We start from the raw sequence: 542157 nt of genomic DNA, 5'->3' as shown, positions 1-542157 counted from the left end.
AATCCCTGCCCCTTCTCAGGCCGCAACTGTTTTGCCTCGACCCAGAAGGGCTCCTCCATCCCGTTTCCTTTCTTGCTTTACCAGGCACGTGAGCTGCTGGTTGGCATTTACTGAAATGCTGTGTGCCCTGCCCGCCTCAGCAACTTCCACAGGGTGCTCCAGCTCCACAGGACCACAGACTCAGCCCAGAGCAGGTGGAGACAGTGGAAGGAGGCCCAACAGGCTCAGTCAGGAGCTCTGACTTGGTGGGGGTGGGGGGGAAGGTGGGGGTGGAGAAGGCCCACACCCAGGCCACACCCAGCAGGAAGGGGCCTCGCCTAGGAGAGACCTGGGCTGCAGTCGGCCAGGACACCTGGACAATCTGCTCAGCCGGCAGATGGTTAGTTCCTTAAAGTGGGGACTGCCTTGTTCATCGTGTTTTCCCCACAGTACACATTTGAGTTTGGACCCAAAAAATTTTCGCTAAGTGAATAAATCAGTGAATGGCACTGTGTCTGGACTTGCTGGGAGATAAGTATCACCTTGGGTGTTTGTTAAACTATTGATTCCTGAGTCCCAATCCAGACCTCTAGACTTAGAATTTGGAGAGAGGGCTTGGTTATCCACATATTTAACAAGCACCCCGTGGTCCTTACCAGACAACTTTGAGAACCTGGGAGGGGCTGGGGTTCTAGTCACAGTTTGGAACCCACCGCTCTGCATTCAGTTTCCTCATCGGAGGTCCCTCCTTCCATACAGAATAAATGAAGTGAATGGTAAAGTGCTTCGCAAGCTCTAAAACCTGGGGTATATGTAAAGCTTTCTGCACATGAATATTGTGGGTGCTCCATAGTTGTCATTCAGCTTCCCCAGCCTGGGGGCTTGCTGGTTCGGGATGGTCAGCCCCAGCCCTCTGCAGCAGACCCTTCCCCAGAGGCAGAGGGCACCCTCACCCAGGTTATGAGTATATAAATAAAAAACTGACAGGTTGCGGTTAGTGCAGTGCGAGCCCTGACAAGGACATGGGAACCAAGAATGGCAACACGGGGGAGGGGCATATAGCTAGACAGAGGCACAGGAGTCAGTCTCCCCCAAACCCGGATCTGCCCAAGTCCCACGTGACCTAGAATCCCGGTGGTCCCCGTGGAAACAGGGACATTCAGCACAGAACAGTCTTACCCACCAGGATGGGGAGAGGAACAACAAAGATATATCTACTTCTCCTAGTGGACCAGAATCTTCTTGAAATTAAGGATAAAATTTTATTCATCCTGTGTCCCTTGCACTATGGCACCTAGAAGGTGCTTAATCGATGTTTTAGCTAACATGAATGGTTATGACAATAGCTAACATTTCATGAGTCCTTCATGCAGTTGGCACTCTGCTAATCATTGCAGTGATTTTATCATCACGCCCACTTCAGAGATGAGAAAACAGAGGCTCAGAAGAAACAAGGTGATTTGCTCAAGGCCACAGATTTACAGGTGGGAACAGCCAGTATGTGATGGGCAGGTGTGCTTGTGACCCAAGGCGGTGCTTTGAGCCCTGTTGCTTCCCCACAGATGAAAGGGTGAACGTGTGCCTTATACTAAGACTTAGAAACTCTCAAAGTCTTGCCTCTCCCAGGGTCTGGGAGCTGCAGACAGAGCTCATTTCTGATGTGTATTGGTCCAGAACCAAGTAGGGGCCTGGAAGTGCTCTCCGACCAGCAAGAGCAACCGTCAAAGCCCATCCATCACTGACCTTTCTGCAGCTCCGGCACCTAGAAGAAATCGAATCTCTGTCACCTCTGCAGGACAAAGGCTCATTGTCCTCCTGCTCTTTTTTTGAGGGTAGTTGTTCGCCCAGGATCTGTTTCCTGCAAGAAAGACCATAAGTTTCCTCTTCCCAGGTGGGGAATGACACCTTCTCGCTTCCCCTGCCCCAGACGGACTGACCAACAGATTACCTGACCTGGGAGATAACCTTTCAAGGCCATCCCCGCTGGCTGGAGGGTGGGGAGCAAAGTTCCTCAAAGTTCTTGAATGCTTCCCATCAGACCGTCCCAGACCCTCCCTTGACATGAGCAGCGGCATGTGGCCTGGTTAAATGCTGGAGCCATGAGGCCAGGCTGCCAGGAGGTAGGGTCAGGGTCCTTCTCTGTCACTACCTGGGCACATTACACCAGCCACCTAACCATCTTGAAACTTCTGCTTCCTCAGCCGTAAAATGAAGGTAAAGGATAGTATCTCTGTGACAGGAATGTTGTAAGTAGGAAGTATGTGTAAAGCGCACAGTGCACATAGCATCTGGCCAGTTGTGTATTCACTCATTGAACAGACCTGCCTTTCTAATGCATCTACAGCAGGTTAACAGCAAGAGCTAGATTCTCTGGGGGCAAGGCAGGAAGGCAGCTCAGTTTGGCACTTATTTAATGAGCATCTCCTATATGCCAGTGTAACCTAGGCGGTCTTCACTTTTCCAGCGCGCCTCTGTGCTCCTTCTTCTGCGGGCATGTTTCCATTCTATCCGCGCCCCCCCCCCCGCCCCGCCCCGGGAACTCCTACTCAACTATCGAGACACAGCTTAAAAGACCTATCACTAGCTCCCCAACAATTTGGAAGTACAGCATGATAGAGCCACTGTCCAAACCGTCTTCAGTGGCCACCACTGGACTGTGAGCTCCCAAGAAGCAGGGATGGCTCCTGATTCATTTTTCCTGAAGCCCCAGGAGTTCATAACTGCTGGTTATAACTGCCTGGTTCATAACTGGTTCCTACTGACTATTGCTTCAATTTAGATGAATGAATCCAGTCCTAGAAATGGTAGAGGGGCGCCTGGGTGGCTCAGTCAGTGAAACAGCTGCCTTTGGCTCAGGTCATGATCCCAGGGTCCTGGGATCGAGTCCCACATCAGGCTCCCTGCTCAGCGGGGAGTCTGCTTCTCTCTCCCCCTGGCTTGTGCTCTCTCATGCTCTCTCTCAAATGAATAAATAACATCATTAAAAAAAAAAAAAAAAAGAAATGGCAGAGGTGGCTCTAAGCACAGGCTTCTGGCTTCTGCCTTCAGTATTTGTCCACCCTTTCTGTTACCAGACCCTGCTGATCTTGGAGGCCAACACCCAGAGCTGAGAGGTACCACCTAGGCACCTCTGCTAGGCCCATGTGGCTCCCTGTGATCTGGAGAGAGAGAGACCCAGCCCTCCCCGCTACAAAGCCCTTGTACTCCAAATGTCCTCCACCCCATGGAAACACCTGCACTTCCCCCAAAGTTCAAAGCCATTCTTCCTCTGTCCGGGACAATTTGGCCCCCTCTGCATTCACACAAGACACTCCTATTTATTCCTGTGTCCAGCTGGAGAGAGTTCCAAGCCCTCAGCTGAGCACTCTGAAGAATGCAGAGCAAGGCTGGTGGCAGGCTCGCTGGTGGAAACCTCCTGAGGGCTTGACGACCTGAACCCTCAACAAAGAGTGACTTGGTCTCTCTCCCCGTGTAGACTCTGAACCAAGCCGCTCTTTGTTGAGGGTTCAGGTCGTCAAGCCCTCAGGAGGTTTCCACCAGCGAGCCTGCCACCAGCCTTGCTCTGCATTCTTCAGAGTGCTCAGCAGAGGGCTTGGAACTAGGTAAGTGGAGGTTGCAAACCATGCCTGCAGCCATGCTGGGCTTATAGCAGTGTTTTGTCTACCCCCAACAATGTTTTGAAAGGTTTTTATTTAACTCATCAACACTAAAAATGCTTTAGATTTTGAATAAAGTAGTTTTGCATTTTTTAAAAGTAATCTCTACCCCCAACGTGGGGCTCAAACTCATGACCCTGAGATCAGGAGTCACATGCTCTACCTACTGAGCCAGCCAAGCGCCCCCGAATAAAATGGTTTTATAAAGGTCTTGGCCCTCGTTTCAACATGGCAAATGTTCCCTAAAGCTGAATGGTAGCTGCTTTCTTTCTGGCAGGCTCTGTCATCTACAGTGCGCCACGGTCCCCGCCACTCCTTCACTTACTGTGCCCATTTGCCTGGCCCCCTGAGATAAGTGAGTTTGAGACGCATGCTGTATGTTGGATGAGAGAAAGACACTCTGGAATCAGTTAGGAAACAGACTCAGGAGTGTTCTACTCCACGGGGACCAACCCACAGATTGTGGATACCTGGCCCAGGCTGGATGAGCTATAAATAATCTATTATTTAATAAGTGTTTACCACAAGGTGTTTGCATTATCTAATTTACCCCTCTTATCCCTAGAAAGCAGACTGGAGATTTACTTGCATTTTACAGGTGAAGAAACTGTGGCTCAGAGCTTGCTCAAGGTGGAACCCCTAGCAAGTGGTCCAGCTGTGTTGGACCCTAAGTTATTCTGACTTTTTAAAGTGAGACTGGGTACTACCATGTCCCAATCCAGTCGTTTATTCCCGCCCTTGCGCAGAGAAGCCCTTCTCCACTTACCCCACCTCAGTCGGCCTTCTGCACTCTATCACATCACCATGTTTGTTTCTTCCATGGTCAGAAATTAACTTGTGCTTGGTACTGCTCAGATTTTGTCTCTTCCCTCCCCCAGCACCGGGCTTTAAGCCAGATTTCCTGTCTGTTCAGTTCACCACCGAACCTCCAGGGTTTAGCACAGATCGGGACACAGACAAGTGCTCAGTACGTATTTATTGAATAAATACATCTAACCCAGTCCCTGGACTGGGGGACAGAGAGGTAAAAAGACAAGGACAGGGAGATCCAGTGGCCACCAAAAGGGCGTAAGCCCCACAGGGTCACCAGCCTCCTCTGCTTTCAAGTTCTTCTACTTCACTGTCCTGAGCACATGGCGGGGGGGGGGGGGACACAGTAGATGCTCAATAAATGCTTAGTACACCTGTCTTAGCCTGCTGATGTCTTAACATCAGTAAGAGAGTGCCTCCTTAGTGCTCCTGGCCCCGTCGGACCATGATTCATGTTAGGGAGCCATCCGTGCCACCCTCTTGCCTCCATTCGCGCTCCACATCCTTGCAGGAGCTGTGTGACCTGAGCAGGGCTGGCATCACCCTTGGAGAGGGGGACTAGCCTGAGATGGTACAGCCGGTAGGGGCCAGGCCTGTCTGACTCGGAATCTGATGCTCCGTCCAGCCCAGGCTCTTCTTCCCAACCCCTCCTGAGTAGAGCCCAGGCTCGACTCGTGCTTCCCACAGGGTCAGGAGGTGAATGCTCAGCTGCCCTGGGAAACAAACAAAGAGACCACCAAGAGAATCCCTCTCCTCCCACTGGGAAGATTCTCAGGGATTCCCACAGCCCCGCCAGCCACCTCCTGCTTCCCTCCTCCCCATTTCCTTCCCCTGAGACTCGCTGGTGCTGAAGGTGAGCTGGAGTTAGATGACACAAGCGAGGCTGGGGGTGGAGAGCCTCTGTGTGCGCGTCTGTGCACGTGCGTGCGTGTGTGCGCGAGCGTGTGGGGGGAGCAGGGAAAAGAATCAGAACTAAGGGCAAACCTTCTAAGGGAGAATAAGGAGAGCTTAGGGAGTGTCACCCCTGTGCCAGGTACTGGCTCTGCTGAGAGATTTACGGGCACTATGACTTGCTGTCCCCCAAAACTGCTTGACCACAGTAATCCCCTGGGAGGACTTATTAAAGGGAGCCCCCCCAAAGTCAGGGTGCACTTTTCGTGCCCTTTGAAATGTTAACCATGTCAAAAGTCCCAAGGACAGAAACCACCCTTTGACAGTGCAATTATATACATTCCTTTTGTACTGATTTAGTTTGTGAATTCTTTTTTTAAAGATTTTATTTATTTATTTGACAGAGAGAGAGAGACAGCAAGAGCAGGAACACAAGCAGGGGGAGTGGGAGAGGGAGAAGCAGGCTTCCTGCTGAGCAAGGAGCCCGATGTGGGGCCCCAATCCCAGGACCCTGGGATCACGACCTGAGCTGAAGGCAGACGCTTAACTGACTGAGCCACCCAGGTGCCCCTAGTTTGTGAATTTTTAATAAGACATTTTTATTTACTTTTTTTTGGTTCCAGTCGACCTTTGCTGTCTTCCAAAAAACATTAAGTGAAAATTTCATTATTTGAAATTCAGAACAACCCGAGCGCCCATTCGTGGGTGACTGGACACACAAACTATAGTGTATCTGTACATTGGAATGCTGCTTGACAATTAACTGTTGATACACGCAGCGAGGGTGAACCTCAAAATAATGATGCTGAGTTAAAGAAGCCAGACAAAAGATAGGATATACTATATGGTTCTATTTCTATCAAATTTTAGAAAATGCAAACTAATGATTGCAGATAAGCAGTGCAGAATGTGGCTAAGTGGTTGTCTGGGAGGAGAGGGGAGAGGGAGATATTACAAAAGGGAACAAGGAGAGTTTTGGGGGTGATAAGTACATTTATTGTCTTGATTGTAACAATGGCTGTATAGTATGTCAAGGCTTACCGAAACACACACTTTAGGTATTTGCAGCTGATGTGTGTCAGTTATACCTTACTAAAGCTGTAACAATGGGGGCACCTGGCTGGCTCAGTTGGAAGACTGTGGGATTCTTTTTTTTTTTAATTAAAAAAATTTTTTTTCAAAAGATGTTATTTATTTATTTGATAGAGAGAGAGCACAAGCAGGGGGAGTGGCAGGCAGAGGCAGAGGGAGAAGCAGGCTCCCTGCTGAGCAGGGAGCCTGACGCAGGACTTGATCCCAGGACCCTGGGATCATGACCTGAGCAGAAGGCAGTTGCTTAACCAAATGAGCCACCCAGGTGCCCGAGTGTGGGATTCTTGATCTCAGGTAGTAAGTTCAAGCCCCACGCTGGGTATAGTGATTACTTAAATAAGATCTTTAAAAAAAAAAAAAAAGAAAAGAAATTTGTCACAATGAGTGTAACTATAATAAACCTTCGAAATACAAAAATTATTATTCAAAATCCATAAAACTAAATAAGCATAAAGAAATTTAGAGGGGCACCTGGGTGGCTCAGATGGTTAAGCGTCTGACTCTTGATTTCAGCTCAGGTCATGATCTCAGGGTCATGAGATTGAGCCCCACATCGGGCTCCCAGCTCAGCAGGGAGTCTGTTTGAGATTCTCTCCCTCTCCCTCTACCCCTGCCTGCTCTCTCTCTAAAATAAATAAGTCAATCTTTATTATTTATTTATTTATTTATTTTTACATATTTTATTTATTTATTTGACAGAGAGAGACACAGTGAGAGAGGGAACACAAGCAGAGGGAGTGGGAGAGGGAGAAGCAGGCTTCCCGCCGAGCAGGGAGCCCGATGCGGCACTCGATCCCAGAACCCTGGGATCATGCCCTGAGCTGAAGGCAGACGCTTAACGACTGAGCCACCCAGGTGCCCCAGTAAGTCAATCTTAAAAAAAAAAAAAAGAAATTTAGATAATTAAGCTTCAGTGTTCTTTGTAAATTTGTAGCTTTTATAGTTCTGAAATAGAAGTCCACTTAATAGACTATACTTCTGCTAAAGCTTCAAAGTGCACTAAAATTTAGAATACCAAAGCCTCCTAGGTCTGTAGACTCACTGGAGGAGTCTTACTAAGTACGATGGAAAACAGCATCATCTCTTTCTCTTTTTTCCTCTCTCTTCTGTCTTTCCACAAACCCACGAGGTAGGTGCTTCTATCAGCTTCGTTCTATAGCTGAGGGGTTCAAGGCTCAGAGGGGCTGGGTGAATTGCCCTAGGTCACATAGGCAGTTAAAAGCAGTGCTAGAATCCGGGCCCCAGGCAGTCTGATGCAAAGCCTGCACTTGGGGTAACTCAGGCAGGGTGGGGGGACTTGTATTTCCAAACTCCACCAAGCCCTGTGCCCTGTTAGCTACTGACTACAAGGCTGGCAGGATCCCAGGCTGATGCATACCCCACTCACATCAAAGGGCCCCAGGCTTCAAAGGCAGGTTAAAGGGAGATGCACATAGCTGGCTGGGTATGCAGGAAAGGCCCAGGAGGGCTAATATGATTAACCAGAGACCCAGTGGGGCAGGAAGAGTCTTCATGGAGCAGATAATTCAATGGAAGGAACTTGAAAACATTCTCACCGCCCCCCGCCCCCCAGCATCTTTCATTCTATTGCTACTAACAGACACTGTAGACACGTGGGAATTAGGGGTGAGGTGGGGGCCGTTCCACAGACGGAAAAACACGTTGGAAACCAGTTGTTACCAATTTTATGCCAGGCATAGTGCTGAGTGCTTTGGACACAGGCCTCATGCACAACTCCCTTCACATTGTATTCTATAGGTATAATTATTCCCATTTTACTGATGAGAAAGCTGAGGCTTGGATTGCTTAAATACTTGCCCGAGGTCACATTGATACTAAGCTGCTGAGCTGGAATTGGAGCCTAGGTCCGTTTTGACTCTAACCCTCGTTCAACATCCTATCATATGGAAGCGGACAATCAGCGAAGACCCCCGGGTGTTCTTCTGGTCTTTTCTTCACTCTGGTGTGAGTGTGGCAGGCACAGGAGGTGGTGGCCCTGGGCCTGGTTGCACACTTACCACATTTGCATCTTTGGGGGGCAGGGACTGGGTAATCCAGTGCTGAGATCAGGTCCCCAGGATTTGAGATATTATAGATCTACAAGACCCCCCACACCCCCACTTTATCCTGCGGCTCCCATATCCAACCCCCACACCTCAATCACTCCCTTGACAGCTGACACTCAGAGCCAGGGGACCAGGTTTATGAGGTGTGGGAAAGGCTACCCTGGCTTCCCTCCAAGGAGACCCTGGCCCAGTTCCTACTCCTGGCTCACAGCACCCCTGCCCTTGCCTCTCCCACCTCATCCCTCCGCTCCCCTTTTCTGTCCTTCCTGTGGGCTGCACCCCCAAAACGCTGTCCTTTCCCCACTGGTAAGATTTAAGATCACGCAACCCTTTATCTGCCTGTAACTGCCTCAGGTCCTGAGCTGCTCCAGCAGAGCTGGAGGGACTGGTAATAGAAACTGACAGGCTGGGGCATCCAGCCAAGAAAACCCTCCTCCAGGCCCAGGTCAGGGAAGCCAAGAGGGGGAGATGGTATTGGTTTAAATTAGTACCAATTAGACTTGCAGTATGTTGGGGGGAGGTGAAGGGAGTTGGGACACCTGGGATCTCCTCTCAGCTCAGTCCACACCAGCATGTGACCTTGGCCAGGGCACATGGCCCCAGGGCGCCTGTTTCCGCATTTGGCATGATTCCAGGGCCCTTACATCATGCCCCCTATGACCCACCTCCTCTTGGACTAGGAGCTTCCAGGGGGCAGAAGTCTCCTTTTGACCCCTGCACTCAGTGCCCTGTGTACAGTAGGTGCTAATAAATGAGGCGCAAAAGGGGCAGAGAGCCTGCGTTCCCCAGGAAGTTTGGTAGCTGTCACAGGGAGGTGGCCGAGGTGGAGGAAAGGAGCGTCGGCTGGCCCAGGAGTCCGACCTGTGCCCTTCAGCGTGTATGCCTGCCTCTGGTTCGCGTCCTTGTTTGTGGAGAAGGGTCGGAAAGGGATGTGAGCGGGCGGTGCCCAGTCCTCCTGGCGCACCCAGCACTGCGCTGGCCCAGCCCAGGTGCTCCGAGACTGCGGACCCGGCCGGACGGCAGCTGAGCGGCTGCAGAGCGTGAGGGGACAGGAAGCCCGAGGCGGTGGTGAGTGTCCCGGGGCCGGGAGGGCGGGGGCGCCCCCTCCCCAAGCCGTCCACCCCCCCCCCCCGGGCCTGAACGCACTGCGGAGTCGCCCCAGTCCTGTCTTCTGCGCCCGCGACTTGGCGCCGCCCCACGGGCATCTCCCCAGTCCTGCGGGTCTTGCCGCCACGGGGTCCTGGACGTGAGCCCCGCCAAACGGGGGCACTCCGAGGTGAGCCCCCGCCTGGGCAGCAGGGTGGTCAGGGCTCTGGGGGCGGCTGGATGCGTCCCTCTCCCACCTGCTCCATCCCCACTCTGGGCCTCTGTCCAATAGCCTAATTCTCCTGTCACTCCCTGGAGGGGTGGCATGTGCCTGCTCTGTAAACCAGGAGCCCGAGGATAAAGTCGTAATTCAGGGCCATCTGCAGAGCCTCCAGGAGGTGCCAGGCTAGCTCTGGGACGGGGCTGTGACAGGAGGGGCGGGTCACACACACACACACCACTACCCCCCCCTTTGTCCTTCTCAGTGTTTCCTGCCCCCAGGAGTTGCTGCTGGTCCTGGGCTCACTGAGAGCAGGGCTGTCCCCACACCCTCCAGCCCCCGGGGAGCCCAGGCTACACCAGCAGCTGCTGCAGTGTACCACGGTGCAACGCGCACCCGAGCCAGACCATGGGAAACGCTGTGCACACTTGTCTCCTTTGGTGCTCACAGCTCTACGGAGTGGGCACTGAGAGGTCCTGTCACGTGCTTGAGGTCATGGCAACCACAGGTGGAATTACCCTGAAGCTAATGAAGTGTAAGTTTCAGACCTTTCCAAGGCCCCCCACCCTATTTTGTATGTGTACTTTTGTATTTTCTTTTAACGACTCCCTCCCCCAACAGTGTGAGAGTCTCAGGCCCCACAACAAGTGATCTCTCTTGGGTACCTCCTCTCTCTGCAGTCCTCTGCCACACTGTCCAGGGGTGTGTGTGTGTGTGTGTGTGTGTGTGTGTGTGTGTGTGTGTGTGTGTGTGTGTGTGTGCGCGCGCGCGCGCAGGCCTGGCAGGGAGGGAAGGGCACCCAGACCTGGTCAAGGAGCTCCCATGACCACACCATGATTCTTGGCTTCCCAGGGCTCCAAACAGCCTGCTCCCTCCCCCATCACCCACCCCCTTTGTCTGCTGTGGAAAGAGCCAGCTTGAGTGGAGCCCTCCTGTGACCTGGGACCTCTCTGTGGGGCTCAGTTACGCTCATCAGTGGAAGGGGTGGTCATTGACTGCAGAAACCAGGGGGAAAGGGGATGGAGCAGAAGAGGCTCTGGAAAGCTGCTGGGTCCTACAGCCCGTCCAAAGTTCCTCTATTTGCCTCCCTGCCCCTAATCCCATCAGCACACACCACCACGGTGCCCTGACACCCCATCTTTACAGCTATGCACCCCAGTTCTCTTCCCGCTGCTGCATCTTCTCCTCACAGCCAGGTTGGTGGTGGGTTCTGCTTCCCCACAATCCCTGCCTTCACCCCCGAGAGCGCCTCCTGCTGTCCCAACCCACCGTGCTTGGGTTCTGGGACACTGCTGCCAAATTGGTTCTAGCCCTGCCTGACCTCACACCAGCCTTTGACACAGTTGAAACACTTCCCTGTCCCTTGGGTTTCGTGCCACGCAGCTTCCCTTCCACCTCCCTGGCTGTTCCTGCTCAGTCCCTATCCTCTGCCTCTTCTTCCTTCGCTTGCCTCCACCCCACCTCTGCTCCGCTCAGATGGCTCTCCTGACTGCCCACTACTCGCTTCTCCTGGAGGCTTTGAACCCCACCTGATACCCATGGTGCCCTGTCTTTCTCTACCCCAGACCACTCCTCGGAGCCCGGGACCCTTGATCCACCACCCACCTGGGCATCTCCCCTGGGCTCCCTTGGGACATCTTGAGCCCCCCCACCCCCACCCCATCTAGGACTGAGCTCTGTCTGTGTTCCTTGCTCACTGTTCCCATCACACTCAAGCCCCTCCCTCGACCCAGTTACTCAACCCTGATTCCCTCAACACTCCAACATCCAATCCAATGCCAGCCCCGTTGATTTTGCTTCCCAAATCATTCTCTAGAACCTGTCTGTTCCTCTCCATCTCCTCTGTCACCACCCTGGTACCAGCCACCACCATCTCTCGCCTGGACAACTGCAGTGGCCTTCTTGCTGGTCTTCCTCCGCCGCCCCCCATAAGCCACTCCTCTTGGGAGCTGCTATCATAGATGGGACTGTAGTGCTTCCCTCATGAAGAGCCTTCAGAGCCTCCTACCACCTTTAGGATCAAATACAAGCTCCTGAAGCCCGCCTCCACCCCCCACCCCTCCGCAGGCCTTGGCACTCTCTGGCTACACGAGCCTTCTCTCAGTTCCTGGGCTTTGATGAGCTTCTTCCCACCTCAGGGTCTTTGTCCTTGCTGTACCGTCTGCCTGGAATGCCCTTTCTCCCACTCTGCCTGGCAGACACCTCTTCAGCCTTCAAGTCTTTGCTTAAATATGACTTCCCTAGGGAGGCCTCTCCCCACCACCTTGTCCAAAGATGACCTCCCCCCACACACACTCCTTCCAAATACCCCATATGTTTCCTTCAGAGGACTTATTGTCAGCTCTAGTTTCGTCTTTACCCGTGGGGGCTACTGGTTTATGTCAGCCTCCGCCACCAGACTGTAAGCACCTCCAGGGCTGTTCACTCTACTGTCTGTGTTGTTCTGCATCTCTACGTTTGTTACGGGGCTAAGCACACAGTGGGCACCCAGGAGCTACCTGTTCTGGGGGAGAGGAGAGGCGAGGCTGTCCTGTTGCCATGTGGCCAGCAGGTGGCCTCCCAGGACAGAATTTCATGGGTCCTCCCATTCCAGACTGCTCCCCTGGTCTCCGGGCCCCTAGCTGCTGGAAATCCAAAAGTCAGGTATGGGAGCCAGCCTGCCCCCTGCACTTCTTTGAGACTTGTGGTTCCTCGTTGTGTGTGTGTGTGTGTGTGTGTGTGTGTGTGTGTGTGTGTGTGTGTGTGTGTTTAAGATTTATTTATTTGAGAGAGAGAGGGTGGGGGGAGAGGGGCAGAGGGGAGAGAGAGAGAATGTCAAGCCGACTCCCCGCTGAGTGAGGAGCCCTACATCAGCGCATCTCACGACCCTGAGATCGTGACCTGCACTGAAATCAAGAGCGGGGTGCCCAACTGACTGAGCCACCCATGCACCCAACCCCCTTTTTCTTTAAGTATTGGTTAAAGAGTATTGGTCAAAATATCATGGTTATTTTGGCCCACATCTCCTGCAGAGGTCTGGTGGCAGCTTAAGCCAGAGACTGGATCTAACCCAGTTTCCCCCTTGGTGACAGTGCAGAGCTCCAGAACCAATGACTAATGGGAAACAAGGTGACTTGGTCCTGTGGAAAGGCCGTCCTCCTGGTGGTCAGTGTGAAGGCTTTGGAGCCCAGTTGCCTGGGAAGCTCTGTTGCTTACTTGTTGTGAGATTTGGGGCAAGTCAGTTAACCAATCCATGGCTGCTTTTCTGTAAAGATGAGACTAGCCCTTGCCTCATAGGGTCATTGTGAGACCAGACTGAGGAAATACGTGGAAAGTATTTAGAATGGTGCCTGGTGTGGAGTGAATGCTCCGTGAAGGACAGCTCAGTGGAACAATTCTTTACCCCCTGCCGGAACCCCCAATCGCAGGTGCCGGAGAGATTGCCCACGGTGGCACCGGGCAGCCTCGCACGTGCACACAGGGATGAGCACAGGAACAGCACACGGTGCTCCCAGCCACAGCTCAGGCGGGCCAAGGTGCCTCCCGTGCCAGGACGGGGGAGTCCAGCAGATGCCCTGTCACCTTCCTGGCACTGTGCTCAGTGCCACTGGCTTGACAGGACAGGTTGCCATGGCAGCCGGGGATGGGGCCGGGGGGGGGGGGGGACAGTGGCTGGCCTTGGCCGAGCTCTCTGGCTTTTTAGAAGGGACTGGCTTCCTGCCAAAGCCCAGGCCCTCCTGCTGCCCAGCTGCCCAGCTGGCTTGGGTAGCCATGGCCACACCCGGAGCGCACTCCAGCTTCCCTGCCCTGGGAACTGGGACGCTGAGCCAGCCCCGGGCACATGCCCCTTTTGCCCATTCCTCACACTCTACTAGAAAGGTCTGGCGTGGGCCTTTCTCCTCTGTTCCATGGTGAACCCCTCAGGAGTTCGGGTTGCGCCCAGCACATAGTGGCCTGTCTGGCATGTTTGTGGGATGGATGAAAACACAAAAAAATGAATTCCCTCTCACCACCTAGAAGAGAGTAACATTGCGAGACATAATCTGACCTGCTCTAGAGATGGCCTTTTCATCCCACAAAGACTTATTAAGTGGCTACTACTGTATACCAACCTTTGCTCTGGGTGGAGTCCAGATATGAACCCAGATGGACATGTCTTTGCTCTCATGGAGCTGACGGCCTTGGAGGTGGGGGAGACATAAACATCCGATGGTAATCCCCGTGCCGGGGATTATCCAGGGCTTGGCAACACTGAGGGAACGAGCGGTGGCTTCAGGTGGGGCAGCAGGGAAGACCACTCCAAGGAGGCCACACTTGAGCAAAGGTCTAAGCAGAAGGAAGGAAGGCCTGGAGGAAGAGCATTCTAGGAAGAGGGACCAGCCAGTGCAAAGGCCCTGAGGAGGTCCCACGGTTGGCCCGTTGGAAGAACTCAAGCAAGTTAGGCTGGAACTCGGTGGGTGAAGGGGCTGAGGAAGACAACACAGCCCCAAGCTGCTGGGCTTTCACATCAGGATGTGTGCGTCCCTGTAACCCCTACCTGGAGCAACACGTAGAACATGCTCAGCACCCCAGAAGGTTCCTTCCGGCCCCCCTACCCCAGTCAGTGTCGCCCCTCACCCAGAGGTGGCCACTCTCTGACCTCGACCGTCACAGGCTAATGTGGTCTGTCCTAGGACTTTAGTTTGGTGGAGGACATCTTCTGCCACCGTCTCATCTCTACCTGGCTTCTCTCACTCCTGGTGTCTGTGGGACTCGCCCAGGATATTGTACAGGTAGTTCATTCATTTTAGTTGCTGGGGGTATTCCATTATGAGAGGATACCACGATTTGTTTATCTCCTCTCCTCTCCGTGGATGTTTGAGTTGCTCCCAGGATTTTCTCAGCTGGGGTTGGGCGTGGGGGTCTGCTGGCCTTCACTGGCCTGACAGGGACCCCGTGCTCCAGGGCTGCTACCAGGGAGAAGGGAGGGGAGAGGGGGCTTTGGGACTTTAGGGTCACCCCCTCCCCCGGGGGCTGTGCGGGGGTCTTTGCCTCCCGCACCCTAGTCTTCCTTCCTCAGAGCTGGACTTTGAGACCTTGGGGAGGCACTGGGTGTGGGTGTGGCTGACTATTGTCTCCATTCCGTGGGTTGTCCTTTTTAAAAAGTTGTGGTAAAATACACATGATCTAACATTGATCATTTTAACCACTTTTAAGTATACGGTACAGCGGCAGCAAATGCATCTTCATTGTGCAATCATCACGACCATCCATCTCCGGATTTCTCATTATCCCCCAGTGGAACTCTCTACCCATTAAACACTGACGCCGCGCAGAGGCTTTTGGAACAGCGGTTTTCCGAGGGGAGGCGGGAGGTGGCCTTCCCTGAGTGATCGGGGGGAAGCCTAGAGGAAGTGAGAGAGGGTGGAACAAAGGGATTTGTGGGGCACCCAGGGCCCCTGAGGGGAACACTCAGCATGCTCAGCTTCAAGACCCTGCTGGGGTTTTCCTGACTCCCGCACTGGGCTCTTCATTTCCTTCCTGCCCGCATCCTAGCTGCTCCCTCTCTCCCCCTACAGGCATGGAGGGCGTTTTAACCCCTTCACCGCCTCGTGCCCGCAGCACTTCAGCCCTGCACCCGCACAGGCTGGGAGGTGGCTGGTGGCCCCACAAGGAGATTTGTCTAGAGGTTTCTAAATGTCAGATGTCAGCTAGGTGTGAGGTCAGAGCCAGGAGACCAACTTCCTGGGGGGTAGGAGGCGTGCTGAGTGGTGAGAGAAAGAAGGGCTTCATTCTCTTCTTAACCCCCTTGGGAAGGAGCCTCCTGGGGGAGTCTGGAGGTACAATATAATTAAGGTTTCTCCTGGTTCTGGAGGTTCCCACCAGCTTTGAAAGCCCTGGGGGTGTTAACAGCTGAAGACATCTGGGGCTGGGGGTATGAGATGGGTATTTCTCAAATATTTGAAAGAAAGAGGTACTTAGTGAAATGTGATCTGGTGCTCCCATAGGTGGGGGGAACATGACCCGCTGAGGACCGAGGGGAGTGTCTGGGAGGTGGGTGTCAGATTCATGTTAGGAAAAAGACGAAAGACGTCCTCATGCCAGTCACAGTTGATCAGGGAAGGCTCCCTAGGGAGCTCACTCCCTGTCCCTGGGAGGATTACAGTCAGGTAGCAGTTTACTGGCTGGACACAGGGCTCTGGAGTCAGAGAGGGCTGGGGGCCATTGGGTGAGTTCCTCAACCTCTCTGTGCCTCTGTTTCTTCATAAAATAGGAATGGTAATGGGATATACTTTTCAAAAAGTGAGGAATGAGGTTGTGGATATGAAGTTTAACACAGTGCGGAGCACTTAGAAAGCACCCTGTGAAGGACGGGGTATTTGTGGGGAGCACTCTTGGGTGAGGTGGGGGGGTTCCATTAAATCCTCGCCAGGGATCCTTCAGCCCTGATGTTCCATGGAAGGGGAACCACGGGGGTTATTCTGACAGAGTTCAGAGTTGTCTGAGTTTGTCACCTGCCACCAGATGTCCCCCTACCCACCACAGATGGGATGTGAGGCGAGTACCTCGTGTTTCTGTGTAAGACAAGAGTTATTGATTCCATTTGACAGATGAGGCCAGAGAAGTCCCTTGACTTGCCCAGTGTGGACGTGGTGAGGCAGGAGCTGGGTTAGGGCCTTGGGTCTCCGGAAGTCCGGTCAGGGCCCTGAACACCTGACCTGTCTGGGCAGGGCCCCTTGGTTTTCCACTGAGCTAGAGGGGTTACCTGACTGTCTTGCTGGGAATAAGGCTGGGTGAGGGGCACCAGGCACGGTTTTGAAGGAAGCTTCCTTCAGGTCTCAAGTGTGGAGTTCTCTGTCTTTGTCCCAGGAGGAGCCCCTGCCCAGGGCCTCTTGTGGACCCCCTGTAGTGGACAGAGCCCAGCAGGGTTTGGCCTCAGGAGAGCCATCCTCAGATGAGTGACGTCACCATCTGAGCCTCATTGCTTTGGGAGTGGGAGTGGTGGCTATGTCCCAATGTGGCTGAGAATAATCGACATGGTACATTCGAGAAAGCCCTTCGTAACCCAAAAAAACCCATGGACCTTGGCCCCAAGCTTGGCATATGGTAACTACTCCCTGTTTTCTTCCTTGTTTTCGCTGCCGAAACCGCCTCTCACCGAGGAAGCCGCTGCCCTGCAGTGGTTGCTGGGGGTGGGGGTGGGGGCTGGCCAGTTACTCATGAATTCAGGAAGCTGCTCGTACATGCCATGGCCCGGGCTGGCACACAGACATGAACGCGGCACGTTCCCCGCCCTCCGGGAGTCCACTGCCTGGTGCTGGAAGGGACAGGCGAGCCACGACCCATGGGTCCCGCTGCGGGTGGCAGCCTTGCGAAGGGGTGCTCTGAGCTCCCTTCCAGAGAACTGGCTGCCCCCGGCGGCCCCACGCTTCAGGGTCCACTGCTGCCTTCACACTCAGGCCACCATCCGCTCGGGGCTGCTCCCGGACCATGGCCGAGCCCAGCTGAGGCACTAGCTGGGCCACGCTTGCCAGAAGCAGAAGCAGGACTGCTTTACTGGGTAGCCTTTGCTTTGACTGCCCCCTTGGCCTGGCCGCGGTGTATTCGGGCCTGTGCCAGGTCTTGGGCTCTTCCTTCCCACCCTCCTTCCTGCAGCACCGCCCCCCTCACAGGTGTCAGGCCTGCAGGGCACTCTGAATGCTCTCCCTTCTACTCCTGCCTCTCTACCCAGTCTTTCACCTGCGTTCCCCCAGCAAGCCTCTGGCATGGCTAACTTTGCCTCGCGGTCTGCTTTCCAGGGGGTCATTACTGACATCCAGTATAAAGTGGCACCTTCACGCTGGGTGGCAGGCCAGAAGGGACCTCAGATGTCTCTCTCGGATTGCTGGAGCGTGGGGGCTGCCAAGTGTTATGGATGGAGAAGGGTGAGCTCTGAAGTCAGGCTGCCTGGTGAGAATCCCTGCTCTGCCCCTTACCAGCTCTGTGCCCTGGGCAGGTTAGTTCCCCTCCCCAAGCCTCAGTTTCCTCGTCTGCTAAAGGAGATCAGGATGATTCCTGCCTCATCGGGATGGAGGCAGCCTTCCGTGATTTAACGCACAGGGACTGTGACACAGAGGGAACGCTCGGTGTCTGTCCTTCCCTGTAGGAGGGAAGGCGGTGCAGAGGAGGGAGCAAGATGCCATCTCTGAGTCTGCTGCATCTAGCTCCAGAAAGCACTCCGGGTTTGGTGGAGGGGCTGCATGTACTTCTCTGAGCCTTGGCCAGCACATGTTTTTTTTTTTTTTAAGATTTTATTTATCTATTTGAGAGAGAGAACAAGAGCATGAGCACAGGCAGAGGGAGGAGCAGGCTCCCCACTGAGCAGGGAGCCCCATGTGGGACTCGATCCCAGGACCCTGGTGCCCTGGCCGGCACACTCTTAAGAGGAGTTGGCACCACCCGGCGCCCTATCAGCTGCAGGTGGGAGTGTGGCATTGGTGCTGATCGGAGGGGGAGGCCAGAATCTTAGCACAAGGGCAGGTGGCTGAGAGTTGGAATGGCCGGTTGCAGCTGGAAGAACGCTTCAAAATTATTGGCCCAGTGGTTCCCCAAACACCAGACGCGACTACAGCCTTAGAACCAGCCAGTGGGTTCTCCCAGGCTCCGGCCCTGGAGATCCTAGCTTAGGAGGACTGGAGTGGAGCCTAGGGGTCTGAGGCTGAACCTTTCTCGCTGGCAATTCAAATGGGCACACAGGCAGGCCGGGGAACAACTCTCCAGTCCTGGCCTGAGATTTACCCCTGACTGCCAGGACAGTGAATGCCTGTCTCAGATGGCCTGCGGGGGGTGCCTGGACGGGCCTCCCAAGCCAGCCGAGCTTCAGGGGCCTCCGGTTTCTGAGAATATGCATGGTGTGCCATTATGCTTCCGAGTTTGTTTTGGAGAGGAACAGCCTCTAATGAGCTGGCCTGTTTCCCTGTGGCTTTGAACTGCCCAGGCCCACTGCCGGGCGCCTCCAAGACCGCAAAGGGAGAGCGGGGTGGTGTCTGTCCTTTCTGAGAGGCCTAGTTCTAGGCCATCAAAGACAAAGAAGGAGACTGGGTCAGGTAGTGAGTTGCTGGTCTCTGGGAACAGTCAAGTGGAGGCAGGGACCACTACCTTTGGCGATTTCATACGGGGAATCCTTCCATGTCCGGCAGGGCACACTGACTCGCCCCTCAGTCTTTGTTCCTGTAAACTGCCTTTATTACATCCATTGCATCCTGATGCAGGTGGGGGTAAAATGGTGTGATGTCGAGGGGTTGCCTTAAAATCCTCCAGCAAGAAAAGCAAAAGAGAAAAAGACATAACAGGAGATGGAGCGGGGTTGGCAAAACTGTGATAGTTGTGCTATCTGGATGATGGGCACATAGAATCGAGTGTACTCGTCTCTGTTTTGGTGTGAATATACAATGTTCAAAATAAAAACTAAAAATGGCTCAGTTATCAGAACGTGTCCCAGATGCATGGGGTAAAAAATTCTACTGTACAAAAGGATAATGAGTGGAAGGCCAGTCGGTTGCCCTTCCTCAGGCCCCATTTCCGTTGCGAGGGCTGAGCCCCCTTCCCAGCATCTTCCGTAGCCTGTAGACCATGAGCATGGGCATACAAATCTATGAGCTCACTTTTAAAAGTTATTTTAAAATAGATAACATATCCATGTGGAACAAAATTCAAATGCACGGGAAGGTGTACAGCAAAAAGCATCCCTCCTGTCCGAGGCCCCAGCCACCTGAGTTCCTGGAGGCAACTAAAGTTACTGGTTTCTTACCTGTCGTTCAGAGACAGTCAGTGCGTGCGTGTGTGTGTGCGTGTGCGTGCGCGCAGCTTCTCAAGTGTTAGAATATTAGAGAGTCTGTCCTATACTTTCTTCCCCTGGTTCCCTCCCATTACCTCCTCTCCCTCCTTCGCCTCCAACTTCTGCAGAGTTGAGTGAATGATGTTCCTGAACCCGCAGCACCTTCTCATCATTGATGTGTGTGAGGCTTTTCTCTTGTGTTCTCTTTATTTTCCTTTCATCTTATTCCTTTTTCTCATAAGCACCCATGGGAGTGTGTTTGACAAAAGTTTTCACATAATGTACATATCCTCACCCTGGTATTGTTCTGTGTGTAAGTACTGTTGCTTTCCATCTATGGCATTATGTGGCCAATCGAGCTCTGTTTCTTAGTGTATCCCAGAATACTGCATTTTTACGCTCGCTCCCCATTTCTGTGTGTACACCTGGACTGTTGAGTGTAACTCGCCCAGGATTCCATGGTTGGAATCCATGTGACTTACCCATTTCTCTGGAGACGGGCCCTGATGCTGACTCCAGCCCCGCATCGTCACGGACGACCCTGCCCTGACCGTCCGTGTCCATGTCCATGTGTGGATGTTCTCCCAGCTCTAGACATCCTTTCCCGTCAGCCCACATACATCTGCCTCGTGTTTTAAGACCTTGGCGTGGTATTTCCTGTTTCTGGATGCTGCAGTTTAGCTAGCCATCAGCTCTCTGTCCACAGACATTTTGCTTGATCCCAATCTTTCACCATGGCGAAGCGTGAGCACCCTTGCCAGTTGTCAATCTGTGCATGTGTACAAATGTAGGGGAAACTCCTGGAGGTGCAGCTGCTGAAGCAGAGTCTGTACAGTTGTCATTTGGACAGATGTTGTTGGAAAGTGTGACAGTGCCCCTTTCCTGCCGCACCCCCCCCCCCAAAGAAAAGCTGTCTTCTAGCCCTAAGGTTCTTTGAGGCTCAGACAGGGTGAGTGACTGGGCTGGGATGACACAGCTAGTGAGTGTTAATACTGAGACTAGAGCCCAGGAGGCTGAGCCTGGGCTAGTGATCTTTTCAAGGCATTTGGCTGGCTCCTGTGTGTCCCGGGCTGCTTGGAGCCTGGGACCTTCCCTGTAAATCTAGCGGGCTCAGTCTCTCCTGGAAAGGATCTGGTAAGCAAGCATTGCCCACTGGTCTGCTGAGGGGTCAGCCCAGGAGCTTGCCACTCGGAGGTCCTGGGAAGACGCTGTGTCAGGCCTCTGTAGCTCCCTTCACCCCCGCCCTGCACCCACCTCCCCTACAGCATCTTCATTAACGGCTCTGTCAGAGTGAGGCATCCTTGGGAGCCTGAGTGATGTTGCTTGGAGACAACTGGGCAACAGATCTGGGTTATGTAAAGGAGAGAGAGGGAGGGAGGGAAGGGGTGACAGCCTGTTTATTCAGGAGTGGATGATCTCCCTGCCACAGGGTTTGGCAGACCCCCTCTCAAGCTCCCCCCACCTCCTGCCTCATTATTCCCAGTGTCCAGGGCCTGGGATTCTGCAGTGAGACCCAGCAGAAGGCCACTGGGAGCTCCCTCTTGATAGCAGTGGGGCAGGGGATTCGCTGAGTGTTCTAGGGAGGCACTGAGCAAGTGCTGGCTAAGGAAGGCGGAGGAGGGAGGACAGGGAGGCAGAGGAACAAGGCCTTGGAGGGAACCTTCTGATGATGTTAGTAGCCACAACAACTGGTATGTATTGAGCTTCCTCTCCGACAACTCATTTTTAAGAGCTTTAAAAAGCCCTGTCGAGGTAGATGTGACTATTTCCATTTTATAAATGTGGAAACAGAGGCTCAGAGGGGCTCAGAGGTCACACAGCTAAGAAGTGGCAGAAACTGAATTTAAACTCAGGTGTGTCTGATGCCAAAACTGGAACGAATCTCTGTACATGGCTAGAGTTGGCAGGGCCCTGGCAGGGCACCCACTGCATCCTGACCTGGAAGGTCATGCTGAGTGCCCCCATCCCTGCTCCCCCAGCACCCGGGTCCCACCGCCCCTCTGCCGGAAACACCGCGCTGGGAAATGATCAATTTCCTTCTCTGCCTCTCCCACTGGTTGGTGAGCACCAAGGGCAGGGTGGGATCTTGCTTATCTCTGAGCCCGGGGTCAGGCATACTGTAGGTACTTAGAGAACATGGTCACACGGAGCTCAGATGCCTGAGACAGGGTCCCCGCTGTCACTCTGATGGCCCTGCAGAGCCCGAGGGACAGTGTCCTCCTCTGGGGTGTCCCTGCCCCAGCTGGACCGACCTGGGCCCTTCAGCATTTCGCTGGGGCTGGTTTCAGATCTGCACCCTCTTGCTGTCTTGCCGGGATCCAGCTCTCAGGTTCCTGGGCAGGTGTGGACTGATCAGCTGGGAGCCCTTCAAAGCACAGGGTAGAGTGGTGAAGGCCTCTGGGTGTGGGAGCAGGGGGTATCTGGCCCTGTGTGGTCTGGGACGCCCCACTAGAAGGAAGTTAACTCTTCAGCGCCCTAGCTTTTAGAGAGAGGACAGCTCAAACTGAGCTAGGCTGAATGCTGGTGAGTGGGGTGGGAGTAGGGAGGTGGGGGTGGATACATGCATGAGTCCTGGGCTTGTGCTGTAACAAAAATATCAGCCCCACAAAAGCAGGACCTTGTTTGCCTCATTCCCTGCTCAGAGCCTACAACAGGGCTTAGCATAGAGAAGGAGCTCTGGAAATGTTTGTTGACTGACTGACTGACCGCCTGACTGAAGGAATCAATGAAGGAAATATTTGTGGAATGAAAGAGCCAGGATTTCTTCTCCCTTTTCTCTCTTCTTCTGATGGAGCACTCTCTCTGTCGTTCCTGAGGAATGTCCTGGAGACAGAATGACCCCCCTCTCATATATCCTGGGCATTCTTCCGTTAGGCACTGAGTGGTACTGGGGGGAGGGAGGGGAGGTCCCCCTGCCCTTGCGGATAGCATTTTCACACTGTAGATTATAGGTAAAATCAGTTTTGTGTACTGCAATTGGCAAAAACAGAACGGACGGGATAGACTAGAAAGGATCAGAATGCATCACACACAGAAGGCTAAGCATTTTGTTGTGGCACACACATTTTCATGGCTCTGGGTAGCTGGTGGTCCCGATATAAAACGTATTTCTTACTTCGAGTCTCAGTCACAAAAGTTGGAATCCCGTGTGTGAATTTCAGTCATGGGAGATGTTATTCTTGAACCTAGACCCGAAAGGGTACAAGCAATAAAATTAGTGATCCTGCTGATAAGTATGATGTCAATTATTGAACATGTGTTCCATGCCAGGTAGGGGTGCTCAGGTCTAGGGCCCTTGCACAGAGGTGAGGGGGAAAGAATCCAGAGCAGACAGAGACCCTGTTAGCAGGGAAGACTGCCTGGAGGAGGTAGAACGTGACCTCAGCCTTGAAGAACCCCTCTGCCCTGGCAGGTTCAGGGCTGGGTCAGAGTGCAAGCTCGGGTGGCACTAATAGGAACACTAGAAAGAGGTGCCATCATTGAGCTCTGGCTGAGTGCCAGGCACCCCTTCACTCCTCCAGACACTCCTGGGAGGCAGGAACCACTCACATCATTTTACAAATGAGGAAAATGAGACTCGAAAAATGTGGGGGCTTTTAGGGTGGGAACGTTACGGAGGCCAGATCCCGGGCAAGTCTGCCCTGCTCAGAGCCCGTGTCTGTATAAGGCCTGGGCCATACGTGGGAGGGGCTTGAACAGAAGAGGGGTGCTGGGTCCTGGAGATGGGGCAGTGGGCCTGGAAGGCCAGACAGGTGCAGCAGGACCCCAGATAGCCAGGGCAGGTGGGAATTGGTCTGGGCTGGGACTCAGACAGCCGCTGTGATCACCCGAGGCTCAGAGGCTACCTGGCTCAGGGGAAAGACTGCAGACTCCAAGACACCCACGCAGCCTGGTGGGCCCACGTAGGTCCCAGGTCTCGACCAAAGCAGTGCCCCGGGGAGCAAGGCTAGGTCGGCTCCCTGCCCTGACTCTGTCCTTGCCTAGGACCCAGCCTCCTGCGGCCTGTGGTGGGCTTGGCAGGGAGCAAGAAGCAGAGAAGAGCAGGAGGGCCTGTTTCTCATCTTTCGTCAAGTCTCATCTTTGCTGGTTTGAACTCAGCTCCTCTGCCTTCCGGCGAGTCATTTGTGCCTGTCAAGGAAATAAATTCTTGGCTCGAGTGTTCCCATGAGGGAACTGGGGTTCCCACAGCTTATGTTTCTGGGCAAGGACTGGACGTGGGAGTTCTCTTCCAAGAGTACCAGCACCTGGCTTGCTTGGGCAGAGGGAGCTGTGGAGGCCACAGAAAATTCTGGAAGTGTGAGTAGTGGGGTTATTGGCTCTTCTGTGTAGCTTTGGGCTGCGATAGGTTGGTTTGTGTGTGCTACACATATTCACATATACACACATGCTCACTTCTATGTCCACCCTCACGCCCATTGGACACTTGGGCACACATGCCTACCCTTATTCACATCTCTTCAAACATGAGCTCACACATGAGAAACACAAGCCCCTATGTATGCACACACAAGTGCACACATTTGTACAGGGCCATCCGTGGGGCCCTGGCATTCTTTAGATGATGAAGTGATGTCTTGGGTGCCTGCATGTATGTGTCGAATGTGGGGTGGTCATAGTGCTGGTGGGGGTGCCGTAAGAGCGGGTGTAGGTCCTGAGCCTTCTAGTTTTTGAAGTCCTGTTCTGGGACCATTGATCCTTTCCCAGGGACTTTCGGGCTTCTGCTCTGAGCCTCCAGATTTCTCAGGAAGCTTCTGGGACAGTTTGGGCTGAAAGAGTTGGCACAAGGGATTCTTCTCTCCTGCTTCGGGCCAGGGAGAGAGCAGAGTGTCTTCTCTTGGTCATACTTAGGGCCGCTCTGTGTCCCTTCCTTCTTCTCTCCCTCAGTATTCAGCTCTCTCTCCCTCCCAGGCCCAGGGTGGGGCACATCTGGTCCCGAGGCTTTCTTGTGGCTGGGGGGAACCCCCAGCCCCAAGACCAGCAGGGACTTGGCAGAACTTCAGGAGCTGGGGGTGGGTTGGTGAGGCTGGGCACTGTGGTCTAGATGGAGTGTCTGGTGTGACCCTGCAACACCTTGAGGCCTCCAGTCCTTCACTTCTGGGGTCTACCAGCTGAGCCTTGGGGCTGTGTGTTGGAGCTAGAAGGGCTGCGATTACTGGCTTTCCTGGGGACACCTCTACCCTGGGCTTTTCTGCTTGATTCAACAAGAACACCTACTGTGTGCATGGTGACTACAAATGCGCCGGGGACCAAAAGACAGGTTCAGAGTCAGAATTTTGTCTTCCAGGAGCTCAGTCTAGAGGAATAGACACAGACACAGCCCCCGGCATCTGCTGGACAGTGAGGGAGGGGGAGCAGCATGTATGCACGCGTGTGTATTTGTGTGCATGTGCATGCATGTGTGTGCGCACGCTCATGCTAGCACGGGGGCATGCACGCTTACTTTAGCCCCTGGCCTCAAGGGGGGCAGTACCCAGGAATGTAGCACCCTCAGGGGCATCAGTGGGGCATCTGGCGGGGGATGGGGTGAATTACGGGGTTGTGGCAAGAGGAGGAAGGAAGGGAATGGCGCCCAAGGATGGAGCCTACCGTGGGTAGCGTTCTAGCCCCAGGCATTAGGCATCCCAGCTCTCTGGCTTCTCAGCACCTCCTTGAAGGCGGACAGGCCAGCTTATGGACGAGGAACTTGGGGATCAGAGAGCTTACGTCGCGTTTCCCACACCACACAGCCCGTAGACTGCGAGCCAATCTGAGCCTTGCTTTGCCGGACTCTGAAGGCGGTCAGGAGTACTTCCCCAGCGGCTCCTGGACTTCCTCTGCCCTTCTGGCCCATCTTGGGTGGGGCAGAGGCAGGCCTGGAGCAGAAGGCAAGTCTTCCCTGGGCCTCAGTTTCCCCACCCACTAAAGTAGGGGTAATAACAGTACTTATTTCATAAACTCATCTAGGTGAATGAAGCATTTGAAACCTAGGTGCTGGAGACCTGATAAGAGAACCACAAACGACAACCATTCCTTTTGTCCTCATTTATTCCCAGGGCTGACGGCGGTGGGGGGCTGGGTTGGGGGGAGTGGGGTGGGGTGGGGGGGCATGCGTGCCCTTCTTCCAGCCCGTCGACCTATGGCCAGCGCTGCCTCCTTCCTGGGGAGATCCGGCTCCCCCACCTCCCGCTCCAGCCCTGAGTGGGGGCGAGACAGGTAGTGACAGGTGAGGAAGAAGGATTTCCCGAGTGTGGGGAGAGGGAGGAAGTGACTCGCTAACCACAACAAAGCCGGGCCCAGGGAGAGGAAGCGGCTGCGAGAGAGCGAAGGCACGTGGGCGCCGGCGGGGGCGTGCGAGCCACGGACCCGCGTGGGCTGCCGGGGCGTGGGGACCGGGAGCCGGGCACCCAAGGGGCGGGGATTGTGCGTGTCACCGCCGGCACTCAGGGGATGGGGGCAGAGGGTCCCCTCCCCTTCCGAAGTTTCTGCCTCGCGCTTCCCTTTAAGCCTCAGGGCTGAGGGGCGTCCAGGGCTTGGGAGGAGCCCACGACTGAGCGGACAGTCGGCTCTGTGCCCGTGGACACTGGAGTGGCTGAGGCCCAGACAGGACAATCGCCCAGCTCAGGTTGCACAGCACACTGAGGCGTTTATTCGGGCTCCGACGCTCCTCAGGGTCCCGCCGAGGCACGGCCGGGCTTTTGAAAAGCAGAGACGAGCGAAGGAAGCCCTGGCCCGCGGATCTCCCGGGAAGCCGGAGTCTGGGAGGGGGTGTGGCGCCGAGAGCATTTGCTTCTTTCTCCAGCCAGGCTGGATGGAGGGTTTGGGCATCTTCCAGAAGGAGCCGAACTAATGACAAGGGAAGAGGAACTGGCTTCTCAGGCAGTCTCCCCCGCCCGAAACTTTTCCTCCCAGCGGAGGGTGGACGGGCAGAGGGAGGAAGCCGGGACGGAGAAGGTGGGGCCAGGCTTTCCCTCTCCGCCCCGGAGCCGCGGCTCTGGGATGCCAATCCGGACGGGGCTGGGGTGAGTGTGTCTTTAAATCCGAGCCCCCCGCCCCTCACCGGCTGGGGCGGGGGCTCAGGCTGGCCGGGGGCGGGCGCGGTGATTGGCGGCCCGGCCGGGTCCGCCCCTCGGCGTGGGGGGCGCGGGGCGCCGAGCTGCGCGCTGGGGTTGGGGCGCGCATCTTCCACCACCGGCGAGCGCGGGCTGCGGTTCTCCTGGCCTCGACTGGTTGCGCCTGGCCTGCCCGCCTCCGGAGTCGCCTCTGCCCACGGATGGGCTGGGGAAGTGGGGAGGAGCTAGCCGGAGCCCGCGCGGGGCGCGCCCAGCCGCTGCCTGACTCGGCGCTCGCAGTCCGGGCGCAGCGCGCCAGCCGCAGGAGCGTGGGTGCCCCCCGGAGCCGCGGGCTGGCAGGTATCGACGCGTCCGGACCCGGGGCTGGCGATGGGAGGGCAGCTCCGGAGTCCCCTGGGCACCCCCTTGCCCGGGGCGGCTCAGACCACCCACTCCCCATCCCCGGCTGTGCACGCCTCCTGGGCTCCGGGAGAGGAGAGGTTCTGGGCTCCCATCCAAACCCACACGGTATTGGTGCCTGGGAGAGAAGCGGGACCTCAATAAAGAGTGGGCGGTTATTGAGTCGTTTGCTGGGCGCTGGGCTATCTCCTCCCCCAAGGCTTCCCTCGCACTGGGGTAAACGTGGGCTGGCGGCACCTCCGCTCTTCGGGGCTAGGCCTGGGGCACGGCCCCCAGAGCCAGGCTCACTGCGCATTTGGGAGGAGGGAAGCCCTCTCATGATCCACACATGGGGTCCCGGGGCTCATCTTTAACGGGCTTGAGGCCCATGGGACTGGTGGGAGTTATGAGGTCCCAGTGGACTCAAGCTTTGATTCTGAGCCCCTCTGGCCCTCTTCCTTTGCAGACTTGGGTCTCCCGGGATAGTCCCTTTTCATTTTCAGAGTTTTTTCCTGAAGAGTCAGTGATTTGTCAGAAAGCAGAGTGGGGTGTGGGAGAGCCGCTGCACCTGCCTCTAAAGTGGCCAGGATGTTTGGAACCTGTTCTTATCTCCTGGGGAGTCAGAGATGGAAGAAAGTGCCCTGGCTTCAGGAAGCTTCTGGGATTTTTTTACTCTCCCAACCAAAGGTCTAGGCACCAACTCCTTGGCTTCTGTGCAGAGCAGCTGGACCCAGTGACTGAGCACCTCTTAAATGTCAGGCCCCAGGCTCTGCTGGGGAGGATGGGACTGTGGGAGGACTCGGGGGTGCTGTCCTCAGGTGGCTCAGCCCTATGGGGAATGCAAGACAAACATACAGAAAGTTCGCTGATACAGGCTTTCCATACCAGTCCTGGACTAATAATAGTGGAAATGCCAAGAGGCTCCACGTGATTAATTGCTAAATGAGTGATGTAGGCTGCCATTGCCCCGGGGGGGGGGGGGGCTGGAATCCCATTCTCAGGCAATCATATGCATACGTTTAAATCTATTTAAAATGTTCCAGCTCCATACCCCTCCCCTCCCTGTTACCCTGCTCCTAGTGAGGACATCTCCACCACCATGGGCCAGGAGCAGCAGGAGGATTCAGGAGATTCTCTTGCTTGTATGCACCCCCCAGCCCCACTCTCGGTTTTTTTCCTGCTGGTAGATTTCTGAAGAAGCCCATTTGGTTTTTGGAGTCAGACCAAGCACGGGACTCCCCCAGCTTCCTCGGGGCCTCTGAGGTTTGAGGTCTAGATCCAACCTTATGGGAGGTTCAGGGGCCAGCAGGGACGAAGTCCTCATTTCATTTCTGAAGAGCCTCTATTGCGGGGGGCTAGGGATGAGGTTGGAAGGCTGGAGACCCTGAGCCAGGGTTTCCTGTGAGCACAGACAGGCGGGCGCTGTCTCCTTTGCCAGCCACCAGGTATTTAAGGTGGGGTGATGGAGGTTGGGGGGAGAGTAGGGCAGGGCTGGCTTGATGTGGGTGGTCCCGGGGCAGCACTGACCTCACTCTGAGGCTCTGCCCCCTCCCCCACCGTCCCTGGCAGGTTTCTGCTTTTCCGGAACACTTTGTGGAGGCGTTGTGCTCACGGCCTTGGGCGCTGTTCTGGGAGAGGGTGTTGCTGAGCTCACCCCCTGGCCCATGGCTGACATTGTGAGCACTTGTGTGAATACACTCACCCGCCTCCAAGCAGTTGGCACACACAGGGTCACCCGGGCACAGGTGGGGCTACTGGTGTGCACAGGGATGTGTGCATGCTTGGGTCTGCAGCTGTGTGGGCAGAGACAGAGAGGAACTGGATGCAGATGTGAATGAAGACAGACACGGGAAGGTGACAGACAGAGGTGGGCAGGCAACCCAGGGTACAGATGTGTGAAGGGGCAGACCGCGTGGACACATAAATGTGGACCACATGTGGGCCACAGACTCTGCATAAGCAGATTACGCCTTCACGGGGACTCGAGCCTCCCCACACAAGAGGCAGATGTGTAAAGGGCAGGCATATGGATGACGAGCATGGATGTGAGCTGACATTCACAGACAGGAGGTGTGGAGTCACAAGGAAGTAGCTCGAGTACCAGGCAGATGTGGAGTTGGCTGTGGGCCTGCTGAGTCGCCTCACAGGAAGGCCAGGACATGGACAGAGGTGGGTTCCAAGATGGAGTCTGAGGTGTGCACTACTCAGTTATCCCTGTGACTCTGCGTGGCAGCAGGAAGTTGTCCCATTTAGGGTGGTGGTGGTGTAGGTGATCTGTGGTATGGCTTTGTTCCTAGGTCCCTGCTGGGATTTGAAGCTCCCAAAAGGCTTAGTATTCTCTCTTTTACTCTGAGACTCATTTGACCTCCCTACTCCCTAAGTTACAGGGCTGGGTGCATGCCGTAAGCACCAGCAGGGGCTCCTTGAACCTTTAAGTCTCATCTTCCTTGGGTTTCCAGAAGTTTCCTGAAGTGAGGCTGTGTGGCCTGGGCAGGGAAGGAACCTGGCTGGGGACTCTCCTTTTGAGCCCAAGCCTGAGGGTCTCTGGCAGGGAAGGGACCATTCTTTTTTTTTTTTTTTAAGTTTATTTTTTTTAATGGTAATCTCTACACCCAGCGTGGGGCTCGAACTCATGACCCTGAGATCAAGAGTCACAGGCTGTACCGACTGAGCCAGCCAGGTGCCTCAGGAAGAGCCAGGGGCCTCAGGAAGAGACCATTCTTAGGGAAGAGAAAAGGCAGACATGCGGGGGGTGGGTGGGGGTCTTTGATGAGACTGTTGCCCTCAGGTGCCCCCTCCCCTAAACCCTGGGCTTGGCCAGGGAAGGGGACCCCCAGCTTCTGGCTGTCGTCACTTTGGTTCTGCCCAACCTGGAGATTGGGAGCCAGCCCAGAGTCTAGACACAGTTTGACACTAACCCACTGCATGACCCTGGGCAAGTTACTTAACGTCTGAATTGATCTACCTTTAGTGTAAAACTCCTCATCTTTAAAATGGGGCCAGTCCCCCCCAGCCCCTGAGGGTGTTTTGAGGGTTAAATGGGAGAAAATCAGCGGAAGGCATGTGGCCCAGGATAGGGTACAGAGTGAGTACTGTTGGTGCGGCTTTGATGACGAGCCTTCCACTGTGGCCAGGACCCCCGAGAGCTGCAGCCAGGGGCCTGGCCAGGCAAGCGGGGCGGGCAGGCACCTCTCACTGGAAAGCTGGGAGGACTTTGTCCTCAACCCTTGCCCACCAGCCACTCCATAATCCCGTGGGATCTCCACATGCAGGGTCAGGAAATGGCAGGCAGGGCGTATGGAGGCTTGGGCCTGCTGCCTGCCAGGACTCTGGGAGGGGAGCCAGTGGTTTGCTAAGAATAGCCCCAGATCATGGCTCTGCATCCCAGCGGGCAGCCGGGTGCCTCCCTGGTATGGGCCAAGGTGCTTGCCGGCCCTTTGACGTTTCTTAAAGCCAGCACTCAGCCCAGGAGTGAGCCTGCAAGCAGCCTCAGTCTGGGAGGAGGCTCTGCTGCTCCTCTTGGGTCTTTGGCTGGGACCTGGGGAAAGAGAAGGCCTGGGAAGCACTGGCCATTCAAATCTCTGAGTTCCTCTTTTACGTAGAGCTTGTCAACTGCTTCCTGACCATCTTCCTACCCGCTAGTGGATCTGTAGTGGCTAAGAACACCGGTTCTGGAACCATACCACTAGGGTCTGAATTTCGGGTCCTATTCTCGTTAGCTGTGCGCCCCTGGGCAGCTCACTTCCCCTCTCTGTGCCTGATTTCCTTGTGTAGCAGGGTGAATGATAGTAAATCCCTTAGAGGGATGTCTCAATGATGAAAGGAGGTGGTGCCTGGAGAGCCCCTGGGGTCACCTGCGGCTCTTAGTAAGTACTCAGTAAACATCAGGTGCTTCTGTGATTACCATGGTGACTGCCTTCTCCACAGAGGGAGAGGTGCCTCATGGTCCAAAGGCACCACTATGCATGCCTCTCGATTGGGGTTCCTGGCCCTCGGTTCAGTATGAGGTGCAGGGGACCAAAGGTGAGTGAGACCGAGTCCCTGCTGGGTGACAGAGGCACGTGCATACATTGTACCATACCCGACTGGCACCTTCCCGGTGCCTGCGCTAGCTGTGATGGGAGTTGGAGGGAGGGAATGGCCTGCCTGGGGTAGGGTGATGCATCAGGTGGGCCTTGAAGGATGGACAAGAGTTTCCAAAGGTGAGGGAAGGCTTCCCAAGCAGAAAGAGCAGCCCGTGCAGAGGGGTGACAGCTTGCTGTGTTTAGGAACACGAGCAGATCCATGCACTTGGGGACGGGACCCACACTTAGCATCTCGCCCTGTCAGGAAAGCCCTTGCATGCTGGGACCTTCTGTCCTTCCCACTCTGGGCTCGGAGGCAGCCCTGGTTTCCCTCGGGACACAAGCTGGAGGCCCACCACAATTCTGCACCTCTCACTTCCCTTTTAGGAGTCACATTTGCTGTCTCCTCATTCTCCAGAGACCCTCCTGCCTCTTAGAAATGCCTGCCAGCCCTCCCTAGGGGCCCTTGTTTTTGAGATGGGGCTCCAGACTGCTCCTGCCCCAGGAACATGCCTATTTTTGCTCTTAGTTAAGACACCCATGGGTTAATAGGTCCCCCATCTTGGGAATGAACCGAAGCCTTTGAAAGCTCCTTAGCTTTTCCTAAGGAGTGAACGTCTAATGGTGGAATTCTGGGACCTTGGGGAAGTGTTTTTATATATTTCCTATAACTGACGTGTGGACTGGCTTTAGCTCCGAAGGGTGTCCCTTCTTGGCCGGGGTACTCTGATGAGAGAGACACGGGGCATCTGGGGTAACCTACATGCCCAAGGCAGGCAGCAGGGAGCATCTGGGAACTGGGCGTGTCACGCTGACCCTGTGGGCTCCCAGGGAGCTAGGGCTTTTGGAAATTCCAGGAGGGAGGGTGTGGTGCTGGGAGCGCTGTGGGTCCACTGCTCGGCCTCCCGCCCTCTCCCATGAGAAACGGCCCCACTGCCAAGAGACTGGGTTGGCCCCATGCAGGAGGAGAGAGGTGGGTGCCCTCAGATGACCTTGGCCTTGCCAACCTCTGTTGCCTGCTGAGCCACAGGGCCTCCCTGCCTGCAGGCTGTGCGGCCTCTGTCCAGACCTTCCCCAGAGTGTAGGACAGGGATGCTTGGATGTTTTGAAGATTGTTGGATGTTTAGAAAGCGCAGAGGGGAGTTTCCCTCCTCTTTTCTTTTCCTTTTCCTTTTCCGGGAACTGTAGACCCCATGACGAAGTTAACCCTCTCCTGCTGGTCACAGAGTGACTGTTGGACATGTCCCCTTTGACTGCTGCCCTGTAGTTACTGAGTCCTTCCTCCTGGGGTCCCTGAAGTGGGTGCTGACCTCTTAATTCTCCAGGGCAGCCCTCCATCAGAGCCCCAGGGCCCTGGTTGGCAGGGCCGTGAAGACCTCCTCCAGGCTGGATCTGATGGCGGCCCCCTTCCCGTCTGCATCCTGGCCCAGCAGTTCTTCAGTTTCAGTTTGACCACCTGCTTGGTGGATGCACGCTCCCTGCCCCCATGGCAGCCCTGCCTTTGGATCGAGTCTCATGGGCTTTGGAGGTCTCCTGCAGGGGCCGCTCTGCTGGCTCACTCCAAGGCCTGTTGGGAAGCTCTGGTTTCCAGATGCTTCAGAGAGAAGGCCCCCCCCCGCCGGAGATCGGGTGCCCCAGGTGCAGAGCCCTTGAGGGAGGTGAAGTGCAGGTCTTTCTACTAGGCCCTGAGCCGGGCCTGAGGTGGATAAGCCCTGGACTGGCATTTCACTGCTGCCTTGGAGCCCAATTTCCCATCTGCAAAATGGGCATAATTTTTTCCCTCCCTCCCTCCCTAAAAAAAAAAAATCTTTTTTTTTTGTTGAGGTGATATTCACTTGACATAAAATTAATTATTTTCAAGTATACATTTCAGTGGCCTGTACATCCACAATATCATTTGACCACTGCCTCTGTCAAGTTCCAAAACATTCATCACCCCAAAGGAAAACCCGAACCCACTGGGCAAATTCCTGTTCCCACCTCTGCCTTACTTTAAAAAAAGTTTTTTTAAAAGATTTTATTTATTTATTTGAGAGAAAGAGAGCATTTGGGGAGGGGCAGAGAGAGAGGGAGAAGCAGACTCCCCACAGAGCAGGGAGCCTGATGTGGACTCGATCCCAGAAGGCAGCCGAAGGCGGATGCTTAGGCGACTGAGCCACCAGGTGCCCCTAAAAAATTTTATGGAGGTATATGTACCATAAAATTCGTGCATTCTAAGTGCACAGCTGTGAGTGCTGGTAACTGCCAGGGACCACCTCCCTCAAGTCTGAGAGCACTTCACCATCTGGAAGTTTCCTCGAGCTCCGGTGTAGCCAGTCACCACTCCCACCCCTGGCACCTGGCCCACTTAGGTCCTTTCTGTCCCTCTGGGTTTGTTTTTCTTAGATTGTCACATAAATGGACTCACATCATAGGTAGTCTCCTGTCTGGCTTCTCTGCTCCACGTGGCATTGAGATGTGCCCATGTTGCTGGACGTTTCCCCTGTGCCTTCCTTTTTGACTGCAGAGTAGTATTCCAGGGTGTAGGGGGACTGCTTCTCAGGTTCCCAGGGGATGCCTGCCCAATGCCGTCAATTAAAAAAAGAATATAAGGTAATTATCTTTATGAAAGAATCAAGTAGTAGCTTCCTACAGAGAGAGTAAGTGGAACCCCCCCACGCCCCAATTCCTGTCTCTGCCAGAGATAACGCCATCCGCAGTTTGCTGAGTATCCCTTGGTTGTTCTGTGCCTCCGTGTGAATTTGTGTAGTTTTGATTTGGGGATGTAAGTCACACTGGGGCCGTGGCCCTAGGGCTGCTTTCTCACTTATTAGCCGTTGGTCTTGGGGAGGGTCCCAGCACTGCCTTTGGAGCTCTGTGTCCCTTCCCTGGGATCGGCGGGCCCAGAGATGGGGGCCTGGGCTACACGGGCAGGTGTCCCTCTCCCCCTGGCTCCGAGCTGGGGCTCGGCCAGGGTTTGGGGAGACAGAATGAAGGCTTCCTGGAGATGGGCCATTCAGATCAGGTTTCTGGAGGAGGGAGGCATTGGAACACAAGAGATCAGACTGTCCTCGGGGTGGGTGAGGGTAGCTGGGCATCTGGGTGGACGGGCATTCCTGCCTCTGTCACTACCGCCTCCCACTGGCAGCTGGCTGCAGGGGCTTCCTCTTCCGGGCTCCATGACATGTTGCGGGAAGGGATAGGCCTAAGGAGAGAGTGATTTGTTGGACGACCAAAGGCGGACCCTGGAGGCCTCCCTTCCTGTTGCAGTCAAATTGCACCTTGTCGAGACAACAGAAACCCTGCCTTGGGTATGCGGGTGGAGGGTGGGGATGTCTGTGGCCTCCTGGGGAAGAGAGGCCTCCTGGGCTCAGGTTTGCATGGGCCTGGCTCTACCTGACCCCACCCGATGGGGTCATGGAGGCTCTGCGTCTGTATTGTCATGCTTTTTTCCTTGACCATTGCCATGCATGTCTAAATGATTCACATTGTGTGCATACTTACTAACATCGGTTGTTTTCATTGTTTTCAAGTTTTTCCTAGTTTAATAATTCAAAACAGTATCTTGCTGTTGTTGTATGAAGTGAGCTCTGTGAGATGGGGATCCTGAGTTGTGTTCCAGGATGGGCTTGTCTTGTGGACTGGGTTTCATGTCAGCCTCCTTCTCTGAGCCCTTGGGGCTGGTTTAGGGAGAGGGAGAGGGGCGTGAGCCTGGGAGGGAAGCTAACAATAGGTGGGCTTTCTGATTTCCCTGTGATTTCTCCAGTTTAGTGCTGCTCAGACCTGGGTAACATGTGGACCCTTCCCCTTTTAAAAATAGCTTAAATGCCTGCCTTCAGCTCAGGTCATGATCTCAGGGTCTTGGGATCCAGTCCTGCAACCGTCTCCCCACTCAGCAGGGAATTTCTCCCTTTCCCTCCACCCCTCCCCACCGTTTGTGCTCTCTTGCTTTCTCTCTCTCAAATAAATAAATAAAATCTTTAAAAAAATAAATACAAAATAAAAATAGCATTTTTGGGGCGCCCGGGTGGCTCAGTTGGTTAAACGTCTGCTTTTGGCTCAGGTCATGATCTCAGGGTCCTGGGATCGGGCCCCACGTCGGGCTCCCTGCTCAGCGGGGAGTCTGCTTCTCCCTTTCCCTCTGCCCCCCCCAGCTCATGTGCTCTCTCTCTCTCTCACTCTCTCAAATAAATAAAATCTTTTAAAAAAATAGCATTTTGAGATAGAATTTATATGCCATACAATTCACCAATTTAAAGTATACAATTCAATGACTTTTAGTATATTTAGAGCCCTGCCTGTGTCACCAATATCTGATTACAACATTTTTATCAACCCCTGAAAAGATATTCTGTATCTATTAGTTGTCACTCCCCACCCCCAGCCCACTGATCTACTTTCTGTGTCTCTAAAGTCGCTTATTCGGGACATTTTGCATGGAGTCATGGAGCGCGCGCGCGCGTGTGTGTGTGTGTGTGTGTTTTATGGACTCCCTTTTAAAGTTTTTACTATTTATTTATTTAAAGATTTTATCTATCCATTTGAGAGAGAGCGAGCATGAATTGGGGGGAGGGGCAGAGAGAGGGAGAAGCAGACTCCCTGCTGAGCAGAGAGACTAATGCCGGGTGCCCCTTGTGGACTCTCTTTTAAAAGAAGAAAATAGGGGGTGCCTTGGTGGCTCAGTCGGTTAAGCATCTGCCTTCAGCTCAGATCATGATCCCAGGGTCCTGGGATGGAGCCCTGCATTGGCTCTCTGCCCAGTGGGGAGCCTGCTTCTCACTTTCTCTCTCTCTCTCTCAAATAAATAAATAAAATCTTTAAAAAAAAGAGAGAAAAACCTCACTCCATTGGTTTAAGGTTTCTTATTAGAATAATAACTTAAACGTGCACAAATATAAAACTAGATGTAAATGCCTTACATTTACATAGTTTCTCCATAACCATGAAATAAACATGAAATACCAATAAAACCAGAAAGCCAACCCATTGCAAATGAACAATGTTAATGTATTGGAAGGATGTAAGCAGCACCTAAATTGCCAGTGTTGGATTGATAGTAGAAAGCTGGGTCTCTTCTGTTTCCCCTGCCTCTGTCACCTGAACTTGCTGTACAGAGTGGCATTAATGATGTTGGCTGGTTGGCTGGTTTGGGGGTAATTCTGATCATTCACATTAGAGCCCAGACTGCCAGTGAGTAATCCCCAAATGTCTGTCTCAGTAGTGCACCACTTGATATCTGGGAAGCTGGCTTGTTTGATTGACGATGAGGATGCAATAGTGGTGTTATTGAAATCTGTATATATTGGCTCTTAAACCCACTTCCTGTGGGAATCAGGCATTTGGCATAAACAGAGGTGGATTTTGCTCAGTTCACACAGATGCTGTCAACACGAACATGGTCCCCACTCCTAAGAGGCAGGCCTTTGAACTGGGCATGTCCAGGCTGCCATGGGCTATGTATGGGGTGGCTCACTTCTCCAGCTCACCCCCTCCTCTGCTTGAACCACCACCTTTGTTTGTACCATGTGCAATGATGTGATTTGGCCTTCACAGAAAAGGACCTTGATTGTAAACAGGGGCAGACTTCAGGCCCAAATTGCACGGCAGTGCTTGCTTATGAATAAGGTCATTCGGATGACCCAGGGGATGCGCTCATTACTTTTTTTTTCTCCAAATTGAGGTGAAATTCACATGACACAAGATTAACTGTTTGAAAGTGCGCAGTTAGTTCAGTGTATTTAGTACATTTACAATGTTGTACAACCAACCGTCACTTCTGTGTAATTCCAAAACATTTCTTAAAATTTTATTTTATTGTGGCAAGAGCACTTAGCATGGGATTGCCTTCTTAAGAGAATTTTAAGTGTGCAATAATGATGACTATAGAGACAATGTTGTTCAGCAGATCTCTAGAATGTATTCATATTGTTTCACTGAAACTGCATGCCCGTTGATTACTAACCCCCATTTCCCCTCCCTCTGGCCCCTGGCAGCCACGGTTCCACTCTGTGAGTGCATGAATTTGACTACTTTAGATACCTCATATAAATGGAATCTACAGTATTTGTCTTTCTGGGACTGGCTTATTTTACTTAGCATAACGTTCTCAAGGCTCATCTATGTTGTGGCATATCGCAGAATTTCCTTCTTTCTTAAGACTGAGCACTATTCTATTGTATGGCTAGACCACATTTTCTTTATCCATTCATCTGTCAGTGGGCATTTCGGCTATTTTCGCCTCTTGGCTGTTGTGATTAGTGCCACAGCGAACACGAGTGTGCTAATAGTAATATCTCTTTGGGATCCTGATTTTAATTCTTTTGGGTGAATATCCACAGAAGCGTGATTGCTGGATCCCGTGGTAATTCTATTTTAAATTTTTTGAGGAACTTTGGTACTATTTCCCAGAGTGGCTGCACCATTTTACATTCCTGCCCACAGCATGCAAGGGTTCTCGTTTCTCTACATTCTTGCTAACACCTGTCTTTTTTTTTTTTTTTTTTAAATAGTAGCCCTCCTGATAGGCATGAGGTGATATCTCATCACGGTTTTGATTTGTATTTCCTTGATCAGTGTTGTTGAACATCCAAAACATATTCATCGCCCCAAAAGGAAACCCCATATCTCTTAAGCAGTCACTTGGGATCCACGCCAGCCCTGCCCCTCTTCCCAGCTCCTGGTAACCACTAAGCTGTGTGCTGTCTCTGTGGATTTACCTATTGGATTGTATAAGATGTGCCTTTTTGTGTCTGGCTTGGAATCCTGTTATCAAGGTTCGAGTGTGTTGTAGCATGTAGCATGCTTCATTTTTTTTTTTTAATAGCTGAATAATAAGACCATTGTATGGAGAGACCACATTGTGTTTATCCATGTATCAGTTCAGGGACATTTGGAGTGTTTCCACCTTTTGGCTATTGTGAATGGTGCTGCTATGAACGTGGGTGTACAAGCATTTGTTTGGATACCTAGTTCTCTTGGGTATCTACCTTAGGAATGGCATTTCTGGGTCAGATGGTAACCTTGCCTTTAACTTTTTGGGTTTGAAATTTTGCAGTTAGAGAGTGGTGATGGTTGCACAGCATTGGGAATGTCCCGAAATACTGCCGAATTGTACTTTAAAAGGGTGAATTTTATGGTATGTGAATTAAATCCCAATAAAAAAGAGAGCGAGAGAGCACTCATGGATCCCAGAGCAGCCATCCGTGGAGACTGGATTGAGCCATGTTGCCAGCGCTGGAAAAAGCCACCATCCTGCATTGCCTCGTGGGGTCCTGCAGACTTCCTGAGTGGTGGGGGCGCTGAGCCTCCACCCCATGGTCCTTGTTTGGGGTGGTGGGTGGGAGCCATAGGAACCAAATGGGCCAGCTTCCTGCCTGTCCACCTCCTTAGCTCATTCTGTGTCTCTCTGGCTTCTAAACGACAAGGTGTTCACTGTAGAACGCAGTTCCCTCAGTTTCCCCAGCTGTGAGCAGCCAGCCTTGGCTGTGGCCCAGACTCTGGGCAGTGAAGCCTGTAGATGCGCCATGCTGACCTCTCCTCTGTCCCGTTTGTCCTTCTTCACAGGTCTCCAGGTCCCTCCCCAGTCTGTCTCATCTCAGTTGTTTGGGCCAAACACCTGAGTCATCCATGCTTCCTCTGGTTCTCTCACGCTTCCGGAACCACATGTGAGCAGGCCCCGTGGGCCTCACTCACCCTCACAGCAGATCTGGGGTGAACCCTTTTCCCCTCACCTTCCCCACACCGCTTGGCCCAGCCCCCAGCAGCACTGGCACTCCCGTGGGATACCCCACACAGGTTTGTGGGCTTCCACCTTCGTTCCCCACCCCGTTCCCCAACACAGGGTGACCGCGTTAGAACGTGAATGTCAGATCAAGGCAATTCTCTGCCCCAGGGCCCCAGCAGCGCCCCACTAACTCACAATGAGAGCCAGTGTCCTTACCGTAGCCTCCAGGACACCCCGTCTAATGCCCACCCCCTTGCTCATACTGAGCCATCCACACCGCCTCAGGGCACCTTCAGCACGCTGGGACCACCTCGCCTCAGGGCCTTTGCATGGGCTGTCACCTTGATCTGGGATGCTTTTCTTCAGAGAGCCACATAGCTTGCTGTGTTACTTCCTTCAGATCTTTACTCAAATGCCTCCCTTAGGTACTCTGTCTAAAATGTCATGCCTCCCCTCCATATCACTCTCACCTCCCCATACCCTAAATGTTTTACTAATTTATAGGGTGTATTTCTGTGCCTCCAGCCAGCATGTATAAGGTGGGATTTTTGTCCTGTGTTGTTAGCTCCTAGAACAATTCCTGCCACATAGTAGGTGCCCCAGGAACATTCGTAGAATGAAGAGGGAATGAATTGGCCCATTTAATAGATGAGGAAGCTGAGTCTCAGGTTGACCTGAACCTAGTCTCTTGACTCCCCGCCCAGTTCACTGCTCTTATCCTGAGCCATGATTTCTACCTCCTTCTTCCTCTGTCCCTGTTTCCAGGGAACACCATGCTCCACCGTGTGGGTTTGAGCCTTCAAAGCTCCCCTTAGGGAGTTCGCCTGGTCAGTACGGTGATTATGGAAGGGACAGGTGTACCTCCTGGCATTTGTGCAGAAATGATGGTAACAGGCTAGCCCCGTTTGTTCAGTGCTCTGTGCAAGGCACTGAGCTTAGCAGATTAGATGAATTTATTTCTCACTTAAATCTCACAGCAAACTGTCATTGACCCCACTTTACAGACAAGGAAGTTCAAAGATTTCATATGGGGCAGAAAGGACAAAGATCAACAACTTCTTGAACCAGTGAAGATGTGAGGAAACTGGCCCTCTTAAGCAATGCCAGTTGCTGGGCAAAATGCTATTGCCTTTTGGAAAAGTAAGATGGCAGAACCTATTATAGTTTTAAATGTACATGCTTTTTTATCTCAGCAGTGTGAAGTTCGGTAGCCTGCTCTAAAGACGTAAACGATCAGCATGGAAGGCTGTGTGCACGGGGATTTTGTGGAAGTGCGTTGGAGACCAGTCTGTCTCCTTTCAGTTCTGTGTTCTTCTCCACCTCAGGGCATTTGCCCTCTGCCTGGCATGCTTTCTCACCTAGCCAAAGCCTTCCCTGTCTTCAGATATCAGCATAGAACTTCTGTGACCATGGTCCTTTCCCTATCGCCCTCATTTTCTGTCTGAGCTTCTCAGCCCCTTGGAGCCCACATCCCAATGTGTACAATGTGTCATTATTGTATTTCTTTGTTGACTCCCTTGTCACTCCGTCCCTCTCTCCCTCTCTTTGGTTTTTCTTGTTGGACTGTCTGTTCCATGAAGGGGCAGGTGTGTGCCCCTCTGGTTGATGTGGTTGATACTTAGTAGCTGTTAGTTGGATGAGTAGTACCTCAATGAAATGGCTTGCCACCAGTAAACAGACAGGGTTGGGAGTCTGTGTATAAATGGGAGGGGTGTTTGTGTTGTCTAGTTAAGGGAAAAAGCCTTGTTAGAGAGGGAAGTTTTTAGGAGGTGGGCTCAGGTATCTCTCATTCTCTCTCTCTCAAATAAATAAATAAAATCTTAAAAAAAAAAAAAGGGCGCCTGGGTAGCTCAGTTGGTTAAGCGACTGCCTTCGGCTCAGGTCATGATCCTGGAGTCCCGGGATCGAGTCCCGCATCAGGCTCCCTGCTCAGCAGGGAGTCTGCTTCTCCCTCTGACCCTCTTCCCTCTCGTGCTCTCTATCTCTCATTCTCTCTCTCTCAAATAAGTAAACAAAATCTTAAAAAAAAAAAGAGGTGGGCTCAGAGGAGGATGGGAAGGGCGTAAGCCTTTTCATTATACACCTTCATCTGATTTGGACAGTAGGTACACATACTTATGTAATAAAAAATCTGGCGAACAACAGCAACAGTAAATCAAAAAAGGGAAAAAAATGGACCCAGTTAGAGGGAGCATCAGGATTTGAACCCTGGTCCTTCTGCCTCGCAGCCCACGTTCTTCCCACCACCCAACCCTTCCCACGTGCAGACTCCCAGCAGACCCTCGCTGCCATCCTCAGAGGAAGACAGAGTAGGAGTTCTTAGCTGTTTGTATTTTACTCCGTAAATCGAGGTCTCATTTACAGACAGTAAAGCAGGGCACAGTTTGATGGATGGTTGCAGAGGTATCACCTGACTGACCCCTACCCAGACCAAGATAGAGAAAATTTTCAGTGCCCCGGAAGGTTCCCTGGGGCCTCCTCCCGGTCAGTTACCTGACCCCCACTCTCAAGTGTCCATGCTTTGGAGTGCCTTCCCAAGGGGTTAGTCTTGCTTGCTCTTGAACTTTATGTAAATGGAAGCGTAGAATAGGAGCTGTTTTTATCTGGATTCTTCTGGCTTCTTTCTCTCAGCATCAGTAGTAAGAGTCATCTGTGAGGCTGCAGGCCTCAGCGGGTTATCCCTTTTCATTGCTCTGTAGTCTTCCACTATAGAAGCATACCACCATGTGTCCGTTTTTCCATACAGATGGACTTTCGGTTTGTTTCCAGCTTTTGGTGATCGTGAGAAAAGCTGCTGAACACTCCTGCTTGTCTTGTGGTGGACACACATACTTACTTCTGTAGGATGTAGAAGGCTCATTTTACCAAGAAGGAAGCTAAGGAGTCTTCAGAAGACCAGAAGGGGAAGTGACCTGCCCAAGGTTACACCGTGACTCATGGTAGAGCTCAGCCAATCTACCCCACCCCCAGGCCCTCTCACCCGTGTTCCTACCCACCTCCCACCTCTGAGATGCAGCCTGCTTCTCAGCCTAGCCGTGTGGGTAGGGTTGTCAGGCTGAGGCTAGGGGGTTTCCGGAGGGCTGTATTTCCAGGTCTCCTTACACTGGGCAGGCCCACTGAGCAGTTCTCGCTCACACACCTCCTTCCCCATCCCTGGCCCTGGACATGGTGGGCAGGCCACAGTTTGCTCTCCTTGTGGTAGGTGCTGGGATTGATGAGGAACTGCTGTTATTTTTTGGATGTTGGTGCCTGGGCTGGCCAGGCACAGGCTGGGATTGGCGTGTGAGGGCTGATCTGGTGTCTTTGGCCTGGTAGCGTGTGGGGGGGGGGTGCGGGGGAGGTGCACGTGTACACGTGCAGGCATGAGGTGTGAGTGGGGCCCTGCATCTCTCACACTCACTGCGCTCCTGGTAGGTGCAGGAGCATGGGGCTGCCTGGCTCAGATCCCATCTTGCACTAGAAGAAGCCTGGCAGAGTGGCTCGGTCTGAGTTGGTGCCCCGCCTGGCTCAAGGGCTGCCTCCTCCCAGCCCAGTTGGGCCCAGGAGGTAATGTGTGTGCCCCTTTCCTCAACACCCCCCGCCCAGGTCTCTGAGGGCGCCGGCTCCCCGGGAGGTGGTGCCTTCAGCAATTTCCATGCCTGCCCACCTCTTGACTCTGAACTGTCCAGAGGCAGGGATAGAAATTAATGTGGGCATCTAAAAACCTTTTTTTTTTGAACGAGCCTTTTCTTTTAATTGAGATAAAATATACATACCATAAAAGGTACCCATTTTACCACTTTTAATTGTACAGGTCCGTAGCATTATGTATGTTCACACTGTGGTGTAGCTGTCACCACCATGTCCAGAGCTTTTTCCTCTTCTGAAACTGAAATTTTGTGCCCCTTAAACACTAACTCCCCATCACCCTCCCTCCCCCGACGCCTGGCAGCCATCCTTCTACTTCCTGTCTCTGTGAATTTGACTGCTCTAGGTCCCTCATGTAAGTGCACTCATACAGTATTTGTCCTTTCGTGTCTGGCTTATTTAAACATTTAGCCTAATAGCTTCAGGGTTCATCTATGTTGTAGCATGTGTCAGAATTTCATTCCTTTTTTGAAGCTATAATTGTTCTCTTGAGCTTATTTTATTTATTTATTTGAGTGAGAGAGAGCAGGAGCCGCGGGGGAGGGGCCGAGGCAGAGGGAGAAGCCGGCTTCCTGCTGAGCAGGGAGCCCGATGCAGGGCTCGATCCCAAGACCCTGGGATCATGACCTGAGCTGAAGGCAGACAGTGACCCAACTGAGCCACCCAGGTGCCCCTGAGCTTATTTTAAAGGTACCTCAGATCTTCAGGATTGAGCAAGAGTGTTAGCTTGATGGTGGGTGTGGGAATAAATAACATTTATTCACATTTACGAGGGGCCAGCCCTTTCCCTGTGTTGTCTCATGTAATCCTCACCACATCCTTATGAAGTAGGTTCCAATATTATCCTCATTTTACTGATAAGGGGATTCGGCTCAGAGAAGCTCAGTGACTTGGCCAAGGTCACATAGCAAGTCATCGGTCGGTCAGCCAGGATTGGCTGCCAGGTCGGCCTGACCACACAGTCCATGCTCTGCAGTCCCACGCCCATTGCAGTGCCCAGGCCAGGCTCAGAATCCTTTCCTTGAATCCTTGTCCGTCATCTCTCTGCAGCTCAGCGTGGAGCTGATCGGTGCCAGCAGGTGCCGAGGAGATAGCAGCAGCGGCCCCTCCTCCCTGGCCGGGTCCCCGTCCCCGGGCCCCAGCTTCTGTCGAAAGCCCCTTTATGAAGCAGCCTTCCTGGCCTTGGTAGCGGGCTGGCAGGGATGTGGTTCTCAGTGCCCCCAGCCCAAGGCTGGCAGGGGCCCCTGGGTCCAGGGCAGCCGACGGCAGGATGTCACTCTTGGCAGAACTTTCCCTGCACAAACAGCTACCAGGAGCTGGATCAAGGGGATAGATAAACAGGAAGAGGGAGAAACTTCAAAATATTTTTCTTCCCCTGCTGTGCCCTGGTGTTTTCTCCCTGCCCTTCCCATGGTCACTGGAGGTTTGAGGTGGTGGATCTCTTCCCTGGCTGGAAGCCGCCCAGAGGCCTGGAGAGCCGCAGCAGGAGCGTTTTAGGTTTTAGGGTTTCAGGTTTTGTTTTGCCTGATGGGCCGGGATCAGCGTGGGTGTTAGGGAGCCTGACTTTGAATCCTGGCTCTGCTGTTTCTTTGCCATGTGATCTAGGCCACTCCACTCAGCCTGTCCGTGGCTCAGCACGGCCACGAGACGTAGCCCATGGGGGAGTTTGGAAGGATAACGTGGCAGCGAATGTTGGCTGAACCCTGGCTGTGGATGCTCAGGTGGGCGTGCCCAGGAACTCTCTCAGTTAATCCTCAGAGCGCCACGGGTCTTGTCTTCATCTGACAGGTGTTGAAGCTGAGAGAGGTGAAGTGTTTCTGTCAAGATCACACAGCCGGTGGTCGTGGTGCTAAGGCTGGAACACAGTCTGTGTCCTCAGCGCCCTGCTACGCCATGGTCTGGCGTCTGATACATAGCTTGGCATGCACTATTATTGGTACTATGAATTTCTTTCCCTCTCCTTTGCAGAGAAACCCAGTGTAGTTGGGGATGCTGGGTGGTGGTGGTGGCGGTGGCGGTGAGGTCCGCCGAGCTTTGGGCCCCAGTGGTGCCAAGAGTAGTAGCTAGCCCTTGCCAAGATGGTTTCTCCATGTGTTGCCTCTTCCATGCAGTCCTCTTAGGTTGACACAGGGCATCATCATGCAACTCTACTATTGCCCCAGGGTGCGCAATAGTCACCCCACAGAGCAACATCCTGACTCTCTGGCACAGTCCGCAAGGCAACTGAGCTTCAGCCCAACCCCACCCTGTCCTGTATTCTGGCCTCACAAGTACCTCTGTACAGTGCCAAGCATTTCTTTCTCTGTGCTGTTTCCTCCATGTGGGATGCTTTTCTTGTCTGTCAAATGTTGCTCCTCTGTTAAGGCCCAGCTCAGTGGTCTCCTCTTCCAGGAAGCCTTCCCTGAGTTCCTGAGCCTGAATTAACATCTCCCTCCTCTGTGCAGCTCAGTGTAGAGAGAAAGGTCCTGGAGTTCCTGTCTTGTGGTCAGCCTCTCTGAGCCTCATTTTCCTTCTCTGTGGATTGGGGATCCCAGGAATGGGGGAGAGGAGAGAGCCTGGATTCTCTCCCCCCTGGCTTGTGTGGAGTTGGCTAGAGCCCAGGGGAGAATGGCCCTCTCAGGGTTAACTCCCTGCCATGTCAGGGACGGAAACAAGGGCGACAGAGTGTGAAATGAAGTCACTTCCCTGCCGGGGGGTCTGCCATGTGCCTGGCCTTCTGCAGTAAATCCTGTTTCCTCCTTGGCCTCCGTGTACCCACCCACTCCTGGCTCCCATGACCCCGAAGGTCCCCAGCAGGTGGGGCTCACGGTGGAATGTTGGCCTGTCATTCATCCGGCGAGGTCACTTCCTGTCTGGATCAGCCACCCACCTTTCCTGCCTTGGTCTTCCACGTGGAGGTTTCATGGGGATGATGGGTGTGAGTTCCAGGGGAGGCTACCTGAGGTCAAGTCCAGTGTCCAGCCAGCACTGTATTCTGGGGGTATGGATGGCCAGGGGGGCTATACAGGTGCCCCCAGGGCTGTCATTCAGCCCCCTGGGCCCCCATTTCTTCTGTGGAACCTGGGGGAGGCTGTGGATCACATATGCTCTGGGCACTGACTGGGTCAGGCCTGGACATCCATGACCTCATTTAACCCTTTCTCCACCACAGGGAAACTGAGGCTCAGGAGGTAGCCTAGGCCTCTGGTTGGGGGGCAGGGCTGGGGTCTACCCAGGTCTTTCTGATTCCGAGATCCTAATGATTTCTATGGGAAGGTATTTAGCTTTCTGTCAGTGGCAACTCAGGAACACCTAGTCCTCTGAGCTTTTCCGGTGGGGTCAGGGGCTCTTTGGGCTGTAAGGTTGATGATACAGAACCAGGGTTGTTGCTGTCAGTGGCCATACTGTGTAGTTCTGTGGCTTTTCCCTCTTTTTTCTATCAATAGTTTATGTTCATCATAGAAACGTTAGAGAGGGGTGCCTGGGTGGCGCCTTCGGTTAAGTGTCTGACTCTTGGTCTCAGGTCATGATCTCAGGGTCCTGGGATTGAGCCCCGTGGCAGATTCCCTGCAGAGAGTGGAGAGTCTGCTTGACACACTCTCTCTCTCTCTCTGTCCCTACACCCCCGCCGAGGGTGCGCCCCACTCTCTCTCTAAGAAATAAATCTTAAAAAAAAACAACAGAGAAAACAAAGATACGCAGGAAGATTAGAAGAACCATCTGTGACCCCACTTTCCAGTGATAACCATATCTCACCACGCATGTTTTGAGATTTATCCTTCCAGAAGTTTTTCCTGTGTGTATGTATGTGTGGGCGCACCTGTGTATATTGTGTCTTTTTCTGGTAACTAAACACACAATAGATATTTTCCTGTGTGAGTAAATAAACTGTTACTTCTTGCTTTTGAAACTTTTAAGTTAGAGTTTAACCCATGGTCAGAAAAGTAGGCACATCACAAGTACCCACCCTGATGATTATACAAAATGAGCACAGCCTGGGGCGCCTGGGTGGCTCAGTTGGTTAAGCGACTGCCTTCCGCTCAGGTCATGATCCCAGAGTCCCGGGATCGAGTCCCGCATCGGGCTCCCTGCTCGGCGGGGAGTCTGCCTCTCCCTCTGACCCTCTCCCCCTCTCATGTGCTCTCTCTCTCTCTCATTCTCTCTCTTTCAAATAGATAAATAAAAACAAAACAAAACGAGCACAGCCTTCACAGCCTCCCCCAGGCCAAGGAACAGAAGCCCCCCAGCACCCCGGATCCCTGCACCTCATCATCATCCCCTCCTTCCTGCTCCAAATGGCACGTCTTGTCCGACTTCCAACACCACAGATTAGTTTGGCCTGTGTTTGAGTTTTAGACGAACAGAATCAGACAGTGTGTTGGCTTCTTTCCCTCCACATTCTGTTAAGTGATGGTCATCTGACACTGTGTCCATTTTAATGACTACACGATGACATACGTGATACAGCGGACTTTGACCACGGTTGATGTGAAAGATGTTTTCAGGCTTTGACTAAACTAAGCAAGGCTATGACGAACATTTTTGTGGCCATATCTCTGATTATTTCCTTGGAAGCAGCTGATAGGGAGATTGCCGGATCAAAGGGTTGTGTGTTGTTAAGGTATTTTAGAATGAGTGCCAGATTGGCCTCTAGGGAGTAGCGCAAGGTGCATCCTGCCAGGTGTTTCGGAGGGAGCCCGTCCCTGGCACCCACCTGGACGCTGGGTGTTTTCATGCTGTTGTATCTGATACCATGAGAGGCAAGATGGGGCATTTCATGCTTTCAAGTTTTGTTTTTTTTTTAATTTTATTTATTTGTTAGAGAGAGAGCACAAGAGAGAGAAGGAGAGGCAGAGGGAGAAGCAGACTCCGCACTGAGCGGGGAGCCCGCTCAATCCCAGGACCCGGGGATCATGACCTGAGCTGAAGGCAGATGCTTCACCGACTGAGCCACCCAGGTGCCCCTCATGCTTTCAAGTTTTTATTTATTTATTTTTAATTTTTTTAAAAGATTTTTTAAATTTATTTTTTAACAGAGAGAGAGAGAGACAGCGAGAGAGAGAACACAAGCAGGGGGAGTGGGAGAGGGAGAAGCAGGCCTCCCGCCGAGCAGGGAGCCCGATGCGGGGCTCGATCCCAGGACCCTGGGCTCATGACCTGAGCCGAAGGCAGATGCTTAACGACTGAGCCACCCACGCGCCCTCAAGTTTTTAAATTACAAGTGAGGTCGAACGTCTTTTTCTCACATTTATTGTCCATTTGTATTTCTTGGCTGGGTTTTTGGGGTTTTTTTGGGTCTATTATACTCTCAAGACATACTTGTTTTGCTGCTTGAAAAGAGCCATATCGAATATGATAAATGATAAAAAATATGTCAAAAATATCTTTATCCAGTTTATCATTTGCCTTTAAGCTTTGTGGTTTTTCTGTGTTGGTTAAAAGCTGACCATTTTTGTAAAAGATTTTTCTTTTTAAGGAATCTGTAAACCCAAATGGGGCTTGGACTCACAACCCTGAGGTCAAGGCTCCACCGACTTAGCCAGCTGGGCGGCCCAAAGCTGACCGTTTTTTATGTAGTTTGATCTACTGATGTTTAACTGTATGTCTTCCTAGCATTGTATAGCAAGTTCTTTTCTGCCCCCAAATTCTCTTCTTTCACTTATGTGGTTTCCTTTCTACTATGTCAGTGGTCATCCTTCTGCACTTCCTTCAGGGGCATGATGTTAGGGGAGGGGTAGTTTGGAGGGTGAGAGTGTGCCCTTGGAAGGTTACCCAGACTCTCTGAACCTCGGGGTCTGTACCTGCAAGATGGGACTGATGCTAGTACATGTTAACCAAAGGGTTTATGGGAGTTAAATCATAGCTATTTGCAAACTTTTTAGCTTCAGGCCTCCTTCCTTTACACTATTAAAAATTGAAGACTCCAAAGAACTTCTGTTTATGTGGGTTATATACGTAAACTGATATTTACCGTATTAGCAATTAAAACTGAATATATTAAAAAAATACATGTGTAAATTTATTGAAAAATAATAGCAAACCCATTATGTGTTAACATAGATAAGTTTTTTTTTTTCCTGAAAACTGAACTATGTTTTCCAAAACAAAATACAATGGGAAGAGTGGCATTGTATTGCAAATACAGTGTGTTTGCAAATCACTTTAAAGATTAAAAAAAAAATTTTAAAGTAATCTCTACACTCAACGTGGGGCTCAAACTCATGACCCTGAGATCAAGAATCGCATGCTCTACGGACTGAGCCAGCCAGGAGCCCCTGCAGATCACTTTCATGTCTGGTTTAATTACAGACCCTTGGATTCTCATATCTGCTCCTGCATTCAACTGTTTGTGATACGTTGTTTTGATTGAAGTATATGAAACAAAATCCAGCTTCAAACAGATAAGTGGTTGGAAAAGGGAAGAATATTTTATTAGCCTCTGGATATTTTCTCTTGAGACTACATAACAATTCAACATGTTATAGTTTCTTAAAGGTCATTTGAAATGTAGAATCTGCAATCATATTAATGAATTTTTCATAATTCGTTTCATTAAGAGCCATCAGACTCTCTTGCACCCTGAATGGATCTTTGACACAGGTGTGGTTTTGTAACATCACATATCAGCCATTGGGAAAATATTGGTTCACGGAGTTATACGGATCTTCTAAATGTGGACACATTTAATTTCAGCAACATCCAGAAATTACGTATGTTAACATCATCACCCATGTCATTGCAAAGTCTTTGTGTTTGGGGAAGCTGTCAGACTCACGATGTCTGATGCAAATTTTCCAAAATTCAGTTGTTTCCCTTAAAGCTCAAACTTGATCATTGGCAACCGTGATCCTTGAAAGGACAGGCTCACCTTGTTCACTTTTGAGATAATCTCTGCCAGATACCCAATTCTGAATAACCGGTGTTTGGCTGGCTGTTGGCTGTCCTTTCTGTGAACAGAGAGGCTAGTTCAGCTGACAGCTTAGACAGGCTCACAGGTGCCTTTCCCCCAGACATCTGTCGTACCCCGGACCAGCCCCGGTACACGCTGTCATCACACAGAATAGTAAACAGACGTGTACTCAAGGGCTGAGCTTCAGTGAAATTAGTTTTGCTGCTTGATTAAATACTTTTGTTTGTTTGTTTGTTTAAAGATTTTATGTATTTTTTTGACAGAGACAAAGCGAGAGAGGGACCACGAGCAGGGGCAGTGGGAGAGGGAGAAGCAGGCTTCCCGCTGAGCAGGGAGCCTGATGTGGGCCTCGATCCCAGGATCTTGGGATCATGACCTGAGCCAAAGGCAGAGGCCTAATGACTGAGCCACCCAGGAGCCCCAAGACTTTTTTTTTAAGATTTTATTTTTAAGTAATCTCTACACCCAACATGGGGCTCAAACCCATAACACTTAGATCAAGAGTTGCACGCTCCATTGATTGAGCCAGCCAGGTGCCCCTCCTCAAAGACCTTCTGAAGTGACACTGGCATATTTTGTCACTGTGAGTGACGGGCAGCCTGGTTGGGGGCCCGTGCCATGCCTCCTGCTGAGTCTCACCTCCTGCTGAGTTTCACCCGTAGCTTTTGCTCCATCAATGCCCTCACTCATGGTGAGAAGGCGATGATACTTGGTACTGTCCTGAGACTAGTCTTGACCTTGAAGACACCTGGAAGGCGTTGGGGACCCCAGCTCTGCGGAGCATATGGTGGGAGCTGTGGATCAGGTGGTAGGGGAATGGCTTCTGCACAGGGCCTGGGCCTCCCCTGGGCTCTGGGATGTCTTGCCCACTGCCACAATTATTCTCTCCCCCGTAACGAACCTGAAAGTGCACCCTGGGGTGGGAGGTGGAGGTGTAAGCCACTTGGGGGTTAGTTCATCATTTGTGATTTCAAATCCTGCTCAATCTGCTAATGTGTTCAGTCCTTAGGAGTGAATGAGGAGTCCAGGGGACTTTTGAGGTGCCCCTTTCTTCTTGTTCCTCTGGGAGGCAAGGGGAGAGAGAGAGAGAGACTAAAGGGGAGAGACCCAGGGGTCTCAGCCAGGCAAGTCTCCTGCAGGGGTGGGGTCTGTTTCTCAGACGGGGGCCCTCAGAGTCACCCTCCCCCATGCCGGGCTTGAAGGGCTCTCCACAGCCTCTGGCCTTTATGTCCCTTCCTCATTAACCTTCTCTGCCATGTGGGACCCAGGGGTCAGCGTCCTTCCCTGAGCCCCATTTTCTTATGCTGGTTCAAACAGGGCTGCATTTACAGAGCGCCTGCTGTGCCCTGGGCCCTGGGCTAAAGTGCTGTCTCATGTGTGCTCACAGCATGGACACCCACAGAGCTGGTCTTTTTTCGTTGTTCTTTAGACATCTGTCCAGTTTTGTTCATTCAAGGGGCTACTTTGTGCCAAGCACCGGGGTATGGTCGAAGGCCAGCCCCGGCCCTGGCCTGGTGGGCTTCATGGAGGCAATGGCCATGTGGGATGTGGCCTGGGGGACATGAAGGAGGCTCCCTGGTTGAGGGGATGGGGGTCTGCTAGGCAGAGGGAGCACGCGGGGCAGGAAGCTGTGGAGTGAATGAGCGTGAGGCCGTATGTGGCTCTCAACCTCCTCTGCCGCTCAGCAGAACACACTGGCTTCTGTATCATCATCGCTAGAGGGAAAGCTGACTGCGTTGGACCCATGGAGAGCTGGCCCAGGCTTGTCCTTCATGGGTTATAGTAGGGATTTCCGAAGGCACGGTTCCTGCCTTACAGAGATTCTAGAACACCACAACCTAATCCCCTGGCCTAGTAAGATGCACCTCCGCTTTATTATTATTTTTGTTATTGTGGCTAATTATTTGCAAAGGCCTGTTGAGATGTCTGTGCCTGGGACTGTAAGAGTTTCTTTGGCTAGAGTTGAGAGAACAAGGGTGGGGGCTGGGGAGCAGGAGGCTAGAAGGGGAGGCTGGGTCTGCTTGGCAGAAGTCATGGATCGCTCTGTAGTTCCTCCTTGAGTCTAAACTGAAGTCTTTTATGCTGATCTGTCTCCTCTGCTTGGCGTGCTTCATTCTGTGGGGCAGGAGAGCTCTTCCTCCTGGCCCTGCATGGACGTGCTAAGGGAGGCAGATGGGCCGGGACCTGCAGAGGCGAGGGTCAGAGACCCCCGGTCCTCGCCCTGCTGTCCAGCTGCCTCTGGGCAGTTGTCTGGCCTGCTCTGGACCTCAGTGTCCTCTTCTGTAAAATGAGAGGAACAGACTGGGGACTCGAAGGTGCATCTGACTCCGACCACGAGATACGTGTTGGTGCACAAGGTGGATTTACACTGTGTGTGTGTGTGTGTGTGTGTGTGTGTGTGTGTGTGTGTGTGTTTGGAGCCACAAGGCCCCTGCCCTGGGTGCAGACCTGAGGGTTTTACCCTCCCCTCCCCCGACCCCAGCTGTCCCCTGCCCCACAGTAGGGGACCCCTCAGTGGTGACTTCCCTCATGTTTGTTCTGCAGCTGAGGCAGATGTTTCCGGCAGCTGGCCACTCAGCCTCCTGCCCTATTTTTAGCTCCATTGTTACCCTCCCCAGGCATCTGGCTGCCTGGGGTGCACATGACAGGCCGTGGCCCTGGAAGGGGGTCCTCTTCTCGGGGTCCAGCTTGTTCTCTGCCTTCCACCGGGTCCCTGGTTTACGCTTCCCGTCGTCTCTTGGGAAAGTGAGGGTAGCCTCAGGGGAAGTGGGGGAGGGTGGGAGGCTGATGTGGTAGAACGAGCCCCGGCTGTGGAGCCAGAGGCCTGGTTCTGTTGTTCTGTCACGTAGTGAACTCTCTGAAGCCTCAGTGTTTCCATCTGCCGACTGGCACAGTGGCCGGTGCGTCTGCCTTTCTCAGAGGATTGTTCTGAAGCGGAAATGAGGTAGTGAACGTGAAATTTATTTAGGAAAAAGACATTTGGGACCTACAGCTATGGTGGGCTTGGCTCTGGGGGGGCCCTGGAGGAGCACTGGATCCAGAGCAGGGAGACGGAGCATGTGCTTACCAAACACCAGGCCAGGGAGCTCAGCCTGGGGTCATGTGGGGCCCAGGCTGCCCGCTGGAAGGTTTGCAGGAAGAGGGGACATTTCCACCGGGCGTTGGTGGAGGGCATGAGGGGGTGAGGGAATGGATGGTGTTCCTGGCTCTGGGACCAGGGATGACAGATGCACAGGGGCAGGGAACCGCTGGATGTGTCCTGGGAGGTCTGAGCAGGAAGAGGCTTTGAGCATCTCTGGCCAGTAGCTCTGGAGCTTTCCTCCCTGGGAGCAGCCGCGTGGTGGGGCTGGGGGCAGGAGGCTCTGCTTCTCCCTTCCTGAGCTGGCCGCCGGCAGAGTAGCCCTGCTTCTGGCTGTATCACACACTGGGCTGTGTTGCACGCTGGACTTTCATCAAGGATTGAAAGGGCTCAGCTGCTAAAATGTTTGAAAGCCTCCCATCCTGTCCAGCCCCCTCACTTTCCAGATGGCAATGAAGTATGGTCCAGAGAGGGCTGTGCTGAACTTGAGACCTCTCAGAAAGCCCAAGCTGGAGAGGAACGTCTCCTGGGGCTTTTGCTGCTCTGTACCGTAGGGCATCTGGGACCAGGATTTGCCTGGAAGGTTGGGGATGTGGAGGGCAATAGGGGGTGCTGAGGGTGGGAAGGGGGTTATCTTGACTACCAGGCAAGACTGAAAGCCACAGAAGTGGCACTGGGTCATGGATTTGCACAGCCTCTTGAAAGGATGCCTCAGGCCCTCATGACATTACTGGAGGTCAGAAGTGGGGGTCCAGCCTAAGGTCTCACTGGCCCTTTGGGGCCCAGTCCCTGGAAGTGGCCAGGTGAGTATCAGCAGGCCCAGAGCCCTGGGTGGGGTCTCAGGAAACTCTAGATTTCTGCTGACACTGAAATGCCCAGATGGCCAACTTCTTGGAGCTGGGCAGGTGAGCATGTCCACGTCCTCTTAACTCTGTTCTCCTGGGGTCTTCCCCACTGGCAGTTTTGGCTCCCCTTTCCCCCAATCCCAGGTGCATGGAACCTGGAGATGGACGGTGCCTCATACTCTTTCAGGAGAATGACTGCCCTCCCGGAGCCGACTGGGCCCTCCTTGGGCAGTTTTACATCCCCTCCTCTCGCTCCTCCCTGAAAAATCCAACAGGCAGGGCACCTCCCATTCAGATAACACCTTTTTGTTTTCCAGCACAGCCCAGGAGGGCCAAAGAGAGACTCCAGATGGGGACACACCTGTAGTTAGTCTCTCTCTGCCTTTTTGGAGCAATGGAGGCCAAGAAGCCTCTCTCTATAGGATGGAACAAACATTTAGCTGCTTGGAACTTTCTAAATCTCCGCGGCTGACTTGGGGAGAGCTGCTGCACCACACCATCTAGCAATCTTTGGTGCTCTAGTGGTGTCCTGTGTGCATCTCCTCAGCCACCCTGTGGGCCCTGGTGGCTAGAGACGTGTCATCTGTACTCTGTGAACCCCCACACCCCAGCACGGGCTGGGCTCACAGGATCCTGGTGTCGCTCTGCCTGACTCTTACGAGCAGGGAAACTTGACATTCTCCTGCGAGAGGGGAAAGAAGCAAGTTCTGTCTTGTTGCCATGTGGTGTGCGGTCACTGAGGGTCAAACCTAAAAATAATGGAGTGCATTAGTCAGGATTAGATTTGGCTGTGAATAATAGGACAAGCCAAATAACAATGGTTTATACAAGATGGAAGTTGATTTCTATGTCCTGTCCAAATCCAGAGCTTTGCAGCCCACGCCTGGGGTGGTGGTTCCACTCCTCGGATTCCTTGGGGGAACTTGACCTCTCCCGTTCCGAGGGTGTGGCTTCACGCGCTCGTGGTTCAAGATGGCTGTGAAACTTCAGTCGTCACATCTGTGTTCCAGACAGCAGGATGGAGGAAGGGAGGAAAGGGGGGGCTCATAGGGAAGATTCTGGAACTTGCCACGTGACACTGCCCCTTATGTCCCATTAGCTGGGACTGGTCACAGGTACCCGAGGGGAGGTAGGGAGGGGGCTCCTGCCCCTCATCTGGTTTGTTTACTACACATGGCAGGGAGGGAGGGGGTGGAGGCATGGTGGGCATTTTGATCAAACCCGAGGACGGCCCCAGGCCGAGAAGTGGGGCCAGCACTTCCAGGACTGTGGAGTCTCCCCCAGGGAGATTCTCCCCCCCGCGGGGGAGGTCAGTCTTGACTTGGGACCAGAAAGCCCCATGCCCCAGGGCCAGCAAGAGGGAGCAGAGAAGCTCTCGGGGGGTTAGGAGGCAGCCCAGTGGCATCAGTCAGAACAAGGGAGGTGCACCAGCCTCTCCTGAGGGGGTCAGAGTCTGCCCGGCAAGTGTGGCCTGTGTCTGGGCTGCTGGGGCCACAGGGAGAAGACACGCTCCCCCCACCAGAGGGTGGCAGGGGGGCCAGGGGACTCACAGACTTGGGGGCTCGCAGAGGGGCTGCAGATGCTGTGACAGAGGTGGAGAGGATGCCGCGAATGCAGGGCCGCCCCAGGGAGTCCTTGCCCTCCCCCTCGAGGCCAGGGAGGGCCCCAGGACTGCCTCCCTGCCGCGGCGCCCTGGGCTTGCACACCACTTCAGGAGAACCCCGACATCTGCACTTGTATTCGAAACCCCTTGATTTTTAAGTACTGGCAGCTAATTAGAGTGGAAAATAAACCTGCAGGGATCAAGCAACCTCTTTGGCCTGCGGACTATGAACCTCCTCCCTCTAGATGAGATGCTTCCTGCGTCTTCAAGGGGGAGAGCCTGGGGGAATGGGTGGAAGACTTGCTTCTTGTGAGGCAGCTTAACTTTTTAAAACTTTCATTTAAAAAATGTCTTCATCCCCAGTTTTGTATTTGGAAAACTTTCAAGCCTCCAGAAGAGTTGAGAGGAGCGTACAGTTAGGGTCTGTCCTCGTTGGTGGCTGATGTTCGCTCCATTTGCTTGTGCTGTCTGTCTGTCCCTGTCTCTCAACCACCTAAAACTGACAGACATCAAGGTGCTTCATCTCTAGACGCTTCATCTTGGGTCTCCCAGGAGCACAGTATGCACAATATCATCACACCCAAGGCGTTAACTTATTTATCCAACATGCAAAATCCATATTCAAAATTTCCCACTTGTCTCCAGAATGTTCATTATAATCTTTCCTCCTTCCTTAATCCAGGCTCCCGGAGAGACAGAGCTTTCTGTCGGGCAGAGCTGACCTACAGGGGATTTCAGAGGTGGTGGTGGGGCTCCCCAGGCTTGGAGGCAGGCAGCTAGGGGTGCTGGAAAGGACCCTTTTCCTTCCTGAGGGTCCCAAATTCCAGGAGCCTCAGGGGCCATGCTGGAGCAGGCGGTGACAAGGGCCAAGGTGTTGGCTGGCCACAGAGCTGGCAGGAGCTGCTTCTCTGTCCTCCGCCTGTTAGGGGAGCCGGGAGGGAGGCTAGCCCCCACCCTGTGGCGTCTCCCAGCTCGGGCGCTCCATCTACAGTGGGACCTGCTGCCCCTTGCTGGCCCCCACTTGCCACAGCTCCTCAGTGGGCTGCCCAGACCCTCTGCCCACTCTGTCCACTCCTGGCTCCAAGCCCACCCCAGTGTCATCTCAGGGGGTGACAGGGATGACTTCTCCCTGGCCAGAACCTGGACCCTCAGAGGCTCCCTGCTGCTTGCAGGCTGAAGCCCAGAACTCCAGGCCCGTCCCGCAGTGACAGTTCACCTGCTGCATACGTGGTAATATTTCCAGACATTCCTCCACTTTCTGGTTTTAGCTTTTAGACCTTCGTGTTTTCAGTTTAGAAAAAAAGTGAAAACGTTTTGGAAGCACGCAGTTTAGCAGATGAAGTTCTCCTGCGATCTCAGACCCCTGGTGGCTTTATTTTATATTCTGATCTCATAGTTTTCAAAAGAAGGAGGCTGAGGGATGGAGGTGGCGGAGGGATAGGTTTGGGTGACCCTCAGAGATGTGAGACGATGGGCCATGCGGCAGAAGCCACGTGACTCTGCCTCTACTGAGCTGTGGAGCCTGGGGAAATTCCTGTCGTTGGCCCTGCTTAGCTGCGTCCTCTGCTGTAAAGTTGGGGGGGGGCGGTCATAAGCCCTGTCTCACCTCCTTTTGAGGTTGTTGACATTAGCAAGGACAAAAACCCTGCAAAGACATGAAAAATCCCACCAGGCTGTATGAGTGGAGTGATTATCGTGGGCACGTGGATGGCAATGGGCGGCGGGACTCGGGCGGGGGACAAAGACACAGAGCTGGAGGAGCACAGTGGGGGGGGGCGAGGGGGCGCCCTAGGTGAGGGGCTGTGACAAATAACTAGGCTTTAAAACAACGTTCCCAAAGTAATCCTGTTCATCAGTGGAAATCGAGAAGCGATGGATAAGCAAAAGTAAAGTAAGTCAGTCACTCGGTGCCCCCACTCAGGAGTAAGTAAACATCCTTCCTGTCTTTTGTGCCTCCTTGTTGTGGGGTGCCGCCCTTGTTCCCATCACCGAGGAGCCAGGCGGGGTGGGGAGATAACGAGATGGAGCTGATTTGTTCCGTCATTATGTGTACAGCCCCTCCCCTGAGCCAGGCAGCTGACGGAGCCAGGAAGGACACAGGATGGCCCCTGCCAGGAAGAGCGTGCCATGGAAGGGAATGGAGTGTTCCATCTTGCGATGATCACAATGGGCTGTGGGTATTGGGCGGGGGGTGTGTGGGTGTGTCGTCAGGGAGGGCTTCCTGGAGGCACTGGGCTTTAACCTGGAGGGGGTGGGTGGAATGTGGGAGGGCGGGGGTAGGGTGGGGGAGGAGGGCAGTTCAGGGGAGAGGAGTATTGGGTGGGAGTGACTTCCCCCTCACCGTCTTGTGAAGGACTGAGACCTGCTCCTCGGTGTCATTGCCCGCTCCTCTCGGAGGCCTAGAAGCTGCAGGTGCCTGAGGCTGGTCATATGCTCCTCTCATAAATATTTCCTGAGCATCTGCCAGCCGCTGTCCTGGTGCTAGGGCCGCCGTGTGGGCCAGGCAGGCACTGCCGGAGAGGGACGGGGGGTGGAGGCGGTGGGGAGACTGAGGTGACACGTATAACGCTGTCAGTGAGGCAACTGAGAAATAAAAGGCCTCGTGGATGGACGGGGACTGTGGTGTGGGGTGCTGTGGGCAGGGCGTCATCAGAGGCTCAGAGAGGCCTCCCTGAGCGGGGACATTTGAGCCAAGACCACAGGAGGGGGCAGCCGTGTGAACAAGTTGCAGAAGGTTCCAGGCAGAGGGGTGGTAGGTGCGCAGCCTTTTTGAGGAGGTGTGGGCCTGGGGCGCTGGAAGAAGAAGGGCCCTGGGGCCTGTGGCTGGAGCGTGGAGGCAAAGGAGGACACGGGGTGAGTGAGGGCGGAGGGGCGGGGCCTCCTCAGCAGGGGACAGGCCTGGATGTTGCAGTGTGACCTGATTCCGGGTTTTAAAGGATCCTCTGGGTGCTGCGTGGGGGATGGATTGTGGGGGGAACGAGGGGAAGAGGAGCTGGGGGTCTGGCCCGGGTGGTGGCAGAGGTGGGACGGAGCAGGAGGGGGCAGACCCGTTCTTCTGTGGGGAGAGTTCCAGAGTGGGCAGAGGACTTGCCCAAAGCCACACAGAGCAGGGCTCTCCAGGTTCACGGTGACAGCCAAGAGCGGATGGAAACCTCCCTAGCGGCCTACCGGACCGAGTGAAATGGGGACTTAGAACTGTGTGTTAACCCCGCTCTGCCCTGTTGCTTGCTCAGGATGGAAGCCAGCCGACCGCTGAGCCAACTAGTCCTTCTGACACTTCCATCTAGTAGGCCTTGTCTGGGCGAGGCCCCCAGCCCCGTCAGGGAGGTTCACATCCAGTGGTGGCAGGGAGGGGACGTGGGAAGGAGGAGAGAGAAGTGCATGAGGACGGGACGGGGGTGGGGGGGTCGGGGGGTGGGGGGGTGATGAGTCGGAGCCCCTGCTGTGCATCAGGCTGGCCAGCTGTTGCTTTCTAGGCACTCACCGATTTCAGCCTCATACAGCCCAACTCAGGAGGCACAGGGACCCCCCCTCCTAAACTGACACCCGGGGAAGGTAGCCACACACCCAGAGTCACTAAGGAGTGGTGGAGACATGAATCCTCCAGGCTTGGGCCCCAGAGCCCGCGCTTCCTGGAATCGGAGCCTCTGTGTCCCCAACTAGGTGCCAGGCCATTAGAGAGTCACTTGCAGCTTCCGCGAGTCCCCACTTCTCTGTCTGATAAGTGAGAATGCTGGCACGGGCTTCCCGGGGAGTCCCTGTGCCTCCCGGGGAGTCCCTGTGCCTGGAACAGGGTCATTAAGTTCTTACCAGCAGCAGGTGTGGGGCTCTACCCTGACGGCCCCCCGCTGCCCGAGGGGTGCCCGCTGGACCGAGGAGCATGGAGACTCAGTAGCACTGTCCAGGAGAAATGTCCTGTGGGCCACCTGTGGCATTTTAGTCACATTAAGAATGTGAAAAGAAATAGATGAATGTAAATTTAATAACGTTGTTTAACCCAATATATCCACATAGAATCATTTTGACATGTATCAACATAAGAGATTGTTAATGGGATATTTTACTTTTTTTGGTACTAACTCCTTGAAATCTGTGTGCGTTTTAAACCTCTAGCACATCCCGGTGACATTGCTGGATCGTTAGAAATGGTAAAGCCGTCTTCTAGAGTGGCCGTATGATCTTACACTTCAGTGACCACATCTGAGACCCACTTTGCTGCACATCCTCACCAGAGCTTACTGGTGTTAGTCTTTTTTTTTTTTTTTTTTAAGATTTTGTATTTATTTGCGAGAGAGAGAATGAAAGACAGAGAGCATGAGAGGGAGGAGGGTCAGAGGGAGAAGCAGACTCCCTGCTGAGCAGGGAGCCTGATGTGGGACTCGATCCCGGGACTCCAGGATCATGACCTGAGCCGAAGGCAGTCGCTTAACCAACTGAGCCACCCAGGCGCCCTGGTGTTAGTCTTTTAACATTTGTTAGTCTAGTGTGTTTCCCTGATGATGAATGCTGCCGGGTGTATATTTATATACTTATTTGGCATTTGCATATACCTTCAAATCTTTTGCTCATTTTTATTTTATTTATTTATTTATTTACTTACTTACTTTTAAAGATTTCATTTGCTTATTTGACAGAGAGAGACATAGCGAGAGAGGGAGCACAAGCAGTGGAAGTGGGAGAGGGAGAGGGGGGAGCCCGATGTAGGGCTTGATCCCAGGACCCTGGGATCATGAACTGAGCTGAAGGCAGATGCTTAACGACTGAGCCACCCAGGCGCCCCTTTTGCTCATTTTAAAAAAAGGGTTTTATTTTTAAGTAACCTTTACCCCCACCATGGGGCTCGAACCTACAACCCCGAGATTAAGAGTCGTACACTCCACTGGCCAAGCCAGCTAGGTGCCCCATCTTTTACTCATTTTTCATTGGATTTCTTGTTAATGTGGTACCAAGTTGTAAGAGTTGACACCTCTTTTTTTTTTTTTAGGGTCAGGATTAAATGAGATACTATATGTCAAGTGCTTTGCCCCCGGAGACCCACCCATTGGCCTTCCCGGCATCCCGTCTCTGCAGTGAGGGCCACTGGCTCTCTCAGGCAGGGTGACCACGCACCCTGATTTGGCTAGCGTAATTACACACTCGTGCAATATCTGCTCCACACCATCTCCCTGTGCTCACAACAGAATCTTCCCCTTTGCTCAGGCTAGAGGGGGCGGGGCCCAGCCAGGGAGCCTCGGCGTGGGAGGCGGGAGCTCCGGGTTTCAATTCTGCCCTTGTGACTTGGAACACATTGTGTTCCCTCTCTGGGCCTCCGTTTCCTCATCTGTGGAAAGAGAGGGTTGGACTTGCTGGCCTCCAGGGGCGTAGCCCGCTCGGAAGCTGCTTTTGGGGGCCTGTGGTGACAGCTGGTTGTGGTGGTTCCTGGAGTCACATGCCCTGAGGTGGGACTTGGGATTTTGCAGGAGGGTCTGGGGTCCATCCCGGTGGGCAGGGAGGGAGGAGAAAGGAATGGGGCTGGGGTCAGTAGCTGATGTGCAGCTTTCCACTTCAGTCCCAAGAGCCAAACTCTGCTTTGGAAAAGCCCGCAGGGTTTGCCAAGCGTGGAGGTCCCGGCTGCTGCTTCGGGACAGGGACAAAGAAGGTGGGGACTTGTGAGCTTTGGATTACAGATGCGGAAACTGAGACCGTAACGGGGATGATTCAGTTCTTCAGAAACAGACTTAGACGCACGAGGTGTTTTGGGCTGAGGCCTGAGGAGTCTGCTCTTGAACCTCCTCGGCTTGAATGCTGCCCTTGACCAGAAGCTCATCACTCTGTAGCCTGAGCATTTGTGCTGTAGCATCAGGCAGTCAGTTGATGAGCTGGAGCTCATGTTGAATTGTTCCTGGGGAAACAAGGTCACTTCCCTGCCACGGATTCCACAGGGCGGTTTCTTTTCTTTCAGGAATGACTGTGTGTGGAGGCAGGAGGACGCGTGTCCGTGTGGGGGGACTTCCTCAGACGTCATGATAGCTGTAGTCCAGATGATTCTGTGGCTCCTTAGCTGGTCGCTGAGGGCTTTTGTGGGTGAAATGGGGCCTGGAGTCCTCGATCCCTCCGTGGGAAACTGTGCACCTCTCTCCCTCTCTGGGAGGCTGTGTCTGGGGTGCTCTGGCAGAGAATGGAGTGGCTGAGTGGGGATCCAAGAGGGAGGGAGGGTGTGGGGCGTGCTCTGGTTCTCAGGGTCAGCTGTGAGGAGGCAGGAAGGCAAACTGATGAGGAACAGTTGTCAACCACTGCTGTCAGCCATCCCCCTCTGAAAATGGACATAGTGAGACCAGGACCTTATGGGTTTGTTGGGTGCCTACTGCTTTGTAGGGGCTTTGAAGTGTTAACAGGCAGACACAAAGGAGAAGGTGAAGGAGGACCTACGTTTGGTGGAGAATGTTCTTCCTTCAAATTAGCGTTTTCTTTTTTCTTTCTTTCTTTCTTTTTTTTTTTTTTGTGCCAAGAGCCCCTCTTGCAATCTGGCAGAAACTCATGGACCCCCTTTCCAGAATGTTTTCAAGTGCACAGACTATGCAGGCTTACAGAGGAAGCAAGTTGTATTCAGAGAGGTATCAAAACACTAAAAAACAAGTTGGTGATGTAGTAATACATGTCGTCAGTTACTGTTTTGTGAACAAGATAACCTATGCGGTAAACAAAGGCTAACTTTTTTTTATATACAATTATATATATTTTTTCATACATGCTTAGATTATTTACAGAAACATAGTTATATTAGCTTGCATATTATATGCTAATAGACAGATGCACATATAAAGTTAACTTTATTCACTTTAAGAACCAAGAAATATTTTATTTAACAGAAGTACATAGAGAAGGAAAGGATATAGCTAAGAGCTGTTTCCTTTTAAATTTAAGACAAAATTGATACTCAACAGCCTTTTAAAATAATCTAGCCTGAAAAATTACATTTGTAATTGAAATAATTTACCACCATTATTGAAATTAAGAAAATACATTAAGGAGAGTCTTTACTCTTCAGTGATTGCTTTAGAACCACGAAAAGGCATCACAGAGGAGGAACAGAGATGGGCTCCATAGTCCAAAAGAAATAAATTGTTGAGCTTATCAGTCTGATACTTCTTCCTAAAATAACTGCATTCTTTTGAAGTAACTGAGTTCAATAAAAAAGCTGCAAATAGGAGGTAGCCTCCCATACAGAACATTTTGGTAGACTTACAGGAGATTTATGAATATCTCTCCACAACTAAGTAGGCAATAAATCAGAAAGACACTTGATATAAACATAAAAAAATAAAACTGAAACGTCAGAAGGCACATTCTAAAAAATATAATCCAGTGAATAAAAGAGAATGAAGGTTCACCAATAAAGTAAAATTCTCAAGAAACTGTTGAGACTTAGAAAATTATTTTAAAAATTAAACATTTAAATTTTATGCAAAAACCAAAATACTTTCTTATAAGGGCTTTTTATCACTTAGCTCTAAAAAAAGTTTTAAAAATTCACAACAGAAATAAGAGGAAATAAAATTTTCTCCCAACTAGAATATTCTATGAAGCACCTCATTTTCTCCTTAAGTTTTCCTTAAGCTAAAAAAACAAAAAACAAAACAAAAAACAACAGATGACATTAGTATGATACAGAGTTAACTCTAGATTCATTGCTATTTTCTTTATCCTGCTTTTCTTCTTCATGTGGTGATTCTAGTTATTTCTGCTATTTTCTTCCTCACTGGAATCACTGTCCAATCCATCTTCAACCCCGGCAGATTTCTTGTTATGCAAAGAACCTTCACAGGCTTTGTCTGTGGGAACAGCTCCTTTCTGTTGGGGTAAGACAGTAAAAAATGCTTCTTGCCTTTTTCTGGTTTCCAGATATTCCAGAATAATCTCAAACACATGATTAATTGCCAAAACCTTTCTACTATTCATCTTCACAAAATTTCTAAGGGGGAGCTGTGCACGATCAATTCCATGATCTGATGCTTGTTTATATGTGAGTCCCTTGTGATGGGACTCACCTAACCCTCCAATCACATAGGCCTTTGATTCATCTAATTATTTCAGTACATTAGGTGAGTCTGATGTTGGATAAATCAGGTCTTCTTTCTTTATGAATTCACTAAAAAACCTCTGGTTTGATGCGGACATCCTTCCAGTTGACCCATCCTTTGTCATTTTCATCCGTGTTCTTTTTCAACTGACCTACATGGCTTGTCAAGTAAAACTGCACGGGATGCAGTGCTCGTCGATTTTCTGCGTAACATTGCTGAATCTGCTTATGAAGTTTCTTTTTTTTTTTTTTTTTGCTTATGAAGTTTCTTAATGTCCTTTAATACCATCAAGCTGTCAACACTGCAGTCGATAAGGCGGAGTGTACTGTGAACAACATCTTTTCGGATACGTTTTCTGTCATTTCCATCTGAGTTTGATTCCAGGTGACATTGTCGCTCTAATTGTTTTCTCTTGCGTTTTTCCTTCCGCTTTTGTTTGTGGAGTTCTCGTTCTTCCCACCGTTTCTGTTTAATTAGCTTCTTCATCTGTCCTTTAGATATTGGTTCAAACCCTTCACCTAATCTTGGCTTCTGGCTCTTCTCTTGATCTTCACTTAAGCTTTGCTTTCTTTCAACATTAGAAGACTCAATAAATGCTGGCAACATTTCAGAGGTCATTATTTGATGCCTCTGAAAATACTGAAAGGCGAACTCTTCATACACTAGGGACCGGATCCCGACCCCCAAACAAATGTTGACCGTAGGCCAAGGCTAACTTTTATTTTGTAAAGACACATCCATGACAAGGCTCTTGTCGCTCAGCTTGGATGGGGACGTTCAGCTGGAGTGTGCCTTTGATGGGCGCACGTCCGCATGGCAGACACCCAAGCGATTGTGATTGTCCTTTTGGTCTCTGGTGTTGAGAACCCCAGTTTGCAGATGGCACGGCAGCATCTTTATAGCTCGCTTGGCACAGTGAGGCTAGGCTTCATTCTGGAATCCTTGGGATTCGCCTGCTCATAAGGTCACTTGTGAGAACCTGGGGGCTCAGACCGCCAGGCGCACAGTTGCCCAAAGTTGGCCAGTCACAGCACCCCAGCGCCTGTGGGCAGGGCCCCGGGTCCCTGTGGCTTTAAAGGAGGGATGAGTGCAAGCCGTGTTTCCAGACAACAGCACGGCGGCAGTGGGGTGTAAACCGCCCGCAAGGCTCCATGGCGACCACGTCCCTGTCTCGGCGGCACAGTGGGGATGACAGCCTTCACTCATGATCTGACAAAGTTCTGGACTAGCATAATTGTTTACAAACCATCCAGGCTCTATGGACCACGTCTTTCAGTCTGCCTACATTCCACCCTGCCCTCCCCATTCTCCCCCCAAGCAGAGGTTTGAGCACTAGGGACCCCACTAACACCCCGCCCCCCCACACCTTGCTGACCGCCTTCCCTGGTAGTGGGCAGTTGGGGCGTGACCTCCAATCTTAGGAGCCAGATCTGTTTGAATCTGGAAGAGGCTTTTGGACCACGCCATCCCTACTGCGTGATTTTAGGGCTGGGGACATGGGGAAGTTGCTCGGGGCCCTGCAGCACAGGGCCAGCAGGAGGAGGCCCCTGGGCTGGTGAGGCTCACTCCAGGCAGAGTGGAGAGAGGTTTCAGGAGGAGTTTTACAGAGTGGGAGGCCTGGAGATCCTGGGGCTTCACCCTCCTCTAGACAGTTCGGAAGCCAGTCAGCTTTCAAAGGATATTGTCCCTCCCCCAGCCCTCTGGCCTGCAGCTGTGCACATGTGTATGATGTCCCGGCTGCCCTGACAGGGCACCAGCTGGGGCCTGTTGTCGCCCGTGGAGCCCGTGAGACACGGGGCTGGCTGGAGCTGGAGCTGTGGGGGTGTCGGCTGCAGCTCAGCCCAAAGCGGGCAGGGCCTGGCCTGGCTAGGCAGCTGTGGGCAGCTGCTGCCTCCTGTAGGCCCTTCCCATTTCCTGTCCCTCATGCCCTCATTTGGGACAGTTACCCGTGCCCCTGTTCCTGGAGGAGACTGTTCCTATCCATGCCTCCTTGGCCCAGGCTGCTGGGAGGGGTCTGGGGAGCTTTGGTGAGCTGGGTTGGGGGCCTGCCAAAGCAGGGGAAGTGGAGAGAAGTTTCTGGCTCCGCTGTTGGCAGGCTGGGGCCCACTTTGGAGCCCCTCATGCTCTCTGAGCAGCCCGTGTTTCTGTTTAGGAACAGAGGCTCATTCCATCCACGTTTGACAGAGACAAAGAGAGAGGGAAAGTGGGAGAGAGGGATGGAGGGAGGGAGAAATTGGACAGTGCAGTGGGGCTCTTATAAACACAAGTGTGCATGTTGACAGAGCTGTCACATGGCTACTGGGAGTTGTCAGGGGTGACAAGGCAGGGCTGGAGGGAGAGAGGGAGCCCTTTCCAGACTGCAGAGGGACAGGGACAGGTGGTGGTTTGGGAAGGTTTGAGGAGGGGTGGATGAGTCCAGTCATTCTGTCTAGGCGGCTCTGGGGATGGGGAGCCCGAGTACTCAGGGCCTGGGGGAGAGAAGGCTCAGTGAGCTCAGCCTTCACACTGACCCGCTGACCCGCTGCCTCCGCCACCCTCTTCCCCGGGTGCCACTGCTGGTTTCCAGAGGGCAGGGTGGCTGGAGCGGATTGTTCCCACCATGTGGAGCAGTTCACCCCGGGCTGAGGGCAGCTGAGGGAGTTGTTGTGTCTAGGGACGGCTCCTCACACCCTCCAGCAACTCCTCACCCGTCTCTGGCCATTTCCCCAGACATTCTCTTATTTGTTAATTTGTATAACTTTATTACCCAGTGTTCAGAGGAGGAAAAGCAAAAGGAGAAGACACAAATGAACTCTCATCTCATCACTTGGTGATAACTCACATTAGCATCTTGATGTGTATCTCCCAGGCTTTTCTCCTGATACACTTTCATGAACTAAAATGGGACTGTAGCCCGTTCTTGCCTTGCAACCTGCCCCTCTATCCCTGTGTCCTCCATGTCTTTCCAGATCCATCAGTATGATATTTTCAATGGCTATTTAACCTTTGACCTTAGAGATGCCCCTACTTTATTCAGCAGAGCCCCTGTTGTTGGCTGGAGGTGGTTACCCGCGTTTTGCCGTTGTAAACAACACTTCTGGCAGCAACACATCCCAGAAGCCTGGTTTTTGCGAACATCCCTAAGTATTTCTCTGGGAGAGAGCCCCACCAGGGGAATTGCTGAGTCCACCAGGGCACCCAGCCTGCCTTGTGGGGGGCGGAATCTTTGGCTGTTGATGGGGACATTGATGATTGGTGATGTCAAGTTCAGGGGCCTGGTGCTTTCACTGAACCCTTGGATGTCCCCAGCCTCATTTCGTGATATTCATGGCTAGAGTGACCTCCTGTATCCTGTTTCCATCCACATTCTCTCTCTCTCTCTTTTTAAAGATATATTTATTTTAGCATGCATGTGTGCAAGAGAGAGAGAGAGAGAGAGAGCACGCAGTGAACAGGGGCAGAGGCAGAGGGAGAAGAGAGAGAATCTCAAGCAGACTCCCTGCTGAGCATGGAACCTGATGCTGAGCTTGATCTCATGACCCTGAGATCATGACCTGTGCCGAAATCGAGTGGGATGCTTTTTTTTTTTTAAGATTTTATTTATTTATTTGAGAGAGAGAATGAGATAGAGCATGAGAGGGGGGAGGGTCAGAGAGAGAAGCAGACTCCCCGCTGAGCAGGGAGCCCGATGCGGGACTCGATCCTGGGACTCCACGATCATGACCTGAGCCGAAGGCAGTCGCTTAACCAACTGAGCCACCCAGATGTGCCCCCCCAAGCTTGACTTCCTTCTGCACCTGCTCCAGGTCTTCCCACTTCTGTCCGTCTGGGGGGGGGGGCCCTGCCTCTATGTGGCCTGACCCAGTCACTTAGAGCCCGAGGTCCTGACCTGGTGTGGAGGGCTAACCCCTTCCTAACAGTCATATTTTTGCCAGAGGAGTGTAACCGTAAGGGTTCAGGGGCTGTGTCTTTATGTCTCTTCATGTCCGTAACCCCCCAAAGCAGAAGCCAAGGGACAGGCGCAGGGTACGCATTCAGGGAACATTGGGAGGCGGCACATCTGCCCTCTGTCTCCCGCTGCAGGCTGAGCTGGCGCTTTCTGGGCCTCAGACTTGGCATCTGGGCAATGGGGGTGGAGGGGGAGCTGGGCTAGGTCCCTTCCTGCTGTGGATTTTCCCACCCCTTCCCCCCACTACATGCCTTCTCATCCCGCAGGTTTGGGGTCCTGAGGCTGCCAGCGGACTATGGGTACTACGGCCAGCACAGCCCAGCAGGCAGTTTCGGCGGGCGCCCCCTTCGAGGGCCTCCAGGGGGGCGGCACGATGGACAGTCAGCACTCACTCAGTGTCCACTCCTTCCAGACCACAGGCTTGCACAACAGTAAGGCCAAGTCCATCATCCCCAACAAAGTGGCCCCCGTCGTGATCACGTGAGTGGCGGGGTGGGTGCGTGCGTGTGTGCATGTGTGTGCGTGTGACCGTGTCCCTGGAAGACATGGTTGGGGCAGCTTCCCGGAGGAGTGGTGGCATAAAGCACTGAGTCTACAACCTGCTTTCATAGATGAAGATACTGAGGCCCAGAGAGGTTAAGCAGTTTGTCTGGAGTAACACAGCAAGCAAGTGCCTGAGTGGGTCTCTGTTGTGGGTCTCTTAGCTCATGTCCATAGGGCCGGAAGCATGGAGAAGGAGAAGTGGCTGGTGGGGGGACACCCTTTTGAAAATCATTTTTGGCCAAACATTTTCAAACAGAGTTTATATACTAAGATGCATAAAATTTAGATTTATTTTTCACAACTAGTAATTATGGTTCGAAACTGAGGTTAATACCAGGTCGTAAAAGAGCTGGGGGCTGAAAAAGCTGGAAGCTTTTGGTCACCTCTCTTAATTAGGTCCTTGAGGGACTTTCCTGGAGGAGGCTGAGGGTGGGTTCTGGCACCATATTTTGAGACACATGGATACACTACATGCGTCCAGAAGAAGAGGGTCCGGAAGGGGGCTCTGCAACCCTGTCTGCCCTGTGGGGTCAGTGAAGGAGTGGGTGCTGGGAGCCAGAGGCCAGGAAGACAAGAGAGGCATTGGCTCTGTCTCCCGGTGAATCGGGAAGCCTCGGCTCACGTCGAATCTGCCTCTGGGCCCCTCCAGCACGCAGGAAATAGGACACAGCGAGCTAAGAATGGACTGTGTGCCACACATAGAAGTTTGGCAGAGACCTAGCAGATGGGACTTGCTGTGTCAGGAGACCTGAGGGGTGGGAATGATAAATCGGCCTGCTGGCTTTGGGGCCTGACAGGAAAATTAGAATCCTCATCCATTACTGTGCTCCTGATAAGGGGAAGAGAAGAGACTTGATATTGTCTCTCTACCAGAGATGACACATCTAGGTTTGGCCCTTGAGGGCAGTGTCGGAGACACACATCCTGGGCTTTGCTCTGTCTGTGACCTCAGGCAAATCCTTTCCCCTCTCTGGGTCTTGTTTTTCTTTCTTTCTTTTTTAAGATTTTATTTCTTTATTTGACAGAGAGAGACACAGCGAGAGAGGGAACACAAGCAGGGGGAGTGGGAGAGGGAGAAGCAGGCTTCCCGCTGAGCAGGGAGCCCGATGCGGGGCTCGATCCCAGGACCCTGGGATCATGACCTGAGCTGAAGGCAGACGCTTAATGACTGAGCCACCCAGGCGCCCCCTGGGTCTTCTTTTTCTTATCAGATTACACGGTGATGATGTGCAGAATACTTAACCAAGTGGTGTGGCTCAGAACAGTCATGAGCCTGCTGTAAAGATCTGCCTCCTGGAGCGAGTGTGAGCGCGGCGACCCTGGGGCTGTAGCATGTTTGTGGGGAAGGGACCTTAGAGATCACCCAACACAGGGCTTGGCAAACTGTATCCTGTGGACCGAATCCCACCTAGCATCTGCTTTTGTAAATAAAGTTTTATTGGAACACCGCCACTCCTATTCCTTTGTATGCTGTCTGTGGACGCTTAACACTTCATTTGCAGAGTTGTGGTTGCAAGAGAAACTGTATGGCTCTCAAAGCCAAAATTATTTACTGTCCAGTTCTTGATATAAAAGGTTTGCTGACTCCTGATTGAATACGTTTTAGATCAGATGTGAAGACTGGATCTAAATACCAAGCTTCCGGCGGTAGATGGATTTGTCCACCATGTGGTGAGATAGAGACTGAGCTGGGAGCAGGAGCCCAAGTCTCTCAGCTCCTCGCTTCAGGCTCCCCTGCCTCACTCCTTCCACTGCCCTGCCTTTCCTGGACGCAGTTCTTTTGTAAAGAGGAGTGGACACCAGGGTGCAAGTGTCTTATTCACTGTTACAATCAGCATGGAAGCTTCTTGTGTCTTGAGCAGACAGACAGGCCCATCCTGGTTTAGCATCTGCAGAAATCTGTTTTTATACCTGTGGGTTTTGTTTGAAATGGCCCCGTGTGGAGGTAGCACTGTGACTAGTAAAAATAATTATATTAATAAACACGGTGCCCAAGGCCCTTGGCTGAGCGCTTCCATTCAGCTGTGCCTTGAAATCTCACAGCGGCCCTAGGAAGTGAGAATTACTGGAAAGGGAACCACAGAGAGAGTGAGTCACTCCAAAGCCCCAGAGTTGCTGTGTGGTGAAGTTGGGCTCATGCCCAGGTCATGCAAACCCAAAGCCTCTGTCCTGAGCCCCCTCACTGTGCCATGGTGTTGTTCTCAGAGACAATCTGATGGAAGGGTCCCCTGGGACCCAGGTAACCCTCGAATAGGAGGCCTTAAACAGGACCGAAGCTTCTCTCTACACAAGAGTCTGGGAGGTGCACCAAGCTGGAATGGCCGCCCTGTGATCCGCCAGGCCCCTCCTCTCTCGTTTCCCCACCATCATCAGCTTCTGCTTCTTGCCATCACTTCTGGATGCTAGCCAGGGAGAAGGAGAGAAAGTAGAAGGCACCCACCTTCCCTTTAAGGGAATGGCCCAGAAGTTGTACACCTGTCACTTCTCCTCATATCCCATTGGCCAAAACTTAATCACGTGACCACCCTAGCTGCAAGGGAGCCTGGGAAATAACAGTCCTCCGGCAGATGGCCCAGTCGCGATTCCAGGGTTCTGTTGCTGAGGGAGGAGGGGAGGGTGGATATTGGGGAGAGCAGGCTGTCTCTGCCGTAGACGGGTAGCCGCGTGGGCGCAGGTGGGGTGGTCCTGTTGTGGAGTCTGGTGAGGGTGGAGGCTACCTTGATCATGAAAGTTTCCATTCTGCCCTGACAGGTACAACTGTAAGGAGGAGTTCCAGATCCATGAGGAGCTGCTCAAGGCCCATTACACGCTGGGCCGGCTCTCAGATGCCACCCCCGAGCACTACCTGGTGCAGGTGAGGGCAGCCCGGCCCCTCCTTCCCCCTTCGCCCCCCCCCCCCGCCCCCCTTCTGGTCCTCCTCCTTCACAGGGTTCCTCCCTCCTGCTTTCCCCACTGACCCCTTTTCGGAGTCACGTCCTCACCTCACCCTCTGGGCTCCTCCCCCACTTCCTGTCTCCCCCTGGTTTCCTGGGCCACGCCCCCTGCCCCGCGGAGCCCCCTGGTGGGCTCTTCTGGCACGTCCCTGCTGGCCCCAGTCTGCCCACACCCCGCCCTCGGGGCAGCCCGGAGAACAGAGTCAGGGCCCCAGCTGGGGGATCTCTCTCCCGTTCTCTACGCTCCAGAACTTCTCTGGCTTAGCTCTTTTCCCCTCACATATCCCCTAGAAAGCCAGGTCCACACGCCCAGATGACTTTCATTTTTCTTGTTCACTGCAGTAGCCCCCGGCCCTGAACAGTGCTCCGGCACCATGTAGGTGCTCAGTAAATAGTTGGCGAAGGGATAATCAAGCTGATGAAACTGTGTTTGTTGAAAGAGTAGCTGGGATTTTTCTGGTGTCTGGAAGAACTGGTTCCATTTCGAATCTGTCAGGCAATGTGTGGGTCCTGTTGGAGGGGCATGGCCAGATGATGTCCGAGCTCCTTTGTGCCCAGGAATGAACTCCCCTGGCGCCTCGTGTTCTCACCCTTTTACTCTGTCCCTCATTGCATCCATCACCCCAGCCGGGGAAGGGAGAGCCCCATCCGTCCTCAGAGCTTCAGGACCTCAGGAGGGGACTAGTGCAGGTTTCCTCTGGCTGATTCCTGGGGCCCCAGCTGTGACTCCTTGCTTGGGCCCCTGCTCCAAGCCCTTCCTCTGGCTGCGGGAGACATTTGACTTCTTCCTGGAGAGCTTCGGGCCCCACCCTAGAGCCAGCCTCAGTTTCCTGCCCCTGGAGTGCCTCTCCCTACTTTCTTTCCTCAAGGCCTGCCCCCAGTGCTGCCTCCTCCATGAAGCCTTCTCGGATTTCCCATCAGGAGGAGTTGTTTTTCCCTTTCCCATGCTAAATGACACTCTTCTTGGGATCACAGATGATCACATTTTTTTTTTTTTCCCAAAAGCCTGCAGACAACTTGAAGACCATGTCCCCTGCCCCACCTCTTGCTCCCCATCCTCTGGTGCCTGGGACAGAGCTCCACTGATAGAAGATATCCCCGAGCATCTGAGTAACCCCTTGTGGCTCTTCCCCTGCCAGGGACGCTACTTCCTGGTGCGGGATGTTGCTGAGAAGATGGATGTACTGGGCACTGTGCGGAGCTGTGGGGCCCCCAACTTCCGGCAAGTGCGGGGTGGCCTCACCGTGTTTGGCATGGGACAGCCCAGCCTCTCTGGTTTCAGGCAGGTCCTCCAGAAACTCCAGAAAGATGGACACAGGGTAAGCAGGGCTGCTTCCGGGCAGGGTCTCGCAGCCCCCCAAATCTGGCAAAGGGGCTCCTCCTGGGAGTGGCCTGGCCACATGATGGGGAGGGTGCCTGGGGACCCAGACCAGGCTCTGCAGGCCTTAAATGCCACAATGATCATTGTGGTCGGCATGGTTGGGAAATTCTGGGTCAATTTTTATTTCCCTGTCGTGTGTGGACATGGGGGCCCAGGTCAGAAGCCCCTTATACAGCCCACTTTGAGAACCTTGGAGAAGTGAGAAGGGGGACAGGGTCACAAGAGGGTCCAGGTCATAGCAAGAAAGGCACAGCATGATGACCACAGCAGACACAGGTCCTTGTGTCAGCCCTATGAAGGCAGGGCAGTTCCTCCCATTGCACAGAGGAGGAAACCGAGGCCCAGAGAGGATGAGTGACACAGCTTTGGAGTGGTGTCCTAAGACCCAAACTAGGCATCTGAACTCTAAATCCCTGTTTTTATTTTTTTTTTTAATATTTTATTTATTCATTTGAGAGAGAGAGAGCACAAATGAGGAGTGGGAGAAGCAGACTCCCCACTTAGCTGGGAGCCCGACGTGGGGCTTGATCCCAGGACCTGGAGATCATGACCTGAGCTGAAGGCACATGCTTTATCATCTGAACCACCCAGGCGCCCCTAAATGCCTGTTTTTAATGACTCCTCTTTTTTGCCTGATGCTGAGGCGGGGTTTTGAGTGTCTGCAGGACAGAGGCTGAGGGTCCCATCTGATTGCAGCCTGCATCTGGTTTGACCTGGGGTTTAGCTGGAGAGTCCCTGAGTGAACCAGAGTGGGGTGGGTGTTAGTTCTGGGCGGATCCTCTCTTCCCAGCCTGACTTCAAGTTCCACGGGGAGGGGTCTGCCCACATCTCTCTGTGTGTAAGGTGCTCAGTGAATGCATGATTGCATGGTGGTGGCAGGCATTCATTTCTTCCCCCGGTGTTTATCAAGCACTTGATTTATCTGGCATTCCGTGCTTGCAATAATGGAGATGTGAAAATGACTCGGACATGGTTCGCCCTGTAAGGAACCTGTAGTCCACGAAGGGAGATGTAGTCACTGATCATGTTAGGATGAAGCAGGAATCAACACCATGAGCTTCAGACAAAGGGCTGTTGGCCCCGAGAAGAGGGAGAGTCAGGAGCAGGTGGTATTTGGACCGAGCTTTGCTTATTGGGTAGGATTCATGTTGCAGGGACAGGGTGGGGGTGACAGGCGCTCAAAGAGCAGGGACCGGTCTGTGCAAAGGCACAGAGGTGAGGCAGAAGGTCGGGTCTCCGTGCTGGGTAGTGGGCACAGTTTCTTCCTCCTTTGGCTCCTGGCAGGAGTGCATCATCTTCTGTGTGAGGGAGGAGCCCGTGCTGTTTCTGCATGCTGAGGAGGACTTCGTGCCCTACACACCTCGAGATAAGCAGAATCTTCATGAGAACCTCCAGGGCCTGGGACCTGGGATCCAGGCAGAGAGCTTAGAGCTGGCCATCCGGAAAGAGGTGAGGGTCACTGGCGTAAGTGGAGGCCCCCCCTCCCTGGCAAGCCGTGGGTGGCTGAGTTGGGACCCTAGCCCCCAGCCCAACTTTGCTCTCACCGGCCTGTACTCACCCACTCTTCTGCCCTGCTTGGGCGAGTAGCTGGATGCAAGGCCAGCTCACGGGAAGCTAGGGGAAGACCTTCCTGTTCCTGGCTCTGTTTGCTTCTGCCCCTTTCCCACCCCGCGCAGCTCCTCCGCACTCAGCATCCTTATTTAGCAGGTGCCTAGCGGAGTAAAAGGAGCGTTAGACTAGAAGCCCCGACACCGAGGGTCAGCCCTCTGTGAGCTGTGAGGCCCGGGTGAGGCACTTCTCTCGATGGGCCTCTGTCTGTCTCTGAGGTGCCTCTGTTCCCCTCCGCCGCCCGGGGGCCTGTCAAGGTTTCTGAGGCTGTTGACACACCATGGAGATGTGTGTGTGGAGGGTGCCGTCGCGGTGCCCCCAGAGACTCCCACGGGCAGGAGCCTGGTTGTCTCCCATCTCCCTTTGGGGCCTCGTCTCCTCTCGCACCCAGCTGACTGAGCTTCCCCCTGCCCCTGAGTCTGATGGCTTAGCTGACCCCTGCTGCCCACAGTGCAGGGTGCTTCCTCCCTGGCCCCAGCGTGGGCCGTGTCATCTTGTGCATAGGTGGCCGCCTCGGGCCGCTGGCCACCTCCATCCCATCAGGACTCCCAGGGCACAGAGCACCCCTGGCCAGATGGTTCCCCCCTGGAGGAAGAGCAGCCTGTCCGTGGCCTCTTTGTGGTCTCCTCCCTCTAGAGCTCGGCCAGGAAGGCCAGGAGGGGCCTACGGGTCAGTCATGGTCCTCTGGCCCCCACTCGTCCATGCAGATCCATGACTTTGCCCAGCTGAGCGAGAACACGTACCACGTCTACCACAACATCGAGGACCTGCTGGGGGAGCCCCACGCTGTGGCCATCCGGGGCGAGGACGATGTGCACGTGACCGAGGAGGTGTACAAGCGGCCCCTCTTCCTGCAGCCTGCCTACAGGTACCAAGCGCCAGTCCGACCCGGCGACAGCAGATGACTTGGGCCGTGTGGATGCCAGTGTGCTGGGCAGGGGTGCTCTCTGGCCCTGCTCCCCAGCTGTGTGTTTCACCGTCTGCAGGTTGGGCTGAGCTCCCCACACCCATCTTTCCCACAGGAATGCAGGGGTGGGGGATGCCCGGGCTGCGTGGCCTGCCTGATGGGTCTCTCTGCCTCACCTGGCAGGTACCACCGCCTGCCCCTGCCAGAGCAAGGGGCCCCGCTGGAAGCCCAGTTTGATGTCTTTGTGAGTGTCCTCCGGGTAAGTCAGGGCAGGAGGTGGTGGGTGGTGGTGGGAGCACAGAGTAGGGACAGGAGCCTGGAGAGCGGGTCTGGATGTAGTAGGCCCTGTCTCCAGGGTGATGCTCAGGGCGAGTGTGGCCTCTGGCTTTCCTCAGAGGAAGGTTTCCTTCTGTGTTGTGTAAGAGGTGGAGTGTGTGTGTGTGTGTGTGTGTGTGTGTGTGTGTGTGTGTGTGTGTGTGTTGGCGGGTGTATATTTGTACGTTCTCTAATGACAGAGCCCAGCATTGACTGTCTGACGGCCTGGACTCTGGGCAGGCTCAGCTGCTAATTTGCTGTGTGATCTTGGACAAATCACCTGACCTCTCTAGACATCAAGTTTACTGGGGCTAAAAATTTCTTATCCGTAGCCTCTTGAGCTGCTGTTTCCTGAGGACTGGTGGTGTTTCTTTCTCAGCCCCTGTGGGAGGCCACCTTATTTAATTTGCATCTCACGGCGCTGTCAAATACAGGCCTGTCCCCTCAGAGCGGTCTCACTCCCAGGACCAGCTGGTTGGGCTCCCCCAGGGCCTGGGAAGGAGGCAGGGCCGTGCTCCTTGGGGCAGATGGAGCACATTTGGCTTTGAAGTTTGGCAAAAGCGGCTGAGCCACCTGTCTAGCCCCCCCCCCCTTGCCAAAGACTGTGGGGTGCAGATGGGCCGATGTCATGACCCCCCTCCCCCGACTTGGTCCCGGCCGAGGGTTTCCAGGGCACGCTGTTGTTGACGGTCACGGTCTTTCCCAGGAAACCCCCAGCCTCCTGCAGCTCCGAGATGCCCACGGGCCTCCCCCTGCTCTCCTCTTCAGCTGCCAGACAGGCGTGGGCAGGACCAATCTGGGAATGACCCTGGGTACCCTCATCTTGTTTCACCACAGCGGGGCTGCCTCAAGGCCGGAGTGAGTGTCCCAAGGAACCTCAGGGATGAGGAGAGGAGGGGGTAGGGCTGCCAGAGTGCTGGGGTCGTGTCAGGAGCCCAGGGCTAGAGCTGGAGGTGGAGCATGTGGGGTTCATTTCCTGGGTTGCCACAGACTTGCTGAGTAATGCGGAAAAAAGCCACTTGACCCTTCTGGGCCTCAGTTTTCCCACGGGGAAAATACCCATTGCTTCCCCCAACCTGAATGGGAAGGAAGACTTGGAGACTGTAGTCCAGTGCCCCTCAGCGGCCATGTGAATGGAAATGTCAACAGGGGGGTGGTGGTAGAGGCCTCTGGGCGTATTGCTTATGCTACTGACCCCTTCCTTGTCAGGGCTGTCCCCCTGCATACCAAGCCACTGCCCCTGGAGCAGCTCCAGCTGATCCAGAGTTTTCTCCACATGGTGCCTCAGGGGAGGAAGATGGTGGACGAGGTGAGCCAGGGGGCTGGGGGCAGGGGCCGTGGAGGGGCATGCACTCCTCCGCTGGTGGGGTCTCTTCCTCCCCTGCACTGCCCCCTTTTTGACAAACCATCCTTTCCCTTTCTCTTCCCTTCCGCCTCCGCCATCTTTGCTTGGCCTTGTGGCCCTCTTTCCCTCCCTTCCCTGCCCTGGTCGCGGGCACCAGGTGGACAGAGCCATCACCGCCTGTGCCGAGCTGCATGACCTGAAGGAGGTCATCTTGGAGCACCAGAGGAAGCTGGAAGGCCCCCGGCCAGAGAGCCCAGCCCAGGTGAGGCCTGCAGAGGGTCTGCTTTCTGAGTCCTGCGACCTCGTTTTGTTAAAACCTCTTGACTGGCTTCTTTCTGACTGACTTTTCCTGGTTGCTGCTTCTCCCAGAGAACAGAGGCGTTCAGAGGAAGGGGAGCTAGAGGAGCTGGGCCTGCAGGAAAGATGGACAAGGAAGAGGGAAAGTTTACTTTCCCTGGCCAGGTCCCCTTGCTACAGAATAAACAGGATGGAGGAAGGGGCTGCTGGCCAGGGTGCCGGGGGCCTCTGGATCCAGAGCCTTCCCAGACTGCTCCTGGTTCCCCTCCGCGAGTCAGTCCCTTGCTGTTTCCTTGGGTAGGCCAGGGTCTGGTCCAGCCTGCTGCTTCTGGAAGAGTGATGGGCTCTGGGCTGTCTCAGCAGCCCTGTCCCTCAGCTCTGGGGAGAGGCCTTGTCTTGAGAGTTGCACAGTGCATGGAAGGAATCTAAGGCCTGCAGAGACTTTTTCTCCTGCGACACTTTATTTTCTATTTATTTATTTATTTATTTTAAGATTTTATTTATTTATCCGACAGAAAGAGACACAGCGAGAGAGGGAACACAAGCAGGGGGAGTGGGAGAGGGAGAAGCAGGCTCCCGGCTGAGCAGGGAGCCCGATGCGGGGCTCGATCCCAGGACCCGGGGACCATGACCTGAGCCGAAGGCAGACGCTTAACGACTGAGCCACCCAGGCGCCCCTCTTCTTCGACACTTTAAAAAAACATCTTTTGAAAGCAAGAGTATAGTATGGAAAATTGAGAAATTGGAGAAGGCAGAAAGTCAGCCATCATGCCAGCACAGCCGCTGGGAGCATTTGGGGCCAGCTTCCTTCCTCCCACGTGCTTCGTCTGTGATGTTCTTGTGTCGGGCGCCCCAGGGCACGTTTGCAGCCTGCATACAGCCCTTCTCCTCAGCATCCCTGTGCCAGCCTTGCTTTCCGCATCGCCGTTCTTGCCGGCTGTGTGACTTCAGCCATCGTTGGCCTCTTAGGTTAAGAGCGTGGCCTCTGCCCTGACCACGTGGGGTCCAGGCCTGGCTCTGCCACCTACAGGTGTGTGGACGGTGGGCCACCTGCTTCACTGCTCCGTGCCTCAGTTTCCCCGCTTGTAAAAAGGGAGCCACGAATAATAACCAACCCATAGAGTTGTGAGGATCGGCTGAGATAAGAGCCATGAAGCTCTTAGAAGGGAGTCTGCGTGGAGCAGATGTCCCTGGGATGTCACCTGTCATGGTTTACTAACCACGTCCCTCTGGTTGGACAGTTGAGTTGCTTCCAGTTCCTTATCAATGTAAATTCTTTTGCATCAAGATAACTTCATGAAAATGAAGTTGTTGTGTATTTAGGATTTTTTCCTCAGTCTAGATTAGAGGTTGGCAAACCGTGACCCATGGGCCAAACCTAACCCACCACCTTGTTTTCGTGAATAAGTTTTATCGGAACATGGTCTTGCCCATTCAGTCCAGCACCGTCCGGCTCTCTCACGCTGCAGTGGCCGAGTTGGACAGGTACAGCAGAGACCCCGGAATATTTACTGCCTTTTATAGAAATAGACGTTTGCTGACCTCTGGCCTAGATTCCCAAAGATGGGGTTCAGTGTAATCAAAGGGTATGACCTTTCTTTCGGGCCTCTCTGAATCTCACTTGCCCTCCAGAAGGTGGTACTGACCCAGCAGGTGAACCCTGAGATCCGAAGGTGGAGAGAGGGAGCTTGGGATTCTCTCTGACAGCTCCTTACCCCCAGAGCATGCTGGGCTGGGGTTAGGGCATTTGTTTGGGGATCCAGCTCTCCCTGCCATCAGCGTCATGATTGAGCAAGTCAGTTCATTTCTCAGAACCTTGGTAAAGTAAGGGTAAAAATCATGGCCCCCTTGGAACACTGTTATGATGGTCTTTTTGTTTTCTTGTGGGGTGGGTCACAGTTCTTAAGGGAGGGCCTCTGGCTTAGAGAAGGGTGTTTATGTACTTGCTTCCTCAACACGACTGTGCACGGCCCTGCATGTGTACGGCTTGGTGCAAAGAGGGGAGGTCCCAGCTTGTCTCTGGGCACAGGCCTGGAGGGCGAGGCGGTCCCTGGGTTGATAGCAGTGGCTCTGGGGTAGTCACCAACTGCTTCCCCTGGGCCACAGATTAATTGCAGCAATTCAGAGAGTGGTTAGACGCTCAGAAGAATATCCAGCCTGGCAGAAGTTACAAAGGGAGGGGATAGATGGTGTTCTGGGGATTTCTGAGGCTTAACTCCTGCCCTTCTGGGGATGAGGACAGGGTCGCCCCGAGCCCTGTCTTCACCACCCACCCCCTTCTGGGTCACCTCCTCTCAGGGAAGCTGCAGCCAGCACGGTGTCCGGCAGAGGGCGCTGCAGAGCCTGGAGCGATACTTCTACCTGATCCTGTTTAACTACTATCTCCACGAACAGGTGTGGCTGGGGGATGAGTGGACCCACAACCCCTCCTCCTGGAGTCCCTCCAGCCCTGTCTCCCACGGTGACTGGCAGGTGGAACTGGGGAGGAGAGGGGGCGGCGTGCGTGTTTGTTCCAGAGGAAGGTGGGTGTGGGGGACGTGGAGAGACCCCGATAGAGTGGTGGTCCTAGAGCAGGTCAGGCAGAGAGAGGGCCTACCTCTCTCTCTCTCCCCCCTGGGCCCCAGTCTCTGTACCCTTAGCTGGGGCATTGGGGCCTGGCAGGATCTTGCTTCGGACCTCCTGGTCCTGTCTCCTCACCCCCTCCTCCCTGCCCTGGACCATGATGGATGTCTCTTGGGGCTCCCCCACCACAGGGCCAGCTGGGAGAGTTTGGGATGGCCTTGTGTCCCTGAACTCCCATCTCTCTCTGCCTCGGGCTGCAGTATCCGCTGGCCTTTGCCCTCAGTTTCAGCCGCTGGCTCTGTGCCCATCCTGAGCTGTACCGCCTGCCTGTGACTCTGAGCTCAGCGGGGCCTGTGGCCCCCGGGGACCTCGTCACTAAGGGCTCTCTGGTGAGTGTGGCCGGCTGGCTGGGGAAGTGGGAATGGGTGTGGGCTGGCCCCGGGGCTGGTGGGCCCTTGATTCCTGAGGGCTTGGGTTAGACATTGCCGCCCTTCCCAGAAGACAAAGGGACGATGGCCTTTGGGGCGGCAGACTCTTCCTGTGAGTGACATGGGGTTGATCTCCGGTTTCAAGAAGTGTTTGCAGCTTTGGCCACTGCTGTCATTCCCTCTCCTCGTTCTCAAACCCACGTGCTCCAGGCGAGGAGGCAGGAGGCCTGGTTCTGATGTCTGCCACCAGCCTCTCCCTGTTGAGCCTCAGGTTCCTCATCTGGAGGGTGGGCACTATTGCCTTTCTCCTTGCCAGGGCGGTGATGAAGTGCCAAGTGTGCAGAAGTGCTTGGTAAACTGTAAAGAGCTGGTCCCTGCCCTGCCCTACCTTGGGCTGGGCTCTGAATCTCAGTCAGCTGCTGTGGGTCCCAGGCTTGCTGCTCTCCCCGCAGGGGGCGGACGACCTCATCTCTCCAGACGCACTCAGCACCGTCAGAGAGATGGATGTGGCCAACTTTCGACGGGTGCCCCGCATGCCCATCTATGGCACAGCCCAGCCCAGCGCCAAGGTGACCACCCCAGGGGCCCTACGTCCACTTGTGGGCTGAGTGGGGTTATGGTTGAGCCCTTTCACTGATGGCCCTTCTGTCTCCCCCCTAGGCCCTGGAGAGTATCCTGGCCTACCTAACTGATGCCAAGAGGAAGCTACGGCATGTCGTGTGGGTCAACCTGAGGGAGGAGGCCGTGCTGGAGTGTGATGGGCATACCCACAGCCTGCGGTGGCCTGGGCCCCCCATGGCCTCCGACCAGCTTGAGGTGAGGCCCTCCTGCCTTCCGCACACCCCTACCTTGGAGGCCTTCTGGGAAATTGGCTTGGGAGGGTCTTCAGAAGGTCCCATGCTCCTCTTGTAAGATGGAGAAACTGAGGCCCCGAGAGGAGCAGACTCAGGGAGTGGCTGATTCAGGACTCCCACGGTGGCCATCTCCCTGGATCTGGGTCTGGCTCTGATCCCTGAGGCTCAGGAAGGGGCAGGGGTGCCCCCAAAAGCCAGGACTGGTCCTGGCCATGGCAGACTCTGGCCCTCGGGGCTGGCCTGGAGGCTGCCTCAGTGGCCTGAGCCCTCTGCCCCACCCTCCTCTAGAACCTGGAGTCTCAGCTGAAGACCCACCTGAGTATGCCTCTCCCAGGCACGGGGGATGCACCGACCCGCAGGTTCCAGACATGCCTCACCATGCAGGAGGTCTTCACCCAACACCGTGGGGCCTACCCCGGCCTCACTTACCACCGCGTCCCCCTGCCAGACTTCTGCGCCCCCTGCGAGCAGGTGAGGGGGCTGTGTAGGCCTGGCCTCTAGGCAGCCAGGGGAGGCCCTCTCCCACCCCCGCTCTGGCCTGGGCCTTGGCTGTGGGTGCAACTCCCCCGAGGGACTGGGAGCATGTTCCACGAGCCTTCACATATGACCAAGTGGTTTATTCGCTCGGCGCCTGTGTGCTTATTACGTGTCGTAGGTGTGTGTGTGGGAGCACACCCATGGTGTTTGTGGTGAATGTGCGTCTGTGAGGGAGACGTGTCTGGAGTGTGTGTGGGTATCACTGTGGAGTGTGTACATGCATGTGATGGGTGTGTGGGTCTGGCATCTGTGATGTACGTCTTGTCTTTACCAGGGGGTACGTGGCAGGCGTGTCTGGAGAACTGTGGGGTGTGGAATGTGTATGGGGGTTTGTGGGTGCTTGTGTGTGGCCAAGGCTGTTTGTGTGTTCTCTGTAGGTTTGTGTCTTTGTAAGTCTGTGTAGTTTGTGTGTCTTAAGGTCCATGGACACGTCCGTGGTGCGTGTGCCCAGCTCTAACTGCATGCGGGTCGCTGCGTGCCTGTGTGATGCATCGGTTGTTTGGGTGACGTGTCTATGCGGGGTGTGGTTCTGGGCCTGGGGTTTGTTGGGGGCCCCTGATGGGCAGCCTGTGAGAGGCAGCGACGGGGGCTTGTAGTTCCTGCCTCTGTGGGTCTGGTTGCCTGTTGTTTGTCGCCCCCTGGTGGACCCGTGCTGCAGTGATCTGTTGGGGTCGGACCCCTGCCCTCAGGCTGGGACCTGGGTTGGGTCCCTCTCAGGCAAGCAGCCAGGCCAGGGGTCCCTGCGCAGCCCCCGGAGAACACAGCACGTGGGAGTGGCATACGCATGTTTCGAACCCTGCCTGGCGGAGGGTGTGTGTGTGTGTGTGTGTGTGTGTGTGTGTGTGTGTGTGTGTGTGTGTACGCGCACCTAGGGGAAGCGGGGGAAGGTAGCAGGGGCGTGGCTGTTTACAAGCATGTCGTCTTGTGCCGGCTGCCCCAGGACCGCTGCTTTGGGGTTGCCATTTGGAGGGGCGGGCCACGTCGGGAGTCTGCAGCCTGGAGCCCCGGCCGCCTGACTCAGACCCTGGTCTCCCCACCCAGGATTTTGACCGACTGCTCGAGGCTCTGCAGGGTGCCCTCGCCAAGGGCCCGGGCACTGGCTTCGTGTTCAGCTGCCTCAGTGGCCAGGGCCGGACCACGACCGCCATGGTGGTGGCCGTGCTGGCCTTCTGGCACATCCAGGTATATGTGGCCAGGGCAGGGTGGTACTCGGCCCCGGGGACCCTGGCTGTGGCAGGAGCGTGTGGGACGGGGATGGTGCATGGTGTGGAGCATCTCGCATCAGTCCTGGGCAGAGGGCCTGGGGGCCGGCAGAGCCCCGGCAAAGGCTTCCTCACGTGGGGGGGGGGGGCGCGGCCTGGGTGGACGTGCTCCCTGCCCCAGCAGCTGTCCTCCCCCAGGGCTTCCCCGAGGTGGGCGAGGAGGAGCTTGTGAGTGTGCCTGATGCCAAGTTCACCAAGGGCGAGTTTGAGGTGAGCGCACCCCACGGGGCCCCCCGGGGACACCTGGTGAGGGGAGAGGGCGAGTCTTGCTGGCAGGTCTGGGGGATCTTCAGAGCTCCTCTTAATTATATCACCTTCTGGCACCTCCTCATCTCAGTGCTCCCCTGCTCCCATTTCGCAGATGAGCAAACCAAAGCACAGGTCAGCTTGGCTCTGGGCCCTGACAGATGGCTGTTGGAGAAGAGGGGGCTAGACTGACCCCCGTCAGCCTGGCCCTGCTGCTGGGCTGCTCTGTGCCTTGGGGGAGCCCCTGGCCACATCTTGTCTGGGTGACACTGATGCCTGCTTCACCAGCTGGAGCTGGTGACCTTGCTGCTGGGCCATGGCCTGCCCCACCCCACTCCTATTTCAGTCCAGGGCACTGGGTGGATGGCCACTCACATTTCCGATTTAGTCACCCCTGTATTGTGCCCCTGCTACATGTCATCAGCCCAGACACCCTGTAAGTAGGCAGCAAAGTCCCTGTCTTACAGGGGGTGGGGAACGTGGCGCTCAGAGCTGGCGTGTGGCTCCCTGGTGTCGGCGCTGTGGTCGGCTCCTGCCTCGTCGACTGGCCTCATCACATTCCCCGCACTCCCCGCTGTCCCCGCTGTCTTGTCACCCTGGCCTCTGCGTGCTCCCTCAGCTTCTCGGCCTTTGCATGTGCTCTTCCCTCTCCTGAAACTCCTCTCTTCCTTCTTGCTGATTCGCTGATTCTTAGATTTTTATTTTTTTCATTGCGGTAAAATGTACCTACCATGTAATTTGCCATTTCAACCGTGTTTAAACGTACGGTTCTGTGGCAGTGAGTACATTCACTTTGTCGTGCAACCAGTACCACCATCCGTCTCCAGAACTTTCTCTTCATCGCAAACTGACCATATCCATAAAAACAGTAACTCCCCATTCCTCCCTCCCCAGCTGCTAGTGACTCCTGTTCTCCTTTCTGCCTCTATGGATTTGACTGTTCCATATACCTCATACAAGTAGAATCACCCAGTATTTGTCCTTTTGTGTCTGGTCTATTTCATTTAACGTGATGTCCTCAAGATTCATCCATGTTGAGGGTCTATTAGCTTTCACTCCTTTTTCAGGCTGAGTGTTATCCTATTGTACATAGGGACCACATTTTGTTTATCCACTCATCTGTCGGTGGACACTTGGGTTATTGTCACCCTTTGGTGATTGTGAGTCATGCTGCTATGAACTACAGGAGTACAAATACCTGTTCAGATATCTGCTTGCACTTTCAGAAGTGGAATTGCTGGGTCATGTGGCAACCTGTTTAGTTTTTAAACAACGGCCATATCGTTGTCTGTGGCAACATATCCACCAGCAAAGAAAGCACAAGAGGTTTAGTTTCTCCACGTTTTTGCCAACACTTGTTGTTTTCTGTTCTGATAGTTTGCCATCCTGGGGGATGTGAGGTGGCATCTTATTGTGGTTTTGAGTCCCCTTTCCCTGATGATGAGTGATGCTGAGCATCTTTCCATGTGCTCGTTGGCCACCTGCATGTCTTCTATGAGGAAATGTCTGTTCAAGTTCTTTGCCCATTTTTGATTTGGTTTGCTTTGTTGTTGAGTGACGGGAATTTTTCAATATATTCTGGATATCAATCCCTTAGCAGATTTGCGATTTGCAAATATTTCCTTTCATTCTGTTGGTTGCCTTTTCACGCTGTTGATGGTGTCCTTTCTTTTATCGCCTGTGCTTCTGATGTCCTGTCCAAGAAGTCATTGCCACATGCAAGGTCATGATGTTTTCCTCTCTGTTTTCTTCCCAGAGTTTTATGGTTTTAGCTCTGTGTTTCTGTCTTTGATCTGTTTTGAGTTACATTTGCAAGTGAATATCTGATTTTCCCAGCACCACTTGTTGAGATGGGCCTTGAGGTTGTCCTTCGTGTGGGGTGAGCCTGTTGCTGGGGCTGGCGGGCCCACCTACCCCCCTTGGTTTTCTCTGTGTTCCCCTGGCCCCAGGTGGTGATGAAGGTGGTGCAGCTGCTACCCGACGGGCACCGCGTGAAGAAGGAGGTAGATGCGGCCCTGGACACAGTCAGTGAGACCATGACGCCCATGCACTACCACCTGCGGGAGATCATCATCTGCACCTACCGCCAGGTGGGCCTCGCCCTGACCCAGGTGTCCCTCCCCCAGTGCACAGAGACGTTGTGGCTGACTGGATGTGACGTGGCTAGGGCTGCCGTGGGGCCCTCATCGGTTCTGTTACTTCCTCATCTTCTGGATGTGACCTGTGAAATGGAAACACGCCCAGCCCCAACTCACCCTGGCTTGATTCGGGGGTGCTTGACGAGGTGTGTGTGCCGGTGATGTTCAGAGTATTTGACAGCTGTTGGCAGCCCTGGGACCAGTCAAGGATGTGGCAGTCAGAACCAATGCCCTGTCCTGACCCCTGTGGTGTCAGATGTTAACCCTTCGGGTTCTGGGTCGTGGGAGGTGCCGAGGGTCCCGGGCAGGAGTCAAGTTGGTAGATGGGGCCACTCCAGGGGCTTGGCAGGTGGCCATTTAATGACCAGCAGGGCAGCCGTTCAGTGTTTTAATGGCTGATGCCGCATGACTGCCCACTCAGGACCTATGTATGTCTGTGCTGCCCGCGGGCTGGGGCTGGCCCCCAGATTGACCTCCTCAGTTAAAAATTGTGTTTGGATGACTCATGAAATGATAAAAATGAAATGGTTTCCATAAAGGTACAAATTTTATGTAAAAATCCAGAATTTCAGCCTATTTAGAAAAAAAAATGGGCCTTTCCATTAGCTGTCTGTGGGGCTCTGTCCTACACAGCTCTTCTGGCCCAGTCAGATGACTTGACATTATCTTCTGATTACCACGTTCACCCACCCCCATTCCAGAGGCCAAGCTGCTGCTGACCTCAGCAGTGGGAGGGTAGGGATCCCTGAACCCCATCCCAGGGCTCCTTGCTGGCGGATTGGTGGGGTGGGGTGGGGGTGGAGCAGAAGCAAGATAGAGAGTCATTCCCCAGTGTGGCCACTAGGTGGTCTTAGTGAGCTGGGCCTGGGCCAGACTCTTCCAAGAGGCTGAAGAGCAGAAGGCCTTCACTCTCTAATCCAGTCCTTTTCACCCTGGCGGCGGCATACTAGTTTCACACGGGAGCTTTGAAACATTCCCATGCCTGAGTTCCATCCATAGAGAGTCTAATTTACTAGGTCTGTTTGGGGAGGGGGCCAGCATGTGAGTGTTTTTTTGTACAGTTCCCTGGGTGATTGCAATGCATAGTCAAGGTTGAGGACCACGTCGTCTAAGCGGGAGTCCCCAGCTGCAGTGAGTTTCAAGATCACCTGGAGAACCCGTTGCTGGGCTCCAGTTCTGAGTTTCTGATTCCGTAGGTCTGGAAAGCTCTTAGGTGATACTGATGCTCCTGGTGGGGGGGGGGCACACTGGGGGATCTGCTGCAGTCGAGTCTCACCCTCTTGCTGTCTTCTTAATAACAGCTTTATGGAGATAGAATTCACATACCATATGATCCAGTTATTTAAAGTGTGCAATTCAATGGTTTTTAGTACTTTCACAGAGCTGTGTGGCCATCACCACAACCAGATACAGAACATTTTCATCACCCCATTTCGCCCTTCCCCAACCCTAGGCAACCGTGAATCTACTTTCTGCCTCTATGGATTTGCCTATTCTGGACATTTCATAAAAATGGAATCATACAGATGTGGTCCTTGTGACCAGCGTCTTTCACTCAGCATGATGTTTTCAAGTTTCATCCGTGTTCTAGCATGGATCATTACTTTGTTCCTTTTTGTGACCAATATTCTATTGTATGGATACATCACATTCTGTTTTTGGTGTCATGCCTCATCTAAGGTCATGAGAATTTACCTCGAAGAGGTAAGTAGATTTCTTCTAAGATTTTATAGTTGTAGCTCTTACATTTAGTCTTTGATGCATCTTAATTTTTATATATGGTGTGAGGTAGAGATCCAGCTTCATTCTCTTGCTTGGAGATATCCAGTTGTCCCAGCACATGTGTTGAAAAAACAATTCTTTCCCCATTGAATTGTTTTGACATCTCTAAAAAAAGCCAATGACTGTAAATGTGAGGGCTTATTTCTGAGATTTCAGTCCTGTTCCATTGATTGCCTGTTCTATGCCAGTACCATACTGCCTTAATTACCATAGTATTGTAGTGAATTTTGAAATTAGGAAATGAGTTCTCCAAGTATGACTTCTTTTTCAGAACTTATTTTGGCTATTCTGGGTCCCTTGTATTTCCATATGAATTTTAGGATTAGCTTGTTAATTTCTGAAAGAAAAAAAAAGCCAACTGAGATTTTGATAGGAATTTTGATGCAGATCAATTTGGGAAGTATTGCTATCTTAACAATAGTTACTCTTTTGATGCATAACGTGAGATGTCTTTCCACTTATGTAGGACTTCTTTGTTTTTTTACAAGATATTTTATGGTTTCTAGAGTGTGAGTTTTACACTTTTTATATTCAATTTATTCATAAGTAGCTTATTGCTTTTGTGTTATTGTAAATGGAGTTAATTTCTCAATTTCATTTTTTAGTTTGTTAATTGTTACTATGTAGAGAGACAATTGATATTTGTATATTGATCTTCTATCTTGCAAACTTGCTAAACTAATTCATTAGTTTTGATACTTTCTTTAGTGAATTTCTTAGAATCTTCTGTTTACAAGATCATGTCGTATGCAGGTAGAGATAGTTTTGCTTCTTCCTTTCTAATTTGGATGTCTTTTATTTAATTTTCTTCCTTAATTGCCCTGGCTAGATCCTCCAGTAGAATGTTAAGTAAAAGTAGCTAGCACAGACACCCTCTCTTGTTCCTGATCTTAGGGGGAAAGCTTTCAGCCTTTCACATTAAATCTGATGTTAACTGTAGCTTTTTCATAGACACTCTTTGTCAGCTTGAGAAAGTTCCCTTCCGTTCTTAGTTTACTGAGTGTTTTTTTTTTTCATGAGGAGATGTTGAATATTGTTAAATGCTTTTTCCATGTCTGTTGAGATGATTATCTTGTTTTTTGCCCTTTATTCTATTGATACGGTATGATATTTTAATTGAAGGTATTAAACCAACCTTGTATTCTGGGATAAATCCTGCTCGGTCATGGTGTGTCTTTTATGTTGCTAGATTTGGTTTGTTGAGGATTTTTGCCTCAGATTCATGAGAGATCTTGGTCTCTTATGTCTTTGTTCGGTTTGGCGTTAGGATCCTGCTGGCCTCACAGAATGTGACTGTCTCACTTTTGCAGATGAGACCGGAACCTCAAGAAGGGAGAGGCCATCATATGTGCATTAGTCAGCTGGGGCCGCCACAACAAAATACCACAACCGCATGGCTTAAACAACAGAAATTTGTTTTTTCACATTGTGGAGGCTGGAAAGTCCAAGATGAAGGCTCTTACCAATTTGTTTCCACTGAGCACTCTCATCCTGCTTGCATATGGCTGCCTTCTCACCTTGTCTTCCCACGAAGAGCTCTCGGGTTCCTCCAGACTCAGATGAGCCTGGAGTCTGTGATGAGGGTCTGGGTGACCAGGGTGGGCTGGGAGAAGGAAGATGGAGGGGTTCCTGAGGGGAGGTTAGGAGTTGCTAGAGGCCAGTGCTGGAGGCGAGGGGACCAAGACCCCATACGTCCCGACTCAGAAACAGCATGGGAGGTACCCCCCCCCCCCAACCCAAGGCTCACTGTGCATTTTCACATCTACGGTCTGGCTCAGTCCTTACTCTGTATCTGTGCCTGAGGAAGGGCAGGCTGTACCATCACATCCATGTTTGCATTTGAGGAAGGGAGGCACTGGGCTTGCCCAAGAACCTACAGCTGGTGGTTGGCAGGAGGAGAGCGAGACCCCAGACCCGGATTCCCAGGTCGGGCCCTCTCCGCCCTGCCATCCCGCCGCCCAAGTTGGAGGAGGCAGTTTCACCTTCCTCCCACCTCAAGCCCTGCTGCTGGGGGCAGTGGGGGAATCAGAACTAGAAGCCACGACCCGTGCCCTTGTGTCCCCAGCCTGAGAAGGCTAGAGGACAAGAGCACATTGCAGACTCAGGTCATAAGCACAGAGCAGGGATGGGACTAAAACTGTCCGCACATTTTCCACAGAGACAGGCCTTCCCTGGTCTGACAGCCTTGACTCCCTCTCTGCCTGGGCCTGTGCTAGGCTGCCTGGCCTCTGCAGGTTGCAGCCCAGCGATGTGTCCTCCACTCTCCAGAGGGTCAGTGAGCCTGGGCTGGGACCTGACCAACGCTATGTGTGTGAGGGGGCCAGAAGTCTAGGGCATTTTAAAAAAACCGCCTCAAAAGGAAAAAAGAAAGAGAGAGCTCTTTGAACTAAGCTACTCTGTGAGGTTGTGATAGAGGTGACAAAGCTGGGCCCCAGGCTGAGGAGGATCCAGGATGACCACCAGCCCGCGGTGGGAACACCATCTGGTGAATTAGTTGTTTCCTGCTGGGCCTGGAAAGGGAAAAATATCTGTGACAGAAACCAAGGTCAGTTCTCCTGGAGGAAGTCCTGCTAGAATCATTAATGCCAGGGGCCTCTTCCTTAGCCTTGGCTGGTGACGTTAATTCTTAGTGTTCTGTGTTTAAAATAGTCTAATGTGTCTCCCGTCTGTCCCTTCAGAAAGAGTTTGAAGAAGAACTGAGATAAAAGTAGCCACACAGAGAGAAATAAGATGTCCTTTGGTCTCGAATTGAGATTTCGTCTGTAAATCTCTAACTTTGAGCAGTGCTTTTTGTTTTCTAAGAACTTACTCTTTTGTCTCCTTTGGTCCTCAGAGTAGCTGGTAAGGAGGTGACGGCAGGTTTTACTAGACCATTTTACTGAGGAAGACAGTGAGGCCTAATGACACCATCACCAGCTTGAGGCAGGACCAGAACCTATCTCCCAACTCCTCGGCCTGTGTTCCTTTCCTCCCCGATGGCCATGACACTTGGGGCAGTTTTGTTGTGGGGGGAAGAAGGAAGGGTCCGGTGAGGAAGCCACCAGGGCCTATTGAACGTGCTGCCCTGGGTTGGTGCAGAGTTGCCAAAAGGTCAGAGGTTCAGCTTGGTGCCCGCAAAGACAAAGGGTATTCGGAAAAATACAGAGTGAGACAGCTCTGGCTCTGAGCCCCAGGTGGGGTCCTTCTCAGTCTCTCCCCGACTCTGGCTTGGCCAAAGTTGTTCCCTGGAGGCCTCATTCCAGTAGGTAATGTGTTTCCAGGGCCTGGGCTGTGCAACTAGCGCGGCCCTGGAACTGAGCTATCACATAAAATATGATGGAAGGAAAGGGTTGCTTCCCAAGGCTCTTTCACACCCAGCCCAAAATACAGCCAGTGGGTGGACGAGCGGCTGCTCGAAGTGCGTGTGGGTGTGTGCGCGCGTGTGCAAGCGTGTTGTGAGCATGGGTGTGTAGGGCACATGTTCTCCGAGCTGAGACCTCTCCTGCTTTCCCGTCCTTCCCATGGTGTGGCTGAGCCGGAACAATCTCCACCCTCCAGGGGGACTTCCTGCTTTATCCTACAGCAAACATGCCCTGAGCACCTGCTGTGAGCCAGGCTTGTTCCTACGTGTGCACCATCAGGCTTGGAGCTTTCAGGGGGTCGGGAGGGGTCTCAATCTCAGCCCGTAAGGAGACCCTGCCTCTGTGCTCACTGCTGCCATTGTTAGCCTTGTGGTTGTCACCAGGGGCACCTCTCTCTGCTGCTCATCTCTCTTCTGCTGGGCCAGGGCTTGTCTCTGACCCCCTGGCCCCCAGACTCTGCCTGGCACAAGTAGGGCTCCACAGATGTCTGTCTAGTGAGCAGACGAATGGGCGGAAGGTTGAATAGGTCACCGTGTGATTAAATAGGAAAACTGACTCCTACCCTTGTACCTTTTTGTTCTTTGTCCACATTGTTGGTCCACCAGGAGAGGGCGCTCTTCTCCAGCCACCCAAAAATGCCCTGAGTCTAGGTTGGAAGCCCAGAGTTCTAGCCTGGGCTCTGCTAGGAACTCCCTGCACTCCCCTGGGTGAATTGCTTTGGCCTGCCTGGGCCTCTCCTTTCCCATCTGTCACCTGGGGTCACCGTTGCTTTTCTACCTGCCTGGAAGGGTGGGGCGGTGAGCATAGCCTGGGTACAAGATGAAGTGGGGGTGGGGTATATAGGGTGCGGTGGGCAGGGAGGTTGGGACACCTGGCCAACTCACTAGCTTATGTGCAGAGCTGTGGGATCCTGAGGGCCATTTCTTGGCACCGCATCCCAGAGCCTGACCTAGGGGTAAATGACGTTTGTGGAATGAATGGCACACCGAGAAGCCCGTGGTGTCAGGTTTAGTCCCTTCCAGCTTTGGAAGTACTGAATGAAATGTGTTCTTTGGGGGCGCTTGGGTGGCTCAGTCGGTTAAGCATCTGCCTTCGGCTCAGGTCATGATCCCAGGGTCCTGGGATCGAGTCCCTACATCGGGCTCCCTGCTCCGCGGGAAGCCTGCTTCTCCCTCTCCCACTCCCCCTGCTCGTGCTCTCTCTCGCTCTCATCCTCTCTCTCAAATAAATGAATAAAATCTTAAAAAAAAATGTTTTCTTTGGAAAACTGGTTGCTTGTCTATGGGCCAAGGGCCATTTTCTCTCTTCTGGGGACTAGGTAGAAAAAGCTTCCTTGTGCTCGAGGCCCCAAGGGAGTTTGCAGGGACTCATAGAAAGCCCCTGGAAGCGGCCGACACTGCTTGGGGCCAGTGTCTGACAAGGAGTGGGTGGCACTGAGCTTTGAGAAGGATGGTGGGGTCGGCGCTCTGGGACCTCGCCCCTTAGAGACTAGCTGTCTTTGAGGGCTGTCAGCTGCCTGCCCAGCCGGATGGTAGAGGCCACCAGGCCTTCCATGCTCCTTCCTATTGAGTGGGTCAGGGAAAGGGCAGCAGGCAGACTCCAGTAATGGGGGTGTCATCTGGCTTGGATTGACTCAGGCCCTGAGCCTGGCCTCGCTTGTTGTTGTTCCTTTTTTTTTTTTTTTTTAAGATTTTATTCATTTATTTGCGAGAGAGAGAATGAGAGTACAAGCAAGGGGAGTGGCAGGCAGAGGGAGAAGCAGGCTCCCCGCTAAGCAAGGAGCCCGAAGCGGGACTCGATCCCAGGACCCTGAGATCATGACCTGAGCCAAAGGCAGACGCTCAACCATCTAAGCCACCCAGGCGCCCCTCGCTTGTTCTTCTTGTTTCTCTCCTTGGGCTCTGTTTTCCCATGGCCTGGGTTGCATCCAGCTCTCCATGTGACCCCGGTAGGTCAGTGCACCTCTTTGACCTCGGTCTCCGCTTCTGGAAAGCAGAAGGGTTGATCTCGGTAACCCAGGGCAGTCTGTGATGCAGAGCTTAATAAAAATGGGAGATAGAAGAAGTATTCGTTGATCCCCGATTCGGCAGACATTTCTCGTAGGATTCCTGAGTGCCAGGCACTGTGCTAGTTCTGGAGACGCCTCATGAACAGCACAGGGAAGTTCCTGCCCTCATGGAACCCACGCTCCGGGGAGGGAGACACACAAGGAACAAGACACAAGTCAAAGTCACATTGTATCAGGTCATGATATGTCTGTGGGGCTGGGGGGTTGCAGTTTTACATGGGGTCTGGGTCAGGAAGGGGCTTGATGAAAAGGTAGCGTTTGAACACAGACCTGAGGGGGTGAGTGGGGGAGCCATGCCAACACCCAGACAGAGGGATACGGCAAGTGCAAAGGCCTTGAGGTGGGGGCTTCCTGGTATGTTTGAGGGGCAGGAAAGGAGGTCAGAGGTTACAGGGGCAGGTGGGATGGGGCCTGCTCTGGGATTGCACAGATGATTACACAGACGTTGGCTTCTACTCTTGAGTGCCAGTGGGGGCCTGTGCAGCGGGTTGAGCAGAGGTGCCCACTTAAGGTTCTAGCAGGCTCACTCTGGGGCTGTGTTGGGACTAGGCCGCAGGAGTCGGGGGGGGGGCAGGGAGGCCAGTCAGCCGCTGTCACTGAGGTGAGGCGGCTTGGCCTGAGGTGGTAAGAGGCGAGCAGCAGCTGGGAGGTTGCTCTGACTGGTTGGATGTGGGGCTGAGAAAAGGCGAAGTTAGGGAGGAAGGCCAGGTTTTGGCCTGAGCGGCAGGAAGGATAGACATTAAGATGTGCAGACATGTGGACGGGCAGGTTTTGGGAGAGCTCAGGAGTTCGCGTGGGACGTGTTTTGTGAGTTGGAGAAGCTGGATCGATACCTACCTGGAGCCCTCAAGCATGGCAGAGTGCTTGGAGTCTCCATTCAGCATGGAATTTGGATCCCCGGGGGTGGAGGCGTGCATGTGGGGTCCCCAGTGTCCCATCTGGACTCTAGATTCCAGAGGGCATTGGAAGCATGAGACTGGCTGAGAGGGCCTGGGGAGTCAGTGCTCATCCATCAGCTGGGTGCCTACTGCATGCCTAGTCTGTGTCCTGACACTGACATTCAGGGTGGTGGGGAGCAGGGAAGATGTAAACCTTGTTCTAATCTGGTGCTTGCCCCCAGGCTTGTTTCCCAGACTGATCATTCCTTGGGGAGGAGAGGAGGCCGAGAAGAGGCTGGAGGCTGTAACACTCAGAGCAGGCTTCAGGAGAGCAGGGGCTCGGCCTGGGCCTGGAGAGATGAGTGGAACAGGGCCAGGCCTGGTGGAGGGGAAGGGCTTTCCAGGTAGGAGGAAGGCGGGGCGGGGGGTGGGGGGTGGTGTCAAGGTATAGAGGCAAACGTGAGGGAGGGTGTGGTTGAGCTTGACGATGGCGAAAGGACCCAGGGTGGTCAGACAGCTGGGCGTTTGGAATTTGTGTCCCAGCTGGGAACTCTGACATTGGGCAGTTACTTGGTCTTGCCCAGCCTCATCTGCAAAATGCGTGTCCCTCTAGGAGACATTTTAGGATCTAACACTCCGCTCTGGATGTGACATGCTCAGCCTGGCATGTGGTGTGTGGTAGACCCTGGACATACCTGGGGAGGGGCATCAGCCCTGCCTCGGTGGGTCTCTTCCACGTGGCCCAGCAAAGGGCGGAGCTTCAAGAGGGCCACCGCTGGCGACGCCGGGCCCACGTGGGTGCCGGCTGACCGCTGGCCTGAGAGAGCTGAAGTGCCCAGCGCCCTGGCCACCTTTCTTAGCCCCTTCTATTTTAGGGCTCAGTCCCAATGGATGAGGAAGCCTTGTCCAGCTTCACCACAGCTAATGACAGCCTGGCCTGCCAGGCCATTTAAAAACAGCTCCACTATTTTTATCAACAGGAGGAGGCTGGCCTATCCTCCTCTCCAGACAGTGCCCACATAGGCTGATTTTAAGGAAACCAGGGCCTTGATAGGAAGATGGGTCATTGTCTCAAGTCACAGACTATGATCATGCAAGATGTGCCCACGGAACCTTCTGGGGGGGTGTCAGGTGTCACCTTTACTTGCGGTCCGAATTTAGGGATAATTCTACCCTACGTTGCCAGTAGGGCTCAGAAGGAATCACCCAACCTCTCCACCCTGACTATTGCTCGGACGCAGTCCTCTCTGGTGTCTCTGGGAGCAGCAGGCCCCTGTCCCCATGGGAGCGGGGGCTTGGAGAAGACAGGGCTGAGGTGGCTGTACTGTAGGGCCAGCCCCAGAGCCGTGGGCTTTTCATGCCCAAAGGATGTTTCCTGAGCACTCTCTAATTGAAAGTAATTTAAAATGGTTCTTGTCTGGTGGAACTGTGAGTGATTTTCTCTCCTTCAATAAGCTCCAGGGATGGAGACGGGGAAGGCAGTGGGAGGGATGGGGTGGGGAGTGCCCTGTGCCGGGCAGCATGGAATGATCCTCCTCAGGGGGAGCGGAGTGGTGGTGGTGGTGTATTGGCCATACTTTGTCTCTAGGTAAAATTGTTTTGTTTTTTTTTTTTTTTTTTTTTTGGTCTACTGCCTAATTTCTAAACAAAACTGCATTTTTTTTTTTTTTTTTTTGAGCACCTGGTTGGTTGATCCTTAAAACAAGAGGCACCCTGCTCTCCCTTGCTCCAGTCAGCTCCTGCAGCAGCTGGGGCCATTTCCACCCTCACCTCCACCAGAAGCCGTCGGTGGCCCCTTTGTCTGTAGGATCAGGGCCTGGCTGACCTTCCATACCCTCTTCTGGGCCCCGGTCGTCCCCCATTGCCTCCTCCTCTGCGCCCCCTCCCCTGTCATCTACCTTGGATACACCTCACCCTCCGGCCCCTTTCCTCCCCTTCTCAGGACACCTTTCTGCCCCCCCAACCCACCTCAGATACCGCCGCCTCTTTGACGCCCTGCGTGGTCCGGCCGCCCCCCTCCCTGTCTTGATCCCCTGGTGTGGCTGCTCTGCCGCCGTCCGCTGCCGCCGCCCCAGCCCACGAGGGTCGCTGCAGGCGGAGCCTGTGCACGCGTCACCCCCGTGTTGTAGCTTTGTCTTCTGTGCCATGACTTGCTGTGGCCCTTCATGGTTTACGGGCGCTTCCTCGCATCTTAGGTATCTGAGCAGTCCTACCTCCAGAAACCTGGGAGCCAAGAGTTTCAATGGCAGCACCGAGCCTAGAGCCGTGTCTCGCAGGGAGTCAGGGCAGTGGCTGTGGGCCCCTCGCCCGTCCAAGGCCCCACCCCTGCCCACCTCCCGCCCCTGCCCCATCCCCAGTGCCCCTGAACTCCTTCCTACTGAGCGCTCACTCGCCCCTGGGAAGGCTGTTAGCTGAGGCAGCAGTGAGGGGAGGGGGAACCACAGGCCCTGCAGATGGTCCCACTCCGGCTCCTGGTTCTTGGGGCTGTGGGTCATGTCGTGTCAGGGGCGGGGTCCCGCCCTGGAGCCTTCCAGAGGAGACCCACTGGGCTGAGGTGTGCCGAGCAGGAAGGCTTTCAGCTGCGGCCCAGCTGTGGGGAGGCCGCCCTTCCTGTTTCCCCGGGGGCCTGGGGCTGGCTGTGCCCTCCGAGGATGTTCCTGGTGCCTGAGGGGACAGCCCCTGGGCTCTGTCTTCCTCCTGGTGCACAGAGAGCTGCTGTGGGTCCGGATGGACGCCTGGAGGGGGGTGAGGTGTGGCGTTCCCTCTCCCGGGCTTCCCCTCCAGGGCGGGCTGCACGTCCGTGGTGGGTCACCGGAGCAACTCAGGCATGACGGCAAGGACACGGCGCCACAGGGAAGCTGACTCTGTGTGCCTTGGGGTGCCCACCGATGCCCACGCTGAGAAGGCCTCAAGAAGACCCCATTTAAGTCCCCTTCCTCCTGAGCATTAGCCTCCTGTGAGTCTTCCGTTCAGAGGTCACTCCTGCCCCTGCACCTTCAATGACTCCGCTGAGCTAAAGCCACGGGGCTCCACCCTGGCTGCAGAGTCCCCGGGGAGCTTCTCAGGATCGCGTAGGCCTGTGTCTCACAGGCTCTGCTCTGATGGGTCTGGGCTGGGGCTCCGGCGTCCGCCTGCCGGGGTGGGAAGCTGGACTAGAGTGGAGCGTGGGCTTCCACAGTTGCCTGCCAGCCCAGTTCCCCTTCTTGTCCCTTCACACCCTCGATCCAGTCAGGCCAGTGCCTTCCGGGTCCCGCCTGCTGGTCCCCGTCCACACCTCTGTGCTGCCCCATGGGCTGCTTGCTCTCCACCCCAGCCCTGCTGGCCCACACGGCCCAGCCACATCCCATGCTCTCTGGGAAACCTGTCTCCGGTCACGTGGTGTGGCAGTTCCTTCTCCCCCCAGCACGTGGCCTGGTGCCGTTCTTGGAAGGTGCTCAGGATGGCTTGTTGAAAGCACTGATGCCCCCCGACCCAACACACGCACCACCTCTTTCTCTCCTCAGCCTTTGTCTCTCTCATTGCCCCCCAGCCCTGGTGGCCTTTCTAGGATCTGTTCCAGCCTTGGGGAGGGTGGGGCCGGGGCCGGAGGGCCGGATTCACCCCCTTCTGCCCCTGATCCGGAGCTATTTGAGAAGTGGGCAAGGAGGTCCGTTAAGGACCAGTCGGGGTCAGAGGCCAAGATGGGGGTCCCCCTCCCAGGCAGAGACGCACTCACCTGCCTGGGAGCCACTGGAGGCCGCAGAGCCCAGGCCACGGGGGCCGAGGCGAGGCCGTGCTGCGTCCACCGTCAGAGCCCCGATGGCCTCACCTTGCCATCCATTGGCCTCCCGTGGAACCTGAGCCGGGGCCATGCCGTGGGCCTCGCTGTGCAAAGCCCTCCCGTCCCGGCCCCAATGCTGTGTGTCTGTGTGTCTGTGTGTCTGTGTGGTGTGTCCGTGCCTGGGGGTGGGGGGCGAGGCCCCACTGGACTCTCACCCTCTGCCGTCATCCTCCAGGCAAAAGCGGCCAAATCAGAGCTGGAGGCTGGGAGGTTGCGGCTGCGGAGCCTGCAGTACCTGGAGCGCTACGTGTACCTGGTGCTCTTCAACGCTTACCTCCACCTGGAGAAGGCTGACTCCTGGCACAGGCCCTTCAGCTCGTGGATGCGGCAGGTGAGAGGCCGCCCCGCGCAGCCCCCGCGGGCCCAGCAGCAGGCTCCCCCATGGGCAGAGCTGTCATTTGGCTCTATGGGAAGCTTCCACGATCAGGATTGTGTCTCGTTCAGCGTTGGGTGTCTGGCCTGGTGTCTGCATGTGGCCGGCCGTTGGGCAAAGTCGGAGGCATGAATCAGTGAGAACTGTTCCCCAAGGAACAGCACAGGGCAGTGTGCTAGGCACGGCCCTGCTCTGGGCATGCCCAGGGCTGAGGTGACCTGGGTGCTTCGTGCCCATTCATGTGTTCCCTCCTCCCCTGTGCCCCGCGAGGGGCAGGATGGCTTGGTGGCCTGGCCCCTGCCACCTTCCAGCCATGACCTTGGACAGGTGGGCCCTTCCTTCTGGCTGTCCTCAGCATGAAGGCAGAGATCGTCTTGATGCCGTCTCTGCCACCTGAGAACGTCGTGGTGGGGATGCCACGAGATACATCTGGTGCCATGTGCTAGGCCCTGTGTGAGGTCTGCCTTGCGTGATGACTGGTACTCTCCCGTTGTACAGAGGAGACCGAGCACAGCCCGGGAAGTACTTGCTCAGGGTCAGCCGCGGAGCCGGTTGGCTGGCTCCAGCGCCCACCATGTCTGGCCCTAGGCGCCGCCCTCTCATTCCGCCTCCACTGTCCCTCTCTCTGCTTGGCCTCCCAGTTCCTCTGGTTCTTCCTCCGGCTTGTCTGGTTTTAGGGGCAAGCTGTTGCCTCGGCACCTCTAGGTCAGGAGAGAGACCTTCTTCCCCTCTTGGCAAAGTGGCCTATAATTATCCCCGCTCCAGGAGACAGGCCTCTCCTGGCCTTGCCAGCCTGCCCTGACGGTTCTCATCTGGATGGAGGTGGGACCTAGCACCCATGGGGCAGGTGGGCGGGAGAGTGCTCGGTGACCCCAGCGCTGGGCTCAGGTAGGTGTGCGGGTGGGGTCAGAGCTGCCAGGGAATAGAGGCAGCGGGCCACTGCACAGCCTAGTGGCTGCTGGGGGCTTGTGCTGAAGACAGCCTTAAGGGTGGTCCTTTCGAGGATGAGCGTTGAGTCAGGGGACCCAAGGCCACATTGGGGCCATCCTCTTGAGCAGGCCTGGACTTGGCTTGCTCTTTGGACCCCTGGGTGGGATGGAGGTCGTGGGGGACCTAGGACACTTCTGCTTGGGTTCCGCTTGGAGAGTGGACATTGGGGGAACCAGGGGCTGGGCAGGAGATTGAACCAGCTGAAACTAGGTGGTGCGTGTTGGGGGTTGTCTAGGAAGGAGAGAGCTCTTCCAGTTAGGAGTGTGGGCTCCCGCCTCAGGGTCCCTCACTCCCTCCTGGGGATGCGTGGAGGGTGGGGGTGAAGGTTGCCTCGGGACCTCTGGTCTGAGTGGAGCCTACATCTTCCCCATCTCCTAGGACGGCAGAGAGAGAGGGGGGCTGGTCACTGAATGGGTCGCGTCTCCCAGGCCCTGGGCCACAGGGTTGTATGGAGAATGTCCAGGAAGGCCCCCGCCTGCCCACCTGAGGGGAGGCCTGTGGTAGACCTGCCTGGTCTACGGCCGGAACACACAGCCACGGGGTTGCTTGCTGGCTCCCACACCCACACCGCTTTCTCTAGCGCCCCGTGGGGGCCCCGGCTGTAATGCCCAGAGCCACTGGGCCCATGACCCCTAGTGTCTCAGCGGGAACAGCAGGGCCACGCAGGCAGAGGGCACTTGGCTTCCTGCGCCGCTCTCCTCTTCCTTACTTATCTGCTGGGTGCTTTCCGTGTTTCTGGAGCCCTCCAGCATCGTCCTGGAAGGTAGAGACAGTTGTCCCCGTGATGAGGAAGCTGAAGCTTGTGGTAGTGAAAACACAAACTTGCTCAGGTTGCTGAGCTGGTGGAAGGCAGTGCTGGGCCCCAGGCTCAGCTGTGTGGTCTAGAGCCCGTCGAGGGGAGGAGGGCGTGGTGATGTGGAGGGGGTGGGTGGACCTGGATGACAGCCTCTCTCCCTGGGACTACGGCCCCCAGTTCTGCTGTCTCCCCCAGGTGGCATCGAAGGCCGGAGTCTATGAGATCCTCAACCAGCTGGGCTTCCCCGAGCTCGAGAGCGGGCAGGACCAGCCCTTCTCCAGGCTGCGCTGCCGGTGGCAGGAGCAGAGCCGCAGGCCCGAGCCCTCCACCGCTGGGGACTTCCTGTAGGATGGGCTCCCCCCCACCCCTGCCCACCCCCTCCCCGCCCGCCCCCCTCCTACGGGGCTCCATGCAGGCTGAGGATGCTCCAGGTGCTCTTCACGGGGAGTGGTCCCGAGGAACCCAGGCCCCAGGAGAGACTGGGGCGGGGTTGGGACCCTGTTTTAAAAAGAGCTTTTTATAGGACAAGTAGTGCACAGTTACACTTGTGAACAACAGGCGTGTGTGCTTTGCAGACCGCGGACAGCTTCCAGGGAGCTCGGTCCCCAAGTAGCCGAGCAAAGCTACTCACTGCGGCCACGCGCACCCTCCTCGGCCACCTCACAGCGGTCCTGACAGCCTGGGGTGCGGAGCCGGTTTCCCGCTTACTTTCTCTTGCTGCCCTCCCTGCTTGGCCTCTCCCCTAGTGCTGCCTGAGCACTGCCCTGGGGAGTGGACAGGGCTCTGGTGGATTTGTCACCTCAACGGCAGCTTCACCCAGTTTCCTTGCCTCTCGTGCCCCATCTCCAACCTGGAGACCCCGAGAAGCATGACAGCAGGGCCTGCTGGACCTGGCAGAGGCTCTGCCTCTCCTTCCTTCCCCTCCCCCTCCCCTGGGGCTGGCGGGACTGTGGAGGTCCCCGAGGAGCTAGAAGGGAGGAGTCCCTCTCGGGAGGAAGGAACTTCTAGAAGATGGATGCAGCCCTATGGAAGAGGTCTGCCCCATTTCCCAGGGAGCCAGGGCAGGCAGTGCTGAGGAAGCCCAGACTCCCAGCAGCGGGTCCTACCACACTTTCCCTGCCTTGGCTGCCCAGGTGGCCCCAGGTCCCCCTCTGCTGCAGCAGGAGTCCTGAGGACTGCTGGGGGGTGGGCTGAGTGAACAGTGGAGCATGTGAGTGGGCTAAGGGGGGTTCCAGGCCATCCTGGCTGAGGACCCCTGAGCTTCCCTCCAGAGGGAGCAGAGGGGCCAAGGGTTGGGGAGCGGGAGGCCTCAGGAGCAGCTCTGTCCCCACCGTGGGAAGGCTGCTGGAAGGGCCGGCCCTGTGAAGGTGAGTTGTGCAGCTCTTCCTCTGGGGACCACTGTCCGCCGAAGCCCCGGGGGCTGACCGGTGTGGAGGCTGCCCCCCTGGGCCTGGCTCATGGCGGCCTGGGAGCCCTCCCTGGTTGGACGCATGCACTTCTGCAGAAAACCAGTGGACATGTCTCTGGTCTCAGGAGGAGAGGCTAGAGTTGTTCACATCTACCTAGTAGTGGAAAATATTTGGCCGTCTTGGCTGAAATCTTCTGCAAAACTGCTGTATGTCTGTTCACTACCTTTTCGGATTTGTTTTTGTTTTTATTTTTGCATGAATTAAAAAGTTTTCATTTCTTTGCAGACAAGGTCTAGATGAGGGGTCACAGATCAGGCTGAACTGGGAGGGATCCTCTGTGTTCTCACGGTTGGCCCTGACTTTCAGCTGTGCTGGGACCATGGGCTGGTCACTTTGCCTCTCTGCCTCAGTTTCCCCATTTGTAAAATGGGAGAATAATACTTGCCTACCTACCTCACAGGGGTGTTGTGAGGACTCATTTGTGACTTTATTTTGTACAGAGCTTTTGAGCATTAAAAATGGCTAAATGTGAAGTGTGCCTGCCTGCTGATGTCTGTAGTATGTTCTAGAACTGATGTGAGCTGTGGTCCTGGCTCCTTCAGAGTAGTGGTGGGTGGGCAAGGTGAGTTGAAAGCACTGATTCTTAGAGAAGGTAGGTTTTTCCAGACATTCCTCTCCTTCCTTCACATCCTGCATGCATGACCATCTCACTTTGGATGCCTGGGGCTGTCATGCTGATCCCCTCCTTGAAGAAAGCCACACAATAGGCTAATTCATGCTTTAGTGTGAAGGACTGTTGTGTTCAGGGACATGGAGCAAAATGGAATTTCAGGGGTTATGACGGAGGACAGACTTCAGCCTCTACTTCTTTCTCTCACTCCCGCAGGCTTCGCTTGGCCCCTTCCGGCCCCCAAATACTTGGACACAATGGCATAGAGTGGTTGGCGTGTCAAGAGGCAGTGAGGAGAGTGAGGCAGAGGGCATAGACCCCAGGCTCCTCCCCATGCTCTCCCAGCGTTAGGGGAATGAGCCCCTCTGGGTTGTATTTCTGAGGTCAGCTTGAACCCAGAGCCCCGTGGGCTAGGGGTGGTGGTCTTCTCAGCCTGGGAGGGAAGGCCTCCTGGGGTTATTTCCCAGCACGGCAGAGTCCAAGGATGCTCCCTGTGGCTTCTGAACGTGAATGTAGAGACATGCATAGTGGTGTGTGTGTGTGCACGTGCGCATGCGTGGGCAGTTCTCGGCCTGGGGGTATGCAGGAGAGGATGGTGTGTTCACGGGTATGTCCCCTCAGGCTCCCTGGGCCTGTCCCGCCTGTGGGAGGGCATCTGGCAGTTGCATGGACGGTGCTGGCTCCCAGGTCAGCAGCTCCTCTGGTGCAGGGCATCTGAAGACTCTGTTCGCTGAGTGAAGACATGCGAAACCTTCGAACAGCCCCTAATGCATTGTAAGCATGAGGTCAGTTTTAGCCAACTTCGCAAAGTCTCTCCGCCAGCCCTTTTGGGGTGCTCAGGAGTAGTCCCCTCACTTATTCCATGTCTGGTCACCGCTGTGGGGGCATCCCTGCGCCTTCCAGAACTTCAGACATCATGGAGGCTCTCCCGCACTCAAGTGCCCGGGCTGGGAGGTGTCATTTAGGTTAGGACCTGGGGTCTGCGTTTACTTGCAGTCGAGGAGCCCGACGAGGTCACTTGGTTGAGCTGCCACCCTATTTTCCCACTGCCCCCTGGGGGCCTGGCACCTAGGCCAGTGGCCTCGATATGCCTGGCTCCCACTCCCGTACCCTGCGTTCTTTCCCAAAGGCTTCTGGTTCTTCTGGGGGTCCTGCCACGCCAGTTTGCCCCAGTGCCCAAGCCAGACGGGCCTTTGCTGGGACCCTGCCTGCCTTAAGGGTGTAAGCGTGGGTGCTAATGAGCACATGCGGGCTTCTGTATATAAGGGTGACTGTGGAAGGTGGAGATGCCTGTATGTGGGCTGTGGGCAGTGATTCAGCAGTCACACACAGGGCTGTGACAGGGACAGCCCACCTTCCAGAGCCCGTGGTATTTCGGGGAAGAGAATGTACAAGTCATTCGCACTGGGTATGGTGAGAACTGGGATGCCGCGGGCTGCCCGTAGACAGGAGCAGTGAAGTTGAATACCAGGTCCAGAGTTCAGACTGGGGCCCTGGCTTCCATTGCTCCCTTCTTCTTTTTTTTTTTTTTTAATTTTTTATTGTTATGTTAATCACCATACATTACATCATTAGTTTTTGATGTAGTGTTCCATGATTCATTGTTTGTGCATAACACCCAGTGCTCCACACAGTACGTGCCCTCTTTAATACCCATCACCGGGCTAACCCATCCCCCCACCCCTCTCCCCTCTAGAACCCTCAGTTTGTTTTTCAGAGTCCATTGTCTCTCATGGTTCGTCTCCCCCTCCAACTTACTCCCCTTCATTCTTCCCCTCCTGCTATCTTCTTCTTTTTCTTTTTTCTTAACATATGTTGCATTATTTGTTTCAGAAGTACAGATCTGTGATTCATCAGTCTTGCACAATTCACAGCGCTCACCATAGCACATACCCTCCCCAATGTCTATCACCCAGCCACCCCATCCCTCCCACCCCCCACCACTCAGCAACCCTCAGTTTGTTTCCTGAGATTAAGAAGTCCTCATATCAGTGAGGTCATATGATACATGTCTTTCTCTGATTGACTTATTTCACTCAGCGTAACACCCTCCAGTTCCATCCACGTTGTTGCAAATGGCAAGATCTCATTCCTTTTGATGGCTGCATAATACTCCATTGTGTATATATACCACATCTTCTTTATCCATTCATCTGTCGATGGGCATCTTGGCTCTTTCCACAGTTTGGCTATTGTGGACATTGCTGCTATAAACATAGGGGTGCACGTACCCCTTCGGATCCCTACATTTGTATCTTAGGGGTCAATACCCAGTAGTGCAATTGCTGGATCGTAGGGTAGCTCTATTTTCAACTGTTTGAGGAACCTCCAGACTGTTTTCCCCTAGGGGTTGCCCCAGCTTGCATTCCCACCAACAGTGTGGGAGGGTTCCCCTTTCTCCGCATCCCCGCCAACATCTGTCGTTTCCTGACTTGTTAATTTTAGCCATTCTGACTGGTGTGAGGTGGTGTCTCATTGAGGTTTTGATTTGGATTTCCCTGATGCCGAGCGATGTTGAGCACTTTTTCATGTGTCTGTTGGCCATTTGGATGTCTTCTTTGGAAAAATGTCTGTTCAGGTCTTCTGCCCATTTCTTGATTGGATTATTTGTTCTTTGGGTGTTGAGTTTGATAAGTTCTTTATAGATTTTGGATACTAGCCCTTTATCTGATACGTCATTTGCAAATATTTTCTCCCATTCTGTTGGCTGTCTTTTGGTTTTGTGGACTGTTTCTTTTGCTGTGCAAAAGCTTTTTATCTTGATGAAATCCCAATAGTTCATTTTCCCTTTGCTTCCCTTGCCTTTGGCGATGTTTCTAGGAAGAAGTTGCTGCGGCTGAGGTCGAAGAGGTTGCTGCCTGTGTTCTCCTTTAGGATTTGGATGGACTCCTGTCTCACGTTTAGGTCTTTCAACCATTTGGAGTCTATTTTTGTGTGTGCTGTAAGGAAATGGTCCAGTTTCATTCTTCTGCATGTGGCTGTCCAATTTTCCCAACACCATTTGTTGAAGAGACTGTCTTTTTTCCATTGGACATTCTTTCCTGCTTTGTCAAAGATGAGTTGACCCTAGAGTTGAGGTTCCCTTTCTGGGCTCTTGATTCTGTTCCATTGATCTATGTGTCTGTTTTTGTGCCAGTTACCATACTGTCTTGATGATGACAGCTTTGTAATAGAGCTGGAAGTCCGGAATTGTGATGCCGCCAGCTTTGCTTTTCTTTTTCAACATTCCTCTGGCTATTCGGGGTCTCTTCTGGTTCCATACAAATTTTAGGATTCTTTGTTCCATTTCTTTGAAAAAAGTGGATGGTATTTTGATGGGGATTGCATTGAATGTGTAGATTGCTCTAGGTAGCATTGACATCTTCACAATGTTTGTTCTTCTAATCCATGAGCATGGAACGTTTTTCCATTTCTTTGTGTCTTCTTCAATTTCTTTCATGAGTATTTTATAGTTTTCTGAGTGCAGATCCTTTGCCTCTTTGGTTAAATTTATTCCTAGGTATCTTATGGTTTTGGGTGCAATTGTAAATGGGATCGACTCCTTGATTTGTCTCTCTTCTGTCTTGTTGTTGGTGTATAGGAATGCCACTGATTTCTGTGCATTGATTTTATATCCTGCTACTTTACTGAATTCCTGTATGAGTTCTAGCAGTTTTGGGGTGGAGTCTTTTGGGTTTTCCACATACAGTATCATATCATCTGCAAAGAGTGAGAGTTTGACTTCTTCCTTGCTGATTTGGATGCCTTTGATTTCCTTTTGTTGTCTGATTGCTGTGGCTTGGACTTCTAATACTATGTTGAATAGCAGTGGTGAGAGTGGACATCCCTGCCGCGTTCCTGACCTTAGGGGAAAAGCTCTCAGCTTTTCCCCATTGAGAACGATATTCGCTGTAGGTTTTTCATAGATGGCTTTTATGATATTGAGGTATGTACCCTCTATCCCTATACTCTGAAGAGTTTTGATCAAGAAAGGATGCTGTACTTTGTCAAATGCTTTCTCTGCATCTACTGAGAGGATCATATGATTCTTGTTCTTTCTTTTGTTAATGTATTGTATCACGTTGATTGATTTGCGAATGTTGAACCAACCTTGCAACCCAGGGACAAATCCCACTTGGTCATGGTGAATAATCCTTTTAATGTACTGTTGGATCCTGTTGGCTAGTATTTTGGTGAGAATTTTTGCATCCATGTTCATCAAGGATATTGGTCTGTAATTCTCCTTTTTGATGGGGTCTTTGTCTGGTTTGGGGATCAAGGTAATGGTGGCCTCCTAAAATGAGTTTGGAAGTTTTCCTTCCATTTCTATTTTTTTGGAACAGTTTCAGGAGAATAGGTATTAATTCTTCTTTAAATGTCTGATAGAATTCCCCTGGGAAGCCATCTGGCCCTGGGCTTTTGTTTGTTGGGAGATTTTTGATGACTGCTTCAATTTCCTTAGTGGTTATAGGTCTGTTCAGGTTTTCTATTTCTTCCTGGTTCAATTTTGGTAGTTGATACATCTCTAGGAATGCACCCATTTCTTCCAGGTTATCTAATTTGCTGGCATAGAGTTGCTCATAATATGTTCTTATAATTGTTCTTATTTCTTTGGTGTTGGTTGTGATCTCTCCTCTTTCATTCATGATTTTGTGGATTTGGGTCATTTTTCTTTTTGATCAGTCTGGTCAGGGGTTTATCCATCTTGTTAATTCTTTCAAAGAACCAGCTCCTAGTTTCGTTGACCTGTTCTACTGTTCTTTTGGTTTCTATTTCATTGATTTCTGCTCTGATCTTTATGATTTCTCTTCTCCTGCTGGGTTTAGGGTTTATTTGCTGTTTTCTCTCCAGCTCCTTTAGGTGTAGGGTTAGGTTGTGTATTTGAGACCTTTCTTGTTTCTTGAGAAAGGCTTGTATTGCTATAGACTGTCCTCTCAGGACTGCCTTTGCTGTATCCCAAAGATTTTGAACAGTTGTGTTTTCATTTTCATTGGTTTCCATGAATTTGTTTAATTCTTCTTTAATTTCCTGGTTGACCCATTCATTCTTTAGTAGGATGCTCTTTAGCCTCCATGTATTTGAGTTCTTTCCGACTTTCCTCTTGTGATTGAGTTCTAGTTTCAAAGCACTGTGGTCTGAAAATATGTAGGGAATGATCCCAATCTTTTGGTACCGGCTGAGACCGGATTTGTGACCTAGGATGTGATCTATTCTGGAGAATGTTCCATGGGCACTAGAGAAGAATGTGTATTCCGTTGCTTTGGGATGGAATGTTCTGAATATGTCTGTGAAGTCCATTTGGTCCAGTGTGTCATTTAAAGCCTTTATTTCCTTGTTGATCTTTTGCTTAGATGATCTGTCCATTTCAGTGAGGGGGGTGTTAAAGTCCCCCACTATTATTGTATTGTTGTCTATGTGTTTCTTCGCTTTTGTTATTAATTGCCTTATATAATTGGCTGCTCCCATGTTAGGGGCATAGATATTTACAATTGTTAGCTCTTCTTGTTGGATAAGACCCTTTAAGTAGGATATAGTGTCCTTCTTCATCTCTTATTACAGTCTTTGTTTTAAAATCTAATTTGTCTGATATAAGGATTGCGACCCCAGCTTTCTTTTGGTGTCCATTAGCATGGTTAATCATTTTCCACCCCCTCACTTTCAATCTGGGGGTGTCTTTGGGTCTAAAATGAGTCTCTTGCAGACAGCCTATTGATGGGTCTTGTTTTTTAATCCAATCTGATAGCCTGTGTCTTTTGATTGGGGCATTTCGCCCATTTACATTCAGGGTAACTATTGAAAGGTATGAATTTAGTGCCATTGTATTGCCTGTAAGGTGACTGTTACTGTATATTGTCTGTGTTCCTTTCTGATCTATGCTGCTTTTAGGCTGTCTCTTTGCTTAGAGGACCCCTTTCAATATTTCTTGTAGGGCTGGTTTTGTGTTTGCAAATTCCTTTAGTTTTTGTTTGTCCTGGAAGCTTTTTATCTCTCCTTCTTTTTTCCATGACGGCCAGCTGGATATAGTATTCTTGGCTGCATATTTTTCTCGTTTAGTGCTCTCAAGATATCATGCCAGTCCTTTCTGGCCTGCCAGGTCTCTGTGGATAGGTCTGTTGCCAATCTAATATTTCTACCATTGTAGGTTACAGATCTCTTCTCCCGAGCTGCTTTCAGGATTTTCTCTTTGTCTCTGAGACTCGTAAGTTTTACTATTAGATGTCAGGGTGTTGACCTATTTTTATTGATTTTGAGAGGGGTTCTCTGTGCCTCCTGGATTTCGATGCCTGTTTCCTTCCCCACATTAGGGAAGTTCTCTGCTATAATTTGCTCCAATATACCTTCTGTCCCTCTCTCTCTTTCTTCTTGTTCTGGGATCCCAGTTATTCTAATGTTGTTTCATCTTATCGTATCGCTTATCTCTCGAATTCTGCCCTCGTGATACTGTAGTTGTTTATCTCTCTTTTTCTCAGCTCCTTTATTTTCCATCATTTGGTCTTCTATATTGCTGATTCTCTCTTCTGCCTCATTTATCCTAGCAGTTAGTGCCCCCATTTTTGATTGCACCTCATTAATAGCCTTTTTGATTTCCGCTTGGTTAGATTTTAGTTCTTTTATTTCTCCAGAAAGGGTTTCTCTAATAACTTCCACGCTTTTTTCAAGCCCAGCTAGTATCTTTAAAGTCATGATTCTGAACTCTAGGTCTGACATCGTACTAATGTCCGTATTGAGTAGGTCCCTGGCTGACGGTACTACCTCTTGTTCTTTCTGCTGAGGTGATTTTTTTCGTCTTGTCATTTTGTCCAGAGGAGAATAGATGAATGAGAGAACAAAATGCTAACAGGTTAACAACGTCCCCAGCAAATATACTCTATACAAATCAGAAAGGACCTGAAACCAGGGGAAAAGAAAGGGAAAGGAAGAAAAACGAAAGAAAAAAAAAGATAAAAACAAAAACAGAACAATACAAAAAAAAAAACAGAATATGATCAAACATGATCAGGCTAGTGCATAGTGCCACACACTAGATTTTGGGCGTATTTTGGTCTGTTAGAAAAAAGTGCCTCCTAAAATTTTAAAGGAAGAAGGACTTATATATGTACAAAATAAGGGTTGATACAATGAAGGGATGGAAGATGACTGTAAAGATGAAAATTATAAAAGATTTTATAAAAGGAATTGATAAGATAAGAAGTTGTTTGAAAAAAGAAAGATTTAAAAAAAAAAAAGGGAGAGAATGTGATCAGGCAGGAGACTAGAACAAAGCCATACACTAGTGATTTAGGGTATATTTTGATGTTAGAAGAAACTGTATCTCAAAATTTTAAAGAGAGAACAACTTATATATATATGCCAAAAATAAGTGTAACTACTATGAAGGGATAAAATATGACTCTAAAAATGAAAAATAAAAAATGTTTTTTTTAAAAAAAAGGGATTGATAAGATGTTGGTTGAAAAAGGGAAAAAGAAAAATTAAAAAAAAACAGTTAAAAAATTAACTTTGAAAAACTAATGAATCATGGTAAAAAAGCCATGAATTCTATGTGCAGTATTCCCCTAGCGCTGGAGTTCTCCCGTTCTCCTTGATCAGTAAACTTGATCTTGGCTTGCTGGCTGTTCGTGCCGATCTTCTGGGGGAGGGGCCTGTTGCCGTGGTTCCAAAATGTCTTTGCGGGAGGCGGAATTGCCCCACCCTTGTCGGTCCGGGCTAAGCAAGCTGCTCGGGTTTGCTCTCGGGAGCTTTTGTTCCCTGCAAGCTCTCAGTACAGCTTTGGAGGACCAGGGTGAAAATGGTGGCCTCCCAATCTCTGCCCAGAGGAGCCGAGAACTCGGGGCCCCGCTCCTCAGTGCGCCCCCAGAGAAAAGCAGTCAATCACTCCCGTCTCCCCGGTCTCCGGCCGCACCCCGTGCTCACCCGGCCTGTGACCGAGCGTTTCTATCTCTGGCACCCGACCCCGTGTGGAGTCTCCAAACCCAGCAGATCCCTGCGGTGCACTCCCGCGCCGCTCCTCCCCGGGGAGGAAGGGGAGTCTCCCCGGCTCTGCCGCTTGTTGGGTCCCTGCTGGAGGAGCAGTGGCCCGACTGGGCCGCGGATCACAGTTTATGGCCACCCCGAGCTGAGAGCCCGCGCCTCGGCTCCGTCTCTGCAGCCGGCTTCCCCGCTCCGATGCCTGGGAGCTCTGCCGCACTCAGGCACCCCTGGTCTTTCTGTGACCCCGAGGGTCCTGAGACCACACTGTCCCGCGAGGGTTCCACCCCCAGCTTAGCCACTGGAGTGACATCCCTCCGCGGAGCCGGCTTCTAAAAGTTCCGATTTTGTGCTCCGCGGCTCTAGCACTTGCCAGAAGCGGCCGTCGAGGCCCCCTCCCCGCCATCTATCCTCCCGAATATCGCCTTGGATTCACTTCTCCGCACGTCCTACCTTCCAGTAAGTGGTCGCTTCTCTGTTCAGAGAGTTGTTGCTACTCTCCTCTTCGATCTCCTCTTGAGTTCGTAGGTGTTCAGAATGGTTTGATCCCTATTCAGCTGAATTCCTGAGCCCAGACGAAATCCAGGTCTCCTACTCCTCCGCCATCTTGCTCCGCCCCCCCTCCATTGCTCCCTTCTGATGGAGCTTCTAGAACAAGGAAACACTGAGGGTATGGACCCTGGGGGCATGGAGCCCAGGGACATGTGGGCCTGGAGTCAGACCTCCTCACCCTTGGACCCCCAGGGCTCAAATGTTCTGAGTTCTTCTTGACCCCGCTTACCCTCCCAGCCTTGACCAGACTCCAGGAACTGGTCATATTCTGTGGAAAGGGGACCCCCAGAGGGCCTTTGTCATCTCTGCTTGTCCCAAGAACCAGTTTAGGATAAGCTGGAGCAATGGAGCGCCCACCCAGATGTTGCCTGACAGATCTTCCCACCGTGTCCTGTCTGGGGACCCCCAGCTTCTCCTGTAGAATCAGCACTGTTAGATCTTTACCTCGGCTTCTCCTTACAAAAGGCTGTTTATCTTTTATTCCCATAAGTAAGGCATGATCAGCAGCTCGTTATGAAAATTCAACCAGTATTGTCACTCCCCCCCAGCTCCTACCCCCACTCCCACCCTCTGGCTAGAGAAGGCCCCCGTGTCCCTAGAGAAGCCCATGACGGCTGGGCCTTTCTCCTGGCAGTGCTGTCCCTGGCTGTGGCATTCCCTGCCCATTTGTCTGGCCACAGCTGAGACACACACCCCTCTCTGCTCCGGCGGCAAGAATGGTTTCAGCATGTGTCCCCTGGCCGTTGAGATCGTGGGTGACTCACCTTGTCTGAGTCTCCAGTTCCTCAACTGTAAAGGAGATTAAAATACTTATTTTGTAGAGAAAGATCAAAGTTAAGGTAGGGTGCCCAGTGCTGTGCCCTGCTTTCGGCAGGAATTCCCGCAGGAATCGTCTTTGTTCTGATGAGCTTGTTATTCTAAGACCCGGAGCAAAGGAGTCCAGCGGAGGTGTCACCAAAGTAGTGACAGGGACCCACCGGAGGCTCCCTGAAAGTCAGGGAAGCTTGAGCCAGTAGGCGAGTAATGGCAGGGAGTTGGAGGCCAGAGTGTCCAGGAGGCAGAGCTCATCCACGTCTCTTCCCTCCTAGAGGAGCCAGTATGAGGGACGAAGGCACTCCTCAGTGTCTCACACAGCTGTTTTCTTAGGAAAGCCATGCTGACTTCTCTAACACCCAGAGCAGGTGCAGGGCAGCGCGGCATGAGGGGTGGTGGGTAGCAGGCCAGGGAGAGGCCTTGGGAAGGGCTGACTTGGTGGTGTCCCAGAGGAAGCCAGCAGCGGCGGAGCCCTGGGGAGCTGACTGGAGGGCGATTAAGTTTGTTGCAGTTGGATTAGGGCAGACAACCCTGCTTCCAGAAAATTTCCCTGCCTCTGGGTGGCCCAGGAGACAGCTGCGTTGGGTCAGGAAGCTTCAGGGGCCACTAGAGCTGGGCACTTCCTGCCCATTGCAGTGTCTCTCCCAACTGGCAGCTTACCGTGGGTCTTCCCCACCATGCTCGGCCCCAGAGCTCCTCAAGCCACACGGCCATGGGGGGCCCTTCCTTCCCTCTCTCTCTTTCCCCAACTATCAGCCTGCATCATGGTCTGAAGGCCCTCCCTGCCTTCTGCCGCCTCCCCCTTCCTCCTTCACGGTGGGTTCCCCAAATAAATCTCTCATACATCTAATCCCATCTTGGTGTCCGTCACTCTGAGGACCTGGATGACACCCCCTCACTCTTGTCTTGGCCTCTCTGAGCAGCTACTTTGTCCTGCTTCCTGGGGAAGGTCAACCTTCTCTGGCACTGCTCGGGGGAAAATGACCCCCTGTCTCCAGCTCCACCTGTTCTTCATTGCCCTGCCCTCCGTCTCAAGGGAGGGGCCGCTGGTCCTGTGGACTGTGGACCGCGGCCAGGACACCGTTGTTCACGCTTACCTGTGGATAGAGGGGTGGAAAAGACGGGGGGACAGAAGGAGTTGATACCCCCAGATGTGCATATGGCGGTGAGAACCTCTGATTGTTTTCTAAATAAAGGGAATCCCCACTTGCAAGGTCTTTGAACCGCACCTCCAGAGTGTGTGCTCTAGAAACGTCCCCCTTGCAGTCCTGAAGAGCAGTTCATGCCTGAGTGTGCTCTTCTCTCTAGCCAGCACTGCCTGTTACATTTTTAAAAAGTTCTTGCCATTTTGTGGCTCAAAGTAGATCTCATACTTGGTTAATTTTCTATTTCTTTGAAATTGATAGTAAGGTTGAACTTTATTTCATGTTTATTGGCCATTTGTATTTTCTCTTTTATGAACTGTCTGTGTGTTCTTTGTTGACTTTCTTCTTGTCTTTTCCGTCTCGATTTGTAAAGATGGTAACACTTGCTTTCCCACGTACGTTGCATTATTTTTAGCTGTAAAATGTCATCAGACACACACGTTCCCTTAGAGCCTGCCCTCTCCACCCTTCTATGCCCTCAGTCCACACTGTAGCCAAGCGGTTCTCAGATCAATAGCCTGTGCTTATTTTATTATGTTCTGTATGAGAGTGCTTACTTTGTCAGGGGCTGTATTTGGCTTTGTTTATTGTCCTCATCCCATTCAACAGCCCAACAATACCACAGGGCAGTATTATGGCCCCATTTTATAGATAGGGACACTGAGGCCTGGAGAGTGACTCCAAGCCCTTGCTCATTTCATTGCTGGAGCCAGCAATACTGGGATCCTCTTTGACATTTCCAAGGTTCAGAATCCTTCTGGAAGAGTGCCCTAGCTCTCTCTGCTTGGGTGGTGGTGGAGTTGAGGGGGACGGAATGATTTCTTTGAAAACCCTCCCTCAAGGTCTTGTGGTTCTCGGACTCGATGCTATTCAAAACCCTACGTGCTTTCAAGAGGTTCCCCTCAACACCCACAAGAAATGCTTGTTTCCCATGAGTCATAGTGACATATTTTCTAAGACCTGGGCCTTTCAAATTTGACTTCATACCTCCTCTTAGTGGATTCTTTCCTTTTCCTACCGTCTCCTCACGTCACCCATGCACAAAGCCTATGGGACAGCGTGTCTACGCACTCCCAAAGTAACTGTCATTCTTGTCATTCTTTCTTTGAACTAGGTGAGGCCGTCTTCTGGGCTGAATTAAACACCAACGGTTTATAACAATACCCACTTCCCCCTTCTCACTCTGACATTTGAGGTCACCAGTCTTTTTACCTTTTTCCAATCTGATGAGGAAAAAAAATGTAGTCTTATTTTTATCTTAATATGACTTTTCCTATTACTACTGAGATGGAACATCTTTTCGTATGTTTATTGACCCTTTGGATTTATTCTCTTATGGGTTTATTTTTCTACCAGGTTGTCTTTCTTAAATTAATAGGCATAAATGTTTAATACAATCTGTTTAATTCTTAGGTAGCTAGATGTAGAGCCAATTCTTTCATCCAGTCTATCTGGTCTTATAACTATTTTATTTATTTATTTATTTAAAAAATATTTTATTTATTCATTTGAGAGAGAGCATGAGAGAGCACAAGCCAGGGGGAGGGAGAAGCAGACTCCCCGCTGAGCAGGGAGCCTGATGTGGGGCTCGATCCCGGGACCCTGAGATCATGACCTGGGCCGAAGGCAGGCACCCCTGGGCATAAACTTTCATTTCTTTTGCTAGATACCTAGGATGAGAGTGACTTACACGTGAGGTGTATGTTGAACTGTTTAAGAAATTGCCAAGCTCTTTTCCAAACAGTGTGCGGGTTCCAGTGCCTCTACATCTTTACCAACACTTGGTATTGGCAGTCTCTTTAACTTTAGCCGTTCTGATAAGTATGTAGTGGATCTGTTCCAAACCCCACCCCCAGTCACATTTTATATGTTTCAGATTTCCATTTCATTCTTTTTTGGGTTGAATAAGCCTCAATCTCTTTGAAGATCTTCTTATTTGAGGGCCGACTCGGTTAGCCCTGTTTCCTTGGACGTTAGTTCTTTAGTGAGTGGGGGGCTTGTCTTTTGTGTTGTTGGTTTTCGTCCGTGGTTGGTGAGTTTGGGTTGTGCACTCATCTTTGTCTTGAGATTTCAGACTATCCTGTTTGTAAGGTCTGTGCCTACTCGGTGCAGCCTGAGCTGGCAGCTCCGGGGGAAGGATGGGACATGCTGATGCCCGTGTGGGCCCGTGGCTGACCTTCTGGCAGGGGTGCCCCCTTGTGCCAGGTGTATATCGGCCCCAGGGTGCTGCCCGAAGTGCCCCACTCCCTGCTGCTACTGAGGGAACCCTCCCCTGCTACCTTGACTTGACCCAGGCTCCTTAGGGGGCCCAGGGAGAGTCAGACTCTCCAGCTGCCTCTGCTGGAATGCTCCAAGCCATGCCACAATGGGGGCCCAGGCTTCCTCCTGCTCCCTGGGTTGGCATCTCTGAGCCAAAGCTTCCTGAAAACGGGTTCCGCCTCTCACAGAGGGCGTTTACCTACACGGCTTGTGGGCTGCCAACCCCCCTGCCTGGCCCCTCCCACTGGTCTTCTGTCTCTCAGGGACTCATCACAGTTTCCGACCTCTTTTTCAGAACTGGCATAGAATTTTAAAGCTATACACTTTTTATGATATTTGAGGGACTTTGGGTTGGAAAAGGGAAATCAGAGCATATCTTTAATCTTAATTTTTAAGATTTTTAAAGTTTATTTGAGAGAGAGCGAGTACAAGCAGGGGGAGGGGCAGAGGGAGAAGTAGAATCCCCGCTGAGCAGGGAGCCCGATGCGGGGCTCGATCCAGGGACCCTGGGATCATGACCTGAGCCGAAGGCGGATGCTCAACCGACTGAGCCACCCAGGTGCCCCTAATCTTAATTTTTACATACAAATAATTTACACTGTGTGCTGGGCCCTGCGACAGTTAGGGTCCCGGCAGAGAATGAACGGCAGCCTTAGCTTGGATTGTGATGGGAACCGAATGTGAGGACCATTTGCAGAGGCGGGGGCCGGGTGAATGGGACCAGCTAGGACTGGTGGGGCGCCCCGGACCTAGTACAGGGGCGAGTGGTAACCGCCCATGGACCCGAAGGAGCAAGGGACAGCGTAGCCCTCCCTGAGCCCACTACACGTATCTTCAGGGGGTGTTGGGGACCATCTGCCAGGAACTGAGTTGTTGGAACAGCCATGACCCGAGCAACATCACGGAGCACAGGGCTGGTGGAGGTAGGGGAGAGGCCCGACCTCTCTCTCCTCTCATCCGCTGATCTGTCAGTGCCTCCCTTTGACTGGAGTAGGTCCCAGCACCATGGTCTAGGGGACCGGGGTCCAGAGATGGGGAGTGGGGGGAGAGAGGAGCAGAGAATAACCAGCACAGCCCTCTTCCAGGCCCTGCATGGACACCGTCCCTCCAGTAGCTCCAGGACAGCTCAAGGAGGACACCAGGCAGCTTGGGTCTAGTGACTCTGTGCAAGTGCTGTTGTGTGTGCCCCTGTCTCTGTCCCCTGCTAACACGTGAACTGCTTAAGGGAAGGGCCGTGTGAGACTGGGCTCCTGTCCCCGGGGTCTGGAAGGGCTCGGCACATGGGAGGTGACCAGCAGCGTCTGATGCTTCAGGACTTCGCAGGGCGATTGGTGTTTGTGAGGCCAGGTAGAAGGGGACGGTCACCGATGGGGAGCCTGTGGTGGCTTCCGCACCTCAGATCAGGGCGCTGTGCATATTCTTTCACCAAAGCCTCGCAGGTCAGGTTGAGGCAGGGGGTTCCGTTTTTAATTTGCAGACTAAGAGAGGTTTCACCATTTGCCCAAGGCTCCACGCGCATCCCCGAGGGAGCTGGGACTGACGTCATCAAGCTGCCCTCAGAGTGCCTGCTGGTAACAGTTGACTGCTGCTTCCTCCACAGACTGGAGGCTACCTGGGGCTGGGGACTGTGGCTGATGCATTTCCAATTATCCAAGACCTAGCAAGTTGCAGGTGTAGTAACTCTTCTTTTTGAAAGAAAGAATGAATGAAACTTCGGCGAATATTTTCTGACTATTGGAACTCACTACTGGAAATCCCTTCACTACTGGAATATGGTCTCTGAGGGAGCTTGTACTTCACAACGGACCTCTTCACGTAGCAGATGGGGGATCTGAGGCTGGAGGGCCATGCCTTAGCCAAGGTCGTGCAGGGAGCCAAGGCACAGCCAGCATGCTGACTCCCTGCCCAGGGTTCTTTCTTTTCCCTTCTTTTTTTTTTTTTTTTTTAATTTTATTTATTTATTTGAGAGAGAGAATGAGAGAGAGAGAGAGCACATGAGAGGGGATAGGGTCAGAGGGAGAAGCAGACTCCCCACTGAGCAGGGAGCCCGATGCGGGACTTGATCCTTGGACTCCAGGATCATGACCTGAGCTGAAGGCAGTCACTCAACCAACTGAGCCACCCAGGTGCCCCTTTCTTTTCCCTTCTTTTCCAGATCCACTGGAGCATCTAAATTGATACCAATCACTAACCCACAGCCTGAAGCCCCAAAGAAACCGCATTTCCTAAGAACCTCCCTGAGTCTGTGGGTGCCTAACCAGGCACGTGCTGATGGAACTTTCCTCCTTTCTCCTTCACTGAGAGTTTCAGGGCTTCCGAGGTTTGAGGTTGCATGTAAAAGTGTGTTTATACACTTTTCTCAGGAGAGGGTCCAGAGTTTACATCAGGCTCTCAAAGCAAACACAAAAACTGTGACCCCCCCAAAGTGTAGGGGGCCTCCCTTTTGTGTTCTCTCCACTGGTTCCCCAACATTTTGAGTGCGGTGACAATAGAACTTTCAAAAGAATATTAGGATGCAAAATTTTGCAAAGTAAGCCCATTAAAAAGAAATTCACCACTGTCACAACACTATCATATCATAAAAGGACATTTTAACCTCCCAAACCAAGGACAAATTCTTGGGGTGGGGCACAGTGACAGGTCCTCGAGTAGATTAAGGGGCGGCTGTAACACGCTGTCTCTGTTCTTATTTTGCTCCTTTGTCCTTGACGGAAAATGTCAGTGTGGACCTGCCTTTGGAAGCCTTGCTCTGCACCTTCCATGCAGAGAAGCATCTGCTTAGGGCTTGTGTCCTAGAAGCTGCAGACGGTTCTGAAAAGCACCTGCCGGAGCTGGCTGGACACGGGCTCTGCTGAGTTCCTGGGGGGTGTTTCCTGCATGGCGGGTGCCAGTGGTGCTTTCCTGGGCTTTCCAGATGGGCACGAAAACACAGGTGTGTTTATGACTTTCACAGAGGGAGGTTCTGACCTTGTCCCTGGGGCTCAATTTCCTCTCAAGGGTTTTGAGGGAGAATCTGAAGAATGCAGGCTCCAAGTGGCTAAAGAAACCTGCTGCCCCTAACCTTCTTGGAAGGGCAACCCTGGTGGGGGAGGGGGGCAGGAAAGTGCGGGGAGAGGAGGTGCTGGCCATATGTGATGAGCCCCCCTTCTGGTTGCCTGGGTCCCTCCCTCCCTCCTGCGCGAGGCTGCTGCAGTCTAGACAGGCCCTTGTCCCTCCTGCCTTGGATTCCCGGTCAGGCCAGCGTCAGCACACTGGCTGGCGGTCTCCCCCGCTGGGCCCCTTCTCTCCTTGGCTGAGGACAAGCAGGGGGACCTGGCTTTACACAGAGATTTTTCTAGGGAAGCTTTGCTGAGGAGGAAAGTTGCCCCCCCACCCCGCCCCAGGAATGGGTTTCTGGGAGGGGAGGTGAGAGCCGTGGGCTGTGGACGGGGGCCCTTATGTCCCCATAAGTGGGCAGAGTCTCCATGAGTGAGTCCTGAGCCAATGGGCACTGTTGGGCACCGAATATGTGCCTGATACATTGCCCCAGCCTCTGTTTCTGCATCTCTAAAATGGAGTGCATGATGCTCCCCTGCCCCAGAGACCCTCTTTGAGGTCCCCACCTGTCTGTGGGATCAGCAGCAGGACAGGCCCCCACCCATGAGCAGGGCCCCTTTCCGATGCTGCTGTACGTGGCTTGTTTGTAGCTGCTTCCAGGTGAGGTCCTTTCCAGCCGAAGCACACATGTGATTTAGCTGTTAGTCTGGCCAGGTGATGCATGAGCGGCTGGGTACTTGCCGGAGAAGGCAGTTGCTCAAGGTTACTTAGCAAGTAAAGGCAGAGCCCACTACACACAACTGGTCCGGGAGGGCTTGGGGAATGCTCTTTGCTCCCGATGGCAAGCATAAAGGCCCTTTTGCCCAGTCTTGCTATACGACGAAGACAATAAATGTTTTTTAGAAATAGGTGGGGGACATAATTAGGGAAGGAAGAAAGACCAGATGGTCTATATCACTGAAGCTTTTCAAGGAAAGCCCTAGTATCATTTTTAGATATGCTACGGGTGCTAGCCAAGAATAAGCTCCCGTGTGCCTGGGCTGGGTCCCTGTAGCACCTGCTTCTCCAGTAGGTACCAGATCGGAGTCACAAGGTGTTACTCAGAGTTTATAAGCCAATTTGCACGGTTTGCTTAATAAGCACATTTGCACAGTTTAAATGGTTTCCAAAGGACTTGAAAGCACTTTGGGTTCTTCACAAAGTTCTAGAATTCCCTGCCATCTCATTTGACATGTGAATTGGTTCTGCAAACCGTATTTTTGTTTTGTTTTTGAAATCACGAACAGATGTTTTTGTTTAGACTGCTGGCTCCAGTTAAACACAGGCTTTTCTACTTCTCTGCCCAGCTTTGCTCTTTCAGGGGTGGGAAGGGAGGTTCTGGCCAGGCTGGAGTCCCGTCCCCAGGGCCCTCCCCTGAGCTGCCTCCAGCGACTGGCTGCTTCCTTTCCAGTCCCCTGTGGGGGATCGGGCGGCCATCCGGAAGGAAGGGAGTGAGCTTCCCGGGCCAGTCTGCAAGGCCTCGAACCAGCGCTTGTCCTATCCTGCCTGCGGGGTCCTTGCCTACCGGCGGAGGAGGTCAAAGTGACAGAGAGAAGGAGGGTCCGCATGCCTAGCACCGGGCCCCACCCAGAGAGATGCTCAGCAAATGCGTGCTCCCTGCTATTCCTTTAAGCTTCCTGGAATTCCCAATCCAGCCTTCCCTACCCTCTTCTGGTCCAGAGGGTATGGCTCAGGGAGTGCCCCTAGTTCTGGCGCCTGGAGAGCGCTCTGTAGCCTGTAGGAATCATTTACAAATGCCAAGGAGAGCAGAGGGGGTGGCCAGGGTCTTAGAGAACCTTGCAGTGCAGGATGGACCAGGGCAGAGGGAATGGGGAGCCAGAGGGAAAGCCAGAACCGATGGGAGCAAAGGAGAGATTTAGGGGGGTGGGCACCGCCTCAGGTCCGCGGCAGCCGAGGGGCTGATGCCTAGGGAAGGCAGACTGGGAGGGTAGGCCTGGGCGCAGGTACAGGACATGTACTCTGGACCACTGGCAGCACCGTCCCTGGTTCAAACCTCACCCTTCCCAGCATCGTGGACAAGTTACCACACCTTCCTTAGCTTCAGTTTCCTTATCTGTGAAGTGGGGCTCTTAGGAAAACAAAATAATATGATGCATATTTACACAGGGCCTGCCGCATAGCGGGCACTTGAGACATGGTACATAAAGGTAAAAACGGAAACCCCTAGAGTCCCATCCGCACCTTGGCATCTTACTAGGCGTTTGTACCTCTGTGCACCTATGCCTGAGGCCAGGGGCACCTTGGCTGGCTCTGGTGGGTCCCTTTCTCCAAATATATCAGCTCCACACGCCACCGTGGGGGCAGTGGGGAGCCTGCTTCTCCCAGAAGGTAAGGATGGAGGACCTCACGGCGTTTCCGCCAGCCCAGCTCAGGTGCAGCATTCTGTGCCTGCCTTCTCAGGAGCTGGGCTCCATGCTCGCTGTCTCAGCCACCCCCCTGCTCATAGTCCTTTGGGGGCAGAGATGCACGTCAACATGGATTCACTCACCAGTGTTTATTGAGTACCTGCTATATGCCAGGCGCGTGCGAGGGGCTGTGGAACCAGTTATGATAAGACAGAGCGACTTAACATACTAGGCAAGAGAATCTCGCCACCCAGGAATAGGTGCCCACTCATTCAGCTTTCTCCCCCTGCCCCTGCCTGGTGGGCCCCGTGCTCTGTAGGGGGATGGCGGAGTGGTGGGCAAGGCTGGGCCCTTGGCCCCCAGGAAAGCTTGGAGTTGCCATGGTCCTGCCATGAGTGTGAGGATGGTTTCCCTGTGGCTGGACGGCTGAGCTGGATCTGGGTTCAAGTCCTGATTTGAACACAGGAAGGTGAGGGCAGAGAGTGGCGAAGAAGCTAGTGGCAGGCTGTGGAAACAATTTGGTGGTTTCTTAAAAGGTTAAACCTAGAACAACCACGTGACCCAGCAATCCCACCGCTCGGTATATATCCAAAGAAGTGAAAACAGGGACTCAAACAGATACTTGTACCCCAGTGTTCATAGCAGTATTGTTCACAATGGTTCAAAAAGTGGAAACAACCCAAGTGTCCGTGGACTGACGACTGGATAAACAAAATGATACATACATAGGAGGGAATATCATTCAGCTATAAAAGGAACAAAGTCCTGACACGTGCTGTAATGTGGATGGATCCTGGAAACACCGTGCTTAGCAAGAGAAGCCAGGCACAGAAGACAACTGTAGGATCCTGTTTGTACGAGGCACCTAGAACAGGCAAATTTGTAGAGACAGAAAGTAGAAGAGGGGTTACAGAGGCTGGGGGGAGGACGGAGAGGGAGTTACTGTTCACTGGGTACAGAGTTTTTGTTGGAGATGCTGGAAAATTTCCAAGCGTAAAGAGGGGTGAGGCTTACACAACATTGGGAATGTATTTAAAGCCACTGAACTATGTGCACTTACAAATGGTTAAAGTGATAAACATGCTAGGTATATTTTATGACATTTCTAAAAAGTGAGCGGTGGCATAGAGAGATTCCTCCCCCCTGCGAGCACCCCCCTAAAGTGGATCCCCTTCAGCTGCTCTGAGGCATGGAGATGGTTCTGAAGACTAGGAAGGGGAGTGCAGACTGGGCTCTCAACATCTGGGGAGTCCGACGGTGGCACGAGCGGAGAAGGTTCGGAATGAAGTGGGGGAAGGCCCTCCGCTTTCTGGGAGACGTCATTTCTAAAGTGGGGCTAAGTCCACCCCCCTCCTAGGCTGCTGGGCAGATTAAATGCATCAGCACAGGTCTGCTCCTTCGAACGCTACAGTCAGTGTTCCAGAAATGCTGTCTATTAGCGTTTCCTCTGTGGTGGTGGCGAGGGGGAAAGAATGGAAGGGAAGAGGCAAGGAAGGGCAGCAAGTCTCTCAATTCCTCCGGCTTGGAGAAATGCTTTACAGAATGAAATCACCCCAAGTGCCGCATTCCCGTGGGAGAGGGGCAGGAGCGGACGGCACCATGTCCCCACTGCATCGCGGCCTTGGCTGGCGGCAGCAGGACCTTGGGCAAAGGTCCCCGGTCCCAGAGGGGCCTATTCCTGTGAATACGGACAAAAGCGGGGGTGGGGGGGGGGATGGTCAGCTTCATTCCAGGATGGTTGAGTCTCACAGGGAGTTTGGGTTTCCCCAGGAGAAAAGCCAGTATCCTGCCAACGAGCTGACATCACTGCCCTTTTAAGAGGAAGCTGGGAACCAGCTGTTGTGCAGATGCATGGTGAGCCCAGATGTGCTGTGGGAGCCCCGCGGCACACAGATTCCAAGACAGCCCGCAAAACAACAGCAGCTGTTGGGGGTCTGGCAGGCTGGGTTGTGTGTCTGGGCCTTTGGAAAGAGGAAGGCAAGCGGGGCCGGGCTTCTTCCAAGCATGGGGGAGGTGGTGCTCAGGGGGTGCTCCCCGGGGACACTGCGGGTGTTGGGTCCATCCGGCCATGCCCACTGAGGGCCAAGGCCTAGCCGCTCCCAGCGGGAAAGCGGTGCAGAAATCAGGGTTCTAGCCCCTGTTTTATAGCTGGGAACCACGAGATCTGCAGGGGAGGGGGGTTGCGTGATTGCAGTGTACTAGAGAGAACTAATTGAGGTTGAGACTCAGTCTTGGATCAAAACCAAGGTTCATATGATATGTCTCTGGCTAGTCTGGGTGATTGTGTGGCCGGGATCATTTCATTTGTGGCCTGGCTTGGATGTCAGTCCTTGGCTGCTCTTGAGGGTCCTGTCTGTGATGGAGGTTGATCTCTTTCTGTGCGTGACACTAACCCTAACCACCTGGTGAGAATCTCAGCTGAGCCAGATGCACTCTCTCCCCCCCCCCCATCCTGCACTGTATGATGCCAGGCAGATGCTCAGTCTGGCCCTGCCTGTGTGTGTGGCCGCTCGGGCTACGGAAGCCTTAGCTGGAAAAGGCCTCATCAGGCAGCAGGGTGGGGGGCGTGGAGAGGGATCCCGTGAGCAGGTTAGGGGGGTGGGCCTGCCCTTCCGGGGTCACGATTTGCCCAGGTCAAGGGGGCACCTGCTGTGCCCGGAGAAAGAGCTACCCGCAGCTGGAACTGACTCAGTCGTGCCTGGGGCCATTGCAGGTGAGAGGTGGGTAAGAGTGAAGAGCCATCCATCCGGTCCCTGAGAGACTCTCGTTTCCATTGTCATTGACAGAGAGGCGGCGGCTGGCCCAGCCCCTGCACCGGGCCATGCGTGTTCCCTCTGTGGCAGCCTCCCGGAGGGAGGCGTGAGTGGCAGCCGGTGGTTGTCAGGTTGTCAGTCAGCCCGCAGACGGGACCAGAGATGTAGATAACACAGGGCGCCTGATCCGCTGGTAGGGCTGCATGCTCTGAGAAGACAGGTTTCTGTGTCCCCTGACAGCTCGTGGTTAGAGCCCATCACAGGCAGAACAGCTACCTCCTGAGGTAATGAGCCCCCTCCCTGTGGGAGAGTTCAAACACAGGGTGGAGGAGTCTTGGGTGTGTTCCATTCATTCATTTATGCATTTCCCATCTAATCGCCCATCCAGTAGTTTTCAAGCAGCAGACTTGGGCCAGGGGCTGGACTATTGGTTCCACGCTGACTAAGATAGAAGTGGCCCTTGGCCTGACAGTGGGCTGTGACTTTGACCTGGAAACCAGGGAAGGCTTCCTGGAGGAAACTGCCTTGGAAGCTGAAGCCTGAAGGCTGAGGAGGACTTAGGGTGGTGGAGATAATTTGCAGAAAGGGGAGGCGGCGTGTGGGAAGGGCAAGAGCGAACGTGGCCAGCGAGGAGCCGGTACGCTCGGTGAGGCAGGGTTTGGTGGGGGTCTGAGAGAGCTGAGAGCGAGGTCAGCACAGGGGGTCGCCTTAGGGGGTCTGAGCTTTGTCCCGTGAGCTACAAGGAACCAGTGAAGAGTTCTTAAGCAAGGCAATGACATAGTCAGATGTGTGTCTTAGCTGGTTTCTCCAGAAGCAAACCTTGAGCCAGGGGTTCACAAGCAGGTTGTTTCTGTGGGGGGCGGGGGGGGGGCGGGTAATTCCAGAAAATACCCGTAGAGGAATGAGGGATTGAGACTGGGAAGGAGGCCAGCCAAGAGAGCATGTGTGCTCGAGCAAGTCGCCCCTGTGGGCACGGGAGCTTCACCCTGCTGGGGAACCCTGGGCATCAGGGTAGAACATGTCCGTCAGAGTTATCCCCCGCGACGGGCAAGGAGCTGGAGTGCTGATGTGCCACCCACCTCCCATCGGCCATTGGGCGAAGGCTGTCTGGGATGGGTGGGGCGCGGACACTGTGCCCTGGCTCTTCTAGCTTCCCCGTGGGGCAGGCAGAGCAGGCCTAGCTCAGGCCCTCGGGCAGAGATGCGGGGGCCGGCTCGGAGTGGGCCGAGGGACGGTAGGCTGGAGGGACACTGAGAAGCAGACAGGAGCCCCGGGATGCGTGAGGAGCCCACAGGAAGACATGTCCGGGAGATGTTGCTGTCCCGGGGAAGGCTGTGGTTATGAGCAGAAGGGCACAAATGTCGGGATGTGGAAATGCCCGGGGTTGGGTGGGGGAATCAGGAACACTGACTGTGGAGAGGATGCACACCTCCCAAAGCTGCAAGGGCGCCTGTGCCTCCCAGAGGGTTCTCCCCAGCCCCACACTGCCTGTTCTCCAGCAGGTCCCCCTCTGCCCCCTCCAGGGCAGCGGGGCCGCACCCCAGAGATCACTCAATGGGTTTGAAGGGAGATGAAGGTACTGTGAGGGAACTGCTTTAAAAAAAACCCCAAACTGGGCTGTGCCAGTTGGCACCTTGGTGCCAACCCCAGGTCTGAGGAGAGATCACTTGGACCTAGGACGGGGGATGAAGAAAAAGCCATGCAGCCGAGACCCCCCGCCCCCCCCAGCCTGAATGCCACCCTGCCCCCGGACCTTCCTCCAAGTCCACATCTGTCTCCCGGTCAGACAGGCCGCCAGAGGGCAGGTGGGCTGCACGGCTAGTTTGCGGGTCCCGGTTTACAGAAGGTGCTCTGGAACCATCTGCTCAAGGATGGCACCTGTGAGTGGTCCCAGCCGTCCTGTGCTCTGGGCGCTTGGGAAGGGGGCGAGGGGGAGTGCTGGGGACACGCGAACAGCTTCTAAGGACAGATAGGGGTGGAAGGATGGTTGGGAAAGGGGACGGGAGTGTTGAAGTAGTGAAGGAGAAGATGGGACGGTGTCATCAAGCCAGGGTTTTTATTTGCCAGAAAGAGAAGCCAAGTCTGGATAAACTCAGTAGAAAAAGAATGTAGCTCTAACCAATGACCGATGGGAGGTGCTATACTGCAGCCCAACTCCCTCCACGCGGAGCTGGGATAACCCTGAGGTACGTGTTCTTCGTTGGCTCTGGGGGCCCACGGTGGTGACTTGCTGAATGGTGGGTCACCGTCCCTTCCCTGGCTCACTTGTCCTCTCCCCTGCTGGGCTTTCTGGGATTGCCTCTCCCATAAATCACCTATCCTCGAAACTTGGGCTCACCTCTGCTCCTGAAGGGACCCCATACCTGGGGCAGGTGCCTCCTGCGGACAGACCCCATCACATGTCCTTTCCTAGTTGCAGGGCAGGACGGGGAAGCCAAGGAGTGGGGCACTTCCAGCTGCTGGGCGGGGGGGGGGGGTCTCTGCTTTCCACCAGGACTCATAGGTGGTGTGTCATCGGGGCCCCTATCGGCTCGTTGGGGCTGTTATAACAAAATACCACAGACCAGGTGGCTTACACACGGGAGAAATACATTCCTCTCAGCTCTGGAGTCTGGAAGTCCCAGGTCAAGGTCGGTGGATTCAGTGGGCCTGTTTTCTGTTTGTAGAGAGCAGCTTCCCATGGGTCCTCCAACGGTGGAAGGGGCCTGGAATCTCTCTGGGGCCTCTTTTACGACCGCACTAATCCTGCTCACGTGCCCTCCCACAGCACCCCCCTCCTGAGGCAGTCACCTTGGGGGCTACTATTTCAGCCTGTGACTTTGGAGGGGACACAAACATTCAGGCCATGGAGAAGCCAGTGGCAAATTCAAATTGTAATAATTTCAGGGAGGGTTGTTTCTAAAAGGCCTGTGTACAGAGGGGGGTTATAGAGAAACACATGGGATAGTGCAGTAACTCAGGATTAGTATAGCGGAGCTGCTACCATCCCCGGGTCTGAAGGGGTAACAGAGGGGGGCAGTCGCCCAGAGACAGGCAGAAGCCCCCTGGGAAGAGCAGTGACCCAGCTGGACCCGGACACCTCGCTGAGAGACCGGAGGGGAGCAAACGCTCTAGTCTCTGAAATTCCCACCAACCTCCCCAAGCCCCCGATCTCTTGCCCGCTAGAGATGGGTGCGGACAGATCAGCCTCCCGGGCCAGAGCAGGGTGGGGCCGGTGAGGACAGAACCTGAGGAGGGCCGATGGAAGCCATCTGGCCCAGCACGGAACTCCCCGAGCAAACGAGGGGCCTCAGGCTGACAGTCTTCCAGTCTGTGTGGGTTGGACGGGGAAATGTCACACCGGATCTCGAATTGGGGCTGAGGGCGAGCTGCCCCTCAACACGGTCGGCCCATTCCTCCTCCCTGCCAACCCCACACCTTTTCGCCCAAGGGCCCTTTTTTCTAGAGCCTTGTCGATCTCTCCCAAGACTGGGGCTCGGAGCGCCGTGCGCAGGACTCGGAGCCCTGGCTATGCCGGTAACTTCTGCAACCACAGCTACATCCTCCGGGTCCCAGCTACCCTAGATGGAACACCAGGAGGGGTAACGAGATGACCTTTCAGTACCCTTTATGGAACACTGACCTTCTAGAAAGGCTTGTGGCCCCCTTCTACTAAACAGTCCTGAGAAGGGAGAAAAATGAAGAGTAATCCTTCCGGGGAAACCAAGGCCCAGGGAACAAAGCGATTGCTGGAGGTCACTGATCCCATGGGCACTGAAACAAGGCTCCCCTCTTTGGTCAGAGCAGTCCCCTGAGCCAGGCCTGCTTTCCCAGAGGGCTACGGCCCACACCCATGTTTATTTTCAATTAGCGCAGCAGCCTGCATGACCTTTCAAGATTTCTCTTGTGCTCTTGTTTGTGCGCATGGCTGTGAAGGGAAAGGTGTAAGATCATTGGCTTCAACCAGCCGTTTAGAGCCAGCCAGTCTCTCCTGCCCCCCGCCCCCCTTGGGGATTCGGGGTCAGTGTAACATGACTGCTGGGCTTTTGAGAGTATGGGTCCACACAAACCTCAGAGGCCTTAATTTGCAGGGAGTTTCGGAGAGAGTCAGGAAGCCAGGCCAGCAACCCGGGGCCCCTCTGACGGCAGCCCCTCCCGGCCCAATCCTGCTGGTTCTAGCAGGCTGCCCGAATCCCGCCACCCGGCGCCGTGGGCCTGTGTCCCAAGCGTGTGAAACAAAGACCATTTCATTTGAGGGCAGACCCCGAGGCTCTGGGGTTCCCTACATGCCAAGGCCAGGAAGCCTCAGTCACCCCCTAGTTGGAGCCGCTGCCTTCTCCCCTCCAACTGTGGGGGACGGGGGAGAGCTCTTCAGCCCGTCACATGGGTTCTGGTGAAATGACAGCTTTCAAGCTGACGGCTCTGGATCGATTTTGGCCTGCACACACGTTCTCTGTGATTTGTACATAGCTTTATTTTTACAAAGGGAACTGCATTGCCAACAATTAGAGAAGTTAATTTGGGGTTTCTGGCTACTTTCAGAAATCCCCAGCCCTGCCAAGCCCTCCTGCCTGGGAATGCCTGGCGGGGCCAGAGCTGCTTAAATCAGCTCACCATAGTCCTTACCATTCCCTGTGGCCACCGGGCTAAGGGCTGAATGTCTGTTGCCTTTCTCCCCGGGTTTGTGCTGCTGGGTCTTGAATCAGGAGTTTTGAGGGAAGTGCAATATTTCGGGTGCCCATGTTTCTAGCGGAAGTGGAAAGCCAGTTGCCGGCCTGCTCCGGGGTGAGCCCCCCATCCTGCCGGGTAGGGTTGCTGATGTAGACGTCCGTCTCTTGGGCCACGTTTGGTCCCGGCCCTCTCCTCTGCCACAGGGATGGCCATGACGGCGGCCATCACAGCCCAGGTATCAGTCCTGCGTCAGGCTGTGCACACACGAGGCCGGTCCAGACGGTCCCGGATTTGGCTGAGGGGCACAGCTGGCTGGGCGAAGAAGAGAGAGCAAGCAGAGCAGCCGGGACGGGCAGGGTTAGGCCCAATGGGATGAAGAATTCCCCATGCTGGCAAGGGCTGCAAGGGAAGGTCTTCAGTGATAGCAAGCAGTCTGGGAGGAAGGGCCTCCTGGCCTTCTGCCCAGCTCCCGACCCAGGCTGTGGCACGGGTAGCAGGCGCTAGAGGGCGTGGCCTAGCCCCAGCTCATTCCAGGGCTCCAGAATATCAGAGAGCTAAGGCAGTTGGGACAGGAGACTTCAGGGCTGGCCTGGAAATTCAGCCACTTCATTGAAAAAAAAAAAAAAAAAGCCTCAGTTTTCCATCTGTCTACTGGGGATATGAAGAGAGGCCCTGGCTCCCTCCATGAGAACCCCATTCGGTGCAGGCAGAGGTCCCCTGGTCCTCTCAAGGCCTACTGCGCTCACCACACTGGCCCACTCCGGTTTCCGGGAGGCGCCCCCAGAAGACCGTGGGGGGCATACTGCAGGCAGGTTGCCCCCTCCAGGTGAGGCAAGCACTTGGCGTGGTAGAAGAATCTCAGGTGACCGTGGTTCAGGTTGCACTTCACCTCATGGGAGCCCGACTGAGCTTTCTGGTCACAGGTGCCGAGGAGGTCGTCGTCCCAGCCATTGTCTTTGTCCCAGACCTGCACCCGCAGGGGGCCCCCTGTGGACAGAAGCACGTCCCCGAAGTCCAGCTGCGTCGCCCACTTCGGGTGGTTATTGTTCCACACCGTGTTGGTTCTCAGCTCCTGGCCTCCAAAGAAGACTTTCAGATAGGCATCTGTAGCAGTAAAGTGGTCTCCCCACAGGCCTGTCGCCTGGAAGTTCATCACCTTCAAGTGGGCCAGGCCCCTCTGCCGGGGACAGCAGAACTGGTTGGTGGCCGCCGAGCTGGGGCACACACACTGGCATGGGTTGTGGGGGCTCTTCTGCTGCCCCGGGGGGCAGGGCCTGCTGCAGTCCTTCCACCGGGCCCTGTCCATCACGTACTTACTCACGGCCCGCCTCAGCGACTCCCGCCGTGGGTCCCAGCTCTCCACGAGCACGTGCAGAGGCTCCAGGGTGTAGTCCACCAGGCCGGGTCTGGCCAGCAGTGAGTTCATCCAGGCTGAGAACTGCTCCGGCCCGGCCCGGTTCCCAAAGAGCAGGTCGCCCACGGAGTTGTGGTGGCCCCCGACTATTTGGGAAAAGCGTTCCTGGTAGGACTGGTGGAAGGAGGTGTCCATCTTGTGCTGCTTCTTCTTCTCCTCACAGGCCTTGAGTTCTGATGAAGAGCTGGCGCGGCCACTGATGCTGACCTGGGCCTCGACGGCCAGGCAGTCCTCCACCTCGTTGGCTGTGAGCCCGTTCAGGGCCAACTCACAGGTGCGCAGGGCAGTGAGGGCCGAGACCCGGCCGCCCAGCTCCAGGGACCGGATGAAGTGGGTGCCGTAGTGGGAGATGAGCCTGATGTAGTCAGCCTCTGTGGAGGTGTTGAAGTTGGGGGGCAGGTCGCTGAGGGCCTTCTGGAAGTTGGGGTGGAGTGGGGGAGAGTGTACCAAGTGAAAACTGGAAGGGGAGAGAAACATCAGATGGGCCAGTAGTGGTTAGTTTTCCCCATTCAACCGTCCCTCAGTGTTGCCCAAGGTCACAAGTGATAGAAAGACAACTTGAACCCGGGTGGCCTGACTCTAAGCCCAAGCTCTGAACCACTGAGCTGTCAGGGAAACCCAAGGTTGCTCCCTGGTGACCTAGGTATGCTGAATTTCTGCCTTTCCTTTGCAAAGTAAAGTTTTTTCTTTCCTTTTTATTTTCTAGTTAGAAAACTGATGGTGACCCTCTAGCTTTGGAACCCGGTCCTGTGGCCCTGTCTGTCTGTCCCCTAGATCGGGCTCCTGACAGCTCTGGCCACTAGGCAGGAGGTGCCCCCTGTCTCACTGTGGGGGAAATCAGGGTGGGTGACTGGGGTGCTCCACGGAGACCAGGCATTTCTGGGGTTGTGGGACCCCGGTCCCTGAAGGGAGGGGTGTGATTGCTGCTGTCTAGCCCTATAGTCCTAATTCCCAGCACAGAGCCTGATACATGACAGGCATGATCGTGGTCGAGTGGGTGAATGAGGCCCAGTGATGGGAAGTCTCCTGCCCACAGGACAGAGGGGACTGGGCACTCCGTAGATCCGAATGGCACCATGTTGGGGATCTCAGCACAGCCTTGCTCGCCTCTCCTCCACCTGTTCTCTCCTGGGGCTCTTCCTGTTCAGGGGGCCCCGGGGAGGAGGCCCTGAGGGCACCGCAACACCCAGTGTGCGGGAACCAGGGTTGTGTATCCTCCTGGTGGACACAGCCTCCCAGTCGCTACCCTGCCATCCCAGGGCTCCCGGACCACGCCCAGTTTCCCAGCCCTTTCCCTGAGCTCCTCCACCCCCACCTGCAGCGCTCACCTGTAGAAGCGACACTCCACCAAGTCAGTGCTGAAGCTGTACTGGTCCTGGTGGGTCTTCTGGGCAGCAAAGTTGGCCACGCTGGAGTGCGAGCCGGCCACGGTCACCTGCACATTGGCGCTGGGTTTGGGAGACACATCCAGCCCCAGCCGCCAGTCATTGCGGATGTTGCTGGCCGCCTCCCTGGCCACGCCCTCGATGGAGTTGGCCTTGGCCCTGACCACTTGGCGCTGGCAGCCTGAGCCCTGGGAGCGCCAGTCGGTCAGTGCCAGGGGCAGGCGCTGGAGGGCATCCTCCTGCAGGGCGTTCTGGCAGAGGGTGCAGGTGCCATCGGGCCGCAGGAAGCTCTCCGTGTCCACGGGGAAGGAGCCCGAGCGCCTGAGGCTGGTCACGTCCACGCCCTCCCCGGCCAGTGCCGCGCCGGGCACGAACACTTGGTTGCGCCGGCACTCATTGCGGGTGGCTGTGTGGCAGGGGGCTGGGGTGGGCGTGGGCAGCAGCAGCAGGAGGAGGCACTGGAGGAACAGGCGGGCACCCATGGAGCTGCGGAGACGGGGGCCGGCGGGGCTCCGGAAGCTGTGGGCAGAGGTATGGAGGATGAACCATCATGGCATATGGAACGGAGAGGGAATGGGATACCTCGTAAGTCACTGAACGTCAGAGCTGCAATGACCTTTACAAAGCTGGCCCATCCCCCACCTGTACAAATGGGCCCAAGGATGAGAAGGGACTTGCCTGAGGTCACACAGCCAGGAGGAGCCCCTGGCTAGGATTTCATTATTTAAGGCCTAATGGGGATCCAGACTGATGGCTTTGTCCCCAGGATCACAGCCGCTGCTGGTGGGGAAGGGGCTCTGCACACAGAAGAGGGGGCAGAGCGCAGATGGAGCGAGTTTGGGGAGGGATCTGGGACTCTAGAGAAGCCTGGATTCTGGGGGAGTATCATTTTGGGCCCCAGAACAAGCCATGCTTTTCCCACCCCACTTCTCTCGTTCTCTGTCTGTCTGCCCGTCTCCCATGAAGCCCTTAACAGAACTGGGAAAGAAAGAATGCGTTGCCCTTATTGTCCCACCTTCCCGTTGGGGCCTGCTCTCTGAGCCTCATGGGAGAACAGCAGCCCGAATTCCAGCCTGGAGGCTGAGCACGTGCCTCTGCCCTTGCCTCCCGTGTGGGGAGGGCTTCACGCTCCCTCTCCAGATCTCCGGATGCCCACGCCTCCTCTGGCATTCTCTGCCATGCTGTGCAGAATTCCAGCAGCACCGCGAGCTACCTGTGGCCTATTGTTGGGCAACCATTGGCTCGAAACTTCTTCCCAATTTTGAGGTGGCTCTGGAGCCTCACAGGGACCTGTTTATAATCTGGAGTCTCCACACTCTCCCCCTACCTAAACTGGACTCCTCGGAGGGCTGTCCCTTCCAGCGCCTGCCAGGGACCACAGCTTCTCTGAGACCCGGGGCGGCGGGGGGGGGGGTGGTGCTGTGGAGAGCAGGAACACCTGCATTCTAGCCAGGGCCTTCTGCGCCTCACCCGAAGGAGTGACTGGGTGGTGGGATTCCAGGTGACATGCAGGCCCCAGGGGAAGTAAATAGGAGAAGGCCCTGGGGTCATCCCACTTGGGAGGCCAGCACAGTTTATGACCTTAATGCACAGAGCTCCATCTCTATCCTGGTCTCCATCATCTGATCTTCCAGGGAGCCTGTTTCCAGCTTTCTTAAAGGCTTTCCCTGTCAGCGTCTGAAGCGGCCTTACAGACGATGCCCTATAGCGTTTCCACTTTCTCTGTGAGGACACTGAGGCCCAGAGCAGGCATGAGGCCACCCAGCAAGTCAGTGACAGAACACAGTCTCATGGGTCACAGCAACAGGCTCGTCTCCGGATGGAGCAGCCCCACTCCCGGGCCTCTCTGTCCCCACCCAAGGGCTCACAGCCTCCCTGATGCCCACCTTCCTCCCTACCTGGAGTCCTGGGCGGAGACGCTCTACGCAGACATTCTCTCCCCCCAGGAGATGCTCCTGAAATGGTGGTGTCAGCTCCCAGGCAGGCTCACCACACAGCTCATCACCCAGGCCGCCGTGCACATCACTTCTGCTTCCTGCCCCGCCCCTCCAGCTGTGGTCATGGGTCCCCTCCGCTCTCCCCCTCCCACCGGCACCCATCCTGTCTTCACCTCCCCATCCGGCCCTTCTGACAGCCCTCCAGGAAGCAAAGCTGTGAGGGCCAGAATCTCATCCCACAAGCAGAGCTGCCTGGGACACGGAGGCCCTGGGCTGATAGGTGAGGGTTTGTGTGGAGCACACACAGGGGCCTGGGGATTTTGAGGTTCAACTCTGGGGTTGACGAGTGGGCCAGCAAGGGCAGTCCCCCTGCTTCTATCTACAGCATCATGTGTGTGAGGCCTAGGAGGTGGCATAGCATAGGAGCTCACCATGAGGCTTAGAGCCCGCCGCCTGGGCTTGGGCTAGCTCGGTTAGGCTCTAGCTGTGTGACCTGGCAAGCTTCTCTAGCCTCTCTGGGCCTGAGTTCCCTCAGCTAAAAAGGGGGAGAATAATAGTGTAGACCCTACGTGTTGTGAAGAACGTGAGGGTTACTACGTGTGATGTGCTTAGAACAGTGTCTGGTTCTCGGGTGACCATTCCCCCCTCCCCAGGCAGCGGGGAGAAATTAACCTCCTGGCCCACTTCCTACGCACACCTGCTTCCCAGCCAGCCCCGGCTCTAGACCCCAAACAACGTACCCCAGGACACAGTTACCTGTTCCCCCTTTTGTGAGGAGAACCAGGGGCCACACTGGTTCCCCAGCCCCTCCCCAGCCCTGGCCTGAGGTTGCAGCCACAGAATGGGTGGGTGAACAAATGGGGAAAGAGATGTGGGTGGGGCCAGAGGCCGGGGGTCTTCATCCTTTGTCTTACCTGAGGTCAGGGTGGGGTGAGGTTTCCATGGGTTGAGTGACTCACAGGGCAACTTCTGGGGGCCAAAATCACACTGGTTTGAGGTGAAGACAGCTGGGTAAGTGGGGGGGCTGTTTCAACAGTTCACACTCCAACCGGTGTATGTGACGGGAACAAATAGCCACAGGCCCCAGACCACGTGTGACACCATGGGGTAGCTCATCCCTTGAGTCTTTGTGCCCCCGTGAGGGCCTTGCTCTTACGGGAACAGGGGCTTACGCTGCCTTCTGGGAACCTGGATGCCATCTCGTCCCCCAGGTTCCACCCCCCCTCCAGAAATTGTGGCCTCCTGACCCCCTTCTGTCTGTGCCTAGTTTTGTCACACAGACGTAAACAGGAGTTGGGTTGTTGTTTGCATGGCAGCGTGAAAACATTTCTTAAGATCTTTGAAACTTTTCAGAGACTGCTGCCAGGTAAGTACTCTGGAGCGGCATTCAGAGAAATTAGTGTTGTTTTTACAAAGGTAGAAGGTAACCCGACTAAAATAGGTCGACACATCTCAACATCAGCTTTTCAGAATGAAATTCAATTTAAACAGGGAGGAAAGGGCCCTACATGTCGAATAGTGTTGATACCACCGCGTGAATAAAATTACATCTCTGCGTTTAAGCAGTGGATAGGGGCATGCCATGTTTCTTTCAGGAACATAAAACATATTTAGAACCTAGTGTGATTCCAAACATATCTGTTGAATGTCCCTGTTACTGCTGATGTCATCTTTCAAAATAAAAATCACCTGTAAATAACTAAAAAAAGAAAAGAGAAAAAAAGAGGTCAGCCTTCCGAGGCTGTGAGTTTAGTTCTATAGGAAGAGACAGGTGAGGAAGAAGGAACAGGCTGTAGACTCAGCTTTGTTGGAGACTTGCTAAGTTTGAACCCCTTCCCAGGTTAGTTTGCTCATCCATAACATCAACCGGAGGACTTGGGGACTTCTCACAATCCTTGGATTCTTGATGAAATGTGCACTTGGCACTTTCCGAGTGCCATGTGAAGTCGCTACTGTCCAAGGGACCCTGGTGGGGGCGGTCCGTTAAAGAGCGAGGATGACATCGGGTCTAGGACGACCTTTCTTGGCCTCTGCGCCTGATGACAGCTGTCCTCCCCGGCTGACATTTAGTGCTTCACAAGAGATTTAATGCACACTTTTTCTTTGTCTGAGACGTAAGTTTTCACACAGTGTGTTCAATTGCCAGACACCCTCCATATGGTTTATGATTAGTCACTTTGTTGAAATAGAACTCACATACAATCACGCGTTTAAAGTGTACAATTCAGGGGCACCTGAGTGGTTCAGTCGGTTAAGTGTCTGCCTTTGGCTCAGGTCATGATCCCTGGGTCCTGGGTCCGAGCCCTGCATCGGGCTCCCTGCTCAGTGGGGAGTCTACTTCTTCCTCTGCCCCTCCCCCTGGCTTTTGCTCTCTCTCTCTCTCTCTCTCTCAAAAAAGAAAAAAATAAAGTGTACGATTCAGTGGTTTTTAGTATATTCACAGAGTCACGCACCCACCACCATGATCAATTTTCAAACATGTTCATCACTCTGAAAAAAAAGAAACCCTGTATCCTTTAGTGGTCACTGCTCTTTTCATTAGACACTGGTCTACTTTCTGTCTCTATGGACGGAGGACAGAAAGTGTAGGACATTTCGTATTAATGGGCTCATGGAAGATGTGACATTTGTGTCTGGCTTATTTCACGTAACATCATATTTTCAAGGTTCATCCAAGTTGTACCATGTATCAGTCCTTCATTCTTTTTTATGGCTGAATAATAGTCCCTGGTATGGAGTTACCACATTGTATTTACTCATTAATTGTGGCCACTTGGGTTGTTTCCACTTTGGGGCTGTTATGAATAATGCTGCTATGAACATTTGCATACAAGTTTTTGTGTGGACCTGGGTTTTCCTTTCTCTTGGATATGTACCTAATCATAGAATTGCTGGGTCATAGGGTAACTCTACATTTAACTTTTCGGGAGCTGTTTTCCTATGTGGCGGCACCATTTTACTTTCCCACCAGCATTGTGGGAGGGTTCTACCTTCTCCACATCGTTGTTATTATTGGACTTTTTAATTACAACCATTCTCATAGATGTGAAGTGGTATCGCAGGGTGGTTTTGATTTGGATCTCCCCAATGGCTAATGATGGTGAGCTTCTTTTCATTTGCTTATAGGTCATTTGTATATGTTCTTTGGAGAAATGTCTATCCAAGTCCTTTGCCAATTTTTGAATTGCATTGTCTTTTTGTTGTTGATGTACAATAGTTCTTTATATATTTTGGATCCAAGACCCTTTTCAGATACATGATTTGCAAACATTTTATCCTGTTCTGGGTTATCTTTCCACTCTCTTAAGAGTGTCCTTTGAAGCACAAAACTTTTTTTTAACTTTACTTTAGTCCAAAGTGTCCGTTTGTCCTTTTGTTGCTTATATTTTTAATGTCATACCTGAGAGGTTGTTGCCTAACCCAAGGTCATGAAGATTTACTCCTATACTTTCTTCTAAGAGTCTCATAGTCCTCCCTCTCGCATTTAGGCGTGATTCACCTAAACACAAACACCTTTGTGTTTGGAAAGGGGTCCAACTTCATTCTTTTGCGTGTGGATACGGTTTTGATGTCTCTTTTCCTAAGGCTACTAAACATTTACCCTTGACAGAAAGGTTCCATGGATACTCTACACAGAATGCATGAGGAACCTGTTGATTCTGATTGCATCTACTTACATAAACTCTACTTACTCTAGGCACTACACACACGAACTATCGTCAGAGAGGTCCTTCAACAAAACGGGGGTGTAGATTGCAATTATTGTGCCTATTTTGAAAAAACCAAATGCAGTCACAGTGGCATTCCCTTCATCCTGTGATTATTCTTGGTTCCCTCTTCCTCTGGGGTTCTTCATGGAAAGACCCGGGGAGTCTTTCCTCTTTTTCCATTCTGTGGAACACTGGCACCCAGTTTTTGTACTCAGCCCATATCTTCAGCAGTGATGGTTCTATTCGGATTTTCTGGCTTTTTTCCTGGTATCAGTTTTGGCAAGTTACATTTTTCTAGGAAAATTTCCAATCTGTCTGAAATTTCACTGTTGTGGCCATGAAGTTATTTATAGTAGTCTCTCTCTCTCTCTTTCTCTCTCTTGCTCTTAGAAAAAATATATTTCTGAATCTTTTTAGCGATGTTTTCTTTTTGATCACAGGTTTTTATCATTGTCTCTTTTTTTTAGATGAGTCTTGCTAACGATTTTTCTATCTTTTATCATTTTTTTCAAAGAACCTGCTCCTGGCTTTATTGATCCTCTCTATCGAATCATTATTTCCTATTGGATCAATTTCATTCTTACCTTTTAATTTCCTTCCTTTTTCCCATATTCTTTGAGCTCCTTCTATTGTTCTTTTACTAACTTTTTAAAAAAGATTTTATTTATTTATTTTAGAGAGAGAGAAAGCCTGAGCAGGGGAAGGGGCAGAGGGAGAGAGAATCTGAAGCAGACTCCGTGCTGAGCACGGAGCCCCACACAGGGCTCGATCCCACAACCGTGATATCATGACCTGAACCGAAACCAAGAACCACCCAGGCACCCCTTACAAACTTCTTAAGTCCTTAGCTCGTTAATTTTCATTTTTCTTCCTTTTTAATGTAAACACATAAGGCTCTACATTGCCCTAAAAATCTTTTAAACTGCTTCTCTATAGTTTTGGTAGGAAGTCTTTCTTCGTTACTGCCTGGTTTCTTAACATTTTCCAAAAGTCCTGATTTTTCTTTAACCTGTGAGTTATTTCAAAGTATGCTTTTTACATTTTCAAGAAAATGGGGTTTTAAATACTATCCCTTGGCTAGTGATTTCTAATGTAGTCACACTGTAGCAGGACATGTCTGGATGAAAGCCATTCTTCGATGCTGGTTGAAATTTTCTCGGTGGTTAACTAAATGTTGTGGTGAATGTTCCTGTGTACGTGAGAAGAATATCTGTTGGTTGATTTTTTGATGCAGGGTACTGTGTTCAAAGCTACGGTCTCTCGATATTTTAATTACTAAGGAAATCATGTTAAACTCTCGCTCTGTGAAGACAGATTGTTCAAGACCTACAGATTTTCTCCTGCAACGAGCGTTCTGTCAACTTTGGCTTTATATGTTTGAGACGATTTTATTAAACAAGTTTAGTATTGCTTTGTCTTCCTGGTGAACTAAATTCTTTAAACCGCCCCAAATGATGCTTCTCCCCCCAAATATAAATTTAGTCAGGGGCGCCTGGGTGGCTCAGTTGGTTAAGCGACTGCCTTCGGCTCAGGTCATGATCCTGGAGGGCCGGGATCGAGTCCCACATCGGGCTCCCTGCTCGGCAGGGAGTCTGCTTCTCCCTCTGACCCTCTTCCCTCTCGTGCTTTCTATCTCCCATTCTCTCTCTCTCAAATAAATAAATAAAATCTTTAAAAAAATAAATTTAGTCAGATATTAATAGAGCTATTCCAGTTTTCTTTTTTAATTTAATTATTTTTACGTGTGGTAAAATACACATAACATGAAGTTTACCATCTTCACCATTGTTCAGTGTGCCAACCTTCTTCCGATTAGCCCTCACAGGGAGATCTTTCATCTTACCTTTAAATTCCCTTTGTTTTTATGTTTCAGGTGGGTCTCGTTAACCACAAGTCATTGGATTTTGTGATGTCACCCAATCTGGGTAGTTGGCAGTATAACCCTGAACTAGGTTCATTTATATTTATTGTTCTGTGAGAGTTTATTTCTACCGTGACGTGTTTGATCAATGTCCTGCTTTCCATGCTTTCTCCCCTCTTTTCCTGCCTTTTTCTTCTAAGATTTTATGTATTTTTTTGAGAGAGAGCACGCACAAGCAGGGGGGAGCGGCAGATGGAGAGGGAGAAGGAGGCTTCCGGTGGAGCAGGGAGCCCGATGAGGGGCTCGATCCCAGGACCCCGAGATCATGACCTGAGCCGAAGGCAGACGCTTCACCCAGTGAGCCACCCAGGAGCCCGTTCTCCTGCCTTCTTTTAGATTGATGGAACTTTTAAAAAGTCACATTCTTTTCTCTGTGCTGGTTGACTCTTAGAGCCTTTCTGATTCTTTAGTGGTTGCCCCTAAAAAGGCTAACATGCATTCTTAGCAAGGTCGAAAGTTTCTCGTTGTAAACTTTCTCGTGTAAAATCACCCTTTCTCATTCTCTGGGGTATTGCCATCCGGGACTTTTGTTCAGTCTTCCTCTTCCTCTTCCTGTACTAAGTCATTGGTGCTATTACAGGATACTGTCAACGTTTGTTTATACTTATTCACACATTTGTCAATTTCTTTGCTCCTTAGTCTTTCATCTCTGAGCTTCCACAGATTGTTGTTGTTGTTGTTTTTTTCCTTAAAGTACTATGCACCGGAAGTGTCTCTGGCAGCACCTGCTCTCAGTTTCTGTTTGCCTGAAACGTCTTTATTTCACCCTTGGTTTTGGATCATCATTTTAGCAAGTTGACACTTTGAAGTCCCTGATGGTTGACACCTCTCGGCACTTTGAGGTCATTTCGCTGTTCTCGGCTTTCATCATGGCTGTTGCTTACCTATTATTCTGTGTAGAGTATTCGTCTATTGGGGGGAGCAGGGACTGTTTCTAAGATCTTTTCATTTTTGATTTTTTGAAAGCTTACTACAAAGTATGTATCTAGATATGACTTTCTTCTTAATTTATCCTCTTTGGGGTTTGGTCTTCCTGAATCTGAGGATTCGCATCTTTCCTCATTCTGGAAAGCATCTTGGCCATCATCCCTTGACATATCCTATCTCCTCGGCTCTCTCTAGTTTTGCCTTGTGGGGTGCTCGGCAGAGATGCAACAAGGCCCCTCACTCTCTCCTCCTTGTCTGTCATGCTTTTTTTCTTGTTTCCTCCTTTTCGTGTGTCTGTCCTGTGTGCTCGTTGGTGTTTCTCCCCTTCTTTGTTCCAGTTCCCTAATGCTTGCTTTCTCTGTGTCTAGTCTGCGATTTAATCCATCCATTGAGGTTTTTTTTTAAAAGAAGTTTTTAATACATTCTTTTGTTTTAGTTACTTTTTTTTTTAAGATTTTATTTATTTGACAGAGAGAGACACAGCGAGAGAGGGAACACAAGCAGGGGGAGTGGGAGAGGGAGAAGAAGCAGGCTTCCTGCTGAGCAGGGAGCCCGATGCGGGGCTCGATCCCAGGACCCTGAGATCACGACCCGAGCCGAAGGCAGATGCTCAATGACTGAGCCACCCGGGTACCCCCATCCATTGAGTTTTTTAGATTAGCTCATACATTTACCAAGATGCAAACATCCAAACAATGTAAAAACATATTTAGTGAATAACCTCACTCCTGCGCCATTCCAACCTACCTCAGTGGGTGCCACTTTTTTTCTTTTTCTTTTTTTGTTTCTTTGGTGTCTTCTTGGAGTTATCTCCCCGTACAAATATGAGTAAATAAAGTAAATACTAGTAAAAATGCTTTCTTATTTTCATCCTTCCTTACATAAAAGGAAGCATGTTACACATCTTGCTTTGTGCTTTTATTTTGTTTTAAAATAGTATACCTTGGAGATCTTTCCTTTTCAATATTAGGGAGTTTCCTCATTCTCTTATTTTTTTAAATGGTTGCACAGTATTATTACATAGATGAAACATAATTTATTTGACCAGCCTCCTACTGATGGCCCTTTGAGTTATTTACAGTCTTTTGCTCTTACAGTGTTGCAGTTGAATAACCCATACTTAACTCATTTGCTGGATCAGAACATTATGAGTTTTCAATTTTGTTGTGTATAACACATATAAAAGTACATACACACAGGGGCACTTGAGTGGCTCTTTCAGTTAAGCTTCTGACTCTTGATCTCAGCTCAGACCTTGATCTCAGGGTCATGAGTTCAAGCCCCATGTTGGGCTCCATGCTGGGTGTGGAGCCTACATAAAATAAACACACACACACACACACACACACACACACACAATTACATATCTATACATACTTTACACATATACATATATAGTGTATATATACACGCATATAGAAGTTTGTCTCTATATATACACGCGCACAACAAACACTCTCCACAGGGTTGGCATTCGGTTTTCACTCTACCAACAATGCATGAGTGAGTTGATTTTCCCTCCATCTTACCTACAGAATGTGTGGTCCTCTAGATTTTTCTTCAGTTAATTTTTACTTTCAGTGACTTATTTTTTATTTATAAGATCTCTGTTTCACTCAGTTCCAAATTTGTGATTATGTTTTCATTCTGTTCTGAATTCTGTGATTATGCATTGTGATTATATTCTTTAAAAAGTTTTAAAACGGGGCGCCTAGGTGGCTCAGTCGTTAAGTGTCTGCCTTCGCCTCGGGTCATGATGGGATCGAGCCTCACATCGGGCTCCCTGCTCCGCGGGAAGCCTGCTTCTCCCTCTCCCACTCCCCCTGCTTGTGTTCCCTCTCTCACTGTGTCTCTCTCTGTCAAATAAATAGATAAAATCTTTAAAAAAAGTAAAATAAAAAGTTTTAAAACATTCAGACATACTTATTTAAAATTTCACATCTAGGCATGCCAATATCCGAAGACTTTGTGCATCTGATTCTTTATCTTGTTCTATCAGTGGAATCTGCCCTCTTGGTGGCTTGTTATCCCGGGTGTTTTGCCTGTAGTTTAGACTGTGTTCTCATGCTTGGCCTCCCTTTATCTGTGGGCATCCTGCAAAGCCTGGGCTAAGAATATTCTTTTGCACTTGCTTTTGTGAGACACCTCCCAGCTTTACCCACCCACCTATTTATGTTCATTTGTTGGCTTGGCATAGTTTGCCCTATACCAGTAGTGTAAATTTGAACCACAGATGTAGGGAAGGTAAGTCTGTGGTTATTAGGTTTTAGGAGAGACTGTCGTTTTACTCAGAATTGAGACTGACACAAACAAGTGTCTTCCTTGATTCCTTTTCCTAGTAAATAGATCCTTTCTCTAGTCTACACTTTCGTTGACATTATTAGCCCATGGAGAATTTATTTAAGCTTTATGTGGGATGATCTCAGCTTCCATTCCCCTCCCCCTCCCCCAAGACATTATTGCCTTTTACTTTTGTGATCATTATGACTTGGGATCTGGTTTCCCTGGATTGGCATGTGCCTCAGGGCATCCACGGCTGGTTGGCCTGCTTTTCTCTTTAGTTCTTACTTCTTCAGTTTTTGACTCCTTGGGATATTTCTTACTTATTTTCACCAATTTCATCTATGCTTTCGGATACATGTCATCGTATTTAACTCAGCCTTTCTAGGTGTTTTTTGCAGCAAGGTAGATTTTAAGAATAATTATTCTACAATATTTGATCTCGCAAATATTATTTATTCAATAAATATTTCATTCAATAGTATTGAATGAAATAAATGTTTATTGATTGCCTAATATGTGCGAGACTAATCTATTCTATTCTATTTCATTCCAAAAGATGCAAAAGACTGATAAGTATAGCAATCACCAGTTAATTCACACACCATTAAATGAAAGGGAAATTTTTTCCTGTTTTAACAAAGAAGTCTAAACCCATGGTGGTTGATGGCTATGACCAGGTTTGTGGTGGTTACATACTGACAACATTTTTTTAAAAAGATTTATTTATTTATTTGAGAGAGAGAGAGAGAGTGAAAGAGCATGCCTGAACAATCTTATTTTATTTTATTATTTTTATTTAGAGAGGGGAAGGGCAGAGGGAGGGAATCTCAAGCATACTCCTCCCTGAGCATGGAGCCCCATGCTGGACTCGATCTCACAACCATGAGATCATGACCTAAGCGGAAATTAAGAGTTGGTCGCTTAACCAACTGTGCCACCCAGGCGCCCCGACAACATTTTTATGTGAGATTGACCCAACTTAAGTGGCACTAAGAGGGCATCATACCATTGGTTTGCAGTTTATCCCGTCACATTAATCTCTATTGATTATTAAAATAAGACTCCAGGGGCGCCTGGGTGGCTCAGTCGTTAAACGTCTGCCTTCGGCTCAGGTCATGATCCCAGGGTCCTGGGATTTAGCCCCTCGTCGGGCTCCCTGCTTGGCGGGAGGCCTGCTTCTCCCTCTCCCACTCCCCCTGCTTGTGTTCCTGCTCTTGCTGTCTCTCTTTCTGTCAAATAAATAAATAAAATCTTTTAAAAAAATAAAAAAATAAGACTCCAGATTGCTAATGTACATATCATGGAAATGAGTTGTAGAAGTTGAATCTCTTGCAAATAATGAGGTTGCTATAAGGAGAGCCTACTGTGGAAATCACCCAGAATGCCTGTACTTGTAGAAACCATAAAGACATCAGGCTCCTCATTCTCGCCTTCTGTCTGTTCTGTATTTCTCTTTCAGATGACATAGCCTTCATCTCCTTTTCTTTCTCTGCTCCATTCTCCACTTTCACCAGGCTGCCTTCTTGGCTCACCCATCTGCTTCAGTGGTCCCATCATGGCTGTTGAAAAAATGGCAGCCCAGCCTTCCCAACTGGCTCCCATGGCTTACCCTCTTGATTTTATATGGCACAGACTTTCTAGCTTACAAAGACATTCCCATACATTATTTTTGTCTATGCCTAACAATGTTGTGACATAAGCAGAACGTTGTTATCCCTAATTGTTTTTTAAATGAGAAAAAACAAAAGAAAGAAACAAGAAGAGGTACTTGCCCAACATTACACAGCCAACAAGTGGCAGAGCAGGGACCAAACCCTGGTTTTCTGGCTCAAGGCCAGTGATTTCTCAGGAGTCCAGCTCACATACAGCTGCCTAGTAAATCCACATCCAAGTGAAATTCCAATGTCTGGAAAAACTGGATTTCTAACTCATCAGTGAGCTTTCAATTTTCTGATATTTCTATTAAAGAACAGTCGATCTGGGGTTTCTCTGTGAGAGTGGTGGCCTCAGATTATAGAGCTCAGAAAGTTGGTGTGGCTTTTCTGAATGTTCTCAGCACTGTGCCTAGCCATGTCTGGGAGTTTTGTGATGAGTTATTAGTGGCCAAGGGTTTGTGAAAACATAAACATCTCACTGAGCTCAAACCTGAATGGAAAAAAGAAAAAAAGAACTTCTGAGTAAGAGTCTGACTAATGACTCTTTGGAAGAAATTGAGCAAGTGTCTGAGACTTTTCCATCTGCCTTTCAGCTAGAAAAGTTTCTTCCTAAAACCTCACAGCCCTGTGCATTTAAGCAGCACAACGTACTGTGCACATTCATCTACTGTAGCTCATCGATTAAGTCTTTGCTGAACACCTACCGTGTGCTGCTAGGAACTGATGATTACAGAGAGAGTTACAAAGGCATATAAGCCAGGACTCCATCCTTAATGGAGACTACAATCCAGAGAGTTATAGCACCATGATCAAACTTATAGTCTTGGGAACCAGACCGCCTGGTCAAAATACCTGCTTTATTACAACCAACAATCAACCTTGGCATAAGCATCTAATCTCTTTCAACCTCATTGTCCATAAATGTAAAATAAGACCAATAATTATATCTACCCAGTTACACCTATAATCAGGGTTTTGCTATGGGGATTAAGAGGTAATATATGTAAAGGGCTTGGCATAGGACAAAAAATCTAAATAAAATTTAGGGCATTGGCATAAAATCTTAAAGGAGGTTTAGGATGTGTGGCTCAGAAATGAGGAGCTACAGTGGTCCAGAGTGGTGGTTGGGTTCAGTTAACTTACTCATATAATCAGAATAAGATGCTCTTGAAGGATTGGCAGGTGAACAGAGATTGTGCAGAAGTTTTTCAGGGAAAGGAATAGCAGGAGCAGAGGCATGGAGGCAAGAAAGGAGAGTGTTTAGGGGGTAGGACTAATATGTATGGTACAAGGCGGTAGGCATTAATAATTATAACTTTTATAAATATCCTATGTCTAATACTATCTGCCAGGAACCTTGGGGAATGCTTTACAATCATGATGTAAATTAATCCTCCCAAGAGCACATGCCATCTCCCCGTGAAATGTTGAAACTCATTAGCCAAATATCTCTTCTAGGACAAAGCCCTACACTGAGGGGAAATGGCTAGAAGAAACAAAAGGACAGTGCAGAGCCAAGTAGGGAGAAGATCCAGATAAAATAGGGGACCCTGGTTCCTGTGAACAGAATGCACAACACGTGCGCGCGCGCACACACACACACACACACACACACACAGTAGGGGAGGGTAACAGAGGAAACAGTTCTCAAACTCCTCTGAAGCCAGTTTCAAAGACATTTTTCAGTACAACTGGAGATGGAGCCCTAGAGTCATGAATCTTGGCCAAGAAATCCTCTCCCATTCTCCCCACTTAGGAGTACGGGGAAGCCTATCTCACTTAAACATGGGCAACAGAATAGGATTGCAGAGAAGGAACCCAGCTCCATTCAGAGTTCTTATAAGAAAAGAGACTAATGAGCATAATAATAGGCCATCAGACCATGAAGGCCCCTAGAAAGACTTGCCCACAAAACAAATGAAAATTTTAATTTAATATTTCAAAATGAGTTAAAAGAATTTTTTTTAAATGATGGAAGCTATGGAATTGAAGCTTAACTCAGGATCATAAAAATTAATAAATGAGATGATTGGTCAAAAGGACGACTTGAAAAGAGCTCACATAGAGTTAAGAAAGACAATTTTTCTTTTCTAAAAAGAAAAACCATGTCAGAAATGAAAAAAAAAAAACTAGAGTGCATACAAGAGTGAACAAATAACACAAATAATATGATTAGAGAAAAGGATGAAAAGGAGGAAAGTTAAAAAGGAATAAAAATAAACTGGGGAGTGAAAAAGAAAAGATATGTGAGAAAGAGATAGATGTGGAAGACAGAGAAGATCCAACCTCTGTGTGAAAGAGAACCTAAAGAAGAAAACTCAAGCAGTGGGACAGAGTAAATACACAATCACAGTGAAAGACTTTATCCTCCCTCTCTCTATAACTGACTAAGTAAGTAGACAACAATAAAATCGGTATTGAGATAGAAGATTTGAACAGCATGATTGATAAACTTGGCTCTGTTGATGTGTATAGAGCACTGCATCCATGTGCTAAAGAAATACATCTTCTTTTCCAGTGCACATTAAATATTTCTCTAAATTGGCCATATAATGGGCCATAAAATAAGTCTAGAAAATTAAGTCAATTTCAAAAGGTTGAAATTTTACAGACAGTATTCTATGACTCAATGGATTAAGTTAGAATCAATTCTATTAACAAAAAACAAAAGAAAATCCCCAAATGTTTGGGAATTAAATTCTTTCAAAATAACCCTAAGTCAAGGAATAAATTGAAAAATACTTTCAACTGGATGATAATAAAAACAGGACATACCAAAATATGTGGGATGTGACGAACATCATGCTTAGAAGAAAATTTATAGTCGTAAATGTACACATCAAAAAAAGAGAGAAGGATTTACTATCAATAATCAAAAAACCACTTCCAGGTGTTAAAAAGGACAACAGATTAAATCCAAACAGTGTGGGAAGGAAATAATGAGGAGAAGAAATTAATGAAACAGAAAGCAAATATACAATAAAGAAAACTAATAGCCATAGCTTGGTTTTTTAAATGATATAAAATTTATGAACCCTTAGCAAGGCTGATATAGACAAAGAGAGGGAAGAGGCACAAATTGACAGTATCAGCAATGAAAAAGCATTATCAGTACAGAGCCTGCATACATTAAAAAGATCATAAGAAGTTATCATGAATAATTTTATACCAATAAATTTGACAATTTAGATAAAATCAATATATTTCCTTAAACCAATAGCTTACCAAAATTTACATGGAATGAAATGTCTGAATAATCCCAAACCTAGAAAAAAAATGTTTTTCCTTTTTTTGTTGTTGTATGAAATATTGTCTTTATATAGAAATCAACTGATTTATTCAGGGTCATTGTCTCCAATGTTATGCCTTCGTGAGAGATTTTTAAGACTAATTTGGATTATAAGTCAATTTAATTCTGTATACCAGCTGTAAAACTTTTTATTTTTTTTAATTAAGATATTCATACCATAAAACCCATTCTTTTAAAGTGTAAAATTTAGTAGTCTTAAGTACATGCAAATGTTGTGCAACCATCACCACTATCTAGTGTTAGAACATTTTCATTACCCCGAAAAGAAACCTCATATCCATTAGTAGTCACTCCCCATTCTCTCCTCCAGTCCCTGGCAACAACTAATCCACTTTTCCTCTCTATGGATTTGCCTGTTCCGGAAATTTCATGCAAATGGAATCATATGACAAGTATATGTGTTCTTGTGTGTCTGGGTACATTCAATTAGCATAAGGCTTTCAAAGTTTGTCCATGTTGTAGCACTTATTGGTACTTTATTCTTTTTATGTCTAAATAATATTCCATTGTATAGTTATACCACATTTTGTTTATTTAATTATTAGTTGATGGATTGTTTCCACTTTTTGACTATTATAAACAATGGAGCTATCAGCACTCATGTACAAGTTTTTGTGTGAATCTACATTTTCATTTCTCTTGGGTGTGGAATTCCTGGGTCATATGGTAACTCTAGGTTTAACTTTTTGAGGAACTGCCAAACCATTTTCCAAAGTAGCTGCACCATTTTACATACCCACCAACAGTGTATGAAAGTTCTAATTTCTCTACAACCTAGTTAACATTTGTAGTCATTTGTCATTTTTATTATACCATCCTAGTGCATGTGAAATGGCATCTCATTGTGGTTTTGATTTGCATTTTCCTAAAGACTAATGATGTTGAACATCTTTCCATGTGTTTATTGGTCATTGTGTATACTTGCTTTGGAGAAATGTCTATTCAAATACTTGGCCTATTTAAAAAGTAAGTTACTTTTCTTATTGTTGAGTTGTAAAAGTTGTTTATATATTCTGGATAGTAGACCCTTTTCAGGTATATGAAAAGCACTTGATACAATTTAATACCCATTCATGATAAAAAACACTTAATAAAATCTAAAAATAGATGAGAACTACTGTTAACATCATACTTAATGGTGACATAGCAAAAGCTTTTCCTTGAAAAATGGGAAAAAGACAAGTGTGCTTCCTTTCACCAATTTTATTCAACATTATATTGAAGGTTGTAGTTAGTACAATAAGCAAGAAAAGGAAATAAAGGCATATGATTGGAAAGAAAGAAATGAAATCACCACTTTATGAAGATGGTGGATTGAGTACATAGAAAATTGAAAAGAATCGAATCATGAACTATTGAATTAACAGTAAATTAGCAATGTCCCTGGATTCCAAGTCAGTGTGCCAGCCATGATTATAAAATAAATTTTAAAGAATGATTCCGTTTAAGGGTTCTAGAGGGGAGGGGGGTGGGGGGATGGGTTAGCCTGGTGATGGGTATTAAAGAGGGCACATTCTGCGTGGAGCACTGGGTTTTATGCACAAACAATGAATCATGGAACACTACATCAAAAACTAATGATGTAATGTATGGTGATTAACATAACAATAAAAATAAAAAAGAATGATTCCGTTTATCATAACATCGTAATACATCAAATTCCTAGGAAAAAGTTTAATGAAGAATGTCTGCTATACAAAAATCTCCAAAACAGTACTGAGGTAAATAATGTAATCGAGGGATATACCATGTTCATGGATTAGAAGAGTTAGGTTGTAGCATAGTCATTTCTCCCCAATTTGATCTATAGATATAAGGCAATTCTACAAAATCCTGTTTTAATATGGAAATTTATAGGCCAATTCTAAAATCTATATGGAAATGCAAAAGGCCAAGGATAGTCAAGGATATATAAAAGAAGAACAAAGCTGGAATGCAGAACTTTTACCACCAAATATAAAGTCTTATTGTAAAGCTATAGTAATTGAGTCAGTATGGTGCTGGCATACATATAGAAAAATAGGCCAATGGACAGAATAGGGTCCAGAGACAGACACATATATATGATCACCAAATTTCCAAGAAATGTGTCACTGAAATGCAATGAAAGAATGTTCTTTTCAATAAATGATATATGAGGGGCTCTCAAGTGGCTCAGTCATTAAGTGTCTGGCTTCGGCTCAGGTCATGGTCCCAGGGTCCTGGGATTGAGCCCCGCATCGGGCTCCCTGCTCCACGGGAAGCCTGCTTCTCCCTCTCCCACTCCCCCTGCTTGTGTTTCTGCTCTCGCTGTGTCTCTCTCTGTCAAATAAATAAAAATAAATAAAAATTTTAAAAAATGATATGTGAAATTTGAATACCCATATAGGAAAAACATACATGTTGAACCTTACTCTACCTCATGTAAAAATAAATTCTAGATGGATATAGATTCAAATGAAAAAAATAGTAAAGCCTCTAAAAGATAATGTAAGAGGTTATCTTTAAGACTTTGGTGAGGTAAAGATTTTTTAAGCAGGATTTAAAAAGGGCTTACTAGAGGAAGAATGGATAAATTAGACTTTATGAAAATGAAGAATTTCTGTTCATGAAAAGATATGAAGAGAATAAAGAGGATAAGCCACAGAGTAGGAGAAATCCTTTTTTTTTCTCTTTAAATTAGGCTCCAAGCCCAGCATGGAACCCAACATGGGGCTTGAACTCACAACCCTGAGATCAAGACCTGAGCTGAAATCAAGAGTCAGACACTTAAATGACTGAACCACCCAGGCGCCCCAGAGGAAATCACTTTTTAATAGACATGTCCAACAAAGGATTAAAATCCAGACTATAAATAAGCTTCTACAAATCCATAAGAAAAAGACAGACAACCCATGGTTAAACCATGGGTTTTAAAGATTTTTAAAGATTAACATACATATATCCTATGGTCTGGCAATCCCGATCCTGTGTCCATACCCCCCAGAAATGATTGCTATATCCAACCAAAACTGCGTACAAGAATGGTCGTAGCAATGTTATTTATAACAGCCCAAATGGAAACCATTCAAATGTCTACTTACAACAGGATGGGTGAATGAACGGTAGTATCTTCATGCTGTGGAATTTACACAGCAACAAAATATAGCCAACAACCAATACAGGAAACAATGATGGATGAATCTTGCATGTAAAATGTTGAGTGAAGGAAACCAGACACAACAGATTATAAACTGTACGATTCCATGTATATGAAGTTCAAAATAGGGAAAACTAATCTTTGCTGGCAGAGGTCAGAATGGTGATCATTTTGTGAAGGGTTAGGGATGGGGAGACTACATGGAGGGGCATCTGGGGAGCTCACGATGCTTTATTGCTTGTTCTGGGAAGTACTTACATGAGTTAGGGGTGTAAATTTCTTATATTTCTTGAGCACGTGCTCTTTGTGCACTTTTCAGTATATATATTACCCTTCAAACAGAAATTTACTTTCTTTAAAGGGATCTTATATTTTAGAGATACATACTAAACTATTTATAATTTGCCTCCATATAATCCAGCGAGGATGGAGTGTGTGTGTGTGTGTGTGTGTGTGTGTAGGGCTGTGCGGAGTGTATAAATGAAGGAGATTAGCTACAAGTTAATTATTAAAGATGGTTTATGGGTACATGAAGGTTTATTATACTCTTTGCTTTTGTATATATTTGAAAATTTTCATCCCCAAAGTTAAAAGATAAAAGCAAAAAGCCCCAAACACCAGGGTTTGGCAAGGGAGATGATGGAGATGTAATCTGCATATCCATCTACCTTGGAGAGGAGGGGAAGTCACTGGAAGTGCCATTTACAGAAGGACCCAGAATCCTACTGGAGAACGTGTCTCAAGGATGGGAATTAAGTCCCTGGCACAGGGCCTGGAGAGTTATGTACAGAAGGGGTTGAAAATTAATCCTGTCCTGTAAGATGGTCAGCAAATTGCCCAGGAGTCAGAAAACTCAGAGGACGAGACCTTCAGCTGCTAGGAGTCAGTGTTGTTTTAATTCTACCGTCAAGCCTCTCTTCTGACTGCTTTGGCCCCAGAGTCAGCTCACCAATCCCTGTGGCTTCCGTTGCCACCCAGAGGCTGATGATTCTCAGATCTCTCGTCGCCCAGGAATGCCAGGCATGGGTGCTCACTGCATGCCGGGGGTGGGCCCCCTTGGTTGTTCCAGAAACTTCAAACTCACCTTGTTCCAAATGAGCTCTTCCCTCTCCCTCTTGATCTTTTCTTCTCCATTTCAGGGGATGTTTCCCACCCACCCGCAATCACCAAGGCAAGAACCAGTGGGGTCATCTTTATGTGCTCCTCCCTCTCCTCCTAGCCTCTCCCCCGACTACTGCGAACTGTCTAGTATATTCACCCAGCTTCTTCTCAGAGAGTCTGCCCCTTCCTGAACCTGTGGGCAGCATCCTGGGCCAACCCCCAACCCCCATCTCTCCCATGGCCTGTCACACAGCCCCTCTCCAACCACCGTCCAGGCCTCCCTATCACCTAAGAGATAAATGTCCAATTTGGGAAGGGCGCCAGTTAGGAGCTATACATCTAGACGGTACCGAACCGTGGGGGCAAGGGAGCTGGCGGGGGGGGGTGCGCACACTGTAGCTATTGGGGGATGAAAGGTCAAATGAAAAACGACTGTTTTGAGCATCTACCGGGCGCAGACACTGCACTAAGCACTTAATCTGCCCCCGCCAGCCACCCAGCAGGCCTCCCCCCTGTGCTTGACAACCCATAGAACTGATACGCCACCAAGTTTGTGGTCCTGGCACAGCTTCGGGGCCTTGGAGTTGGCTGCCTTGGAGTGGGGCCAGTCACGGCCACAGTCACATTGACCCCTGGCACCTGGGCCATGTCTAGCCAGACCTGCCAATCACTGTGGATACTAGCAGCCAAATCCTGGGCCACTTCTTCACGACAGCTGCATGTGGCCCTGGCCAGGTAATGCTGGCAGCTGGGGAGTGCCAGGGCAGGTGCTGAAGGGCACCCTGCTGCAGGGCGTTGTGGCAGAGGACGCAGGGGCCATCAGGCTGCTGGAAGCGCCATGTGTCCCCCAGGAAGGAGCCCAAGCACTGGTGGCTGGTCACATCCTTGCTGACCCCCACCAGCCAGGAGGCAGGTAGGAGGGGAGCCCCAAGAGGAGAAGCACAGAGCTGCAGAGATTGGGGGTGGCGGGGGGAGCGGAGCCTGCGAAGGGAGTGGAAGACAGATCTCTACAGCTTCTCGCCTCCTTCCTCCTCTCAACCTCTCCACTGCTGACTTGGCCACACCCGACCCTCTTTTTAGCACCTCCACCTCCTGCGCGGGGAGGTCTCCTAGGCGATGGTGCAGCTAGGGTGGGGTGCACGGCAGGAGCTGGGGATGGCTCCACTGAGGGCTCTCAGGGGCGCACACCCATCCCAGTGTGCCCAGGACAGGGACTGTCAATGCCCAAACCGGAGAAGCCGGGCAAACCAGGACGAGCTGGTGACCCCAGCCATGCACCCCGCCCGCGCTTAACCCGACCTGTGAGCAGCAGGACAGAGGCCCTCGAGATGTTGCAGAGCCAGCTGGCTCTGGCCCCACTGGGGCCCCTGCCTCGGTGGGACCTTGGGTGCTCTGCTGGACGGGTTCCAGTTCCGGGCCCGTGGAACCGTGGCCCAGAGGCTTTTTCCACATCTGTAAACAGGAGTGTTGGTCCCCACCTGCCCGGCCGATTATATGGAGTCATCGTGAACATGAGAGAGCCCGGTGGGGACCTCCATCAGACGGCTGTGCGCATTGTGGTCATCTTCCCGCTCCGGTGAGGGACCCCAGAGGGACCGCAGAGAGCTGAGTCCAGCTGGTGGTCGCCGGGTCCCTCCCCCGTTCCGGCACTATGTACTCGCTCTATTCCAGGCCTTTCTGACAGAAGCACGTGTGTGAGCCACTTAATCGTGGTCAGCACCCCGTCACCTGCTCTCATTTGGAGCAGAGAGTCCACAAATCCCCCAGATCTAGGTGTCTTCATTTAGGGTAATAATACTAAGTGGGGTCAGAGTAACAGCCGACACTGGCTGAGTCCTTATTATGTGCCGGGCGCTCTGCTAAGTACTCTGCATTTAGCAGTCCTCACCACAGTCCTATAAACCAGCTCTGTGAGTTTCCTATTTTACAGATAGGGAAACTGAGGCTCGAGGGGGTTAAGAAATGTTCCGAAAGTCACAAGGACTTGTGAGTCCTGGAGCCCTTCTGGGGTGTGCATTTGCAGGACAAACCTGCGACAGTGGGTAGAATCCCCTTGGCCAGGCATTGACCACCCAAGGTGGAGGGTGCCGGGCTGCCGAGGTGGGAGAGAAGGGGTGGAAGGAAGTGGGGTTAGTGGATCGGGCAGCCCCAGTTGGCGGTGGGTGTCTTGGGAGAGAGGTTGGTGTACCTGGGTTGGAATACAGAGCTTATGTTCTCTTGCTGTGGGACCTTGGCCAGTCCGCCTCCACTAAAGGCATTTAGTTTTCCCACCAGAACAATCTCTGGGAAACAAGAGGTCATCATTCATGGTGCAGCTGCTTCATGATAGCTTAGCACTTGCTATGGACTGGTGGATTAATCTTTAGAAGATCTCTCATGAGGAGGTACCTTTATTCTTTCAATTTTACGTAGAAGGAAAGCGAGGCACTTGAGAGGTGGGGTGGCTTGCTCCGGGCTTGAACCTAGCCCAGTCTGACGCCAGGGCCCAAGGCTTTAACCTCTGGGCTAAATTTGTGGAGCCCTCATGTTCCTGCCAGCTGGATGAGATCGGGATTCCCCTGGGGCCTTCCCTTTTGCTAGGATCGGGAAAGTCAGGTGGATCAAGCAGGGAAGGAAGTCCCATGGGTGGGGGTTCTTTGCAGGTGGACACAAACAGGTCACCTAAGTCACAGGCTGGGCTCCTGGAGCCCCCTTATCAGTTCGATGCCTGTTCTGCAGCCTCCCTCCCTCTCTTGGACCCCAGGTACCTACCTGGTTCCCCCAGCAGCCTTCCTCTGGGTGTCTCAGACCCTGCTTCTTGATGCTCTAGTCCGAGTCAGGGCTCAGCCAAGGGAAAAAACGATGTAGCTCCCCACTGCCCTTGCACTTAAGGAGACAGGTGGCCTCTTTCTGCTCGGCTCACAGACGTGCATCATTTCCACCGTATTTGTTGGGACATGATTGTAAGGAGACTCTGTCTCCTGAATAGCTTTTGTTCTGGACCACATTTTTGAGGACTTTTGCATAGCAGATGGCCCTGACATGTAATGATCTTGTCTCTTTCCAGGGCAGGGCCATTTGCTAGCAGCTCCCTTATAAGACGGGCATTTCCTAAACTCAGGGTTCCTCAACTGCAACACCAACCCACTAAGGGCCCAGCATCCACCAGGCCCCACCTCCAACTTGGCCCCATGGGACTCGGCGTGAGGGAAGGAGAAGCTCACTCAGCCCACCATGCCATGAACAACAATGTCCTTGGTCTCTGACCCAGGCGTTTGGTGTCTTCCTCCAGGAAAGAGGGTGAGCTCACAAGGAGGGTAACATCTCAGACCTTCACAGCTCTTTATAGTTCCGGTGATGAGGGTGGGTGCTGCAGAGACATGGCTTTCTGGAAGAGGGAAGAGCAAGATGAGGGATAGAAGACCCCATGGATGCTGTCAACCAGGTGGTGGCGGAGGGTTGAGGAGTAAGGGTCCCTCATTGTCCTTCCCGTCACTGAGGCTGTGGGGCTGGAGGTCGGAGGGAAGCAAGTGGCCTGAGCGTCACCTTGGCTGTCGCTCATGCTCCTGTAGCGAGGAGGAGGAAGGGCCAAGGAGTCCCCAGAGCTGACAGCTGACAGCTCTGAGCGGATCCAGTCTGAGCCCAGGCTGCCGTGGCTCGACACCCAAGCCCACGATGGGCAGCAGCTACTGACATGTCTGCAGGTGACCGATAAGCCCATGTAGCCTTGGAGCTAATCTGTGGCTTGTGTTTGGCTATCTGGGCCATTTGCCTTTTGATAGGGGTGCCCCTTCCAAAAGCCACTCCCCAGGGACTGATGGAGGGCCCAGCCTTCTGCCTCCCCCTGGTGCTCCCGGCTCAGTGGTGAGCCGTGAGGTCACTGGGTGTGGCTGCCTCCAGGGAGGGCTCCATCTCTCAGCTGCTCTGCTCTCTGGGCCACGGGACTGGAGACATATGTGGACCTATATGGAACATTCGGTGGAGGTCAGTGGCGGCGGGGTGGGAGGAAGCTTCCTCTTGGCCAGCTGGGTGGACCCGGGAGAGCACACAGCTTGTAACATGCAATCTACGGCCCTTTTTTTAGCCCGCTCCGGATTTGGGTCTTCACCCTGTGCTTTAAATGCCCTGTGCACTTTGCTCTCTCCGTGACCTGGTCTTCCCACAGCCCTTGGCACCCCTTCCGCCCAAGGCTCGGCTCCACTGGCCCGAAGTAGCTCTTTGCTGGCTGTGAGGGGTTTCTGACCCGGTTCCCACCCCACAAACCTCCCAACTTCTCAGCACTGACTTGGCTAATTGATCTGGAGGCCTTGCCAAAAAGCACATCCTGGAGGCCTGTGGAGCATAAATGTGGGGGCAGGTGTAGGGCCCGCTGGCCTCAGCTGCCTGGAGTTATAAAAAGAACAGAAGTGCCTGTGGCGGGTGGGTGACTAATGGTGACCGGAAGGGTGTCATCATCAGCTGTTGGGGGAGATGATGTGTTTCAAGCCTCCCTTGGTTCCCAAGGCCTGAGACTCTCTGGAGGCCTCTGTCCTTTTTCACCTCACAGCCTTCACAGCGAGGGGTTCAAACCGTTAGAAGAATGACTTAGTCCTCTGGAGAGTGCTGCTCACCCAGCGTGGAGGTCTGAGGGAAGGGACCTCGATGCTAGTCAGTACAGCACACTTTTATTGAGCACCTACTGTGTGCCAAGCCTCAGTGAGACGGCACCTGAGCCCTGCCCTTAAGAAAATTGATAAGAGGGGCCTCTATGGGGCTCAATCGGTTAAGCTGCTGCCTTTGGCTCAGGTCATGATCCCGGGGTCCTGGAATCGAGCCCCACATCGGGCTCCCTGCTCAAGGGGAGCCTGCTTCTCCCTCTCCCTGCTGCTCCCCCTGCTTGTGCTCTCTCTCTCTCTCTGCCAAATATATAAATAAAATCTTTTTAAAAAATTGATAAGAAATGCTTCACTGAGAAGTATGTGTCATAATGGGTTCAGGGAGGAGGTGGTTGCTGACAAAGGATCTAAAGGAAGAGTCATAGCTTGCCAGGAGGAGGTGGGGGGAAGGCACTCCTGGCTCAGGAAAGAGCCTGTGTGCAAAGCCCTGGGGGCTGAGTCATGGGGGGCGCTCAGAGGCCCCCCGAGAGGTGATCTCATCTGTGCGCTCACAGCGCAGGGCCGGAAGGCACTGCCCAGAACTCCCCAGCCCGTTAAGCAGAGTCTTGACCAGAACCCCAGCCTTCCAACTTCCCAGCTGAGGTTTTTCCTCTCGCTGGGCAAATGCATACACAACATCATACACAATGTCACCTTCACCGCTGGACTCACAAGCAGGCATACATCCAGATCACCTGAACCGAGGTCAAAGTTTGTCCACGGAGAGCAGAGCTGGAGGAGCGGGCGTTTCCTGGGTTTCTTGGGGCCTGGACGCTGCTTTCCAGAGCGCCCAGTACACAGTCGGCGCTCAATAAAGACCTCTCCCTCTTTTGGAGGACACAGAGGACAACTGTCAACTCATGACAATTTTGAAGCCAGGGCTTGTGAAAGCTCTGTGCCGAGGGAAGGCAGGAATTCCACAGGCAAAGTGTGGGTGCCTGTGTGTCTCCTCCACCTCGTCCCCGTTTGAAAGAGGGCAGGTCATCCTGGAAATGAGCAAATGTAGCCTCACCTCCAACCCGTCTGCTCTTTGAGTGGCAGACAGTGAGGCCTTTCAGGACTCAGGGCGTTCAGTTTTAAGAGCTAAGAAGGAAGCAAAATGCCAATAGTATTTTGCCTCCTCTGCCCCGGCTCTTAACGGACTTCCAGATATATGGCTGGTATTGTGTGTGTCCATCCCTGATGTGAGATAGGGATTTCTGTTCTCATTTTCCAGATTTAAAAACCAGCTCCAAGAGGGGCCATAGCGCAGAGCCACCTATTGGAGCAAAGGTGGCTTTGGGTGAAGAGAGAAAAGGTGCTACCTCCGTGGTGTCATTCCAGAGGCTCAGTTTCATCATTAGAATGCTACCCTGCGATGCACTGCATGACGCTGAAAATACAGACATACAAGGGTATTCTGTCTTTCTGAAATACGTCAGATAGATATTCAGATAGATATCTTTATATTGACATATAATTTAATAACTATATAATAATATACAAATAAACTTTTATATTAAATATATAATAAATTAGGCATTTTAGACATTGTGATATAATTACAAATTTTATAGTATATAATATATAATGTATAAATTGTATGTTATTTAAAAATTTTTTTAATTTAAATTCAATTAATTAATATATAGTGTATTATTAGTTTCAGAGATAGAGTTCAGTGATTCATCAGTTGTATATAGTACCCAGTGCTCAGTACGACCCGTGTCCTCTTTAATGCCCCAGTTACCCCATCCCGCCACCCACCTCCGCTCCAGCAACCCTCAGATTGTTCATAAATTGTACATTAAAATATAGATTATATAATATGAAATATAAATGTATTCAAATGTACATATTTGACATATTTTGGAAAAGACAAAATACTATTAGAAGCACCCCTCATACTGTATCCTAATGCTTTCAGCCCCTGGGGTCTAATCACCCCAATATACAACCACGGTTGACTCATGCCTCTGTGTGAGTGAGGAATCTGATAGCAGGTTTTCCATCTCACTAACTTTCTCAAGCCTAACGCTGCTCCTGGCCCCTCAAAGAAGCTTCCAGGGGCCGCTGAGAGCCTTCTGGATGGGCCAGACCCTTTCACAGGGCTTTTCAGCTCCTGAGAGGTAGGATCCTGCCCCATCTTCCCCACCAGCCCTTGGGCACCTCCTCTGGCTGTGCAAATGCGGGTTTGGCCTCCTTTCTCCATGCCCTCCCGGCATCTCCCGGGAACACCCTCAGTGGATGATGAGCTCAGAGGGGCGTGCCATAGTCCCCTCTGGATCTCTGGTGTAGGGCACAAACCTGGGAAAGGGGGCGTGCCAAGGGTTTGTTAGATGCTGATCGCAAGTTGGAAGATGGAGCAAGGAGAATCTGTGTCCTGGGGGCACAGGGGCACCCCGACTGGTTACAGCCAGCAGAGGGAGACACAACCCCCTCCCAGCATTTTGCCGAGTTGGTCCATTTTGGAAGGTTGGGATCATCAACTATTCACTCCCCTCCCTGCTTCCCGATAGAAATCCGATTTCATTCAGGTCCTGAGCAGCCACGTGCTTCCGAGGAGGGCCTCAGCTGGGCACACTGCTGTAGGTCAGCCTCTGGAAGCTTCTACCTGGCCCTTCAAACGGGACACCAGAAAATGCGGAATTCTGTGGGAGAAATGTCCTCCTTTCTTCAACCCAAAAAATGGAGAGGAAGAAAAAAGACGGGGGAAATTGTTTAGATGAGGGGTCATCAAACCTTTTCTGTAAAGGCCAAGTAATAAATATTTTAGTCTTGGCGGCTCATCCTGGCTCTGTAGAAAACAACTCCACTCTGCCTTGCAGCATGAAATGAAGCTGAGAAAGCATAAACAAGTGAAGGTGGTGGGGTGTGTGTACACAAACAGGCTGTGGGCTGGGTTTGGCCCCATGTGTCTGCCCACCCATGGTTTAGATTAAAGGAGTCTTCTGAGACACATCAGCCAAATACATTGTGTGGACTTTGTTTGGACACCGATTTGAACAAACCAAGTCTTCAAAACAAAACTAAAGAAAACAAAGATTTCTGTGACCGAGAAATGTAAACGATGAGCGGATATAAGATGATTTTAAGAAATTGTGATAATTTTGTTAGATGTGATAAAGAAATGTCTTTTTGTTGTTAATGTTGTTTTGTTTTTGTTTTTAAAGGAGAGAGTCTTTTATCTATTAGCTACTGATACGAAATGGGAGATGATGCCTGAGATTTGCTTTACAGTAACCCAGGATGTATGGAGGGAAGGGGTAACAGTGAAACAAGACCCATCCTGGGCTAACAATGATCGAAGCTGGGTTGTGGGTAAATGTAGTGGGCGTTGGGGGGTGGGTGGGTGGTGGCTTCATACTACTCTGTCTTCTTTTGTGTGTGTTTGAAAATTTGCATAATAAAATTTTTAAAATGAGGGCACAAGAAAGAACTCCCTTTTCCATTGCCTCTGGTCACCATTGCATTTGGTGAACATATGCATTAGGCCGGCGCTAATGCAGCCATTTTGTGACTAAGATGGGACAAGCCTGAGGATAAGACTAACCACAAACATGGCAGAGTAGAAAGAGGAAGGAAATGCGGTGCTGGATAATTCTGTTGGGCTGCCAAATTAACCAGGCAGGCACAGGCATGTTTCAGTATTCCATATTATGTGGAGTAATACATTAAGCCATATTTATTTATTTGGTTACATGTAACCCAACTGATCTAGAGAAAGGACCAGAATGGAGGCCTGGCCCATCTTTGCTGCAGGATGCCACCATGACATCAAAGAGGACACCAGGATTCAAAGAAAGGCTTGTGTGCAATGAGTCCTTGCCAAATATTTCTGAGACCTTCTATCACAACCTAGGGGCTCCGGGAAATAGGAGAGGGTCTCTGCTTTCTGCCTGCTTCTCTTGAGCCCCAAGGGGTCAATGCCAAGGGCTGCACTGGACTTCGGTTTGCAATTATAAACCTACAGTTTCCGGAAAGGAAATGGTAGAAACAGATTTCCTGAAGGACAGCTGGCCTTTCTGGCATCCCTCCTTACAAGGACAAGGAGACCTCCTCTCCCTGAACCCCTCAACATGCAGTAACCACAACCATACAGTGTCTACACACAGGGCACAAACAGCATTGTTTCTAACTGATCTCATGGTTCAGCCGGTCTCGGGGGTGTCAGCTGTTCCGTAATGTATGACAAATCACTGTGGTTAACTTAACCCATCCGGGTCTCCTAGATACAGTCACTAAACACTTGCCAAGAAATGTGCAAAGGGAATGTGGGGGGTAGGCGGAGGAGAGGGGAGGGGAGGAGAAGGGAGGGGAGGGGGGCGGAGGAGGCTGATGTGGAGAAGGACCACAAGGCATGGTCTCTGGTTGCTCTGGATGCATCTGGATCTCTGTCCAGACCCAGACTTCAGATACAGCTTGAGGCCAGGCTTTAGAGACTGAGGATAGGCGGTGAGGGTGGCAGCCTTTAATGAGGAGCAGGTCACAGATCCTCTGAGTTTGTTCTCGTCCTAATTTGGCCCTCATTTGCAAGGCTTTGCTTAGAACAGTGATTCTTATATTTGAGCATGCATTAGAATCCCCGGGAAGGCTGGATAAAGCACGGGTTGCTGGGCCCCACCCCTGGAGATTCTGGTTGAACAGGTCTGGGGTGGGGCCTGAGAATTCAAACTGATAACAAACACCTAAATGATGCTGATTCTGCTGGCCTGCGGGACCCTGATTGGGGAACTACTGACCTGGAACTTCTTAGTTGGACTGTGGTTCTCAGATACCAGGAGGAAGAACTCCAAACCTTTCTTCTTCCCTTAGCAGTGAGGTTAGAACCAATGATGAGTAGCCAAAGGGACGAAGTCCTGGGTGGGAGGGACCAAAAGGGTGAAGCCCTAGGATCACCTGACCAGGAGCCAGGAGTCTTGGGGTGTCATCCTGCCCCTGAACAAGTCCACTGTGTGGCCTCGGAGAAGTCACCTCTGCTTTCTGGGCCTCAGTTTACCCTGTGTAGAAAACGAGCAGATAATACTCTTCTGTGCGCGTTCTAGTTTTCACAACAGAAAGGTTTTTAAAACGAAAAAAGGAAGACACTGACTCACATGACCTCTCAGGGGATGAGGATGTGAGAATCTCATGGGGGCACCACGGTGTACTCTGAAGCCTGTGGGCTTTGGCTTGGACCCAGGTCTTCCACGGAACCCGTCATGAGCCCCTTTCCTTTTGGAATCCCCATAGCACTCACTGGTGACTCTGCTCCTTTATCAGACTTGCTTCTCTTTCCCGGTTTTCAGGCTCTCTCATGCACCTGTTGTGTCTTCCAATTGGCTGTTGACTGCGCAGTGCCGACTGTTTGCATCTTCCCTCCTCTGCCAGGGCCTCGGACAGAAGGAGCGTGGGATAAATGTTGGAGGGCCGTCGGCAAGAGAAACACCCAAGCCATACTCCACTGTGCGAATGTCCCAAGGTGAGAGACGGGGAACCCAGAACTTGCCTTCCTAGGAGAGTCTCCAGCTGATGCCTGTAGATTTTTTTACTTTGGCCCTGTTCACCTCCAGAAGAGGGACCTGCCCCCCGCCATTTCCTCTACCTTCTGCCCAGGCTCTGAGTTATGCTCCCCTGTCCCCTCTTCCTAACAAAGACTTCCTCAGTAGAAAAGAGCTTGGACATAACAATACCTGCCAACAAAAGCAACCGTTGTAGCCCCAGGGAAGGGGGTGGGGGTAAGAATCGGGTTGAAGTTTTGCTCTCTGCTTGCCAGGACTGGCTCTGGGGAAGGCCCCAGCCCATTGCTCATGAGTCAGGCTGCTGGGGTCCCAGCGGCAATCAGTCCCTCTTGACTTCCCAAGTTTAAGGCAGGAAGAATGGGGTGGGGCTCAGGGAGGGGGCTAGGCAAGCTTTTGGGATGGCAAGGGAGAAAACCAGCGATCACATGCCGTGACTTTTCGTTTCTGTCTTCACAGGGCCCCCACTCTGCAGTGGGAAAACTGAGATCCCAAGAAGGGAGGTCATTTTATCCTGAGCTCATTTAGTGGATTTGTGGAGGGCCAGATGGAGACAGTTCCAGCCCGGTTATCTCAGAGCCTCGCCTCCAAGTTCCCACCGACACAAGCTCTCACACACACACATACACATCCCTCACATTCTTGCTCCATCTGCCCTCACACACAAAACCACAGTCTGGCTCTTGACTTCACAGATCTTAAAGGACCAGAAAGAGGAGAAAAAGGAACTCTATTTTTCCTGAACTTAATATAGATCAGTTTGGTGGTTCCATTTTCAAATAACTGGATGGTCTTGGTGTTGCTTGGAATAGAATATGCTCTGTGTTTCTACAGGACCTCAGAGTTTGTCTGTGAGTCCTGTGAGCCTCATGGTTTCCCCTTTTGACAGATGAGGACCTGCAGCCCAAAAAGAAAGATGACTTGCCCTTGGTCATACAGATTGTACTTGGCAAAGTTCAGCCTAGAGTAGTCTACTGATCCCTAATCTTTTCTCTTTTTCCGGCTCAGCACTAGACTCTGGATTCAGATTCCAGCTCTGCTGCAAATGAGCTGTGTGACCTGGGACACGGCTTCAGCTCTCTGAAACTGCTTTCATAAATGCACTGCCCCTCCAAAAGCCTCCTCACTCCAGAAGTACTGCCTCTCAGGAGGTCCTGGGCCAGGGCCTGGGGCCATGGGGATGAGGAATCCAGCTCTCTACCCACAGGGCAGGAACATATTCAGAGCCCAGCAAGGGTGCAGACGGGGAGGCCTCATGTCATGGGTGGGGGGAGGGGAAGAGTGCAGGAAGCCAAGGCCTCTCTCAGGGGATCCAGAGATTCCCAAGAGAAGTCTGGTTAGGGAATTTCCACCCACAAGTTGGTCTCCTTTTAAGAAGGCCCCACAACAAAATGTCTGGCCTCAAAAGCAGAAAGATTAGGGGTCTTTATACACTTTATACAAAGATTCTTTATTCCACAGTTCCTTAAAAAAAAAAAAAGCACACACAAAAAACTCCTTTCTCCAGTTCCCACCTCTGGCTTGCTTGAAATACAGTTCATTTGCAAATTGTTAAGAACACATTTATACAGTCAAGCAGGAGCTGGGCTATTTGCCCTGACTACTGAACTGGTCTCAGCAACACTGCAAAACCAGCAATCCACTCTCATCTCTGACTCTTGGGTTTTTCCCACCTTGGGCTGTGGAGGGGTTACTGGTGCCAGAGGTGGAGGATATTTTATGTATTGAACACCTACTATGGGCTCTAGTTAGGAGGCGCAGTGCTGGGATGTCAGTCAGGGCCCTCTGGGCATAAAGCCAGGACACTCTCCTCACTTTGCTCAGTCCCGCACTTGACTAGGACATGGGCCGCTCACTGCAATTGGGGGCAGAGAGAACTGTAGTCTGCGAAATGGGTAGATCCAAGGGGCCAAAGGTTAGTGGAGGGCGTCAAGACCATTAGGAGAGAAAGAAGGAGACACACTCTCTCGGGGAGGAGAGGTGCTCACCGTCTCCCCACCCAAACGGAGTTGGACATCCCTTGGACATCCCTTCGGCCCAGTGGCTCTGGAGAGGGGGGCCCTGCGGCCAAGTAAGGGGAACCGAGGGCACAAGGAAAGCAGCTACGGCTACGGACCGTCACTCTGGGGGAGCCCGGGCCGCTGGCTCCGCGTGGCACTTCCGATCCCGCTGAGCCGCTGCGCTCCCCGGCCCCGCGCTCCGCCCCGGCCGCGCGGCGCCCACCGTCCGACCCGCGCCCGGCCCCGCCCCGCCAGCGTGCACCCACCCCCCCCACCAAGGCCCGGCCCGCCCCGCCGCCCCCTTGGCCGGCTCCCGCCGCGTCCCGGAGCGTCACAGCGCGGGCGGACCGACCGGCTCGCGGCAGTTGGCACCGGGGGCGCTGGCGCGTCGGCCGCTCCGCTCTCCCGCCGGCAGCCTCGGGCGCGCGGAGCCAGCGGTCCAGGCGGTGGCGCGGGCGGGGGGCCGGGAGCTGGCGGGCCGGCGGCGGCGGCGGAGCAGGCGGAGGCCGGCTGGCCCGCGCTCGGCAGTCCTGGGCGCGCTCCAACCTCGCCGGCAGCCCGGAGCTGGGGGCTCGGGCGCCCTCCGGCCCGCGTCCGCGCGCGGCCACATGGCTCGGCTCCGCGCGCTGCTGTCCTGCCTGCTGCCCCTGCACTGTGCGCTCTGCGCCGCCGCGGGCAGCCGGACCCCAGGTGCGTGCAGGCCGGGCGCGCGGGGGCGCGAGGGGTCCCGGGGGCCTGAGAGTCTGGCTGGCCCCAGGGGGCCCGAGGAGCCGGGCGGCATTGGAGCGAGTGGGAGGCGGTGCGCGCCCTGGGCTTGAACTTCTTTCTTCCCCTGTGTCCACAGCGCTGACCCGCGATTGCTACTCCTTTCTGGCACAAGAGGTGGAGAGACCCTGGAAGACGTTTGGGGAGTTTTGGGAATATGGAGTCTCTTCTTAGGGGGCTGTATATTGGTCTTTGTCTCTGTATTTCGCGCTCTCTCGTTTTCATTCTCCCTCTCGCTCTCTTACGCACACGCACACACACATTATTGGTCTGTCTCTGTCCTGTGTGCCTTTCACTTTTAGTAACTTCTCCGTCTCCAACTTGTGTGCATGTGTCTGTCTCATCCTCACAGAATCAGGCTGGCAGGTGGTTGCCCCACACCCCAGGGAGCACCTGGCACTTACACTCCGGCTGGAAACACACGCCCAGCCCTCTCCTCCGGCATTCTCGGGCTCTGTGCAGACACCGTCCCTCTCACACACAGACCAGGCACCCCGCACCCTCACCTGCTGTGGCTCTGAGCATGGGGAGGGCGCTCTGGTCATTTCCAGGCAGACTGCCTGCTTGTCTGTGAGCTCTGTTCATGTACTGAAGCGGGCTCTCTCTAGCAGAAATCTTGGGGGTCTTAATGGGTAAAACCAGAGGAGGGTCAGTACTCCCCCACTGGAACTGCCTTGGGCATGGGGGGTTTTCAGGAGACCTCATTTTCTAGGCTTCATCGGTAGCGTGAAGGGGCCCAGGGAGGCAAGAGATAGAGCCATGCGGAAATGAAAATCCCTCCAAACTCCAGTCCCTGAATCACCAAGCCTGGAAGCCAGCGAGCTGTCATTCCTGCTGGGCCTGGCTGGGCTCGGGGAGAGCTGTGCGAGGACCTGGCTGCTGGCATGCAGCCTGGAGCATGGGGCCATGACCTCACACTTGATTCAGTCCGGGTGGGCAGGTCACCCCGTGCGTCTCCTTTTATTTTTGAAGATCTATATTTACCGGGCTTGGTGCTGGGCCATGTAGAAATCGCTGCAGCCTCTGTTTACTTTAAAAGGTTTTCTTTCTAAACTTGGAAAAATATAGAACCTGTATTCCCTCCCTCCCCCATCTGGCTCCTCCTTTCTCCTTGACAGTGCCCCGGATCCCCTGGGTTTCTAGGTGTGTTTGTTTTGCCGGCCGTGTTCCGAGAGCTTGGCAAGAAGGAGGGTCTTACCCCAGGCTGGTGACTTCAGCCATCCCTCTCTTTGCTCTGGGGGCTTTCGGGGAATCTCAGCCTATTCCTCGGCAGCGCCCAAAGTTGGAAGGCTCGTTGCTAGAGTGGCAGAGAGGACTCTGGCATCATTGTTTTCTTCTGTTAAGTTTAACAGGGCCTCAGGGACTACAGGGAGCAAGTTATGTCCATAGAGTTCTTGAACGCCGTTCATCCAAGGGCAGAGATCCTGAGGCTCAGGAAGCCCTGGATGAACTTGGGCTAAGGGGTCCCTCCAAGGCGACGCTCAGGGTTGCAGAGCCCCTCCCTGCCCCTGTGGGATTGCCGGTCTCCCCTTACCTTTGCACAGACTATGTTGATGTAACCCCTTGTTTATTCCAGCAGAACTGCGTCTCTCTGGAAAGCTCCGTGACTATGGTGTGACAGTGCCATGCAGCACGGATTTTCGGGGACGCTTCCTCTCCCACGTGCTCTCTGGGCCGGCAGCAGCCTCTGCAGGGAGTGCAGGAGCGGAGGGGGCGCCCGCACCACAGTCACACTCGGGTCACCTCCGGGTGGCCCGCAGCCTCCTGCGCCCAGAAGGAGCCACCCTGCAGCCTGGCCGGGTGGGGCGCCCCTCCCTCTACTTCAATGTCACAGTTTTTGGGGAGGAACTACATTTGCGCCTGCGGCCCAACCGACGGCTGGTGGTGCCTGGAGCCTCGGTGGAGTGGCAGGAGGATTTTCGGGAGCTGTTCCGACAGCCCCTGCAGCGGGAGTGTGTCTACACCGGGGACGTCACGGGCATGCCAGGGGCAGCTGTCGCCATCAGCAACTGCGACGGATTGGTAAGGGACAAGCCTTTCATCAAGCCGATTTTTGCCCCCCCCCCCCGCCGCCCCCGCCCAGCTCCTGGGCCAGTCTGACATCGTTTTCTCCTTGGCTCCCCCGTGTTTGGGACTCCTGTGGGCCCAATGTATGGTTTGGGCCAAGTCACGGGTTCCCTGCCTCCAGAGAGCTCTGCACGCCCCACTGGCCACCAGGTTCCCACTCTAGCGGGTGTGCAGGGCCTGGTGGGGATGGTGCCTTGTTCGCTCCCTCACCATCCGTGGACACACTGGGACTCCAGCTTGCCTAGCCCAGACACGTGTGGGGGTAAGGAAGGCGGGCTCTGCTGGGATTGAATCCTGGCTGTGCCACTCACTGGCTTTGAAGCTCAGAGAAGTGACTCACCTTCTCTGTGCTGCTTTCCCTTATGTGTGAAGTGAGGATTTATTCATAATGCACATATTTACTGTGCTCATCCCCTGTGCCCCACACTGTTCGGGCTCCAGAGATTATGGGAGGGCCAGGGGCGCACATGGTCCTTTGCCCTCACAGAGCTGACGTGGTAGTGATGATGATGGGACCTACCTTACCGGGTAGCATGGTCAATGGTTGGCACCTGCCTGGCATGGGGTCAAGGCTCTGGTGGTGGAAGCAGCTGTTAGGATTGTTACTGTTATGTCCTTCCTAATCCCCCGCTGTGTTTGGTCCTAAAGTCAGCCCGCTCTTTCCCAGTGCCCTGCTCTGGGAGCTCACTTTCTCAGGACCTGTTCCCTCCCTCCAAGCTTGGAACGCCCTGCTCGTTGGCTCCCTGTGGTGAACCAGAAAGCCACGGGTGGCCCCTGTCTGAGGCTTGACTCGTGCTGGGGTTCAACTCTATCCCCCGTGGGTCAGGTCTTCGTGAGCCTGTGTGGCAGGCCCAGGGATCTGGTAGGCATTCCTTCTGTGACCTCTGCGTTGTCACGTAGGAGCTGATGTGTCCCAGGACAGGACTCCCTTGCTCTGCCCTTTCATTTGAAGTGAGGGATGAGTCAGATCTGGGGGGATGGGAAAGGGGGTCTTTCTTCCCTAGCAGGGCTGGGAGCATTCCTCACTGTCTTTCCATCCTTGTGAGGTGTCTTCCTGCTGAATGTCACATGACCTTTGTCGGGGCCGGTGCTTCTTGATCTTTTTTCATTATCACCCCCCCCCCGCCAAAGAGTCTTGCTAGCCATTTTTTTCTCTAACTGCCCTCCTCCTTGAAATTTTAATACCACAGGTATACTGCACATCTGTTTATAAATTGCATGTGTGTCTGTGCTTGATATATATATGTGTGTACATATATATATATGAAAAGAATACATTTTTTGCCTTCCAAAGAACGAGTTTTTGTCCACATTGGAGGTGGTGGCGCCCCCCTTGAGAGGCATGGTCTAGGCAGTGGTTGGTTTTCAAGGCGGAGCATGTGCTGGAATTACCTGGCACGCAAAGGTTCTGTGAGGCCGACTTTGAGAAGCCCGGGTTGTGAGGACGGCTGCAGAAGGCTGAGGCCTTGTCCTGACGCCCGGGTGAGCCTTAGCTGCCCCCCACCCTGGACCAGCAGGTGTGTGCAGCAGAAGCCTGATGGCTGGGGCTGTGCTGTGGCCACAGTTTGGCTTGGAAATCCCAAGGGATGCTTGGAGTCGCCTGGGGACGCAGTGTCGGTGCAGAGGGAGAAATGGAAAGTGCTGCAGCAGACCGGTGGCTTGACTGAATTGCATGGTGAACTCCTACAGCCCTCAGCCGCAGAGGCTGCCTGCCATTCCAGGACTGGGCTGTGTCTCCCACTTCTTTGGCTACCTCCGTGAAAGTACCCTGAGGCCCTGACACAGGTGTCAGTGGATGATCAATACCATCGCTAAGTAACTGTCCACGGTCTTTGCTTGCCACCAGGCCACCGCTTTTGCCTTTGGCTCTCTCCCGAGCCAGTCCCTGGCCACAGTCCAGTGCAGAGGCCTCCCCAGGCCAGAGGTTTCAACATTTCCAGCCCGTTCCAGAAAGCTGCCCTGTGTCCCCTGAGAGCAAGGGGCTCTTCGCAGGGACCCAGCTGAGCCACCTTTGGACTCAAAGGCCACAGTGCAGCATCTCTGATAAGATTTAGCTCTATATCTGTATGTGGTCTTTGGATCTTAACCCCGTCTTCCTTGGCATCTCATGTCCCGAAGTCATTCCTTCCAAAAAAAACTATGTATTGACCACTGGCGATGGGCAAGTCCTCAGGGAGATGTAAGAAAATGAAAGGGGCATGTAGAATAGTAGCAGCAGGGAGTCCTTCCCGCCACCCAGGCCCAGCCCGCCCTGGGTCTCACACATTCGTTAACTTCGCTCATCGTGTAGATGAGGAAACGGAGCCGCGGCGGGGAGAGCTGAAGCTAATGCAGACAGCTTCTGTTCGCACAGGACCGAATAGTTGGTAAAACCCTTCAGTCATATGTGGTGTGTATGCAGATGTTGTCCTTACCCTGCTTTGCAAAGAGTTCCGTCCCTGCCCTCAAGGAACTTGGGTGCCAAGCAGGAGAAACCCCTCTGGTGGTTTCAGCATTCACTTGTTGGTTTTCCGTGGCCCGGTGGGGATGGTACTCAGTCGTTGGGAGTGGTTCTTGTCTTTGGTGCCAGAGAAGGTGACATACGAACGGGGCTTTGAAGGATGAGTAGAAGTTTGCTGGGGCCAGAGGGCGGGGAGGGCATTCTGGGCAGAGGAAAGAGCTAGTGAGAGCGCATCACAGTGCTAGATGGAACTGGGGAGGGGATCCTAGGAGACACACTGGGAAGGTGGGCCTTGGCCTGACCTTGAGGGAAGGGCAGCATAGGAGAGGGGGCCCAGAGTGGGGATGGGGCAGCCTAGGATCTGGGAGTTGGAGGTACAGGGCTGTGTGACCCTGAGCAGCCCACCTTCCTTCTCTGGGCTCCACTTGCCTCTTGGGTAGATCTCCGAGGCTGGAATGGAAGGGCTCAGAGCCCCTGCCAACGCTGGCATTCATGCTTTGTGACGCGGGGCAGGCCTCGCCGAAGGGCTTTGAAGCCAGACCTCTAAATCGATAGTCAACGCCTCCCTCCCTGACCGGTCCTAGGATCTGCTCTGTGTGGGACGGGGCTGCACTGCAGGGACAGGGGGAAAGACACCAGCCCTGAGCTGAGCCCTCGTGACCAAGCAAACCTCCCAAGTGTGAGGAGGTCTTGAACAGAGACTCCTTTGTGTGGACAGAATGCAACCACTTGGATCTTAGCTGCTCTGGGGTGAAGCGCCATGTCTAAACTGGTGGCCTGACCCTCATTTCCAACTGGACCCTGCGGTGGGGGGGGTAGCAGGCATCACTGCCTTCCCGTCTGCTGTCATCCCACAGAGTCACTCAGCCATGGGGCCCTGGGACGGACCCTGCGAGGGTTCCGTGCGCTGTGCTTAACTCCTGCTAAGGGTCAGGAACGGGGACTTCCCCTCACTTCCCACCTGCTCTTCTGGAGGGCCTGGTGTGGCACAGCGGTGGGGAGGGGGCTCAGAAAGGACCTAGGAAGGAGGAAGCCAGGACCTCTGGCCTGGATGAGTCTGTAGGGTAATGGGGACCCAGGCATAAAAGCAGACAAATGACAATCTTGTGTGAGGCAGCAGCAGAAGGACCAATTTTGGGTTAGGGCATATAGGAAGGCTCCCCAGAGGAGGTGGCATTGGCTCAAGCCTGGTCAAACATCGTAAACATGAGAGAAAGTGCTGGGCCTCTGGCCAGGCAGAGAGAATGACTGACCCAGGGCAGGCTTGAGAATGTTTGGGGGAAGGGAAGAAGGGCTGTGGGGAGGCCACGTTCTACCTGCAGAGTGTTTCCTCTGGGGCTGGGGGCAGCTGTCAGACCCTAGGGTCCCCAACTGGGAATGTACCCAGGCAGCGGCAGCAGCCTGATGGACCACTGTCCAGGGCCTTCCTCGGGGAGCCCGGCCAATCAGTGTAGTAGTTGTCCCGACACTGCTGTGACCCCCAGCCTCTCAGGGCCGGTAGGCAGGGAAGGCCTGGGTCACCTCAGGAGCCCTCCAGCTGGGGGCCAAGTGCAGAACAGACCCCCTGTTAGTGATTATGGCTCTGGATTCCTGAGAGGAACATGGAGACCTGGGGTCGGGGCCAGTTCTTTGTGGGCCCAGGAGGGATTGTGGGGTACAGGAATGGGATCAGCAGAGTGGGGACCCCACATACCATCTAGAACCCAGACTAAAAGGCTCCTCCCCGCCCCCCCCCCCGACTGCCATCTCTGCCTCTCTGGGTCCTGGGCCTCCCTGCCCGGGCATGGGGGCAATGGGGACTTGGCTGTGCTGTGTGTCCCCCCCCTTTGCCTTCGGCGATGCTGTGAGTCACAGGCCTGGTGTGGAAGCAAGGCACGTGTAAGCTTTGTCACCATCTGGTTCTGTTTTCCACCCTCTGCAGAACATGCATATTTAACGGGTTACAGAGTAGACCCCTGGCAGGCCGTGGGAGGAGGGGCAGGGGGGCCGAGTCCCAGCCCTGCTTCTTTTTTTTTTTTTAAAGATTTTATTTATTTATTTGAGAGACAGAGAATGAGAGATAGAGAGCACGAGAGGGAAGAGGGTCAGAGGGAGGAGCAGACTCCCTGCCGAGCAGGGAGCCCGATGTGGGACTCGATCCCGGGACTCCAGGATCATGACCTGAGCCGAAGGCAGTCGCTTAACCAACTGAGCCACCCAGGCGCCCCCAGCCCTGCTTCTTATCCGCTGCCTGATGTACCAATCCCAGCAGCTCTCTGGACCTCAGTCCTTTGTCTGTAGAATGGGATCACAGTGGGGAGAGGGGGCAGGTGGGGATGGATGGTGACGAGGGCCGGGGTGTCGTTATGGGGTGATGATGACATGTTTTAAATGGATGGTGGTGGTGATTGTACAGCTCTGTGCGTCTACTAAAATACCATTAAACTCTACCCTTTAAATGGATGAATTGTATGGTATATGAGTTACATTTCGATAAAGCTCTTATAAAATGTGGCTGGCCAGCAGAAAGGCCTGAGAGAGGTGTTGTTAGGAATGATGAGGAGACAGTCTAGGGTGGTGGAAAGTGTGGGGTCTCTTTGCTCGGGTCCAGACTAGCTGCGTGACCTTGAGTGAGTTTCTAAATCCCTCTGTGCTTAGATTCCTCATCTTTAAGGGGAGGGGGCGTGGAGGAGCAACCACCTGTAGGATTGTTCAGAGGATTAAATAAGATAACAAAAAAAGTGCAATCGCTGGTATATGGCAGGGTCTTAAAAAGGGAGTTTATTTCAGTGGTTCTTATGGTAATGTTTATTATTTCTCTATAGTAATTGCTACAGCAATCATTATTACTACGAATAGTGGAAAAACAGTGCAGATATGGTTAGAGCCTGTTGTATTGCAAGAGTATGTAGATTAGTGGTGCTCTCTGGGGCGGGTCTGAGGCCATCTCTGGTCCCCGGGCAGGCCAAGCCCTGCCTTCCCCCCTGCTTTGGCAATCTTCTCTGTACGATCAGCCGATTGGCACTTGCTCAACGCGTGGAAGTGTGAGCATCATGACCCATCTGAGATAACCCCACATGCCCTCCCGGAAAGGACTACCGAGAGGCTCAGGGGAGCCCTCTGTTAACAATTCGTGGGCCCCTGCCCAGAGCCCGGCCCTTGTCCAGCTCCTGCGGGTGCAGGGATGAAACTCAACCCTGTCTCCCTCTCCAGAAGCCCACAGCTGGAAGAGAAGGCAGATGTGCGCAGTGGGCGGAGTGGAACAAGGCAGACTGCACTGAACTTCAGTGTTTTGTGGGGATGCAGGGAAGCAGAATGCCCTCGGTGGGTGGCCTGGAGGTGAATATTGCGAAGGAGCGGTGCTCAGGGACAGGGAAGGCTTCCGAGGGAGAGGACATTTGGGCCACATTTTAAAGCCACAATAAGAGTTCTCAAAGCCAAGAGGTAGAAACTGTAGGCAGTCTGCAGGGAAGGAAATCCTGTGTCTTCCCAGGATTCAGGAGAGGGTATATCATCCCAGCCCTCCGTGGGAGAGGGGGAGCAGTGAAAATGTCGTTTGGAAAATCTCTGCCTCCCTGTGGAGCTTAGACTTGCCCCTCTGGCCATAGGGAGCCATAGAAGGTTTGTAAGCTGGAGTTACATTCCTATTGGTGTAAGATGCTGATATCCGTGCCACAGATTAGCCTGTGGCTCACTGGTGTTCCTGTCAGCACCTGTTCTTGCCACGGGGACTGCTCCTTGCTGGCGGGTGGGGGGAGGGGGTAGGCTGACCCGGCAGCTCTGTGGGAAGCCCCCGGCTCTGCCCTGCTGTCCACCTCTGCCCTGGGGATGTGGAGTGTGAGACCTAGAGTTCCAGAGGTACCCTCCTCCGGCCACCCAGCTGGCTTGTCTCTGTACATCGTGGCCTGGGGGCCGCCTGCTCTCACACAGGTGTGCTGACAACCCTGGGAGGGACAGAGGCGTTCTGGCCTCACCTCCTTGTTCCTGCTGCGTCCCCAGCCTGGAGAGTGGCTTCTGCTCTGCAGACCCCCACCCCAGCCGAGCTGATGCGTTTGCACCTTGCTCCGCAGCCCCCCACCTTGGCTCAGGCTGTTCACACCTCCCACAATGCTTTCCCTTTCCCTCGGCTTGATACATCCCCCCATCTCAGCCACCTGGTTCCCAGAAACCGGGGACTGGCTTACATCTTTTCATTTGTCTAAGTGCGGAGCATAGGCTGGGGCTCGTGCAGCACAGGAGGCCGAGACTTGAGGTGCCTCCAGGAGCGGGGAGTCACAGGAGGAGGGAAAGGGCCCGGTAGAGTAGGGGAGGTGGGACTGTGCCCTGTTTAAAGGGAGTGCCGGCCTGGCTTTGCAAGGTCTTTGAGTATTTGAAGGAGAAATTAGCAGTGACGATTTTTAAGTGTTCTATTTGGTTATGACGGTGTGTGGGCCCAGCACAGTAGGACAATTAGCTCGAGGCCTCGGATCGCCAGCAGGGCAGTTTGTGAGGGGATCTGCAACCAGATCACCTGGGTTGATACCCCAGCCTCGGCTTTTACGTGCTGTGTGGCCTTGGACAATTACTGGGCCTCTCGGTGCCTCGGTTTCCTCATCTGTGAAGTGGGGATCAGAGTAGAGGTCACTTCACAGACTTGTCCTGCGTGCAAGGGGCTCATTAGCACAGTACCTGCGTTGCTTCAGCGGTTGCTATGGAATGGTGTGAGCTTACGGGTTGAAACTGCTGGGTCTGAGGGGCTGGGTGGTGGGAAAGAAGAGGAAGTCAAGAGCATCTCATTAATCTGCTTGACAACCTCCCCCCCACCCCCACCAGAGGGGTCCCTGGGCTTTCAGCTGGGCAGCCAGAGTCCATCCCCGTCTTGACCCCACCAGGCCTGTTAGTTTTTCTCAGGCTGCACCCTGCTCCCCGCCCGGTTTGCATTCTCATCAGAACAGTCCCACTGGGTTCGCAAAGGGTGGGGTCTGAGCTTAGTCACCTGTGCGTCCTTCGGACCCTAGCACAGGGCCTGCCTCGGGGTGGGGTTTCGGTGGCTGCTGGGTGAGCTGACCCGGTGAGGGAAGGTGGAGGATTTGCTTCCAAGGTGGCATAAAGCTTATGTTTGCATCTCCTCGGCCCTGGCAGACGTGCCGGTCCGCGATGGCACGCTGTCCCCCGAGTCTGCGTCCCCAGCGTATGGTCCTCGCAGCCGCGCCCCGGGGGCCTGAGTGGGTGTGTGAGCTGAGGCCTGTCTGCCTGCCTGCTCTCTGCAGCCCCCTCCTCTTTTGTTTCCAGAGCTCATGCCCCGTCCGAAGGTCCCACCTGCTTTACCATGCCTGCTCTTCTGGGGAAAGCCCTGGGTCTGCTCTTTAGAATTGATGTTTGTGGAGTGAAAACAGGAAATTGTCTCTTTGGAGGGAGAGGGAACGCCTCACCAGGCTGACTGCGGGTCTCCAGCTGGGAAGTGGCCCTTCCTGGGTGTGGGCCGTGAGGGCCTGGGGGCCGCGGGGGCAGAGGCAGTGCTCAGCATGCGGGTGCCTGGACCTCAGCCACATCCCAGGAGGCGGGCAGCCCGGGTGTTGCTGGGGGGAGATACCACGTGGGGAAACCAAAGGGCTGGACCAGTTACCCACGGCTGTGTGACAAACTGGCCTAAAACGGACCTGCTTACTGTGACCACACGTTCTTCCTCACCACTGTAGGTTGGCCGGGCACTTCCTCTGCTGGTTGCTCCTGGGCTCCCCTGTGGCTGCACGCAGCTGCAGGGTGGGCTGGCCTGGCAGGCCCGAGCGGGCCTCATTCCCACATCCGGCGTCAGCGCTGGTCAGGCAGCCCCGCTCTCTGTGTCCACGGGGCAGGACAGGCCTCTGGCACGGCTGTGTCAGGGGACGCTCCAGGAGAGTGCGGGCAGAAGCGGCAGGACCTCTTCAGGCCTAGTCTGGCAAGTTGCCTGACGTTGCTTCGGTGCATTCTGTGGGTCAAAGGGAGCCACCAGGCCAGACTAGATTTTCCGAGAGCAGGGGACGGCAGAGTCTCACTGCAAAGAGGCGTGTGGACAGGGCCAGGAGGACTGCAGCCAGCTTTGCAGGCGTTGTCCCACACTGACTCTGGGCAAGTCACTTGACCCCTCTGAACCTCAGCTTCCACATCTGTAGAGTGGGTGTCCTACCTTGTAGTTTTATTCATTAGAAATCCAGCATGTTGCCATAGTTTTATTCATTAGAAATCCAGCATGCTGCCATCCAGCACGGCAGCCACAGAGGTGCGGAGGCCCGCGTGAGCAATAAATAGCTTTATCATGATCATTGATCTCTTGGAATAAATATGGAAACTGAGGCAGGATCCACAGGTTTGTTTCCAGACCTCTGGTCACCTTGTTCCGGTGCTCTTCTTTCTTCCCAGAAGGTCCTGTCCCATCAGGGCCTCTCTCTGTCTGAGCGGACGTGCAGGGTCTGGGTCCCGGGTAGTTTTCTGGTCCTCAAGGTGGTCTGGTCTTGCAGAGTTTCACCTCCCTAGTCTCCCCACGGCTGGGCCGTGCTGTCTGCCCAGGATTAATAACTTACTTATGATATGGAATAAAAGCCAGACATCACCTCACTGCTGCTCCTTCTGAGCAGAGCCAGTGAGGGCTGGTGTGGGGGCTGGTTTTATTTTCCTTCACCGGCATCCTCAGGCTGGCTGGAGGGAGGGCAGTCTCTGGGCTGCTGAGTGTGGTGGGGGCCGCGCTTGCCTTCCCTCTGTCTCCCATACTCAGAGGGGCAGAGGCCCGGGGGCAGGGGCTTTTGGAGGGGACCCAGGGCATTTGTGCCGTGGGATGTTTCCAAGCCATCTGCCGGGCCTGGCATTCCATTTTCAGCAGGTAGGCCTTGCCCTGACTTCAGAGCCTGGGAAACAACAACAATGACTTGGACGACAGTAACAGTAATCTTTGCGGGCTGCCTCAGCTCTGGCAGCCGAGTTTCCTATGAGCACAAATAATCCTTGTGTTATGAAAACCTCCAGCGATGAGTTCAGCTCAGCGTCATTTGCCCAGATGACCCTGATTTTGGCCTGAGTACAGACAGCTGTGTCCGGAGGAGGCTTTCAGGGCCTCTTGGTCCCCTCTTAGTTTTCCAGACGAGGAAAGCTGAGGCTCAGGGAGGGGAAAAGAGTCACCCAGGGTCACAGAGCAACTGTCAGGACCCCTGACTCCCCGTCCAGTGCTCCCCTACGATCCCACTCAGCCTCTCCCGAGTCAGTGGACAAGGACCGAGTAAATGTCGACAGTGACTCAGGTTGTAAGCCCTGTGCCGGCCGGAGGTGCAGCAGCCATTGGCAACGGCTTCAGAGCCTAAATGCTGAAGCAGTTGGTCTGGTGGTTGCCCGCTGGGACACGTCCTGGCAAGTCCTCGGGCCTGGGTCCCACTGCGAGGGCAGGATGCTCAACTTCTGCATGTTCTTGTTTCCCCGAAAACTGGGAAGCCAACTAAGAAGACACGGTGTCAGCTGCCCGGTTAGCAGGATCTGAAGGTGGAACAGAACCTTCTGGTGTCCCTCGGCCCTAAGTCAGCATTGCCACTGGTTTATCCATTTTCAAAATTCGGGAGGGCAGTGGGTTGCCGTTTCACAACACAGTACTTGTCAGAGGGTTATCAGACACCCTGCAGTCTCCTTTTCTTCTGCTTTCCCTAACACGGCTGAGGGGCCGGTAGAACAGGCCCCTTTTCAGAGAAGCGTTTGAATGTGGGAGCGTTTGTCTGGCCACAGTTGGTCTGAATGCAAACCCTGTTCCCAATGGATTGCCTGAAACCTATTGTCAGCCTTTGCTTTTAAGCCAACCAAATATTTATACCTCTGATCTGTCCAGAAAATGCCCTTACCCCCCAGCCTCCCCGCCCCACAGCAGAGGTTCATTTCCGCCCCTGGAGGCTGGCAGGAGCCCACAGTCTGAATGAGCTCCTCCAGCCCAAAGAGGCCTTGTGTTCTGTAGCCCGACAAGCCGCCGGCCTGGGTGCATTGAGTGCTTGGTGCTTTGTCACCTCATAATTCATCGTCTCTAGGTGGGGAGACTCTGGGTAAAACATGCTGCCCCCTCAGCCGTGGCCACATTGTATGGGGGAGCGGATCTCTCATGAAGGGCCATAATGCCCAAGGGAGTTCGTTAAGGAGGCTTGGGCCCAAGGATGCTTATTGAAGGGGGTTTTGTTCCAAACCCCCTTTGGCCCCCTGGTGTGGCTCAGTACTCGTGCACCTGAAGCTCACATTTCAAAGAGGAATAGATAGGAATATCCCCTGGGTGGGAACAGAGCATGGCCACAAGCCGCTGGGGGCACGGAGGAGGGAGCCATGATGGGGTGACATCTGAGTTGGGCTGGAGGGGCGTTCCTGGCAGAGCTCACGGCAGCCACAGAGGTGCGGAGGCCCGCGTGGACACGTGCGGTTCCAGGTGTGGAACAGGGCCCATGCGGCTGCAGTCGGGGTGGGGGGTGGACTTTTAGTGTAAATAATTCCAAAAGGGAAACAAACAGGGCTTGACAGGAAAAACAAGTCGGGGGGCAGTCCAGACACCACCGCTGTCTGGGGTGACGGTTGTGGCCTCTCTAACCGATCTCCCTGCCTCCATCCATGCCCCTGTCGTCCACCACCAAGGGCGGCCAGGGCAGTCTTGTTCATTCCCAGCCCTTCCGCGACGCTCCCGTCGGGGGGAGCCGAGCAGGCTTAGGGCTGTGGTCCCGCCTCCCTGTCCTCCTGGGACCTCCTCTGCCCCTTCCCTCAGTGCTCCCCTGATTGCCCTCCTTCGGGGCCGTCCTCCCCAGATGCTGTCCCCTCATCTCCCTCAAGCTGTTGCTCAAATGTCACCTTCTGAGTAACCTCTTCCCTGACTCCGTTCTTTAAAATTTCAGATCCCGCTTCTCTCCTCTGCCTACGTTTTCCCCACGGCTCCTTCCATTTGGTAGTCCATGGTTTTACTTGTTGATTGCCTGTCTCACTGCTCCGTAGCGTGCTGGCTCGAGGTGAGGGGGGGTTGGGGGCCATGTCCCCAGCACCTAGAACGGGGCCTGCTCAGTACGTAGCCCGTGGATGAGTGCACGACTAGAGGAACCGTAGCAGACAGAGGTTTAGGAGAAGCGCAATTGCAGAGGTGTAGGGACTTGGGTACCTGCTGAGTGGCCCAAGCCGCTGGGATGTGAGTGAGCATTTGTGTTGCTAGTTAATTGACAGGGTTTAGCCCAGACAGGGTTTGGTGACGTGTCAGAGTTCTGAGAAATCTGGAAAACATGCTCATTCATGGTGCCAAGCCCAGGTCATGAGTAAGGACAGCAACCTGCCCCAGCTAATCTGGATTCCTCTCCACTGAGGGCGGTGATGGCCGGAGCGCATGTGTGGTCGGGGACCACTCGTGGCTGGAGCTGGGCCCTGCACGGGAATCCCAGTGACTCCTTCTACCCCCCCATGCTTATCCGCCTTGCATAGGGAACCTTCCCTGCCACCACCACATCCCTCATTTATCACTCGCTGCGGACCTGCTGTATGTCAGACTCGGTGGTAAACATTTTACATGCATGACCTCATGTGGGGGAATCATGGCTTAAAACCAAGTCGGCACCCCTCTGGGCCAGGGTGATTTCAGATGGACCAGAGGGGAGGTCTGGCTGGGACAAGTGACCTGCGGCGGGCGGGGGGTGGGGGGGGGCTGGCCCTCAGTTCTGGGCGGGACTGGCTCACCTCTTCCTGGAGCCGCCCCATGGTCAGCTGCCTTTCTTCTGAGCTGTGGGGCTCCGACTGCAGGGCCGCGGTGCAGGGAGCCCCTCCTCAGCTCAGGGCCTGGCAGCCACACTGCCTCCTGGCATTTGAAAGCTGCTTCCTGTCTCCTTGTCCCGAAGCTACTGCTACCGCCAAGACTCAGGGCCAAGCAGGGGGCCAAGTAGTGCTCCCAGCCCGAGCTTGGCGGGCCATGGTGGTGATAGAGGGGGACACTTCAGAGCCACGTGGCTCCTGGGCACAGGGAATGGAAAGTGGGGGTGGCTGCTAGCCTGGCAAGCTCTGCCCTGAACTCTGGCTGGGCTCCAGGGTGGGGGTTTGCTGCAGAAGGGGAGTCTCTGAGCACCTGCAGGTGTGAGGCCCTGCCCTGCCCCTGGGCTGGGACCTCTACTGCTGGGGGGCGGGGTCATGAAAAGTGAGCACCCTTCCTTTAAAAATATTTACCAAGCTTTTGAAGACCTAAGCAACTGCTCTCCACGGTGCCGGAGGACAGAATCAATCATCCCCATCATCGTCATCGTAGAGGCACTGCCACTATTTGTTCTCACCCTCCGCACCGTGGCCTCCCCAGCTTGGGTGGCTGTGACATCACTGACTTGCCACCGGCCACCCAGCAGATCACAGCCCCTCCCTGACTCACCCAGCTCAGGGCAATGTTGGTGAACTATTCTTCACTCCCAGTGGAGTCACCCCTGGAGGGAGGGAGGTGGTTAGGTTCTCAGACGGTGCCTAAGGCACAAATAGATGTGGTGTGGACCGTCCTTGGTCAGGCCCAGCCCAGGCACAGGGTGTGCAGAAATGCGGCCTGCCCACACCGCCTGCCCAGCACCCTCCCCCCTCGTTCAGGGCCCTTTCTCATTGTCCTCTCCTTCCTTGTCTGTCTTGCCCATTTCCTGCATTACGACAAACAGATTCTGGTCGAACGACCACAGCTGATACTACTCTGTGGAACTCTGATGACCCTTCAACATTCCATTGTCGGGAAACCTCCGGAGTCTAGATCAGTGGTTCCCAGCCCCGGCAGCACAGGAGAATCACCTGGGCGGCTCAGAGAACCTCCTGATGCCCGATTTGAGATTTGATCCGTTGGTCTGGGGCGTGGGCTCGGCACCAGTAATTCTGCAAATGTCTCTGGTGATCTAAATGGGCATCTAGCGTTGACACCCACTGCTGTGGCCTCCTGGAAAAGTCTACTGTGTGTTTGATGGAAAAGTTGGGGTCAGGTCGGGGGTGCCCGGAGAGCCAGGCCAGAGAAGGACAGAACGGAAGAGCCTGCCGCCCTGCCGTGGGCCGCGCCCCGGGAAGGGCCTTTGTGCGTCATGACTTCAGTCCATCCTGCCAGTAACCCTTTGGTTTCACATGGGGACTCTGAGGCTTGGGGAGGGCCTGGCTCCCAGGTGCAGCCTCTACACCACTTGCTGGGAAGTTGGGGGACAGAAAAGGAGGGCTTCATGGGGTTGGCTTCCTTTTTTTAAACTTTGTTTAAAAATGCCTCTTAAAATAATGATGCCTCGCTCATTGCAGTAGGCGGGCATTCTGTGCAGAATCGACTTTCCTTTTCAGATGGGCAATCGTAGAAAAGTCAGAAAACACCTCAAAGTTTAAAGAGAAGGAAGTTGCCGCAGTTTCGCCCCCCAGAGCTCCCTAGCAGCTGGGTGCGTTCCCACCAACCTTTGGTGTGTCCTTTGTCGTCTTTAAAAATTACCCTGACCCGGCGCAGCCTCTTCTTCTTGACAAGGACTTTCTCCCTTAAGGATGCTCAACCCATGGTATCTTTTCCCTCAGGGATTTCCTCCCGTGTACGGGCAGGGATCTGAGCGAGGCAAAGCCAGGTCTCGGTGGCACCGGGAGTTAGAGGCTCACCACCCTGTGGTTCTAGGATGCTGCTCCCAGCACTTGAAAGCCATAGGCTCCCTTCCTGAGCCACGGGGACTCCGAGGCACACTGTGAATGAGGGTGATGGTAATCCTGGCAGCAAATGGGAACACTGGCACTGCCCTCGCTGTGAGCCTAAGACCATTCTAGCCGCTGTGTACGTTCCTCAGAGCAGGCCCAAGAATCGGCGCCGGTATAATCCAGAGACACAGGGGTGTCGGAGTCACTTGTCCAGGACGACACAGTGCGAGAGTGACAGCACCTGGGGATGCTGGCTCGTGGCATTTACCCACCATACCTACCATGTCGCTTCTCCCCCGAGAGGGATTCCTGCTGCAGATGCACTGGGAAGCCTATCACCCAGCACCTCCCAGGGTGTGGGGCCTGCAGAGGTCATGGCCCTGGGAAGGGGGGCGGGCAGCGGTTGTCCCAGATAACTACCTCCAGCTGGTGGAGGCGGTGGGCTTCCTGGGGCTTCTTCCGAGACTCCGGCCTGTTCTGGGAGTTCTCCTTCGGCCCGTGTGGGGCGGGCAGGGCAGGGCACGCCAGCTGAGGACGATCCGGGCAGCTCTCTGCAGCCTCTGGGGCTCCTTCCTCCCGCCTGTCCCCGGAGCGGCTGCTCGGGAAGAATCGGCTTTCAGACTTGCCTTGGCGGGGGCCCAGGCCTTGGCGGCGCAGCTTGCCGCCGAGCTCCCGCGGCCTGGGGCTTCCACAGCGGGTTTGAATTACAGGGAATTGCAGCGTCCGCGGGCCTTGGTCCCAGCCGTGCTGACTCATGCTTCCGTGGTCACGGGCGCCCCGCGCGGCTCGTGCACGATGCTGTCTCCGTGCCTACGTGTCTGCTGTTGGCCGGCATGCGTGCGGGCACCGTTGCGTTGTGTGGCCTCGCCGTGCGCGCCTGGCCCTGTTTGCACGCATGTGGGTCATCTCTCATTTCCGTACGTGTGTGTCATGCTTTTTTTTTTTTAACAGCTTTATTGAGATACAGTTCACGTAGCATGCGGTTCACCTAATTTAAAGTGTGCAGTGCGGTGAATTTTTGTGATATGCATAGAGTTGGGTAATTATCACCACATTCAATTTGAGGATATTTTCACTATCTCAGAAGGAAGCCCTGTGCCCTTTTGTGGTCACCGCCGCGCCCCGCCCCCCCAACCCATTGCCCCAGCCCTTGGCCACTACTCATCTTTCTGTGTCTATAGACTTCTCTATTCTGGATATTTCCTATGGATGGGATTGTATACTATATGGTCTTTTGTGACTGGCTTCTTTCACTTGGCAGGATGTTTTCGAGATTCATCTGTGTTTTAGCCTACATCAGTTCTTCGTTCTGTTTTTTTTTATTCATCTATTCATCTGTTGGTGGGCATTTGGGTGGTTTCTCCTTCTCGGTCACCAGGAGTAGGGCTGCAGTGAGCGTCCGTGTGCAAGTTTTTGTGTGGACATTCGTCATCGTTTCCCTGGGGTGTGTACCAAGGAGTGGAATTGTGGGGTCCTGTGGTCACCGTTTAGTATTTTGTGGAGCTGCTAGACTGTTGTCCAGAGTGACTGCATCACTTTACCTTCCCTCCGGCCATGTCCAGTGTGGAGGGGAGCAGAGACTCTGGCAGTAGCCTGCCAGGACTGGGGTGGTGGTAGTTTCCCAGAAAGGCGATCCCTGAGGGCATGAGCGTGCCAGCAAGAATGATCGAAGAGAGGGTGAGCAGGGTGATGCTGGAAGGAGGGGCACTAATTACAGGAGCTGACTTCTGGAGGGGGAGAGGGAGGCGAGCGGGAGGTGAGGATGGGCACAGCCAGGGGAGTTCATAGGATGGTGGCAGGGCAGGGGAGAGCCCGCCTGAAGGTGCCTGTTTTCTCCTTGAAAACAAGAGAGGAGGTGGGGACAGTGTTAGGAGTCTCAGCCATCGGGAGAGCTGGGATGCAGACGTAACAGGGAGATGCAGCAGAATCCCCAGCCGGCATCGTGCTCACATGAGAGTTGGGGCCGCTGATTCCAAGCGAGACCGGCTCTGCATTGGTATGCAGACCTGGAGAGGGTAACCGGGTGGGTTGGACCAGGGCGGAAGCTTTCCTGGGACAGTGGAAAGGAGGGAAAGGCAGGGACAGAGCTGTGGGTGTTCACAGAATTCTTATGCATCTAGACTGAGAAGCCCAAGGTGGCAGGAAGGGAGGTGAGGACTTGGCGGGGGCGGGTGGTGGTGATGGGGGTTATAGACAGTGATGAAGCAGTGAGGGCACGCACTGGCGGTCTTCATGATGCTTGGTAACAGCTGGAGCCAGAGTGCGGCAGTTCGGGGAGCAGGACGGTGGTGGGAGGGAAGCAGACACCTGCAGTGGGGGTCCCTGAGTTCCGACCAGAGACGCCGTCTAGGCCGAGGCCAGAAGCAGGTTGCTGGGCTGGGGGCGGCCCTGAGGGAAGCCATTTCAGGTTCTCTTGCCACTCCCAGTTGTGTACATCACCCCAGCCTCCCCTTGCTCGGCTTTCTTTCATTTCCTACCATGGAACGGTTTTCAGCTGGATTTGCTGGAAGCCTAGAACCCGAGTTGGCACAGGTGGCAGTAAAACCTTGGTAATGGGATTTCAATGTGCTCTCCTTGGGAGGTGGCGGGATGGTTGGTTGGGTCAGAGGCCTGCTCTACTTCTTTCTTCTCTGGGGAGGCCCCGCATAGGCTCATCTTGGAGGGAGAAGAAGGAGGGGACCTGGCTTACCCTTCACCTGGCTTCACTGGAGCTGCCATCTTGAAATAGGTCCTCCTGGGCATTCTGCAAAGGTTAGTGAATCTGAGGGCGTAGCAAGGGGCCTCTGGATTACGCTTTGCTAGAAGGAGGGCGTGCGGCTGTCCTCTCAGCACTCAGCCCCCCACCTGTGCCTGGGCCCCAGGCTCTGTCCCGGCTCACTGTCTCTGCACTTGACCTCACACAGACAGAGTGCTTTCCTGTCTCAGCCCAGACTTCGGCACCCCCACGGACACATATTTCAGTCTTTGGGGGTCTCTTCCTGGAGAAGTGTTGGCTTATTCTACCCTTGCCTCACAGTTTATGTGCAAGTCCTTGCAATTTCAGAATAAACACGTTTAAATATACACATGTACCCATACATACTAATTCTAAAATAACGTGGCTTCAGTTATCTCCTGAGATATGTGGGACCTCATCCTGATGGTAGACAGCTACCAGTGATCTGCCAAACTTGCTCAATTATGACGTACAACGGGCGCCTGGGTGGCTCAGATGGTTAAGCATCTGCCTTCGGCTCAGGTCATGATCCCAGGGTCCTGGGATCGAGTCCCACATCAGGCTCCCTGCTCCTTGGGAGCCTGCTTCTCCCTCTGCTTCTCTCTCTCTCTCTCTCTCTCCCTCTGTCTCTCATGAATAAATAAATAAAATCTTTAAAAAAAAATTATGACGTACAACAGGAGACAAGGATAAGCCAGTGCCTACCTCCCCCACACCACATGGCCCCATCTCCTTCAGGCGCCCCGGACTTACCCTCTGGACCTGGGGGCTTCCCCTGCAGGGAAGCTGGGCTGAAAAATCTGGGACCCCGCCCCCCAGTATGGCCTGGAGGCCTCTGGATAAAGACACAGCAGAAGGCACTACCTTTGCAACTGACATGATGTCACCGGCCATATTGGAGATGTCATACAGGTCCCCCTCGGCCACTCATCTCCCAGGAAAGGCCCCTCAGTAGCAGCCATAGGAAAGGGGTCTGGAGCCAGGCTGCTGGTAGCCAGGCCTGCGCTTTGGAGAGCGTCCATTTGGAGAAATGGCCTGAGGGCCTGCATAGTATGTGGCTCAACTGGATATAACCAGCTGTTTGCTGTTGTTTGTGTTGCACGAAGAACCTTTCTGGTATCTATTTCCACTGAGTTACTGTTTCCACGAGAAGAAGGTCTGAGGGAAAACAGATAGGGCCAACATTTATTTTCTAGCAACTTACATTCCGCCTTTTCTGGACGTCTTGTACAGAAATTTGATTTGGATTTGAGTTCTTTAAAATTAGCCACCACTTTTCAGAAATATAAACATCTCATAAATTGAGAAACGGGAGTAATTTGGCAGGGAGGCAGAGAGCCAGAACGTTCCTGTTGCCAGTCTGTCTGCCCCAAGCAGTGCCCGGTTTCCTGGCCGGGGCAGAGCTGGAGAGAGTCCGCCAACCCTCTCACGGTGCGGATGGGGAATCCGAGGGCCATGGGGGAGGGACCTGCCCAGTCTACCTCTGATCTGGTGACTGACCTTGCCCACCCATGCCCTCTCCAGGAGGAGGGCCTCAGAGGCTGAGGGGACGCCCCAGCCTGGATAAGAACTGCCTATCAAGGCCAGACGCAATGCCCAAAATGGACCAGGAACATTGCTGGCAAGTTCTGTCCTTGACCCCTGGGGGGGTCAAGGTGGAATCCACAGTCACAGAGAGGTTTGAAACTTATTTCCCAGGTTGTATATTACAGGGCTTGGGTGTTTGCCCTCTCCAGTTAACCGGGAGAGGGAAATAGAGGTTCACTAACTCTTCCCTGGGGAGAGGCCTGTGCTGTCACTTACTTGCTGGGTGACTGTTTCTTAACCATTCGGAGCCTGTTTCCTTATCTGTGAAATGGGTCTAGTGTTTGCATCTGTCTTATAAAGCTGTTGTAAAGATGAAATAATATATGTAAATATAAGTGGCAGATAGCATTGTTACTGTCAGTGATAAGAGGACTGTTCACAAAGAATAGAGTTGTAGGGAAGTGTGTTTCAGCTCACTAAAACCTGACCAGTGTCCCTGCACAGAATAGGTTAGATCTTGAAGGAGGGAGCTCTATGTTGCTAGAGGCATCCAATCAAAAGTGAAGCCTTCGCCTGAGTAGGGAGGTCGTTGAGGGATTGAAGCTTCAGACTGGGGCAGGCATGGCGATCTTGAAAGGTCCGTGATTGTGGACAGGAGGGGTGAACCGGACAGCAGGGCCTTGCAGCCCAGCCGGATGCTGTGCAGATCATTCCAGAGCCTGCATCCCTCGTGTGAGTCTCTGAGATCTGGTGGCCACATGGGGCAGGCAATGCCAGAATTTGAGGAGTTGCAGTAGCTTTGGCGGGAAGAGGATTGGTAGTGGCCGACTCATGTGCTCAGTAGGTCTTAGAGGACCTTGTCTCAGAACAGGCTGCGGTGGGGAAATTGGTGGCGTTTGGTTGCGTGAAGTCACGGCTGCTTTAAAAGGAGGGGGCTCCTATTCAAGTGGAGAAGGTCTGATAGTTTGATAAGAATGGTTCCCTCACGCGCTGCCCGGTGTTCACAGCTGCATTCCCAGTTTCTGGAGTGGTGCTGGTATACAGTAGGCACTCAATAGGTACTTGTTGAATGAGTGAAGGAAGTCAACAAATATATATTCCTTTAGGACTGCCTACTGTTTTCCAGGCACTGTGGTGGGTGGTCTGGTCTGACTGCTTTCTAGGCCTGGCGCTGGGGTGGGGTGGGGGGGGTAGGGTGTGAGCTTGCGCAGCTCAACACATCGAGTTGTGTGTCTTGTTGGCCCCTGTGATTATTGCCTTCACTGGGGGCTAATAACACACTTGCCGACCTTGGCCTAGGTTATATTTTTAATGTTTTTATTTCCAAGGCCAACACCTGATTATTTTTACAGACATATTTTGATGCAGGCGAAAAATTAGAATAAAAACAGAGCACGCATTCCGGTGCCCTACTCGGGCTCTTTCGTTGTCGGCGAACGTTAGCTGCTGTCCCGGGTGTAGGCACACACATGCTTTAAATCTGAAATAATTTAAATGCCTCAGTGGGCATTTCCCCCCTTGTCTGCCCTGTAGGTAAAGGCAGATCTTCAGGACAGTGCTTTGGGGTTGGAATTCTGTGCTCTGGGAGGGGGGAAGGGGGGTGTATTTGTGGCAAAGGCTTTCCAGCCTCCCCCTCCCCCCTCGAAGTCCTGGAACCCTTTGTTTAAATGAAATGTTAGGTGGAACCCCATGAGGGCACAGCACAGGAAAAGTGGATCTGCTTTGCTTGAAATGGGCACCCCCCCGCCCCCCCCCCGCCGCTCGGCATCCTCCCACCCGTTCCCACCTCCCCACCCCCGAAGAAGGGTCTGCACACGGGTGGTCATACACATTTGCGTTCACAAATGCTCGCCTGTTCTGTGCTGTGTATTCACGCTTCTTCTCTCCCCCCTTTGCTCCTTCGGCTTGCCGTGGGCCTGGTTCAGGCGGGCCTCATCCGCACGGACAGCAGCGACTACTTCATAGAGCCCCTGGAATGGGGGCAGCAGAAGCAGGAGGCCCACGGGAGGACGCATGTGCTGTACCGTCGGGAGGCCGTCCGGCAGGAGGGGGCCCAGCCCGGCGGGGACCTTCACAATGAAGGTAGGCACTGGGCAGGTCCCTGAGCTCCGCCTCTGCCTGGACCTGGGGTGTTTTTAGGTCACTTCTGACCTTGACCTCTAGAGCCCTGGCCTCAGTCTTCTCATCTGTAAAGTGGGGCTGGAGCACGTATACCAGCAGAGAAACCCCAGTGGGGTTTAGGGGCTACTACAGCTGGCTGGAGTCAGGGGGCCAGGTGAGCGACTCGAGCCCCCTGAACGGTGGCCCCAGGGACTCCAGAGGTTTCTGCGAGGCTCTCCGTTGCTTCGGAAGGTGATTTCCCTGCCTAGCGGAAGGTGCAATGGCTGCAGTTAGCTCTTCCCCCCTGAAAATCAACTCAGCCCTTGGGAGCCACAGGAAGGAAGGTCTTAGGGCACTCGTAGAGGGGACTGCCAGGTATCTGGGCATTGGGGTCAGCTTTGTGTCCAACAGACCATTTTTAAATCCTACGTCCAACACTGTCGGCTAACCTAACCAAGTTACTTAACATCTCTGAAGCTCATTTTCTAATCTGTAAAGTGGGGGTGATTGTGGCTCTCTCAGGTTGCGTGTATTCCCAATTGTGTGCATAAAAATCCCAGCGTGGAGCTTGGCACGTAGCAGGTGTTTGATAAATGACTGCTCTTACTCCGGTATTGTTATTAGGGTAGCCACTGCCAGGTTAGGGCGAGAGCCCCTGAGAGCAGCCTGGCGGTCTGCACGGCAGCCTGCACGTACTCAGGACCCGTGCTTGTGTGACTGAAGCGGGGGATGCAGCGTGTACTGGTCCCAGGCCCATGGCCAGATGCACTGTCCAACTTAGCTTTGTCATGAAGCCCCTTTGGCCAAGAGGACATGAGGAGGCCTTGGGTGGAATCTGGCCGTGATCGGACCACAGCCTCCTGCCGTGGCCCTGGGGGGTGGGGCAGAGCGGGAAGGAATGCTGGAAACCAGTTGTCCCCACATACAGTGCCTCCTTTGAAGCTCCAGCTGCTCTCCCAGTGTGGCTCACAGGAGAGGCCGAGCTGGGTGGTGGAGGGCTCTGCAGGCCTGGAGTCGGGGGTGGGGGGGCTGGGATAGATTTCAGGGGCAGCCTGGGACAGCACCATGCCCTCTACTGTGGCTGGGAAGAAAGACAAGTCTCACTGGGCTCCATTTTATTTGAGGGCAGTTCTGAACAAAAGACCATAATCTCCCCTTTTGGGGAGACCCACGGCCGTGGGCCTGGAACCAGCCACATTGCTTGCCATCATAGTCAGTGGCTGGGAAGCCCAGACCACTGAGCTCAACAGGGTTGGCCCTCAGGCCCAGGAAGGCTGGTGGGGCTCCCCGTCATCAGGGGAGTCCTGGGCCTGTGGGTGATGCCATGCCCTGGGCCCACCTGTGGCCCTCCTTAGACAAGCGGCAGTGGAAGGCTTTCTTGGAAACCTGTGACACTGTTATTTTAAGACCACTGGTGGGTCTGAGCCCAGCGGGTATATTAGCATTTCTGCGTGTGCCTGTCTTCATTTATCATTCTCGATTAAGTTGAAAGGTTTCACCTCACGTCTGTGGGTTTACCTCTTAGCACCCAGGGAAATGCCTCAGAGGCCGAGGCCAGGCGGTCAGAGCCTGCTTAGCTGCCAATAAATGGGCTTTTGAGAAATCTGCCTCAGCCTGAGCACCTTCCTCCATCTCTGTCTGCCCCCATGTCCCGTGCTGCCCAATTGTCAGCCCAGCTCAGGGGTCCCCTCTCCTGGATCCCTAAGCCCTCTGGATTTCTCCTGGGACCGTCTTCTTGTCCCAGATAGGCTGGGGGGGCTTCCTGGAGGACAGATACCACGTCTTCACGATCTTTGTTCCTTCACATGAGTTCCGCTACCCCACAGGGGATGGCTTTCCTCAAGGAAGGCGAGGAGGCCTCAGAAGACCCATCAGATTGATTTTCTAGCTGAGCTGTGGCCTGTGGAGGGGCTTCAGCCCCCAGGGCTCCATGGTAGAAGTATCTGACATGCACCGATGAATTTGGAGGTGGAGGGGACTCTTCCTGGCACGCAGGGTATGGTCTTTGACGACTGCTTCCTGAAGAGGGCATGCGTGTCCCCAAAGACTCACCCACTCATGCGTAACACACACACATGCACACTCACACACCTCCCACACTCACCCACTCATACATAACACACTACACTTTGGAGTCTGGAGGTAGAAATTCCCCTGGCTGGACCTCCAGGTGTGGCTGGCCCCCTCCCAGCCCCTCAGAGACTGCCCTGTGGACCCTGCTTGGCCTCAGGGGCTGTGGCCTGGACACTGCCACGCTCTGAATGCTGCCCTCTCCCTCCTCACCCCACGGCCCCGCTCTCTATAACCCCTTCCCACCGCCCTGTGGCCAGAGTTCCAGCTCTCTGGCTGGGGGCCAGGGCTGTTGGACGTGAGGGCAGCTTGTCCCTTCAGGCGCAGCCAGCCAGGCTGGGCTCTGGGCTGCTGCTTATTTTAACTTGAGATAAAATCCACCATTTTAATGATTTCCAAGTATACAGTTCAGTGGGTTTTTACTGTGTTTACAATGTTGTGCAACCATCACCACTATCTGATTCCAGAACATTTCTGTCGCTCCCACAAAGAGCCCTGTACCCATGAATTAATGACCTCTCCTCTTTCCCCCCTCCCCAGCCCCTGGGCAGCCACTCATCTATGTTCTCTCTCTGTGCCTGTTCTGGACGTCTCGTGTAAAGGGAATCACGCAACATGTGGCCTTTTGTGACCGGCTTCTGTCGCTTAGCCTGTGAGGTCCATCCGTGTGTAGCACGTGTCAGTCCCTCATTCCTGTGCACGGCAGGGTGATATTCCAGTTGCATGAACAGACCACGTTTTGTTTATCTCTTCATCTGTTGATGGACATTTGGGTTGTTTCCATTTTCTGGTTATGATGTTAACGCCACTATGAACGTTCATGTATGAGGTTTTGTGTGGACGTATGTTTTCAATTCTTTTGGGTATAGGACTCGGAGTGGAATTGCTCGGTCCTGTGGTTACACTGTATTTAACTTTTTGGGTGACTGTCAAACTGGTTTTCAAAGCAGCTGCACCATTTCACATTCTCATGGGGCTTCTTGGGTGGGCTCCTGGAAAAGCTCCCAGGGGCCTGCTGCCCCCACCCTACCCGCTCGGTAGGTTACCTATGTCTGGCCCAAAGGATGAGAGATGCAAGAGGGTGTGGGGGGCACCTCTCCAGGGCCTGTGGTGGTGATATCAGCAGGTCCTCCCCACGGCCCCTCGTTCTTTTTGCCGAGAGGAAAACCTGGGTGGGCCCTGAGAGGGCATGATCATGGGAGAGTGGGAGCCCTGGGTTTGCATTTCTGGGCTTTGGCCATTAACCTGCTGTGTGACCTGGGATGAGTCAGGTAACCTCTCTGAGCCTCCCTTTGACATACCTGGCTGGGAGAACTGTAAGGGGTCAAACTGCACATTTCACTTGCTGTTGGTAAACCTTCGGGTCCTGCTCATGTGTTGGGAGTGACTGTCACTTAGTCTCCTTGCTCCATGGAGAGACTGCTTGCCCCCTCTCCTCCCCTCCTGGGGCTTCTCCCTCCTCTCTCCCAGGCATTTGTCTCTGGGCTGCTGTACTCACCACTGGGCTCGGGCGCCAGGTCGAGTGAGGGTGACAGCGGCCTGAGCCCCGCTCACCAGCCTGTGCGTCACTCGGAGGGCTGGCCACACGTTTCTGCTTTCCCCAGTGGGCCAAGGGGCACACGTTTTTCCAACCCTTTAGTCTAGTGCTTTCCTTCCTTGGTGCTTGCGGGCCACTAACCGGAGGGATGATAAAAAGAGACAGTAGCAGAGTCCCATGGTTCCCTGCTGCCCTGTCCTCAGATTTCAGTTCCTGAAGTATCCATGTCGATAGAGCCGAGAGACAGAACTTGGGTCTCTGCTGAGGTACCCGTGGAATCCTCCATGACGGTCACCCACACCGTGGCTGGTGTCACGCCCCACTTGCTCACAGTGGATTTTGCCGATGCACTTCCCTCTGTTCCCCGTGCTCCAGCAGCTTGTCTCCTGTTTCCTGTCTGGCCCAGCTTAGATGTCCCGTCCTCCAGAAACTTCTGTCAACCCCCCAGTCCTGGTTTGGGTCTCCGTTGTGGCAGCCTTCCCTAGTCAGTCTTCCTGTAGGCCTTGAGGTTATCATACTGTTAACCTTCTGGTTCCTTCTCTGTCACCTGGGGCAGGCTGTGGGCTGAAGGGCCGGGGGCCTTCATCCCACACCCACTGTCCACTCCCCTAGTCAGTTTGTGCCCCTCCTGTAGCCACACCCCTTGATACATGCTGGGCACGCTTTGGTGGCATTTTTCTATCCTTAGCTCTTGTCCTGCTCTTTGGGAGATTCCCACATAACTGGATATTCTTAGAAACCAACGGTACAAGTATCAGAACTTCAGGGTAGGATGGTGGGGAAATCATGAAATGTTAAGACTGGAAGCCTTCTCAAGAGACCCCCAGGCTTCTATCCTGCTTTCTTAGTGTCGGGGAGGAAAAATAATTTTCCCTTTACTCTTCCAGCTTCTTGGCTGAGGCACACTGTAATAAAAGATTAGCAAGAATAAAACAAACAAGTTTAACTACATGGGTACCTCCTGTGTACATGGAAGAGGCCCAGGGAAACTGAGTACCTCCCCCGAATGGTCCAAGCTACCACCTTAACATCTCCAGCTGAAGACAAAAGAAGACGTCGGTGGGTGGGGGGGAGTGAGTTATGGGAGGTTACCAAGAAAAGCACAGTAAACAAGGGGAAGGTTATGTGGATTTAAGTCATTTCCTTCTTTATTGATAAGAGTTTGCCGAGATTTAGAGTCATCCTTTTCCTGGTACAGACAGGGAGACACCCTTACAAATGGAGGTTTTCCTTCTACATGAGAAACGTCCCTTAGAAAAGGCTCACTCCTACACAATTTCTAGAGCTTTTTATGTCTGCCGTTTCTTAAAAATAGTCAGTCTAAAATAATCCTCGTGCCACAGAGACATATTTTGGGGTGGCAAATTTTGCTCCCCTTCATTCGTTTTTCCCACAGCGTCCTCAGGAACCCTTAACTCCACTGCCCCAACAAATGTTGCTCCAGTCTCTTGAGACTAGGGTGTAGATGACTGATAACTGCTTTGGGGGCTACGTTTCTCGGGAGCAGCACCAATGGTGATGTTTCCAAGCCTGCTCTCTTGATTTGGACAGACCTGGACAAGCTACTCTGGACCTCAGTTTGTTGACCTGTATATTGGGGACAGGAACCTGAGAGTTGTAAGGATTGGATTGGATTCGATTCGATTGGGGTTCAGCAAACTAAGGCCCACCACGTGCTTTTGGATTTTAAGTTTTATGGAGACAGACATACTTGTTGCTCATATATTGTCTATGGCCACTTGTATGCCAAACTGAATCGCTGAGACAGACACTGTATGACTCAAAAAGCTAAAACTACTATCTGGTCCTCTACAGAAAATTTTGACAAGTCCTAGATTACATCATACAAGTTCATGAATCCTAGTTAAATAAATATTTTTGCATTTTGCCAAAAAGGCAAAGCAGCGGTGGTGACATATTGGGTTGCTGGCGGTGATGGGGAGGGGATTTGGGGGAACATACTCCGGGGGTTCCTGCATAGCAGGACTGCAGTAACACCATGATTTTTTCCCTTTATTGAGAGGTTTCCACCCACTGCCACCTTTGATTTTTATAGCCAGCTCCTGGGTAAGAGATCAAGGATGGTTCATCTCCGAGTCACAGGAGGGGAGGGGGAGGCTGGCAGGGGTGAATGGGCTGGGCTAGGGCACATGGGGAGATAGCGCTGAGTGGGAACTGGGACCTAGGCTTGCGACTCCCAGCCAGATGCCCCTTCTCTGCTATTCATCGCCTCAAAGACTCCGCCATGGCCTGGTGCCTGGCAAAGGGCTTGTGCCTCCGAATTCAGTGGTGTGGAACGAACCCGCATGCTAAGTTGGCTTCCAGAGGCAGGAAAAGAGCCCACGTGATGGGGCAGAGGGGGGCTGGTGGGCAGCGTCCAAGCCACAGCCTCTCCTGTGGGTCTGACCTCTGTCTCTCTTCCCATCCTGGTTGGCAGCCTTTGGCCTGGGCGACCTCCCCAACCTGCTGGGCCTGGTGGGGGAGCAGCTGGGCGACGGGGAGCGGAAGCGGCGGCATGTGAAGGCGGGCAGCTACAGCATCGAGGTGCTGCTGGTGGTGGACGACTCGGTGGTGCGCTTCCATGGCAAGGAGCACGTGCAGAACTACGTCCTCACCCTCATGAACATTGTGAGTGGCCCTGCGTCCCGGGGCGTGGGGTGGGGGGCATGGGGCGCCACTGGTCTTAGAGCAGCCGATTTCTCTCGGCCCTGGTGTTTTCGGGTGGACGTACCGCTCACTCCTCAGCCCAGCTGTGAGGCGGGCCTGAGGTGGCCTGCCGTCCCCTCCAGGCCGAGGCTCATCTCTGCTGCCCACGCCTGTGCCGAGGTCCCCCAGGCCATTGATGCCAGCCCCTGGCAAGCTGGAAGCCCAGGGACAGTGGCTTCAGGGCTGGGACGCATTCAGAGTCTGAGGCAGGTGTGGCCTGGGGCCTCACATGCCTTGGAGTTGCAGGGACTTCCCTGAGAGCCCTCATCTGCAGAAAGTACCCGATCTCAGGCTGGGAAGACTGGCCAGCTAGTTGTCAACCTGCCAGGGATGGGGCGGGGGGAGTCCCGGGCCCCGAAGGTGGGCCTTTGGTGTTCACTGAGGACGGAAATGCTGTTATGCCGATTTAGATCATTGCCTTCCTCGATTAAGAGTTTCCAGAGCTTGAATCGTCCCCGCCTTCTGGTACAGCTAGGGAGACGCCCTTACAAATGGATAGTTCCCTTATACCTGTCCGTGTCTCCTACAAAAGGGTAGCTTCCACTGGGGTTTTCAGAGCTTCTCATAGGTCTGCAGTTTCTTAAGAATAACCAGCTTAAAATAATCAGTGGGGTGACAAAGCCTGCCTCCCTTCATTGTTCTTACGGCTCTATTATCTGTGTGCATATAAGTGCTTTTTTGTCTAAGCCCCTGAAGGTGAGGTCCTGAGATGGGGTATTTGTCTTATACTTTTTATTTTTATTTTTATTTTTTCCTTCTTATTATGTTATGTTAATCATCATACATTACATCATTAGTTTTTGATGTAGTGTTCCATGATTCATTGTTTGTGTATAACACCCAGTGCTCCATGCAGAGCGTGCCCTCTTTAATACCCATCACCAGGCTAACCCATCCCCCCGCCCCCTTCTCCCCTCTAGAACCCTCGGTTTGTTTCTCAGAGTCCATAGTCTCTCATGGTCTGTCTCCCTCTCCGATTCCCCCCCCTTCATTCTTCCTTTCCTGCTATCTTCTTTTTTTTTTTTTAACATATATTATTTTTTGAGCCCCAAGGGCACACAGCACAGTGCCCGACCCCTGATAGGTGATTGGTAAATAAGGAACTGAGCAGCGTCTGTGGGAGAGGCAAGGAGCTGGCATCCACTGAGACGGAACAAGAAGGCAGCAGATTTGCGTCCACAATGCAGGTGTAAAGAAAAGGGGGGCAAGAAATCAGAGCCAATTCCAAGGAGCCTCAGGGAGGGGAGGGCTGCCTGAAAGTTTGCCCCCTCACCACCTCTTTGTTTGGATAGTAATTCTTCTGTCCCTCAAGGAACCTGTGGTTTGGGACTCAAGGAGCAAAGGCTCCACCACGGAGGGAGGTTGACTATGAATATGGACATACCCGACTCCCAGAGCACCTGGCCACCTACCCGGACTCCGGACATACCCGACTCCCAGAGCACCTGGCCACCTACCCGGACTCCGGACATACCCGACTCCCAGAGCACCTGGCCACCTACCCGGACTCCGGACATACCCGACTCCCAGAGCACCTGACCACCTACCCGGACTCCGGACATACCCGACTCCCAGAGCACCTGGCCGCCTACCCGGACTCCGGACATACCCGACTCCCAGAGCACCTGGCCGCCTACCCGGACTCCGGACATACCCGACTCCCAGAACACTTGGCCGCCTACCCGGACTCCGGACATACCCGACTCCCAGAGCACCTGGCCGCCTACCCGGACTCCGGACATACCCGACTCCCAGAGCACCTGGCCGCCTACCCGGACTCCGGACATACCCGACTCCCAGAGCACCTGGCCGCCTACCCGGACTCCGGACATACCCGACTCCCAGAGCACCTGGCCGCCTACCCGGACTCCGGACATACCCGACTCCCAGAGCACCTGGCCGCCTACCCGGACTCCGGACATACCCGACTCCCAGAGCACCTGGCCGCCTACCCGGACTCCGGACATACCCGACTCCCAGAGCACCTGGCCACCTACCCAGACTCTAGAGATTGCTAGCCTAACCTAAGGCCACATAAGCCGAGTACTCATCCCCTTAGTGGGAGAGTAGGGTCAGCCCCTGGAGCCAGCAGGTGGAGAATGGGAGTGGTGGGGCAGGGCAGGGGGCAGGGGGCAGGGGAGGCCTTAGGAAGCCCTCAGGTGCTGGGAGCCTGGGTCCTGGGTCCAGACTGGGGGCTGCAGAGCCCAGGAGTGTGACCCTGTGAGCCAGGCCCTGTTTAGTCCCAGAGTCCTTCAGTTTGCTAAAAGGTAATTTTCAGGAAAGGGTAAAATCATGACTCTCATACAGAAATAAAAACGGGAAGTGTTAAAGATTTTGCTTCACTCACCAATTAATGAGAGAACCAGGCAAATGTGGTAACCCTTTCAAAAGAGAACACCAAGAATGGAAACATTTATAATCAAGAATTTTGAAATGAAGGTGAAAACAGAGAGCAGAATTGGCTGTCTCACAGGGTGGAGGACAAGACAGAATTTGTGCATCCATGGACAATGTGCATTGCTGTCATATGCCGAGCTCTCGGTTGTGAAGTAGCTTCCGTGGAATCAGATTCAGATAAGGCCGAAAGCTATGCTGTGGACAAGGCGGTTTCCATCAAAGCACACATTATAATTATTCTTGGAGTTTGAGGCCTGGCCGGGGTCCCAGGTAGAGAGCCAGTCCCGGGGACTGCAGGGAGTCTGGTGGCCCATCTGACTTATGGGCTGCGTCCCTGTCCCTGGAGCTGGGAGGGTAGCAGCCTCGCTTAGGACACACACCTGGGTGCTGGCTGTGTGACCATCCTGAGCAACTAAGTGGTGGAGGTCTTTTGATGAATCGTATAAGGAGATATTGTTTTCTGTAGAGCAAAGGATACTTTTGGAACCATTTTCCAAAGGCTTGCCCAGACTGAGATGTGATTCGTTCAGAAGGGTCTTGTTCAGTCCCTGTGATCTGGAGCTGTATGGAGGGTGGTGGCGAGTTCGTGGGAAGTGCCACCAAGTTCCTGAGGTTCCCGATATGGAGGCCTGTCACCTAGTAGTCCTCCTTCCCTGGCGTTCCTCCCCATGTCCCCTGAACTTTATTGAGGACGTTTACTGGAGAAAAGTTCAGGGTCTCATGACCTGGGACCCATGAGCCTTGGCCAGGAGCTCCTCTGCTTAGTCCTCACCAAAGACTGTGCCCTGAGGGCCTGCCTTGGAGACTGCTCTTTCCATAGGCTTGGTTCCACTTTCCTTCTCCTTAGAACCTACCAGAAAGTAGGTGGGGAGAGTAAATGTCTTCCAGAGGTTCCTGAAGGCTGCTTGAGGCTGCTGCTTCTGCTCACTGCTGGCTTGTCCTGTGGATGTGGGAACAGAGGGGAAGTTGAGGCAGAGCTTCTCCACGCCGCCCCCCCCCCCCCAGGGCCTGTTCCTCTGCGGGAAGGAGGCTCACCGTGCTGAGGAGCTGTTGTGTGCAGACCTACAGCTGTCTCAGGGGGTATGTGAGCGGTGGGGTCCTGACTTCCCAGGTGCAGGGGGCAGCTAACCAGAGAGTTCCGGCCCATGGAGGTGAGCGGATAGGTGACTGACCAACTCTCCTCCCAGGGGACCAGCAGCTCAGCCCATCCATTGTGTGGGAAATTTATTTGGCTGGGATGCTTGAAACGCTAATTTCCTGAGGGATTTCATGAAGCCGGTAAAAAGGAGGTCCCTGTGCTGTCCCCGTGGAGTGCCTGCCTGCCTGTGACCATTTCTGATCTTGATTTGCGGGACCAGGGCTGGCCTGGTAAGATCAGGAAGAGATCCGGTTCCTGGGATGTATGGTCCCATTGTGCTAACCCCGGAGAAGGGGCCGAAGCCATTAGTGAAACTCTCGGAACCATCTGATCAGGCCCTGCTCACGGGCAATTCTCAGGACATGCAGCCTCTCATTTTTCCTTTGCATTTCCCTGGGGATGTTGTTATACATTTTCATGCAGTTGAAGGTGGTGGCCCGGCTCCCTCGTCTCTCCTCCTAACATGCTGGTGGGCCCCTGATGGACTTTATTTGCCTGTGCCTCAGTTTACCCATCTGTACCAGGCCACTTACCTTAAAGCTTCTTCAAATCTCAGGACTGGGAAACCGTTTTGAGTGCTTTGAAACATAAGGGGAAGTTGTATTCAGCATGTAGTAGTGAGTGCCTGGTGTATGCTTAGTATGACAGACTCTTATTCTAGAAGCTTTGGTCTGGCTGCCAAAACAAGCCTCAGCCCATGGAATAATTTGGGGGCAGTGCTGAAGGAGCTTAGAGGAGGCAGCCATCCCTGTGGACTGGCGGGGTGGCGGGGGGGAGAGGCTTTCTGGAGTGGTTTGGAGCTGAGCCAGCCTTGAGGTGGGGGGCCGGGGGTTTGGTGAGGTGGAGCGTGCAGGCCCGGCGAGCGTGCCACCATGCATGCAGGGTTGTGGATGCAGGAATGAGGGGCAGCCAGGCCTGCAGAGACCTTTCAGGAGCTGTGGTAGGAGGGTCCCCCAGGCAGTAGCTGGGCTCTGGCACGGAGAGGAGTGCCAAACAGCTCATGACAGGGGCACCAGGGTGGGAGAGGAAGGAGAAGATGGACCCCAGAGCCAGCCGAGGCTGCGACAGGCCAGCAGGAAGCCTCCGGAGACAGGGACTCTGAGCTTTCTCGAATATCACAGTATCATTCCAGTACCCACCACATGTCAGGCACGGGGCTGAGAACCTCGCAGACAGGCTCCGTGAATCCTCACTGTGGCCTATGCCAGTGGCATGCCTTTAACCGCTGTGGCTCTGAGAAGCCAAGTGACTTGGCTCAGACTAATAAGCGGCAGAGTTAGGATTCAAACCCAGATCTAACTGCTGCTGTGGTAGAACCTGGGGCAAGTAGCTCTGAGGAGGAGGAATAGGGAGGATGCTGCCGCCTTACGGAAGGAGCCTCTCCCCAAAATGCTCCCCATATCCGGGTCAGGATTCTGAGGCTTCGCCCTGGGCTTTCTTCCTGCTCTTGTCTTGGCTCCTGGCTGTGGCTGGGCTTGCCAGCCAGGGCCACAGAGAGAAGCAGGCACTGTCAGGGGCCCTCTCCTTGCCTGTGGTGATGCACTGAATCTCTGGGGTGAGGACCCCCCTGGACAGGGGGATCCTCCGAGGGCCCAGAGCCAGAGCAGAGGGAGGGTGAGGAGACAGAGAAGCCCTTTCGTCAGTCCTCACTGAGCCAGTCTACAGACAGACCCTTCTTGGCAGCCCACTCTTGCGGTGGTAGGCTCGCTGCCCACCTTGCTCTTCACCCCACCCGGCCAGGCTGATACCACAAAGGCATTGGATGTGGTTGCTGGGCAGACATTGCCTGGTGTCTCCAAGAGGGTCGTCCCCACTCTCATCTGCTTTGGGACCCCTTCCTGAGGCTTCTCAGATGCCCTGCTGGGAAAGCATGGTCCAGATGGCTGTCAGACCAGGGCCTTGGTGGCCTCAGCCTGGGAGGGTGGCATTCTCTTGGCACATAACTGTGTTAAATATTCATCATAAAGGCCGGTTTGGAACACCACAAAAAAACTGCCTTCGTGCTGAGAGAGTGTTGCTTTGCCAGCCCTTTTCCGTTTGGGGATATGTGAGCCTCCGGAACAGCTCATCCTCCCTGCTCGTTGGAAGGACGCAAATCTTCCCCCTCCCTCTCTTTTGAATCCTTTCTCTTTTCTTGTCTCTCTCCAAAAAGCATTCCACTGGTTTTTTAGGGCACTCAGAGGCCACCAAAACTAAAAGCAAACATCTTACTTTAAGGTAGTGGTGCTTAACGGGGGCAGTTTTGCCTCCCAGGGGACGCTTGGGAAGGTTTGGAGATATTTTTTGGTTATCCCAGCTGGAGGGGATGCTTCTGACATCCCCGAGGAGTCTGGGGTTGCTGCTCAACATCCTACATGCACAAGACGCCCCCAGCCTGAGTGGCCCTTGGGGCCAGGCGCCCAGCCCTAAGGTGTTAGCTCCACATGCTGGCATTTGCTTTTTCAGAGCAGGCTCCCTGGGCAAAGAGTGGTGCTTCACAAAACACGAATGCTGGGGTTCCTGGCAGTAGGGCCATAATAATAATGAGCATCCCTCACGGTGGCGGGGAGAGCCTTATGGTCGACAGAGCACTTTCATGTCTGGCATCTCAGTTGCCATATAGGCAGCAGGGATCCTGTGCTGCAGGCCGCAGAGAATTACTGATAAACAGCCCCACACAGTGCACACAGCACAGAGAGAGTGCTTGTTTCCACACACGTGCGTGTACAAGCACGCACATCTGGTCACCTGTGTGTATAACAACACAGATGTGTGTGTAGATACATGCGCCAAATCAGGTGCACACACGCAGAGGAGCCCACACATCATGCATGGACACATACTTACCATATTTCATCAAAGTTGAACCCATTGATTGTCAGATGCTCTATTATTTTGCGTAGTTGAGAAACAGAAAAAGTCGGACGCCTAGGTGGCTCGATTGGTTAAGCAGCTGACTCGGTTTCGGCTCAGGTCATGATCTTGGGGTCCTGGGATCGAGCCCTGTGTCGGGCTCCGTGCTTGGTGGGGAGTCTGCTTCAGGATTCTACCTCCCTCTGCCCCTCCCCCTGCTCACCTCTCTCTCTCTCTCTATAATAAATAATATAATAAATTATATAAATTTATATAAATATATGTATATTTATATATATAAATAAATATATAAATATAAAGTAAATAAATATAATAAATCTTAAAAAATGTACTACCTATTAAATTCTGATAATGATGTTTCTTTATCACTTAGAATTTTTATTTGTACATTTTGGAAGAGCTCTTTTAACTTGAGACTTAGATATTTATCATATATTACTTGTGTACATACATAGACATGACAGTGTGGAAAAGTAAGGTATTCCCTTAACTTCTTCTGTGCAGAGTGTTCCTTGTCCAAGTCCCTTTCCGCACAGAGCCATCCAAGTGTGTAGTTTTCTGCACAGCAGTGTCCCCTGTGCCATCCGGAGTATGGGCGATGCTGCAGGCATGCCCCACTCTTATCTTTGGGATTTCCTCCGAGCCGGAACCTGTTCTGCAAGCTTTGAAAAGTGGGTGCCTTCTTGATTTTACCGGAAGGTGGCAATGGAGGTTTTCAGACAACCAGGACTCACATTCCTTCCTCAGATAGCCCCAAAACGGTCCACTGCCAGCAATGGCAAGGGGTTGCGGTGTCCTGTGAAGCCCCAGGAATAACATGAGATTCTGGCTCGCCTGGGCGCTGAAACCCACTGTGACTGCCCCCTGACCCGCTGCGATCGTAAACAGGGAAAGAAGAGTGTCTTAGACACATGCAGTGCTGTGCTTGTTGGATGCCTGGTCGGCAGAGTCGCTGCATCCCCTCTTGTTGGACGGTTCGGGACTGGGGGGAGAGAGAGCTGGTCCCGGGGCCTGGGGCTGAGAAAGGGCAGGACAGGTGATTGTGGCCAGGCCTCTCCTCCCAGCAGGGCTGCCCCCATTCCATTCACGATCAGAGCCATAAGTGACCCGGGAAGGCACGTGGGCAGAGGCTGGACGTGAACTCCGACCACGGCTGCTGGCTCAGGCAGGCTCCGCCATCGCTGGGGGCCTGCTCTTCGGTACGATGAGGGTAACATGCTCCTTGGAGCTCCTTGGGCCTCCTGCGAGGAATGGCTGACTCTCAGAACCAGAGTGGAGAATGTCCAAGATGAGCCTCCTGTAGTGCCAGAAAGGAAGGAAGTGTTCAAACACCACCCGAACACCCCAGAACGAACAGCGAGGGTGTGTTAAAGGGACACGGGAACCAACTGCAAGAGCTCCTGGTGGCCGAAGCTGGGACAGTTTGAGCAACAGAATAAATAATGTAGCATTAAATTATAACCCAGGGTATAAAATCCATATCCACGGGTCCGTACTGATAAACGACAGAATAAATAAACAGGTGGGAGGAGAAGAATTCCAAATAATTGAGGCAGGTACTCTGTCCTCAGGGAGGTGGATTTTAACTCCCACTCCTGCAGCGGGGGCTGTGCACGGTGACTTTGTCCCAGAGAGCATGGCCTGGGGGTGGACGCTGTCCCGGCAGGCAATGGTGGTCAGCCTCGCCAGGGATGGGTCCTGCCAGCGCCAGGTACCCTGACATGTGGGGAAGGTAGCACTTCAGCTCTGTGGCCTTCCTCCCCTAGGCCCGAGCCCCCCATCTAACCCTGAGACAAACATCAGATGTACCCACGTGGAAGACCAGTCCGCTGAATGCCTCACTGGAATTCCTCAAGACCGTTGGGGTCGTCAAAACCCAGGGAAGTCTGAGGAACGTTCAGAGAGGGGGAATGCTCTGGAGCAGTCCGAGGGGATGCGGTGGCAAAATGTAATGTGGGGGCCTGGATGTGGTCTTGGAGCAGAAACAAAGGACATTAGGGGAAAACTGGGGAGATCTGAAACAAACATGGGTTTTTGTTAATAATAATGTGTCCTGTTGTTTCAGTCCTTCTGACAAATGTACCGTGGTCATGGTAGGTGTTAATCATAGGGGAAGCAGGGCGTGGGGCCCTCAGAAACTCTCTGGACTCGGCCTGCAGCTTTTCTGGAAATCTGAATCTATTCTAAAATCAAAAGTATACAAATTAGAAAGAAAAGAAGAGATGGTACTTCCTTCCGGGCAGGTCGCTGGGAGGGTGCTGGGAGGTGGGCAGGAGCCGTGGCTGCATCAGCCCCTCCTTCGGTGTCAGTTCGTGTCCTCTCCTACTTGAGCAGGGGGTGGGCTTGGGACCTCAGGGTCGTGCTTGCCCAGCACGGCCCCTCCCTGTCTGGAACCTGCCTGCACCTGGCCAACCAGGCAGGTGGACATGCTGCCTCAGAGCTCCTCGGGAGCCGTGCTCCCTAGCAGTGTGGGAACCTGGGGCTGGCCAGGGACCATTCTGCGCTGGACCCCGTGTCTGCACGGGCAAGGAGAAGCCCATCTTGGCCTGGTCCAGAAGGGAAGGCTGCCATTTGCCCTTGCATGGGCTCCCCAGGGGCCTAGCTCTCCCCTCCAGCCCTAGACAGAGGCCCAGGCATTTCTGCTGTAGCCATCCAGAGTCTGACCCTCCCTTTGGACAGTAAAACAGATGCAGAGCTCCCACCCCAATAGACCCTCCTTTCCTTCTTCCTGCTCCCTGGGCTTGACTGCAAAGCCTCCCCCTCCCCCCGCCCCCTCCCAGGAGGCCTGCCCATGCAGGGTTATAGGAGAACAGGGAAGGGGCTCTTGCAGCTACCCCCCGCCTGGCTGTGTTGCTCTTTCCTGGATGTGGAAACACACTTTCTCCTCTCCCAGGCCAGAGGAAGCCCACTCTGGCCGGCCTGCCACAGGGGCTGGTTCTGGAAAGCAGCTGGGCATGGTGGCTTAGAGTCAAAAGATCTGAGTTTAAATCTGAGCCCTCCCACTTCCCAGCTGGGTCGCCCTGGGTGAGTTACTCAGCCTCTCTGAGCCCTGGCTTTCTCACCTGTGAAATGGGAACAATTCCTCTCTCCATAAGGTTGATGTGAGGTTGTATGCAAGCCCTCAGCATGTGCCTGGCACATAGTAGGTGTTCAGTGAACAGCAGCTCTTCCTCCAACCCTAGTGGTTTCTAGCTTCTGCTGCGTTATCATGTAGTTTCTCCCTTCTGTTTTGTCTCCCCTTGGCCAGAGAGTCCTGACCTTTGCTTGTTTTTCTAGTACATACCCAATGGCCGTCCCAAGCCAATACGTGACATGGAACCCTAACCTGGGGATCTTGGCAGATGACATTGAACTTGGCTGAGGTGGGGAAGTGTGGAGACCAGACACAGTGTTCTTTTCTGCCCTGTGGGTGTGTCTGGCGGCTGTCACGCTGGGGCCCACACCCACGGGAAGCGATTCCTGCTCTCCCAAGAGCTGGGGCACTGACCTGCCCTCTGGCGTTTGGAAGGCAGCCGTGGAGGGCAGACGCCGACAGAGCCAGTTCTGGAGAGCACAGCCAGACCAGAGCTTGTCAGGGAGCCGCCTGTGGGTGTGTTCCAGAGGTCCTGGGCCTCTCAGGTAGTGGCGCCTCCTGGCTGTGGTTCTGCCACCGGCTCACGGTTGTGGCTGGGACCCGTGTGCCAGGCAGCTTCTGCGGTTCTGGGTGGACATGGCAGCCCTGTCCAGCCACCTCCTTGGCCTGCGCCAGTGGTCAGGACAGCTTCAGTGGAATCCAAGCCCTAAGGTCCTACTCAAGGGCCAGGGCTGATCGGGGGTGTGTGTAAGTGAGCATGCCAGGGCCCCAGAGATGGACCAGACCAGGGGATGTGGAATGGCAGGGCCAACCCCCCCCTTTTTTTTTTAATGAGGGAATAAGGTTGTAAGATAGAATTACTTTATTTTTATCACCCTTATGTAGTATAAGAAAAGACTAGACTATTGCTCCCACCTCAGAACTATTCATCGACTCTTGTGCCTTAGGCCACCTTTTGGGGATCACTTTCCATCTTCCTTTGCTGCAGACCCTTTGATGGGGTCTGTGTAACTGTCTCGGGTTCTGTTTCCTTGAAATGTCTTCTTTCCTTGATAATATCTGTTGAAAACCTACTCCTAACCAGATGGCCCTTCCTTGGCAAGTGGCCCCATCCTCTCTCGCCCGGAAGGTTTTCTTTGTGACTGACGTGAGCATGGGGAGAAGTCTCCCAGAGACCGTGTCTACCGTCTCGCCCCGGGAATGGAACAGCTATGTTCAATGGGACTTTCAGAGAGAGACTTGAGGCCAGTGGGGGAGGCAGACAAGAAGGTTGAATGGGGTTCATGGCACCCAGAACTTTCTAATGGGCTAGCACATGCATGCATTGGAGGAAGTGTGTGAGCAGGGGCTGGGAAGAAATTCCCCATCCGGGGTGGGGCTTGCCTCAGCTGCCCGGATTACCACCGGCCTCGGGGCTCTCTTCATGGCTCTAGGATTCCTGCTTTTCTCTCCCCTGCACGGAACCTCTGCCCATCTCCTCCAAAGGTCCCATGACCTTCTCGGGCGAGGCTCATTCTGGGTCCTCCAGCAAGCCCTCCCTGACCCTTCTGGCCCATGTATACCCCATCTCCTTTTCCCCCAACTCCTGGGGTTTGGGTCCACCAGTCACCTGAAGCATTTGGTTGCTAGATTATTTCAGAGTGCTGTGCTGTGCTGAGCAAAGTCTCTCGGGATGGAGAAACCTTGTCTCTGTCCCTTTCTGCTTGCTCAGTATCGCATTTAGGCCAGTCACCCAGGAGTGGGAGGTGGCATCAGGAGGCCCCACTCAATCCCCACCAGTGTTGGATACTCGGGCTCTGATTCTACCTCCTATTCTGAGGGGCGGCAGCCTCCTCCCCAGTCCCATGGTGAGGACCTCCCAGTGTCCTGGGCTGGAGATGCCAGCCATGGGAGCAGGAGTCGCTGGAGGCTTTGATGGGTGGGTTTGGCCTGCTGAGTGTGGAGGCAGCAATAAAGGATATGGCCAGATTCTGGCAGCAATCTGCCTGGCCCATTTTGGAGAGAGACAGAGCAGGAAGACAATGGCCCTGAGAATTTCCAGATGCCCAGGGGCTCTGCACATGCCTCTACCCAAGCATTCCAGTGACTGCTCTCTTTTCCTGCCCCGGGGCAACCGGTGGGTTTATATGTGTCCATGTGGGGCACACATGTGGCTGTGTAGAGCATGCCTTGCTTATCACCCCATCTTTGGTCTGCGTGCTTACAGGGCACATCAGGGGGTCTGAGACACTGGCCGCACCCCATGTAGAAGGAAGGCCGTGTTCTGAGTGGAGGGGCTGAGATGTGAAGGTTATGTAAGAGTTATCCTGCAGCAGGTTGATGATTATTTCAGCAGAAGAGCAAAGAATTCTTAGGTTGGAATTCTGTTAGGGAGAAAATGCGTGTGTGGCCGATTGGCCCCACCCATGGAGCCCCCCCTCCACCACACGGTTCTCTTAGGATAAGTCAGGGGCACGAGGTTGAGAAGGACGTCATCTCCTTCCACATTTGGGCACTCTGCCCCCGTGATATGCGCTGGGGAGCGGAGGAGTGTGGAAGGAAGTGCGACCGCCCATTGGATTTCCCGTCATTCCCTCTGCTGGGGTGTTGGGGGGGCCTGCCGTTCCGCAGCAGGCACTGGTCTTTGGGCTCTGTTGGGTCCAGACATGGGTGCCAGGTTGGCCCCGGTGGAAGGAAGCCTGACACAGGGTGCTCTGAAGTCCGTGTGCTCCAGAGTTGAGGCAGCTTCCCATTCCGGGGGAGCGGGTGGAGGCTCTGTGGCGCACACGGCTTCGGCTGCCAGGCTCTGCCAGGCTATGGCCTGCTCTGTATTTGGCCGGCCTGGGAACAGTCCTCAGGTCACTTCCTGGCTTTCCCCTCCCTGTGGGACCCTCACATATAGGCTTGGCAGCTCTGTTCCTCTCCATTGGGTAGACAGCTGTCCCTTTGTGGGTTGTTGGCTGGTTACTCTGCTCATGGGCTGCAGGGCATGGAGAGATGGAAGCAGGGAGAACAGGGCCATGTATGAAATGCCCTTCCAGGTCCTGGGAAGACGTGTGGCCAGGAGTCAGAGGCTGGGATCCCCTTCTGCCTCTCTGTGTATGTGGCCCACTCATGGTTCCCAGATGTGGAGTTAGCATGAGATGTCCACATGCCAGCCTTATGACGGCCATTATGATCCACATTCTACAGGGACAGAAACAGAGGTCCTAAGGAGTTGCCTGCTGTGCGCTGAGCCACCCAGCATCCAGGGCAGAGGTGGGATTTGAACCCGGGACTCTGGCCCCAGTAGCTGCATTGCTTTACCAGTGCTGTGTGCTGACGCTGACTTGCTAATAAGCAAGTCACTCCTCTCTGCGGTTACATCCAACGAGGCGATTAGTTACATAAGTCATGGCCCATCACACACAGACATTGGAGATGATGCTTTTAAATATGCGGAATACTGTTTCACAAAACAAGCAACATATATAAACAGTATATTCAGTATGATTACTATTTTGTAAAATGAGCCCACGCACGTATGCACACACACAACAGACACACACACACACACAGACGGCAAAAAGCATGGTAAGTGTGGTTATCCTATATCTGTCTGGCTGATGGTCGATTTTCTTCTACCTTTTTTGTACTTTTCAAAGTTTATAGGGTGAAATGTTTTATATTCAGAAAAAAAGTTAAAAAAGCTGGAATTGTTCAAGGGGCATCCTCAGGAGATGGACACTCAGGGGAGAGTGAGCCCCCTGTCCTTGGGGGTGGACAGACTGAGGCTTGTCCATCTGTCATGGACACTGTTCCTGGGTGTCCTGATTAGGGGAGTGGGGAGGACAGCATTCTTTGGTGGACCGGGCCTGGCATGGCCCCCGTGTCCCTGGACCTGTGGGAGAAGGGAGTTTCCCAATGCCATGCTCCTCAAACTTGACCATGGCTGAGAATCCCTGGAGTTTGTGGTCACATTGCAGACTGTGACTTGGGAGGTGGGCCCGAGACTCTGCATTTCTAAGACCCTTGTGTACTTTCCCTTGCATTTGCCCTGGAAAATTTTCCCGTGCACTGCAAAGCAGACAATTCCAGTGGCCATTGGAGAGGTACACACAGGGACGTGAAGATGAGCGACCTGGGCTGGGTGACATTTGTGGAAGGACTCTTTCCAGCTGTGGAAAGATGAGTTTTTGTCAGAGGGCTGAGGCTGAGGCCAGGGCCCCCTCACACTTGGCTCCGTGGAGAGAGTGCACAGGTGGAACCAGGAAGGCCAGGATTTTAATCCCAGCTCTGCAGCTCCTTAGCTGCGTGTCCTTGGGAAGGCCATTTTGCCTCTCTCTGCCTCAGTTTCTTCATCAGTACAGTAGGGATAAGAAAGCTGCCTGCTAAGGCCACAGTGAGGATGAATTGGGTTAACATGGCACGGGGCTCAGGATCTGCTCTGTGGTAGGCTCTTAACACGTGCTTGCTTCCCCTGAAATTGCGTGCTCCCTTCTCCTGGCAGGTGGATGAGATTTACCATGATGAGTCCCTGGGGGCCCATATAAACATCGCGCTGGTCCGCTTGATCATGGTTGGCTACCGACAGGTAACCCCCCCTTGCCAATAGGCAGGGTTTGGAGGGAGAAGGGGTGTGGGGCCAATGCATTGCACTGGCTGTGGGGTGGAGAGCCATTGGTCAGGGTCTAGGAAGCATTTTGTTTCCAGAATCAGAACCCTGACACCATTAGAACTGAGGCTTCAGGGACAGAGGCATTTGGGGATATTACACAGGGACTGAGGGATTCCCTCCAAGCTCGTAAGCGGACAGTCCTACAGCCTTACAGCTGGAGTCCCTCTTCCTGAGGAACCGATGTGGAGATGGACTCGGAGTGGGGCAGTGACTGAGCCAAGTCCTGCTTTGCTTGGATGCTGGGGCCCTGGGCTCTGCAATCTTAGACCACCAGTCTCTTATTCTCCCCCAAACGGAGGTAGCAACAGAACTTTCCTCCAGGGGCTACTGTGAGGATAAAATGAGACCGTGAACGTAAAGCCTAGAAGAAGTGCTCAGCACAACACCTGCCTTGCAAGTCAGTTGAAGGAGGAAAGAGAATGTGTGTTGAGTTCTCAGCAGACAGGTGTCCTGGCACAGGGCCTGGTGTGTGAGCGCTCCCTAAAGTGGGAGGGCTGTGCGCCAGCAGTTGGAGTCTGGGCTACTCGGGCACAGTCCGTGCAGTCCCATGGGCCTCAGTGTCCTCCGCCGGTGGGAGGGGAGCGATGGGCGCCCCCTGAGGTCTGGGGGCTCTGGCGATCGCCCCTCTATTGATGCTCTTGACCCCTGCAGTCTCTGAGCCTGATCGAGCGTGGGAACCCCTCTCGCAGCCTGGAGCAGGTGTGTCGCTGGGCGTACTCTCAGCAGCGCCAGGATCCCAGCCACGCAGAGCACCATGACCACGTGGTCTTCCTCACCCGGCAGGACTTCGGGCCCTCAGGTACGCCAGGTACTGTATTAGCTGTGGCCAGGTGTGTGCAGCTGCAGGGCAGAGGCTCAGGCTCGGGGCTGGGCTCTCTGGAGCCACCCCAAGGCGGTTTGAGAGACCAGGCTCCCTGTCAACAGAGAGAGTCCTGGGACTTTGGAGATAGGACCTGGCCGGACAGGTGGGCAAGCTTGAAATGGTTTCTTGGGGACCAGGGGAAGTGAATAGGCCCCCATTCTGGTCCCTGCGGTCTTGGCTGAGCCTGCCAGTGGCTGGAAATGGTGTGTGTTTGTTGACTGACCAACTGACTGGCTGGCTGGAGGGACATGGCGTGGAAGTCAGGTGTGCGCAGGCTTGGGGTATCTGGAAATCTTAACTCTTTTGATCAGAGGAGGGGATGGCAGAGGCATGGAAGCTGCAGGCCCTGAGGGGAGCTGTAGAGCTTTAGGGTGTGGGAGCATTTGGCTCAGGTTGCTCTACTATTGGGAGGGGGGTGGACTTTGCAAAGATCCCCCTTCCTCCAGACACCCTCCAGTGACCCTCTGGTCACTACCACGTCAGCATGTCCCTACAGTGGCTGGCTGCGCACAGACCTCGCCGAGTCCTGCCTCCCCTTCCTGTGACCTCTGTCTGCCCTCTCTCCCTCCCCCCGGCAGGGTACGCACCTGTCACTGGCATGTGCCACCCCCTGAGAAGCTGTACCCTCAACCACGAGGACGGCTTCTCCTCAGCCTTTGTGGTGGCCCACGAGACTGGCCATGTGTAAGTGTGCATAAGCGGTGCCGGGAGGGCGGGCTGTGCTGGGAGCTCCAAGGAGTTCTGCGGGTGTGGGTGGCTTAATCCCAGATCAGGCTCCCACCCCTGCATCCTAGGAGATGCCAGAGGAGCTGCCCATGCACTGTGCCCAGCCATGATGGGGAGGGGGCCTCGGGGCCCAGATGGCAATTCTGGGCCTGCCTTGGCTCCAGCCCCCACATCCCAGGGCCATGGAGAACCAGATGTGGCCCCGCCTTTGGGCAGGTCGATGCCGTGTCCCATCATAGGCAGTGGTCTGTTCTCTGGATGGCCTCTATCCCTCATCCCATCCACAACTTGAGGCCCTCCCGAGAGCCGTTCCAGCCTACACGGCTGCTGCAGCGCTGGCCTGAGCCCATCGTAAACAGGCGCTCGTAGGCTCAGGTCTCGGGCCAGGCTGGCGGCCGGCTTGCTTGGTCTCTGGACCTGGATTTTGTTTAGAGCATATCCATTCACTCATTCAACCAATATTTCTTGAGCACCCACTGTGCACCAGGCCCTGTGGTGGGAATGGACTGTAGTGGAGAATAGGCCAGAGAAGCTACATTCCTGGAGAAAGCAAATATGCCACTGTCATCCAGGTTGTCCTTCGGTAATGTGCACATGCTACTGTCATGACTGCCGGCCTCGTCCCCCCACTGGGCAGAACTGAGGGACACACTCCCGGCCCCTCCCCTGCAGGTGGAAGGACTTGGGAAGGAGGGGGGTGGGCCAGCCCAGAGGGGGTCTGGCACCTGCTGTCTGCTGCGCCCCTCTCCACACCAGCCCGATGAGCCCAGGAGGCCCCTGTGGACTCCATGCAAGCTCTGCCCCTTGCTGGGGCCCCAGCTCCCTCCTGACTGACACGTGGGGAACCTCAAGGGTCCCTTCCTGCCCCGGAAGCCCATGGTGCCTCATATTTTAGAGCCGGGAGTTTGTCCTCCTGTGTGTGGGAGGCGGGGGGGGGGGGCTCCACTCTTCACGGAGCAGAGCCTCTCCCTGGGGAGAGACAAGGACAGCCTTAGAGGTCCATGTGTCTGTCTGGTGGTCAAGGCCAGATGCAGCCACCTGGGAGTATTTGAGAATTTAGAGCCTCTGGGCTTTGGCATTCAATACTAATGATACAAAACAGACTTTACAATTTAAACCATCGCTGTGGTAGGTGTGTACCACTCACAAAGCTCTGTGCTCAGTTCTGCGGGGTCTTGGGAAAGCTTAAAAGCTGGCATGCCGATACTCAGGAAATGAGGTTGAACTGAACCAGATGAGTGAGAACTGGTCCTTGCACTTGCAGGCCTTGGGCCTGGTGCTGCGAGTCGTTAATGGTGGGACGGGTGACCCCTGCTGTACGAGGTCAGCCCTTGGGGGTCGTGACCAGGGAGGGTGTCCGGGTAGGAGTGGGGCTTGAGCGGGCCTTGGAACCCCTGAGGATGTGGGTGGGGTTTGAGGAGGGGGCAGGAGGGCAGAATGAGTCCAGCCCCATTGGGAAGCAGGGTGGGGCCTCAGCTTCCATCCAGAGGGGTGGTCCTCCCCCCTGCATGGTGGGGAAACTGAGGCCAGGAGGAACAGTCTGAAGCCTGGTCAGGGCATGCTCTCCTATTGCCTTCACAGGGACCGGCTCCCTAGCGTGACTCGGGGCTCCCTTCTGTACCCCACCCCCACCCTCTAGGCTCGGCATGGAGCATGATGGTCAGGGGAACGGCTGTGCGGACGAGACCAGCCTGGGCAGCGTCATGGCGCCCCTGGTGCAGGCTGCCTTCCACCGTTTCCACTGGTCCCGCTGCAGCAAAGTGGAGCTCAGCCGCTACCTCCCGTAGGTTGCCTCCACTTCCGGGCTGGGGACGGGGAGCATGCAGCCTGCCACTCCATCTCCCCTGCCCCCCAGCCATCTCTGTCCCAGGACCACCCTGCCCCCAACATGCGCTCCATTCCCAGCCTTGCTGCTCAGCTCCTGGGCCTCCAGGACGTTGAGGCCGAGGACAAGCTTTAGACCCAGGAGCTCAAGGCTAAGAATGGGGGCCGAGTGGATTCGGGTGGGGCAGGTGTGGGCGGAGAGACTGTCACTAACCTCAAGTGGCAGCTGGCCAGGGCCCCCAGTACGTCCTGCGTGGCAGGCTGCCTTTCCTTCCCTCAGTGCAGTGAGCCCTCCGATTGTTATGGAACGGGCCCTTCCTCCCTGGAAGGCACAGCGAGCACCTAGCAGAGGGCAGCAAGGGCCGATTCCTACAGGCCGCCTTTGCTCCTTAAACCCCCGCCTCCAGGACAGGAGGGCGTGGGAATCCTGCCTCGGCCTGGCTCACCTCCTTGTCTCCACCGGCAGCTCCTATGACTGCCTCCTCGATGACCCCTTTGCGCCCGCCTGGCCCCGGCCCCCGGAGCTGCCGGGCGTTGACTACTCAATGGACGAGCAATGCCGCTTTGACTTCGGCTCCGGATACCACACCTGCTCTGCGGTGAGTTCCCACCGGCCTCTGCCTGCTGTGGTGCCAGGGCCTTGTCCTCCTGGGACCCCGGCTGGGCCTCCCAGCTGGCCAGGTGGCCTGGTGATGAGCCCGCGGGCTTGGTGCCACCTGCCGTGGGGGGATGCAGGGTGACCAGGGCCCGGCCCTGCTGCCTTCTGCTACATACCTGCCGCACCCAGTCCCACCTTTGGAGGCGGGTGTGTGCAGGGGCTGGAGGACAGTCCCTCTGTCATATCAGGTGCTGGGCTCTGGCCTCCTGGAGGAATAGTTGTCTCCATCTACTCTTCGGGGATTTGACAGGATGTTTTGGGCTGATTTGTCACCCTAGTGAAAATCTCCTGTGTCCCCACATAATCTCTCTCCAGGGGGTCAATTGCATGCTCTCCCCTCCCCACCCCATGCCTAGGAGATAGATACAAGGGAGCATAGCCCCTCCTTACCCTGCAGGACAGGGCAGGAGAGAGCCTGGCGCTGGGGAGCCCCAGGAGAGAACCAAACAGCTGCTGATCAGGGCCTTGGCAGAGGCTCACATCCCGCAGGACCAGGAGCCCCAGTGTATGGTCACCTTCCCACTGCTCAGGCCATATGGGGACACATGGTCTCTGAGCTAGGCGGGGAGAAACAGCCTGGGATGTGGAATTGCAGCACCCAAGGGCTCTATCTGTAGTGCACTGGTCTGGCTGGCAGGGGGTCATAGGAGAGAATAATCTGGGCTCTCCTGGACAACATGAAACAGGAGGTCACCAACATCTGGCACAGCCTGGTGAGACCGGAGGCGGGTGGGAATCCTGGCCTCGTCTGGGTGTCTTGGGGTCTGGGCCAGACCGGCAGCCCTTTGAAGGCCCTGACATGCACTGGGCTCAAGGGGCTTGGCAGGCCCAAGCATCCCCGGAGCCTCAAACTCTAGTCCCTGCCCAGTGGCATGGCGGCTTCTGCAGAGGCAGGGAGGGAGGCCCGGGGAGGCAACAAGGGGAGTGTGCAGGGGCAGGGAGGGAGGCCTGGGGAGGCAACAAGGGGAATGTGCAGGGGCAGGGAGGGAGGCCCGGGGAGGCAACAAGGGGAGTGTGGGCTGTGGCCTCCCCCTCTTGGTGCCCCGCCGGAGAGAGTAGGGGGTCCCTGGAGGCCATTAAAGTGGGGTCCAGTTTGAGGGCATGGACCTGCCTGCCGCCCTCCACGTGTTCTGGCCCCAGTGTCCACCACAGTCCTCCCCTCTCTCCGTCACTGCCCTTTGCCCCCTGGACAACTTGGAGCCTGTGTGCGTGACCGCTCTTCCCTGCCCGCGCAGTTCCAGACCTTTGAACCCTGTAAGCAGCTGTGGTGCAGCCACCCCGACAACCCGTACTTCTGCAAGACCAAGAAGGGGCCCCCCCTGGACGGGACTGAGTGTGCACCTGGCCAGGTACCTGGGGCCTGGGGCTGCGGCAGGACTGTGTGGGTCCCCGGGAGCCCCCGCCCCCCAGGCGTGTGTGTGCAGATGGCATGCATGGAGCCCCTCCATGAACTCATATGTTCACACCCTCCCTCCCACACCACAGTGCGCAGAGCTTGGCATTCTCTTCCAGCCCTTCCGGCAGGAAGGCTTACTCCCATTTTACAGATGAGAAGAATGAGGCCCAGGCAGGCAGGTGAAGGAATTTGGGAGTCAAAGAAGGGGGGAGGGAAGACTCCAGGTGTCCTGCTTGCCCTCCCTGGCCCGCCACGCTATTTTTCCCATGCACGTGTTGCCTCCCCTGCCCCAGACCCAGCCTTTCACGTATATGTGGGCGTGTGTTTGCCCCCTTGAGCGTGTGTGCGTGTCGGGGCTTCATTTGGCCCAGGGGCCTCGTGGCCGGGTCTGAGAGCCCTGACCTGGGGTCTGAAGCCCACCTCTGCTCTATTGCTGGTCCTGAGCCTGATCTCTGTGGTGCCTGTAGGCCACTTGTGGCACTTCTCTGGGTCCTGCTGACCCCTGATCAAGTGGCCTTTCCACTCCTCAGGTGGTTCTGAAGTCACGTGAGAGCAAGGGGCAGAAGCAGGGCATTGAGAGAGGCTCTAGGCTTACTCAGCATCAGCTGGGAGCCCAGCCACAGGACGCACCCTCCAACCTGCCCTCTGCCCTCTGCCCTCACCAGGCTCCACCCACCCAGCACGTGTGTGTGTGTGTGGGGGGGGGGGTCTGCCCCTTCACAGATGGCTGGGGCTTCCCGTGGCCTTGCACCGGCCCAGTGGGCTCTGCGCCTGGAGGGCTTTTATCCTGGGGACTCGGTATACCTGCTCCAGGTGTTTCCAGAGTTCCAGCAACTTCCGTCACCATTTCACGCGACAGTTAATCCATGACTCTCAATTTTGGCCGCATGTTGGAACCATCGGGGGAGCTTTCTGAGTCCCCACCCCCCAGGGCAGGGAGTGACTGAAGATGGGCATGAGAGATCTCTTTGGGGTGATGGAAACGTTCTAAAATTGGATGTGGTGACAGTTGCACAAGGCTGTAAATTGTGAAAACTCACTGACTTGTGCACTTGACCTGAGCGGTTTTTATGATACAGAAAGTATCTGCCACGTCTTTAAAAAATCCCGACCCTTAGAGATCCTGACTCAGTTGGTCTGGGGTGGAATGAAGGCATCTGGAGTTTTAAAAGTTCCCCAGGTGACTCCAAGGCTGAGAACCATGCAGCTTTCTCTTGAAAAAGACCCAGGGAGCTTTGCTGTCTTTCTCACATGTTGCCCGGCAGAAGAAGGGAAGCGAGTTACTTTGGTTCAACCCTCCTTTGTGCCTGGCCTCGAGCTAGGGTCTTTGCAGGTGTTCTTGCTTTCAGTTCTTAGAACAGTTCCATTTAGCAGGTGAGCACACTGAGGCTCAGCAAGGGGAAGTTGTGCCAAAGTCACACACAGCTTGTAATGGCTGAGCAGGGATTCAAACCCAGGCCTCTTAGACTCGATTCAAATACTCTCTCCATTTGTGCATGGATAGACCTCCCTGTGGGACTGACTTGCCTCCCACAAACACACCTGCCCGTGGCCCCTGCAAGGGGATTTTGAGGTACAGAGTCAAGATCGCCTCTAGATAGCATGGAAAGATTGTGTCTTCTATCCCCGATCAGTTTTTTTTTTTCTCCAGGAGTGTTAAGCCAACTATCTGCAGTTATTATCATCATTGATAATACTGTCTGCCATTTTTGGAGGGCTGTGCGTGCCAGGCATGATCTCCTTCAAGGCTCCCAGCAGACCCGTGGGCAGGTGCTATTGCCCACACTGTTCACTGGAGGGATAGGCTCAGAAAGGGGAACCCTTTGCTGAAGGTCCACTCGGCTCATGGAAGGGGTGGGATTCTGTGCAACCCCGAGGCTCGTGCTCTTAATGCCCTTCCTTCTGGGCTCACCTGTGGTGCCCCCCAGCCACTTGCACCATGGGGCACTCTCCATAGCAGGCTGGTCAGCAGTGGTCCCAGGGTAACTTCATTCCGTCTGCTCCATCCCAGTGGTGCTTCAAAGGTCACTGCATCTGGAAGTCGTTGGAGCAGACTTACGGCCAGGATGGAGGCTGGAGCTCCTGGACCAAGTTCGGGTCATGTTCACGGTCATGTGGGGGCGGGGTTCGATCCCGCAGCCGGAGCTGTGACAATCCCCCGTGAGTGCTCTTGGCTGAGGTGGGCAGGGCAGGGGACCCCCAGCCACCAGGCCTGAGGGGCTGGGAGACGAAGGCACGCGGGAAGGGGTGGGGGCAGGACACTAGAGAGAAGGTCCCCTGCAGGTGGTTTGTATTCTATTGGTGAGGACCCAGAATTGTTGGGAGGGGGTGGGGCCGGGCCTGATGTCTCCCGTTGGGTGTGGCATCTGAGAATCGGTCTGAACTAGTGATTCTCAAACTCTCGTGTGTGGAAGATTCTGAGTGGGCCGAGGACTCTGATCCTCTGGCTGAGCTTTGAGAAGACGCTGATCTAAATGCTCAGTAGCCATGTTTGCTTTCTTGCCATATGAAGGAGAAATTCCGCTAATTTTCCTTCACTTACCTCTTTTTGTCATCAAATCCTGCCTTTCACTGCCCCACCCAAATTCCAGGAGTCTGGGGGAGCAGTCTGTGTCTCCCCCTTTTGCTCGCTCCGTGGGGATCCCTCCCATGGTTTTGGAACTTCGAGCGCCAGCTGGCTCTGGCCTCCCTGTCCCAGGCTGAAGCCACCCGGTCAGAACAGCCTCAGGCTAGATGGGGGCCGGCCAGGGGCGGCCGTGTGGGTCAGCGGGCTCCAGGAACCAGGGGTGCCCAGCCTCCGCAGAATAGCAGCGCCCTTGGATGCTGTGGCTTGGTAGTGGCCACCCCCCCTCGCATCCTCAGGAGGGATCCTTCGTCCTCTCCTGTTTACCTCCGGGGATGGGAGGCTCACTACCGCCTGTCGCAGCCTGATCCTGTGTCCACTGGCTGTGCTGACCTTTTATAAATATGAGCCCAAACGAACTGCCCTGTACCTGCCACCTGTTGGGGGTGTGAAAGCCCGGGTTGGAGAAAGGCCCAGTGAGGCCCACTCTGAGTAAACCACCTTCCAGTCTAGACGGGTGGTTATCCCCTTGATCAAAGCTGCCGTCTAGCAAACTCCTCTGTAATCGTAACTCTTTGTATTGTATGAGGCTTAAGTGACATAATATGGGTACTCTGAGCACTATGCCCAGCCCAGATTAAGCGCTAATAAACGGCAGCTGCTGTTATGATAATTGGTACAGTGTATCGAGCACTCTCTCGTGCCAGGTGGGATGGGGGGCTGCTGAGCACTTCTGTGCACACACCCGTGTGATGCTCTGGCTCTGGGAGCACGGTACCAGGAACCTATGCTTGGATACTTTGCCTCCATAATCCTACCCAATCCCCTTCATGGAATGGAGAAGAGAATACCTTTTCTTATTTATTCTTCACAGACGCTGCAGGAGGTAGGTTAGAGAAGAGGGATCCCGGTCCCACCTTTAAAGAGGAAATCAAGGCTCAATAAGGCTGGGTGACTCAGCCGAGATTTACAAAGGCGGGATTTGGGGTTAGACCTAGCACAGCCTTCTCGTTCCAGATCCACGTCTCTCTTCACCACTCCTTAGTTTATTATGAGGTGAGGTGGAAGCGGACGCAAATCGGAATTGTGGAGGCACGTTTTGAGCGCCTACTGTATGCCAGGCCCTCTGCAATGGTTGAAAACATATACAAGGACGAATAAGACCGGATTCTCTTCCAGCCCAGTCGGAGGGCGTCAGTTAGCCCTGTCGCCGCCATCCACCCCCCTGCCCTGTTTCTCAGCTCTCCTCCTCCCCCCATAGTGGAACAGGTGGCATGTGCCCAAGGGGTGGAGTGAGAGGAATCTGGAAGGGCTCTGAGCACAGCAGCCCCCACTGGAGGGGGAGTCCCTCTCTAGCTTATAAGTTAGAAGAGCCTCTTTATGTTCCTCTCAAAGGCTGAGCTGCCATGGGTGGCCATGTGGGAAGCCTGGCCCTCCCCAGCCTTCCGGCAAAGTCACCCGGTCCCTCTGTGCCTGCCACAGCCCAGCCTACGGAGGCCGCCCGTGTTCAGGGCCCGAGTTCCAGTACCAGATATGTAACAGCGAGGAGTGCCCGGGGCCCTACGAGGACTTCCGGGCCCAGCAGTGTGCCAAGCGCAACTCCTACTACATCCACCGGAATGCCAAGCACAGCTGGCTCCCCTACGAGCCGGAAGACGGTGAGTGGCTCCCTCCCCCGCCCCCCCGCCGCGTCCTTGCGCATCAGCTGGGTCCATGTCTTCCCAGGTGCGCCTCCCATGCCTGGGGCCGCCCGTGGAGGTAGAGGGACAGTTGGGGCACCAGAAGGGACATGCAGTGGCCAGGCTTGCCATATACCTCTGTGCGGGCCCTCGTCTTGTGTGCCTTGGGGCCAACGGACCTCATGAAAGCCGTGCCTGATTTGTGTATTTATGCTGACGGTTTTCTGGCAGGGAAACCCCCTCGAATCAGGGGCCCTTCACCCAGAGGTGCCGTTGAGGTGGGCAGCGGTGTTGGCTGTTGGCTTGGTGCCTCTCACCCGGGGCCCGTACCTGTACGGGAAGGCGCTCTACAGGTGCAGGTGCCCTGGCTTTGCGTGCCCGCCATCCCCAGAGGCTCTGTCCTATCACATCCCATATTTTTAGGTTTTGCTGACGGTGCTACTGTTATAGCCGGTAATGAAGAGGATTTAAAAGGCAGGCGGATGAGAGCCTCTGGGATCCTGATACTGACTCCCTCCAGGCTGCTCTGGGACAGACACAGGCCCCAGGACTCATGCAGAGGAACTGAATTTTGGGACCAAGTGCCAGTGCCAGGACCTGTGTGCTTTGGAGCATTTCCACGGACGGCTCTCCTAGCAGCGGAGAGATGCCCGTGGAAGGCTGGGGTTGGAGGCGTCTTAGCACCTTCAGGCTGGAGGGGCCCCTTGCGGTCCTCTGTGTCCACTCCCCCGGCCAGCCTCTCTATGGTCCTCTGATGGACAGATGTTCAACCCCTACCCCGCAGCCCTCAGCCTCAGATGGCACCTACTAGAATGGCCTTTCCTCTCCTGAGCCCAGGGCCTCCTCTTTGGAGCCCTGGTTCCAAAGGATTAACTGCAAGACCCTTGGTTGTTCAGCTCGTATTTAGAATGGCAATCTTCAGGTTGGAAGGGACCTCAGGGGCCTGTCCATTGCCCAGCAGGGCACAGACCTCTCTGGAACATGATGGCGGAGAGTGTTTTCCCTCTGCTTTGAGTGCCTCCCGCTCTAGGGAGTCCGCCACCCCCTTGCCACTATCGGCTGGCTTCCATGGCTGTCCACAGAGCTGTCTGCCTGGGGCATACTGGTCAGTGTCCCTGACCCTTTGGGAGGGTTAGAGTCTCCTATTCCTCTCCCGCTGGCCCAGGTCCCGCCGGGAATCTGGCTCCTGTGCACGAAATCTGAAGTGGTATTAGATGCTATGGTTCTGGACTTGAGCTCTGAGTACTGGGGCAAGATGCATGCTGCGAGCCCAGGGACCAGGAGCAAGGAGCCAGATGGTCCCTTAAAAATTTGGCTGAGGGGGGTGGCTTGCTTTGAAAGCCTTGCAGGTCCACTCAGATCCAAGGAAGCCCCTGGGGCATTTGGACTTTGGGTTTTCCCAAGCCTTTTCGACAAATTCCAGAAAGTTATCTAGCCCCAACTTCCCTTTTCCTAAGAAACATAGCAAATGTTTATATGTTCTCTGGAACCTTCTTTTTAGCACATCAATGGCCCAGAGAGGGAAGAGAACAATCAGTTGTTAGAACTAGAAAGGATCTCCTGTCCTCTCTCACTGCAGCTTCATCTGGCAAACCCAAACCCAGATCACTGTTCTGCCTTATCTTCATACAGCCTCCTAATGTTTACAAACACGTGAAGATACACCATCATACATGTGACTGGGGAAGTGTATGGAGAGGTCAGTGTGGGAATCAAGCCAGACTGCCTGGCTTAGGATCCTAGCTCTTCTACTTAGTGTGTGGCTTGTGTGGCCTTGAGCAAATTTCTTAACTTTTCTGGTCCTTGGTCTCCTCCTCTGTAATGCTAGAACTTACTTCCTTGCGGTATTGAAAAATGTAATTGAGTTCATTCACAAAAAACATTTGAAATTTTACATCCAGAGTGTGTAGGGGCACCTGGCTGGCTCGGTCGGTAGAGCATGTGACTCCTGATCTCAGGATTGTGAGTTCAAGCCCCACATTGGGCGTGGAGCCTACTTAAAAAAAAAAAAAGAAAAAAACGTGTAGAGGTTTTGGAAGTATCTGGCACTTAGGAAGCATTCACTAAGTGTTGGCTTATTATTATTGTTATTACTGTTATTTCATCACTTGATTTTCTTTAACATCCTATGTGGCATTTTACTGGTCAGGGATAAGGAACTGAGGCTCAGAGAGGTCAGATAATTTGCCCAGGGTCACTAGGCTAATAAGTGACACAGCAGGGATATTAAGCCCCAGCTCCACCCCCAGAGCTCCCCCCAGCACCCGGAGCTGGTCCAGGAGCTTCCTGCTTGGGACAGGCGCTGCTCTCCTCCTGGGCCAGCCCATTTTCTCCGAGCACGGCTGGGAATTCAGCACGCTCTCTGTGTCCACAGATGCCCAGAAGTGTGAGCTGATCTGCCAGTCGGAGGACACAGGGGATGTGGTCTTCATGAACCAGGTGGTCCACGATGGGACACGCTGCAGCTACCGCGACCCATATAGTGTCTGTGCTCGTGGCGAGTGTGTGGTAGGTCCCCTGCTCCGGGCCCCCCACCTTCCGCCTTCCCCCGGGGAGACTGGAGGGCTGCACTGCCTGCCCCTCTTTCTGCTCCCTGGGGAGACCAGCGTCTCCTCGCCTGCCCCACCCGTGACACCCTTGGTCCTCAGCATAATCCCGGGTTGCTAGAAAGGGCTTTTTACCCAGCCCCGTTCAAGGGAAGAGGAGTGGCCAGGTTTAAGACCTGTCCATGTGACATGGAGAGTTTGTGTCCAGGAGTGCTTCTTGGTCTATGGTCACCTTGTGGGGTCTGGAGACCAGGGAGGGAGTCAGGGGCTGCCGGCCTGGGGATGGTAACGGGGGGCATGGGAGCCTTCTCCTGAGCCCCTCCTTCTGGCCTCAGCCTGTCGGCTGTGACAAGGAGGTGGGCTCCATGAGAGCAGATGACAAGTGCGGGGTCTGTGGCGGCGACAACTCTCACTGCAGGACTGTGAAGGGGACACTGGGCAAGGCCTCCAAGCAGGCAGGTGAGCAGCCTGGGGCCGGGGAGATGACCAGGAGTGGCTGGGGTTCTGGCCTGGCCAGGGGTCCCTTGAGCCTGAGTCCCTCGGGTGAGCCCTCCTTCCTCTGCTGGGGCCACAGTGCGGGGTGGGGTGGGGGGGCGGTGGGGGGAGCCACCTGGAGCCTGCCTCTACACCTTCCCAGGAGGCCCTTGGTGGTGGAGTCAGAAGCCACAGCTGGCCACCTCCCCTTCCAGTGTGTGCGGCCTGCGTTTGGGCCCAGAAGCCCAGAAGCATTTTCCTGCCGGCCCATGTGCTGTGATAGGAGCTCATCCATCTCTTTGGCCCAGGGACGGTTGTGGGGAGTGAGAACCCAGACGGGTCTGAGGAGGTAGCCCAGACTGGACTGGAATGTTTTTTCTCCTCCCTCTCTCCCTTTTTTGGTAAACTAGTGGTGCCTCCTGCTTTGAACTCCTGGTACCTTGAGTTCCTTGACTTCCCCCCCACCTTGAGTCTGGCCACACTTGGCTAATGAAGAGGGCCAGGTGTTAGTCCTCTACACTCTAGGATGAATTAGATCCGTTTCCCCTTTGGGAGTGTCAGAGTCTTGCCTCGCCTCTCCTTTTGGGGGCAAGGTTGGTGGCTTTGAGAGAGGTTTGTTTCCAGGTTTGGGACTGGGAGAGCCATGGGGCCCAGAGAAGCCATGCTGGATGTCCATCTAAATCCCTTAAAGTATGAGAAAAAGGGGGGAGAGGACATCAGGAGAGAAAAGGAGGCTCAAGAAAGTGGGGAATAATAGTAACTAATGTGCATGCGTGCTTACCCACCCCCCCCCCCCACCCTGCAGCCCTTAGACTTGATAGAGCATTTAAACAATAGCATCTCATTTGACCCTCTCAGCACCTTATGGACACGGGCCCGTTCCTGTTTTACAGATGAGGAAACAGGTTCTTGGGGATGTGCTAGGGGTGGGGGGCGTGGGTGATGGGGTCTGCTGGGCAGACGGGCCATCAGTTCAAGACGCTCACGGATCCTTCTCTGTGGCAGGAACTCTCAAACTGGTACAGATCCCAGCGGGTGCCAGGCATATCCAGATTGAGGAGCTGGAGAAGGTCCCCCACCGCATTGGTGAGTGCTGGGGAGCTGGGAGAGGGGCCGCCAGGCCCTCGGGCCTGCCCTCGGCTGTGGGAAAGCCAGGAAGGCAGAGGAGAGATTCTAATGCAGGGGAGATTTCACAAATTCGAACAATGGCAGGGAAACCTTAATTTTTTTTTTTTTTTTTTTTTTTTACTTATGTTGAATAGACAACCTGTTCCATGGTTCAAATTTCAGAAGGTGTGAGAGGGGATCCAGCAAAGATTTCCCTCCCATCTCTGTCCTGCAGGAGCTGTTTGTTTCCCCAGGGGCAGCCACTGTTGATTAATTGTGCACACCTCTAAGAGGAAAACGATTTTCATAGAATGCGTCAGCCACCTTTTGCTGTGTAACATACCATCCCAAAACTTTGTGGTTTTAAACAAGGGTTTGTATTAGCTTATGGTTCTGTGGGCCGTCAGTTTGGGTTGGGCTCAGCTCTTGCTGCTTCTGTTCCTCTGCCTGGACTCACTCATTCAAAGGCAACATCTGGTGGGTCCGTTAGATGCCGGTTGGTACTGGTGGTCAGCTGGGGTGATGGGGGTGACGGGGCCATGTCCCCAGCTGGCTAGCCTGGGATTATTCACACGGTGTCTGTCACATGGTCCTCAGTGGGGGCAAGAGCAGGCAGGCCCCAGCGTGCAAGCACTTGCCAGCTCTCTGCTTGTGTCATGCTTTGTGATGTCCCATTGGCCCCAGCAAGTCTCATAGCCAAGCCCAGACTCAGGGGGTAGGAACAGACAGTCTCTTGGTGGGAAGTATGATAGAGAGTCGCCGTTCAAGGAGGTGTGCACACTGGAAGAGGAGGAATTTGTAGCCATTTTTGCAGTCTACCACATGGACCCTTAAATTATTCTTATTATAATGACACTTAAACACAATCACTAAATCACCCCTTATAACAGTTATACAACTATAAACCAAGAGAGATTAAAAATAAGGGCCCCGAAATAAATGGACAAAATTCAAATTGAGAACATTAATGTAACGGGAGAGATTTTTGTGTTCATTTGTTTGCTGTGTTCTGTTTTTGCTGAAACTAAGTTGGCAGTTAAAAAAAATAAATGTGTCCAGGGGCCCCTGGGTGGCTCAGTCGGTTAAGCGTCTGCCTTCGGCTCAGGTCATGATCCCAGGGTCCTGGGATGGAGCCCACATCAGGCTCCCTGCTCCGCGGGGGGCCTGCTTCTCCCTCTGCTCCTCCCCCTGCCTGTGCTCTCCTGCTCTCTCTCTGTCAAATAAATAAATAAAATCTTAAAAAAAAAAAAATGAATGTGTCCAGAACAGGCAAATCAAGGGAGACAGGAGGGCAGGTTCGTGGTGCTCAGGGGCTGGCCTGTGGGAGGGGGATGGGAGTGGCTGCAAATGGGGGTGATGAAGTGTCTTCAGGAATCGGATAGCGGTCCAATCATCACTGAAGTCCACACTTTAAAAGGCCGAGTGTGTGGTGTGTGAATTACATGTCAATTTAAACCACAGAAGCCTCGTTTGGAGCAGGGTCTCAATGAGCAAGCAGGGAAGGTTGCCGTCCTGACGCTGGGTAGTGGCTGGGGTCTCCCACACTGGTCTGTGTTCAGGCCCCTCACAGAGGGCATGTGTGCCATGATGTTGCTGGGCCTCAGCATATCCCAGAGGCCCCTCTTATCTGTTACGTCCACCTGGTCACACTGCTTGTCACCAGCTCTTCCTAAACACGAACACAAAACATAACATCTCTGGGCAGGCTCTATATTACAGAAATGCTGATATTCATGTTTTTCGGTTATCATCAAAATAATAGAAAATATTTTAAAGTGTCCTGGGGAACTTGCCCTCCCCTGGGGAATACATCTACACTGACACAGTTGTGAGCGAGCCCTAACCTGCTCTGGAAGGCACCTGAGAGGGTGTAGTGCAAATAGGCAAGAGGCACAAGGAGCAGCTGAGCCCCACGGCGTCCCACGGGCCTTCTGTGTTCCCCGATTCACCCTCACAGTGAGCCAGTCTGGGCCGGGGTCTCCTGTCTGCCAGCCCCATGCCCTTGCCCCCCACACCGCTCTGCACGGGGAGTGTGAGTTTGGAGGGCTTGGCTTGGCCATCTCCCTGCCCACTTGCCTGTCTGGCTCCAGGGTATTTTGCCGGAACAGGGGCTGAGAGGGGAAGGGGGCAAGGAGAGGAGAGTCATTTACTCCAAGAAGAGGGTGGAGCTCGCAGACACGCCTCCGGCTCCACCCCCCCCCCCATGATCCCATAATACTAGCCGCCCCTTGGGCCTCCTCGGCCCGCCCCTTCTGCCCCTTCCCGGCCCCCCATGCCCTGCCTGCCCAAGTCTACTCCGTTCTCCGGAGGTGAGGAGGGCTCCATGGAGGCTGCCTGGGGGCTTCTGTAGGGGTCCGGACAGAAGCTCCCAGAACCCAGGGCAGGTTCAGCACAGGCACACTTGCCTGTGTGTTTACTGGGTGAGTTCCCTGGCAGGCTAGAGCTCCACAGGGTTGGGCAGGCAGGGGAGTGGAACTGAAACCTGACGTCAGCACACATCATGTGATTACGCACGTGTGAGGTCCACGGCGTGCCCGCAGTGAGAATGCGCAAGGTGTGTACACGTGAGTGAGTGTGGGTGCGCACGCGTGCGCCTGCCTGTCGGGGCACATGCTCTCTGGAGAAGTCCAGGACAGGTGGCAGTGCTGGCAGTGAAGGCCAAGGCCCTGCCCAAACTCATTAGACTCTCCTGGAACCTCGGGATGTGGATTCTTTGAAAGGAAATGAGGGGAAGAGAATCGTGCTGTTACTGTCTCCCCTGTGCTGGGCCTTGAGCTGGGACTTTTCATTCATTACGTCCGTCGGCCTCGTGAGGACCCGTGGAAGCTCCTCTCTAGCCATGGAAGGCCTAGATGGCTTCTTTCAGGAGGAGACTGTCTCATCTGCATCGGAAATGTGTTGTGTAGCGTAGCCACCCTCATGAATGATCTCAGCTGTATCTTCTGGATAATTCGCTGCAGCTTCTCCATCAGCACTTGATGCCTTTCCCTTGCACTTCTTTGTTACGGAGATGGCTTCTTAAACCTCAAGAACCAGCCTCTCCTAGCTTCCAACTTTTCTTCTCCGGCTTCCTCCCCTCTCTCAGCCTTCGAAGAATTGAAGAGCTTTGGCCTAAAGGAATGTCGAGGCTGGTTCGATCTTGCATTCAGACCACTTTCCCCATATCAGCAATAAGGCTTCTTTGCTTTCTGATCATTCCTGTGTTCACTGGAGTAGCACCTTCAGGTTCCTCCAAGAACTTTTCCTTTGCCTTCACAACTGGGCTGACTGTTTGGTACAACACGCCTGGCTTTTGGCCTGTCTCGGCTTTTGACATGCCTTCTGCACTTCGATGCATCACTTCTAGCTTTTGATTTAAAGTGAGAGACGATGACTCTTCCTTTCCCTGGAACACTCGGTGGCCATTGAAGGGTTATTTGTTGACCTGATTTCAATGTTGTGGTGTCTCAGGGAATAAGCAGGCTTGACAGGGACAGAGACGGGGGACGGGCCCCTCAGTGGAGCAGTCAGGACATAGATGACATTGATCCATGGAGTTCACTGCGCTGTGTGGGCACAGGTCGTGGTGCCCCAAAACAATTCCAGTAGTAACATCAGATATCACTGAGCACAGATCAGCAGAACAAGTATCGTAATGAAAAGGTCTGAAATATTGCAAGAATTACCAAAATGGGACACAGAGACGTGAAGTGAGCAAACGCTGTTGGGAGAACGGCACCACCGATAGACCTGCTTGATGCACGGTTGCCACAGATGTTCAGTTTGTAGAAAATGCAGTATCTGTAAAGCACAATGAAGTGAAGCTCAGTCAGACGAGGGATGCCTGTAGTCACTCAGGATACGGAGTGGGTCAGCGGTCGGGCCAGGACTCACAGGCGAGCCTGGATGGTCAAGTCCCCACAGAGCCCAGCCCACTGCCCCTGGAATTAGGGGTGTACAGGCTGAGGGTGGGGCAGTGGCTGCCGAGAGGTTTTGGAAGCAGACGGGGTGGTGGGAAGATTTGTGGCTGGGCCTGGCCTGAGGAGCTGCCCAGTTCTGGCTCCAGGTCTGGCGATTCTGGGGGCTAAGAGACATTAGGCTACGAGAGATGGGGGCTATCTCTCCTCCTCCCACTTGGCAGGGAGGCTGGTCCTCCAGAGAGCTGGGCCACCAGCCCTCTGTGCGTCCGGGACAAGCCTTTGCCCCTCGGGGGCCTCCGACTCTCCATCCGGACTACTAGTAGCACCGGCCTCGGGATGTGTGTGAGGATTCCACTGAGGCAGGTAGCACTGTGACCAGTGCATGGTTAGTGGTCTGACCGTTGGCTCTCACGGTATCATAATTACGTGGAATGGTTTTTGTCCTCATCAGGTGGGCACACCCCCGGGCTCCGGAGCCTTTGCTCTCCTACCTGGCTGAGGGGCTTGGGTCCCAGGCTGCAGCCCTTCCCCACCCTGCTCCTTCCAGGGCGGCCGAGGCTGTGACCCAGGGGCCTTTGCCAGGGTGTCTACACCTGCATATCTCCCGCCCACCTGCCAGGCACCTTCAATAACGAGTTGTGAGTCACTCGCTGACTGGGACTTTAAGGGGTAGAAATTTATAGATGTTTTTAAAACTCTCACTCTGTGCCAGGCCCCAAGGACACCAAGATGGAGGAGATAGCCTGACAGGCTGTGGGGGAGACGGGACATCTACAATGGCTGCAGTGCTAAATATCTGATGACAGTAACAGTGTCTACCATTTATTGAATGGCAGTTACATGTCCCGCACGCTGACTAGTGCTTTACATGTGCCAACTCCTTTAATTGTCCCAGGAGCCCCGTGGTGGCTAGGTGGGGGTGGGGTACTGCAGTTATCCTCATGAGGCCCGCCGTCCTGTGAGCGAGGTATAATTAGGATTCCCATTTTACGGATGGTGAAACTGGGGCAGCACAGGGAAGCTAAGTAACTGTCCCAGATCAGTCTGACTCCAGAGCCTGTAGTCTTAGCCTTAGGGCTCTGCTAGACAAGTTTTAGGGAGGGCAAATTCCTGAGGCCTGGGCAATCAAAGAAGGCTTCCAGGAGGAGGGGGGAATTGTGCTGAGCCTTACATATGATTAAAGATTAGGCAGGAAGAAGGGAAGACAGGGTGGGAGGAATGGAGTGCACCGGGGTCCAGAGGCAGGGCTGCTGTGTGCAGTCAGTGTGGTGACTCATCTGACTGGGGAAGGAGTGACAGGTCATAGGGAGCCCCGAGGGGTTCGCTAGGGAAGTCTCGATGCCCCAGAGGAGGTCTGGCTAGTGCTCCTGTGAAGGGGAATAGAAATTTGTGTGACCCTCTCCCCATGGCCAGCGGTGAAGAACCAGGTCACAGGCAGCTTCATCCTCAACCCCAAGGGCAAGGAAGCAATGAGCCGGACCTTTACTGCAATGGGCCTGGAGTGGGAGTACGTGGTGGAGGACGCCAAGGAAAGCCTCAAGACCAGTGGGCCCCTGCCTGAAGCCATTGCTGTCCTGGTGAGCCCCCACCCTGCACAGTGGCCCTTGTCCACTCCCTTGCTGCCCCAGCCCAGCCCCCCCGCTTGCTCACTGTCTTCACTGTTAAGCCAACACAAGCCTGGTGGAAGTCCTCCTGTTGCAGTGTCTTCCCCCGCCTGGGCAAGGCGAAGGTCAAGCTCTGTGCTTAAAGGCAGGCAGGATGGCAAGTGAGGAAGGAGAAAGAAATGGTTGTCTTACTGTAGGAGGGAGTCTCCTTAATGCAGTGTCAGAAATAGGGCCTAGGAATGAGCAGGAGGCATGGGGTTGGTTCCCCCTGTCATCCTGGCATCGTCTGGTGTCTGCTGGCATTCCGGCATTGCCAGCAAGTGACCTGGGGGTGCCTTCTCATGCTGCCAGCCTCCTGCGAGGGGGGATGGGGCCACTGTTATTGCTGGGGCCACCTCTGCCCACTACCCCTCTTCCTAGACCACAGACCGGGGCTTATAGAATAGGAACTGTTAATGCAGGAGATCAGACCAGGAGGGGCTTTGTCTGCAGGGCTCTTGACACTGGCTGGTGGCAGGGAGATTGTGGACAGGCTTTGTTCCTGGTGCTGCCCTCACTAGTCGGGGAGGTCCTAGAGGGCAGGGTCTGAAGCCTGTTGGTGTCAGCATCTTAATTCAATCTACATGTATTTGCCTTCACCCTAATTTGCTGACCCCTCCATACACCTATGGCCAATGATTTTCAGCAAGGGTACCAAGACCATTCAGTGGGCAAAGAATAATCTCTTCAACTAAAATGGTGCTGGGACAACTGGATTATCCACATGCAAAAGAATGAAGTTGAACCCCTACCTCACACCATATACAAAAAGGAGTTCAAAACTAGATCAAATACCCAAGCACAAGAGCTAAAACCATAGAACTCTTAGAGAAAATAGAGGGATCAATCCCATGACCTTGGATCTTAGTCGTGATACCAAAAGCATGAGCAACAAAAGAAAAATAGGTAAATTGGTCTTCATGGAAAACTGAGAACTTTTGTACATCAGAAGACACAATGACAGCAGTGAGAAGACAAGCTGAACAGGATGGGAGAAACCATTTGCCACCATATATCTGGTAAGAGTCGTTATAGACTGTCTTCTGGAGTATCAGGTAGTGTGGCTGCCCTGGTGAGGAGGACAGACCGACAGACATGGTTCCTGCCTCTATTAGAACTTAGGTCTGTGAGAGGGAAAATTATCCACGAGCACACAGCAGGTGTGTAGCCTGAGTCTGCTGCATGGCTGCTGGTATGAATGGTCTCCCCAGCCATGCTCGGAGCTGACCCCACATCCTTCCCTTTGACTCCTCCTCCCTGGCCCCCACCCCATGCTGGCCTTGTCTCTCTGCCCTCCAGTCCTGTGCCACCTCTTCTGTCTCTCCTCAGGTGCTTCCCCCAGCTGAGGGTGGCCCCCGCAGCAGCCTGGCCTACAAGTACATCATCCATGAGGACCTGTTGCCCCTTATCGGGAGCAACAACGTGCTCCTGGAGGAGACAGACAGCTATGAGTGGGCACTCAAGAGCTGGGCCCCCTGCACCAAGACCTGCGGAGGAGGTACTGGCCCATCTAGCCGTCTGGCGGCCTCGTGCGGACAGCCCAAGCCTTGACAGGCGAAGAGCAGGAGTAGCTGGGGGCCAACATTGTCTCCGCTTGATGCGTCCCTAGCTTGTGCCCCACTTTCTCCTTAAAGATGTCTCGGGTGTGACGGTCTGTCTGGGCAGGGCCTTGGGGCTAGGGTTGGGAGTGCTGGAGCAGTAGTGGGGCCGGGCCTGTGCCCTGTGAAGGCTCCCCAGCTATGCCACGTCCCGTCGTCCCTCACCCAGGGGCACATGAGATGGGCAGATCAAGGCTTCTTCAGAAAGCAAGCAGGGCAGGAGGGTGCAGAGGCAGAGAGGGAGGTAGGATTGGCCCTCCAGGCTCTCCAGAGTTTGCCATCCCCGAGGCCCCAGCAGAGCAGTGGGGGCCTGGCAGGACCCGGCCCAAGTCAGCCTGCCCTCCCCACAGGGATTCAGTTTACCAAATATGGCTGTCGGCGCCGGCGCGACCACCACATGGTCCAGCGGCACCTGTGTGACCACAGCAAGAGACCCAAGCCCATCCGCCGGCGCTGCAACCAGCACCCATGTGCCCAGCCCGCGTGAGTGTCCTAGGGGAGGGACTGGGAGCCTGATCCCATTCCCGGGGGTGTCGCTGACCCTCCCTCAGCCAGGAGCTGCTGCTGGGCCTGCTTCCTCTGGCCCCTGCCCCTGGGACTCCCTGAGCAGAGCAGCCCACACGGCAGACTCTGCCCATGGCCGACGCGGCCCTCCTTGCCCATCTGTCCCCTGCGGGGCTTCTGGGTTAACTTGCACTCCCAGAAGAAGGACAATGCTTCCCTTGGTCTGCCCCTTCCAGCGTTCTTTAACAGGTGGGGAAACCGAGGCCCACTTTGGGGACATAGCTTTCCCTCAGTGTCCGAGGGGACCATGAGCTGGAGTGGATTTCAGTGCTTCTAGGCTCTGGGCCATAGGCCAGGATGCTGACACAAGCCGCCATTCACGGTCTGGCTGCTGATGGGGTTCCCTGGCCTGAGGAGACAGGCTCATTTGAGCACAAGGTTTTATTCTTGGGGTTATTTGGAAGGGGCTTTGTGGAGAGGAAGAGCTATGACCTGTCGGGGATTCGATGTCTGGTCTTGAGCGTGTTACAGAGATGGCCCCAGCCCCTCCTTGGCCCCCAGGCAGAGAGCCGAATCCTTTCTCCAGCCTCCTCAGGAATCCTCCGGGGTCTGAGCGGTCCACCTTGGCCTTGCTGACTCACAGGCTGGGGGAGCCTCAGGGCCGGAGTGGGAGCTGGTGACCAGCACAGAGCCCACCATGGCCTCCCCGTGCCCGGCCCAGGCCCTCAGCCCTCTGCACTTCCCTTTCACGCTGTATGCAGGCTGCTTTCCCCACCAACGTCTGTGGTCACAGAGCACGTGGCACTAACTCCACTGTGGTCCTGGGCAGGTCACCCCACCTGGCTTCTCTTCTGTAAAATGCCAAGTGAAGTTTGGGGCCTTTTTATTTTTGTCTTTTAAAGGAATGGGTTGGCCGCAAGAGACCTCATTCACTAAAAGATGTCTCAGGAAACACAGGGGAGTGGGGGTTGGGGGCTGCCCCCCCCCCCCCCCGCATTTGGTCTTTGTCTAACTCAGCCAGCCCTGTCCGCTTCTCGTGCTCTTGGGAGCTGCTCTGTGGCTAGAAGACATTGGAGACCACCAGCTTAGCGGATCAGCACCGAAACTCTGCAGGTGCTGATGGTGATGATAATCGTACCTGCATTTATTACACGCCTACTGCATGCATGCAGTCTGCCACGTGCTTTAAGTATACGAGTCCTTTAATTGTCCCAGGAGGCCCAGGGGAGGGGCTTCGACTCTACAAGCCCGACTCTCCTCTGTTTTGTGTACTGCTGCAGCTCAGCACCTAGGACAGTACCTGCCCACGGGAGACACTCTGATATTTAGGAGGTGTTGAAAGAATCCTGATGTAAAGATGGGGTAATTGAGTTTAGGGGCGTTAATAGCTTGCCTGCGAACATGCAGGGTGCTAGATTTAAAGATGCGCTATACCCGTTTTTCAGATGAAGAAACAGGAGAGAGTAAGTGACCTCCCTAAGGCCCCATAGCCTGGCAGCTGCAAAGCCAGGCGGATGGTAGTCTTGGCTCCCAAGCATTCTGAAGCTCAAACCCACTCTCCAGCTCCTGCCCGCAGTGATTCGGGGTGGGAGCGACCCTGGGAGGAAGTGTCTCCCTCGTCCCACCTCCCCTCCACCTTTTGCTTTGTCTGTCTCCAGGTGGGTGACAGAGGAGTGGGGTACCTGCAGCCGGAGCTGCGGGAAGCTGGGGGTGCAGACCAGGGGGGTACAGTGTCTGCTGCCCCTCTCCAACGGTACCCACAAGGCCATGCCGGCCAAGGCCTGCCCTGGGGACAGGCCCGAGGCCCGGCGGCCCTGCCTCCGCGTGCCCTGTCCAGCTCAGTGGCGCATGGGAGCCTGGTCCCAGGTGAGTTGTTCTCAGAGGGTGGGAGGAGCTGGGCCGGTGGACACCTTCTCTGGGGAGTCCGGGAAGAGGTGGGTCTGGGTGAGCGGCTGCTAGAAGAGGTGGCACTCCCTGCAGGCAGAGAGTCTCTGCATTTCTCTCCCCATATCTGATCTGATCCCAACTGATTTTTCTCAAAACTAAGTCCAACAGCTGCCTCATCTGCCGGGCCATGTTTCTGGGCTAGGCCTTTCTATTCATTCACTATCTGCTTTGACCTAGAACTGGGTCAGAACTAGGAGGCCTGGGCTAATATCCTCGTGACACAGGTGAGCAAACGGAAGCACTTTCTTGCATTCAAGCAATATTTACTGAGTGCCAACTACGTGCCAGGCATACTGTACTAGGAATGCCTGGAATCCATCATCGACTAGACATGATTCTTGGCCTCGTGTAGCTTCCAGTCCAGCAAGAGAGACCGAAGAGATAAGTAAACCAGTAACAAAAGCATTTACAGATTGCAGTTGGAGCTGTGCAGAAGTAAATGGGGGTAATATATCTGGGGGGGGGGGCCTCCCTGAGGAGGTGACATTTGAGCTGAGACCTGATGGATGAGCCACAGGAAGATCCTGAGGCAGGAACAACCTTGCCATGTTCCAGAAACCAAAAGGACAGTGGGACTGGAGCTGAATGGAAGGGACGGGTGCTACAGGATGATGGGGAGGCAGGCGGGGGGTGGGGGTGGGCGGGGTCAGTGCTGTAGGGCTTTGTGAGGAGTTAGAATGTATTCTAAAAGCAGTGAGAAACTGTTGAAGGGTTTTCACGGGGGCATTCCAAGCTCTGATTCCAGGGGTAAAAGATCACCTGGCAGCTCTATAGAAAGTTCACTGATGGGAGGCCAGGGTAGGAAAGGGGAGACCATAAGAAGGAGTTGTCAGTCCAAGTGCTCCTGGCTAAGCCCTCCAAGTGGCCACAGGGAAATTTTCTGCCTTGAGTTTTCTCTTAAAAATTCATTTGACACAAACCTTGGAGGGGTTATGCTAAGGGAAACCAGCCAGACGCAAAATGACAAATGCTGTGTGATTCTACTTACCCAGGGTAGTCACGTTCATAGAGACGCAGAATAGGAGGGTGGGTACCTAGGGCTGGGGGAGGGGGTGGGGGAGTTCATGTTTGGTGGGGACAGGGTCTCAGTATAGGAGGAAGAGTTCTGGACGTGGAGGTACAGATGGTCGTACCACAATGAGAATGTGCTTAATGCCACTGAACTGGACACCTAGAAATGGCTAAAATAGTAAGTGTTATGATATATATGTTTTACCATAATTTCTAAAACCTCATTTGGTCACAGGGATAAGCACAACAATGCTTATTGTAATTGCAGAATTTCAGGAAATACTCTAAATGCCCATCTGCAGGAGATTGGACCCAGAAAATCATGGTCTGTTCATATGATAAAATAGCACAGATGGAGAAAAATAAATAAGCTTGAACTGTACTTACCAAGAGAGATAGACCTCAGAAAAACAGGGGTGAGAAAAAGCGCAGCAGTATGAAGAAAAATCACTTCCAATGAGATATGGTGCCCTTAAAGTTTAAAAAGGCATGACATAGTATTTGAAAATGTGCCCAAATGCTGATTTATGAAAGCTGGTGGTGGTATTTGAACAGGCTCTCATGACCAACTTCCTCATACTTTTCCATATGCTGAAAATATTACATAACAAAGAGTATTTTTAAATAACCCCAAATCCCCACACAAGTTATGCAGATTTTAGTTTCTTCTCCATAACATATAGCTTTGTTTGTTTTAATATGAAACAGGAAGACGGCTGGTCTGCAGAGGACCCCTTCAAGAAAACTGACAGCAGGAGGACGGTGGGGGGGGGTGTGTGGAAGGTAGTTGCTCCCTTAGACTGACCACTCAAGGGCTGTTGTCATTCTTCATCCTGGGGGGGTGAGCCATCTTGTCCCATGGCTGTGTGTCCCTTTACGCTCATGTCTCCCTCGGGCCCCAGCAGAAGTGCACATCTGTAGGTTCTTCCTGGTCTCACTAGGAGAGGCTGGGGACAGTGCCGACCAAGCCCTGTGACCCGGTCATGCTGAGCAGCCTTGCTCTTCGGGACCCCCCGCCCACCAGCCCCCATCTCTCAGAGGAGGTGAGGCCCTGGGGAATGAGGTGCACAGCGGCCCTTGCCCTCTCGGGTAAGAAGACACTTTTGAGCCTGCCTCTGTCGGCTGAGGTTCAGTACGTGGAGTCACAGAGTCTTTGAATGTCAGAGCTAGAGGGGTCCATGGCGACCCTGTCACCCAGCTCGCTCAGCTTAGCGGGAGTCACAGTCCGGGTCCCTCCATCCCATTGCTAAGATATCATCGAGTGAGTGGACCGGCCCTAGGTCCCTCAGGCTGGTGGATTGCAACAAGGGGATTTGCCAGAAGGATGTACAAAATATTTAAGGACCCTGGGCACAGACCAGACATGGTGGACCCAGGCAGAAGTGCTGGAATGGGGTCTCTGGGGTCCCCTCCTGAGCCGGGGTGAACTGTTTAGGTGACAAAAAGGGTCAGGGAGTTCTGAGCTGAGGGCGGCGCTGTTCGGCACCTGATGCGGAACACTGACGTTGGCATTCTGTCCCGGTGAGGCTATTTGGAGCTGTCGTCACATGTCCCTCGGGTCAAGTAGAAACTCAGCGCCCTCTTCACCTTTCTGTCCTGGGCATTGGCTGGACTCTGGAGCTCACCGCCCTCTTCCTCTTGTTTCTCCACCTATCTCTCCCCCTCCCCCGCCCCACTGGCTATTGGGGCCTGGCCTGGCCCTGGCCTTCCCACCACAGTGCTCTGCCACCTGCGGAGGGGGCATCCAGCAGCGGCAGGTGGTGTGCCGGACCAATGCCAACAGCCTCGGGCAGTGTGAGGGGGACAAACCAGACACTGTTCAGGTCTGCAGCCTGCCCGCCTGTGCAGGTGAGCTGGATGGGAAGGGAGGCAGGCCCGGCTCCTCCGGCTGAGGCCTGAAACCCAGGCCGGCTTGCATCCTTGCCCCCCTAGAAATCCCAAACACTAGAGCTGCTTCTCCTCGCTCATAGGAAATCTCCAGAACTCTACAGTGAGCACTGACATTCAGGAACCTGTGACCCCAGAAGGACAGTGGGTGCCACAGTCTGGGCCCCTACATCCCATTAACAAGATATCATCAAGTAAGTGTATCTCGGGACCCCACCCCCTCCCCAGACCTTCCTGTGGTTGCAATGTCACGAGCACGGGCCGTGGGGTGGGGCAGCCCCAGCTTCCAGTCTATCCACGTGACCTTAGCCTCCTGGAGCCTCCGATTCCTCAGCTGTGAGCTGCGGGTGCTACCCATACTGGTCCACAGACCCTTATCTGCACTTCCAAAATGTTGAAAGCGGCAAGGGTTTCCCTAAATTTGGTGCAAACTCGTTTGGCAGCAGAATCTGGCCTGACCCAAGAGATCAGTATTCTTTTGCTATAGAAACGTTGCCATAGTTAGAAGGGGACATCTACTCCCCACTCGGGATATTCTGTAATATGAATATTACTTTTCTAACTTCAGAAGTTCTGAATTATGAATCATATCTGGTTTCAAGATTTTGGGATACGCAATTAAAGATCTGAGCTGTCTTCATAGGGCTGTTGAGAGAATTATGTGAGATAATCATGCACTCCTACCTAGCTGTCAGCTAACATCAAAAATAGCAGTAGTACTCTCTTTCTGCCTCATGATCGGGAGCTCATTAGTCCATCCTCCCATCTTTCCATCCATCCACCATCCACGTGTCCATCCATCCACCATCCATCTACCCATCGATCCATCCACCAATCTATCCATTAATATTGACTGAGCACCTGCTATGAACCTGGTCCTGTGTTCTATGCTTCCTTCCTAGATTTTTTTCTTTCTTTTAGTTCTTCACCTTCTCAAGGACCAGGGTCTGATAAGACAAGTAACAGAAGAATCATAGACCCTATTTTCTAGTGGAGGACCAACGGGCTATGTGACCCTGTGCAAATCCCTAAACCTCTCTGAGCTCAGTGGTCTCATCTGTAAAAAAAAAAAAAGAGGTCTCACTAGATGTCCTCAGAGTATCTTTTGGCTCCCGCCTTGCTTCCGCTCCGCCCCTGTACCAGGCTGCTCAAGTGCCCCTCTGAGCAAAGGGTGGGCTCATGATTCTAGTCCTGGAATTCTGGCGCCATCTAGAGGCCACTGGCTTTCCATTTTTGCCCGCTCATCTCTCTCTGGTTCCCGCAAACCGCCCCGAACCCCCACCCCATCCCATCCCCCGCAGCCTCCCCTCCCTGCCCCAGGCAAAAATTAGTAGAAAGCAAAGCTCCTGCCTTCACACTGTCTGGAGAGACCTACCTGGAACTATCACAGAAACACAGAAACATTTTTAGGTGATATTTGAACCAAAGCAAATGAAACTAGTATAGAGGGCACCCCTGTATGCCAGGGACTTTATAAATGGTATTTATCATCACAAAGTTATTATTCACTGGTAAACGTCTAGCATTATCCCCATTTTATAGGAGAAAAAACTGAAGGTTGGAGAGTTTAAATGCCTTGCCCAAAGGCTCACCCTTTTCAAGTGGCAGAGACTCAGTTGGAAGCCAGATCTGCTTGATTCCAGATTTATTGGTGGAGGTGTTCCAAATGAGTGTTGACGGGTAGCAGGAGGTTTCATTTGCTCGTCACAAGTGTGGGTTCCCCAGGCACCTGCCTGGCCCCGGCCCGAGGGCATCAGTTCCTTTGGGTTGATTGGGAGGGGGTGAGGGTTCCTTCCCACTTCCCTGAGAGCACGGTTCCCAAGCTTCGCTGCAGGTCAGAACCACCCAGTGCCCAGGCCACACTGACCATGCAGTCTCCCTGGGTGTGGGGGCTGGGCAGCAGCTCTTTGTCAAGCTCTCCCCCACCCCGGGGCAATTCCACTTTGCAAGCAAGTCTGAGGGCTGGGGACATAGGGGCTGGGCTTCTCCAGTTTCTCCCGGCCTTGGAATCACCTTGAAGGTTTTGTTAAAACCCAGAGCTGGGCCCCACCCCCAGAATTTCTGATTCAGTAGGTTTGGATGGGGCCTGAGAATTGGCATATCCAACAAGCTTCCAGGTGATGTTGATGCTTCGTGTGTGGGGACCCCACTTTGAGAACCACTGCTCTAGGGGGTTTTAGTTCCTCTTCCGTAAAATAAGCGTTCTTCCTCTGGCCACTCTCTCAGTCAGGCAGCCCTGGGGCAGCCTCTGGGAAAGAGCTTTAGAGCGAGTCCAGCGAGGGCAGGGGCTGGAGGGCCTGCAGTTGCTGGGCTGAGTGGGCGGGTGGGCACCCTCCCGGCATTGGTCCTTGTGCTGTGTGTGCAGCAGAGCCGTGTGTGGGGGACCGCTCCATCTTCTGTCGAATGGAGGTGCTCGATCGCTACTGTTCCATCCCCGGCTACCACCGGCTGTGCTGTGAGTCCTGTACCAAGAAGGCCCTGGGCCCCGCCTCCATCCCGGCTCTGGGCCTGGCCTCACCACCACCCTTCTCCACTCCTGGGAGCCCTCTGCCAGGACCGAAGGCCCCTCCAGATGCCGTGGAGCCCACTGTGGGGCCGACAGGATCAGATGACCATCAGCATGGCCGGTCCACCCCGCTCCCGAGCCCTCTGGGCACCAGCTCCCTGGTGACCCAGCACCGCTCTCCTCCCCAGAATCTGAGCCCTCGAGCATCCTGGGGCACTTCCCCCAGCGCCCCCCGGGGACTGCCTTGGGGCTGGACCAGGGCACCTGTGCCCGTCTCTGAGGCTAAAGGGCAGCTCAGGGAAGACCCGAAGCCCCCAGGCACCGGCCTCCCCACCGCCTCCTTGGTGACATGAGCCCCACTTTGCCTCTCCCGCCAGTCAAGTTTACACTGTGTGCCACCTCGGAGACTGCTGGCTCGGAGGACACACGGCGGGGCAGGGCAAACACTGACTTCCTTTTAAATTATTTGCCTTCTTGTTGTTCTGGTTTGGGGCTGTGGCACTTCACCCCGTGAGGTGGGTGTGCGAGGAAGAAAAAGATCAGGGAAAGCCCCTAACCAGAGATACCTCAGCCGGGAGCCAGGGCGACACAACCGAACCTCTCAGGGGCTCCTGTCTGTCTCCTGGCAGGACTGAGGGCCAGCCAGCCCCTCCTCCTGACGGCCACACGGTGGGGCCCCCCCACACTGGATCCTTCTAGCCGCCTGCCTTTGCCAGAATGTGTGGGGACCACTGAGGAGGCCCTGTTTGGCCCCTCTGCCTAGAGAGGCGAAGCGGGACAGGGAAGGCGAGGAGCACTCTCAGGGCAGTCCAAGAGGAAGGGGGCCTGGGGTGCGTGTGGTCACAAGGCTCTGGCTGCAGGGCTCCGGGGCGGGGGGCAAGTTCACCTCAGGCCCGGCTCTTCCTAGCAAGAACCACACAGTTCCTCCAGCCAAGGCCAAGAGGCAGAATCCAGCTCGCCTTTGCCGGTTGGAAGGCAGTGTTGGTGGCCACCTCTGCCCTTACCAATGGCATTTCCTGTTACTTCCGGTGCTTCCCAACCTCCCCCAGCCCACCCCAGAGAAGGGGGCTCCGGGCACTCTGGAATGTGTGTCCTCCTCATCCAGGGGTTCGACAGCTGGTGCTAGGCTGCTGGCTGAAGCAGGAATGTCAGCTTTGGCCATCGCTCTAGGGCATGAAGGGAGGCTGACCTGGAAGGTCACTTTGTGGGACACAGAAACGGAGTTCTCAGGTTGTGCCCCATCGGCCCTTGTTCTCTGCCAAAGACCGCTCCGGCTGGAGTCAGGGGTCTTCTCCCGCCTGGCTCGGGCTGGGCCAGAGATGTGCAGTGCTAGGGCAAGGCGGTGTGGTCAGGTCCCCAGGCTGAGGACCCGAGACCACCCTCCCCCCGGCCCAGTACCCCCGGGGCAGGATGTGAGCCTTTGCCTCATGCTGGGGTGGGGAGGAGACATGACCCACAGTACTGTGGGGCCTCAGACGCCCTCCGTGTTACCTCTGAAGGCAGGTAACTTCTCTAGGCCCTCTGACTCTCAGGAAGCTGCCTGGGTTCCCAGGAATTCTCTCAAGGGCCCTTACTCTCAGTCACGCAGAGGGTCTCCTGGACTCGGCAGCAGGTGCTGGAGGGGCTTGCCAGTCTTCCTTCCCTGGGCGGGGGGGGGGGCGGGGAGGGGGTGGTTGGGGAGGGCTGTTCTGAGCCAGGCTAGAGGACTAGGAGCGGTGGGTCCCTGTCTGCAACCTCTGGCGAATAGAGGCCTTGGAGGGGGCTCCCCACGTGTCCTCTCCACCCACTGCCGCCCCCTCCCTGGGATGCTGGGGCACACACTGAACCATTCCTGTGAGACGCAGCCTGCCTGTGTTAGGGATATACATTCTTGTGCCTCTGAGATCCAGATCTTTACATTTGTATGTATTTATTAACATTGTCCTTGGTGTTTTGTTTTGGACCCCAAAATGTTGTGTTGTGTTTTTCTTGTTCTCTCTGTTTTAGAAGAAAAGGAGAGTGAAGCAACTTTCTCATGTGCTCTGCTGGGCAACATGATCAGGGGTCGGGGATGGATGGGGGGGCCACGGCCATAGACCCCTCAGCCTCCCTGCCTTGGCCTCACTTATCCTGGGGTTCCTCTGAGCACCAGCTCAGTGTTGAGAGGCAAGAACAGTGCCACAGGCCTGGGGGTTCTACCGTTGAGTAGCTCTGTGGCCTTGGGGAGGTCACCATCCAGAATCTGATCCAAAGAGTAGACGTGCCTGGGAGGTGGTTTTTGGGGTGTGCTTAGGGAAGAATGTTCTAATTAGTGGAGCTGTTCAGACATGCAGAGGGTGGCTTCTATAGACGGGGGGTGAGCACTCTTTCCCCAGAAAAGTTCAGGCAGAACGAGAGTGCCAGACAGGAGGGGGAAGGAACGTGACACGCCTGGGTGAGCAGGGAGGGCTGACACAGAGCACGTAGAACTTAAAAACAGTCATCCATGCCTCATACTTTGCTCGTGTCACACATCGCTAATCCCCCACCCCTTTTTTTTTTTTTGGAGTGAGAGAGGTGGGGGGAGGGGCAGAGGGAGAGAGAGAATCTTAAGCCGGCTCCACAGTCATTGTGGAACCTGAAGGGGGGCTTGATCTTGTGGCCCTGAGATCATGACCTGAGCCGAAATCAAGAGTCGGACACTTAACCGACTGAGCCACGCAGGCACCCCCACCACATGGTCTTTTGATGAATATACCCCAGGCCCTTCCCTGCCCAGGTGTGGGGCTCAGGACCAGGCACAGAGACCCCCTCCAGGCCTCACATGCCTGTGTGGACACTCTAGCCCGCAAGTCCAAACTGTGAACAGCCTCCCCCTGGGAACCACCTGTTCTAAACAATTACCACTGGAGCCTTGGGGTGCACTCACAGTGACCTGTCACTCCTTAGGGGGGGCCAGCCTAGGGAGATGTCAGCGCAGGCCCGACAATTGCTCTCGTATGACTGTTTAGGCAGGGAGTTCTGTGGGCCAAGGCACCCAGCATGTGGCCCGCAAGGAGCGGGATCCCGGGGCCCAGGTGGGCATGTGCCCTTGGCCTGGGGGCCAGAGTGGGGCCCTGTAAGAGCCCCAGCACCCTGGCTTTGACAGAGGGCAGGGATCACACCTGGGCGTGGGTGCCGAGGCACCCCCTTCGTGTGCCCTGGCAGACATTGCCAGCCGGTGGCTGCACTGAGCCTGGACTGCCGTAGGAATCCTTCCTATAGTTGCCATCACCAGGACGAGGAGCGGCGCTATTGGGCTGAATCGGTAATTTGAACACCGTCGGGAACCCGTATTCAGCCATCTCAGGCAGAAGTGCCATATCTCAAAGCAGGCCTGTGGTACTCAAGTCCGGGAAGAGGGACCCAGAAACCAGCCCGGAGGAACCTCCATCGACCTTTAGGGCCCCACAGGGTCTAGTGTGGGGTGAGGCCGCTCTAGAGAGCCTTTGGGCCCTAAGATTCTGGGGGACATGACCCCTCTGCTCATCTGAAAAATAGTGAAAGCATTTGCCCTGCCTACCTGTGAAAACACCAGAAACAGTCCGACCGGGAAATGCAAGGGACGATGGGGAGGGTGTCTCCCTTGGGACAGCATCGTCCCTGGTGTATTCCTGCAGTGGAGCTTAGGGGACCCGCTCCACGTGGGGGACTAGATGAGCTGTTGGCTGTGCCACAGGAGTGGGCCAGAGTCAGAGTCCGGGTTCCTGGAAAAGCCCCCAGACTGCCACCTGAGGAGTCCTGCCCCTTCTCCAGTCTCCCTATGGCCCTTCCACCCATGTAGGGACTGTTGGCCAGGGCCTGGGCAGCCCAAGCCAAAATTTTTTTTGAAAGATTTTATTTATTTTAGAGGGGGGAGGAGCATAGGGAGAGGGAGAGAGAAACTCTAACAGACTCTGTGCTGAGTGCCTGGCTCGACAGGGGGCTCGATCTTGACCTTGAGATCACGACCTGAGCGGAAACCAAAAGTTGGATGCTTAACCGACTGAACCCCCCAGGGCACCCCTACAGAGTGGTACTTTTTTTTAGCTTATCCTAGGGGTAAGGTTGCAAGGCAAGCAGGCGAACTGAATTCCAAAGAGTGACAAGCCCCTGTCAGCAGAGACGGCGCATATTCTGTTCCACTTGAGGCAGAGCATGGGAGGAAGTGGCCAACAGAGGGGCGGATAAGAAAATACAAGTGAAATTTTAACAGATTTGTAAAGGGTAGTGTGACAGTTTGGAATCATTAGGCGCCCTGTGCACAACGGGGGGTCTATACCTCCTCATCAGCTCTTGTCCACAGGCCTTTGCTGGATGCACAGGAGAAAGATCTAGGGCTCCAGCCAAGTTGGAGAATGCAAATGAAAAAAAGCAATACACATTAAAATACCTCTCCACAGAAAACCGTAAGGAATCTGATGGGAGACTGTTTATGAATCCCAAGACTCAACGTTGGTAAGATGTCAATTCTCCTCATAGTGATCTAAAATTTAATGGTATTTCAATCAAAATTTCAATAAACTGTCTTTTGTTTATTTTAGAATTTGACAAAGTCATTATAAAGTTTTTATGGAAATAAAGAGGATCTAGGATAGCCAAAACTATTCTGGAGAAGCACCGAGTGGTCGAACTTACACTCCCTGATTTCAGGCTTCTGGTGAAGCGGCAGTAATCAGGCCGGTGCGGTTTGGTGTAAGAGTCCACATACAGAACAGTGGAACAGAACAGAGCATCCAGAAATACACCCACGCAACCGTGGTGCTGAGATAATTCAATTAGGGTAGGATAGTTTTTTCGATAAATGATCCCCGAAAATAGGAAGCTCCAGATGAACAAAAATAAACCTCAACTCTTGTATCCTATACAGAGACGGACTCAGTCCAAATGTTTGGCACTCCACTTGAAGGTATGAACTGAACCTATAACGCTTCTAGAAGGAAACACAGAAAAATACCTTTGTGACTTTGGGTGAGGCGGAGTTAACCGGGAAGGTACTCGTCACGAAAGAAAGGCTGGACACATTGGCCTAGGTCAGAACAACGAGCTTCTGTTCCTCAAAAGGCGGAAGGAAGTCTTTCTTTATTTGAAATCGCCTCCAACTGGAAACAACCCGGATGTATCACGTATACCAAATAGTGAAGGGATAGATAAATTGTGCCATATCCATACAACGGAATTCTACTCAACAATAAAAAGGCATAAACCACTCATATGTACGTGCATGTGTCGACTTGGCTAGATCTAGAAAGCATTGTGCTTCGTGGAAAAAGCCAGGCCCAAAAGACTATGCGCGGGGTGATTCCATTCATATGATATTCTGATAAAACTGTAAGGACAGAAAACAGATCCCTAGTGACCAGGGCTGGGGGTGGGAGACAGGGTTGCCTGGGAGTGGGCACAAGGGAACTTTTTGGAGTGACGGAGATGCTCTCTCTCTCTCTCTTGATTCTGTTGGTGGTTGCACACATTTATCACACATTTTAAAGTGAATTTTCTTGTGTGCAAATCATGGCTCAGTCGGTTAAGCGTCTGACTCTTGGTTTTGGCTCAGGTCATGGAGTCTGAGATTCTTTCCCCCTCCCTCTCCCTCCTCCCCTGCTCCCCCCCCCCCCGCCACTTGCATGTGCGCTCTCTCTTTCTCTCTCTCTCTCAAAATAAATAAAATCTTTTAAAAATGTTTAAATGACATAACCAAGGCAATGGGAGCCACTCTGTCCACCGTGGATCTCTGAGAACACGCTGCACTGTGTCCCTGGTGGAAAATGTCTCCCCTCCCGCACCTGGACAGGGATTCGTTTGATTCCCAGCACACTGTTTACTGCCTGGATGGATTGGGGAAAGTCATTTTACCTCTCTGAGACTTAGACCCTCTCATCTGTAAAATGGGCATAATTCTTACCTATTGGATTGCTGATCATTATGTAAGGTGCAGAGTGCTGTGTCTGGCACAGAAGTACTTTATAAGTAATAATTATTCCTTATAATTTTTAACATATTTCACTCTGCCTACCAAAGATGTCGGCTGCCAGCAGGGAGGTTCTTTTCGTATTTCTATTTTTTCTCTCCCCGCCCCCCGCAAAGGTAGCAGCGGGGCCTCTGGGACTCCCTACTTCCCTGGCCCTGGTTGGCATGATGCAGGACGAAACCTGTAAGGACACCCGGAGGCGCTCCGACTGAACCTTCCTCTCCCGGGGGAAGGGCCTGTTCCTGCTGCCAGGCCTCCCCGGGAGGGGGTGACAGCCCAGGGCTGGCCGTGCCTCATCCTCCCCAGAGAGCCAGAGGCAGGGAAGCACCTGCTCGGGAAGCTCCGAGGCCCCGGACAAGGGCAAAGAGGCGGGAGGCGCCCATGCACAGCCCACCCGGGCCCACTCACCACCCTGCCTGCCTCCGCTCCCTCATTTGCAAAATGGGGGTAAGGGAGCTGTTCACAAGATTGACTTGGAGCAAAGGAAACCGCGTCTACGAATGCGCTTAGTGGGTGAGGGATTATTATTGTTCCTAAAACTATGCCCATGAAGAATAATGCCGAAGAGACCCTGCCAGGGGTTGGGGAGTCTAGCCTGGGGCTCATTCAGTCCTGCCTCATGGGGCCGCGGCCAGAAGTCATTCCTGTGTCTTCTGGCGTCTTTGGGGAGAAGACCCAGTGTTTCCTTAGGCCGCCTTCCTCCAGCCTCCGCTTCGGAGTGCTGGGTGCACTTGTGACTTTCTCTGGTTGCTGAAGAAGGCCTGTCTGCCCCCAGACCGCACGCCCCTTCTGGGGGCCTCTTACTCTCAATAAGTGCAGTATTTGCAGGATAAACAGCAATGCACAGAGCTGGTGGGTTCTCTGCCTCCCTTCAAGGCCCCACAGGGCTCATGTCCCCCCTCACTAGACCCTCCCTGGGGGCCGGGCCCTGGAAACCCAGGGGCAGCTGGAAGCCAGGGGAGGCAGGCCACCCACCGGGGCTTGGGGCTGGTTTCAGTCCCGGAGGTGGGTAGCATCTTCCTTGGAGGAGCCCGTCACTGGCTGTATCAGTAAGAGGGCACTTGACGCCTTCAGTTCATACAAGATTAGCAGCAGGAGAATGTGCGGACATGTGTGATCTCCTTGTACAAGTGGGGAAACTGAGGCCCGGAGAGAACAAACGATTATTCCTAACCTAAATCTGGTGGTGGCAGGGTCCAGGCCAGGATTCAGGGCTCTGTGTCCCAGTTCATAGATGTTTTCGTGACTCTGTGTAGTCGGGGGTGAGGGTCCATCCTGTCGCAGGGCCCGTGGGAGGGAGGGCCTCAGCCTGCCCCGGCCGGCAGAGAGAAGCCGGGCTGCAGGACGTGGCCCCCCGTGCTCTCCAAGAGAGGCCCCACTTCCCCAAGGCCTCAGCCTCCCTCCCAGCCTTGGTCCACCAGCCCCTCGCAAGGTCTACCTGATTTCCTTGTCAGTGTTGGCCCCCAGCACGCTCGCTCCCTACCCTCCACACCTGATTGTCTCTCCAGAAATGACTCTGCTTTGGCCCGCCTTTCCTTCCTGCTCGGGGTCTGTCCTCTGGCTGTTGCCAGGAGGGGCCCAGGCTCTGCCTGCCCCAGTCCCGCTCTCCGCAACGCCGTCCCCGCAGAGGGGCCGTGCTGTTGGCCAGGACAGTGTGGTCTTTGGAGCCACCACAGGGGCCAAATCCCAGCCCACAACCTATTTGCTGGAGCCCTCTCTCTGAGCCTCAGTCTCCCCCAAGTAGAGCTGAGAAGGGCTCTGAATGAGCTCGGGCTTTGCAGGACTGGGAACAGTTACTATTTCCCAGGCTTCTTCCTCCGAGAAGCCCTTGAGGCCCCTCCTGAGTGCCCAGGAGGCCAGCTTGGCCTGCGTGCCTTTCCCTCTCTCCCTGCCTTTGGAGCCTAAGCAGCCACATGGCGGGGCCTGCACTTTTCTTTCCGACCCAGCACTTGCCCCGTTCTAGTAAGTTCTGTTAAATGTGTTTCTTTCTATCCCAGAGTTCCTTGGGAAAGAAGATAGAAGGTATTATGGGCCAAAGTGGGGGCAGAAAGGGTACTCTTGCCCGAAGCCTGGTCTCATTGTTAACTATTCAAGCCCCCATCAGTCTGCCCCCATCACAGCTGCCTCAGCTGTCCCTCCTTTGTGCTCCTACAGTGCCCAGGGCACCCGTTCTGGGTGTGAGGCCTCAGTGTCCTGCGCTAACCCGAGAAGCCCTGAGAGCAGGGGCTGACAGCTCAGAGCCAGGCACTCAGCAAGCACACGGTAAACGCTGGTTGAATTGAGGGCAGATGCATGAAGCACAGAGTGGACGACTCTGGGAAAGTTCCCGTCAGACCCTGGTGTGGACCAAAGGGCCCTGGGGCTCCCCCCCTTCCCTGAGGGGCGTCTTCCCCTCCTGCAGCTGCAGACCCTGGTGCATGGCACTGGCCGACGCTGCCACGGCCACGTGCAAGGCAGTGGGTGACCTCCACGTCCAGCTGGGCTGTCATCTCAGCACCCCCGTGAAGGGCATCCACAGAGAACTGGAAATCCAACTCTGGGACAGCCCACAGGGGGACCTCTCTCATTTTCAGGCTCCTGCTCACTCACATGGAGCCATTATCCAGATCACTGGGGCCCCACACCCTGCCTTGGCCAAGCACTTGCTGAGAGGAAGCTGGTAGAAATCCAGGAACCTCACCACCCATGTGGGGAGAGGCTTGAGGAAAACCCCATTCCTCTGGGGCCTTAAGACCTCCATCCCCAACCTCAGGTGCCAGGCTTGGAATCCCTCCTTCCGTTGCCTGGGTTTTGGTTTTCAGTTTCTCTGCCCAGAGGCTCATGGGGACACGACACATCTGGGCCAAGGTGGATGCACATTCATCACTGCCCTGCAGCCCCCAGCACAGTTGCGGGGGGACCTCGGGTGGTCCCCCCTGCAGGCCTGGGCTCATGCAGTTCCCTTGCCTTTTCCTTACTCTTCTTTCAGGACTGGGCCCAGATGTCGCCTCCCCTGGGAAGTGCAGGTGAGTTCGAGGCGCGCTCCTCCCTTCTGCACGCAGAGCTGTCTTTAGGGACCCTGCCTTCACATCCCTTACTGTCTCCTGACTAGCCCCTCTCCTGGGCTGGGGCTCCTCGAGGGCAGGGATCCGGTCTTCATTACGCGGTCATTCAATCAGCAAACATTTATCGAGTACCTACTGTGTGCACCGGGGCCACACAGAGGTGAAGACAGATGTGGTCCTTTCCTGCAAGGAGCTTATAGTTTGATGGGGAAGGCACATGACGAACACATCAGGAATGAAGTCGGGAAGGTCCTTACAGATTGTGGATGGGCTAGGAGGAAGAAAGGGGTCAGTTGTCCTTGGGTAGGATAGGAGGGGGTCTCTCGGAGGAGTGGTGACTGTGCTGAGAGCCAAGGATAAGAAGGAACAGCAGGCAAGTGCTGGAAGAGCATCACTGTGGGCAGGCGCTCTGCGGTGGGAACGGGACCATGGCTCCCCGACCCACTGGGAGACGCATGAGTCATTGGGGAGAGAACCAGTGGAGGCCCTCACAAAGAAATGGGTTGATGGCAACAGCTGGGCCTGTGGCTGGGGCAGAGTGTGGGGCAAAAAAATGATATGGTTTGCATTTTAAAGTCGGCTTTGCAGAGAACAGGGAGGAAGACAGGAGCAAGGACGCTGCATCAGCCCAGAAATGGTGCTGGCCTGGGCCAGATCACCTGCAGCGGAGGTGGAGGGAAGCGAGAGTCAGATGTTGGAGATGGCTTGGCTGTGGGGTCAAGGGTAACCCCCCGGCTGCTGAACCCTTGGGTGGGTGAGGGGCTGTGCTGGAACATCAGGGTCAAGAGCTACCTGGCGGACATACTAGGTGTGAAATGCTGGGAGCCCTGGAGGAGAGACATTGGGAGGCAGCGGCTCAGGGCAGAGGGCAGGGCTGGACAGGTAGGTGTGTGGGTTCTCAGCTTATCAGGCAGGGCTGTCTTATTAGGAGGCTGGAAGGATGGCCGCCAGGGAGAGGGCCGTCGGGGGGTAGCAGATGACAGGCAGGAGCCCAGTGGGGCTCTGACAGTTAAAATTCAGGCACATAAGCCGGGTGTGTTTGCCCAGTGCTGGACACTGCTGGCCATGAATCAACAGCAAAGGCCCACTGGGCCTGGAAGCCCCTGACACAGGTGTTATGGGTTGAATTGTGTCCCCCCTCCCTTATAAAAAGAGGAAATTTGGATACAGAGACACACATACAGGGAGAGGCCATGTGAACGTGAAGGCGGAGATCAGATGAGGCATCTTTAAGCCAAGGAATGCCAGCGATTGCCATCAAACCACCAAAAGCTAGGGGAGCGCCTGGAAAAGACTCTCACACAGCCCTCAGCAGGAACCCACCCCACCGACACCTTGTTCTCAGACTTCTGGTCTCCAGAATGGGGAGACAATACATTTCTGTTGTTGAAGTCACCCCGTTTGTGGGACTTGGTTATGGCAGCCCTAGAAAAGTAACAAACTGGCCAAGAAATTGAGGGAAAAAAAAAAGTCACATGCCCGTTATCCAGAAAACTGACATTGAGCCTACTGTGTGACCTTGGGCAAATCACATGCCTTCTCTGGGCCTTTCCACCCATGACACACTGATGAATGGTTATGAAGGAGCCATGTGTTGAGTGGAGAAAAGCCATCAAGAAAGAAGGGGGCTGGGTAGATGGGGGAAGTCCAGGGAAAGAGGAAGGAGCTGGAAGGGAAAGCAGCAGATGCTGGTAGCCAGCGCAAGACTGGGCCCTACAAGGTCGGTGACATAGCAGGTGTGGAACTGCTCCAGGGGGGCTGTGGCCCCAGCTGTCCCGCAGCTCTGTCCCTGGCTGTGTTCAGGGCGGTGCAGGAGGAGGGACTTAGCTCCGGGGACGTGGCTGTCCCTCGGGGCCAGCGGGTACAGCCTCTACCACTTTGCTGCACCCACCTGCAGCAGGGACACGGCCTGGCTCACCTACTACCAGAGCCCGCGTCTCTGCAGTCCCTCCCAAGGGTCCGGGGCAGCTGCAGACAGGAGCGACTCCAGCAGGGTACCCTGCTCCAGGGCTGTGGACATCCAGCAGCTCCGCGGGTGGCCAGGGAAGCCTCTGGCTGAGTGGAGGCGACTGTGCCTACCCAGAAGGGGCTGGGGAGGGGAAGCAGGTGAAGTCCAGGATGGGGTCACACTGTGGGGACAGAGAAGGTGGAAGGAGGGCCTAGGTCAATAAGAGAGGCTCTCAGCCCTGCAAGGACTCTGAGTGGGCTGCCCTCTGGGTTGTCAAGGCCCCAGCCCAGCGGCAAATCCTGGGAAAAAGGAACCAGGGTGGGGGAGGGATTGTTTTGCCCGTCTCTGAGAGTTAGACAGATGGAGGGGCCTCTTATGGAGAGGCCTTGGTACTGCCACTTGGGGAGACACTGATGCAAGGCAAGTGTCCCCCAGGACTAAGACTGCCAAAGGCTGTGAGCTGCTGTTCCAGAGCAAGGGATAGTCTCTAAGGGCTCCTGCAGAGCTGATGGGGAGATGGCCATGGGGAAAGGCACGGGAGGGAGGGGGGCCCATGGTAGAATGGCAGGGGCTAACAGCACAACTCCTCTCTGGGACCCACACATCTCCTGCAAAATCTCTGGAGATCCCGAATGCACATTATGATTGGATTCCTCATTGCATTTTGTGTAGGAGCCAAATTCTGCATCTGGGTCAACGTGAGGGGCGGAGCAGAGCAGGGGGCAGAGGCAAAGGGGCCCGAGATTCTGTTAGCAGGAGCCCTAGAAATCTATAGACAATGGGAATTGGGAAGGTTCAAGGATGTCTGTCCTGGAGTGCCATGGCAGGGGGACGGAGGACCACAGAGCCACATGGGACTAAATGCTGGGTAGGAGCTCTGGACCGGGAGCCTGGGATGCTGTTTTCTATCACGTCTTTATACTGTCCTTGGGTCTGACGCTGGTAGTTTGCCAGTTTGCAAGGTGCTTTCCTTCAATAAGTTCTTCTGTTTTATCCTCCGACTTTATACGTGTGGACACTGATGGACTGAGAAGTAAAGGAACCTGCCCAAGGAAGGCATTCAGAGCTGAAATGGGAACCCAGGTGTGGGTCCAGCCCCAGAGCATCTGGGCCCTGTCCTTCGCAGGCCAAGGAGTGAAAGGACTTCGCTAAGTTCCCTGGACCAGAGAGACGCAGGTGATGGGCGTCCTGCACCGTGTGATCTGAGACTCCCAAAGGCTGTTCTGAGGAGTACCTGCTCCCTGCCTCACTTCAGGTGCCTCAGGGCTTGGGGAAAGGCAGAGGTGTGGCCGGGGATGAGGGTATAGGGAAGAGAAGGGGGGGGGATTATGGCTGGGGTGGTGCCCAGGGACCCAGCTCCTACTGCCTAGGAAATCCCAGGACCTGCACCTCAAGTCTTTTTCTTTAAAGAAATTACATGCTCGTTATTGAAAACAAATCTAAAAACCTAGTGAGGAAAAAAAAAATCCATTTTTTTACTTAGCAGTAACCACTATTAACCATTTGGTTATCCTTCTAGACGTATGTAGATCTGTGCACATATGTGCGTGCATACCCACCTACAAACCCGGGTGTTAACCATGCATGCCATCAGAAACTTCCTTCCCTTCTGCAACAATAGAAGAAGGACATCTTGGGGCGCCTGGGTGGTTCATTCGGTTAAGCGTCTGCCTTCGGCTCAGGTCATGATCCTGGGGTCCTGAGATCGAGCCCCACATCGGGCTCCCTGCTCAGTGGAGAGTCTGCTTCTCCCTCCTTCTGCCTCTTCCCTGGCTTGTGTGCTCTCTCTCTCTCTTGCTCTCTCACTCACTCTTTCTCTCAAATAAATAAATAAAATCTTTAAAAAAAAAAAAAGAAGAAGGACATCTTTCCAACCTGAAATATGTCAAGGTGCATCTTCATTCTCAATGATATCTCATACCCAATCATATGGTTGGATAATCACTTATTTAGCCAAATTCTCTAGTACTGTAAATTGACGTTGTTTCTAAATTTTGGTATCATAAAAAAATGATGTAAGGTAAGTCTGTTTTGGCTTACCTGGGTTTTCTTAGGAGACATTTCCAGAAGTGCATCTGAGTGAAAAATGTACCAAAACCACGTTCTGAGGGCACTTGATGTATATTTCCCAATTAAGGCAACTGGGATAGGTTGTTCAGATTTTAGTCTCTCCAGTGGTGTAATAGAATGACAGCCCAAACATTCTAACTTTTGGTTTTCATCATCTTTTCTCAAACCTCTTAGAGAAGTCTTAAGTATCCAAATGGACGGCATTACCAGAACTTTTTGAGTTTGCTGTCTGCTTGGCAAGAATCTGGCATTCATAATGATGCTCCCAGCAGCCTAGCACATTTGAGGGACCTTCCGCATCACCATCTCAGCTGATTATCTTGCTAAATGGTCAGGAGGTTGTAGGGGATGGAACACTGGTTTGGGAGGCAGAAGACCCAGGTTCTAGTCCAACTCTGCCTGTCTTTTGTGTCTGACCACCCAGGTCACCTGTCACCTGCAAGACAGAAAAACCATCTGTGACCTGATCCTTTCATGGGGCCATTGTGAAGATGGTATGGGAGAGTAGCCATGAGACCTATTTTTTTTTTAAGAGTTTATTTATTTGTTTGACAGAGAGAGAGAGAGAAGAGAGGGAACACCAGCAGGGGGAGTGGGAGAGGGAGAAGCAGGCTTCCCGCTGAGCAGGGAGCCCGATGCGGGGCTCGATCCCAGGACCCTGGGATCATGACCTGAGCCAAAGGCAGATGCTTAACTGACTGAGCCACCCAGGCGCCCCGCCATGAGACCCTTTTGTAAGTGTTAGCCTGTCCCTTGGTTAAAGAGTTGTCAAGAAAATAGGTATGGTAATAGTAATGTGGTTTTCATTCTAGAAATCTCTGGAAATAAGTGCTTGAGTGTAGGGGAAGATATTGCTAACATTTACTGAACATGTACTATGTGCCAGGTACTGTGTTATGCCCTTCCCCTAATATCTCACTAAATCCTTACAACAACCGTATAAAGTTGGTGCTCTTATCTTGCCCATTTCACAGATGAAGAACTGAGGCTCAGAGAGGTTGACTCGCTTGCCTAAAGTCACCCAGCCAGCAAATAATAGAGGTAGTCTCCATGTAGGTAGCTGAGCAGAGCCCGTGTGGTCGACAAAACACATACATGGAGTCCTGTATGCAGGACCGCCTCTGTTATCCAGTAAGTGACAGTGTTCGCAAAAAGGGCTTGAGCGCAGATAATCCACTTCCTGATTAATGTAATGCTCTGGCTGGGAACAGCTCCGTGGAAGCAGAAGCCAAGAGAGTAATGAAGTAACTGTAGACGGTCACACGATGAGGGGCTGAGCCTGGCTCTGAAGCCACCAACGCTGTCCTTCCCCTCCAAGTAACTACAGACCTGGACCATAGTCAGGGCCTGAGAGTCCGAGCCCCTCGATAAAACTAGGCGGTCAATCAACACCTCGTGCAGTGACTGGAATTGGACCCCCTGGTGCTCTTTTTCCGTAATTTAGAATACAAGGAAATACACTCCACGCGGAACTTCCCTGATCCGTGACCGTGGGTCAAACCTTCTCCTCTCTAGGGCTCGGCATTGAACTTAAAGCTCACTAGGCAGTTGTTCCAGCCAAGAGCAGGCCGAACGGTCTCAAGTCCTCGAGGCCACCGCTGTGTGGATGCAGAGCGGAAGGGGATGCGGAGCTGAGGAGCTGAGGAGTGGAGTGGACGGAAGAAGCAGAACAGCCCATAATGGACAGCATGTGTGGCCAGAGCAGGGCTCTCAGACTCAGGACAAATCTTATAAATGAAGGGAGGGACTATGGTGAGTGGGGACTATGCTAGGCAGAACAGGGATCCAGTGTGCTCGTAGCTTCTGATGTTTCAAGAGACACCCCGAATCCTGATTTTTAAATTGTAGTAAGAAATAACACTCCAAAGATCAAACGCACTTACCGATGGTCTGGGTTTGGTCCTCTGGCCACCTGCTGTCTCTGGTCTGTTGCGCTGGCAAAGGTGGGCTGTGCTGGGCCTTTCCAGAGCCACCAGCACCTTTTCTTGAAGCCCTTGGCGTCCTCCACCACTGCCTGAGTGCAACACCTGCAGCTCTAGATCAGGTTACTTAAAAGGCCTGGGACTCTGCAAAGAGACCCTGCCTTTGCCTTGGCTACACCAGTTTGGACAGGCGGCTGCTAGCAGCTCTAGAAAGAGGGTCCCGGGAGCCAGGGGGCCTGAGTTCTGGCTGTGTGACTGAGGGGAGCACATCTCTCTCTGGGCTTCCATTTTTTTTTTTTTTAAGATCATTTATTTAGAGAGAGAGTGGGTGGGGGGAGGGAAAGGGAAGGGGGAGAAAATCTCAAGCAGACTCCCCACTGAGCACAGAGCCTGATGCGGGGCTCCGTCCCTGACCCCGAGGTCATGACCTGAGCCGAAATCAAGAGTCGACGCTCAACTGACCACTAAATAAATAAATAAAAGCTTAAAAAAAATCAGTGGGGGAAACTGGGTGTGTAACTCTCTACTATTTTCACAAATTTTCTGTAAACCTAAAACAGTTCTAAAATTAAATTTATTTTTTAAAATTTACAGATGAAGAGCACAGAGACCCAACGGATTTGCTGGCTTCCCAGGACCCAGTCTTTTCCAACCCCTCTGTCCCCAGGTGGCTTGAAGAGGAATTAGGGAAAATATACACCAGTGACACTCAGCCCTCAAGCTAATGCTCAGAGGGGGAGATGCATACAGGGTCCCGGGAAACAAAAAGGAGAATTGCACCCTTTTTGCAAACGGGAGGCTTGACTAGAAACGTTCCAGATCCAACGTAAGTGAAAGCAAAGCGACTGCTATGGCGCCAATGCTAGATTTCTACGGGAAAAAAAGAAGGGAGGAAGGAATTAGAGAAGAAAGGAACGAGAGAGAGGAAGGATAGCATGCAAAAGAAAGACAAAGTATACATTCTGGAAGAAGATACCCCCAGGAACTGAAGAAAATATTAGGGAAGGAATGTTTTGCATTCTCAAGAAATTACAGATAACTCAAACTCTTTGAAACCAGAGAAGTTGAGACAAAGCAAAAAGATGAGTTGAAAAGGAGGTTGTGGGGACTAAGAAAGGGAACCAAGGACAAAAATAACACGGCGGAGTTCATGATTATAGTAGAGTAATATCAAGGGTGTAGTTGATGTGATAGTGAAATGGAAGGCAGATGTGAGAAAAATCACAGAGCATGTGGAAGAAATTAACCCAGTGTGCAGTAGAGGTGAACGCTGAGACTGCCCTATCAGCGCACGAGGAGGATACACTAGCAAGAGCTGTTTGACCTTGGACAAAACACTGAACGTCTCTTCTGATTTGTCGTCCGTGAAATTGTGCTAATAACGGTAGCTACGATGTAAAGTTATGGGGGTTTGGGACCGAGAGGATGGGCTCTGCCCATGCAAGCTGCCAGGTTTAAATCCTGAATCTGATTCTTATTACCTGTATAACTTTGACCAAGTTACTTCTTTTTTCAGCTCCTTATCTGTAAAATTGTCATAACAGTCATTGTATCTACCTCGTAAGGTTCCAGTGTAGATTAAACACTGAAGAACTGAGGGATCCTTCTTGACATAACTTTATGAATATGTGATTATTTTAGTTTATAGGTACTTCATAGGTAAACATGCTGAATGATGAAAAATGAGAACCATTCCCATTAAATACTATTAAAATGCCCACTGCCATTATTATTATTATTTAAAGATTTATTTATCTATTTCAGAGAGAGAATGTGTGCACGCACATGCGTTTGGGGGAGGCGCAGAGGGAGAGGGGAGAGAGAACCTCAAGCAGACTCCCCACTGAGCATGAAGCCTGACGCCGGGCTTGATCTCACAACCCTGAGATCATGAACGGAGCTGAAATCAAGAGTTGGACGCTTCAGCAACTGAGCCACCCAGGTGCCCCGTCATCATTGTTATTTAACATTAGTCTCTGGAAGTATTAGCGAATGCAATTGGACAAGAAAAAAAGATATAAATATTGAAAGGGAGGTGTGGTCTGACTGAAACTTATAAAAGAGTTTTGACAAGTGTGAAATCAGGTAACCAGGGGACGGAGGAAAGACGATCTTGGCGGCTCTGGGGACAGAACTCAGGTTTGAGAAGCTAGGAAATGTAATGAGATCTCGGTTACTATAGCTGTCCAAGGTGAAGTTGGATACCATGTTTCCCATGGGCTGGGAAGGTCGCTACAGAACTTCTGAGGGGGTCCGACAATGGGGTTCTAAGGCATTGTTGGTGAGGATGCCAACTTTCCCTGCCTTTGCTGCAAATGGGTCTCCAGCCTATTCTCATCATTTACGGGGAGTGGGGCTGGCGGGGGGGGGGTGGTTGTTGAACCAAAAAACCGGGCAAGGAGAAGCTGACCCCCACATGTGTCCTTAAGCCAAGAATCCCAGGGGTGGCTCTCTCATCAAACTGCAATACGTTCTAGGCAATGTTTCTGAGGTGTGGCAAACATACTCTGGTGGTACAACAGTTTAACTTAGGTGGCACATGGAGGAACCATTCAATACACTTATATTTATCTTCTTGCATACGAGGAACTTTTATAAATAACATATCAAAAACATGATGCCATGGCTATTATTGCTTAGATAAAAACTATATTCAAGTAAAAAAATGAAAAAGGTACATTTAAGAAAACATTAGGAATAGGACAGATAGTGAACAGTTGTAACAAATTGGCAGTAAGAGAATGGCTCAAGCGTGGGAGCCAAGGGCTCTTGTCACTGACTCTGGAGTCTGACGAACCTGTGTTCTAATTCCCCAGGCTCCCTTTCATCACATGACATCAAAATAAATGACTTCTGTGCACTCGTGTTCTTAGCAGCACTATTCACAACCCGAATGTCCACTGATGGATGAACGGATCAACAACATGTGACATGGACATTCAATGGAATATTATTCAGCTTAAAAAAAGGAAGGGAATTCTGACACATGCTACAACATGGACGAACCTCGAGGACACTTTGCTCAGTGACATAAACCAGTCACAAAAAGGCCAAATACTGTATGACTCCACTTACACGAGGGACCTGGAATAGTCAAATCTATAGAGACAGGAAGTAGAAGGATGGTTGCCAGGGGCTGAGGGGAGGGGACAGGGAGTTCGTGTTGGATGGGTGTAGAGTTTCAGTTTTGCAAGATGAGGAGAGTTCTGTGGGTGGATGTGGTGATGGTTGCGTTATATGCATGTATTAGCCCTGAATTGTACTCTTGACAGTGGGTAAGATGGTAAGTTTTATGTTAAAAATGCATAAAAATCAACTACAAAAAGTAATTTTATGGACTCATATAATAGGGAAGGATGGGGGACAGTCAGGGGCTGCAGGTGTGACTGATGCTTTGTCCCCTTGGAATGATGATGACCAGTGACAGCATCCTTGCAAAAGCCAATATTCCCCTCCTCCCCCTCAAGTCCAAGAATTGGCCAAGTCCAAGTCTGTGATTGGCTCAGCTTGGGTCACATGCTTATCCTACGCCGGAACCAGTCACGGTGCCCAGGGATGGGGTGTTGTGGTTTGGATGGAGCTAGTTTCAGGCTTACCCTGGAAGGAGGGTGGGGGACATCCTGGGCAGCCCCAAACAATGGCTACCACGGTGCCTAAGGCGACTGGATCCCAAGAAGGACCCAGAGCCATCGGGGAAAAGATTGGAAAGGAAACATCTGTCTTTGTGCTTCAGACAGAGAGGCAGAGGGTAGGGAGAAATTTCAAGGTCTGGAGCCGGGAGAAACTTAAGAGTGACCTAGAAGGGCGCCTGGGTGGCTCAGATGGTTAAGCGTCTGCCTTCGGCTCAGGTCATGATCCCGGGGTCCTGGGATCGAGTCCCACATCGGGCTCCCTGCTAGGTGGGGAGCCTGCTTCTCCCTCTGCCTCTGCCTCTCTCTCTCTCTCTCTCTCTCTCTGACTCTCATGAATAAGTAAATAAAACATTTAAAAAAAAAGTGACCTAGAAGTGGCTATGGCGTCCTGACCCCATGATGGCCAAATGGGCGCCCCCCTACTGCAGCCAGGGGGTGCTGCTAAGCAAAGCATAGAGACTGCACAGGCCTTAGGGGCCACAGCCCAGGAACCAGTCTGGCCTCCAACCCACGTAGGATCTGAGAGCACAGGTGGCCTGGTGCAGGTGACGAGGAAGGCAGGCTGGATGCCACTCACATTTCCAAGAAGGCCATCGACAACTCTGACCCGTGCTTTGTGACACATCTGGAACCTTCAAGTTCCCCCAGCTGGCTGTCCCCCTGGAGTTTAGCAATAATTTCCTTAAAACCTGCAAAGAGGATGGGGGCCCGATGAGGGACTTTGAAGAGAGGCAGGGAGTGAGTGAGAGCAAATCCTGACAAGCTCCCTATCTGAGAGGTGGGGGAAGAGGAACCAGGAGACAGGGGAGGGCGGAATGAGTGGCTGGAAATGAGAGATGAGCAGGCTGGGGCTGGGGGCTGGCCTGTGGAGCACTGACTGAGAAGCCCCGCAGCCCTGGGTTTGATCCACTATTTATTGCCTGTGTGAACTCCGACATGTTACTTTTGCTCTAAGCCTCGGATTTCCCACCTGTATGATGTGGATAATGATGCCTGCCTTACATGCTTCAACTCAGTCCCTTTGCCTTTCTTCCTCCAGATAGACCGCAGGGCTGTGGAGAAAGATCTCTTTGCCATCCACCCTCAAAATAGATGAGTAAGAAGCCAGGCCCAGAACACCCTGTCTTTAAGTGCACTGACAATGGGTGCAAAGGCCAGGCAGTGACACAAGAGCATTTTGCAGGGGGTTGCAAAAGCAAAATCAATCTACTGATCTACAATCTACGGGCTAAGCAGCGCTTTGGAATAGGAAAATGACAAGAATCTGCAGTTGCAAATATTAACCGCTCAGCCATACTTCCTGACCAATTAAAGGGGAGGTAGAAGGATGACCGAAAGAGCTAGGTTTTTTTGGTTTTGTTTGTGTGTGTGTGTCTGTGTGTGTGTGTGTGTGTGTGTGTGCCAACAAGTATGATTCATTCTGGAAGCAGATATCTTCTAGGATTTTTTACTGTGTGGATTGTTAAAAATCATTCCTCATGGAGTAGGGAGAGACTGTCATACCTACAACTGCCGGGCGCAAGGACCCCATTCCATGAACACACCTCTACGTCAGCCCCTTGACGGGGTTGGACAGGCCAATGTGGGGCTGGAGAGCCTGGGAATGGGGGTTGGGAAGGGAAGCCGAACTGGTGTGTTGGAAAAAAAAATTAAATGTGAGAGAAAGTTCCTACAGATGCTACAACATGGATGAGCCCTGAGGACATCCTACCCAGTGAACTAAGCCAGTCGCAAAAGGACGAATACGTCGGGGCTCACTGATAAGGGGTGCCTGGAGCAGTTCTGTTCATAGGGACGGGCAGTAGGAAGGTGGTTGCCGGGAGCAGAGGCGGGGGGAATGCTGTTCGTGTTTAATGGGCACAGAGTTTCAGTTTTGCAAGATGAAGAGGGTTCTGTGGCCAGATGGTGGCGATGTTTGCACACCAATGTGAGTGTACTTCATTACCACTGAACTGCACACCTGAAATATGGTTAAAATGGTAAATTTTATGTTATGTGGATTTTACCATCATTAAAAAAATGGGCAAGAAGGAGAATACAATGCATGTGGGCTTTCTGGGGGCAAACTGGGGACAGGGATGAGCACAGGGGAGGACAGAGCCAGCGAGATGACAAGGGGCATGCTGCCGCCAGGGGAACATCCTCAGTGGGAGGGGAACTTTAAAAACACAGGGCGATTTAACATTGACAGGATGCTGTTGGCTAGATTCACAGCAGATCCCCATCCAGCCCCTGATCTGGGCTGCAGCTGGCTGCACACACAGGTTTTGTGTGAATGGGGTCTTTGAGAAAACCCAGAGGGACCTAATCCATCTGAGCTGCTGTGAGGTGGACCCGTGTTGCCAGCACGGGAAGGAGCCCCGGTCCAGGGACCGGACTCGGTGGAAGTAGGAGCTCAGAGCCACAGGTGACCACAACACTGTGGATTCCCAATGCCTCCATGTCTCCCTGTCCCGGCTTTCCAGGCAATCTGCAGAAATCTCAAGGAACACTGGACTTCCCAGAGCATCAAAGGCCATCTGCTCTAGATGGTAAAGGGTATCGAAACCCCAGCTGGGTCCCATTTATGGAAGGTCTCTTTCCTCCTCGATCTTTCCAACCACCATTTGGCTAAGGCTTATGCGTTTCGGGTTGCAGCTGCCACCTTTGGTGAGGGTTGCTGTTTGGAAGGCAGTAGAACACAGTGGGGAGAAGCAGGAGTTCCCCAGCCAGACATGCTGGATTTGGGGCCTGCCCCTGCCACTTACTGTGTGGCTTTGGACAAGTTATTTCACTGTTTGAGCCTCGATTTATTCATCTGTAAAATGGGAGTGATGATATTCATGGTCTGCCTCACAGAGCTTTTGGGAGAATCGAATACGGTACCGCTAGGAACTCAACAGTTGGTGTCGATGGTTACTTTACGGAGGCCTGTGGGTTCTGACCTCTGCTCTAACCTACCCAGAGCCCTTTGTGTCTTCGCTCAGGAGGGACAGAGCCTCTTTCTCAGGCTGCCCTTCAGCTCTTGGGAACATAGAACCACTGGGTAAGCCCCGCGTGGAATGGGACAGTTCTGTGCAGCCCACCCCCGCTCCTGGGATACCTGAATCCCAAGCACACACCCACTACAGACAGTAGAGTGGAATTGTCCTCCTAAAGGGAAGGCAGCCTTTTAATGGGCTCTGTGTGATAGGAAAATCGGTGTTGCTGTTGAGGTGGTGGGGCTGAGAACAGCCTCAAACCTGGGGGCAGCTCCTGAGCAAGGCAGGCAAAGGGACTCGGACTCAGCATTCTGCCTTTGGCTTTGAAGTTCTCTCTTCTGCGTTCTGGCTTGAATGCATCCGAAGAACTTGTGCTCTCCCGACGTACTCTGGAGGTAGGGAAGACATCAGTCAGGAGAGGACGGGGGCGGGGGGGCAGGCCCCTAGCTGGGAGCTGCTCGGGAGACCTAGCGGAGCTCTTCTCCCCTCAAGGCCCCAGGCAGATGTGGGGCAAGCCCAGCTTTTGCTCCGGGCTCTGCTGGTGACCTGGGAAGAGCCGACTCCCTTCTCTGAGCTTTGCCTCCACCTCTTCTTTCTACACCCAGACAACAAATGCTTAGGGAATACCTACTCCATGCCAGACGCTCAGCCCCCTTAGGACCCCTTATAGTCCAGTGGGGGAGAATACTCAACATGGCGGGTAGCTGTGCTCTTCTCAGCCCCTGCCCCGGCCAAAGGCCCCAGGATGATGCAGCAGCCTCCTCCCTGGTCTCCCCCCATCCCCTCTGGCCCCCGACAGACAATCCGTTCTCTACTCAGCAGCCCCTGAGGCGTCCCCCCAGGCCCTGCTCGTAAGGCTCCAGTGCACCCCCACGCCCTCTGCATGGGACCACAGGCCGGCTCTGCCCACCTATCCTATCTCATTTCTTACGAGACCCCAGCCACCCTGGCCTGCGTGTGCTTTCACCCACACCCCGGGCAGGTGAGAGCCCTACTTCTGGGCTCTGCCTAGACCCACATCGGGCCGGATCCTGCCTGTTGTTCAGCTCAAGGAGCCTTCTCCACACCCTGCCAGTTCTTCTTACTGTCCCTCCTTTACCCTGCTTTCTTTTCCTTATGGCACCTAATCCCTTCGGATGTTTTCCTTTGTTGTCTGCACTCCCCGTCACGAGGAGGATGTAAGCTCATAGCAGCGGGAACTTGTCTGGACTCTTGCGCAGAGCCGAGCTCACAGCCGCTAAGAAGTCCGCATTGAATAAACGAGTGACTAGATGAAAGGGCAGAACGGGCAGCTTCATCTCCAGGGTGCTTGGATCCCCCGAGGCATACAGCCAGGGTGGGCCTTGGGGAGCCCCCAGGAGGATCTGCTGCGTGGACTCTTACCTGGTTTGTCGCCTTTGGGTAGGGGCGGTGGCTTCGTCTTCTTCGGGGATTGGCTATAACGAACACAAAGACCAGGCTGGGAAGGTGAGGTGGGGGCAGAGTAGCAGGGTGCGGGGGTGGGGGGCAGGGAGGGAACTGCTCCAGGGAGACGCATGAGCCACCCCTCCTGGAGATCCCCAAAGCATCGGCTCCCCTGTCAGGAACCACCCCAGCGGGACCCTGAGAGAACTGTGACTCCTGTGCCTGGCTGTGGCCACAAGGAACCAAGGCCCTCTGGCCCTCTGGAGCGGTAAGGGAGGCCTCCGCCCCAGCCCACGGCAGCGCACCCCAGCCCCCGCTTGGCTCCCACTTCCTGGCAGAGAGGAAACCTTCCCCCTGTGAGTGGAGAAACCGGAGCTCCTGCTACCCTAATAGAGGACTTGAGCAAGCCTGTTTACACACCCAATGTAATTGTCCTCCCTACAACTCTGGGAGAGGGGTTTTGAGAGGTGCAACTGAGGCCCACGGATGGGCGGTGGCTTGCCCAGGCTCACAGTGAAGCCTACCTTCCTCCTGGGCCTCCCCTGGTCTCAGAGCAGAAAAGAGAACCCAGCTCAGGGCCAGAGCGAGAACCTAGGTCTTCAACAAAACTAAATGAGCACAAACACCTGCCCCCTTCTCACCAAGCCGCAATCACCCCCAAACTTAACTAACATTCCCCAGAGTGAGCACATTCCTGCCTTCCCTTCCTGACGGCCCCCACCGTCTCACTGGCTCCTTCAAATCCTCCCTATCCTGCAGCGTTCCCCAAGCTCTATCAGAAAAAACTCGGGAGATTGTCAAAATGACGCATCCCCTGGCTTATCCCCAACCTGCTGTGTTGGAATCTCTAGGAACCTGCATTTTTCACAAGGTCTCTGGCAAATCCACATGCTGCTGGCCCGGGAAGTTAGACTGGCCCGAGCCTGAATCCCAACTCTGCTGCTGGTCAGCTGGGTGACTTTGGGCCACCATTCAACTGTTGCTGAGCCCGAGTTTTCTAATCTGTAAAATGGGGGTACCCCTGCCTCCGCGGGTGGTTGCATAGGCTGCAAATACATGAGCCTTCTGCTGAGGTCAGGCAGCACAGTAGTCACGCATTATTGCCAGTTTCGTTGCCGACACCTGGCCCTACTCACCTGCCTCGTGAGGACTTCCCTAACCTTCCCTTGCCCTGTGTCCTCCGGCTATGGGAGGCGCTTAACACCACCATTAAGGTACTTCCGCTGGCCTGCTGGCTTTCCTTCTCTTCTTGCCTTCCCAAAGACCGAGAGCTGGAGGGCTCATATGTGGCTTCTCCAGGGCTGCCTTGCTACCGCTGACACAGGTCACCCCTCGGGCATCCCCCAGAGCCAGCCGCTGAGGCCTGGGCTGGCAGAGGGGCCTTCAGGCAGCACGGGCGGGCCTGGGGGCGGGGTCCCCGGGGGAGGGGCTGCACCTCCTCCCCCTCCAGCACAGGCTCAGTGAGCCCAGGCTGTGGCCAGTGCCCGGATCCCTTTTCCAGACCAGCCTGGCCTCACCTGGGAGGACAGGTGGCTGGACGTGAGGGAACAGTTCTGGGAACAGAGGGGCAGGTGAGGGGTGTGGAGCCCACCTGTAGGATGGCTGTTGCCTCTCTTGAGATGGCTCTTGGACTTCCTGGAGCTGATCGAGAAGTTTTTCCACCGGGATAGAGTCTAGGGGCTGCGGAAGGAGCTGAGCCACCGCTGTCTGCAGGAGTCCCAGCGCCAGGTCTTTCTCTGTAAGCACAGCCGGGGGGCACGGTCCTCAGTGGCAAGACCCACCCTGTCCTGTCCCCACAAGGAACAGGCTGGAAGCAGGGCCTCTAGCTCTTCTGCCCAACCCTGGCCCAGGGCAACTCTCTCTAACCATTTGACGTTCTGCTTCTAGGTCCCCTTTGGGGGCCCCCCCTTCTGTCCTGGCCCCTATGTATGCAGAGCACCCAGCCCTTCCCCACCTGTCACCACACGATCACATGCACCACATGCCCGTGCCTTGTTCTTGGCCGCCTCTGGCCTACCCAGCAGCCATGGCTCCAGGCTGTCTCTGGGAAGCCCCCGGAGGACCTGCCTCCAGCCCCTGCCCTGCCTCTCCTCCTCTCCCTCCAGCTCCCGACAGCACTCCTTAACCCCCACTTAGATACAGCCCCCACCATCCCAGGGTGTGCACAGGTATCCGCTCATGCGTCCGCTCATGCATCTGCTCACGCGTCCCCCTGTATATGTTGTGTCTGGGTGTGCATGTTTCCCACAGTGCTGGGTGAGGGGGTCTGTCTGCTGAAGACGTCTCTGGACTTCTCCATCCCAGGTGCCAAGGGCAGTGGTCAGCCCAAAGTCCCCTCCGAGAAGCAGGGTGGTGGCAGTTCTGCCGAGGGGGAGGGAGGAGGGAGCAGAGGGGCCGCCCGGCTGGAACAGGATCGTTTGGGGCTCCAAAAATGAGTAGCAGCCTAGGCGGAAGGCCCTGGGTGGGAGCCGAGTGACATCCAGAGAACAAGGCCCTCAACAGCCTCCAGCCCGAGAAAGCCCTGGGGCATGGGCCGTGTCCTCACCCTTCGGGGGAGCATACAGGAGCCAGAACTGGATAGCGCTCAAGGAGTCTGTCTGTAGGATCTGACAAAGGAGCTCCAGGATCTGCGGGCAGGACGACAGGCCCCGGGTCAGCGTGTCTGGATGGCATGTCCCAGCCCGCAGCACAGACCCCTGTCCTACAACGTCCTAAACCGGTCCCCACCATGGCTCCTGCCCGTGATTTGGCACTTTACAGAGCACTTTCTCTGCCACCAGTCCCAGGGGAAGAGTCTTAACCTCCTCACTGGACAGAGGAAGAATCAGAGGCCTTGAAGGAGGACACCCAGCAGGGAGACTGTGGCAGAACGAAGCTTCGGAGTCACATCTGTGGACCCCTCCTTCCTGAACCCCACGTGGGCTGATTGCACCCCAAAGTCCCTCACTGGGAAGGCAAAGTGAAAGCGGGCCGGTCAGCCGCTCAGAGACGCACCGAGTCCCAGATCCCTGGGTCCTTGGCGTGGGGATTTCAGGAACCCCACAGGCCTTCCCACCCTGGAGCTCCCAGGGTCTGGAGATGCTAGCATGGAGGTGGGGTGATCCCAGTGGGCGGGCTGAGGGTCAGGGCTGGCTGCTTCTGCAGACTGCCCAGCCTGGGGCTCCATCTCGCCGAGCAGCGTGCACGCTTCTTTTTCGGCCGCTTCCTTGGCCGCTTCCTCGGCCTCGGGCATCTCTGCCACTTCCGGGCCCTCTTCCACCTGTGTTCTCCAGGTAAGTGTCATCGGGGGGAGATCCAGCTCTGGGTCGGGTGGGATATGGGGGCTCCCTAGGCGGGGCTGCTGATGGCGGCTGTGGCTGCGGTCGGCTGGAGTTGGGACCTGCGGTAGGAAGTGGAGCCCCTGGAGTCCTAGGAAAGTGGGGTCCCCTCAGTGCTTGGCAGTTGGTCTTCCCAGGACCTGACAGGGCCTCTCAGTCCCCAGCAGGTCTGCCTCATCCTTGGCAGAGTGGGAACTGGGCCGAGACTCTTCCCAGGCCTCTGCCTGCTAGGGTGCCCCCTCAGCCCCAGATACCCACCTGTTGCAGTGACCCCCCACCCTGGGTCTGCCCCTGGGCCCTTCTCCGTTCTCCGCGTCCAACTTACCTGCCCTGGTCCCCCTCCCCACAGGACCCGAGAACCTAATTCCAGGCAAGGTGAGGCCGCCTATGGTGGAGAAAGTTACTGTTCTAGTCCTGGCTATGCTGCTCCCTCACTGGGGACCTGGGCCACAGAATGTCACCTGGCAGGGCCTTAGCCTCCCCGTCTGTGGAATGGGGGTTCCGGGCCCTGTCTGCTCTAGCCACTTCACTGGACTCTTGTAAGTCTCCAAAGGGACTGCAGGCTTGAAAGTGCTGGTCGCAGGGAGGGTGTCAAGATGCTGGTGCAGGGTCTAACCTTTCCTGGAGAACATGTATGCATTTGAAAAGGGACCGTGAGATAGAGCCTTAACCCACTGGCATCGGTCCCGGATTCATCTCAGGCCTTGACGGGGAAACTTGCACAGGAAAGAGGTGGGTCTGTGGGTCTGTGCGTCACCGTGGCAGAGACCAAACCCCTCCGAACGTGGGGAGACCCAGCTGGGGCTGGCCTGGCTGGCTGTCATTCCCCCACTGTAGCTCCCTTAGCCCTTCGCGACAACACGTTCCTGCTCCCAGCTTGGGTAGATCATGGAACTAAAGCCCCGAGGGGAGAAGGCCTTCAAAGAGAGGGAGAGCCTCCCACAGAAACCTGGAAGCAACAGGGGATTGGATCCAGGGGCTTGACTCGCAGGCGGGGAGTTTCTGGGGCTGACAGTCTCAGGTACAAGTATCCCCTGGGAGAGACCACACTGCCTTTTTTTTTTTTTTTTTTTTTGAGAGAGACAGAGAGAGAGACAGAGAGAGAGAGGTGGGCGGTGGGGCAGAGGGAGAGGAAGAGAGGATCTTAAGCAGGGTCCACCTCAGCGTGGAGCCCGAAGCGGGGCTCCATCTCAGGACCTTGAGATCATGACCTGAGCCAAAATCAAGAGTTCGATGCTTAACTGATTGAGCCCCCAGGCGCCCCGAGAGGCCACACTTTAAAGCAGTTTGTAAGCACCCCAGTTGGGATTGCTGTGAGCCTGGGAACAGCAACCACCATGTTTGTAGCCCTCAGACCAGGCATCCGTTGGGCCGTAGTTCCCAGCGTTCCCGGGCCTCACCAGCAGCTCCTGATCCTGCAGGACAATGGTCTGGACTCCTCCATCTTTGCCAGAAGGATAAATCCAGGGGCTCTGGCGGGAGTGGCGGCGACCAATGGCTCGGGTGGAAGTGGGGATGAGCCTTCCGGTCTCGGCCGAGTACTTTGCCCCCTGCTGCCGCTGAGGCTCCTCTTTCTGCTGGGAGCAAAGTGGCCAGAGACTCCAGGCAGTGAGAGAGAGATTGAGAGAGAGAGAGAGGTTCAAGGAAGAAGGCAGAGGGGAAGAGAAGGAAGCCCCGTCACACCTCCAGGGCATCACCTTGCCTCCTGGAATCCTAGCATCACAACATTGCAGGGAACTGGGAGGATGACCAGACCAGCCCCACCCTGCCCTCTGCTCCTCTCCCCAGCCAGGGGCCTCTCCATAGCCAAAATTCTTCCTCCTGAAACTTCTTGAATTCTGGAGCCCCCCTGAAGTCCTCATATTTCCTCCTAGGGAGACCCTCCTTCCCTCTCCACCCCTGTGCCCATCAGAGATTTGAAAGCAGTATCCCGGGCTGAAGGCCCCCATTGCCTACCTTAACTCCCAGCTCAGCTGCCCCCAAGTTTGTCCCCTAGAGGTTGGCATTCTTTCTTTGCCCTGGGAAACCCTCCTGAGCCAAGCTTGGGGGTATGAGGCCTGGGACCTCCTACCCCTGCAACCCCAGTTGAGACTGGTAGTATACTTCTGATTTTATTTATTTATTTATTTATTTATTTATTTATTTATTTATATTTTTTGTTTTAGGGAGAGCAAGAGAGCCCATGTGCTTGAGTGGGGGAGGGGGGCGGGCGCAGAGGAAAAGGGAGAGAAGCAGACTCCCTGCCGAACACAGAGCCCGACACCCAACGTGGGGCTCAATCTCAGGACCCTGAGGTCAAGTTGGGCGCTCAACTGGCTGAGCCACCCAGGTGCCCCTATACTTCTCCCCATTTTAAAGATAAGAAAACTGAGACCCAGAGAGCTTAGCTGAGTTGCTGTGAGCATTGCAGTGAGTTAGCCGCAAAGCAGGAATGAGAACTCTGTTGCCCAAGACAAGGGCAGAACCAGATTCTGTCCCAAGGGCCAGACCTGTCCTCAGTCCAATTCCAAATACCTCCAAGCTGCCTCCCAGTTGTCTTTACTGGATTACCAGCAAATGGCCCCCATGAGGTCACCCCATCCTGTCTGAAATCCTTCAGTGAGTCTCCACTCCTTATGAGATTCGACACTACAGTAAGTTCAGAAATTAAGAACAAGCTCCTCTTTTTGCCCACATTCAAAGTTGGCCCCTTCTCACCTTCCGCCCCCCCAACATGGCTGCCCACTTATGCCCGTACTTCAGCCACGGTCTCTTAGGATGTCCTGCATTTCCCAGCTTCTGAGTTTCTGTGCGGCAGGCCACACTAGGAATGCCTCCCCTGCCCATGTCCAGACACCCCACCTCTGTTACGAACCCTCCTTGGATTTCCCCACCTAGCCACCTTCTCTTCTCCTTGGAGCTCTTGCTGCAACCCTCCGCCTTCAGGTTGGTGTTCTGCAGCCCCCTCCTCCCCATGCCAACAGCCCCCCACTCTTGTGGACATGGGCTCTACTGCCCGTGAGGTGGAACCCACCTGGGAGGGGTTTTGTTACAAAGGGCTGGACCCTTCGGATCTCTTCCCAGGCAGCTCCTTTGTTCTACACCCACCTCTTTGCTCTTCAGCTCATTCTCCTTGGTGAAGATGGCCACCTGGGAAGTCAGGTCCTTCAACTCCTTCTTCCAGACCTCTGGGAAGACATTGCCAGCTGATACCTGGGGTCCTCCTCCCTGCCCTCCCGGTGGTACCCGGCATTGGGAGGGCGGTGGGGGGGAGCAGGGAAGAGCCTGCTCACCTCCCCAATCTTCCACCTTATATCTTACAGGGAAAGGGGGAGGCGGTAACCTTGAGGGAAGGAGGAGGAATCCACCCTTGGGTGGGTGAGGGTGGTCACTACTGGAGGGGGCCGACTAGCCTGTGGCTTCACTGGGAGGTGCTAGAGATGGTTGGCTACCTGCGCCAAGATGTGTGCAGGTTAATCCAGCTTTGCCTCTCTGAGGCACCTGAGGCCAGCACTGAGACTCAGTTGCTGTGCTGTACCAGTCACTCAGATATTGACCTGCTCCTGGCGAAGTTGGGGACATGGCACGGCGGTGAGCCTCCCTAGCCTCCCTGCCCTGCACGGCTGTCCTGGATCCTCCCCGGGGCCTCTCCCGACCCCGACCCTGCCAGTGGGCTTCCCCTTGGCCCTCAGGGAAGGGCAAGGAGCAGGGCAGGGCAGTGGCCGCCGGAAAACTGCCGCTCCAGCTCCATCTCTGGCTGACTGCTCCGAATGGCCGGTGCCCGAGCATCCAAGCGACTCAACATTTCCAATATCGTCCCTGTCTGTGGCTGTAAGTCACATGACTGTGGCCCAAATCTGCCTGTCGTCTGATTATCAGTACTCCTCAAACACCTCAAATCGGAGTAGGGGCCACGTTTCTGAAGACCTGGGGGATGGGGAAGTATGCAGATGCTGCTGTCTGAGGAAACGAGGAAAAATCTAGGGTACCCCACAGGACCCCACTGACCTAAGAGCTCTTTCCTTCCCAGGAACCTGGGGAGGGGCTGCTGCCCAAGTACCCACCAGAAGAAAGCCGGGGTTCCCGATTGGACTGCGGGTCTCCGATGGGGACAGAGATGGTGGGCATCCCCATCAGACAGCGGGATAGAAGTGTGGCTTGAGGCAAGGGGGCCGGAGAGAACTCGTCTCTGACGACACACACGGGCTTCCCGGTGAGATCTGTGAAGGGCGAGCGGCCGTGGGGAAGAGGTGGGTGGACCCCAGGAACCCCGGGAGAGGGGGAAGAGGCTGGTGGGCAGGGAGAGCACTGAGCCCGCTTCTTCCATAACCGCAAGCCCATAGATCGCTGGAGCTGGGAGGCCCTTCGGCCACAGAGGCCTTACCCATGGGGACATTAGAGTGGACTGTGACAAGCTGTGCTCAGGGTCACGCAGCGAGTCAGGCGGAGGTGAGATAGGAACCCAGGCTTCCTGGGACCCTAGTCCTGGGGTCCTTCTGATTTTCTAGGACAGAGCAAGGAACTGCAGGTATGAACACATAGAGGTAGGCAGCTTAAAGAGGAGGACATGCGGCTGGGTCATTAACCCACAGTCTGTGACCAGAGGGGCCTGGGCTCAAATCACAGGGAGTAAGATTTAGCTAGACCCCCTGGATAAAACTCCTTGCCATCTGTCGGCTGTGTAGGGCAGCCTGGAGGAGGTGGTGAGCAGCTTACACACGAGGACCCTTCTGGCTTACGGTCTGTGTGACCGTGTATTACCGTCCATCGTGAAGCTTCGAGGACCAGCCTGGTTAGGGTCTAGCATGGTGGCTCACTCCGTCCTTCCGGAAACACCCCTCTTTTGGTCGGGGGTCCCCTCATTCTCCTGGTCCCTCCTAACTTGCAGGCTGCTCCTTACTTCTGCTGCTCCTTCCTTTTCAGCTCCTTGCCCCCCTCGGCCTTGGGGTCCCTGGGCTCTCCTGCATCTACACAGGCTCCTGGCTTGCCCATCCAGGCACCCACTTCCAACGCTGTCCCTTCTCGAATGGCCACATCGGCATCTCTCGCCTGAACCCCGGGCCCGGCTGCCTACTCTGCACTTCTACCCCCAAGCCTGAAAGGTATGTGGAGTCTGGCATCTCCCAGGTCCCCACCAAATTCCCCACCCCTCCCGCACCCTGCGCTGGCCCTTGCTTCAGGCTTTTTTGCCTCATAGCCAAGGTGATTCTGGTTTTCTAGTCACTCAGGCCCAGCACCTGGGAATCAGCCTTGGCTGCTCTCTGCCTTTCCTACTCATTTTTAACTACTCTGCAAATCCTGTTGGCTTCACCTCCGTGTATCTCCAGAACAGGGCCACTCTTCCACTGCTACCTTCTTGGTCCATGCCACCCTCCAGACAGTGGCCAATACATCACTCCTGTCACTTCTTTGCCTTCACCTTCCAATGGCTCCCGTTGACTCAGTGAGATGGCTCAATGGCAAGGGCGGTGACCTCCAAGGCCCACGTGATCAGGACCCCCACCACCTCTCTGGTGCATCTCCTTTCTACCCCTCCTTACTCTGCTCCAGCCACACTGGCTTCCTTGCTGATCCTCCAGCAGAGCCAGGATTCGTGCGTCAGGGCCTTTGCACTTGCTGTTCCCTCTGCCTGGGACATTCTGTCCCCCAATATCCACATGGTTCATGCCCTCTCTCCTTTAGTTCTTTGTTCAAATGCCATGCTTTTGATGAGGTCTACTCCCCTCTAGAGCCTTGGCACTTCCTACGTTCTGACACCTTACCTATTTCCTATCCTTTCCCACCAGAGTCAGCTCCATGAGGTCAGGGACTGTCTTACTCACTGTCACATTCCCAGCGCCTAAAATAGTGCCTGACTTCACACTCAATAGATACTTGATGGACGGATGGCTAAGTGGATGAATTGGCCTGAGTTCGAGAACAGAGTGCAGTTCTGGGGTAGAACATTCATCCCTTTCCCTGATTTGTAAAATGGGAGGATCGGCAATGAGGGGAATTGTCTATGGCTACACAGTCTGCCTTGGAGCCTGTGCCACAGGTCAAGTCTTTGCTTGACCAAGTGATGGCAAGTGGCCAAGCAGCTCTCTGACCCTGACCAAATCCTCAGCCTCCCTGGGTCTCAGCTTGGAAACAGGGGCTGGCTCCTCCCTTTCCAGTTTTCAAGACGGCCCTGCCACCTCCAGCCGGGCCCCTACCTACCCCAGGCCTACCTCGGATGTGGGTCACGCGTTGTGGGTGGGGGTGGTGTCGGGAGAAGAAGGAGTGGTGGCTGAGGCGGCCAAAGTGGTAGGCACCAGGGGTTTGAGGCTTGGGGGTCTTCGGTGCCGTTTGGATCAGCTGGAAATCCACGATCCCTGGGATCATCAGTTCTTTCTGTGGCCTGCTGTCCCCGTGGCTCCTTGGCCTGTGCTCTGACTTCTTTTCAGGCTTCAGCTCAGCCCTTGGACTGGAGGAGAAGGTCAAGGAGAAGCTAATGGAACCACCTGGCAGCAATGCCCACCCGGCTCAGAGCTCGGTGCTTATCTGGAGTCTATTCCCGAGACACTCTGCAATCGGTTTCCGGGATTTCACTTCCACCCCCATGGCACCCAAAGCTGGGCCTCCCCGCCAGGGTCCTCTCCCAACTGGTACAATCCAGTCCCAGGGAGCCTTCTGTCTTCCTAAGATGCCTTGGCAGGGAGCTAGGATCTATTTGAGAGAACTCAGATGGAATCTCCCAAGACCTCAGTCTTCTCCCACAAACCCTCCCTCAAGCCAGAAAAAAGAAGCCATAGACCCACCTACTCATCCAAATACCTGGGTTGGAGCAAAGGTACCTTATATACACAGACAGACACAGCAAGGGCCTCTCCCCAAGCTGACTGTTGGCAACCCAGGAGAAGCCAGCTATAGGCGGTCCCCCTGGCCCCCGTGCCCCCCAGGCAGCCTTGGCCCAGACTCAGCGTCCAGAGGCCAAAGCTGGAGCACCGAGGCCAGACAGCGCCTTTTCCCGTGGGGGCCCCTCCCGGGAGACGCAGAGCTGATGGGGCTGCATTCGGAATAGCAGCGCTGCAGGGACGCGTCAAGCTCTCGCTCGGCTTCGCTGGAGATAAGCTTCTCGGGTTGTCTGTCCTGCACCCTGCACCCCTGCCCTCTGCTGAGGATGCCGGGCCCTGCCTCTGGAGGAGGAGCTCGAGGTCAGTCTAGCAAGGATCCAAAGGTGGGGTGATCTCCGCCTGGGGCCTGTGGGGACCACCTGCCTGCGTGCTGTCTGTACTCCCTTCTCCCGCTGGCCCTGGCTGAAGGGAGGCCCTCTGGAGAAGAGATGGGCTCTGGATATGCTAAGCAAGGTGCTCTGCCCCGGGACCCTCTGAGGATTTTGCTGACCAGGCCCCTGAGTTTTCTGTGCCGTCCTCGATTGGCCTCTAAGGGATCTGGGACTTAAAGAAATAAAGCAAACCTTCTCTGAAAGCTGCAGTTACCTGGCCTCCCCTACCCCAACTGACGGAGGATGTCACCCCTTAAAAGCCCCAGGGATTCTAGCACTAGGCGCTTCTGCCCCCTGCCACCATGTCCTCTCCTTCCAGGCAGGGACCCAGTTTGTGACCTGTGCTAACTCCGGCCCGAGAACCCACCCGGGGCCTGGCTGAGGGCAGCAGAAGGTGAGGCCTCTCCGTCTGTTGGGTGTCCCTCCGCCATCTTCGTCCCCCACCCCGCCCTGCCCCCACCACCCCCTTGGTCAGCAGCGGGGACGCCCACGTGGGGTCTTACCTCATCAGTGGATGTTCAGCTAACTGGGTCTCCACCTCCGTAGCCATTGTAGGCTTTCTAACAGAATAAAGGCCGGTGCACCAAACACTAGTGTTGAAGATGGATAACAGGACCTCTCATACACTGGCGGTGGGAGTGTAAATGGAACAGACACTTGGGGGAGAAAAATTGGCAATGTCTTGTAAAATTGAACACTTGCATGCTGTAGCACTCAATGGTTCCTCTCCCCGACACACACCCAATGGATGCTCTCGCTGTCGTACCACTGGGGCTGTTTGTGAGAATGTTCAGACGAACATTGTTCAAATTAGCCAACATCTGGTGACATCCCAAATGTCCAGTGGCGGAAAGAACGGGTAAATGAGCTGTGTTACATGTGGGCAATTGAGCATCATATTGCAATGGAAATGAACCACAGCTACACGGAACCACGTGGACGAATCTTACAAATAGAACGTGCGGTCAAGGAAAGCAAGTCCCAGAAGACCACATAGCCCGAGATTCCTTTTTTAAAAGTTAAGCTCAAAGGAAAGCCAAATGATCATAAATGTGATAAAATAAGGGGGACAAATCAAAGAGAATGCTAAACACAAAATTCAGCTAGTGGTTACTTCTGAGAGAAGTCAGGGAGGGCGGATAGGATGGGAGGGGAGCAGGTAGGATGTGTTAGTGGTGGTATTCCAGTTCTTGGTTTGAGAGGCGCATTTGCTGGTGCTCATTATAAAATGAAATAGACTAATTCAGTGATGTGGGTGAAAGATGATGGGTGTCAAAGTCAAGAATTGTGATTGGTCTAAATCTATGGACCTGAATATAACTGTAGGTACATAGATATGCCTATACACACACATACACATCTATAGATCCATGGATTTATCTGTCTCTATCTCTCCAAAGTGCAGGGGTTGCAGGTCCTAGGGATGGGGTTGGGACCGGGAGTCAGTGCATTCTGAAAATGAGCTCTCGGTCACAAAATCTGCAAAGGACCCCAGAGATCCACAGGGCCAGCCCCTCAAGCACTGTTTGAGATTGGGGAAGGGGAGATTTGAGGCCACACAGCCAGGACTCCAGGCATCCTGACTCCAAGTCTCGTGATCTCTTCTCTAAAGAGAAAAACAGTTGGCGGAACTTCCTTTGAAGGAAGCTTTGGACATCCTTGGTGACAGGGGCTGGGTCTGGAGCGCTCACATGCTGCTGCAGGCTTGAGGACAGGCCATTCGGAAGCCCCAACCCATCTGCCTACAGGAAAAAGTACTTGTTAGAACAAAGACGTTCAAATGCTTTTGACTGTGATCATACTAAGAAACTTCTTCATAGGTCATGATTCACACACGGGCGTGCACGCACCTCTGTGTATGTGAAATGGAAGGAAGAACATCCTACAGCAATCCTTACCCTTGCCACAAATGATGCAGAGTGCTATTTTCATCCTACTTTTCGTTTTCATTTTGTAAATGTGAGATGTGACCCATCCAGTTGATTTTATAAGCCAAGAATGGGCCACAACCCACAGCTGCGGTAGAGGTCAATGGGGACTGAGCCAGGCCGGTCTTTTCCAGAGCAGGACAGGTGGGCCCCACTGTGTCTGCCTCCATCCTCACTGCCCTCTCTGCCTGGCCCCCATGCAGCGGGACACAAGGGGTCTGGACGCTCACACCAGTCCTGAGACAGAACTTCGCTTTCCCCATCTCGGCCTCCGGAGGCCCTCCCCCGGCCCCCTGTCTGGCTCTAGTGTCCATTTCCTCCCCGGGAGAGATCCATGGACTCACCGAGGCAAGTACCCGCTACAGTCTGTGTATGAGAAGTCCCTGCTGCCTGAGCAGAAAGGAGCAAGGGGACACAGCGATAGGCAGGCAGGCTCGCTGGTTCTGTGGGCAAGCCTTGCTGGCTTTGTGACCACATGAGCTGGTGGTTGCTAGGCGACCCCTTCCCCACAACTCCAGAACCACTCCCCAGCGCCCCTCTCCTCACCACTCCCCCCAGCTCCTCTGACCCCTCCAGGTTCTCTCCAAGGTCCTTCTCCACCTGGCACTCAGCATTTTCAGTGGGGGCCAAGGGAGACAATGGGAGTCTGGGGACAGTTTCGGCCAGCAAGCGGCAGGCAGAGAGAGGAAACCGGCCAGGCAAAGGAGGCTGATGGAGCTGGGTCCCAGCTTCGTCAGCCCGACTGGGCCTGATGCCACCATAGAGGGCTCTGCCTCCACAAATCCCGTTCCTGGGGCTTGATTTGCAGACAGCTGTCTCTTAGCTGGAGAGAAAGGAGGCTGCCCAAGTGACCCAGAGCCTCCCTCCAGCCCTACTCTGGGCAGGATAGCTGGGTGGGAAGACCCTGGTTTTCAGCTGGGCAGGGGTCTCCATCTGATTCGGACACTTCCTAGATGTGCCACCTTGGGTAAGTCACCTTTGCTGCCAGAAACACGAAACAGTGGTAAGAGGGCTCGGTTTGAACACCAGTTCTGCTACTTCTGGGCCGTGTGGCCTCAGACAGATCACCTGATGTCTCTGACCTTCAGTTATCATATCTCGGAAATGGACATGTTACTTACACTTATTCTCATGGGATTGTTGGGAAGACAGAGCGACTTAATGCATGTTGAAGTGTTTAGAACAGTGCCAGGCACTAAGTGTGATCGCCTACCATTATTGTCTTCTCTGAGCCTGTACAACAGGGCAGCCTCCTCTACCCCTGGTGTCCTTCTAAAGGACAAATGAGCTCAGGGAAGCCAGGTACCTCTAAGGTTGATTGCTCTAAGGCTCAACTCGGATACCCGTAAAACGAAGTGAGGATATCCCTTAGTCCATGGGGTGTGATGAGATCAGGCACCGTGAGCGGTGCAAACTGGTTCTGTAAACTAAGGGAGAGTGCTTGATGCTGTGTATTCTGCTTGGAAGGAAGAAAAAGAAGGAAAGCTAGAGGCAAACCCAACTCCTTCAAAAGTTCTGCCCATCCCAGCTGAGGGTGGGGATTCAAACGACGGTGGTGACCCATTGTGGGGTAGTGCCTGATCTTGGCCTTGCCCCAAATGCTTCTCCATCCGTACAGGTCAGAATGGTCTCCACCTAAGTGTAGCTTTTCCTGGGCCTGTCTCTGCGGGAATGAGGTGACCCATCCTTCTTCCATGCTTCTGGGAATTCTGGCTACTCTTATGATAAACAATACTCTGTTTGAAAGAAGAGAAAGCTTTCTTCCTTCCTGCCCAGTCCCTCCCTGTTGCTTCCAGCACACTTGGGGGGTTTCCCACCTGGGAGCTGATGCGGCTGAAGCTAAAGCCCATCTTTCCCTTCCGGCTGTACCTCTTATTCTTCCATTATATTCTTCAGAACCCAACACGGGGTCTGCATGCAGATTGCAGTGGTGGGGGTGAAGGGAGCCCCTTAAGGAATGCCTTCAACACTGGTTTGTAAGGTTGATAACATAATTGCTAAGCAAACCCTTCTGACATCTTCTTTATGGACTGTCCAAGGCAGGAGGGTCTGTCTGCCTGGAAGTGCTTTGAAGTTTGGTCCTCCTGCTCCGATGCCTCAGTTATGAGAGGAGGAACATAAAATGTCATGGAGCATTGGCTATGTGCCAGGCCCTGTGCTCATCCTTTTAGACATGTTATCTCAAATCCTGAGTTACAGGTGTTGCAATTATTTCTAAAATTTCTAAAATTTCCATTTTGTTCTTTATAGCTTCTATTTCTTTGCTAAAACTTTCTATTTTTTTCCCTCACTTATTTCAAATGTGTTTCTAATTGCTCATTGGAACTTTTTTTTTTTATCATGGCTGCTATAAAATCTTCCTCAGATAATTCTAACATCATTGTCATTTTGGTATTGGCATCATTGTGTTTTTTGAGGAATTTCTCCAGAACATTGACATTTTCAAGTTTATAGCATAGGTTGTATCTTTGTATTGTCTCCAGGAACTATAGTGATCTGTTGTTTCCTTCCAGATATTGGACTGGATTTGTTCTCTCTCTCTCTCTCTCTCTCTCTCTTCCTCTATCAATCCTGCCAAGGGTTATTTATTTTTATCAGTTTTTTTCTCAAAGAACAAATGTTTAGGCTTTTGGTCTTCTCTACCTAATTTCTTCCACTCTCTTTGGGTCTAGTTCATGTTCTTTTTATAATTTCTTTTAAAGACTTTTTTTGAAAAAAGATTTTATTTATTTATTTGACAGAGAGAGACACAGCGAGAGAGGGAACACAAGCAGGGGGAGTGGGAGAGGGAGAAGCAGGCTTCCCGCGGAGCAGGGAGCCCGATGTGGGGCTCGATCCCAGGATCCCGGGACCATGACCTAAGCTGAAGGCAGACGCTTAATGACTGAGCCCCTTTATAATTTTTTGATAGGGCTACTTAAGTCATTGACTTTCTGCTTCCTTCTTTTCAAATGTGTTCTACATTTAAGTCCATCATAGCTGCGTCCAGCATGTTCTTCAGTTTGTAGGAGATCAGTGCTGCCTTAATTTGGCTTTAATTTGCATTTCTTCAGTCAGTCAGATTGAGCATCTTTTCCTATGCTTAAGAGCTAGTTGAGTATATTTCTTGCTATTTCTGTTCATATCTTTTATCCACTTTTTCTGTTCGTTAGTCCTTCTTACATGAATATATGCATTTATATATTAGAGACGTTATCCCTTTGTAACATGAGTAAGAAAACATTTTTTTCTGGTTCATTATTTTTCTTTGACTCTGCGTATGCTATGAACACAGTTTTAGATCCCTCTCCTGCTCAACTGCTACTCTGCTGAGGGCTTGCTCACCTACTTTTGGAATTCACACAGAAGGGCTCATTTTGACCCATTCTGCTTTGTTGGGCTTTCATTTATCCCCACGTAAAGTCAAGAGAACAGAGGCCAGAAGCACAGGCTTTGGAGACCCTTGGGCCTGCCATTCCCTAGCTATGTGATCTCAGATAAGTTTTGACAATTTCTAGGCCTCTTCTAGAGTTTCCTCTTCTGTGAAGTAAGGATAATAATTCTGCCCCTATGGGCCTGTTTGATGCTTAAGTAAGATAATGCATATATAATCACCCAGCACAGTGCCTGGCCCATAGCAAAGGCTTGAGGCATGGTATTTTTCTTTATTATTACTATCGTTTACCCAAATCATGCAAACATTTCATGAATAGCTGCTGTGTTATCCTAGTGCTGTCCCCCATCAGGGCAGGACGAGGTCCTGTGATCACACGCCTCTTGGCTCACCTGCTATGTCTTTTCTTCTTTGGACACGGAGTTCTGGATTGTGGCCAGTACCACTGGATACTTTGATGGCGGCTCTGAAAGTGGAGAGTCGCCAGGCTCTGGGGGTTCACCCGCCATGGCATTGCCATGCCTCTACTGTCCCAAAGTCCGTGTGACTAGCCTTCTGGTGGTCTTTTAGAGAAGAGGGAAGGAAAGAAAGGGCATGACTAAAGACCACACGTGGCTCCCCTGGGATGATCAGAGTTACCTGGTTACCCCTCAGCTGAGCAGAACTCACAGCTCTGGAACTGACAGGTAGAGACTGGTCTAAGCCAGCCTTCAGAAAGGTCACCCAACTGGAAGAGCAGGCCTCACGGAAGAGAGAAGAAGCCTGAGCTCTCTAGAAAGATCTAAAGGTCATGGAACCACACAAGCTTCCTACATTCACCCTTGCTCAAGTTAAACACCTCTCAGACACCCCTCACACTATCTTTGGACACCCCATAAATTCATATGATTGCGTGTATCTCTTCTGCAAACCTGTAAGCTCCAACAGGTTGGGAGGCCAAATCTGCCTCGTACGTCAGCCAGCAGACGCTCTTGCTCTGCATGGTGGTTACATGGGTGTGTCTGTTCTGTGCTAATTCATGAGCTTCTGGGGCAATGCCTGGTGCCCAGTAAATAATCACTGAATGAATGAATGGATGAATCATAGAGTATAAGGTAGTTATCCAGGCCATTCACCCACTACATGCCTGAATCCTTACCTCAAAATTCCTACCAAGTATAAGCCAGTATTTGTCAACAAAACATCCCTAGTGGCAAGGAGCTCTCTACTGTTCAAAGCTGCCTATTGATTTTGTGTAGTCCTGTTGGCTAGAAAGTTCTTCTTAATATTGAGCTGAAATATATCTTCTTGAGGCTTCCAGTTAGTATTCTTGTTCTTCCCTTATGGGCTCATAAGTCAAGTCTAGGTCCTCTTTGCGATCACAACTCTTTAGACAGTTGAAGTTAATGGACACCTATCTCTTCTCCAGGCTAATTATAAAATCATTGATTAGACACATGTTGAGTACCTACAAAATGGAATAGAGTAGAGAACACAAAGATGAAAAGATATAATACCTGGTCCTCAAGAGGTTACAGGTCTTGTGGGGAGCCAGGGAAATGAAGACAGAATGTGGTATGTGCTGGGGACAGTGAAGACACAGGGGAGGGAGAGCCCAAGCCCACCTAGGAGTCTTGGGGAAGGCCCCACAGAAGAGTGGGCTATAGAATGTGTTCCAAGTAGATCAGAAGAGGAGAGCATGTGCAAAAGTCTGGGGATTCAAAAGCCCATGGAATGTTATAGGAACTCTAAGTTGTTCCACATGGCTAAGGAGACTAGAAGTCCCAGATTGGGTAAAACAGCCCAGTTTACACCTCTTGTCCCGGAAAACTGAATATGTTGTCCATCTCAAAAGCATCTCATATTGGATGATAAACTATATGGTCACTCTATGCCCAGGAAATAAGGTCTCAGTGTGAGGTAGAAATGGGGGACATGAAGGCAGAGAAAGGCCAAGGTTGATCATAAGGGGCCTTGTGGGCCAAGTTCAAGAAGAACATTCTGTTAACTGAACTTTGTATGGCATTTTCCCTTGGAGGTCATCTTCTCCAGATGAAATCTAATTCACAGATAGATCAGTACATCTGTTGAAAGATGATTATTGCTATGGGTTACCATTTGTGGAAGACTTAACCAGGTAAGGGCTTTCCACATAGCCTGGGGTTTGGCCCAGGCAACCTCTGCTGACCCTTGTTCGTGCATATCCTGTAACTGATTCTCTGCCAGTAGGCCTCGGTGTTGACTTGTTTTTATGGTTGTAAGGTTGTGTCCTGAGACAACATTGGGCAATCCCCTCAGGGCCTTCTGTTCCTAACTAGGAACTTTGTAAGGCTTCCCTGGAGGGGGATAGCTCAGGTGGGGGGTAGGCCTACTAGCTATAAACAACTTGCTTTAAATGAGGGAAATGATCTGTGTATTAGAGAGACACATAAGAATCTTCAAATGAAATGAGTTTAATTGGGTCCACAGTGATGCAATAACCAGGGAGCCTTGAATGAGATATTTGAATGGGCAGCCAATGGAAAGAGTTTAAATATTTGCAATTCTTGAAAGACATGAGAAATGGATAGTAAGGGTGGGCCTTTGAACTATGTCTGGATGAGTGGTTTCCTTTGCGGTGGTTCCTGCAATATTCCTAGGTGGCAGGTCTAAAACTAAATGCAGTGGTCACCTCAAGGATTAGCTTCAGGATTAGCCCTGGTCCCCTGGGCTACTGGGGTCTCCCCCACTCCGGTCATTGCTCTGACACCCGGCTCAGAGGGGACATGAGGCTACTAGGAACGGCAGTTCACCCTGCGCCTCCCATTCCTCCTGTCAACCTACTGAAGGTTGGAGTGAGTTTGGGAATCTCAGTTTATGAATTTGCCAGGGCTGCTGTAAGAAAGGACCATAAGCTGGGTGGTGTGAACAACAGAAATGTATTGTCTCACGGTTCTGGAGACTAGAAACCTGAGATCAAGCTGTCCGCAGGACTGATTCCTTCCAAGTGCCACGAGGAAGAATCTGTCCCATGCCTCTCCCCTACACTGGTGGTTTGCTGGCCATCCTTTGTGTTCTTTGGCTTGGAAAAGCATCATCTCAACCTCCGTCTTTTATCTTCTCGGGGCATTCTCCCTGTGTGCATGTCTGTGTGCAAATCTCCCCTCTTTGAAGGACCCCGGGTGTATTGGCTTGGGGCCCACCTTACTCCAGAATGACCTCATCTGTCCAGGCACCCAGCTCCTCAGCTGATGCCATTGTTCTTCCCTAGAACCAGCTATCTCCACTCTTCACCTGGATGAATGCAAAAGCCTTGTAACTAGTCTGCCCATTTGGACCTGCATCTAGCCATTCTCCTTAGTAACAAGGGGATTGTTTGAAGACCCAAATGTGATACAATCAGCCCCCTGATTAAAATGACTTCAATGGGGGCACCTGGGTGGCTCAGTTTGTCAAGCGACAGCCTTCGGCTCAGGTCATGATCCTGGCGTCCCTGGATCGAGTCCCGCATCGGGCTCCCTGCTCGGCGGGGAGTCTGCTTCTCCCTCTGACCCTCCCCCCCCTCATGCTCATTCTATCTCATTCTCTCTCTCAAATAAATAAATAAAATCTTAAAAAAAATGACTTCAATGGCTGCTTGCTGATATTTGGATAAAGATCAAAATATTATGTCCTACGGGGCCCTGTGGTCTCAGACAGAAAGCTGAACATTTGCAGCCAGCCTCAGTTCCTTTTATTTAAAAAAAAAAATTGAATTGGCAATGCTCTTCTTTCTTCTTCCTTCCTTCCTTCCTTCCTTCCTTCCTTCCTTCCTTCCTTCCTTCCTTTCTTCTTTCAAAAGATTTTATTTTAGGGCGCCTGGGTGGCTCAGTTGGTTAGGCGACTGCCTTCGGCTCAGGTCATGATCCTGGAGTCCCGGGACTGAGTCCCACATAGGGCTCCCTGCTCAGCGGGGAGTCTGCTTCTCCCTCTGACCCTCTTCCCTCTCGTGCTTTCTATCTCTCGTTCTCTCTCTCTCTCAAATAAATAAATAAAATCTTTAAAAAAAAAGATTTTATTTTAAGTAATCTGTATACCCAGCTTGGGGCTTCAACTAACAACCCCGCGATCAAGAGTCACATACTCCACCAACTGAGCCGGCCAAGCACCCAGCAATGCTCTGTGTTTTGATATGGGTGCTGAACACTGATGTTCACTCCCTGAAGATTCATCAAACAGTCTTTGATTTGTGGACTTACCTGTACATAGGGTATATTTCAATTAAGAGACAAAACTTCAAAACAATTGAATAAGTTGTCCAAAATTCTGGGAGTTCCTGGTTATATTTCTCTTTATGACCTTTTCAATCTCTTGGCAATCACCATACAACTACAGATTTTTTTTTTCTCTCTCTTGGAGGTAAGCCGGGGGAGATGGAATGAACAAACACGGGCAATTCAGTGAGTTACATCATGGTCACAAGATGAATTATGGAAATTGCGACAAGAAAACAACATAGTCCTACAACATTTCTGAGCTCTTTTTGCCCAGAATTCACGCTGGCTTGCTGTTTCCTGTTGCTAAGAATAAAGAGCGATCTGTATGTTGCATTTGTCTCCTGGCGCCCAGAGGAGATCCGGAGTGTGTTTGCGTGTCAGCATCACACATCATTCCCATCTGGAGGGACCGTCTGCCCAGCAGAGCTTGGGCAGGAGGCGGGCTGTGGGCAGCTTCTCTGTGTCTGCCCCAAGAAAAAGGGAGTTCAGAATAGCTTGGGCATCTGAAAAAAAGGAAAAGCTTTCCACACATGGCTGAAAGCATCATTGGTAGTCTCTGAATGTTGCGTCTCTGGGGCAGTGACAAGCCCTTTAAGTGGGCCCTGTCTCTTGGGGTGCTGAAACTATTTGCATTGTTTGACATAAAGCACTAAAGTAGTCCTGGCAAAGAGAAGAAAGTAATCGCTGATTCTAGCAGGCTTCTAGGACATCACAAAGTTAACATTGAGAGATTTTACCAAAAAGTCTGGATTTATAACTTTCCTTGAAAATTTGAAATGTTGGGCCTACTCTACCATTCTATTTGCAGTTACAGCACCCATGACACCCTGCCCCAAGCCCCACACTTTCTATTTCCCATACTCTGCTTTTTTTCCATAGTCCTTGGCACTTTCTAGACTACCATATAGTTTACTTACTGTGTTTATTTATCTGACTCCTTCCACTAGAGTGCAAGTTGTACTAGGGAAGGGATCTTTGTTTTGTTCAATGATCCATCCCCTGCCCGGGATAGTGCAACCTAGCATTGACTGAATGAATGAATGAATGCATGAATGAAATAATGAATGAGCCTGACGCAGGCACATCACCTGCTTGGGTCCCTGAAGGCATGTGCATCTGTGCATCTGCCCTGCACAACTATCCCTACTGACCTGCACCCCTTTCTGCATCTGCCACTGGGTCTTGGCACATAGAGTGCCTTCAACCAGAACACGCTGACTGCCCCTTTCTGTCTGGTTAACTCCTGTTCATCTTCTGCACTCAGCTCCAGCTGTCCTTGATCCCTCAGCCAGGTCAACTCCCCTGACTGTGGAGAATGACTGCCCTCAGCTTTTATAAAACCTACTAGAGAAAATGACTTTAACTCCATTTTTAAACACCAAGGTTTTCAGTTGCTTATGGAGATGGATGCTTTCTCCTCCTCCCCTGACCCCTGAGCTCAGGATACATCTAAAGCTCCTCTGAGTGAGTCAGCCTGGGAACTGGTTCTGCAGGGCCGGGCGAGGAATAACCATGGGCCAAGGTTCATAATTACCCCCTTGGTACTCTAATAAGTACAGAGGACTTATATTACCTGGGTCTCTTCATTGCATCCCAACTGTGTCCATGCTGGTGGGGGAGGAGAAGAGGGGCCTGGCCTCCCCGGGCATTCTGGCCACACTGCTCACCCTCAGTGCAGGACTGGGACAAACACCCTCTCCAACCAAATAACTGCATGATTGAGGGCCTTTTCTGGGAACCTGGGGACAGAGAAGTGGAGTTTCCTATAATGCAAGTGAGGCATAGAAAGTTCTAGACTGATGGAGTTGGAGAGTTGCTTCCCCTCCCTATCCAATTTTGAGGTGAGAAAATTGAGACCCAGAGAGGGTAAATGGTTCACCCAAGGCCGCACAGCTAAAGCCGGCACAAGAACCCATAGATTTCACTACAGTTCCTGAGCCTGGGCTTCTGGAGCTGGAATGTCAAGAATTCTAGGTTTCATCTCCACTGTGGGACCAAGGCATAGAAACTGATGAGAATGGATAGAACTTAGCAGCTCTTACCTGGGTGTGTCCAAAATACAGATGTCTGGGCCCCACCCCTCATTCACTGGGTCTGCAGGAAAGCCCTGACATGCAGATTTTGAAAAGGTGCTTGGAGATCCAGACATGCAATGCTACCTGGGAAGGCTGGGCCTGGTCGATGCTCAAGTCCCTTCCAGCTTGACAGATACTCAGCTGTAGATACTAAAATGAGGCTCAGGCTCAAGTGCATTCCCTGTTATCAATCCACAGTAGCAGGTCTCAGTGGGACGGCTTGGTGCCCGAGGGGCATCCTGAAAATTGAAAACATTTTTGGTTGTCACATGATGCGGTTATTTCCCCTGGCATTTGGTGATCTTGCCCTGCAGACATGGCAAGGGTAGCCCCTCACAGTGAAGAATTGCCCGAGTCCTGCACAGCTTTTTAATAACATCTTGCCGGAACATTCATGTAGGTAAAAAACCAGATCACAGTCACATGAGCCAAAAATTTGACTTTCTTAAAAAAAAAAAAGATTATTTTAGAGGCGGGAGAGGTGGGGCAGAGAGAGCAAGAGAGAGAGAGAGGAGAGGGTTGGGGCCGAGGGAGAGGGAGAGAAAGTCTAAAGCAGACTCCACGCTGAGCGTGGAGCCGACTACTTGGCGTTCGATCTCATGACACTAAGATCATGACCCTGAGATCATGACCTGAGCCAAAACCAAGAGTCGGATGCTTAACCAACTGTGCCACCCAGGCGCCCCCCAATTTGACTTTCATACAAGAAGTGCATTTCTTTTTTTTTTTTTTAAAGATTTTATTTATTTATTTGACAGAGACACAGTGAGAGAGGGAACACAAGCAGGGGGAGTGGGAGAGGGAGAAGCAGGCTTCCCGCCGAGCAGGGAGCCCGATGTGGGGCTCGATCCCAGGACCCCAGGATCATGACCTGAGCCGAAGGCAGACGCTTAACGACTGAGCCACCCAGGTGCCCCAAGAAGTGCATTTCTTTAAAAACATGGTTTTATTATATACGCTTCCTGGAGCGCAACTACCATGTGGAAAGTTGCATGTAAGTTGCCTTACCTTGTTTGAAACTTTACAACTCTTAATCCACCATTTTGGAAAAATCACATCACCCGAGACGCTGCTGCTTACGTAGTAACTGAGTCACCAAGACCATACCTCCATACTGGTCTGCAGCTGTAACTTCCTAGTTCATAACAATTGTACTTCATTACATCAAGATCCAAATTTAGCCTTTTTTCAATTGTCGATTATAAAGGAAAAAGTGACAACCATACTCAAATAATTATTGTTTTCTCTTAAAAACGTAGTCCACCCACTGTAAATTCATGCATTTGCCAACCTCATGTATGATTTTATTACCCTGGCTTTCACTTTTAAAGTTGGGACACTGTGCTGCTTTGTAAGAGAATTTCATGCATAGGTAGGTGCACCCCCTGTTTATAACAAATAGATTTTGTAACTCGCATAAACAGGGAGTGTTGGGTCTGGTTGGTCTGAAACGGACTGATCTATAAATAACAAAACCTGTAGGAGGACCATAGATCTGAGGCTCTTGGACAAGCCTTGAAAAGGCCTTGGGTTCCCTCTGGGGCAAGGGTCATGTTAGAAAGACTGACCAACTGTCAGAATCAGGTCCTGATGGGGAATGAAGCTAGACCAAGAGCAACAAGGTCAGGGGGCGGGCTTGGTTTAGTTGGTCACAGAGCACAGACTGGAATCCTACCTGAAGTCCTCCCAGACACGCATGGAGCGGATTCAACTAATTCTCTGGAGTGTTCCCGTGGGCCTGGCCCCGTGCTGGGTACACGTGTCCGTCCCCTGAGGTACCACCACCGGCCTCAGGTAGAGGCTATTAACCCTTGTTTTACAACCAAGAAAGCCCAGGCTCAGACCGTGAGACTGACTTGTCTGAGGCCATGCAGTGATCGCTGAGGAGAGGCCAGTGTGCCCGCCTTCAAAGCTGTTCTATCCCCACAGGCCCCAGCTGGTTGCCTTCTGCCCAAGGAAGGATGTATTTATTTGACTTCTGATAGGCAGTCACTCTGGTTTTGAGGCTTTGCTATAGCAGTGATCCTGCAGCCTGGACAGCAATGGATGGCTTCCTCAGGAAAAGCGGACTTCCTTGGGAACTGACTCGTTTCTCGGGGTTTTGGCCATTCTGACTTTTGGCTGAATTGGCACCTGGGACATGTACCTCGGTGACCAGGTGCACCTTGTTGTCTATCCCAGGGTGGCAATCTCTGGGCACTTGCTCCCCGCATCAGGTGCCACCACGTCTGGCTGGACCTTAGCTCACCTTCTCAAGGCCAGTCCTGTTGTGTCATCCCAACCTGCTGCTGGTGGCTGGTTTCCCGCCTCTCCACAGGGAGGGCATTTTAGGCTCCATGAACAGAGGTCCTGCAGAGGGCTTTCTTGTGGGCCATTCCTTTCCAGGAGGGGTTCAGAAGCTGCAAGAACATCTGCCCACAGCCCTGTCTTGAGGTGAGCTTCCACAGAAGGTCCCCAGTTGTGTGGGGAGGTGTCAGGGACAGGAATGGAAGTGTGGGTAGTATGTTCCTGCTTTTTAGAGTTGGGGGTGTGTGCTCCTGGATGTGGGGAGGGGTGTCACTAACTTGGCCATGGATGGCTGCCATTTTAAGCAGAACCAGATTTGCTGGCATGAATTGTTTTAAAAGAAGCCATGTAGGGGAAAAAAAATCCCAGCCTATATTCCTTCTCACTGTGCCCCCTGCTACCCCAAGCCCTCTGTCATCAGCACAAATTTCAGTCCCTCACTGGTTCCGCATAGGTATTTCCAATCCCTCCCAGTTTTCCTGTCATCCTGGAAAGCACCATGATGCCACCGAAGGCCAATTTGGGGAGCATTAGATCTCCTCACCCCCCAAATAATCATCAATCTCCCTAAACCATCCTAAACAAACACTGTGCTCTCTCTGCAAGCAGGGTGCCCAGGGAAGTACCTCTCAAACTTTATGGTGCATGTATATCACCTGGGGATCTTGTTGAAATGTAGACTGAGTCATCATCTGGAGTGGGGCTCCAAGAACCTGCATGTCTAGCAAGCGTCCAGGTGATGCCAGTGGTGCTCCTGGGGAAACCACCCTCTGGGTATGGAAGTCCCAGGCAACCCCACCTCTGCCTCCCCTCAGCCAGCTCAGCCCCTCCTTCTGAAGCCCCTATCATGGGAGTGTTTGATGGGGGGATAGGGGAAGGAGATTTGCTGTGTCCCCTCCTTAGCCAACGCTTCTTGCTTTTTCATATTCCTCTTCCCTCTGCAGTATAATGCTCTCTTTTATTTCTATCTCCTTTGTTCTCCTCTCTCTAGCTTTCTCCCAAGGGCCCACCAGTAGAGCTAGGACACGTAAGACCGAGAGACTGTGGGGATTTTGTTCCATTTTGGTATAATGTGATTCCCCTGTGAAGGCTGAAATTATCTCCCTTAATCCCCATGCATCTTTTATCTCTGGCCACTTTCTACTTGATGCTTCTCGTGTAATCCCTGATGTTATTCTGCGGTTAGGGGGAGAGGGAGTGTGGGGCAGAGGAGTAGGGGGCCTGAAGTGTCTCTCTGTCTCTGTCTCCCCCCCCGCCCCCCCCGCCCCCCAGCCTCTGGGCTCTGCCAGGAACTGCAGAGAAGAGTCATGTTCCTTTCTGGGCCTTGGTTTCTTCATACATATACTATGGGATTGAGCTGGCAAGTAGAGGAAGGCTCCTCCACCTCTAACATTCTTTGAGCTTAATAAATCTGCCAGCATATTTTAGGTTCTCCCTACAAAATCTGAAGCCTTAACTTTCTATCCAAACTCCACCCCATTCTTCTGTGTGTCTTTGGAGTGATCATTCACCTTCTCTGGGCCTTGGTGCCCTGATTTACAAATTGGGAGGTAATGAGAGTCAGCTGATCTGGGCAAGTTAGGACCTAAAGAGAGCCTTGGATGTAAAGGTACCTAGTGTAGTTCTTGGCAAAATAAGTTTCTTAGTCAGCTTGGGCTGTCATAACAAAATACAAGGTAAATGTGCTGGCAGGTTTGGGTTTTGGTGAGGATCCTCTTTCTGGCCTGCAAACTGCCGCCGCTTCATTGTGTGTTCACATGACTTCCTCTTTGTGTGTGAGTGGAGAGAGAGAGCGAGAGAGGGCTCTGGTCTCTTCCTTTTCTTCTAAGGACACTAATCCTATAATGGGAGCTCTGCGCTCATGATCTCATCAAAACCTAATGACTTTCCAGAGGCCATCACGTTGGGGGGTAGGGCTTCAACATAATGAATTTTGGGAGAGGGAGACACATTTAGTCCACAACAATAAGGACTAGTCAATATGGTTGAATTGGTTGATTCACCTGGGAAGAAGGAACGGACTGCCTGCTGCACGTAAGGGGCAGCGAAGTCGTACTGCAGAAGTAGAGGGAGGGTCAGAGATGCACCCTGTCCTCCAGTCAGCCGGGACAGAGATTTTAGATGAAAGGATGGGAGGTAGTAGCTAAGAAGGAGATGAGGGAGAGCAGATCCTAGGATCTGAAGAAGAAATAAAGCAGAGTGGTGGAAGTGGGAAGTGGGGAGTGGGGAGATTGTGCCTGGAATCCCAAAGTGACTCTTGATGAGTAGACATTGGCTGGAGGCCCCAGAACATTTTCTGGCCCTTCAGCACTGAGAATGGATGTCTGCTGGGGGACCGCAGCAAGAGGGGTAAGGGTCTGGGGATGCCAGTGACTGATTCAGGAGCTCTGAACGGCGGAGATGTCTGGGACTTCCGATGGGCTGGGGCTGAGGGCCAAGAAGCCCAGAGGTAACCTGCTTGACCCTTTCAGGGTCTTCACCACTCTGGCTGGGAGGCCGGGAAGTGCTTGAGCGGGTGTGCAGAGGAAGGCAGCCGTGCTAACATGGGATTCCGTCCCGAGAGCACTGCTTGCGGGTACTGATGATGGCGATGACACTCTAAGTTAGTGTCCTCACATTTGCAAGGGGATGGAATTGGCTACCCTCATTAGTGTCATTTTTGTTAAGATTTCAAGATTCCATCTAGGTGTCATTTTTAAATCTGTTGAAAAATATACTGCATGCTGATCATTGGTCAGTTAAGTGTAACTATGCTACCTTCGCTCCTGCTGAATTAGTGTCCTGGGCAAAACAAGACAAACATATTTGAGATTTAGCTATTTCATCTGGAAATGAAGGGTGACATTTGTGGTCCCGGTGGGCACTTTCACTTGAGTATTAGATGCCTCCCAACATTGCTCATGAAAATAAAGTAATATTGGTAACATTTTTTGCCCACTACCTGGTCTCTGTTCTCCATATTTGTGGGGGGAGGGAACTATGGGGCGGGCAATTCCATTTAGGGGGTTTTCATGTAGCTTTTCTTCAGGCATTATTGACCTCGAGGAAATCTCCCGGAAAGAGAAGGGGGCAAATCTCTGAGTCACCCTTTAAAATCCCAAAGGTCTCTTTAGAGACCCATCTTGCGTGGTTGCTTTGGATCAGTTTGTGCAGTGCTCGGCAGGCTGACTCTCTCAAGGGCTCCAAGTGACCAAATGTGACCAGTAAGCTGGTTTTTGTAAAGGGCAAGCTGGTGATGGTTGGGCGCAGGCAGGTTCCACCTTCCCTCGAGGGCCCGCCGGGGTGCCGGTCCCTGCCTGGCCAGCAGGCGGCGCGCACGCGCCGTGGGGCCCAGAGGGGAGGCGGGTCTTGCCCCCCGCCCCGGAGCGTGCGCGCGCCCGATGGCGGGGCCGCGCACGCCGGGGCTGGGGAGCCATTTCCGGGCGGGGAGGGGCGGGTCCGCCGGCGGTCGGACCTCCAATCTCGGTGGCGGCGGCTGCAGGGGGAGCCCGCGCTCCGCCGCCCGCGAGTCGGTCGCGTGGTGAAGAGGAGCGGGGCCGGCGAGAGGGAGAGGCTCAGGGAAGGAGCGGGGAAGCGGACTCGGGGCAGGGGAGTGCAGGAGGGCCGCTGAGGCTCCGGAAAAGGGAGGGTCGGGCTGGGGCGGAGGGCTCCAGGGTGGGCAGGGCAGGGGAGTGGAGGGGAGGAAGGAGGGCCCGGCGGACCGAGGGGCGCGGGGTGAGTGTGGGCGCGCCGAGCCCCGAGGTCAGAGGGAGCCGGGGGGGGGGGGACCCGAGCGGGAGCGGGCTCTGAAACCCCACTCCCGCGGAGGTGGGAGCGGAGTGGGGAACAGGGATCTGCTGATCCTTCCGAAGAGAGGAAGGGCTCCGGGGTGGGAGCGATGGAGCCGGGAGCGAGGCCAGCGGGGCTCTGGAGGCTGGACGCTGGGCTAAGCTGCCCGGGGCTTCCGATCTCCGGCCCTGCTGCGTTGGTGGGCTGGGCTCCGGGGCTCCCGGCAGGGTCGGCGGCGGGCTGGGCGTTTCCGCGGGTGTCTACCTGGGGGGCTTGCTTGGTGGCAGGCTGGGTCTGGATTCGTTTGGTCAGCTGTGGGAGGGAAGCACAGTGCCAGCAGGATTCTGATTCGCTGGCCTGGGTGCTGGGGGTGGAGTGTCAATTCTGCGAGTGAAATCGGAGCTCTCAAAGGAGCGAGAGAACCATTTCTTGACTGCTCTAGCGACTCTAGGCGGGCCGAGGCGACAGTTTAAAGCTTTAGAAGTAAACAGACCTGGTTCCCTTTTGCAGAGGGGAGGCCCCGAGAGGAAGGCTGAGGGAGGAAGATGCCGAGTACGGACCTTCTGATGTTGGTGAGTCTTTTCCAAACATCCTCCTTGTTAGAAGGCACTTGTCCCTTAAGTTTTATTTTTAGTCTAAAGGATCTGAGTGTGTAGATCTCACTTCTGATGCTGGCTTTTGGTAGCTGAGCATTTCTGCCACCTTTTATTTTGGGTTTACTGCTTGGGATGGATAAATGACTGGATTAAATATACGAATATATTTGTATTTAATGAATATGAAGACTCTTACAGAATTCTTGCAATTGATTTTAATCTCTCCCCATACTACCAGAACAGTTTTAAAATTTCTATTAAATTTTGTCCGTGTCTGCCATGTATTCGTTTATGTGTTTGTCTCCCAGACTAGAGTTATGATTCCTCAGAAGACATAATCATGTCTTACTTGTTTAGAGATAAATAAACAACTGTCATGGTGCTCTGTGTATAGTAAGTGCTTAACAAATGCTTGTTGAGTTAAACTAATTTGAATTTAAGTTCTTTTGTTGGGCTGAGGAATATGCCTGTTTTGGTAGAGTCTGTTTTTTCCTCTGGAGATCTTTCCCTGCCCCCCCCCCCCTTTTTTTTTGCCGAGCAGGGAGAACAGCATTGCCAAATGAGTGTTTACCAAAATGAGGTTTTATTCTTGGGACATTTATGATTCCATAGAAGCTCTTTATTGTGAGTATTGTGGGGACCCCATGGCTTTCCAATAGCTCTCTTGAAAAAGAGCATTTTGTTTTTAATAAGCTACTTCTCTGAGTCTGATGTCTCTTTGTGGGAAAACACAGATTTCAGAACAGTTCATTTTCCTCTCTTTATCTCACTATCCCAGAGAGCTGGTAGCTGTCCCTGGGAAACTGGCAAAAAAACCTAGCAGTGAGGGTTTTTTGTTTTTTTTTATACCCAGTCCTGACTTTCTGTAGTGGCAAAACCTATAAGGTCTGTGGGACGGATAAAGAAGGAAACTAAGTGGTGATTAGTTCCGGTTTGAGGCAGAGAGCAAGGATGGTTTTAGAGACCTGGGTAAATAGTTGGCTTATTCACAGAGCCTGATAACGAGTTCACCTAAAGTAGCTTCTTGCCTCAAATTTCATGATTGTCAGTAGATAATAAATAGCCTTATTTATTATGTGATTTTAAATGCTTATCGCAGGAGCCACGTATTAGAAAAATTGGGAGCTATACATAAACGAAAGGAAGCAATCCCCAATAATTATACTACGCAGAAATAAGCACCTTAGAGGGTTAATGCAGAATGATTTGTAACGATTGGCAATTTGTTTTTCCTCTTACAGATCAGTATGTTTATGTAAGTTAAGATTTCTGGTGTGAGTAGCCTACACCTTCATGCCCAGAGATGAGCTTGTGACTTCTTGGGCCTGTGGGCTCTCTTGAACAGTGTGATCAGTCACTGCTTTTTTATTTAGGATGTGAACTTGGGCATCATTTTGTTTTGAAGTATTTCTCTGGCCACCACATTAGTTTTCATTTCCTCATTTGATAATCTAGAGTATCAAATGAGGGTGTTGATTTGCTTGTTGGTGTAAGGGATTAATTCACACGAATAAAGACTGGTTCTTGAGAATCCTCACTCTCTGAGGATTCTGTATGTGTTCCTTGAGGTGCTTTCTCTGGAGAAGTTGTCATTCCTTCTTTGTGGGTGTTGTGTTCTTTGAGGCCAGATGGTAAAGAACCAGTGGTTAGGGCCGGGTTCTCAACGGGGGTAGTAAACGGTCATTATCTGCATTCTTTAGCTACTTTGTATGAAGCAGAAGACATGTTCTGGGCCCTCTAACTGGCAAGAAAGGACCCCAGTTAATAAAAAATAACCTCCGTGCCAGGCGGTATATTGTAGCGCCCCAGAAGTAGGAGTAGAAGCAATCTTGGAGGCCGTGTGATGCAACTTCTTACTTAAATTGTATGTGAATCCTTTTTAGAGCATCTCTGATGAATGGATACCCCATCATCCATCCTTTCTGCTGGGGGAATAAGATGGGCATGAGCTAGGACACAATCCAAGTTGGATCCAGGAATAATAACATAAATCTGATAGCTAACATTTATTGAGCAGGTATTACATGTTAGGTGCGGAAATAGATACTCTACATATTCATTTAATTTTTGCAAAAACCCTTTGAAAACTATGCTGGCATCTTTTGTAGGTGAAAAACCAGGCTTAGGGAGGGTACTGCAGCGATGAGGTGGTGGAGCTGCGTTTTAACTACGGTTAGTCTGATTTCAGATCCCTCCTGTTCTGCTTTTGTGTTGCTGCCTCTGGGCCACATTGCCCATAAGGGACAGAGGTTGCTGAGCTTTGTGACTAATGGGAGAGGGTTTGTGTAGGGCGGGGTACCTCTGCCCTCTGAGGGGGCACTTTGGAAGTGTGTGGGGGAGTGCTTTTGTTTTCTAGTATGGTCTTGTCTGAAAACATATATTTTATTACACAGATCTTCTGATTTATCTTCTTGTACCTTGCAGTTAGGGCATTATATTGAAATTTGTAAAAGTTATGTTCGTAGAGATCTTTGAATTCCGTTTCAGAATAATAAAAGGGCATAGAAAATATTTGTTCTAAAAAGAGGGCATTGGGGTTGATAGGTTTGGAAACTACTTGTCTGGACGGTATCCTGTGGCACTAAAGCATGAAGATGAACCGGAGTCCGTACATGATAAGCCTTGTACTCCACACCACAGAGCTGGGGCTGTCAGTCTTCGGTGCCTGCCTGCCCTTCCCTTTGCCCTCGTTTGATAAGGGTGGTTTGCCTGACTTTTTCCGTTTGCTCACTTATGTCATGAACCGTAATACTTTCCACCTGTGTCTCAGAGAGACTAAAAGGGTTGAGAGTATTCATCTGAGACCTGCGATGCTTTCAGAAGGATTTCAGGTCTGGAAATTTTTTTTAGCAGTTTCTCACCACTTTGGCAACCATTCTTTTCACCTATGTTCTCCTCCTCCCTAGTGCTGGGGAATGGTGTCACTTTGCAAGTTGTCAAACACTTAGAGCTTTTAAGAAAAGGGTATTTTATAAAGCTAAGTCTGCTCCTTTGGGTGGCTTTTCTCTTTTCTCATCCAGTGAATCATACACACTCTGATAGTGCTGGGCGGAGTTTGAGAGATAGTTTATCTAGGGCCAAGGTTCTCAGCTGTGATTTTGCTCCCCAGGAACATTTGGCAATGTCTGGAGACATTTTTGGTTGCCATACTAAGTGCTAGAGGTCAGGAATGCAACTACAGGCTCTGCTATGCACACAGCACTCCACCACCAAGAATTATGTGGCCTAAAATGTCAGTAGTGCTTGGGTTGAGAAACCCTGGTGTAGGCTTCCTGAACATAGGGAATAGCATCTGCGTAGCCCTTGCATTCATATGGGTGAGAGAATGAGTCTTAGAGTTTAGTGGGTCTGTTACAGTGCTACTTGGGGTTATTTTGTCCAGGGACCACTGCCTGCTGCTTTGGAATATATATATTGGACATCATACAGCACAATCTTCTGTAACACAGTAAAATCTTAAGAAATGATTTCTTTGCAACATTTCTGAAGCACTCTTGATGTGGAAACAATAAGCCTGTCTCAGGTTTTTGGGGGGAGTTCAAAATGGAATCTTTCCAGATCTTAGAGCTTTATCTTTTAGCCTTGACTCTTTCTCAGGCATGCTTTCTTTCTGAATGTCAAATAGGATTTGAGCAGTAAGCCAAAAGATGGGCACCGAAAGCTCATTTCTAGTATTTGAATCTGGTGTTTTATTTGTAGGATTGTCTAGAAGGAAGGGAAAATTTATTGGGACTGGTAGGACCTTTAAAATTTTGTTAACCATTTGAATGGCCCTTGTAAGATGAGCACTGTATTTGGCATTGTTCCAGTCTTACTGGTAAAGCAAAACTATAATAACAAGTCTGATAATTCCTCCAGCCATTGGTCTAAAGGAAGGAGGGATTATAAATAGATAAACCTCAAATCCCAGTATTTGGCTTGGTTTTGCAGTCTGTGTGTCAGGAATTTTTAGTAACATTTGCTTTCTAAGCTTTGCCCAAACGTACAGTTTGTACACATTGGTGGCAGAACTGGGAATCATTTTGGGATTAAGAATTTTCCATAGGGAATTGATTCAGAGTGAATCAGTCCATATGTGGAAACATATAGAGCACAATTACCAAGAGAAAAACCATGCTGGGGGGTAAGGGGAAATTGGCATCCGGGAAGATGGAACGGTGCAGGCTGAAGAGTAGTTTGGATATATCAGTTATCTCTTGGCACCACCCAATAGTGTGATTGAGGAGAAAAAAGGACTATTTACAAAGCTGAGCAGAATTAAGAAGACCCGTAGGAGTTGGTGAAACACCTCAGGGCTAAGAGCCATCATCATTCTTAGGCCTGAGTGGGCAAAGAGAGAGTAGCTTCTGGAACCTTGAAAGTTTAGCTGGAGGAGAGGGTAACCTGTAGGAATGCTGCCACTGCCAACCGGTACCCTAGCAGGGAGGGAATCAAGGGGAATAAATACCTCAGACCCTGTCTTTTCCCACCCTCTGATCTCAGGCTCGAGCCTTACATGGGCCAAACCTAGCTGGAAACCAGAGGGTAAGTAAGGGGAGCCTGGGAGATTTAATTCATAGAGGGCAGCCCTGTGAGGCACAGAGAGGTGGAGAAGGTTGGGTAGAGGATCTGGAGGAGCCAAGGGAAGATAACCAGCATGCTAAAGTTGAGGTCTAGTTAGTTCTGAGAGGCACAAGCGAGAAGATAGCTTGTTAGCAGAGTCTTGAAGAACGGATAGAACATGGAATGTTATAGAAAAGGAATGTTCTCACTGATAACAGAAGGATAGATTCAGAGGCAAAATGTTGCCACAGCTTTGGCAAGGCCCGAGCTGCTTTTTTCCAGAAGTAGCCTTAGAATCTTAATTGCCTGAAGGGCATTGAGAAATCCTGCAGTCCAACTTCCCTTGCTGTGTGGAAATCCTTTCCACGGTGCCCTGCCAGGGGTGGGTGCAGAGTGCTTTCTCGGGGAGTTCTTTCCATTGTTGGGCAGCTTTAAATGTAGAAAGTGTTCCGTTTGTCCGGATCACTGATATATCTGGTAGGGTTAGGTTTGGCTGTGTATAAAAGAAAAACTATAGTAACAGAGATTTTGAAAAGGTAGAAATGAATTTCTCTAAAGTAAGAGAAGGCCAGAGTAGACCTTTCTTGGCTGATAGGGTCATTCCTAGGCCTTCGAGGAGGTTCCACCATATGCGGTGCGTCCTCTCCTGGTCCAGGAGAGCTGCCCTGAGCTTGAGCTGTTATGTTCATGTTTTATTTGGTAGGAGGAGCAAAGGCAAGGAGAAGGGCTTGCTCTCCTTTTTAATTAAAAATGTTTTCATGTGAAATTTATTACACGTAGAGAGTTATATAAAGCACATACCTACATTTTACATTTTAAAGAATAACAATAAAACAGTCATACCTCTATCCCCAGGTTAAGAAATAGAATATTTACCCCTCATCCCATGTGCCTCGCCCTGATTATATCTCCTTTCCTCCCCTCTAGGGATGACTATCCTGATTTTTGGAATAATCATTCTCTTCCTGTGTTAAAAAAAAAAAAAAGTGTTACCACCTATGTATATGGCCCTTTAGTTTTGTTCTTTTTTTTTTTTTAGATTTTATTTATTTATTTATCAGAGAGAGAGCGAGAGCACAAGCAGGGGGAGCTGCAGAGGCAGAGGGAGAAGGAGAAGCAGGCTTCCTGCTGAGCAAAGAGCCCGATGTGGGGACTCGATCCTAGGACCCCGGGATCATGACCTGAGCCGAAGGCAGACGATTACCGACGGAGCCACCCAGGCGTCCCTAGTTTTGTTCATTTTTTAACTTGCTGTAAATCGATTTATATGTAGTTTTTTTGTGATTTCCCTGTGTTGCTCCGTGTTTGTGAGATTCATTCATGTTATTCCATGTAGTTTATGAGTTTTAGTTCATTCATTTTCATGGTTGCCCGGTACTTCACTGTATGACTACCACAGTTTATCCAATCCATGATGACGGACACTTGGGTGGCTTCCAGTTTGAGGCTTTTTTGAGCATTACCGTAGTGAACTTTCTTGTATATGAGAAGTAATCAACAGTGTAAGTTTTTCTGGGATTTATTCCTGGGAGTAGAATCACTGCATTGTAACTTCACTAGATGACAAACTTTGCAGAAGTCGATAACAGTTTATACTCCTAGCAGTAGTTCTTGTTCCTACACAGTTGGACAAACCTGGTGCTTACAAGGCTTTTTATACTTTTTGCCATTCCAGGAGGGTAAAATCTAATTGATTCCCATATGCAATTCCCTGATTACTCCTGAGGTTAAGTGTCCTTTTCATTGAACATTAACTATTTGGATTTCATGTTTTGTGGGTGCCTCTTCCAGTCTTATGCTTTCTCAATTATTTATTTCTCCTTGTAGTTGTATTAGATTTTGTTGTATGTATTTTGAGATTTTGTTACTAGGTACATACAGATTTAAAATTGTTACATCTTACCTAGTAAGTTGCACTTTTAGCCTGATAGTGCGGTTTTGATTTAATATAATATAGCTAATTGAGCTCCTTGTCGTGATATGGGCAAACTGTAAAGGTTTGATGAATGAATGAGTGACGCCTATTATATAGGCAGAAACTGCAGAATAGTCTTCCTCCTGGTTCGTTTTTCTGGCATACTGTTGTTTATGTGGCCTATTATCCCAGGCAGTGGATAAAATCACTTTTGAATTAAAAAAGAAAAAAGATAGTTTTCTTTTTTGAGATAGAACTTGCATACAGTAAAGGGCAAGAATCTTAATTATACAGGTCAGTAATATTTGCATGTGGGATACACTGTACTCGCCGCCCAGATACTAAGAATATCCAGCCTCCCAGCAAGTTCTTCCTTCCCTTCCATCTGGACCCCCAGAGGTTATCCTTCTCACTATAGATTCGTTTTGCTGATTTTTGAACCTCATGTAAATGGAAACACACAGTATGTTTTATTTCGAGTGTCCTTTTTGCTGAATCTGTGAGATTCAGCCATGCTGTTATGTAGCAGTAGTTTTAAAAACCATAGCTGTGTGGTTTTACATGTATAAAACAGGGCAGTTTATTCCTTCTATAGTTGATGAACATTTGCGTTTCTAGTTGTTGGCTGTTTTGAATGAACATGTCTTTGGGTAAACATAGCATTGCCAGGTCATGAGGCCCGCTGCCAGACGGGTTTCCCAAGTGGTTGTACCGATTTATACTCCTACAGGGTTTTCTTAATGTGTAACTTGTGCTTTTAGCTTTTAGGCAGCAAATCCTAAATTTCTGTTACCTGCACACTAGACGTGGGAGACAGCATTGAGAGCTCTGTCCTGAAGTAGGGTAGGCACTTTTAAAGTATGAAATGTCCTTCCTTTTCTCTAATTCCCCCGGAGAGTAAAAGCCTACTGTGTTCTTATTTATCTGGTCTCTAACTATTAATAAACATTTGATGGAAAAGAGCAGCCTTCATTCTCTGTTAAGGGCAGAGTTTAGATTTGTAAAACACCATTTGTAACAGTGAATTCCAAGGTAAAATCGTAGTCCTCTGGAGCTCTTTGGAATCCACACAGCTGTTGTGGTATATTTACTGGGGAGACCTTTTTTTTCTGGAGGCTTTTCTGAAAGCATTTAAATGTATTCCTTTGAAATGCATTTTGGCAGATAGGACTGATGTATTCCCTTTTAAAACCATCTTGAGTTCCAGTCTTACTGGTGCTGAGACAATTGAGGCAAATAGAAATTTCTGTTTTCATATTCTAGTAGGAAAGACTTGAGGCCAAATACAAGAATGCCATGGGGACCTGCTTCTTGTCTAGCTGCACTGCAGTGGGGGCGGACAAAGGCCTAGGAGTATGCTATGCAGCCCTTTTTGATAAACTTGTGATTTCAAACGCTTTCCCAAGAGTCCTAACAATAGCAGTTAACAGCAGTCTATCCAGATGCCTGAAATCAGGCTTATGATCTGTAAACATGAGTAGGTAACCAATATAATCCTGTTTTGTAGATAAGAGGGCGCTTGCAACCTTCTGATTGAATTAGATAGTTGAAGGCTGAGAGTTGACTTAATGTTTGTCTTATTAAATGGAGGTGGAGCTCACTATTAGCATGTATTTCATTATTGGCGTCTGTAAGAAAATACAACGGAGGCATGGGAAGCAAACCACTTAAATCCTCTCCCAGCTCTGCCTATGGGACTTCGCTTGGGACATCGCAAAGCTTACTTTTCCTTGCTGCTTACTGAAAAGGAAAGGAAAACGTTTATCATAAGAGACTCATTCAGGTTCATCAAATATTTAGTAAGCATTTATTATCTGCAGTCAACCTCTTACTTCCTGACTGCACTGAATATTCACAACAACCTGTGAGTAGCTAGATGAGTGTATCTTTTTTGTCTTGTGAACTTCTTGTTGAATTGTAACAATGGCATCTGCTTTTGCAGATGAGCAAAATCCAGCTGCATAGAGGCTCGGTCATGGGCCAGAGGTCACACGGAGCTAAAATTAGAGTAGAAGTCTCTGATCACGGGTCCAGACTTTGGAGGGCTCCAACAGCTGTCTGTGATGTTCAGTGAGTCCCCAGGAGTGGTGATGAGTGTCGGTTCAGAACAGCACCCAGAGCTGGCTGTCCCTTTCCCGTACCCTTGGTAGTGGCTGGAGTACGTGTTTATGAGCTGCCAAGGGAGAAAGCATTTTTTTAACAAAATCATCATTTTAGCAGTTAATAATTCTACTTATAGACCCTGAAAAATATATATCTTTAGGCAATAATGACCTGCTTTGTCTAGTTTGTACATAATTGCTCTACAAATTTCTAAGTTATTTTTAGATACTTAGGATTGCTTTCCTTTGGAGTCCAAAGCTTTACTCTCTTTTTCTGGAACTTCATGGTTTCTGCTGTTTATAGTCCATATGGGAACTTTTTTTCAGAAAGGCCTTTGGGTTTTGGGGGTTTGTTTTGTTTCGTTTTTTATTTTATTTTATTTTATTTTAAAGATTTTGTTTATTTATTTCAGACAGAGAGAGAGAGAGAGAGCATGAGCGGGGGAGAGGGGCAGAGAGAGAAGCAGGCTCCCGGCCGAGCAGGGAGCCCGATGCGGGACTCGATCCCAGGACCCCGAGATCATGACCTGAGCCGAAGGCAGTCGCTTAACCAACTGAGCCACCCAGGCGCCCCTTGTTTCTTTTTTTAAAGAAAGCCTGTGAATCTTAGGTGGTTCGTCTTAGCTGAGAGAACATTTGGTGAACATAAATGAAACTGCTGGGTTATAATGCCTTTTTTTTTTTTTTTTAAAGCATCCACTTCATTGGTTTTCACTATGTTCACAGCGTTGTGCAGCTAATACCACAATTTAGAACATTCTCAGAAGAGACCCCATGTCTCAGCAGTCACTTCCTTATGTCCTCCAAGTCCCCTGGCCGTAGGTGACCCCCAAACTACTTTTTGTCTGTAGATTTCCTTATTCAGAACACTTCATATAAATGGAATCCTATAGTGTCTGGTCTTTTGTGATTAGCTTTTTTCACTTAGCATGATGTTTTGAAGGTTCATCCATATTGTAGCTTGGATCAAAATTTCATTCCTTTTTATTATAGTCATAAGGCTTTTTTCCTGGAGAATTTTAAGTGATGGATAATAGTTCTCACCTATAGGCAACATAGGGGGCTTGGGTTTACTCTACATATAATAGGATACTTTGTCATATTAAAGCTACTTCTATGATTCATTTTGAAGAGGGGTTTATTAACCTGGGGAATATGGACCCCAATGACTGGCCTTCAGGATGTCCCAAACCCTTTGTAATTATTTGCAGTTTGATGTTCCCAGACATTTTTTGGTGGGGGCGTTTGGGGACCTATAGGTTTTAGCCTTTGTTAAAAGATAATTTTCAAGAAAGGTCAAATCATGATGCCGATACAATATAAAATGAACACACATTAAAATTTTTATTTTGCTTATAATGAGGAAACCAGTTCAGAGGAAAGGTCCAAAGAACAGACACATTTATAGATCAGGAATATTAAAATGAATACGTAAACAGCACCCAAACTGGTTTCTTCCCTAGTGGAGAGGGAAGTCACTTGAACCATTACCAGACCTGGCAAATTTTACATGTTTATAGATGAAGGATAGTTTGAATTGCTGTAATTATATACAACTTATAGAGTTGTACAATAATTTCCTTATTGTCAAAATCAGGTAACCAAGAGGGAGGCCTTAGATAATGTATAATTTTCCATTGGAAACACATATCTTCTTCTGCACTTTCAACAGATTATCAAAAAAGTCAGAAACTTTTCTGAGTGTTAATGTTAAATTTAGACCCTTCTTCAGTTTTAAAAAAGTAGCTCCTCTGTGACTAGATTTTTGAAGGCAGATTTTCCAGAGGGTGTTTATATCAGTTGATGGCCCGTCAGAGACCCAGGGATGGGTCTTTGGTTTGTGCTTTTGAGTAAGATTACATGTTGGAAATCTCCAGAGAAGTAGCCTTTGCAACTTAACTTAGGTTACACTTCCCGGCACACATTCAGTGTTTCTTATCTCTAATAGCAGTATGACGATTGAAATGGAGATTTCTATAAATATAATTTGGAAAGTATAGGCATTTGAACTAGGTGACAAAGGTAGAAATCCTATTAGGAAGTAAGGACGGGAAGGGAGAAGCCCATATGACTTCTTCCCCAGCTGCGGTATGCTCAGGGCAGTCAAGACTTCCCCTTTGTGTGTGAAGAATACGGGATTATTTCTGCTGGTCCTTGCTTGTAATATTAAGGAGTTCCCATTAATTGCCCAGAGGATAGTGAACTCCTTTTGTACTTTGAAAGGTAGCTTCTGTGTATGTGCACATTTAGCTACTTACCGTTAAGAGGCTCTGGGAGTTCATAGCTGTCAAGTTTGAGTAGACCTTCCCCCCCCGCCCCCCCCTTGCCTTTGGGTGAGAATGTAATTGCTGTTACCTGTAATTGCTCTTACCTCAGCGTCCCACCAGCCTGTTCCTCTGCTTACTGAACTTGGTTTCCTGCATGTCAGCGTTCTCTCCTGGTTGAAGTTCACAGGGTGCCTTTCTTGATGTGTCACAGGAGAGAAGGGCTCTGAGTCTTCAGTGACAGAATCCGTGTCAGTCTTCACTCGGTGTCTTGCCCTGCCCACCAGTAAATAAATACAGAATTTACGCACCTGTTTGGCAGTGTTTAGGGCTGTCAGCGTTTATGAACTTAGAAGCTTTGATTTTCCGTGGGTACACGTCTAACACTGCACATCTGTCCCCTTTCTGAGGCCAAGATTATGTCTCAGTGATGGTCAGGTGCTTTGCCCGAATACTCTGGGGCTAAGCATAGAGCAATTAGACTTGGTAAATGTTTGTGGAGTAATACTGAGCTATACCTCTGACTCTTGAGGCGTGGCTAGAAGGGAAAACATGGACCGTTAAGCTCGTTGAGATGAACTTAATGCACATAGTGGAATTTTGGAGGAAGTATATGGTTTGGTCTTTACCACCTAAGAAATGATGATTCAGTCTCTTCTAACATTTCTGTAATGCAGTCAAATGACTGGTTTTGTTGCTCAGTTCTTACTTCTTTAATGACCCAAGGGAGTTTTTCCTTTGGGCTTGTGATCTGGTTTTGCTGATAAACTTGAATGCCTTTTAAGGTTCTAAAAACAATCGTGTTTTCTTACCTGTTTATTTTGTACTTTGAAGTTCTGTGGAATGTGATATGAAAGAGAACCAGATTTAATTTGCTTTGTTTTCTCTGTTTTTAGGGCAGAAGTGGAATAAGAGTGACTACATTAACTCTTTGGCGTCTTCTGTATTTTAGCTCCACTCCTTACCCTGAGTCCCAGGCTTTAAGTACCATCTGATCTTAAGACATTAAGGCAGTGGGTGAACTCGGTAAGACAGGTCTTCTTTTCCTCAGCAGCCCACTCCTGCTTCAAAGCTCAGATTTCTGGCTCTTCGGGAAAAACTACTGAGTGGTGAAGTGTGTAGTTGTATCAGATGTAAAAAAAGTGGAAGGAGGAGGAAAACAAACCGCTTTTTCTCTGCAGCACCGCAGGGTGGGAGATTTTGATTTTCATTAGTATTTGGCTTAAGAATAAATAGGAGCCTGGAGCAATGAGTTGGTCTTGTGGACTGACGTGGCTGAGCCCTCAGTGACACTTCCAGGAATGCTTGGAGATGTTTATCCCTCATCTAAAAGATGGATAGCCACTAAGTTTGGTGATTCAGTCTCAGGAATGTGTTAAGTCAATTATTCTACGAAAGAAATGTATGGGGAAGCTGTGTGACCTTGGGGCTTCATTGTGTTCCTCTGTGAGGGACGGAGAGTGGTCATGTACTGGTCTTTAACCTCCCTGTTGGCTCTGGCGGCCGATGACCTGATGTATCTTGTGAGTTCATCTGAACGGTGCCGATGTGTGCAGTCTGGTTACAAATACCAGCCATTGTCCTCTGCGGGTTCGAGCCACTGCCACCAGGAGAGATGTGGGAGAGGCGAGGCAGAATCTTCCCTAGGATCTTACAGAGCAGTCCTAAGTGTGTGCAGTATTATAATGATTTCACTTTAGTTGAATAAATAAACGTTGCGTCCCTGCCGTGTTGAAGGTGTTGTAGGAGATATAAAAATTATGCCTTTGCTGTTGTTTGTATTCTTTTTTTTTTAATTTATTTATTTGAGAGAGGCACAGCGAGAGAGGGAACACAAGCAGGGGGGAGTGGGAGAGGGAGAAGCAGGCTTCCTGCCGAGCAGGGAGCCCGATGCGGGGCTCGATCCCAGGACCCTGGGACCATGACCTGAGCCGAAGGCAGATGCTTAACGACTGAGCCACCCAGGTGCCTCTGTTGTTTGTCTTCTTATCAGCCCTTGGTACCATAAGGGAGGTCAAGTATGAAGACAATTACTTGATTATTCTCCCGCACCAGGGTTGAGCGCTCTGCCTCTGGGATGAGTTAACTCACAGTGCAATTGGTTAAAGCCGTTTGGCCCTAATTGACTCTTGAGAAATAACCTGAATTGAGGCATACTGGAAATGCAAAGAAGTCATTGTGCTGTGATAGGAAGGTGAACCTTTTGTAGAAAGGTAGCTTTCCCAGAAGCCCAATTTCACAATGACTCCACAGTGATATTGTTAGGAATCACTGTTCTGAATTTTTCCTTCCTTTACCCCCGTGAGTGACAGACTTACACTTGAACCCAGGTCTCTGTTGTGGCCGGCAGTCCTCATTTGGACGAGCAAGCGTTTTGATGGGCCCAAGTTGGGATGGTAGCCGAAGAAAACTAGGGAAAGTAGTTCGTGGGCACTTTAGTTTTGACCAGAAAACCTTAGTAGGCTTTGTGCTGGGTCATGATCAACTGAGCAAAATTGCTACATTTTCTTTGGCAAGGAATCCATGTCTCTGTTCAGAAGTTATTGGTAGAGTCAACCATTCTGACAGTGGGAATGTTTTTCTTTGATCTTTAGCCTGATTTTCTTTGATGTGGGAGGATCAGGAAGGAGAACGTACATTGGAATAACTTGTTGGTTCCTCTGCTTGGCCTCACAGCGTTTTGGTTTTCTTGACTACTCTTCTTTTAGGTCATACTCTTCCAGTTAATGTTTAGGTATGTTAATGTTGTGTAGCCCTAAGAGATGGTTCAGGATATCTTGGAATTCAACTCTGAGTGTGTGAAGTCCTGTGTTTTAGTCCTGACTTTGCTCCTTATTACTTTGCTGTAGAGCAAACTTAACCTTTCTTGATTTCAGTTTTTACCACCTATGAAGTGAAACCATTCCTTCTTTTTTTTTAAACCGTTTATTCTTTTTTATTTATTTATTAGTGAGAGAGAGAGTTGGAGAGAGAGCACAAGCAGGGGGAGGAGCAGAGGGAGAAGGAGAAGGAGACTTCCTGCTGAGCAGGGAGCCTGACGTGGGGCTCAATCTCAGGACGCGGGATCATGACCTGTGCCAAAGGCAGACACTTAACTGACTGAGCCACCCGGGCGCCCCGTGAGACCGTTCATTCTTAACCTGAGAACCTCATGAGGTTGTAAAGTACACATAAAATAACATGAGAGCCGGTTAAAATTTTAAGTTATGTAACTATCACCATGGGGCGCCTGGGGGGCTCAGATGGTTAAGCGTCTACCTTCGGCTCAGGCCATGGTCCCAGGGTCCTAGGATCAAGTCCCGCATCGGGCTCCCTGCTCCTTGGGAGGCTGCTTCTCCCTCTGCCTCTCTCTCTCTGTCTCTCATGAATAAATAAATAAAATCTTTAAAATAAAAATAAATAAATAAATACCACCATGTATTCTCTACAAATGAGTTAATGCCTTTAAGTGCTTCACCCTTTCCTGTGCATGTTTATCACGGCCCCTCTGGCCTTCTCCTTCTTCATTTTATTCCCTCTGTGATCAGGGGGTCACCCAGTCTTTGAGTTTTGAAGGGAAGAGACAGTTTTAAGTGAAACAAACGGGTGATCTCTGACCCCTATAAAATAGCACCATGTGTGTAGTAGGTGCTCAGAAAATAATTGTCATGTGGCAGAAAACGTAAAGAGCAGTGGGCACGTGTGTAGCGGAGGCAGCATTGCCCCGAGATCTGCTCAGGAAGTGGGGGAGGCGGCGCTGGGGTCGCCTGAGCTGAGACGCCCTGGCTCTTGAATAAAGTGAGTACAGATGGTTCGCCCTGCGAGGTGTTATTTGTGTTGTTATTGTTGTTATTTGTATTAGCTCCAAGGAAGGAAGCACCATCCAGTGTGGCTCTGGAAGCGTCTGCCAGATGGTTTTTCTCTTGTAGTCCTATTCATTCTTGGGGGAGTGTTTCTCCTGGTATTCATTGTTCATTAAGAAAATCGCTGTGGAAGAAATATCACTGCCTAATTGGCAGTTGGTCAGGTGCAGTCCTAGTTTTCAAAGAGGTTTTTTTTGGGAGGGGGAGGGTGTGGATATAGTGCCACCGAGGGAAGTTTGTCTGTGGAATCTTTTCTCGTGGAGGGATTTGAGGACCGAAAGAGTTAGCAGTCATTGGGAGCAGCTGTGGGCTGGTACCAGTAGGGAAGGAACCTGTGATGGAAGGATTCTGCATCTCTTCGACCGACCGTTCCCTCATGACATCACAATCCCGGCCTCACAAAAATGTTAAGAGAATAAATCTTAAGTGCAAAAAGCCCTGAGATTCTGTGGAGTGCAAAATGCCTCCGTGTTAACACCCTTGGCTGCATTACATTCTGCATTTAAAGAAGCCAGGAGTAGATCACAGTGAGGCTTTTAAACCTGAAGGTCGTGATCCATTCAGAGGGAGGCAGAATCAATTTAGTGGTTGGGACATTTAAAAGAACGAGGAAATAGAGAAAAAAATGTACATGCATCACAAGTAATGAGGTGGTAGGTTTTATTTTGGAAACCTTTGTTTTGGTTTCATGTCTCTCTGTTGCAGTGTGTACTGGATGGTTGTAAAATACGCTTCCGCGGGTCTGGGCTGGAAAAGTGTGAAACCGGTGGCACCTCAGTGGCTCAGTCAGCTAAGCGTCTGCCTTTGGCTCAAGTCATGGTCCCAGGGTCCTGGGATAGAGCCCCTGCATCAGGCTCCCTGCTCAGCAGGGAGTCTGCTTTTCCCTCTCCCTCTGCCCCTCCCCCTGCTCGTGCCCTGTCTCTCTCTCTCTCTCTCTCTCTCTCTCAAATAAATAAATAAAATCTTTAAAAAAAAAAAAGGAAAAGTACAAAACCCCATGGTCTAAAAAGTAACATGCAGGGGCGCCTGGGTGGCTCAGTCGGTTAAGCATATGACTCTTGATTTGGGCTCAAGTCATGATCTCAGGGTTGTGAGATCGAGGCCCGCATCAGGCTGCATGCTGGGCGTGGAGCCTGCTTGGGGTTCTATCTCTCCCTCTCCCTCTGCCCCTTCCCATCTCCTCCTCCCTCTCTAAAAAAAATAAAAAGTAACATGTCCCAAATTTACAGAATTTGTAGACTTCTTATGAAAGTGTCTTGCTCCCTTGAAGAGATTTGGGGATTGGAAGGGTGCGATATGATTGGGACTAAGAGGGCCACTAAATTCCCATAAACCCTCGCAGCCGCCTTTTGTCTAATAATGATTAGGATTATTATTTTGATGTCTTGTAGGCATCAGTTAAAACTTAATCATTAGATGGGAAATGGAAATGAATAAGAAGAGAAAGGCGGGTTAGTTTACTCATCTTTACTTGACAGTAGCTCCTTAAAGTAGTTACTATTTCAAATCTTTGTATTACTGAGGTTTTTCTTTTCTATTTTAATACTGTACTTTAAAAAGATTTACGGTATTCTTTGTCATCATTTTATATATATTCCGTGGGCAAAGTGTTTTGTTTTGGTTTTCCTCCAGAGGAATACAGTCCCAATCTGATATGGAGGAAGGAATGCTTTACTTGTGGAAATTTTACCAAAACCGCTCTGTTAAGGGTTGGAGATCCGTGCCCACACGTACCCACACACACCCGCAGGTACACGTCTACCCAGACACAATTTATTTCTTGTGTGACTGTTATCCTGCGTCCCTCTAGATGAAGCGTGGAGGCACACATTGGTGAAATAATTTGCCTGGAGGGGCATGACAAGCTAGTGGCCTTCACAGGTGACCGTTTTTGGTTCTTGTGTTTCCAGAGACAGTATGTGGATTAGGTTGAAATAAATAAAAGCCTTAGTATTAACTATTAATATATATGTAGGTGTATATAGACCAAAAAAATGTATTTCTGTAAGCAGGAAGACATGGTGGGAAGTAGTCATTATAATACTATTACGTTCTTGTGCTGTTTCTGTCTCTGTAGTCATGACCTACCTCTCCAGTTTTAGTTTGTTCTGAACTGTATGTATATTCAGGGTAGATTCCGCCAAAAACGTAAATTGTGAGAAGGAAACTCTTGGGATGGCACTGGATGGTAATGTGTTAAGTGACCCTCCACCCGTGGACGCTTAGAATGAAGGATGGAAAGAACCCCGAACCCTGAGTCAGAGGCCTGGGCTTAGCGAGGCTGTCTCACCGAGGGGCCTTTGTTCGTGAACTGTGAATATGGGCTTGATCTCTAGGGTTCCCTTCAGCATTGGGATTGTATGCTTCTCTAGGGCTGTGGTGTTTCATCAGGCCCCAAGGCTCCTTGCCTCCCCAAGGAGCTGCCTTATCCTTTTTTCCAAGGAGATAGCATGCATTAGCCCATGGAGCCCTATAAAGCAGGGAGTTGTTAGTGCCGTGAGGTGCTTATTCACTGGGGACGGAACCTAGGTTGTTTGTAGTAACCAGAAGGACCTTGGGCTGAGGCCAGGACATGTAATTTCTGTGACCATCTAGTTGTCTACACAAACAGCTTTGTAGGTCCTATCCAAGGCCAGTGATATTCTGTCTTTGGAGAAGGAGAATATAGAAATAGATCTCTTCCTAAGGAGATAGATTTAAGGACTTGGAATTTAAGGACTCCCATTATCTTCTTAGAGCAATTACCAAGGAAATACTCGCTGAATGTAATTTTATAAATGTTATCAAGGAATGCCTTCATATCTTAATAGGCTTTGTAGAAATTAACACAGTTTGCATTTGCTGACTGTTAGCTCTCTCCCTGATACTAGTTATATTTTTGTTATGTGCTATGAAAAATTGATAATATCTACAGGCATCTTTTGACCTAGGTAAGCTCTATTTTCTGGGTGAGCTAGGAACTAGTATCACCGGAGGAAAAGCTAATCTGCATGATTATTTCTTCTGTCATCCCATTCGTATACATTATTCATTCATTCATTTATTATTATTTTTTTAAAGTAGGCTCCCTGCCCAGTGTGGGGCTTGAACTCATGACCCTGAGATTGAGAGTTGCAGTGCTCTGCTGACTGAGCCAACCAGGCACCCCATATACACTTTTTTTTTTTTTTTAAGATTTTAGTTATTTGACAGAGGGACATAGTGAGAGAGGGAACACAAGCAGAGGGAGTGGGAGAGGGAGAAGCAGGCTTTCCTCTTGAGTAGGGAACCTGATGCGGGGCTCAAGCCCAGGATCCTGGGATCATGACCTGATCTGAAGGCAGATGCTTAACGACTGAGCCACCCAGGTGCCCCCCCCCCATATACACTATTAAACATTTGGTTTGATCCTAGCCTTAACACTAGAAGATTCTTTATAATGATGGAAATCATGACACACCTCTGATGATGGGTAGACGCCTCTGGTCTTCCCCAGGTCCTGACCGGCGCTGTCACTGCTGTGCAGGCTTGAGGTTGTTGATAGCAACAGTGGGCTCTGGGGAATGGCTAAGAACTATGAGGGGGTTGCAGATAAGCTGTGTTTCCGTGGATAGCCGTCTTGGGAACCGAGCCCTTGCCTGATGTTAATGACCTTATACTGCAGCCTAATTGCTAAGGATAGAAATGTTTTCAGCAGAGGCTCCTGGGTGGCTCAGTCGTTAAGCATCTGCCTTTGGCTCGGGTCATGATCCCAGGGTCCTGGGTTCGAGCCCTGCATCGGGCTCCCTGCCCGGCGGGAAGCCTGCTTCTCCCTCTTCCACTCCCCCTGCTTATGTTCCCTCTCTCTCTGTGTCTCTCTCTGTCAAATAAATAAAAGCTTTAAAAAAAAAAAGTTTTCAATAAACATTCATTGAGTACCTGTCCTCCTAAGCTTTCATACTTCTGCTAGAACACTGCAGGTAGGTATCCAACAGGAACATAACTCAAACCAGTATCATTATCTTTATCTCAGAATCTCCCTTTCTCTTCCTTCATAAGTGGTTTTAAAATTAACCAGGTAGGGGCACCTGGGTGGCTCAGTTGTTAAGCGTCTGCCTTCGGCTCAGGTCATGATCCCAGGCTCCTGGGATCTAGCCCTGTGTCCGGCTCCCTACTCAGCAGAGAACCTGTTTCTCCCTCTCCCACTGCCTGCCCACCCCCCGAATCATGCTCGCTCGCTCTCTCAAATAAATAAAATCTTTTTTTAAAAAAAGTATTTAAGTAAAGTGCTAAGAGAGACCACTAAGGCCTGTCTAACTCTACCTGATAGGAGATGGGGAAGATATTATTAAAAGGGTAAAAGAACTATTGAAGAAAATTCTCTTGGCAGAAAAGTTAAAAGAAAAAGGGAGACCGATGCGGCACTCTATCCCGAGACTCCAGGACCATGACCTGAGCCGAAGGCAGTCGCTCAACCGACTGAGCCCCCCAGGCGCCCTCAGCAGTCCTCTTAACTGAAATTTGTGTTTCTGACCTCTGTCCTCCTTTCCTTCATCTCTCATCAAGTTATCTTTAAAAAAAAAAAAAAAGGACTCTCCTGATTAATAACCTTTTGTTTTCTGTTGTTCTGCAATTTGCTTTTTTTTTTTTACAATCAACACTATGTTCTGGAAATTTTTCTATGTAGTTCATTTAGATCTATCTTTTTTTAAATGCTGCGTAGTGTGACTACATAAAGTGTGTGTATTATAGATTATTTAAACGTTCGTCCTTGAATGGACATTTGTGATATTTGTATTTCACTGTTAAAAAGAAGACTGAAATGAATATCCTTGAACCTCTTTGTACACATTGAAAAGCATGTAGATACCAAAAAGTGGAATATCTGGGTCAAAATGAATGTACGTTTAAAACGTCAGTAGACACTGACAAATTGCTTTACGAAAAGTGCCTTTCAAATTATATTCCCACTCTCCATGGTCTTTTTTTTTTTTAAGATTTTATTTATTTATCTGAGAGAAAGAGAGAGAGCACATGAGAGGGGGGAGGGTCAGAGGGAGAAGCAGACTCCCCGCTGAGCAGGGATTCCCAATGTGGGACTCGATCCCGGGACTCCAGGATCATGACCTGAGCCGAAGGCAGTCGCCCAACCAACTGAGCCACCCAGGCGCCCTCTCCATGGTCTTTTTTTTTTTTTTTTAAAGATTTTATTTATTTATTTGAGAGAGAGAGAATGAGAGAGAGCACGAGAGGGAAGAGGGTCAGAGGGAGAAGCAGACTCCCTGCTGAGCAGGGAGCCCGATGCGGGACTCGATCCCGGGACTCCAGGATCATGACCTGAACCGAAGGCAGTCGCTTAACCAACTGAGCCACCCAGGCGCTCTCCATGGTCTTTTTTAAGACCATTTTAAATCTGGACCTAGTGCACTTCTGCCAGCCTCCATTCTCTGACTGATGTGTTCACGCACATGCTCGGTTGCCACTACCGTCCGGTGTTCATGGAGCGCGCACGGTGTGCTGGGGGTCTAGCACATAGCTCCCTGTCCCCATCGCTGCTCTCACCACACAGAGCTTTTTTGCCATTCCCAGACTTTTCTTATGCATTTACAGCTCTTCTTCTCTCTTCCCGGTTATGACTTTTTTTTTTTCCTCTTCTAGTCTGCTGGGGTTGGTGGTGACACCACTCACCTACTCTCTCAGACTTAAACTTGAACATTTGGAATTATTCTTCCCACTCTATACTTCCTATATCTATGAAGTTAGCAAACCCTGTTTATGCCACCTCCAAAAAGGTTTTTTTTTTAATTTAATTTTATTATGTTATGTTAGTCACCATACGTTACATCATTAGTTTTTGATGCAGTGTTCCGTGATTCATTGTTTGTGTATAACACCCAGTGCTCCATACAATATGTGCCCTCCTTAATACCCATCACCGGGCTAACCCATCCCCCCTCCTCTCTAGAACCCTCAGTTTGTTTTTCAGAGTCCATAGTATCTCATGGTTCGTCTCCCCCTCCGATTCCCCCCCTTCTTTTTTCCCTACTTTTTTTTTTAACATATAATTTATTATTTGTTTCAGAGGTACAGGTCTGTGATTCAACAGTCTTAACACAATTCACAGCGCTCACCATAGCACATACCCTCCCCAATGTCCATCTCACCCCCCCATCCTTCCCACCCCACCCCCCCACACACACCTTTCCCATTAGATTGTAAGCTCAGTGAGGGCAAAAACTTGTGGTGTTTACCTTAGGGCTCCCCCATCTTTATGCCTTAACCACTGGGGATGCTTAGTAAACACTGAATAAGTGAGTGAGGAACAAACTATCAGATGAAACTGTTTTGTGCCGCCACCGTGAGGGCTTGCAGCGATGATTCAGGTCTGATCAGCTTTCAAGGACTCAAGCATGGAATGAGAGAGGTAAAAACAGCTGAGTAGGCTGAGTGCAGGCCACCTGCTGCTAGGCTCAGTGGGGAGGCACAAGGGGAGACTTGAGGAGAGTTTAATGGGAGAGATTCATTCTCATGAGTGGGGTAGTCTGGTAGATGATCAGGGGAGGGGACTTTTTTCTTGCTTGTGCTGGCTATTGTGAGGGATACACATAGTGATAAGATATGGCGTCCGGCTCTAGGTGTTTGTTAGTCAAGCTGTGCGTGAGAACAGAGATCGGCAGACTGTGGCCCATGGGCCACCTCTGGCCTGCTGCCTGTTTCTGTACAGCCTATGAGCTAAGCACGTTATTTTACATTGTTAAAATTGTTTTCATAAAAAGAATATTTTGTGATATGGGAAATTCTGTGCAATATAGATTTGAGCATCTATAATTAACTTGTTGGAACATGGCCACGGTCATTGGTTTCCCACTGTCTGGGGCAGCGGTTGTGCTGCAGAAGCAGAGTTGGTCCTTGTAACAGAGACCAGCTGGTCTGTGATGCCTGAGACATTTCCTCTCGGGACTGTTACAGAAACAAATCAGCTGACCCCTGGGTTAGAGGATGGGAAAGATTCAAATAGAGTAGAGAAGGAGGGTAAGAGTTAAGAGAGTGGGGTGATGAATACTGTACTCACAGCAAAGCTTCAGGGCTGAAATGATGATCCAGATGAACCTTCTATTTTATAGACTGGGCAGAAGATCAAAAACCTTGTCAAAGTCCACCTGACTCGAAGGGGCAGTGTACCACTGGAGCAGAAGCTTTGAGGACGGTGGAGGAAGATAAGATTATTGCTGGGGTGGGGCCAGATCATGAATGGCCTTGCCCTTGAAAAATGAGAGCTGAGGAACAAACGAAGAACAGACTTTTCTCTCTCTGAATGTCATGTTTCTCTTTTTCTCTTGTATTTCTAGAAGGCTTTTGAGCCCTACTTTGAGATTTTGGAAGTATATTGCACAAAGGCCAAGAATTATGTAAATGGACATTGCACCAAGTATGAGCCCTGGCAGCTCATTGCCTGGAGTGTCCTGTGCACCCTGCTAATAGTCTGGGCATATGATTTTGTCTTCCAGCCAGAGAGTAAGTATACTGCCCCCTCTCCTCTGGAAAGGTACAGTGGAATCTCACCAGCTTTAGAACTCATGGCTGATGGATTGGACTAATTGCTTGCCTTCTGGTTTGGTTCTGATTTTTTTAAATCTATTTAAGGGGGACGTGGGACATTGTCTTCTGACCATAAAGTTATAGTAGGACTCTATACGTAAAGTTACAATAGCTACTCTAATGTTATCTATTACTGCTTTTGTTGATTTTTCTGGAGTTGCAGCTTGCCTAAAAACTCCTGAGAAATTAGGCATTGTAAGGATCCACAGGTATCTCAGAGCATGGCTTAAATCTTTCTCAGGTTTAGTGTCTTGCCTAGGACATAATTGTATACCCTGGAGTTCCCCAAGCAGGAATTTATTGAGTTCATTTTAGGCCATCTTTTCAATACAGATTATGTGAAATTGGAACAGCACTCATGCAGGGACCCTGTGAGTATGTGCTGTGTGCCAGGCACTGTGCTGGCCTCTGGGGATGTCTACAGAAGTCATAGAGGGTCCCTGTCCTCCTGGAGTTAAACTTCTGATGTCAGGGGACAGCGCACTATGAACTTCCTGGGTAGTGACTCAGGGAGCCAAACTGACGTGGGGAAGAGGAGGTCCCTTCTCAGGGAGTGCAGAAGAAGGTGAGAAGTCTATTAGTGGGGAGTCTGTAAGTTCTCCATCCTTCCTAAGGTCCTGGGCACCCTTCTTCCCCTGCCAGACCTGCTTACCTGTTCCCTCCTTGTGAATTGTTTCCCCTGCAGGTTGTGCTTCGTAAGTAAAGTAGGAGTGGTGGTGGGTGTTTGATAACTCTCCTCTGCACCCCTTCCCCACCCTTAGTGTAGGGTACCAGAGTTAACTTCCTGGGGATAAAAAACATTAACGTGGAAGAGAATCACTTGTCATGTCTCATTTGTTCTTAAACAAATTTTAATGGCCATGACTGTTTGCTTCCCCGATAACATCTGTTTGAAGGGGCTCTTTAACTACTTTTTCTCCTTTTCTGCCCCCCCCCCCAAAGGTTAACTTAGAAGCCAGATTCTGTTTTATCTGTTTACCCTGCAGATAGCCACTGAGCCATTCTAGTAACCGTTGCAGTTAAGGCATAGTAAACATGGCACTTAATTAAAGTGGGAATGAGACCTGATTGCCCTGTCTACATTTTAGTCCATTCCAGCTGTAAAAACCCTGTCCTCAGTTCCTCCTCCTAGTCCTTGCAAGGTTTCCTCATAAACTCTGATAACCAACCCTTCTGCTGCATCTGCTCTGTGGTTTGGAAAGGGGCACAACCCGTATCTTTCTGCTCAGGGAAGCCCTCCATCTTGTCCTTCCAGGTGAAGTAACTTATTCCAGAGGACTCTAAGGAGTAGCAACAGACCTTTCTCCCTTTCTTTCTTACTGTGATAAAATATATGTACATAAAATTTACTGTCTTACTCATTTTTAAGTACATTCTCATTGTTGCAAAACCATTCCTACCATCCATCTCTAGAACTCTCTCAGCATCCCACACTGAAACTCTGGACCCATGGAACGATAACTCCCTGTGATCCCCTCCCCCCCAGGTCCTGCTGGCCACCATTCTGTGTACTTTTCCTTTTAAGGTGGTGTGTTTGTTAAAACCAACATAAGGTTACAGATCCTTGAGATTTATATTTCTTTGCTATGATTCATATTCACTTTAGGTACTGACTTCCGCCTTTAGTTCTGCAGGCCACAGCGCCTGTGTGCATTTTGCCAACCTGGTAGTAGAAGCACAGCCACCTTGGGCCCTGGTGCTTACTTACCTGCCTTGTTCCAAACAGAATATGCTGGTCTCCATGCATTCCATGGGAAAATTACCAGTAGCAATGTGTTGATCGTATGCACCAGGGAAATCTCTGTAAGCCCAACTCTGAGCTATTTAAGTCCTTTTTAATATGTTTTTTCTTATTACAAAAGTAGGACATGTTCATTGCAGAAAATTAGGCAATACCAATAATCCATAAGAACTAAATGAAAATCTTGCTACCTAGAGCCAACCACTATTTACACATATGTATCTTTTTTCTATATCTGAATCCAGTCAAACCAGACGTACAAAATGTCATTTCTGTAGGTCAGCATTTTTGAATATCAGCAATTTCCTATAGTTTAACACATATACACACAATACACTCTTATTTTGTCACTTCTAAGTCGAATTTTAGACACTGATCAAAATGTCTTCCCTCTAGAGCAGGGTCGGGCCTGGTTAGTACTTGGATGGGAGATAACTTTGATAGCATTGCCATTTTTTCAGTACCTTGTTCATGAAGAGGCATTGTCCTCATCACTGAACAATCGAGTTATCTTTAGCACATTGCCCCAGAGGAGTCTTAAAGTCTGGACTAGTGATAAATTTTGCTGATCTTCAAACTCTGAATACACTTCCAAGATGAGAGGATAATTCTGGAACACAGGGTGGACACTGGGGCAGGTAAGAACTGGAAGCGGCAGGAGGATGGGGGTGTGAGCACGGGCAGGGGTCAGCAGCTCTTCACCGTGTTACCTCGCCCCTAATTCTGCTCTGTGATATCAGCGCGTATCATTACTCCTTGATGTTGATTTAACTGTGGGATTGTCCATAGTTCATGAACAGAAATCGGAGTTATATGGTGGGAGGAGGTGACACGCTCTCCCAGTTCTAGCTGTGGCACCTTGAGCAACACCCTTAAGCTCTCTTAGCCCGTTCCCTCATGGTAAAATGGGCCTAAGTGTCACCCGCCTTACTTACTCATAGGGTAATGAGTATTGAGAGGCATCGTTTGTGTGAAAGGAATTTGTCAACTGTAAAGAGCCATGCTTTGGTGTCCTCACACTGCATTTCCTATTTTATTACCTTAAAACACTATGATAAACACTATAATTACTTTTCTTTCTATACCTCAGGGGACTTTTACTTTTGAGATCATCTTTTTAGGTCATGACCACATGATCTCTTCATTTCTAATTTCTCCGTCTCTGATCTTGTGTTCTCTCCTTTTTACCTATCCTGGTCAATCTCACAGCTTGCACACACTCAGTCTGTTCTGTCCTCCTGCACCTAGCCACAGGACTGTACTTCTGGCCAAGTGACTCCCATTTACTGAGTTTTCAACCTTACTCTTCCTCGTTAGTTAATTACTTCATCTGTTAAATAAGGAAGTTGTTCTGAATCTTTACAGCTTTAACATTATTAGAAATGGTCAGATAATAAGCAGCTTAAATATCCAACGCTACATTATACTCATTTGATGGCCTATTATGGTAATACTGAAAAAACTCTGTTCAGGAAGGATCTTTAATGTAGAAAATGCTGTGACAAGAGGACACAGTGTTGTACATACTATAAGATCGCAGCTATGTGTTTCAGTGTGTACAACATAGGACTGAAAGGAAATACTCCAAAATTTAAATAAAAAGTAACTACAAACAAGTGATTTCAATCCCTTCGTCTTCTTACTCAGTCTGGGTATCAGTTCCCTGGTTTTGTCCCAGACATTACGGAGTGTTGACTCTAGCGCTGGGCACTGTGGGTGAGAGGGAGACGCAGGGTTGTGGCTAGTAAAGATGCAAGGCATCATGTAATCGGTACTAACGAGGCACAGACAGTCTGTGCTTGTTGGAGAGTGCTCCACTGGCCAGGGAAGTTGGAATGCCTCCATCTGCTAGAAATGTGGTAAAACGTCATATTCATTTCCTGCCTGCACAGAAACTAGGTCTAGATTCCTTATAGACTCATTTGGGATAACTGAGAATTTCTGTTCTGTGTTTGAAGCAGCATAGAGTCCTGGGGGTCTAAGGCTAGGAAAATTAAGACCAGTTAAATCCCTGCTCCGTTGCTGATGTGATCTGTGGCCTTCAGCAAGTTATTAATGCTTGATCCTTAGTTGCCTTTGGATTGTAGGTGGTGCCTTCTATATTGAATGCGAATTCATTAAAAGTTACGATGGTCTATTTAGATGCCATGTCTTTATAATTATTGCAGTGGATAGGATCAGAATTCCATATTTGTCCTGTGCACTGCCTGACAGAAGGGAGTCTGATTGGTGTCCATGATACTGAAGGCCTTTTAAGCCCCAAAAATGTTGAAATGTTGCCAAGGTGTGTGTTGAATGTGTGAGACTAGAGCATAGATCCTGAAGAAAAGCATGGCTTGGTCATTTGTTTTCAGGGAGGGAAGAGAGGTGTTAGGCATCTAAAACCTTGGGAAGGTCAACAGCTCTGAAATACATATGTCATTTAACCCAGCACTCTGTTTCTGGGAATTCATGCTGTAGGCACGCCCTCAGGTGTGTGGTACGTGCTGCAAGGTTATTGTTTCACTGTTGTTGGTAATAGGACATACTAGAAATAACCGAAGTGTCCATCAGGAAGGGACAGGTTAAATTAGTTATGGTACATCCATATCATGGACTACTTTAGAGCTATAAAGATGAATGAGGGGGCGCCTGGGTGGCTCAGTCGGTTAAATGTCTGCCTTCTGATCAGGTCATGATCCCAGGGTGCTGGGATGGGGCCCTGTGTCAGGCTCCCTGCTCAGCAGGGAGTCTGCTTCTCCCTCTCCCTCTGTCCTCCCCCCATCTCGGGTGCTGTCTCTCAAATAAAATCTTAAAAAAAAAAAATAATGAATGAGGAAGCACTGAGCTTTAAGAGAATATGCCTAAGTAGAAGATCAAGGTCTAGTATAGCACTAGAGTATGCTACCTTTTGTTTAAAAGGTGGGTAGGACAAATAAGATTTTATCTTTATTATTGCTTGTATAAGCATAAAGAAATTCTAGATAGCTCTTCTAGAAGTGAATAGTAGTAGTGTTTACCTGAGGGTAGGATGAAAGTCTGGGGAATAGATGAGAGACAAACTTTTAACTCTGTGTGTGTTTATTAATTTAAAAATTTTTTTTTTAAAAAAAGATTTTATTTGAGAGAGAAAGAAAAAGAGAGCGCGTGCACACATGAGCAGGGGGAGAAGCAGAGGAGGAGGGAGAGAGAATCTGAAGCAGATTCTGTGCTGAGTGTGGAGCCCAACTTGGGACTTGATCCCAGGACCCTGAGATCATGACCTGAGCAGAGAAACCAGGTGTCGGACGCTTAACTGACTGAGCTACCCAGGGCCCCCAATTTTTTTAAATTTTTGAACCATGTAAATATATTACTTGGCAATTTAAATTTCAAGGTTTTTTAAAATAGAAAGAAACTACCTTTGTGATCAGAAGGCAGGTGAGATTGCAGGAGGCACGTTGAGTAGCTCATAATTATCCGTGGGAATTCATTTGAATAGGTAACAAAACCCTTTGTTTCTTTTAGGCTTATGGTCAAGGTTTAAAAAGAGATGTTTTAAGCTCATCAGGAAGATGCCTATTATTGGTCGCAAGGTAAGTGGAATCTGTGTATAACTTCCAGCCCTCCCGTCGCCCCCATGGTCATGATCTCTTTCTTTCTATTTACTGAACCTAGTGCGAATTCCCAAGGACGAGGGGTGATTTTTGTACCCTCCCCGAGGAACATCTGACAATGTTTGAGGACACCTTTGGTTGTCATAACTAGAGGGGGGTGCTGTTGGCATTTAGGGGATCACAGCCAGAGGTGCTGCTAAGCATCCTGCAGGGCCAGTAGAGAATTATCTGGCTCAAGATGTCAAAGTGTCAAGATTAAGAAACCTCACTTAACCCTTTCTCCAACATATTTGCCCAGAAGAGACAGGTGACGTCTGTTAAAGGCAGAATTTGCAATTAGAAAAGCTGGCTGAAGTGGCATGATGCTTTAGAGCATATTTGGCTGCTCTGACTTGAGAGACGCGTCTGGGGGTCGGGTGCTTACATGGTTAGGTCAGGGTTGACAGACTTCTCTGTGAAGGGCCAGACAGGAAACATTCTAGGCTTTGCAGGCCATACCATGTCTGTCAGGGCGATAGAGAGGTAGAAGGATGAGCCTGGCTGTGTTCCACTGAAACTTGCTTTACAGAACGGCCAGGGGCCAGATCTCGGTTGGCTGTAGTTGGCGGATTCCAGGTTTAGAGAAACTTGAAGAGCCCCGATCTCTTGCTCTTTGTACCTGTCTGCAGCATAGTATGTTCCCTTCACTGTGTCCTCTGTCCCCTCACCCACGCTGAGGATAGGACAGTCACCTCTGTACCCTTCCCACCGGCTCTTTATCACAGAAGGAGATAAATAAGGCAGGCCCCATGCAAGCTGCAAGGAGGGCACACTGGCCCTGATGTCTTCGGCTTCCCCCATTCCCTGCCTGCCCCTCAGCTTTCCTTCAAGCTTGCTTTCACTTTTGGCTTTCAATTCCCTTTCCCTTTTCCCCTTTCCTGGCCAAACCAGAAGAGATGTTAGTCATCCTTGGCCTTTGACCAAAATCCATTCAGACCTCTGGGCGAACTCTCCCGTAACTGTGTATTTATTTTCAGGTTATTTCCTACAGGGAAGCAGAAGTAGTTACTGGGGTGGAAAAGGGGAATGGGAGTAGATCGGCTTTTATTTGACCCTAAATCATCTTAAGCCCTAAGATGAAATCTCCCTGAGTCGATCTAGAGTTAGGGGGTAGGGAGAGGGCAGCTATAGAGAGTGGACTGGATCTCAAAGGATCCTAGCGTTTCTCCTTTTCATTCCCTGTATTTTTCTGCTCTTTTTCTTCACACATTTCTCCTTCGGGGTCAGATTTTGGGACAAATAAGTGCTAGGGTTCCAGAACCCTGAAATTTATAAATTTACTGAAATTTATAAAATAACAGAATTGGAAGGCACTTAGAAACTCTGTAATCACCTGTCATTTTTTAGAAGCAGATTTTGAGGCTCAGAGACAAGAGTTCTTTGTTTCGAGCGAGTGTGTGTGTGTCCCTGTCTCATTCATTCCCTTACATTCACTTACTCAGCACACGGTTCGTGGGCACGTGCTCAGCGTCAGGTACTGCTCAGGGTGCTGGGGACCGAATCCCCGCTCTGCGCAGCTTACATTTTCCTAGGAACAACAGAAAATAGATACATGAACAAACACATAAGAATTTCATTTTGAAATAAATGCTGTGAAGGAATTAAAATGTGATAGAGGCCCTGAGGCAGGCACTGGGGGGAAGGTACTTGTGTGCCTTCTAATGCGACTCACCATCGTTTTGTGGCTCTTCTGTTTTACTACAGCAGCAGTGTAGGCGTGGAAGCTTGGCTTCGATGGTTTGTTCCTGTTGTGTGCTCGCCATTTAGGCAGCATAGTCCACGTACAACTTTAAAAACACTCTCGTGCCCATCACATACCTCCCACTGCCGCGGGGTGGGCCTCGGCTGCCTGCGACACTTGCGGGCGTGGTTCACGGGCGCACCTTGCCCTGCGGTTTCGCTGGGGGCCACATCTAGCAGGCTCCTCTCGTGTTCTAATCCTCTAGGGCTAGAGATGGGAAGGTCGAAACGTTTGGGGTCAGATCAGGGGCCTCAGACCTTCACAAATGGGTCGCTGAAACCGTCTCGCTGTAATGCCACTCTTCCAAACTACCCCCCAACAGTCCCTTAGTGCAGATAGCGGTCCCTGCTGGGTTTTGTTGTGTTTTTAAATTCTGTTCTGTTCCCCCCAGCACTTTCCACTACCTTTCATTTTCTGTGTCTGCTGCTACAAGGAAGCATCGTGAGAACAGAAGTTCTCATTCCTACTGCCTAGTGTGTTCTGTTCGCTGTGTCTTGCTGGCCCACAGGGGTAGTTGGGCACCTAGGGAGGGAGGGAAAGCACAGGCTGTTGCAGTGAGGAGGTGGACGAAGGAGAAACAGCCATCGTTGATAAACTGTACAGAAGGGGCCGTCGCTCCCCCCTAGCACTTAAGGGTCAAAGAGTACAGGCGGCAGACAGCCGGAGGAGCTCGAGTGCGGTCTCCCCGGTACCCCCGGGGTGTCTTGCACACGCATGTGGCGACTTGCGCAGGCTGTCCGCATTCTGGGCGTGCTCCGTGCATGTCTGGTGACGGAGCTCCTTACCTGCATGAGCACCAGAATGCTTCTGCTGCTGCTTGGCCTGTTTTCTGGCCACCGTTTGTGGCTCCACCTTTGTTTCTTTAGCACACACACTGGCTGCTTGCCAGGACACGGATAACATCCACATACTGTGCTCAGACAGCGGCACGTGCAAACCCAGTAAAGCAGGGGCGATGTCGGCATGGCAGAGGAAAGGGGTGGGGGGGTTGAATGTATCTTCGACTTTTGGACAGAAAGTTGACTTTTCAGGCTTCTAAGAGCCTGCTGCACATGCCAGAAAATAGCTGAGCAGCCAGAATGTCCCCATATCTGTTTACAAAAACAATACCATCCCCGTTCTGTAGCACTGGTGTGGCGCCCAGCCCTCAGCAGTTGACTCGGAGTCGTAACTGGTTCTTCTGCTCCCTGGCCTGTATTTTTCCATCTCCTTGTTAACTTTGTCTTTCTTACCTCTGGAGATCCAAGAGAAGGTGAACAAGACCAAGGATGATATAAGCAAGAACATGTCATTCCTGAAAGTGGACAAAGAGTATGTGAAAGCTTTGCCCTCTCAAGGCCTGAGCGCGTCAGCAGTTCTGGAGAAGCTCAAGGACTACAGCTCTATGGGTAGGATTCTGGGGGCCTCAAGCTGCCTGCTTTCCCAACGTGGCCGGTTTGGTCATTGTTTACTGTCGATAGGTTACGCCATGGATAGTGCTTCATCCATGGAACTTATATATCCATCCTGTCTCAGAGGCTCAATTTCTTATCATAAAAATTATCTTTAAATTCATCCTCCATCCATAAAGCAAACAAATCTCAGAGACAGTGGAACTGGAACTTGGTCCCATTTCCTTTTGTAAGCCTGAATAAAACAGATACGATTGTTTCTTAAGGAGAGAATATATGTAATAAGAATGAAATACAGATTCATTACAGAATTTGTAAAATCTGCACAAAGGCACAAAAGAAAATCCCATCATCACAAGATAAACACAGATGATATATATATGTAAGAATCTTAATCGTGTTTTTGTGTAATAAACATACATACACATACAGATATGTATATGTGCATGAGCACATAAGGGAAGGATAAATATACCAAGTAGCTTAATGTTTAAGAGTGTAGCCTGGCTGAGAGGAGCGCGTGACTCTTGATCTCCCAGGGTTGTGAATTCGAGCCCCACGTTGAGTATGGAGATTACTTAAAAATAAAAAAATAAAAAAATCTTTAAGAAAGAGTGTAGCCCATGGAATCAGCGTGGATTCACATGCTAGTTGGGCCACTTAAAGGGTGACCTTGGGGGAATTACTTAACCTATGTCTTGGTCTCTGTCTTTCTACGATGGGGGATAATACAACTTACTTGAAAAGATGATTACAGGGGCACCTGGGTGGCTCAGTTGTTAAGTGTCTGCCTTTGGCTCAGGTCATGATCCCAGGGTCCTGGGATCGAGCCCCGCATCAGGCTCCCTGCTCAGCGGGAAGCCTGCTTCTCCCTCTCCCACTCCCGCTGCTTGTGTTCCCTCTCTCGCTGTGTCTCTCTGTCAAATAAATAAATAAAATCTTAAAAAAAATAAAAATTACAGAGATTAAATAAGATCGTACATATAAATGTATAATACCTGGCATATAGTAAGTGCTCAATAAATGTTGACTATTTTTTTTTAAAGATTTTATTTATTTGAGAGAGAGAGAGAGAGAGAGATAGTGAGAGATAGAGCACTAGCAGGGGGGAGAGGGAGAAGCAGCCTCCCCACTGAGCAGGGAGCTTGATGTGGGGCTTGATCCCAGGACCCTGGGATGACCTGAGCCGAAGGAAGACGCCTAACTGGCTAAGCCACCCGGGCACCCCATAAATGTTGGCTGTTAACACAAACACAGGTTTATTATAGATTAGACCATATTGCAAATACTTTTAGAAAATAGGCTTTTTAGTTTGTCATAATTTAAGATTTGTAGAGAATTTGCAAATTCATACATACAGAGAGTTCCCATACACCCCTTACCTGGCTTCTCCTGATGTTAACATCTAAAGTGACTGTGATGCATTTGTCGAAACAGCAGTTGACTAAACTGCAAATTCTAACCCTATTTCACCAGTTTTTCCACTAACGTCCTTTTTTCTGTTCTAGGCTCTAATCCAGGATACCACACTGCATTTCAACAAATACACTTAAAAATTTCTAATTGACGTGTGTTAAGATTTTGACATTGGATGGTACAAAATTAGCTGCAGTCCAGGATTTATAGATGATGTAAAGCAGGGATCAGCCCTCTGAGACCTGGATGTTAAAGATTTCTATGATCGCGAGGGCACGTTGCTGCCGCCATATTGCCTTCCCTTCCTTTTCTAAGTCATTGTCGATAGCACCAACAAAATAACAGGAAATGAAACCATGTATTCTATTTTTGAAAGGCTGGTAGCCTCTGGTCTGAAGACATGCATGGTATAGTCCAATGTCCTGTAAGGAAAGAGGGAAAGTCCTATTGGAATCAAGCCAGAGCATGGCAGATTGCCTGAGGATGGGGGGTCTGTCTGGATGTTTGCCACTCAATCTTCTGCTCTCTTGTTAGAGCTGAAGATCATGGCTTTGTAGAGCCTGTGGCGACAGTTTTCAGTTAGTGTGTCTCTGTAGTAGCTTTGTCACTGCGCACTCTCAGTAGGGCACAGCCATGTTGTATCTGAGATACCCACATCAGCAGATTCATTGACTGTCTTTGGAGAAGCACTCAGACAGGAAGTGGAATTGTGGGTAGGTTTTGGTCTCATGTGAGGGGCTTGCTGCTGAGACCAGGGTGCTGACAGTCTACTCATCATCGTGGTTTGTCTGGTCAGGGATTCAGTTCCCTGGCTCCAACTCTTGACAATAGTGTACTGAAATTCCACACTTGGCCTTGCTCTTCCCTGCCAGCTCTGCTCATAACAGTTCTCACACTTCCTTTGACTGGATAGGAAGGGGAGAAAAAAGTCGTTAGCCATACAGAGACCAGGAAATGAGTATAGATCAAGGAACAACTTTCTACTGGTATAAGGCCATTGGGGATGATGACAGCATCATTATTGGACTAGATTATACCTGGATGCTGTTGATATCTTTTTCACACTGTTGTTGATAGTAATGGAAGATCTTTCGTCTTTATTTTGCTATGATAGGTCTTTTTTGGAATTCTTTATAAGATCACCTCCGGGGGGCTCCTGGGTGGCTCAGTTGGTTAAGCGACTGCCTTCGGCTCAGGTCATGATCCTGGAGTCCCGGGATCGAGTTCCACATCGGGCTCCCTGCTCGGCAGAGAGTCTGCTTCTCCCTCCGACCCTCTTCCCTCTCGTGCTGTCTATCTCTCATTCTCTCTCTCACAAATAAATAAATGAATAAAATCTTTAAAAAAAAAAAAAAAAAAGATCACCTGCGGGTTTCCACTCAGAGTTTTTTTTTCTTTTGTACCCAGAGGTGTTGCTTCGTATTTTGGGGAAGTTCCTGCTTACTGACCCAGTGGTCTTAACTTTCTCTACAGACGTCTTCTGGCAGGAGGGGAAAGCCTCTGGAGCAGTGTACAGCGGGGCAGAAGAGCTCACCCAGCTCCTGGTGAAGGTGAATGCCAGCACCCCAAGGCAGTGTGTGTGGTCTGTGCCCTTCATACCACCTCAGTTTTTCTCCTTACTTTTGCAATTAAAAAAAAAAATTACTTAACGAAAGTTTATTGTTAAAAATAAGTTTAGAAAGTTTCTCTCTACCCACATATAGGTGACTATGGATAATATTGTCAGAGATGTCTTCAGGCCATAAAAAAGTACAATATTACTTAACATTTCCAGGCTTTATAGGTGCCCCATGGGGAAGGCAGATTACTAGGGAAGGTAGTCAGTCCCCCATCATTTGAGGTTATTAATGACAAGACATACTTTGTTTGATGAGAAGAGAGTAGGGATAGACCCCTGGGTGGCTCATTCGGTTGAGTGTCCGACTCTTGATCTCAGCTCAGGTCTTGATCTCAGGGTTGTGAGTTTGAGCCCTTTGTTGGGCTCCTTGCTGGGCGTGGAGCCTACTTAAAAGAAGAGAGGAGGAATAGACACTTGCTCATCATTTCCTGTACCACCCGAGTCTCAGATCAAAGGATCTGAGAATGAGCAGTAGGTTCACTTATAATTGAAATAATTCTCATTTTTTGTTGACTTTAGAGTTGCCTATAGCTAATCAGATTTATTTCCTAAACCCCACTTTATCATATAAAATTGGCATTGGACTTAACAGTCTCTGAGGTCTTTGTGTTTGATTATGAAAGCTATGAAACTGCTCCTACCTTACTAAATACCACAGGTTTGGCTTAGCTATATCTTGACATAATGCTCTGATCTTACTCCGCTGGCTTAAAAATCTTTCAGTGGCTTCCCACTATCTACGGGGTAAAACCCAAGCTGCTTATATAGCAGGAAATGCAAGCCCACGGGCACCTGGGTGGCTCAGTCGGTTAAGCGACTGCCTTTGGCTCAGGTCATGATCCCGGAGTCCTGGGATCAAGTCCCACGTGGGGCTCCCGGCTCAGCAGGGAGCCTGCTTCTCTCTCTCTGACCCTCTCCCCTCTCATGCTGTTTCTCTCTCACTCTCTCAAATAAATAAATAAATAAATAAATAAATAAATAAATAAATAAAATCTTTAAAAAAAAGAAAATGCAAGCCCTGTGGTGAGCCAGCTCCCAGCTGTGTTTTTCAACCACCTCTGTTACTTTCCCCACGAACTTCTGTCTTTCCTCTTCACTGAGTGTACCTCGCTCATACCGTGTTTTCCTCCCCTCCTTCATTCCACCTGTTCTAAATGTCGAATTCCTATTGATCTCTCAAGATTCTGCCTGTACAGACCCCTCAGACCTGTCGGGCTGTTTGTTAGTCCCTCCTTACGGCTCCTTCCATCACTTGCACACTTCTGGTATCACACTTAGAACAATAGCTCCTTTGTGCTGGATGCTCTCCTAAGGATTTGGCGTGCCTTATGTTATTTACTTAGTGCTAGAACCCTATCAGGTAGGTACCATGGTTATCCCCTTGAGCACATGAGGACACTGAACCTCAAAGAGGTTTTTTGACCTGAGATTACAGAGCGAGAAGTAATAGGCAAAGCCAGGATTGCAAACTGGGTCTGTTTGTTGGTTTAGTACGTGCTTTTTAACCACATTTATACTTCCTCTCTTGCCACACTGTAAAATAAGTTATTTACATGTCTCTCTCTTCCACTGTATTTTGATCTTCTTTAAAGGGGAACACATACCTTACCATTTTTCCAGTTTCTCGTGTTGTGCTTGGTACCTAGAAACTTCTGTCTAGTGCATGATTCTTTGTCCCATACAGTGTATTTATTCGTCCTACTTCATGTCTGCGTGCATTTCTTTGCAGGCTTACGGAGATTTTGCATGGAGTAACCCACTGCATCCAGACATCTTCCCGGGACTGCGAAAGATCGAGGCGGAGATTGTGAGGATAGCTTGTTCCCTGTTCAGTGGGGGGCCAGATTCCTGTGGATGTGTAAGTAGATGCAGGTGGCCTCCAATAATCTTACGTGTTTAGCTTAAAATAGAAGTTTCTTGAAAACATTTTGTTACACAAGTAATATGTGATTATTGGCAGGAAGATCCAGATTAACAGCAATGTAAAAGTGTTAACTTTTGGCATTTTTAGAGCATCAACATTTCATGGTATATTTAAAAAAAATTTTTTTTCCTTAGTTTTGCATTTTGAAACATTTTGAACATGAAGTTGCTAGAATAGACAAAACCCTGGATTCAGTAACTGAATATTTTGCACATCTGCTGTGTCTGCTCCTTTCTTTCTCCCCCTCCCTCTTTGATCCATCCTGTATACTTATAGTACGTAGGTATTCTCCTGCACCATAGACTCTGTGAACTTTTAAGAGACCATCAGTTAAGCAGCCCCAAAACAATTTGGCCTCATCTAGGTAAGCTGAAGAAAGGGGTATCTCATGACCCTGAAATTTCACTACTCAGCGTACACCCTAGAAAAACTGGCACATGTGTATCAGGATAGATGGATAGTCATAGCAGCATTGTCCATGATGTTGAAAACTGGAAGTAATCCAAATGCCAGTCAACAGTGGGGTGGAAAATTACAGACTACTCCATGTGCTTCAACCCGTTGCAGCTGCTACTCTGATTAATGCTCAAATTAGCCCGTTTGACCAGTGGGAGCCTCTTAATTTTGGCCTCTGGGTTCTTTTGTATGACTCAAGTGGTCTTTGAAAGCTTCCTTTCTTTCCTTTTTTTTGACAAAATATTTTTATTTGATGAAATATTCCAGGTTTACCTTATGCATTTCCAGACCCCCAACTCGGCCATTTGTCCAAAGAGCCCTGTTTCATTTAGAATGATGTAAAATACTTAATGGCTCCGAAGTCCAATTTATAGAATAAGACTTATACAAAATTAACCGGAATAACATCCAGAGAGTTAGCACAGAAGAGGTTGAGTGAGACGGCCTGGAGTGAGAAGGGCTACCACACATCTGGTTGGTGTGTAATTAGCTGTTAAAACAGCTGGCGTTCTCAGCAGCAGTGGCAGCCGGGGTGTTTGCAGGTGGAGGAAAGATGGGCTGTGAGGTGTTCGTTGTTGGAGCTGGAAGATGAGTAGAGGGGTTTCGTGGGTTCCCTCTTCAGCCGTGCCTCTTCTGCACTTGAGTTCCTCCGTTGGCTTTTTTTTTTTTAAAGATTTTACTTATTTATTTATTTTGTTTATTTGGCAGACAGCAGGAGAGTGGCAGAGGGAGAGGGAGAAACAGGCCCCCTGTCGAGCAGGGAACCCGATGCGGGGCTCGATCCCAGGACCCTGGGATCATGACCTGAGCCAAAGGCAGTCGCTTAACCAACTGAGCCACCCAGGCGGCCCCCATTGCCTTTTTTTTTTTTTTTAACTTCATTTACTATAGTCTTCATTTTCGAGAATTTTGTCTTAATTTGCCTGGTGGTTCTTTTTTTTTTTTTTAGGTTTTTGCTCAAGTTGTTTTTTTATTTATTATTATTATTATTTAAGTAAGTGTTACACCTAAAGTGGGGCTCAAACTCAAGACCCCGAGGTCGAGTGTTGCATGCTCTGCCGACTGAGCCAGCCAGGCGCCCCTGCATGGTGGTTCTTTAGCGTTCCTTTCCTTGGCTTATGTTTTGTTTATTTAAATATATTGCCTGTAATTATTTTATATTTTGTGTCTGATAATTCTGTTACTCACAAGCCTTACCTATCTGTTTCTGCTGGTTTCATTCAGATTGGCTTGTATCCTTATATTTGTGACTTTTTTTTGGTTTTTTTTTGCGTCTTCCTGGGAACTTCTCTGAGGCCTAGATTGAAGTGAAGTTCTTGCAGGAAAGCTACGTAATGACTTCTGTCAGTTTCCGGGGCCTTGCTGGGAGGTACTGTCACACGGGAACCCATCTGAGTCTGATGCTCAGGGTGCAGTCTCATCCTACAGAGGGCGCATGAGTTCACACTGCAGACCCACATCAAAGCCGTCTTATGAGCCATTCTTGAGAGATCCTTATTTTTCTTTACCAGAGCATCAGGTCAGGGGTCAGGGTTGAGAAAGCCATTTTTCTTGCTCTCCTCTTCTGCACCAGTGGGGTTTGATTTCTTGTTCCCCTGAGATGTGGGTGTAAGTCCCAGGTTCTCCAGCTGTCTCCTGTTCGACTCTTTACCTTTAGGCAGGCCCTCAGTTTACCTCCTGTTTGTTTGTCACGGTGGCGGTTGGTGGTCTCTGGGGGTGGCAGCAACCCTCAAGTTGAAACCAGCTTTGGCACTCACTTTATCTGCTAGGATTCTTGGTTTTGCTGTGTTTGGGTTCAGTATATTAGTATATTCCTTTATGTTATATAAGCTCAGTGGTGGATGTAAAATAACTTTTAATGTTTTATGAGGCTTTTTAGTTGTTTCTCATGGGAGGGTGGGCTGCCCAAGCTGTCTAATCTATATTGCCAGAAATAGGAGTTCCATGATTGTTGTTGTTTTTCTCCATGTGAACTTTGTACACTTTACATCTTCTCTCCCTCTGGATCTGCTCTTCCCCACTTTCTTCCAAGGCTACTCAGCTCGTCTTAGAGAATACGGTTTCACAGATTGGCGACCATGCCCATGTTTCTTCTCTGAATACCTTTTGGTTATCTGTGTCTAGCCAGAGGGACACAGGTGTAGAGAGGCAGTGATTTTTTTTTTCAGTCTCTGTTTTGTTGTTTTTTTTTTTAATCTGGGTTCACTAAACTTGCCTTAAACCTTTCCTCTAAGTCCTGATCTTTATTCTCGGCTGGGTTGATTCTGCCCCTCGTGTCCTTACTAGTCCTGTATCAGGGTCATTTGGTACTCTGTGTTTTAGGTCTGCAGTCTCGTTCTCTTGTTTTGGTGTCCAGTCTTTCAGCTCTTGTTTTCTTCGATTCGTGTTCTTGTCATGTGGTCCTCTAGTGACGACAGTGCCCCTTAGACTGTTACCTTTTGGGTTAGGCTTTTATTTTGCATGCTGCTTTTTTTCTTTCTTTCTGTGTGTTTGCGTAGTTACCGTGCCATTTTCTTTCACTGTGGCTCATGCTCATCAGAACATTCTATTTTGTTCCGACGCATGCTGGCTGATTTCTCACCTGGGAGCATTTGCTTGAGGGCTTCTTGGTTCCACCTGTGTTAGGATATCTGGGTCTCTTCTTCTGAGATTTGTTAAAAGTTACCTATTAGAGTTTACTCTGCCTAGTTGGAAGACAGTAAGACCCTCTGGGCTTTGATTATTTCTTTAACCCATCCTGGATCCCTGAAGCCTTGACTTTGAGGGGTCGGTCCCAGTGTTCTCTCTCCCCATTTTCCCGTTTCTCCCTCGCTGCCATGTCTACCACTCACTGAGCAGAAGATAAGGAGCCCCCCTCCATTTGCTTCTCTGAAGATTTGGCCGGTATTAATGAGAATCCTCAGGATTTTGCTGGCTGGCTGGACAATTTTCAGGACTTGGAGGAGGGATTAGGGACTGTGTTTTGCTTTTTTCTGTGCTTTAGTAACTTGTCTCTTTTTTTCATTGCCAGTATTTGAAGTTTATTGCACTGGATTCTCTGTTTCCTTGTTTGATGGTGGTTATTGCAGCTTTTTGCAATTGTGTTTCTTCCTTCTTTTAGTTACCGGGGGAGAGAAAGCAGCTGTGAGGTAGGTTCAGTGTTCCATCTGAATGCCGAAGTCCAACCCCAGGGGTATTTTTGCATTGCTACAGTGTCCGGGATCGGGAGAAGGATGGAGTCTGAGATCCCTAGGCTTTTCTAATACTTAAGACTTTTACAAGAGAACTAACGATGACCTCTGGGGTAATTTGAGTTTCTCTGTCTCTCTTACTCTTCTCAGTCTCTGTCTCTCTCCATCTCTCTCTCTCTCTCTCTCTCTCTCTCTCAATGAGCTGCTTTTGGTGAAAAAAAAGTTCAGAGTTCAGAGGTTGGAAATGAGAAGACAGAGCTGCATTGGCTGGGCAGTCTGTAGCATATTCCCAGCCAAGGTCTTAAGCTCTTCTTGTTCTTTGTTCTTAGATCTAAACTATCTTTCCTGTTACTAACTTCATTTTCCTCAGTTAGAATGGATGAGAAGTGATTTCATATACTGAGAGAACTTCTATTGCCCTGGGGAACAGTCTTGGCTTGTGCAAAGGCCTCTGGGTCCAAACAGCATCTGAAAGAAAATTCTCGCAACAGGCCGTGTTCTCTTCTTATTCTCTGACATACTTCTCATATATTACAGTGAGTTTTTATAAATGTCGGAAGAAGCTAACATTACAAGTAGTTATTGAAGCTTTCATCTTCTGATTTCACATTTCTATTTTTCTTTGGGCGCAGAGGGTAGAAGGTAATGGGAAGTTAGTAGCATGTTTAGACACAGAATTTGGGGATCAGAAATAAAAATTAAAAGTAGAATTTAGTTATTCCTGCTTTTACAGTCCAAAGTACACTGCTGTTTGCCCAACAAATAATGATGTTGATTTGATTAGTTATTGCACTAAAAATAGAGCGTGTGTGCTGGGTGACTAGGGGTTTGGAAATCCTTTTGCTTAGGTCATTACTGGACCTTAGTAAGAGGCTGACACACTGGAGACTTGGACGTTGCTGGTCCTTTCCTGACTTGCTTCATAGCTTGTTTGGCTCCTCATGTGACAGCCTGAGGTTTTGTGCTAGACCACAGGGCGAGGCGCTGATTCACAGAGCTGACCTCCACTATAAGCGTTTTCATCTTTGGCAGAAAAGTGCAAAGGCTACAAACAGGCAGGCGTCCTCTGCCCAAGTTCAGCACATTACTTTGTGGGTGATGGGCACGTGTTTCTTGAAGACTTCCTGAATCACAGTATGACTAACTTCTCTCAGCTAATCTTCCATGTAACTCCTGACCACTGGGGTTTTGTAGCAATGGTGTTTTTGTCCTCTTTTTGGGTATTATAAGAAATTCCAGAAATCCCTCTCTCTCATTCCATTTCATGTTAGCTCCACCAAATGCACAAATGTAGAAAGTTTTCCTTTTTTTTCTCTTTTCTCGTTTTTAGTTTAAATTCAATTAATTAACATACAATGTATTATTTCTTTCAGGGGTACAGGTCTCTGGTTCATCCATCTTATATAGTACCCAGTGCTCATTACGACACATAATCTCCCCAATGTCCATCACCCAGTTACCCCATCCCCCCACCGCCCTCCCCTCCAACAACCCTCAGTTTGTTTCGGATGATTAAGACTTGTCTCTTATGGGGGGCGCCTGAGTGGCTCAGTCGTTAAGCGTCTGCCTTCGGCTGAGGTCATGATCCCAGGGTCCTTGGATCGAGCCCTGCATCGGGCTCCCTGCTCTGTGGGGAGCCTGCTTCTCCCTCTCCCACTCCCCCTGCTTGTGTTCCCTCTCTCGCTGTGTCTCTGTCAAATAAATAAATAAAAAATCTTTAAAAAAAAAAAAGTCTCTTATGGTTTGTCTCCCTCTCTGGTTTCATCTTGTTTCATTTTTTGTCCTCTCTTCCCCTATGATCCCCTGCCTTGTTTATTAAATTCCACATATCAATGAGATCATATGATAATTGTCTTTCTCTGATTGACTTATTTTGCTTAGCATAATACCCTCTAGTTCCATCCACGTCGTTGCATATGGCAAGATTTCAATTTTTGATGGCTGCGTAATATTCCATTGTATTTATATATACCACATCTTCTTTATCCGTTTATCTGTTGATGGACATCTGGGCTCTTTCCATAGTTTGGCCATTGTGGACGTTGCTGCTATAAACATTGGGGTACAGGTGCCCCTTTGGATCACTACATTTGTATCTTTGGGGTAAATACCTAGTAGTGCAATTGTTGGATCATAGGGTAGCTCTAGTTTCAACTTTTTGAGGAACGTCCATACTGTTTTCCAGAGGGGCTGCACCAGCTTGCATTCCCACCAACAGTGTGGGAGGGTTTTTTCCTTTTTCTGCATCCTCGTCAACATCTGTAGTTTCCTGACTAGTTAATTTTAGCCATTGTAACCCATGTGAGGTGGTATTTCATTGTGGTTTTGATTTGTATTTCCCTGATGCCAAGTGATGTTGAGCATTTTTTCATGTGTCTGTTGGTCATTTGGATGTCTTCTTTGGAGAAATGGCTGTTCATGTTGTCTGCTCATTTCTTGACTGGATTATTTGTTCTTTGGGTGTTGAGTTTGGTAAGTTCTTTATAGATTTTGGGTATTAGCCCTTTATCTGATATGTCATTTACAAATATCTTCTCCCATTCTGTTGGTTGTCTTTTGGTGTTATTGACCGTTTCTTTGCTGTGCAAAAGCTGTTTATCTTGATGAAGTCCCAATAGTTCATTTTTGCCCTTGCTTCCCTTGCCTTTGGAGATGTCTAGCAAGAAGTTGCTGCTGCAAAGTTTTACTTTTTATCAGCTGATGCTAATGGATGGCACTGGGTGAATTATTTTAGTCTTCTTAGGGGCTCAGTTTTCTCACCTGTACCATGAAAAAGTTATCTAAGCTTGTATGAATCTTCAGAGATGAGAAATCTTAGAAAATAATCACGTACCTCAGTGCTGTGGCTTTTTTGGTTTGTTTTGAAATGATTCTTTTTTTGCTTTTTTAAGATTTATTTATTCATTTCAGAGAGAAAGAGGTGGGGGAGAAGGGCAGAGGGCAAGAGAGAATCTCAAGCGGACTTCCACTGAGCTCAGAGCCTGATGTGGGGCTCGATCTTAAAACCCTGAGATCATGACCTGAGCCGAAATCAAGAGTTGGATGCTGGGCGCCTGGGTGGCTCAGTCGTTAAGCGTCTGCCTTCGGCTCAGGTCACGGTCCCAGGGTCCTGGGATCGAGTCCCATATCGGGCTCCCCGCTCGGCGGGAAGCCTGCTTCTCCCTCTCCCACTCCTTCTGCTAGTGTTCCCTCTCTCGCTGTGTCTCCCTCTATCAAATAAATAAATAAAATCTTAAAAAAAAAAAAAGCTGGATGCTTAACCCACTGAGCCACCCAGATGCACCTGGAATGATTCATTCTTATATGTCATCAAAAGATAGCCTGACGGGTATGATGTGCCCATGTTGGTCATGGTTTACTGAGAGTCAGATCAGGCTTTGAGAAATGTTAGTTGAGGTTCTGTTAAGTGTCAGCCTTTAGGCTGGGTGCTTGGAATATTGTCATGAATGGATTGGTCCCCACCGTCCCATGAGTTTATAGTCTCATGAGGGAAATCAGATGCGTGACATGACCTTTGAGTATTTAGGTTTCAACTCTGATAAAGAAGCTCACCTAGGGGCGCCTGGGTGGCTCAGTCCGTTAAGCAGCTGCCTTCGGCTTGGGTCATGATCCCGGGGTCCTGGGATCGAGCCCCACGTCTGGCTCCATGCTCGGCGGGGAGCCTGCTTCTCCCTCTCCCTCTGCCTGCCTCTGTGTCTACTTGTGCTCTCTCTCTCTGTCAAATGAATAAATAAAATCTTAAGAAAAAGAAAGACGTTCACCTATAACCGAGGAGGGCTAGGCCTAGCTTCAGGAAAACATTTTACTTTGTTTAAAAACACTATGATTTTTGTTTTGATTTCAGATAAGTGAGATAACCAACTTGTAAATAGAGGACTCTGCTTTTCTTTTTCAAACTTGTCAAAACCACAGTTCACTTTGGAATGTCTAAACTTTCCTTCTTGATCTGCTGAGGTATCACGTAGTCTACTAGACTTATGACTGCAGTTCATTCTGCAGTGGGCATTGGAAACTTAAATCAAAGTCTGTAATCCTGATGCTTTTGAGCAGTGTAAAATGCGCTATCCTATCTGCAACTGGACCAGGAATAGAAGTGTAAACGGGCCGCGTGCTGGTGACGTCTGGGCAGATGGTGCATTTTTCCATACAATGTAGAGATTCTGCTCCTTCTTATTTCGTAGTTTTTACTCTTCTGAACCAAGAGTGCACTTAGCTGATAAAGCCACATTTCCTTCCAGAAGACATGGCAATGTGTGCTCTGCCGAGTGCCTCGCAGACATTACCTGCTGCTGCACCGGGCGCCACCAAGATAAGGTGGGCCGTGCATGCTGACAGCCGGCCTCACTGCACTGCATGGATGACATTGCTTCTTTATTACAGGTGACCTCTGGGGGAACAGAAAGCATACTCATGGCCTGCAAAGCTTACCGGGACCTGGCCTTTGAGAATGGGATCAAAACTCCAGAAATGTATGTATGTGTTTCCTTTGGATTTAACTGTTTGGAGTACTGCGGTTGGAAACAACTTGACCATCTGTTTTCTACTTCTCTTCCCTCTTCCTCTGGCAGTTCAGTCCTCGTTCATCCTGTCTTGCGCCCTTGACCCTTATCCCTTCACATTCCACAGAATCCTAAGTGGATCAGCCAGTTAATTTTAAAGGTCATTCCCTTTCCCAACCCCCAAGTTTATACGTGGTATATACTGAAAGCAAGAATGAGCTCCTTTTCCTAAAAGTGACAGGTTGAACAGGACTACATCTTTGAATTTTGTGATATTATAAATAATCTGGAGCCTAAGGAAAACTCTCTAATAATCCCTTAAATTCAGGGAAAGTTACTTAAATATAATAGGCTGCCTCAAAGTGCTTCCTAAGAAAATTTCAGCCTGAGGGCTGTTTTCTGGGAGGAGAGAAAAAAAATTTTTTTTTTTAAAGATTTTATTCATTTATTTGACAGACAGCGAGAGAGGGAACACAAGCAGGGTGAGTGGGAGAGGGAGAAGCAGGCTTCCCGCGGAGCAGGGGACCCTGGAATCATGACCTGAGCTGAAGGCAAGACGCCTAACGACTGAGCCACCCAGGCACCCCTGGGAGGAGAAATTTTTAAAATCTTTTTGAGATTTATCCATAATGCCACCCCATAGACATAACTTTGATATTTGGCTGCATTCTTTTCTCTAGACTCTCTCTTTGCCCAGAGTGTTCTACATCCTCTGGGTTACTGTTTTCCTACAAGTATCAGTGACTAAGGGTTGCATGTGATCTCATGCTGTGCAGCCTAAGAGAATAAATCAGGCTGCCATCTTTCTCCATACATAAATCTTAGTGCTTGGTACTCAGCAATAGTCTTTCCTTCCTTAAAGGGAACACATTGATTTTGAGAGTGCAGTAATTGAGAGAAGTCTGAAAGCAAATACTTAACTAACCTTTTCAGTGCTATTTGTCTTTTTTTTTGTTTTTTTTAAGTAAGCTCTATGCCCAGTGTGAGCCTTGCACTCATAACCCCAAGATCAAGAGTCGCAGGCTCTACTGACTGAGCTGAGCCAGCCAGGCACCCCCGTTTCAGTACTATTTGAAGTGCTGCTTCTAAGTATGTAGGAACAATGGGAATTACAGTTTCTTATAGGCTCGTGGGCTTTCAGAGCTGGAAGGAACCACTGACCTGATACAAGCAGACTTAGGTTCCTGCTTGGCCGTGTGTCATGTCATCGTGCCCCCACCAACGGCTCCCTGGCTTTGGATGGCCAGCACGAGAAGGCTCTGCCTGATGCCAATCTGATCCAAATTCCCAGGTCCCTCGTCTCCTGCCTGTCAGCCCTGCTTTATGCTTTGGATTTCCTAAACCAGAGGGAGAAGATTTCTGTAGAAAATCAGTTGACCTCTTTTTCTTTGTGCTTAAAAAGAAAAGTAAAACAATATAAACACTTGTAAAAACGTGAGGAAAAATAATTAGACGTTTACTCCTGGTGACGTAGATGAGCTGCTGCTAAATAGGCTCTCTCTTGAGCCCTGCTTTTATTGGAATTTCATTACTCTCTTCTCTGTCATTTAGTGTGGCCCCCCAAAGTGCCCATGCTGCATTTGACAAAGCAGCCAATTATTTTGGGATGAAGATTATACGGGTTCCACTGAACAAAATGATGGAGGTGGATGTTCGGGTGAGTTCCCCTGAAGGGCCATTTCGTGCCATGGACCGTGAGGAGCAGGGATGCACCTGACTGACTGATGTTTTCCAGTGTCTCACAGAGAGGCTCCAAAGGCCTCGGACTCTAGGTGCGGGAGCTGCCAAGCTGCCACCAGCCGTGGTGATGGAGTACGGCTCAGGGTTTTCATAAATTCGTGGGCTCTGATAGCAAAGATGATCCAGCCCCTGACTTGAGACTTTGCTGACCTGGGTTTTGCTTCAGCAACATCGCTTTCTCCTCTCTGTAAAAAGAGCACAGACTGACTTGCCCCAGGACTCTCCCTGCGGTTTTCATGAGCTCGCATCCATATCCTCCCCAATGTAACAGTAACTGCATCTTTTCAGAACTAAACTACCCAATTTCTTAGCGCTAGCGTTATTGCTGCCTGCTGTCTTTATTGATACACTGACTGATAGTTGACAAAAAAAATTGTACATATCTGTGGTCCCAGCTTGATATTCTGATGACACTTGTACACATTGCAGACGAATCACCACAGTCGCACTATTGAGCAAATTCCATCCCCTCAAATAGTTACGATCTTCTATCATGTTCCTTTTTTCTGGGTTAGAATACATAGGGCTGCTCTCCCGACTGCTAGCTGATTTCAGGCACACAGTGCGGTATTGTTACGCGTGGTCACACGGCCGTCCGCGAGCGGTCCAGATCTTCCTGTCAGGCGTCACTGAAACTTGGTGCCCCTCATCCTCCGGCCCCTGGCAACCGCCATTCTACTCTCTGCTTCTGAGGTTGACTGTTGTAGGTGCCGTATATGTGAGGTCATGCAGCATTTGTGTCTCTGTGCCTGGCTTACTACACTCAGCAGTGTCCTCCAGGTTCATCCGTGCCGTCACAAGTGGCAGGCTTTCTTTTTTGAAGACCTGATAGTCGTCCTTTAGTCGTTATTTTTATGCCGTGCCTGTGTGGAGAACTCTCCAGTGTCGGGATGCTGTAAGAATTACACGTGAGCCTTGTGACAGCCCAGGGAGGCTGTAGAAACTGTCAGTCCTTTTGCAGTGCACGAGTGAGGACACGGTCTGGGTGGAGTTAAATCGTGTGCCCCAGGTTTCCACGCTCGTGAGTGGGGCTGGGACTCGCATAGGCTCATCTGCCTCTTGGCCCGATGCCGTTTTTCCTCCCACAGTGATTTGCCGTGTTGTGGCCACACACTGTCCCCCCCGCTGGAGCCCTCTGGCCCTGTCTGTGCTGTCGCCGTGGCGGGGGGCTGTCTTCTCCTGGGTTGGAGAGATGGGAGGAGGTGGGCTAGAGGAGCGCAGACCCTGAGCTGGGGGCCTGGAGTGCTCTTGGCATTCTGACGTGGCTTCTCATTTTCCTTTCACCTTTCAACCCCTAGGCAATGAGGAGAGCCATCTCCAGGAACACGGCCATGCTCGTCTGTTCTACCCCCCAGTTTCCTCATGGTATCATCGATCCTGTCCCGGAAGTGGCCAAGGTACGTGGGGGAAATGGCCTGCCAGGCACTCAAGCTGAGATTTGAAAATAGAATCTAATGGTGCAGTACTCGGCAGGGAGAAGCAAGCCTGAGTTTAGATTTGTGCACAAATTTCCTGAGGCCCATAGGAAGCCCTGCAGCTCTGTTTAGAGCCTCAGAAAGTTAACTGGCTCTGCTGTGGGAAGAAGACTGGATATTCTGAAAGAGTACGGGCATTTCAATTCAGCCGGGAAAATAAGCTGCATGTAGGAGCCTGCCTACCAGAGGGTGGCATCCAATAGCGCCACCCGCCTAGCGCCCACTGCTCCCCAGCCTGCAGTTACTAAAGCAGGACTCTTCCCCCTGCATCAGAGGGCTGCTCGTTTCCTGCTTGATTTTATAGTGAGGTTGAGGCCCTGCGTATTTAAATATAAAATACCACATTTCAGAGGAATTATTTTGAAGCCTAAATGCATTTAAAAGATGAACTTTATTAGGAATGTGAAAACTAGCCAGTTTTTTAAAGCCTGAAAGATGCAGTATATAGTGGCCTTGGGGTTGCAGCACATCTTTCCACCTGTGTCTTGCAAAGTTTTTGTTATATGGCTATAAATGAAATTCTCTTGTGGTCTTTGTTTTCTGGAACTAGCTGGCTGTCAAATACAAAATACCTCTTCATGTAGATGCTTGTCTGGGGGGCTTCCTCATCGTCTTTATGGAGAAAGCAGGATACCCACTGGAGCAACCATTTGATTTCCGGGTGAAAGGTGTGACCAGCATTTCAGCTGATACCCACAAGGTGAGACAGGGAAGGGACCAAATGTTAATCAAAGGAGGCACCTGATTATTTTGACTATCAACAAAATAAATTGGTTAAAGCGTTAACTTCTGCCCAAAATGTAAAATTAAATCTGGCTCTTTGCTCTCACCCGCGTAGCTGGTTCAGGTGACAAAGTATAGTGCTAGAGGTGACACGTAATCGTGCAGAGGGACCTATTTGTGGCATGTGGCTCAGAGAATTTCTGCAGCCACTGACTGTATGTAGCTGGGACATGCCAGGACAAGGGCCCCTAGAAAAATGTTCCCTGAAGCTCTGAGATTCTCTGGGGTGGAGGGTAGCGATGAATTTGATAGTGGGACTCCTGGGAGGAGGTATGCTGGTGCTGAGCTCCCACACCACGGGGCTGCTGCCCCACGTGACAGGAGCCAGCTAAAGGAAGAGTCCTTTGGAGAGAGGGCAGAACTGCGTGCTCAGGAATGTTCGGATGCCACCACCCTGGTGGCCGGGATGGCTTTGCAGCTACATGCAGACGTGGGAGAAGCAGCAGCCTCAGGAATGTGTGCTCTGTGCTGAAGACACTCGCAGAGCTTGTTTTCATCTCAAGCATAGTGGAGACCTGTTTTTCAGACTCTTACGTGATGCCCGCGAATCTTCCGTCGGGATCTGATTTGGTTTCGCCTCGCACCCAGGCGACCCCCGTGCCCTCTTCCTTACCGTCTCTCCCGGTGTGGGTCAGGGAGTGAGGCTGGCTCCATGTTCGCGGCAGCGGGAGTTCACTAGGAGGGCACATTTCTATAAGGAAACCAAGTACGTAGGTTGTTTTTAGGCTGGATTCAGTAGCTTCTAGATGCTGAACACCGTGATGGTCTTAAAAAAGGAAGTATAAAAGAGATGGGACGGGAGTCAGCTTGTGATTTTAGTCGCTCCAGGTGACGTGACTTCTACCCTTTCCCCCGGTTGCCAGTGGAAATTTATCTTTGCTTCCACCGTGACGCACCGCCCTGGAGTGCGGTTTACATAGAGAAGCCACGTGCTGGGTGAGGGGCCCAGAAGCCTCAGCCCTCACGGGGCATTTCAGCCCCGTCCCCGCAGCGCCCTGCACCCGTAACGTTCTGAGTGTGGGTTGTCGGTGCGAGTGGGACGCGGTGGGAAACGGGCACGTGAAGGAGAAGTGTGCGCGGGGAGCTTGCGGGGCGGGCCTGCCTGGGAGCTGGGTGCTCACCTGTGCGCTTCTCCCCTCAGTACGGCTACGCCCCCAAAGGCTCCTCCGTGCTGCTCTACAGTGACAAGAAGTACAGGAGCCATCAATTCTTCGTGGCGACAGACTGGCAGGGCGGCATCTACGCCTCCCCGACCATCGCGGGCTCCCGGCCCGGAGGCATCAGTGCGGCCTGTTGGGCTGCCCTGATGCACTTCGGTGAGAGCGGCTATGTTGAGGCCACCAAACAGATCATCAAAACCACTCGCTTCCTCAAGTCAGAGTATGTGTGGAGGATTGGGGGTCCACCTCGTCTCTTGCTTTGTCTGCTCATAGGCCCGAGGCATCTGCCTGGCCAAGCACCCATAGCTCCCGGCCCATTCAGCATCCCCTAGCGACCAGGGGCTTAGGACAGCGGCTTAGGAGTGTGGCGCCGGCCTGGGAGGAGAAACTCCCTGGCTCTGCTGGGACTTGGAGGGTCAGACCCAGGCTTCACCTGTGGGCCATCGTGTCTTCACGACCGGCAGCTCTTACCACGTGCCCACGCACTGTGCAGCGTCATCCTTTACACCGCGGTTCTCACACTTGAGCACGCATCTTAATCATCGGGAGGACCTGTCACAACACAGGTTGCTGCGCCCCACTCCTAGGATTCTCACTCCGTCCATCTGAAGTGGGAGTCTGAGGACTTGCATTTCTGGGAAGCCCCCAGTGGATACTGAAGCTGTGGGTCTAGGGCTCACACTTGGGGAGTCGCTGGTGGAACAGTGTCGGCGATGAGGCAGAGGGAACGAATGGGGGAAGGGCGGGGGGGGGGGGACCCAGGGTGAGATGAGGCTAGAACGAGGCTGCATGTTTGTCTGACCCACTGTTCGTGTGCCCCCTGCCTGTCTCTGTGGCTCACCTGCACTGGGGAGGCTTTTTCAGAATCTGGAGGGTGAGTGAAAGCGGCCAGTAGACATGTCTCATTCGAAGAAAGCCTGCACGTACCCAGCCAATAGACCCATCTGTTGTGAACTGCTCTACGATTTCTTGCTTAAGGGATTACGTATATGATTTTTGAAATTGAAGAGATGGAGGGGTCATTTTGCCAGGATTTTTTTTAAGTGTATCTTTTATGCCTCAGATGACCCTGGGGCATATCACAATTTGGGAGTTGGGCAGACAGGGTAGGAGCCAGTGGTTCTGACTCACTGGAGCTCAGTGGGGTTTGGGCCTTTGAGTATTTGTAATGTTTGGGAACCACTGATCTCAGTCTTGCCACCTGATACTAGAAGGTGAGCGAGCTGAAGCCCTAAAAGATTAGATTGTGTTATAGGGGAGACATTTGCACGATGAAAGAGATGATGGCCCGAGGAGTATATGTGACTGAAATTTCCTTTCTGTTCCTTTTTTTGTTTGTTTTAAGACTGGAAAATATCAAAGGCATCTTTGTTTTTGGGAATCCCCAGTTGTCAGTCATTGCTCTGGGCTCCCGAGATTTTGACATCTACCGACTGTTTAACCTGATGACTGCTAAGGGCTGGAACCTGAACCAGCTGCAGTTCCCACCCAGGTAAGCCCGAGGAGCCTCCTGCCCTCACTGCACTCTGTGACTTCGCAACAGCTCGGGTAGCAGGGTGACCCGAAGCCTAGAGACTGACAGTGAGGCCAGCGCTTCAGGACTGACGGAGTATCCGTGGGATTTTACCTCACCACCTGACATTACTCAGTATCAAGGACAAGACGATGAGCTTTACGGGAGACCAGCGGTCAGTCACGAGCCCCTCCCCCGCCGCCCCTTCCCTCTTCCTGGGCTGTGTACTCCCCGCCCCACCTCGTACACCGCCATCAGATTGCTCTTGCCGACGGACCTGTGACCTGAGTCATACTTAGCTCAGAACCCTCCACAGGGCCTCTCATCGTTCAGGCCTGTTGCCCTGTCCTGTAATATGCTTCTGTCATTTCATCTCCCACGATGCCTGTAAATAAACACCACACCCCGATGGCAGAGGCCCCCCGTGCCCTCTGTGCACCCCGATCCTTTCACTTCCTGGTGCTGTTGCCAGTCCCACCTGGACTCAGCTTCTTCCTCTTCACGATCCCTCTGTACCTCAGTCTCCCTTTAGGGGGCGTGAGAGTTTCTTCTGTGCCTTGAAGTCCTTCAAAGATCCCTGTGGCCCTTTGCCCATGAGGGCTTATCATCTACAAGGAGAGCATCCCTTTGGTGGCCCCATGGCTGAAGGCATATCAGTTGACAGTTTTTGAGGGGAGGGGTCCTCCCTCTGTCGGGATGTTGCTCACACGGAGGCATGAAACCCTCATGCCGGCCCGTGCTTGACAGCCCCCGTGTATTTGAGAGCCCTGATGCCCAGGACTGGGAACACTTGTCACAAATAACATGAAGAAGTGAGCCATAAATTCCAGTATGTGGCGCCGCTTTATTTTAGAACTTTGTTTTCTTTTCCCAAGGTTCATCTCTGCCTGTCTCTCTCTTCTCCCACAGTATCCATTTCTGCATCACGCTAGTACACACCCGGAAGCGAGTAGCCATACAGTTCCTCAAGGACATCCGGGAGTCTGTCACTCAAATCATGAAGAATCCTAAAGCAAAGACCACAGGAATGGTAGGGACGCTTGGGATTTTTTTCTTCCTGTGGAAGTTCAGGTGTTGTGGGAGGTTTGGAAGAACCAGGTGACCTCGAGTCTGGTCCTGCCTCTGTCCCATCTCCATAAACCTTATTCCTTGGAGCTGATGACCTCTGCCTCACCTGTTCCCAGGCTCTTTGGTGTCAAGTGAGGTGTGCGGTATATAAAGCACCTTGTAAATTTGAACGTGTCATAACAAAGGCACGTGGTGGTCATGTCCCTTTGAACAGAAAATGTTGACACAGGAAAGACAATAAGCCTGTTTTCTCTGGAATTTTCTATGGCAAATCCCATAGGCCAGTTTCTTTGGGCTGAAAGGCAGACCGGCAAGTACCTGTGAAGAGCTGTCTGGGGTGGGCACGGAGCCGGGGAGGAGCAGACACAGAAGGCGGAGACGGGGGGATCGGAGCCACAGCTTCATCTCCACCCCCATACACCTCATCTCCGCCCCTGTACGCCTCATTGCCAGTAATGCTCTCTGACTGGATTTGTAGGGTGCGATCTATGGCATGGCCCAGACGACCGTCGACAGGAACCTGGTCGCAGAATTGTCCTCAGTCTTCTTGGACAGCCTTTTCAGCACTGATACAGTAACCCAGAGCAGCCAGATGAATGGTTCTCCGAAACCCCGCTGAGCCTGGACCCTCTGTGGCCCTGAGGGGCGCCTGGCCTTCAGAGGGTTCTCGGGCCGTGGAACAGGCCACGCACAGTTTCAGCATCTGGTCTTGCTCCGTGGAGCACGACGAGACAGACCGCGGGACTCCTTGATCCTCGGGATTCTTGTTCCTCCTCTTGTCATCCTTCTGTGGTCTTTAATGTGGAGACCCTGAAGGAGTCCGTTACCTAATTATTTTGCCCTTGTTCTCAAATGTTACCCTAGGGATTGTTTTAGCCATTTTCTTCTCTAACCTTCTAGCTTTCAACTTCATTTAATCATTGTGTGGCAGCTCTGACCGGTCCTGAGTCTTATGGAGGCTGGGGTGGTTTATGTGATAAAGAAGGTTTTTTGCGTTCTCTCCGGTGGACTGGCGAGGCAGATCGGAAGATGTTTCCCCGGGTGGGAGTTAGGTACCCTCTAAGCACGAGGCCTTCTCAGCCTCCTCTTCGAGTAGGTGAGTTGTCTCACAGAGTCACGTAGTTCAGCTCAGTTTCTTTTTCCAGGACACAGATGGACAGGCCGCTGTTCCTCTTTTTCGGGATTAGAATGGCTGAGCGTGTCTGCTCAGTCTGTGAAGGCAGGCTTTGGAGGGGCCCTCTGCTGTCCCCGCTTGATACTTGGTGACCACCATCCTTGGAGATTTGTGTTTGAAATCGTGCTCCCATTGGTTTGTTGTTGTTCCCCTGGATTAGGAAGACAATGCGGTTTCTGGAGAGCCTAGGCCTTTCTGGCCCTGGTGCTTCCTGTCTGCGTCGGCAGCGTTGGGAGCACAGCCGAACCCTCTCCTGGGCTGCTGAGGATCAGAAACCAGAGCCTTTTCTCAAGTTCTCTGAGGGTCACATTGGAATATATGTCCCTAGAGTTGGTGGTGGTCCTCCCCTCACCCACTGTTGTAAGCCATCTCGTCTGAGAATGTTTGCTTGAAGGAACAGCTCAGAGCACCTTCACAAGTTGCCTTGACTTACCCTAGGTGGGTGCAGGGAGCACGTGAGAGAGCCTCCAAGGCAAGGAAACTTCTCCCCATTCGTGTGTCCCTCCTGCCTCTTTCCGTCTGTTCAGCTCCCACAGGTACTATGGCAGTTTAGCCTCAGGTACTGGACACTTCTTAGCCCCGGCTAACTTTGGACTAGGAGAGCATGATAGTAACGGTCAGCTGGGGCCTGGGGCCTGGGATTCCTTCCTAAGACTAGTAGCTCAGGGTGGTGCAGGGACAGAACCAAACCCTGCGCCCACTCCCCACCCTCCTCACCCTTGCACAGGGCCCTGATCTAGGTGGAGCCACTGTCTTCCTCTGAAGATGACATACGGTGTGCCTTTTTTCCTCAGCAGAGAGCAGTGGGGGGCTACTCCTGACCCAGGCCCTCGGGGAAATGGGTCAGTCTTTGAGCTTTTATTTGGGTGGGGGAGGACTTTAAGGGTAAGTCAGGAGCAAATAGCCTCTGTTCCAATCCCCTTCTCAGGGACTCCTGAACCATTCAGCCTCTTCAGGCTGCTGTCCTCTGGCCTCCCTCACTGGGAACGCCGGCCGGGAGGGCCATGACAACCAGACTGTCCCCCGGGCTCCGTGGCATGTTTGTCTGAAGTGGCTCCTGGCACTGTACTTCCTCCACAATAACTGTGACGAGCTGGCCGTGTCATTGCAGGGCTGGAGTGTGTGTGTTCCTCTTGTGCGTTTGTGTGTGTGTGTGTGTGTGTGTGCGCGCGCGCGCGTGTGCATGTTAGAGGGAGACGCTAAGATCCTTTGGACGCGGGAGCCGAGTTCCTTCCCGTCGCTGAACTGGAGGCACCTCCCGAGAGAGTTGCTGTGGCCGGAGCTGTGCGCCAGGGCTCCTGGGTCTCCGGCGCGTTCATGGTGTTGAAGGAAGACCCAGGACCCAGAACCACCCCACCGGCACCACTGTGGTTTGTCATCTGTGAAAATGGAGAAGCCTGTGCCCGATAGAGTGTGCTGTTGCTTCCAGCATCTGCGGGCCCTTCCTCTGCTGCCCCGGGGGCAGCGGTGTTTTTCAAAGGGACCTCCTGTAGCCACTTTATAGCACAAGCCTTAGTTTGCCTGACACTTGTGGGCTTTCCAGTCTATGCATACCTGCGCGCCTAGGAACACCTAGTCTGGCAGAGGCGGGCAGAATGTCTTCAGATGTCATGTTGCTAGCAGATGTCACATTGGCCTCTGCAGAAACTGTAGCATCTGGTTTCTACACAGAGTAAGCAGCCGCGTGACCCTACTGCCCTGTCACTTTTAATATTACCGGTTTTATACTTGGAAAATGGTACTTGCCTCTTTTAAATCTTTTCTGTATTTAACTTCTTTCTTCCCAGCTCAGTGCTCCCTTCCTAATTGCAGCAATAATATCTTAAAAAGCAATTCCGTAATTAAATGACCGAAATCTTAACCGACGTGGCTGGTTGCATTCATTTGTTTCTGTAGGGGCGGCCGGAGATCCCGGGTGGGGTGGTGGCCGCTGGAGAACTGGCTGCCGGTGGGAGATCGCCCCCTTGTGGTGAAATGGTTGTGTGTGGCCGCGGAGATTTCAGGGCGCTAGCCGTCTGTGGGCGAGAGCACCTCCACGGGAGACTTCACCAGGAGTGCTGGTCATACCTGCTTTAAGGGGGTCTGGAACTCAGGTCTTTAGTTCCCCAGGGCCCAGGCCCAGCTTGTGTCTTCTGTCCTCTTCACCATCTACTTCCGCCTATACGTTAATGATGGATTGAGCCCTCCAGGGTGGGCTGCAGCCAGCTAGCTGGGCACTGGCTTCCATGGTTTGGGAGTGGATGGAACCCCTTAGAATACCTCTGCACATGTAACCGCTGGGCATCTTGTTCCATTACAAGTAAGAAGTGAGAAGTCCTTCCGGAGGCCTGGAGCCTGTCACACAGGTAACCCAGCTTTTCAACCCGTTTGGACTTTGCCAGAATCAAGCTAAGGAATGCCGTCTTTGCTAGTTTTCTGCTAAATGACTTGGTTTCCTGAGCACCTGCTTGCTTTGGGGTTAACCTTAAGAGGATGAGGCCAGGATATGCTTGGTTAGGAGGCCTGGCCCCTTCCGTCCAAGAGTTGGGGTTTGGATGCTTGCACCTGCTACTTAACCACGGTGAACCCCTTTGCCTTCTCTGAGGGTTCTTGGTAGCAACGAGCCACCTGTAGCCAGACCCAGCAGCGGAGAAGTGATGACAGAGGCCTGACTTGACAGCCATCAACTACAGCCTGGGTCAGCAAAAGTCAGCGTTTGTGAGCCTTTTTCTCAAGTTGGAGTCCTAATTGCCACCCTTTCTCTTGAGCTTTCTTTTTCATAATCTGTCCTTAACATCTTCCCCTACAATGTCAGTTATTTGCACGAATTGTAGAATAAACATTTGTTTCTGAAAAAGTATCACTTATGTTTTTGTCCCACATCAGTCTTTCATAGAACTGTAGTGTCCTCTAGGTTGGCGTCTTTCAACCCCCGATCCATGGGTAAGCAGAGGCAGGACGGTGACATAACACGTGCTCCATACCTCCGTGTCTGGTGGCTTCTGTCCCCTAATCCACAGTCGTCAGATCAAAGCACACTTAGGAAAAGGGAACTCAGAAGTGGAGCAGATGGGGGACCACCATCAGAATCTCTCTGGTTTTGATTATTAAGTTTTCTGAGAACCTGCCATTGACATAGGTATTGTTAAGTCTCAGATCCTGCTGGTACCTTTACCAACAATATGCTTATTTCTCGGATGCCAACCTCTGCCTCTTTTCTGGCCCTTGTAGGACCAACTCATCCAGGGTGACTGGGTTGTGACATTGCTAAATGTCTGCTCCAGGGAACCCTGGCATTTGCAAGTCAGCTTAGAACGCAGGCAGCTTCAGGCTAGGGGATCTTGGATGAGAACCCATCAGGAGAAGGGCTTTTCACAATCCTGCATCATGGCATATGCAGACTGCCATCCACGTGGCATGCACTGGGGAGAGAGGAGACTGTGCTCTGTGCGCCCCCCCCCAACTTCTCCCAGTCACAGCACATTAGTGGGAACAGTCTATCCTAGAGTTACTAGGTTGGAGGACTGAGTTGTAGGAATCCGCTCCATAACTGCTCAGATGGTAAGTAGCCTGTCACCTCGTAAGCTAGGATTTTTGTCCTCTCCCTTACACAGTAAAAGCGGGCAAGCCTTGAGACTCTGACTAAGTCTCTAAGAAACCACAAGACACTATCACGATTAGAAATCTCCCCCTGGGATGTTGGAGACCAGGAAGAACATAAGACAGCCACAGACTGCCTTTCTAGTCGTAGATCCCACCATGCATAAGTACAGGTGTCCTGCAAACCTTTTCTTTTAGTCATGGTACCACTTCGGCTACCCCTGCCTCAAGAATCCCGTTCAGGTCTTCGAGGCACAGGTCAGAGAAGCGTCCAGACTTACCCTCGTCAATCACTTCATGTTCCCTTAGCTCATTTCTTACCCTTGCCTCTAGCATTGACTTCATTCATCCTGCCTAGTGGTAGTTACTGCTTCCTGCTTAATTCCCCTACATGAAGACAGGGTGGTCTGGTCCCACTCCGCCCCCCCCCCAATGCCTTGAACAGTGCCTCCCACAGAGGAAGTGCTTTAAATGCCTCTAGACTCCAATTTGGACTGACCTGTGGAAAGGAAGTTTCTAGAGCCTGAGACCAAGTGAAACACGAGTTTTATTTGAGGCATAAAAGCACAGGTGCTTCTGTCACATACAATGGGGTTGACTTTAGGGTCCTGGTTTCTAAGACAAGACTTGGTGCATCTTAGACACAGCTTCCTGGGAAATGAATTAGAAAGGGAGCAGGACACAGCCTGGCAAGAAGACCGTTACTGTTGCCGGCAAGTCTTCCAGAAAGGGAAGATCGCACTCAATCAGCGTACGTGTAACAGAGCGCCAAGGCTGGAGAGGGGTGTGGGGAGGAAAGGGTGGCGGTGATGTGGGCGTCTCCTTCCATAGCAAGGACTCCCCCTAGCCGGAGGCAGCAGGGTCCACTTGGCCGTTCGGCTGCAGTAACATCTCAGGGCTCCCCGGTTCCCTCCCTGGATTCCCGATTCAGTCACCCCCTTCCCCTGAAGAATTCACAGAGGAAGGGCAGGGCCTAGGTCATGGACACCGCTACTTGTTCGATGAAGCTGGCCAGGTTTATGTCCCGTTCCGAAAGGCCGGCACACTCATGGGTGCTCAGGGTGATGTGGACCTGGAACAAAATCAGAGGTTCGGGCCCCGAGCAGGAGAGGGTCATGGCTGTGCGGCTCAGCCACACCGAGCACTTCAGGGTAGCAGCCGGTCTCCACACTGTGGCCTGGGGGGCAGCCTTCCCGAGTCTCTAGCAACACTGCACACCCTCCCGTGGTGGCCCTGGCCTGGGGTCTGAGCTGTTCGCTGTGCATGCTATTCTCAGCTCCGGTGACGACTTTTTCATTCCTCCACGCCACACCTCCAGGAGGGGTTAGGCCATTTAGAGCTATTAGCCACGAATACGGCCGATCCCACAGCCTTGCCTGCTGTGGTTCGGCCTTCTTGATGCCTACTCACTGTCTACCTTAACCGCCTGTTCTCTCACCAGTGTTTTCATTTGCACTTCTTTAATTTGTAGTGAGCCTATTTTGCAGGGCTGTTCATGTTGATTCTAGGTGGGGAGGCCCCCAGGGAAGGCCAGCGAAGGGCCTTCAGGACTTGGCTGGGCACGCATCGCTCACCTTGTTGTACACGTTAAACCATTCAGGATGGTGGTCCAGTTTCTCAGCCTGCAGGGCCACCCTCGTCATGAAGCCAAAAGCCTATGTAGTGAAGTGAGACCCAGGTCAGCGCTCTGAGAGACAGAGGGCTGCTCTAAGAGTTCCGGGTATGGAGAACACAAGACCCATCTCCCCACTCTCCAGTCCCCAAGGATGACACTCCAACCTGACTAGGGTAGCGTCTGAAAGGGCTTGGGTAGCAGGGCTTTAAGGGAGAGAACAAGTTCTGGAGTGTAACCCCATCCGCCCCAGTCTCAGGAACTCTGTCCCACCCGGCGACATACCCGGTTGAAGTCTTTGAAATGGAACTGCTTGAAGATGGCGTCTCGGCCTTCCAGCTCGTTCCACCCCACAGCCCTCAGGTTTGGCAGCAACTGCTCCCGCTCCTCAGCACTTAGCCTATGTGCTTTGCCAGCCTAGAAGAGGAAATCAACAGATTCCTTCCAGTCACGAGCAGAAGTCAGCCAGCCTCCCCGGGGGCTCTGGTGGCCGGGTCTAACGCAATGGTCAGGGAGGCACTGAGGGTGGCACCCTGCCCTGGGGGTGGGGCCCTGGCTCACGCGCTGATACGTTCTTAGATTCTGACACTCTGCTCAGAGAACAGAAAATCCTGAGGTGTGATGCAAGTCCCTGGGGCTGAGCAACAACGCCCCCCCCCCACCATAGGTCTCTTATTATAATGAGGGAGTAAAAGCAAAATGAAGCCCAGATGCGAATGTGTTACTACACAACTTTTCAGGGAAAGAGGATCCATGACTGTCCAACCTTCCTTTTTCTGTTATGGACGGTATCCAGTTCACCCCCACGCCTGCAATGTGCTTCAAGGAAACAGGCCTAGAAAGGGAAAATGACCACAGTTCTCCCCCCACGCCCCCCTCCATCCTCAAGAGCACAGGCCTTGTTCTCAAAGGGAGTCTGAGTTTGCTTCCTCGGCCCGGGGCAAAGGAGCCAGCACTTAAAACACCTTCCAGGTGGTTCTTCACCACACCACAGGGTACACCCACCGGTACTACCTCCCAGTGGGTGTTCCTCATGCCCCCACGCAGCCTCTGAGTACCAGCTGCCAGGCCTGGGGGCTTCGGATTCCCACCTTCTTGTCTACTCCGCCAGCCTGGGGAGCCTGAGCCAACAGAGCTCAGGCCCAAAATGGAAGTAACTTGGCCCAGTGTGACTGGCAAGCCTAATGCCTCAGGCTATTTACCTATTGTGCAAAGTGCCCTCCAGGCAGCCCAAGCTGGTACAGTTCAGGCCCTGAGTGGAACCCTCAGAGACAGAAGGAAGCAAAGGCCGGGTCCATTCTCTAGGGGGATGGATCCAGGCCTAGGCACTGATGGGACCCCAGAATTGAGACTTCTGCAACAGAAACTAATCGAGTGTTGAAGGAAAAATGAACCAGTAAGGTCTGGGAAGAGAATGTGAGGGAGGCTAATTTAGCTTCATGAGGCAGCCCGCAGCCTGGCAGCCGTGGGGGGCCGTTGGCAGGACTGGTTCAAGCCCCAGTTCTGCCATCGTCCAGCAGGGTGGCCCTGTGGCACTCACCTCCCTTGGCTTGAAAGGTAGCAAGGGCCCAGAACTTCCATTTCAGATCAGCAAGAGGAGCCAATGGGACATATCAATAAAGTCCATCCTTATTAAGGGCCTGCCATCTGCATTTGTAAAAGGAGACTTTCTGGGGCTAGCAGGCTTGTTAGGCCCGGCAGGTGTGGTGTTGAACTAGAAAAGCAGTACAGCCTCCTCTAAGTCAATCTTTCTCTCCTGAAAAACACTTGTTTTCTCTGGACTGATCTGGCTTGGTCCAGCTCCTTTCCTCAGCTCTGAGAGATCTGCATCCTGTGCTCAACCCTTGCTCCATTCCAGATCCAGCCCCTTCTCAGTGGCTGATAAGCCTGGTCATGTATCCAGGCAACCAGATGAATGATGTCAGCCCAGGCATCAGAACCCACTGCTTAGGTCTCTGGCCCTGAAAGAAGTAGGTGGGTACTAGTGAGCTCTTAGGAGGCACCCCTTGGCCTTTAGAGTCTTCGGGGATCGCCCAAGTTTCACAGCCTGGGGCTGAAATGACAAGTGCCTCTGAGAGCTGGGATCAGAGCAGGGGAAGGGGCAGTGTTTGCTTAGTAAATCGCAGGCCAGGCCTGGCCTGGTCATCTGGGGGAGTGTGCGCTCCGGTTACTGATTACCCGCCCTGCCTGCATCTTTGGGGCCTCAGAGCACCACACCACCAGCCTCACTCTCCCCCTGCCCTCCCTCCAAGCCACAGCCTTCCAAGTGCCTTCTCAGCTGTCACCACAGTCCCTACTGCTCCTCAGGCTTTGGGACCAGAAAGGGGCTGTTTAGTAAAGCTTCCCGGGTCTACATACTACTCTCCTCCCCTGCCAGGGCTTCCAGTCACCTCCAGGAGGGTGGGGGTATTGAAGTAGGGCTGAGCACAGCGCCAAGGGCGTCCTGGGGGGAAACCAGCCTGCAGGGTTGGGCTGATCCTGAGCAATTGGGTCCCCATTGCTGGGCACAGGCCTCAAGCGAGGCACCAGGGGCTGGTTCTGAGGCCAGGGGGCAGCGCCCGGTGCATAGGGGACTTTGCAGGACCCTGTGCCAGAAGTGCAAGCGAGGAGGGTGGTAAACAGACTCGAAGAGAAACAGAACCAGCCTCCCTCCTACTCACACTCACACAGACGCCCCCTCCCCTCAATGTTGACGAGAACCTGCCACCGAGGGGGGGGCGATGTCTACGGGGCTCACCAGCTGCCTCTCCCCCCCAAACCGCCCCCCCCCCCCCGCCCTGGGCCCACCGCTCATGTGTGCCTGCAGCCGCGAGGCGCCCTGGGGACACGGGCCTGGGAGCAGGGCCAGGCCTGGGCTGCGCTTCGCTGTCACCCGGCCGCGCCACCGCCCCTCTCCCGGCCTCAGCTCGCCCTGGGGCACCACCGAGGGTGCGGGTGGCAGCGGGGCAGAGGCCCGGGCTCTCCGAGCCTGGCGAGCGGCTGGCGGGCGAGGCGCTCGCAGGGACCGTCCCCCACCCTCGCCGCCCCCGCAATAGGCCCCTTCCTCTCCTCCGCTCCCCCGCGCGCCCGGGCCCCGCGGGCGGCGGCGCGCGACCCCTCACCATGGCGGGCGCGGCGCAGGTGCGGACGCGGTCGAGCAGCAGGTGGCCGCGGAGCTGCGGGGCGGCGGGGCGGCGCCGGGCGCGCGGGGCCGCGGGCGGGGAGGGGCCGAGAGGACCCGCCCACCGGTAATCGTTAACTCGGCCGCGACTCGCGCTCTCGGCCTCTGCCCGCTTCCAGCACTTTCTTCCGGGCTCTTGTTCCCCGGAGCTCAGGGGCTGAGAACGCGGGCTCCAGGTGCCGACTTCTGCGCTTGAATGGCGCTCTGCCACTTACCAGCCGTGTCACCCCGGACGCGAAATTACCTTTTTCTTTTTTAAAGGCAACTGATTGAGGTATTGGCCTACAAAAAACTGCGCATAACTAAAGTGTACAATTTGATGCGTTTTGACATATGTGAGCTCTCGTGCAAGCACCACTACGATCATGCTTATAAACATATCATATATCCATCGTCCCTACAGGTTTCCTTCTTTCTCTGACAACCATTCATCTGCTTCCGGGCGCAGTATGTTAGGTTGCATTTCCTAGAATTTATGTAAATGCAGATCATACAGCGGATACTCTTGTGTCTGGCTTCTTATGACTCAGCATAATTACTTTGCGGTTCACCCCCTGTGGTTGCATGTATCAATAGTTTCTTCCTTTCAATGGCTTAAGTAAAATTTACTTTACAGTGTTACATTGTATGGATATACCACATTTTGTTGATCTGTTCACTTGTTGATGGGCATTTGGGTTGTTTGCAGTTTTTCACTATTACAAATAAAGCTGCTATGCACTTTTTCATCCATGTCTGTTTAGATACCTGCTTTCATTTCTCTTGGGTAAACGTCTGGGAGTGAAATGGCCAAGTCATATGACAGACGTGTGTTTATAACTTGTTAGGAAACTGCCAGACTGCTTCCCAAAGTGGTTGTACTATTTTACGTGCCTGCCAGCAGTGTATGAGAGAGTTCCAGTTTCCCTACACCCTCAACGATGCACCAGTGTTTGTTATGGTCAATCTTTTTCATTTCAGTCATTCTATTTGCTGTGTAGTGGTATCTCATTGTGGTTTTCCTTTGAGTTTCCTTAATGGCTAATGATATTGAACAGTTTTTCAGGTGTTTATTTTCACCTGTAAATCTGCCCTCCCCCCCTTTTGAGTTGTGTTCTTACTGGGTTTTGAGAGTTCTTTATTCTGGATATGAGCACTTTATCAGAGATGTGGTTTGCCAGTTTCTTCTTTGTGTTTCACACTGTCTTTCAAAGAGCAAACGCCCTTAATTTTGATGGAATCCAATTTATCCAATGCTACTTTTATGCATTAGTATTTTGATGTTGCAGCTAAGAAATCTTTGCCTAACCCAATGTCACGAAGATTTTTCTGTTATGTTTTCTTTTTGTGATGTTTTCTCCTGTGTTTTGTAGTTTTTGGTTTTGCATTTAGGTCTATGATCCATTTTGAGTTAAATTTTCCTATGCTTGAAGTTATGGATCCAAATTCACTTTTTGCATATGAATGAACATTCAGTTCTTCCTTTCTCCACTGAATTGCTTTTACATCTTTGTAAAAACTCAGTTGAAGATATATGTGTGGTTTACTTATAACTGACCTATATGTGTGGACTTCATCCTGTTCATTGATCTGTTTGTCCATCTTGATGCTAATGCCATACGTCTTGTTTACTGTAGCTGTGTAAGTCTTGGAGTCAAGTAGTACAAGTCCTCTCATGTTCAAAAACATTTTTCTTTCCCATTAACCTTCATCCCCATACTCCACTTTTATTCCTCTCCTCCCAGTGTGTTACTCTGTAAACTCTAATGTGTTATATATGTATTTTTGTTTGTATATGTTTTGCAACAGGTGCTGTTGTTTCATCTGTATGTCTTTTTATTTTTTGTAAATGGATCTGTGTGCTGTGTCTCATTCTGTTTCTTTCATCTATTTTTGCCATATAGATATATACTTAATGTGTAGCTTCTAACTGCTGCGCAGTATTCCGTGGTGACCACCCAGCATAGGTTATCATTCTTCCAGTGGTGGACACTCAGGTAGCTTCCAACAACCTGCCACCACCACTACCCTGCCCCCAAGCATGTGCGTGTGCAACACACACAGAACAGAACAACAAAGGTGATGCTGCAGTGAACATCTCTTCCAACTCAGTAGCTCTCTGGCCTGTGGACAGTTTCTTATCAGCTTAAATATAAATATATAAAAATATATAAATATGTAAATATAAATATATATATCTCCTATAAATCCAGCAATTCCCTCATGGGTACATATCCCAAAATAGTTTCAGATGCTGTGGGCAGGGGCTGCGCTGGTCCTCATATCATGTGCATCAAGTGAGGGAGGGTTTCTATTCCCCTATATTGCTCGCACATAATACTCACACTTGGCATTATCTAGCTTTTTAATTTTTGCCAAGTTAATAGGTATAAAATGAGAGCTCACTGTTTTACTTTGTTTTTCTGATTAGTAGTGATTCTGAGCACCTCTTCATCTGCTTGTGAGCACTTGAGGCTTATTGCTTATAAATTGCCTTTGAAAAGACTTTTTCATTATTTATTTATTTATTTATTTATTTATTTATTTATTTATTTATTTAGAGTTTACAGTGTTCTCTTTTTTAAGTTGATTTGCAGAAGTTTATATCTAGACACTAATTGCTTGTCCATTTTCAATATTGCAAATATCTCCTCCCATTGGCCATCGGTATACTAACTACTTCCATAGTGTCCTTTGTTGGTAGAAATTTTATATACCGGTGTACTGGGCTTCTCTCTTTTATTTCTCTGCCTTATAACTTTGTGCTTTGGAAGATTTATCTAATAATCTTCCTGCCACGATACTATTCTTCCTTTTCCCCTGTTAACTTTATGGCTAGATAAACATAAGACCTAAATGTGAAAGGTCCCATTTTATGTGTAGTGTTCTTAGGATGTTAGCTAGTCTCCAAAGATGGCCCTCCACTGGGCCTTGACTGTCCGTGGTCATGCCTGTGGCTTCTGCTAATCATCTGCTGGCGTGGGGCTGAGGCTCCTTGGCTGTCCAGACCTTCAGATGACTTCGGCCCCCGCTGTCCCATGTGAGACCCAAGCGAGAACATCGCTTAGCAGAGACCAGTCAACCCATGGAACCATGAGAACTAGTAGTACAGTTTAATTGTAAGCCACCAGATTTTGGGGGTGCCTTGTCATACAGCAATAGAGAATAGGACGCATAGATTCCTGAGCAAAACTTGGTACCTAGAAGTGGAATGCTGAAAACAAGCTGCCTGGGAATAGTGGTGGGAGGAGGGTAGAAGGAAGCCTGCAAAGACAGGAAGGAAGGTTTTCTTCCATCCAGTATATAGAAGCTGCAAAGAGTGTTGCTCCCACACTGACACGGGGAAGCCTGGATATACTACAAAATCAGCACTTTTCTTCTGTTCGCCAGGAAGCTGAGCTCACAGGGCAACCAAGGAGCGTGAATTCCAAGGGAGGAATGCAGACCCGCTCATCTGTGCTGGCCCTTGGGGAGAGGGGGGACACACACAGCCTCCCTATACGTGGGAAGAAGAAGTCAGTGAAAATCTTTTTTTTTTTTTAAGATCTTATTTATTTATTTGAGAGAGACAAAGAGAGCACATGAGTGGGGTGAGGGAGGGTGGAGGGAGAGAACGAAGCAGACTCCCCGCTAAGCAGGGAGCCCAGCCCCCCGCCTGATCCCAGGACCACCGTGATCAGGACCTGCGCTGAAGGCCAACGCTTAACCAACTGAGCCACGCAGGCGCCCCAGAAATCAGCTAAAATCTTAACAAATAGTTGGGAGCCTGGTGTGTGTGGGCATGCCAGCATGAATAGCTGGGGCCCGAGACACCGGGACAGTTTGCACAGAGGAACTCCAGCAGGTGCTGGAAGATGGAAGGAAGACCCTGCAGCTGAGCAGGGGCCAGAGGGAATTGACAGCTTATGGGGAAAGTGCCAAACCCCGTCTTCCTCTTGCACATCCTTGTTACAAAGGAGCAAAAGCCTAAGTCACTAGGAGAGGGGCCACATACCAAGCACTCCCAGGGCGCAGATAAAGATCCATGGTGGCTTCATTTCCAGTAGGTGAAACAATCCCTCTGCCCCGCTGGTTTGGTGCTGGAAACCGTTCTGGGCCTGGGATCCTGTGCCAATACCATTAGAGGTCAGCCGCCTGCTGATGAAGATGCGGGGCCACTGCAACTCTCACACATTGCTGCTGGAAATACAAAATAATTCAGCCACTTTGGAAAATAGTTTGGCAGTTTTTTTTTATGAAGTTAAACATCCATTTACCTTATAAATCAGCGATCCTACTCCAAGAGAAATGAAAACATGTCCATGCAAAAACCTACATGCAAATGTGTAGAGCAGCTGTATTTGGAAATAATCCAAATGTCCATCAACAGATGAATGAATAAACACACGTGGTCCATTCAGACAGTGGAATACTACTCAGCAATGGAAAGGAGTGGACCGTGGACGCATTCAGTGTAGTGGATGAATCCCAAACACATGCTAAGTGACAGTATTTCAGATGTCTACCACACTACTAGAGGCAAAGTTTCCTGATTGACTGTTAGGGGCTGGAGGGGTGGGACCTGACTACCGAGGGCACAAGGGAATTTTTGGGGGGGGGAATTATAATATTTTATATATTTTTTAATTGTTTTTGCAATACTTTCATTTGAAGTCTTTGTCAAAAATACAGCCTTTCATGAAGTATTTTGAGAAGGGAGAGGCAGAAAGGAGCATGGAAAAAAGCTAACTTTGCTTCATTAGCTCACGTTCAAGTAGGATCATTGTTTTTTGTTTTGTTTTGTTTTGTTTTTACATTCATTTAAATGATATATTTGAAGCTGAAAGTACTGTCACAGGACAGGCATTTGCCTTTGCATCTCCCGCACAAATCTTCATGATGGGGCCTTTGAGGGTCAACTTGGTGTTTTTTTTTTTTTTTTAAAGATTTTATTTATTTATTTGAGAGAGAGAATGAGAGATAGAGAGCACAAGAGGGAAGAGGGTCAGAGGGAGAAGCAGACTCCCCGCTGAGCAGGGAGCCTGATGCGGGACTCGATCCCGGGACTCCAGGATCATGACCTGAGCCGAAGGCAGTCGCTTAACCAACTGAGCCACCCAGGCGCCCAACTTGGTGGTGTTTTACACTAGGTGCAGGAGCATCTAGTCTGTTTACAACTTTGACGGGTGATATCCTCCACTTGGTAAGGGCTATAAGACTTCTGACAAGTTCTGCAAAACTGCTTGAAGTAAACCTTGGTGTTGGTGCCCTGCACACACCACATGTAGGCACTTTCCCATCAGATGTTGCAGTGACTGTGGTGTGGTCAAATGACTGGATGCCTTTGCCAAAAAGTATGAATGTGTAAATGATATCTCAATAAACTTGAATTTAAAAAAATGCATCTAGAGTGTGAAATCTCAGGCCCATCATTTCCCAATGACAGTTAGCATTGGAAAGATTGTGAGTGGGCTCCTGGTAATTTTTGTTCCTGAATCCATGTGGTGGGGATGTGGGTATGTGGGTATGTCAGTTAGTGAAAATTCTTCAAGCTATACCTCTATGAGTTATGAATTGTTTTATATGTATATTTCAGTAAAATTAAAAAAAAAGTGAAGAAATTATTATTTTTTTTATTTTTTATTTTTTTATTGTTATGTTAATCACCATATATTACATCATTATTTTTTGGTGCAGTGTTCCATGATTCATTGTTTGTTCATAACACCCAGTGCTCCATGCAGAACGTGCCCTCCTCAATACCCATCACCAGGCTAACCCATCCCCCTACCCCCCTCCCCTCTAGAACCCTCAGTTTGTTTTTCAGAGTCCATCATCTCTCATGGTTCGTCTCCCCCTCTGACATACTCCCCTTTTCTTCCTCTCCTGTTATCTTCTTCTTTTTCTTTTTTCTTAAAATATGTTGCGTTATTTGTTTCAGAAGTACAGAACTGTGATTCAACAGTCTTGCACAATTCACAGCGCTCACCGTAGCACATACCCTCCCCAATGTCTATCACCCAGCCACCCCATCCCTCCCACCCCCAACCACTCCAGTAACACTCAGTTTGTTTCCTGAGATTAAGAATTCCTCATATCAGTGAGGTCATGTGATACATGTCTTTCTCTGATTGACTTATTTCACTCAGCATAACACCCTCCAGTTCCATCCACGTCGTTGCAAATGGCAAGATCTCATTCCTTTTGATGGCTGCATAATATTCCATTGTATATATATACCACCTCTTCTTTATCCATTCATCTGTCGATGGGCATCTTGGCTCTTTCCACAGTTTGGCTATGGTGGACATTGCCGCTATAAACATTGGGGTACACGTACCCCTTCGGGTCCCTACATTTGTGTCTTTGTGGTAAATACCCAGTAGTGCAATTGCTGCATCGAACGGTAGCTCTAATTTCAACTGTTTGAGGAACCTCCATACTGTTTTCCAGAGGGGTTGCACCAGCTAGCATTCCCACCAACAGTGTGGGAGGGTTCCCCTTTCTCCACATCCCCGCCAACATCTGTCGTTCCCTGACTTGTTAATTTTAGCCATTCTAACGGGTGTGAGGTGGTATCTCATTGAGGTTTTGATTTGGATTTCCCTAATGCCGAGCGATGTTGAGCACTTTTTCATGTGCCTGTTGGCCATTTGGATGTCTTCTTTGGAAAAATGTCTGTTCATGTCTTCTGCCCATTTCTTGATTGGATTATTTGTTCTTTGGGTGTTGAGTTTGATAAGTTCTTTATAGATTTTGGATACTAGCCCTTTATCTGATATGTCATTTGCAAATATTTTCTCCCATTCTGTCGGTTGTCTTTTGGTTTTGTGGACTGTTTCTTTTGCTGTGCAAAAGGTTTTTATCTTGATGAAATCCCAATAGTTCATTTTTGCCCTGGCTTCCTGTGCTTTTGGCAATGTTTCTAGGAAGAAGTTGCTGCGGCTAAGGTCGAAAAGGTTGCTGCCTGTGTTCTCCTTTAGGATTTTGATGGACTCCTGTCTCACGTTTAGGTCTTTCAACCATTTGGAGTCTATTTTTGTGTGTGGTGTAAGGAAATGGTCCAGTTTCATTCTTCTGCATGTGGCTGTCCAATTTTCCCAACACCATTTGTTGAAGAGACTGTCTTTTTGCCATTGGACATTCTTTCCTGCCTTGTCAAAGATAAGTTGACCATAGAGTTGAGGGTCCATTTCTGGGCTCTCGATTCTGTTCCATTGATCTATGTGTCTGTTTTTGTGCCAGTACCATACTGTCTTGATGATGACAGCTTTGTAATAGAGCTGGAAGTCCGGAATTGTGATGCCGCCAGCTTTGCTTTTCTTTTTCAGTATTCCTCTGGCTATTCTGGGTCTCTTCTGGTTCCATACAAATTTTAGGATTATTTGTTCCATTTCTTTGAAAAAAGTGGATGGTATTTTGATGGGGATTGCATTGAATGTGTAGATTGCTCTAGGTAGCATTGACATCTTCACAATGTTGATTCTCCCAATCCATGAGCATGGAACGTTTTTCCATTTCTTTGTGTCTTGTTCAATTTCTTTCATGAGTATTTTATAGTTTTCTGAGTACAGATCCTTTGCCTCTTTGGTTAGATTTATTCCTAGGTATCTAATGGTTTTGGGTGCAATTGTAAATGGGATCGACTCCTTGATTTGTCTCTCTTCTGTCTTGTTGTTGGTGTATAGGAATGCCACTGATTTCTGTGCATTGATTTTATATCCTGCTACTTTACTGAATTCCTGTATGAGTTCTAGCAGTTTTGGGGTGGAGTCTTTTGGGTTTTCCACATACAGTATCATATCATCTGCAAAGAGTGAGAGTTTGACTTCCTCTTTGCCGATTTGGATGCCTTTGATTTCTTTTTGTTGTCTGATTGCTGTGGCTAGGACTTCTAATACTATGTTGAATAGCAGTGGTGAGAGTGGACATCCCTGCCGTGTTCCTGACCTTAGGGGAAAAGCTCTCAACCTTTCCCCATTGAGAATGATATTCGTTGTAGGTTTTTCATAGATGGCTTTTATGATATTGAGGTATGTACCCTCTATCCCTATACTCTGAAGAGTTTTGATCAAGAAAGGATGTTGTACTTTGTCAAATGCTTTTTCTGCATCTATTGAGAGGATCATATGATTCTTGCTCTTTCTTTTGTTAATGTATTGTATCACATTGATTGATTTGCGGATGTTGAACCAGACTTGCAGCCCAGGAATAAATCCCACTTGGTCCTGGTGAATAATCCTTTTAATGTACTGTTGGATCCTATTGGCTAGTATTTTGGTGAGAATTTTTGCATCCATGTTCATCAAGGATATTGGTCTGTAATTCTCTTTTTTGATGGGGTCTTTGTCTGGTTTTGGGATCAAGGTAATGCTGGCCTCATAAAATGAGTTTGGAAGTTTCCCTTCCATTTCTATTTTTTGGAACAGTTTCAGGAGAATAGGTATTAATTCTTCTTGAAATGTCTGATAGAATTCCCCTGGGAAGCCATCTGGCCCTGGGCTTTTGTTTCTTGGGAGATTTTTGATGACTGTTTCAATTTCCTTAGTGGTTATAGGTCTGTTCAGGTTTTCTATTTCTTCCTGGTTCAATTTTGGTAGTTGATACATCTCTAGGAATGCACCCATTTCTTCCAGGTTATCTAATTTGTTGGCATAGAGTTGCTCATAATATGTTCTTATAATTGTTTGTATTTCTTTGGTGTTGGTTGTGATCTCTCCTCTTTCATTCATGATTTTGTTGATTTGGGTCATTTCTCTTTTCTTTTTGATAAGTCTGGCCAGGGGTTTATCAATCTTGTTAATTCTTTCAAAGAACCAGCTCCTAGTTTCGTTGATCTGTTCTACTGTTCTTTTGGTTTCTAGTTCATTGATTTCTGCTCTGATCTTTATGATTTCTCTTCTCCTGCTGGGTTTAGGCTTTATTTGCTGTTCTTTCTCCAGCTCCTTTAGGTGTAGGGTTAGGTTGTGTATTTGAGACCTCTCTTGTTTCTTGAGAAAGGCTTGTATTGCTATATACTTTCCTCTCAGGACTGCCTTTGCTGTATCCCAAAGATTTTGAACAGTTGTGTTTTCATTTTCATTGGTTTCCAGGAATTTGTTTAATTCTTCTTTGATTTCTTGGTTGACCCATTCATTCTTTAGTAGGATGCTCTTTAGCCTCCATGTATTTGAGTTCTTTCCGACTTTCCTCTTGTGATTGAGTTCTAGTTTCAAAGCATTGTGGTCTGAAAATATGCAGGGAATGATCCCAATCTTTTGGTACCGATTGAGACCTGATTTGTGACCTAGGATGTGATCAATTCTGGAGAATGTTCCATGGGCACTAGAGAAGAATGTGTATTCCTTTGTTTTGGGATGGAATGTTCTGAATATGTCTGTGAAGTCCATTTGGTCCAGTGTGTCATTTAAAGTCTTTATTTCCTTGTTGATCTTTTGCTTAGATGATCTGTCCATTTCAGTCAGGGGGGTGTTAAAGTCCCCCACTATTATTGTATTGTTATCAATGTGTTTCTTTGCTTTTGTTATTAATTGCCTTATATAATTGGTTGCTCCCATGTTCGGGGCATAGATATTTACAATTGTTAGATCTTCTTGTTGGATAGACCCTTTAAGTAGGATATAGTGTCCTTCCTCATCTCTTATTACAGTCTTTGTTTTAAAATCTAGTTTGTCTGATATAAGGATTGCCACCCCAGCTTTCTTTTGGTGTCCATTAGCATGGTTAATCATTTTCCACCCCCTCACTTTCAATCTGGGGGTGTCTTTGGGTCTAAAATGAGTCTCTTGCAGACAGCATATTGATGGGTCTTGTTTTTTAATCCAATCTGATAGCCTGTGTCTTTTGATTGGGGCATTTAGCCCATTTACATTCAGGGTAACTATTGAAAGGTATGAATTTAGTGTCATTGTATTACCTGTAAGGTGACTGTTAACTGTCTGTTGTCTGTGTTCGTTTCTGCTCTTTGCTGCTTTTAGGTTCTTTCTTTGCTTAGAGGACCCCTCTCAATATTTCTTGGAGGGCTGGTTTCGTGTTTGCAAATTCCTTTAGTTTTTGTTTGTTCTGGAAGCTTTTTATCTCTCCTTCTATTTTCAATGATAGCCTAGCTGGATATAGTATTCTTGGCTGCATATTTTTCTCGTTTAGTGCTCTGAAGATATCTTGCCAGTCCTTTCTGGCCTGCCAGGTCTCTGTGGATAGGTCTGTTTCCAATCTAATGTTTCTACCATTGTAGGTTACATATCTCTTCTCCCGAGCTGCTTTCAGGATTTTCTCTTTGTCTCTGAGACTCGTAAGTTTTACTATTAGATGTCGGGGTGTTGACCTATTATTATTGATTTTGAGAGGGGTTCTCTGTGCCTCCTGGATTTTAATGCCTGTTTCCTTCCTCACATTAGGGAAGTTCTCTGCTATAATTTGCTCCAATATACCTTCTGCCCCCCTCTCTCTCTCTTCTTCTTCTGGGATCCCAATTATTCTAATGTTGTTTCGTCTTATCATATCACTTATCTCTCGAATTCTGCCCTCGTGATCCTGTAGTTGTTTCTCTCTCTTTTTCTCAGCCTCTTTATTTTCCATCATTTGGTCTTCTATATCGCTGATTCTCTCTTCTGCCTCATTTATCCTAGCATTTAGTGCCCCCATTTTTGATTGCACCTCATCAATAGCCTTTTTGATTTCGATTTGGTTAGATTTTAGTTCTTTTATTTCTCCAGAAAGGGTTTCTCTAATAACTTCCACGCTTTTTTCAAGCCCAGCTAGTATCTTTAAAGTCATGATTCTGAACTCTAGGTCCGAGATCGTACTAATGTCCGTATTGAGTAGGTCCCTGGCTGACGGTACTACCTCTTGTTCTTTTTGCTGAGGTGATTTCTTTCGTCTTGTCATTTTGTCCAGAGGAGAGTAGATGAATGAGAGAACAAAATGCTAACAGGTTTACAACGTCCCCAGCAAATATACTGTATACAAATCAGAAAAGACCTGACACCAGGGGAAAAGAAAGGGAAAGAAAGAAAAAAGAAAGAGAAAAAGAAAAAAAAAAGAAAAAAAAAGATAAAAACTAAAACAAAACAATACAAAAAAGGCAGAATATGATCAAATATGATCAGGCTAGTGCATAGATCAGTGCCACACACTAGATTTTGGGCGTATTTTGGTCTGTTAGAAAAAAGTGCCTCCTAAAATTTTAAAGGAAGAAAGACATATATGTACAAAATAAGGGTTGATACAATGAAGGGATGGAAGATGACTGTAAAGATGAAAATTATAAAAGATTTTATAAAAGGACTTGGTAAGATAAGTTGTTTGAAAAAAGAAAGAAGATTTAAGAAAAAAAAAAAAAGGAAAAAGGGAGAGAATGTGATCAGGCAGGAGACCAGAACAAAGCCATACACTAGTGATTTAGGGTATATTTTGATCTGTTAGAAGAAACTGTACCTCAAAATTTTAAAGAGAGAACAACTTATATATATATGCCAAAAATAAGGGTAACTACTATGAAGGGATAAAATATGACTCTAAAAATGAAAAATAAAAAATGTTTTTTTTTTTAAAAAAGGGATTTATAAGATGTTGGTTGAAAAAGGGAAAAAGAAAAATAAAAAAAAAACAGTCAACAAAAATTAACTTTGATGAAATAATGAATCATGGTAAAAAAAAAAAAAAAAAAAAAAAGCCATGAATCTATGTGCAGTATTCCCCTAGCGCTGGAGTTCTCCTATTCTCCTTGATCGATCAACTTGGTCTTGGCTTGCTGGCTGTTTGTGCTGATCTTCTGGGGGAGGGGCCTGTTGCCGTGGTTTCCAAATGTCTTTGCCGGAGGCGGAATTGCCCCGCCCTTGTCGGTCCGGGCTAAGGAAGCTGCTCCGGTTTGCTCTCAGGAGCTTTTGTTCCCTGCAAGCTCTCGGTACAGCTTTGGAGGCCCAGGGCAGAAATGGTGGCCTCCCAATCTCCACTTGAAGGAGCTGAGAACTCGGGGCCCCGCTCCTCAGTGCGCCCCCAGAGAAAAGCAGTCACTCCCGTGTCCCCGGTCTCCGGCCGCACTCCGTGCTCACCCGGCCTGTGACCGAGCGTTGCTATCTCTGGCACCCGACACCGCGCGGAGTCTCCAAACCCAGCAGATCCCTGCAGTGCGTTCCCGCACCACTCCTCCCCAGGAAGGAAGGGGAGTCTCCCCGGATCTGCTGCTTGTTGGGTCCCTGCTGGGGGAGCCGTGCCCCGACTGGGCCGCAGATCACAGTTTATGGCAACCCCGAGCTGAGAGCCCGCGACTCTGCTCCGTATCTGCAGCCGGCTTCCCTGCTCTGATACCTGGGAGCTCTGCTGCACTCAGGCACCCCGGTCTCTCTGTGACCCCAAGGGTCCTGAGACCACACTGTCCCGGGAGGATTCCACCCCCCGCTTAGCCACTGCAGCGACTTCCCTCCGCCGAGCCAACTTCTAAAAGGTCCGATTTTGTGCTCCGCGGTTCTATCACTTGCCAGAAGCGGCCGGCGGAGGCCCCTCCCCCGCCATCTATCCTCCCGAATATCGCCTCGGATTCACTTCTCCGCACGTCCTACCTTCCAGTAAGTGGTCGCTTCTCTGTTCAGAGAGTTGTTGCTACTCTCCTGTTCAATCTCCTGTTGAGTTTGTAGGTGTTCAGAATGGTTTGATCCCTATTCAGCTGAATTCCTGAGACCAGACGAAATCTAGGTCTCCTACTCCTCCGCCATCTTCGACAGTGAAGAAATTATTGGGAAAAAGATGACTCAAGAGCAATTAGGAAGATTGTCTCTTCAAGTCACCTGGCAGGGAGAGGGGCTACCTAATGAGCTTGTGCTGAGCTTTCTAGCTGCCTGTGGGAATATGAGCTGATTGGTGGTAGTGTTTTTTTAAAGTAATCACTATACCCACAGTGGGGCTTGAACTCACAACCCCAAGATCAAGAGTTGCATGCTGTGCAGACTCAGCCAGCCAGGCACCCTGACCTGTTTGGTTTTTGGGCAAAATTTAGAGGAAAGAGAGGGCCCAGGACAGTCTTCCCAGCTTGCAAAAGGTTCTCAAAGTAAGAAATGGCTTTACAATAAAGAGCAGGTCAGGGGTGCAGTTGTAAGACTCTTTGTTATGACCTTAGAGAGATTTAAGTCTGTGTGTCATACTTTCAGGTAGACTTCTAGAAGAATCTTTAGGATGTGACTCTTAGACCAACTTTGCCAGACAGGAGGGCTGTTAAAAATCCTAAGGACGTGGTTCTGCAGTGCCCCGACTCACAGCCCAAGGTAGAAAGGGGCCTCTCTTGAGGAGATTTGTGGCTGGAATTTTTGTCTAATAGAATAAACCTCCATAAGATTCATTGGAACTTCACCAAATTTTTAAGAGAATTGTATTGGTAATAGCACCAGCAACTTGGAGTGAAAAAGAGAAAGACAATTGAAAAGGCAAAGAGTCCACTGTACTTCCTACCTTCTAGGAGTAGGATTCAGACTGAAAAAGCTACTGTACTTCAAACAGGAGCATTTCTTACCAAGAAGAAATGGTAAGCCACATTTCAGAGACAAGAACTCAGTGTCCTAAGCCAAGAGCTATGAAGGTTCACTCCCAGGCGCAGGACTGAGCTACAATCCAGGATCTTACGATGAGCGTACCCTGCTGGATTTCAGACTTGCTAAGGCCCACTGACTGCCACATGCCTCCTTGTCCTTCCCCTTTTTGAGCAGGAATGTTTTTCTAGCCATCTAGCCATCCTATCCCTGCAATTGCATGTTGGGTGTGGGAGGGTTGAGAGGGAAACTTTGAAGTAGGGCAATGTCCTGGCGAGAGTGAAAATGCCCTGTCATCTTCTGTAGGAAGGGTCACGTCCCTTGTAGTTCCTTCCGCTCCAGCAGGGTATGCTTTGACTCATGAGCCATGTTCTCTGGGGGTGGAATATGAACAAATGAACTAACAAGTAGTCTGGGGGCCTCACGTTGGGCTAAGCAGCCTCAACTCCTCTGTTTCATGCCTCTGTCAGGATGGGCTGAGTTTTGCTGCAGTAACAAATAACCCCCCAGATCTCCGTGGCTCAACAGGACAAAAGCTTCTTTCTCTCACAACATGCCTAATGCAGGGTGACAGGTGGATTCTATCCACTGTAGTCACATGGGGACCTAGGCCAATGGAGGTCTCTTGTCTTCTGTATTTCCAGGATCACTAATCGCTGCAAGGGTGGGATGGGGATGTGGTGGATTAGCCCTGGATCACCAGTTTCAGCTCTCATGGCTGTGCCTAGCTCCAGAGGGAGTGAGGAAGTGCAATTCTACCATATGCCTGGGAAGTGATGCTGGAAATAACTGATGACTTGCATGAAGGACCATAGTGTCCACTACCCCCATGACGGAGCACCTAGAGAGGCTGGATGCTGGCCTAGGTGGAAAGGCAAGCTGTCCTTCAGGCCACATAGTGTGGGACAGTGGGTCAGACATGTGTGAGGCTCCAGGGGCGTGGTCCAGCCCAAGGAAACTTCTGAGCCTCCCTAGTTGAGTCCAGAGGCTCATAATGTCTGGATTTGTTTAGGCCATCTTCTGATCTTCCCATTCTACCCCTAGAATTTCACCCCTCCATTAAAATGACTTAATAGGGGCACCTGGGTGGCTCAGTCAGTTAAGCATCTGCCTTCGGCTCAGGTCACAATCCCAGAGTCCTGGGATCGAACCCGCATTGGGCTCCCTGCTCAGTGGAGAGTCTGCTTCTCCTTCTGCCCCTCCCCCTGCTAGTGTCTCTCAAATAAATAAATAGAAATCTTAAAAAAAAAAAAATAAAATGACTTAATAATGACTTCTTCCAAGAAGTAGGGGCAGATCCAGAATTTTTGTGTAACTTTAATGTGTATGCAGTTGTGGAGGCCCTCTTTAAACAAAATAACATAAATTACAGAAAAAAATCTCCCCACACAAATTTAAGCTCCAATGTCAGTATTTATTTAGAAGGACAAAGGCAGTCACAACAAATTGCAAATTTAAAAGAACTACCATAAACTTCACAGAGTTCATAGAAATAACATAATATTTTAATTAGGCGCCTGACACACACCTATAGTAGTTTTTATTTCCTACAATTTCTTCTACATTTTGATTGCTTCATATGATGATAGTTTCATTAGCATTTTTAGAGTGAGAATAGGAAGATAAATTTTGATAATTATGCTAGAAGAAAGACTAATTATTTTGTTGATAAGTTGGATGCATACACTGACCTCACACATAGACAAACTTGCTAGCTGGATCTGACCAACAATGAAATTCTGATACATTCTATCTGTGCAATACAAAGAGAAAAAAGTAACCATGTATTTATAATTGAATATGTTACATTATTGAGAATTTTGCTAACAAGGGAGAAGATGTCTTTTTTTTAAAAAGATTTATTTATTTATTAGAGAGAGAGGAGGTGCAGAGGGAGAGAGAGAATCTCAAGCAGACTCCATGCCCAGTGAGGAGCCCAGTGTATCCCCAACTCAGCTTTCCCTTAGCCAGATCCCCAAACCCACCCGGCATCTAGTCTAACACAACCCAACCTGAGGTGAGCAACACCAGGAAAGCGGCAGAGAGACAGAAGACAAGGGGCTTGCGCATTGTGTCTAAAATATCAAAATATGGTTCTTTTGCAAATTTCACAAAAATATATGACCAGGTTACTTCCTGGAAGGGTCCCATTCAGGTGAAGGGCCCTGAGGCTCAGAATCTGTTTGCTCCAGTCAATGCACCCCTGCCGGGGGCCTTTCCGGTGGGCCCCACCCACTTCCTGACCAAGCTTTATTGGGTCTGTTTCCTCAGTACATTTCCTTTCCTTCCCTTGCTCTGCAGGATGAAACATGGCATTTCTGAATTCCCCGTGGTGTCTGGCACGCTGCCCTGTACTTAACCATGCTCTCAACAAATGCTTCCCAAATCCGTGTTCATGCACCGTTTATTTGCTGGTTGGGATGGCTACCGAGCAACATAGAAACCGTATTCAAGAAGTACTTTCTACAAGGGACACTGCTGAGACTCACATTTCCCTACCGCTAATTTCTTTTTGCCAGATCCTAGGCTAAGGATCTAAAAAGTTAAAGCAAAAAAGCACAAAACAAAAAACAACCTTGGAAAAAAATTTTTTTAGATTTTATCGAAGTATAATTGACATACGATGATACAATAATTTCAGGTTTACACATTGTGATCGGACAAGTCACACATCCTTTTTTTTTTAAATTATGGACGGAACACATGCTTATAGTAAAAAAAATAACACAACAAAAAATAACAAGAAGAGTGTTGATAATATGGCTGGGCGTAAAGAGAAAGGTAAACACCGCCTTTCCACGCCACTTTGTGCCCACCGAGGGTCACCACGCGGAGGCCGAGGCAGGAACTGGAACAGCATCTGCTCTGAGGTCCCGCTCCTCCACTGGCCTAACGGTGGGATTTGGGCAAGTTACTGAACCTTTCGGAGCCTCAGTTCACTCAACTGTACAATGGGAGTAATAATAATAATGATAATAGTTGCCTTGTAGGGTTTTTGCAACGACTAAATGAGATGGTCCGTGGTAAGTGCCCGGCACCATGCCTGTGCCCTGTCAACCCCAGGTGAAGGTCACGTGCACAGTCTGTCCGTCGTTCACTGCTGCTCTGGCCTCCCTCCCCCGGAGGACGTTCTCTGCCCCTAGAACAAGCTCTGGCTAGACATTTAGAGTGGGAGGGTAATGCCCCACTCTCCACCGGTGGGGACCAGGGCTTAGGGGGTAAAATCTGCTTCCTTGCTCCTTGGGGGAGCAATCCTCATGTGTTCTACATGGTCTCTGAGAGGTCCCCAGCGGACTCAGCCTATTGCCCTCAGGGACCTCCTACTCTTCAAAGCACCTGCCCTGGACTTTCCTCCCTCCTCCATCCACCTCCAGTGTTTTTTGTTTGTTTTTCTTAATTCAGGATGGTCCTTTTCTTGTTGATTTGTAGGATAATAGCCCCTCATTTATTACATGTTGTAAATATTTCTCTGCATCTCATTTGCTTTTTAGCTTAGTGACACAGCGGAATGTTAATTTTTTTTTTTTTTTTTTAGGGAGGAGGGTAGAGAGAGGGGTGGGGGAGGGGCAGAGAGGGAGAGAGAGCGAGAGAATCTTCAGCAGGCTCCATGCCCAGCGCAGACCCTGAGGCGGGGCTCGATCTCATAACCCTGAGATCATGACCTGAGCTGAAATCAAGTCAGACGCTTAACCGACTGAGCCACTCAGGCACCCTGAAATGTTAAATTTTTAGACAGGCAGATTTGCCTGACTTTTCCTTTGTGGTTTCTGGATTTCATGTCTAGCTTAGAAAGGACTTCCTCACATCAAGATGAACAAATATTGGACAGCTGGTAAAAAGTGCTCAGATTATTAATCCCTCTGGAATTTTCTTTTGGGCGTCATGTGAGATATAATAATACTAGTAACAACAACAACAAAACCCCAAGAGCAATACTTGCTGTTTTGTTTTCCAAGTGGAGAAAGAAAAATCCCACACTGTTTGTATCTCAACTAGTCTATCTTGTTCCGTCCCGATCTGAATGCTGCTCTTGCATTTTGCCCAGGTCCCATGATCCCCGTAGCACAGTTTCTGGAGTCTTTGTTCTGTTCCTTGGATGCACCTGCTCTGCCCTGTTGTAATTACTCTAGCTTTACAACGTGTTTTGATATCTGGTAGGTCAAGTTTCATCTCATTTTTCTTCTGTTTTCAAAATGTTCTTGGTGATTCTTACTTGTTTACTCTTTCAGATGAGCTTTAAAACCAGCCTGTCAAGTTCTATAAAAATCCCTTTAGGGTTCTGATTGGAAATGCATTGGATTTATAGATTTAATTTGGGAAGAATTGACATCTTCATATTACTGAGTCTTCCCATCTGGAGCATGATATATCACTCCATTTATTCAGGCCTTCTTTATGTCCTTCAGTAAAGTTTTATTGTGTTCCTTGTATAGGACTTGGACATTTCTCATTAAGTTTACTCTTAGGTATTTTATAGTCTTGGTTGGCCATTGTGCATGGGATATTTGTCCCATTACATTTCTAATTGGCTATTGTTGGGTGTGCAGGTGGGGTGTGAATTTTGATCGTACCTTGTCTGCAGTCACACCGATGCTCTATTTAGTTCTAATGTTTTTCTGGGGGTTAGCTGAACTCTAAACCAGCCATGCCCGTCCCACACAGGACGGGCCTCCCTCAAGAGCGGAGGGCTCTGTTGTACCTGGCTGGCAGCAGCTGAATGCACCGACCCCGTAAGGGCTGCTGTAGGGATGGCGGCATGGGACAGAGCTCTCCACCTATGGCCCTAGATCCCTTCCAGTTCTAAGCTTCTCTGCATTCATAATTCTGGTCGCCATGTCTGTTTTCAGGCACCATGTTCCCAAGCGCATGGCAATCAAGGACGAGTTCCCTTCCCTCCCTCCTTCCTTTCCTTCTTCGTCTGTTACTGTTTGATTTCTACATGCTGAGTACTGTGACAAGTGGCAGGAAGGAGGGGAGAGGGATATTGAGATCATAGTTACAGGTATAAATGCTTCACACCCTTGGGACGCAAGTGGTGTCACTTCAAATATTGTCAAAATAGAGCATGGTAGGACCCACGCCCCAAAATGGTTAGAAGTTCAATATATATTCTGGGGACTCCTCCTCCAAGCCATGTCCCTAGGCACACATGAACCCAGGGGCTTGCACCATCCCGAAGGAAAGCTTCCATTCTCCATGAGCGAAGAGTCTAGCTTTTCCAGGCTGCCCGCCTCAATGTTTGCCACAGAGGGTGCTGCTGTCTGGGCCTGGGCCCCTGCTCTGTAGCCCATGCTTCTGTTCCAGCAACTGGCCTTCTCTGAGGCCAAAGTGGGGGTGTCCTTTCCCCCCAGGCAGCTGAGGCTGCTCCTCGGGGACCCTCTCAGCAGCTCAGCAGAGCTGGTGGGCAAGGACAGCAGGCTCTGCCTGGTGGAAATCCTGAAACTGGCCACCTTTGCCCTCCTTCCGAGGCCCACAGAGCCACCCGTAGGGGGGCTGCTCCCCTCCTTCACCCCCAACACAAATGGCTCTTTCCCACCCATCTCTCACAGGGACCATGCTTGCCTACCAGGAGGGCCTGGGACAGTGGTTCTCGATCAGGGTGGTGGTGATGGTGATGATTTTGTCCCCCAGAGATCATGTGGTCCCTCCCCATTATATTGCTGGTGCTCAGCTTAGCTCCTGGCTCAGACAGGCATTCACTAAATGTTGTTGAATGAAATGAGATCTGAAAGACAGCTTAGGAGCAGTCCAAGAGTCCTAAGCACACTTGGAGGTGGCCACTGGTTTTTAGGATGAGGTGTCCCCAGGGTGCCCTGAATGTCCCCGGTTATGGGGTGCTCGCTCCCTTAATTGCACTCTCCATTCTGGGATGGCTCTGGCCGTCTGAGCCGAAGTTCTTGCTGATGAGGGAAGGATAGGTCAGCTACCTCCAACTTTCTGAGGGCCACGTGGGACTGGGGGCTGCCATACTGGACGGGACCGTTCTAGACATTAGCGATAGAAAGTCTTCGTTTCTTCCCGAGGGAGACAAAAACTGCTACCTGCTCCTGTCTGATGACTCAGCCTTCCTTCCCAAAGACAGCGGGGAGCTTCAGCAAGAGTGCTAGAAACCAAACCCACGAGTTCAGTTCTTAGTGGGTCTCCTCCATGCTGAGACCAAGTGGCCTCTCTTAAGGACCCTCTGGTCTGGGCAAGGAGTCGGTTACCCCAGTAATACAGGCGACAAGTGCCATCCTAGAGGACTATGGTTGGGCAAAAATAGAGTGACACAGAGTAACTCTACACGTGGGGGACAGGGCAGTGTCTGCATGGAGGGATGTTCAGTGTCCGCCTTGAAGATTCACCAGGAGCTGGCCAGGCAGAGACAAGGTATGTGTTGGCGGTCGGGGGGCTTAGCCAAAGTCAGGTGGCCTGAGGGAGGGTGTGGCCAGTTCCTAAGGAGAGTCTTCAGTGGGCTGAGAATATGGGAGCCCCAAGGGGTGGGAGGAGGCTGACGGTGATGGGCTCTGCATGCTTCTGTGGCGGGGGCTCGCCCCTCTCCGAGCCTCATTCAGAGTTCTGCTATAGGCTCTGGGGGTGCAAGGAATCCAGTTTTGCTTCCACCCAACCCTGCAAAGCTACTTTCCACCAACAGGGGGCAGGGCGACCTCAGGAAATGATCCGGGTTCTCTGGGATTTGCGCAGCCCGACCATGTCCTGTGTTACATGAGACCTCTGGATTCTCAGTGGACTGAGAATTCAGGCTTGGTTCTAGGCTTTGGGCACGCGAAGACAAAGACAAACCCGGCCCCTTGCAGCCAGTGTCCCTGGCCACATGGATTGTAGGGGCTGCAAGGAAGCGGTGATCTCTTCCATCAGGGTGGAGACCAGAGGAGAAGCAGGACCTGCTTCCTAGAGGAGGCCATTTTGGGGCTCAACCAAGACCTCTTGGCTGACGGGATTTCGAGATGTGCCACCGAGGGGACAGAGCAGGGACACGGACTGGAGTGTCTGGCCCCTGACTGCAGTCCCTGATCCCAGAGCGTGAGGTGCAGGCAAGTCCTGGGGGCTGGGGGCTGGGACAGTGAGAAGTGCGCTGGGGCTGTAGGTGCAGTTTCTGGAGGACCTGCGCCAAGGAGCCCCATCCTGGGGCAGCAAGGAGGAGCAGACAGAATTGCTTTTAGGAACACAATACCAAAACAACTTTTCATTGTGAAAACGTACAAATATACACCAAAGCACGCAGTATAATGACTCCCCTGTGCCCACCAACGGTGATCGCATTCCCCCACATTCTCATCCATTCTCCCTCCACGTTTGAAAAACTTCTTACCATAGGAAGTTTCAAACACGCACAAAAGCAGGAAGCTGGTATAATGATCCTCGTAGACCAACCACCTGCCTGGCTTAACAATGGACAGTTTGCCCAGCTCATTCCAGCTGTACCCCACCCTCAGATTATTTTGAGGCGAATCACATATCATTTCATATATAAATATTTTTGTATCTCTAAAACTCGGGGACTCTTTAAGAACAAAACATAACCGTACTACCATGACCACACCTGAACGAAGTTCACAACCTTTCTTTAATTTCATCCCATATCCAGGACCGACAGATTTTTAAGGCCCACAGTGGCGGGACTCGGGTTAGCATTTCAGGAAGCTCACCGTGGCAGGCTGTGCAGAGGAGATGGAGGGGCAGGGGGCTGGCGTCAGGGCATCAGCCAGGAGTCCCTCATGAGAGGCTGGGTTAAAGCAATGAGGATGCGCACTTGGCTAAGGCATGGCCGGAAAGGGAGGAGCGGTGGAGAGCTTACTGGGTGCACGTGTTGTCTTAATCTCACAAAGCCCACGAGGGAGGTCTTGTTATGTCTCATTCACAGGTCAGGAGACCACGGCTCCGCGGCACTGAATTGCAGAGCACCATTCCCCAAGCCCTGCCTCCCTGCAGCGCTCCCAGCAGCCAAGGGCCACAGAAGGTGGGGGGGAGAGTGGGGGAGCTCAAAAGCAGGGGTATAGGGGGAGCCTCTGGCATGTGAGGGGTGGGGGAGGGAGCTGTCTCTTTCCCAATTCCCAATTCCCATGGGTGCCCACGGAGGGCGGAGGTGCTGGTCGTGGGCGAGGCGTCCCCTTTGCTCACCTGTACCAACAACACTGCAGGTGTTCCAACCAACTCTGTCCTTTCCCTACTTTCCCCCCCCGTCCTGGTGCCCCAGGTGGGCTTTCTGTCCCCATTCTCCATGTGAATGAGGCAGGGGGCCACCGCGCTGCCGGCAGAATCCCGGCAGAATCCCACTGACTGCGCTGACTTTGTCAACCGGGGCTGACACGGTCCCTTTCGGTTGACCTTGTAATACATCCTCAGGAGAAGATCATGCTTGCCCCCATTCCTCACCTTCCTCCCCACCCCACGGAATGCCCCGTCTGTCATCAACGTGCGTGACGGAGGGCTGGCCAGTTCTCTTGGGCCTTGATGCCTTGATGGAGCATCCCTCCGCACAGACCTCCTGCTTGCTCGGGTTCCAGCTGGGAGCCGGGGGTCGTGGGAGCAAGCAAGTCCACGGCCAAGCTCAGGCTCGTACTGGGTGATGTGGTAAGCGTCTCCGGCCCTTTCTGGGCCTCAGTTTCTCTGACTATGAAATGAGGTAGGAGGACTTACGTCATGGCGACTCCAGGGAGACCGTGCCGGGAAATCCTGACCAACGGAAGTGCTGTGCCTGGTGATGAGAGGGTCATGGCTAGCTTCGTTCCCCCATTGCTTCTGGACCCTTGGGCTGAGATCTAATCTGCTGTTCCTTCCCTGCCCAAAGTCAGAAGGGTACAGGGGATGGGGCCGCACCCACCCCGACAGCCTACAAAGCAGGAGCCCTGTAGGCCCTGGGGGCAGTTTCTCGGGAGGAGGCCCCGGGGACTGTCCCCCTGCTCATCTTTCTCGATTAGGAATCACTTCTCCCCTCCAGCCCCCGCCCCTCTGACAGCTCCCCCAGTCCCAGCCCTGCTCACCTCCTACCTCCCCTGCAGCCCAGGTGAGCCCATCTGTCTTCATTAACCAGGGACTTGGGCTGCTAGTGCTGTTTGGAGCCGGCCACCCTGGGCCAGAGCTCTGGGGCCTGTGGCTTTGAAGGAAGATGAACAGGGCAATCCCTGGGGTGTCTCTGTAGCCCCTGGTGGCCCGGGGAGGCTGGGTGACCGATGTTTATCCATGTCTGAATCAGACTCCTGTGTGCCCAAACCAGCCAGCTGTGAGCCGCAACCCCAGGAGCCTCAGTCATGGCTGCCCCGGGGCCGGAAGGGACCTCAGGGTAGTCCCTTACTTGACAGACGAGGAGACAGATGCCCAGAGGGTGAGGGACCTGCTCAAGGTCCCTGTCGGCTGTGATACAAGGCCAGGGCTCCTGCCTTACTGGCTGGGTTCTCCCCTCCCCCCCACCCCGACATGCTGGAGGGGCTCTGGCGGGCTGGACTCGGGGGCCGGACCTCAGCGGTCTCCAAACCAGAGGGAACCTAAGGGCTCACCTTGCCCAGCCCCATCCTCATATGGCAGCTGTGGACATGGAGGTGCCAACAGGGGAGTTAGCTGCCTTCAGTCAGCCACTGGGGTCTCCTCTCTGTCTGGGCTACCTTCTTCCTCCTCATTTTCCTCCCTCACGACCAACTGGGGGCCACGGAAGGGAGATGGCCACGAGCTGCCCTGGCTCGGCCCCCTCCCCCGCACCCTGCAGGAAGGACTAACAGGACAAAGCCTTCCTTCCTGTCATAGAACCCACTGCACTGTTCCCCTGGAGCCTCCCCAGCTCAGCTGCCACCCTGGTTAGAGCACTGGAGGGGGAGTCCAGAGACCTGCCTGTTGCTGTGTGATCTTTAGTAAGTCACTTCACTTCTCTGAGCCTCACCGGCACCATGGTAACAATAATTCCACCAGCCCTGCCTTGATCACAGGGGATCAAATCTGATAGAAAACACGAGACCAGTGTGAGGGGTGGGCTTGTCCTGAGATGGCTAGAGAGAGACCGAGAGAATCAGTGAGTCTACAGAAGATGGGTTCTTCCTGGGCCCCAGAAGACCATGACCACTGACTCCAGCTCTGTCACTGACTTGCTGTGTGGCCCTGGTCAAGAGGCCTAACCCCTCTGTGTCTCATAAAAGCACGGAGATCTGTGCTTCCCCGTGCTGCGGTACTGACCTGCTGGCAACAGGGGAAGCTAAATGTGGAAGAGCCTTAAGATCCTTGGAAGAAAGGCTGTTTATAAACCTAAGAGATTATTAACAACATCCAATAATCACGCTGTCTGCTAACAAAAGTAATGACGCCCTCAAGTTGGGCAGAGAAACCAGCCCCGTCAGCACGGCAGCTCCTAGCTGGCCTTCCTCTCGGGCTCGGAGGGCTAATAACCCTCTGTGTTCATGTGGGACTTTGCCTCTGCAAACCAACCACTAATTGGTTCCTCCTCAGGCATGCCCAGGAGGTAGGCAGGAAGGGCACGGGGTTATGAGGGAGCTCAAGCTCCGGGAAGGGGGGGGTCTAACCTGGCCACCCAGCCGCTTAGGGGCAGGGCCGGGCTGGGAACAGAAAGATCTCCCGGTTCTCAGCGCCTACCTCTGCCGCTGTGGTGAGCACCAGGGAGGACAGCTCGCCCTCTCCGGGCCTCAGCCACCCCCAGAGCTGCCAACGCAAGAAGGTAGTGGGGGCATTGTGGTGTGTGCGGCCAGCTCTCCTGGGACTGCACCCCTCACCCTCTCCTCTCTGCCCTCCTTGATGCTGGGTGTCAGCCCGGGGTGGGGGGCACTCGGAGGTGAGGGTCGGGGGGGGCTGCATCTTTAATTCTGAGCCCAGGGAATCCCACAGGGTGTCTGTCCCCTCTGCGGCCAAGTCCTCGTGGTGGTGCCCCGGAGTCAGGCCTGTCATGTGGCTCTCTGAGCCTCAGTTTCTCCATCTGTACAGTGGGGTTGTAACAGCCAACCTGCCAGGTCTGGGTGCCCAGAGCCTGGCTCTGAGCTGGCCGAATGCTGCGCGGGTGGGTTATTCCTGCGGGGGAAGGATGTCCTCGGGCCCGGGTCGGGGCCGGGGCAGGCGGGGCAGACGCGGCCACCGCCTCGTCCGGGCTGAGGTCTGTGGGGACGCTCCTCCTGCTCGGGCCCCCATACCTCTTGCTTCAGACGCCTGCTCTCATTCTGTCTCTCCTTCACTGCACAGCCTATTTTTAACTTTCGGCTTGGGGGAGGGGAGGAAGGGCTCTGCGGTTTTTCCTGCCTCCTTCCCTTTGCCTTTTCCTCCTGGGTCCTCCCTGCTCACGCCCCCCCCCGCCTCCTGCTCTCCCACCGGGGTCCCCCATCTCCCCCTCCCCGATGCTTCCTTCCGGGACCCCCCCAGCCCCACCCCTGTCCTAGATGGTGTCCCCTTGGTGGCAGGGACACCCCTCCGTGAGCATCTCCCGGCTCGGACGGAACTAGGCCCTGTGCGCCTGCAGGGCTGGAGGTTCGAGTCCTGGCTGTACCATTAGCCCAGCTGTCTGGGCTCCCTGACGTGGAGATAAGGAAGCCCCTGGGCTTTGGAGTCGGGCAGACCTGGGTTTGAACCGCAGCTTGGCTGGGGTGGTCTCTTCATGTCCCTGTGCTTCCATTTGCTTGTATGTAAGACCCACCTTGGCTATCTGAGGGAAGTGCCTGGGCCTCTCCCCTCCCCTGCCTGCCTTGGGGCCTGGCGCAGGGCTGCCCCCCGCCCCCCCCCCCCCCCCAGATGGCGAGAGGACAGGGAGTAGCGGGAGGAGGCTGCCAGGCGGGCTGCGCTGGGGAGAAGGGACAGGTGCCTTCAGCTCCCAAGGGCTCAGAAACCCTGATTCAGCACTGGCTTGGGTGTGCGGCCCCGCAGGCCTGGGGGCTCCCCAGAGAGGGGGAGAGCGGGAGGCGGGGAATGAGGGGCAGAAGGCACAGAGGCAAAGAGGGCTAGGGCCCGAAAGGGAGGAGATGCGACCCGCAGGAGGAGAGCCAGAGGGGAGGGAGAGACTGGCAGAGAGGGAAGCAAAGGCTCGAAGCGGGAGAGCCATGCGGAGCTGAGAGGCAGGAGGAGGGCAGGCCGGTCCCCGCGCCCCCGCCTGGGTGCCTGCCCACAGACAGGCACGCGGGAGACTGTGAGCTGGTGAGTGAGGGCCTTTGGGGACTGTCATTTTCCGGTTCGGAGGCCAAGGCTCCTCGTGCCCCTGTGAGTGCTAACGAGGGGTCCTATAGCCTGGGGCCTGCAACTGAGGAGTGGGCTGTGGCCCGATTGGTGGGGGTCTCTGGGGGCCCTGGAGCCTCGTGACTAGGGAGCTACCAGCCCCTGCGAGGGGCCACCCCGGCACTGGCCACTCAGAGAACACCCTCGAATGCTGGGGCCCCGGTAGTAGGGCAGAGGATGGGCAGGACATTCATGGACTTGCCTTCAGGCTGGCAGAACTGGGGGGCTCATGGAGGAGGAGGGGGAGGACGGAGAGGGGCAAAGTGTCCTCGAGTCTCTCTGGGATGGAAAAGTCCCCTCGTCATTCCACTTCCTTGGCTTGGATGCCTCCAGGGTCAGGCAGCTCTCCACCCCTGAGAAAGCCCGCTCTGACACTGAGAAGGTCTTTGCTAGGCTGATGCTTTCACTCTGGTCTTGGCCGTGGGGTGTGTGCGTGTGCATGTGTTTGTGTTTGTGTGTGTGTGCGCACGCACGTGCTGGGACAAGCTGTAAACCAGCATATGAGGCCACAGGGCTGCCCATGGGGAGAGAATTCTAGGAACTTTTGTCTGTACCCCAGAAGAAGCAGGGGTCTTTCTCTTTGGCTCCTTTATTTGATCTCGGGCCCCTGTTGCCTCAGAGAAGGACTTCTGACAAATTCATTTATACTGAGATGCTAGGAAATGACTTTGTAACTTCCTCTATAAAGAGGGCAGTTTTTACCCCAAAGCGACACTTCACTTATGGTGGAATGACAGGCAGTGGTGAGCTGATGGGGGAGCTTTAGTTGGGACAGTGCACTCTCTGGCTCCTGTTTCCCACTAGAGTCGCTTCCTCTTGTCTCGATTGTGGGTTCTTGGCAGGTGGGGGCGATTTCTTCTGTTTTTCCTGTGGACCCCACCCATCAGGGTCCAGTGACCCTCCCTTACCCCAGGGGACTCCCTGTGAGTGGCAGGAATCGACAGTTAGCACAGCCTTGGTACCCATGAGTCACATCACCAAGATCTCAACTAAGGTACAAGTTCTGGGTGTGGATGGCTTGCTGTGCAGCCTTGGGCAAGTCATTGCCCTCTCTGGGCCTCCATGGCCCATCTGGGAAAAGCAGAGTTCGGACCACAGGGTCTTTGGAGGCCCCCGCAGCTATGGCAGTCCAAGGTTCTGGGCCTTTGAACCCCTCGGGTTGCTGGTCAGCCCCTGGGCTAGGCTCTGAGGGCAGCAGGACAAGGTGCATGGACTCCAGGTGATCCTGTAGCCCTAGACCAGCCAGGCAACTGGCCTCCTCTGGACAGAAATGACGAGAGAGTTATTGCTGGAGGCCTGAGGGCTCTCTTGTCTGACTCCATTGGTCACAGATGGAGACACTGAGTCCTGGGTAGAGGCATGGCTTGCCCACGTCCCTTAGAACATTAGCATTGGGTCAGACCTATAAACAGGTTTCCTGCCATTCTGTGCAGTAGGTGAGGTCCTGCAGATAAATCCTGGTGGGCTCCCTGTTAGAGGTGAAAACTAAGAGAGGTTGTAAAGGAAAGTGTGGGTGGAGAATTGTCTTCTAAGGAGGGGCCCCAGGGGAAAGGAAAGGGGTCGCATTGTGCACCTGTCCTTGGCCCGTCTGCCCCGTGCATCCTAGAGCACTAGAAACCCTGGTGTCTGAGTTGGCCGTTCTGCACTTGGCCCCCAGTGCAGTGATGGAGGACACCTCTCCCTGTGGTGTGGGCTGCCCCTGGACCAGTGGCCGGACTGGGCTGGACGTGGCTGTAAATCACCCACGGAGCGGAGCTGCCAGAGATGGTTTATGCATCTCAGGCACCTACCCTGCAACTCAGAATGGGCAGTGACATGTCATTCTAATGAGGTTGCAAATTTCCTTGTCACCCAGTGCCACCTCGCTCACCCCATGCTCCTCCAGGTCTCTCTCCAGGCTAGGGAGTGGGTACAGGAGGCAATGGGGCTTCAGGTTCAATCAACCAGATCAGGGAGAGGGGTGGGACTGGCCTGACCTTGGGCACCCCCCCTCCCATTCTGCCTCCCTCTACTCTTCTGGGCTTCCCTCCCCTCTGGCACCTGATCTCACTGTCCTTGAATATACCATGTAGATTTTTCTCTCCAGATCTCCACTTACACTGCTCCAGCCACCTGAAACATCTCTCTGTTCCCTCCAACTATCCAGTTTCTTCTTTCAAGGCCTAGGTGAAGACTTCTCCCTCCAAGAAGTCTCCTTGTAGCCGGCTCAGCTATAATTCTTAGACCTCTGGGGACAGGTGAGCCCCGCTTTGCTTGCTAACTCCAGCGATCAGGCCGGGGGCTGCCTGGAGCACCATTAACAGAAAGACCAGGGAGGCTGCATCCAGGCTCAGCTGGAAAGAGTTGTGGGATCTATTGGAGATGTCTGCCAGGGTCAGGAACTAGAAGACTACAGGGCTTTATGCTTCCTTTCCCTGCTGAGGCATCTGGGCCATGAGGCCATTTATTCTAACATTTTCACACGTGGTGACATTCAGCCTCTCTCATTGCTTTGCCTTCTGTCTGCCCAGGGAAGACATAGCCTCCTGATGGCTGGCACTTTCTCATGTATCCCCTGTGTCGCTCATAGTGGTAGACATGTGTGAAGACTTGACAAACCCCAGTCGGAGAGAGGGACATGAGGAAAATGCTGTCACTTTCTCTAGAGTTGGGAACCTGGGTCACAGGGCTTCAGAACCATCTACAGAGGAGGGCTGTAGGGGACATGACGTGCGGAAGATTTTCCTTGAGGTCCCAGAGGAAGTGAAACCCAGGAAAACCTCTCTAGCAGACTAGAGGTTGCTGGATTGCTGGTGTTTCCTGGACCAGCGGGGCAGGGCCCAGTGACCAGCCTGGCATCAGGGGCCCCTAGGCTGCTGCCTTATATCCCCTGGTCCCCATAGAGGCTCCCCTTTTTCTCTTCTGAGGCTCTGAAAGCATTCATTAGTGTATAGCCTCCCATATGTGAGACCCCATTTTATAGATGGGGAGATGAAGGGTGCTTGGAATTCATGGCTGAACCCCTGGGCCCATCCAGCAGTTTGGGGGTGGTTAGAGGGGCTCTGGCTCCAAACATAAGCTCTGTGTTCAGGCCAGACCCCAGGCTTGTCAAAGAGGCAGGTCTCCCCTTATAGACCCTGATGAAGGGTCACTTACAGATGGTTAGTTCTGAGTCCCTTGTGATCAGACAGAGAAAATGAGGCCCAGAAAGGACCAAGGCTGGCCCCAGGCCACACAGCTTCTCCTAATGGACAAACTTTCTGACAACCAGGTCCCCTGAGAATCCAGAATAGAGGGTGAGCAGGGCTGCTTGCCTGGGCCTTTGCCTGGGTCCCACACTGCCCAGACCCAAAGACACTGAGGAAAGGGCTCCTGAAGGACTCCTGCCATGGTAGCCAGCCTTGGCCGACACTAGTATATGCCTGTATTTTCCACCAAGCTAGACATCTTGGCTCTCCACCGAAGAAAGACCTTGGCATGGGGAGGTTGTGCATCACAAAGACCAAAGGTGTAGGCCTAGTGCTCAGAAGTTTTCAGCTTGGCCACTGATGCCCAGGGGCATTTAGCCCTCCTAGCTTCAGCTGCTTTATCCCCCAAATGATGTGGGATCAGGGCATCTCTGCAGTCTTGTCCAGCTTCAAATTCTTACTATAGTGTGAATGACTGATAGAGGACTTTTCTTGAAGCCATGTTGGCAGGAGGTGGGAAGGAGAGCCCAAAGGTGAGAACAGGACCCCAGGGGATGCTGCAGATATGGGTCATGATGTGGTCCAGAAAGGAGGTCTGGGGGCCAGGACCCTCAGCCTGCTGCTGAGCCCCCTCCCTGGCTGGCCTTTCTCTTCCTTCTTTTCCTCCTCTGTCTTTCCTCCCTACTGCTTGTTCTCCTGCTGCAGTGGTTCATGCAGTCCTCCCCTCAGCATGGAGCACTGTGAAGAGCTGGCCCTTTGCCAGATGTGCACTGGTGGTTTATTGATTTAATTAATCAGGGGCTGTACACAGTGTCCCCCTCATCAGTGTGAGGTTGGGCAGGGCCCGGGCTGAGCACCCACAGGGCAGCTGGCTGGCATTAAAGACCCAAGGAGGCTGCTGACATCAGGTTCAGCCTGTTTCAGGGACCTGTGGTTCCTGTCCCCTTTGGACTCTATTTGAAGTGACATTGCAGGCAACAGACAGCTTCATCAAGCCTGGAGCCTCTGCCAGGGAAAGGGGGGCCCAGCAGAAAGCAGGCAGAGGGAGTGTGGCCTCAGTAGCCTGGATCCCGCCCTGGCCTTGCCTTCTCGGACAGGTGCCACACTTGGGGCCCAGGGACCGTGGTTCTTTCATCCTCGAAAACAGAGCGGGGAGGCCCGCAGTGTGCTTTCCCGTGCCCACTCTCGCCCGGCATCTCTGGATGCCATCATGGAGAAGGCATTTCTCACATCTTTAGAAGGGGCAGGAGTGACTTCAGGCGACCAGGGAGAACCGGCCTGGGAGCCAGAAACTTGGGCTCTGTGCCCTCTGAGCCCTAAGGGCTGTGTGGCCCGTTTTCCGGCTGCCCTCTGTGGACGTCACGTGAGGCCTGGGGTCAGCATTGGCTGAAGTCCCTTCAAGCTCCACGGTTGTCTTTTCTCTCATGCCCGGGAGCTGTCCTTATACCGCGGAGTGCTGGGCACCGGCTGGGCGGCTCCCACTGCGGCCGCGGCAGCCAGTTCTCACTCAGCTCTGTCAAGGGGGCCAGCCCATCAGCACCTTATCCATGAGCCACTCAGAGAGGTTGAGTTACCTGCCTCAGGTCACACAGCTGGTTTGTCAAAGCTTGGTTTGAGGCCAGGCAGTTCTTGGGGGGGGTGACAAGGGGGTTGATGGAGTCCCCGGATCCCCCCCACCCTACTGTCACATTGGCCCCTCCCGGGTCAACTACAAGGCACCTCCTGCCCTGCAGAGCCTGCAGCAAGGGTCTGCCTGGGGCACACGGGGAGGACAGAGATGCTGCTGGCAGTCTGTGGCCTCATCTTTTGTTTTTACGTTTTTTAAACATGGAACACTTCAAGACTCTCTGTGTCATCCCTGTGCAGGGGCCACGCTCCTCTCCCCCGCCCTATTTCAGTGTTGGTGTGTGTGTGGCCGAAGCGAGCACACCCCGTCCTTTGGAGACGAGGCTGGAGGCCCCCGGATGGTGGCGCTGAGTGGGCTGCACTTCCCATAGGGAGCCAGGAGCCTGGATGAGGGGGTGGAGGGCTGCAGGGTGTCCTCTTGGCAGGAGTGAGGCTGGGTGCGGGGGAAATGCCTTGGTGGCTCGGAGCCTGACGGTACCGGCAGGGTCTTTGAGGCCCATTGTCCAGATGAGAACACTGAGGCCCGGGGTCGCACAGTCTCCTGGGGGTGCTCCCTGGGAGAGTCTGGCCTGGCCTTCTGCTGATCCTCCCCCAACTTACACCCCTTGCCACCTGGACCAGGGTGGCCGCCGAGCGGGTGCAGGGGACAGGCAGGAGCGGGGACCGGCCCCGCAAGCTGGTGTCAGCAGCGTCTGTCTCGTGAGTTCACAGTTGCTGGGAACATCTGCTCAGTCTCCCACCTTGGCACCAGCTGCTTGCCCGCCCCGCCCGCTCGGTGCACAGCTTTTCTCGGTTCTTGGCGTCTCTGTTCTTCCTCCCTCCTCTCTCATTCTCTGGGTCTTTCAGAATTGGTCATCTCTGCCCCATCCACTGGGGGGTACCAGCCCTCCAGTGCCCAGGACCCGGGGGAGGTGTGACAGGCAAGCGGGACAGGCTGGGCTGGGGGACCGCACGCCAGGGGGGATGGAGGTCCCCTGGTTGATCACTCTGAGCTTCCAACTCCTCATCTGTAAGATGGGGATAACAGCACTCGCCTCGGAGGGCCATCCTGAGGGGAGAGGGCCAAGGACAGTGCCTGATGACTTCCTAGGCTCCCTCTGCTCCACACCCAGGTTCAGAGTTACTGTCATTGTCACACAGCCCTTCCATTCCCAAACCCGGACGTACGCAGGACTCCTGGGAGGCCCGAGGAGGTGCAGATGCCAGGCCTTTTCCCCTAGCTTGCTTCTCCCCCGCTGCCCCACGGATGCGGCAACCCTGCCAAGCTGTCCCTGCAGAGGGCCATCCACCTCTGGTGTGTCACGGTCATTAACAAGGAAGGCTAACGGATGGGGGTGCTGGTGCCACTGCTCAGCCCTCGGAGCCTCAGTGTGCACATTTGTGAAATAGGAAAAATAAGGCCTCCTTCCTGGGCTTGATGAGAGAGCTCCCATAAAGCTCTCACTGTGGGGCCCCACAGACATCAGAAGGGCCCGACGAATGGGGCTCACTATTCTCGTTGAGCCTGCCAGTGTTGGGGGGCTCACCCCCTCCAAGACGGGTAGTCAGGGTGCTTGTTCTAGATGACACCTGGGCATGTGTACCAGGAGTCCTTGCCTCTGCCTGCTGGTTGAGTCCCTCTTTCTCCTTCCAGAAACCTCCCCCAGCTGCCCACGCTGCTGACATCTTCCTCAAGCCTCCTGCAGCATGATCGGCTGAGCCCACGCCTGGCACCTGTTTCCTGCTAGTTTACTCATTCTCTCGCACCTGGGGTGTTGCAAAAGCCTCCCAAGTGCTTGTCCTGCCCTCCCTGGCCCTCTCCACTCCACTCTTGAACTTCATCTAGAGGGATTAAAAAAAACCTCTTTATTGGGGGTATTTCTTAGTATAAAGCTCTCAGATCTTAAGGGTGCATGGCTCAATGGATTTCTCCACGTGTAGACTGTGTAAATGCCTCATTGATCAAGATGCAGCATGCTCCAACAGCCCAGGCCCCTTTCCAGTCAATAATCTCCAAGAGGTAACTACTCTTCAGACCTTAATCCCCCAAATTAGTTGCATCTACCCCTGAGCTTATTCAAATGCACCCACACAGCACACAGGCATTTCTGTCTACCTCCTTCCATTCCGCCTTATGGTTGTGAGGCCCGTCCCACACTTACAGGCCTCGCAATTTGTTCTTTTTCATCGCCGTGTAGTATTTCACTGACTGGATGGGCCCTCACTCATGCACCCCACAATCCCTGGGCTGTAGAGCGGTTCTCAGTTCCTGGCTCGCGTGGAGAAAGCTGTGATGAACGTTTCTGTCCATGTCCTTTGGCGGTCATTTTGCTTTCGTTTCTCTTAGGCAAATTCTTGTGAGTGGCATTTGCCAGATCACAACCCAGGCATGTGTTTAGTTTCCGTAAATCCTGCCAAGCCATTTCCCAAGCGGTTAATTAACACTCCCACTAGCAGTGTGTGAGAGTTCTGGTAGCTCCACATTCTCGTTGGCTCGGGGAGCGAGCATTCCTTTTTAATTTTAGCCATCGTGGTGGGAGTATGATGGGACCCCATTGTGGTTGTAATTTGCATTCCCCCCCGCACGTGGTGGTGTTGGGGACTTTTCACATGCTCACTGGACAGCTAGACTCAGGCTCACTGAATAGCTCCTGTTCCAGGCCTTGGCCAGTGCTTTTTTTTTTTTTTATTAGACTGGGTTTTTTTTCTTGATTTGGAGATATTTTTTCTTTCTTTAAAGATTTTATTTATTTATTTGACAGAGAAAGACAGCGAGAGAGGGAACACAAGCAGGGGGAGTGGGCAGAGGGAGAAGCAGGCTCCCTGCTGAGCAGGGAACCCGACGTGGGGCTCGGTCCCAGGACCCTGGGATCATGACCTGAGCCGAAGGCAGACGCTTAACCACTGAGCCACCCGGGCGCCCCATCTTTTTTTTTTTTTAACATATTCTAGATTTGATGCGTCTGTGGATGTGTGTATAAGCATATGCTTCTCTATTGTTATCATTCACTTTCCCATCCTCTCACAAACCCTCTCTTTGCCTCCTTGGGTGGTGCGGGTTCCTACCACTGAGGGTTGGAATGTGGGGGGGGGCTTTGTCAGGTGGGATCGCCCTCCTCCCCACCTCGCCGGGCTTGCTGTCCAAGACCTAAATCAAACCACTTCCTCTAGAAAGCCAGCCCCTTCCAGCTTCCTGCTCCATGGCTGACAGCTCTGTGTTCGGTATGCTCAGCATGCACAGCCCAATGGCTACCATAAATGTGTGCATCTGGGCATCCGTGTGCACCTCTGGGGCGGGACTGGGTCCTATACCTCACACAATGCTGGCTCTCGACCACCTCTTGGGGTAGGTTTTCAAAGGTGGTGTTGAGGTGTTGAGGTATGGCCCAGTTTGCCTGGGACAGTCCCCATTGACACCCATGGATGCAGCATGCTTATTAGCAATCCACCTGGAGGCCCCGAGGGGAGGGGAGCAGACAAGGCCACCCAGGGGCTGATGGGGAAGAGAACCCTCGTCTTAGGGACAGACCCGGGTCTAGTGCTGACCTGCCACCATGTACTGTGTGCTCTCGGGTAACTCCCTCACCCTCTATGCCTCGGTTTCTTCTTCTCTGAAGTGGAGAGATTAAGTCTTCCTTTGCCCACGCCTCACCAGGGGGTTATGAGATGTCAGAGGAGCGTGCGTGTGACAGAACACAGGGCCGATGCGCAGAGAAGCCAGTCTTGCCCCGGGCGAGCCCCTGCTTGGGAGGGAGGTGTCAGGCACCCCCGGCCCACTGCACCTGCGTGAGAAGGGAGGGGGCCCCGCGAGGGGCACTGAGCGTGCTCTGAGCGGGGCAGAAGCATGTCCCAGTCCGAGAAGCCTGGCTGAATACTAGCATCTCAGTCCGGGTGGTGGCTAAATGTCCTTTTCTGAGTGTTCAAACTATTTCATAATTTACCTTATTTTTCAAATTGAAAAAGAAAAGCCAGATTGGGCTCTCCCGATGCTCTGGGCTGCTTACGAGGAGCCACCCTCCCGCTGTTCCTTCAGGCACCGCACGTGGATCAGGCCGGCCTGCATGGGCTGTCGTGGGCACGTGTGGGACTCGCCTCTGACAAAGGAGGACACACGCCCTGTGTCCAGCTCCGCACACTCCGTCGGATGGCAGCCGGCTGAGGACCGGTGTTTGAGGGTTGGAGGGAGAGTGACCCAGGGCCTGGGGCTCTGCCGGGACGGGGTGCCAGGCCTGCGAAGGGGGCGGAGGGAGGAAGTGACAAAGGCAAGCTCAACTGACTTCCCGAGGCCAGAGTGGGGCCCCACGGCCCTCATTTGTACAGGTGGGGAGACTGAGACCCAGAGGCCAGAGGGGACTTGGTCAAAGCCATGCGGGCAGTTCTTGGGGCTGGGTGCCCCCCGCTGACATCACTTCTGACTTGGCCCATGCTTGCTGGGGATTGGGATGCATTTTTCTGGCTTCCCCTCAGGCTTTGAAATCCAGAAACTGTCTCGTCGACCCCCAGGCCTGGGCCGACCTCTGTGTCTTGGACCCGGGCTCCCCAGGACTGAGATCCTCTGAGCCCTGGGATGACCCCAGAAGAGCTCAGGTCCAGCGGGTAGCTCCGGGAGCTGGCGCGGGCGCACAGGCTCATGAAGGTAATTCTGGGCATCTCCTCCCAGCTCTGAGTTGGTAACTAGGGGCTGCTGGCCTGCAGAGGCCTTGGTGGGACTCTTTGTATCACAGAAATTGGTCAATGCCCCGAGGCAGGGCTTTTCCCTGGCCACTGAGGGAGGCACGTTCCCCAGCGTGCCACTGCACCCCGGCCCCCTGCTCCGCCCCCTCCACTCCCAACCACAGCAGCTCCACTTCATCGGTGGTTTTATACTTTGGACTCTGGGTGAGATTTCGTTTGAAGGAGAATTCTACTGCTTTACAAATTTTTGAAAAATTCTTCTTTTTTTAAAAAAGAAATTTATTTATTTGGGAGAGAGAGAGAGCAAGCGCTAGGGCACATACAGGGGGAGGGACAGAGGGAGAAGCAGGCTACCCGTGGAGCAGGGAGACCGACTCGGGGCTCGATCCCCAGGACCCTGAGATCATGACCTGAACCAAAGACAGCCGCTTAACCGACTGAGCCACCCAGGAACCCTAAAAAATTATTCTTTTGGACCAATTTATTTGTTGTCATCTATCCTGGGTGTGCCAAGGAAACCTATGTGTCAGGGACTAACCTGGCCTAACTTGTGTGCTCTGAACTAACCCCTGAGTCCTGGGCTATCCTGGGCTAACAGGTGTTCCAAACCAATGCAAGTGTTTGGGGATATCGTGTGTCTCTGGATTAGCGTGTGGGCCTGGGCTGACCTGTGAGCTAGTTCTAGGCTAGCCTGGGCTAAGCTACATGTTCAGAGATAAGTTGTCGACCCTGGGCTATCCTCGGCACCTGTTCCAAGCTAATCTGCAAGACCTGGGGGGGTGCTCTCTCTTCCTCTCCTAGAGACAAGGACCAGGAACAGAGCTCCAGTCCTGGTGCCCTCTTAGATCTTCAATGGTGGGAAACTTGTCCTCAGTTTTCCTTCTGCCGGACACAACCAGTGCCCAGAAGCTTGGAGTTCCTTCAGGAGCAGGCACCTGGGACGGCCTCAGGAGTCCAGAGCCAGCTTCCTCCTGAGCTTGTGGGGGTGGAGGAAGACACAACCGGCCCTTGCCCGGGTCAGGCGGGGCTGGGCTGGGCTGGTGAGGGACAATGGGGTCATTGTGGGTTCTGGGGAGGAGGCCAGATAATAGAAGGGCTCCCTGTCCTTCCTGGTTCTTCCTGTAGAAGGAAAACAGGGACCTCAAGTAAGTTTTGGCTTCACCCCCGGCCTCATCAAGACCCCCCCCCCAAGAAAGCCTGGCATTTGCGCACAGCTCTGCATCTGCCAACGTCACCCCCATCCACCGATGGTTTGGTGGAAGGAGGATCATCTATCCGGTTGGCAGGTGGGGCCACTGAGGCTCACAGGATCCCCTGCGCCCCTGGCTCTGACGCCCGTGCTTCCGAGACTCCGTGTCCCCTGTCAGAATCCCTGTCTGGGAGCCTCCCCTCTGCCCTCGGTCCATCCCCTGCTCCCCCCCAGGAAGCACGGCAGCAAGAGCATCTCCCCCACTGCTCCTGGCCCCTGGTAACCCCACTCTGCCCCAGACCCAGAGCCTGGGTTCTTGGGATCCGCTCGGCCTGCTGAGGAGAGTTTTCCCTGTCCCGTGTGCCCGTGGGTGCAGCCATGCCATGCTAGATGGATGCAGTGACAAGGACATCACTGCCCCCATCCCCACGGGGGAAGGCCACTGCTACCCACACCCCGAAGTAGGTACGCTCCTCAGCCCTCTTCCCCATCCAGCCACATCGTCCCGCCCACCTCCCTCCACCCCTGACGTTCAAACCTGACTCACTCCATCCATCTTTCTACCCCTATTTCCTGAGGCCGTCCTGAGGATGGGTGCTGCGCAGCCCTGCTCGGCAACTTGCTACTCCTGAACCCAGCCCAGCTCTGCTCCTGCCACTCCCTCTACGGGCAGGACTCTCTCCTGTCCCCTCCTCCAGGGAGCCTTCCCTGACTCCCCACTCCCAGACCCCTTGAAAAGGGCTCCCTTTCTCCCTGGGCACTCTTGTGGCAACCCCAGATCCCTCCTCTGTGGGGGTGGGCCTGGGAGCACCCTCAGGCAGCAGGACGGCTGAGGTCCTTCGGCCCAGCCCCTGGGAAGGCCATCAAGGCCACAGCAGGGGCCCTTCCCCTGGGTTGTCTGGTCTGCTTGGGGCTGGCACAGGGACCCCACACTCACCAAGTGTGCGGGACAGGGAGGCACCTGGGGACTCTCGGAGGCAGGCTCTCCGAGCCTTGGTGTTACAGGTGGACTTCCAGACCTTTGTCACCAGCCTGACCTGGTGCTTCTGTGTCTGGTGTCTCACTAACCCCTCACGGCCCCTGTTTGGCCTGAATCAGGGGTGGGTGGGCAATCATGTATGGAGGGGTCCATGAATAAAACCCCGAGTGCCTCCAAGGCCCACAAGGCCAGGAGGTTCTCATCCCTGCTGGGCCCCCGGTCCCAGCGCACACCACCCGCCCCCACCTCTGGGCCCCCTTCCTCCCACCTCTGCCTCCCTCCCAGTGCACCGCTCTCCCTGCATCATTTCCCTCCACCTCCCCACCCTCCCTTCGCTTCATCCACGTAACACAGACTCACCTTTGAGAAGACAGATTTAATGCCCCTCCTCAGGGAAGCCTTTTCTGTGCCTCAGACCACGGGGGTTCCACCCACTCTTTGCCTTGTGACCTCCCCCCCGCCACTTCTGCTTTGTCGCAATGATCTTGATTGCAGCGAAATAATAGCATGTCTCACTGGCTGCTAACTCTCTGCCCCCAGCACCACCATCCTATCCCTTGCCCTTGCCCTGTGGAAGCTTCACGACAGCAGGGGCCTCGCCCGTCCTTGAAGGAAGGAAGGAAGGAAGGAAGGAAGGAAGGAAGGAATGGGAGCCTAGACTGCAGGGGACGAGGGAGTGAGGAGGCCAGCCGGGGCGCCTGTGCCGTGGTCCCGGTGCGCCCAGGAGGCTGCCCCTGGCTGAGTGCCCCTGCGCGGTGGGCGTGCGTGGCTGACCTCCTTGGGTGGGGGGGGGTGAGAAGTGGTCAGACTTCAGGCTGGTATTGGAAGCAGCACCAACCCACAGGCTTTGTGGGCAGAGTGGATGTGGGGCGTATGCCGAAGAAATCTGGCTTGGCTAACTGGAGAGGTGCCACTGGGACGGGAAAGGCTGAGGGTGAGCAGCTTTCGGGGGGAGGCCTGTTGGGCTCCTAGTGGAGGGCTCCCAGGAGGTGGACGGTGCACAGTGTGAGTCTGAAGTTCAGGGCAGAGGCATTTTGGAGTTGTTAGTGGATGGAACTTGAAGGTGTGGAATTAGATGAGCTTATTAAGGGCATGAGGGGCCCACGGGCTTTAGAAGGTTAGGGCCATGTGGAGGTGGGGAACAGCCTCAGGGCAGACGAAGGGCAGGGGGCACAGCAGCCTCAGAGATGAAGGGTCCGGGGAGAAGGAGGCAGAGGACTGAGGAAGTTTCCGGGAGGCGGAACACAGGAGGATTTAGAAGGCAGAGAAAAAGTCAGGGAAGCGAAGTTTGGGCTGGTTGAAGAGGCTCTGAACATCAGCGCAGAGAGGCGTTGTTTTATCGCATTGAAAACAGGGCGCTACTGAGGAAGGCTGGTGAGCGGGAGATGCCTATGATAGGGCGGGCCTTGGGGACCCACTTAGTGGCTGTGAATAGGAGAGGGGGTGCCTGGAGGTGGAGACCAGGCTACACCCATGCTAGGGTCTGGATATGAGTTGAGGTTCTGGGTGACCTTCAGTTTCCTTTTCTGTCAAGTGCATAATGATCCTAACCTTGCGTGATAAGGAGGCCGTTTTGTGAGGGCATTGACCTGCCCATCTTCCCTGGGGCGCCGCAGCCTGCCATTCTGACACTGGCCGCTAGGTGGCAGCCAGCCCCCAGCAGCCCCACCTGGAGCCTGCACTGGGCCTGGAGGCTCTCCTGGGGAGGGTACCAGGCTTGGCACTGCCACCTCTCAGCCTGCAGTTTCTCGGTGGAATCTTCTCTCCTTCCCTACTCACCAGCCAGAGGCTCCCAGGGCCTCGGGGCCCAGGGAGGAGGCCATGAATGAGAAATTCACCGTGCACACCGCCTGGGTGGGGGCCTCTCTCCCGAGCAGCGCTTTGCCAGGCACGGGGCCCAGGGGACACTCTGTGTAGGGCTGCCATATGGAGCAACTAAATACAGTATTGGGGACAAAATTTTGCTAAAAATTATTCACAATTAATCTAAAATTCACATTCATCTGGCAACCCTGAGCCCGTGGCCTTGGCCCTCATGGGTGACATGGCCCGTGGTCACGCACACATCTGCGCTGAGCCGAGCCTGCCAGGGCTGAGAGCTCCAGGGAGGGAGCTGTGGCACCAGGAGACCAAACCCAGCTTCAGCTCACAGTCCCCTCCCCTGCATGCTGCTCATCTGTGTGTCCACCTGTCCATCCAGCCATTCACACATCCATCCACCTACCTGTCTATCCACCCATCCATCCATCCATGCACGCACCCAGCCACGCAGCCAGCTGTCTTTGTCGCTCTCTGCGGACCGTCTAGTCTCAGAGGGTGTACAGACCACTGGCCACTGTCGTCATGTTCTCCTGGGCTCTATTTCTGTCCTTCCAGGTCCAGCCCCCTCGGCTTCTCTCTGGAGCCTCGGCAGAGCCTGGTGGCAGAGCAGAAAAGAGTCTACGGCTCCTGCCTGCTTTGAAGGCCCTGCTTTCCATGGTGCACTCGGGCTGGACACGTACACCCCACTGTCCCCTCCCTGGACCAGGAGTGTGTCCCCAAGAGTGTCGGCAATTGCACTTTTACCAGGTAGTCGTGTGGGTGAGTGGGACCGGGAAGGGCAGGGAAGGGGAAGCAGGGCTGTCACTGGGCAGGATCCAGAGAGACGGGCCTTCCCAGTGGAGATACCCCCCATTTCTCCTCACCTCCTCGGGGAATTTGGGGCTTAGGACCCTGAAGGCCAGCTCGGGGATGCCTCCCAGAGACCAGCTGGACCCATCTTTTGCTCCCCGGATGTTAGATTGGAAACTGAGTCCCAGCGAGTGACCTAAGGACACACAGTGTCCCACTCCCTGTCTGAACGGATCCTCCTGCATCCTCCAGGTTCTGATCTACTTTAGCTCTTGGGCTCTGTGAGCTGCCTTCTATCCCCCAGGGGTCCCTTGCAGCCCTACATGGGGCCCTCTGCAGGGACACGGCCCCTTCGTCTGTCCCCTCCACCTGGAAGAAGATTCACGAGACAGGTGAGTTAGTTTAAAGTAACCTGCAGTCTTTTTATCACCTTGATGGCTACAGTGGATTTTGTTTCAGGGAGTATCCATAAGACTTTACTTAAATCGGGAACTCCAGCCCCACCAGCTAGCTTCCCTGCTGTTTATCAGCTTCTTAAGGCCATGATTCATTACGCAGGATTATTTTTTTCATCCCTGAAATAATCTTTAAAGGCCTTCTATCAGGGAGATTAAAGCCATAAGTCATACACGCCCACGTGGGTGCTTTGTTTGCTCTGCACATGGGTGGTGTCGAGCCACCCAGAGGACTGGGCCCTCGGCCTGGCTCCCTGGCTAGACTTGTGGGTGCTGGGGTAGCCTGGGTGGCTGGGGAGGGATGGCCAGGAGCTCAGCATCAGGCTTCGCTTTCACCATTGCCACTCGAGGTCCTGGGTAGAAGAGCTGGTCCCGCAGTCAGCCTCTGCTCTCACCAAGATATACAAACATAACAGGACAGAAAGAGGGACCCAGCAACTCTCTCAGCCTGCTACCCTATTCCTCGCCTTTTCCTCTCGTTCTGCATTCTTTGCTTTATGATCTTTCTCCTTGCTTCATTTAACAAACATTCATTGGCCCCTGCTCTGGGTTTCTCTGTTCCGGGTGCCGGGCAGAGCAAGACAGACGGGATGCCCATTAAGGGATACAGAGTGTAAGTAGTGAGCGATGATACCACATTTGTCTCTCACACTGCCTCCAAGTCTCTATCTCTTTGTCACCACTGCCACCCCACCCCCTGTCTTTCTATGTCTCTGTCTCTCAAATAGAGAAGCAAGAGGCTAGACCACTCCCTGGAGGTAATGGCCTTTGGGCTCATTTTGAATCGTTCAGTGTGAATCTCCCCTGGACCAGTTTCCTAGGGGGTGGGGAGGGGCAGGCTCAGTCTGGGTCCCCAGACCCTTGAGGATTAGTGAAGTTCATGCTTCAGCACTTCGTGGGGACAAAGGCGCCCAGGGTCATGGTGGGAGGAGGGCAGCCTAACCTGGAGGAGGCAGTGATGGAGACTCAGGTCGGGCTGCAGAGAGCTTGGGCCTGGAGCACAGCCTTCCCTGCTCTGGTTTCAGAAGGAACCAGAGTGGATCCTAAGCCACAGGCCTCCAGTGCCTGCCTCGTTTCTTTGCTGGGGTGAAATACGAGGTGCTAAGGTTTAGCTCTTGACGCCTCCCCCCAACCTAGTCCTTGTCCACTGCCAAGTTCAGTAAGTTGCTAGTGACCCATGCGTCCGTGGCTCTGGAGATGTCAGTGTATTTGTGCTGTGTTGCTTTGAGTCACAGGTGCTGGCTCCTGATTGTGGCTTCTGTGTGTCCTGGAGGCAGGCAGTGGGTATAGCCGGGATGGCCACATGGGGGGGGGGGTCACAGGTAAGTCTAAAGGGGGACTCCCAGTCCCACGGCACCTGCTGGATGGTGAGGCCAGGAGGAGCAGCCGGCGCCCGTGGCTTGATTTATTTTGCATAAATCGGTCTGCAAGGGGAATGTGTCTGTGGTTATGAGTGGTCAGACGGGCCGAGGGGGTCTGGGAGCCGGAAACCTGGGATGAGATTCGGCCCCTGCCCCCCGCACAGGGCCTGCAGCTGACTCTGCACCCCAGCACATGACTTCCTTTCCTTTTTTGAATGTGTCTGTTCTCTTCCATGTCCTGGCCACTTCCTGCACAGGCGATTCCTCTGCCTCCGTCCACCTCCGTGTCACCTGGGCTCCTCTGGCTCAGCTATGCCGCGCCGCCCGATGAGGCCAGGTCCCCGTTCAACGCCCTTCTAGTACCAGGCACTCCTCTAGAGCCCTGGGCCCAACTGCAGCCCACTGGTGTGGGGACGAGTCCCCACAGGGCAGGGCTGCTGGCATGGCTGGGCCCCTCTGCCTGGCACAGAGCCGGTGGTGGGCCACACTGAAGGAACTCTGGGGACATGGAGCTCCCACGGGGAGCATGGCCCAGACTTGGAGAGAGAGACATCCCCGAGCCCACTTCTGCCCAGAACACAGAGGGTCTCCGTGATGCAGCAGACCAGCCTGTGGGGTCTGGGAAGGGATCCTTTCTCACGAGGCCACGGGAGGGGACTGGGCCTGAGCGCATGGGAGAGCCCTTCCTCCTCCCCGGCTTCCCGGACCTTCCCGGGGCGGAACGGTGGCTGCAGTTAGGCAGGAGGCTGACACCACTGTCACCTCCTTTACACCTTAGGCCGGCCAGCCCAGCGGACACTGATGTTTATATTGATCTGTGTCACACACGATGACTTCATCTTCTGAGACAAACTCAGAACTACACGCAGAGCCCTTCAAATCCAGGCCACCTTGATTTTCTCTAACATCTGCTCCCGATGTATGTGTGTGTGTGGGTGGGGGGGGGGCACCCAGCTGCACCGAAGCCCAGGACTTCAGCAGAAGTGATTGAGTTTGAGGGGTTCTGGGACGACCTGTGGTTCATCCAGGAGTAGGGGGGTGAGGACCGACGAGGGAGAGGCGATCAGCTTGTGATCTCTGAGAGGGTAAAGGTCTTCCCTTAAAATAATAGCTCCTGTTTACGGAGCGCTCAGCGTGCCCTCTGTGGGAAGTGCTTGCACGGGGCTCCCGAGCCTTCGAACAGCCTTAGGGGGCAGTTGTCACTGTCCCATCTTCCAGATGAGGGAGCAGAGGGCCAGGTGCTGCGTTCCTTCCTTCCGTCATTCATTCGCTGGATCTCACGCTCATCAGACCCTCTCCCGTGGGCTCACTGGGTGCTGCGCGCTGTGCTCACTCAGCAGCAAGGATGACAGAAGGATGCTGCTGCTGATCCGTGTCGGGCTCGCCTTCCTGCCCGCGGCCTGATTTCACTCAGTGACCCCAGAATGGAGATGTTTTATCTTTATCCCCTTTCGGCTGCTGACGGTCTCTGCCCTTGCGAGTGTTCCTGGGCCAGGAATTGGGCCCCGGCAGAAGCTTCCTTGGCTTGGGACGGGCGGCAGGACGGCTGAAGACAACAGGCTTCCAGCCAAGAGGACACAGTATGTTTTCTTCTGGAAGCGTGGACCGCGGCAGGCGTGGCGTGCCACCCTCGTGCAGGCTGTGCCAGCTTCTCTGCCTGCCCCTTGCTAGCATGCGTGCTGCCCAAGCGGGCGCTGAGAGTGCCGAGCTTCGGAGTTGCCATGTTGGCCTTGGCACCTCAACTGCTCTGAGCCTCAGTTTCCTCATCTGTGCGATGGGGCTGATGAGAGCTCCCCCTGCATGTGGCTTTTGTGAAGGTTAGAGATGGCGCGTGTCAAGCCCCAGACACAGGGCCTTCATGGGTAAGAGGGGCGGGGGGAGGAGGAAGAATGGGGGGGACGTGACGCCCTTGCTCCAGAAGACAAGCCAAGTGGTGCGGGAACACGTGCCTGACACTGCGGCACCATGAGTTAGGGGTGTCCGTCACGTCACCTCCTTGAGCCTCACTTCCTCCTCAATGAGACTGGACAGGCCGAGCCACCACTGTTCACCTTTGCAGGGTCTCTCAGCGGCTCCAACAATATCACGTGGATGTAGAAGCTCCCCGCAAAGTGCTCGGAATTGCTCAAACTGGAGGATCATTGGCTTTTCCGGCACTACTACTAATTTACTCTGTTTTACCTCTCCAGTGATAAATAAGAAACTCTGGCTGGGGAAAGCTCCCCCCCTGCAATGATTCATCCCCTCCCTGAGAGGTCCCTGTGGCCTCCAGCTGCGCCATTCCATCTGCACACCGAACGTCTGGTCCCCTCTGCTCCAAGGACCGGGTCTTTGGCTGTCCTGTGTTCTTTGGGACCCCGGAATCCAGTACGATGTCCCCTGGAAGTCACAGCTCGACCAGCTGGCTGAGTGACTGCTCTAACCTCAGAGCTTTTGTCAAATGGTGGGGGTTGTCAGGAGGGTCCGATGGGAGGGTGTCTGTACGTGGTGGCTGGCGTGTAACACACAGTGGTACTTAGGGAATATCATCCCCCTTCTTCATTGCTGAGGCCCTTCTTGAATATCAGCTGCCTCATCTACAGGACAAAGGGGTTGGAACTTGAAAGGATGGCAAAGCATGGGGCCATATTTGGGGCCACCTCACGCGGTCTAAGGCCAACGGCATACATCACTGATCAACTGGAAGCAGCCTCAGATTCCTTCTTAACCCAGGATCCAGGGAATCTCAACCAATCAGTTCATGAATTGCTTGAACTTCTGAGATAAGGAACTTCTAAGGGCTAGAATAGTCTTGATGTAGGAAGGCTCAAAGAGTCCAGATGGGGAGAGGATCTAAAGCTTGCGGTATGAGAAGAGGAAGAGAATCTTTCTACGTGTGCATAAGCCTGGTTGTTTCCAGTGCATCCTCACCCAGAGAGTGCCCAGTGATGCAGGAGGGCCTGCCTGGCAGAGAGATGCCAGTCAGGAGCTAAAAACCCCAGGCTTTGGGTTCTGCCCGCATCACCTTTCCCCAACCCTTGGCCTCAGACAGGCTTCAATACGCATCATCACCACCATCCTTTACTAGGGGCCTAACTCTGTGCCAGCCCCCAAGTCAGGCACATGCATCAGTGGTACCATTGATCCTCGCTAGCCACCTGTATCCCCATTCCACAGACACGGAGGCAGAGGCTGAGACACCACGACTCGGTGCCCAAGGCTGCACAGCCAGACAGGAGCCCAGCTGGGAGGGGCCCCATCGGCTCCTGCTGGATTTACCCAGGCCATTAGCCAGGTCCTTGACATCAAATGAATTCTGTAATTTGTAAACGCAGCTGAGTGGCTTTTTACAGAGGAATGTCGGGAAGTGAGAGAAACTAGCTTTGATAGATTTATGGAGCAGCTGAATGCCAGCCTCCTGCCTCCTCCTGCTTTCTCCGAGAGCCACACGCGACCGGAGAGAAGGTCTGAGAAGGCTTTTGTGGCTGACGGCCAGGCCTTTCATCGGCTTTCACAAGACAGGTTTACGGTGTGGAGGAGATGGGGGTGCAGGGCAGGAGGGAGAGGGCTGCCTCCAACTAGATCTCAGGCAGGAGTGTGACAGACTAGCAGGTGAAGCCTGGGGGAGGACAGCCCTGTGCCCTCCCCTGGGGGCTGCATGCCCACCCTACCCATGCGTGGGTCTCCAGGGCTGGGGTCCTGTGAGAGCAGAGACCGATGGATGACCACGCTAGTCCCCACTGTTCTGCCTCCATCCCGGCCTCCCGATATTGTCTGTTTTCCGTCCGGCGGCCAGAGCGAGCATTTTCCCACGGACCGGGTCCCGCGGCTCCCAAAGGCTCCCGCTGCACGTAGGGTGCCCTCCCCACCCAGCCTTGCTCTCCAAGCTGCGGATTTGCTTCCCTCTTTGGAGCCCTCTTTCCCCCCTTCGCCTGGTTCAGGATGACATGGAGCCTGGACACAGCTCAGGTGCCCATTCCTGTGAGAGCCTCACAGCGCCCCCTAGGCCTCCCCTCATTTCCTAAACCCCAATTCGTGCTGCTGTGTTCTGTGTGCAGGAGACCGGCAGCCCCGGTGAGGTCAGGAATGGTATTTGTCCCATTTGGTAGCATATCCCCAGTATCCAGGACAGGGCTGGCATGCAGTAGGTGCTCAATTAATGTGTGAGATTGCGGGGGGAGCAGCTGGAAGTGAGGGCCCTGAGAGGGCATGCAGCCGGGGAGGGCCGTGAGGACAGCGTGGTGGGAGTGGGGTGATGAGGTGGGCCCCACTGTCTGCTGTCTGCTCCTCATTAGCACATCAAGGCCGGATGAAGCAAGAGGGCCCAGAAATCTCTCACCAGAGAAGACGTGCCCAAGATGCCCCAGGGGGTGTGATCACAGCTTTCAAGAGTCTGAAGGGCAAGGACCTAGAAGAAGGCACGTGTCTTCTGGGTGTTCTCAGGACTGGAGGGAAGGTGGGGGGGGAAGGGGATGGAGAGGCGGAGAAGCCACAGGAAGGCAGCCATCAGCCTGCTGGAAGAAGAACTTTCTGGCGCTTGGAGATGCTCCATAAAAAAATGAAGGTACCTAACTTGGTGGTGAGCTCCTGGGAGCTGGGGGCATTCAAGCAGAGGCAGGTGAAGATGAGCTGAGAGGCAGGGCGGTGAAGCTGACGGCCTCTACAACTCTTCCCCACCCTCCAGCCTGGCCCCACAATCCACGGACGCACTGGGAGATGTCCCCTGTTGGTTAGAGTAGGGGGACCAACTGTCCGATTTGCCTGGGACTACAGGGTTTCCAGGGATGTGGGACTTCCAGGACTAAAACCTGGAAAGTCCTGGGCACACCGGGCCAGGGGTGTCTTGGGGATCCGCCCTCCCCAGCTAACCCGGCTCTGGCCCTCACAGTGAACACCAAGGCTGGAAGAAATGGTCTGGACCACCTCCTTCCCGGGCATCGTAAACCCGACTAGCTGGGAAGGGCAGACGTGGAACCCTCTCCACCAGGAATTCCCCCTGATGATAGGCCAGGCCAGCTAGAGGCCCTGGCCACCTATTCCCGGCTCTGGGCCGCTCTTCCTCTTTCTGTAAAATGGGCATGGGGGTAGATGGGCGACTGGAGACATTGCACGCATGGTTATCCATCATCCCCTGACGTAGGAGCATTAGCCTGTGCTTTCTCCCCCTGGCCAGAGATTAACTTCTGGACTTTCAGCTTCCTTCTTGCTGCACACGGGGACAGTGGCGGAGAGGGGTGACGCAGAGAGGGCAGGGAACGAGAGCCTCCCTCTTTCTCTGGTGGGGGCAGGGCAGAGGGCCCAGGGGCCTGCCCTCGGGCCAGTTTCCTGCATGTGGCCTGCCCCAGCTGTCTGTCAGGCTGTCCCCTGCCAGGCCCCTGGCGGTGCTTGGCCACCCCCTGCTTCCTCGGGCCCTGGCTTCATGCCTTGGAAGGAGGAGGTGGAGAGGGCTGGTGAGGGGGGAGGCCCAGGTGCGAGCCTGTCAGGGCAAGGCTGCTCTTCACAGTGAGAGGGCAGACTGAGCGTGAGGCCCAGAGCGGCCCTTTCAGGCATCAGTCCTCAGGGCGGCAGGCCTGGGGTCCCAGGGCGCACCATAGCTGGGCCCAGGGTGCCGCCTGCCGCTCAGCAGGGCTGGGGGACGCGGAGCAGATGGTCCGAGGAAGGGGCCGCGCCAAACTAGGAGCCAGGCAGCGCAGGCCCCGTGCTGACCTCGACACGGACCTTGGTGTCCTCCCCGGCCGCTCTTCCTTCCTGTCATCTGCTGTGTGGCTCAGACACCTCGGGTGAACGCGGTGGCCGATTCTTCACACGAAAACTCTTCTGCAGGACTAGTTCTTTCTCAGCTCACCAGGGGGCTGAATCCCCAGTTTGCTCTTTGTAGGGCACGCCTGAGCAGTAGACACATTCCCTCACGGTTTCCACACCCAAGTGTGCACACGCACACCCACATTCAGACACCCACACCTACGTTCACCCCTCCCATACACACACCCTCAGGCACGCACAGACATCTTCATGCATGCACACACACAGCTTCACACACCCGTACTCACCTCCATCTACACACACACACAGCTTCACACACCCGTACTCACCTCCATCTACACACACACACAGCTTCACACACCCGTACTCACCTCCATCTACACACACACCCGTACTCACCTCCATCTACACACACACACACCTTCACACACCCATACTCACCTCCATCTACACACACACACCTTCACACACCCATAGTCACCTCCATTTACACACACCCATACTCACCTCCATCTACACACACACACACACACAACTTCACACACCCATACTCATCTCCATCTACACACACACACACACACACCTTCACACACCCATACTTGCCTCCATTTACACACACACCCATACTTGCCTCCATTTACACACACACCCATACTCACCTCCATCTACACACACATACACCTTCACACACCCGTATTCACCTCCATCTACACACACACACATAGCTTCACACATACCCACACCTGCCTTCATGTCCCCCATGCTTTCACACCATCATGCACACACACAAATACCCCTGCCCCCTGAGGCCTTGGGGAGCAGGGGGCCAGGGAAGCATATCAGCCGGGCACACGTGCCCTGTAGGTGAGGAGTCTGAGCGGACCCTTCCAGCCCAGGCCCCAGCACCATCTCATCCCAGCAGCCCTGCAGGGGTGCAGGGGGCGCTGGCTCTGGAAGGTCACCAGGCCCTGCTCTCCCTGTACAGCCTGGTTCCAGGCAGCGGCTGGGCACTCCAGCTCCACATCCCTGACACTGAGCTTCAGACCTCTTTAAGATGCAGGAGGAAACCAGGTGGGGGGAGTGGAGGTGACTGGCCCAAGGTCGTGCAGAAACCAGAAAGGAAACCAGATCTCCCCAGAGAGGCTGCGAGATGTGCTCAAAACATCGAGCCTCCATCAGGAGCCGGCGTCTCTGCCTGCCCTGCCTGGCCATCTCCACCCCTGGCCTCAGCCACCCTCCCTGGGCCTTGGTTTCCTCCTTAGTCCACAACGGAGGCCGGTCAGACCACGCTTCTCAGTCTTTTTCCTGCCTCGACACCCCCAAGAGATCCTCAGCCTCACCCCCAGCTGTGACAGGGCCCCCACTGCTAGGACTCGGTGTCGGCTGGGAGGAACCCCTGGGGACAGGGAACCTGAATTCAGGGCCAAAGCAGGTAATCCTGATGTGTCCCCCGAGAGGGGACATGACCTTGTAACAGTCCTTGTGCTGACTGGTCCTCTCCACCCACATGCCCCTGTCTGGTGTTCTCAGGTTGTCTGTCTCCTCCGCTCTCTTTCCCCACCAAGGGGCCCTGGGACTGTTCAGATGGCCCTCGGTCAGTAGAAGGAATCAGCCTCCCGGGAGCTCAGATGCCCTGAGCCTCCCTGTGTTAAGGACCCTGACACAAAAACGTTGCCTAGGAGCCTGCAGGGGGAAGGGCTTCCATCTGCCTGGGGCTGCAAGAACATTTAGTCATGAAGGCCAGACGTTCGTCTGAGGGGTTCCCTGGCAGGAAAGTGAGATGGAGCCAGGGGCCAGCAGCTCTGGGCTGCTTCTCTCAGTGGTCTCTCTGCCCCCTCCCCTCCTGCATTTCCCAGGACAGCCTCCCCCTCTGCTTGCCTGTTTACCCTCCTTGTTCTGGATGCTTGCTCCAGTTCACCATATCCTCAGCCCAAATCCCAAGGAGCCCTGACTGATGGTCTCCGCCCCACTGGGCCGACCCCGGGAGCCAGGTCAGATGATCTGCTCCAGGCTGCCCATTGAGGGCCATGTTTTACCCTGTAGCTACAAGGGGACATGGGTATGGCAGGCACCCTGAGTGACATGGGGATATTGCACCACGCTTTCTGGAAGACAGGAGTCGGGGCTTGATCTTGAAGGAGAAGGAGGGCTTCAGAAAGTGGTGAAAGCCCTGTTCACAGTTCAGCGGGTGCTATAAGGTAGACTGGGGACCGCCCGCCCGGAGGCACTTTGAAAGCAGGCATGAGTCAGGGCCAGTGTGGGGTGAGGAGGGGCGGGCTGAGGGTGCAAATCCACTGAAGGTCTGCACGGCAGGGGTGGAGTGGGAGCCTGAGCAGCTGACTGGGACAAGAGTCCCTCGAGAGTTGGAGGATTGGAATAGGGCTGTGCATCATAAAAGCGAAGAGAGATGGCCGGCAGCATCAGCTGCCGTACGGGGCCCAGGGTAACAGTCGGGAGGCTGAAGAGCCTGCTGAGAGCAGGTGTAGGTGGGCATGGCCCGACAGCAGGGGCGAGGAGCGAGAGAAAAGTCAGCTGTGGAGATTCCAGGCATAGACCTCTTGGGGGCCCCGTCCCTGCGTGCTTTGTCCACTTGAGATGCAGAGTGGGTGAGGTTGCTCCCTGCCTGGCTCTCCTGGGGAGACAGGAGCAGGGACCAGCAGTGAGAGCAGGACTGCCAGAGCAGCAGGGCAAGCTCACACTGCTGTGACAGGTGACATCTGTCAGCTCTGCTCACACCATGGCCAGAGGGACGACACCCATGCGTGGACATCGGTCAACTGCCGTGTGTCCCCTGGGGAGGAGTGTGGGTGCCTGGGCCACAAGACCCAGGCCAGAGGCAGGATGCCTGAAGGAATTCTGACTTTGAACTTGGAGGGACTGTGATGGTTGTTCTTAAACATCTGAGGGTCTGTCCCACAGAAGAGGAATTCTGCTTGCTCTGGGTGACTCCTGAAGGCAGAGTTAGCTCCAGAGATGGGGATTTTCAACTGAAAAAGGGAAGAAGTTTCTAGGTCAGCACTTTCCCGTGCTGGAGGCACGCGGACACGTTCGAGAGTCCCATCACTGACAGGACCGCAAGCAAAGGACATGTCCTGCACTTCCAAAGTACCCAAAGAACACGTGGTCCAAGGGACGCCCAAGACATGCGTGCCATGAGCCCTGCTCTTGGAGGCTGATGGTGGTGCGCGGGGAGCTCAGACAGAACCCACAGAGGGAACCATGGCAAGGAGTCTCACTCAGGTCTCTTCCACCTTTCTGGAAGCACTCGGGCCCGGGGAAGGCTGCCCTGCAGCAGCGAGGCTGTCTTGTGGACCACACGCAGCCTGTCCTTGGAGGAATGCAGCTGGGACTGGATAACCTTGGGCAGGGATGCTGGAAAAGGGATTCCAGTTTCGGGCATGAGGAGGGGGTTGGATGTGAACAGATGACCTTCTGTGGTCCCTTCGAGTCCAGAGTTCCTTGGCAGGGAAAAACAGCCGCAGAACTCTGAGCGGCGCACAAGGTTACTGAGGACGGAACAGAGATCCCAATATAGCTGGCGGGAGGAAGGCGGCAGCGGGCGAGGGGAAAGTAGGTCCCCCGAACAAATGAGGTGGGGCACAAAATTAACGAGGCTGGAAAGGGCTGAGCTCAGGGACTCATTTTTAAAAACTCTCTTAGCAAGAAAGATGAGGGAAAGAAATGTGGGCAATGGAGATGTGATGGGGGTTGTGCCTGCGTCTATTGACAGCCAGCCAACTGGCCCGAGAGAGGGGCCTCCTGGACAGAGAGGAAGAGATGCAGAGCAGTGGGTCTGGGGTGACCCCTGCACGTGTGCAGGCCAGAAAGGAGCTGGTGATGGAATGTGGGTGATAGCATCCTGCCCACCCCTGCCAGTTCGCCCTGCACGCCAGCTCTTCAGCTGGGCCATTCTGTCCCCCATTCTGCCCTCAGGCACTGCACTCTGACTTGCTTATCTAACTACTCCTCACCTCCACTCACACTGTGCTCTTCACTTGGCATAATGCTTTCCTCCTGTCCAATGAGGGGCTTGTCCTAGATGACATCCGAGGGTTCCTCTTCTCGGCCACTCTATAACCCTTGAGTGGTGGGTATTGGGGCTGCTGGAGTATGCTGGATGGTTGGATGTATAGATGGATAGATGGATGGATGGCTGGGTAAGCAGGTGGGCATGTGAGTGGGTGGATGGATGTGTGTGTAGATGGATGGATGGATGGGTGGGTGGGTGGATGGATGGATGGATGGATGGATGGATGGATGGATGGATGGGTGGGTAGATGGATGGGTGGATGGATGGATGGGTGGGTAGATGGGTGGATGGGTGGATGGATGGGTGGATGGGTGGATGGGTGGATGGATGGGTGGGTAGATGGATGGGTGGGTAGATGGGTGGATGGATGGGTGGGTGGATGGATGAATGGGTGGGTAGATGGATGGATGGGTGGGTAGATGGGTGGATGGGTGGATGGATGGGTGGATGGGTGGATGGATAGGTGGATGGATGAATGGGTAGGTGGATGGATGGGTGGGTGAATGGATGGGTGGATGGGAAGATGGATGGCTGGATGGGGTGGTTGGGTGGATGGATGGATGATGTGCGGGTGGGTGGGTGGAGGGATTTCTTCTCTCTGACCACCTGTGTGCCATCTGACAAAGGGCATAGTTAGCTACATTAGAATGACTCTATCTTTCACCGGGTAGGGAGGGAGGAGGAAGAGTTCGAGGAGGAGACAGGGAAGATTATAAGGGACCAGAGAGGAGCAATCAGATACTTCCTGTTAACACCTGCGCTACTAGGTCTTTAAAGAAGAAGAAGGCACCCTTCCTGCCTCCTCCCAGAGCAAGACCCCTTGGCTCTCACCATTGGCCTCTTCCAGGAGGTGACTGAGCTCTAGAAGCAGGGGTCAGGAGGGGGAATCAGCAGGCGAGGCTCTCAGCCAGGGCTTTCTCAAATCATGCGTTGGGGGGTGGCTCAGGGAGTCCATCCGGGGTCAGGAGAGGCAGTGGGGGCCTGTGATTTGAATTTTTATCGGCTCCTGGGCTCCTGCTTATGGGTGGAGACTGCTGCCACCAGCCCTGAGGAGTGGCCCATGAAACCCTTGGTAAATAAAATACTCTCAAGGCCCAACTACCCTGCTCCGGAGGCTCCAGCAGGCCCCAAAGCCCCAAAGCTCCATCGCCCCTCACTGTGGTGGCCCTGGGTCCTGGTGTGCAACAGCTCAGGGTTGAGCTGAGCCCCTCCAGGTACTAGCATCCCCCCCAGCCCAGGCTCTGGAGGGAGGGGAGAGAGCTGGAGCTCAGGATCTGGAGTGTAAGACCTCAAATGAATCTTCAACCATGGGGGACCTGGCTGCAACCAGCCTACTTTTCCTGGGGCTTCTGGGATGCTGAATTTGGGAAAGCCCACTGCCTGCTGCCCACTTTGGAAAACTCTAGGTTTGTGGTCTAAGCCCTGAGAGTCCCGGACTCTGCCCCCGCCCCCGCAAGCCAGACCCTCTGGTCCCACCCTCCGGGTATAGGTGGGGCCTGGAGGCTCAGAGAGGGGAGGGGAATCATCCAAGTTCACACAGCACAGGAGGGGGGCAGAAAGGGAAAACAGAACCCCCACTAACCTGAGCTTTCTCAAGGCAGTGCTGTGTCTCTCCCGGGACAGCCCTTAGTTCTCTGAAACCTCATCGCTCTCCCGTTTAGGCAATCCTGACAAGCCACTCGCTTCTCCAGGTGTGGGAGGGCTGGAGTGGGGCTTGGTTAGGGGGATGCTGAGCTGAACTGTTCCAACGGCCAGCAGCGCCTGGGCTTGGTCAGCTGGGCGGGTGGTGAAAGTAAGACAGACAGCTCTCTGCTCCCCTGGATCGGGCCTCTGAAAATTCAGTCCCTGCAAACCCCTGCTATACCCTCCTCCCTACCTCAGATGTGGATGCAGAGGGGTTGGAAAAGGCCCCTAGAGGCTGCCCGGATCTGGCCAGGGTGATGCCCAGGAGCCCAGACTGCCCCAAACTCTGTGCTGTGGGCCCGGGGGGGGGGTGTCCCCCTGCTCCCTCGCTGAGCCCTGCCACCTGGGCCCCCTACTCCCAGCCCGCCCGACGGCCCTGCCCAGGTGACAGCGTCCGGAAAGAGGTACAACCAGCTGGACTCCTCAGCAGCTGTCCCCGGGAGGCAGGGAGGCAGGAGGCAGGGAGGCAGGGGGCAGGGAGGCAGGGAGGCAGGGAGGCAGGAAGAGGGGGCCAGGGAGGCAGGGAGGCGGGGAGGCAGGAGGCCAGGAGTCAGGGAGGCAGGAGGAGGGAGGCAGGGAGGCAGGAGGCAGGGAGGCAGGGGGCAGGGAGGCAGGGAGGCAGGAGGCAGGAGGCAGGGAGGCAAGAGGCAGGGAGGCAGGAGGCAGGGAGGCAGGGAGGCAGGAGGAGGGAGGAAGGGAAGCAGGAGGAAGGAGGCAGGAGGAGGGAGGCAGGGAGGCAGGGAGGAACCACAGGGAGCAGCAGAGCCCCTCCTTCAGAAAAGGAGAGGAAGGGGGGGCGGCGGGGAATGGGGGAGCCTGGAATGCAGCAGCTACCTCACACCTGGCCCAGTAATTACCAGATTGATTGCAGATCCCAGTCTCCAAGAGGACTCAAAAATCAGTCCCCTCACTCCTGCCCCTGCGGGCTCAGAAGTTATTCCTAAAGCTGCAGCTGTCCAGCTGTTTTGGCTACGCCCTCCTGCCGAAGAGCAGGCTTCAGGTTCCAAAGCGCGCCCAAGGCTCTGTGTAGGAAAAATCTTACCCGGCAGGGGAGCCTGGCAGCCCATAGGGTGGTATGACTGGAAGGGCATTAAGAAGGCTCTTACGTGGGCACCTGGGTGGCTCAGTTGGTTAAGCATCTGACTCCTGGTTTCAGCTCAGGTTATGATCTCAGGGTGGTGAGATCGAGCTCCGCGTCAGGCTCCGTGCTCAGTGCGGAGTCTGCTTGAGATTCTCTCCCTCTGCCACTCCCCGCACTCATGCTCTTTCTCTCTAAAACAAAATAAATAAATAAAATCTTAAACAAAAAGAAGGCTCTTATCTGCGAATCTCCCTTCCACCAAGATGCCCTGATATCCATAGTTCCACCATTAGGAAGTCATTCCTTGGGGTGAATTAAGTCAATAGTCCCAGCTTCCAAGATGGATCATAGGAGAAGGAAGGCTTGTTAATGCTACAATCCGCCAGCTCCACGGGAGACCCTGGGGCATTGGGAGAGCTCTGCGTGATGGCTGGGGGGGGTAAGATATCAGGGTGAGGGGAAGGGGGGTGACACCCTGGGTTGTCTTGGTCCTCGGGTTGCCTTTCTCCAAGGCACCCTGACTGAAAGACCAGAGAAGCTGAACTCAGGCATGGACTCTGGTGACGGCTGCACATGGAGGGCTCCCCAGGAGCGGGGCAGGTACAGGCTGCTGAGGACCTGTGGCTGTTCCAGGGGTCACGCTCCAACGTCATAGGAGAACCCTCCCTCACGCTGAGCTCCCTCCCAATGTCTGCCTTGGGTAGTGAGTGCTCCATCCCTTGGGGCATATGAGCTGAAGCCAAGGACCCCCTGAAGGGAGGCTGTGGAGGGCCTTTGGGCGAAGGAGCATCAGGCACCGCGAGGGCCCTTCCCACTCCGGGGGCTTGGTCCCTGGGGCTCTGGGGCTGGAAGGCCGGCTTTGCGGTGGGCAAAGCGTGGAAAGATGGGGTAATTCCCAACGGCTAGGCGCTCACTGTGTCCCCAGGCCTGCGCCAAGAACAGTGACCGCTGTAATACCACCACAGCCTTGCGTGAAGAGCACTATTAGCCCATTTCTTAGACGGGGACACTGAAGTGCATGAAGTTAGGTGACCTGACCGATGTCACACAGCTGCTCACATGCAAGTGGGACTCCCGCTGGGGCTCTGCTGCGTCCCAGATGGGTCCGGGCTCCGATCACTTCAGGTTCACAGGGGCTCCTGGGAAGTCAGGGGAACTGGAATTGGGGGGACGCTCTATGAGGCCAAGAAGTCCAGGCAGTCTGATTCTGCCACCCACAAGCCAGGCCCATCCACTGCTGGGCTCTGGCCTCGGCTTCTCTGACTCTGCCCGGCTCAGGGGCCCACACGTGGCGGAGGCTGGCGGCCATTCTTCTGCGGTCCCGGCTTCTCCTCTGCGCTGGGTCACTGAGGGTCGTCCCTGGGCCTGGAGATGTGATGACCTCATTGCTCGTTCCCTCCCTGCCTGGGCCCAGTTACTAATGCCACACTCTGTGTCCCACAGCCACCAACGAGGGCCTCTGTCCCGGTGGCATCAGTGATGGGCTGAGAGATCCTGCCACCGCCCCCCGCCCCCTGTGCCAAGTGCAGTGGCTGGAGGGGCTCCCTGAGGTCAGCTTCCCCCACATGCTTCTCTGAACGTGTGTCCTCACTTTGTCCGCCTAGGGGTGTGTGTGTGTGTGTATGTGTGTGTGTGTGTGTGTGTGTGTGTGTGTGTGTGTTGGGAAGAAGTGAAGTAGCAACTGAGAAACATTTGGTGCGATTTCCAGGGAACAAGTCTTATCCTTGCCCCGCCTGTGAGCTGCAGGTGAGCAGGGTCCATGTCTGCCCGGACCACGCCGCCCCTTGCCCCGTGTGCTGGGCGTGTGGGGGTACTCAGTAAACATTTGAGTGAAGGAAGGAAGCGAGGAAGGAAGGAAGGAAGAAGGAAGGAAGGAAGGAAGGAAGGAATTAGAACTCCTGCTCCCCGGACAGTGAACTCTGCCTCCTTCTCAGAGGCAGACAGGGAAATCTCTAGGTCACTGTCCCTGTCCTTGCTCTACCACACAATGCTGTGTGGCCCCTGGTGAATTGCTTTTTGTCTCTGTGCTCAGATCCTTGGGAGCGGCACTACCTGTGGAGGGTGGCTAATGACATGCAAGTGTTGGAGGGATGGAATGGGCAGGAGGTGCTAGCGGTGGGAACCGCAGGGGAAGAGGGGGCCTCTCCGTCTCCCCCAGGATAAGGCTGAGGTGGGTTAGAGCACAGTATGGTCCCAAGGGCCTGGGGCAGAGAGTGTCCCAGGCCTGGCACCCAGCCAGGGCACGGGTTGGCCCTGGGACTGAGGGGTGTCAGGGTGGGCTGGATGGGGGGCTCGGCCAGGGATTGAAGTCAGGGGCCGGCTCCAGCAACATCGGGATCCCAAATGAAGAATTTGGCCAGAGCCGGAGCAGAGCAGGGGCTGAGTTGTCCGGGTTGGGGTTGAAGTCAGAGCCTGGGGATGGTTTCTGGTCTTCCGACCCAGGGCTGGATGAGAGGCTCCTGCGGGTGGGGCAGGGTCAGCCTGGCGCACCGGCAGACGTTCTCTCGATGGGAGCCAGTGGGGCGAGTGCCGCCGTCCTGGCCTCATTGGCTCTAAGCACTCAGCTGAGTGGGGGAGGGGGGGACACCAGAGGCTTTCTGAGGGTGTTGTGCTTGGAGGTGTCCTCCCTGTCCCAGGGTGTCCTCCGGGGGGGCTCAGGGCTGCCTGTGTGTGCGGTGAGGGCTACAGCCCTAACTCTCCAGCAGTGGAAGGGGGTGCTATCATTCCTGACACGTGCAAAGCACTTTAGAGTTTATAAAAGCCCTCTCTCCAGCACCTTTTAGTCTTCTCCATGGTCCCGAGAAAGAGGCACGGCAAGAGATGACACCCATTTTACAGATGAGGAGAACAGAGACCCCGAGACACTAAGCAGTTTGCCAAGGCCACTAGGATGAAGGAGACCCATCGGCTGCACCACCACCGGCTCCCCCGTCGGCTGCCCGGTCCCGGGCTCCCCGCCCGCGTGTCAGCCCCTCACCCCATGGTCCCGCTGCCCTCCGAGGCCCGCAGAGGCGGACAAGCCGCTCCTGCCCTGCAGCCCCTGCCAAGTCTCTCCAAGTCGCCTCTGTCATCAGCAAGTCACATCGCTGACATCATGACCGCATAAAATTAATTTATTTAGTTAAGGAAGGTGTTAATTAAGAGTTCTAATTTATTGTGTCTTTGCAGGCAGCTCTTGGGGGCTTCTGAGTTGTCGGTGCTGGTGACAGCAAAAGCTAATGGTATCACAAGTTATTAATAGGACTCTTTGAGTGGGGGAGGGGCAGGAACGGGGGCTGTGGGGAAGGGAGGGAAGGAGAAGGCTGGGGGAGGGAAGCGGACAGTCCCCCCAACTTCCTTCTCCATAAGTGGGCCGCTCTCTGCAAGTCGGTCCAATCGCAGACATTCCGTGGGGGACCCAGACTTTGTTGCTAGGCCCTTCGGATCTGCTAGTGGGGTTAAGACACCTAGATGGCGATTGGACTGTGAGCCCTGGAAGGAGTCACACCGCTACAGCCCTCACTCTCACGTGCCTGGGGTTCGCCTTGAGGGGTGTTTGCTCTCACACGAAGCAGGTCCTTCTTTGCCTGCTGGCTCCTCTTCCCTGACCCTGAGCATCGTGGGGTGCAGATAGTGACTGGGTTAGCTCTGGATCCCTCAAAGCCTCACCCGGAGCCTAGGACATCCTGGGAGGTCCGCAGACATCTGCAAGGATGAATGTGGGGTCACCCTGTCCCCCAGTGGGGACAGGGTCTGGACTTCTTGCTGAGAGAGCTTGCAGTCTGGGGAGAAAATCATGGGAGAGAGACTTCCCAGCCCCCAGCCCCCTGCCCCCAGCCCCTGTCAGCCCCCTCCGCCTTGCAGCCCTGAGTTCCACACTGAGGAGACGATAAGTCTTCGCTGATGAAGGGGGGCGCGTAGGAGCAGGTGTGGGCAGCCTGGTGTGGGGAAGACTTGCCAGGGCTGGGGTAGATGAGGAGCCTCTGGGAAACTCTGCACTGGGACCCACTGTGGGGACAGGTAGGAAAAGAAGACATTTTAAGCTATTTTAGCTCAACAAGGATGGCTGCAAAGAAGCCACCTAGGGTGAAGGAAAGAACACAACCAAGGAGCTCAGAACCCTGGTTCTATCCATGATAGGCTCTGTGGCCTTGGGGGGGTGACCGGTCTATGGGCCTTAGTTCGCCCATCTGTGAAATGGAGCGACTAGACGAAACTTGGCAAAAGTCTCCCATGTCCTGTGCAGTCACTTATGGAGAGCACCCCACATTCCAGGAGACGTGCTGGGCCCTTTCGTGGTTATCGTCTTGAATGCTTATGGCGCCCCTGGAAGGGAGATTTGTTATTCCCCTTGTTACGGTTGGGGAAACTGAGGCTCAGATGGGTAAACAGAAGCCAAATAACTTGCTGAAGGTCCCACGTGGGCTTAAAGCCAGGTCGGTGCTCCTTCCAGAATATCAGGCCCTCTCCATTGATCATTGGGATGTGGTGGGTACAGAGGAGACCCCAGTTTAGAAGTTGGCTGACTGACCAGGGCAGGCAAGGGCTGAGGGGAAGAGGGACAGAGCCACGGGGCCATGGGACTACCTGGGCCCAGCTGTCAGGCTGCTGGAGCAGGGACAGGTTCTGAGACCATCACAGAAGCAAACACGCCTGCGCAGTGAGGCCCAGCCTCCCTGAGTTGCCTCCCCCCTGCCCCTCCTCTCTCCTCAGATACACTACCATTCACTTCATGTGCATTTATCAGGGGGCTGGCCTGACAACAAAAGATGGTTAAGACTGCCCCCTGCCCTCAAGGAGCTCAGCATCTGGGGAGAAAGTTGGCCTCATACACAGATGCGTCCCTCGATGGGTCACAGAGGCTGGACTAGAAGCAGGCTCAGGACGGTGGGGGGCTCCCTGGCAGGAGGGATCACTTCCCTAGGACACGAGTGACTTCCCCCAGAGGAAGCACCCTTTGAGTGGAGTCTTGAAAGATGAGCAGGGGTTCACCAGGTGGAAAGGGGGGGCTCTGAGGAGGCCAGCTCGGGGGAGCCGTGTGGGCAGAGCCCTGCAGGCATGAAACTATGTTACGGCTGAAGTCTCTTGGAGATAGGGATATCCAAAGGTGAGGTGGGCAGGAGCCAGAGCATGCCAGCTTAGAGACCCTGGACCCCATCTGGAGGCACTGGGGAGCCATCCGGAGATTTGGGAAGGAAAATGGTACCTATATCCTAATCAGATCCCCCCACCGCTTTCCTGCTCTGGGTGCTGAGAACACCCCTGAGAGTGGGGAGGAAGGGGTTAGTTTGGGTTCCTCCAGAAGCCCACCCTAGCCACCTATTTCAGTGCAGGGACACCAGTAGGGAAAGAAAGGCGGTGGGCCATTATTGAGCTACCTTACCATGGTGCGTGAGTGGGGCTCAGCCCTGCTGGGGAGCTCTGAGACCTGGAGCGGCGCGTGCCCCACTGTTGGACCACCCAAGGAGCGAGGGAGATGGAGTGTTTGTGCACCAACTCCCATCAGTCCTCGGTTGAAGGCTGCTTCGAGCGGCTGTTAATTCCCTGACATTTCTTCCCTACACAGTCAGCAGAGAGAAAATCCTCAGGCATAGAAAAGAAGATGATGTCATTTGGCCACTGGGTCAGTGAGCTTTGAAATGGTAAAGGGGGTGCATATGGGGAGAGTGCCCACAGCACCTCCTTCAGTGACCGAGCAGAGAGATCCTCCCTGAGAGGAGCCGGAGGTCAGTTTGCCCTAAGACTCAGTCATCAACCACCTGGTTGAACAGACCCTGGGGTCAGCTGCCGAGGGGAGAATTGCCTCTGTGGGCACCTCCACCCAGGCCTCACCCTGGGGGCTGGGCCTCAAGACAGGAGGGAGGGAAAAATCTGGTCCTAAGCTCCAACTCTGGAGAAATACAGATCTGAGTTCAAGTGCTGAGTGCCATTTACGGGCTGTGTCCTTGGGCAAATTACTTAACACCCCTGAACGTCAGTCTCCTCTTCTGGAAAGGGGGAGATAATAGTACCTCAACTATGTGGTTGTTGTCATCATTAAGCAAAATAATGCTTATTTAGCCCATTGCCTTGAATGTATTATGTGCCCGACAAATGTTTATTATCATCATGATTATTTTATTATTATTCCAATGATACCTATAAAAGAGGGGGCAAGAGAAAGGCTTGCAGAACATGCTGCCAACTTACTAGGCTAGAGTGATTTTCGGTGGCTCACAGTGTCCTTGGGAGTTCAGGACCAGACTCCCATAGCATGCCTGGACTCCCTGAGCTCCGATAGAACCACTGGCAAGTGACTTTATAAATCTGCTCACACAGATCGTGGCTGCGACAATCACTTCTATGTCTATGACACTGTCTCCCCAAGAATTCGAAGATCAACATCAGGTATCGTCTGTCAGACTGTCCCTGAGGATGTGGAACAGAGGAAGAACCATGGAGCAAGGAGCGTGGATTCTAATTCAGGCTCCAGAATGAATGACGGATTCCTCATCTGCATGTGGGGATAGATGCTCTCAGCTGGTTCCTGGGGGGTAGGCAGAAGGCAGAGAAGGGGGGAATTGGTGGGTAGTAAAGCAGGAGGTGGGGTGGTCACCTGAGAAGTGTTATGACCGATTGGGACGGGTTTCCTCATTTCCCTATGGATGCAGGGTCATCTCAGGATATGGCTAAAGGGCCTCCTGTGCACACGCCGTCGGTGAGGCCCAGGGAAGCTGGCTCTGGCCAGATGGGTAATACCAGTGGTCTGTGGGAGGCCATGTGGCTTCCCCTTCTCCCTGATCGTGGAGTGACCCGCCCTGGGATGGGCTGCAATCTAGCCCTTGGTCTCAGCCAGGGTAAACCCAGCCCTCACCCCATGTCAGTGGTCAGTCTTGGTGTTGTGCAGTGCGACATCATCCTGAGCTGAAGAGCTGTGGGGCTGGGGCTGGAGGCCCAGGGGGAGGGATCTCTGCTTATGCCAGCAGTTCGGGACCCATTTCCAGAGAACCATTCAGGGAACTCTTTTCACTGTGACTCAGAGAAGGAAAGTCATGGCCCTAGTAAGGCAGACAGCAAAGAGCACATGCCCCAGCTTGGGATGTCTGAGTGGGATGTATTCTCTAGAAGAGGCCAACAGTTTCCCACGATGCCAGTGGTGGAGAACACCAGGCTGATGCACCGTCACCTCTCTGAGCAACCTTGGTCCCGTCCACGGTGGACAAATCCCCGCATCCTTCCTCGACCCCCCCTTAGACTGCAGTGGCCCTCGTGGGGCTGCTTTCCACCCTGGGGGCATTTCTCTGTGACTCCTTGAGTGGAGAGATCCAAGATCTAGAAGAACTTTCAGTGCTATTTAGAACCCCTTGGTCCCTGGAGAAAGTCCTGTCTTGGGCTCCCCAGGTCTCAGACATGATTGGTTCAGGGCCGGCGGTGGAGGGTGCAAGAGGGAGAAGTTTTTGCTTAGGTTTAGGCGCTAGTTTCAATTTTAATCTATTATTCAGCGACCCAGTCAAACTGATTCCCTGCGATCTTATTTTATCTCTCAAAGCAGAAACCCTCTAAAAGTTTGGTTGATGATCTAGTTTAAGTAAAACCCTTCAGATTTGTGGCTTTTACAATTTTCCTTCTACGGCTTACATCCACTCACCACTCTGATTCCAGAACAGGCTTTGGGAGCCCAGATCACAAAGGAAGCCAGTGGAGAGAGACCAGGGTCATAGCAACCAAGGGTTCAGGGGAGGGGGAGCTGGAAGTGGAGATTCAGGATCATGGTGGGGGAAGCAGAGAGTGACAGGAGGGGTGGACCGTCCGGTGCGCTGGGGCAGGGTGGGGCGAGAGGTGAGGGAGAGACAGAGTCAAGCGTGCAGTAGGACGGTGAGGAGGAAACCAGAGGGGGAAGGGACAGAGGGACGAGGAGAAGGCGAGGGAGGTGGAAGGAAAGTGGCAGCAGGGTGGGGGTGGGCTCGGGGAGCCCCCACGCTCTGGAGCCCTCTCCTCCACCATGCATCTGCCTGACAGATAAATACAGTACAGCTGGGCTTTTTTCTCTTCTTAATTGACATCTTTGAATCTGCCCCTGCTTGACAAATCAGGCCATTTATTATTAGTGATGACAGGGATAAATATCACAGGCATTCATTTTACATCTGGGCCCCCTGATAATAGCCCCTCTCCCCACTGCTCCCGTCCTCCTCTCCAAGCAGGGCTTCCTAGCAGGGAAACTGGGTGCCAGGAGCACAGACCTCCTCCTGGTGGGAAGCCGGGGGGGCAGAGACTGTCCACGATCAGCCCCAGAGGGGACAGAGATCCCAGGGCTGGAGTGGAAGGAGTGGTCCTCCTCTGCATGGAACAGAGTTACCTCCTGCTCGGAAAGAACAGTGCTGGCCCTGGCTCTAAACACGTGGATGCCTTTACACCAGGCCCCCCGCCCCCCAGCCCTCCCACCTGTAACAGGGAGGCTGGGTTAGATGTCCTCTGGGGCCCTCCCAACTCTGGCCCTTCCTGCCACCAAAAGCTTTTAATAGATTCCCTCTGCTTATAGGATCAAGTTCGAAATTCCTTGACCAGGCCCTGAGGACCCTCTCCGATCCCTGTCCTTTCCTCATGTTCCCATCATGCCAGCCAGAAGAACCTTCTTTCTGGTCCCAGACACACTCTCCTTTTCACCCCTGAGCCTCTGCCAGCTGGCTGTCGGGGTGCGACTCCTGCGCCGCGGGCAGAGTCCTGAGGGCAGGTCTCCCATGCTCTGCAGGCCCAGATGGGGCTCTGAGCCAGCCTTCGGGGGCTCCCTGGAGCTGCTCGTGGCTGCGAATGGGGCTTGTGTGCGTACTGGGTGGTATTTTGACTCACCAAGTCTTTTCATGAAACCACTATTGCCCTTTCGAGATTATGGGTGAGGGAAGAGTCGCTCTGAGGAGAGGACAGCTGAGGCTTGTGACCCCTCGCTGAGACCGCGTCCGCCCGGGGTCCCATTCCATGTCGGAATCAGTAGGCAAGGTCACCGTCATGGAGACCCAGGGCCCTGCCTCCTGTACCCTCAGAAGGCTGAGCCATGCTAGGTCATGGACTCAGGCCTCCATCTCCCTGTTTTGCTCAGAGCCTTTGGGAGTTGAGCCATTGGATTGGCTCTCACTATACAGAAATCATGGTTCTGCCTCAGCTTCAGTGTTAGGGACGTTGTAGAGAGCTTCCATCCGGCCACCCCACTAGAGCCCAGACTGCTCCGTGGAGTGGTTCTCTCTGCGGAAGCTGTACCTTGGGGTCTAGTGTGATTTTATTAATGGAGGCGGAGGAGTTTCCTTGCACACTTTTACAGTACAGGGGAGCTGCCGCTTCCTCCTCCCTCTGAAAACCAGGGGGGTCCTCCTTTGGGGTGAGCAAGCAGGTGGTGACAGGATGACTCTCTTCACTCCACTGAACCTATGGGGAGCTCAGGGTGGTCCAGAGGTGGGCATTATGCACCCCCTCTCTGTCTTACCAGGTGGGGCAGAATCACTGCCCAGGGATCTAGCAGAATCTTTTCGAGGAAACCGTTCTCCTTCCTGGGCCTGTTATCCACCCAGATGCTAATGCAAGGCTTGGCTTCCACTCTGTCCCCTGCCCCTAAGGCCATGGCTAGTAACCGGAAGTTCCAAAATGCGGACCATTTTTCAGGAAGTGCTTTAGAGGGGGAGAGCCATGTTCATTAACTGATGTGGTTACGTCTCAGAAACTGAGCCGTGTGCTTGGTGGCCCCAGTTCCTGCAGAGGGAGCAGGCTCCAGAGCGCGTCCTTCCCCCATCAGCCCCAGAAACCCCCATAGAACTTCATAATATCGCAGATCAAAGGGCCTGGAGATGATCTAAATTCTAGATTAACTCCTTCATTTCAAGATGGCGAAGCTGAGGCCCTGAGGGGAAACCAGTTGCCTGGGGCCCATATCAGAGAAGGGAGTGCCTTTGACTCTTGGCTCCAGTCCCATGTCTGACCGCCTATGCCTGGGTGTCTGCCTTGCCGTGGACTTGTGGGGGCAGAAGTGCCTCAGGGGCCTCTCCCGGCAGGGCTCTGGGCGTGGTGTCAGGTAGTGAGGGAGCTGCTGGGGACTCATCCTCTTGCCTAGTGAGAAGGCCTATGACCTTAGGTAGGAGAACTGTACAGGGAGCGAGAAGGCAGGGCGGCCCTTTAGAAACTGCCCTTAGGGCTTGGAGCCCTCCCAGGCTGAAGGGGGTGGGAGGGCTTCATTTGTCTCTGCTCCAGGGCACGGATGGCTCAGGAGGAGCTAATGAAGCTGTCTTCCTACCGACACACTGAGACAGTGACAGATGACAGCGGGGAGAAGGCAGGTGTTGGCACACGGCCCATTGGGCAGGGTAGAGAATAGCACGTCCCTCAATGTCACTGTGGGTCGCAGTGACTGCTGGGACTCCAGAGAGGGGGTGTGTGGACTCTGGGGTGCAGTGACAGGGATCCCAGGGAGTCAGTGCCTCACGTAACCCCCTTTGTGTGATTGGCAGACAAAGGTCAGTTAAAGGGGACATGGCAACCCCATAGTCCAGCCTGCCCATTATCCAAGTGGATAGGCACAGGCCCAGAGAGGGATAGCAAATTAATTAGGGTCACACAGCAAGCTAGGGGCAGAGATTCCTGAAGAGGTCCCAGGTGGTCCAAGGGAGGGAGAAGAGAAAGAGAGACCTCAGAATATATCACTGTCCCCACTGGTGGGGGTCGGGGGGGGCCGTGGGGATGGGCAGAGGGTGTGGTCCCAGTTTCTTGCCGAGCATTCAAGGCCATGATGATCTGTCTGTACCTTCTCTCCCTTCTCACTCTGCAGCCCAAGCCATCTGCCTGCCTTCCCCAGCCTCTGAGCCTTCGCTCATGGCCCAAGTGCGCGCCGTCTTCCAAGCCCCTCCCGTCTCTGTCTGATAATCTATGGGAAGAATTAGCCCAGATGCCTTTCATAGGTGTGTATTCTACTTGGCATTTTGAACTACTCTCTGCATGAGGCCCCCACCTGAATCACATAGTTGATGCTCCCCGCCGTTATTATTCAGGGGGACCCTTCCCAAGAAGCTTTGTCTTCCATGGCAGCCATTCCTGGGATTGTTGGAAGTACCTGTGCTTGCGATCCTGGTGTGTGAAGAGCAAGTCAGGCCCACAAGGGAGAGAGGGATTGCAGGAGAATAGGGCTGGCGAGTGCCCGGCCTCCCCAAGCTGAGGGCAGGGTCACCTCAGTCCTAGTTACCGAGTACTTCACCTCCCACTGTTCCAGGGAGTCGGTCTGGAACCTGCGGGATTCGGCTGAGGAAGCAGGAGAGAGAGCAGGCCCCAGAGGGGTGGTTCCCATTTGCCTCTGTTAGGGGCTTCTAACCATTCCGGGGGATCTGTGGTCATTAGCTCATCTGATAGGTGCCATCACAGGCCTGGCCGCTGAGCTGGGAATCATTAGCTCCAGAAGAGGACACTGAAATCAAGTGGGGGAAATGAGTAGCTCAGGAGATAAGTGGGTCCATGGCACTCACTCACTTATTCATGTCAGTGAATGTTTTTTGAGCACCTACGAGGACCAGGCACTGTGCCAGGTGCTGGGAATGGTCCCTGCCTTCAAGGGCCTTTCGGAGAACTCAGCTTCCTGTCGTGCTGGCTCTTCAGCCTCTGGAGGAACAGGCGTTGACAGGAGGACTGTCTTGAGAGTCTGCCCTTGAAACACAGGGTCTAGACTCGTGCCTGAGAGCTCTTCCTCCTGCCCCTGGGGCTTTCTCCCAAACTCATCTCCAGGGTCCTCAAGGGTACCACCTCCCCTTGACTCTGGGCAGTGTCCCTCGGCCCCTCTTGTGCCCTGTCTTCAGCTCCCCACCTGCCACGCCTCCTCCCAGATCCATCATTCGCCATGCGCAGGCAATGAAATGGAAGTAGAGGAAGACCTTGACCCCCATAGCCTCTTGGATGGGGGATGGGACGTAAAGACTCCTCCCCTCCCTCCAATTCCCGCTGCCTGGGGCCGATCAATGCAGACATCCAGCCGAGATAGGGTCAAGACCTCCAAGGGTTTGGGAAATGAAGGGGTCCTGGTCTGAATGCCACCGCAGCCTCCTCCCTGCCACCCCCGCTTTGTGCTCTTCATTCAGCCCACCAAAGCCAAATTTGTCTTGCAAAGTGGCATCATTATAAATGCATCAGCCTCCTCTGGACGTCTGCACCCGCTCGCGCCAGCCCATCCAGGCTCGATTACATCTGAGGCCGTCTGGGGTAATTAAGTGACATTAGGACGCATCCCCCGCCGTAATGCAGTGTTCAAAGCCCTGGGCTCCTGCATCCTGGGAGCCGCTGCTGCACCAAGGCCTTGTCTGCCTAATGCTCCGCGCTGTGATTGCGGCTAATTACTCCAAAGACAGGCCTCATTAGTGGCGGGTTTGCGCTGGAAGGTGGGAGCAGGCTGCCTCCCCCACCTCCCCCAGCTCACCAGGTCTAGCCCGGCCTCCCCTCTCCCTCCACAAGTCCAGCCTGTCCTGCCCTGCTCCTCTGGCAGGATTAGAATAGGGCAAGGGCATTCCTCAAAGAGCACTCTTTTGACCGAACAAGGTCATAGACGGAGTTCCAGGGCCTTCAAGAACTTTCTGACTGCTTTATTCAACTATCCCACATCCCCTGTGCCGTGTCTGAATCACTGACCCAGAAACCGAGGCCCAGAGGCGGTCACTGACTTGCTCAAGGTCACACAGGACAAGTGAAATAAATGTGCCATCTTTCCTAACCTGCCAGAGTTGGAGAAGTGGGGCTGGACTGAGTGGACCCACCTGGATCCAGAGTGAGTGGGAGAAAGGGCTCAGGAACTCCCAGAAGAGCAGGGCGGCATTCTTCCCCCAGAGGCACTGTGTCCTTCCTCATCGCTCGATCTTTGTGCCCCTTTGTCGGGAATACTCCCCATGTCCTCCACCTGCCACCTTGCACCTGGCTAAATTCTTCCACCCTTCAGGCCTCACTTCCTCCAGGGAGTCCCCCAACTCCTCGTATTGGCTCCCGGGCTGGTCTATATGTCCCCCTCTCAGCACACATCCCTTGGAATTGTCATGCCTGGGCACTTGTCTAAGTGCTCCGGGACTGTTAAGTCCATGAAGGGCAAGAGCTGAGACGTTCTTCTTTGTGCTGGTCTCCCCAGTGCCTGGCATGTACCTGTCTCATAGATGGCCTCAGACAAAAATCAGTAGCATGGAAAGGTCAATAATCGATGTTCTGTGCCCCTTCCGTGGGCATGGACTCCTCAGGGAATATGATGAAAGCTTCTCCCTCGAAAAAATGCACGTGTCTATGTAAGTACAGTATTTTCCACAAAATTTTAGGGCAATCCCATCATGGCCCCGGAGGGCTACAGGTAATCCCAGTTAATTACCACTGAACCAAAGTGCTGGCTGCCCCTGCAGTCCAAATTCTCCAGCGTGGACCGTTTGGGAGCCCTGCCCCTCTTCCCCCTGCCTCTGGCCCAGCTTTCTCTCCGGATGCCCTGACAGCATCCCACCTGGGAGACTCCCACCCTGCACGCCATGACAGTCCCGCACCTCCTTCCAGGGATGCCCCATTCTCTGTGCCCCTCCAGGTCCTGCTGCCTTACAGAGCCCAGCCAATGCTTTACCTTCTCTAGGAAGCCATCGGCGGTGGCAAGACACTAAAGGTGTCCCCCAAGATTTCTGCCCCTGGCTATTTAGTCAACACAAATCCAGTTACTCATGTGGAGGGACTTGGCAGATGAAATTAAAGTTACCATCCAGCTGACCTGAAAACAGGGGGATTCGCCTGGATTATGTGGGTACACCCGGTGCAATCACAGGAGCCCTTGCAAGCAGAAGAGTCCATCAGGGACATGACGTGGAAGATGACAGCCGTGGGCGGTGAAGCAGAAGGGGGGCAGAGAGATTCCAGCGGGAGAAGGACTTGGCCCTCCGTCGCTAGCCTTCAGCATAGAGGAGGGGGCCGTGGGCCAAGGAGTGCAGACAGCCTCTAGAGGGTGAAAGGAGCCTCCGAGGAAACCAGAACCTCAATCCTACAACGGCACGGAACTCAGTTCTGCCCACATCCTGAACAAGCTTCGAAGCAGATTCACTCTCACGACCTTGAGGAAGGAGCACTGCCCCGACAACACCTTAGATTTGGTTCTGTGAATCTCAGAACCAGTGGAGCTCTGCTGGGCCCGAACTTCTGACCTTCAAAATTGTGATGTAAGTGGTGGCTGTGAGGGGGGTCTGGGTGCCTCAGTCAGCTAAGCCTCTGCCTTTGGCTCAGGTCATGATCTCAGGGTCCTGGGATAGAGCCCCACGTTGGGCTCTCTGCTCAGCAGGAAGCCTGCTTCTCCCTCTGCCCCCACCCCCGCTTGTGCATGCTCTCTCTCTCTCTCTGAAATAAATAACATCCTAAAAAAAAAAAAGGGAGAGAGAGAGAAGTGGCTGTGACTTCAAGCCACTAAATTTGTGGGAATGTGTTATAGCAGCCACAGAAAACTTACACATCCTCTCTGGCAGATGAACTCGAGCCTCGAAGCCTTTGGCCCTCTTCCTATTGAGCGGAGGCTTTGCTCGCCCACACTTGGCCGGCTTATGACTGTTTGATTAAGGAGGGCAGCTGATGTGACGTGTGCCAGAGCCAGGCCCGGGCTTGAAAGGCCCTGCTGGTTCCCACCTTGGTTTCTTGGGGCCATGAGCTGCCCTGGAAGAAGTTTTGGCCATGCTGAGACGGCCATGTTGTGAGGAGGCCCAAGCTAGCCATGCGGCGAGACTGTATGCAGATAAAAAGATGCCCAGCCAGTTCCAACTCCCAGCCATCTGGGTCATCCCAGCTGAGGCCATAGACGTCATGGAGCGAATACCAGTCATCCCCCATCCCCTGTGCCGTGTCTGAATCACTGACCCACGGTAGAGAGAGATATAACAATACAAAACTGTTGTTCTGAAGTCTCGGGTGTTGGGGTAGTTGATGATGCGGAAGTGGATAACTGGACCACCATCCCTGATGGTTCCCAGTCCCGGGGGGGTGGGAGGGTGGGGTCTTCTTGTTCGTTCAACACGTGGAGCGCAGTCACTGCACATGCTGGCTTCCAGAACCCGACGTCAGTATGACCATGGCATGAAGAGTCAGTGTCGCATTGCCATGCGTCCCTTGCCCTGAGGGTTCCCCCTGGTTGGCAGGTCTCACCTAGAAGCCCTGAGAGACGGGCGAACATGAGGATCCGCAAGGTTAACTCAGTGTCCCATGTCTGCACCTGCGAGCCGTAGCAGTTAAACCAGTGAAGCCTCTCCTGGGCTGAGCCAGCTGGCCCAGGCCCTTATGCAAATCATGCAGACAGACGTCTCTCTGCAGACTCCTGGTCCCACCGGAAGGGAAGCCGCCCCTGGTAAGTGGCAGCTCAGCTAGAGGGAAGCCTCTCGTCTCTCTGGGGGCACCCAGTGACTGCTTTCCTCACATCTGTGTAAGTTGACAGGACCTTCTCTTCTCCACCCTCTTCCCAGAGAACAGAGGAAAATTGACTTTTCCCCACCAGCTGTGCCCCAATGCCCTGAGGCCAGTGTCTCTCCTAGTCACAGCTCGGGGTGCTCCCAGGAAACCAGTGGGGCACCTGATACAAACTAAGGGATGGGTTCACCCAGACCCAGAGACGCGGTTTTATCTTCCTCAGGGGACTGAGGGCACCACAGACCATGCTTGGAGCTCTCTACGTCCCAGTGTTACCCAGGGTGAGGCATCAACGAACTCATAAAGGTTCACTGCGGAAAGTCAGTCAGCATCTCGGAAATGAAATTGTGAGTCCAGACGTCGGAGCGAGGAGGGCCTTTTCAATCCTGTGTTCTGGGGTTTTCAGACGTTTCACAGCAGGGGCTCTTGGTTCGCATGAGATCTTATTTGATGTTGCCCAGACACTGTTCTTGGATTGGGGGCAGGATCCAGAGTGTTGTTCCTTTTGCCTTTCCGCCACCCCTACCACATCTCTGAGGCAGCTCCAGGGGGCCATGAGGTCCCCAGAGCACAGTTTGAAAACTGTATTCATCTACTTGACGACCTTACAGCAGAGGACTGAGACTCAGAGAGGGTCCGGGGCTTACCTGGGATCACACAGCTAATGAAATGTTGGGACTAGAGGCCCATGTCTTAGCTCCTGGGATGTTCTTCCACATCCCACTGCCCCAGAATCACAGAACACTGATGTGGAAAGGGCCAGAGGGATGTCTAAGTCAATACCTTTGGGGTTCAAGAATCCTTTCCATAGGCCCTCTGGCAAGTAGGACAGCATCTGCTTGCATACCTCCAGAGATGGATTCCTCACTACTTCCAAAGCAGGCCACTCAGTGGTGAGACTTTTCAAATTCTTAGAATGTGCTATCATTTGTGGAGCCCAAACACACCTTCCTCTAACTTTTTGCCTCACTTTTCCAGGATCACCATTTGTGGTGTGTATGAGAGGGCAGGAATCCCGTACCCTGGCGCAGCTCCCTGGGAAACTGGTAGAGTTGTTTGGGGTGCATGTGTGTGCATGTTTGTGCTTGAACATGAAGTGGTTACTCTCCCACATTCGGCCGCGAAGGGGAAGCTGGCTCTTCCCTGATAAGCCAAGCCAATTTCCTTGGCTGCTGGTCACAGGGCTGCCGTGGTAGGGTGGGGGGCCGCTGATGCCAGGGCGGGGCCTGAGGAGGGAGACCAGGCTGCTCGCTAGGCGGAGCCAGCCGCCAGGAACCTGGAGGGAGGGTGGGAGGCAGATGAAGAGGGCTCCCCAGCTCACTTGGCTACCGCCACTTCGGATCTCACTCCCCTTTATATATCTTCCCTCCTCTCCGACAGCACAGTGAGGCAGACCTCAGGCTTGAGGAGGTGGAGGCATTGATGGAGGGGGAGGGTGGTCAGCACCATGGATTGGAGAAGAAAGAGAGCCCTGGATGCCTCTGGGGGCAGAGCTCAGCATCACTCATCAATTGGTATTTCCTAAGCCCTGGAGTGGCTGAATAGACAGAGCCAGTTAAATCAAGGAATTAGTAGAGATATAAGACATACCTTCTTGGCAAGATAATCCCAGCAGGATGCAGCACCATGTTGTCAAAGGAATGTCGTCTTGAAAATCTGAACACTTTGGCACAAATCTTATTGCTGTGTGTCCTTGGGCAATCTATTCAACCTCTCTGAGCCTCAGATTCCACATTCATAAAATGGATTTACTAGTAGCCACCTGACTGCTGCAGACAGCGGGTGACATGTGGCTGTGGGGTGTGTTCTAAGTAGTGACGCAAGAGCTGGTCTTCCCACAGTGCTAGCATCAGCTCTCACTCTGTGGTGGGCACCACGGGTGCTGTGGCACCTCAGAGCCTATCATCTACTCCATCCTTCCTTCTCTCTGCTCATGATACAGATGGGGAAAGTGGGTCCTAGAGAGAGGCGTTCTCACAACCTTAGTGTGAGGTTGGGGGCACGTCCCCACACTTGAAACTGGCGTTCACTGAGAGGAAGTGAGGAATTTCCTTCCCTTTGTGACTAGTTGGGAACCAAAAGCCCCTGAATTCTCAAAATGTCTCCCCCGTCCCCAGACTACCGTGGAGGCAGAGATCCCCATAGAGCTCCTATGGGGGCTAGGGGGGTTAGGGCATCATGTCCAGAAGTCCCCTGTGAGAAGGCAACATCTTCATGAGAAGGGCCACATGGAAGGACCCTTAGCAGGAACTACCTGATTGGATATTACAACGACTCCTCCAAGGCTCTAAAAGCTTGGCCCCAGGACACACACATTCTGCAGAGTGCGGGAGGGAAAATGAACCCCCGCCCCCCCGCCCCATGTAACGGTTTTCACTGACCTAGCTTACTGTCCCTCGCACCTGGCCCCTAAGTCCTGCACTAGTCCCTGGGGTACCTCGGACCCTCAGCAGCCAGGTGCGATCGATCATTTAAGGGAGCCCCCTTAGCGAGCTAGGGGGAGCCCGCGGGCAGGAGAGAGGAGCCACGCCTGTGTAATTGGAAGGGGCCGGCCAGGAGGATTTCCGAGAGCTTTCCCAAGGCAGTTGGATCAACACACATTTAATCGCTTTCTATTTTCCCTGGGGTTGAGCCCAGTTCTGTTTAAATAAGCGCTAAGTAAGGAACAGGGAACCAGATGCAGGCGGTCCCCTGGGCTGCTAAGGCTCCACAAACATAAACTGAACCCCCCAAGACTTTCCCCCAAGGCAAGTCGCCAACCCAAGTCAGCTCAAACCCAACGTAAAGCTGTGACACTCAACTCCCCCTGTTTCTGTTCCTTGTCACTTACCTCCATCACTCACACTCAAACTCACCCACTTCTGCCCAAACCAACTCAGCCTAACTCGACTGACCTGGAAGTCATGGCGTCTAGCCAGCCCATGCACTGTGTACAGTGACCCAGGTTGTGCCCTGCATGAACGTCTTGGCCAAGAGCCTTGGTGTAGGTCTGTGTGGAAGGGCAACTAAGCCCTTGTGCTGGGGCAGTTCTGCCCCGTAGTGGGGAGGGGGGCACTAGGGGTTTAGTAACCCTTCCATACACACCCACGGATGCAGCACCCCTCCCTCAGGCCCCCTACTTCCACTCGGTGTCTCAGTGGGTGTGGGCGGAGGGTCAGGGGCCCGTGGCGGGTCCGTGGGTTGCCTTCTCTCAGCTATGCCTGGCTGAACAGTGGGCGAGCAGTGGGTAGAAGACCCACACCCTCCCACGTCCAGCCCAGGGAGAAGGTCTAAGGGCCACAGAGAAGGAGAAAGCTGTAGGAACAGACAGTGTTGGAGGCCGAGCCACGGTGTCATGGAGAGACACAGAGACCGAGAGAGACGAGGAGAGACAGTGTGACAGGGCAGAGAGAGGAGGTGGGGAGAGACAGGAAACTGAAGGGGAGGAGGAGAGGCAGGGGCTGTGGGGGCGGAGGGGGCCCCAGGAGGTCTAGAGTCTCCCTGTCGACTCGGTGCTGCAGTGTGGCCTGGGGCCGGTCATGGGGACTCTCGGGTTCTCTGGTCACCCTCCTGGCCAGGAGGAGAGTCTCTCCGGTCCTCCCCACCCTGCTAGGAATGGTGCCGGCAGGGGCTGGTTTTGTGGTGGGACGCCCCCCCCCACCGCCCCAGGGCAGGGCCATCTCCAGGCAACCAGGGAGGCTGCACGGAGTAGGGTAGGGGCTAAGGCCGAGGGATTCTTCCCCCCTCCCCCAGGCTCTCTCACCAAGCCCTTCCTGAGTCCTCTGATGAGAGGACAGGGCCACACTTGTTCAAAGTCCCTCAGGGGGCTGGGCAGAGCTGGGACCAGGACGCAGCCCTGCCCGCTCCCACACTATGCAGGCTACCTGCTCCTTTCCCCTGCCCTGCGGACAGAGAGCCACGGCGAGCGCCCATTGACGTGGAGTGTAATTAGTGTTTGCCCTGGGTGACGGTGGCTGTGGGCAGTCGGCGTCACCCAGGAAACCGAGCTGAACGTCCTTTCCCTTCTTGGTCCCTTCTCACGCCTTCTCCGCGGCTCCCCTGCGGCCCCTGCCCTCGGGCTGTGTGCCAAGCGATGCTTCTGAGCCAGCCCCTTCCCTCTTGGGGACTTGGTTTCCTCATCTGCGAACGGGCTGCTGTTGAAGGCCAAGCAAAATGACAAAGTGACATGGCTGGCATGTAGCAGGTGCTCAGTAAATGCTGGTTTCTTAGAAGAGCTCAGGCTCTTCCACCGGCGGCAGGGACGAGGCTGGGAAGGGGGAGCACTTCCTTCACCAAGAAACTATTTTCCATGCTTCTCCCAAGGCCCACAAAACACCCAGGAAATCATCTCCAGTCCCGCTCTTTCCCGGCCAGCTCACTTGCTGCTTCCACCCTCTGAACCTCTGACCCCTCATCCACCTTCTGACCCCTTCCACACAGCACCCTCTGGCCTCCTGGCGCTGAAGGGTCATCCTGCTCACCGTCCAGCTTCTAGGGAGCCCCACCCCTACATCAGCAAGGACAGAGGGGTGAGGAGCTCGGGGCATGAAATCCTACAGGGGATAGTTTATCTCTCAGGGTGGTCTTGGTCAACCCTTCCCCCTCTGGGACTCAGTTTCCCCATCTGTGAAATGATGAGGCTGTTCCTTCTAACTCTCAGATCCCAGTGTCCCTGCTGCTCTTCTGGAAAGCCACCAGACTAATGGATCGTTCTGCACACCGTGTGGATTCTTTGGCCTTTCCCATCAGCGGGGGGACTGGGCTGCGTTGAGCCCATGCACTGTGGGGTGAGTGCCACCTCCCGCCTCCTGAGCCAGCCTGCGTGGTGCGGGTCTGGATCTTCGGAGCCTCGCTTCCTTGTCTTTCGGGTGGGAATACCGACGGGCACCCTGCCCAAGACTTGCAAGGAGAGTGAGGCTTGCTGGCGACTGAGGAGTTCCAGCGAGCCACAGATTGTCGGCCGGCACCGCGTGGAGAGTAGGAGGTGGTGGGCGAGAGCCGGAGCCTCGGTGCCTGGATTCCAGGGTGGATTTCTCTCCCAGCGGGTGCTCTAGCCAAACACTATTCACACAACAAACACTTATTGAGTGCCTACTGCGTGCCAGGCCCTGTTGCGGGCACTGATGGGGCAGGTGTGAACAAGACGGGTCCGGCCCTCTTGGAGCTGCCCTTCCAGCCCTCAGAGTCGGCCCGGGAGCCGAAGTGGGAATGAGGGGTGAGGCACCAGGGTTGCCTCATTGAGGATGCAGACCCCTGGGGTCCCCACCCTAGAAAACCAAGGGAGTGACGGCAGGCAGAATCCCTCTCCCCAGGGGCCTCCCACTGCCTCTTCCAAGCCCTGAGGACCATCAGTGGAAGAGTGAGGGGCTGAGCCGAGGGGCTCTGCCTGCCCCACCCCTTCCTGCCCCAGCCTGTGTGTCTTGGAAGCTGGGCTCTGCTTGCTGTTATGTCGAACGAACTCTGCAGTTACAGGAGGTTCTAGAAGTTCTGCTGAAGTCCAACCCTCCTCGGTGTGCAGCCCAGAAAGCCGACACCCAGAGGACTTGCCCGAAGCCACTCACGGGCGCCGGCCGAGTGCTATTCCTGCGGCATCCAGGCCTGTGCCCTGAGTGGCCTGCGCCCTCCAGTCCCAGGTCAGTCCGAGTGCCCAGACCCTAACGGACACCTCTCCCCACCAGCCCCACGCTGCCAATTGATTAATAACGACATATTTGAGACGGTAGCGCAAATGAATTTCTGAACTGAGCCATTAGTGAGTAATTAATTTCTTTGCTCTGGGAAACGAAGATATCCCTGACAGGCATGTTATCTAAATCTATAAAAGAGGGGAAATGCCGAACAGGCAACTCCATTAATACAAACTTCGATTTTTTTCCTCCATCTCCCTCTCTCTTGTGTGAGGACTTTGCTCCCTTACCATCCCTTCACTTGTTTTTCTTCTTCTTCTTCTTCTTCTTCTTCTTCTTTTTTTGGCAGCATCCATTTTTCCAAGAAGAGGTCTAGGTCTTTGTCTGGGCTCAAGGTGATGAGGCCCTTGGAGAGGAGAGGGCTGCCCCACGATATCTTCAGCAGTAATCAAAAGATCATGCGTGCTCACCGCAGCCAAATAATGTCCTTATTGGATGCCGGTAAGGATACGGTTGCTGTGGAAACACAGGATCTCGACCCTCCGGGTTTGGATGCCAAACCTAGAAGGTGTATTTTTCTGCTTGGAGGTCTGGGAGAGCTGGGAGGAGAGAGGTGGCGCGCTTGGAGGTCGTGCTGTGGACTGCCACACCGGGCCCTCCTCTAGGAAGTCCCCCAGGATTCACGCTTCTTCGTGTGTCACCTGCTCTTCCCCTGCCTCCGCCCCACCTGGCAGCCTGATGAGGAGGCCCTGCTCCAGCCTCCTTCGCACACTTCCCGGACTGTGGGGGCTTGTCTCCGCTCTAGCATCCCTAGCTGTATGACGTTAGGCAAATTACTCAGCCTTTCTGTGCCCCATGCCCGCATCTCTCAGAGGGGATACTATGGTCCCTTGCTTAAGGTTGCTGTGAGAATTTAAGGAGGTAATGAATGGAAGGTGCTTAGCACAGTGCCTGGCCCAGGGTGAGTGCTGATCAAGAGAGAGACTATTCCCACACAAGTGAACACTGAGGGTCTGCCAGGGGCAGGAGCAAACGGAGTCAGCTGTGCTTTGGATCTGCGGTCTGCCTCCAGCCAGCTGTGTCCCTGGGCAAGTCACAGCCCCTCTGACCTTTGGTTTGTCTGTGAAATGGGGGTAATGCTGGCTGCTCAAGCAGGGCGAGCACGCCTCCTGACCTGTGGGACAGTCCCCGTGGCACCTATTGTCCTGGCATGGCAGAGGACACTTGTGCTGGGCTCACGGGGGCCCCCTGTCCCCTTCTCCTGATGTTTTGGCTGCCCCAGGTGCTCTAGGTTAGGCCCCGAAGCCACCTCATTAGCTCAGATTTCACACCCCCGTGGACAACCTCGTACAAGGCCTCTGCTCTGACGTCAGACACAAAGGCTGCTTGCCCCCTGCGTGGCTCCAAACACCAGCTCTGGTGGGGTACCGTGGCCCCTGTGACCCTGCTCAGCCCCAATTAGTGTGCTGGGAAAGAGGCCTGGCGGCTACCTGGGACTCCCCGCACGCCCCACCCCATTCAGGTCCTGCTGTTGGCCCTGACTGGGAAGGCCCTGCTGTGCCCAAGTCCCTGCTCTTCCCCCAGCTCATTAGTGCCTCCTGGACCAAGGGTATTCAGACATCTGGGGCCCCGTGACAGTTTATCACCTGGCCACCTGCAAATATGCCTCCTCTTAGGGCTGCACATAGGATGTTTGATGATCAGAGGACCATACGTCACTCACGCTCCTTATCCATAACATGGGTAAAATAATCCCGGCCTGGCTCATGCTTGGATCACATTTAACGATGCATGGGAAAGGGCTTGCTAGACTCCAGAGTAATGTGAGTGAGAGGTGGGTCCTACCGAGTGACCCCCCAAAGCAGATGTCTGTGAAGCTAAACTTGACCCTGTGCTGGTTTCCTTCTAAACCCTTGGCCTCTGTAATAATGACCAAGTTTCCATGGGAACAGCAAAACTCCACCCGTGCACGTGTGTGGGAGAGAGGTCACTCTCAGGGGCAGAGGAAGCCTAGGTCATTGTCTGGGCTCCGGAAGACTTTGGGCCAGGTGCCTCCGTTTCCCCATCTGATGGAAGGCGTGCTGATGCCAACTCGGCCTCCCCCAGGGTCCCTGCGTGTAGCTGGACAGAGGAGGAGGCTGCCTCTGTGCACAGCCGAGAGGAGCAAGGAGCCCAAGCAAGGACGCCCAAGCGTCCAGCCCAGCTTCGCTCTTTCCTGGCTCCAGGGACCTGGCCAAGTGACCTGGGTGTCCATACCTCAGTTTCCTCTTAGCCACATGGTGCTGTACCATGGATGCTGCAGGCTGCGAGCCTAAGCGGTAAGTGTGCCAAGCGCCTGGCGCACGGTAGGACTTGGAAAGTGAACTTACCGCTGCTGTCATTGTTTCTTACCCCGAGCTTAAACCATTATCCAACTGAGGGGCTGCGTTTTATTTCTCATGCAAGAGCTGTGCGCCTCTGGGCTCATCGGGGTTTGGAGCCCTGGATTGGCAACACAGAACTTCTGGGTCCCAAAGTTGGCCCTGGCCCTGAAGTACCGTCATCATGTCCTGCCTGCCTGGTGCCACAGCTGAGCGGGGAAGGGGCTGGGGCTCAAGGTGATGAGGCCATGGAGACAGGAGCTTGTGGCTGGCCCTTGGCTTGCATGTTCCCTTCCCCCACCACCCAAGAACAGCTTTCCCCAGGGAACTGGCCTCAGATCCAGGAGTAGAGAGGTAAGTGGGCGGGTCCACCGCCCCACGTTAGTGATTATTTTCTTTGTTATTGGCAGCTGGAACCAAGTTTCAGTTTCTGGGGGCAGTCGTGTTCCAAGGATTCTTGAGGTCCTGGGAAATTCCCCAGGGGATGCCTCCACCTTTCAGCTGGGAGCTCTGATAATTCTCACATCCTCACAAGTCCTGCCCCGGGGGCTCAGGTTAGGATGAGAAGAGAGCAGGGCCAGAACTTGGCCTGTGACCTGTGGTCTGCCCGAGGTGTGAGTGTAGGCACCAGAACTAAGCAGGTTGGTCACAGCAGATTATAGCCGGGCGGGGCTTCTTAGGGCCCTGGTGCTGAAGGCTGGGCTGGTGGGGGTAGGGGCTGGTTGAGAAGGGGCCACAGAGCCAGAGAATCTCAATGACCTCTCCTCCTTGTCTCCAAGCTCCCCTCCCCGGGAAAGCAAAGCTGGGGGGCTAATAGCAGGCTAAGGGAAAAGGACCCTAGGGGAACGAGACCTCCAGGACTCTAGACTGAGCGGCCTTGGCCAGGAGGCAGTGGGTGAGCCAGCCTGGTGTGAAGAGAGACCTGGGATGAGAATCCCTGAACTTCTCAGAAAGTCCCCCATCCTTAGCTGGGAGACCTCGGGCAAGAACTCAACCTCTCTGTGCCTCGGTTTCCACATCTGTAAAAACGGGGCTCGTAGGCACTATACCATAGGACTCTGGCAATGTGTGTGACATGTGGGTAAAAGGCCCAGCATGGTGCCCTAGCACAGAGCAACTGTTAAATAAATAACACAGTACCTTTAATCCCTAGAGAACTAATGTGAAGTTTTAAAATGATGATTCTTGTAAGAGCACCTGGGTCAGTGTGTGACACAAAAGGGTCGACACCTGTTGGTTTTGAAAAGATGAACCAGGCTTACGGTCCCCAGGAGCCTTAGGTAGGAAGGAGGAAGGAGTGCAGAGGTTGGAGGGGGGGGGGCTGCTGGAGGGGACAGAGCTTACATGGCCATTTCCTGGTCATGCTGGACCTCCCCCACCCCAGCGTGCTCAAGCTTTGGGAGAAGAGGGTGTCTTCTGCCAGCAGAAGGGTGGCAGATAGAAAGGACTATGACAAGGGAAGGGAGCCTCCTTTTCTAGCCACATGGAGTTACTGAGACTGGACTGAACCCTCCCTCCATTTACACCTACAGAAATGGGCAGAATCTATGAAACAACTGTTTTCTGGCATTGGACAGTAGGCAGCTCCTGACTATGATTCTTGAGAAAAGGGAAACAAAATGGTGGATCCCATGGTCACTCCAGCTTTCAGGCGCTATTCAGACTGCAGTGTGGGGAGGGGAACCTAGGGAGAGCCTGGTGGACTCTCAACAGAGACAAGGGGTTGACATCCAAGCAGGCTGAGGCAGCTGGAATTTGTGGGGCAGAGAACTGGAGATAAGAAACTATGCTGAGGAAGAGCTTTGGAAATCTCCATAGGAATCCCCTGGATTATGTTGCTAAATCCTACAGTGTTCAGATTTAGGATGGAACTCCACAAGGCGAGCAAAGAGTGACCAGGGAGCTGGAAGCTGAACAATTCCCAAAGTTTACCACAGGCTGGGGGATACGGAAGTTCTGACTGGTCAGAGTGGAGAGTCCCTCAGAAGGGTCATGCATTAGTATGAGTAAGCTCAGCATAAAGGGCACTTAATTGAGCTGGAAAAAAGACTTTAAGGATCAAAATAATGTGCAAAGGGCACCTGGGTGGCTCAGTCGTTGGGCGTCTGCCTTCGGCTCGGGTCATGATCCCAGCTTCCTGGGATCGAGCCCCGCGTCGGGCTCCCTGCTCGGCGGGAGGCCTGCTTCTCCCCCTTCCACTCTGCCTGCTTGTGTTTCCTCTCTCACTGTCTCTCTCTCTGTTAGGTAAATAAATAAAATCTTAAAAAAAATAATGTGCCAATGACCTAATTGTATACCAAGACAAAGGCCAACATTACAACAAAAATTACTTGACAGGAATGGGGAACTCATTCCCAACTCATTCTGTGATGATGTATTGTCCTGATACCAAAACAGACAAATGCATTAAAACATGAGAAAAATTCAGACCAATATCCCCCATGAACATAAGATGCAAAAAGTCTTAACAAAATTTTAGCGAGTTGATTTTTAAAATATATTAAATAGTTATATCATGAGCAAGTGAAACTTATTCAGAAATGCAAGGTTGGCTCAACATTTGAGAGTCAATCAATGCCATTCACGGGATCAAGAGACTAAACTAGGAAAACTATGTGATCATCTCAATAGATGCAGGAAAAGCACTTAATGAAATTTAATATTTAGCCATGATAAAAATTCTTAGCAACATAGAAATAGAAGAGAACGTCCTCAATCTAACAAAAGGCTACTATCATCATTAATGGTGAGAGACAAGAGCTCTCTCCATAAGGTCAGGACAAGGCAAGAATGTTCACTCATACCATTTCTATTCAACATTGTGTAGGAAGAGCTAGACAGTGCAATAAGGCAAGAAAAAGAAATAAAAGTTTGGTAATAAATAAAATGTCTTTATTTGTAAGTGGCGTAATTGCCTATATACAAAATTATAACAGAATGAACCAAAAAGCTACTAGAACTAGCATATAAATTTAGCAGGATTGCAGCACAAAAAGTCGATAAACAAACATCCATTGTATTTCTATGTACTGGCAATGCACAATGGGAAATTGCAATTTTAAAAATCCATTTATAATAACATAATATAAAATACTTGGCAATTAACAAGATATATGCAAGATTTACATGTCAAATACTACAAATTTGATGATCAAAGAAGATCTCAATAAATAGATATAACATGTTCATGGATCAGAAGACTCAATATTATTAAGAAGTTACTTTTTCTCAAACCTTCTGTGGATTTAAAACAATCCTAATACAAATTGCATTGTACTTTTTCATTAATATTGAGAGACTGATTCTGGAATGTATATGGAAATACAAAGAACATAGAATAGCCAAAACTATTTTGAAAAAGAAGAACAAACTTGGATGACTCACACTACCGTTTTCAAGAGTTACCAAATAGCTACCATAACCAAGACATAGATAAAGGAAGCAAAATAGAGCAAACAGAATTAGATGCACGCATAGGTGGCCAATTGATTTTTTGAAATAGACTCTTGGCTAAAGGTGCAAAGATTTCCCCTATACCCCCTGCCCCTCACATTATCAACATCCCCCGCCAGGCTGGTACATTTGTTAAAATTGATGAACATACACTGACACAGAGTTATCACCCAGAGGCCACAGTTCACATTAGAGTTCACTCTTGATGTACATTTTATGGGTTTGGTCAAACTTATAACGACCTGTATTCACCATTATAATATAATGACATGTATAATGATACATACCCACAATTACAGTATCACAGAGTAGTTACATTGCCTTAAAATTGCTCTGTGCTCCACCTATTCATGCCTTCCTTCCCCTTAACCCTTGGCAACCACTGATCTTTTTGCTGTCTTTATAGTTTTGCCTTTCCCTGAATGTCATATATTTGCAATCATACGGTACACAGCCTTTTCAGATTGGCTTCTTTCACTTCATAATATGCATTTATGGTTCCTCCATGTCTTTTCATGGCTTAATAGCTCTTTTTTTTTTTACGCTGAATAATGTACCACAGTTTCACCATTCACCTGTTGAAAGACATCTTGGCTGCTTCCAAGTTTTGGCAATTATGAATGGAACTGCTATAAACATCCATGTGCAGGCTTTTGTATGTTCTCAATTCCTTTCCACAAATACCAAGAAGTGTAACTACTGGATCAAATGACAAGAACATGTTTGGTTTTCTAAGAAACTGCCAAAGTGTCTTCCAAGGAGGCTGTACCATTTTGCATCCCACCAGCAATGAATGAGAGTTTCTGTTGCTCCATACCCTCGCCACCATTGGGTGTTGTCAGTGTTCTGGATTTTGGCCATTGCAATAGGTGTCTAGTGGTGTCTCCTTGTTTTAGTTTGCATTTCCTTGATGATATATGATGTGGAGACAGTTTTCATATGTTTATTTTCTATCTGTGTATTTCTTTGGTGAGATGTCTATGCAGAACTTTTGCCCATTTTTAAATCAGGTTGTTTGTTTTCTTACTGTTGAGTTTTAAGGGTCCTTTGTATATTTGGACAAAAGTCCTTCACCAGATGTGCCTTTTGCAAATATTTCCTCCTAGTCTGAGGCTTTTCTTTTCCTTCTCTTGACAGTGTCTTTCACAGAACAGAAGCTTTAAATTTTAATCAAATCCAGCTTATCAATTCTTTCTTTCATGGATTGTGCCAATTTGACTTTTGACAAAGGTGCCAGGTAATTCACTGGGGAAAAGCATCTTTGGCTGGGTGTCAGGAAAGCAGAGCATCAATTCTTCTGTGGAAACTTGGAGCATATGCTGTCCCCTCCAGGAATTAGTTTCCCCATCTTAAAATGGCATTCTCCATCCTGGGTCTCTAATCCTAACTTGGGCATTGATTTACTGTCCATCTTTTCTCTTCCCTGATGGTCCCTCTCCCACCTTATTCACTGCGGGATTGGAAGCAAAGGAGGAGGAGTGTGGAGGAGGGAAGCCTCCCTCCTGTTCTGAGCCAGGCTGTGTTTCTCAATGCCCGGGGTGCAGGTCTGAGGCTAACAGTAAGAGGCAGTGACAGGACCTGGCCCAGTGCACTGATGGGTGACTGTGATTGAGTCATTAAATCATGACTGCTGAGGACTGGGGTTGGATGCTTTTTTGCAAGACTGGCACAAGAGGTGGGGCTTTCAAGGGGTGGGGACTACAGACATCTTCCTACTGAGGCCCTGACCAATGCTGAAGTCTTTTTGATAACATGCCAGACAATCCTCTACTTGATTACCTCTACTGATGGGGAACCCATTCTCTCCTGAAGCAGCCTGTTTCAGGTCGGATCAATCTAATGGGGAAATAGGTTTTCCTTGGGGGTATCAGTTAGGGTCCCGGCAGGAAACGGATAGCCCTTGAAGAGGGTTTAATAAACGGACTATTTGGAAGGATGTAGCAGGGTGTGCATACACTCAGGAGAGAGGGAACGTCTGAGCTAAGACATTGAGAATGACAGACGGAGAGGTTATGGTTTTCGCAGACACTGGGCAGCTGTGAGAGGTGTCCAGGTGAGGAAGTGCTACAATTAAGTTTGTGCTTTATAAAGGTCACTATTGACTGTACCAAGGAGAGTCCATTGGGGAGCAGGATAGGGAGGGGAGCGGAAGTGAGGCTAGAGACAAAGGGACCATGAGGAGGCTGTCTTGGTAGTTCAGGGGAGAGCTGGTGAGGGAGGGGCTCTTGTGGCAATAGTGGACGAGCAGAAAGGGAAGGACAGGAGAGCTTCAGGCCGGTGGGGGGGTAGTTTGCTGAGAGAGTCAGGGGGCAGTTTTGGAGAGGGATGGGTTGGGGCTGCAGCATGCGGAAAGAAGGAGTGTGACCAGAGAGAGAGAAGTGGCCTTTCTGGAAGGAAAGCTGAGGAGTGCTCAGGAGGAGCCTCTCACAGTCCAAGCCCCTCTGACACCTTTCATCCTCAGACCCCGGGACCCCCACCTCAACACGGGGCCAGGGAAGCTGCTCCCTGGCAGGATTAATCCTGTGCTGTCCTGGAGCCGGTGTATGGTTTACACCCGCCAGTAGGAGCCAGGTGTGCGCATGTCTTCCCCGTGCCCTTTCAACGATGTCATGCTGGCAGTTTGACCTCCGCTGTGATGGGGCTGTTTACACCATGGAAATCGGTAAACACTACAAATCAGGGCATTTCCGCTGCCCTCTCCATTAGCCGGTTGTTAAACATCAGTGCACCACCAGCCCTAGAGCGCGGGAGCAGCTGAGCGGCATCTCCGGCCGCCGGGTCATTTGCCAGGCAAATGTCCACCCATCTGTGGCTGGACAGAGCTGCCCCAGCCGCCTGTCCAGGACAATTTCAAGGTAGACTGGTTTGTATGTTGGGGGCCCTCCCAGGTCTGGGGAGAGGTGGAGGTTTACTAGGGACCTCTCAGGCTTTGGGATGCTCCCTGCCCCAGACCCGGAGCATTCTCAGACAGCCCTTGGATAGCTGGAAGGAGCTGGGAGCGGGCAGTATGTCCCTTTAGCGTTTGGAAACATGAAAGCCTCAGAGAGGTCAGGTGCTTTGCTTGACATGGTTTGGTGTTTGAGAACCACCACCTGGCTGAAGAAATGCGTTGCCAGCATCCCAGAAGTTCCCCTCCTGCTTCCTCCCTGACCTCTCCCTCCCCACCAAGTAAGCCACGGTTCTGACTCTGTCGCCTCAGATCTGCGCAGTCTGGTGTAGACTTTGTATAACTGGAACCATCTAGCACGTTCTTGTCTGGGTCCCGCTTCTGTGGCGCAGCGTTGACCGTGAGCCTTAAGCGGGCGCTGCATAGCTGCACTTCACCAGGTTCGCGGCTGAGCAGTACTCTTCTGTTCATGCTCACGTGACTCGTTTCCAATTTTTAGCTGTTGCATGCTGTTGCTCGGAACCTACGAGGACATAGACTTTGGAGACCATATGCGTGCATTTCTGCTGCGTGTGTGCCTAGAGGTTTGGAGACAGTTTCATGTGAGTCTGATGCAACAGATAGTCCCTTTGGTGGGTGACTTCCTGAATGAGACTGCCTGGGCTGGACACAACTTCTCTCTCAGGAGCTCCCAGCCTGAGGGAGGGTGCCTGAGGGAGGCACAGGGAAGAGCAGACACAGTGGGCAAAAACTGGTCGCAAATGGAGGTGCCACGGAGAGGGGAGAACAAGAGCTCTGGGGGTTCACGGGGCAGTGTCTGTGTGGGGATCTGTGTGGGGAAATGGGCGAGTCTGGAGGAACGGTTTGGGAAAGACCTGAGTGCGCAGAGATGGAAGGCGGGGCTTCCAGGCATGAGGGCTGCAAAGGCCAAGGTGTGAATTTGCAGCAAAGTCTTTCCCTCTGGAGGGAGAGCTGGGTCTGAGTGCGGCACGGTAGTTGCCAGTCAGGGTCTGACCACGGATCACGGAGGCCTGGAGCGCAAGCCCAGGAGTTTGGACTTCTGTCTTTAGGGTCCGAGAAACCTAAGACCTCCGACAGGGGCAGCCGGTGGGGCAGGAATGTGGGGGTACATGTTTGTGGGTGGTGCTGGGTTCAGGGAAGGGCACCAGGAAAGTCTGGATTCGGGAACGAGGTGAGGAGAGGGGCAGAAGCAGTGCCGGTAGGGGGAAGGGTGCAGGAAGGAGAAACCTTTGCAGGGGACACGGGAGCCTGTAGGACTGAGTGGTCCTAGGAGGCCAGACCCTGGAAGAGGAGCTGGACCCATTCGGGCTGCCCTCCCTTCCATGACCTGCAGTGTCCACAGGGGCGGGAGGAGGGAGGGTGAGTGGGCGGCATTCAGCTTCCTTCTGATTCAACTTTCAGTCTGGGATCCCTCTGTCTTTCCTTCCCTGAGGGAGCAAGGTCTCCAGGCCCATTGCAAAGGTGGTAAACTGAGGCAGAAACCATGAGGTAAGGATCTGAGGAATTTGTCTGGAATCAGGAGGCTGAGTCTCCGTTCCCCCCACCTTCCCGCCAGGCTCAGGGCCTCTTCCACATGGTAAAGGAGAAGCAAGTGGGAAAAAGAGAGCAGAGGTGGGCCCCCTCCTCCAGACCATGCCCATCCTCCACCTGCTGCTCCACCCTGGGGCCCAAAATCTCACTGCAGGCAGCACAGTCTCTGCCTCCAGGAGAACCCAGGCTGGAGGCGCTGGTTCTTCTGGATGAATGGGGTGGGGGTGGGGGGCGGCTGGCATTCAGAATCAGGAGGCTTGGCCCAAGTCCCAGCCCCTGCTCTCCCTTTCTGGATGGGTCCTCCCTCCTTGGGCCGCGGGTCCATATCTATTCCTGAGGGCAGCACCACTGACCCTGAGGCCTGGCCTCCTGCGGCCCTGGACGGGCCTCCCTCATAGGGCAGGCTGTGGGATGATTAAAAGGACAATGGATGGAAGAAGGCCTGGGGAGTCCCGAGTGCCACACAGGTGAGAGAGAAAATTAGTAGTCACGCCTCCACTTAGCACGTGGGCTGGCAGCCTCATGATTTACTGCGAGCATTATTATTAATGACATTAAAAACCATGCTGACCACACTGGCCGCTGCTTTTTACCAGGCTTTTGTTTTCATCTGAAACACCCTCCCTCCAGGACCCTCGGCCCTCTTTGGGAGTGCATGATTTCATATCCTGGTGGACAAAAGGGTAAACAGAGGCAGAGTACTGCCATGTGACTGATTAGCCAAGGTCAGCGAGTAAGTCAGAGGGGTCCTAGCTCAGTTATGAGCCCCAGCCAGGCTGACCATGCTTGCCCCTTCTTGCATGATTCCAGCCCCGTGGCCCTTACTTCTGTGTCCCACCAGCACCTGGGCTTAGCCTAACAGGCCCTGGACTGGTGCTGGCAGGCTCGGGTTGAAACCCTTTCTCTGCCTACTCGTTGTGTGGCTTTGGGCAAGTTGCTCTCCACTCCTCGCCCCCCACCCCCGCTCTGCCCTGAGCCTCAGTTGTCCCATCTGCCACATTGCAGTGTCTAATTCTCTCAGGGTTGTGGCAAGGGCTAAGGACTCTGGTGGAAGAGTACAAGCTTGGGGACTGGACCATTGTCCAGGCTCTTGGGCTGCCCCCAAGTGTCTCCTTGAGGCCAGAACTCGGCCAGCAGGAGCGGAGACTTGTTTTTGCAGTCAGGCTGGGCTGGAAAGTCACCTGTGGCCTCCGGCGCCGATTTTCCAAAAGCCCCCGCCCCCCTTTGCGTGCATGAGTGTGCGTGCATGTGTGCGTGTGTGTACTGTTTAACCCAGGCCAATGGTGACGTCTCTTTCTACATGCCCCCAGGCGACAGTTAGTGGTATGGACAAGTTGTCCACTTTGGGGACCACTTGCTTGGGAGGGGCTTGATGGTCCCACACTCCCTCCTGCCACTGGGCCTTTTACGTGCTGTTCCCTCTGCCTGGAATGCCTTTCCCCTTTCCCCAAATTTCATCCATTCCCCCCTTATTCTTTATATCTCATCATAAACGTCACTTCTGGAAAACTTACCCTGACCTCCCTCGCTAGGCTCAATCATTTCACATTCCCCATTTCATGTTCTTACAGCTGTTGTACCTCTTTAGAGCACTTACCCAAATTTGTGCATCTCTCTTTATTCATTGAGCGACTGTTCCTGTAGTTCCTGTCTGCCTGTAGGGTGCTGGCGCCATGGGAGCTTACTGCCTGCTTGCTGTTGGGTGCGCAACACCCAGCACAGGCCCAGCGCTAAGTAGGGACTCATTGGGTCAGCCAGTGAATGAGTCAATAGACAAATGTGGAAAATGTCACTACTCCTACTCTGCAACCTGGAAACCGAGGCATGGTGAGGGGATATCACTTGGCCAGCGTCCCACTTATTAGAACCAGAAAATCAGGGCTAGTGCCACCTGGTTCCACCCCCTACCTGGGGGAGGATCCTTACTCACAGGTGCCAATCTCTGCTTACCCGATCCCAAAGATGGGAGTTTTTCTGGTGCTGGGTCTGCATCGGTTCACAATGTCCAGACGTCCCTACAGCCTCTCCTGTCCTTTGTGCTGGATTATTGGGACCTGCTGTCTGGGAAGACAGTGCAGAGGGCCTTCTGGGGCTCTCCCCATGCCCTGCAAGGACGAGGGAAGCAAAAGGAAATGTAGGGACCAGCTCGTGTCATTTGATACGTGGATTTACAGAGGACGAGAGAAGGGATGTGACCTGCCAATGTCACAGAACTGATTACCTGCTGATTTGGGACCATGATGCATTTTTTTCAACAATCTGCAGTTTGAATTTGATTTTGTCTGTTTTACCATCCTTGAGGACGAGGGAAAATGAACCACCTCAGGAAATGGAGTAATAGACAACAGAAAAATTTTTTTAGAAGAATGCATCCTTTGGGGCATAAGGATGCAATTTGAAATGGGTGCGAGGATTTATGTACAAGGATGCTCATTGCGCAGCCTTGTTTATGAGGGCCCCAAACTGGAAACAGCTTAAAGGTCCAGCACGGAGATTGGTTAAATAAATTATGGTGCATTCATGTGATGGAATACCATACAGCCATTAAAAATGATGGCCCAGTAAAACAATATTTAACGACACGGGGAAATGTTCACAAGATATTGTTAAGAAAAAAAAGCAGGTTGCAGAACGGCAGGCTCCATATGCCTCTGACTTTGCCAAAACAATTATGAAAGAAGAAAGTCTGGGCCCCCTGAGGTAACTTATGATATTATTTCACTGCCTCCAGGACATCAGCCTCATTCATTCCTATTTCAGTGTGACTCAGTGGTAAGCAGGAGACTTTAATGTCTGAAGGTTTGATTCCGAGTCTAGTCTGGCCGTCTATTAACTGGGTGCCCATGGAGCTGTGGGCCTCACTTTCCCGCATCTGCAAAATGGGAGTAAGAGTCCTCCGTTTGCATGCTGTTGAAAGGATTGCAGGGATAGTGTGTGCATGTGTGAGGGGTCTTGGTAAGCCGTACAGAGCTGTATGGACGTTGAGAGTAATGAGGATATTATTCCCTAATTAGACTGAAGACTCCAGGAGGGCCACCGGAGATAATGTGCCGCCGTCACTCTGTGGTCAGCACAGTACCTCCCACACTGACGTGCACAGGGCGCGCGTGGTTCTTCTTCGCATTCATTTTCTTTCTGTTTGTTTTCACTTGGTGCCGGCTCCAGACTAGAAGCCAGAATTAGGTTTTGTTTTTGTTTTCTGTTTCTTAGGTAGAGTGATAGACAAATCCGATCTCTCCTGCACACAGGAAGAAACAATATGGGGGCCCAGTGTGGTGGCAAGATGCCGTAGGTACCCCTGTTCCTCAGCTGCTGTCCTGTGACCAGTGCTTACAACTCCAGAGACTTCCGTGGGTGAGCCAGAGCTGCCCAGGACAGAGCCTGGAAGGCAACAGCCCCTCCTCCTCCTCCCGGTGCCTCTTCCCAGTGACTTGCCAATGAGGGGACAGAAGGCTGATCCCTGCCTTAGATAGAACCACTCTGCTATGGTTCAGAGCTCCCAGTCAGGCCAGGCGAAACTTCCTGTCTCTCCCTCCCCTTCCTCTCCTGTTCCATCCCCTCGTGCCAGTTTTCCTGGAGAAGCACCACTTCCATAATCTTGTTCCTCTGAATCCCTGCCTCAAGCTCTGCTTCGGGGGAAGCTGACATGAGCCAGATGGGGACCTGGGACACACCGCATCTAAATGTATCTAACTATAACCCATGTAAACACGACTCATGGAGGCTTTGAGCTTAAATACAACAGTCTCCAATCATATTGTTTTTGGAGAAAGGAAAGAACTTGACTATACCAGCAAGCCCAGTAAAGACTGGATTAAAAGTGAAACCCAGAAATTCTCTGCTTGAATAAGCCTGGCTAAAGCTAACACACAATCATGCAGATGTCCCCAGCCAGGAGGATGCGGTCTGAGGGTATGTGTGCTGCACACAGACAAACCAACCCAATTTGGGCCTGACGGTCCAGATGGCCCCTGTTGGACTCCAGCCTGTGGGTCAGGGAGTGCAGGCCAAGCCTGTGCCGGCCTCTGGTGGCCCCTTGCCCAGCCAGCACGCCAAGGGCTCCTCCAAGATCTTGCTGCTAGAACCCACAGGGAATCCTTCCCATCACAGGGTATGGCTGGTGGCTCAGACAGAACTGAGTGGAAGCCTTTTGGCCTGGTCACTTCCCGTCTCCTTTTAAGCCGCCTCCTCCTCCTCCAGGAAGCCCACAAGGCATGCTCCCTTCTCTAAGTATCTCCAGCCCCAACTGTAGGCAGGCTTTCGCTGGCTCAGTTATAAGCAGCTGGGAACAGGGGTCCCTAGAGGATGGGAGACTTACCGGACCCACCTGGGTACACAGGATGGGCACACAGTAGAAAGCAGACACTGGAGAAATGCATACCTTCAGGGGGGAAAGACGGGCCGTCAGACATCAGACATCCCCCAGGCTCCTCTTTCTCAGGTTACAACATAAATGTCACCCTGTATCATATTCAGCTTCTGTTGCTCTGAGGGCTGGAACTCCATTGGTCTTGATCTGTTCTATCCTAGCGCCCAGTACACAGCCTGGCACATAAGAGTCGCTCAATACACGCTTGTGGGGAGGCAAGAGTCTCTCCAGAGGGGGCCCACACCACATTGAAGGGTGGCTGCTCCACACAGGCAGGTCCTGTGTCTTTCTCACGTATGTGCCAGGCCCACAGTGTGCAGTGAGCAGAGGCCCGCCACGGGAGGCAAGGGACAGAGACTGCCTGTGGCCATCGCAAGGATTGAGGCTTACTTGAGGATATCTGTGGCCCTGAGGAAGGCCAGGATTCCACTGAATAAGCCCAGTATCATGGGCTGTCACTTACTGGGTCCAGGCAGCGGGCTAAGCATTTCATGCCCACTATTTCCTAAGTACCGTGACCGAGGGGATGCGTGGTTGATGCTCACAGATGTCCCCTTCCCAGTACCCTCTTCTTTGGGCAACAGCCCATCTTTACAGTGGCAAGTCTTGGAGGAAGGGGAATTCTAGGCACTCACTGTCAGACACTGAGGGGATAAATCTCTCCTCGTCCCACACTAGGTAAGGACAGTCTGGAGGTGAGCGGAGATCCAAACTGAGCGGTGAGACCCCCTCCCTGCTTTGGATCCACGATGGGTGAAGCTGGAGGGTGATGGCATCATAGCAGTGGGGGGGAGCCTCCACGCATTGGGGATCTGGCAGGAGACCGACGGCACACTCCTAGGAAGCCATGAGGAGATGAGGAGAGTGTAGTGGGAACAGAGTGTCTGTAGGAGCAGGGTTAAGAAGTCAGCGAGGGTGACATATGCCTGGGGCTGTCACCTGTGGGAGCTGTCCCAGCCCAGCCTGAGGGGGCGGAGGGGGGGAGAGCTGATGCACCTGCCTGTAGAGGGAAGCTGCAGAAGAAGCCACCCATGGGAGCTTTGACCTTGGTGGAGAGCTGGCTGGGAGCATGCATCTCTCTCTCCCACCACCACTCCTGGGGCATGAGTAGCACTACGCAGTGCGAGGTCCCGGCTGTTTGCCGCCTTCTGTTTCTTGTATCCTTTGGAAATCTGTTCCCCGGCCTGGCCCCTGGCCTCCTGAGTCCCCCTTTGGCCTTCTAGGAAATCCAGCTCTGCTTGTGTTGTGTGGAGTTGGTTTTGCCGCTTACAGCCACAAACTGCACGGGTATGAAGCTATTATTATTCCTTTTAGGCCAGTAAAGACAGGGAGGCTTTTGAGGTTCGGCCAGCCGGAGGTCAGAGCACGCGGCCCGCGTGAGTGAGGCTGTGAAGGTTGGTCTGGCCGGGCTTGAGCACTCAGCCACGAAGCACCCAGACCCAGAAGGTTGACAGTGGAGGGCCTGTGTTATCTGTCACCCCCTCAGCAGGACTTCCAAGATGGTGGCTCTCAGAGTGATGGTTGGGACTCCTGCTGGAAAAGCCTGGAGTGGAGGCAGAAACATGCTGGAGCGGCCCGGAGGCTATGCGTGGCCCAGCTGGCGCACGGATGGAAGGCTTGAGGCTCACAGAACAGAATGGTCTTCACACCATGGCCTCTCTCACCTCCAGGGCTTCGACAGGGCCCCGAGTCCCACCTTCTGTGCCCTCCTCATGGGGACATGGCACAACCTCACAGTCTCCCAGTCTCCCCATCTGGCCCCAACACCCCCATCAATCACTGGGTAAAAAGCCCTGGCTTTCTTGCATAAGCGGGAGGCGCTTTGTGGGAAATTATCTAAGTTATAATCCAATTACACAGTAATTACATTGGGATGGCTCTGTAACTACAGCATTAATTAACTTTGATGGCTCCCATCAATTATGTGGGAGACTGATGGTGGGGAGAGGGTGGGTGTAGTCCAGTGGCGGGGGGGAAGGTGGGGCTGAGTCATAGCTGTGGAGTCAGGAGCCCTCTGAGGGATGAGGGAAGAGGGAGAAGTGTCCCCAATCTACTCCACTGCCCCCCAAAGCAGAGTCTCAGGGCTGGGGTGCCATCTTTAAGGTCAGCCCCTCAAATGCCCCGCCTACACCGTGCTTGAACCCTTACACTGGGATTCAAGTAGCTCTCATACACAAAAACCACTACCTCTTAAGGCAACACCACGTGGTGTAGGAACAGCATGGATTTGGGGACTTTGGCCAAGGTCCTGCACTTCCCTGAACTTCAGCGTTGCCATCTGGAAAGGGTCAGGGTCAGTCTGCACAGATATTGGTGTGGACATACAACCTTTCACCCAGCCAGCTGGTAGAAATACACTGTGTACCTTCAATGTGAGACACACACAGCATGTTCTATTTTCTAGTGGCCCCATTAAACAAGTGAAAAGAAACAGGTGAAATTAAATTTAATAATATATTTTATTTAATCTGATATATCCAAAATATTATTTTAAAATGTAAGCAAGGTAAAGAAACCTCAATGAGATATTTTACATGCTTTTTAAAGTAGAAAATCTTCCAAATCTGGTGTGCCATTTGTATCTACTAAGCATGTCTCAGTCAAGTGCTCGGCAGCCACCTGGGGCTGGGGGCTGCTCTCCTGGGCAAGGAATATGAAGTGTGCTTGGCGAAGAGTGGACGCTCGGCACATCCCCTTCTCCATCCCCAAAGCCTACAAAGCCTGTCCTCCCTCTTAGTCTCTGAGACAACCTGTCACACTGGCCGGTGTCACCCGAGTCTCCCGGAGCCTTCAAGTTTTGTTGGTTGAGCACATTCAAACCATGATCAAGTCCTGTCTTGTAGCTTTCTTTTTTGGTTTTATTTTTTAAAGATTTTATTTATTTATTTGACAGAGAGAGACACAGCCAGAGAGGGAACACAAGCAGGGGGCGTGGGAGAGGGAGAAGCAGCCTTCCTGCCGAGCAGGGAGCCCGATTCAGGGCTCCATCCCAGGACCTTGGGATCATGACCTGAGCCGAAGGCAGAGGCTTAACGACTGAGCCACCCGGGCGCCCCTGTCTTGTAGCTTTCAAAACACATCCTGAATCTAACCACTGCTCGCCACCACCACGCCTGCCTCCACGATCCAGGCCACCGCAGCCTCTCCCAGGATCCCAGGACCGCTCCTTCCAGCCCCCCTCCTCCCGCCCTTCTCTGCCCAGCAGAAATTAGAGCGTCGGTCCAATGGTGCCGCGGGCTTGTCTCTTATAGAGGTTGCCCCCAAAGCAGGGGCTGTGGGAACAGGTGGTGGATTGGGGAGGTGGTCCCGGGCAGCATCCCTGAAGTCTCTGGAGAGAGAAGGGGAAGGAAGAGGAACCTACACAACAGTGTGTTGTGGTAATTGCCACTGCGAGGCACAGGCACATGCTCCAATCTGTCGGATCTCCCGAGAAACATGCAGACTGCTCCCCTGTATTGTCCCCCCAAAGACGGGACGCTGACCCATTTATCCACTGGCTCTGTCCCCATTGGTTTAGGGTGGATTTGAGGAGTTAATTCCCCTGCTCTTTTAGGTTAAGCTCCTGTGCAGGCTCTTGGGGGCTCCCCAAGTATGAGAGAGCACCCTGGAGCAGAATGGGGTGGGGGTGAGCCCCATGTGCTTGAGGGGGCCACTGTCAGGGGGAGGCCCACCAGACTGCGGCTGGAACTAGAGGTGTGCGGTGATGTTGATATCAAAGGGGGTTAGAGGGAGCAGTGGAGGAGGGAGGGCTTGGACGGGGGAGGAGGTGGGGACAGTGAAGCATGCCTGCCCCAGCTTTTCTAAATGCTTCAGACGCTTTTGGTTGTGCTTAGAATACAATTTAGCCTCTTTCTTTAGCCAAATAAAATTTGGCCATTTGGGGTGGCCTTTGAGGCTCTGCCTGGTCCAGCTCCTAACTTCTTCCCTCTTTACTTCCCCCCACACCACTCTCTCCACACCCCCGACCTGGAGCTTTGCTCATCTTCTGCTAGTTTCTAGAAAATTCTCAGCTCGTTCCCGCCTTAAGATTCTGCCCTTGCTCTTCCCTCTGCCTGGAGTGCTTTTCCCCAGGGAGGCTGCATCTGGTTCCCGCTCCCTGTCCTCCCTGTCTCTGGGCTGCCTCTCCAAGGGGGCGCCCTTGACCCATCTGCTTGAAACTGCTGTCCTACCACTGTCATTCTCCTTCTGCTCTCTCACAGCTCTTGATAATTCCCCAAGTTAGCTTATTCTGGTTTTTTAAAACTATTGCTAGACTCGAAACCCCGTGAGGCATGATCCCGGTCCCTCTCTTCAGAGGTACCTGCAGCACCTACCACAGAGTCTGACACTGACACGGAGCCTGGGAAATGTTTCTCGACTATTCGAGTGGCTTGAGTCCTGTCTCCTCCCGGCTACTCCACCATGGACATCTTCTGTGTATCCCTCAAGCAGAGGGGAGCCGGGACCTGAGCCCTGGAGGGGGAGGCTGGGTCTGTCCCCTCTTGCTCTGCGCACCATGCCTCGATTAATGTGGGCTGAGGGCCCGCCGGACTTTCAGGCTACACATCCTTCTGAGGACCGACAGTAACTGAGGTTGACCACTGTCGCCCCCGTACTCTTGGCCCGGGGCTGGGGTGGCGGAGGTTGCGGGTAATGAGGAAAGGGCAGGAGATACAGAGATGGGGAGAGCCCACAGACTAGAGAGAGAAGGCGGACAGAAGGTCTTCCTGAAAACCAACCTGTGATGGGAACAGGACGTTCTGGGGCCCTTGGAGAGTGGTAAGGGGGGGCTCGTGGGGCCAGGTTCCCCTTTCACCTCTGTGCCACCTCCCAAGAACAGCCTCTGCCTTCCCCAGGGGCTCATTGAGAGCTGAGCTGGGTACCCCTTTGACTAGGTAAGTAAACATTCTACAGCAAAGAGAAGGAAGAAGCCACTGCTACATGCAACAACACGGCTGAGTCTGGCAGGGACTATGTCGAGGGAAGGAAGCTAGAAGCAGCAGTTCATCTGTATGATTCTGCTTATGTGATAGTGTGAACACAGTCTAGTGCTATGGTCAGGACAGAGGTGACCTTGTGGAGAAAGAGGGGCTGCTGGGTGCTTGTTGTGATCTGCATCTTGATCTGGAATCTGTTTCTTGATCATTTTTTGTAAGCTCTTATTGATTTAATTGAGAGAGAGAGTGAGCGCGAGAGAGCAGGAGCGAGGGGAGGGGCAGAGGGAGAGGGAGAAGCAGACTCCGTGCTGAGCAGAAGCCCGATGTGGGGCTCAATCCCAGGGACTCCAGGACCATGACCCTAGCTGAAGGCAGAGGCTTAACCAAATAAGCCACCCAGGCGCCCCTGTTTCTTGATCATTCTATAGACTGTGCAATCCACTGGACTATGACCATAAGATTTGTGCACTTTCTGTATGTTACAGCTCAATAGAAATTGAGCAGAAAAGGCCCATAAGCCAAGTCTTCTTTCCCCTCCTCTGTCTTGGCACCACTGGGTCCCCTGGCGTTTTTTTTTTTATCTCCTCTTTCCCGATCCAGGGTCAGCCCCCCGAGCTTCCTCATCACAAGCCTGCCCACCCTCCATGTTCTCCCCAGGACCTGACGTTTTCTGCCCCTGATTAAGCAGAGCTCTTAAGTCCCACCCCAGCCCCTGCCCCAGATCTCACAAACTCGGCTTCCTCACCAGGCAGGGCACATGGGAGGCCCCAGGCTCATGCGGAGGCAGTTCTGTGACCACAATTTGTGGCATTAACCTGTTCCTCCCCAAGAAGCAGATCAACAATTTTTTCCCCAAATAAGTACAGTACTGTCCCCAAGAGGGATCCCCAAAGTGACTGCTGAGAGATCGTCTCCTCCTTCCTCTTGTTTAACAGAAAGGTAGACAGAGGCCCGCAGAGAGGGCACAGCTACAGCCATAGGGAACCGGAGACCCGAGTCAGGGGCTCCTCCCTTCCACCCAGTGTGGCCCTCTCTCCAGGGCCGGGGCCCGGGGTAGGGTGGTAGGTGTGGGCTGCTGCTTCGCCAGACTTTGCATCCAGACGGAAAACACCCAGGCACCCCTGCCAGGGGCTCATTTGAGCGGCTGCGCCTGCAGGCACATCCTATAAATCTCAGTGTGGGCACTTGGCGGACGGGAGGGCGGAAGCAGGGGCTGCCAGCAGGACAAGGAGCACCCTGGCCCATTCATTCAGACCTCCGACCCCTGCAAAGTCCCCGAGCTGCAGGTAGACATCACGTTTTATATCACACTGCTGGCTCCCGCCTTGGTTCCCCAGCAAAGAGGGATCAGCACTGGGAAGAAATCAGGAGGAGGGGAAATGAAATGAGGCAGTATACATGTTAGCGGTGGGATTAACACAGGACCTTCTTAGCCTTTCATCCCTGGTGGCTCTTTTGTGAACCTTCAGCAGGGCTGGGCCGTAAGTATGTAACAACCAGCTCTGCCGAAAAAAAGAAAAAGAAAGAAAGAAGAAAGGAAGAAAGGGCCGGGGCTTTGTAGTGTTTGCTGATTTCCGTGGTGTAAATATCTCACTGCTGCCCATTTCTATCTTTCAACCTGAGGTCCGCTGGCTCTCAAAATTTTTGAAAATGTAACATTCGGCTGGCTCCCTCCGGGCATGCTGGGGAGGGGAACTGGACTTGTAACACTCCAGAAGCTAGCGGATTGTGGAATTTGTCTGCAAGGCCGCCGTAAAACATGGGGAGGGTGCGAGTCTCTTAGGTCCTGGGGCCCACAGTGGGTCCCTGTGCTTCTAGGGCATTTTGGCTAATTTGCCTGAAGTGTGAGGGAGCTGCCCATACGGGCTGAATGAACAGCATGGAATACTCTTGTAAAGAAAGAGTGCCAGCTGAATTAGCCAAAGGAACCTTAATGATCATACGAAAAGCACCTTTTTAAAAGATGTTAAGACCGTGTAGCCGCACTTCCTTGCTAGAACCTCGAAACAAGCTCTCAAGACAGTGATTTTTTAAAAACACAATACTGATTTTTAACTCCTTACATGACAGAATGCATCACAGGTGACAAAGCACAAAGCTTTTCACCTGAATTATTTTGTTGGATCCCCAATGAAGCCCTATAGCATGACTACGTCATGGGTAATGCAGGGAGACCATATACTTTATTATCTGACCCCGAACGCTTTTGAGCCTGGCAGGGGGTACTCGTTGCACCTGGGCGACAGGACTGAACTCAGTCCTTCCCACATCGCCCACAGGTGAGGTTAGCCAACTTGCTCCAGGTCACACAGCTGCAAGCAGGACAGGGTGCTCCTCTGGGCTTCGCAGAGAAGCAGTGACCTCAGGTGACAGGGAGTAAGTTGTGTGTCTCCCCGGATCTAAAGACTCCTCAGCGGTCACTTACGAGGGAAGGGGGCACTTTGTCCCAAGTGGCATTCAGCTCCTGGGAGCCTTTCCTGAGAGCCAGTCCCGAAAGGCTGATGTAGCGCCGAGGACGTGGGAAGGGGACACCAACCCCACCAGCTCTTCATCTCTCTCTGCGCTGAGAGGTTCCATCCAGCCTTGGGTACCCAAACAGGGGAGCCCTGACTTTGGAAATCTCGCGGGGCACGCAGAGGTTGGGGTGGGAAGGGGCAGGGAGAGGTCACGTTTTCTGACCGCACATATTCTTCGTCACCACATCCAGCCTGGCCACCTGGTTTGCAATAGGAAAAGCCACTCCAGGAAGCAGCCTCTCCCGAGCCATGGTTTACCTACCACGCTTTGTGCTGGGAGGGGAGGGGGAATGCCCTTACCCTGGCCAGGAATGGACCATCACTGTCAGGCCACGCTGCACATCCCAATTTTGGAACTCATTTTGGACGCTGGAGGACCATATCAGCCAGGAGCCCCAGGACCTCCTCCAGGAAGCCTTCCCTGACCCCTTCCCCTGGAAGAAGAATGAAGCCCCTATCTCTGAGGTCTCAAAGCCTTAGTTGTTGTTGGGCTGGAGGGGGTACATGCCTCTCTGTCTTGCTAGAGGGCAAAGCCCTTTGCAGGCAGCCCTGCCTCTTGTTTAATCGTCTGTCCTCTAAGAGCCCTGTGCGCGGAGGAAGCGCTCAGCAGCTCCGCAGGGGCAGGTTGGTAGAGCAAGCACAGACCTGTTATCTGTCACCTTTAATAGGTTAATTTATTCAACACTTACTATATGTCCAACATGGTCTTAAGACATGCCAGGCATCAACTCAGTTAATCCTCGAAATGACCCTAGGCACCTAGAGCAGTAGGTACTATTTTCCCCCCATTTTTCAGATGGGGAAACTGAGGCTCAAGCTTGGGGAAGAATCTAGGGTAAGGGTGTAGAGTGCAGAGCCAGATGGCTTGCATTTATAGTCTGGCTCTACCACCTCAGACAATTAACCTCTTGGTGCCTCAGTTTCCCCATGAGTCAAATGGGACTACTACTAATTCCTTTCCCATTCCCAGAGGAAGCCCGGTGTCTCCCAGGGTTTCTGGGAGGATCAAAGGGGATAATGGATGTGGGTGTTCTCTGTAAATCACAAGGTGCTGTACAAATGTCAGGCATTAATATGTGTTGACTCGGACACCCTCTCTCGGCCCCTCTGCACTTCAGAAGTCGTGGTTCCTTCAAAACCAATCCCCTGGGATCAAAACTGGCATTTCCTAATCCCCTCCAAGCACAGAGGCAATTTGATGTCCACAAAAGCCTTCTTAGGAGAATTCGATGACCTGATTAAAAGGAAGGTGTGGGGGCAGGTGTCTGTCTTGTAGAAACCATGGCCAATGCCCTGTGTTCAGCAAGCCTTCTCGAGAGGGAATTGTTTTCCTCCTTTTTTTCTTGGAAAAACATTTTTGAATTACTAAACAATGGAAAGATAAGAAAATGCACATTGGCAGAAACATGACAATTAAAATATCCTATAGTCCCGGGGTGCTGGGTGGCTCAGTCGTTTAGGCGTCTACCTTCGGCTCAGGTCATGATCCTGGGGTCCTGGGATCGAGCCCCACGGCGGGAGCCTGCTTCTCCCTCTCCGCCCTGCTCATGGGCTCTCTTTTGCTCTCTCTCTCTCTCAAATAAATAAATAAAATCTTTAAAAAAATATACCATATAGTCCTACGACCCAGAGAGAATTGTTCTGAGCCCCACATGATGTTTCTGGACTATTATGATACCAGGTAGAACCAAGCATGCGGAAATTTCCAGGTCGTGATCCCCCTCCTTGCTCACCCCACACGGAGTTTGTGTGCAAAAAATAGTAGTCAATGAGACTCCACATGCTGCTGTATTTACGAAGGTATTGATAAATGTGGAACTCGGACAGGGGCTCGGATGGAGATCCCACGCCTGGAAGCCTTTGAGGGTTTTCTGCCCCTTTCCCCTCAAATCCGAGAGAGCTGCCTCTCCCGAGCAGGTGCAGCCCCCCTTCTGTGGCTGGCGGCAGGCGTGGAGGGAAGCGGGACCCACCCACAGAGCTCGCACAGATACTTGTGGCTTTTCTGTGCCGCGAAGGTGGCCCCCAAATATCCTGGGCTTGGACTATTTCCACTTCCCTTATGGGTGGAAGAGAGGAAAAGGGGCAAGAGAAGGCCGGAGCGTGGGAGAGGGTGGGACTTCCTTTCCCTGCGATATGCATGGTTAACATGTGGGTGAATGGCCATCCAGAGTCTATTTTAATTATTTTTCTGACAAAGACACATTTCCAGACCATTTTGTCTTTTACATATTAATTGATTTTATTTCTAATACGTAATCCAGGCACATGATTCATGATTCAAACAATACGGAAGGTTTGAATGGAAAATAAATTTCCTTTCCCATCCCTGTTCCTCACCCCTCATTCTCCTCCAAAGGGGCCCCCAGTTGCTACCAGTTTCTTGAGTGTTTTCAAAGACGGTCTAAATATGTGAACAGGTGTGTATAGATTGTTCTTCAAGGCTCATGGCAACCCAGGGTAGGCAGGTACCACGATTCAGTTATTAATCCTTTATTGTCAGACCACCAGGCATTAGTAATAACCCCAATCAGCATGTAGAGAAACACCTGGAGACATTTCTTTGGATAAATAGTTAAGAATAAGATCGCTGGATTAAGAAGTATGCACATTTTGAAGATTTTCAGATCTCCCTGTGCAATTGCCCTCAGAAGGTGAGCCTGTGTCCCCTTGTGCCCATACATCACAAGGCTCTTTTTTAAGATTTTTTTCTTTTTTTTTATTATGTTATGTTAATCACCATACATTACATCATTAGTTTTTGATGTAGGGTTCCATGATTCATTGTTTGTGCATAACACCCAGTGCTCCATGCAGAACGTGCCCTCTTTAATACCCATCACCAGGCTAACCCATCCCCCCGCCCCCCTCCCCTCTAGAACCCTCAGTTTGTTTTTCAGAGTCCATCGTCTCTCATGGTTCATCTCCCCCTCCGATTTCCCCCCCTTCATTCTTCCCCTCCTGCTTTCTTCTTCTTCTTCTTCTTCTTTTTTTTAACATATAATGTATTATTTATTTCAGAGGTACAGGTCTGTGATTCAACAGTCTTACACAATTCACAGCGCTCACCATAGCACATACCCTCCCCAATGTCTATCACTCAGCCACCCCATCCCTCCCACCCCCCACCACTACAGCAAAGATTTTATTTTTAAGTAATCTTTACACCCAACGTGGGGCTCAAACTCACAACCCTGAGATCAAGAGTCGCACACTCAGGCACCCCACGAGTCTCTTTTTCTGACATGCAAACCAACATAGGATTTAGAGAGGCTTTGCCAATTTGCTACGTGATAAATTGCATCTTGTTACTATTTGAATTTGCACTTCTTGGATTATTTGTGAAGTTGATCTTTAAAAAATTTCTTTCTGGTTCATTGGCCATTTGAATGTGCAAATTCTTTGTTTTCTCCCCTTAACTTGCAGAGGTTGTTATAGTAAGACCGTTAACCCTTTGTTTCTTATATTTTGCATTTATTTTCCCCAGTTTGTCCATTGCCTTTTGACTTTTTTACAGAATTCTTGGGTGACTGTAATAAGATTTCTGGGTATATAGGGGTGCCTGGGTGGTGCAGTCGGTTAAGCGTCTGATTCTTCATTTAGGGTCAGGTCACACTCTCAGGGCTGTGGGATTGAGCCCCAAGTGGGGCTCCGTGCATAGCGGGGAGTCTGCTTGAGATCCTCTCCCTCTCCCTCTGCCCTTCCCCCTGCATGCTCTCTCTCTCTCTCCTTCAAATAAAAAAATAAAATCTTTAAAAATAAAAAGATTTCTGGGTGTATAATATCTGAGATAAAGTGGTACTTTTTCTCTTCCGTGAGTAAGAAACAGGAACGGTGAAATTGAAGGGAAGACAAGAAGACTGGACCCTGGCTTAGCTACAGGACCTTCCGGACTCTGCAGAGTGACTCGAGGCCATTCGGAGTCTCTTTCTGTGCTCCTTAGGTCGGGGTGTGAGGCAGGGGGCATGAGGTCAGGGCTCCCAGAGGGTCTCCCCCAACCCAGCCCGTCCCCCCTGGAGTCTCCCCCTAGGTCTGATTTCAGATTGTGCATGTAGAGCACTCAGCCCAGTGTCTGGCTTATAGTACTCATGTGAAAAAGAGTAGCCATTAAGTTAGCCATTCACTTGACAAGTACTTCTTGAATGCCAATGATGTGCCAGGCTCTGTTTCAGGTCCTTAGGACCCTAGAGCAGACAGGACAGACCCAAGTCCCTGTGGAGGGGTTGACACTGCCAAGGGGAGAGGATTGTTAGTGGTGTTTGTTGTGGAGGGGACCTGGGTGGGGATGGCTCAATGGTGGAAAGAAATTTAGAGGTCACTTACTTCAATCTGATGGGCCAGATGGGGAAACTGAGGCCCACTGACAAAGTGACTTGCCAAGGTCACAGAGCCAGCCAGTAGTTGAGACTGAATTAGAGTGGAGGTCAGCTAAGGCCAAGAGCACCTCCCAGGCACCATTTTCCTCCAGGAAGGTGAGTGCTTTGTTAAGAATGAAGCCACCCAACACCCACCTACCTTGGCAGAGAGCAATGGCCAGGTGTCAGCAGCCAGAGAGAAGGGGACAGTCCCATCCTGGAGGGTCTGAGAGGCAGGAGTCGGGTGTGGGACAGCTACAGACTCCGGACTTCCCGAATCCACAAGGTGTCAGCCCACCCATCAGCCTGCTTCTGGAGGCTGAGAGAAAGGCAGGCTAAAGCCTGGGGCAGGGTGACGTGCCACGACCAGTCCCACTCAAACCATCAGCCCGGCTCAGCTGCGCTTCACTGCAAGACTGGGGACACCTCACCTCCTGCTGCCACCCTGGATGTGGGCTCCAGATCTGCCCCCTCTCCCCTTGTCACACTTCAGGTGGGTCTCTGGAATTGAGCACCACAGGAACCTGCGCCAGGTTCTCTAGGATGCTCAGGCACCCAGGCTGCCTGGCCTACATCTGACGTGCAGGGCTTGATACCCTCTCCGGGTAGACGGGGAGCTTGAAGGGCCCGGGCTAAGCTCTCTGACGATGCGTCCCCAGACTATCTGGTAAAGGGATGGGCCCCAGCAGGTTCTCTGAACTGATTCTACTGATTAATTAATTAATTAATGTTAGCAAAGTCCAGTGAGGAGTCTCAGCTCATGGGAAGGTAAACATGACATGGTTTAAACTTTTCCCCAAGAACGGACCGTGCTCTGTTGCCCCTTCCCACCCCCACCCCCCCCACCCCGGAGTAGCAAGCTCCATGAACCATGTCTTCCTGGCTCATTTATGAAACCGTCTCCTTCCTATTCTTGAAGGAGGGAGCCTTGAAAAGAAAGCCAGCGCTGTTCTTTTCAAGCTAGCAGGCTCCCATTTAGTTCAGTGCTCATGTTCTCTACCTCCTCATCCCTGGCACGTGGGATGGAGAATACCCCCTTCTTTCTGATGCCAGTCTCCTCTGACATTTGCGGGCAGTGGCGTGGGCAGGGTGGGTCTGCTGCCTGGGCATGTCATGGAGGGCCCTTTGGGGGCTGGGGCCCCAACACCAAAGGTTCTCTGGCCCCAGGATGTGGGCCCTTGCTGCCCCTCTCTCCTCAGCTGTGTGCCCTGAGCATCATTCTCTGGACAGCAGGAAACCCCTGTCCACTAACCCCATCCTATTAGAATTGTAACAACCATCATTAATTGGGTACCTACTAAGTGCCTGGCTAGGTCGCTCCATTAGTGCTGGGTTAATTATGGCCAATGGGACAGGTGGAGAAGCCCTTCTGGGTCTCTCCTAGTCTCACAGCTGGCATGTGAGCCTCACTGGCAGCTCCAGACCATGCCCCGTTTGTTATGAGGAAACAGATACAGTGGGGTGGATTTTCAAGTCAGAGATATAGGTCTTTCCCCACGAGCTTCATTTTCCCCACCCAGGCCTGCCCCAGGGCTAGTGCAGACCCTCTGGTCAGCCTCTGGCTACCCGCCCCCAGCCCCGAGGAACTCCTGGGGTTCCTTTGCACAGATGCTCATCCACAAGACGGCTCATCTTGTCCCCTGGGTCTTTGGGGCTCCCTCTATAACAGACACTAGTTTGAGACACAAATATCTGTACATTTGGGGCCCATTCCCACAGGTCCATCCATAGCCTTGTCTCCAGACTTCCTTGTGTCCAATCGTCCAATCTTGTTCCTTCCATGACCTTGGCCAACCAGCTAAGCTATTTGTAAGAGCCTCTCTCCTTGACTACCCCAAGGAGACTACTAATTTTAAGGATAGAACCAGGGCTAGGAGCCTGGTCTGGGGAAGTCTGGGAACCCGGGGACTAAACAGACCTATCTCCCTGGGATTAGACGGTTGGGGAGTGAGCTGAATTGACCTTGGAAGCATCTCTCCCCAACTCACCAAGGCCCCCCAATTGTAGCCCCCACCCCAGGGGGCTGGCTTGGCCCCTGCTCTGTGGGGTTCTTTTTCACCCAGCATGAATTTTATTCTTGTCAGCCCAGATTCCCATCATGCCACCAAAGTCCAGGGAGCCTTCTCAGACCTTCTCCCTGACCGTGTTCTTCCTTCATTCACTCAGTTACATGTTCAATGGATACTTATCACGGCTCACCTGCCAGGCCCCTTGCAAAGATCCTGAGCATGCAGTTCTGAATGAGAATGGCCCCTGCCCGGCTCTTACAAAGATAAGCCTTTGGGGAGAAGTAGGCATAAATCAAACGACCACACAAACAAATATAAAATTCTACCTGGGATTCGTGCTAGGAAGGAGATTTACATGACGGTCTGAGAGCAGATAATTTGCTGTATTTCCCTAGTCTGGGAGGTCAGGGAGGGCTTCCCTGAGGAGGTGATGCCTGAGTCACCTGCTGAAGGATGGGGAGGAGCGGCCCAGGCAATATGGTGGGGGAGCCAAGGGAAAAGGTCCCTGTTCTAGGCGATTTCACCCCAGGGTGCGCTCCCTCTCACAGCTGTCCCCACCTCTTCCCGGTCTGCATCCTTCAACCCCCACCTGGAAACTGGGCTCAGGCCGGTTACCATGTGGGGGCCAGGATGTTACAGTCAGGGATGGAAAGTCACCAGCAGCCACTGCTAGAGAAGACGAATTTGCTTCATGGCAAATGTCACAGAAGCAGAGACCCAGTGACATAAAGCTGGGGGTGACATAGCATCGTCCCAGAAACAGGGGCCCAAGGGTCCCCAAGGATAGTGCCACACAGGGGAGTCTGAGAAGCACCCTCCACTTCTCTCCCCTTTGTTCCTTCCCCCTGTCCCCTCCAATTCTCCTCCCCCAATTCTCCTAGTGCTTGATTGTTCCAAAGACTTTTCTCATGGGCTCCACTGCATAGCTGGTGCCAGTCATCTCTAGCATCTTCCTGAGGACCTGGTGGAGCAAAAACCATTTCCCGGGAGCACCCTTCAGAGCTCAGGCTGCATCCTGCCACTGAAAGAGCAAGGGCTGGGACTTGGCCCTGAGCGCAGCTGAGGTTACCTGCAGCACTAGGCTGTGTCTTCCCTCCGCCAGGTCCCTGCTGCGAGGTGTGGGACACTCAGCAAGTACTTGAAGGAACAGGACCTGGCCATCCTCTGGTCTTGCCTCTGCTACCAAGTTTCTGTGTGACCTTGAACCAGTCTCTGCCCCTTGCATGCCTCCCAGGATGCGTTCCTATATCCTCGAGGGAGAAAGACAGACAGAGAAGGTGAGCTGGAGAGTGAGGGCAGTCCTTGCGGGTTGGCTCCAGCTGGGCAGGCTGACTGTCCCACAGGCCTGTAAGTTAGCTGTCCCTTGTCCCCAGCCAGGGGCTGACCTTGGGGAGGGCAGCCTTATGCCTTCCCCAGCAACCCTGGACTGAGCACCTGTCACAGGCAGACCACATTTCCTTGGGCAATGCTCATCTGCTTCTCAATCCTCCGAGCTGTCCCCACTTTGTCTGAGCAGGGTCAGGAAGGAAGACAAGAAGGTTTTTAATCTGTGTTCTCTCTCCATCCAGGGAAAACTGTCAAGCCAGGGGGTGGGGGGATGGAGGGCCTCCCTTCTTCTTTGAACCAAGAGCCCAGGATCTTCTGCCCATCATCCCTGCTCCCACCTGCCCTTGTCTACGGGGGAGATGGGCCCAGGAAGGCCTGGGGTCCCAGGCTGAGGTTGATTGGCAGCCCTCCAGCCCTGCCTTTGCCCCCACTCTGATATTGGTCCAGGGCCCGTGGGTGTGGCCCTGCCCCTCTCAACAGCCATGGCTCTTCTGGACCACTCCATTGAGGAGTTGGTGACTTTTCTTTCTTTCTTTTTTTTTTTTATATAATTTTTTAAAGAATTTATTTATTTATTTATTTGACACAGAGAGAGACAGCGAGAGAGGGAACACGAGCAGGGGGAGTGGGAGAGGGAGAAGCAGGCTTCCCACGGAGCAGGGAGCCCGAGGCGGGGCTCGATCCCAGGACCCTGGGACCATGACCTGAGCCGAAGGCAGACGCTTAACCGACTGAGCCACCCAGTCGCCCTGAGGAGTCGGTGACTATTCATGCAAGGGATCCCAATGCTCCTTCAGGAAACCTTTTTGTGCAAATGGGGAAACTGAGGCCCCAAGGGCGCAGGCAGCAGAGCTCACAAGAAGAAAGAGCACTGGCCTGGGAATCAGAAGATCTGGGCTTGTATCTCAGCCCCATCACTGCCTTCCCTGCCCGGGCCTCAGTCTTCCTGTCTCTGAAATCTGTCTCCGATCTGCCTAACATGTGAGGTGGGTCTGGGGTCTGATGTGGTTTTATTAGTGCCATCTCAGCAAGCCATCAGTGCTGGCTGAGGCCGACAGAGGGTCCCAAATCCAGGCCTCCGGCCTCTCAGAACCGTGCTCTTTCTTGTATGCTGGAGGCCTGAGACCAGGGGATGGGGAACGGGACAAGGAGGGACAGAGGAGCTTGTGGGAGATGAGCCCTGAGACACTCGGCCTCCCCACCTAGGGGAAGGCACAGGTCCCCATACGGTTCCTGAGTGATAGAAGCCTCTGGAAGCTGCCCCAGCAGGCCTACCCCGGGGAAGGGTCGGGGTGGGTAGGACTGGAGCAGGCCCCTCGTGCGTCTTCTTGGTGGCACCAGAGGCCTCGCTCAGCCAGAGTCTGAGCCACGCACCAGAGTGGGACCGATCCACAGGCCAGTCCTCAGCCTCTCAGACTCCGGCTCACTAAATAAATGTCTGCCCACCCGCCGCTCATTACTCACCTGCCCTAATTGGCCCATCACTCTGCTGGCTCTCCATCCGTCTTCACCTTGCTGCCACTCGCTCCGATGTGCAGTGATTTTTGCACTACCCAGTTAGAAGCCTGGCTGGTCGGAGGAGACCCGTGCAGCCAGCAAGCTGCAGCTAGGGCCGGGCTCCGTCGCTGCCTCCAGGAAGCCCACAGCCTGACTGTGGGTGCTTCTGATCCCTCCTCCCCGACTCCAGAGCGGGAACCCCGCTCCCACCCTTGGAAGCTGAAAGGCTGGGAGCAGGGGCGTGGCAAAGAACGGTTTGATTTAGTTCAGTTACTATTTATTCTGCACAGGCACTGTGCTAGGCACTGGGGATACCTCCAAAATGCCCCTTCTCCTGGGAGCGCAGACATAAAAGAGGGACTGTCAATGCAAGTTGGATGGGCCGCGGCATCCGGGGAGGACAGGCAGAAGGACTTGGTCTAGTCTGGGGAACCCAGGAAAGGTCAAGGGCAAGGCACATGGGCAGAGTCCGCAAGAGCAGCTACAGGGTCCTGAGACCTGAGTCCCAGCGCCCAGGACCTCGGGCACGCTAGTTCTCCCCTCTGGGTCTCAGTCCTGGGACACAGAGGAGCACAAAGGGGCTGTAGGCAAGGGCTGCCTCCTGGGCGAGCTCCCGAGTCTCAGTCATCTGTGCTGGGCTCTCAGGCCCGAGGGAACAGGCTCCGAGTGAGTGAATGGGGGAGGGCTCCGGGGTGGAGGGAGGAAAGGAGGTGTGGATGCACTTGCGTGCTGCCCGTGTGACAGGTGGCTCCCCGCTACCCTGGCCCCACCCTGCCCCTGGGCTCTGACCTCCTGCCCTGAAGACTCAGACGCCAAGGGGCCTGGTGACCCCGAGCAGTGGTGACTGCTGCAGGCTGCGTGGTCTCTGCCACTTGCCACAGACAGAGCGGAATGGAGCATCTCACCTGTGCCCGGGTGGCACGGGCCTGTGAGCTTCACTTCATCGTCACGCCTCTCACGCAGGCAGAAATAGAGGGTCAGAGAGGCTCAGACACGCGCCCAGGGCCACACAGCTTGGGCAGGGCCAGAGCTAGGATGCGGCCCTGATCCACCTGCCTGCCGAGTCCCTACTGTCTGCTTCCCCGGCCTTGGCACTGAGCAGCAGGCTGGGGAAGCTGCAAAATAGTGCCCCCTGGGCGGGGGGGTGGAGATACTCCACAGTCATCCTGGCAAGGGGATGGCCAGCCCTCTCCTCCCTCCTGGCCATTGTTCTCCAGAAAATTAAGGCATTCCACAGGGCCCTTTAAGCCTTTTTGGATCTGGTGGGTCCCGAGGCCCGAGCCAGACTACGGCTGGAAGTCTGTTATTATTCACTGAATCTCTCCAGGGTGGCTGGGAACCCTCCTTTTAATTGTCTCATCTCTGTCCATCCTTTTATGGAGAAAGAGACTAAGAGGTGAGAATAATCAGTTATCTCATTATAGATCAGGGCCTAGAAAAGGAAGCTGCTCGGTCAGGGCCCTCCACCCCATGGAGGGCGGGACCCTCGCTGCGGGAGGCGCGTTTCCTCCAATCTCACCAGGCACGTGCCAAACTCATTCCCACCAGCCCGAGGAGGAAGATTGCCCATGGCATTTTCGGTCCCAATGATCATGAGCTGGGGATTGACATATCTGGGAATGGCTGGGGGAGGGGGACAAACGGAAGTCAGAAGAGGCTGATGTGGGGGCTCCAAACCTCATTCTCTCCCTTCCACTGCCCCAGGGAGTACGGAGAACATAGAACTGGAATTTAGCGATGATCTTGTCATCATTCATCCATCCATCCATCCATCCATCCATCTCCCAACCATCCAATGGGCTAGAGAGAAACTGGCACTTTTTTTTTTTTTGAATGAAGCATATCAGGTTTTTCAAAGCAGCTTCCTTTCTCTTATTTCATTAGATCTTCATAACTGTTTGGTCTCATTTGACAAATGAGGAAACCGAGGCCCGGAAACGGGCAGGGACTTGCTGAAGGGGTGACGGGGAAGAGCGATTTCCAAGGTGAAGGCTCAGCATGAAGCCTCCAGGTGGAGTCATGCACAAAGGCCTGGACCAAGGGGCATGCGGGGGCTGAAACCCGGTCTGTGCTCTGCTTGCCAAGTGGCAAGGAGCTGGTCTGCTTGGAGAAAGGGGACCCCTTTTCTCTTCTCTTCTCCTCTTTTTTCCCTTCCCCTCCCCTCCCCTCCCCTTCCCTTCCTTTCCCTTCCCTTCTCTTTTCTTCTTTTAAAGTAGGCTTCCCACCCGGCATGGAGCTCAATGCAGAACTTGAACTCACAACCCTGAGCTGAGATCAAGAGTGGGACGCTTAACTGACTGAGCCACCTGGGTACCCCGGCAGCATTTTTCTTTGCACAAAGTCACCATCATTTTGCCAAGCTAAGACTCCAGTTAAGGAGCCTTTTCGAATTCCCATGAAGAAGCTGTTATGGGCTATTGGCAGCTAGAGATCTGAGCTGGAGGAGCCCCGCTGGAGGAGAGGGGGCAGAAGACTGGGCTCTGAGGAAGGTCTGTCCCTCCCGCAGTGCTCAGGGAGGGGCGCGTGACCTATGGCAGCATGGCTTGGCCAGTCCAAGGAAAGCAAACTTCTCTCTCCCTCTAAGCCAGCCGCCAACCTCCTGCCAGATGGGTTGTTTGTACTGGAGCTTCTAGCTGGCCACTCTTTAGGGTCATATGCTCTTTGGGGATTACCAGCTGTTGGGATTACCCTGGTTGGCAATTGTATTTTTTGGTGCTCGGGTTTTGGTTTGATTTGTTTTTTTGATCCACTTTTTGGAAGTAAAATTTATACACAATAAAATGTGCCCATGAATAGGTAGAGTTCCAGGGGTTTTGACAAATGTATACACTCATGTAGCCACCACACCAGTCAAAACGGAGAACATTTCTATTACCCTAGAAAGTTTCCTCCTGCCCTTTGCAGTCTTCCCAACCCTAGCCTGGCCCCAGAAAGCTACCTCTGATCTACTTTCTGTCACTAGTGATTCAATTTCCCTTTTGTAGGATTTCATGTAAATAACATCATCCAGTGTGTACTCTTTTGTGTCTGGATTCTTTTGCTTAGCATAATATTTTTGAGATTGATCCATGTTATTTTATGTAGTTTTGTGGTATTCCATTGCACGGATATACTGCAATTTATTTATCTTTAAAAAAGATTATTTATTTATTTATTTATTTGGCAGAGAGAGAGAGAGAGAGAGAGAGCACAAGCAGGGGGACTGGCAGGCAGAGGGAGAAGGAGAGGCAGACTCCCTGCTGAGCAGAAAGCCTGATGTGGAGCTCAACTCCTGGACCTCCAGATCATGACCTGAGCCGAAGGCAGACACTGAGCCACCCAGGCACCCCTACAATTTATTTATTTTTTTTTAAGATTTATATCTTTATTTTAGAGAGGGTGGGAGGAAAGACAGGGGAAGAGGGAGAGAGAGTCTTAAGCAGACTCCACACCGAGCATGGGGCTCAATCTCAGGGTCCTGAGCCGAAACTAAGAGTTGGACGCTGAACTGACTATGCCACAGAGGCGTCCCTATACTACAATTTATTGATCCTTTTAGGCTTTGGCCTTCATAAGCAAAGCTATTATATATGTTTGTGTACAAGTAGTAGACATATGTTTTCATTTCTCTTGGCTAACAGGAGTGGAATTGCTGGGTCAAAGACAGCAATGTTTGGACTTTTAAGAAATTATCACACCTTTTGTGAAGTGGTTGTACCTTTTTACACTTTCACCAGCAAAGTGTGAGAGTTCCAGTTGACCCACATCCTCGCCAACACGAAAGGTATCGTCAACCTTTTTCACTGGGCCATTCTAGCTTATGTGTGGTGATGTCTCATGGTGGATTTCATTTGGAAGCCTACTTTGGGGACCTACCCTTTACCTCACCTGCCCCTCCCTCTTGACTGTAAGATCTTCTGGAACACAGGCTGACTCACTGGTATCACCTAAGAGCCCAGAAGACAGCTGGGCCCCAAGGAGGAACAGTGTCAGTACTGGGTAAATGTGGCCAGGAAAAGAGCTAGGATTTTCTGGGGAGACGGGCACCTTTCTGCGCTTCAGCCTCCTCATCTGGCAAATGGGCACCATCCCTTCCCTGCCTGGTCCAGGGGGCAATTTTGAGTTAAGAATTCAATGAGCTGGAAGGGGAGAGATCACCTTAGGGACACTAGCAGGGGGTTCATGACGAGCCGATGCATGGTAAGCACCTCACAATTGGCTCTCACTTCCTCTCTCCTTATAATGCCCCTTGTGCAAATGTGGAAACTGAGGCTCAGGCAGGCAGAGCAGCACCAGGTCCGTGTGGCTCCAAAACCTGCACTTGCAGCAACAGTAGGAAATGCGGTGCAGCAGTCACCCGGACCATGGTCGGCAGGCGGGACGCTGCCGGGCTGCGCACCCTCCCCGCCCCACCCCCACAACCCTTCCTGCAGCCTGGTCCCTGGGGCTCAACACCACGTCTGTCGCTCCATTAGCCTAAGCGGCCTCTCCGGATCCCATTACTTCACTACTGCTATTATTTATTCATCGGCGGGGTCCTCAGCCTGTGGATGGGCACTTACCTTGATGTCCCTGACAGCGGGTCAGGAGCCCCACTCGGGGCATATTAATCATCAGCCGCGCCGGTGGGGAGCCTGCGTCCTCTGAGAGAGGAGATCGTGTTGCAGACACACAGGGCCTGTCAGCACGCCCATTTCCCATGGAGGAATCCGCCGCCTGGCGTGTCAGCAGTGGATGAACCTCAGCATCTGCGCAGGCAGGGAAACTGAGGCTCAGAGATGGGAGGGCCTTGCCCAAGGATTCCACATCTCCCGGAGGCATCACCTGGGACTCTGTCCGTCTCCAAATGCACAGTGATAATAGCTCCATTTACAGGGGAAGGGCTTTACGGTTTCTGTCTCTTCTCCTACGTGGTGCTGGTAACAACCAGCACCTCATAGATCAATTAGGGCTTTTAATCAGATAGGTAGATAGATAAATGATAGATAATAAGTAGATAGATGATAGATGATAGAGGACATAGATACAGAAATTGAAGCTCACAGAGCTAAGTGACCCGCTGAGTGTCACTGTAAGCTGGGACTGAGACCCTGGCATCCTTACCCGGGTCCAGTGTTCTGGCCTAGGCCAGGAAATGCAGGATGTGTACCTTGGTCCTTCTCTTCCCTTCTGATCTTCCATGGAAAGGCGGACTCTGGTCGGCTGGGATAGAATCTCCTCCGGAGCTGGGTCTTGCCGCTCCCTGGGAAGCTAGGAAGGGCTCCTGCCCTGCCACAGCTGGGCTTTTGGTCTGTCAGCTCCCGGCTCTCAGGAGGAGGTGGCTTATGGGCTGCTGGCTGGACACCGAGTGGACACACTGGTGTGGAGGCTGGGATTGGAAATGGGCCTGCCTGTCACCAGGAAACACATACATACAGACCGTATTTGCCACTAGAGACAGGGTTGCCTCAGAACGTGGGGCATCGTCAGGGCCATGCCAACCTCAGGGAGCTCTGGGTCCCCTCAGACTTTCAGGGCAGTCTCCCTGAGCCCCTGATCACAGGAATCTTGCCCCATCTGCATCGCCCTAGCCACGACTGAGAGTCTGGTGACAAAATAGATGGAGTTTGCCTCCAGTGAGCCCATGCCACTGCTCCAGAGTCTTCCATGGCTCCTCATTGGCCTCTAATAAAGGAGTGGTGGGAGGCTGGTAGGTTGAGGCCAGCTTCCACCTCTCCCTCCCACGTATAGGGCAGGAAATCTGGTATTGAGAAGCATTTCAACCTCGAACATTCTTTGAAAAGCCTTTTTAAAAATACTTATTTTGCAGAAAATGAAAGCTAGACTCAGAGAAGACAGGTAAGGGACTTAAGACCACACTGCTGGGATGTGTCAGAGCCAGGAGTCATGTCCAGGCGCCTGGGCCCAGACCCTAAGCTCTTAACCCAACTGGTTATGGAGGAAAGTATGTAGAAGAAGGACAGCTATGGCCGGGGGGGCTCCAAGGACAAAGCTAAGAACAAAGGATGGAAGTTACGAGGACGTGGAACTCAGCTCAAGCTAAATAAAACCTCCCATACCATCTGAGCAGACCAGGATAAAATGGGCCGCTTGCAAGGGTGGTGGGAAGGAGCTGTCCATCATGGGGGATGTACAAGTGGATAATTGTCAGCCATCAGCTGTGAGTATCATGGAGAACGTTTGCCCTGACGTCAGTAGACTGCTCGCGCACACCTATCCGGAGGATTTATTCTGTGGCCTTCACTGGGAAGCAGCCGAACTGGCCACAGTCTGGCTTCTAGAATCACCCTACCCACCAGGGGGCCCAGAGCTCCTGCCACCTGCTGCATTGGTTTATGCATTCGTCACTCAACAAATAGCCAGCACACACTGGTGCTCCCTCTTCAGACCTGGGGAGGGAGATTGCTCTGGACACGGCTCCCCTCCCCCTCTGGCCATTGGCCTCCCTCCCTGTCCCCTGGCCAGCAACTACCCATGGACTCAATAAGTGTCAAAAAAGCAACGACAGAATATTCAGCATGGGGCTGGGCTGTGGAGGACACAGCCCTGAAGCAGTCAGCTGGGAGGGGGCAGGAAAAGGGAAGTGATAGGGGGGTGTCCCTGCACACCAGCCACCTGACTTGAAAGCCAGTTCACCACCATGAGAAGAGCACCACCAGCAGCAGTCAGCACCCACTGTACCCTTTCGTGTGCCACAGATCAGATCACCTCACGATAACCCCAAGAAATGGGTGCGCCTGTCACTAGCCCCATTTTACAGATGGGAAAACTGAGGCTGTCAGGGGCCCAGATCAGTTCCTAAGGATTGAAGCTAGGATCCAACACCAGGCCGTCGGAGACCAGAGCCTGAACGCCCAGCCACCACCCTAGCTTGCCAGGCAGAGTGAATTGAGGGTGGGGCATGCAGCGCACTGAAGCGAGGTTGTCCAAGGAGGTCAAGTCCCCTGTGGGGCCAGGGCGCAGGGTCCCCTGGAGGTAAGGACTGGAGCAGGACTTCCCGGGGCCCAGTGCAGCCCATGAGAGCACCACCCACCCTGGAGTGGGAGGATCAGCATCGCCCCTACCAGCTATTTGCGGTCAGAACTTGGATGAATCACCTTGCCTCTCTGAGCCTCACGTTCCTCCTCAGAAAGGAGGTGGACCAGGAATGCCCACCTCCTGGGGACCATGAGGACAAAATGAGACTGAACGACCGCTTCCTGGCCACGGGAGAGACAGGGAAAGTGTGGCTCCCATTTCAGGTGGGGTCCCCACCTGGGGGCTTCATCTTCTTTGTCCTCCCAGTTCCTGCCCAGCTGAGGGTCCGGGCCCAGGCTGGGCTCAGTGCCTGTGCCTAGGGGGCAGGCAGGGACTGGCTGGTGCATTTGGATGATTTTTACTAGAGTGACTTATTTTCGGCCGATCTAGGTCCGCCCAGCCAGGGGGCAGCATGAGCTGCTTTCAGTCCAAGCACCCAAAGCAGGTGGCCTGGCTTGTAGGACTGAGGAGATGGCAGCCTGGGCTTGGTGCTGGAGAGGGGCTGCCAGGTTGAACTTGGCACCCTGGCTCCTAGTTGCCCAGACAGGAAAGTCCAGACGGGAACCCTGAGCTAATGGCTTTGAAGCTAAGGATAGAGCTTCTGGGGTCTCTGACTCTTTGTGGATCAATCTCGGGGCTCTGACCGAGGCTTCCTGGGTGGCCTTGCTGAGTCCCTTCCCCTCTCTGGGCGTTCTTTCGTGGTCAGGCATGTGCAGGGCCTTCAACACCTGGTTGCTTTCACGGTAAAGGCTGAAGAGGAGGAGGAAGATGGAGATTTGTGCACAATAGGCCCTCAGGAACTCTGCTGATGATGGAGCTGGCCCAGTTTGGGGTGAAACCTGCAGATACTCCATTTCCTTGGCCTTAGCCACGGGCAGGTGGGCCAGCAACTCAGGCCATTGTCAGGGGCTCTGGGAGGGTCTAGGAGGGTCCAGCCCTGCCTCATCCTGGCATTCGAGGCCTCTGGCAGTCTGGGCCAAGGCTCCCCCTCCTCTGTCCTTCCTGGGCCACGGCTCAGGGTGCTGCCACGCCTCTGCTTCTTTCCTCACTCGCCCTTGGAAGAGGTGCCCAGGAGGACCCAGGACCATACCAGCCGTGTTCTCAACTGCCTTTGTCTTCTGAATGGTGCCTCGGTCTTATCCAGTCTTCCCCAGTTAGGGGGTGAGTTGTTTGGGGCAAGAGGTGAACAGAGGCTGCAGGTCTCAAGGCCTGGGGCCCAGACCCAACCCCTCCCCTCAGCAGCTGCATGAAAATGAGCAAGTCACTCAGCCTCTCTGAGGGTCAGCTCCATCCATAACATGGGGATTAGCATCTGCTTTACTCTCTTTTCTGGGCTGTTGTGGGGCTCAAATAAACTAAAGAGGATGGGCCCAACTTGCCCTGGAGTCCCTTAGCTGGGCTCGGTCCGGGAAACAGTGGGGAGCTGGATACAGCTCCTGGCCTCAAAGGGCTCGCTCTGTGTGGGGAAGATGGAGAGCCTGGCGGGGAGGTAGATTTATCTAAGTGAAAGTATCAGGGAGGGCTTCCTGGAAGAGGTGTGAGCAGGACAGGTGGGCAAGGTCATGGTCAGGCATGTGCAGGGCTGGCAGGACTGCAAATGGGAGGGTAACCGTATTCATAGAGTGTCAGCATTGGGACTACACAGTTGTGACCCCCAAACAACAAGCAGCCTAACAAAGCGACCTTGTCCCCACCCTCCCGAAGCTTACAGTGGCAGACAATCAAATACTCACCACACAATGTAGTTTTATCTGACTTAAGGGAAGAACAATTATCTCGGGAGTTTCCCACCTGCCAGGAACTGCACCAAGCACTTGGTATGTATTTCCTCATTTAATCTTGACTCACATAGACACTGTTGGTGTCTTCATCTCTGGAAGAAACCGAGGACCAGAGAGGTGGAGTAACTTGCCCAAGGTCGCACAGCTGGCTGGCCGCAGAGCAGGATTTGAACCCAAGCTCTCTGGCTCTAGAACCTCCACTTACTGTAATCACTAAGCTCTTCCGCCGCTCATGTGCCTCAGAGAGCCTGCTGTGTCCCCCTGTATCTGTGGTTTCCCCTTCCTGCCCCCCTCTTCTGACCACCAGGGTGGCAACAAAGGCAGCTCCTGAACTGCTCAGGGCCGGCCCCGGCGGGGGGGGGAGAGTGAGAGGACAAAACAGAGGGGGGAGCAGTGAGGGGTCCCTGAGGACAGGCCCTGCAGCTGCTCCCCGTCTCCCCTGTCCCCAACCCTGTGGGACTCTCAGAGCAAGAGAAGGGGCACTTACCTGCCCCTACCTGGTGGGGGCCCCGAGTTACCCCGCGCCCAGCATCACATGGGGGCAGAGGAATGCCTGTGCGGGGTCCCTCCAGAGCAGCGTGGGGAGTGGCGGGGGGGCCTGGAAGGGCCGCAGGGTCAGCCTGCCTCTGATGTAGTGAGTCTCAGGGGACAGTGGGGGCTGAGGCGTCCCTGGAATGAGGATGTGCCAGAGGGACAGCTGACTGTCCTTGCTTGACATAGAAGCTTCGAGAAACCCACCCCTCACCCCTCCACCCCCAGGCCCTCCGTGGGCTGTGACTCAAAGCCAGGGAAAATGGGAGGATCCTGAATTGCCTTTAGATTACATTTCTGCCTCCCGGAAGGACGGGGGCTTAGAGCAGAAATGAAACTTAGTGACAGAAAAATACAGCCGCTTTTTTGTGCCCTGATTTTATTGACTCAGAATCGCTATGAAGGAGACATTTGGGACGCTGGGAATCTGACCTTGGTGGGGAAGTCAGGGAAGGCTTCCTGGAGGAAATGATGAGTTCTGCGCAGGGCTGAGTTCTGAAGGACAACTAGGAAAAAAAGGGAAGGGAAGCACATTCTAGGCAGGGGGAGCCCAGGTACAAAGGCCCTGTGGCAGGAGGCAGTTTGGTGGGAGGGCGGGAATAAGAGATGCGTCCTCCTACCACATACAAACAACCTGTTCATTCTGCCACAAGCGAGGACTGCTGCCAGTTCAAGCGTGGACCCGAGAGGCTCGGGGCTCTCAGAACACTTCTGTCCTTGGTCTTTCATCTACTCGGACTCGACTCTGTTTTGGCTCACTCCGGACTCCTGACACCTGCACCAGACTCTGAATAAGAGCGGTAAAGGACTCCCAGGCAGCGCCCTTATTGCCCTGCTGGGAAAACCAAGGTCAGGGAAGGCAAAGACGACCCCGCCCTCGGCACGGAACAGCTGCTGTGAGCGGGGACCGAGCCCTAGAGGGACTAGCTTCCTGCCACCAGGGAAGAGGGTGGGACACAGCGGTTCCCCAGCCCTTTACCGGGCCCGAGAGCTTTCTAGTGGTTAGAGTCAGGAGGATCTGGGCAGCGGCGGGCGGGGGGTGGTGGGGAGGTGGGTCAGCTAACACTCCAAGCCAGCTGGTCACAACCCCACGACCACACAGTGACCACTTTCACGGCCAAGAGGCCTGGAGGGCTGGGTGGCCCAGCCGTGTCTAAGACCAGGCCCTCCAGCAGATCCCCAGCCGAGGCCGGGACCCCGCAGGTCCCAGCGGACTCGGGCCGTCTGGGTTCCGGAGGGCAAGTGAGATGCTCCAGGTCACCAGGAGGGCACTCAGGAGCCCAGAGCCCCCGAACCAACGGCACCACCTCAGTGAGACCAGTCTGGCTGGTGCGCCTGTGCCTGTGCCCTGCTGTGGTCCCGGTGGCCAGGCTGCGGGGAGAGGAGCAGGGCTGGGGACACGCGCAGAGCCCCTGGGGCTTGCCAGGTGATTATGCATTAGGAGCGAATATTAATAAAGGCTCTCGGAAAGGGGTTTTAATTCCAGATCTCACCACCAAATTATTGCACATGAGGGAAATATCAGGCCCCTGAACTGTCTCTATCCCTCGCCCTTCGTCTCTAAGCAATCTGCTGCTTTTATTAATTCTGACTGGATTTTCCCAGGCTGGGGGTGGGGGGAGGCAGCGGGGAAGAAGGTGTAGGGAGACGGGGAGCGTGGTAATTTGGAAGAGATTTTGGGCAGGATGGAAACACACACACATACACCCCGATGCCTTCTACGCTCTGCCACCCACCTCCCTGCACAGCCCTAGAGCGTCCCCACCTTGCTTCCTCCACCTGCTCTTTCCCTCTCCTCCCTCTGTCCCCCCCCCTTTCTGCTCATCCTTCCCTCCTCCAAGAAACACAGTCTGAGTTTCCTTCCCACCTGGGAGGCTCCAACTCCTTGAGTTAGTCAAAATGACACTGAGATTCAACTTCTAGAAGTTCCTCCCCAAAATGAGCCAAGTAAAGGGAATATTGGAAAAAACTCGCTATCCATCAAGAGAGGTTGGTTTGCTCAATGATGGTACAAACATACACTGAAACGCTCTGTATGTAATGAAATAATCTGCAGGGCATATTGTTGAGAGAGAAAAAAAGCGAGGTGCAGAACAGCATGCAGAGGGTGCTACCTTTTGTGGACAGGCACACACACGCACATATTCTTAGATCAGCGTGGAATATGACCTAATTCGTTGGGAGTTCGTTACGGAGACAAGAGGAGATCATGCTTGCAGGAAATGCTTGGTGCAGTGTCTTTTATATAGTAAATGCTCAATTAACGCTTGCTCTTGCTATCATTGGTCATCTGACTCCAAAGTTAATTCCCAGCCTACCTGACACCTCCTGGGAAGGGCATTTGCATGGACAACACTTGAGAAGATCGTGGGTTATAAGAAGGGGAGACCCATTGGGTTTCAGTGGGGCCTCAGGAGGCCTGTGCTGGTCAAGTCCCTCAGGGGCTCCAGCTCTGGCCTTGGACGGTGCCCACGGCTCCAAGCACCTTGGGAGACAGACAGAGCAGTAGCACAGGGCCTGGAGCGTAGCAGGTGTTTGCAGCAAAAACGGAGGGAAGACCATGTGCGCTATTTATTATTAATGATTTTTCCCAGTCCTGCAAATGAAGGCTTGCTAGGCGGTATGACTCACCTCAGATCCACCTCAACCTGCTAGGGGCTGAGGCTTCTAGACTGAAAGACGCCTTCATCTGGGCTCCGTCCCCTGGAGTCCCTGTCATGTATACACATGAGCCAAAGGTGACCTCTGTGTATTGGCCCAGCCTAGGTTATTCATTTCTTCACTGCAGGCCAAGACCTGCTAGCTCAGAAGCCGGCTGGCACTGATCTCAAATTATTACACATCCAATAGTTTAAAAATAAACCACCTGAGCGGATTTTTAACTATTTCAGACCTGCCTAAATAACTCGACTGACCCCCAACCAAACCTCAACCCACATCCACCGGCCATGGAAAGGATGGAGCTCCCTGACCCAGAGACTCCCCACCAAGCTGCAGAGGGACATCATTTAGACGCGGAGGCCCATCCCCACGGGGGGAACTCCCTTGTCCTCTCCTGTGCATGCTGGGCCCCTGGCCATGAGCTCTGGATGGTCTCAGGCTGGGAAAGATTTCCCTTCTCGGGCAACCCTACCCAAGCACCACTCGATAAAGCCTGTGGTGTGTTATTGCCTCTTGTGGTTACATACTTGAGATGCTTAATTTTAAGTGTCAAGTTGACTGGACTAAGGGATGCCCAGGGAGCTGGCGAAGCAGTATTTCTGGGTGCATCTGTGAGGGAGTTTCCAGAAGAGATTAGCATTGGAATCTGTAGATTGGGTGAAGAAGGTGCCTGTATCATGTGGGTGGGCATCAGAGAGTCGGTGGAGGACCTGAAGAGAAAAAAACGTCAGAGAGAATGTGACTTCTCCCTCCCTTCTTCTTGAGCTGGGCCGTCCACCTCTCCGGCCCAGGACACTGAAGTTCCTGGTTGGAGACTTTGAAACTTAAGCCAGCAGCTCCCCGCACCGCACCCCCAGGTTCCCAGGCCTTCAGACACAGACTGAATGATAGCCCCCGCTCTCCTGGTTCTCCAGCTTGCAGACGGTGGATTGTGGGACTTGCCGCCTCCACGACCGTGTGAGCCAGTTCCTGTAATAAATGTCTTTTTATATATACCTGTATCTACCCTACTGGTTCTGTTTCTCGGGACAGCCTTGACTAATACAATCTTTTTCCTTTATCAGCCCCGAAGGCTTTCCAACTCCCGACAGTCTCTGTGCCTGAGGCCAGGCTGGAGCCAGGAAAATCCGGATGGGCCTCCCTGCTCATGCTGCCAGGGCTGCCAAGACAGGCATTTATGGGAAGAGAAGAAGCTGGGGGAAAGACAAACTCCAGATCCCCCTGACTTACCACCTGTCCCCGGGGAGAGACGATGACCCCAGTGTGGACAAGCAGTAACTAATGAAGAGGCCCTGGCAGATCTCTGCCATCCTGCTCCCTGGAAGAGAGGAAGGGGGTTAGAGACAGGAGGAGAAACCTGTTGGCACAGGGGGAGGACAAGCCGGGTGTTCGGAATGTGTGCCGGGGGGACAGGGAAACTGCGGAGCAGAGCAAGAAGCAACAGACCAGCAAACAGCAACCCCAGATGAAAATTGCAAACAATCCGAGTGTCCAACTTCAAAATGTATAGATACATTGTGGCATGGTCACACACTAGCGTACCATACAGCAGCGAAAGTTGAAGGTGCCAGAATCGTACACAACAAATCTAGAAAATAAAATGGCGGGCGAAAGAAGCATGGCGGAAGAATGTGTCTCCGGGATGTAAACACCCAAAGCAGGCAGAGGAAACACAAGGACTTAGGCGAAACCGCAAAGAAAGGGAAGGGGGTGAGAACCCGGCCTGGTGGCCGTGGTCACTTCCGACAGGACTGGCGACGGAGGAGCAGGTGGGGAGGAGCATGCAGGGGCCGCCGAAGGTAGGGCTTGTCAAACCCTTGTTAGTGTGCACACAGGTCACCCGGGGGTCCTGTTAGCAAGCAGATTCTCACGCAGAGAGTCTCGGGTAGGGGCTGAGAGTCTACATTTCCTACAAGCTCCCCGGTGGGCCTGATGCTAGTGGCTCAGACCACACTTTGGGCCGTGAGGCTAAGCCAAGATTCTGTAAGGGTCTGGCTCAGGGACACTAGACCCTGCCATATATCAGAAGTGCTCAGGAGGCTTCTCAGAAGACTGATGCCAGAATGTGGACGGGGGCAGCCACTAGGGAAAACAGCACAGAGTTTCTTCAAAACTAAAAATAGAACTACCCTATGACCTGGCAATCCCCCTTCTGGGTACATATCTAAAGAAAATGAAACCAAGTTCTCGAAGAGATATCTGCATATGTTCATTACAGTATTATTCACAATAGCCAAGATGTGGGAACAACCCAGGTGCTCATTTATGGAACGGTGGATAAAGAAAATGTGGTCTAGACACACAATGGAATAGTACTCTGGTGCCTTAAAAAAGAAGGAAATCCTGCCGTTTGTGACAACATGGATGAACCTGGGGCATATTATCCTAAGTGAAATAAGCCAGACAGAAAACAAGTAATGTGGGGCGCCTGGGTGGCTCAGTCGTTAAGCATCTGCCTTCGGCTCGGGTCGCGATCCCAGGGTCCTGGGATCGAGCCCCGCATCGGGCTCCCTGCTCAGCAGGGAGTCTGCTTCTCCCTCTCCCACTCCCCCTGCTTGTGTTCCCTCTCTCGCTGTGTCTCTCTCTGTCAAATAAATAAACTCTTTAAAAAAAAAAAGAAAACAAGTAATGGATGATTTCATTTCCATGTGGAATCTCAAAAAGCCAAACGTCTAGAAATGGAAGGTAGAATGGTGGTTGCCAGAGGCGGGAGGGTGGGGGAAATGGGGGGACATTTGTCTAAGGGGACAGGGTTTTAGTCCTGCAGGATGCATGAGTTCTGGAGATCTCATGTACAGCATGGTGACTGTACTCAATAATTCTGTATAGTATAATTGAAATTTGCTTAGAGAGCAAATCTTAAGCATTCTTGCCTCACACATAAGAAAGGTAACCATGTGAGTGATAGATATGGTAATTACCTCAAATATGATAATCATTTCACTGCCTATATGTACATCCTGTTGTATACCCTAAATATACACAATTTTTTAAAAGTTTTATATATTTATTTGAGAGAGAGAGAGAGAGAGAGGAAGAGCGTGGATGAGCAGGGGGAGGGGCAGAGGGAGAGGGAGAGAGAGAGAATCTCCAGCAGGCTCCCTGCTGAACACAGAGCCCCACATAGGGCTCCATCTCACGACCCTGAGTTCGTGACCTGAGCTGAAACCAAGAGATGGCTGCTCAACCGACTCAGCCACCCAGGTGCCCCTTCAATATATACGATTTTTATTTGCCAATGATATCTCAGTAAAACTGGGGGAGAGAAGCCATGATGCCAGGCCCCCGCCGGACCAGTTAGATGGGCATTTCGGGGGTGGAGCCCAGGCATGGATATCTGTCAAAATCGCCCCACTCTTCCAGCCCTGGATCTAAGTGGCGGCACACAGGTATTCATTTCATTTTCATTCTTTAGGTTTTTCATGTATATTATCTACATTCCTTTGTATGTATGAGGCGTACAAAAAATAGATAAAATTTAAAAAAAAAGGGCACCTGGGTGGCTCAGTTGGTTAAGCGACTGCCTTGGGCTCAGGTCATGATCCTGGAGTCCCGGGATCGAGTCCCACATCGGGCTCCCTGCTCGGCAGGGAGTCTGCTTCTCCCTCTGACCCTCCCCCCTCTCATGTGCTCTCTCTCTCATTCTTTCTCTCAAATAAATAAATAAATAAATAAATAAATCTTTAGGAAAAAAAAAAACGTGAGGTGAAAAAGCTGAGCTGGGAGATAAAGGGTCAAGAAGGAGAAAGAATAAGGAACTAAAAAGGATTCCGAAAAACATTTTCTTCCATCAACCAGGAAGCCTGTTGCTGGCTGGGCCTGTCAGTCAGCACAGCAGGCCGCGGCTGGGTTGGTGGTCAGCCGGCCAGCCATCTGTCGGCGCCGGGGTCAGCCAGAGAGCATCACAGTTGTTAAGCGGTGGGTCAGTCCGTCAGCCAGCAAGTCAGTTCGGCTGTCACCGAGTGGGCCTGTCTGCTTTCAGTCAGCTAGTGGATTGGGCTGTTGGTGTGGTGGTAGGTGGGTGAGTCAGTCACTGCTTTAGTCGTTGCTGTCAGGCAGTTAATTCTTACTGAGTCAACCCGACCGTCAATCAGTCAGGGGGTCTGCAGCCCGTTGCCATGAGGGTTAGTGTGAAAGGCTCGTCAATGCTTGGAGTGGCCGGTTGTCAGCATGCCAGTTGGTAAGCCAGTCCATCCGTCAGCGGTCAATCACAATGTCAGTGAGCGAGAGAGTCAGTCAGTCAGACAGTCCTGAGTTAGTGAGTGAGGAAACGTCAGCCAGGCAGTCGGGCTGTCACAGATGATCCCCATGGCAGCCAGTTAGTTGGTGAGACAGACTTTAGTCAGGAATCCCATGCGTCTGTCAGTCAGACTCATCCGATGGTAAGTCTGTCAGTCCTGCATCAGTGGGACAGTCAGTCAGGCCATCCATGAGTCTATCAGGTACTATATCAATCAGTCCATTCATAGGTCAGTCATTGAGTCAGCGAGTCAGGGAGTCAGTGAGATAGTCTTCAGTCACCCAATCCATACTTGGTTCATTCATTCACTATGTCAGTCGGTCACTGCTACAGCCAGCCAACCCCTGTCTGTCAGCCAGCACTCACCGTATCTGTCAGCCAGTTAGTTGGCCAGTTGCTGTGTCAGTCAACAAGATAGTCAGTAGTCAGCCAGCTGGTCCACTCATCTGTCAGTCAGACACTCACTGTGTCTGTCAGTCACTGCATCAGTCAGTCAGTGAGGCGGCCGGTAGTTCAGGCGGCCGCAGGACAGTTCCACCCCTTCACACAGAGCCTGCTCCACTAAAAGACACACGGATTCAGGGAGAAGTCTGAGGCTCTGTTACTGTTATTATCCAAGAAACCTCCCAAGGCTCCGGAAAGTGGAAAATGGAAAAGGCTGTCAATAGACTGCCCTCTCCTTCCATCCTCCCCACCTATCTCTTCATCAGTGAGGTTCCTGCCACAGCGAAGGGGTGCTTCCCGGAGGCCGGAATTGGAGGAGGGGACAGGTGCTTGGTGAACTGTTCCAGTCAGTCCGGGGCCTACCTGGTCAGTCATCCCTGCTCTGATCTCCGATGTAGGTGGGAGTGGGAGAGCGGGTGTCCTGACCAGGAGCCCCCTGTTCCCTGGCCCGGCTCCTGCCCTTCCCCTGGGGACTCCACGTCCTCTCACCCAGACGTCTGAGCTGCCCCCACTGGACACACAGGGCAGAGGCACCGGCAGGCCACTACAGGGGCCCTGAGGTGACGTGGATTTTATGTCAGCTCTTGTTTTTATCTGCTATGACTCAAAAGAAGAGGAAAAAAACCATTGCTGGGTCTATGTTTCATCTCGTGGAAGTTCCACCTTCACAGTCTTGGTCAGCTCTCGCAACGATCCGGCACGGCAGGGTTATCCCCTTTACAGTGAGGACAGGAGGCTGGGAGGAAGCAAGCACTGACCCAGGTCAGTTCCAACCATGTGTGTCTGGCTCAGGTTCCATACTCTTCACCTTGCCAGGTTGCCTCTCCGGTGCTGGCTAGGGGCACTCCGCCCTGGTCATCACTCTCCCCTTGTTTCCAGTGGGGCCGGAGGGGAGATTTTGGAGTCTGTCATTTGTGCTGTCTGCTAGAAGGCAGTTCTGCCCTGGACTTGCACTTGGGACTTGCTGAGCCTGGGGCCAGACTGGGAGAGGTGGTTGGGGTTGGACGGCCGCATTCCTCAGCCCTGGGTCTACAGCAACTGGACTACTTTTGTAAGCTTCTGGATCGGTGGAGCTGGCAGGGAGCTTGGAGCTCATCACGTCTGCATCCAGTCTCACTGCAAACAGAATCCTTTCTGCAGCTGTGCAGTCAGCATCTCATCGGTGCTTACACACTCCCAGTGATACGGAGCTCACTATCTCTCTAAGGGGCCCTTTCCCTTGCGGGACAGCCTCAGTCCTTGGAAAGTCTAGTCCCTCCATGTCTTAAGCCAAAACCCTTGGAACTCAGCTTTGTACTCCGGTGCGCCCACATCAAGCCTCATGTTTCTCAAGAGGGCTGACCCTGCTACCCAGACTTAGGAAAAGACAACAGGATCCCCTGTTTTTTCAAGGCCTCAACTCTTCATAAGGGAAAGAGTGGAACGCTGGAAAATAGTGGGGAGTGCAATGCTCTTGAGTCAGTGTGGTAGCCTGATGGCATTCGTGGCCTTAATTTGCATGCCCGCTCTCCAACACTCACTTGCTCTGGCCAATGTGGGGGGTAGCACATGATACAAATTAAGGAGCTGCTTTGTCTTTCAGACTCCTGCCACCTCTGTGAGAGCAAGCCCAGGCCAACCTGCTGGAGGGATGCGAGAGACCCATGGAGCAGACTCCAGTTGTCTCAGCAGCTGAGGTCATCCTATAGCATCGAGCCCCAGTTGACCCTCCAGCTCACTACTGGGCCCAGCCCATGGCAGCCAAGCCAAGTTCAGATCGGCTGAACTCATAGACTCATGAGACGATGGACTCATGAGAACTAACAGTTCTTATTTTAAGCTACTAGATTCTGGGGTGGTTTGTTACATGGCAATAGCTAACTAATAGCCCATCACAACTGTTCAGGTTGCAGTCTGCCTCACCCACCCTTTCCTGGCACCGTGTCTCCAAAAGAATTACATAAGCTCTACAAGTTCCAATGTCCTCATCTATTAGGTGGGCTGCCAAACCCTGCTCTTCCTTCTTCAAAGACAGTCAGGAGAGACAGTAGCCATGGAAGTGCATTGCTAACTGTAAGGAGCCCAGGGAAAAGGCCTGGGCTCGTGAGGGTCCCACGGGCGGCTGCATGTCAGGGCTCAGCTAAGTGGAGGGCACTGCAGTCTATTAACCCAGCTCACCTCCCTCACGAGCCTGGCAAGCTGAGTGATGGCACCAACTGGAGACTTATTTACAAACACAGCCTCCTTGCCTTCACTTCCTTGGTAAGCCCCGTTGGCGGCAAATAAATGAGAATCAATAGGACAGTTATTAAACCATAAATATCCCTCCCCTCGGGCTCACAGAGCTCTGAGCCTCTCAGCTGAGCGGGGGCCGGGTGTGCCTCGCATTGGGCCCGCCTTGGTCCCCAGCCCAGCCAGCCACTCCAGAACACAGTAAAGACTTCTGTTGACTCTCTGAGTAGGAAGGAGACCCGATCTGTGCAGAGCCACATTAAAGGAGCCCTCAAACCACCACATAATATCTACAGTTTAGAGGGGGGACAGCCGTGTGAATAAGGCCCAAACCCCTCTCCTACCTCTGCGAGACTCAGGATGTTTGAGTCAGAAAGGGACTGAGAAATCTTCCATCCCTGCACCTAAATTTCCTGTGCATGAAGGGACAACTCAGCCTCCCAAAGAGGGAGAGACTCATCCAAGGACACATGCCCAGAAAGTGGCAAGATCCAAACTTGAAACCACATGTATGGCCTCTGGTCTGTGCCCTCATCTATGAGGCACCGTGGGTTTAGGCTTGGTAGATGGTAACATCAGGAAGGGACATAGGTTACAAGGCAGCTAATGGGGGCCAGGGAGACAGAAGTGGGTAACACCAGGGCTTTCTCAGGTCCTGAGTGTCCTCCATTTTGATCATCTGTTCTATAGGCCAGGTTACCCAGAAAACTGCTCAGAGAGGTTGGGGGTAGATGAAGGGAAGTGAAGAGGTGTGGGAGAGGAGCTGGGGCTGGTGAACTGGAAAGTTTTATAGTTTGGTGTGAGAGGGAAGAGGACACACACACAGGCACTGGTAGACTTCTTGACTGTGGGCATCAGGGAAGCTTCATGGAGGAGGCTGCATTTGAGTTGGGCCATGGAGGATGAGCAGGACTTATGTTTACTTATACCCCTTTATATATGAGAAAGGAATGAAGGGCAGTCTAGGAAGAAGGGTGGTGATAATGAAGGTGATGATGGTGGTGGTGAGGATGATGGTGTTGATGGTGGTGGTGATGGTGATAATGACGATGATGGGGGTGATGATGGTGACAACAATGATGAAGATGATGGTGGTGATGATGGTGGTGGTGATGGTGATGATGGTGATGATGATAATGATGATGATGGGGGTGATGAGGGTGACAACAATGATGAAGATGATGGAGGTGATGGGGATGATGATGGTGGTCTTGATGAAGGTGAAGATGGTGATGATGGTGACAACAATGATGAAGATGATGACGGTGATGGGGATGATGATGGTGGTCTTGATGAAGGTGATGATGGTGATGATAGTGACAACAATGATGAAGATGAGGGTGGTGATGGGGATGATGGTAGTTAACACTTTTAAAAGGACTTCCTGTGTGTCATGACCTGTGCTAGGCATTTTACATTCCCCACATCATTAAATGCACACAGCAACCCTGTTGCCAGCAACCCAGAGCTACCAGGCACTTCTCAAAGGAGAGTGGTGGGTGGCTGGTGAATGTTGGCTGGCTGTTGGAGTCTTAAACATCAGGAATTAGGACTCCATCCTGAGGGCAATGAAGAACTATACAAGGCTTTCAAGCAGGACACCCTCTACTTAGAGCTGGTCCCCATCCCCGTTAGGTTACCAGGCTGTCAGTCAGGGCTGGAGGAACCCAGACGGGCAAGATCCCCATGAACTGAGGCTCAGAGAGATTCTTGGAGTAGGTGGCCTTTTAGAGAATTCAGAATTTCTTTCCCCGGGTGTGGTTCCTCTTGGCAGCTCTAGTTCCCCGAAGAGGCCTTGGTCTCTCCCTCCAGGCTGCGCTGTAGCCCTTAGTGCCTTGGATTTTGCTGGTGAAAGAGAGGATTATTTCACAGCCTCCTGTTCTATGTTCACATTATGGCATCTAGCCACCTACTCTGGGAGCCATCTCCTCCAAGGGGCTTGGAGGTGGGGACACAGCCATGGGTAGAGCCCAGTAAGGAGCCCCTCCTAACCTCTCCAGGCCTAGAAGTGGTCCAGACTCCCAAGGGGCAAGAGCTCTGCACCCTGGCTGCATGTTAGAATCACCTGGGGAACATTGCAAATTACCAATGCCAATACCCCCTCCAGACTAATTCATTAAGCCTTGATCCCCGTGAGCGGGGCCCAAGCATGGATCATAAGACACACAGTTGAGTCCGGGTGCTTCCATTGGAAAGCCAGGGTTGGAAACCACTGGGAATTGCACCCTGGGCCAACCCTGGATCCCATTTACTTATAGATGCCACCAAGGGACCTCTGGCTCTTGGGGACAGCTGGCATTGTCTGGGCAGGGCCAGCTCAGCCTTGCCTTAATGGTGGCCCTGTAGGAAGGCACCCCTCCCCTCCCAGCTCCTGTCCTTGTAGTGGACAATTCTCTGACGTCCGACTGAGCCCTGAACTGGGCTCAGGCAGAAGGACCCTTCCCAGCTGACCCCTGTCCCTTTCTCTCCATGTATCCTGGGGACGATACTGACTTCCTTTCTCTGCCTGAGTTCCTGGCTGCTCGGTGGTTCCAGGCCTGGGCCCTGTCTGCCTGGTGTCACCCCCGTGTGTGCTGGTCTGCCTCCTCAGGACGGTGGCTGGGTCTCCTGGGTGTAAGCCAGAGGGGAAGAGCACAGAACACCAGGAACGCAAGCCCAGGAGCCAGACGGCAGTGTTCACACCAGGGTCTGCTTCCTGCTAGCAGCATGACCCCCGTTACCACTCTGGGTCTCAGTTCTCTTGCTGGTGAGACAGGGGCCATGGGAGTAATGCTAAAGGTACCTCCCTTTTAAGGATACTCAGACGCCTAGATCGGGTGATCCGTCCCTAGATGAGGGTGACAGTTCCTCAGAAGAGGGGTTGACACATAGCAAGTGCTCAGAGTGAGTGGTTATATTTTTTAACCCTGCCCCACTGTTTTATTATTTTATTTATTTATTTATTTATTTATTTATTTATTTATTTATTTATATCCTCATGGGGCACAATAGTTTTTTTTAATTTTTTTATTGTTATGTTAATCACCATACATTACATCATTAGTTTTTGATGTAGTGTTCCATGATTCAGTGTTTGTGCATAACACCCAGTGCTCCACGCACAACGTGCCCTCTTTAATACCCATCACCGGGCTAACCCATCCCCCCACCCCCCTCCCCTCTAGAACCCTCAGTTTGTTTTTCAGAGTCCATCGTCTCTCATGGTTCGTCTCCCCCTCTGACTTACTCCCCTTCATTCTTCCCCTCCTGCTATCTTCTTCTTCTTTTTTTTTCTCTTTTCTTTTTTTTTTTTTTTGTGAGTGGTTATTTTTGTCTGCATCCTGCCCGTGACCTTCCTTCACACAGATGCATGCCGAAGGTAGATTGCATCAAGTAGGGGTGGCCTCTAGTATGTTTCTCCTGCTCCAGATCTGAACCTTCTTTCTGTATTTGGAGGAGTTCCCACTCCTGGAGGGAAGCAGAGCTTGTAGACTGTTGCAGCTGAATATCCCAGCTTCTCAATTTCCTAGCCTCCCATTAGCAGAGGTCTTCCAATCAGATGCGCATTAGGTGGGCCATGCTGTGCACACGCAGGAGCCTGGGAATGCCATTCCGGTGGTGGGCAGGGGCCACAGGGAGGCACATGAGTGCCGAGGGCCGTGCGTGCAGTGGAGAGATCCCGGGCCGGGCCCCGCGGTGCTAAGCAGCTGGGCTGGGGAGCCAAGACTCACGCCCCTGTGGACAGTCACCCCATCTGCTGACCCCCCAGGCCACTAGTCTTGGCTTCCAGCAGTTCCAGTAGAATTGCTCAGTGGAAGGCCACTCCAGAGCACTGGCCGTAGGTTCCAAGGGGTCTCAGGTGCAAGATCTGACGGAAGTGGGGAGCTTATGGTTAAAACTATCCCAGATTCAGGGAGAAGGCTTTAGCTCATTCTCACCTGCAGACAGAAAGGCCTCAGGAAAAGTCAACTGACCTGGAACTGGGATTCCAGGCCAAATTCTGGGCAGGGGTAATGATAACATGTAATAGCGATTGGCGTCTCCCACATTTATGCCGAACTCTAGATTCTCACCTCTTGATCTCATTTCTGACCATCCTACAGAGGGGCTATGGGGGTTGGAGCTCCCCCAGGCTTTCCCAAGTTCCACAGCAATGAATGATAGTCTGGTCTCCAGTGCAGGTTCATGATAGTGAAGATGAAAGGGACTTTTGAGGAAATTGAGACCCAGAAGGGAATAGCCAAGGGAGTCCATCATGAAGAGGCAAATTTTAGACTTGCACTAAAAACAAATGGGAAACAAAATAAGCCTCTCTTATGACCTTGGGATGGAGGGCCCGCCCATGAGAGGGAGTGAGCTCCCTGTTAGTGGAGGTATACTAGAAGAAGTAGGAACCATTGAGTGGGGATGTACGAAGAGGTGAGAATTCCCACACTGACGAGGGGGGCTGCTACTTGCTGGGGGTATATGGCTCATTATAAACGGGGTGGGAGCTCCTCGAAAGGTACTGGTTCTTTTGTGATCTCTGTTGTGCCTCTGCCTTGAGCCCCTGTGCATCTAGAACGGCCCCGATGTCACCTGCGACATGGGAGGTCTCCAGAGGCCTGAAAAGGCAGAAAAGAGCCCCCAACGTCATGATGAGTCCTGTCCCCCTACACACATATTCACATGTACAGATGGAGGACCTGAGGCCCAGAGAAGGGAAGAGAGTGGCCCCAAGCAAACCAGAGCAGAGACAGGATGGGAACCTAAGTCGTTGGCATTCAGGCTGGACGATTGATTCTCAGACGGGGAACCGACGGCAGGGGCATCTTCTGGAAACTTGTTAAAAAGGCAAATTCTCAGGCCCTGCGGACTCTGAAACTCTGGGGGAGGGTCCGCAGTCTGGGTTCCATGAAGCCCTCCAGAAGATTCTAAAATGTGAAACCACTGATCTTAGTGCTTTTTGTGTTTCAGCATTAATTGGCCAGAGGCCCATGGGTGGGACATCCTTTCTGGGGTGTGCCTGGCCTTATCCCACGTTCTAAATCATAAAGGGAACTGTGACCTTTCTTGGTTTATAGGCTACATGTGTTTTATCCAAATAGGGTTAACATCCCAAGCTTGGAGATGTGGAATGACCTGGCAAGGACACACAGCAATGTGGGGGCTAGTCTGGGATTGGCACTCATGGGTCCCAAGTTTTCAGTGTGATTGGATCTCTGGGGCCCGATTTCTTCTGCCCCATCCCACATGACATAACAGGGCCCTCACTCTACCTGCTCAGAGGATGCTAGGCCACAGTGCTCCCTGGCCTGGCCAGCAACAGGCTTTTCTCCAAGAGCCCCTTGGCTGCTCCAGGCAATGCAGGCTAGATTGGTTTATTTATTGCTGTCATTAATTAGTTTTGTTGGGGATGAAAGACAGGTCCCCGGAGAAGACCAGTGCATTAGAGCCCATTATTCCATCATTGCTCTGAACTCGTCGGCAAAAAGCTCAGCCCCTTCTCTGCTGTCAGCCCAGCACGATTAATTAGCCCGCAGCCTGAGAGGCAGCCCTCGTGCTCCCCTTAGGCAAGGAGGGCTCTGTTTGGGCATCTAGGGTCCTCCAGGGCTTCTCTTCCCCAAATCTAAGGGAGGGGCAGGGGCTGTTGGACAGGTCTTCCCCGGGGCAAGCACAGTTATGGATGCAGGAGGGAGGCAGGGATTCCTGGCCAGGCCGAGCCCTTATCCCAAAGATACGGACATTGAGTGCATTCTATGATGAGTCAGACACTGGGCCAAGTGCTTTAAGCACATTTAATTCTCCCAAATGTCCTGTGAGGCACATTTAAACTTGCCAGATGAAGAAACTGAGGCTCTGCTGGGGGAGTGACTTGTCCAAGGACCACAGCACAAAACTATGGAGGGGGATTTCAGCTTGGGGCTGACTCCCAAGTTCAGGTTGGCCCCTCTGATCAGGGGTTTCTCATTGTGGCTCATGCAGCTGGGGGGCCGGGCCCAACCCTGGAGCTTAAGTGCGGGGGACGTGTGGAATGAGGCACAGAGGATGGATGACGCGGTGTGCTTGGAAAGGCCTTCGCTGGCATGGAATCAGAAGTGACCTGAGTGACCTTGGGCGGGTCCTTTGTTTCTCCTTCAGTGAAAAGATTGGGTCTAATGACATGAGTCCTTCTCTAAGGAGGCAAATAGACTCTTGGTTCAGGCAAGGTACCGTTTGGGGTATCACTGATCTCTCTGGGCCTCAGCTTCCTCATCTGAAAAATGAGGATAATAATAATACCAGCCTCCTGGGGTCAATGTAAGGGTTGCATGCGATGTAGTGTGAAGGGGCCTAGCACAGCGTCTGGCCCATCGGAAGGGCTTGGAAAATGCTTACAGTGATGGGAATGGTTATTGGAAGGAACTTAGTCTCAGGCCAGCTCTGCTATGAGCCTCGATCAACTTCAACCAGTAATTGCAGAATTGCTGTGTGCTGCTGGGTTTCTATCACAGCTAATGACCTGGGGAGGGGAAGGCAACAGCAAGGCTCTGGAAGGCCATGCGGCCTTCGGTTTGCTCAGGGCCTGCCCTGTAGGCCTAGCTCTGCCTCCATTTTACCGTGTGAACTTCAGCAAGCTGCCCGCGTTGCCTTCTCTCCTCCAAGCCTCGGTAACCCCATCTGTCACGTGAGCAGGTGGTCGGGCAAGCAGGGCCCGGCCCCCGCCCCCATCCCCTCCACTTGGGCAGGAGCTGCCTCTCCCGAAGCCCACATGGCTGACTCAGGCTTCACCCAATGGTGGGGGCCAGGCTCCCTGCCCGAGGGTGCTAAGAAGTTAATTAAACCCTCAAGAAGCCATTTGTTAAGAGGGGAGCGATGGTATATTCAATACCAGCCAAAGGTTGGTGCAAAGTAATGAGCCTTTCTTTAGTTGTGAATAATGTGTTCTCTCCCGTCACCAGTCCCCTCCCCCAACTCTGAAGGATGATCCTGGGGAAGCCCATGGCTCATCTTAATGGCCTGGACACCGAGAAGCTTAGCTGGCTGTCCTCTCTCCAGGAGGCCTCTTTCTACTTTGGCTCCTCTCTGTTTCTGTCCTGCTCATGGTCTCTAGCTCTTCTCCAGGAGGGGTCTAAGGCCAGGAGGACCTCCGTCCCGTCTCAGTTGCTCTCCCCGCTCCCCGGATCTGCTCCTTCCCTCTCCCGCAGCCTCCGAGGAGAAACTGAGGCCACCCTATTGTTCAACTGTACACCCATCCTGTCGGGGAGTCACAGCCCGGCCATGTAGCAGGTTCAGAAAGATCTGGGGAGGTGAGGAAGAAGAGGAAGGGAAGGCGAGGAGGGTCTAGCTGCCACTGGCCTCTGAGGGGAGGCACGCGGCCGGCAGGCAGGAGGCTGTTCAAGGTCAGTTTGGGCCATATCCACTCCAGTCACTGCTAACCCCCCTGCTCTGCATCACCCCCAGGTGCCCACCCTGCAGAGAACAGGTGTCCCAGGGAGGCATCCGGGCCAGGCACCAAGCCGTCTGGCCTCGGGGCCCAGAGCCGGGGTGAATAGGGCTGGCCCCTTACTTTCTCTGAGCTTTGTTTCTCCCCGGTTCCTTCTGCAAAAGATGGGCCTGGCTCTGGCCCTGCTTCCCACATGGGCTCTGGGGACAAAAGAGATCTTGGCAGGGTCCCTGAGGAAGGTGAAGTTACACCTAGCTCAGCGCTTTTGCCTTGTGCCCCCCACACCCCCACAGGCACCTCCTCTGGTCATCTCTTATCCTGCTGTCCATCCCGGGCTGCCGTCCATCTGTCTGTCAATCTCTGCGGGCACCCCCTGCCCAATGCAGAATTTTGGCATTCACAGGCAGAGCATGGTCGCAGCTGAGAAGTGGGAGCCCTGGGGCCTCCCCCTCACCAGGTGGGGCCTGGCTTTGTCCCACTTTGTGCCAGTACAAAAGGAAACAGGGCACGGGAGGGAAGGGGTCAGGGACCTAGCAGGTGTCTGTCGCTGTCCTGGCAGCCAGCGTGGGGAGTGGTGGGAGGGGCAGGGGCTATTGTCATTCAGCAGCTGAGCGGGGGGGACGAGGCACCTTGATTAGGCCCCCGAGATAATCGCAACCCACCTGGGCTGGCACCCAGAGCCCGCCCTCACAGCCGCCCCTTTGTCCGCCTGGGGAGTCTCCAGCTTCAAAGCCTGAGATTGCACCTGATAGAATGGGCTGAAGCCAGGCGCTGAAAGCCGAGAGCCACATGGAGGGTGGGGGTGGCTTAGGGAGCAGGGGCTCCTAGAGCTGGGTGGGGGACGGGACTCCCTCTAGCCGGGAGAATAGGCCATTCTGGGAGATGGAAGGCCCAGATCCCCTACTTCTCTGGACCAAATTGTGATCAGGTAGTCAGGAGGTGAGGAGAGGAGAGAAAATGGTGAGAATGTGTGCAGAGGGGTGTGTGTGTGTGAGAGAGTATGAGAGGGTGACTGCGTGTGAGTGTGAGAGTGTGTGTGGCTTGCACATAGATATTTATGTGTGCACATTGGGACAGGAGAGATGGGCACTTGGATGACCCCCTCAGTTCACCCCTGCAGTCAGCCAGGGCCCGGAGGCTGTTGCCCATGTTCGGTGTCTATCTTCTGGAGGGTATTGGGTTGAGGAGCCTGCTTGGTCCAAGCTCTTCCTGGAGCTGACCATCCTCAAGCAATGAGGGTTGGTAATGGTGGGTAAATACCTGGGCATCCTTGCCCGCTGAGGAGGGGAGCAGTTTTGAAGTGTGTGCTATCCAGGTTTCCAGAAGAATCCAAGCAGGGTCAAGCCCCAGGTGCTCCCAGCAGGAACCCACTCGGGAACACACTTTTCATTGCCTTTCCTAACCCCCTGCCTCCCACCTCTCTCCCTCACCAAGTTTCCTGAGATCATCTCGCAAATAAACGACTGGCCTCCAAATTCTTATCTCGGGGCTGCTTGTGTGAGTATCCACATTAGGAGAGGGTGCCATGGGGGTGTGCGGGGTCCTCCTGGTGTGTCCTGCATGGGCTAAGGGGCAGGCAAGGGCCGAGAAACAAGCTATACCCCTTTCCCAAGCACAGAGGGGTCACAGAGTGAGGCCCCGCCCATGCCAGCCTCCGCCCAGGCAGCAGGGGGAGGGTGGGAGGGCGGCCCCCTCCTCCCGGGCACGGACATGGAGCCCACACGGAGCCATGCCTGTGCCGACCAGGAACTGGTCCCGGCGGTTGTGGGCCTCATGGTTGGGGGACTTCATGTTCATCTATGTGTGAGTGTGGATGACCATGAATGTGGGTAGACCGGTGTGTCTGTGTACAGGTCCATGTGGGCGGATGCACATGACCCTGATCTCGTGTGTGTGTGTGTGTGTGTGTGTGTGTGTGTGTGTGTGTGTGTGTGTTTGTGGCCATGTGCATTCAGAATCAAGGGGCTTCTGGCTCTGTGAGTCTGGCCAACTGGCCCATCCCGCTGGCTGCCCACAGACCCAGAGGTGGCTGGCGGCAGGGTAGGGCATGCCACCAGAAGGTGGGGGCCAGAGCTGACCCATGGAGGGAGGGCCACTCCAGCCCCCTGGGAAGGACCCAAGTGGGGGATGCCGCAGAGCACCCTCGTGGGAACGCGGCTCCCTGCTCTGCCCTCTGTGTGGGCTGGGCCGCACCCGGGTATATGTACCATCCTGTTGACTGAGGATGGCATCTGTCATGCAGCCCCAGCCCAGGAGCTGCAGAGCCAGGGTTGCTAGGAGAAGCACAATTTTCGTCCCTGCTCGCTCCCTTTCATGTCCCCCCATCCCTTGTCTGTGATGCTCAGCCACGCCAGACGCCCTGATTTCTCTCAAAAAATAAAACAATGAGCTTGGCTGTGTGTGAGGGGTGGGGGGCTCTTGAGGCTCATGTCAGGTGCTGACAAGTGGCCTCTGGAGCCAGGCTCAGGGGTGTCCTGGCATCCCTGGGGTTGACTCCTTTATCCTGGGGAGCACCAGGCTGAAAATACAAATTTCCACTCACACCGGGACCTGTGGAGATCAGTCAGGGCCAGCCCTCGTGTCTTGAGTGGGGAGGGTGAGGCTCCGAGGGGGATGGCCCCTTCACGCAGGCAGCGGAGGGCGGCGGGAACGAGAATGAGAGCTACCGCGCTTGCCTTGCTTACCTGCTCTGCCGGATGGGTTGCCTCCTTTTCTGGCCCGGCTGGCCCATTGCTCGGGTGTTCCCACACTCCCCGGGAGCTACACAGAGGGGCAAGCTCCCCACTAAGAGTGGGCCCCCGGGGCCCAATAAAGCTCCAACCAGGGACTCCAGCCCTTCATTCCAGCCATTCCCGCCAAGCCCGGTCGGAACCCCACAGGCTCTGGTCTCAGCAGGATGCCCGTCTTCTCAGACAGGCTCAGCTCAAGCCCGTCATGCCAGCTCCTGTCCCTGCAGGACCGGCTTGAACAGTGTCTCCCCATAATCCAGGTCCACCCGACACCGGGGACTGTGACCTTATTTAGAAATAGGGTCTTTGCAGATGTAAGCTGTTCAAATGAGGTTATATTGGATTCGGGTGGACCCTGATCCAATGGCTGGTGTCCTTGTAAGAGGGAAGTTTGGACAGAGTGGACACACAGGGAGACACCACGTGACGACAGGGGCAGAGATGGGAGCAATGCATCTATGAGCCAAGGAACGCCAAGGATGCTGGCAGCCAGCAGCAGCTGGAAGAGGCAAGGAAGGACCTTTCCTAGACGCCTTCCCTGGGAGCCTACTGACAGGGCGCTTCGGACGCCAGGATTTCGAACCTCTGGCTTCCAGAGCTGCGGGGGAACACGGTTCTCTTGTTTAGGTCGGTTTGCAGTAAATTGCTTTGGCTGCCCTTCTACGCTCAGGCCTCTTGGCACAACTCATTTCTCTACCCCTGCCGACCTCAGGCATGCCCGCCCTCAAGCCAGGCCGGCCCCTCACTCCAGACTTGATGTCAAATCCTTTCTGGGCAGTGTCCTTTGCCTTGAACTCCACTTCTGACCTGTCTCAGCCTCATGGCTTGACCCTCACCTTGGGGCCCGGAACTGCTGGGAACACCACCCCCCCCCCCCGCCACCACCACCGCCATCTGACAGCTCCCTGTTTGTCCTGCTGTCGCCTCCCCGTCTGGCTGAGTCACACCCAGGCTCCAGAATGCCCCATCTTCTCCAACACCTGCCCTGCCCCATCAGCTTCCCTGGCCCCGCAGGCTGGGTGGGGCGTCCCTCCTCCGGACGACGCTGGCGAGCACTTGTTCCAGCTTGTCACAGGTGACATCATCACAGCCCACTTCCTTGGGAATCTCTGACACCGGATGGAACTTCCCACGGCCGGAGACCACCCTGTGCTCTCCAGGAAAGTTCATCACCTGAGAGCATGTGGTGATAATCCAGCCTGGCCCTTTTCTTCAGAGATGGGGAAACTGAGGCCCAGAGAGCAGAAGGAACTTGCTCACATTCATACAGTCAACCAGGGCCAAACCTGAGGTTCTTCCTGCTGTTGAAACAGCACTGGGATTGTCCTTTTGGTGTCCCCTCCTTCCAGGGAGGTAGAAGCCACTCTCTGGGCAACTTAGGATTTACTGACCTTCAGGCCTTTGTTCCTGTTGGAGACACCATGATGTGCTGGTCAGACTGGGTGCGGTATCTCGCCCTCAGCAGGACCAGAGGCTCGTGGGGAGAGGAGTCCTCTCTGGCACAGACTCTGGGTATTCCCTGGGGCCCCTCTAGGGACTAAATGAGGCCCCAAGAGAGCCAGAAACACCTACCTGCTAATTCACACTCATTCCCTTCCCTCTCTTGGACCTCAGCCCCCATTCCGGCCTCTTCCTGGTTGGCTTTGGGGCCTCCCCAGTTCCCCTGGAGCACAGTGGAGGGGCTGGGACTGCAGGTGGATTGGGCCAGGCCTGGGCCAGGTCCACACATTAAGGGGAACCCCTTTTCAATCCTCACAAGTAATCTGTGAGAGACCATAGCCCCATTTTACAAAGAAAGAAACTGAAGCCCGGACTTTATGTCTTCTAGCCACCTGCCAAGTTTCTCTCAAGCTCGCTCTGACGTTGGTGCTGTGAGAGTCATGAAATCAACTGCCCGAGAGGTGATGCCCAGCCGTGTGGTCTGGGACCCCGGCCCGGGTCGTCACACAGCATGGTCAACCACCCCACGGTCATCTAATGTTTCAGAACAGCTGGAGACCCCCAGGCCCAGGCCCAAGGAACACTCGCTAGCTCCCAGCCCTGCTAGACCCTGCACCAGACAAAGGACCACGGGGAGAAGTCCCCCAGGCCAGCACACAGGTGCTGGAGAGACGTGTCACCCTCTACAGCGCCCAGGCCTCTTGAGGAGCCCATAACTCGCCCCTGTCCCCCTGTGGGAAGGATGGGATGTCCAAGAGATGAAGGGCCTGTCCCACGGTCCACATAGGTGGCTCTGCCGGGTCCGGGAATTGTGCTGATGTCACCACCCTGGAGATATTAAATATTAATAATGCAGTAAATTCTCCCCGCACCTTCTATGCCTCATGTCTTGGTGTGTGCCTAAAGGAAAACAAGCAGGCCGAGGGGGTCTGCCCTCAGGCTGACGGGCCCTCATTCCCCCATCCCCCAGCACTCTGGGAGTCATAGGCTTCTTGTGCTGGAAGGGGCTTAGAGAGATCATCCGGTCCCTCTCTCTAAGGTCGGGCCTAGCCCGAGAGGAGCATTCTCTGCGGAAGGGGAACTCTTTTGGTTAGCACATTACAGTGATCCATCACTCTTCTTCTCAGGAAATTCTTCTTCAAGTCTGACGGCGATCCACATTCAGCAGGACCCTGACAGGTGAGCCTCAGCCTCGCACCTGAACAACCAAGTGACCCCCCAAACCTCATTTCTAAGAAGCAAAGTCCTTGGCAGGACCCAGAGGTCTCCCTCTGCCCGCTTGCTGTGTGACTTTGGGTGAGTTACCCTGTCTCTGACCATCAATGTCCTCGTCTATAAAATGGGACAATGATCTCTGCCCACACTACTTCCCAGGACTGTTGGGAGCGGGGCTTCTGTTGCCCCGATGCACAGCTTAGTAAGTGGAGGGAGGGCTCCTGGACCAGGTGTCCCCTGCCGTAAACAGCTAGATCAAAGCGGAGGATAAATGGAGAAGGGCTTTACAAATGTAAATTGCTTTGTAAATGCAAAGCCTCATGTAAATGTTAGGGATAATTATATGCTTCAAGAATTAGGATCATCAAATCCTAGAAGGAGGAAGTTTCCTAAATTGTTCTTTCTATCCCCGGTCCTGGAGGCTCGGGTGCGAGTTTGTAGGGAGTGGTGGGGAGCCCCCCAGAATCGGAATCCTGCTTCTCTCCTCCGGCCCCTTCTTTCTCCTCCCTTGGGCTTCATGCCAGGCTCAGGCTCCTGATTAAAAAGGCCCAGGAGCGAGTAGCTTATCAGTTACTTGGAATCAATAGGCGTTTTCTTTACATTTTTCAGTTAAAAGAGCTGACAGAGAAAAGGGAAAAACTCAAGTGCCCTGGCAGTCAGTGGCTGTCTGGGCAAGGGGAAGTGCAGGGTCAGTGGGCTGGGCTGTTTGTCAAGGCCAAGTTCCGCCTGCCCTGTGCTCTCAGTCACCGACAGGCATCCAGAAGAGGAAGGGAAGAAGGCACGGTGCATCGTCCCGTGGCTGCCTCAGACGTTTTGGCTGTGGGCACGCTGTCTCCCAGGCCTTCATTTTTCAAGAAATAAGCGGAATTGAACCAGTGCTCCAGGGAGGAGCTCCTGTGGCCGGGGAAGGGTTGATGGGATGGCCATCCACAGTTGTGATCGCACAGCTTCAGAGACCCACAGATGGGGAGGGAACTTGGAGGCTCATGTGGGGAAAAGGCTCACCCACTGCTCTCAGAGCTGGGGAGAAAACACAAAGAGGAAATGGGCTCAGGAGGCAGCAGGCAGGATCAGAGCAGATATGATGAGGCATTTGTAGGCAGGGTTGGATCGTCAGAAGCCTGATTTCTGGTCCTGAGATATCCAGGCTACTGAGCTCCTTCCACCCTTGGGGGTGGGTCTCTGAGCTGCAGGGGGGCAGTCCTTTCCTGCCACGAATCCTGTTATGCCCCTCCCCGCTCCCTGCCCTGCTCTCCCAGCTGCTGGGAGCGTTGGCTGCTAATGCCCCCCACCTCATCCCACTTCTTCACCCGGGGTCACCCTCAGCAGATGACTGCATTAGGACACAAAAGAATCACCCTTGCCCAAAGGCGGCACCTGGTGGTCCCAAAGACATACCCCTCACCTGATGGGGTAAGGCTGAGGCTAGACCTCAGTTGCCCTTGCACCTTGCCTAGACTTTCTTCCCGCCCTATCTGCCTCTCTAACTGTCATGGGGCTCACCTGAGAGCATCTTCTAATCTAGCAGGTGCCCAAGAATCCCTGACTCAGGCTCCGCTTGCTTCTGGGAGAACCTGACCCATTCAATGTATTCGTTCGGCAGGCGTTTACTGAGCATCTACTGCATGCTGGGCACTGGGCTGGCCCCTGGAGACACATACATGACCATGACTGACCAGCTGCTAGTGGGGGAGAAAGGCAAGAAACAGGCAAACAAGTAAGTTAGTGGGTTAGATTGGAGTGCTCTGAGGAAAAGGAATGACATGACAGAGGACTACTATGGATTCAGTGGCTAGGGAAGATCTCTCTGAGGAGGTGACATGTAAGTGTGGGCTGGAGTGCCAGGGAGCCAACCATGTGAAGGCTGGGGTGCAGGGTGGGGGGAGGAATCCAGGCAGGGCCAGGAAGTGCAAAGGCCCCATGGCTAGAGTGAACCTGGGGGTCTGAGGCCCCCAAAGGCCAGTGTGCCTAGAGCTTAGTGAGTAAGTGGAGGATGAGGGCCGGGAGGCAGGGAGGCAGGGAGGCAGGGAGGCAGGGAGGCCGGGTGTGTGTATGTGTGTGTGTGTGTATGTGTGTGTATGTGTGTGTGGCCTGGTCAGTCATGGCAAAGGCTTTGTTCTAAGGCCAGTGGGGACCTTTGAAAAGTCATGGGCAATAAAGTGACGGAATCAGTTTATATTTGTACAAGAGCACCTTGGTGGTCCCGTGTGGATGGGTGGGTAGGGAGATGGCTATGGGAGCTGTGACTGCCTCTTCCAGTGCCCCATGCCCCTTCCCACAGCCCACTGGTGATTCCAGCCGCCACTGAGGTGCTGAGGACGAGCCCCTCCAAACGCGGGTACTCTCTGCTTTTCCTCTGGGAAGAGCTCACTCAGCCTGCAAGGGACAGCCTGGGAGGAGGGGGACAGGGAGGTCAGTGCGGCAAGGGGGATGGGAGTTGGTACACAAAGGCCCCAGGCTGCTGTCCTTTGCGGGGAAGCAGTCTGGCCCCCAGCGGTTTCAGTAACTCAGGAAGACCCCTCCTGGAGTGCCTTTTCCCTTCCCTGTCTCTCCTCTGCTCACATGCGCCTCCTGAGATCACCTCCCAATAAGCAGCCTGCAGCCCCTTCCTTGTCGCTCTGCTCCTGAGGGCCTCCAAGTGGGTGTGTCGGGAGAGATGGGGGCGGCCTGGAGCGGGTGATGGCAGGGACCACAGACATCTAGAGCCCGATGCAGGCCGCACCTTGCAGCCGGCCACAGGTCGAGCTAACGCATTGGCTGTAGCGAGGCAGGGAAGGGAGGGGTCAAGGACGGCTCTGAGGACTTCTGCTGGTGGGTTGAGGGTTTCCGGAAATCAAGAAGACTGGGGGAAGAACAGGGGTGTGGAAGGACTCAGAGGTTGGCTTGGCTGAATTAAATTTGCAGCACCTGTGAGACCTCCAAATGGGATTCTTTCCCAGGAGGTGGGTGCACATGTGAGTCTGCAGCTTGGGGCAGAGGTTGGTGCCACAGATATCAACTTGGGTGTCAGCCATCAGTTTAGAGATGGCATTTTAAGCCATGGGCCTGGGTGAGAGCCCAGGAAGAATGAGTAGAGGGGGAGGGAAAGCAGGATGAGCAGAAGAAAAGGGGCACCAACATCTGTCCTACTGAGCCAGGAGGCATAATCCCATGGGACCCTCAGAGCCATCCTTAGAGGCGGGACACAGGCAGGACTGCGGTGTATAGTTGCTCAGGCCGGGCACTGCACAACTCCAAGGCATGCTATTTACACGGGCTACCATGGGACAGGCACCCCCTAGAGGTGTTCCAGTTACAATCTTATCACCATGCATGCCTCTTTGGAAGGCCATAGAAAGTATGGGCAGGACCCTACATGAGCCAGAGGGGAGCTTCTGAGAACTTAGTGGAGGAGGAGACAATGGGCAATCAGAGGAGGCTCCCTAGAGGAGGTGGCATTTTCCCTGGGGCTCAAAAATGAGGAGAGTTTCCACCATTTGAATTGGGAGGGAAAGAGACACTTCAGCAGAGGCAACGACACTGGGCAAGAGGCAGGAAATTACAGGGCGTGGGTGGGAGTTTGGGTGTCTGGAATTGCCAAGGAAATAATAAGGTTGTGGGAAGACTATTTCCGGCCAAAGGGTGGAGGCCCTTGAACTACAGGCCAAGGAGATGCCCAGAGTCACCTGACTCAGTTAAGGTCACATGGTGAAGGAGACTCAGAGCCGGGACTTCAACCCTGGGCCAGCCCGTGTGCCCCCACTATGCCATCAAGACGCAGTGACCTCTTGCCTCCTCTGCTCCCATCATCCCCTTTGGCAGCTCTGCAACCCCAGGAGGCGGGGCAGCTGTCTCGTCCAGCCCCCTCCTGGCTCCTAGGGGTGAAGAGGCCTGCTCTGCCTTCATTTCCCCGGGGCAGTGCTTAGAGAGGCCCTGACAGTCCCCCCAAGAGGCCAGGTTATCAAAGGAGGGAGATGGAGCATCACCTCTGAGGGGCAGCAGCCCAGGAATGAGGGGATTAGCCGTCGCCAACTCTCCCCAGGTCAAGGGTCTCCCGGGCATGGGACGTGTGTGTGGTTCGTACCCCTGGGAAGAGCCTCTGGGTAACCTGGCGTATAGCACAGAGGATCAAATGGGGATGCTCAGGGACCTGAGAGCGTGCTGGGGTCAGGGGACATCTGCGGACACAGTGAGCTGGGACTGAAGGTTCCAAAGAAGTCTCCACCATCTACAAGACCATGGAGGGGAGGAGAGGCCAGCAGAGGTTTGCTCCTCTCTCCCTTCCCGCAGCCTTTATTGAAAGCCTGCTGTGTCCTAAGCACCATGCTGGGCCCTGGACATGCGGCAGGTGTGAGGACAAGTGAAGGCGCAGGCTGGGGTGACTGATGCAGTGCAAGAAATTGCCACAGAGCAGGGTGGAGCAAGGACAGGGACCGGGGGACTCAGGGTGCGACACCTAAATAGATCCCGGAAAACAGGAGGCCTCCTGGAGAAAGTGACACTTAGCGTGAACATGAAGGGAGGAAGGTGGGGCATGGGTCTCAACCCAGAGGCAAAAGACGCTGTCCAGTCTGCAAACTGCCACATCTGCAAAGACAGGGCTTTGGCTAAAGGGGGGCTGGGGGCTATTTGTCACCAGCTCTCGTCACTCTGGAGAAAAAGGCTTTTCCACTGAGGGAGTCTGTCTTGGAGTGCTCACCTCAAACCCTGGCCGAAGCCGCTCTGTGTGAGGCTCTGTGGACACAGAGCTACCCGGCTCCCAGCCCGGCTCTCCAGGTGTCAATGGCCCCTCGGGGAAGCCAGGCAAGGGCCAGCCTAGTTGCTTCTGGGAGGTGAATCATGCAAGCGCTCCCAGGGGAGATGGTGCTCGGGATGGGTCTGCACATACATGCAGGAGGAGATGGGCGTGGAGGGGAAGGGTGCTCCAGGAGGACGAAACTGCCGGAGCAAAAGCCAGGTTTGGTACATGCTTGGTCACCAGAAGGGCGCTGGCCATCAGGGAACCTGGAGAAGCCGTGCCTTCATCTACTCGACGCGGGAACTCTGAGTAGGTATCATGTGCCCGGGGCCCCTCCGACGTGCTGGGGTACAGATGGTGAGGCACCTGCTCTGCCCTCCAAAGGTTCTCTCCATCCAGTGGAGGAAGCCATGGGACCCACCACACCTGGCACAGAGTGGGTGCTCAGCGAACATTGGCTGCTGGACAAGGGCAGAGAAATAGGCTGCAATTAACTTTATGGAGGCCCAGAGAGGAAGGGGAGGCCCCAGCAGGCTGGGGAAAACTGGGGAGCCTTCCCGGGGGAGGCAAGTCTGGAGCTGAGCTTGGAAGGACTCAGACAAATGAGGTTTGGGGAGGGGAGCAGGAAGTAGCTTCTGCTCGGATGTTCCCAGGTGTGAGAGAACAGCCCCGATATTGCAGAACTGGGAGGGCAGGAGCCACGCGAGTGTGTGAGAGCATGTGAGTGGGTGAGTTCGTGTGTAGGAGTGCTCATAAGCATGAAATGGAGTGTATGAGAGCTAATGTAAGTATGTGTGTTCAGGGCGGTGTGATTGTGTGCAAATGTGAAGAACGGCAAGTGAGTGTGAGTTAATGTGTGTGTGAGAGCTGAGAGCTAGCATGAGCATGTGTGTGAGGGTGGGCTGTGGGAGTGAGTGTGAGCGTGAGTGCGTGTGCCCGCCACACAGATACCAGGGCCATGACTGTGCTTGTGTTTGCAATGGCTGGGATTTGCTGGATTTCAGCCAGGCGGTCAATCCTCCATCCGACATAAAGAAAATGAATTTCGTACCCTGGGGACACTGTGTCCAAACCCGAGGGACACGCACACGGCGTGGTCAGTGGGCACAGGCAGCCGACAGGAGGCCCCTGCTCAGGGTTGGAGTCCCCACCTCATTCTCAGAGGACCAGGACTTTGCCCGGAGAGAGGATCAGGTCTTACGCTGCCCATTTCCCCCTGGGGTGGGGTGGGGTGGGTGCTGGCTGAGGACAGGGGGAGGCGGCCCTGTGTCCCCGGGCCCCGCCTCTCTACCAACCTCCTGACACCTGCACAGAGCAGAAGTCCTCACCTCCTCCAGCCCACAGAGGAGCGGGATGCCCCAAATTAAACCACTTGAGGGCAGGTGGTAATGGGAGAGTTTGATGGGTCGGGCCTGGTGTGGCCTGCTAAGCAGCCATCCAGGTTCCTGGGGAAGGTGGCTGTGTGTGAACGTGTTCACAGACCTGATGGTGGGGTTGCCCAGCCCTGGGCTCTGCTCCTACTCTCCATAGAGGCCCAAGGCTGCCAAGTCCCTACCGCAAGTCCCTCGTGGTCAGGTCTGCTCCTTCTAACCTGGAGACTAGTCACCCCTCCGTCACCCTGCACTGAGAGCCACCGACTCCCAACCCCAGACGCCTGGCCCCGCATGCGACCTTCTTCCTTGCCCTTGAGCAAAAGCCTGGCTGAAGCCCCTGCCCACCAGGGCTCCTGCCGTCAGGCCCAGGGTCTCCCTCCAAGGGCTCTTCCCTCCTGGAACAGTGCCATGGATAAGGGGTGTGTTTGGGGAGCCTGGGGGACTCTGTGCAGGGGTGCCCTGTGAAAAACCCAAGATGAAAATACAAGTGACTACAGCAAAGATGTTCTTTTCAACAAAGGGCGTTGGAACCCTAGACACCCACATGTGAAGAGGGATTCCGACACAGCCCTTACAGCCTTCACGCAAATTATCACCACATAGATCACAGAGCTAACTGTAAAATGCAAAATTTTAAGACTCCTAGACGAGAACAAGGGAGAAAAATCTTGATGACCTTGGGTGTGGCGATGACTTTTGAGATCCCACACCAAAGGCACCATCCATGAAAAGAATGATTGATAAGCTGGACTTCATTGAAATTAAAAGCTTCAGCTCTGGGCGCCTGGGTGGCTCAGTTGGTTAAGCGACGGCCTTCGGCTCAGGTCATGATCCTGGAGTCCTGGGATCGAGTCCCACAGCGGGCTCCCTGCTCGGGAGGGAGTCTGCTTTGCCCTCTGAACCTCCCCCCTCTCATGTGCTCTCTTTCTCTCAAATAAATGAATAAAATCTTTTTTAAAAAATAAATAAATAAAAGCTTCAGCTCTGGGAAAGGCACTGTCAAGGGAATGAGAGGACAAGCCACAGACCAGGGAAATATATTTGCAAAAGCCACATCGGATCAAGGGTCATTATCCAAAATACTCAAATAATTTTTAGAACTCAACAGGGAGAAAACAACCTGATTTGAAAAGGGGCAAAAGACCTGAACAGACACCTCACCAGATGAGAAATATAGATGGCAAGTAAACGTTTGAAAAGACGTTCAGCATCCTATGTCTTTACAGAATTGCCAATTAAAACGAGATACCACTAGACACCTATTAGAACAGCCCAAATGCGAAACACTGACAACACCGGGTGAGGGTGTGGAGCAACAAGGAACTCTCATTCACTGCTGGTGGGCATGCAGAACAGCACAGCCTCTTGGGAGGACGCCTTGGTGGTTTCTTACAAAACTGAGCACACTCTCACCATATAATCCAGCAATTGTGCTCCTTGGTGTTTACCCAAAGGAGCTGAAAACGTGTTGTCTACACAAAAACCTGCACACGGATGTTTCTAGCAGCTTCATTCATCATTGCCAAAAACTGAAAGCAACCAAGATGTCCTTCAGTAGATAAATGGATAGATAAACTGGGGTTCATCCAGAAATGGGATGTTATTCAGTGTTAAAAAGAAATGAGCTACAAGCCATGAAGAGATGTGGAGGAAACCGGCAGGCATATTACTAAGTGAAAGAAGCCAGTCTGAAAAAACTACATACTGTATGATCCTAACTGTATGGCATTCTAGAAAAAGCAAACTGTGGAGATAGTAAAAGGATCAGTGGTTGCCAGGAATTGGGGGAAAGGGTGGGGCAGGAAGGGAGGGATAAATAGGCAGAGCACAGAGGGCAGTGAAAATAATTCTGTCGGACACTATAATAGTGCATACACGTCATTATACATTTGTCAAAACCCCTAGGATATACAACACCAAGAGCAAATCCTAGTGTAAACCATGCCCTTTGGCCTCATTGATTGTAACAATGTACCACTCTGGTGTGGGATTTTGATAGTGGGGGAGGCTGGGGGTGAGCAAGGGATGTATGGGAAATGTCTATACTTTCATTCAATTTTGCCGTGAAGTTAAAACTGCTCTAAAAAGTAAAGTCTATGTTTTTAAAGATACGTAAATGATGAATACTTAAATTTCATTCCTGTTCTGATCGTAAATCCATGCAACACGACCCCGCTTACATTGCCACTAACTGATCACTGGGACTCTGTTCTTATTATTGTTCAGTGTGGCTATTATTATTATTATTATTATTATCATCAGTCATGGAGCGAGCATCAGTCAGACCCCGTGCACTTGATCCTGATGATCTCACTTGACCCCATGACAACCCCGAGGTGGGAACTGGTGTCCAGTTTACAGACAAACAACCGAGGCCCAGAGAGGTGAGCCCACTTGCCCATCACACAGGTGATGGGTGATGAAGCCAGGTTTCGAGCCAAGGTCCGATAGGGTCCTGAGCCCAAGCTCTTCATGTCCTGCAAACAGAGTGGTAACAACTCATACCGATTACCTCTACCTTTTTCCATCATTCTCGTGTTTTCATCGTTCATGATCTGTATGTGGGAAGCTAACCAGAGAGGTGAGGCTCTCTGCCCACATTGGTTCCTTTGCAATCACACACTAGTTTCTGGGGCTGTCTCCCCAGTCTGAAGTCTCGGAGCCTCCATAGGAGTGAAGGAAAATGTCAAGAATATTAAATTTGTAATTGAGTAAAACCTGAGGAGAATCATTAAATCACGATTTAATATTTCCCAAATGGTTCATCGACATTTTGAAGATGTGTCGAACTCTCTGGCTTTGCGCATCCTGACAGTGCAGATGAGCAAGTCAGATGCTAGTTCCGGAGGCCGGCTGGAAAGCAGACTGCAAGGCACCGTCATGCCAGCAGCGTGGACATGAACCCAGGGCCACAGCCCTCAACGTCACAGCGCCCTTTCAAAGTCATTCTGCCAGTGAGGCCTGAGTGAGACCTGGTGGTCCAGGCGTGTTACGTAAACCTATATAACTATCAATGCACAAGGACCCCTGACTTATGTTGGATGCCTAGTCATTGCCAGCTATGAAGTTCCAGATGCTTTATCCCTGTAAAAATGGGCTTGAAAAACGTGTGCCTTCCTAGCACCCAGCTCTTGGCTTCTAAATACCATTTTCCAACGAAAGGGACCAGGGTCCTTGGAGAAAGGACGGATTCTAGGGCTGGGAGGAGAAAATACAAGACAATCCCAGAGCACTGTGGTCTCAGAAAATGAGGTAGTGCTAAAAACAACAACAACAACAACAACCCAACAAAAGCCACATGATACGCTTATATCCAAGCCAATTACGGGGGCCATGTGAAGACAGCAGAAGAGTCTGCCTACAAGAGCTTCCAATGGCCGAAGCTGGAACGATTTGAGCAATATGATAAATAACAAGAATACTGAATTCCAACTAATAGAGTAGAAGGAATGGGGGAAGCAGAAAATCACCGTTGGAACACCAGGGTAGGAATTGCCATGGGCTGGATCCACCTATGGCTGCTGGAATTAGGGGGCGAAACTTTAAGGGGAAATAGGACGCTTGCATAGCTTCAAACTATCTCCCCTCCCAATTTATTAATTACTAGGCTGGTTTTCACATTTGTCCACAAATTCACAGATTTCCAGGGGGTGGAGTTTAATTCCTCTCTTCTGGAGTATGGGCTGGCTTTGGCCAACTTGTTCCTAAGAATAGAATATGGAGAGGGGAAAAATAGTGACTGTGTAGTGAAGGAACCTGGCAGACGTCACCTTAACCTGTGATCAAGGTCAAGAGCGCCAGAGAAGTCCTGAGGATGTCATGTACCCCAGTGGCATGTCATGAAAATCCACGGCTTTTCACCAATAGAGAAGCTGGTGAAAATTGAAGGTGAGCTGCTGTCGGCTCTGTTAGCATAGGGAGAGCTGGGTAAAGGGTCCGTGGGAGCTCTCTGTGCTTAGAACTCTACTGTGAACTTAAAATGAGCTAGAAATAAAATGTTGTTTTAAAAAACACGTGTCTTGTTTTGGTTTCAGGATCCCCAAAACGTGGCATGTGAAAAATATTGGCCTTAAATTCGGCTGTTTTGAAAGCCGCAAATCCAACCTTTTGTTCCCTCTGCAATTTAGGTACTGCATACAAAGACACACATATTAACGACATATTCGCCCAAATGGGATTGTGCAGGAGGCACTGTTTTACAGCCCTGCTGTATTAATCACAATCCACTGGGAGAGATCTATAAGGTGTATCACAAATGCGTGCCAGGAACTGTAGTTGGGAGGGGGTCTCCTAGACCTGGAGTCTTTTCCTGTGCCCTGTGGACGTGCCGTGACTTTCTTCCCACCCCCAGCGTTGCCCTAGTCCCTGTAACAGAGGGCTAGAGGTCCCCTGGGATCTCAGCACCCCGTAACACAGGACGACACCCGGGAGATGCTGTCTGGAGCTGTCCTAGGGCCTCCAAGCCTGTTTCTGCAGCTGTGAAATGGGGAAGAAGATTCCTGGCTGTGCCTTCTGTGCCCAGGGCTCCAGGGGCATTCAGAGGAGTGTTGGGGAGCACCGCATTAACTCGTCATCTGAGCACTGGGGTTCCAATCCCAGTCTGTCCCTTCTTCCTGCCTGGGCAACCTCGGGCAAGCAATTTCACCTCCCTGGGCCTGTTTCTTCACCTACAAATGGGCCTGATGTCAATACCAGCCTCACGGTGCTGGCATGGGGAGTGAACAAGAGCTTCTGTGTGAGGGGCACGGGGCACGGGGCCCAGGCCAGGCTCCGTCGGTGACAGCTGCGGTGATAGCTACTTTGGGTGTTAACCAAACGCACGGGGAGGAGGCCTGGGGGTGGCTCCAGATGCCAGTGGTGGCACGCAGCCCTTCCTTCTCCTTGGAAGCAGCCCCAGTCAGAACAGCCTGTAGTCCCCTGACTCTGATGGCCAGCCCCCAGATGTCTAGCGTCGCCTGGCCCGAGCCCCAGCTCCCGTGGGCATCGCCAAGCCACCGGCCGGGGCAGAACCTCAGCCAGCAAGAGAGCAGGGCCGTGGGGGCCGTGCTGCCCAAGGGCCGGGGGTGGTGTGGGGGGCCAGGGCCCTCCTCCAGCCTCCTTCAGCCTCCCTGGAGATGTCACAGGCTTAGCAGGGGCTGCTTGACACATGTCGGATAAAATAAGAAAAAATAAATAACAATGTTTATAAGAAGATTAGCAAGAAGGCGGCAAAATTTCTCTAGGGAGTCTCCTTGGCTGCATCTGGGAGTGACAGCTCCCGTTGCCTTATCAGAGACGTAATGAGTTGCTAGGATTTGGGGTCATTAAAAATGCTCCCCGGCTGGGCCCCCTCCCTCTCCCGTCGCCTTTGATGGTGGGAGTCAGGGGGCCTGGTGGCGGCACGGGCCCCCTGCCCCCACTGTGCTGTCTGCCCCTCGCTGTCCCATTTGCCGGGGGGGACAGAGGTGAGATGGTGGGGCCCAACTTGGCGGAAGTAATGCAACACGACGGCCCAATTTGTGCCCGTGGCCCCTCGGGCAGGGGACCCGTCTCCCTGGTACAGATTAGACTCTGTTTCATCTCAGCTGCCTTCAGAGACAAAAGAGGGGCTCTGTGTAGACACATGTACATGAAGAGCTGTCCACAGCTCCAGACTGCACCAGGGAGGGAGCCCCGCCGGCCATCTAACACCCCACTTTGCACACGGGGAAACTGACTTCCCGGGAGGGGCAGAGGTCAGAGGTGGCCGCGTAGTGGCGGCAGAGCGAGGCTTTGAGCTCGGGTGTCCAGACTCCCAGACGGAAGTTGGGTGTGTTTAGCAGGCTACTGCATTTTTGTAGAGGGAACAGAGCGGAGGAAAATTCAGTTCCTTGAGAAAAGAACGTGCAGCCGTCTCCCACACCCTGCAAGTCGCTGGGAGAGACACAGGGAGCTCAGAAACCAGGGAGACACAAGTCTGGGCCCCCAGCCCAGCAGGAAGGATGGGTGCTGAAGCCAGTGTGCACAGGCCAGCATCTGCCCCTCCACGCACCCATTCCGAAATCCCTGTCAGGCTGCAGAGAAAGGGCTCGCGCCTTCAATCACGTCCTTCTTTGTCAGAAGCTTATCTTCAAGTTGCTCAAAGCACTTGTAGTGTATTGATTTTCTCAACCACTCACTGGCTCCACTTCCCTTGAGGGATGGGGGGCTTGAAAGAGGAAGGATTACCCTATGTCTCAGTTCAGGAAACTGAGGCTGGGAGCAGCCCACTCATGCTGTTACTGGCCCATGTGGTACCTTTGAACTCTAAGCAGATACAGCTGCATGCTGAAGAGTGTGACTTGGTGAGCAGAGTGAGGCTGGATCCCAGCCCCATAATCACTCCTTTAGCCAGGCACCCTTGTGCAGTGAATAACCCGCCCAACTGTATGCGGCAGCCCTTCTATCACATTTAACTGCCGAGGATGGCCGTGAGGTCTCTCTCAACTAGACCTCTGGCAAAATGGTAAAGCCAGGAAGGTCCTCCCTATTCTGGAGAGAGCCTCTGCCCCAGATCTGCCGACCTTCCTCTCTCAGCCTTTGTGGCTACAGCTTCTAGCTGTTTCAGTGGGTGCGGATCTGAAATCATTGGGGGGCTTTATCCCAACCCTTCCTTCCAGAGTGGGGGTGATGAGAAGCAGACCAGAAGAGGGAGTGCATCACCCTCCCCAACGGAGCCCCAGTCCGAGCGCTGTTCTTCCTGCTGCTCCTCATGTGATTTCCTCATGGGCACTGGCCAGATGCAACTTTCCTCAGCAGAAATCTGTCCGTTTGGCCGTCTTCTGGTCTAGTTCCAGAGCCTCAGGGGTTCTCTGCTTACCTTAGCTCAGCCCGAGGCATTGGGGGTCCAGGGCGCTCCCAGAGAATCAAACTTGGTGGTAAGTTGTGGGGAGAGGGGGCACCTCCGGCTCTGCACAGCCCAGTGGGCTGGTCACATCCCAGCTCAGGACTGGGGTCTCTCCCAGTTGCAGCATGCTCCATCACGGGCCCGGCTGGGACAGCCAGCACAACGGTGGCACCTGGCGAGGCCACAGAATTCCTAAGACTGTGAATTCCAGGGCCAACGGATGGGGCTTTCCCTCTGCGGCTGTGGCTGGCAACCTGGATCTCTGGCGGCCTGGGACAGCTGGCTGGGCCCTCAGCCCTGGGGCTGGGCCCAGTGCCTGCTCTCCATCAGCCAGGAGGGGTTTCGGGGCCACCCTCGACCAGCAGTAACAGAAAAGTACCCATTTGCTCATAATTTACATTTGAAAGATCCAGTTGATTCAAGGCTGCCCTGTAAAGCTGCCTCTCGCTCCTGCTGGCATCCTCACACTAAAGCGGGAGGTCCTGATAATAACAGTAATAATTAGTGACTAGTATTTACAAGGCACTTGCTATGTACCTGGTGCTATGCTGAGTGCTCGAGCTGTAGGATCCTTGTTATTCCTCCAGCAACACCGAGAGGCAGGGACTACTCTTACTTCCATTCTTCAGATGGGAAAACAGAGGCTCTGAGACACTGCCCTTGCCTATGCTCACGTGACTGCTGGGGGTTTGAACCCGGGCATATCTGACCTCAGGCCCTGTCAGTGACTGGGTAGAGTCCAGCCCACCCCGGGAACCATCCCTGATCTGGTGCCCATGAGTGAGTGCTGCACCTGGAACAGTCCTGTGGGTCTGGATGGAAGGGCAGGTGTGAGCCGCAAGCCTGGCTCACCTTGTGGTTCTCTGGGCAGCACCTGAGTCCCGGGAGCCCCTCCGTGGTGGAGGCCCTCCCTTCTCCACCACCTCTTCCTCCAGGAGCTCCTGGAATACCATCTCCCCCACCTTCTTCCCCCAGCACGTGATGAGGTTTCGGGATCAGCTCTTGGAGGCCAGCTGACAAGTTCCTGTCCTCAGTTTGGGGATCCGAGGCTCAATAGCTTCACAAAACAACATGGCCACATCCAAGCCGCTTCTGTCCTGTCGGGTAGGGGTGTGCAAAAGGCCTGGGCTTCACCACCTTCCCCTCCCACCCCTAATTGAGCCTCAGAGCACTTTCTTCCTTCAGGCCTCCTCAGGAATTGCTTGTTCTGGTTTCCATGGGGAAACTGAGGCCGCTCTCCTTGCGGCCCAGTGCCTCCTCCCCTCCATCCCAGAGAGCCCCCCAATCTCTGTGGTCTGGGGAGGGGAGAGAGGAAATAGAGCTGGGGAGCATTTGTTTCTTCTCAACAAAGCAACTCATTTCTTTAGGCAAATGAGCTGGGGAGGGAAGGACACCGCTGGAGCCCAGCAGTGATTAATTAGAAAGGAAATGAGTGGCCGGCATGAAGGGGGCAGGGGTGAGGCAGCAGGAGCGGGTGCGCTCAGGGCTGGCAGGATGTGGAGCTGAGCTCGGAGCGGCACTGGCTATGCCTGGCGTGGGCCCGGATTGGGAGAAAGAGGGCACCCTGCCTGGCCTTGGGTTGCTTAACAGCTATGCTGGTGAGGTGAGACGGGCACACAGAAGTGAGGTCGGAAAGACACAGGAGGTCAGTCAGGAAACCAGGGAATCGCTGTCTGTCTCCCCCCGAGGCATGAGTCAACCCAGGGGTGTCCCTTCCAGCACCCCCTGGCTGCCCACCCCCCAATGCTCAGGCCACCCTGCATCTCCCTGGGTGCTATCGCATCTGGGCCATTCCCTCACCTTCATATCTGGCTTTGCCCCATTCGAAGCCGTCAGACTAGTCTAACCTGCGTCCCAGTCCCTCATGGCTACATCTACTGACAGATCATGCTAGAAGGATAATGGACACAGGGCTCAACAGGATGAAGTAAGAACACGGGACAAACACCTGTTGAAGCAGTGGCGTTCTCGTGGGCAAAGATAAATGCCTTGGCTCTTCGCAAGCCCCGTGAGGGGTTTGACCAGGGTTTTGGGTGCTGCTCTCAGTTCCGAACTTGCTTGGGTCCATGTCACAAATGCCACAGCAGAGGGACACTTGAGTTTAATACCTCAGACCTAGATCAGGGGCCAGAGACTGTGACTTGTCCCCAGCTGTGACTTGTCCCCAGCCACGCCCATTGGGGGTAAGGATGGGGCTAGATTTGACCTCCTGATTCCTGCCAGGGCTCTTGGCAGATCCTCTTAGAGCGCCCCCTTCAGCACATGGTGACAGCCCACGGAATTCTCAACCCCTCTCCCCTTGGGGCCACCTTCCTCCCCCGTGGCTATGGCGTCTAATGGGTGTTCGCCGAGAGTGTCCCTTACAGGACGGCCCTTTGCCTCCAACTCAGATTTCCATCCCTCCCTCCCTAGTGGGTTTCTTCTGAGTTCTTTGTGGCGCCCTGGCCCTTTGGGGTTAAATCCAGCACCTCCTCCCTCCCTCCCCACTAATGACACGCTTGCCTCTCCACGTGATGGGACGCTGGCTAAGAATAGAGTTTGCTGCTCTCGGGCTCCGCTCAGCAAAGCTGCCACGACACAGGGTTTCCTATGTCTGCCGTTCCATGGGGCTCCAGGCCCGGGACCCCGAGTAGGCCGGGTGGCTGAGGGCCAGCACCCTGCTAGCCTCTCTCCGAGGCCCAAACAGGGTCCAAGAGGAGGAGCCCAGGGACGCTCACTGCCCAGGAAAGGCCCGTGGCTCCCACTGTCTCCCAGGTACTGTTGAGCGGCCCCCGGGCGTGTGAGTCCCGTCTGATACCCTCATCCACCAGATCTTCACCCAACCCATTTCACAGCGGAGTGACTGAGTCAGACAGGGGAGGTGGCTTGTCTGAGGTGCCACAGCTTCTAAGTGCAGGAGCCCAGATTTGACCCCAGGGATGTGCAGGCAACACCCCTAGGATGACACGGGATCCCCTATCCCACCAGGAGACACTGCCTGGCTCACCCTAGCCCCAGCCCCTGACTCCAAACAGAGAACGGGCTTGACACCACCAGCAGAGAAACGGTGCCCGAGACGAGGCTAATTAGCATGGTGGCGGTGGCTGGTGACATGTGCTAGAGGCAGTCAGGAGCACGAGGAATAGTGACAGAATGCCCTGGGTTCGAACCCCGGCTCCACCCACTTACAGCCCTTGGACCTCGGGAGCGTTGTGCTAACCACTCTACGCCTCAATGTACTCATCTGTAAAATGGGAACATCATAGGTTGTAAGTATTAACAGGGTGATCACCCTTAAAAGGTCTAGAACTGTACCTGGTCTATAGTGAGAGCCCCAGGACTGCTCTTGCTCTAGTACGGCTTGCTGGGCAGGATGAAGGCACGGGATGCAAGGTCGCTGTGTCCTTGTGGTGTACAGAGAGGGGGCTTTGCCATGAGCAAAAAAGCCTCCTTCCCTGAGCTTCCTGGTCACCTGGGCAGAACCAGCCTGCAGTGTATGTATGTGTACGGGTGTATGTGCATGTGTGTGTGCCTATAAACATGTTGGACAGTTAGATTTCTAGACTCGGAAGCGAGCCACGGGTCATATTTTATCCCCCACCCCTCCCACACCCAGTTCTGAAATCGCCTCCACAATGTCACGGACCTCTGCTTCCCCAGGCCTTGCCCACCTGCCTCCTGTGACAAGAAATGCATTTTCTCCAGAGGCAGCTTGTCACCTTGTGAGAAGTTCTATCAGAATTGCTTCCCTATGCCCGCCCCTCCTCCCCTTCACCAAGGGGGCCCCCAAGTCAAACACAAGCCTCCTGGAAAGAATGGAGGAGTCTGGCTGCAGCCCCCTCCCTCTCCAGGGGACCCGTCCCAGATCACCCCAGGCCACTGAGCTGCCCCTCCTCTGTCTTCTCCACCGTTCACAACATCTCTGTTTCTCTTCAGGCCTCTTGTCATATGGGTCCTGTCTCCCCTGCTAGACAGGAGCCTCCTGAGGATAGAGGCTGCTTCTTTGTGACCTCCTGACTCTGAATGAGATGATAAAGAGAAAGCGCTTAGAACAGTGGCCCATAGATGTCAATGTCAGCTACTGTAATAAGAAATACCATCACTATTAGCGCTGTCCCCCTCTCTCACCATCACCACCCGCCATGACCTCACCCTTGGCAGAAGGGAAGAAACCACACAGGGACCTTCTATCACCAGGTGAGCAACACTAGAGCAAAGAGTTATGGGACACCCACCACATGCCCTGTATTGTAGTGAGCATGTTAAGTGTGATAAACCTGTTTCCTTGCAAACTATCATGCTCCCATTTTATAGATGAGTAAACTGGGGCACAGAGCTGGAAAACAGCTCCCCCAAGTTTGCACAGCTGTAAGGGGCAGAGCCAGCGTTTGCATCTGGGCAGCGGGTCACTAGTCCAAGCTCCTAACTGCCCGTCTCACTGCTACCTCAGGCGCTCAGAGAAAGCTTTGACCTTTGGGGCGACGTCTGAAAGCAAGACTGAGGTGCATCCTCGGGACCCGTTCTCCAATCCTGAGCCTCGCAGGGCTGGACAGGGAGTTCAGCTGTCATCAGCCCATCCCCTGTCCCCAAGCCTGGGAGAAGTCCTTGAAGTCCGGAGTGAGCCCTTTGAACATGGTGATGTTGTCACACTGTCCCTGTCCTCCTGGGGCGGGATGCGAGGGAGGCGACTGCCATGAGCAGGAACACGGCAAAGTCGCTCATGGTGAGGGACGTTCAGACGTCCCCGAGAAGTCAGAGTCAGCCCAGCTCTGGAGACGTGTTCTCCCATCATGAGTGACAGCACACGCGGTGCCCCCAGCCACGGCTCCGCGGGCTGCCCAGCCGCCGGTGAGCGCACACGCACGCCGCACGTGCGTGTGATATTAAAGTCATATTTTTGGTTGCTGGGAAGGTGCCGTTGTCACTTCCTCTGCCCTAGGCAACCTGCTGGCCCAGCTCCCCTTCCACTTCCCCACCCACCGCGGAGCGCCATCCGTTTGTATTTATATAGATAAATCGGCCCGGCTAATTAAAGTTCTCTTGCTGGAGAGTGAGGGAATTAATAAAAGAACTTGGACTGGAGCCGACAGAAAGCTGGGGCGCTCAGAGCCCGAGCCAGAACCCGCAGCAGCAAAGGAGGCCAGAGGGTCCAGCAGGCAGGGCCACGTGAGCCCGCCCCACCCTCCCTGGGGGAGCAGGGGGCACTCGGGGCCCCAGAAGGAGGGCGCTGGCAGGAGCCCGTTCACTGTGTGTTTCGTGCTATGATGCCGCACACGCGCACCTTCTCTTGACCTTTGGATATGGGCTGCAGCCCTAGGCTCTGAGGCTTCGGGGAGATGGGCACTTAGAAACACAGACAGTGACAAGCTGCTCGGGCTCAAATTCTAGCTCTGCCATGTACAGCTGTGCAGCCTCAGGCAAGTTTGTTTAGTAGCTCTGGTCTCAGTTTACTCATCTGTAAAACGGGAGCATCACAGTTTTCGAGAATTAACAGGGTTATCACACTTAAATTGCTCAGAACAGTACGTGGCATGGGATAAGGGCCCCATACCTCTTTGCTCTGTTATTGCTTGCCTGGCAGGATGAGGACTCAGGATGCAAGGTCGCTGTGTGGTTGTGGTGCTTGGAGAGGGGGCCTTGCCTGAACAAAAGAACCTCCTTCCCTGATCTCCCTGGACACCCACTCAGTGCCAGCCTGCAAGCTGCCTTGTCCAGCCTCCAACCCCAACACTCCAAGTGGAGGTCCAGGGGCCACCTTGACTAGAATCCTCCCAGCCGGGCTCAGAGCTCAGCCGGTGCCCTTGGCCTCGAGGATGGGCTGTTCCCTCCTGCTGTCCCAATCCCTTCCTGAGGCCCAGGGACTTGCCTGAGAGATAAGTTCTGACTACGCCTGCTGCTGGGAGTCGGGGTCAGCTGTGGCACCCTAGGACGGGGCAGGCCTGGCGCTGTTCGGATTGGGCCCCATCCTATCTCCCGGCCTCTTCCCACCACTCTGGCCTCAAAGACCCTGAATGTCCCCCTGCCCTTGGGCCAAGCTGGAAGAACAGGCCACCACCTTCTCCTGGAGGTGAAGGCAGCTGTGAATTGTATCCTTCATGACCCGTCCCCTTCCATTTTCCTGAGCCTCCGTTCACACAAGGCCTGAAGCCCTTGGTGCAGGGAGGACAGCATGGCCCCCACTCTGCTACCAACAGTCCATGGGGCGTGGGCCATGTCCACAGCTGGACTTTTCTCCACATGCAGCCTTGTAGCTCAGCCCTCTGCGATTCTGACACAGCCCCCAAAGAACAAAGAGGGAAGAACCCCCATCACAGGCCTGGACCTACGTGCCCAGAGGAGCCAAATGGTTCTGGGAGGCCTCGGCTCTGTGAAATCTTGGACTTGAGCTGGGATTTCTCCTAAAGCTCCCAGAGGCTTTCTCAGCCCCAGAGGGGGAGAATGATGTAGGCCAAGTTCCTGATCTCCCAGGTGGGCAGCTGGCCTCTTCTACCAGAGCCCAGCCCCCGCCCCAGCAGCCAGCATGGTCTTCCTAAGCCGCTTTAGCTCGAATGAGTTGACCGCCAGGCCAGAAACGGATGCCCTGCCCAACTCCCAATGCCATTCGCTTCTTATTTTTGTCGTCTTTATCTAAAGTTTCTTCTCCATTTGGTTATGATTTTGTTGTCTGTTCTTCCAACTAGGAAGAAAGCTTCTCATCTGTTCATGGCTTATCTCCAGCACCTGGCAGCCACCGAATGTTTTCAAATGAGTAAGTGAATGACTGGGTGAGTGGATATGTGGGTGACCCCCCTGAGGAGATGGTCACGGATGCAGCCTGCAGGGGAGGGGCGGTCAGGCCAGCTGGGCTGAGGCCCGGGCACCCTGAGGAAACAGCTGGGCCTGTTGGAGCCAGAGGCCCCCGGCCGGCACCTCCTGTTTGTCAGCCTGTGTGGGTGGAACAGTGTGGCCCTTGAGCCCTACGTGAGGAGGGGAGCCGACTGAGGGCAGCCCGAGGAGGAAGGGTGACCCAGATATAACTTAGGGACAATGACCATGTGAGGGCCACAGGAAGAAACAGAGGAGGAGAGGAAAGGTCTAACAATATGTAGGACCATCACTCATTGGCAGGATAGCCCCCGTCCAGGTGTCTCTCCGGGGCTGGCTCATCCTTCCTGTTATCTCTCAGCACAGTGACTCCAGGAAAGCCCCTCCCAACCGGCCCTGGGGCCCTCCGCCCTGGAGATGTCATCTGGAAACCTGTGGAGCTTATCTGGGCCTCCCTTCCTTGTGCCTGGGCTGGACAGTAAGGCGCGGGGAGGGCCAGGGACCTGCCCGAGGTCACAGAGCAGAAGGGTCCAGACCCCAGGTCTCCTGGCTCCCCGGGCAAGGCTCTCCCCACGTCCCAGCCTGTTACAGGGTTGTGCGCATCCACACCCCACCCCTCCCCACCACCCCTGTGCACCATCAGCCCTGAGAGAGCCTCACTTGGGTGTCAGCCACCTATTTCTAGGCAATGCTCGCTGTCCAGGGCCTGGTGTCTGAGCGTCAAAGCCTAAAAATAAAAAGACAGATTGTCCACTTCAGCTGTAATTACTGCCTAAAAAGACCCAGTGGGGAGAAAAAGAGAGAGAGGGGAGGAATCAAGAGCAAACCTCAGAGCTGAGCATCTATCACAGGTGGACAGGCGCGGGCGGGAGGGTCTACAGGCAGGTCCATGGGGCTCCCAGGCCTCCTGCCCCCCACCGCCCTCTCCTCTCAGCCATCCATCAGGCCTGAGCCCCAGTGGGCAAGACGGAGACAGGGCAGGCCGTGCGGGGGACCCGGGCCGGCTCAGCTGTCCCCAGCTGTGTAACCATACCACACAGCAGGCTTCTCTTGGGACTCCGTTTTCTGACGAGTACCCTGGGATTATGCATTCGCTCCACAGATCTGCAGTGAGCGCCTACCGTGTGCTGGAGCTCGTGGAATGCACATCTGGGCCAGATGCTGCTGGGCCCTAAGGAAGACAGCAGGGGGATGGCCAGCTGGGTGTCACAGGAGACCTCGCCAAGAGCCGAGCTTCCCTGGCAGTGGGGGCGGCAGGGTGGGGCGGGGGGCAGTGGGGACAGAGGCTGCAGACAGCTGTGTGACATGCTTGCTTCTGACAGCGGACGGGGGGGTGGTCAAAGGAGATGCACTGTCGTGGGGGTGAGCCACAGCACGTGGGGAGGCCCGTGGGATCCGTGCCTCGCGAGAAGGACTCCTGGGGCCCGGGAGAGGGCAGAACTGGGAGTGGCCACCGTGAGGCCTGCCAGCCAGGGACGGTGGCACACCATGAAGCGCTGTGGCCAGGGGGAGTGGAGATGAGCGTCTTTGGGGCTGGCACGGAGCCATGTGGCACCCACTGTGTGCCGGGGCCCCTGGTGGAGGTGGCTGGCGGCCAGCAGCCGGGATGGAAGACGGCCCATCCAGGATGCAGGCCGCCCTGCTGGGACTCGGGGGGGCTGAGGGGCTGGGGCCAGCAGGAAGGGCAGAGCCCAGGTGAAGAGGGCAGAGGTGGGGCACCCTGGGGCGAGGGGATGGGGAGCCCAGGTGGAAGTGAGGCAGGCCTGGAACAGAGCCTCAGGACCACTTCTTACCGTGGACCTGGGGGAAGCCCTCTGGGCTTGGTGCTCCTGACCCGGCCCTATTTCTCCCTTCCCTCTCTGCCTTGGGTGGCATCTCCTGAGTGAGTCCAGCTTCTGCAGGCTATGCCCACGAGGTCCCAGCTCCGCCCTGGCTTCTGGCCTCGGTTGGCCGCCGCCTCGCCCCATTGCGAATGCCGGCACCCAGGCAGTACCTCGCAGCTCCTCCACCACCTGGGAAACCAATTCCCCGGCACTAAATCCCTGTGTCGTAAATATTAGAGGGCTCTTCTCTTCTTCTAGTTAGAGCCCGGCTGATAGGGCAAGCATCTCAGAGCTTCCTCACCTGTAAAATGCAGACAATAGCTCCCTCTAAGCTCTCATGAGGATTAAGTGAAGTCAGGAAAATAAACATGCAGCACCGGGCCCACATTCACAAAGCAGCAACAGGTGGGTACCGGAGGAAGACAAAAGCTCGGTGGTCACTCATTCTACACCCTTCTTTAGCTGTGGCTCTGTGCCATGTGCCAGGGACCCTCTCAATCCATACTTGGCCCCTGGCTAATGGGCCTCAGCCCCTGGAGGAGCAGACACACTTGGAGCAGCAAGGCAGGGGTAATGGGAACCAGGTCCTAACCTAACCTCCAGGCTAGGCTGGGCTGGGCTGAAGTCTTCTGGGGGAGGCCACACCTGAGCTGACCTCACCTGAGGGATGGGAAGACAGGTCTGCGCTCCCGGAGAGCGGGGACCGTGCGTCCTGTGCACTTCCCCCTGGTGTCTCAGCACAGCACTGAATGCTGACAACAAAGAACTCAGGGCTGCCCTTCTCCCAGAGCTCCCCCAGGCCCGGTGCAGGCCAAGTGTTTTACCTGCACTCCTTCCAGTCCTCATGGCGGCCCTAGCAGCAGGCACTACCTGCTAGCCGATGAGAGATGCGGGTGGGTGGAGTTTTCCCCCAGCAGGGTAGACTCCTTTGTTCAAATGGCATCGAAGTCAGATGGGAATGGTGACCTGCAGGGTGCCGGGTGTGGTGTGCTCTGGACAAGTCCAGGGTAACATTCACACCCTGCTGTGGCACCCAGTGCTCCTTGGCCTTGGGCTCGCACAACCTGCAGGAGGCAGGCCAGGCTGAAAGGGCTCCAGTGGGAGAAGGAGGCAGAGCTACCCAGTGAGCGGAGAGATCCAGAGCCTGCCTTTTGGTCTTGAGGATTAGAGAGCAGGAAGGCAGGCTAGAGTTACCAGCAGCCAACCCAGCAGGGGCGCCCCCAAACCATTTACCCCACTGTTCGCTCCTTAAGCCACCTGTGGTTTGCCAGAGGTCCCGCAGAGCCTGACCCTGCACTGACAAGTTCTGGAAACCCCGCAAACTTGGACGTTGGTCAAATACCAGGAACAAAACAACTCCCTCTTGGAGGTTCAGGGCATTTGAGATATTGTCTTTGTGGTTTCCTGTTCATGATTTTCATTAAAAATAAACAGTGTTCAATAAGAGCATTCGACACAGCGTGGCTCCTCCAGGGGCCTCAATTTCCTCACCTGTGGACAGGGCCTATTAGTTCTCCTTCTTGCCTGCCCTGCAGGGGTCCTGAAAGGGGCCGATGAGAGGAGATGCAGGAAAGGAGAGTGGGTTACTGACAGTGTGGGGCCCGGGTGCACTTCCATTCCATTCTCAAGGGCACACTTGGGTCGTCTGTGTACCCTCCGTCCTCAGATCCCCCCAGAACTGCAGTGACTCTCGGTTGGTTGCAAGTCACCAGCTTTCCTCTGCCTCAGTTTGCCCTCTGGGCACTGGAGAGAGGACCCGGTCTCTATTTGCCCAGACACAGATGGAATTTAATAATAGGTGCAGAAAGGAAAACAAGAGGAGATTAGTGGGGGGTTGGCAGGTTTATTCCATATTCATAACATGGGGGGCTCCTCCGGAGTTGGGCAGGGTGACAGTGCCGGGGGCTGGGGGCCCCTTCCCGCTGCCCAGAGGGAGAGACACTTTTGCTGTAAGCCCAGCCCAACTGCAGCAAAGCCTACACACCCTCCACCCCGTCCCGCCTCCCCAGCCAAGCAGCCCCCTTCCAGCAGGGACAGCTGAGGACAACTGGTGCCCCTGTCCCCAAACCTCCACGGCTCCACCTTATGATGGGTGGGCTGGGCACAGTGTCAGCAGGGATGTTCTCAGAGCCACGGATGGCTGTTGGCCCCGGCTCAGGGCCACCCTCACGCGGACCTGCTCCTCCGGGCTGTCCCCGTCCTGCGGCCTCTCCCTGGCGGGGCCCCCGCCTTGTCACGTGTGAGGCTTTTAGAGCCGCAGTGCCCTCAGAGGTCGTGGAGCCCCACCCTTGCATGTCTGGAGGCCAGACCAGAAAGTTTGCCATGGAGCCGGCCTGGGCTTTCCCTCCAAGTCTTCCCTCCTCTTTTCTTGCTGCTTCTTCAAGTCCAGCCCTGGGTCACCTTCCAGTAGCCACGACTGCTGTTTAGACCAGCACTTCCAATGTCACCCACTGTCTAAGTGGGTAATGATGAAAGCGAAGGTGACAGCCTTGCCATTTCAGGCACACTTACGTGCTAAGTGCCCCCTTAGCTCTCTGCACATGGTGTCTCATTTAACCCTTGGTACTCTGGGAGCAGGTCCTATCATTAGCCCCATTCCACAGGTGGGGACAAAGAAGCTCTGGGAGATGAAGTAATTTGGCCATGGGACACAGCAAGTAAATGATCCAACCAGGATTCCAGCCCACGTCTGCTGGATTCCACGACACCACGCTGCGCAGCCAGGGCATCAGGAAGCCGGGGCTGGGGATTTCGGCAACTGCCGGGTCCTCATCTTCCTCAGCAACCACTTTGAGAAGCACCTGCTCCATGCCGGCCGAACAACTGACCCTGGAGCTACAGGTGACTAAAGCCCAGTCCCACAGGTCTCGGGGGCATGAGAGTCTCTGGGGCCAGGCCAGATAGGCTTGGTTTGGGACAAAGAACCATGTGGTTAACCTTTAACATGTCACTTCATGGGTCCCTCCCCCTCCCCCATCTGTGAAATGGGCCTCAGAGGTTTGAGCTAATGAGCTAGCGTCTGGGACCCGGCTCTGGGAAGTGTGTTAAGTGCTCTACGTACAAGGCCCCATTAAAGCCATTATCTGGCCGGGCATCACTTGGCAAGCAGGCTCCAAATGACCGCAGATGTGCGCTCCGCCTCCGGGGGCTGTGGCTGCAGGACAGAGGCACCCCCCTTCAAAGCAGCTCTCACTGGGGGGCACAGTCCCTGACAGGTCTCAGGTAAAGCTCCCCAGCCCCAGCCCCAGCCCCAGCGAGGCAGTGAGGGAAGGGGGTGCATCTCGGTTCAGGCCCGTCCAGTTGCTTCACTAATGCCCTCTAATGGGCCCATTTAGCCACCCTGTCTCGGCCGTCACAGCAGCAGCTAATTGCTGCTCCTTCTCCAGCCCCGCGTGGCCTCTGCTATCAGTCACCCTTAGCGGCCACAGCCCTCACCATTCCGCCCAGCCCAGCCAGTGATGAGCCTCCCCAAGCCCCCGGGTTTCGCTGAGCACGTCCAAGGGGCAGAAGGGGAAGCAGAGTGGGGTGGGGGGGGGGTGCTGCTGGAGGCAATAGGCACAGAGCTCTTGGCAGGCAGGGGTGAGGGGAGAGGTCTCAGTGGCCCTGAGGAGGAATGAAGGTCATGTCCTCACCTCTGGCCCTGGCCTCCTGCAGGGTCCTCCCAGAGCCGACTGTGGGACAAGGATTTGAGGGCAAGGGATTTTTTTGGGGGGGAGGGGGGAGATGACCCCGGAAGCACTGTGAGGAGGTTAGAGGAAGGTGGGAAGGGGAGGAGAGCCACCACGAAGCGGGGGACTGCCCTGGGCAACTCGGGGTCCCTCTGAGACTGTGTGGAATGCACCTGGGATTTCCTCCCGAGGATCGAGGGGGCTGGGGTGGGTGTGGGGCAGCGCAGTGGCAGGGCAGAGCCGCATCAGGAGACGCAGGGAGCCAACCACGTGAGTGGGGACTTCAGGGAAGCCAGTGGGGTGGCTCTGCTACAGCACCCCCCGCCGCCGCCACCCTGACGCCTGTCTCCTGTACAACTTCTGGGGTAGCCTCTGGGCTCACAGGAGCCAACCATGAGCCAAGGCCACCAGCCCTGCTCTCTGTCTGCGACCAAAGAATCCTAGATCCCAAATCCAGAGAGATGATGATGCCATGGAGCACCAAGCTGCTCTCACCCCGGGCCCTCCTTCAGTCTGTCCCCTCTGCTGGACAATGTCCTCCCCGGCCCCCTCCCCTAGCTCTGGGCTCAGTTCCACCTGCGTCCTCACAGGGCCAGCGAGAAGACTCGGTGGGAGCCCCTGGCACCAGGGGACATGAACTTCCATCAGGGCGGGAGCGGGGAAGGGCACATGAACTGGCTCCCGGTTGGGACAGTCCCGGGAGCCACCCTGTATGAGGGACGCCATGGTCAGTGCTCGGGTCCCGGTACAGCAGGATTTGTTGTTCAACTGCATGGACGGCTGAGACTTTTCAGACGCCTTCTCCTTCTGCTCGCCCCATATGTTGCTTGTTCTCAGGATTCTGGTGGCACTTTCTCCTCTTGTCACTCTCTCTTGCCCTCTGCCTTGGCAAGGCTTCCCCATCCATCATGCTGGTGCCTTTGAAGCTTCCACCCGCAGCCCAGGCCTCTCTCTTCAGCTTCAGACCCCGGATATTTGCTGATGGGTGGACACCTCTATCTGGAGGTCCCTCAGGAACCTCAAACCCAAGCTGTCCCAAAGTGACCAAGCTTCTCCTTGTCTGGAGCCTGCTAACTTCATACACCATTCATCTGTTACCCAAAGCGAGTCCCAGGGGCCAACCTTGACTTTCCCATCTGCTCCCGGCCAAGCAAGCATGAAGTGCATATTTCACCTGTTAAATGTCTGTCCTCAGTTGTCACCACCATGGTCGCACCCCTGGCACAGGTTCTTGCCACTTTCACCGGCATGAATGCCATCTAGCTCCAGCCTCGCCCCTGTTCCCATCCCCTTTCAACCCATGTAGAACTCCAGAGCTAAAGACATCTTTCCAGAACATTGGCCCGGCTATGCCACCTTCTTATTTAAAACCCTCTGATGCCATCCATCGACCGAGGGTGAAGTTCAAGCTCTTCGCTGTGGCCTGGAAGTCTCTGTAGCCTCCTCCGCACCTCCTGCCTCTAACTCAAGGCTCCCGCCACACACATCTTCCTTTCCCTGAGTGGGTGGTGCTTCCTCTCCCCTATGGGCCTTTGCTCGTGTGGTTTCCTTCCCTTCAAACACCGGGGCATCAAGCTTCCAACAACCCCCCAGATTCTAATGCATGGTCAGGCTCGAGTACGTGTGGAACAGATATTAAGAAATGTTTATTTAATGAATGCCAATGAGAACGTGAACCAGTAGATAAGGGGACAGGCTCTAGAGTCAGACGGGGATTCTAACAGGACAGGTCCTGGCTCTTCCCATACCAGCTCTGCCAACTTGGACAAGTGGGTCTCCATGGCCTCGTGTAAGACAGGACAGATAATGTTCAGCTTTTGGGGTGCTTGTGACACCTAGACGAGGTGACCCAGATCCTCTGGTCCCACGTCGGCACAGAGTAAAGGCGGCTGTGATTGGCCTCACCTCCTGGCCCGGCCCCCTCCCTGGCCACCGGGAAACAGGGCTGCCCTCTCCCCTTTCCCCTCAGCCTGATAGACTCCTTCCCTCCCAGCAGCCGGGCGGATCTGATTGTCAAGCAGCCTCAGCATGAGGACAGCAGGGAGGACCAACTGTCCTGCCTCCCCCACCCCACCCCCCGGAGGACCGGCAGGGGCCCTGGGGAGGGCGGGCCGAGCAAGGAGAGTCTCTGCCTGCCGCTATAGGCCGGTTGCACAGGTTCGCAAGAACACAAGATGTAATGCAGAGAATAAAAACAAGTGATTTCTTCTCGTGTTGTGCTGATGTGTCTGGTAGTGACAGTCCTGGGGATAGAGCTGATGCATTCTGACAACCCCTTCGCTCCTGGAATCCTGGGAGCAAGCATGTTGAGCATGTGAGGGCTTGCCAGCTCCTGGACACCCCTCGCCCTCCCGAGAGGGACAGATTGGCTTGAATGTTGACTAGGAGGGGACCTTCTGAGATAGACCAGGCTCCACTGCCCCCTCCACCTTCCACCTCTGTCTCTAGGGTTGATGCTGTGCCAGGCTGGCCCTCGGGCTCAGCACTGGGGTGTGAGCAAGACCGAAGAGGCTGGCGATCACTTGCCCCCCCCCCAACATTGCAGAGGCCTAGAGAGACAAAGTATTGACCTGGGTCCTGCTGCAAGGTCACAGACTAGCCCAGATATGCAGATTCCCCAGACCAGGGGTGTGGACAGCAATCTGGGGGCAGCCTGGGGGTCCCAGACGAGACCCACTCCAAGGGCCCCCTAAGCCCACCTGCTTTTCACTGCCCCATGTTCTGGTGACGTCATGCCAGGGCCACCCAACTTGAAGAAACCATGGGGCAGGGCCAGGCTCCAACTAGGCCAGGCCCTGTGGTCCTGAAGCAGAAACAACCCCCAACGCCCTATCCTCACCAATGGCCAAGGCAGTGTCCCCAGGGCCGTAGCCTCAAGTCTCACTGGGCAGAGCCTGACAGGGGTCTCAGGGCAGCCACCTCCCAGGTGCCTGGGCAATGTCCTGTTGCCACAAGAGACCACCCTGCACCCAGCCGGGGCCCGAGCAGAACTGTTCTCCTTCGTGTGCTCCAGCCTCCTCCCCTTCCTCACATCCCTCTGAGGCAGATCTTGTCTCTTTGTGCATCAATTATTAATTTGCTCCAGCTACATTAAGCCTGGGTCGGTCTGTTGGCTCCTTTGTCATTTTCCCTGAGGTGGGGGCGGGGGCGAAGCAGCGGGTGGGGCTGGAGGAGGCTAGAGCAGACAGCCCAAGAGGAGTCAGGACTCCTTCTGCCCTGCAGATGCCGGAGCACACAAAGCCTGAACAGGATGACCCTTCAAGCTCATCCAGTCTAACAGGTGGGGAAACTAAAGGCCTGGCAAAGGAAGGTGCTTGCCAAGCGCACACAATGGTCTGTGCTCGGCTAACCCCGGCGTGGCTCTGATCCTTTCTTTTCTGCTTGCCACCTTCTGTCCTGGGCTCCAGCTGACCCAAATATATCCAGGGATGCCCTTGAAGTCATAAGAGGCCAAGTGGGGTTTCCAAAGTTACAATGAGTGCTGCAGAAATTGGGGATTGCACCCTGATGCCCAAGAAACAGCCCTCCCACCAAAGAATTGTTAACATGAATGTGTTTTAGGGGTTCCTTCCTCCCCAAACTCCCCTGGTCAATAAATTAGGACACATTTCAAACTATATACCCTCTCACCGAGCCATAACAAGCTTCATGGTGGAAAAAGGCTCTGAGTTCTGCAGGGGAGGAAACTGTGCGGCCGTGACTGACCTACGGTGCTCCAAATTACTTGATGGCAGAATGGTCTGGGCTCACTGTGTTCTGCAAACCTCAGGGCTCACTGGGCTTTGTGAAACCTGTGAAGGGACAAGGTGAGATGCCCCCCTCTGCCCCCCCCACATACAAGTGAAGCCAGCAAGCAGGCAGGTAAAGGTGATCCCTGGGTAATGAACCCAAGGGGAGAGAAGCTGAAAGCACAAGCCTGGGCTCCCTGGTGATGCTCTCCCTGGCTCTGGGGCTTGAGTAAGCCACTCATCTCAACAGGCAGGGTGATGGTGTGGAAAGTTCTGGGGTTTTGAGGCCCTACACACCTGGTTACAAATCTACCGTTAGCTTTACCAACCAAAATAATCCCAATAACTAGTTACTGTGTATTGGATCTTCCTAAATGCTCATCTCACACATCGTCTCACATAATTTCTATTATTTTTCAGTTGAGGAAACTGAAAGTCAGCAAGATTTAGTCCCTTGCCCAGTGTCACACATGTCACTGCTCCGAAGTGCACACTGCTAACAGTTCCTCTGTGCTGTCTCTAGGAATAAACCAGTACATCTCTCTGGCCTCGCCTTCCCCAGCTGTCAATGGGGGAGTGAGAGGGTTTCATTCTCAGGCTTGTTATGAAGAACGTACGTTCACATGATGCCTGGTACATAGAAGGAGGCCAGTAAATGGTAGATTCCTTTCATCCTTCTTTTGCATCCTACACTTAAAAATAAATGAAGTTTTTACCCAACAAAATGGACTGAGCTTCTTTGGGTCCCGCTGTTGGGGACACAGGGGTATGGGAAGGGGGGAACTGGGGATGTCAATCGGTCCCCAGGTCTGCAGGCCACAGGCTGACACCCCGCAGCCGAGGGCAGCTGGCCCTAAAACAGATTTTTTAAGTCCCTTTCTCTTCCCCATGTGCGAAACCAAGTTTTGAAACACGAGTGGTCGGATTGTAATAAATATTATTGCAATCCACAGCACGTGATGGTTTATAGATTGTGACTCATAATTCAACTGGTGCCTGGGTCGCCAGTTTTCTCCCCGCCACCAGCTCCCCAGCCCTGCAGCCTGCATGAGTCCCTGGTGAAGTCATAAATCGGGAATAAGGGGCACCCTGCTAACTACATTTCACTTGTCAGCTTTAAGCTTCCATGCTGTGTGTTAAGTTTGCACAAATATCACAAAGCATATACACACGAGCGCGCACGCGCGCATGCACACATATATTCATGCATATATTCGTATATATAAATAAGCTACCCTGCTGTTTTGCAATTCCTTCAGGACAGAAAAACCTTTTCTGGCAAAAGCCTCATTTTTCCAGCCTTATAGAGGCTGTGGCAGGTAAACCCGTGCCTCCCCCCGCAAATTTAGGACTTTCCACAGTTTAGTCCAGGAGCCCTGCCCAGTGCAGTCAGAGGCACTCACATGAGCTCTAAGGAGGAACTTCCCCACGTGGGTTACAGTGCCTTACAGTAACAGAGAGCCTGAGCAGGGGAGGAAGAGCTTGTGGGCCATCTCATCCTGCCTCTTTTCCAGCTACTCCAAATATTTCCAGGCACCAAAATGTAGCTGATGGGCTAGAAACAGTAACCAAGGCCTGTCTGAGCCGGGCCTCCTGGACTGCCCTGCAGAGCGCTGTAGCTTAGAAGCCCTGGCTAACCTCCCCACCCCCCCACCCCGTCTCAATCCTGGGCTGGCGTGACTTGGCCTCTCATGAATGACCCCGTGACAGATTCAGAGAGCAAGAATCAGGTATTTTGGTTTTCCTTTTGCATTTGGTTATAAAACCAGGGGTTCTCAAATGTTTTGATTCAAGAATGGGGCTTTTGTGGGGGAAAAGAGTCGGTGGTGAGGAGCTGAGATTTTTTGCACTCATCTGCTTTGTGAACTCAGGAAAGTGGTTTACCTTCTTTGAGCCTTCATTTCCTTATGGCCAAGAGAGGGGAATAATGGTGGGCAGGGGCATGGCTGTGTGGGTTCAATGTGGGGGTGCCAAACACAGAGCCCTGCCCCCGGAGGAGGAGAGAGCCAGTGCCACAGGATGAAGCATCTGGTGGCAGGGGCAGCTGTCTTGAGGCCCAGGGGAGGGACGTACCAATCCCAACCTGGCCCATCAATCCCACCGACATGAGGAACAGCCCTGCCTGGGCAGTGGGGAGGGAACAAGGCTGTGTTCATTCTGGGTAATGGAAAGTGTCATCAGTAAATGAAGAATTTTGTAATTACCCAGACGTCCCTGGGAGGATTTGTGAGGCCACAGGCGGTGGCTGAGGTCCTGGGGCTGAGGGGCAGGGATGGAGAGGGTGACAGGATAGATCTGTGGGCCAGGGGCTCTGTGTTGCATGGAGTAGGCTCTGACCCCTGCAGACAGAGCCCCTGCCCCAAGGAAAAAGCCAGAAGCCATTGGTCCAGGGCTGGAGCTGAGTACCTGGGGTACCTCGTCTGCAAAGTGGGGATTGGGCTCCAGGCGAGGCTGGACTCAGGGCGGGGGGCTCACAAACTTTCTCTGCCTCATAGAACAACTGACCCCGAAGCATCACCTTTTCCTCTCTGAGCCTCAGTTTCCCTGCCTGCCAGCAGGCATAATGATAACAACCACCTTATCAACTCGAGGGACAGAGACATAGACTGGAAATGTACTTGCCAAACAGCAAAGGGCTCACAAGGTTGAGCCAGGTGAGAGGCAGTTGCCCCTGACAGCCCTCGTGAGTGACTCAACTCAAGCATCTATTCTGCAATTACAGGGGCGGGGGGCGGGCTTTGTTTTGCCTGGGGGGGGGGCGCTTTGGAATCTTCAGGATCATATCTGAAGTCCCCTCTGAACCTCCTGAGCCCCTGCAGAGCCAAGCTAGGGCTGCCCGTGTCCTGTGGCTGCCCATGTCTGACTGTGGTTTTTTCCTAGTGTGTCCCCAAAGGGCCTCTGCAGGGAATGGGGAGGAGAGGGACACTCCTCGGGCGGAGTGGAGGGAGGCCAGAGGCCTTTTCTGTGAAAGCTCCCTTGAAAACATGTGGCTATGGGGCCATTTTAAGACATTATTGTAAATGATATATTCTGTCATAATTATCATCGTCACTGTCCCCATTTGCCAGGTGAGAAAACTGCAGCACAGAAAGGTCAATGGCTCACCCAAGGTCACACAGCAGCGCCCATATCTCTGACTCCCCTTTTGAGCCCCATCATCCCACCTTCTAGATCTACCATCAATTTCTCCTCTCTCCTATTCTATGGATGTCAGAGTAAAGAATCTTCACTGACATGCCCCTCCCTCATTTTATGGCCAGAGAAACTGAGGCACAGAGCAGGACTTTCTTAGGCAAGACGTGGGTTAAGACGGGGCGTGAGCCTCTGTGGTCACCTCTCCTCTGTGTACCCATGCCCAGCGATCTCCCCATCTATGCCCCACTCTGTTCCCCCAGCTCCATCTCCTCTGCCCGGGTGGGGTGGTCCAGAAGACCCAGTGCAGAGAAAGAGCAATGACAAACGACTGCCTGGGAGAGATAATCCACTATTAAAACATGCCTGCTATTCTAATTATAAAGGGGACCAAATTGGGTTTAAATTGGAATTAATTGGATGCCCCCTTATCCACGCCATCTATCTTGCACTCACCAGCCCTTCTGGACGGGTAGGATGGAAGGAAATGGAATCTCATCTTCTCCGCCACTGAACACACATCCCTGAAGGCAACCAGGCCCAGCCCCCAGCCCCTAATCCCTTTAAACGTTTCAAGGAGCACAGACAATGGGAGCTAGGGTGCCTGGAGCCCTCCTCTGCCATCGCCAGAGGGGGATGAAAAGGGATTAGGTGATTCTGGGAGGTGGTAGAAGGGGGGGAATGTCACACCCCAAAGGACCAAGCCCGAAGGAAGCAGGCAGGCCTGAGTCAGCTCTGAAATGTGCTCTGGAGTGTTGTAGTGGGCTAGGAGATGATGCTCTATACACAAAGCAAGACCAGCCTGGGAGGCATGTGGGGAAGGGGGCCTTGCTGAGGGGTCCTCAGGTTGGAAGGCCTTGATGGAGAGGGAACAAGGTCCTCTAGCAAGCAAAATATGGGTCCAAGGCCAACTGTGCTGAGTCTACAATAAAATATTAGCTCCTTGAGAGGAAAAGGGAAGGCACCATCTAGAAAGCACTGTTGTCCTGTGGTCCTTGGCAGCTAGGCCTTATTGCAGAATGTTCTTCTACAGCTGGGTTGGGCATCCAAGGCCTTTGCCATACACCCCTCATCAGCCAAGGCACTTGCTACTCTCTTGGGGTCTCAAACTGGTGGTCCATGGGCCAGATTTCATTTGACCTGCCCAGTGTTTCATTTTACTTTTTATCTTGAAGGTCCTTGGCTATTTGGGGCACTCTCCCATTTGTCCATCGCCACGTTTCTTAATTTCATCTCGTACCTGGCTTGCTTCACATCACCTGCCTGGCTCCTTTAGACTTGTGAGCTTGCAATCCCCTCAGGATCGTCCAAACCATCTGCTGTGGTTGGTTTGACCTCTCCACTGCCCCCCCCCGCCCCATCTCAACCTCCTCATTCTCACTGCTTTGTTATAATACATCCCCCCCAAACCCAAATCTTCTTGTCCTTTAAAGCCCATTTCTTTGACCCCCAGGCCCCAAGGTCCCTATCTTCTCCAGCCCCATCGGCAATGTTCCTGGGGCACTTGCTGCTCCTCCCAGGCTCCCCTTGGGTCCCCTTCCTGGGGTCATCTCATTTACTTGGGTTCCTGGAACACATTCTGGAAAGGATTTACTCTATATCCCAACACAGCAAGTAGCAAGAGTGGGGATGCATAGTATGAGTGGAGAGACCGCTTGGTGCCCAGCTGCTAGAGCTTGAAGGGGCCTTCTATATACAGAGCCATGGACAGGGCTCTGAGAGCGATGTGGGCAAGGAGCTGCCCCAGATGATCTCATGCTCTCAGGGCAGCAGACTTCTGCCATGAGCTCTGCCCTCTGCCCTGTCTTAAACCCTTCCCATGTTAGCTTTCACCTGCTTCAGCATTTCACATGCTGACCAGCCTGCTTCCTGGTCTGTAAGCCTCAAGCCACACACACATATATACCCCCCCCCACACACACACAGAGGCATAATGTCCTTGTACTCCCATCTATCACGCCTAGAATTCTGCCCTCTCCAAAGTTACCCCACATCTAGAACTGTATTCCTGATACATAAATCTAGAGTGCTCCCCTTCATCCACACCTAAAACTCTTACCCCATATCTAGGACCTTCTGTTCTCCTATATGCACCCTGGACTCTTTGACCCTTCTCACTATCTTTCCATTGCTTTGGAACACCTTCTCATGTCTCACATGTGGAATTATGCACCCCACTCCTGTATCATTTTCTTCTACCTCCATTATATTCACAACTGGCCCCTACACCCACCCAGAGTCCCCATCTCAAACCCCAAATTCAAAACACTTGGAATACTACCATCCCATAAAACAGGAGGCCCAAGAATTCTGAGCCCCTACTATCTGCCTGCCTCCACCCTTGGCAGTGGCTCCTGTAGATCCTCATCCCTCCTGGGCCCTAGGGCAAAAGGGCTTTCAGGCTCAGAGTTTTATGGTCTGAGTGAATGAGATATAGCTGCAGGAATATATCGACTCATTTCCAACTGGGGGAGAATTCCTTCTCCTCTATGCATTAAGTAAATATTTGCTTGATTTTCTCATTCTGAGCTTGGTTCATGGAACATTTTAGGCAGGCTGAGGGTTGGGCACATGCTGGGGAGATCTTAGCTCCTGGTTGCCAGGAGAGGGAGAGAAGGGGGGGAGCAGAGTACAGGCCAGGGGAAGACTATTTTCAGCTTCCTGACCTTGTGAACTGAACGGGTCTCTCACCCTCTCTGGCCACAGACTCCAATATTAAAACAAAGCAGCATTCTTAAATACAGTAATCTATGAGAAAGGAAAAGGGACTGGAATGCTCTTACTCAGAGAGAGAAACCAAAGTGAGTTGGGAGGTGATACAGACACAAGCTTCAGGCTTCTGAAAGCCAGGGTATGAGAGGTGAGTTGCCAGCTGCAATGTGCTCTTGAAGAAATGAGTTAAATGAATTAATGTGAGAGGGAGTGGGGCTAGGAGGAGTTTCCAACATGGTTGCTAGATAGAGATGGGAGAAGTTGATCTCGGAGGGAGGTTCAATTGATAAAAGACAGACAAAATCTACTAGCCATCTATGCTTCCAGCAAATTTTTGTTGAGCACCCATCATTTGTTGGACCTAGTATGAAGAGGGTAGACTGATGAGACTGTCATAATCCTGCCCCAGAACCGAGAGAGGTGGACAGAGAAGCTGTGGGGGCGGGGGCGTGGTTGCGGGCGGTGGGGGTGTGGACCTGCGTGGGGCCCAGAGATGCACAGGTCAGTAAAGGCTCCAGGGAAGAGGGCCCTTTGAGCTGGGTGTAGAAGAATGAGGAGTTTGCTAAACAGAGGAGTGAAGGTAGTGAAGGCAGGAGGTACAGCGTATACAAATGCATAGAGGAATGACCAAGCATGGTGGTTAGCAAGAGGCCATGGCAAGGAGTTGGGTTTGACACTTAAGTAAGAGTCAAAGTGGAGAGCCTCTTGACTTGTGTGGAGGCTTGATTAACAGGTGTAATGTGGAGGCAGGAGACACAGGAGAAGCTGTGGCTGTGATTTAGAGCTGAGGGTCTGCTCAAAGCCACAGTGGTAGGATGGGGGGAGAGTGAATGAACACACTTCTGAACTAGCCTTGGTGACTTGCAGGCTGTGGGGGTGGAACAGATGGAGGAGGTGATGACTCAGAGCCTCTAGCACAGACAACAAAGTGGACAGGTTATACTAGCATCTAGCTAACGAAAATGAATGAGATCAGCCATGCTCCATATTGACCAAGCACACACTCCCTCCCCCACCCAAATCTCAGCATCTCTCTCAAACACAGTGACACTTGTAAACAGGGTGCACATGGGGTAGGGCCCTCAAACCTCCCCTAACTTCCCAGAAGGAAAATTTTAGATGGAATTGCCCAAAGTACAAGAATCAGCTACATACACTGGGAAGTGAGGCCTCATTCTATTTCTGCTGCAACAGGTTTTTAAAAATCTTTCACTTAAAAAAGTAAATAATAAAAGGTGTGAGTCCTGGGGAAAGTTGCATAGAAGTGAACCAATAGGAGAAACCATCTCACCTTTGAGCCTGATGATGCTTCAGCACCACGGACAGCAACACATCAAGGAAGGTGCCAAGTGATGTACTCATGAGGCACAGTGGGGCTTGAGGATATCTGTGAACCGCCTACAATTGTATGCAAATGTAACACATTGAGTCATTAGGAATTCAATATTGTAGGTGCTTTAATATTATTCTGTCCATCCTTAGGAAAACATAACCTCGAAGGCCAGAAGCTTACCCTGCCACCACACAGGAGGGGAAAAACTAACCGATGCATTGCTGTATCACCAACCCCCTCCCCGCCCCCAGTAAAGGAAAGCAAGCTCCTTTGAGGTTCTAGGTTTCGAGTATGACACCTGTGATCACAAGACCCTTTGATAAGGAAAAGGGAGTGTGTGTTGGAATTGAGAAGGGCAAAACAAGCTGGCACCTGAGTGTTTTGAGCCTCTGCAGCTTTTGAAAAGAACAGCATTTCAGGCTTCTTGGGAAGGACAGGTGTATGGACCTGAGCCCTTTTCCAGGAAGCAGGACTCCCAATGGGCTGGCTATGTGGGGGCTGTGAGGACTAGTCACTGAAGATCAAGATGAAGGTCCCTGTGGGGCCAGCTGGCAGGGAGAAGTAGAGCTTCTGTTAGAACCATGAACCTTGGAATGGATTGTACACTCAATCAAGGCTGAGCAAGAAGGAATGGGGAGGGGTGACTTCCTGCACCTAGTAAACAACAGAGCCTGTTCTGTTGTTCCAGGACTCTGTAAGCCTGAGGCATTTGTTAAGACTGAAGCTTGGGAGGAGTCTTGAAAGTTACTGATATTGGTTGGTGAGTGCTGAAGCCAGGTTTAATTTGTTCAAAAAGAATATAGAAATGTGGTGTTATATATACCTCGAACATTGTGGAATAATTATGCTTTATTCATTCATTCATTTCCTCAACAAATATTGAATGCCTATGATGTATGCCTTGCACTAGGTGTGGCCTTGAGGATAACTAAAGAGCAAAAATTAACAGTCTCTATCCTCCTGAGGCTTATCATCTAATGAGGGAGACAGACATTAGTCATATAATAACACAAATAAAAGGAAACCTTCAAGCAAAATAAACATTTCTGAGAAGGAAAGTTATCCAAAATTATGCTAGAAGAATGCATAATGGGGAGTGTTACCTGATCCATAAGCAAAGGAGATCCCTGAGAAAATGATGCTTGAGTTGAGAGGTGAGGAATAAACTGGAATCATCTAGAAGAAGAGCATGGAAGAAAGAGCTCCAAGAAGGACCAGCTCCCGAATTCCTGAGGAGAGAGAAATTTCAGAGCGGAAAGGACACTTTTGGAGGCCCAGTAAGGCTGGGGTGGGAAGTGGAAAAGTGGGTGGGGAAAATGGTACTGGAGAGTTAGGTAGGGACCAAATTTTCAGACCCTTGTCAGTCACAGAAAGAACTTTACCATTAGCACAAGACCAATGAGGAGCAATTGAAAGGTTTTGAGGGGGGAGGGAGGGCCTTGGAATCTGCATTTTGGAAAGTCCACTGGTTTAGCCTGGGTTCCTCTCAAATGCAGGACCTGAAGTAAAGACTCATGGGCAGGCAGTGTATCTGGAAAGTGTTCCCAGGTATCAAGGATGAAGGACCAGGGAGAATAAAGAGGAAAACAGAAAAAGCCAATACAAGTATGCATTACTGAATTGTTTCCCATCATATAAAACTAGAGCTAATCTCATTGAAACTTTCTCAGAAGGACATGGAATACCTCTCAGAATTTTCCACTTGATGGTCCACAGAGAGGAGACATTTCTACCTCAACTCCTGTCTCCCTATTGGCCCAGCAGTGTTGACTCTCTCCTGCCATGCTCCCAGGCTGCACATGCCCTGGGCTGTGAAGATCTCTGCTAGTGTCCCATACTGTGGCATTGGAGAAGCCCTAGTAGAGTAAACAAAGAAATCACACATCATGTACTTGAGCTAAGACACTCTCAGTGGAAACCTTCCTGGAAATATTCATTGTAATCGTGGCTGGAATCAGAGAGAGGCTGAGAGGATGTTCAACAGACACCTGGACCTTCTGATACATTCTTTTGGTCACAGAGTCTATTTTGGGTGAGGGGGAAGAGTGGTTCAGATTACAAAGGTAGTAGTGCAAATAGAAGTGAGCTGGGGAGAAGTGAGGATGGAAGACCTGGGCTACAGTTTAGAGGCTGTCTGATGGGCTGGCTAAGGAAGGGCATGAGGGGAAAGTGCAAGCAAAAATGACTCATGGGTTTTCAGCCTGAACAAATGAGCAGATGATAGAAATCATGCTAATAGAGTCTTACAAAAGCAAATGAAAAGGAGTGGCCAACGAAAGAGGAAATGGCATGGAAGACAAGAGAAGAAAGAGTTTCAAAGACAGTGGTTAACTGCTGAGTAAGATGAGGTGGCATGTTAAGTTATACCCCCACTACCAACAAAATATATCCACACTCCAATCTCTGGAACCTGTGAATGTTACCTTATACAGCAAAAAGGGGGCGGGGCGCTTTATGGATGTGATTGAATCAAGGATCTTGAGATGGTGTGATTATCCTAGATTATTTAGGTGGGCCCTAAATGCATATATCCTCATAAGAGGGAGGCAGAGGGAGATTTGACACAGACAGAAGAGGAGGCGATGGCGGCCAGAGAGGCTGAGATTGGGGTGTTACGGACAAGTCAGGGAATGCCAGCAGCCACCAGAAGCTCGAAGAGGCAGGGAAGCAGTTCTACCCTAGAGCCTCCAGAGGAGTATGGCCCTGCTGACATCTTGATTTTGGCCCAGTGAAATTGATTTCAGACTTCTGGCCTCTAAAACTAAGAGAGGATAAATTTCTATTGTTTTAAATCACCAAGTTGGTAGTCATTTGTTACAGCAGCCGCAGGAAGCTGATACAGACTTGTGCTCACTGGGTTTGGAAACATGGAGGTCACTGGGGCACCAGCAGGACTGGATGTGGGGAATGAAGGAAAAGGAGGGATTGAGGTTTGTACCTGAGTTTTTGGCTTAAGTAAGTAAGTGAGTAGATAACAGTGCCACTTACTGAGTTGGGAAGCAGGATCAAAAGTTCTGTTTTGATGATGTTAGGCTTGAGAGCAATATGGACATTACTGCTGCTGAGAACAGTACAGTTAGATGAAATCAATCCCAAGTGCTCCTGCAGGAATTTGAAAGAGGCAAGGGGATAATGCCTCCTAGTTCACACATAGAATGAGAACCAGAAAAGATGCCTTAGCCTTTATCTAGTACATAGAAAGTGAGTATGCCCATGACCAGAGAATTCTTCCCTGTGCCAGAGTGAGTGCCAGCTCATGCCAGTGGTGTCCCCAGGCATTCCAGAAATAGCAGTTAGTGCCAGGGGGTCGCAATGAAAGCAAGGCAAGTTAACTTGATTCTGTGGAAGTAGGAATGCAGGAGAAGAGAGATAATATAGGCAGGAGGGATTAACAACATGTTCCAAAGGGATAACACTGGTATTTTGAGGGAGGGAGATGAATGCAGGCAGTGACTGTGTGTGCCAGGGGAATCACATGGCATGTGGCAGAACCATAGGGGCCAACGATTAAGCATGTTGTGGGCTGTATGCTGTTGGACTAGCCATTCTTCAGCAGGAATGAGATCCGACTGCCAGCGCCATGTAGGGGCCTGCCAGCACTCAGGTTCCAAGACCTCAGGGCTGCAGCAATCCTGCCTTACACCTGAGTCCTCCTCTTCAGAGGAAGCTGGAATTGAAAGGATCCTCCTGTCTCTGGAACCATCTCCACGTACGAGTGGGACAGGCTCCTGTTAAAATGGTCAGCTGTCCCAAGAATCAACTATTGGAAGTCTCAGGAGGTTCAGGGGCCCCTGATGCCAGAAGGTGTAAGGCCCCAGGAACATGCGCTCCTGAGCAGCCTCCTACAAACTATCCTTGTTTGTAATTCTTCCCCTCCACTTAGCATACTTGGGATGGGGCTTCTTCCTTTCTCTTATCCACCTCCAGGAACCAGTATGGAGAGCAATGTGAAAGGGGGACCAGATGGCCATGAAACTGCCATCAGGCCATGAGAATTTACTGAGTTCCAACTGTGGGTCTGGGCCTGGGCTTGGAGCTGGGGAGGTCAGTGTGTGCCAGGAATGAGAACCATCATATCAGACAGCACACACGGAGGGGGACAGGGTGGTGTGGCAGGTGTGCCAGCAGCCAACAGCTTCCATGGTGATTTCACACCTGCCTTTTCCTTTCCTCTATATGACAGGTATGCTGAGCAGGAATTCTCCATATGCTCATTCTATAGATGAGAATACTAAAGCTCAGGAAAGGGAAGTGACCTGCCCTTCCCCCTGGCCCAGCATTCTTCTCTTTATAGTTTGCTGCCTCTGGAGAAAAATAAGACATGATCTCTGGCCCTGTCCTTTCTCCCAGCCTCCAAAATTTTGCAAAGTCCTCTAGTGGAGTACTCAAACTTTAAAGACTCTAGACTCCAGACTCTAATTCAGTGGTCTAGGGTGAGCCCTGAGATTTATATTTCTAAGAAGTTCCCAAGTGATGCCGATGCTGCTGATCCTTGGACCCCATTCTGAATAGCCAGACTCCATTCCAATATACTAATCCTAATCCATCTACCACATCTCAAATGCATTCTGTCTTGGGACCTGAAGCTTGGTAGGGAAGGTCAGGGGTAATCAAGCCCATCATACTCGAGCCCATCATTCCTGATCTCCACCCACCTTGTGGACCAGCCTCACGAGTTGTCTCTGAGGCTGCCCTGACCCCTATACTTTCTCTGTCTCCTTTAAGAGCCAATTCTCAAATTTTCCTTAATCCTGATGCAGGGGGAAAGATCTGGGTGCAAGATGACATGATTTCTAAGGTTTGATCTATAATAACCTCACTCAGTCATATTATTTATCAATTCATTCACCCACTCACCCACCCACTTACTGCATACACATTGACTCGGTGTCTCTCAAATGCTTTCCCTTCCCAGGCTTTGGTGTTTCCTCATCAATAAAATAGAAGTCTTTGAGCTTGAGTCAGTGGTCTCTACCCTGGCTGTATAGCAGAATTACCTGGAGAGATGATTATGATTTACACATACTAAGATTCACCAACTTTAAGTGTATAATTTGATGGGTCTTGGCAAATATATACAGTCATGTAGCTACCTACCACTATAATCAACATATAACATTTCCATCACTCAAATCAACTCCCTCATAATCTCTTACAGTAGAACATCCACCTCCAGCCGTGGTCTCTGATAACTACTGGTCAGCTTTCTGACATTTCCTATCAGTGGAATCATACAAAATGTACTCTTTTGCGTCTGGTTTCTTTAACCAGGAAAAATGCATTTGAGATTTATCCATGTTGTGTGAATGAATAGTTAAGTCCTTTGTATTGCTGACTAGTACTTCATTGTATGGATATACCACAATTTGTTTATCCATTTATCAGTTGATGGACACCGGGTTGTTTCCATTTGGCCATTATGAACAAAACTGTTAGGAGCATTCAAGTAAATTCTTCTTATGAACATGTTTTCCTTTGGTAAATACGTTGGAGTGGGATTGTTAGGTTAGGTTGGGTGTACATTTAACTTACAAGTAACTGTCAACCTGTTTCTCCAAAGTAGCTGTACCATCTTACATTCCCACCAGCAGCGAATGAGAGTTCCACTTGTTCCACATTCTTGTCAACATTGGATACCAGCAGACTGTATGAATTTAGTCATTCTAGCAAGTGTGTAGAAGTATCTCGTTATGGTTTGAATTGTATTTCCCTGATGAGTAATGACCCTCAGCACCTTTTCATGTGTTTATTTTCCATTCTTTTATCTTTGCTGAAAAATTGATTCAAATTTTTATCCGTGTTTTATTGAATTATTTATCTTCCTATTATGAAGTTGTAAGAGTTTGTTATAAGTTCTGGATACAAGACCTTTATATTTTCTCCCAGTCTATAGCATGACTTTTTATTTTATCATTAAATTTTGAAGAACAAAGCGTTTTTTTTTTAACTTGGAATAAGTCCACATCATCAATTTTTACTTTATGGTTTGTGCTGTTTTTTAATGAAAGATTTAAATTTCTAATAAACCCAAGGTCATAGTGATTTTCTCCTGTGTTTTGTCATAAAAGTTTAGAGCTTTAGCTCACACATCTTTAGGTTTATGAACCATCTTGAGTGAATTCTTTTGTGTGGTGTATAATATAGATTGAGAATCATTTTTTGCCCAAGAACATCCAATTGCTCCAGTATCATTTGTTGAGAAGATTATTCTCTCCCTATCGGATTACCCTGGCACATTCATCAAAAATCAATTGACCATATATATTTGGGTCTATTTCTGGACTCTATTCTGTTCCATTGAGGTAAATATCCATAATTATGCCAATGTAAGACTGTCTCGACTATTTTAATCTAATAATAGGCCTTGAAATCTAGTATAGCAAGATTCCAAGTAATCTGGTACAGTAAGATATCCAAATTTGTTTTGTTTTTCAAAATTGCTTTGGCTATTCCAGATCCTTTGTATTTTCATATGAATTTTAGAATGGACTTATCAATTTCTCCAAATATCTATCTGGGATTTTGATAGCAAATGCACTGAATCTTTTAACACAATTGAGTCTTCTGATTCATGAACATAGTATGTCTTTCCCTTTTGTTTAGATCATTTTTAATTTCTCTGAGCAATATTTTATAGTTTTAGTATACAGGAATAGCAAATGTTTTATTAAATTTGCTCCATATTTCATATTTTTCTTGCTATTATAAATGATATTGTAATATTTGAATTTTCATCTAGTTACTTTTAGTATACAGGCTTTTAAAGTATGAACCTCGAATCTTGTTACCATGCTAACCTCACTAATCAATTCTGGTACCCTTTTTTATTGAACCCTTAGGATCTTCTACATAGGCAAATGGTCATATTATCTGCAAAAAAGATAGTGTTAATTTTTTTCTTTCTAACATATAAGCCTTTTAATTTCTTTTTCTTGTCTGTTTGCCCTGGCTAGGACCTCTATTACATTGATGCACAGAAATGATGAGAGTAGAAATTCTTGCCTTGTTTCCAGTATTAGGGATAAACAGTCAGTCTTTTGCCATCAAGTGTCATGCTGACCGTCGATTTTTCATAGATGCCCTTTCTCAGGTGTGGAAGTTCCCTTCTAGTCCTAGTGTGCTGAATTTGTTTTGTTTTGTTTTTAAATAATGAATGAGTATTCGATTTTCTCAAATGTTTTTTCTATATCTATTAAGGTAGTCATGTGTTTTTGGGTTTTTTTACTCTATTAAGCTGGTGAAATACATTGATTTTTTAAAAATTTTTAAAAATGTTTTATTTATTTATTCATGAGAGTCAGAGAGAGAGAGAGAGAGAGAGAGAGGCAGAGGCAGAGGGAGAAGCAGGCTCCCCACCCACCAGGGAGCCCCATGCAGGACTTGATCCCAGGACGACCCTGGGATCATGACCTAAGCCGAAGGCAGATGCTCAACCATCTGAGCTACCCAGGTGCCCCTAAATACATTGATTTTTGAATGTTAAAACAACCTTGCATTCTTGAGATAAACTACACTTAGTCATGATGCATCAACTTTTTCAGATATCATAGATTTAGATCACTAATATTTTGTTAAAGTACTTTGCTTTTTGTTGACATGGGGTGTTGGACTGTGTCTTTCCTTTCTTATAATATCTTTGGTTTTGGTATTAGGGTAATGTTTGCCTCATAAAAGGAATTGGGAAGTATTCCCTCCTCTTCTATTTTCTGGAAGATTTTCTGTAGAACTGGTATTATTTTGTCCTTAAAGGTTTGATATAACTAATCAATGAAGTCATCAGAGGTCAGGAATTTTCTTCAAGGGAATGTTTTTAACTAAAGAACCAGTTTAAAAAAATAGATGTGGGCTCTAAAATCAGGAACAAGACAAGGATGTCCACTTTTTCCACTTCTTTTTCAACATTGTACTGGAGGTTCTAGCCAGAGGAATTAGGTCATATAAAGAAATGCTGCTCTCTTCTGGCCTGCAGAGTTTCTGCTGAAAAACCCACTGATAGCCCTATGCGGTTTCCCTTGTATGTCACTGCTTTCCTTTCTCTTGCTGCTTTTAAAATTCTCTCTTTATCACTACTTTCAGCCATCTTATTTACTTTGTGTCTTGATGCAGACCTCTTTGGGTTGGTTTTGTTGGGGGCTCTCTGTGCCTCCTGGATCTAGATTTCTCTTTGCTTCCCCAGATTCAGGAAGTTTTTAGCTATTATTTCTTCAGACAAATCTTCTGCCCCCCTTTCTCACTCTTCTCCTTCTGGGATCCCTGTCATGCGACTGTTATGCTTGACAGTGTCACTGAGTTTCCTGGGTCTCTTCTCATTTTGCATATTTTTTCCCCTCTCATCTCCTCAGCTTGATTACTTTCCATTACTCTGTCCTCCAGGTGGCTGATCCATTCTTCTACTTCCTCCTGTTTGCTCTTTATTCCAGGTGGTCTATTTTTATTTCCATTTAGTGAGTCCAATAGCTCTAATTCGTTCTTTTTTACATCTACTATCTCTTGGTGGAAGATCTCATGGAGGTTCTGCACTCCTTTCTCAATTCTAGTGAGTATCTTTATGAGTATTACTTTAAATTCACTATCAGACATATTACTTATCTCCATTTTGTTTAGGTCTCTTGCTCTGATTTTTTTCCACTCTTTCATCTGGAACAGATTCCTCTGTCTCCTCATTTTGTCAATTGCTGTGTCTGTTTCTATGTGTTAGGAAAATCAGCTACGTCTCCCACACTTGAAAGTAGTGGCTTTATGAAGAAGAGGTCCTGCAGTGCAGTGTCTCCTTTTCACCAGAAAATGGTGCTTCAGGGGGTGTCTCCTATGTGTGTTGCCACAGGGGTGTCCTACCATTGTGGCAGAGCTGTGTTTGTCTTCAATCCAGCCTGCGATGGCTCTCTGCATGTTGTGAGCAGAGTCTGGTACCTGTGGTGTTGGTCTAGGGCTGTCTCAGGCTTGAGTTGTGTCAGAACAGGTGTTTGCCAGAGATGAAGTAGGACCAAACTTCAAGCACTTCCCTTATGTTGTCCCCTGAGAAGCTTTTGTTGGTGGGCAGGGCCTGCAGTCAGACCAGCTGCCTGCCCACTGCTGGGGTCACGGTCAGACTGGTGTTGTGGTTATTTTCCCCTCTCCCTGGAGCAGGACGCACTTTGGAGTGATGCTGACCCTTGTCTGGGCTGTGTGCACACTGCCAGGCTTGTGGCACGGCTTTGATGGGATCTTGCCAAGAACAATCAGAGGGGGTGGATCTGCTTCGCTGTGGCCTCTTGTCTACCTCGGGCTGCGGAGTCTGTTCTGCCAGTTTTGGGGTTGCTTTCTGGGTTATTTATACTGATGTGGGTGTTCTCTAGGTGGCCACGTGGCAAGAAGTGAGCCCAGGGTCCTCCTACTCCGCCATCTTCCCAGCAACCCAAGAATAGCTTTTTAAAGTGGAGCTGGAACAGCTGGATATCCACATGCAAAATAATGAATGGATCCTTGTTCCATACACAAAAACTAATCCAAAATGCATCAAAAACCTGAATGTGAGAGCTAAAAGTGTAAGACTTTTTGAAGGAAACAGATGTGAGTTTTCTTGCCCTTAGATTAGGCAATAGTTTCTTACCTATGACACCAAAAGCATAAACAACCAAAGAAAAAATAGATAAATTGGACTTCATCAGAATGAGAAACTTTTGTGCATCAAAAGACACTATCAAGAAAGTGAAAAAATAACCCATGGAATAAGAGAAAGTATTTGTAATTATATGTCTGAAAGGGGCCTATAATTCAGAATATATAAAGAACTCAATGATAAAAAGACAATCCAATTTTTAAAATAGGCAAAGGATTTGAATAGACATAACTCCAAAGATATACAAATGGTCAATAAGCATGTGAAAAGATCTTCAACATCATTAGTCATTAGAGAAATGCAAATCTAAACCACAATGAGATACCACATCACACCCACTAGGATGGCTATTTAAAAAAGAAAAAGGAAAAAGAGAAACAAGTCTTGGTAAAGATGTAGATAAATTGGAACCCTCATACATTGCTGGTGGGAATGTAAAATGGTACAGCCACTGTGGAAATAGTTTGGCAGTTCCTCAAAAAGCTAAAAATGGGTGGCTATATGAATTCCACTTTTAGGTGTATAACCAAGAGACATGAAAACACACATTCACACAAAAACTTATAAAGGAATTTTCACAGAAACGTTATTCACAATGGTCAAAAAGTAGAAACAACCTAAATGTCCGTTAACAAAATGTGGTATGTCTATACAAGGGAATATTTTTTAACCATAAAAAAGAATGAAGTACTGATACATGGTAAAACTTGGATGAATCTTGAAAACTTATGCTAAGTGAAAGAAGGCAGACACAAAAGGTTATACATTGTACAGTTCCATTTATATGGATTGTTCTGTATAGGCAACTCCATAGAGATGAAAAGTTGACTAGTAGTGTCAGGGGTTGGGGGGAAGGAGGAAATGAGGAGTGATTATTTGTGGGCACAGAGTTTCTTTTTAGGGTGATGAAATGTTCTGGAATTAGAGGTGATGGCACAACCTTGTGAATACACTAATCACCACTGAATCCTACACTTTAAGATAGTGAATTTTGTGTTACATGAAATTTTATGTTCTATGAATTATATCTCCATTTAAAAAAATAGGTAAAAGGCAGGGGCGCCTGGGTGGCTTAGTCGTTAAGCGTCTGCCTTCCGCTTGGGTCATGATCTCAGGGTCCTGGGATCGAGTACCGCATTGGGCTCCCTGCTCTGCAGGAGGCCTGCTTCTCCCTCTCCCACTCCCCTTGTTTGTGTTCCTGCTCTCACTATCTCTCTCTCTGTCAAGTAAATAAAAATAAAAAGTCTTAAAAAATAAAATAAAATAAAAAATAGGTAAAAGACAATCCAGAATTCTTATTTCTTCTGGAGTGAGCTTTGGTGGTTTGTGCATTCAAGGACTTTCTCTATTTCATCGAAGTAGTCAAATTCATTGGCCAACGTTTGTTTATAATATTAGTATTTGTCAATTTTATTGGTATTTTTAAAGAACGAGATTTTGAACTCTCTTTCCCTCCCACATCACCCTCTACTTTTTTTTTTTTAAGATTTTGTTTATTTATTTGGGAGAGAGAGAGCAGAGTGAGAGAGCACAAGCAAGGGGAATGACAGAGGGAGAGGGAGAAGCAGACTCCCAGCTGAGTAGGGAGCCCAATGTGGGGCTCGATCCCAGGACTCTGAGATCATGACCTGAGCCAAAGGCAAATGTTTAACCAACTGAGTCATCCAGGAGCCCCACCCTCTTTCTACTTTAAAAAATTTCTCCCATTCTTGTTATTATTTTTCTCTTTTAATTTTCTCTTCTTTTTCTAGCTTCTTGAAGTAAAACTTAATATATTGATTTAAGACCTTTCTTCTTTTTCCAGTACAATCATTTAATGCTACAAATTTCCCTCTAAGCACTGCTTGAGATGCACCCCATTCACCTTAAAATGTTTTGTTTTCATTTTCAACCAATACAAAATATCTTCTGATTTCCCTTTTGATTTCTTATATGGTCCATTGCTTATTTAAGGATATACTATTTATAATTACCAAATATCAGGGACTTTTCCAGATACCCGTCCTTCTGTTGTTGATTTCAAATTTATTTCTGTTGTGTTCAGAGAACATGCTCTGCTTGAGTCCAATCTTCTTGATTCTGTTTTATGATCCAGAATATGCTGCTTCTTAGTAAGTGTTCCACAAGCACCCGAGAAGAAAGTACATTCTGCTGCTGTTGAGTGGAGTGTTCCATAAATGTCAATTAGGTCAACTTGATTGATAGTGTTGTTAACTTGTTTTCTATTCTTACTGATTTTTTGTGTGTGTACTTGTTCTGTCGATTACTGAGAGAGGAATGTTGAAATTTCCAACTATGCAGATTTGTCTATTTCCTTTTTTAGTTCTATAAGTTTTTGTTTCATACATATTGAACCCCTATGCTCGGTGCATACATATTTAGGATTATAATGACTTTTTGATTAATTGACCTATTTATCATGATGAAATCTCTCTATCTTTGGTAATATTCCTTGTTCTGAAGTTTACTTTGTATGATTTAATCACTCTAGATTTCTTTGGATTAAGGTTTGAATTGTATATATTTGTTCATCTTTTTAGTTTTAACCTGTGTCTTCATATATAAAATAGGCTTTTTATAGGTGATGTACAGTTGTGTTTTGTCTTTTTACCCTATCTTAAAAGTTCTGCCTTTTAACTGGAATGTTTAGATCATTTTATATTCAATGTAATTATATATATTACTAGTTTATATTCACCATCCTGCTATTTGTTTCTCATTTGTCTTATGGTTCTTTGTTGTTTTCATTCCCTTTTATTAGATTTGGGTTTGTTTTTTTTTTTTTGCTTTATTTTTTCTTTGTTGCTCTAGAGTCTGCATTATACATGTTTAATTTATTACAGTCTACCTTCAAGCAATATTATACCACTTCATATATACTGTAAAAACCTTATAATATCTACTTCTATTTCTCTTCCCCATCCTTTGTAGATTGTCACCATACATGTTACTTCTACATATGTTTTATTTTTATTTATTTTTATTTTTTTAGAAAGGGTGGGGGAGAGGGGCAGAGAGAGAGGGAGAGAAAGAATCTTAAGCAGGCTCCATGCTCAGCATGGAGCCCCATGCGAGGTTTGATCTCACGATCCTGAGATCATGACCTGAGATGAAATCAAGAGCCAGATGGTTAACGAACTGAGCCAGCTAGACATCCCATTTCTACATATGTTTTAAACCTTGAATACATTATTATTATTATTTTATCTTGGAATAGTCAATTATAGGCCCACAGAAAGAGTAACAGGGACCAGGTTTACCCTCCCCATCAACACAATAATCTTTTTAAAAAGCAGACCCAGTATAAGAGGCAATACTTTATTTATTAGCATTAGTGTATGTATTTATCTTTTATTGAGGTAAAATTCACATATCACAGAATTAGCCATCATAAAATGTACAATTCAGTGGCATTTACTGTGTGCACAATGTTGCATAACTACCACTTCTCTCTAGTTTCTAGTTTCCATACTTTATCATAAACACCTGAAAGTAATATAACACTGTATGTTAATTATATTGGAATTAAAAAAGTAAAAATTAAAAAAAAATTTAATTATGCTAAGAAAGAAGCCAGATGCTAAAGGTCATATAATTGAATGATTCCTTTATATGCTATATCCAGAATTGGCAAATCCACAGAGACAGAAAGCATATTAGTTACCAGGGGATAAGGGGAGGGGGCTGTGATCATTTAAATGTGTGGGCGTTTATGGTCTTTATGATGAAGAAGAAGCACTTTCAGAGACACTAGACATCAAGCAATAAAGGAAAATAATCTCTAGAAATGAAATGAACCAAGCCAGCCCTGCAATTGCTGTGCCTTATTGCCTTGCAAGAGTTTTCAGGCCATGGCCCAGGAAGCGGGGAGTCCAGGTAGAGCCTAGTGGATTCCTTGAATGGAGGAAACAAAGCCAAGCAATCAGTGAGATGAAGGCAGCTAGGATTCTCAAGTCAGAACAGCAAAGAGAAAAATGTTGTACATAGAGAGAACCCTGGAGATCCGCAGAGGGGGCCCCTTACATATTCAGAAAGTCCTAATCAGTGCATGTACGCATGCATATTTCACAATATGAAAAGACTAGAGAACAATGCCCAAAGTCACACAGAGCCAGAGATGGTGCCTCTTCCCATGTGCCAGACTGGAAAAATGGATAATTAATGAATAGAATACCCAGCTCTTACCTCAGTAATAGGGAATAATTAGCCTTCATCTAAGTGCTGCTCCAGATCTGCCTAGCAAATCATTAAAGCAAGATTCAAAAGGATCGAACTCTTTCCAAGTAATTTAGCTGCATAATCTCAGGAAAAAAAAATAACATTATTGGAATATAAAAATATCCAGGACTTAACACTTAACTTAAAATTCATAATGTCTGGGATCCCACCAAACATTACTAGGTAGGGAAAAAAAAAAGATTACTAGGCATAGACAAAAGCAGGAAAACACAATCCATATTGACGAGAGTAATCGACTAACTGAAACAGACCTAGAACTGACAACAGATGTTAGGATTAGCAGACAAGGACATTAAAACAGCTATTATAACTATGTCCCATATGTTCAAAAAGTTAAGTGAAACATGAATGGGCGCCTGGGTGGCTCAGTTGGTTGGGCGACTGCCTTCGGCTCGGGTCGTGATCCTGGAGTCCCGGGATCGAGTCCCGCATCGGGCTTCCTGCTCGGCGGGGAGTCTGCTTCTCCCTCTGACCCTCTTCCCTCTCGTGCTTTCTATCTCTCATTCTCTCTCTCTCTCAAATAAATAAATAAAATCTTTAAAAAAAATGAACGATAGTTTTTTTAAAAAACTGAACATCTAGAATTGAAAATTACAGTGTCTGAGAGGAAAAAAAATCTCTGTCTGAGATGAGATTAATGACAGATTAGGCACAGTAGAAGAAATAATGGTGAATTTGAAAGCATAGCAATAAAAACTATCCAAAATGAAAACTATAAAAAAATGTCAAGAGTGTCATTGAACAGTGGGACCTCAAGCAGCCTAATATATAAGTAATTGGAAACCACAAAGGAGAGGAGAAATGGGGTAGAGGGAACAGAAAAAAATATTTGAATATATAATACCCGAAAAACGTCAAATGTGCTGAAAAATATTGAGTCACAAATCCAAGAAACCAAATGAATTCCAAGAATAAGAATCATAAAGAAAACGAAAACAAGGCATATCTTAATCAAATTGCTCAAAACTGATGATAAAGAGGACATCTTAAAAATGGCCAGAGGGAAAAAGACACTTTACATACAGAGGAAAAAAGACAAAGGTAATATTGTAGATCCCTCACCAGGATACTGCAAGCAAAAAGATACTGGAATACAACTTTCAAATTGCTGGAAAAAATTGTCAACTTAGAATTCTGTACCCAGTGAAAATATCTTTTAAAAATGAAAACAAAATCAAGATGTTTACAGACATCCAAAATGGTCTAAACACCCTAATTGAATGGCAGAAATCATCAATCTGAATAAAAAAGCAAACCCAGTTATATGCTGCCTGTAAGAAATGCACCTTAACTATAAAGACATAATTAGGTTAAAAGTAAAAGGATGGAAAAAGATATAACTTGCTAACATGAAACAAAAGAAAGCTGGAGTGGCTATTTTAATATAAGACAAAGAAAATTTCAGAGCAAAAAGAAAACCTTCTCCATACTATCTTCTCAGTTTTTCTGTAAAAATAAAGTCTAATTGAAAAAAAAAGGACTGCATTTGGGACATGACAGCATGTTTGACAGCATTTGATAACATATCAGAATTTGTGGATGCTGCTAAAGCAGTACTTGGGAAGTTTATAACAATAAATGCCCATGTTGGAAAGGATAAAGTTCTCAAGTTAATAAATTCTTCTCCTTCAAAAAAAAAAAAAAAAAAACTAGAAAAAGAAGAGTAAGTAAACCCCGAAGTAGGGAGAAAAAAGAAAATAATAAAGATCAAAATGTAAATTAATGAGGACGGGAGCAAGATGGCAGAGGAGTAGGAGACCTGGATTTTGTCTGGGCTCAGGAATTCAGCTGATTGGGGATCAAACCATTCTGAACACCTACGAACTCAACAGGAGATCGAAGAGGAGAGTAGCAACAACTCTCTGAACAGAAAAACGACCACTTACTGGAAGGTAGGACGTGCGGAGAAGTGAATCCGAGGCGATATTCGGGAGGATAGACGGCGGGGGAGGGGGCCTCCGTCGGCCACTTCTGGCAAGTGCTAGAGCCGCGGAGAACAAAATCGGAACTTCTAGAAGTCGGCTCCGCTGAGGGACGTCGCTCCAGTGGCTAAGCGGGAGGTGGAACCCTCGCGGGACAGTGTGGTCTCAGGACCCTCGGGGTCACAGAAAGACCGGGGGTGCCTGAGTGCGGCAGAGCTCCCAGGGTTTGGAGTGGGGAAGCCGGCTGCAGAGATGGAGCCGAGGGCCAGGCTCTCAGCTCGGGGTGGCCATAAACTGTGATCCGCGGCCCAGTCGGGCCACTGCTCCTCCAGCAGGAACCCAACAAGCAGCAGATCCGGGGAGACTCCCCTCCCTCCCCCGGGAGGAGCGGCGCAGGAGCGCACCGCAAGGATCTGCTGGGTTTGGAGACTCCACACTGGGTCAGGTGCCAGAGATAGAAACGCTCGGTCACAGGCCGGGTGAGCACGGAGTGCGGCCGGAGACCGGGGACACGGGAGTGACTGCTTTTCTCTGGGGGCGCACTGAGGAGTGGGGCCCCGAGTTCTCAGTTCCTCCGGGCGGAGATTGGGAGGCCACCATTCTCACTCTGGTCCTCCAAAGCTGTACCGAGAGCTTGCAGGGAACAAAAGCTCCCGAGAGCAAACCCGAGCAGCTTGCTTAGCCCGGACCGAAAAGGGCGGGGCAATTCTGCCTCGGGCAAAGACATTTGGGAACCATGGCAACAGGCCCCTCCTCCAGAAGATCAGCAAGAACAGCCAGCCAAGACCAAGTCTATCTATCAAGGAGAACAGGAGAACTCCAGCGCTAGGGGAATACTGCACATAGAATTCATGGCTTTTTTTTTTTTACCATGATTCATTAGTTTTTCAAAGTTAATTTTTTTAACTGTTTTTTTTTTGAATTTTTCTTTTTCCCTTTTCCAACCAACATCTTATCAATCCCTTTTTTAAAAAAAAATTATTTTTCATTTTTAGAGTCATATTTTATCCCTTCATGGTAGTTACCCTTTTTTTTGGCATATATATATAAGTTGTTCTCTCTTTAAAATTTTGAGATACAGTTTCTTCTAACAGATCAAAATATACCCTAAATCTCTAGTGTATGGCTTTGTTCTAGTCTCCTGCCTGATCACATTCTCTCCCTTTTTTTTTCTTTTTTTTTTTAAATCTTCCTCTTTTTTCAAACTTCTTATCAATTCCTTTTATAAAATCTTTTATAATTTTCATCTTTACAGTCATATTACATCCATTCAGTGTATCAACCCTTATTTTGTACATATATAAGTCTTTCTTTCTTTAAAATTATAGGAGGCAATTTCTTTTTTTTTTTATTTTTTTATTGTTATGTTAATCACCATATATTACATCATTAGTTTTTCGTGCAGTGTTCCATGATTCATTGTTTGTTCATAACACCCAGTGCTCCATGCAGAACGTGCCCTCCTCAATACCCATCACCAGGCTAACCCATCCCCCCACCCCCCTCCCCTCTAGAACCCTCAGTTTGTTTTTCAGAGTCCATCATCTCTCATGGTTCGTCTCCCCCTCTGACATACTCCCCTTTTCTTCCTTAGGAGGCAATTTCTTCTAACAGACCAAAATACACCCAAAATCTAGTGTGTGGCATTGATCTATGCACCAGCCTGATCATATTTGATCATATTCTGGCTTTTTTTTTGTTTTGTTCTGTTTTTGTTTGTTTTTCTCTTTCTCTTTTTCTTTTTTTTCTCTCTCTTTTCTTTTTTCTTTCTTTCCCTTTCTTCTTGCCTTTCAGGATTCAGGTTTCAGGTCTTTTCTGATTTTTATAGAGTATATTTGCTGGGGACGTTGCTACCCTGTTAGCATTTTGTTCTCTCATTCATCTATTCTCCTCTGGACAAAATGACAAGATGAAAAAAATCACCTCAACAAAAATAACAAGAGGTAGTACCCTCTGCCAGGGACCTACTCAATACAGACATTAGTACAATGTCGGACCTAGAGTTCAGAATCATGATTTTAAAGATACTAGCTGGAATTGAAAAAAGCATGGAAGTTATTAGAGACACCCTTCCTGGAGAAATAAAAGAACTAAAATCTAATCAAGTCGAAATCAAAAAGGCTATTAATGAGGTGCAATAAAAAATGGGGGCACTAACTGCTATGATAAATGAGGCAGTAGAGAGAATCAGCAATATAGAAGACCAAATGATGGAAAATAAAGAAGCTGAGAAAAAGAGAGATAAACAACTACTGGATCACAAGGGCAGAATTCGAGAGATAAGCGATACGATAAGATGAAACAACATTAGAATAATTGGGATCCCAGAAGAAGAAGAAAGAGAGAGAGGGGCAAAAGGTATATTGGAGCAAATTGTAGCAGAGAACTTCCCTAATGTGGGGAAGGAAACAGGCATCAAAGTCCAAGAGGCACAGAGAACCCCTCTCAAAATCAATAAAAATAGGTCAACACCCTGACATCTAATAGTAAAACTTACAAGTCTCAGAGACAAAGAGAAAATCTTGAAAGCAGCTCAGGAGAAGAGATCTGTAACCTACAATGGTAGAAACATTAGATTGGCAACAGACCTATCCACAGAGACCTGGCAGGCCAGAAAAGACTGGCATGATATCTTCAGAGCACTAACGAGAAAAATATGCAGCCAAGAATACTATATCCAGCTAGGCTGTCATTGAAAATAGAAGGAGAGATAAAAATCTTCCAGGACAAACAAAAACTAAAGGAATTTGCAAACACGAAACCAGCCCTCCAAGAAATATTGAAAGGGGTCCTCTAAGCAAAGAGAGAGCCTAAAAGCAGCATAGACCAGAAAGGAACACAGACAATATACAGTAACAGTCACCTTACAGGCCATACAATGGCACTAAATTCATATTTTTCAATAGTTACCCTGCATGTAAATGGGCTAAATGCCCCAATCAAAAGACACAGGCTATCAGATTGGATTAAAAACCAAGACCCATCGATATGCTGTCTGCAAGAGACTCATTTTAGACCCAAAGACACCCCCACATTGAAAGTGAGGAGGTGGAAAACCATTTACCATGCTAATGGACACCAAAAGAAAGCTGGGGTGACAATCCTTATATCAGACAAATTAGATTTTAAAACAAAGACTGTAATAAGAGATGAGGAAGGACACTATATCCTACTTAAAGGGTCTATCCAACAAGAAGATCTAACAATTGTAAATATCTATGCCCCTAACATGGGAGCAGCCAATTATATAAGGCAATTAATAACAAAAGCAAAGAAACACATGGACAACAATGCAATAATAGTGGGGGACTTTAACACCCCCCTGACTGAAATGGTCAGATCATCTAAGCAAAAGGTCAACAAGGAAATAAAGACTTTAAATGACACACTGGACCAAATGGACTTCACAGACATATTCAGAACATTTCATCCCAAAGCAAAGGAATACACATTCTTCTCTAGGGCCCATGGAACATTCTCCAGAATAGATCACATCCTAGGTCACAAATCAGGTCTCAACCAGTACCAAAAGATTGGGATTTTTCCCTGCATATTTTCAGACCACAATGCTTTGAAACTAGAACTCAATCACAAGAGGAACGTCGGAAAGAACTCAAATACATGGAGGCTAAAGAGCATCCTACTAAAGAATGAATGGGTCAACCAGGAAATTAAAGAAGAATTAAACAAATTCATGGAAACCAATGAAAATGAAAACACAACTGTTCAAAATCTTTGGGATACAGCAAAGGCAGTCCGGAGAGGACAGTATATAGCAATACAAGCCTTTCTCAAGAAACAAGAAAGGTCTCAAAGACACAACCTAACCCTACACCTAAAGGACCTAGAGAAAAAACAGCAAATAAAGCCTAAACCCAGCAGGAGAAGAGAAATCATAAAGATCAGAGAAGAAATCAATGAAATAGAAATCAAAAGAACAATAGAACAGATCAACGAAACTAGGAGCTGGTTCTTTGAAAGAATTAACAAGATTGATAAACCCCTGGCCAGACTTATCCAAAAGAAAAGAGAAATGACCCAAATCAACAAAATCATGAATGAAAGAGGAGAGATCACAACCAACACCAAAGAAATACAATTATAAGAACATATTATGAGCAACTCTATGCCAGCAAATTAGATAACCTGGAAGAAATGGATGCATTCCTAGAGATGTATCAACTACCAAAATTGAACCAGGAAGAAATAGAAAACCTGAACAGACCTATAACCACTAAGGAAATTGAAGCAGTCATCAAAAATCTCCCAAGAAACAAAAGCCCAGGGCCAGATGGCTTCCCAGGGGAATTCTATCAGACATTTAAAGAAGAATTAATACTTATTCTCCTGAAACTGTTCCAAAAAATGAAGTGGAAGGAAAACTTCCAAACTCATTTTATGAGGCCACCATTACCTTGATCCCAAAGCCAGACAAAGACCCCATCAAAAAGGAGAATTACAGACCAATATCCTTGATGAACATGGATGCAAAAATTCTCACCAAAATACTAGCCAATAGGATCCAACAGTACATTAAAAGGATTATTCACCATGACCAAGTGGGATTTATCTCTGGGCAGCAAGGTTGGTTCAACATCCGCAAATCAATCACGTGATACAATATATTAACAAAAGAAAGAACAAGAATCATATGACCCTCTCAATAGATGCAGAGAAAGCATTTGACAAAGTACAGCATCCTTTCTTGATCAAAACTCTTCAGAGTATAGGGATAGAGGGTACATAACTCAATATCATAAAAGCCATCTATGAAAAACCTACAGTGAATATCATTCTCAATGGGGAAAAGCTGAGAGCTTTCCCCTTAAGGTCAGGAATGCGGCAGGGATGTCCACTATCACCACTGCTATTCAACATAGTATTAGAAGTCCTAGCCACAGCAATCAGACAACAAAAAGAAATCAAAGGCATCCAAATCGGCAAAGAGGAAGTCAAACTCTCACTCTTTGCATGTGATAGGATAGTTTATGTGGAAAACCCAAAAGACTCCACCCCAAAACTGCTAGAACTCATACAGGAATTCAGTCAAGTAGCAGGATATAAAATCAATGCACAGAAATCAGTGGCATTCCTATACACCAACAACAAGACAGAAGAGAGACAAATTGAGGAGTCGATCCCATTTACAATTGCACCCAAAACCATAAGATACCTAGGAATAAATTTAACCAAAGAGGCAAAGGATCTGTACTCAGAAAACTATAAAATACTCATGAAAGAAATTGAGGAAGACACAAAGAAATGGAAAAACGTTCCATGCTCATCGATTGGAAGAACAACATTGTGAAGATGTCAATGCTACCTAGAGAAATCTACACATTCAATGCAATCCCCATCAAAATACCATCCCCTTTTTTCAAAGAAATGGAACAAATAATCCTAAAATATGTATGGAACAAGAAGAGACCCCGAATAGCCAGAGGAATGTCGAAAAAGAACAGCAAAGCTGGCGGCATCACAATTCCGGACTTCCAGCTCTATTACAAAGCTGTCATCAAGACAGTATGGTACTGGCACAAAAACAGACACATAGATCAATGGAACAGAATCGAGAGCCCAGAAATGGACCCTCAACTCCAGGGTCAACTAATCTTTGACAAAGCAGGAAAGAATGTCCAATGGAAAAAAGTCTCTTCAACAAATGGTGTTGGGAAATTTGGACAGCCATATGCAGAAGAATGAAACTGGACCATATCCTTACACCAAACACAAAAATAGACTCCAAATGGTTGAAAGACCTAAACGTGAGACAGAGTCCATCAAAATCCTAAAGGAGAACACAGGCAGCAACCTCTTTGACCTCAGCCGCAGCAACTTCTTCCTGGAAACATCGCCAAAGGCAAGGGAAGCAAGGGCAAAAATGAACTCTTGGGATTTCATCAAGATAAAAAGCTTTTGCACAGCAAAAGAAACAGTCCACAAAACCAAAAGGCAACCGACAGAATGGGAGAAAATATTTGCAAATGACATATCAGATAAAGGGCTAGTATCCAAAATCTATAAAGAACTTATCAAACTCAACACCCAAAGAACAAATAATCCAATCAAGAAGTGGGCAGAAGACATGAACACACATTTTTCCAAAGAAGACATCCAAATGGCCAACAGACACATGAAAAAGTGCTCAACATCGCTTGGCATTAGGGAAATCCAAATCGAAACCTCAATGAGATACCACCTCACACCAGTCAGAATGGCTAAAATTAACAAGTCAGGAAACGACAGATGTTGGCGGGCATGCGGAGAAAGGGGGACCCTCCTACA

At 52.1% G+C, this 542157-nt stretch overlaps 6 protein-coding genes, 1 long non-coding RNA gene, 1 other non-coding gene and 1 pseudogene across 8 annotated transcripts; 4 read left to right on the top strand and 5 right to left on the bottom strand.

Moving 5' to 3' along the window:
• Window positions 1-62447: 62447 nt before the first annotated feature.
• On the bottom strand, window positions 62448-63501 carry LOC114214181 (tRNA methyltransferase 10 homolog A-like; annotated as a pseudogene).
• Window positions 63502-67077: 3576 nt separating this feature from the next.
• Window positions 67078-98551, top strand: PALD1 (phosphatase domain containing paladin 1). The gene is made up of 19 exons (XM_028109679.2): window positions 67078-67279; window positions 70094-70196; window positions 71415-71594; window positions 72941-73105; window positions 73972-74132; window positions 74355-74430; window positions 75193-75344; window positions 75696-75795; window positions 75989-76093; window positions 78427-78522; window positions 78951-79079; window positions 79571-79687; window positions 79779-79934; window positions 80261-80443; window positions 81551-81691; window positions 81910-81981; window positions 83967-84107; window positions 96220-96375; window positions 98399-98551. Exons 1-19 carry the CDS (start codon window positions 67095-67097, stop codon window positions 98549-98551), a joined length of 2571 nt encoding a protein of 856 aa, XP_027965480.2. The 5' UTR covers window positions 67078-67094.
• A 27069-nt stretch (window positions 98552-125620) lies between these two features.
• Window positions 125621-130657, bottom strand: PRF1 (perforin 1). The gene is made up of 3 exons (XM_028109703.2): window positions 130540-130657; window positions 128585-129160; window positions 125621-127713 (listed from the first exon to the last, which is right to left on the bottom strand). Exons 2-3 carry the CDS (start codon window positions 129121-129123, stop codon window positions 126585-126587), a joined length of 1668 nt encoding a protein of 555 aa, XP_027965504.1. The 5' UTR covers window positions 129124-129160; window positions 130540-130657; the 3' UTR covers window positions 125621-126584.
• A 21766-nt stretch (window positions 130658-152423) lies between these two features.
• Window positions 152424-159476, top strand: LOC114214211 (uncharacterized). The gene is made up of 3 exons (XR_003610359.2): window positions 152424-152566; window positions 158484-158656; window positions 159153-159476. It is a non-coding gene; the product is annotated as an uncharacterized LOC114214211 (long non-coding RNA).
• Window positions 159477-161301: 1825 nt separating this feature from the next.
• Window positions 161302-234766, top strand: ADAMTS14 (ADAM metallopeptidase with thrombospondin type 1 motif 14). The gene is made up of 22 exons (XM_028109523.2): window positions 161302-161383; window positions 163035-163480; window positions 183726-183882; window positions 189945-190135; window positions 204143-204226; window positions 204962-205109; window positions 205751-205856; window positions 207538-207681; window positions 208189-208321; window positions 209616-209729; window positions 211788-211936; window positions 213822-213997; window positions 216393-216526; window positions 216900-217023; window positions 218044-218124; window positions 223458-223621; window positions 225017-225185; window positions 225636-225768; window positions 227448-227655; window positions 230466-230595; window positions 230718-230828; window positions 233000-234766. The coding sequence occupies exons 1-22, from the start codon at window positions 161302-161304 to the stop codon at window positions 233491-233493; spliced, it is 3678 nt and encodes a 1225-aa protein (XP_027965324.1). The 3' UTR covers window positions 233494-234766.
• Window positions 234767-254963: 20197 nt separating this feature from the next.
• TBATA (thymus, brain and testes associated) lies at window positions 254964-267156 on the bottom strand. Its single transcript, XM_028109521.1, has 9 exons — window positions 267110-267156; window positions 265570-265805; window positions 263425-263580; window positions 262469-262548; window positions 260782-260958; window positions 258610-258691; window positions 257656-257800; window positions 256044-256096; window positions 254964-255049 (listed from the first exon to the last, which is right to left on the bottom strand). The coding sequence occupies exons 1-9, from the start codon at window positions 267154-267156 to the stop codon at window positions 254964-254966; spliced, it is 1062 nt and encodes a 353-aa protein (XP_027965322.1).
• Window positions 267157-283916: 16760 nt separating this feature from the next.
• On the top strand, window positions 283917-339412 carry SGPL1 (sphingosine-1-phosphate lyase 1). The gene is made up of 15 exons (XM_028109511.2): window positions 283917-284040; window positions 284761-284822; window positions 306819-306984; window positions 312296-312363; window positions 315405-315552; window positions 318445-318521; window positions 320319-320447; window positions 328520-328608; window positions 330190-330295; window positions 331677-331775; window positions 332404-332553; window positions 333778-334016; window positions 335142-335288; window positions 336219-336339; window positions 336856-339412. Exons 2-15 carry the CDS (start codon window positions 284796-284798, stop codon window positions 336994-336996), a joined length of 1707 nt encoding a protein of 568 aa, XP_027965312.2. The 5' UTR covers window positions 283917-284040; window positions 284761-284795; the 3' UTR covers window positions 336997-339412.
• A 2247-nt stretch (window positions 339413-341659) lies between these two features.
• PCBD1 (pterin-4 alpha-carbinolamine dehydratase 1) lies at window positions 341660-508350 on the bottom strand. The gene is made up of 8 exons (XM_028109750.2): window positions 508212-508350; window positions 456910-457095; window positions 453888-453991; window positions 453274-453322; window positions 345844-346088; window positions 343028-343159; window positions 342705-342785; window positions 341660-342202 (listed from the first exon to the last, which is right to left on the bottom strand). Exons 1-8 carry the CDS (start codon window positions 508348-508350, stop codon window positions 342104-342106), a joined length of 1035 nt encoding a protein of 344 aa, XP_027965551.2. The 3' UTR covers window positions 341660-342103.
• Window positions 376564-376672, bottom strand: LOC114214246 (U6 spliceosomal RNA). Its single transcript, XR_003610371.1, has one exon. It is a non-coding gene; the product is annotated as a U6 spliceosomal RNA (small nuclear RNA).
• Window positions 508351-542157: the final 33807 nt, after the last annotated feature.

The sequence above is a fragment of the Eumetopias jubatus genome, unplaced genomic scaffold (genome assembly GCF_037043125.1).
Source record: "Eumetopias jubatus isolate StellerSeaLion01/CBP00866 unplaced genomic scaffold, mEumJub1_p1.0 scaffold_17, whole genome shotgun sequence".
Taxonomy (NCBI): Eukaryota; Metazoa; Chordata; class Mammalia; order Carnivora; family Otariidae; genus Eumetopias; species Eumetopias jubatus.
This window is presented reverse-complemented; position numbering and strand designations above follow the sequence as displayed.

Coding starts and splice junctions, on each gene's coding strand:
- SGPL1 (XM_028109511.2), top strand. CDS start 284,796: ATGCCGAGTACGGACCTTCTGATGTTG. Junction 312,364..315,404: donor TGCCTATTATTGGTCGCAAG/GTAAGTGGAATC, acceptor TTACCTCTGGAG/ATCCAAGAGAAGGTGAACAA. Junction 320,448..328,519: donor GGCCAGATTCCTGTGGATGT/GTAAGTAGATGC, acceptor TCTTTATTACAG/GTGACCTCTGGGGGAACAGA.
- PCBD1 (XM_028109750.2), bottom strand. CDS start 508,350: ATGGAGCAGGTGCTTCTCAAAGTGGTTGCTGAGGAAGATGAGGACCCG. Junction 457,096..508,211: donor AGACGTGGGCTGGAATCCTG/GTTGGATCATTT, acceptor CTGCCTGCGCAG/ATGCTGAGGTTCATCCACTG. Junction 342,203..342,704: donor GGTTTAACGTGTACAACAAG/GTGAGCGATGCG, acceptor ATTTTGTTCCAG/GTCCACATCACCCTGAGCAC.
- ADAMTS14 (XM_028109523.2), top strand. CDS start 161,302: ATGGCTCGGCTCCGCGCGCTGCTGTCCTGCCTGCTGCCCCTGCACTGT. Junction 213,998..216,392: donor CCCCTACGAGCCGGAAGACG/GTGAGTGGCTCC, acceptor CTGTGTCCACAG/ATGCCCAGAAGTGTGAGCTG. Junction 216,527..216,899: donor GTGCTCGTGGCGAGTGTGTG/GTAGGTCCCCTG, acceptor TTCTGGCCTCAG/CCTGTCGGCTGTGACAAGGA.
- TBATA (XM_028109521.1), bottom strand. CDS start 267,156: ATGGCTACGGAGGTGGAGACCCAGTTAGCTGAACATCCACTGATGAG. Junction 265,806..267,109: donor GCTGAACATCCACTGATGAG/GTAAGACCCCAC, acceptor CTTCTCCTCCAG/TCCAAGGGCTGAGCTGAAGC. Junction 255,050..256,043: donor ACCCAAAGGCGACAAACCAG/GTAAGAGTCCAC, acceptor CCCTACCTCCAG/AGTACGTCGGGAGAGCACAA.
- PALD1 (XM_028109679.2), top strand. CDS start 67,095: ATGGGTACTACGGCCAGCACAGCCCAGCAGGCAGTTTCGGCGGGCGCC. Junction 76,094..78,426: donor GGCCAGAGAGCCCAGCCCAG/GTGAGGCCTGCA, acceptor ACCTCCTCTCAG/GGAAGCTGCAGCCAGCACGG. Junction 80,444..81,550: donor TCTGCGCCCCCTGCGAGCAG/GTGAGGGGGCTG, acceptor CTCCCCACCCAG/GATTTTGACCGACTGCTCGA.
- PRF1 (XM_028109703.2), bottom strand. CDS start 129,123: ATGGGTGCCCGCCTGTTCCTCCAGTGCCTCCTCCTGCTGCTGCTGCCC. Junction 127,714..128,584: donor GTGGAGTGTCGCTTCTACAG/GTGAGCGCTGCA, acceptor CTCCCCTTCCAG/TTTTCACTTGGTACACTCTC.